The 562,891-nt window shown below is 43.9% G+C and overlaps 26 protein-coding genes and 5 long non-coding RNA genes across 41 annotated transcripts in view; 24 read left to right on the plus strand and 7 right to left on the minus strand.

Annotated features, from left to right (window-relative positions):
* The window catches only part of ODAD4 (outer dynein arm docking complex subunit 4), a 24,518-nt gene extending 19,051 nt beyond the window's left edge, over positions 1-5,467 (minus strand). Inside the window, exons 1-5 of the mRNA XM_080976761.1 lie at positions 5,296-5,467; positions 3,834-3,965; positions 3,173-3,326; positions 2,030-2,091; positions 1,404-1,563 (exon numbers count right to left, since the gene is read on the minus strand). Coding sequence (XP_080832887.1) covers positions 1,404-1,563; positions 2,030-2,091; positions 3,173-3,326; positions 3,834-3,965; positions 5,296-5,409 — 622 coding nt within the window. The 5' untranslated portion in view covers positions 5,410-5,467. The remainder of the gene's footprint in view (positions 1-1,403; positions 1,564-2,029; positions 2,092-3,172; positions 3,327-3,833; positions 3,966-5,295) is intronic.
* Positions 5,468-33,301: 27,834 nt separating this feature from the next.
* ACLY (ATP citrate lyase) lies at positions 33,302-97,071 on the plus strand. 2 transcript variants are annotated; one of them, XM_080976555.1, is made up of 29 exons: positions 33,302-33,465; positions 53,606-53,770; positions 57,991-58,113; positions 58,598-58,660; positions 58,991-59,181; positions 61,392-61,471; positions 63,144-63,274; positions 65,119-65,237; positions 66,138-66,274; positions 68,515-68,576; positions 69,021-69,138; positions 69,922-70,076; positions 71,100-71,190; positions 72,086-72,115; positions 75,905-76,046; positions 77,795-77,963; positions 79,335-79,439; positions 80,092-80,288; positions 81,379-81,460; positions 83,257-83,367; positions 85,548-85,675; positions 85,853-85,946; positions 87,023-87,177; positions 88,936-89,086; positions 90,169-90,312; positions 90,464-90,577; positions 92,523-92,605; positions 94,471-94,547; positions 96,201-97,071. In XM_080976555.1, the coding sequence occupies exons 2-29, from the start codon at positions 53,612-53,614 to the stop codon at positions 96,293-96,295; spliced, it is 3,306 nt and encodes a 1,101-aa protein (XP_080832681.1). In that variant the 5' UTR covers positions 33,302-33,465; positions 53,606-53,611; the 3' UTR covers positions 96,296-97,071. The 2 variants fall into 2 exon arrangements, with proteins under 2 accessions (XP_080832681.1, XP_080832682.1); XM_080976556.1 differs by lacking the exon at positions 72,086-72,115.
* Positions 97,072-104,412: 7,341 nt separating this feature from the next.
* KLHL11 (kelch like family member 11) lies at positions 104,413-113,630 on the plus strand. Its single transcript, XM_080976726.1, has 2 exons — positions 104,413-105,072; positions 107,769-113,630. Exons 1-2 carry the CDS (start codon positions 104,528-104,530, stop codon positions 109,345-109,347), a joined length of 2,124 nt encoding a protein of 707 aa, XP_080832852.1. The 5' UTR covers positions 104,413-104,527; the 3' UTR covers positions 109,348-113,630.
* Positions 113,631-116,340: 2,710 nt separating this feature from the next.
* NT5C3B (5'-nucleotidase, cytosolic IIIB) lies at positions 116,341-132,852 on the plus strand. Of its 2 annotated transcripts, none has more exons than XM_080977038.1 (9): positions 116,341-116,597; positions 122,738-122,836; positions 124,184-124,253; positions 125,086-125,132; positions 125,641-125,726; positions 126,744-126,833; positions 128,047-128,209; positions 130,613-130,813; positions 132,588-132,852. In XM_080977038.1, the coding sequence occupies exons 1-9, from the start codon at positions 116,595-116,597 to the stop codon at positions 132,723-132,725; spliced, it is 897 nt and encodes a 298-aa protein (XP_080833164.1). In that variant the 5' UTR covers positions 116,341-116,594; the 3' UTR covers positions 132,726-132,852. The 2 variants fall into 2 exon arrangements, with proteins under 2 accessions (XP_080833164.1, XP_080833165.1); XM_080977039.1 differs by having other exon boundaries at positions 116,519-116,597; positions 122,738-122,816.
* A 3,462-nt stretch (positions 132,853-136,314) lies between these two features.
* FKBP10 (FKBP prolyl isomerase 10) lies at positions 136,315-155,416 on the minus strand. Its single transcript, XM_080976787.1, has 10 exons — positions 154,775-155,416; positions 150,147-150,292; positions 148,720-148,909; positions 147,583-147,728; positions 145,717-145,906; positions 143,908-144,053; positions 142,922-143,111; positions 141,156-141,298; positions 140,194-140,357; positions 136,315-138,854 (listed from the first exon to the last, which is right to left on the minus strand). Exons 1-10 carry the CDS (start codon positions 154,966-154,968, stop codon positions 138,672-138,674), a joined length of 1,692 nt encoding a protein of 563 aa, XP_080832913.1. The 5' UTR covers positions 154,969-155,416; the 3' UTR covers positions 136,315-138,671.
* A 214-nt stretch (positions 155,417-155,630) lies between these two features.
* On the plus strand, positions 155,631-173,524 carry LOC308460369 (vomeronasal type-2 receptor 26-like; the record flags this gene model as incomplete). Of its 3 annotated transcripts, none has more annotated exons than XM_080976666.1 (5): positions 155,631-156,339; positions 164,532-165,383; positions 166,186-166,413; positions 167,822-167,948; positions 172,626-173,524. In XM_080976666.1, the coding sequence occupies exons 2-5, from the start codon at positions 164,595-164,597 to the stop codon at positions 173,522-173,524; spliced, it is 2,043 nt and encodes a 680-aa protein (XP_080832792.1). In that variant the 5' UTR covers positions 155,631-156,339; positions 164,532-164,594. The 3 variants fall into 3 exon arrangements, with proteins under 3 accessions (XP_080832792.1, XP_080832791.1, XP_080832790.1); XM_080976664.1 differs by lacking the exon at positions 155,631-156,339 and adding an exon at positions 161,362-163,178; XM_080976665.1 differs by lacking the exons at positions 155,631-156,339; positions 166,186-166,413 and adding an exon at positions 161,360-163,178.
* Positions 173,525-175,759: 2,235 nt separating this feature from the next.
* LOC308461951 (vomeronasal type-2 receptor 26-like) lies at positions 175,760-185,084 on the plus strand (the record flags this gene model as incomplete). The annotated part of the gene is made up of 5 exons (XM_080979121.1): positions 175,760-175,968; positions 177,709-178,054; positions 178,996-179,850; positions 183,442-183,568; positions 184,186-185,084. The coding sequence occupies 5 exons, from the start codon at positions 175,760-175,762 to the stop codon at positions 185,082-185,084; spliced, it is 2,436 nt and encodes an 811-aa protein (XP_080835247.1).
* Positions 185,085-188,384: 3,300 nt separating this feature from the next.
* Positions 188,385-198,970, plus strand: LOC308460603 (vomeronasal type-2 receptor 26-like; the record flags this gene model as incomplete). The annotated part of the gene is made up of 4 exons (XM_080977189.1): positions 188,385-189,459; positions 190,407-191,261; positions 195,323-195,449; positions 198,072-198,970. Exons 1-4 carry the CDS (start codon positions 189,148-189,150, stop codon positions 198,968-198,970), a joined length of 2,193 nt encoding a protein of 730 aa, XP_080833315.1. The 5' UTR covers positions 188,385-189,147.
* A 10,897-nt stretch (positions 198,971-209,867) lies between these two features.
* On the plus strand, positions 209,868-214,461 carry LOC308461952 (vomeronasal type-2 receptor 26-like; the record flags this gene model as incomplete). Its single annotated transcript, XM_080979122.1, has 4 exons — positions 209,868-210,659; positions 211,759-211,986; positions 213,051-213,177; positions 213,563-214,461. The coding sequence occupies 4 exons, from the start codon at positions 209,868-209,870 to the stop codon at positions 214,459-214,461; spliced, it is 2,046 nt and encodes a 681-aa protein (XP_080835248.1).
* Positions 214,462-217,715: 3,254 nt separating this feature from the next.
* Positions 217,716-224,416, plus strand: LOC308460392 (vomeronasal type-2 receptor 26-like). 2 transcript variants are annotated; one of them, XM_080976731.1, is made up of 4 exons: positions 217,716-218,782; positions 219,737-220,591; positions 222,771-222,897; positions 223,513-224,416. In XM_080976731.1, the coding sequence occupies exons 1-4, from the start codon at positions 218,471-218,473 to the stop codon at positions 224,409-224,411; spliced, it is 2,193 nt and encodes a 730-aa protein (XP_080832857.1). In that variant the 5' UTR covers positions 217,716-218,470; the 3' UTR covers positions 224,412-224,416. The 2 variants fall into 2 exon arrangements, with proteins under 2 accessions (XP_080832857.1, XP_080832856.1); XM_080976730.1 differs by lacking the exon at positions 217,716-218,782 and adding an exon at positions 221,589-221,816 and having other exon boundaries at positions 218,833-220,591.
* Positions 224,417-227,385: 2,969 nt separating this feature from the next.
* LOC308460604 (vomeronasal type-2 receptor 26-like) lies at positions 227,386-234,476 on the plus strand. The gene is made up of 5 exons (XM_080977190.1): positions 227,386-228,368; positions 229,283-230,137; positions 230,885-231,112; positions 231,860-231,986; positions 233,559-234,476. Exons 1-5 carry the CDS (start codon positions 228,057-228,059, stop codon positions 234,458-234,460), a joined length of 2,424 nt encoding a protein of 807 aa, XP_080833316.1. The 5' UTR covers positions 227,386-228,056; the 3' UTR covers positions 234,461-234,476.
* Positions 234,477-234,567: 91 nt separating this feature from the next.
* LOC308460358 (vomeronasal type-2 receptor 26-like) lies at positions 234,568-243,535 on the plus strand. 2 transcript variants are annotated; one of them, XM_080976635.1, is made up of 7 exons: positions 234,568-235,015; positions 235,416-235,541; positions 237,009-237,300; positions 238,397-239,254; positions 240,509-240,736; positions 241,491-241,617; positions 241,896-243,535. In XM_080976635.1, the coding sequence occupies exons 3-7, from the start codon at positions 237,013-237,015 to the stop codon at positions 242,789-242,791; spliced, it is 2,397 nt and encodes a 798-aa protein (XP_080832761.1). In that variant the 5' UTR covers positions 234,568-235,015; positions 235,416-235,541; positions 237,009-237,012; the 3' UTR covers positions 242,792-243,535. The 2 variants fall into 2 exon arrangements, with proteins under 2 accessions (XP_080832761.1, XP_080832760.1); XM_080976634.1 differs by having other exon boundaries at positions 234,568-235,541.
* Positions 243,536-244,332: 797 nt separating this feature from the next.
* Positions 244,333-252,007, plus strand: LOC308460420 (extracellular calcium-sensing receptor-like). The gene is made up of 4 exons (XM_080976807.1): positions 244,333-244,971; positions 246,266-246,545; positions 248,687-249,544; positions 251,046-252,007. Exons 1-4 carry the CDS (start codon positions 244,757-244,759, stop codon positions 251,337-251,339), a joined length of 1,647 nt encoding a protein of 548 aa, XP_080832933.1. The 5' UTR covers positions 244,333-244,756; the 3' UTR covers positions 251,340-252,007.
* Positions 252,008-253,339: 1,332 nt separating this feature from the next.
* On the plus strand, positions 253,340-480,186 carry LOC308460291 (uncharacterized protein). Its single transcript, XM_080976430.1, has 36 exons — positions 253,340-255,667; positions 256,870-257,019; positions 260,780-261,062; positions 261,867-262,660; positions 278,761-278,824; positions 292,265-292,492; positions 293,793-293,919; positions 305,946-306,081; positions 306,944-307,226; positions 307,934-308,797; positions 310,218-310,445; positions 311,681-311,807; positions 318,435-318,622; positions 333,957-334,184; positions 357,174-357,300; positions 375,204-375,391; positions 376,211-376,822; positions 377,935-378,162; positions 379,887-379,966; positions 385,974-386,256; positions 386,966-387,820; positions 394,112-394,339; positions 417,864-418,030; positions 418,752-419,034; positions 419,734-420,588; positions 421,551-421,778; positions 423,505-423,584; positions 443,938-444,220; positions 444,920-445,768; positions 446,812-447,039; positions 466,507-466,586; positions 473,849-474,131; positions 474,833-475,687; positions 476,753-476,980; positions 477,934-478,060; positions 479,193-480,186. Exons 1-36 carry the CDS (start codon positions 255,534-255,536, stop codon positions 480,089-480,091), a joined length of 11,880 nt encoding a protein of 3,959 aa, XP_080832556.1. The 5' UTR covers positions 253,340-255,533; the 3' UTR covers positions 480,092-480,186.
* Positions 266,687-271,386, plus strand: LOC308460491 (vomeronasal type-2 receptor 26-like). The gene is made up of 2 exons (XM_080976973.1): positions 266,687-267,345; positions 270,481-271,386. Exons 1-2 carry the CDS (start codon positions 267,177-267,179, stop codon positions 271,380-271,382), a joined length of 1,071 nt encoding a protein of 356 aa, XP_080833099.1. The 5' UTR covers positions 266,687-267,176; the 3' UTR covers positions 271,383-271,386.
* LOC308461812 (vomeronasal type-2 receptor 26-like) lies at positions 271,721-272,460 on the plus strand (the record flags this gene model as incomplete). The annotated part of the gene is made up of 2 exons (XM_080978977.1): positions 271,721-271,724; positions 271,780-272,460. The coding sequence occupies 2 exons, from the start codon at positions 271,721-271,723 to the stop codon at positions 272,451-272,453; spliced, it is 678 nt and encodes a 225-aa protein (XP_080835103.1). The 3' UTR covers positions 272,454-272,460.
* On the plus strand, positions 283,221-284,421 carry LOC308460520 (vomeronasal type-2 receptor 26-like). Its single transcript, XM_080977040.1, has one exon. The coding sequence runs from the start codon at positions 283,518-283,520 to the stop codon at positions 284,412-284,414; it is 897 nt and encodes a 298-aa protein (XP_080833166.1). The 5' UTR covers positions 283,221-283,517; the 3' UTR covers positions 284,415-284,421.
* LOC308460454 (vomeronasal type-2 receptor 26-like) lies at positions 320,006-326,109 on the plus strand. Its single transcript, XM_080976892.1, has 5 exons — positions 320,006-320,069; positions 321,556-321,619; positions 323,234-323,461; positions 324,393-324,519; positions 325,109-326,109. Exons 1-5 carry the CDS (start codon positions 320,032-320,034, stop codon positions 326,005-326,007), a joined length of 1,356 nt encoding a protein of 451 aa, XP_080833018.1. The 5' UTR covers positions 320,006-320,031; the 3' UTR covers positions 326,008-326,109.
* LOC308460599 (vomeronasal type-2 receptor 26-like) lies at positions 337,266-347,034 on the plus strand. Its single transcript, XM_080977185.1, has 6 exons — positions 337,266-338,647; positions 339,941-340,223; positions 341,002-341,850; positions 343,918-344,145; positions 345,217-345,343; positions 346,116-347,034. Exons 1-6 carry the CDS (start codon positions 338,409-338,411, stop codon positions 347,015-347,017), a joined length of 2,628 nt encoding a protein of 875 aa, XP_080833311.1. The 5' UTR covers positions 337,266-338,408; the 3' UTR covers positions 347,018-347,034.
* LOC308460649 lies at positions 348,754-374,381 on the minus strand. Of its 3 annotated transcripts, none has more exons than XR_013978684.1 (3): positions 374,166-374,381; positions 355,354-355,499; positions 348,754-349,155 (listed from the first exon to the last, which is right to left on the minus strand). It is a non-coding gene; the product is annotated as an uncharacterized lncRNA (long non-coding RNA). The 3 variants fall into 3 exon arrangements; XR_013978685.1 differs by lacking the exon at positions 374,166-374,381 and adding an exon at positions 356,543-356,637; XR_013978686.1 differs by lacking the exons at positions 348,754-349,155; positions 374,166-374,381 and adding exons at positions 353,293-353,399; positions 356,543-356,637.
* Positions 417,448-418,745, minus strand: LOC308460655. Its single transcript, XR_013978691.1, has 2 exons — positions 418,347-418,745; positions 417,448-418,019 (listed from the first exon to the last, which is right to left on the minus strand). It is a non-coding gene; the product is annotated as an uncharacterized lncRNA (long non-coding RNA).
* Positions 423,728-427,315, plus strand: LOC308460515 (vomeronasal type-2 receptor 26-like). The gene is made up of 2 exons (XM_080977033.1): positions 423,728-423,755; positions 426,404-427,315. Exons 1-2 carry the CDS (start codon positions 423,737-423,739, stop codon positions 427,300-427,302), a joined length of 918 nt encoding a protein of 305 aa, XP_080833159.1. The 5' UTR covers positions 423,728-423,736; the 3' UTR covers positions 427,303-427,315.
* Positions 452,102-456,649, minus strand: LOC308460678. Its single transcript, XR_013978715.1, has 2 exons — positions 456,571-456,649; positions 452,102-452,251 (listed from the first exon to the last, which is right to left on the minus strand). It is a non-coding gene; the product is annotated as an uncharacterized lncRNA (long non-coding RNA).
* On the minus strand, positions 462,057-474,680 carry LOC308460648. Its single transcript, XR_013978683.1, has 4 exons — positions 474,353-474,680; positions 473,016-473,648; positions 464,657-464,802; positions 462,057-462,174 (listed from the first exon to the last, which is right to left on the minus strand). It is a non-coding gene; the product is annotated as an uncharacterized lncRNA (long non-coding RNA).
* A 108-nt stretch (positions 480,187-480,294) lies between the features above and the next one.
* Positions 480,295-487,240, plus strand: LOC308460601 (vomeronasal type-2 receptor 26-like; the record flags this gene model as incomplete). Its single annotated transcript, XM_080977187.1, has 6 exons — positions 480,295-481,970; positions 482,714-482,996; positions 483,697-484,560; positions 485,149-485,376; positions 486,065-486,191; positions 486,342-487,240. Exons 1-6 carry the CDS (start codon positions 481,732-481,734, stop codon positions 487,238-487,240), a joined length of 2,640 nt encoding a protein of 879 aa, XP_080833313.1. The 5' UTR covers positions 480,295-481,731.
* A 2,169-nt stretch (positions 487,241-489,409) lies between these two features.
* LOC308460357 (vomeronasal type-2 receptor 26-like) lies at positions 489,410-496,613 on the plus strand. The gene is made up of 6 exons (XM_080976633.1): positions 489,410-489,802; positions 491,386-491,668; positions 492,554-493,417; positions 494,607-494,834; positions 495,104-495,230; positions 495,381-496,613. Exons 1-6 carry the CDS (start codon positions 489,567-489,569, stop codon positions 496,277-496,279), a joined length of 2,637 nt encoding a protein of 878 aa, XP_080832759.1. The 5' UTR covers positions 489,410-489,566; the 3' UTR covers positions 496,280-496,613.
* A 4,073-nt stretch (positions 496,614-500,686) lies between these two features.
* LOC308460366 (vomeronasal type-2 receptor 26-like) lies at positions 500,687-508,773 on the plus strand. Of its 2 annotated transcripts, XM_080976655.1 has the most exons (6): positions 500,689-500,964; positions 502,309-502,591; positions 504,014-504,880; positions 507,066-507,293; positions 507,593-507,719; positions 507,870-508,773. In XM_080976655.1, exons 1-6 carry the CDS (start codon positions 500,924-500,926, stop codon positions 508,766-508,768), a joined length of 2,445 nt encoding a protein of 814 aa, XP_080832781.1. In that variant the 5' UTR covers positions 500,689-500,923; the 3' UTR covers positions 508,769-508,773. The 2 variants fall into 2 exon arrangements, with proteins under 2 accessions (XP_080832782.1, XP_080832781.1); XM_080976656.1 differs by lacking the exon at positions 507,066-507,293 and having other exon boundaries at positions 500,687-500,964.
* Positions 502,048-539,982, plus strand: LOC308460367 (vomeronasal type-2 receptor 26-like). Of its 2 annotated transcripts, XM_080976657.1 has the most exons (8): positions 502,048-502,114; positions 526,425-526,613; positions 531,368-531,447; positions 535,909-536,191; positions 536,894-537,757; positions 538,302-538,529; positions 538,799-538,925; positions 539,076-539,982. In XM_080976657.1, exons 3-8 carry the CDS (start codon positions 531,416-531,418, stop codon positions 539,972-539,974), a joined length of 2,433 nt encoding a protein of 810 aa, XP_080832783.1. In that variant the 5' UTR covers positions 502,048-502,114; positions 526,425-526,613; positions 531,368-531,415; the 3' UTR covers positions 539,975-539,982. The 2 variants fall into 2 exon arrangements, with proteins under 2 accessions (XP_080832783.1, XP_080832784.1); XM_080976658.1 differs by lacking the exons at positions 502,048-502,114; positions 526,425-526,613; positions 531,368-531,447 and having other exon boundaries at positions 536,126-536,191; positions 536,450-537,757.
* Positions 524,686-531,296, plus strand: LOC308460421 (vomeronasal type-2 receptor 26-like). The gene is made up of 4 exons (XM_080976808.1): positions 524,686-525,504; positions 527,235-527,517; positions 528,911-529,774; positions 530,824-531,296. Exons 1-4 carry the CDS (start codon positions 525,269-525,271, stop codon positions 531,082-531,084), a joined length of 1,644 nt encoding a protein of 547 aa, XP_080832934.1. The 5' UTR covers positions 524,686-525,268; the 3' UTR covers positions 531,085-531,296.
* On the minus strand, positions 530,960-535,464 carry LOC308460644. The gene is made up of 3 exons (XR_013978678.1): positions 535,203-535,464; positions 532,251-532,427; positions 530,960-531,065 (listed from the first exon to the last, which is right to left on the minus strand). It is a non-coding gene; the product is annotated as an uncharacterized lncRNA (long non-coding RNA).
* Positions 539,983-542,436: 2,454 nt separating the features above from the next.
* On the plus strand, positions 542,437-557,500 carry LOC308460600 (vomeronasal type-2 receptor 26-like). The gene is made up of 6 exons (XM_080977186.1): positions 542,437-542,692; positions 544,638-544,920; positions 547,814-548,677; positions 550,139-550,366; positions 551,660-551,786; positions 552,525-557,500. Exons 1-6 carry the CDS (start codon positions 542,457-542,459, stop codon positions 553,421-553,423), a joined length of 2,637 nt encoding a protein of 878 aa, XP_080833312.1. The 5' UTR covers positions 542,437-542,456; the 3' UTR covers positions 553,424-557,500.
* The last annotated feature ends 5,391 nt before the right edge of the window (positions 557,501-562,891 follow it).

Genomic DNA, 562,891 nt, shown 5'->3' on the forward strand with positions numbered 1-562,891 from the left:
TAAGGGCATAGTTTGCTGTCATGTGACCTAGAGGGAAAAGATGCAGGTTCAAAAAGCAGAGAAAAAAGCCACGGCTGATTTCTGCTTGAATCCAGGGCTTTGGCTACGGGAGAAGCAAGACCCCTTTGGGGTGCTGATGCTGCGAACGCCTCCATAGAAGGCTCAGGTTGTACATATGGGTAAATAAACCATATATCCTAAAGACACCACAGTTTCCTCTGTGCCTCATTTCCAAAAAGAAACACAGATCCTGCGCAAGTGCCTGGAACTCCTGGAATCTCACACCGCTCAGAGGTTGGGAAGGCATGTAACCATATTTTCACTCATGAAGTAATGTTTGTGACTTGTAATTGGATGCTGCTATAGGGCTAGGTAAACAGCAAATAGTAGCACTGTTTTTATTTTGGTTTCGGAATTTGCCTCCCACTCTTCAGCCAGAAAGCTCTGAAAGCAGCAAACAGTACAGTCGTGCCTTGGATCTCAAACGCCTTGGCTCCTGAACAAATCGGCTCCCGAATGATCGAAACCCGGAAGTGAGTGTTCCAGTTTTTGAATGATTTTCGGAAGCCGAACATCCAGCACAGCTTCCACGGCTTCCGATTGGCTGCAGGAGCTTCCTGCAGCCAATCGGAAGCCATGCTTTGCTTTCCAAACATTTTGGAAGTTGAACGGACTTCCAGAATGGATTCCATTTGACTTCCAAGGTACGACTGTACTATAATAAAGAAATATCAAAATGACATAAAACAATAAAACACAATCCAGCACCAGTGACAATTAAAACCAATACAACCTGTAAGGCAGATGCTGCTCACAACCCTTAACATGGTGGTTTATCTTCAAGAATCTTCATTTATTAGGAAACTCTGTGCGTTGTTGAAGATTTGGGGACACGTTCTAGGGCAGAGGTAAGCAATGCGGTGCCCTCGAGGTGTGATTGGACTACAACGCCCATCATCCCTGACCACTGGCCATGAAGGATGGGGCTGATGGGAGTTGGTGTCCAACAGCATCTAGAGGGCACCACGTTGGCTATCCATGTTCAAGGGTATTCACACAGTTGACATGAAGCACTGGCTAAGCCTTGTGCACTCCAACAACATCCCTCATGAACCAAACATGTATCCAACTGGTAATACATTTCTAAGGTTTCATATTGCAGGGGAAGACCAATACAGTGAGCAAGCCATCTTTTGAGGAAGTTTGTTGGTCTTTTTTTTTAATCGAAGAGCCCAGAAACAAGAGTTTGAAAATGACTGTTTTAGGAAATCCCTTAGAAACCTTGCATTCCTGCAAATACCCAGTCAGCCTCACAGGGGGGTTGTAATTGCTAGACTGCCTGATGACATTTGCAGTCCTGGAACTCCCAAGCCCAGCATTAGCCAAATGAAGTAATCAAAAACCTTCATCCTTGAGCAATTTCTCCAGAAAAGCCTTGTCAACGTAGAGCTCCCCCAGCAGCTGCCGTTCAGTTTTCTCATTCCTCACAGGCTCCTGTCTGCCTAGGTACTTTGCATCCTTCTTAGGAAATTTGACCTGAAGCTTCTGTTTTGCTCTTTTACTCTGCCACATACATAAAAAAGTGTAAAAAATAAATTTTGCAAGGGAAAAAACTTATCATTTTCTCTGCAGTACTTCTTGTGGGAAGAAAAGCAGCACAGCAGGTAGAAATCATGACCTGCAACCAAACTGTAACTGTGGGGGGAGACAAACTACAAGCCCAGATTCAGATATAACATTAAGCCAGATCATGGCTTAGCCCTGAGTAGTGTGGCAGGATCAAAAAGAACACTGCAGTCAAGATTCTCCATCTGGGAACCCGCACTTATTCACGCTAAAGTTTAGCATTATGTGTGAACCATGTTATTGTCATGCAAGAGAAAGACCAAATAGCTTCAGACTCAAACATCCTCCCTGTGCCCACCCCGCAACAACCTGTATCTATGCCTTGAACTCCTTACCATATCTTCTATTCCCTCCTAATGAAGGGATCAGAGACCCACTTTGGGAAAAGCTGGTGAGACCATACCTCTGCCTGGCGACTCAGAAAGAAGAGGTCTGCTCTGTTCTCCAGTTTCACAGAAGAAGGGCCTACAAACAGAGAAAGCACCAGCCAAGACAAGGGTCAGCAACATTTTTCAGCCACTGTCCCTCAGACCTTGTGGGGGGCCGGACTATATTCTGAAGGGAAAAAAATGAAAGAATTCCTATGCCCCACAAATAACCCAGAGATGCATTTTAAATAAAAGCACACATTCTACTCATGTAAAAACACCAGGCAGGCCCCACAAATAACCCAGAGATGCATTTTAAATAAAAGGACACATTCTACTCATGTAAAAACTGATTCCCAGACCGTCCGTGGGCCAGATTGAGAAGGCGATTGGGCCACATCTGGGGTTGCCTACCCCTGAGCCAAGAAGTCAGGAAGGCCCTGAAAATCACCTGCCAAAAACATTAGCAAGGAATCCCTTGGGAAGCAGCATGCAAACCGTGCAAGAGAAGAGGCTAGAACTCCTTGATCATTTTAGTTGCCCCTTTCTGTATCTTTTTCAGCGTTGACATTTTTCTGGAAACAGCCTGGACCAGAACTCCACAAAATATTCCAACTGCGGATAAACCACAGCTTTCTGTAAGAGCCTATGGTACTTCCTTTATTTTTATCTCTCCCCTAATAACAATGAATTTGCTTTTTTCACTGCTGTAGCATACAAGCCTTTTAAAATAGAAATAGGAGGTTGAGACTTTTTCTGAAAGGAGTTTCACATGACCAGCTCCATCATCAAAAAGGCTCAGTAATATTGCGCATAGATAAGAAAATAGGATGGCCAATGAAAAATAAAATCTCTACCTGGACTTTGAAGACTCAAAGGATTTTCTGTTGGATTGCTTGTATGTGTGATCTCGAGTTTATTTTACTGTCTGCTTTATTGACAAAATTCAATTCAAATAAAATTAAAGGGATACAAATATGTCCTTGGTTTTGCAAAATACCTTCATGCCTTCTCTAAGGTCCTTGCTCTGCTCTACCTTGCACTCTGCTTAGCTAGTTTAGACAGCCTATTATCTTTGTTGTTAGTTTCTCTTTTATTCATGCATTCTCAGTCAAGTTGAAGCTCAGGTCTAGCAGTCAATTAGATTCCATCCCCTAATAAAAAATCACATGGCTTACTTCCAACAGAATTTTCAATTGCCTCCTGGGATTTTTGAATGCCCAGCCTGAATTGTGGCAACTCTGGGCGGATCTTGTGGCCTCGATGGTAATAGACCAAGGCAAATTCAAAATCCCCCATAGTGTACAATGCCTCTGCTTTCTGGTATAGGCCCTGAAACAAAGAGGAAAAATATTGGGGGTGGGGGGGTGGGAAAGACAACAGATAGACAATAAGAGAGCTATATATTGTAAACTTGTTCATACGAGTAAACAAAAAATACCATCCTCAAGAAATGCACTCAAGCAGCTTGCTTGTCCCAGTTTGATAATTTCTGATATGTGGACAACTTGAAGAAGGGTCTTAGCTTGAAGTCCACTGAAGAGACTCCCTTCCAATCCAACTGTCCTTTTGAACCTCTGCTCTGGTTTGCTTGCAACAGAATTTTCTAACATGGTTAATATGCCAAATGGTTTAGAAAGATAGTTGCAGAACAAAGAATGACATGAAGGTTGGGTTCTTTTATGGAAGTTATTAGTTACCCTTCTTTCCTTCTAGGTTAAGAAAAGAGGGGAGACAGAACCATAACTCCCTTCCACCATCAAACCAGATACTCCACAATAAATTTTGAAAGGGAACCCTTTGGGTTGGTGCAGGCCTTTCCACCTTTTGGTTACTTACCTTGGTAAACCCTTTGTCAGCTGCCAAGGAGGCTTCAGCATCCTTCAAGGCATTTTCTGTATCTCCAAGTCTCAGGTAGCATTTTGAACGGGCAACAAGGCAGTTCCTGTCACCTGGCTGGAGTTGCAGGGCCTAGCAACACACAAAAACACGATGCCCAGTCTCAAAAGTATACTTACAACTGCTAACTGATCATTATATACCATCCAACATTTCGTAGATGAAAACTGGGGTGTGCTAAAAAAAACAAAAAACAAAAACCTGGGATGTGCTTTTATCCTGCCAAGAATCACTTGGCAAGCCACAGTTCCTTCACTATTCCCCATTTCTTAGCAGTGGATCCTGTATTATAGTGGTAAAGGTAAAGGTAAAGGTAAAGGGACCCCAGACCATTAGGTCCAGTCATAGCCGACTCTGGGGTTGATGCGCTCATCTCGCTTTATTGGCCGAGGGAGCCAGCGTACAGCTTCTGGGTCATGTGGCCAGCATGACTAAGCCGCTTCTGGTGAACCAGAGCAGCACATGGAAACGCCGTTTACCTTCCCGCCGGAGCGGTACCTATTTATCTACTTGCACTTTGATATGCTTTCGAACTGCTAGGTTGGCAGGAGCAGGGAACGAGCAACAGGAGCTCACCCCGTCGCGGGGATTCGAACCGCCGACCTTCTTATCGGCAAGTCCTAGGCTCTGTGGTTTAACCCACAGCGCCACCCGCGTCCCATTACAGTGGTACCTCGGGTTAAGAACTTAATTCGTTCTGGAGGTCCATTCTTAACCTGAAACTGTTCTTAACCTGAGGTACCACTTTAGCTAATGGGGCCTCCCGCTGCCGCCGCGCCGCTGGAGCCCAATCTCTGTTCTCATCCTGAAGCAAAGTTCTTAACCCAAGGTACTATTTCTGGGTTAGCGGAGTCTGTAACCTGAAGCGTGTGTAACCTGAGGTACCACTGTAATTTTCTCTACAAGTAGCAGAGGTTGGATGGCCACCTGTCGTGGATGCTTGAGCTGAGATTTCTGCATGGCAAGAGGTTGGGCTAGATGACCCTTGGGGGTACCTCCCAACTCTACAATTCTACTAATGAATGAATGAATGCACCGGCCTGATCCAGCAAGGCTCTTCTTATACCCTCAGGACACATCGGGCTTCTCAAAGGCCACATCTGGAGGATGTGGGGGGGAGCATAGCTGTCAACTTTCCCCCTTTTTTAAGGGAAATTCCCTTATTCCGAATAGGATTCCTCGAAAGAAAAGGGAAAAGTTGGCAGCTATGGGGGGGGGGAGGCGCTTCTTCTCGTATTTGAGGGTCCCAGGTATGCCTGGCCATGTGATAAACACCATCAGCTCGACCCCAAGTGCCCAGCGGCAACGTCCCCTCCTCCCTTCATTCCTATTCACGAACCAGCTTCGCCCCCTCCCTCCCTTCCCACCCCCCTCCTGCCCCACGAGCACGGCCAATTCTCACGTAGGTGTAGCAAGTCAGCGCCTTGGCAAGCTCCCCGCGCCGGCTCAGCATCGTCCCTTCCGCCATGAGGCTGGGGAAGGTCCCCCGCAAAACCTCGCCCTCCGAGTCCCCCATGCCTGGGAGCCGGGCAAGGCCCAAGTGAGACGCGACGCCGCTGCCTAGCAACCTGCAGGCTAGCAACCGCGGCACTTCCGGGAACCCTACGGAAGCTCGGAAGGTTTAGAAGCGAAAGGCGTAGGACCGCCGGGGGAGGAGGAGCTCTAATGTACCGCTTTCTGATTGGTTTGCTGATGCCCCGCCTCCTTTTCGTGCTGCTGCCACCAAAGTTCCAACGTCTTCCTGTCTCTGGTCTTTGCCTAAGCCGGCCATTCGCTTGTTTCCTGGACACACCACAGTCTTTTATTAGCATTTTTAAGCGTGTGATTTGCCTGGGTCCTCGTCATCTTCTCCAATAGAACACAGCAGGCAGCCCCTGTGACATTCTTTTTTTATGTACTGTATATAATTTTATTAACTTTTCTGTTTTACGCTTTAGAAATATCAATGACTTCCCGTCTTCTCTTTCCATAGTTCATTTTGCATATCATAAATCCCTGCATATTTTAGCTAAACTAAACCATTCAGTATTCCATTATTACATCCATCAAAACTTATTTACACTGTTGAATTTATCTTAATGCTGCCAACGTTTTCAAGTGTACACAATTTCCCCCCCATATATTCTATAAACATTTTGCAATCTTTTCTAAAAGTATGTTCTTCTTGTTCTCTTATTCTGTATGTTAGGTCTGCAAGTTGTGCATATTCCATCAGCTTAAGTTGGCATTCTTCTTTAGTTGGGACCTTGCTCGTTTTCCATTTTGGGGCTAACAAAACACGGGCTGCAGTAGTGGCATACATAAATAACCTTTTTTGATACCTGGGAATTTCCCACTGAATTATCCCCAACAAAAAGGACTCTGGTTGTTGTTTAAGTGCTTTTGAACATTTTTTTTCAATTCATCATGGATCATTTCCCAATATTTTACCCTTTTACAAGTCCATCACATATGAAATAATGTTACAGCTGCTGTGACATTCAGCCTTTGCCCAATGGCATGGGCATAGCAGGAGGGGGAGTTAGGTAAATAAATAGAAAATTCTTAACTAAAAGTAAATAGAATCAGAATATTTGAAATGGAAATGTGCACCGAGGTTGCTTTGATGATGTCGTGGTGGTGCAATCTCACGACGCAACCGGCAACCCGACAGAGTGATAGACTCCCACCCTGAAACTGAACTGTGGTACGCCATATGGAAGAAGAAGAAACTCTGTAAACAGCAGTTAAAAGAGCTGAACATAGCAGACCTAGTAAAAGAGGTGGGTAATCTTTTACCCTACCACAAAAAAGGCTCTGCTCATGTCTCTTGCTCAGTCATACACGACTTGTATCAGAGAGCAGTCATTCAGCACCTTGTGGAGAGTGAAGAACTGGCTAAGATCAATGATGATAAGGGAATGTCTCTTTTTTAAAAAAATAACATTTTATTGATTTTCCAAAAATAAAAACAACAACAATACAGAAACAAAACAAAACAAATTGACTTCCAGTCTAGTCCCTTCCTTGGTTCTATTCAACATACTGCATGTCTAATTGTTAAATTTTAACCTATTTAAATCCCTATTATCCATTCATAACAAAATTACAAGTAATCTTAAAACCCTGCTAATGTATTAACCTGTGTACATTGCTTCTGTAAATATGCAATAAACATCTTCCACTCTTCCTTAAATTCATTGTCGTCTCTTCCTCTTAGTTTCATAGTCAATTTTGCCATTTCAGCATATTCAATTAATTTAACTTCCCAATCTTCTTTAGATGGGACACCTTCTTCTTTCCAATGTTATGCTAATAAGGTCCATGTGGCCGTTGTTGCATACATAAACAAGTTCTTTTGTGATTTTGATAGGTCCACTCCTATAATTCCTAATAAGAAAGCTTCTGGTTTTTTTTAACAAAGGTTGTTTAAAACATCTTTTTCATTTCATTATAAATCATTTCCCAATATTTCTTTATAATTTTACAATTCCACCACATATGGAAAAATGTCCCCTCTGTTATTTTACATTTCTAACACTTGCTTTCCTTAGTTTTATAAATTTTGCTAATTTAGCTGGAGTTAGATACCATCTATACATCATTTTCATATAATTTTCTTTAATCACCACACATGCTATAAATTTTATATCATTCTTCCATAGTTTTTCCCATTCCACCATCTGAATATTATGTCCCACATCTTGTGACCATTTAATCATAACTGATTTCACCTCTTCATCTTTTGTTTCCCATTCCAGCAACAGATTGTACATTTTAGATATTAATTTCGTATCATTTTCTATTCTTTCTCTCTGAAAGGTTGAAATTTCATATGCAAATCCTACCTTTTTATCATTCTTAAATATTTCATTTAACTGAAAATATTGTAACCAATCTGTTACGTTCTCTCTAATTTTGTTAAAATATTTCCATTTTAATTTGTTTTCTGTTTCAATTAACAGCTCTCTGTACGTAGCCCATTTTGTACCCATATTTATTCCCCCCCCCCCCGTATCAGATAAAGGAACGTCTCAATGGGCTATGCTTACTGAGTGTGCACAGAAATACTAGAAAAGCTAAGCAATAAACTGAAACTGACATGGGGACAAATGGGAGAGGACGCCTTCACCCCAGTATGGCTCCCATTTATCACATACACAGCCCAAAAAGACAACAAGAAGAATCCATTGACAGCATATTAATCAATCTGGTTTACCTGACTCAACAATTCCCCCCATCACAAATGCAAACAAACCCCATTGCAAACAACCACAGACAACCAATCACAGCCTGCCTCCCCAATACCTCTCACTACCAAGGATATGTAATAAACGCAGACACAAAACCCCACACGGACAAGATACAAAAGAATATAAGCCTCACCACACCACACCACCCCTCCTCTCCAATCCTCTTCTTCCCCAACGTTATACTGTACTCAACACTAATGTCTCACAACAAATGTAACTGATTTATAAGGAAGACTGTAGAACCTGAAAAAAGGGACAAGATGTTATGTACTGAAGTTCTGACCCTGGGCCAGCAGGGGAATACTGTAGATAGTTTTCACTCAGGTCCACATATGCAAATAAGGGATTGAAAGTGACGTTCAGTGATTGGATAGTTACAGAAAGTGTAACGTTGCGTTGTAGTGGAGCTCTATATAAGCAGGCTGGCTGAACCCTTCAGTTCCGTTCTAACCTACTCTCGTCAAATGTCAACGGCTAACTGGCGGGCGGTGTGGTCGCAACTGTTGTAGGCATGCATGTATAGACACATTTTTAGTGATGTCGCAACACAAATAACATTTCTCGATACAGTGGTGCCTCGCAAGACGAAATTAATTCGTTCCGCGAGTTTTTTCGTCTAGCGAATTTTTCGTCTTGCGAAGCACGGTGTCGGAAAAGTTTTGGAAAAGCTTCAAAAATCACCAAAAACCTCAAAAAAGGCTACCACACCGCGTTCTATGAGTTGCTCCTCGAAGTCAAGTCGCAACTGTATTAACAGTGTTAAGAAAAAGGAAACAAACTTGCAAGACGTTTTCGTCTTGCGAAGCAAGCCCATAGGGAAATTCGTCTTGCGAAGCAGCTCAAAAACCGCAAAACCCTTTCGTCTAGCGAGTTTTTCGTCTTGCGGGGCACCACTGTATTGAAATATTGTTGGTGTATCAATGTGCCCGATGCATCAATGTGCCCCGCTTCCCCCTACCACAATTTCTATCATGCCATTCTTAAACATGGTGGCCTCCCCATCTGCATAGCTGTCAACTTTTCCCTTTTCTTGCGAGGAATCCTATTCAGAATAAGGGAATTTCCCTTTAAAAAAGTGCAACGTTGACAGCTATGCCATCTGTCATTTGCTTGCAAAGCCCACAATAGCCTCTATGACCTACCTGTCTGAGGAGCTAGGAGACAGAAAGGAAAATAAAATCAGAGGAAGAGATTACAGGTGGGAAATAAGCAGAGCTGCTGTCTTAATGAAAGGAAACTTTGGCTGCTGCTTCTGCGCCAAAGATGGCTGAGACGGAGCCATGCCCGCAAGGAGAAGGGGCAGTGGGGAAGAGGCGCGATGGATGGCAACCAGGAATCACCTGGATGTCCTTTGGTCCTTCATCCTGGGAGCTGGAGCTGGAGCCTGATCCCTGGAGGTGTGGCCCTGTGGACGAAGCAGGGTATATTATGGGCTCTCATGTGAATGGGCTCTCACTGTCCATGGATTCCCCAATGATCGCATTGCCACACCATGCTGTTGGGAAACTCGCAGGGCATAAAATCACTGGCGGCTCCTGAGTTTTGTAATGCTTGAAGTTGTCTTCTGCGTCCATCTGGGAGCTGTAGCCACATGCAAGCTGAGACCGGGAATAGCCAGTGGTGGTGGAAGCCCTGTGTTGTCACAGAGGTTACATATGGGAAAAGCCGGGGAACCCAGAAGATCCTGGCTTATGTCAGCAGGACTCTGGGACCACCCCTGATACAAGCTCAGTTAGTTGGATTGGTTGGAGGAGTTCCAGATAAATATATAGATAATTATATGTATCTATTTTATTCTAGGGAGGGACGAGGGTGGTGATGTGGTCTAAACCACAGAGCCTAGGGCTTGCCGATCAGAAGATCAGTGGTTCAAATCCCCACAACAGGGTGAGCTCCTGTTGCTTGGTCCCAACTCCTGCCCACCTAGCAGTTCGAAAGCACATCAAAGTGCAAGTAGATAAATAGGTAGTACTCCAGCGGGAAGGTAAACGGTGTTTCTGTGCACTGCTCTGGTTCACCAGAAGTGGCTTAGTCATGCTGGCCACATGACCTGAAAGCTGTCTGCGGACAAATGCCGGCTGCCTCAGCCTATAGAGCGAGATGAGCGCGCAACCCCAGAGTCGTCCGTGATTGGACCTAAGTCAGGGGTACCTTTACCTTTATTTTATTCTAAGGTTCATTGTGGTAAGTGAGACCACCGGTTGGTGCTGCCTGGTATCTCAGGAAGGATGTTTTCATGGGATGCAGAAATTAGAGAAAAATATGGGCTAAGAAGGCAAGGAAAGAACCTCAAATGCATTCCATTTTGGTCAACATGTGAGATTTCATAAGATTTCTCAACCTAACTCTGATGTTAGTATTTTGGGGGCAACATTTCTAAGGAAGAAGAAGAAGGCTGCAAGAAAGAAAGTGCCCTAGTTTGAGATCTAGGTGGTCGGGATAGCAATATGCATAATTTGAAGTCCAAACATGGAAAACTATCTATTTCCCAAAATATTTAGGTTTGGACTAGTAGGCTGGCCTTGATTCCTGCAGGTCTGAAACCATAGCCATGGAGACAGCTCCTGGGGGGGACCTGTTTCCCCAAGGCAATAACCAGGGAGAAGAGAAGTGGCTGTCCCATTGCTGGCATGAGGAAATGGCAGTCCCCATCCCCAGCAATGGGAAAGTCACTTCTTCCCCTGGTCCAGTTCCACACACCATGTCCGTTTCTCTCTGAAAGAAGGAAGGATGTGGGGGAAGAATTCTGGGATTCATATTGGCAGAAGCATTCCCAAGCAGAGCCATATTACCCAATGGATCAAAATAAATACTGTTAGTATTGTGTAATAAAATTGGTTTATTACTATTTTTGATTGGTAAAATCAAAAACGTATCAGGAGATAATTTGCGAGGAGCCCAGCGATATTTTTACTGCCTCAGGGCCTCCACAGGTTTTAATCTGGAACTGCGTCCAACCAAGGGCAAACTTTGGGCTCTCAAATGTCAACGGTGCCCCGCATGACCCTAAAATTTGGCACCCCCCCTCTTGTTCTTCAGCATTGTTTTGGCCCCCTCTGCAGCGTGGTGCCCAGTGTGAGCACACCGGTCGTGCCATCCTAAAACTGCCCCGGCCCACCCTTGGGATGTGGTGTTGGCATGGGAGAGAATCACGCACCTTGTCCTGCCCAGGTGGACCGCTGAGAAACTCTTCCCGTAAAACTATAGGAATATCTAAACCAGGCCTTCCTCCTCCAGCTGGGAAGATCACTGGGAAACCCTTCCCCTGCCACTGAAGGTCACAGCATACCTGCAAATTCTGGGTTTGCCCCTGACACCACTGGGCTGCTGCTTGGCCAGAGCCTTTCCCAAACCACGACCCTGCGATGGAAGAAGGACTTGGTATTCTCCTGGCATAGGCATCCACAACAGAAAATATAATCTGGGGATCACAGCTGAGGCCAAGCTTTCTGTGGACAAGTCAAGCCAGTGAGCCAAGCCACATGCACTAGTGATGGGTGACCCTAATAATAATAATAATAATAATAATAATAATAATTCTATGCCACTCATTTCCTCTGGGCCTTGGATCTCCTCCTACATTCAGAGTTCCTTCTCGTGGTCACTGATGGGCACACTTGATCCTACTACTGGAATACTGATCCTGAAAAGCTGCCCAGCCCAGCTTCAGGTCCCCCACCAAGTGCCCCCCTTCTAGAACCCACCACTCTCAACCGACTCTAAACAGCCTCCCCCCCCAACATTCACTCTCCCTTTCTAAGCCTCTTCCAACCTTCTGTCTCCACCAGAATTCCACTCTCTCTCTCTTCCCCCCTCCCTCCCTGCTTGACATACTGTCAGGGAACTGACATCGGAGCCAGAGGCGGAGGTGAGGCTCCCAAGCGATGCTGGAGAAGGGCCCAGCAGGGAGAGAGGCAGCTCATCAGCTGGGGAAGGAAATCAGCGTAACACCAGGGATAAAGGGGGGCAGATGGGGGAATCGGCGAGGGGGCTCCAGGACTCTTCGCCGGAGACCAGCAGGGAGAGCACGGGTCCTCCGCTACCCACACCCTCCCTGCGCAGAAGACTTCCGCGCAGGGAGAGTAGGAGGAGACTTGGCGTCAAGCAGCTTTTATGCTGGAAAAGGTTTAAGAAACGCCCACTGACGGATTCTGCCAGCGACTGAGACAGCCACAAAGGGAAGGGCTGTCCAGACAGAAAAGGTTTAACCAGGCAACCTAGCCAGAAGTGGCGGCAACTTACGCACGAGCAACCCCTATAATTATTACACATACGCTTGGGAATTCTAATAGAATCACCTTAATTACCCTATTGAGAAAACAGAGGAAGAAGTTACAGATGGGAAATGTCCAGGAGTCCCAAAATCTAAACTCACAGACACTGACTTCTGTCTTGCAGGAGGACTCAGGATCCACCTTGGACCTCAACCTTTCCCTGTTCCCTCCCTGTGTCAAATTAAAGATTGTAATCCCCTCAGGGCAGGAACCTCTTTCTCAAGGGTCACACGCAGCGATGGTGCAAACAAATAACACAAAATAAATCTCGCTACGCTCCTGCCCCATACAAGATGAAGCCCACAAGATGCCTTTCCCTTAAAACCAAAGGATCCATTGGGGGCCCCTGCAGCATGAAAAGGGGCTAAGTCCCCAGAGCTGCATTTCTGAGAGGCAGGGAGCTGGCAAGCTATCTACAGCTGTCGACAAGTCAAGCCAGGGAGCCAAGCCGCATGCATCAGTGATGGGTGGCAAGAAGAAGAAGAAGAAGAAGAAGAAGAAGAAGAAGAAGAAGAAGAAGAAGAAAATTTCTATGCCACTCCTCTCCTCTGGGCATTGTGCTCCTCCTACCTTCACAGTTCCTATTCATGATCAGTGATGGGCAAGGATCTTGCCAAGTCTCTCACCATCATCTGACAGGCATCCCTCTTGCAGGACCATATAAGGCTTGCTTGCAAAGCAGCTCTTTGTGACATCAGCTGGCCCACAGGGGCCAGGCAGATGGGTTGCCAGGCAGCTGAATTAATACAAATAAAATCAGGGGGGTCAAAGTGTGCTGGGATGAGGCCACCGTGGGTCTGGCCATAGTGTGCTGCTGTGGTGTGTGGTTGTGCCTCCCTTTGTTCTGCATCTTGCTCCCCCACCCGTTCCTTTAGCTGCTTGATAGACACATAGCATGGCAGAGTTGGAAGGGATCCCAAGGGTCATCTAGTCCAACCCCCGGCAATGCAAGGATCCTGCCCATAGCCAGCCCTGGCTGGGCTCCAAACTCCGACCTTCTTCTTACTAGTCAGATGCACTGACCCCCTGCAATTCTGCATGGGGTGGAGAAAGGGGAGAGAGAAATGTTTTGCTCTCTCTCTCAGAAGATGGATATTAGAGCCACACCATGCAGCCCTGTCCGTATCTCAAGGGCCGTCACTGGGAGGATGGAAGAGGCTTGTTTTCTCTTGCTCCAGAGGCGCTTATGACCTGAATCTGACTTCAAGCTACAGGAAAGGAGATTCCGACTCACCTTCAGGAAGACACCTTTCCCTTAAAACCAAAGGATGTGTACACACCCTGCATTTGGGGCCCCTGCAGTGAATAATAGGGTCTAAGTCTGCAGAGCTGCATTGCTGAGACGCAGGGGCAAATTGTGTTTTTATGTGTATGAATGTATTGCAAATGAAAACTAGTGGATATTCACAAACTGATGAAACTCATGGAAGTTGGCAGCTGAAGTTAGCAAATCAAGTTGGCAGGCAGAAACTGGTGGAGATGCCTGGGTGATGCTGTTGGTTTTCGTATTTTGGTTTAAAGAAAAATATGCTAGGTATAATAAGAAGAGAATTCACTGGATGCCTAAGATCCAGGTTTGGGACAAGTACTCTTTGGTGAGAGGGCTCCAGCAGTGATTTAAAATCACAAAATATACAGTACAGCAAAGCAAAGCGTGGAAATTCCGGCTGTTAGACTTTTAAAATATCCCCTTCTAAGTTGCTTCCAAAGTTCCCCACTTCCCTTAGCATAGAAAGAGACCCCACATCTGGTAAGTTAAAAATGGTTTCCTTACAAACTCTTTAAAGGTCAGATTCATGTGCTTTCCCATACAGCAGTAAGAAAATGCAGGCAGCAAAAATTAGGTTCCAGTGTGGTAAATGCAATGCTTTTTTTGGGAGGGGGGGTTGTACTCAAGAGTACACAGTGCCAGCACCTCTTCTTGTTGTTGTCAAAAGGTGTAACAACTTCATGGTGAGTACCAACACCTCTTTTTCTAGGAAAAAAAAGCACTGGGTAAATGTTACTAAATTATTTGTTTAGAAACACAAAGGTGGCTTGCTTAAGCCATGTGGTCAAAGCTTGGAGCACCCAGCTTAGACCTTTGTACTGGTAGGGTTCACATAGTAGAATAAGAAGAACAAAGGCTTGAGAACCCTAGGTTTCCGAGCACAATTCAAAGTGTTGGTGCTGACCTTTAAAGCCCTAAACAGCCTCGGCCCAGTATACCTAAAGGAGCGTCTCTACCCTCATCGTTCTGCCTGGACACTGAGGTCCAGTGCCGAGGGCCTTCTGGCGGTTCCCTCGCTGCGAGAAGCCAAGTTACAGGGAACCAGGCAGAGGGCCTTCTCAGTAGCGGCACCCGCCCTGTGGAATGCCCTCCCATCAGATGTCAAAGAGAACAACAACGACCAGACTTGTAGAAGACATCTGAAGGCAGCCCTGTTTAGGGAAGCTTTTAATGTTTGACGTACTGTATTTTAATATTTTGTTGGAAGTCACCCAGAGTGGCTGGGGAAACCCAGCCAGATGGGCGGGGTATAAATAACAACAATAATAATAATAATAACAACAACAATAATGTATTCTTATTATAATTATTATAATTATTATTATTATAATTATTATTATTATTATTATTATTATTATTATTATTATTATTATTACCCTTCCTCCCAAGGTGAGTCACAACTCAGTTCCCCCAAGGGTTTGAAAAGCTTTCTCTTAGCTGAAACATTTCTAACAGGTGTAGTAAGGTACGTACTTCAAGAGCAATGTTTGGGCTTTTTTAAGAAGAGCCTCAATGAAATGTAAGGGTTCAACATGTGATTTATGATGGGCTACAAAGACATGGTTTTGAATCTCACTTCTGCTTCAGGGATACCTGGTGTAGAGAATAGTTTTGTTGGTCGATTCCACCCCTACCCCCCTTGTGAATCGGCAGTCAGGGATAGAATGTGCTAAAAATAGAAAACAAACAAAAACTTAACCGGAGTTAAGAATCTACAGTAGAATAATTGCATTTGTGTGGCTTAGTTCAATGTGCCTTGCGAGTTTCAAAACTCCTGGAAAAACCAGTTGGGGGACAGCAGTAGACTCTGACAGCATTTTGCTTCTGCAGAACAGATCAAACTGGTTTCCTAGCTTAATCAACCATAGAAGCTTGGAATGTTGCAAGGTGTAATAAACATCATGTCACGAAGAGGCCTTCAGCCAAGTGCATTCAGAGGCGTGGAAGGATGTTTCGGCCATTGTGTCTTCACAGTCACTGCACACATGACATTTTATCTACATGGGGCCTCATGGGTGCAGGAGGGAAGCTATACACTTGTCACATGTTAAGAAGTAGGTGTCTACTTGCATGATTCTTAAACACACGCAAATCACTTCATTTCTCCATGTTTGATTGCTGCATATATGTGAACTGATTGCACTGAAAATTTATGAGTCAAGGTGATGTGAAAAATTGGTTGGGCCGCTGTTTTTGTGATGCCTGAATAACACACGCAAATTATCAATTCATGTTACTATCTTCAGCAAACGAACATGCATTAATTAGCCCTCATCTACAGCTGGTTTACGCTTAAGAAAGCTATAATTGGTGTTGTTCTAAAATGCGGCTTTGCCAGCAATGCTTCATTTATACTGACAGCTTTTCGCCCACGCTAGTGTTTTCCAAACTTCTGAAAGTTGCCACACACTTTTAAAATGTAAATTGGTAATGAAAGAAAATTACCCAGGCAGAGAGGCAACAGGAGGCCACCTGAGGGCAGGCAATTCTCCGGTGCCTACGTACTGTGGGCTGATGAAATGCTCCAATCACACCTGATGTAAAAACAGGACATAATGAACCATCTCGACTGGAGACTGGAAGCAGGCAAACCCAGAGCAGTTAATAATACAGACACAGCTGGCACCCGCCTCTACAGATGGGTGTTTTGGGCTCCCAGAACGTATTTTAATTATTTTATTGAATATCTCACAGCGCCCTGACAGTTCCCTCATGACACACATGTTTTCCCAAGCACACATATGGGAATCATTATCATGCACTGTTTCTGAACTTACGTTGACCATTGGCAAGTTTGCTGCAATGATTAATGTCTGCCTGTGGTGCTTTTCCCAGATGACTGATTCAGGGTGTGGTGGTCTTACAGTGTATTTGGAAAATGTCATTTGGCCAATGTTGATATTTTTGTGGAGGGAAAATGCAGCTCCTTCCACCCAGCACTATGGCACATACTTTTAATGAGGCTTTCTTTCTTTCTTTCTTTCTTTCTTTCTTTCTTTCTTTCTTTCTTTCTTTCTTTTAGAATAAGTTTCAGATGTTTTGAAGTGTGTATTAAGGGGCATAACACATGTCACAGGTGCACCTTCATTTATTTATATGTAAAGAACAACAAAATAAATACTTCTCTGTAGCAGAAACAGCCTCTCCCCCCCCCCCCCAAAAAAATTCTGAATATGCTTGTCATATGGCTAGCTAAACTCAGATCTACGAGTATTCTGGACTAAATAAATACAATGTGTTTTGTACTACGGTTGATGGAATTATTTGTCAAAGCAAAGCAAAAAATCTGCGAACAGTTAATGAATCTTTTTTTATTTTTGACTGATTTATTTATTTCTACCATGGGGGGGAACGAGATTTGCAAAGCACCAAGGTTTGCTTGCTCCTTCTGACTACTGAAATTTTTACTTTTTAACACTAGGTGCTGGCAATGCACTTTCCAACCTATCCTTCCTGCCATAAGGACCTGACACATTATGAAATATACTCAGAGCCGAGAGTGGATTTCATGCTCTTTATTCAGCTCATAGTGGTGAGGAGGAATGAATGTTTCCCCAAAGTATCTGCTTTATATACATTATTTACACAATGGGCTGCACGTGATTGGCTAATTCAGGAATTCTCCTGTAGGCCAATCAGGTTGTGGATTCATTTCTATCTGGAGCTGGATTGGGTGGCTCCTGCAGACCAATCATACTGCTGCATTCTGAATCCTATTGTTCTAGGACCAATCAGACTGCTGCATTTTGGATCCTATTGTTCTAGGACCAATCAGACTGCTGCATTTTGGATCCTATTCAACTCAGTACATAACACATTATTTGAAAAGTCAGACTGCATGTCAAGAAAAGACTCTAGCGGATTGAGCCGACGAGACCAAGAGTGGTTCCAACGGTCATGAAGGTGGTTTCTGCATGTGATATAGAGGGAAGTGAGGGGCAGGTGGGGCACATCGACCTGGGAAGGTAGCCCATCTAGGAGAAGGAAGACTCTGATCCTAAACCTCTGTTGCCTTTTCAAAAGAAAAGGCTAAGGAATAATAATCCGGAGTGGATGATTGGATGGCTCCTTGTACGCCTCCTTCTGGCAACTCCTGCAGCCAAGCGGATGACAAACGTCTTGCTCTGTTTTCCTTTGGACCACATCAGACAAGTTAAGAGTGGGGTCTGGTGGTCTGGACAACCCAGGACCTCCAGATGTTGTAAACAAAATCTGCCCTTTTTCCCTTATGGGGTATCCAAGAGCCCGTATAGAGTCCTTACGTGGGTTCCCTATTGGTAGGAGAAAATAACAGAGGCCAACCAGAGAATATTGAGAAGCAAAGCAGCTGGTAAGCCTGATCTTTATTAAAGCTGTTGCAACAGGGTGCCTCCCTCACCCGCAGGAGGACGGAGGAGGACCCAGCACAAAGGTGTGCCTGTCCTTATATATTCCCTGCCCTGGAGCTCAAGACCACCCCTCCATACATCATACAGAAGGGGTGTAACCCAAGACCACCCCCCACAAACATCATACCTACATCACAGAAAAGGTGGTCTACAACAGAAATTTGAATGTTGTTGTTTTTCCTGTCTGCCAGGTTATCTGATAATGCCTTATCTGATTGCCTTTCCTGGTAGTCTGCCCATTCCTTTGAAATGGTGATTACCCAATTCCTGCCCTCCCTCCTTGCAGAGAAAACATTTGGTCAGTTTGGGAGTCAAAATGGTTTCAGGATGGTCTTCCTGTGCTGCTCCAGACATGTGGTCCACATATCTATGTTTGTGCTTGGTTGGTACATTTATGAACATTTATTATATAAGACCTTAAAATTCTTATAACACAGACACACTGCCCAATGATCCCTTTGGTGCTGCTAACACAGCGGTTTGACTTCACTCTCAGAGGCACACTCCTTTGTCTCTTCAGAAAGACGGATGCCGACAACAATACCAATTTAAATAGTCATGGTTTCCCTCAAAGAGTCCTGTTTTCAAACCTCACAACAAACAACTAAACATACACAATCAAAATTCCATGAATAGTGTGTAGCTAGATTCACTTGTTTTGAGATAGCTGACTCTTTCCGTTTACATGAACCGCGCTGCTGATCTATTGAGGAAACATTCCTGGCATAAAATAGTGTTCTCCCTTTCATCTGTCAGAACAGTTGCTTCCAGTTATTTGGGCCTTAAGATGGGGTGGTTGGTAACATTTTGAGAGATCAAACTAGACATTATTTTTGAAAGCCAAATGACCCATGTGGCTGTCCTTAATAAGCAGATCTCACTGCGAAAAACACCCTGGTTGTGTTTAAAATAGCCAAGAATACTTCGTACTGAAATGTGAGCAGCCTGTGACCATGGATACGGGGGTTCCCCCCAAAAAAGGAGAGGTTATTTCATCTGAGTTGACCAAAATTTCTGATAGGCGAAGCTTTCGCTCTTCTTTCTATGTCAGCATTCATGTCTGATGACAGTAGGACAACATAGCTGTCAATGTTTCCCTTTTTTTAAGGGAAATTCCCTTATTCCGAATAGGATTCCTCACAAGAAAAGGGAAAAGTTGACAGCTATGTAGGACAATCCATACCCTTCTTTTGTATTCTACACCCAAAGTGGCCTTCACGTACTCTTCATGTACTCATTCAATGTATCTTATCTGTCATGGACCTTTGAAGAAGATGCCATCTAGAACTGAGAGCTCTTCTTTGGAAGTAGTGCAGGCATAGGCAAACTTGGCCCTCCAGATGTTTTGGGACTACAACTCCCATCATCCCTAGCTAACAGGACAGTGGTCAGGGATGATGGGAGTTGTAGTCCCCAAACATCTGGAGGGCTGAGTTTGCCTATGCCTGATGTAGTGTATGGGCTTGCCACGTGATAATTTTAGGCAACTCATCTCAGTTGCTCTAATTACATTTTGACTGGTTCCATCCTGGTTTGTGGGCTGGGCAAACATTTACTGTTATCAGAATTTTGATCAGGTTTGTGCACATGGAATTGGTACCTCTGCTCTGTCGAAAGGTTTGGATCACATTTTGGAGGAGAGCTGTGGAGGCCAGTCACAAAATGGCATCCCTAACACAAAATGGTTGCCATGTGGGGCATGGCACAACTCACGTGTGTGTCATGAGTCCCAAAAAGGCATTCTGGAGAAGCTGGTCAGATCAGGATCAGGAGGTGTTTTGCCCTGTGTATCACTAATGATGTCAAGATGCCTGTGTCTGGCTGTGTCTTACCTGTGGTTGCTGTTTTTCCACCCCTAGTTACTGGGCCAGCTCTGTTGCTATGAAGGGAAAACCTATCCTTCCATGCTGTTTATTATTTCTACTTCCTTTGGTTTTTTGGTCATGCAACCAAAATGAGCAATTTCCTATTCTATGCAATTAATAATCCCAAACATGATTTCTGGAAGGTGTGGATTTCAAGGGTTGGAAAACAGGCATTTTTGTGTGTATTTACAATTTCAACCCTATATTCCCACTTTCTGCATACAAAATGCTTGTTAATAAATATTCTATCAATAATAAAAGATTTTGCCGGGAAATAACTTGGGGAAGACCCAGATTAGTCCTGAAGTTCCACGTTGTGTGGGAAACTGCAAAAGAAAAACTGGCTGGCTGCCTAGATTCAAAAAAGCGTGGGGCTTGGCCCACTCTCTAGTCAAAAGAGCCCCCAGCAGAGTTTGAAACAGAAATGTATGCAGTCTTTGCAAAGCACCACAATATATACCGTATTTTTTCGTGTATAACATGCCCCCATGTATAAGACACCCCCTTTTGGGGGGACTCAATTTTAAGAAAATGGGGGGAAATTTCCCAGAGTTGTTGAGCTTTTTTTGGGGAGGATTGCAAATAAAAAACTACCCAACACGCGCGCGATTGCCAAAGCCACCAATCGTCTGCCCACTCGCCACCAGCAGCCGGCGACCGCCCACACAATAGCCTCCGCAGCAGCAGCCAATCAGCAGCAGCCCTTGCCGCAGCCAATAATCAACCGCCTTTTCACCGCTGGCAAGCTCCTGCTCCTGGCAGCAACCAATCATGCGTCCCGCCAATGCACTACCCATGTATAAGATGAGCCCAAATTTTTTACATGATTTTCTCAGGAGAAAACCTAGTCTTATACACAGAAAACTATTGTTATATACTGAAGTTCTCACCCTGGGCCAGCAGGGGGATACTGTAGATAGTTCAGGTCCACATATGCAAATAAGGGATCGAAAGTGACGTTCAGTGATTGGATAGTTACAGAAAGTTGTTACAATTACGTTGTTCTGGGGCTCTATAAAAGCAGGCTGGCTGAACCCTTCAGTTCAGTTCTGTTCTGTTCTGGCCTGTGAATAAACAAGAGCTGTTTGAAGAATCACTGTGTCGTCTGATATGTTCACCCACAACTTAACAACTATGGTAGGTTTTTAGACCTTTAAATGTCCCAGGATGAATGCCCAATAAACAGGTAGAGAGGAGCCCTTGAACGGATACAGGCTGAGAGTCAGCGAGCTTAGTTGGAGCTCTGGAAGATACTGAGGGCGTCTGCTGGTGTGTTAAGCTGTGAGTCTCCACCTATGCTCAGCCTATATATTTCCAAATAAACACAAAGATTGCAAATCACCAATAAGCCTCCACTTAAGTCATTCAAAGGAAACCAATCGAGGTAGGCATTGCACCGCTGCATGCTGAAGTTTTGATCTTGATCAGTGCCCTCCTCTGCACTGATGTCAATTCAAGCAACACATTTAATGTCATATGTAGCTTGGCCCTTATCCAGATGATTAATCGAGCCCAAATAGGAAACCTCTGGTAGCTACCACAGCCGGGAGGGGACCCCAAATTGTTATGTACTGAAGTTCTCACCCTGGGCCAGCAGGGGGATACTGTAGATAGTTCAGGTCCACATATGCAAATAAGGGATCGAAAGTGACGTTCAGTGATTGGATAGTTACAGAAAATGGTTACTGTTGCATTCTAGTGGAGCTCTATTTAAGCTGGCTGGCTGAATCCTTGAGTTCAGTTCTGTTCTGGCCTGTGAATAAACAGGAGCTGTTTGAAGAATTGTTGTGTTGTCTGATATGTTCACCCACAACTTAACACAAATGTTTGGAGATAAAGCGATCCATCTTAATGGATTGCTTTATCTCCAATGTAATGTAGCCATATTAATGGTCCATATTTACCATCAGGATTAATTTGGGTGTATATTTTTGGTCTGGTTTTAAGAACTAGGTGTTTAGGTAACATATGGGGTTTATTATTACTATTATTGTGGCACCTAAATTATGATCAGATAGGGTCTCGTGCCCCTTATCAAATATTTTGCTTCTGAACATTTTGTGATGGTGACCAGAGGTGCTGTCAGGGAACTGACATCGGAGCGGGAGGCGAAGGGGAGGCTCCTAGATGATGCTGGAGAAGGACCCAGCAGCAGGGGGAGAAGCAGCTCAGTGGAGGGGGAAGCATTTAAGCGCAACACCAGGAATAAAGGTGGGCAGATGGGGGAATCGGAGAGAGGGCTCCAGGACTCTTCACTGGAACTCAGTGAGGAGGGGACAGGTCCTCCGCTACCCACGCCCTCCCTGCGCAGAAGGCTCCCGCGCAGTGAGAGGAGGAGGAGACTGGGTGTCAAACAACTCTTATGTTGGAAGAGATTCAAGAAACGCCCACTGACGGATTCTGCCAGTGACTGAGGCAGTCATGATTAGAAAGGGCTGTGCAGTCAGAAAGGTTTAACAAGGCAAATTAGCCTAGAGAGGCACCAGTTTACGCACGAGTAACTCATACTCATCACAGGTGCCATCTTGAATAAAATATTGTGGGGACCAGTAAGTCTCGCCTTGCACAATCAGTCACATGACGTAGTGCACACACACCATTTCAATGGGAATGCCCATCAACGTTATGGGGGCCCGGCCCCCTCAAATCTTTTATTGCGGGGGCCTGGCTCCTATGATGGTGACCTGTGTAATAGTCAAAACAATTGTTACAAGTAGCCCTTGATAGACCTCTCCTGGGTTAATATTTCTAATCCTTTTCTAGCATTTATTTAAAAACACCACCACATCTTGTATTAGTCAATTCCATATACAGTGGTACCTCGGGTTACATACGCTTCAGGTTACATACGCTTCAGGTTACATACGCTTCAGGTTACATATGCTTCAGGTTACACACTCTGCTAACCTAGAAATAGTGCTTCAGGTTAAGAACTTTGCTTCAGGATAAGAACAGAAATCGTGCTCCGGCGGCGCGGTGGCAGCAGGAGGCCCCATTAGCTAAAGTGGCGCTTCAGATTAAGAACAGTTTCAGGTTAAGAACAGACCTCCGGAACGAATCAAGTACTTAACCCGAGGTACCACTGTATTAATTGTGTGCTGTGTGAATAACCTAATATCTTTCTCCAGGTATTTCCCTGCCCCCTCTCTGAACTTCTCAGTGGCTTCCGGCTGGCCACGGATTAAAAGAGAATGTTGGACTAGGATTTGGCAAGATTTGGCAATGCAACACTTTTTTTAAATTCTAAGTTAAAGCTGCAGTCTGAAAAACACTAGAGATTAAGCCTCACTGGATGCAGCAGGACTTACTTCTGAGCAGGAATGCTGGAGAATTCAGATGAAAACAGAAATGGGAGCGGAAGTGGCCAGTGCTTGTTTATTCATTCCATGTCTTGAACAGAAATCAATGTTTTCATTGCTTTCAGCCAGCAAACAATCTATAACTGATTGTGTTCCCCTCCCCCTTTGGTATTGTGTTTCCTCTGAACGGAAATGAAAGGTGTGGCGTAATGTAATGATAGTGCAATTTATGCAACGCATAGAATTAACTATATAAATTATATATGTGACGTAATTTTGCCACAGCAGAGACAAAAAATGTAGCTTTTGGTGGAAGATGAACTGCAGTGGAAGAGAAACGGGGCTGCATGCAATGGATACATGGCAGAATGGCAAACGATCCCTACTTCTGAGTAAACATGCCTAGGCTTGTGCTGCAAAGCTGTAACCATGGAGGTTAGAAATGGTTATGTACTGAGTTGAATAGGATCCAAAATGCAGCAGTCTGATTGGTCCTAGAACAATGCAGCAGTGTGATTGGTCTGCAGGAGCCACCCAATCCAGCTCCAGATGGAAGTGAATCCACAACCTGATTGGCCTACAGGAGAATTCCGGAATTAGCCAATCACGTGCAGCCCATTGTGTAAATAATGTATATAAAGCAGATACTTTGGGGGGACTTTGATTCCTTCTCACCACTATGAGCTGGATAAAGAGCATGAAACCCACTCTCGACTCTGAGTATATTTCAGAAATATTGCTTGCTAATGCCAGCTCCTCGAGCTTCTGTTAAAGGTTTTAAAGGAGCAGGTGCTGGTTGGAAAAGTTGGCAAACCTCCCTAAGGTGGTGTGTTTGTGTAATACTTAAACTGAGAATTGAATAATGTGGAATAAAAACATGTGGTATTGGGTGTTAGCCTACTAAGTTTTACACAGAGTAGAGCCATTAAAATTAATGAATGTGACTAAGTTAGGTTCATTAATTTCACCAGGTCTGCTCTGAGGAAAACCCAGTTGAAAACCACCCACTGTGTGTTTCCCGTTACTTGAAGTGGTTTTCTGACACATCCATGCTTCTGTCCCCAAGTTCCTATCATTTCCAACCTCACCTTTTCCTTTAATAAGCAGCATTCGCATTTCAGGTTGTGTTCGTTTGCATAGGTGATGTAATGAGAGCAAGCAGGCTTGGGTCAGTGAAAGGAGGAGTGAGGAAACTCCTCTTGTTTTGCCAAATGACGCCTCCCCAATCCTCCTCCTCCAGAGTTTTGCAATCCTCCTCTGGCCCGCTTTTGGAAGGACACCAGGATTGGGCCATGCATGCTGCAGGCATTCAACGTACGCGCTTGTAGCATCTGCACACCCTTCAAGATCTTGCCCAAAGAGTGAGCAATCATTTACACACAGTCCAGTCAACATCAGGCCACTACTTGAGATTTTAACTTCAGAGCCGTTTTGTCATGCTGACACCTTCTGACTGTTACGCACCCTTTCCTCAGGCTTAGAGCAAATTCAGTCTCCCCAACTCCTCCTCTCCTGACTTATTTCTCTTTTGCAATCTTCCTCTTGCTTAAGATAGCCAGATCCAAATTTAAGAAATAAGAGGCAGGCGAGTGTGTAGCTAACCAGATATTAGTGCTAAGCCAAAGCTGTGTGTGTTTAGGTTGATGTTTCGTCCTTCTGTCCCTTGAAGTAAGCTCCCATCCTTTCTGGCTGTGTTTTTTTTTTTTATTATTTGCACCCCTTTGCAAAAGGGTTGGGTATCTCCAGTGCTTCCCCGCCCCTAAAAAAAATGTTTAAGGGGTACTTTCATTTTCCTACTCATATTGAAATACTGCCCTTCAATGAGGCCAAACTTAGTTTCACAAAATGTTTAGGGATATGCGTACCCCTGCGTACCCCCAGAAAAAAAGCACTGGGTATCTCAAAGGGAATGTGCCCTTGTTATGAAGGCAATTGTACCATCATCCCCTCTCTTCAATGCAGTTGCTCATATTTGGCTAATGGTAGGATAGTGAGGGTGAGATTGACGTACAGTGGTGCCTCGCAAGACGAAATTAATCCGTTCCGTGAGTCTCTTCGTCTTGCGGTTTCTTCGTCTTGCGAAGCACAGCTATTAGCGGCTTAGCGGCTATTAACGGCTTAGCGGCTTAAAGAAAAAGGAAACAAACTCGCAAGAACTTGCAAGACGTTTCGTCTTGCGGAACGACTCAAAAAACGGAAAACTCTTTCGTCTTGCGCGTTTTTCGTCTTGCGAGGCATTCGTCTTGCGAGGTACCACTGTACTGCTTTAGGTTCATGCACAATCTCCCTGTTTGGATACACATTCCCATCTGTATCATTTATTTATTTATTATTTAAAACATGTCCATATTGCTTCCCCCATCAAGTCTCAGGGCAGCATGCAGCAATATTAAGACATACAGTGGTACCTCGGGTTATGTACTTAATTCGTTCTGGAGGTCTGTTCTTAACCTGAAACCGTTCTTAACCTAAGGTACCACTTTAGCTAATGGGGCCTCCTGCAGCCACCACACCACCGCTACATGATTTCTGTTCTTATCCTGAAGCAAAGTTTTTAACCCGAGGTACTATTTCTGGGTTAGTGGAGTCTGTAACCTGAAGCGTCTGTAACTCGAGGTACCACTGTATTTTCTTCTCCTTCTCCTTCTTCTGTGATCACTCGTAGCTGAATAAGATTGCCTTCCATGAATATATGGTCTTAACAGTGTGTCCGTAGGTGACTGTGGAGGCCAATTCTGGCTCCGCACATCCTTCCACAATGAGGGACATAGGTTTCCTGGCGAGAGTTGATCACGGTGAGGATTTGTGAAACTTGCCTTCCTCTTCGCCTGTTACAGGAAGAGAATGCAACTGAAGAACTAGGACAGAGTAAAACAAAAGCTAATGTACTGAGATCAAGCACCAGCAAAGGCCTGGGAGCTCAAAGGAGTTTTTAAGAGACACCTGGATGTCATTACTGTGGATGCTTGCCTAAGCTCAGAGGCAACAAGTCATGCGTTATGTACCACTAGAGCTAAATCAAGACAAAGCCTAATTATGCTGCACTGATGGGTAATAAAACTGCTAGTGCAACACCACAAGTCAGGGCATATTGGCTGGGTTGCCTTGGCAATGGGGACACACTCTCCTCTCCAGAACACAGGCAGAGTAATATGAGGGCTTTGCTTGCACTCAGTCACATAGCCAAATCTTATTAGCTAATTGTGGAGATACTCTGGGATAACTAATTGACTAGAATCGCATGGTGAAGGCCTTTCAAGTTAAAAAAATACACAGAGAAGATGGTAAGATAGCAGCAGACCAGCAGTTCAATTGCAACAGAAAGGTGTCTGAAATCTATCAAGACGATTAGGCATCAATACTGGCCAGTTCATTTACACGAATTAACGTCATGGAGATTTCCCTACAAAACTGAATCAGGATTATCTCACCTGCACCAAAATGTGTAGGGTTGATTTGTGGTTAGTAGTGAATGAAAGGCATTCTGCACAATGTGTACAAAATGGGAATCATATATTATTCCAGGACTGGAGATACACTACTACTGCACTGGCAAAACAGCTGCCATATCCAATGTGTGCTCAGGCCGGGGGGAAATACAGAACTGGAAAACACACAAACAGCTTAAAAAGCAAATACAGTGGTACCTCACGTTAAGTACTTAATTCGTTCCGGAGGTCCGTTCTTAATCTGAAACTGTTCTTAACCTGAAGCATCACTTTAGCTAATGGGGCCTCCTGCTGCTGCTGTGCCACCGGAGCCAGATTTCTGTTCTTATCCTGAAGCAAAATTCTTAACCTGAAGCACTATTTCTGGGTTAGCAGAGTATGTAACCTGAAGCGTATGTAACCTGAGGTACCACTGTAACACACACACACATTAGCATCTTTGGAAACATGTCACAGCACATCAGCCAGGGATCTCACTGCCACCCATGCGCCATGCAGGAATAGAGGGAGCCCGTCTCTGTAGGTCAAGCCAGTACTCACATTGCCACACACCCTAAAATGCAAGAAATATAGACAACTAGCCACAGGCTGTTAAAGCAGCAACGGTCAGGAAATTGCTGGTTTGAACCACACCCAAGGGTAAAAAAGTTTACTCCCCCCCCTAAATACTATACAAGGAAGACATAAAAATCAGGTAGCAGCAGCAGCAGCAGCAGCAGCAGCAGCAGCAAGGAAAAGGAACACTGTTTGTTCTCAGGGTGTTGCTGGATCAAATCCATACAGAAGGATTCCTTCCAATTTCCTTGTAGGCACCATTTATTGAAAAAATGGGGTGGCTAATGCACACAAACAAATGCACACATGCTCCCAGGGGCAAGGGAATGGGAGGGAAGCCAGCGGGAGAGAAGTTTCCTGTACTTTTTAAATATATTGTATCTTGGTGAACCATTTAGAAACAATTGTAGGTCAGCGGTATATGAATTGTTTAAATAAATAAAACTCAATACCATTAAACCGCTCAGGACCGCAATACTTCATCGACCGCCGCTTTTCATATGAACCTACCAGGACCCTGAGATCATTTTCCAAGGCCCTCCTTCGTGTGCCTCCTTATTGAGAGGTCCGGAGGGTGGCAACATGAGAACGGGGCCTTCTCTGCAGTGGCTCCCTGTCTGTGGAATGCTCTCTCCAGGGAAGTTCCCCTGGCGCCTTCATTATACACCTTTGGGCGCCAGGCAAAAATCTTCCTTTTTAACCAGGCCTTTGGTTTACCTGATCCGACATCCCATGCCCTTTTAAAATGCAGCTCTTTGGGGGGGGGTGTTATAGGGTTATTGTTATTGTTTTGATTTTATATATTGTGATCTTTTCTGTGAACTGCCCTGAGACCTCCGGGTATAAGGCGGTATATAAATTCAATCAATCAACTGGTCTCAAATAAAGTTGTGCCAGGGACGCGGGTGGCGCTGTGGGTTAAACCACAGAGTCTAGGACTTGCCAATCAGAAGGTTGGCAGTTCGAATCCCCATAACAGGGGTGAGCTCCCGTTGCTCGGTCCCAGCTCCTGCCAACCTAGCAGTTTGAAAGCATGTCAAAGTGCAAGTAGATAAATAGGTACCGCTCCGGCAGGAAGGTAAACAGCGTTTCCGTGCGCTGCTCTGATTCGCCAGAAGAGGCTTAGTTATGCTGGCCACATGACCCAGATACTGTACGCCAGCTCCCTCGGCCAATAAAGCGAGATGAGCGCCGCAACCCCAGAGTCGGTCACGACTGGACCTAATGGTCAGGGGTCCCTTTACCTTTAAAGTTGTGCCACTGATAGTGTCAAGGCTCTGAATTGAAGGGGTACAGGATATGGAACATGTGTGATCTTCCCCAGTGCAGTTCATGCCCTGCCAGTGACGCTGCACCTTTCAACCTGTTTCACCAGCATGCATACCTTGAGTTGATCTGCCAGCACCTCTGCCTGGGCAGTGGCGTATCTGACATTCTGTTTTGGTGTACTGGGGTTTCCACCGAATCTTATTGTGCTGGAGGATCTCCAGTGTTGCTCATAGCCTCCAAAATTTGTTCTAGATACAGTGGTGCCTCGCAAGACGAATTTAATTCGTTCTGCGAGTTTTTTCGTCTAGCGAATTTTTCGTCTTGCGAAGCACGAAATCCCATAGGAATGCATTGAAATTCAATTAATGCGTTCCTATGGTCAAAAAAAGTCCAAACAAAGCCAGATTTGGTACAACAAGAGTTTATTAAGTGCTCTTTAAAGTCACACATACTGTAAAGAGCATTTCAAAAATTGAAGGAACAATAAATTAAGTTTCTAAACATGACAGAAAAACATTTAAAAATCATCAAAGTGTACAGTACATTTTCTAAGACTCTGGGGGACAACTCGAAGAAGGTTCCTCTTCCACTCTTTGCTTCTTGCTGAAGAACCTGTCCATGGTCTGCTGCTTCATCCACCTTTTCAGCACCTCCCTGAAAGACGACATGACCCTCGTATCAAAAGTGTTCGCAAGGTCACGTGTCAGGTTCTTGTCAGGGTGGTGCCGCTGTGCAAAAGCCTGCACATCTTTCCACTTCTGGCAAATGTCCCTCAGTTCTTTGGAGGACACAACCTCCAGGAACTCCGCTGCAAAGTCTTCAGCCGCAGGAACATCAGAACTGGCAGCCTCTCCATGCCTGACCACGCTGTGGATTCCAGATCTTGTCTTGAACCGGTCAAACCAGCCTCTGCTTGCCTTGAAGACTTCTGGCTCGCCTGAGGTTCCTGGCTGTTCCCGGATGAGGTCTGCGTGCAAGGCCTTGGCCTTCTCACAAATCACGCCCTCAGTCACTGTGTCCCCTGCACGCTGCTTCTCTTCTAACCAGATGAGCAGCAACTTCTCGACCTCCTCCAGAACAGCTGGGCGGTTCTTCACGATCCTGGTGACTCCCTTGGCTGCATCAGTCGCAAGGATCTTCTCCCTCATCTTCAGGATGGTGCCGATGGTCGATGGGTTCCTGCCGTACTCCCTGGCGAGGTCTGTCACACGCATTCCACCGTCGTGCTTCCGGATGATCTCCTTCTTCATTTCCAGCGTCACCTTCTCCTTCTTCCTCTCGCCGGCCTCTGCAGCAGCAGTCTTCTTGGGTCCCATGGCAGCACAGCTCCTAGCTTCGTAAACTCAGAAAAAAAAAATAATAATCAGTGCTTCACACCCAAAAAATTCAAAAGCCCCCAGCCACCCACCACACAGGAATTCAAACCCAGAACCAAGTCCTTGAATTCCAAACACCCAACCCAAAATCCAAAAACCCCAAAAAAGTTTTAAAAGTTTAACTTACGAAGTGGCTGCAAATCACCAAAGTCTTCAAAATCCTCAAATGGCTGCAAAAGAAGTTTTGGAAAAGCTTTAAAAATCACCAGTCTTCAAAAACCTCAACTGTTCCCCCAGCCACCCACCCACCACACAGAAATTGCAAACCCCTCCCCAACTGTTGCAAACCCCTCCCCAACTGCTCCCCCAGCCACCTACCACACAGAAATTCAAACTCAGAATTTTTTTTTGAAAAAAAACAACATGACCCAATGGTCACAGAAAATGATAAAAATTCAAAAAAAACCACACAAGCTCCCAGATTCTTGCAAACCCCTCCTCAACTGTTCCCCCAGCCACCCACCACACAGAAATTCAAACTCAGAAATTTTTTTTGAAAAAAAAACAACATGGCCCAATGGTCACAGAAAATCATAAAAATGCAGAAAAAAACCACACAAGCTCCCAGATTCTTGCAAACCCCTCCTCAACTGTTCCACCAGCCACCCACCACACAGAAATTCAAACTCAGAAATTTTTTTTGAAAAAAAACAACATGGCCCAATGGTCACAGAAAATCATAAAAATGCAGAAAAAAACCACACAAGCTCCCAGATTCTTGCAAACCCCTCCTCAACTGTTCCCCCAGCCACCCACCACACAGAAATTCAAACTCAGAATTTTTTTTTGAAAAAAAACAACATGGCCCAATGGTCACAGAAAATCATAAAAATGCAGAAAAAAACCACACAAGCTCCCAGATTCTTGCAAACCCCTCCCCAACTGTTCCCCCAGCCACCCACCACACAGAAATTCAAACTCAGAATTTTTTTTTGAAAAAACAACAACATGCCCCAATGGTCACAGAAAATCATAAAAATTCAAAAAAAACCACACAAGCTCCCAGATTCTTGCAAACCCCTCCTCAACTGTTCCCCTAGCCACCCACCACACAGAAATTCAAACCCAGAATTTTTTCTTAAAAAAACAGCAGAGTGTCCCAATGGTCACAGAAAATCATAAAAATTCAAAAAAAAAAAAAAAACCACACAAGCTCCCAGATTCTTGCAAACCCCTCCCCAACACCAAGTCCTTGAATTCCAAACACCCCAACCCAAAATCCAAAAACCCCCCAAAAAGTTTTAAAAGTTTAACTTACCAAACGGCTGCAAAAGAAGTTTTGGAAAAGCTTCAAAAATCAGCAAAGTCCTCAAAAACCTCAGAAAAGGCTACCACACCACGTGCAATGTGTTGCTCCTCGAAGTCAAGTCGCAACTGCACCTCTTCAAGCAATGCACCCTGGGTATTAACGGTTTTACGAAAAAGGAAACAAACTTGCAAGACGTTTTCGTCTTGCGAAGCAAGCCCATAGGGAAATTCGTCTTGCGAAGCAGCTCAAAAAACGGAAAACCCTTTCGTCTAGCGAGTTTTCAGTCTTGCGAGGCATTCGTCTTGCGGGGCACCACTGTACCTGTTTTCTAAGGGCTTGTTCACACTTCCTCCCCTTCTCCTTAAACCCCCTCTTTAGTGTTCAGCTGGAAATCCAGATTGCCAATTGTTCCGATGGAGCACTAAAGAGTGGCTTTTCCCAAGGGAGAGCAGCAGGATATGAGGCAGTGTGGATGAGTCTTAAATTGGAAGTTTGGGTTGAGATGAATTAAGTTTTCACCAAGGAACAGGTGGGTGTTAGGCCTGGGCATCCTACAGTCAATAACTGTGTGGCTGCCCAATACACTTTGCTGCCTGAGGCGAAAGGACAAGATGGCACCTCCTCTACTGATGGTGGGCTAGAATTTCCGCTGCACCTGAGAGCTGCCTCACTCTTCCTAATGGTGGGGCTGGCCCTGTGTCCGCCATCTGACGAATAAAATACATAGATAAAACAAATATATGAATAATAATCAGAAATTGTATGCTGCACAATTGCAGCCTAAATTATAAACTGATAAGGGGAAATGTTCTCAGAAGCACTGGGACTTGCCACGTGTTCCAAGGAACTCTAGCTTCTTCATGAGCCTATAGTGACCCATTTTATAAACATAATTATACGGTTGAATCATAAAATTGCAGAGTGGCACCAGAGTGGTAGGATGGTGTGGGTGGTTCCGCTGCACAGGGCACGGAGCTAAGGGGGTACAAAATAACAACAACAATTAAAAAACCTATATTTAAAGGGGTAAATATATAAGTAAAATAATAATAATAATTTTAAAACCTATATTTATACGGATAAATATACAAGTAAACTTAGGGGGAAACTGTACCAAAAGGAATTGTTGTAAAAATAAGAAATATCTGGGGGAGAGGGCAGCCAAATTTTGTCCTTGCTCAGGGTGCTCTATTACCAAGTCCACCCTTGTTGTAGAGTTGGAAGGGACCCTGAGGGTCATCTAGTCCAACCCCCAGTATTCAGTTTCCACTTTTTTTAAAAAAAATTATAATTTTACTTTAACAAAAAAAATTAAAAGTAACCCACATGGGTGTAACCTCAGGGGAGGCAGGAGGGCAGGCTGCCCTCCCCCAATCAAATAAATAAATAAAAATACTTAAATAAAAGTAGAAATTGTGGGAAGATTTTGATAGATTTTTCTGAGCGCTTGGGGTCAAAAGGCAGTAATTTAGAACTGTTCTTGAGACATTTCATTCCAATTCTGCTCGACAAACATGGATGGAGGATGTTGACAGGTGTCTTGCCCCCTCAACATAAATCCTGGCTACTCCCATGGTAACCCATTTACAATATTTTAAATAAAATCGAAATGTGGTTGTTTAGCCTCCCTCCAAGTGTCCCTAATTTCCAGGGACATCCCTCATTTAGAGAAGCCGGTTTCTGATTTGATTCTGGAATGTCCCACTTTTCCTTAGGACGTCGCTATTTTTCATTGGAGAAATGTTGAAGGGTTATGGAGTTATCTGAAGGCAATCCTGTGTAAGGAAGTTTTTACAAAAATGTTTCATGTTTTATGATGTTTTTATATATGTTGGAAGCTGTCTAGAGTGGCTGGAGCAACCCAATAAGATGTGTGGGGTATAAAACAGTAAAATTATCATTCTGGAATGGGACGTCCCTATTTTCATCGGGGGAAAGTTGTAGGGTATGAAACGCCCGTCTTGTCAAGTTACAGTAAGGAAAGTGGGAGCCGGCAGATAGAGAAAACTACAGCTCCCAGAAGCCTTTGCAACACCTCCTCGCCACGCATCCCCGTCCCCCAAGCATCCCGTGTTCAGCTCGCGGGCGGTGAGCCAATGGGCGAAGTCAGGCATCGCTCAGGCAAGCAGCACGTGGGGGCCATGCTGCCCAATGGCAGGGCCGGGAGAGCATCTAGCCATATGAGAAGAGGCAGAGAAGGAGGAGTGAGCCAAAAAGAGGGGAAGGCGACGGGAAGCCAGAGGAGAGAGAAAGACTCGGACAAGAAAGCAGCAGCGGGGAGCAGCAGCTTCCGAAGTTGGGAAAGGCCCGGGGGAGGGAAGAAGGACAAGGCACTTTGCAGCAAAGGTAAGAGGAGGGAGACATTGATAATGATGATGATGATAATAATAATAATAATAATAATAATAATGCAAATTCAAATGAATAAATGCATCTGTTTATTTCCATCGCCTCGTTCTCCGCATGGATGCAATGGGGGTAAATATATATCTATATCATTGCATCTCCTGGGTTGTCAAGGGGAGCGGGGAAGAAATGATTTTAGAGGAGCATTGTTCGAGAACGACCAGGGACCCATCACTTTCTCCCCACCCCAACATCCCTGCAAGAGGTCCTAGAGAAAAGCAGGGCCCCTTCACCCCAGCGAGTTTACCTATTGCTAGTTTTAGATTGTAAAGTCATCGGGGCGAATGCCTGCTCGGTTTTCTCATTGCAATTGAGTAAAGTGTAATTCTTGGTTGTTAAACTTTTTTTCTCTTTTAAACACATTGCACTTGGCACAATTTTAATAACTAGCCTTCCATTCCGTGTGCATAGCACCAGAAGTGCATCGCTGTTTTATTTCCCGAGAATACATCTATGCGCCAGGATAGAAGTGAATTGTCTGCTCCCCCTGCCCTCCCCCAAGCACCCAGAGGGGTTGCAGCCAAATTATTTGGGCGAAATATTGCCAAGAACATTGGAGGTCTCGCTTGTTCCATCAGCCCTTGATGGGATTAAGATGACAAAGGGGGTAGGGTAATACTTGGGCGTAGAAAGGAAGGTCTGAAATTTTGAACCATCCTTGGGCATGTTTAGGGAGAAAGGGATACCTGCTTAGGTGTGTTTTGGAAGAATGGAAAGTTGAATCAAGAGAGAGACTTACCTCCTTTTCATAAGTGCTAGCATGTAGGCAACTGCCACAGGACAGACACAAGGAAGTACTTGCACATCGCATAATGAAATTATGGAATACTTGGTCACAACATGTGGTCATGGTTGATAACTTTAGATGGCTTTTAAAAGGCTTAACAAATCTTGTGGAAGTTGGACCTGGCACTGGATATCAGTCTTAAGAGCCAAAATAGAGTCCATATTCTCAGGCAGTGTTGCATCAGAGATGTTTGGGAGCAGAACAAAGGAGGGCTTAATGTGCCCTTGTGGGCTTCCAAAAAGCTACCATTGTGGAAAATAAGTTGCTGAACTACACAGATCTTATACCTTGATATAGAATGCCATTCTTGCTAAATTTTACCTTACCATCCTAAATGTAACCGGGAAATCAGTATGGTGTGATCAAATCAATCATCTGCCAAAGCTTCCTATGGTTCTTACGAGTTTTTTTGTTTTCTCAATTCTTTTAAGGAAAGGTGTTGTAAGTCCTTTGGCTCATCGGGTAACAGGAGATTAGCAAGTTTAAGAAATCATCACCATCTCCTCCCCTGGCCTTGCCACACTTTTGTCAAGTCTTTTGCCTCAGCTGTTGACTTCATTTTGTCTCTGGGCAGATCATATTCTCTCTTGATAGTTTTCTGTAGGTCCTACAGGGTTATGTTGGCATGAGCTAAATGCTAAAAAAATAATAAGACAGCAACATGATGGAGAGCATAGCACACAGGAACCTTTAACTCAAACAAGCACATATTTCACTACCCACTGAGAGAGCTCGTGTTATTTTTGCTGTTAAGGATATATGGAGCTGCCTCATGGTGACTCAAAACAATGGCTTAGTATTGTCTCCTCTGGCTGGTAACTGGTCCACTAATGTTTTGGGCCAAGATACCTTTTACATCTCTGCGATGGCAGATCATTTTTAATTGGAGACATTGGGAATTAAACCTGGAATCTTCCACATGTGGTCTTTTTCCCTTAGTTGTGACCCCCATCTCAGAGGACTTTTTACTGGAAGGGTTGTTTATGTGTAGTAAAAAAGCAAGAACATTGGTCAGAGATCCAGTCTGAGAAAGTTGGAAGGCTTATTTAAAGGGCAGGTTATTGGTAACAAAATATTCCAGAGCCCCTATGATGAATATCTTGCCTCCATCGAAGCAATGCCACTCTCTGCTGTTGGAGTTCACATGGGCTAAACAAGCAGGTACCAAACAGAGAATGCAAGGTGAGGGGGTAAATATTATTGAGATTTTACTTAGCTGACCTCTGGTATATCATGTCGGAGACATCAAAGTTATATTGACATGTAAACCCGGGAAATCAAGAAAAAACAGCTGATAACTCTGCTGGTCAAAACATAGGAGTCTGGGTTCTCTTTTGGTATATATCAGTATTTCACATTTCTAAGTCGAACAGTGAATTGTTTTCTTTTACTGTAGAAAGAGGACTGGAGTGTATAATTAATGATATTGGGAGTTCTGTGAAGGTTGTTCTGTTTTTTTTTTTTTTTATAACAATTTATTAAATTTTACAATAAAAATAGACATAATAATCAATGTAACATCGGTCTTAACTTATTTTCACATTTTCTTTGGACTTCCTCACACCTCCCGCTCCCATTTTCATCGTTAAAACATTTTGTCAGCAATTTATCATCTTGTTTAAATTCTTATATCCCTTCTATATTTCATAATCATATAATTCTCAAAAGGAGCTAACTTTTCACAGTCTTACTTATTTTCTTAAAAAAGCCTCTAAATTTAGTGGTGCTCAGTTGTTTTAGTCTAGCATCTTATTTAGCATTCACTCAAATTACAATACTTTTGTAGATAGTTCTTAAATTTCTTCCAGTCCTCCTCAATCCTCTCTTCTCCCAGGTCGCGGATTCTGCCGGTCATTTCAGCCAGTTCCATGTAATCTATCAGTTGTATCTGCCATTCTTCCAGTGTGGGTAGATCTTGGGTTTTCCAATGTTTTGCGAGAAGTATCCTTGCTGCTGTTGTTGCATACATAAAGAATGTCTGGTCCTTCTTTGCCACCCCTTGGCCGACAATACCCAAAAGGAAGGCCTCTGGTTTCTTAGTGAAGGTATATTTAAATACCTTTTTCAGTTCATTATAGATCATTTCCCAGAACGCCTTCACTTTAGGGCAAGTCCACCAGAGGTGGAAGAACGTTCCCTCGCACTCTTTGCATTTCCAACACTTATTATCAGACAGGTGGTAAATTTTAGCAAGTTTGACTGGGGTCATGTACCATCTATAAATCATTTTCATTACATTTTCTTTCAGGGCGTTACATGCAGTAAATTTCAGTCCCTTATTCCACAACCTCTCCCAGTCCTCAAACATGATATTATGCCCAATGTCCTGTGCCCACCTTATCATAGCCGATTTAACCGTTTCGTCTTGTGTATTCCATTTCAACAGCAAGTTGTACATCCTTGAAAGTACCTTAATCTTTGGTTCTAACAATTCTGTTTCTAGTTTCGATTTCTCCACCTGGAACCCTAATTTCTTATCATTTTTAAAAACTTCTTTGATCTGAGCGTAATGTAACCAGTCTCGCACTTTGTCTTTCATTTTCTCTAGACTCTGCAATTTCCATTTGTCTCCATCCTTTTCTAGTATTTCCCAATATTTTGGCCATTTGGCCTCCATATTGGGTCTTTTTCGGGCCTTGGCTTCCAAAGGTGAAAGCCACCTTGGTGTTTTATTTTCCAGCAAGTCTTTATATTTTGACCAGACATTAAACAATGATTTTCTGACAATATGGTTCTTAAAGGCCTTATTTGCTTTAACCTTGTCATACCATAAATATGCATGCCATCCAAAGGTATTGTTAAACCCCTCCAAATCCAACACATCAGTGTCTTCAAGAAGTAGCCAGTCTTTTAGCCAGCAGAACGCTGCGGCTTCGTAATACAACTTTAAGTCTGGCAGGGCAAAGCCCCCTCTTTGTTTTGCATCGGTTAATATCTTAAACTTAATTCTGGGCTTTTTGCCCTGCCAGACAAACTTGGAAATGTCTCTCTGCCACTTCTGAAAGCACTCCGTTTTGTCCAAAACCTGAAGTGTTTGAAATAAAAACAACATCCTTGGCAATACATTCATCTTAATAGCAGCAATTCGGCCTAACAAAGAAAGTTTCAATTTTGTCCAACTATCTAGGTCTCTCTTAATTTCTGTCCAACATTTTTCATAATTGTCCTTAAATAGACCTAGATTTTTTGCTGTTATGTTTACCCCTAGGTATTTCACTTTTTTCACCACATTAAGTTCCATCTCATTCTGAAACCGTTCTGACTCTGTATTAGTCAAATTTTTCCCCAAAACCTTAGTTTTCTGTTTATTTAATTTAAATCCAGCCACCCGACCAAAGTCATTAATCAGTTGTAATACTCTTTTCGTACTGGGCTCTGGCTTCTGCAAAGTCAAAACCAGGTCATCTGCAAAAGCTTTTAATTTATATTGTTTCTGACCGACCTGAATTCCTTCCACCAACTGGTCCCTTCTAATCATGTTCAATAGCACTTCCAGAACCGAAATAAATAACAAAGGGGAAATAGGGCAACCTTGTCGTGTCCCTTTTTCAATTTTAAACTCTTCCGTAACCACATTATTAACTATCAGTTTAGCTTTCTGTTCTGAATATATCGCCTCAATCCCATTTTCAAAACCCCGTCCCACTCCCATCTCTTTTAAATTTCCCATCATAAATTTCCAGGAGATATTGTCAAAGGCCTTCTCCGCATCTATAAAAATTAAAACTGCTTTTGTATTTATATCTGTTTGCAGAAGTTCCAAGATGTCAATAATGTTCCTTGTATTAGCAAACAGATGTCTTCCTGGGAGAAAGCCGGCCTGGTCCTTATGAATTACTTCATTTAAAACTTTTTTAAATCTATTTGCCAAAATGTCTGCAAATATTTTATAATCCACATTTAAGAGAGAGATGGGACGGTAGTTCTTAAGTTGTGTCTTTTCAGCTTCCGACTTTGGTATTAATGTGATAAATGCTTCCTTCCACGACTCCGGTGCCCTCCTCCCCTCCATAATTTCATTGCTGACCTCCATCAAAGGTTGTATCAAATAGTCTTTCAATGTCTTATAGTACTTGGAGGTCAGCCCATCTGGTCCTGGAGATTTGCCAAGTTGCATGTTCTGGATAGCTTGTTCGATCTCCTGTCGTGTTATTTTAGAATTCAGGATTGTCCTATTTTCTTGTGACAATTTAGATAATCCGTTTTTTGCCAAAAATTGTTTAATCTCAACATCATCTTGCGGCCCTTGGGTGTATAATTTTTTGAAGTATCTCTGGAAACACTTTCTAATGTCCACCGGATTCTGGATGTTTTTTCCATCAACCTCCAAGTTTGTAACAGTGTTTAATCTTTGTCTTCTCTTCAACTGCCAAGCTAGCAGTTTTCCACATTTATTCGCCGACTCAAACGTTTTTTGTTTCATTAATTTAACCTTCCATTCAATTTCCTGATTTATCAACTTGGAATATTGTGTTTGATAAAGTTTAATTTCTCTCAGAGTTGGCTGTGACTTCGGATTCACTCTTAATTTCTTCTCTAATTCTTTTATTTTATCCAAGATCTTATCTTTTTTCTCATTATATGTTCTTTTCTTCACTGCATTCTGTTGTATCAAGAATCCCCTCATTACAGCTTTGCTTGCGTCCCAGATTATTCTTTTTTCCACCATATTATTCATGTTTATCTCAAAATAGTCCTTCAAAACTTTTTGGGCCTTCTTGGTAATTTCCTGATCTCTAAACAAATTGTCATTCATCTTCCATCTAAAGGATCCAGTTGGTAATAGTGTCATATCCATCTTTACTGCATTGTGGTCAGAGCAGGTCTTTGGGCAGATTTCCACTTTTCTAACCTTAGGTGCCAGGCCTCTGGAAATCCATATTTGGTCGATTCTTGTCCAGGTCAGTTGGGCTTCAGAAAAGAATGTTCCCTCTCTTCCTAGTGGGTTCTTTGTCCTCCAAATGTCAATCAAGTCCATATTGTCAGTCATTTCAAAAAAGGTTTTAGGTAGTCTGCCGTCTTTTGTAACATTTTGACTTTGTGACTTGTCCATGTTAGTTGATACGACCCCGTTCATATCTCCCATCATTATGATGTTGTTGTAGTCTAGATAATCCAGCATTGTCTCCTGCAACTTCTTGTAAAATTCCGATTTCCCTTCATTAGGTGCATAAATTCCTAATATCAGCAGTTTCTCTCCTTGATATTGTATCTCAATGGCCAAAATTCTTCCATGTTCATCTTTAAATAGAAATTTAGGTGACAGGCTCTCTTTTGCATATATCACTACGCCTCTCTTCTTAACTTTGTCCGAAGATACAAATTCCTGGCCCAATCTTTTATTTATTAACACTTTTCTGTGGAGCCTCGTCACATGTGTTTCTTGTAAACAAATAATGTCCAATTGTTCTTTTTTTAATATATGAAATATTTTCTTCCTTTTTTCCGGAATGTTACAACCATTAATATTCCAGCTCAACAGTTGCAGAGACATCCTGAATTATCTGGTTATTTTTCAAGGGGTGGTATCTTCTCAGGGACTTCAGGTTCCACAGGTGCTGATGTTGGTGTTGGCGTTGCCTCAGGCCCAGCAGGTAGTTCAATTCTTTTTTGAAGGTCCTCTCCGTGTGTAGACAGGAATTTGTCTCTCTCTTCCAGTGTTCTAACTTTAACCTTTCTCCCTCTAAAGGTAAAAGATAATCCTTGAGGAAATTCCCACCTAAATGGAATTGCGTTGCTCCTTAGTAGTTTAACAAGTTCAGAATAGGCGGTTCTAAGGTCAAGCAGTAGTCTTGGGATATCTTTATAAATTTCAATTCTTCTATCCAACACCTCCAGTGATTTTACAAAGTGTAATCCCAGAATCTTATCCCTTTCCTCCTTTGATCTCAATGTTATCAAACAGTCTCTGGGCCTCTCCTTCTTTATGAATCTTCCAAGTCTGAAAGCTGACACAATTTTAAAGTCCTTTTCTTCCAAGTTCCAGAACTTGGAGAATTCTTTAGTCAAAAACTCAGTTAGATTTCCTTCTTCTGCCTCTTGTAGTGATCTAATCCTTAAGTTATTCTCACGGTTTCGCAGTTCTATCATCGAGAGATAAATCTGGTGTTCCCCAACTTGTTTAGTGAGTGGTCTTACCTCTTGCTCTAAATTTTCAAATCTTTGTCTAGTGTCCTCAGTCAATTTCCGATTTTCTGCTGAGGCCTCAGTTAGCTGTCCAATTGCTTGTGCATTCTGTGTCACTTGTGTGGTTAATTTGTTTAAACATTCTGTATTTTTATCAATCTTTGCTGATTGGGCATCTGCTTTCTTGTCCAAAGCTTCCAATTTTTCAAAGATTTTATCTAGTATAGAGGCAGATGCTCCTGAGGCCATATCTTCCAATTGTAACTGCTCTGCTTCGCCCTCACCCACTTCTGAGGGCAAAGCAGGCACAGATGATCTGCGTGTCTGTAAGGCTGAGGTTAGAGTTGTTAGAGTTGTTTGTTTAGCTCTCCCTCTTTTTCTTGTGCCACTCATTCCAACGTTATCTATCAGTCAAGGTCACACTGAGTTGTTCCCATGGGAATGGAAAGGTCCAGAGCAAGCAAACAGCAAGGGAATCGAAAGTAAAAAGTGTATGTAAAATCACTGTTATAATCCAGTCCTCTAGAGGGAGCTTGATCTATCTTTCAGAGTCTAAATTAATGTCCAAGAACCTTCAGGTACAAATACTTAGCAGAGTTTATAAATGATTACCTTGTTGCAGACAGTGCTTATTTATTTCCAAAAAGAATGTTTCAAATTTAAAAGGTATCAATACCCTCAGATTGTTTCCAGTTCCAATATGCTGTATCCAAATCTGCAGTACTGACAGCTCCCTTAGTACTCAGGCAGCTCCTGACTCTGGGTTTCACCTTTAAATTTGTAATCCAATAAGAGGAGGAAAGTCAAGTACAAATAGAAATCCCAAATCTTTAACTTGAAGTCTTTACTTTAAAATGCAAGTTCAAATAGATGCTTAGATCTGTAAGACTTAAAGTCTCTTTCTTTTCAGCCTCCACTCCTCCAGCTGATTGCTTTTTTTCAAGTTCAATGGCTGCGGAAGACGGACTTCCTGCTTCCACGTCTCTCCGCTCACAGCCAAGTTCAAGCCAATTTAAATTTCCCTTTTAAAGTCTCAAATTCCGAGTGATTCAGTCTTTTACTCACAAATTAGTTGCTTTTTCGTCCGGATCCGTAATTTGGCAGGAAAAGGGATCAGCGCTCACCGACAGCAGCAGCGCGGCTTCGCTCCTCAGGCTGCGAAACAGCTCACAGCGCCGCAACCCCCCTCCGTGCTCCGGAGCCCCTTACGGGGTTCCTTCTGCACTTGGAGGGTCGCTCTAGGCGCCCACCGAGCCTCAAGACCCCAGGCTCTTGCCGCCTGGGGTTTTCCGATGTGGGTCTCCGCTTCGCCGTAGCGGACGACCCGTTGCCTGCGGAGCCTCCTCTCCCGTTCAGAAGAGGACCGCCATTGTCGTTCGCGCCGCCCCCGGAAGTCCCTGTGAAGGTTGTTCTGGACTAAAGTGTGTGGGTTGGTTTTGTAGTTGTAGAAACAGAAGGGCACCAGGATTATTGCTAACTGCTTAAGCCCAGGCTGCTGACACACATTTGCATGTGCTAATTTATTTGTACAGGAGCCTTTGGACAAGTTAAGTTGGTAGCTGGCTGGGGTGGGGGTGGGGGAGTCTTACCAACATGCTGCTTTGGAGGATGCCCAACTGCCTTATAAGCAAAATTAAAATATTTTCAAAATGGGGGGGGGGTAGCTCAGGAGACATGTGAAAAATGCAGGATTTGGGCCCCCGGAGACCCTCCACTTTTGTCTGATCTTCCCATATGCCAAAGCAAGCCGGTAATGGGGCCGGAGGGAACCATGAGGTTATGAAGTCTGACACTGCAACCCAGACTTTCTTGTAAGTGTGCAGTTTTGACCTTCTTTTAAGCAGCGAATTGGGAGCTTTCAGAGATGCTCTGTTTCATTCAAATCAGAGGCTGGAAACCTGGTGCCCTGATGTTGTAGGACTACAACTCCCATCATCCATGACCATTGGCCATGTTAGCTGGGGCTGATGGAAGTTGGGAACCCAGCAACATCTGGAGAACTGCAGGATCCCAGCCTCTGATTTAAATGCTCCAGTTTTCAGACCATAGAGATGTTCGGAGGGACTATTCCGGTGTTAAAAGCTTGAGACTTTATATAAACGATACCTTCCCACCACCATTTTTTTAAAAGCACAAAACGTGCTCTGAGACATTCTGCCTGATACTGGTTCCAGCCAGAGCCCACAAACCCAAAGTGCTGCTTAGTTTTCTTAGCTTACTTGTAAGCAAGATGAAAGATGCACTTTTAACTCACAGGTTCGTGGTATCCGTGCAGATATGAGGGATTTTAACTGTGCAACTGAACAGCTCTTTACACATGTGTGTTATTTAAAAATGGAAAAAAAAAAAGAATGTAGGCAGGCTCCATTGAAATCCATGGTTTGTTGGTTTCCCTCTCCCTTGCCCCATGCCATCTTTCACTGATTCCAATCAAAGACGGATTGCAGCCATAGATTTCAGGTATGACCTGTGTTACGAAAGCACAAAAATGACAGACTCAGCCTGCTTGAAGCCATGCGTTGGCTTCTTTAATAAATCAGAGTGAATAATGGGGAAAGATGATCTTGATCAGTGTTTTTGTGCCTTGGCTGGCACCTTCCCACCCACTATCCTCCGCTAATCCAGAACGAGACCTGTCTGTTAAGTACCCATTGAACTTTCTTTACAAAGCAAAGAGGGCAGATTACTTGGGTTGGCTGGGCTGCATAGCCCTGTCTGCGGTTTGCCTGCCTTCTGAAGGTGGCACACGCTTGTAGAAATTACAGTTTCTAAAAACCTGGATACTTCTGCAGTCGGATGGCGTAACATTTGGTGTAATAGTGGTGATCTGTTGTGCTTCTTAAGCAGCTTGGTCAGTGTCATTTCAGTGCTTTCCCCCCAATTGTCCAAAGGGAGAATTAAGGTCAAGGGATTAGGTGGTAGAGAAGAGGAAGGACTTCGACATTTCTTTCTCTGTGAGTTCTGTTAGGAACCAGTGTGAATAGCTAATCGGTGCTAGGGCATTGAGCCCTGTGTGTCGGTCCGTATCTAATCACTTGCAATGGCTGTGGACTGTCTCGTCTGAAGACCAGTTGCTGGGGAAAGTGCTTTAGTCTTCATGCTGGGCTTTCCATAGGCTGTGAGAGCAGGATCGTAGAACCATAGAGTCCAACCCCCTGCAATGCAGGAATATGCAGCTGTCTCTTATGGGGATTGAACCTGCAACCTTGATATTATCAGCTTCATGCTCTGAGCTTTTGGTCTGATGCAACAGGGCCCTTCTTATGGGTGCAGTGCTCTTACATTACAGACACAAAGTCTTCCTGAATACCAGATCTGATGCTTTCTTTGTCTTGGGCAACAATGGACACTTAATCTCTTGCTTTGCTCTCCTTATCTGTATACAGGAGACAGTGGATAGGAATTGAGGTTAGCTGTGTGGTCCTTCTTCCTAAGTGTTGGCTAAACTGTTACCGCAGACTCAAGCTTGTTGAATACAACTGGTTAGTTTCTTATGGGGTGTTTCCGTTTTGGTCGGCTGGGTGGTGGTCATTATGGTCTAGATGTTGGGGAAACTGTGAGTGAAGGCAGTAGAGGATGGAGCCGTTCTTAACATTTGCATTATTTTCTGTGCTTTAACCAGAATTCTTAAGACACTCCTGCTTTTTGTGTGTTAAATTTACTGCTATCTGTCCAGGACTTTGGGATGAATCAGGCATTTGGGATGAAGCAGGTGCCTACCTGCCTTTTATTATCAGTCCGCACTACAAGATGCATCAGTAAGTCTAGAAACAACGTAGTATTTGTCATGATTTTTATTATTTATTGGTCCGAACAATAATTTTAAAGACCTTGCAAGATTTTTAGTGTAATGGAACTCTTACATCAATCAGGTAAAATGGGCACTGATCTAGAATAGCGGTTTTCAAGCTATATTCCCAGGCGCTTAGTGGTTCCTTGCCAGGCAATCCTGTACATGTTTACCTAGAAGTAAGTCCTGTTGGCTTCAATGGGATTTACTCCCAGGTAAGTGAGTATAGAATTACAGTTTTAGGAGCTTATTGGAGGTTCTGCAATGGTTGACTAACCATTTAGTTTGGCAGCATATGGGGGGCTATCAGTGTTCAAATTTAAAAGGTAAAAGGACCCCTGACCATTAGGTCCAGTCGCGGACGACTCTGGGGTTGCGGCGCTCATCTCGCTTTATTGGCCGAGGGAGCCGGCGTACAGCTTCCGGGTCATGTGGCCAGCATGACTAAGCCGCTTCTGGCGAACCAGAGCAGCGCACGGAAACACCATTTACCTTCCCACCACAGTGGTACCTATTTATCTACTTGCACTTTGATGTGCTTTCGAACTGCTAGGTTGGCAGGAGCAGGGACCGAGCAACGGGAGCTCACCCTGTCACGGGGATTCGAACCGCCGACCTTCTGATCGGCAAGCCCTAGTCTCTGTGGTTTAGACCACAGCGCCACCCGTGTCCCTTGTTCAAAATTAGCCGGGTGCCTTTTGCACCTGGCTATTGGCCCCTTGCAACTAAGTGAATATGCATGGGCTCCAGGATAGTGCCTGACATCTCCACTATCTGGAGGTGCATGCCTGGGAATCATTGGTTCTTGACTGTTCTCACACACACATCCTGTAGAATTCTATCAGTTAATTTTTATCTGCATTTGTCTTCATTTACCCTACCCCACTGCCCTACATTATGAATGGCCTGTATCACCATTAAGAAAAATAGGTTGGAATGGGATCAAGTGACTTGTCTTCTTTAAGTTCTCCAAGCTCTTAACTTAGCTCAAGGTTGTCTTCTGAACCAGCCAGGTGTTGAACTGATAATCAATCACAGCCAGTTCATCGTTTGAAAATCCAAGACTTGAGAGCCACCTGGCCCCAAGATGGCAACCAGACATTCCGTTTGGGCGACTGTAACCATGGTTTAAGGAGCCATTTGGCGCCTAACTTATACAGTATATCTTGAGTTCCTAACACTGTTTCTAAACCTGGCTTATACCTGCTGATTGGCTCTACCTGTATGGCCTAGGAAAGGTTACTGTAAGGCTTGCCTTGTTTGTTAGGGAGAAAATGTTCAATCGCATCGGGGAAAGGAATGTTTCGGCAATTAGGTATTGGGCAATATTTAATATTCCAATCCTTTTGCAAGCCAAGATCCTGTTCCCAGTATTTGCAGAGGGGCAAAAGTGACGGAGGAAACTCAACTGCTGACGTAGCCACGCTTTGGCTGAGCTGGCCTCCTGTCTGTTAGCACAAGGCAACTTGCCAGCTGTTACACCTTTTTGTGGAGTCGAAACCCCCGTTGAGAATGGCAGCTGTTCTGCCTGAGATCAGGCAAGCAGAACAAGGATATGGAGTCCTTCCTGTGCATTTGACAGCTACTTGAGGAAGGCTTTGAATATTTATGGTTGATGTGGCATTTTGTCTTCTTGCTTTAATTTGGTTTTTTTATTTCTTTTAAAAATAAAACCTTATTGTATGCTGAGCACCAGTGGGGAGATTGCCCCGGAGTGACGATGCATGTTAATTTATGAGAGCAGGAGGACAATAGCAATTCCTCCAGTCCATTTCCCATTTAATCCATAGAAGTGCATGGTCATTCCTGGACCCACTTTCAGGGAACCTAAACCGAACATCTCTCCCCTGTATGACTTGGCTCACGTAAGTGTTTTGCTAGCGGTGCTTGCATTTTATTTATTTGCTCTTAGAACATTTTCTGTTTGCGCTTCTCTACAAACCCCCTCCCCTCCTCCCCAAAGAAAAAAGTTCTCCTTTTTGATGGATGCCAGTGGGGAAGCTGCTGTGGAGTGATGGCGCATATTAATGTTACAAATTTGGTCAGAGGCAGACAGAAAAGCGAATGGCAGGTGCAAGGCCAACAGCAATGCTTTGCTTACTCAGCAAAAGCAGACTCTGAGACAGCTGTTTTGCATGAAGACTTTTGTGAAAGGAACTGAAATGTGGCAACCTGTAAAAGGGTAAAAAAATGCTGGGAAATAATTCATTGTGAATTGGAAAAAAAATGTTTAAAAGTACTTTTCCAAAACAATCCAGAGTCCTTTTTGTTGGGGATAATTCAGACTGAAATTCCCAGGTGTCCAAAAAGGTTATTTATGTATGCCACTACTGTGGCCCAGGTTTTGTTAGCCCAAAGATGGAAAATGCGCGAGGTCCCGACCAAAGAAGAATGGCAACTTAAGCTGATGGAATATGTGCAGCTTGCAGACCTAACATACAGAATAAGTCACAGGCTTCCTCAACCTCGGGCCTCCAGATGTTTTTGAGACTACAATTCCCAGCATCCCTGACCACTGGTCCTGCTAGCTAGGATCATGGGAGTTGTAGGCCAAAAACATCTGGAGGGCTGAGGCTGAGGAAGCCTGGAATAAGAGAACAAGAAAAACATACGTTTGAAGAAGATTGGAAAATGTTTATTGAATATTTTGGGGGGGGGGGATTGTGTACACTTGAAAACGTTGGCAGCATTAAGATAAATTCAACAGTGTACACAAGTTTTGATGAATGTAATAATGGAATACTGAATGGTTTAGTTATGTAAAATGTGCAGGGATTTATGATAGGCGAAATGAACCATGGAAAGAGAAGAAGGGAAGTCATTGACGTTTTAAGGTTGCTTAAACGAATATTCTAAATTGTAAAACAGAACATTTCGTAAAAATTATAAACATTAAAAAAATACTTTTGTGAAAGCTCCTTATGCAGATTTTAAGATCCTGTGCTGGTAACCAAAGAGTGTAGGGCAGGGGTCAGCAAACGTTTTCAGCAGGGGGCCAGTCCACTGCCCCTCAGACCTTGTGGGGGGGGGGCTGGACTATATTTTTTAGGGGGCAAATGAACGAATTCCTATGTTCCACAAATAACCCAGAGATGCATTTTAAATAAAAGGACACATTCTACTCATGTAAAACACACGGATTCCCGGACCATCCGTGGGCCTGATTTAGAAGGCGATTGGGCCGGATCTGGCCCCCGGGCCTTAATTTGCCTACCTATGCCCTATATGATGACCTGTTTTTACATGAGTAGAATGTGCCCTTTTATTTAAAATGCATCTCTGGGTTATTTGTGGGGCCTGCCTGGTGTTTTTCCATGAGTAGAATGTGTGCTTTTATTTAAAATGCATCTCTGGGTTATTTGTGGGGCATAGGAATTCATTAATTATTTTTTTTCAAAATATAGTCCAGCCCCCCACAAGGTCTGAGTGACGGTGGACCGGCCCCCTGTTGAAAACGTTTGCTGACCCCTGAATAGGGTGACCAAAGCAGTTTCTGATACTCGGGAACCTTGCTCAAGAAGGGTAATCTTTGGTTAGGACCCCTTGGTTGGGGGTCTGTGTGGCCCCCATGCAGTGTAGGAGTTAGAGGGGAAAGTGGAGTTCTTTGTATGGAATTGCTTGTCTTGTCACGCTCTTTGGAACTGCTCTGATCTCCCTTCTTCCTGTCATGCTCCCCTGCCCTTTTCTGTCAGATTCGGAGCGCTATTTGACAACAGCGTCTGGAAGATTGATGTGACCTCCGTTCACAGAAGACCTTTGAGAAGCAGGTCTCTTGCAATATTCCGGGGGGGGGGGGGAACGAATCCTTTGCAAGTTTTTCATGCCTACTCTTGAAAATGAAATGGAGACTTGTGTCTCTTTTAGCGCCATGAGAAATAAGCAAGTGTTTGTGGTGGGTGGAGTTCTTCCAGAATAGGGAACTGGGTGCAATTCATTCTCTCCCTACCCTGGCAAAATGTGGGTTGTACCCAAAGCAGGAGTGGGGAGGAGTGAAATGATGGGGGCATGGCTCTTGGGCCTGAAGAAATTAGACACACCTTCGGTTCAGAGATGCAACAGAATTTACTGCCCTCAGAGGAGGCACAGACAGAAAAGTGATGCGTGCTGAGAAACAGGAGGTGAGCTTCCCTAAGGGCAGGTAGTTCTCTTTCTTGCACCTTCTAAGGCTCTGTGCACAGCATTTAAAGCTCAACCTTTCCCAGGAACCCTGGGAATTATAGTTTACTCCCATTGGACTTCTCAGCACCAATAACAAACTACAGTTCCCAGTTTTGAGTGGTAGGGGAATCATGCTTTAAATGTATGTTGTGTGCACAGCCTAAGAATAAAGTTGCTGTTTTAAGTGAAGCGTACCATCACTTTTAATTCAGAGAAAAGTGTTCCTCTACTGCCAGACGTTGGGAAGCCAAGCCCTATGGGAAGATGCAAATGTTTGAGAGTTGCGCAGAGGTCTTCTGTGTCTTTAGCAGGTGCATGGCAGACAGAAACCTGGCCAGCACAGTCTTTCTCAGCTTGGCACTGTGGCGTTTGGGAAAATGCTGTGTTTCTGGTGTGGGCAGTGATGACCAAACTTTGGCCCTTCAGCTGTTTTGGGACTACAGTTCCCATCATCCCTCACCACTGGTCCTGTTAGCTAGGGATGATGGGAGTTGTAGTCCCAAAACAGCTGGAGGGCCAAGTTTGGCCATCACTGGGTGTGGGGAACCTTTAGCCACCAGAAAAAGATGGCAGTCCTTGGCTGGGGGGCGGGCAGTATCTTGGAACTCTTTTAGAAATCTTAAAAACTCTCTAGCCCTGTTCAGGTGTTCAAAGAATGTGTGAGGACACCATGTGTAGGACCCATGTGCACACCAGCCTCCCACTTCTAATGTCTCCATCTCTTCCGCCCCCAAACTCATGATCTTTGACTCCCCTAATGGGGCTTCTGTAAATGCATGCTTATGGTGGGTTTATTCTGGCCTCCTTTGGGAATAAGAATGCAAGGCCAGCCTTTATCTTAAATGCTCAGTTAAGGGTGGATTTGCTTCATGTGCTTGGGTCTGTTTTCATCCTGGCATCTTGATGGGGTTTCTTTTAGTTGTGGCTCCCAAATGCATCCATGCAAAAGCTGGCCCTGGGTCTGTTGGAGAAACAAGTGCTTTGACGGTTCTCCCCGCCACGTTTGGGTGCTGTTGAGAGTGTGCAACTGTGGCTTTCAGCAGAGAGCTCAGTGTGACTAGGGATGCCGGATGTGTCCATGTGTGGATGTCCCATTAAAGAAAGGGAAGGATAGCAGGACCATTCGTAGCTGTGTTGACTTTTCAGCTAGCTTGGTGGCCCAGGTGATGTGGCAATGACTCTGAAGCAACGCGTTTGACAGCAAAGGAAAGATGTAGCTTGAGAATGCCTGATTGACTTGTGATCTCTCTCCTTTTAACCTCACTGGCCTGGTACATTAGTGGCAGGGCGTCTGTAGCTGATCTCAAAGGCAGGGGAACAAGAGTTGGCCTGATTTCTGCCTTTTTGCTGCCCTCTGTGAATTAAAATACTGTGCGTCCTTGTCTGTCCTGCTCCTTCATGCCATATCGCATGCTGTTCAGCATAGTAATCGTCCATCAACTGAGCAAGGGGTGAGCAGGATCCTATTTTCTCATGTTCTCACTGTCGAGAGAAGTCTATCATTTCTTTATTCTCCCCATTTACAACTCTGTGCTCTGAGATCCAAAGCTGTCTTTGCGTGTGTACACACTGTCTTCCCTTGGAGCAAAGATGATTGATTATCTGTCGCCGGTTACATGCATAAGCAATTGACAGCCTTCATTGGGTTTGTCTGGGCATGTTGAATTGCGAGATTTCTCGGATTTAACATCCAAGAAAACCACTCTGCCAAGAAAGCTCTACCAGGTGATTCCCAATTTCTGGTGGCCAGGGGACACTTTGCTTTCTTGCACTGCAAAAGGTTTCTCCCTCAGTGTGAAAAACTTAATAATTTCCTTGCCTTTCCAATGGATCATTCTTGCTATTATTCTACTTGTATTGCTGCTCTGAGGCTGCTGCCTGTTTAGAGGAGAATTACGATGCAAGCAGACTTTCTCTGCAGAGATCCCCATAGGATGGGGGTTTGGAATTATAGGCATCTTGAATTATTTAATTTCTCACAGCGCAGCTAGAAATTCTCTTGTGGTCCAAGCTTTGGGAATTGTTTTTCTTCCTGAAATGTGGCTGGAAAGGACGGGAAAAGCAAAGCGAAACAACACTTTCACAAAAGCACCCTGCCGGTCTCTTCAGTTCCTTTTTTTCCTCCCCAGTATCCTCCAACTTTCTCTGTTGATAAAGGCTCTTCAATCAGCACCCTCATCAGCCTGATTGCTTTGTGTGTAATTGCGTCCTTAACGCTCTCCTGCAGTGCTGAGATTGTGGTGTCTTCAGGCTTGAAAATGGAAAGGAGAGAACTTTTGGTGGATGCCTTTGTCTTTTAAAATTTGCTTCTAGTTAGTACAGTGGTACCTCGGGTTACTCCTGCTCACCTAGCAGTTCGAAAGCACCCTTAAGTGCAAGTAGATAAATAGGTACCACTTTATAGCGGGAAGGTAAACGGCGTTTCCGTGTGCTGCGCTGGTGCTGGCTCACCAGAGCAGCTTCGTCACGCTAGCCACGTGACCCGGAAGTGTCTCCGGACAGCGCTGGCCCCCGGCCTCTTAAGTTAGATGGGCGCACAACCCTAGAGTCGGACACAACTGGCCCGTACGGGCAGGGGTACCTTTACCTTTACCTTACCTCGGGTTACAGATGCTTCAGGTTACAGACTCCGCTAACCCAGAAATAGTACCTCGGGTTAAGAACTTTGCTTCAGGATGAGAACAGAAATCGTGTTCCGGTGGCGCGGCGGCAGCAGGAGGCCCCATTAGCTAAAGTGGTGCTTCAGGTTAAGAACAGTTTCAGGTTAAGAACGGACCTACGGAACGAATTAAGTTCTTAACCTGAGGTACCACTGTAGAATTATACACGGCCTCAGATATTTGGGGTGACGGGTGATACAGAAACGTGAACGCCAGGGGTCAGCAAACGTTTTCAGCAGGGGGCTGGTCCACTGTCCCTCAGACCTTGTGTGGGGGGCCGGACTATATTTGGGGGGGGGAATATGAATTCCTATGCCCCACAAATAACCCAGAGATGCATTTTAAATAAAAGGACACATTCTACTCATGTAAAAATCATGCTGATTCCCGGACCGTCCTTGGGCTGGATTTGGAAGGCAATTGGGCCGCATCCAGCCCCTGGGCCTTAGTTTGCCTACCCATGGTGAAGGCTATAGCTGCCTTTAAATGTGAAGGAGGAGCATCTGTGCAGAATTCATTCCTTTCGCCAGATTTATTTTGCAAGGTATCTTGTCTCCCTGCCCCCCACCAGTCCATCCACATTCTCAAGGAAGGTGCTAATTTGCAAAACATGTTTCACGGAGCAATGGGAAAGTGGAGATCTCATGGGGGGGGTCACCCCTTTCCCTAAAACCTATCATTTACAAAAATGTTTGCCTGAAAGGAGAGCATTTTCTAGCTCTTGTAAAACAAGTAAACCTGGATGTTAGAGATAAGGGCAGCACACTGAACTCCCAGGCAACTTAAATACAATTCCTCCAATGAGCTCCCTTTAGGTTTCCAAGGGCTGTGGGATTGTGTACCACACAATTGCTTGGGAATCCAGTCTTGTGCTGAAGACCCGCTGGCTGAGGTGTTTCAGGATTCGGCCTTGATTGCGCAACAATGGGATCTGGCCGTGACAGCGCAACTTTTAGCAAACCATATCGCAAAGAAGCGTTGCCAGTTAAAACCCATTGTCTGAAGTAGGAACCAAATCAAATAAAGGGAAAGAAGTACCCAGCCTCCTCACACCTTTACTTTTTGCTTTTTTAAAAGCTCCTCGCAGTTAAGAACAACACCTCCCGCTATCTCCCAACATTTCTTAGAGACTTCAAAGGTTGTAGATCCAAAGTGATTATTAAGCTCTATCCTTTATTCCCTCAACCCTTCTTTAATCTGGTTCTCTGCTTGCTCCAATTAGCATAGGGACAATCACTTGAACAGAAGTAACTGCCTTGACTTCCTCTATCTCCTTTTGAATTTGGGCTAATAATAATAATAGGCAATAGTAAAACATAAAACCTCACTATTACCTAATTTACCTGCTGGAGCAGGGGCGACCCTGTCACCATAGTAACCCTGGTGAGTGGTTTTGTTAATGCCTTTTTAAAAATAAATTCCTTCCCCGGAAGACAAGTTCAAAATATTATACATATTTGTACTTTTCTGGGACTAATGGGTTGAGAGCACGGTCAAATTCTTTTGAACTTCCATATTCTTTTTGGAAAGCTTTATTTGGTCTCGACTTGGTTATTGGCACAGAGTGGACTCACCAAAAGCCAAAAAACCACAGTGGGACTGAAAATTCAGTCTGGGTAACATTTGCACTATACATTTAAATTACATGGCTCCCCCCCCCAAAGAATCCTGGGAACTGTAGTTTATTAAGAGCGCTGGGAATTAAGACTCAGTAAGGGATAAACTGCAGTACCCAGGATTCTTTGGGGAAGCCCATGTGCTTTAAGGTGTGGGTGTGACCTTGAATTTGGGAAAAAGGCAGTCATTTCTGCCTTGGAGGACAGAAGCTCTTATGTGCCATCACTCCAGTTTGCTTCACAAAGGGGAGCATCCATGCATTCTGTGTCTCCCCCCCCCCCCGCATTTCGAGTGGTACTGCCCATTAGGAATATTGTATTACATGATTTCCCCCCCGCAACTTCAATGTGACTACCATTGGGGACTCTGCTGGGAAGCAGTACCTCCAGATCAGAGGCCATATTAATTTACATTCTAGGATTTACATTTTTCATCAGAACCTTTAAAAATCACTGACCTAGTGTAATCTAGTGGGTCAGTGATTTTAAAAGGTTCTGATGAAAAATGTAAATCCTAGAATGTAATTTAGAGATCACACTAGACAAGAGTTTCAAAAAGCATGGGGAAAATGCAGAGAATACTTCACAAAACAGTGCCCTAAAATATATACCTGGACTTGTTTCAATTAATGTCTGCAGGAGACTTTGTGGATATTTAAGTTATAATTAGAAAAATCTTAATAATTATTCATAAAGGAAACAGTTTATAAGAAGCAAATAAGGAGACCAGATACAGGATAAAGGAAGTCTTTTATTTGGTTGTTTGTATTGTTGTATGTTATGCTCATTGTATGTTATGTTCACGTTTAACAAGGGTGGATTTGTGTGTGGGGGGGTTATGTTATGTTGTAAATAAAATTCCAATAAAAATTTAAACAATAAAAATAAAATAAAATCACTGACCTAGGTGTATTCTTCTTTTTTTTTTTAACGTTTGCATTAGGTAGCCATGTCCGCCAAAGCAATTTCGGAGCAGACGGGGAAGGAATTCTTGTACAAATACATCTGTACGTCCTCAGCCATCCAGAACCGCTTCAGATATGCCAGAGTGACTCCTGATACAGACTGGGATCGGCTAATCCAAGATCACCCCTGGCTCTTGACTGAGGTGAGCAGAACCGGCTGTAGTTGTTGTTCCCCACCACCCCACAAAGCAAAAACCCATAAAGTAAGAAGCTATACAGGCCCGGAACAAAATACTTTTAAGCCTCCTTGTTGTGCAGACAATGGAACATACACAGCTGAAAGTTCATCAGCATCAGGAATGCTTACATAAAGGACTCCAGCCACTCTAACATGATGCAGGAAGAGGAGCTCTCCAAAGCAGGCTAAACCTTTTGCCCATGGGCAAGAAGTGTTTGGTCCCCTTATGTGCTGGCATTCGTCATGCTTGCCTTGGTGCTGAAATAGACCCTTGTCTTCTCGGTTATAAAAGATAATGATAATACATTTTTATTTATACCCCGCCCTCCCCGGCCAGAACTGGGCTCAGGGTGGCTAACACCAATAAAATCACTATAACACATCATAGGAAAGAAAATCCCCCAGTTAATTAAAATACGGGTTAAAATACAATTTAAAATGCAGCCTCATTTTAGTAGTAGCCATAAATCAAAACCATAAGGGGAGGGAAACGTAAGGGTCAGACAGAGTCCAAACCAAAGGCCAGGTGGAACAGCTCTGTCTTGCAGGTTCTGCAGAAAGATGTCAAGTCCTGCAGGGCCCTGGTCTCTTGTGACAGAGCGTTCCACCAAGTGAGGGCCAGTACTGAAAAGGCCCTGGCCCTCGTTGAGGTCAATCTAACCACCGTGCGGCTCTGGACCTTGTTGTTATTTGTGGACTTTAAGGTCCTCCGTGGGGCATACCAGGAGAGGCGGTCCCATAGGTACGAGGGTCCTAGGCCGCATAGGGCTAGGACAGTTGGCTGACAAAATATTCAAAAATCATTCCTTCTGTTTTAAATTAGAAAGACGACGAAACTATTGTGATCATCGGCAGCTTCGATTCCTCACCCTAGTTACAGAAGCAAATCAAGTTAGCTATTAATATTAACACGTTAACAAGCCTGGATAGCTCAGTTGATTAGAGCAGGCATCCCCAAACTCGGCTCTGCATATGTTTTGGGACTACAGTTCCCATCATCCTTGACCACTGGTCCTGTTTTCTAGGGATGCTGGGAGTTGTAGTCCCAAAACATCTGGAGGGCTGAGTTTGGGGATGCCTGGGTTAGAGTGTGGTGCTGATAACGCCATGGTTGCAGGTTTGATCCCTTTATTATGGGGCAGCTGCATATTCCTTCATTATGGTGGGGGTTGGACTAGATGATCCTCTGGCTCCCTTCTAACTCTACGATTTTATGATTCACAGTATTTGACCAGTCGGCTGACAAGTGTGGCCAGTTGCATGTTTGGGGTGCAAACTTTAACTGGCACAGAATCTTAGGTCCTCTGTGTCACCCCCTTGGAAAGTTTTAGGGCCTCGCCCCAGTTTTTAACTGTGCAAGGAGACATCCTGTCCCCAGTTCCTTTCTATAGCTTGATCTCCTGGCTGCCATCCAGTTTAATCACATTTAGGCAAACACAGATCTGCCACACAGTCCCATTTTTCTCTCTGATGGAAGGCAGCTGTACTGCTGGCTAATTAAATACTCTGCACTTAGTTATGTGAGTCAGTGGCTGGCATGCCTCAGCGAGGAGAATATAGTTTTCCGTGAGCTTTGCCGGAAGGCAGCAAGGACTCCGGGTGGCTTTCTGAATTAATTCAAGGATTAATAGGATCCTTAAAGCAGGAGCTGGAAGAAATACTTTTGGATCCTTAAACGCTGGCATGAATGTTTCGGCTTGCGGTTCTGTTAGGGCACTCGCTCCCCTGTGGTGAATGGAATTACCTACAGCTGACCAGACAGGGAAGTGGAACAAGCACCAATGCAATTGAGGGGAGGCAATTTAAGATAGTTAAAGCTATGGTTTTCCCAGTACAGTGGTACCTCAGGTTACATACGCTTCAGGTTACAGACTCTGCTAACCCAGAAATAGTACCTCGGGTTAAGAACTTTGCTTCAGGATGAGAACAGAAATCGTGCTCCGGTGGCGTGGTGGCAGCAGGGGGGCCCCATTAGCTAAAGTGGTGCTTCAGGTTAAGAACAGTTTCAGGTTAAGAACGGACCTCTGGAACGAATTAAGTACTTAACCCGAGGTACCGCTGTAGTAATGTATGGAAGTGAGAGATGGACCATAAAGAAGGCTGATCGCTGAAGAATTGATGCTTTTGAATTATGGTGCTGGAGGAGACTCTTGAGAGTCCCATGGACTGTAAGAAGACCAAACCTATCCATTCTGAAGGAAATCAGCCCTGAGTGCTCACTGGAAGGACAGATCCTGAAGCTGAGACTCCAATACTTTGGCCACCTCATGAGAAGAGAAGACTCCCTGGAAAAGACCCTGATGTTGGGAAAGATGGAGGGCACAAGGAGAAGGGGACAGCAGAGGACGAGATGGTTGGACAGTGTTCTCGAGGCTACCAACATGAGCTTGACCAAACTGCGGGAGGCAGTGGAAGACAGGAGTGCCTGGCATGCTCTGGTCCATGGGGTCATGAAGAATCTGACGCGACTAAACAACAACGACAACAATTTAATATAATGTCACCCTCAGAATTTACATTACTTTTGCTAAGTCGTGGTGAAGTGTACAGGGCATGGGACCTTCGATTAGTGTCTGATGAAAGCTCAGTTCAGCCATTTTCCTCCTCCTTCATCACTAGCTTCTTATGACTGTAAGCAAATTGGTGTGATTTAAAATGGGGCTGGAGAATCTCACCTGCGGGCCTTTTTGTTTGGCCCTCAAGACTTTTCCCCCAGACGCACACACCTGTCTCTGGTCCTGTATCGCATTCCAGATGTTTTTGCCTGACTGCAATGTCTCCTTGAATTCTTACGATGCCTCTTGCTTGTCTGGAATGAGGACGGGTGGTGGTGGAGGTCTGTGTATATAGAAACCAACCTCCTGTGCATTAAAAGGAAAGGTGGGACGTGCATTAATTCTTTACCAAAAGGTGGACCGTGTTGACCGAGAGTCATGGGAAGTCTGAACAGCTGCAGGTCACTTCTTGACTGCTGGCATTCTATCATCCAGCTCTTCCACAAGCAGTCGGTCCCTTACCTTTCTCTCCCTGATCTGGCCACAGTGATCCATGCGACGGTCACCTCCAGGCTTGATTATTGTAAGTCGCTCTACGTGGAACTGCCCTTGAAGCTGACCCAGAAACTACAGCGGGTGCACAATGCCGCGGTGAGGCTCCTTACGGGGTCCTTGCCGCGGGATTACATTCATCCAGTGCTTTACCAACTGTACTGGCTCCCGGTGGAGTACAGGGTCAGGTTTAAGATGCTGGTTTTGACCTTTAAAAGCTCTATGTGGCCTAGGACCCACGTACCTATGGGACCGCCTCTCCTGGTATGCCCCGCGGAGAACCTTAAGGTCCACAAATGACAACACTTTGGAGGTCCCAAGTCGCAAGGTGGTTAGATTGGTCTCAACTAGGGCCAGGGCCTTTTCAGTACTGGCCCTGACTTGGTGGAACGCTCTGTCACAAGAGACTGGGGCCCTGCGGGACTTGACATCTTTCTGCAGGGCCTGCAAGACAGAGCTGTTCCGCCTGGCTTTTGGTTTGGACTCAGTCTGACCCTTATGTTTATGGGCTACTATTAAAATGAGACTGCATTTTAAGTTGTATTTTAACCCGTATTTTAAATTGCCCCCCCCCCCTTTTCTTTACCCCCCCCATTATGTTTTTATTGTAATTTTACTGGTGTTAGCCGCCCTGAGCCCGGCTCTGGCCGGGGAGGGCGGGGTATAAATAAATAAATTATTATTATTATTATTATTATTATTAAGCCATGAGGAGAAAGCAATGCCTGCGCAGTTGTGACTGCTTTCTTGTGCTAAAAATGTGTACAGATTGCTTCCAGGAAGCAACACATATCTATTGTCTTAGCTGTGCCGGTTTCTTTGTTACTTCTGCTGTGTGACCTCTTTGCATGGAGAGCGTACGAGAACCTAAACTAGGCCTCGCCCTTCTCGGAAACTGGCAAGTTGTTTGCAAATTTTTCACTTATCACCTGTAAGGCTAGTTTTCCAGTTTTGGTTTTCCTTTTGCTAGAACATTAGCAGTGGCAAAATTTTTATCTGTGGTTGCAAGAACCAATGATCCCTATATTCTGAACAAAATGCTTGTTTAACCTGGAGGTAGGCCGTATGAAATGTGTATTGCTTTGGTCTCCGGACCATAATAAAGATTGTTGTTGTTGTTGTTTTTTCCAAATCCCAGCGTCTCGTGGTGAAGCCTGATCAGCTGATAAAGCGGCGTGGCAAACTTGGCTTGGTGGGGGTGAATCTTGACCTGGAACAGGTGAAGGCCTGGCTGAAGCCGCGTCTCGGACATGAAACCACAGTGAGTGTTGCCATTCTTTCTCTGCCCCACCTGCTTGACTGAGTTGTTGTCAAGATGAAATGCTGCAATAAGCTTCCTTTTGAGGACGGGCAGGATATTAACGAAGCAAATAAAAAGCGACAAGATTAATTTATGACCTTGAAAGAAGGCATTTTCCGTGGCAGCTCACTAAGTTGTGAAACTGAGGCACCTTTATTAATATAGCTTCTGGTGAATGCTGAAGACACACCTCTTTACCCTGACCTTTGAGGTGCATCTTTTTAAAACTCACTTATTTCTGTAATTTAAAATTATTTTAAACTGTTTTTAGTATTGTGCTTTAATGTGGTAACCCACCCTGGGAACTTAGGGTGAGGGGCAGGGAAATGATAATAATTTTGTGAGAATGTAGCACTTCATAATGCAGGGGCGAATAATACCCTTTGTTTTCGATATCTGGGTGGGGCTTCTCATTCAGAGTATGTTTGTTTCTCATTTTCCACAGATTGCCAAAGCTAAGGGCATCCTAAAGAACTTCTTGATAGAGCCTTTTGTTCCACACAAACAGGTTAGTTTTATTTGTATGCGAAACATAACAGTTATTGCGGGAGCACAGCTTTAGTCTTGCATCATAAAGGCTGCAACTCCTTTCCTCCAAGACCCTTTTCCCCATGGAGTGGCTTTTATTAATCAAACCAAAGAATTTTGAAAACCTTGGCAGAGAAATTGGATAACCTCCCCTTGAGGCAACGAGCACTGTTGCAGGGAGGGGTATTGGAAGCTTTCGGCCTGCCTGTATTCTCCTTCATATACTTCCGTTGGTTCCGAAAACGCAAAAAAGCTCTGCTGCTCTTTGGTGTGGGAAAACCTTTACCATCCTGGTGTCTCAAATCCACAGGCGGAGGAATTCTACGTGTGCATTTACGCAGCCCGCGAGGGAGACTATGTGTTGTTCTACCATGAGGGCGGCGTGGATGTGGGGGATGTTGATGCTAAGGCTCAGAAGCTGCTGGTGCGCGTGGACGAGAAGTTGGACGAACCCAGCGTCAAGAAGCATCTACTGGCACATGCCCCGCCGAACAAGAGAGAGTAATTCTGAAATCTTGCTCTTTTTATACACATATTAAAATGTTAATTGTGGGTTATGGACAGTCGTGTTTTACATGACCGTGCAGGGTAAGTACCCCAGCTCTCCCCCCCCCCCCCCCCGGTTAGAGCTGGGCGATATATTGATAAGTTGTCCGAAACTGATATGGTGTTCAGATTGCAGCAGCTCCAGTTGCCTGCGGATGAAAAAGGCTCAGGCAGGCAGGCAGATCCTGAGAAGGTTCTGGTGAGCACCTTCTTGGACTCCATCTGCCTATGCCCTTGAGGAAGCCCCCCGCCCCTCGTGAGCCTGAGCAGCATCGGGGCTTGCTCAGCTGGGGGGTGGTGGTGGAAGGCTTCCCATCCCCCATCTGAGCAGTTTTAATGAAGCACCGACGCTCCTCGTTTGCACGAGAGCAGGGGAGGTATCTGGCCTCGCTCACTAGGGCTGGGCGATGCATCCCTGCTGCGGTTTCTACCTCCCCTAACTTGGGGGAACAAGAAGCGGGCGAGATACATTCCAGACGTTGTGGTATATCAGCACATCACGGTATTTAGCTGCTCATATAGCACAGTGTTGAGAACCAGCCCTACTCCTGAGAAGAGCTTTGTTTTGAAGTCATCCAAAAGGTGTCTTCTGGTTTGCTTTTACAGTGGTACCTTGGTTTACAACCATAATCTGTTCCGGAGGTCCGGTTGTAAACCAAAACAGGTTGTAACCCAAGGCGCACTTTCGCCAATGGGGCCTCCAAAAAAAGGGGGGGCTTGTAAAAAAAAAAAGGGACACGCACTTCTGGGTTTGACGTGGTTGTAATCCAGAATGGTTGCAAACCAGGGTACCATTGTATATGGTAGGCAGAGGTTCCCGGGAAGGGTTTGGAAAATGCTTCTGGGCCAGCTTTAGTTTAAAGGGACAGGAAGGAACTGCTTTTCAGTACAGTGGTACCTCTGGATGCGAACGGGATCCGTCCCGTTTGCATCCTGAAGCGAATGGCAACCCGCGTCTGCTCGTGCACGGGTTGCAACTTGCTGCCTCTGCGCATGCGCGTTACGTCATTTTGAGCATCTGCGCATGTGCGAGTGGTGAAACCTGGAAGTAACACGTTCCGTTACTTCCGGGTTGCCGTGGAGCGCAACCCGAAAATGCTCAACCTGAAGCAACTTCAACCCGAGGTATGACTGTATCAGATTTCAGTTATGTTCCTCCTCTAGCATCTGACGCTGTCAGGCAGGACTTCCACGCTCAAGGCCCGGGTATACCTGTGGCTGGGGCAGGCCAGCCCTATAGTGGTTGGCTGGGCTTGCACCGAAGATTGTAGTTGCCACTTGCTTCGCCCCCTCTGCCCCTCTCTGGACAAGATCCCCTCCAACCAGCCATTCCCATAGGAGACACCAGTGGATAGGGGAACATACCCTTCTGGACAACCATGCTTGAAGGTGCCCTGAACAACTTTGGGTCGCAGTGCCCAGCTCTCCTCCGCCTGCGTTCCTTGCTGTAGCAAGAAAAGCCGGCCCAGGGAGGGTTTCCTGTTGGGCCCTGCATGGCAGAGGCTCTTTAGGCATCTTGACCAAACAACCCCAAGCCTTCATCTCGGCATAGGAGCTGGGGCAGTGGCAGGGACTGCAGCGCAACCCACAGGACAACCCTTCACCTGCCTCTGCGGCTTCGAAGTCTAGAGGAAGGCCAGCAGCTCGCTATAGGGAAGTGCTGCTTGCTATGGCGAGCATAATTGTCTGAAGTCCACCTGTGGTCTTTAAGAAAAGCATCCTTAGTACTCACAAAGGTTGGTAGAGAAAACATCCTCTGTTTTTCTCCTGTCCTTTTTTTGTTTCTGTGGTGGTGAACGGCTGGGTTCTCCCCCCCCCTTTTTTTCTTTTCTTTTGACACTAAAAAATCATTTTCTCGACAAGGAGGTGCCCTGCTGACATTTTGAAGGAGTCTGCTTTCCTTTTAATGTTGTCTTCAGGCGGATAATAAATGGCCTTTAGGGAGGGATCGTGATGGCAGATGACGCAGTCCCAATGTCTGACTCATTCAGGCCTGGGCGTCTGAAACCTCAGCTGGACTGACGGCAGACAGACTGAAGGAACTAACGATAGGGCTGTATAACAGGCCCAATGTGGAGTGTCTTTGGTGTGCACCCATTTGGTTTGGATGAATTTGTCTGTGTCTGTTTTCCCATTTTGTGTGTGTTTCTGCCTTCTTTATATAGTGTCTTGGCAAGCTTCATCTCTGGCCTCTTCAATCTTTACGAAGACTTATATTTTACGTACCTGGAAATCAATCCGCTAGGTAACTCCTCTCTGTTGTTTTCAGTGAAATGTCCACATCTCATTCATTCTGTATTCTGCAGTTCTCAATTATACGGCGAAGTGTGGTAGAATAGAAAATGAAGATGGAGCATGGGCCGCTTGCTGCAGACAGGCAATGCATTTCCATGAACTTGTTCTTGTCAGAGTAATTTAAATTAGGCCTCCTCCACAAACAGGGAGCGTAGAAAGTGTCCATTAGTCTTTGAGAGCGCTGATGCAAGCGAATCTTTCCAGAGATTAATTTTGACGTCCAGTTCTCACAAGCCTCCAGAAACGAGGGTCAAACTAGATGCAATATAAAATGCACTGTCGTCATTCTCCCTCCCTTGTGAGTTTAAAATAACAACCATATCCCCTCTCAGCTTTAAAAATAAATAAATTAAAATAAACAAAAGGGTGAATGATGAAGAACAATGATGTTTAGCATCACATGTAGTCTGGTCCTGAGAAATCCACTTTGATCAGAACATGTAGCATCCTTTATTTCCGAGGATCACTTAATATTTTTATTTATCTAGGAATTTTATTTGACATGGGATATATTGTGCAAATTCACTGCATCCTTGCCTGCATGTAGCAGGCATGGTTGGTGTATTGCATGATGTGTGACTTTCCCTTCCCCCAGCTCTATAATTCCCAGGGGCTTCTTTTGGCCCGTGGTGGGCATATGCAGGAAGCAGAGGTGGGGGTGGGGATGACAAATTTGCCTGCCACTTCTTGTTGTTGTTAAATATACATACTGCTTATATGCCAATATGGCTTCCAAGTGGTTTGCAACTATAAAATCAACCCACAATTAAAATACACGTAATATTAAAACATCCTTAATTGAAATATACAATCAAACAAATAACAAAAAAAGCCACTAAAAACCCACCTCTCAGATTAAAAGAACTAAAAACTTAATAACCAGACCCAGGTGTCTTCATGAAAAAGGAGGGGGGACGACCCACAGATCATCATTAAATTATTATACACTTAATGCATTCAGGAGATAGTTGTAAGAGAGGTATTTGTAAGAGAGCACATTTCTATTCAGTGAAAGTTGGCTTATTCATGTGTTACGCAATGTTACTGGCTTTTCACCCAGTAAAGATAAAAGGGAAAAGTCTAGCTCCTCTTTCAGGCCCTGAGGGAGACACATTTTTAAAAAATACTTCAGGATCCACTGTGTTTATTTTCTAAGTAAAGGTTTTGTTCTGAGTCTTTGGACGCTTTTGTTTTGTTTTGTTTTCTGGGGTACTCCTGCGATGTGAAGCAGCCTGCAGCCATGTTCATAATGGTCAGAAGTAGTTTGCTGCAGACTAAAAGGCACTTTGACACATAAATACCACAGAAAGTGACCATGTATGGAGTTGACCTTGTTCAGCATGGGCTGGCTGTGGGTCTTGGGTAGATGTTAGCCACCCCTGTCTTTTCTGCATCCAGATTTATTCCAGAAGTGTGCCCCAGCCATTGGAAGGTGCTGGTTGTGCTATGATGGTGGATCTGGTTCAGCACTCAACAGGGAAAGACCCCATGAAATTGAGAACCATTTCCTACCTAGGCAACACCTTGAAACTAGATGTTTTCCATTCGTTTTTCCTTGTTAGCTGGTTCATGCTGACCTCCTCCTTCTTCTTCTGTCTCCCCCTCTCCCTTCACCAACAAAGTTGTAACCGCAGATGGCGTTTATGTTCTTGACCTTGCTGCGAAGATCGACGCAACGGCTGACTATATCTGCAAAGTGAAATGGGGCGATGTGGATTTCCCCCCTCCCTTTGGAAGAGAAGCTTATCCAGAGGTAAAAGAAAAGGGCAGCTCTTAGGGTGGTGTTAGGGAATTAAGGTAGCCTAAGTGCGTTCTGTTGAGCGTGAGGCTCCTTGACTTCAGCTAACGTGCAAAAAAGCCTCCATCTCGAAATCCGAATTCCCATCAGAACAGTTTGGTCCCACTTTGGTCTCCCAAAATCCCCTGTGTCTTGTTGCTTGGCAGAATGTCTCCAGCGTCTATCTGATGCTCTGGCATTTCTTAATTTAGTAATTACAGCAATTGCACAAAATACAAACCAAGGTGGAAGGTTGTTGTTTTTTTTTTTAAAAAAGAATTGTTGTCTAGCCAAGAAATCCATTTAGATACCTCTTTTCTTCCCTGCCTGCCAATCCCCATTAGTGTGTTATGGCTCAAGTGCTGACACTTAACTCAATTTGGCCAGGTTTCTAATGGATGAGTTTTGTTTTTTTAAAAAAACACACACAATCTCACTGAATCATCCCCCTTGCCAGGCACTAATGAAGACTCTTAGACTCTACACTTGTTAAGAATGTTAATGAACTTGGGTCTGGCCTCTGCAAGAACAGAAATGAATGTTCTCAAAATGCACAGGATAGGAGCAGCTCCCATAGGAAGGCTCAATCTCTGTTATTAACTGAGGTTTGGGCCCTTACCTAATCACTTCATCAACCCCCTTTTTTTTCGTACACCTTTCTTGAACATCGGTTCTTTCGTCCGTCCCTCCAGTGGTAGCTGTGGTAGTTTGGCTAGCCTTGGAGATGAACAGAAAGCACCCCTCCTATTTTTCACTGGTTTTTCTCTCTCTCATTTTGGGGGGTGCTTCTACAGCATTATTTGGGACCTGGGGTAGTCCAACTTCCTTCCTCTTCAGGTCTAATATTTGCACCAGAGATTTACATTGGCCTGGAATCGTTTCACTATAATTTATCAGATTCCCATAGCACCTCACAGTATAAAATTGCCAGGATGACAAGTCTGGTATCCATACTTGACAGGGTGGGGCAAGCACAGGGGCCCATTATCCCTGGAGGACCAAACACAACTGATACCTGGCTGCCTTTTTTAGAAATAATAATAATAAGGTTTTTTTTAAAGTGGCTTGATACTTTGAAGAGAAACCCCGGTCCAGGCGGTGGCTGAATCCCTCCAACGTTGATCTTCAATACCTCTGCCCCCATCAAACACCACTGGGCAGATAGAGTTGTGTTGCTTTCAACACTGCCACCCATCTCTTCTGCCTCGTTAGTTTTTTTGGGGTGAAAGAGTGGGAAAGTTTATCATGCCTGTGGCCTCCTCAGACCTGGCCTTGACCTTACAGGCTTGTTTACATTATTATTATTATTATTATTATTATTATTATTATTATTATTATATTCAGCTTAACAGGAGACTTGGGTTGAGAGATCAAGGGAATGCCTGTGTAAAAGGTGTGCCAAATGTTGTGACCTCCCTCAAGGAATCATGGAATCGTATTGATGTAGGGGGAGAGGAGCCATGATCGATGACACACCTTGTAAATTCCTGAGGGTGGGACTAGATTTTATCTTTGGAAACATTGGTTTCAATATACGTGTTTGAAAACACAGAAATGAGTGCAAAGATGTGCACCTTGCCCCATTTTGACTCCAGAAAAGACATTTATCTGGCTTCATAACTCAATGAGTGAGCGAGTGTCATTTAAATTGATCTACGGGCATTTGTGGGGGGAAATGGAAATATGGGGAAAGGATTAATTGCTCCTCCTTTATTTCCCCCCACAAATGCCTCTGGCTTTGTGTTATGAGAGAAGTGCGGAGTTTACTGTTTTGTCCTTAGAAGTTTTGATTCTAATAATATGTGGGCTCTTGTCTGCAGGAAGCCTATATCGCTGACCTAGACGCCAAGAGTGGAGCCAGCCTAAAGTTGACCATCTTGAATCCCAAAGGCAGAATATGGACCATGGTGGCTGGAGGCGGCGCCTCCGTAGTGTACAGGTACCAAGCACATATCTTGTGGGAGTGGCAGCTGAATAATGTATGGTTCATCCTAAACTCCAAGTTCCATCTTTTGATTAGTCATCGTTTGCTCTTCCTTGCCCAATCATCCCACACGGGTTAATCATTGTTGGAATGGAATGATGAGACTTTTGAGAGGTCCCTGGAACTCTCTCGGCGGTACATTGCCCTTAATACTTAGGAGATTTTGCTGTCCCTGAAATGGAGCCTACGCTTAGGCCTTAGACAACATATTCCATATAAATACACAGACTGATAACCTGATACATGATTTGCCACCCTGGGAATCTCTGCTATTTTTGCTTTGCTTTCAAAATGCAGTTGTAGCAAAAATGTATAGTGAGAATTCTCAGGTGTTTAGGCTTGTGGAGCGCGGCTTCACATATCAATGCTTGAGAGGCATGGTGGTCCTGCCACATTTTTCTCCAGTTGCCATGGTGGCTGGAAGAAACTGTGCTTAGGCTCAGTTATGACCACTGCTGGGTAAATTCTTACCAACACTTAACTTTGGGAAGCCGAGCATATTTTATGCAAGATAATTTGATACGCATGCACACACTTCCAATTCTGCTAAGCGGGTTTTAATCCTCACTAACTAAACTGGCTTCTCTGTTTCTGTCTGCAAAGTTCAAAAAAACCCCACCTCCCACTGTTGGCTGAGCTGCTGTGTTGTCACATGAACATTTTATTTTAACTACTGTGGCGGGATTTTCTGACTGAAGAGCAGTTCAGCCAGGCTAGCTGATGCTGTTGCCTCAGTTCCTCATCGTGAACTAGGAACGCAGCCTCGTTCTTGCTCCGCTTTCCACAGGGTCTTACGGGCATCCTTAGTTTCGCAGACTGAGCCTTCTTAATATCACTTGTGTGCCTTCCACTTAGTGACACCATCTGTGACCTTGGTGGGGTGAACGAACTCGCCAACTATGGCGAATATTCCGGAGCGCCCAGTGAACAGCAGACCTACGACTATGCCAAGACTATCCTCTCCCTCATGACACGGGAAAAGCACCCAGAAGGTAAAAGAGAATGTGTGGGGTGGGCGGCACTTCAAGCCTGGGGACTGTTAGAATTCCTCCTCCATGATTGCAGTCATGGGATTGTTGTCTATCACATGATAGTGTATGTTTTGACTCCACAGAGTGGGAAGTCACGGAGACAGGATGTTTAAGTTACTCTGTTCCACGAAGTGGGACTATTGTCCCTCATTCTTTTTCTCTTTGCTGTCTGATCCTAGAGAGAGAGGGAGCCATGTTGCAGTGCTGCGTGTGTGTTAATATGCAAATAAAGTAGATTGGCCAAAATGCTGAGTTGCTGAGGTCTGTTATGCATGATGCGCAAACTCTACAGATCCCTAATTGTGCCGGTGTCTGTTGGCATCGGTCGCTATGATGTTCAGGCTGAAGAAGGCTTTTGAAGCTCCCGAACGATCGACCAGGAGGGAGAGAACATGCCAGTTGGGCATGTGTCTCTGCCAGGGTCCTACTCAAGTGTAGGCCGAGCTTCTGACAGGGACCATTCTGATTGGCCCAGGAGGCCATGCCCAACCAAATCCCCCTCTGACCAGCCATGTTCCACACCTTCCTCGAGCATTTTTGGCCTTCCTGGAATGAGCCACTGAACTGTGATATTGTCTCTTGGATGCGGAATGGAGAAAGGTGTGTTTTGTGTGTGGATGTAGAAACCTTGGGTGCGCCTTTTGTGTGTCAGGAGTGTGGTTTACTGTGGAAAGCTGTTTCATAGAAATACTTGTTGCTCTTCGACGCAACACCTTGGTGGTCGGACGTTGGAACCACCGTTCTCTTGAACCCATCCTAGTGCCTAGAAATGACCCAGTTAATGGTCCATGCTGGGCTGGCCAGGAAAAAGAATGTGACAACAAGCAAGGGAGAAGCAGATAAAGAGAAGAGAGGGAACTGGCAGGTAGAGAAACTCAGATGGGGAAGGAGGAGAAGGTCAATGAGAGGTGAGAGGAGGAGGGACAAGAGGAAGGAACAGTAGCAGGAAGGACCCAGTTTCTGACCTGGAAATGCTCCTACCTGGCTCAGTGAAAGCCGAGGGGCATCTTAATGGCCTCCTGGCCCCACAACCAGCTAGATCCTTTGGGGACTGAGACTCCCTGCCCCAGTGGTCCTCTAGGAAGGCCCAGCCTCAACCAGACCCTACAGGACTTCTACCCTGGTGCATTTTCACCAACACCTTCCAAAGAAGCTGGTAAGCATTTAAGTCCTGCAACTGCTTGCTGCTGAATGTGGTGATAATGAGCGATTGGGTTTGTGCAAAGCTTTCCAAATGACAGCTTTTCTCCCACCCCCAGAGACATCTAGGTGCATTCAGAATTTCTTCAGGGAACCAATGTGTGCATGTTCTTTTAAAATGACCAACGTCTATATTGGAGCATCCTCCTGGCCAGTGCTGGATTTACATATAAGCTAAACAAGCTATAGCTTAGGGCCCCACTCTCTTGGGGGCCCCCAAAAAAATTAAAGGAAAACTGGATGTACCTATTACTAGAAATACCGTCTTTTACCCTCACTAAGTGTAACAGGGTACAAAGGTCTGCTGTTCCAATGAACAGTGTGGGCTGCTATGGTGATATTGACATTATATAAAAAATCCATTGTATTAACGACAATTGCATTGTACAGGTTATAACCTTAATTTCATATTAATAAAGCTATTTATAATTATTAGTAGTTTGCATCATATATTTACACCTATTATTATTTCATTTTATAGTGAGTTTCTAGAGACTAGATTATGAGTCTTTGTAAATTGTGTTTCTAAAGGCACTCTTGTTATTGCCAAATGCCAACGTGTTTGCATTATTAAGTTTGTTATGAATAAAAAATCATTTTAAGTTAGAGCTTAATAATTATTTCACTATTAATATACTACTACTTCATTGTATTTCACTGTTAATATACTTCTTAATTGTATTTCAGTTCAACAATTACTTTGATAAAATACATATTTTGTTAGGTGCAAATGGCTTTAGATACCTATCAGGTCCATCAATTACCATATAGCATATATTCAACACAAAAAATAGCGACAATTTGTTGTTGACAAAGGACAGCTGGACATATAAAGGGCCTCGTTACCTTCAGTAGCTTAGGGCCTCATCAAACCTAAATCCGGCCCTGCTTCTGCCTATCAGCTGCTTCTAAAGCACTCCAGGCCTAGGATTATGTTCTGGTATTTCTTAACAAATCAATTCCTTTCTCTTCCCTCTTGTTCCTTCCTCTACCTTGCACAGGCAAAATCCTGATCATCGGAGGGAGCATTGCTAACTTTACCAACGTGGCTGCCACCTTTAAGGTAAAGTTGATCCCGAAAAGGTGCATGGCACTGGTCATTCATATTGGCATCCTCATCTGAGTACGCTGGTAAAGAAACATTTACGTTTTGCTGAGTTTCCAGGGTGGATTGGAACTGAATTGAATGGGTTGTTGACTCAGCCCTGTCTGTGCGAGTGCCGAGGGAACTTAGGTTTTGTCTGGGGCAAGTGCTGCAGCGCTGTGATGAGGTTCAGTACTCTTGCGAGGATCAAAAAATAGGAACTGCCTCTAGTCTTTCATCCTAGTTGCAGTGCACTGACCAAGGTAGCCTGTCCTTCAGCTTCTGTGGTGAGAGGAGGCAAGATCAGGCGAGGCAGAGAGATGTGGTGTGAGCGTCGTTAATGTGGATTTTGTTGGCTTGATAGCTAGAGCTAGCCATGAGTGTCTGTGCATGATTCTCTGTTTTTAATATTTCCTTCTGCAGGGCATTGTGAGGGCTATTAAAGATTATCAGGGTCCTCTGAAAGAGCATGAGGTCAGGATCTTCGTGAGGAGAGGAGGCCCAAACTACCAGGAGGGCTTACGAGTCATGGGGGAAGTAGGTGAGCAAAACCCTGAGGATTATTTAAACTTCAAATACTTCCTGCTTCCTCATTTGCTTTCATTTGTTTTTGCTCTCAGCCCGGGTCCTTAGCCTCATTTAAAGAGCGCTGATGACAGCTGGCAACAAAGGTTTCTCAATATGGCCCCTGGGGTTCCCCATCTGACTTCCAGCATGGCTGATAAAAAGAACCTTCATGCCCCTCAGCCAATCTCTTGAACTTGAGCCCAGAAGCAGGAGAAGGAAAGCCAGCAGACTTTCCAGTGCTTGCTCCGTTCAAAACATGGTTCTCTGTTTAAAAACCAGTGGCTGGCCCCAGGGCATTAAAGACTTGGTAACTCCAACTTTTGACAATTTGGGCTACATTTTTTTTTATGCTGCTAGATTAAGACTTCTCTCTTACACTGTCTCCCAGTAGTCCTAAACTTAACCGGTGATGGTCATTGCTGTGTACCCATGATAAAGCAAGGCCTCTCTTTAACTTCACCATACAGTGGACGCTCAGGTTGCGAACATGATCCATGTGGGATGCATGTTCGCAACCCACAGCGGAGCAGTGCGTTTCTGCGCTTATGCGCAAAGCGTGATTTAGCGCTTATGCGCATGCGCGACTGCCGAAACCCAGAAGTAACCCGTTCTGGTACTTCCAGGTTTCGGCGGTCCGTAACCCAAAAAAACGCAACCTGAAGCATCTGTAACCCGAGGTATGACTATATTTCTAGAGCGAGTCTTTGCAGGGAGGCTGCAGCCTGCTCTGATTCTGCTCTTTTTCTTTTGCATTCAGGGAAAACTACTGGCATTCCTATCCACGTCTTTGGTACGGAGACCCACATGACTGCCATTGTCGGCATGGCGCTGGGACACCGGCCCATCCCAAACCAGCCTCCCACGGCAGCCCACACGGCAAACTTCCTCCTCAACGCCAGCGGCAGCTCCTCGGTAAGGCTGGTACTGCAAACCTGAGAGCCGGAGTGGTTAACAGTGTCAGACTAGGACATGGGAGTAAAGGTAAAGGGACCCCTGACCTTTAGGTCCAGTCGTGACCGACTCTGGGGTTGCAGCGTTCATTCGCTTTATTGGCCGAGGGAGCCGGCGTACAGCTTCTGGGTCATGTGGCCAGCATGACTAAGCCGCTTCTGGCGAACCAGAGCAGCGCACGGAAACGCCGTTTACCTCCCCGCCGGAGTGGTACCTATTTATCTACTTGCACTTTGATGCGCTTTCGAACTGCTAGGTGGGTAGGAGCAGGGACCGAGCAATGGGAGCTCACCCCGTTGTGGGGATTTGAACCGCCGACCTTCTGATCGGCAAGTCCTAGGCTCTGTGGTTTAACCCACAGCGTCACCCACGCGCCACCAGGGTTCAAAACTCCAGATGGCCTTGAAGCTCGCTAGGTGACCCTGGGCCTAGTCACTGCCTCCCACTCTAACCTACCTCACAGGGTTGTTGCAGAGGGATTAAAGGAGGGAGGAGAGAACCTTGTAAGGCCGCCTTGAGCTCCTTGCAGGAAAAGGCGGGACCTGCCGGTAAGAAATAATAATAACCCTATAACACAAGGGTGGCTTATTTCCTGGCCCGAGGACCCACACTGATCCAGCCACCCCTTCAAGGGTCACATGCCAGTTCACGCATAGATCACATGCAGGCACACTCAATACGCATTCATGCTCGCCACAGGAACAAATGCACACAAACTTAGGTAGACAGCCCTCCCTGCTCCAGCACTGGGAATGTTGCCTTTTACGCTTAAAGAGTAAGGATTTATCTCCTGTCTTGGTGCTGTGGCATTCAGTACTAAGATGAGAGGTGGAAGTTTCCTCTTCCTGCCCTTTAGGGGAGATTTCTAAAGAGCAGGCAGAAGGATTTCATCTCCTTCCACTGTGGTTTGGTGGGCTGGATTGGGGCTGTGTGTGTTAGCGAGCCATTAACCCCCTTTTTTCTGGCTTCTCTGTTCCCCTTCAGACCCCAGCAACAAGCAGAACGGCATCTTTTTCTGAGTGCAGACCCGACGATCTGGCTCCGGCAAAGAAGGCAAAGCAGACAACGCTTTCTGGTAAGCTCCCGGTTTCTCTCCCGTTTCTTCGGATTCCCTCGCAGTGCTGCTTTCCCATTCCTGCGTGCTCTCCCTTTGCACTGGCTGCTGGAGCGTGGAAATTGGAAACGTAATATTTTCAGGGAATCCTTTCCATGTCTGTCCGTTCATCCCCCTCTGCCCCCGCCCTGCCAAGGAGCATTTCCCATGGAATCCCTGCATTTTGCAGATAATTTTGGTAGCACGCTCTCTCCTTTTGCATGTTGCGTTGACCGGGTCTGTTATGCCTTGTTTCTTGCCTTGAGGAAAAACCCCTAGGCATCATTGTGTCTTTCTTTAAATTCAGGGACGGGGTGGGTGGGTTGGAGATCTTCTGAGCATCGCCTTCCACTGGAAACCTCCCCGTCAGCATATGAGCATGTAACATCTTTGCACATAGCACCACCCACTTCCTGATTTGTGCAAGGCAAGGTTTTTAGCTTCCGTTGTTGGCAGCTGCAATGCGAAACCAGTGCTGTTTGCAGGAATGTGGCTCTGGGTCTGCCTCTTGTGGGATCCTTTCCCTTCCCTGGAACTTTTATCTCCCACACCAGCTCCCCCTGTACATCCCTGGGGTTGATGCCCCAAAGTTTGAGATACACCGATTCTGGGCCAGTTGCCCGCCACGATCGTTTCCACACACACATATCCTGCCCCGCATTGATTGACATCTTTCCCCCTTTCCCTACTATCCTGGTAAGATTCGAAAGAGCTCCTGGGTTCCTAGACACCTGGTTTGAAAACCACTATACTTAAGATTGCAGTCGCTTAAGCCCCTATCCCAACTATCCCCCCCACCCCCGAGCGTAATGTGAGACGAAAGCCAAGACAGGCAGCCTTGTCGGATTTCTTGCAATGGTGATTCTCTCTTTAACAGATGCGTCCCCACCTCCGAGACCTGTTCAAGGTAGGACCCCACCACTAGCTCAGCTCAGTGTCCAGCCTTGCTACCAGCTGCTTGTGCAGTTATTTTTCAACGGGTGTCCTGTGTGGTTTTTGGTTTGGGTTGGCCGGTGTTATTCCTGCTCTTTACCCTTGCAGTTTTGTTGCCTGGTTTGTCCCTGTCCCCTCTTGTCCCTGGTAATGTGGCTTTTTAAAAATACCTCTCTCTGTCTCTCTTCTTTCCCCTCTTGCCTCTTATTTATTTTAATTTCCCCCCCTAAAACACAATTGTGGGAAAAGAAGGGCCTATGATCACCAACTACCATATTAGTCTGCATATAAGTCGCCCTCGAATGCAGGCCACACTCCTAAAATGAAATATCTTTGAAAGTGGGGAGGGAAAATACCGTAAATCGCTGGCAGCATCCAGTGTCTTTCTAGATTCCGCTCACAATGAACAATTCTCTGGGCAACCAGTGCCACCTGTTGAGAAGGACGGGCAATGGTTATACAAAAGGTCCCACCTTAAACCACAGCTTTTCTACCTGTTAAGACTGTGACTATAGACCTGTCTCAGGTTTTATGCAAGCCAGAATTGGGAAAGAGTGCAGACTATATTCAGACTGATGTGGTATTATTGTCAAGTCTTTTTAAACCTCTCCCTTGCTCTCAGGGTGGTACAGTTCCAATGTAATCTTTACTGGCCCTCCTGCTATTGAATTGTGAGCTGGTTTGCCACTGACTTTGCAGGTGTCAGGCATATAGTGCTTTCGCCCCCCATAGCCAGTGGTTTTTAGTGCAGTGCTACAAATTCAGACAGTGTGTCTCTTTATCTTTTCCTGTCTCTATTCCTGCTCTTTCATCGGCACCATCTTATCCTTTAGTCACTGGAGTTTAGAGTAAGCTATTCTTGCTGAGGAATTTTCTGTTGGGAATCTTCATCTGCATGATTTTAATAGACTCACAGGAATGCAGTGCTATAGTACAGGAGATGCTATTCCAACAACGACAACAGCGTCCTTCAGTCAAAATATTCCCAGGAAGGATCACACCAATAAAACCATTGCAAAACAAGTTTTTTTCCTGTGGCTTACAGTTTGTGGTTTGTCTGGGGAAGCTGAACCACCAGCTGGGTTTGGACAACACGCTAAGCCCAAATAATGGCTTGGTTTAGCCTAGCACAGCAAAGAAACAGCTGGGGAGCCCCAGTCTCCTCTCTGGGAGCCCACATGTTGGTTCGCTTGCTCACATTAAGCCATAGCACAGGGGTAGGCAACCTAAGGCCCATGGGCCACAAGTGGCCCAGGGGGGTCGTTTAACCAGCCCACAAGCCACTCCTGAACTGAGCTGCCTGCTTAGCGAATCCCTGTGCGCTGCGCTAAACTGGTGCAGCACAGCACTGGGACTTGCTTCCGCATTGCCAGAAATTGCGTCTGCGCAGACGCAGATGCCGAAAATCACATCTGCGCAGATGCCGAAAATCGCGTGCGCAGTCCGACCCCTGCATAGCATTACCTTAGCGTTGCACGTGGACGAGGGCGCTAAAATAACTTCTTGCATATTGCCTGGCGTTCCTTGATGGAAGAGCAGCAATAAGCGAATCAAATCCTGGACTTCTCCTTCCAGATAGGAGATGGGATACTTGTTTTCTTGGCCCTTCTCCCTTGTTTTCATCCTGCCTCTGTTTCCTGCTGCCTCCCCCGATCCTTTACGCACTTTAAGGTTTGGTCTGTCATAAAAAAACCAAATACCCTTTGTTTACCCTATCCCACTTTAGCATTTGTGGTAGATTGTGGTGGTTTTTAGAAGTCTGATGGTGTGTTTAAGCTGCTTTTGTGTGCTGCCACTCAGCAGAATGAAACTTTGGGTGGGTAGCTGGGGTCTCTGGTTGGGGACTTCCCTGGGAGTGTGTTTGCGTGTTGGCGATAGAGTGGCTGCCATTGTAATGAAAACCACCGGGGCAACCTTCCTCAGCCCAATGCTCTCCAGATGTTGACTCCATCCTCCCTGACCATTGGCCAGGCTGGCTTGAAGGTCTGATGGAAGTTGGAACCCAACAATACCTGGAGGGCCACTCCTGTTTTAGAGTCATCATTACAGCTCCTAGTTCTAATATAGCTTTCAGTACCTGCAATGTACCTATTGCAATGGAGGGATTGCCCGCCTTCGTAATTAAATACTGGGCAACCTTGTTGGTTACTCCTCTGTCCCCACAGGTGTCAGGGATTACAATTGAGGAGCTCTCAAACTTTGCTATAAGTGAACTTTCAAGTCTCAAATCACTGCTTCCCAAGTCTGCAGATGTACCACAAGACAAAGCAAGATACCCATATACTCTCCTTTACCGGTACTGTGGTTGGCTGGTTTTCAGTCTTGTGGTTTCAATATTGAGCAGGTTCCGTTTTATGTAAGTGGCCTTGGGGATCCCTCTGAGATAGGAGAGAGGTGTAGAAAGCTGTGGAACACCTGTTGTTCCCCCTGCCCCTTCAGCACTTCCAGGTATGCTCCGAAACATGTAGCTGGGCATTTCAGCATTATTTCAAAAATCCTGATAGCTGAATTAAAATGGGAGGCATGTCACTCTTATACTTGAGAATGCTTGTGGGTTTTTTTGTTTGTTTTGTTTTTCGAGGATAAGATCTGCCCTGGGAGAAGTTGCCCTTGCTTCTGCACAAGTTGCTGTTTAGAGCCAGAGGCGTAGCAAGGTCAGGTGGTACCCAGTGCGGAAATCTTTTTGTCACCCCCCACATTGCAATTTTTGGGAACGTTGCCCAAAGTTGTTGAGCTTCTTTTAGGGAGGGTGCCCTAGAGTTGTTGAGCTTTTTTCGCGATCAGTGGTCAGATTTTTGTGATTGGCGGGTGGCGCTCACATCACCTGTGGCCACTGATCGTGAAAATCCGACCACTGATTGCAAAAATACGCCCGCCAGGGATACGAGCGCTGCCCGCCGGGGAGTGCCAGGCTGATCGCTGGCCGTATTTGCGTGATCAGCGGGTGGATTTTCACGACAACGTTCACACCAGTCGCAAAAATCTGCCCACCAGGGGTGCGAACACCACTATGCCTATCAACCTGGGGGGATTTTGTAACCACCACCCCCCTGGCATGACACCAGGGGCGGCCCTCACCCCTCACCCCTACCTTCCAATGCCCCTGTTTAGAGCATGCCCTTGATTTGGAGAAAAGCAGAGACTCGTGCAGAGATGCAATGGGCAGCTTCCTCTAAAGCTGGATAGTTTTGTTATGGCTCTGCACCAGGGGTCACTGAATGATCCAATGCAGAGGCACACCAAAATTGTTCAGTTCAGAGTGTTTCACTCTCCTGGTGGGTGCTTAGGGATCACAGAAGCTTTCCAATATGAGTCTTTATTTATTACAGCTTCGGGAGTGAGAAGCGCAGTCGCTTTTCATTGTACTGATTTAGGGGAGCAGTTGGGTCAGTCAAGATGTCCATTTAAGAGGGGATTTTCAGAAACGCCCCAAGATTGTCTGAGCCCCCTTTGGAAGAAGCTTACAGCTTTGTTTACATATCTTTGTAAGAATAGCCAGTGTGTAAGAATAGCCAGTGTGGTGGACAGGAAACCTTCCCAGTAAGAACCTGGTGACTTTGGCTGCTTTCTGTCTCTCATGCTTTGCTTCCTACGAATGGCTGGTATGCGCCTCCTTCCTGTAATGCAGAGAGAGATGCTTGGCCAGGGATGGCTTTTGCGGTCGTGTGCCTGGCCATGCACTGCCGCTTGGAGCCTTTCTGTATGGATGTTAAACGTCTGGCCCTGGGCGGGCGGGGTCGTCTTCTCTTTTCCCCTCATGCAGGTAAAGCCACCACCTTGTTCAGCCGCCACACCAAGGCGATCGTCTGGGGGATGCAGACACGGGCTGTGCAAGGCATGCTGGACTTCGACTACGTCTGCTCCAGAGACGAGCCTTCAGTGGCTGCCATGGTTTATCCATTCACGTATGTTCGCAGCGCCTCTGTCCCACGTGGGGGGGGGGGGCTGCTCCCATTGCTCCTCCTGCATCTCAATTCCTTTCTGCCATTTTTCTGTGGCTGTGGAACTTTGTGGCTAGGCTGGGACAAGCGCTGTCCTGCTAAATATTATATATTTTCTCTTTTTCCCTCTTTTATTGCAAACTTGGACATTGCTTTTGTGCTTTGCCCTCCTCAATCTGGTTCCCTTTCATCTCTTGTCTCGGATTGAGGCCCCAGTGCAGTGCCGGATTTACGTATAAGCTAAACGAGCTATAGCTTAGGGCCCCACTCTCTTGGGGGCCCCAAAAAAATTCAAAGGAAAAAAAACTGGATGTACAATTCCAAAATATAAGATAAAAAACAGATAAAATAAAACCTACATACAGCAACAGTGTTTTGTGTTGTGTAGGCTCCTGTGATGTAAGTCATGGGCCCCGCCTGCTAGCCTGCTCCCTAAAATATCACTGGTTTGCTCCTTTCTATATATAGGGTGCCTACATTCTGCATGGACTGGTTGCCTCGCAACATGTGCAAATGGCTTGAGATACCTATTAGGTCCAGAAATTACCATATAGCATATATTCAACATAAAAAACAGCGACAATTTGTTGTTGACAAAGGACAGCTGGACATAGAAAGGACCCCATTACCTTCAGTGGCTTAGGGCCTCATCAGACCTAAATCTGGCTCTGCCCCAGTACATCCCATATCCTCCTGCATCATCTAAGTTACACCTACCGTGCATTGCAGCCTGTGTCATGGTCCTTGGCATCATTTGACATTACCTGGTCCTGGGGATTACATAGTACTTGTAGAATCTCTGCCATGCATGTACTTGTTGCTTCTTTCCACAAACTAGCAAGCTGGTAGAATTCCATTATCGCCCATTGCATTTGCATAGCTGCCCCTTTCCTGTCCTGTTTCCTTCCTTTTCTTTTCCGTGCTCCCGTTAGGGCTGGGCGATAACTTGTTTTCAACATCGTGATACATCACCAGCTAGACATCGCAATACATCACAATATCTGAAATAAGGATGGAGCTATGTAGAGGCATTGGCTGGCTTCATGGTTTTCCCCGCATCGTGGTTTTTGCATAGAGCACACACACACACACACCCATCTTTGATTTGCAACATATTGCCAGGTCAAGAATTATGTAACCGATATCACAATACGGACCTCAAACTGGTTTTGGACGATATATCGCCTAGCCCTAACGCACGTCATGATTCGTGATTTATTGCCAGGCCAAAAATTATGAAACCAATATCAAGACAATAGACTTCAAACTGGTTTTGGACGATAGATCAATATATTGCCCAGCCCTAGGAAACTCGGCCACAGGTAAATTAGCTTCATCTTGGCTGTGCATAGAAAACTAGCCTGCCCCAAAGGAGACCAGGCTGGAGCCCTCCTGCTTGTGAGCTCTCTTCCTGAGGGATTGTTGTTTCTGTTGTATGGATGAGCATTCAGACATGTTTGCCCCTACCCTGAAGTCTGGCATACCAGATGGAGATTGACCACCTCAGGGAGAACTAAGGCTTAGATGGAGCCGGGAAAAGAAGTTCCCATTTACCTACAGCAACAGAAGCTCCACAAGTGTTGCCCAAAGCAGTAATGCACATTCCCCACACTGGGAAACGTGCCACTGTTTTCGCCCGCATGTGCACCTTCATTTCTCTCTCTGTTGCAGCAGATAATTAATGTTGGGGCTTGTGATGCGTTTCCTTGCAGTGGGGACCACAAACAGAAGTTCTACTGGGGCCACAAAGAGATACTCATCCCCGTCTTCAAGAACATGGCAGACGCCATGAAGAAGCACCCGGAAGTGGATGTGCTGATCAACTTTGCATCCCTCCGCTCGGCCTACGACAGCACCGTGGAGACCATGAACCACCCGCAGGTGTGTGGAGTGGAGTTGGCGGGATCTGTGACCCAAGTTCTGAGGAGGAACAGAAGCGAACAAAAAATATTACAGTGGTACCTCGGGTTACATAAGCTTCAGGTTACATACGCTTCAGGTTACAGACTCCGCTAACCCAGAAATAGTACCTCGGGTTAAGAACTTTGCTTCAGGATGAGAACAGAAATCGCGCGGCGGCGGCAGCGGGAGGCCCCATTAGCTAAAGTGGTGCTTCAGGTTAAGAGCAGTTTCAGGTTAAGAGTGGACCTCCAGAACGAATTAAGTACGTAACCCGAGGTACCACTGTAATTCCGTTCCTGTGCAAGCAGTTACACCACAGCTTCCAGTCACACATAAACTGAATGTGCAAAGGGCAGAGGGGGATTGTGCCTGCTGGTTCGCCCTGTGCAGGGTTCCTGATCTTGTGGTATAACCCCTGTGCACATAGGGCTAGGGGGATGTGGATGGCGCTGTGGTCTAAACCACTGAGTCTCTTGGGCTTGCCGATCAGAAGGTCGGCGCTTTGAATCCACGCAACAAGGTGAGCTCCCGTTACTCTGTCCCAGCTCCTGCCAACCTAGCAGTTCAAAAGCATGCCAGTGCAAGTAGATAAATAGGTACCGCTGTGGTGGGAAGGTAAACGGCGTTTCCGTGTGCTCTGGTTTCTGTCACGGTGTCCCGTTGCGCCAGAAGCGGTTTAGTCATGCTGGCCACATGACCCGGAAAGCTGTCTGCAGACAAATGCTGGCTCCCTCGGCCTGAAAGCGAGATGAGCGCCACACCCCATAGTCGCCTTTGACTGGACTTAACCGTCCAGGGGTCTTTTACCTTTTTAGCTATATCCTTACACAAGGCTATATACACATATAGCTAACTGTGTCTAAGGGCCACATTCACAACTTCCATGAAATACACAAAAGTCAGGAGACAGAGCCATTGGGCACAGTCTTCTCCCCCCCTTCCCCACCCCTGACCAAAATTATCTGTATACACAATATCTGAAAAGCCGTAGCATTTAGTCAGTTCTGGATGAATGAGATATTTTCAAAGATTGGAGGGACAGAGCTGCTTTGCTTTTTCTGCCCCCCCCCCCCCAACTAGCAATGCTATGCAGAATAATGTAAATTTAACTTGCCTAATTTATGCAGCTTGCAAAATCCAGCTTTTCTTGTGGCAGATGTTGAATTGTCTGATGATACCCACAGTCCTGGTTTTAGGATTTCTGAGGAAACTTATTCATTTTTAAATCCTGCACCCAAGAGCTTTAAAAAGCCTTGATAGTTGCCAATGCTTTTCTGATCCTCCCTATCGCTGAGGAGGGAGAGACTCCAGGAAGTCATTGCCGGTGTTGATTTTTTTCTTGGGCTGCAGATCCGCACTGTGGCCATCATTGCAGAAGGCATCCCAGAGGCGCTAACTCGCCGGTTGATCAAGATGGCAGACGAGAAAGGCGTCACCATTATCGGGCCTGCAACGGTGAGAGAAGAAGGAACCATGGCTTTCTGTGGCTTATTCTGCTTCGTTAATTTGTTTTTAACGTGCGTTGATGTGAAAATCTATAAATTCTTTCCTGCACAGTGGTAAAGTATAATAATAATAATAATAATAATAATAATAATAATAATAAATTTATACCCCACCCATCTGGCCAGGCCTCCCAGGCCACTCTGGGCAGCTCCTAACAGAATATTAAAAACGCAATAAAACATCAAACATTAAAAACTTCCCTGAACAGCGTTGCCTTCAGATGTCTTCTCTGCCCCATTTTTGTTCCCACCACAAAAATTGTGGGATCTGGTGAAGCCATAAATAAATACATGGGGGCTGAATCAGATCCCCAAATTGTGGGTCACACCTTCTACTCTCACAGATGGATCTGTTACTGCTACGTTGATGAAAGACCTTTTTTTAAAAAAAGGCAAATTGAGGGTAAATCAGTTAGGAGCAAATATGCTCTGTGATTGGCTCTGGGCCTGATTTGCATATCCAAAAATCCCTTGTCACATGTACAAAAATTCTGGATTTGAATTTCCCATTTTATGAAAGAGAGAGTTTTCAAAACTGTTGAGCTGTTACTACACAAACTACAACCGCTCCGATATTTCATCTCCTTCGTTTTTGTTTGTAGGTAGGTGGAATCAAGCCCGGCTGCTTCAAGATTGGAAACACAGGTGGAATGCTAGATAACATCTTGGCATCTAAGCTGTACCGCCCCGGAAGTGTAGCTTATGTCTCCCGCTCAGGAGGGATGTCCAATGAACTTAACAACATCATCTCCAGGACCACAGACGGCGTCTTTGAAGGGGTGGCCATTGGTGGGGATAGGTGAGAGCGGTGGCCCAAGCGATATTCCGTGTGCTCTGAAATCCTTGTTCAATCCATCCATCCATCTCCTTTATTGGCACACACAGGATACAAAAGTATACAAGTCAAAGCGTAAAATTGACATCTGTTCGTAAAAGGAGATACTTTTAAGACGAATCTATTACAGTGGTACCTTGGGCTACGAACTTAATTTGTTCCGGTGGTCCGTTCTTAACCTGAGACCGTTCTTAACCTGAGGCGCGCTTTCGCTAATGGGGCCTCCCGCTGTTGCCGTGCCGCCAGCACATGATTTCCGTTCTCATCCTGGGGCAAAGTTTCTAACCCGAGGTACTACTTCCGGGTTAGTGGAGTTTGTAATCCGAAGCATCTGTAACCCGAGGTGTTACCTCGGGTTACATACGCTTCAGGTTAAAGACTCCGCTAACACAGAAATAGTACCTCAGGTACTTTGTTTCAGGATGAGAACAGAAATCGTGCTCTGGCGGCGTGGCAGCGGTGGGAGGCCCCATTAGCTAAAGTGGTGCTTCAGGTTAACAGTTTCAGGTTAAGAACGGACCTCCGGAACGAATTAAGTACTTAACCTGAGGTACCACCGTACAGACATAATAAGGCTAAAAAGTGCCTCTCAAGTCTTATGGCAACGTAGTTTTAATTCCACATTCTCCCTAATGCCATGCCTACAACTGTTCCATTGAAAGGAAACCCTGAAGAAGCCAGAGCAATCTTAACTTTTCTTTCAGCATAGGGTTTAAATATTTACCACAGATTTTTGCATGATATGGGCAGTAAAACAGAACATTCGCAATGGTTTTGACCTGTTTTACACCTCAAAGAAATCCTTGTTGTGTGAATTGTACTTCTGGTTTTAAAATACACCCACCCACACCAGTTGTGCAGCCCAGTGTTTTGTGTAATGAAATAAATTCTTCTATCCCTCTCTGTTGTGGACAGAGAGCCGTCGATAAAAATTGTTGAGCCTTCGAGACCGGAGTTGAAATCTGGGCTGTTTGTGTTGTACAATAGTCTTTAAGCAGCCGAATCTTCTTAACAAAAATGCCTGATTAAAAAAATGTTGTTCCCTTGTGCCTAGATACCCTGGCTCCACTTTCATGGACCACGTTTTACGCTACCAAGACACGCCTGGGGTGAAGATGATAGTGGTGTTAGGAGAAGTGAGTACCTTCAAGTTTGTTTTTCTGTCTCCAGCATCACTTGGCAATGGTATCTTTGTAGCTTCATCTCAGCATAGGAACATATGAAGCTGCCTTATAAGTCCTGTTGCTCCATCTAGCTCTGTATTGTCTACATTGACTGGTAGTAGCTCTGAGAGCTTCATCTAGAAGTAGATGATGATTTGTGTGGTCAGTATGCCTAGTATCCACTGTACACTACAGAAGTAGGAATGTTTGGCCGCAGAGGAGGCTGACTTGAGTCCTCACATGACCTTCCTTTGCATTTGCTGAGCACTGTCTTCTCAGCTGTGCCACCACTGTTGCGAAAGCCCCTCCTTCCAGAAGGAAGCTTGACCAACAGCACCTCTGTATTCCAATAATAATAATAATAATAATAATAATAATAATAATAATAATAATTTATTTACCCCGCCCATCTGGCTGGGTTTCCCCAGCCACTCTGGGCGGCTTCCAACAAAACACTAAAATACAATAACCTATTAAACCTTAAAAGCTTCCCTAAACAGGGCTGCCTTCAGATGTCTTCTAAAAGTTTGGTAGTTGTTGTTCTCTTTGACATCTGGTGGGAGGGCGTTCCACAGGGCGGGTGCCACTACCGAGAAGGCCCTCTGCCTGGTTCCCTGTAACTTGGCTTCTTGCAGCGAGGGAACCGCCAGAAGGCCCTCGGCGCTGGACCTCTTGCACTCTTCTTTTGCCTGGCATTTGGCATATGGGCTTTGGGAAAACATTTTATTTTGCAGCTGCTTTTTCTCTGAAGATATGGGACTGCTATGAGATCTTTTAAATACAGTGGTACCTTGGTTTTTGAACGCCCTATACCTGGAAGTAAATGCTTCAGTTTTCGAACACACCTCAGAAGTCAAACGTGCCACGCACTTTCTGTACTGAGTTTTCGTATTCAGTTTTCCATATTGAGGCTTCCGTATTGAGTTTTAGGATTTCAAACATTTTGGAACTCAAATGGTCTTCCAGAATGGATTACGTTCGAAAACTGAGGTACAACTGTGTGTGTGTGTGTGTGTGTGTGTGTGTGCGCGCGCACACACACACACACACACACACACACACTGTTGTACCTTGGAATTCGAATGGAATCTGTTCCGGAAGTCCGTTCGACTTCCAAAACGTTTGAAAACCACAGCGTGGCTTCTGATTGGCTGTGGGAAGGTCCTGCAGCCAATCAGAAGCTGTTGGACATTCAGCTTCCAAAAATAGTTTGCAAACCGGAACGGTCACTTCCGGGATTGTGACATTTGGGAGCCAAAACATTTGGGAACTAAACTGTTCAACTTCCAAGGTACGAGAGAGAGAGAGAGAGAGAGAGAGTGTTAGTTGTAGGTAGCCTTTAAAAAAAGCAACCTCACTGGCCTTTCATTTTATGGGGTTTACTTTAAACTGCATTGAATGGAACAACAGCATACAAATATTTAAATTAAAACAAAATCTGCACATCTTCATCCTTCAATACAGGATTTCCCAAACTTGGGTCTTTGGCAGTTTTTGGACTACAGTTCCCACCATCCCTGACTACTGGTCCTGCTGGTTAGGGATGATGGGAGTTGTAGTCTTTACGTAGCTCTCTTTATAGTCCTGTAGCCCTTGTGGTCCAATTTCACCTGCAAAAGTGGGGACTGATTTGGCAAAATACTGGGTACTTTTTTCTATTTTAAAGAGTGCTGTGCCCACATGGGTTCAGTTGCTGCCCTTGACTCCTTTTTCTTTTCTTTTCTTTTCTTTTCTTTTCTTTTCTTTTCTTTTCTTTTCTTTTTTTTTAGATTGGAGGAACAGAGGAATACAAGATCTGTAGGGGTGTTAAAGAAGGCCGGATCACTAAGCCCGTTGTCTGCTGGTGCATTGGGACCTGTGCCACGATGTTCTCTTCAGAGGTAAGGGAGGAATACATAGAATGGGGGGTAGAAAAGCTATTTATTATAGTTGGGAGTGCTGGATCTCCGATTATATTAAACAGTTGTCGAAATCACGGATTCTAAAACTGGGAATGCATATGGGGTCTGGTACGTTTCCACGGCAGCAGAATTCCTGGACCTGTAGCAGAGTCACTCAGCAAGTGCTGCTTGTGTGCATGAGCTTGCAGAAGAGAGAGTCCATATGCTGTTGTTTCACTAAACTAGACAGCTTTATTTACAGCAAGATAAACAATCCATCAGGGACGCAGGTGGCGCTGTGGGTTAAACCACAAAGCCTAGGACTTGCCGATCAGAAGGTCGGCGGTTCGAATCCCCGCGATGGGGTGAGCTCCCGTTGCTTGGTCCCTGCTCCTGCCAACCTAGCAGTTTGAAAGCACGTCAAAGTGCAAGTAGATAAATAGGTACCACTCCAGCGGGAAGGTAAACGGCATTTCCGTGCGCTGCTCTGGTTCGCCAGAAGCGGCTTAGTCATGCTGGCCACATGACCCGGAAGCTGTACGCCGGCTCCCTCGGCCAATAAAGCGAGATGAGCCCCGCAACCCCAGAGTCGTCCGCGACTGGACCTAACAGTCAGGGGTCCTTTTACCTTTACTTAAACAATCCATCGGAAGATGCAGACATTGCGTCTTCCTTGTCACGTCAGAAAAACGAAAGTAACTCACAGACCAAGAAAACAGCCTCCCCCCCCCCCATGTGGAGAAAGCCCCTCCCCAGATGCAGGACACACTGAGCTGTTAACCCTGTAAGCTCTAAACCTCACAATGCAAGCCCAGCAGCGACCCAAAAGGGCTCCTAGGTGCAAGTTACATTGTGATGAAGCTTTTGGCACCGAGAGAGGAGACCGCTGGATTCTCAGTGGGAAAATGAGGTCGAGGAACATCCAAATACGAACAGAAGGAAAGCCCTTTTGGATCAGGACAATAGGACAATAGTCCAGTATCCTGTTCCTGCAGGGGCTGCAGGAAACCGTCAAGCAGGGCTCGAAAATGAAAGCAACCCCCACAGAAAAACCCCTCCTGTGGTTTCTAGTAGCTGGCATTAAGGAGCATTTGTTTGCTATGGTGTTAATTTAATGAATCAAACACTTGTCTTGCTAAAGACCAGGGCCGGATTTAGGTTTGATGAGGCCCTAAGCTACTGAAGGTAATGGGGCCCAGTTTAGATGTCCAGCTGTCCAGTGTGGTGCAGTGGTTAAGAGCGGTAGACTTGTAATCTGGTGAACCGGGTTCGCGTCTCCGCTCCTCCACATGCAGCTGCTGGGTGACCTTGGGCTAGTCACACTTCTTTGAAGTCTCTCAGCCCCACTCACTTCACAGAGTGTTTGTTGTGGGGGAGGAAGGGAAAGGAGAATGTTAGCCGCTTTGAGACTCCTTAGGGTAGTGATAAAGCGGGATATCAAATCCAAACTCTTCTTCTTTGTCAACAACAATTTGTCACTGTCTTTTTGTGTTGAATATATGTGCTATATCATGGGTGGGCAAACTAAGGCCCGGGGGCCGGATCTGGCCCAATCGCCTTCTAAATCTGGCCCGCGGAATCAGTGTGTTTTTACATGTGTAGAATGTGCCCTTTTATTTAAAATGCATCTCTGGGTTATTTGTGGGGCCTGCCTGGTGTTTTTACATGAGTAGAATGTGTGCTTTTATTTAAAATGCACCTCTGGGTTATATGTGGGGCATAGGAATTTGTTCATTCCCCCCCCAATATAGTCTGGCCCCCCCATAAGTTCTGAGGGACAGTGGACTGGCCCCCTGCTGAAAAAGTTTGCTGACCCCTGTGCTATATGGTAATTTATGGACCTAATGGATATCTAAAGCCATTTGCACATGTTGCCATGCAACCAGTCCATGCAGAATGTAGGCACCCTATATATAGAAAGGAGCAAACCAGTGATATTTCAGGGAGCAGGCGGGGCCCATTACTTACATCAGAGGAGCCTACACAACACAAAACACTATTGCTGTATGTAGGTTTTATTTTATTTGTTTTTTATCTTATATTTTGGAAATGTACATCTAGTTTTTTTCCCCCTTTAAATTTTTTGGGGGTCCCAAGAGAGTGGGGCCCTAAGCTATAGCTTGTTTAGCTTGTACATATATCTGGCACTGCTAAAGACCCACCTATCCTTGTTATAACAGGTACAGTTTGGCCATGCTGGAGCTTGTGCCAATCAGGCATCTGAAACCGCAGTGGCCAAGAACCAAGCTCTGAAGGAAGTGGGCGTCTTTGTACCGCGTAGTTTTGACGAGCTGGGCGATGTGATTCAGTAAGTAATATTTTTTTCAAAGAAGCAAACAAACAAACAAACAAACAAACAAACATCAAGCTGTATTGTTGCTTTATTGCTATGGCCGATGGCTGACGCAAATAAAGATTCATTCATTCATTCATTCATCAAGCTGTAACAGGCCAACACATAGCCTCTTCCATGTCCTTCTCTCAGGTCAGTGTACGAAGATCTGGTTTCCAAGGGAGTGATTGAACCAGCCCAGGAAGTGCCTCCCCCTACTGTGCCAATGGATTACTCGTGGGCAAGGGTAAGTCTGCTGTTTTCCAAGCGGTTACTGAAAGAGCTAGGAGGATGCCTGGCTTCTTGGAATAACACAATCAAAGTGTTATGCTAAGAGAAATTGGTGGAAGCAAAAGGACAATTGCATTATCCACAACCAGGGTGGATTTGATTTAAATCAAATTGATTTAAATCCCGATTTAAATCACTAGTCAGTAAGACTTGATTTAAATCACTAGTCCATAAGTCTTGTTTTAAATCTTTTTCTTTTTTTACTGACTCATTCTTGCTGGTATAATCTTAATATTCACAACCAGATGAAGGTTTCATTTTTGGAATAATAAATTTTCAGGGTAGTTTTTACAGTTATATCAGAAATTGCTGATGTGGTTATACTATTAGAAATACACAGACAGATAATTATGAAATTATTGTGAGGTTTAATAAGTTAACTGTTTATATTTGGACAGCTTTTCTGCTGTACTTTATTGGAAGGAGAAAAATAAACATTTCCTTAATAACAATTTAGACAATTTACTTAACTCAGCAATAACATTATAGCATATATATCTCCATGTTTGTTAACTGATGTGGTTAAACAATTTTTTAAAAAAAACAACCTTAGACTGAGTTTTAGCACACATGAAAAACTTAAAACATATCCTTATTTCCTGATGACTAGCCTTTGGACTATAATGGAACTTAAATAGAAAACTATCTTTAGAAAGATTTCCCCTCCAAAAGCATTTTATTTTAAAAATCTGATTTAAATCAAAAAAATCCAATTTAATTTTTTTTTTTAATCCGATTTTTATTTTTGTAAAAAATCATTGATTTTTATTCACCCTGTCCACAACACGCCTTCTGCAAACCTTTCTGAACTGAATATATAGAAGCATTTCCTTTACAAAGAAAACAGTTCTAGAAGAGTTCTAGTCTTGTTTCTATACGGAGGGGATTCTCTGTTTGGAAGAGTGTTTGTTCGTCCCCACCAGCAGTTTGACACGAAATTGCTCAAGCTCAGGTCTGCAAACTCCACTAGGTCTAGATCAGATTCTGTCTTGTTGTTTTTACAACTTCTTTGTTTGTGCACTCAATTTTCAGGAGCTTGGTTTGATTCGGAAGCCAGCTTCTTTCATGACTAGCATCTGTGATGAACGGGGCCAGGAACTGATCTATGCCGGCATGCCCATCACTGAGGTCTTCAAGGAAGAAATGGGAATTGGGGGTGTTCTGGGCTTATTGTGGTTCCAGAGAAGGTAGGTGTAGTTACTGCGCTGCTTGTTATTATTTGTCTATTATTAGTGTACAGTGGTACCTCAGTTTAAGAACAGTCCAGTTTAAGAACGATTTGGTTTACAAACTCCACAAAACCGGAAATACAGTGGTACCTCAGGTTACATATGCTTCAGGTTACATACGCTTCAGGTTACAGACTCCACTAACCCAGAAATATTACCTCAGGTTAAGAACTTTGCTTCAGGATGAGAACAGAAATCGTGCAGCAGCAGCAGGAGGCCCCTGCTAAAGTGGTGCTTCAGGTTAAGAACAATTTCAGGTTAAGAACAGACCTCCAGAACGAATTAAGTTCTTAACCCAAGGTACCACTGTAGTGTCTTGGTTTGAGAACTTTACCACCTTGGTCTAAGAATGGAATCCGAACGGTGGAAGGGCACCGGCGGTGGGAGGCTTCATTAGGGAAAACGCGCCTTGGTTTAAGAACGGACTTCCGGAACGGATTAAGTTCGTAAACTGAGATACCACTGTATTTATAATCCTCTTCAGTGAAGAACATTGCACATAATAAAGCTGTAGATAAAACACAACTGAAATCCACAAAAACATATGAAATAATTATAATTGAAAGTTGTAGGGATAGTGTAGCTGTTTGCCTGCCAGCCTTGGACGTAATCAATCGATAAATGGCATGGGTAAGTCGGGCTGTGCTATTCTGTTGGTTGCTTTTTTAAAATAATAATTTTTATTAGTTTTCAGTTACAACAATCCAATAATAGACTCATTGTAAGTTGCCAAATTATAATACAATTAATAATACCTATCATTGAGATACCAAATTATACAATTTTGGTGGCCCCCCGCGTGCTAGAATTGATGGTTTGATGATTTATCAATTATCTTGTCCATAATGTTTCTTCCTGTCCTTGTAATGTATTGTGTCTATCAGTTGTTGCTGTTCTCCATTATTTCTTGGGCGGAGCGAGTGTCCCATTGTTGTTTCATGAGCTCCCCATTGGTCCGCCCCAGCTTCATCGTTTTGCAACTTCAGAAGCAGCTGCAAAAATCACACTGTCCTGATAAATATCCCGTCCTCGCCATTTTTCTCTCAGCCTGGGAAGGAGATTGAGCTGTCGAACTTCAAATACAGTGGTACCTTGGTTCTCAAACTTAATCCGTTCCAGAAGTCCGTTCCGAAACCAAAGTGTTCCAAAACCAAGGCGTGCTTTCCTGTAGAAAGTAATGCAAAACGGATTAATACATTGCAGACTTTTAAAAACAACCCCTAAAACAGCAATTTAACATGAATTTTACTACCCAATGAGACCATTGGTCCATAAAATGAAAGTAGTAAACAATGTACTGCAATCACACAATCAATCAATCAGTAGCTGAACTGGGTTCCACACAGTCACAAAAGCAAAACAAAAGAGCCACAAAAACGCAAAATAAATAGCAAAAACAGCGGAAATATGGCACTCAGATCGGAAGCGTAACACTCAAAATGGAGCACTTTTGGCTTCTGAAAAAAGTTCGCAAACCGGAACACTTATTTCCGGATTTGCAGTGTTTGGGTTCCAAGTTGTTTGAGTACCAAGGCGTTTGAGAACCAAGATACCACTGTAACTCAGTAATGCACCTTATCAACCCCTTGGCAAGCTTGCAGATTTCTCTCATCCCTCCATTCAAGCTGGATGCTTTTTGTGACGCAGTTGAAAACAGTTGCGGAATGAAACTTCTAAAGGCAAAAGTACATAACAGTTGTATCTCTGGCCCCCCAGGTTGCCCAAATACGCCTGCCACTTCATAGAGATGTGCTTGATGGTGACGGCAGATCACGGCCCAGCGGTGTCAGGAGCTCATAACACTATTGTCTGTGCAAGAGCTGGGAAGGACCTCGTATCCAGCCTCACCTCGGGCCTGCTCACAATCGTAAGCATTGAACAACAGCCGGGCAAAAGTCGCCAATGATGCCTTTGTTGGAATATAGCTGAAGTTCTGTGCAGGACGAGCTTCAGTTCCCATAAATACAATGTAAAGATGGCCTTGCAATGGGGCGTCCTTTAATCTGTGTAGCAAATATTCTAGGGCGCTTGCATGACTCTTCTGTCCCCTATTTGCACTTTTTAGTATTATTTTGATTTTAGGATGATAATAATAATAATAATAATAATAATAATAATAATAATAATAATTTATTATGTATACCCCCAGCCACTCTGGTCGGCTTCCAACAAAATATTAAAATACAGTAATGCATCAAACTTTAAAAGCTTCCCTAAACAGGGCTGCCTTCAGAAGTCTTCTAAAAGTCTGGTAGTTGTTGTTCTCTTTGACATCTGGTGGGAGGGCGTTCCACAGGGCTGGTGCCACTATCGAGAAGGCCCTCTGCCTGGTTCCCTGTAACTTGGGCTTCTCGCAGTGAGGGAACTGCCAGAAGGCCCTTGGCGTGGACCTCAGGATTCCCACCCCCCCACTGTCAGGCTTCGGGGACTCTGCTTCCTCCCCCCCTTTGGCCGTAGATAAGCAGGACAAAGCAAAAAGAGACGCTTACCACTTAAAGAGTCTTTAACAATCACAGCGAAAGAACAAAGCAGCCATTCTCGGAGTGACGGTGTTCCCAATTAAGGTTTCTACCTTGCAACCTGATCTCGCAACCACTGTGCTTTTTGTGTAGCCACCTTATCTGCTCTGCGTGACCTTGGACTGATAGGCAGGACACTGTCCGGCGAGAGAGCGTCTGTTAGCTCTCTCTCTTTCTTCCAGTTCTTCTTCACTTTGCTGTTCACCCCCCAGTTCGCCCCAACTTTTGTCTTCAGAACTGTGCCCCTCTGCAAACCATTGTTCCAAATCTCTACTGCTCCTGAGCAGCTTCAGGATCCTGGTCAGGGGGAAGGGGAGGCTCCCACCATTCCTCATCAGAGCTGTACTCCTCAGCCTGGTCTCTTGACACCCACCCATCCCCAGTAGTTTTGGTTTTGGTGTGAGTTTCTTTCTTGTTTGCTGCTATCCAGGGCGATAGGTTTGGCGGTGCTCTGGATGCAGCGGCAAAGATGTTCAGCAAAGCATTTGACAGCGGCATCATCCCCATGGAGTTCGTGAACAAGATGAAGAAAGAAGGGAAGCTGATCATGGGCATTGGGCACCGGGTCAAATCGGTAGGTGCTGAGAACAGAGTCTGGTAGGGTGAAGTGGGAAAGGGGCACACAGCTGCCTGTTCGAAGTTGAGTTCCAAGGGAGGGGTTATTAATTGAGATTACTTTTTCCAAAGTGTGCCATTTCTTTCATTTCTGTTTTCCAAATTCGTAGATCAATAACCCAGATATGAGAGTTCAGATCCTCAAGGATTACGTGAAGCAACATTTCCCTGCGACGCCTCTGCTAGACTATGCACTGGAAGTGGAAAAAATTACGACTTCCAAGGTATCAACCTTCTCTTTTTCTTTTTCTCCTCCCCCCCCCTTTTTTTTTTTGGGTGACAACTTTTTAAACCTTGGTCTTTTTGTCCTACCCCATCACTCTGGGAGGTACGTGTTTATTTGTTTGCTTATTATTATATTTATATCCCACCTCTCTTCCCAAGGAGGTCACGGTGGTGTAAATGTTTCCCCTCCACCTCCATTTTATCCTCACAACCACCCTGTGAGGTAGGTTAGGCTGAGAGTTGGTGACTGGCCCAAGATCACCCTGTAAACTTCATGGCTGAGTGGGGATTTGAACCCGAATCCCCCAGATCCTAGTCCAGTTCTCTTAACTACTGCACCACACTAGTTTTAAGTGTACATAAATATTGTAAGTCCAAAAAATAAGAGTTACTGGGCTGTTGTTTTATTTTACTAGCCCATCTGCCCCAGTATTCTTACTCCTCATCACTAGTGATACATACAGAGCCTGAAAAAAAGGATGCGTCTAGTTAGGATGGATGGTTGGGAAAGAACTGTGCCAACAACAACAACACTGTAATAATAATAAATAATTATTATTTTTGTATGCCACCCATCTGGCTGGGTTGCCCCAGCCACGTTGGGTGGCTCCCAACAAAAATAGTAAAAGCACAATACAACATCACATACTGAAAACGTCCCCAAACAGGACTCCTTGCGAGCAATTCTTACTTGCCATAGGCGACCAGGCAAATGCTTATTAACAAGCTATGCCACATAATGGAAGCCTGGACATGAATAACACCTAGATATAAGGAACTGCCAGTGGCCCAGCTAAGGCAGTCAGTTGTCACACGGGAATTTTACTGGAGAAGTGATATACGAAGTATGCAAATAAAATTAGGAATATGATACAGTCTAAATCTGGCCTGCAGTTGACTCTCCAGGATCTCAGGCAAAGTGCTGCTCCCTTCGGAATAATAATAATAAAATACATACATACATACCCTGCCCATCTGGCTGGGTTCTCCCAGCCACTCTGGCCAGCTCCCAACAGAATAATAATAATAATAATAATAATAATAATAATGTGATAAAAGATCAAACATTAAAAACTTTCCTATCTAAACTTTCCTAAATGGGGCTGCCTTCAGATGTCTTCTAAAAGTTAGATAGTTGTTTATTCCTTGACATCTGGTGGGAGGGTGTTCCCAGAGGGCCGGTTCCACCACCGAGAAGGCCCTCTGCCTGGTTCCCTGTAACCTCACTTCTCGCAGGGAGGGAACCACCAGAAGGTCCTCAGAGCTGGAGCTCAGTGTCCGGGCAGTGGAGGTGGAGACTCTCCTGCAGGTATACTGGGCTGAGGCTGTTTAGGGCTTTAAAGGTCAGCACCAACACTTTGAATTGTGCCCGGAAACATACTGGGAGCCACTGCAGGTCTTTCAGGACCGGTGTTATGTGGTCTCGGCGGCCACTTCCAGTCACCAGTCTAGCTGCTGCATTCTGGATTAATTGTAGTTTCCGGGTCACCTTCAAAGGTAGCCCCACGTAGAGCACATTGCAGTATTTTCACTTGTAGGTGCAAGGGACTGGACTGGAGAAACGCAGGTTCTTCCCATGGCCCAGCCCTTGTTTTCATATTCTGTAGGCAATGTTTTCTGTACAGCTTAGAACCTGAAAGCTGTGGTACCTCTTGCTGTGAAGAATCTCAGGAATAGGAGCTCTATGGCAGTGCCAGGGATCCCTTTAAAGTCTGTGTTCCCTCACTCCTCCACATGTGACTAAACTTAGGTTTTTTAATTTCAGTGGTTCCACTCTTAAGTAGATTTGTATGTCCCCAGCCAGAGAGATCAGTTGATAAACGCCTCACAATTTATCACTGAAATACTTCCAGCTGAATTCAAGTCCCTGCATGTTGCTACAATCTCTTGAATCAAGAAGCTTAACTTTTCCATCCCTCCCCCTACCCTTTTCTTCCACCCCAGAAACCCAACCTCATCCTCAATGTCGATGGGTTCATTGGTGTGGCCTTTGTTGATGTGCTCAGGAACTGTGGCTCCTTCACACGGTGAGCAGTCTATTATTCTCCAGCTGCGTCTGTATTGTGGTTCAGAAGTTTGGTTATGGTGAATTGCCCTGATCAAATGAGACAACTGCTCCCAAGCATCTTGGGTGCAAGTGAGTTGAAGTAAACCCAATAGGTAGAAGCTGTAGTTTAGAGTCGGAGCATGTGCGAGACTTCAGTCAATCTGATTAATTATTTTATCAGCCACAGGCAGGCTTAAATAGCATCTTTTGATGCCCCAGTTGCCACCTCAGATGCAAAAGGGGTATGTGGAGACAGTGCAAAAGAAGAGCCTGCTGAATCAGGCCAGTGGCCCATGTAGTTTAGCCTCCGTTCTCACAGTTTCCCAACAGATTCCTGTGGAAAAACCCGCAAACAGGACCCAAGCACAGGAGCGCTCTCCCCTCCTGCAGTTTCTAGCCTCTGGTATACAGGACGTGGGTGGTGCTGTGGTCTAAACCACTGAGCCTCTTGGGCCTGCTGATCAAAAGGTTGGCGGTTCAAAACCCCGCGACAGAGTGAGCTTGCGTTGCTCTGTCCCAGCTCCTGCCAACCTAGCAGTTCAAAAGTACACCAGTGTGAGTAGATAAATAGGTACCACTGCAACAGGAAGGTAGAAGGCGTTTCTGTGTGCTCTGGCTTCCGTCACGGTGTCCTGTTGCGCCAGAAGCGGTTTATTCCTGCTGGCCACATGACCCGGAAAGCTGTCTGTGGACAAACACCGTCTCCCTCGGCCTGAAAATGAGATGAGTGCCGCAACCCCATAGGCACCTTTGACTGCACTTAACCATCCAGGGGTCCTGACCAGTAGGTCCAGTTGTGGCCGACTCTGGGGTTGCAGCGCTCATCTCACTTTATTGGCCGAGGGAGCCGGCGTACAGCTTCCGGGTCATATGGCCAGCATGACTAAGCCGCTTCTGGTAAACCAGAGCAGCGCATGGAAATGCTGCTTACCTTTCCGCAGGAGCGGTACCTATTTATCTACTTGCACATTGACGTGCTTTCGAACTGCTGGGTTGGCAGGAGCAGGGACCGAGCAACGGGAGCTCACCCTGTTGCGGGGATTCAAACCGCCGACCTTCTGATCGGCAAGTCCTAGGCTCTGTGGTTTTAACCCACAGCGCCACCCGCATCCCAAAACTGCAAAACAAGAACTTGCAAAAGGGGTCCTTTACCTTTTACCTTATTCAGAACCACTGCTGGCGGCAACCATGGAGGCAGAGCATAGTGATCATTGCTAGTAGCCTTGAGTTCGTCCAATCCTCTTTTAAGGCCACACAAACAGGAGTGTGTGTGTTGGAGGGAAGGTACACTGCTGCCATGTGAGGTATGAAATGGCCTTTGCATTTGTAAGAACTGTTCGCACTGTCCCAAGTTACACCTGGTTTACCCAGACCCGCAGCAACCCTCCAAGGTCTCAGACAGAGGCCTTTCCTGTTCCTGCTTCCTGTGATCCTTGTGAACCCTCCCCATACCATGCGGTTGCCCGGTCACTGAGCTAAAGTATATTAGAAGCTTCCATCATTAAAAAAATAATAATCCATTGTCAACAGCTGAGTTGCAGCGGGGCCTAAGGGATAGTAGGTTTGCACAACCAAACAATTTCAACATAGAAGTATGGTCACTCATGTTACCTTGACTGGGTTGTGATGGGAAAGCTCGTTTAAATGTCAGGAAAAAGAGCGTCTCATCTCTGGCAACTGCTCTTGCCTCCATCTTGATTTTTTTTAGAACCAGGATTCTGTGGTATGTGTCAGATGGGAGCAGGGGTGGCTTCTATGCGGCTTTTATATGTTAACCAGCCTCTGAAAATATGCAATGCAATAGGATTAATGTTTTAAGCAAGAACCGCTTGGTTTGTATTGCAGGGAAGAAGCTGATGAATATATTGACATTGGTGCCCTCAATGGCATTTTTGTGCTTGGTAGAAGTATGGGGTTCATAGGTAAGTCTTAAAGCACAAGTTTTCCTCCATAAGGCAGCGGGGCTGGGCTGGACGGATTTTTATACCAGGGTGGAGAACTTCAGGCCTGCGTGCGAACTCAGGCCCACCAAGCCTCCCTATGGCCCGTGAGGATAGTTTGGCCAAGCCACACACACCCTTACCTATTGCCTGACTAGTTGTACAGTGGTACCTCGGGTTACAGACGCTTCAGCTTACAGACGCTTCAGCTTACAGACTCCGCTAACCCAGAAATATTACTTCAGGTTAAGAACTTTGCTTCAGGATGAGAACAGAAGTTGCGCAGCGGCGGCACAGCGGCAGCAGGAGGCCCCATTAGCTAAAGTGGTACCTCAGGTTAAGAACAGTTTCAGGTTAAGAATGGACCTCCAGAACGAATTAAGTTCTTAACCCGAGGTACCACTGTATATGACGTCTGGTAAAAGGCAAGGTTTGGACAAAAGAGGCTTTGGCAGTCCTCATTGTCAGGGCTAGGGAAATATTGCTTATAGGGCTTCCTCACTGCCGAGAAACTGCCGATCATCAGTGCTTGGGGAGCAGCACACAAAATGTTTTTTGCCCTCAGTAGTTTGATTCCTAACTGTACGGACCAGAAATGGGTCATCTTGACACCACTGTGTCAGACTTGGCTTGACCCACCTGTCAACCTGGGCCTGTCAGGAGTTCAGCCTACACTTGAGTAGGACCCTGGCAGAGACACATGCCCGACTGGCATGTTCCCTCCCTCCTGGTCGATCGTTCGGGAGCTTCATAAGCTTTCTTCAGCCCGAACATCACAGCAACCGATGCCAACTGACACCGGCACACTTAGGGATCCCCAGAGTTTGTGCACCATGCGCGCGACAGACCTCAGTAACTCAGCATTTTGGCTGGTCTACTTTATTTACATATAAACATACACGGAGCACTGCAACATGGCTCCCTCTCTCTCTAGCATCAGACAGCAAAGAGAAAAAGAACAAAGGACAATAGTCCCATTTCACGGAACACAGTAACACAAACATCCTGTCTCCGTCACTTCCCACTCTGTGGAGTCAAAACATACACAGTCATGTGAAAGACAACAATCCTATGACTGCAATCATGGAGCAGGAATTTTAACAGGGGGTATGGAGATAAGGATCTGCTGCAGCCAGCTGCTTTTATGCCACCTGAGCTCATCTGCGCTGCAGAGCTGCAAAAACAGATTCTTGCTAGGCTGTACGTTGCAAACCTTGACCCATCTGCAAGGGGATGGTCAGATTGTTCTGTACCTGTCTCCTCTTCCATCCAAGTTGCCCATCCCAAGCTGCAGAGCAGCGACAGCTTTCCACCTGCTTCTAGGCCCCTCTCCTACATAGGGCTGGCAAAAACCTGTGTCGTCCCCACAGTTCCTTTGAGACAAAAAACACCTTTGCACAAAAGGGGTGGCAGGAAGCTGTTGCAGACCTGTCTAACAGATGCTGCGGTTAAGAGTGGTAGAGTTGTGTTTTGAGTCTTCACCTCTTGCTCAGCAGCAACTGGGACTGTGCCGTGGAGTGGGAAGAATTTTAATTTCTCCCGTTTTAGTTATTTTTTAATTTTATTTTAAGAAAACATTGTTTCAATTGAATCTGAAAGATCGTACACAGTAAGAACCCTCTGTGTTAATTTCAGGGCATTACCTGGACCAGAAGAGGCTGAAGCAGGGTTTGTACCGTCACCCTTGGGACGACATCTCCTATGTTTTGCCGGAACATATGACCATGTGACAACAACAGGGGGCAAAATGAGTTGCCTTTATGGAAGGCCAGTATGGGTATGATTGTACTATATGCCCCGGCTACCGATGTATAGGAAAACGAGGACTGGCTGGGCTGAAATTCTATACAAGGCAGATTTTTATAGCCCTAGAAGTGGATTCTATTAAAAAAAAAAAAGATAAACCAAAACCCTTTGCTATTTCCTGCTGTATTTAATATATATAAGCAGTTGCACTGTCTTGCTTGTTCTGTGTTTTTATTTTTCTCCCCTCTGCTTTTCTGCAGTGTTTTCTGACCAAGTTTTAATGTTTTTATTTTGATCCATGACCTCATTAGACTTGAAGAACCAGGGAGTCATGACTCCTGAATTACCAAACCCTTGAAGAACGTTGTCCTCCCAAGCTGTATAATTTTGTGGTACATTTGTCCTTTTTTGTCTTCTGTGTGTTCATCTGCACAATCTGATTGTATTTCTAGTCGGGGGGACCACTGCTGATTTAATAAGCCATTCCAAGTCGGGTGTAGTCATTTTAAAATGTAAACTGGTGATATAAGCTGTTCTTCAAAACTGTGAAATCTGCGAGTATTCCAGTTTCTGTATTTATGCAGCTAATGTTTTTACTTATCATAAAATAAAACCTAGATCTACGATTCTTGCAAAGACTGACCTGTCAGTCAACTTACAAGATACACCGTCTCTTGGCCCTTAACTTATATTCACAACAGTATTCAGTGCTGTGTCTCTGTATCATATAACCTGTCTCAAATAAATAGTACAATAATAAGTTGTCTTGGTTTGATTTTGTAAAGGGAGGCGCAGAACCCCTTAAACCCAAATTTGAGCTACCTATGAAGAAAATATTTTTACGTGACAAAGCTGCATGCTTTCCCCAAAGTGGTAAAATTTGGCTCACATTCAGGCATATACAGTGGTACCTCGGGTTACATACGCTTCAGGTTACAGACTCCGCTAACCCAGAAATAGTGCTTCAGGTTCAGAACTTTGCTTCAGGATGAGAACAGAAATTGTGCTTTGGCGGCGCAGCAGCAGCAGGAGGCCCCATTAGCTAAAGTGGTCTTCAGGTTAAGAACAGTTTCAGGTTAAGTACGGACCTCCGGAACGAATTAAGTACTTAACCCGAGGTACCACTGTACAGTTATTTTAATTATCTGTTCTGGTGCTTTGCATTTTTATTTATTTTCATTTTATTAATTTTGCAAATTTCAACAAAAATGCCTTATTGAAGATCTTGAAGACATGGGACAGTTTTTCTCAAGTGTGAGAACATAACTTAATGAATAGCAGCCGTCCTATCCATTGTTAGAAGTGTTTGTTTATTTATTTAAAGGAAAGACTGGGAATGTTGGCGTTGCTGTGGCCTCCATTGCAGGACCATTATTTCCAGAGAGCAATGAGCAAGTTCAGGTCTAATTAACTAAGCTTGGTGACTCCAGCTGACATTTTAAGCATTGTAAACCATAACTGTCAGACTGGTTGGGATGCAGAGGAATGGTGGGAGAAGCCAGCTGAAGAAGCTTCAGGGCCAGTGGTTGGAGGATGATGAGTGGTCAGAGGGAGAACACACCTGCTGTAACAAGCTCCCCTCTGGTCTCCCAGAGCCAGGAGAGGCAGGAAGAGGGAGGAGCAAAGGTAGGCATGCAGGCGCAGTCTCCGGATTGCTTGGGGGGGGGGGAACTATGGAGAGGAGGAGACACAGGCGACTGTGGGGAGGCAGGGACCTTTTTCTCGGCAACTTCTTCATGAGAACAAGACCTGACAGATGAGTTGCTGTGCTCCTTAGACCTGGCACTCCTGTGCAGATCCCCTTTGCTAATAAAGAGTTAACTACAACTCAACTTGGTGTGATTGACTGCCCCTCCTGTCAAGAACATAATGCAGATTTGGCATCCAAAGAGAATAATCAACACTGCAACAGAATGTTGTAGTTTAGAATGGAGTCCCATTCACTGTTCCAGTCAACCATGCTTCCTTCCAAGCTGCTTAATTCCATTGCCTCCATTAGTGAAGTCAGCATTCCTTGCCGACTGAAGATGCCCCGTACTCAAACGCTCACTGGGCTGTTTTCTGAGTCCCCTCAGTTTAGGATTTGTTTCCCCTAATTATTTTTTTATGCTACTTTTTCTGCACACCTTGGTGTTCCTTTAAAGCCATTTTGGCCACCTAAGGATTCATTATTTCATAACAAATTTGCTGTCGATATAGTCGCAGCGCTAGTATAGAACACTTTCCAAACCACCTTTATAAAATTAGCGAAGCAAAAGTTTTACATTGCCTTTCCATCACAATAATTAGAGGGAAATTTGGTTCCTGAAAGTAAAGTGGTATTCATTCTTGTGTTAATAACTATGCGGATGTTGACATTTTGGGACTGTACTTGAGATTTTGCAATCATTCTTGCTGCAGCCTGGGAAGCAGTTAAAAGACAGCCTGTCAGCAATAGATTTTTTTTACTGTGCTACCCCAGCCCAGCCCCAAACATGCTCTTACTTTTTATCTAGCACAGTCATATATTTTCCTGTTCCTGCTTCTACACCCATTTTCCACCCTCCACTTTCTTCAGCTAAATAGTCCATCCTCTGTTGAGTGTGTGTGTGTGTGTGATTGAGAAACCCCCAGCCAGTACTTCATGCTTGGAGTGGGGGAATTGTTCACAGATGACAGCAATTTACCACCCACCTCATCCCTTCTTCCTTTATAAACAATGGATGCTTATCATATAAGCTGCCATGTCTCTTCCTACTAATAACTACTTCTACCTGTTGGCTTGTGATGCTTTGCTTTTCCCTGTGAAGCTGGCATGAAACAATGTGTCCCCTGTGATGTTGTCGTTGATATGCTTTTTAAAATTTTTTATTTTAAATTTTTATTGGAATTTTATTTATAACATAACAACCCCCAATACACATTAAACGTGAACATAACATACAACAATACAAACAACCAAATAAAAGACTTCCTTTATCCTATATCTGGCCTCCTTATTTACTTCTTATAAACTCTGTCCTTTATGAATAATTATTAAGATTTTTCTAATTACAACTTAAATATCCACAAAGTCTCCTGCAGACATTAATCAAAACAAGTCCAGGTATGTATTTTAGGGCACTGTTTTGTGAAGTATTCTCCGCATTTCCCTCATTCTTTTTGAAACTCTTGTCTAGTGTGATCTCTAATTGCCTCTGTTAATCTAGCCAGTTCAATATACTCTTAACAGTTTATCTTGCCATTCCTTTTTTGTTGGCACAGTTTCTTTATTCCAGTTTTTAGCAATTAGGATACTTGCTGCTTCTGTGGCATAGAGGAATATTTTATGATTTCCTCTTGCTATGCCTGTGTCCGTTATCCCTAGTAGTGAAGGGCCTCAGAAATAGAAATTCTGAGGAAGGCCATAGAAAGGCGAGCAAGGCTATAGCAGGCAGACAAACAAAGAAGCCTTCAAAAGGAAAAACATGGAATGTTAGAGCCTGATTGGGTAAGAATGTAGAGTTTCACTCTCTGATTATTTGTATCATCTATGAAAAGTGGGCACACCCTGATTGGGGTGTGCAAATTGCGAACATATTGTGCCGCACCATTTGCTATGCATATGCAAATCAAATAAACCTGCTTGAAACCTGAATTGGCGTTTGCCTCCCTGTGTCCAGTCCGTGCTCCAGAATATCCGAGTCACATGTGGTCCAACAGTAGAAACGCGTTGTATTTTTCATAAAGTTATACTTAAACATTTTTTAAAACTCGTCATACAGTGGTACCTTGGGTTAAGTATTTAATTCGTTCCGGAGGTCCGTACTTAACCTGAAACTGTTCTTAAGCTACACTACACTTGATCTTAGCTAATGGGGCCTCCTGCTGCTGCCGCGCCGCTGGAGCACAATTTCTGTTCTCATCCTGAAGCAAGGTTCTTAACTTGAAGCACTATTTCTGGGTTAGCGGAGTCTGTAACCTGAAGTGTATGTAACCTGGGGTACCACTGTACACTGTGTTCCAGAAATAGCTTGCCACATTCCAGAGCTGATGCACGCTCTATCAGCAGATAATGCACAGCGAAAGATGCACTCAGGAGAGCATTATTTACAAGTTTATTCAGCGTTGATAAGAACAAAGAAAACATGACTGCCTGCTTCAGTGTCTCAGACACAGAGAGAGAAACAAAAGCATAGACACAACAGAAACATCCTATGAACAGGAAATACGCAGGCTGTGACACAAACATCCTGCTCCCTTTTAAGGTGGAACGGAAATATCCTAACAGTTTCTGGGGGTGGTCTTGATCTACAGGGTGGCAATTTCAAAAGTCTTTATAAGGCCTTGCGCACCATTTTTCTGGGTTCCTCCTCTCCTGCGGGTGAGGGGAGCACCCTGTTGCAACAGATCAATAAAGATCAGGCTTAGTAGCTGCCTTGCTTCTCAATATTCTCTGGTTGGCCTCTGTTATTCTCTCCTACCAATAGGGAACCTATGTAAGGACTCTATATGAGCTCTTGGATACCCCATAAGGGAAAAGAGCAATTTTTATTTACAACAGCATCTAGTTATGATCATTGGATTCAGGACATATAAAAGAAAATGCTTCTTCAAGCAGTTCCTAGTCAAACTGTGGCAGTCATTCCCACAAGAGGCAGCAATTGTTGGGATACTGCCAGGGAGACAAAGTCCATCATGGCCCCAAGCCGTCTGCCGGACGATCCATCGATCTCCCGTAGGCACGCAGTATCAGCAATTAGCGACATGAGTTTCTAGAAAATATCTTGCCACATTCCAGAGCTCATGCACACTCTTTATCAGCAGATAATGCACAGCAAAAGTCGCACTCAGGAGAGCATTATTTACAAGTTTTATTCTGCGTTGATCAGAACAAAGAAAGACATGACTGCCTGCGTCAGTGTCTCCAGACACACAGAGAGAAACGAAAGCAATAGCAAACATAAACATCCTGTGAACAGGAAATACGCAGACTCTGTGACTCACAGCCTGCTCCCTTTTAAGGTGGAACGGAAATATCCTAACAGCAATTGCCACCAACCTGGACAGCTTTAAAAGGGTAGACAAATTCAAGGAGGAAGAGGGCTACCAATTGCTACTAGTCGTGAGGGCTATGCTCTGTCTCCACAGCTGGAGGCATCAGTACTTCCAGAAAAAGTTGCTGGAAACCTCAGGAAGGGAGAGTTGCAATGCTCTTGTGCTCAGGTTTGCTTGAGGGTTTTTTCCCATAGGGGCAACTGGTTAGCCACTGTGAGATCAGGATGCTAGACTAGAGGGGCCATTGGCCTGATCCAGCAGGACAATGCTTATGTTCTTGTGTTCAAATCGGAGTTGCCTCCCAGAGATTACAGACTGGCAGATACTCATGTTAGAATATCTACAATTAGCAAAACTGATGGGATCATTTAGAGGAATATCGAAACAAAAAACAACTAGAGAATGGATAGGGACATGGGTGGCGCTGTGGGTTAAACCACAGAGCCTAGGACTTGCCAATCAGAAGGTCGGCGGTTCAAATCCCCGTGACGGGGGGGGGCACCAGGTGGCGCATTGGAAGATGGCCGACAATAACATCTCTCTGACCCATACGAGGTAATTAAGAGGCTGCTATGGGAGGTATGCAGTCTTCCTACCCCCCCAAGGAGATGGGGGGGCTGCCTTGCCAGCGGTGTCCACAATGCACCCCCGGATCCGAGAGTCGGGGGTGCCGGTCACTTGACACGAGCCCTCGATGAAGTCAGCTCTTCCTGACGCCGATTCCAATCAGCGTGTGCTGGTTAGCTTCAGCTCGGAATTATAATTGGAAATATATAATTGGAATGAAGCTGAAGCACTTACATCAAGCAAAGTTCGAGAGATAAGGCTGCTGATTAATGCATCTCTGTGTTTGGAGCGACGGGAGGAGACAAATCAAGCGATGAACCACCATTACGAGACTGGTATGCGCGGAGCGAAAAAAAGAGGGGGGGGGGTGAAGGAAAAACTTTTATTTTCTTTGCCTCATGTGAGTATTTATAAACCTCCACCCCAAGAGAGACGAATCGTCGCCTTTTACTAATCCCAAGCAAGAATTTAAGAGCTGTGTGGAGTGAATTATTGATTGAAGAGAGGACTGGTAAATATGGAGTGCGGAAGGAAAATTCTATGACGCAGTTGTTAATGGCGTCTTGCTAAGACAGGCTTGTCGAAGAAAGACGAGGGGAGGAGGACCAGGGTCATTGGAATGTAAATGATGGATTGAATGTGATAACCTGGCAGAGCCCCTTTGTGATATATGTGGCAAGCTTGGGAAAATTAAATAGGACGGACCGAGGATAAATTTTTGAAGAAGGGGAGTAATGGCGGCTGTCCTTATGAGATATGACTTTTGGAGTGTGCAAAATCCACACAGATGTTGTTTGTTTCTAACCTGCTTGCGAAGATTATCAGAGATTGCAAAGAAAGGAAGACATGATAACAACAAGAAGATGAAGAAGTAATGAAGAGACTATCTGGACAGAGCTGGATAGAATCGTTTGATAAAAGCAGTAACAGAAGTGATGTTTTGATTCTGATTCGGAGCTTGATGTAAGGGTACCCCCAACAAAATTTAAAAATCTGGCTGTATAATTTGGAAGTAATATGATTTGGAAATAATGTGATTGGATTGGCCTGTTAATAAAAATTATGTTTAAAAAAACAACAACAAATCCCCTTGATGGGGTGAGCTCCCATTGTTCGGTCCCAGCTTCTGCCAACCTAGTAGTTCGAAAGCACGCCAGTGTAAGTAGATAAATAGGTACCACTCCGGCGGGAAGGCAAACGGCGTTTCCGTGCGCTGCTCTGGTTAGTCATGCTGGCCACATGACCCGGAAGCTGTATGCCGGCTCCCTCGGAAAATAAAGCAAGATGAGCGCCACAACCCCAGAGTCGGTCATGACTGGACCTAATGGTCAGGGGTCCCTTTACATTTACCTTTAGAGAATGGATAATATTTAAGAATTATGTAAAACTTTATTGTACAAATAACTCCATATTAGCAGAAATTGAGTGATATTTGTAAAGAAACAGATCAAAGGAATGTATACAAAGCAGAAAGAAATATACAATGTAAACCTGTGTAAAAAAGAATGTTATATAATAATAATAATAATAATTTATTATTTATACCCCGCCCATCTGGCTGGGTTTCCCCAGCCACTCTGGGCGGCTTCCAAAAGAATATTAAAATACTATGATACATCAAACATTAAAAGCTTCCCTAAACAGGGCTGCCTTCAGATGTCTTCTAAAAGTCTGGTAGTTGTTGTTCTCTTTGACATCTGGTGGGAGGGCGTTCCACAGGGAGGGCGCCACTACCGAGAAGGCCCTCTGCCTGGTTCCCTGTAACTTGGCTTCTCGCAGTGAGGGAACCGCCAGAAGGCCCTCGGTGCTGGACCTCAGTGTCCGGGTAGAACGATGGAGGTGGAGACGCTCCTTCAGGTATACTGGACCGAGGCCAATTATACTGTTATATCAAACAGTATAATAAGTAGGATGGGAAGGACTGTGCGGATGAGAACTTTTACTATGTAAATAGCTTTCTCTCTCTCTCTCTTTTTAAATTTGATTTCTTTGTTTCTTATTTTTGTTACTTCTTTTGTAACTTCTTTTTTCTTTATAAATTTTCTATTTTATATAATTTTCTTTTTTTTAACCTGTTAAGAGATAGTACATAATGTTTGTATAGACATGCAAATCTTTAAATCAATAAAGAACTGATAGTCAAAAAACCCAAAAAACCAAACACATCGGAGTTGCAATAATCATGGGACCCCCAAAGGTCATCCAGTCCAACCCGCTGCAATGCAAGGGACCAGAGTACCGGGACCTTTTTTCCTAGAGGGGGGAAAAAGCACTGATTACAACCATTTGCCACGGTGGGAGCTGGAAGTCAGCAACACCTGGAGGACCACTGGTTACCCACCCTCTGCCCTTTCCTATGAGCAGCTTTCCACCGCGTGGGAAGAGACGGCGACAGGGCAGGACACAGAGAAACCCCGCCGTCACGCGATGAGCTTATCCGTCTATCCCCGTTCGTAAGTCTATGTTTCGGAAACGACGCAGGGCGCGCGCGGAGGCCGTCAGCGGCCGGACGCCCGCTCCTTGTTTCTTCCGCCGCTCTGCCCTGCGTCTCTATGGTCACGCGGGAGACGCCGCCTCACAAGAGGAAGAGAACCAGCTAGAGCCGGGCTGAGGGAGAGGAGAGAGCGCTCAAGATGGCAGCGGCTGGAGGCGGAGGGGACTTGGACGGCGGCGGCCACGGCGGCGTCCCAGAGAGCGGCGCCCTCTCCCAGGAAGCGGAGGGCGGCCCGGACGCGGAGAGCGACTCGGAGGTGTTTTCGTGCGTGGCTCACTGCTCCGAGCTGGCCTGGCGGCAGAACGAGCAGCGGCAGTTGGGCCTCTTCTGTGACGTCACGTTGGCTTTCACCGGCGGCAGTAACGGCGGCGCGGAGCAGGAGGCGGCGGCGGAGGGGCGGAGGGAGAAGGGCGCCGGCCTCGGAGCCTCCTTCCCCAGCGCCGAACCGCCCGCTCGGGAGTTCCGCGCCCACCGCTCGGTCCTCGCGGCCGCCACCGAATACTTCGCCCCTCTCCTCTCGGGGGACTTCGCCGAGTCCCGGTCGGGCCGCGTGGAGCTGCGCAGATGGAGCTCCGAGGCCGGGCCCGACCCGGAGACGGTGGAGGCCGTCATCGGCTTCATGTACACGGGCCGCGTCCGCGTCAGCCCCGGCAACGTCCACGAGGTCCTGGAGCTGGCCGACAGGTGAGGCGGGTGGCCGGGGTTGGGGGGGGTCATGGGTTCAAGAGGAGGGCGGCTGCTTGGCGGGTTGGTAGCAGTGATCAGAAACTGAGCGGAACCTTCGTTTAACGTGGAATGATACACTTCTTTAAATATTATTCTACTATTTTTTGGGGTGGGGGTGGGGAAAATACATTCAGTGCACTGCTTCTTTTTTAAAAGAAAAGTTTGCGATTGCTGGCACGTCAAGATGTATTGGGAGTATGCTGTGTCGCACATTAAGCACAAGAACTGTATATTTATCAGGGTTGTTTTTTTGTCATCTTAATTGCCCCACCCATAGTAAAAGGGACATACTGATGTATATGGTTGACATGCCCATACTTTGAAAAGTTTTGGATCATAGTGGAATGCCGAAATAATAAAAATTCCAACAGCATAGATAGACGTCAGGCAAATGCATTCCTATTCTCCCAGACCGTTGGCCTTTAATTATCCGTGGCCTTTTAGAAGTGGGTGGGATGTATTTCTTTTTCCTCTTGGTTTTAATGTATTAATTGGGAGGTTGTCTGTTTGGTTGTAAGTTGCTTCGGGTTGCCCTGGTCAAGATAATGCAACTCAACAAATTCGATGGAATCATAGTAATATATTCCAGAGTTGTTCATTTTATCAATATTTATAGCATCTAATAAGAAGATAAGTTATAAGGATTTGATAGCACATTTTTGGTGGCACCTACTAGAAGAACAATAGTACAATGTTGGGAGAAATCTGGATAATGTGTCTTGGTATGGAAACATATGGTATATAGCAGAAAGCATATGGTATATAGCAGTATCGGAAAAAGTTTGTCCGCATACTCAAAAAAGGAAAAGCACAGCCCCAGGATGTTAGCACTGTGGGTTGGGACTTTATATGCAATGGACACTGGAGAATATGAGGCATTATCAGAAGTGGCGAGAAGGGTGTGGCTGGGGCACTGTCTCCCTTCAACTACGGACAATTAATTAGAATACACTTGGAACTATAATGCAAGATTTAGATAAGATATGTGTGAGGGATACTGTATCATTTGAATCACCTCCATGATAGTTTGTGGTTATAGATATATTTTGTATTTCATTTGTTGAGGACACCCCCCCCCGCCTCCATGTACTGTCATTTCTGTCCTCATGCATGAAAACTCTCCCTTACCATGTTCTTTGGTAGACAGAAAAATATTAACGCAGAGAGTGCTGAGCCAGTTGTACATACAGCTGAAGTAAAGACAACCCACCTAGGTCAGTGGGGTAAACTGCCAACCCCAACCTTCATATAAATACATGAAATTCTGTGATGTATGATGACTGACTGACATATTTTCCCAGTCATTTCCTTCCTTCCTACCTACCTACCTACCTACAAAGACAATCAGTCTTTCTGATTGCCAGTGTGGTGTAGTGGTTAAGAGCGGTAGATTCGTAATCTGGGCAGCTGGTTCACGTCTCCACTCCTCCACATGCAGCTGCTGGGTGACCTTGGGCTAGTCACACTTCTCTGAAGTCTCTCAGCCCCACTCACCTCACAGAGTGTTTGTTGTGGGGGAGGAAGGGAAAGGAGAATGTTAGCCGCTTTGAGACTCCTTCGGGTAGTGATAAAGCGGGATATCAAATCCAATTTCTTCTTCATAAATTTATAACAGGGCCATGAATTTATTTTTAAGATATATGTTTGCATTAAATTTGGATTTTATTTTAAAATGGGTTACTTTTTATAGGTGAATGTTTTTGAAATTCACAAGATTTAAGGAGAAGATCTGTAAGAAGGATGGGTTTCTGAAGGGGGAGAAGCTGCCCAAATGATAATGCTGTCCGGTTAGTTGTGACTTTCCATATCATGGAAGTTAGTTCTCGAAAAGGGCCAACAGTTCAGTAGTGGAGCATATGATTGTAATACATATAAGGTCTGAGGTTTAGTCCCTAGTGCATCTTTACAAAGCATATTGGAAAGCGGGACTGGAGGAAAAAAATCCGTACTTGAGTCTTTGGGAACCATTTCTAGTTGGAAAAGAGTAGACAATACAGTGGTGCCCCGCAAGATGAATGCCTCGCAAGACGAAAAACTTGCTAGACGAAAGGGTTTTCCGTTTTTTGAGTCGTTCCGCAAGACGAATTTCCCTATGGGCTTGCTTCGCAAGACGAAACGTCTTGCGAGTTTGTTTCCTTTTTCTTAAAGCCACTAAGCCGTTAATAGCCGCTAAGCCGCTAATAGCCGTGCTTCGCAAGACGAAAAAACCGCAAGACGAAGAGACTCGCGGAACGGATTAATTTCGTCTAGCGAGGCACCACTGTACTGGACTAGGTGGACCATTGGGCTGACTGGGTATAATGGTAATATACTTGTATATAGACTGAGTGGAACAATGAATTTTGCACAAGATTGGAGATGGGTGAGATGAAACCATGCAGGTGAATGTTGAGTTCTTATTAAATGTTTCTGCCCCACCTGTATAAATCATGTCCCATCTGTGTCATGGTTTTATGTGACTTTCTATTTTGTGGAGCTGAACAGTTAAAGCATCTTTAATGTAGCTACATGAAGGTGTAGAAAGGGTAATGTCGCCTGTCCCTATTAGGTGTTTGTAAAGTGAAAAGCAGGGTACAAGTTGTTAGTTATATAGTATGACGTTTCTTCACTCCTCTCTTTGAGCTATTTAAAATATATGTATATTTCTTTTGCAGGTTTTTATTGTTGCGTTTAAAGGAGTTCTGTGGGGAATTCCTGAAAAAGAAACTGAACCTCTCCAACTCTGTAGCCATCCATAGCTTGGCTCATATGTATTCGCTGAATCAACTGGCACTGAAAGCTGCTGACATGATCAGGAGGAACTTCTACAAAGTCATCCAAGATGAGGAGTTTTTCACTTTGCCATTTCACCTCATCAGAGACTGGCTTTCAGATTCAGAAATCACAGTGGACTCAGAAGAAGTTCTCTTTGAGATGGTTTTAAAGTGGGTTCAAAGAAACCCTGATGAAAGAGAAAAGTACTTTGGGGAACTCTTTAAACTTCTCCGTCTTTCTCAGATGAAGCCCACTTACCTGACCCGACATGTCAAATCTGAAAGGCTTGTATCCAGAGATGAAGCTTGCCTCAATCTTGTGTCAGAAGCAGTAGAAAGCCATGCTCTCAGGGCTGAGAATTTGCAGTTAGGCACCCTCCAACAAGTCACTTCTGCAACATGCCTGCCTCGCTTTGGGCAAAACATGGATGTTATCATGGTTATTGGTGGTGTGTCCGAGGGAGGCGACTACTTGAGTGAGTGTGTGGGGTATTTTATTGACGAAGATAGATGGGTGAATTTACCTCACATACACAATCATCTCGATGGACATGCTGTTGTAGTGACAGAATCCTATGTTTATGTAGCAGGATCCATGGAGCCTGGCTTTGCCAAAACTGTAGAAAGATACAACCCAAATCGAAATGTCTGGGAGCAGGTTTCCAATCTGATAACCAGGAAGCATTCTTTTGGCCTTGCCGAGGTAAAAGGGAGCCTGTACAGCATTGGTGGGCATGGGAATTTTATCCCTGGTTTCAAAGATGTAGCTGTCTACCACCCTGATCAAGACAAGTGGCAAAATTTGGAGTCTGCACCAAAGATACTTCGGGATGTCAAAGTAGTCACTGTAGATGACAGGTTTGTGTATATGGCTGCCCGAACCCCGGTTGACGGGGATAGTGAGGAAGGCTTAAGAGCTGTCATCATCCGATATGACGTAGATGCAAGACAGTGGCAGGATTCTGAGTCTCTGCCACTCCTGGACAACTATTGTTGTTTTCAGATGGCTGTGGCCAACACAAACTTTTACCACACAGCCTCATGTTGTCCTAGGAGCTACCCACAGGATCATGAGGAAGTCAAGAGAAAGATCTCTAGCCAGGTGTCTGATGACATTCTGGAAAGTTTACCACCAGAGGTTCTTAGTATTGAAGGGGCAGCCGTCTGCTATTACAAAGATGATGTGTTCATCATAGGTGGATGGAAGAACAGTGATGACACAGACAAACAATACAGGAAAGAGGCTTACCGCTACTGTGCTGAGAGGAAGCGCTGGCTGTTGCTCCCTCCCATGCCCCAGCCTCGCTGTCGTGCAACAGCCTGTCATGTGAGAATCCCCTTCCGGTCCTTGCATGGTACCCAGCGATATCCAATGCCGCAAAACCTAATGTGGCAGAAGGACCGGATCCGGCAGATGCAGGAGATACACCGTCATTCCTTAAGCTTGCGGAGGATGCCACGGTCACAGATAGAGTGCTAACTTGAATAAATGGAGTTTGAAAAATGCCTTTCTGTCTTGCCATGCTCAGCATGGTCCTCCAACTGTAACCTAAGCAGTTATGTTTAGGCACTGAGGATTATTGAAGGGGATCTAGTTTTCTGGGCTTTAAATAGGTTGGCAGGATTGTGAGCATCACATGTGAACTTGGATGTATTTTAGCCATAATATGGAGGTAGGCATAGTTTTCAAGCTCTTCAATCCTTTAGTTTCCCCCACAGATGGGATGCAGATATAGAGCCCAGCAAAATAATTGTTCTGGAAATCTGTAGATGTGTTCACAGATGTCCAGTGTCACAGCACAGGCCCTCCCCTCCCTTTCCCTGGAGTTTATTCCATTTAGGTGTGGGTGAAGGAGAATTTCCCAGTGTACTGGAGCTTCTCACTCCTCTTAAAGCATTTATACAGGCTGTGTGAAGTATTTTTTTACTTACTTTAAAATACTGATAAATCTCATACCATTTCAAAAGTTGCATTTTAACCTATTAGTTTTATTTGCTTTTGCAAAATTGTTTCTTTTTTTTAAAAAAAAATCTGCAATTGCTATGAATGCGCTTGCTTTTCTTAAACTTGGAGCCATGTGCAATAGTTTAATAACAAACCAACCCCTATATATTATAAGTAAAGCACAATCTTTCACAGAACTTCAAAACGTTCCTATGCTTATAAATATTTTATAGTTATATTTATCTAGAAGCATTTGCGTTTACAAAGAGATTGTGGTGAAAACCAGATATTCTAATAGTTGAATTATTTTCAGTCCTATATTAAAAGATTTCAGAGTCCTTACTTTTGAGGGTTTCACTGTAATTTTTGGTGATGCCCTTTTCTACTTTGGAGTAGTCCCATTGATTTCAATAAAATTAATATGTATATGGTTCAGGATTGTGGCCTTAAAGGAATGAGTGGAAAGACCAAAAAGATAAGCACTACAAGTCCAAATTCATAATCTGAAGGAATTGGGGGTTCATTAATGCAGGGAGAAAGCTCAATGAACTCTGTGTGTTCAGGTAAGTCTGGTTAGGAAAAAAAACACTCAACCTGCCTTTGACAATCAAATATATTTGCCTTTATGATGCTCCATTCCTTGTTCTGACTGTGTTGAGTACTTGAGACTGGTTGGAGTGGAACAGTTGCCTCAGTTATAATTTTGATAGTAAGGGTCCAAGTCTCACCAATGTCTTAATGGTGTTTTGGCAGAAAATAAAATAGAGAAAAATTATTTGAGTCTGGTGGAAGTTCTGTGCTGCTTTCGTCCCTCAAAAAAGCAAGGTGTTTGCTTTCTCTAGAATTTTGTTAATTTTATTGGAGATGTAACTTACTGGTCCAACTTAGGGGCACACTTAAGCTTTAGACCATTACAGAATTATTTCTCAGGCAGGCAAACTGCACAGTAAATAATTAATGAAACTCTGTAATATCGTAAGTTGGTCCAACAAAATATTTCATTTTACCTTTGTGAATTTTGTCCTTTTGGGATCAATGTGACCACTTTCTACTGATACCTTACCAAGTTATCCAAGGCAGGTTTCTCATTGATTTCCTCTGGCCTCATCACTTCCCTCCCCCTACCCTCCACTGACACCCAAACATACAGTGGCAGTATTTATCCTGCCCCTACTATTATCTTCAATAAATTACTTCTGGCATCATTGTTGACATGAGGCAGTTGTGCCCCCTCCACTCCACTGTCAATGTGTACAGAAGCTTAAGGTGTGATGGTAAAGTTAAAGGGAAGTCCTCAGGTGAGATCAAGACCTGAGTCATGCAGTCACTGGGCTCTTGTGTAAGTAGAATACTTGGAATAAAATTGGTCACTATTTCCAAGTTTCTCCAAAAAAGCTCAAATGTTATTTTCCCTGGTTTCTGCCCTTCCTATGTCTTTTGGTGGTTTCCCCTCTGTTAACTTGTTCAGGTTTATATGATGCTTAATTCAGGATAATTGAGATGGGACAAGGAGAAATCAGTATGTGAGAAATCTGCATTGATCAAGATTGTTATGAAAGTTAATTACAGTATTGTTAAACAGCAGGGACTTAAATACTGTCAATTCTTGTTTTCCAATTTAGCAAGAAGCATAACTCATGTCTGATACAGTGGGGTAAGTCTTTAAACTGCATGGGTGTGCACAGGTTTTCTTGACTTGCATTTGACCCTTAATAATTGCCTTTTACAATATATATTTTGGATTAGAATTCTGTGTTCATTAAATAACTGTCTTGTTATCAAGTTCAGACTAACGCAGCCTTGTCAAACAAAGGAAGTCACAAACATTTAAGAGTCCAGTAATACCCACTTGCTTGCTTTAAGATATATTGTATGCACCAGCCAATTATTTATGGAGAAGATAGATACTTCAAAAAGCTTGTTGAAAATTCAGGGCTCAAGCAGCGCTGCTAAGTCCATTGGTAGAGGTACTGATTAAGAGAAATACACAGAATCTTTGCCTAGCATCAAATTTTGGATGCATCTATATGGAAAACAAACTTTAAAAACTGGGAATTGTGGTTTTTTTACAAGGTCTGAATGTTGTATGTTAGAAATTTCTCACAGCACCAGGATTGAATGGGAAAAGCAATGAGACTTTAAGCAGTTTAAGCTTGTAGTGGAGACACGGCCCTATGTGTGTCTGTTAAATGAAACACTAGCTGAAATGCAACACAAGTTTTGAGGTTTCATGACAGATTATCTGGCCTGCGGTGCAGAATGGTTGGTAGTCACCACAAAAGAGTATAATCATATTGACTGTGTACTGTATCTGTGCAGTTGTTCAGTCTGGCTGGTAAGCTTTGCTTTTTAAATTAAATCCTATGTCACTTTGGATGTTGCTTGTGAATGCCAGTCACTTAGTATACAAGTGTCTACATGTCTTGCTTTGAGATTTCTGTTTGCATGGAGAGTTAAGAGCACACTAGAGAACAGTCCCATTGTTCCACATGTAGTGTTAAATGTTGGGACTTCTTAATGTATACTCGGATGTTAGGCTACTAACTTGCTCCGTTGTTCCGAGTGCCTCTTAGCCCCCCTGAATAGCACAGCTCATGTGCTGCATGCAAAAGTCCTATCTACTTAGTCATGTCATTCCTTGATGAAACACAGCAGTTGATAATTATTGTTGCCTGGCAAAGGGAAATCCTGTTGGACCATCCAGATTACTCCCAGTTGGTGAAGACTGATAGCTGTAGGCTACATTTCTAAACATCACTGAGAGCCCCAAATCATTGGACGTGTACTTCGCTGGCTACGATAGGGCTACTCACCATAGATAGGCCCTTTTGTTCTCAGCAACTTAAAAGACGTCAAGAAAATTGCAGTTGAGTTACAGAACAGGCAAGCATGCCAGCTGTCAGACTTGGGAAGACAATCTCTCTTAAGCTGTACTGATTCTCTGCTATGGCTGAATGCATGTTTCACACACTGCCTTCCTCTTGTGATGCTAGTGGACACAGCTAGATCTTTCTCTGATGCCTGAGCTGACATTATTACTGAAGTAATACTGTCTGTAGGTTACATAGTCTTTCCATTAGTAGATTTAAACATCTGTCTTGTGTCTGTGTATTTCCGTGAGGCTTACCCTTGCACAGTGAGAGTTAACAGTCATGTCAACGCAATGTTATTTCTGTAATCTCTGCAACATTGCCACGAATGACTCCTCTGTGCTTGCTGCAGCCTCTAACCACAGGAGGGCAGAATTCATATATAAAAATTAAGATACCAGTATTTGCAGTGTGACCAGTGGTCCGTTTTTAGGAGGCCACATAGAAGTGCTACTAGTATGAGCACCTATCATTTAATAATAATAGTAGTATTCCAGGGAAACATCTGCTCACAGAAGCCAAGCTGAATTGGCGGTATGCACATCAGTCTGTTCTGCCTCCCTATTTCTGGGACACTTGCCACAAAGCTATCCTAGTTGGAAGCCATTTTTCTCCTTGCTTCCCCTGAGCCCAGTTAAGGTGGCGTTGAATGTAAGTCTAAAAGTTAGTTGGTAGTCCCAATAATCTCTCATGGATCAGTGAACCTCGAAAACAACACATGGTTTTTTTTTTTCTTCCTCATTCCAGCCCCAATTTGCCTTGTGTCTGCTGCTTAATAAACTGGGTAACATAAGCTTCATATAATGAAAAGCAGACATCCATCCCTTTGGGTAGAGTCCTTTTGAAGCTATGTCCCTAAAGTCTATTTTTTAAACCTGCAAATCAATATATGTTGTACTACGGTTCTGTAACACTAAACTTGATCTCAATAAACATTTTATTTCTCTATTTCTGTTCTGACTGCTTCGTGTTATTGCTCATAATTGTTTATGGATGTGTTCCAGAACAGTATTCCCCAACAGTCTGGGGAATTTAGATCCCATTTGTCTCCTGCCTTCAAATTCAGCTTGTGGTTGGGGCATTCTTCAGCCATGAAGGAAAGTCTTCAGTCCCCATTTTTTATCCCAGTTTTGGTCACTTGGACAAGAAGAATGAATTAAAATGGACTGCATCAAAGATAGTGACTGGGAATGTTCGGTATTCATCATTTTGTCAGTCTTGTAGCTGTAGAAAATTGACAAAAGCTTAGCCTACCTGTCCAAGCTGTCTTATGTTAGCAAATTACTGTGGGTTGGACTGCAATTAAATTAGTTGCACTTTGGTTTCATTGAAATCAATGTGAAGTTAGTCATAATGAACTTAAGTTTTCATGTAGCCTGGATAACTCAGTTGGTTAGAGCATGGTGCTGCTAACATCAAGATGGCAGGTTTGATCCCTGTATGGGACAACTGCTTATTCCTGCATTGCAGGGGGTTGGACTAGATGATCCTCAGGGTCTCTTCCAACAATTCTGTGTTTCTATTGATCATAACGAGGCCTATGGAAAATTAGTCTAGCTCCAAGCTATTGGGGTGCAATAAATCCAGTATTGGCAAGCATATAGGAATTTAGAATGTTTCTATAAAAAGCGCAAAAGTCTGAAATTCTCTTCTGGGAGTACCCATAAGAACAAAAAGCACTGGTTTTAGCAGATTTGGTGTACGTACTCCAACAAACATGTTTATATTGACACCTGGGTTTGAGGGACGCAGGTGGCGCTGTGGGTTAAACCACAGAGCCTAGGACTTGTCGATCAGAAGGTCGGCGGTTCAAATCCCCGCGACAGGGTGAGTTCCCATTGCTTGGTCCCCGCTCCTGCCAACCTAGCGGTTCGAAAGCACGTCAAAGTGCAAGTAGATAAATAGGTACCACTCCGGTGGGAAGGTAAACGGCGTTTCTGTGCGCTGCTCTGGTTCGCCAGAAGCGGCTTAGTCATGCTGGCCACATGTCCCGGAAGCTGTACGCCGGCTCCCTCTGCCAATAAAGCGAGATGAGCGCAGCAACCCCAGAGTCGGTCACGACTGGACCTAATGGTCAGGGGTCCCTTTACCTTACTCCAAACAAACATGTTTATATTGACAGCTGGGTTCCACTCTGGGTGGCTTCCAACAAAATATTAAAATACAATAGCGTGTTAAACATGAAAAGCTCCCCTAAACAGGGCTACCTTCAGATGTCTTGGCCTAGAATTCCTTGGTTTTCATAACGAAAGGCAGTGAATTGAGTCAAACCCCCTGGCCCATCTTGCTCAGTGACCTGCTTGAGACATCCTCCAAGAGACTCAGGCCGGAGTATGAGATTCCACTGAGCTAGGGCCCTTTCACCTTCCCCCATAGACGTCCACGTGGAGAATCTGGAGCAGGACCTGCACTTGAAACAAGCAAAGGTGGTATGCAGAGGGAGGAAGTGTCACGTGGCGGGGCCAGCTTGCCTGCTCTTCTGCGACACCTACAGCCTCCACGGCGAACTACACACTGTTTTGGACTAAGTACATACACTTCGAACACCTTCCAGCCTTCGGAAGAAATAAACAGAGCAGAGGCAGGTCTTGGGTTGCGCCGCTGTTCAGCCTGGACATCTTTCATCGGCCCTTAGAAACAGTGCAAAACAGTGATCCCAGCGCAGACGGCATTTCCTCTTGTCGTACTTCCTGGCCTTAAGGATTTTGGGAAGGATTTCCACGTGAGAGGGAGGAGGCACTTATTTAATCATCCGCTCGGTTGTTTCCTAACGGAACGATGCAGCCCTTAAAATAAAAAAAATCCCTTTGCAAATGCTATTTTATATGCTTTATGGGAGGGGGGGGGGGAAACAACTACAAAACCACAAGTGCACAGAGTGAGGTAAGAAGAAAAAACAAGAAATACAATCCATGTAGAAAACAAAAGATACTGTGTACGGTGCCAAAAAAAAGAAGAAAAATTGTCATTGTAGTTAACCAGATCTCTTTGCAAATCACAATAGAAGAGACAAATGAATGCCTGCCAATATCTATCTGTCTGTCTGTCTGTCTGTCTGTCTATCTATCTATCTATCTATCTATCTATCAGGTGCTTCACTTTGGCTGAGGGATCATTCCTTAAATCCAGGGGTTAGCAAACTTTTTCAGCAGGGGGCCAGTTCACTGTCCCTCAGACCTTGTGGGGGGCTAGACTATATTTTGAAAAAAATATATGAACGAATTCCTATGCCCCACAAATAACCCAGATATGCATTTTAAATAAAAGCACACATTCCACTCATGTAAAAACACCAGGCAGGCCCCACAAATAACCCAGAGAGGCATTTTAAATAAAAGGACACATTCTACTCATGTAAAAACACGCTAATTCCTGGACCATCCACAGGCCGGAATTAGAAGGCGATTGGGCTGGATCCGGCCCCCGGGCCTTAGTTTGCCTACCCATGCTTAAATCTGACTTTTTGAGTCTGGCAATGCCACTAATAGGAACCTCGCACGCACTGGCTCACATTAAGCTGCCGCGTAGCTGCGCGCGAGAGCGAGAAGGTCCGGTTATCGGGATCTTGCAGGCGGCAACTCCGCCCGGGGTGGAACTAAAGGCAGGGTGACCCCAAGATGCCTCACCCCCACCCCGGGGGGTGGAGTGGGGTTTGGGGGCGGGAAGTGCAGCGAGCAACCCGGCCGCGATCGAAGCAGCTTGGAGGAAACCTCTCCCCGGATCTTAGCCAGCAGCAGCCAAGAACTCGGCCCAGACCCCGAGGGGCGGAGACGCAGGAGGAGGCGCCTGCGGAGCCCAGCCCAGCTCAGGGAAGGAGACCTCCCTCTTCTCCTTCCTTCTCCGGCTTTCTCCATTCTCGATCCCAGTTACAAAACTCCTCGTCGTCCGGGGACGGCTTGCTGGGCGAAGATCATGGTTAGATCCTGGGGAAGGCGGGCGGGAAAAGGAAGGGGGCTTTGCTAAAATGCGCTTTTTTTTTGCAAGCCGTCGGAGAATACGCTTTCCAAAAACACGAGGTGCTTTAATTCAAGATCTGTGGGGGGTTTTGGCTGCAAAGCAAATTGCACAGCGCTTCCAAGCGATCTCCCCTACCATCGGCTATGAATATGCCCGTTTTGTAGGGTGAGGTGTGGGAAGGCGGAAGTGTGTTGGGTTGGTGGGGGGGGGGTTTGGGGGTGGGGAGACATGTTGGGAACCCACTTTCTGAGCCAGAACTGGTGGGAAGGGGATGCGGCTTTTGCAGGCGGCCTTGCGCTTGTCCAAACAGAATATGGGGTGTGTTTATATGGCAGAATTAGGGGCTGATCTTTTCATAAGGCGGGTGTTTAGTATGAAGGAGGGGGTGGGGGTCCAGGAAAGCAGCTGTCTGGGGGGCGTGAGTTCCCCTTTATTAGGAGGTCGCCAAACACTGGAGGGAGCTGAGCGGATTCTGTGCCAGGGAGACAGCTGTCAGGAGCAGCTTTGCTTTGCTTATGATATTATGGTTATGTAATCCTTACAACAACCCTGAAAGGTAGGCCAGTGTTATTATTTCCCCAACCCCCCCCCCCCATTGCAGACAGGAGGGGTGGAGGCTAAAGCCGAGAGAGAGAGAGAGGGAGTGGCTTGTGCAAATTCAAGCTGGCAGTGACCCGACTTGTAGCTTAGGCTCTGCTAAGCCAGCTGCCCTGATGCAAGGTGATCTGGGAGGGGGGGGTCAGGTTTGTGGGGTCAGGTTTCACATGGTTTGAGGAGAGAGAGGGTCTCTGGGGTGGAATCGTGGGGGGTCCGTGACTGGGGATGAGGAGGGGGAAATTAGATCGTTATATAGGTCTTTCCCCTTGGTGAACGTGTTGGGAGATTTAAAGCAGAACATGGACTGCAAGAAGATCAAACCTATCCATTCTGAAGGAAATCAGCCCTGAGTGCTCACTGGAAGGACAGATCCTGAAGCTGAGGCTCCAATACTTTGGCCACCTCATGAGAAGAGAAGACTCCCTGGAAAAGACCCTGATGTTGGGAAAGATGGGGGGCACAAGGAGAAGGGAATGACAGAGGACGAGATGGTTGGACAGTGTTCTCGAGGCTACCAACATGAGTTTGACCAAGCTGCGGGAGGCAGTGGAAGACAGGAATCATAGAATCATAGAATCGTAGAGTTGGAAGAGACCACAAGGGCCATCGAGTCCAACCCCCTGCCAAGCAGGAAACACCATCAGAGCACTCCTGACATATGGTTGTCAAGCCTCTGCTTAAAGACCTCCAAAGAAGGAGACTCCACCACACTCCTTGGCAGCAAATTCCACTGTCGAACAGCTTTTACTGTCAGGATGTTCTTCCTAATGTTTAGGTGGAATCTTCTTTCTTGTAGTTTGGATCCATTGCTCCGTGTCCGCTTCTCTGGAGCAGCAGAAAACAACCTTTCTCCCTCCTCTATGTGACATCCTTTTATATATTTGAACATGGCTATCATATCACCCCTTAACCTCCTCTTCTCCAGGCTAAACATGCCCAGCTCCCTTAGCCATTCCTCATAAGGCATCGTTTCCAGGCCTTTGACCATTTTGGTTGCCCTCCTCTGGACACGTTCCAGTTTGTCAGTGTCCTTCTTGAACTGTGGTGCCCAGAACTGGACACAGTACTCCAGGTGAGGTCTGACCAGAGCAGAATACAGTGGCACTATTACTTCCCTTGATGTAGATGCTATACTCCTATTGATGAGGCCCAGAATTGCATTGGCTTTTTTAGCTGCCGTGTCACACTGTTGGCTCATGTCAAGTTTGTGGTCAACCAAGACTCCTAGATCCTTTTCACATGTACTGCTCTCAAGCCAGGTGTCACCCATCTTGTATTTGTGCCTCTCATTTTTTTTGCCCAAGTGCAATACTTTACATTTCTCCCTGTTAAAATTCATCTTGTTTGTTTTGGCCCAGTTCTCTAATCTGTCAAGGTCGTTTTGAAGTGTGATCCTGTCCTCTGGGGTGTTAGCCACCCCTCCCAGTTTGGTGTCATCTGCAAATTTGATCAGGATGCCCTTGAGTCCATCATCCAAGTCGTTGATAAAGATGTTGAATAGGACCGGGCCCAAGACAGAACCCTGTGGCACCCCACTAGTCACTCTTCTCCAGGATGAAGAGGAACCATTGATGAGCACCCTTTGGGTTCGGTCAGTCAGCCAGTTACAAATCCACTGAGTGGTAGCATAGTCAAGACCGCATTTTACCAGCTTCTTTACAAGAATATCATGGGGCACCTTGTCAAATGCCTTGCTGAAATCAAGGTAGGCTACATCCACTGCGTTCCCTTCATCTACCAGGCTTGTAATTCTGTCAAAAAACGAGATCAGGTTAGTCTGACATGACTTATTTTTCAGAAATCCATTCTGACTATTGGTGATCACAGCATTCCTTTCTAGGTGCTCACAGACTGTTTGCTTAATGATCTGCTCCAGAATCTTCCCTGGTATTGATGTCAGACTGACTGGGCGGTAATTATTTGGGTCCTCTCTTTTCCCCTTTTTGAAAATAGGGACAACATTTGCCTCCTCCAGTCTGCCGGGACTTCGCCTGTTCTCCAGGAATTCTCAAAGATGACTGCCAGTGGTTCTGAGATCACATCTGCCAGTTCTTTTAATACTCTTGGATGCAGTTCATCTGGCCCTGGAGACTTGAATACATCTAAACTAGCCAAGTGTTCTTGTACTATCTCCTTAGTTATTCTGGGCTGTGTTTCCTTTGCTGAATCATTTGCTCCAAATTCTTCAGGTCGGGCATTGTTTTCTTTATCGGAGAAGACTGAGGCAAAGAAGGCATTGAGGAGTTCAGCTCTTTCTGTGTCCCCTGTTTGCATTTCACCATCTTCTCCTCTGAGTGACCCCACTGTTTCTTTGTTCTTCCTTTTGCTACGAACATACCCATAAAAGTCTTTTTTGTTGCTTTTAACCTCTCTAGCAAGCCTGAGTTCATTCTGTGCTTTAGCTTTTCTGACTTTGTGTCTACACGTGCTGGCTATTTGTTTGAATTCCTCTTTGGTGGTTTCCCCCCTTTTCCATTTTTTGTACGCATCCTTTTTTAATCTTAACTCAGTTAAAAGTTCTTTAGATAGCCACCCTGGCTTCTTTAGGCACCTTCCATGTTTCCGTCTCACTGGTATTGCCTGACATTGTGCTTTTAGTATCTCCCTCTTAACAAACTCCCAGCCATCATGAACTCCCTTTCCTTTTAGTATTACTGTCCATGGGATCTCACCCAGCACTTCCCTAAGTTTTATGAAGTCGGCTTTCTTAAAGTCAAGAAATTGAGTCCTAGTATGCTTGGCTGCTCCTTTCCGCTGTATAGTAAACTTCAGAAGAGCATGATCACTCGCGCCTAATGATCCTTCCACTTCTACCCCACTAACCAGGTCATCAACATTGGTTAGGACCAGATCTAAAATGGCTGTTCCTCTTGTTGCTTCTCCCACTTTCTGGACAATGAAGTTGCCTGCAAGGCCAGTGAGGAATCTGTTTGACCTTATGCTCTTGGCTGAGTTTGACATCCAACAAATATCCGGGTAATTAAAGTCCCCCATTACTACTATCTCCCTTCCTTTTGCATGCTTGGCCATCTGTTCCAGGAAGGCATCATCTATGTCCTCCGTTTGGCTTGGGGATCTATAGTAAACTCCCACAATGAGGTCACTGTTATTCTTCTCTCCCTTAATTTTGACCCAAATGCTCTCCCTTTGGCTTTGAGGTTCTAAATCTTGGATCTCTTCACAGGTATACACATCCCTGACATATAACGCCACTCCTCCTCCTTTCTTGTCTGGTCTGTTTCTCTGAAATAGATTGTATCCCCCCATTATTACATTCCAATCGTGGGACTTATCCCACCAGGTTTCAGTGATGCCTATTATGTCATATTTAGTTTGCTGTACCAAGAGCTCAAGCTCATCTTGTTTATTTCCCATGCTTTGCGCATTAGTGTACAGACATTGAAGTCCATTAATCATTCCCCCGTGTCTCTTATTTAAGGATTTTTTCCTCCCACTACTAGGTCTGCGTGCTGTTTGCTCCATTTGGTCTATGACATTTGGATGATCGTCTTCATCAATTGATAGACTCCTACCTTCAGGAGCACTGGCTCCCTCCCCCACATTAATCAGTTTAAAGCCCTCCTGATGAGGTTTCTGAGATTTTTGGCAAAAACATTTCTCCCAACCGTTGTGAGGTGCAGCCCATCGCTTGCCAGAAGTCCATCTTCAAGAAACTGCAGTCCGTGATCTAAGAATCCAAACCGTTCCTGTTTACACCATTTGCGAAGCCAGCTGTCCACTATTTTTCCCTCTCTCCCTGGGCCACGTTGTTCAACTGGGAGGAGTGCCTGGCATGCTCTGGTCCATGGGGTCACGAGGAGTCGGACACGACTAAACAACAACAACAACAAAATACTAAGGATGAATACTCTAGGTCGGCGGTTCCCAGCCTGTGGGTCCCCGTATGTTGTTGAACTACAACTCCCATCACCCCTGAGCTCTGGCCTTGCTAGCTAGGGGTGATGGGAGATGTAGTCCAACAACATCTGGGGATCCACAAGTTGAGAAAGGCTGTTCTAGGTGCTTGTTCGTTGGTGCAACGGGGGAATGGAGGAAAAGCAAGGAGCCTTTGGAAGTGGAGGTTGGGAGTTCATCGCCCTCCAGATGTTGATGGACTCCAGCTCCCATCAGCCTGCCAATTAAATAGTCAGGGATAGTGGAAGTTGTAGTCCCAGTGGTCTTTCAGGGCAGGCTGAAGGTCTTGGAAGGAAGTGCAGGAAGGTCCTTGGGAAGTGGATGGTGCAGGTTGGAGATGAGAAATGGTGTCCTTTTGCAAGACTATCAAGAAGACTAGACTGGAGAGGGGGCAGGAATTGTCTGGGATGCTCTATGGGAGAGTAAAGCCCACAGGCAAGGATTTGACTTGCTCTCTTCCCATTGGCTCCCTATGCCAATTTGTCCAAGTCCCTCAAACCCTTTGAGCCTTTGGCCTTCTCTGCAACTTGGCACTGACTCCTCAGAGTAGCAGCAAGTTGGGCAGAAAGGTACCCACAAACACACCTGTGTACACCAACCATGCTTGCATTGGGGGATGCTGTGGGTGTACTTGGGCTTTGGGTCTTTCTTCCTAAGGAGGTCAAGTTAGCCTTCTCTCTGTTAAACTTTACATCAAAAAGTGAAGACTTTTTTATTGGCCCACTGAGATAATTCTTATTCAGCTGCTTGCTTTTTTTTTTTTTAAGGCTCTGCTGTTTTTTTTTTAAATTCATTTTTATTGGGTTTTTCATTTTTACAATGTCTGTAATCATTACATTACATTCAAGTTTCAATTTCCCCTTTCCCTGCTGACTTCCCTCAACTTCCATCCCTGGTTTATTACATCTCATATTACATCCTGCTGTTTATATATACTTCTGTATTATCTTACTATTAAGTTTCTTGTTGTTTTATAAATAAAATTGCCAATGTTTATTTAAATCCTGCCAATAACACTATTTTTTTTTGTTTTTTTCTGCAAATATGATGTAAAAGGTTCCCATTCTTTTTCAAAGTCACTGTTGTCTTTTTCACGTAGTTAATCTGTTAACTTTGCCAACTCTGCATAGTTCATTAACTTCTCTTGCCATTGTTCCTTTGATGGTATTTCTCCAGTCTTCCAGTTCTGTGCTATCAGAATTCTTGCTGCTGTCGTCACATAATGTCTGTTTTTCTTTCGGCAGTTGTCCTAAAATTCCTATCAAAAGGGCTTCTGGTTTTTTAGTAAATGTCATTTTAAAAGGCTCTGCTGTTTTTATTTATTTATTTTTAACTGTAGTTTTATATTTATGCTGAGCTTTATATAGCATGAATGCTGCATATCACTTATACGCTACGCTTTTAACAATGTGTATTATTTGCATGTCGTTTATACGTGCTGCTTTTCTGTGCTAGGGGCTCAATAACCATATTGCTATTGGGGGACCTAGTACAGCAATGTAGCACATATAAAATGCTGTAAATAAAAAATAACCAAACACGCAAAGAGCACTGTTGAAAACGTCATGTGCTGTGCCTTTCCCTAGGTGCCCGAGCTGGAGAAAGCGACCGTCCGAATGAAGGATCCTGAACGCGTAAAAAATGTAATTTCAGCCCTCAGAAAAGGTGGGGTAGGAAAATTCCAGGTGCGTGTTTCTGTATTCATCTGTTTGTCTGCTGTTTGTCGTACCCTTAATTTATCCCTCCCACCCAGCTTCTTCCCAGATGTATTGCACAAGCAGCTGCATGAACCTCGGATCAAATTTTTACCTCAGGCGCTGCCTGGTTTTTGTCTTTATTTACTAGTGAAATGCCTGTCAAATGATGAGAACAGCATGGGTTTAATGCAGTGCTCAGAATGTTTAAGCATATAGGTAACCGTGAAGGCCATAACATTCTGCACCAAGAGAGCCTTCTCCTTAAAGTTGTTTCTTGGGAAATATGGCAATTTGGGGGTCATCTGGATTTCATGTGAAAAGTCAGGTTCCCCAAACAGGTTCTGTTAACTTAATGCTTTCTGCTGGTATCTCTCCAGCCTGCATCAGAGAAGTGATTTAAGAGCACTTGGCAGACTAAAACTCACCAACATCCAAAACTTTATTACACATAGATATAGGAGCTATAGAAATGCTAAAATGAAACCGTGGCAAAGATTGAATGGACTCATTTGTCATGTGTCACCAAAGCACAACAATTGTAGTAAATGGTAACACAGGCTTTTATTTCTTTCTTAAAATTGCACTTATTTGACTACCATGCGTCAAACGTAATTCGCTTTAGCTCGGGTGAAGATGTGTTGAATTTACCGGCCACTGCCTGACTAGTGTATGCTAGATATTGCTTTCTTCAAAGCAAGAAGAAACAAGGTTGTGTTGGCAAATTATTATCTGTCTTAAGCTGAGTTTCCCTCTGTAAATGAAACCTGGCATCCTGTGACGTTGCTGCAAATAACAAATGTTTTGACGGTTTGACAGGACAACTTGGAATGACTCCGGCCCACTGTAACTTAAGAATTTATTTGGTTCCTTCTCAGTCTCAGTTTTGAGTCTGTTTAGTGTGAAGCACCAATCATCAGGTGGAATCACTTGATGTGCAGAGATTCCATCGTGCCTTCCCACCTTCCCAGTTGATAGGCACTGGGAATCGTCCCTTAGCCCACCAAACAGCAAATGGGCAGGCTGAAGAGAGTGCAGTTATGAAAATGGGGAGATCACCTTCCTCCACATTTAAATCACACTCCATGCAGGCAGCTCCAAGCAGCTGTTTGATGAGCTAAGTGAGTGACACTTGACAAATTCAGCAGTGGTGATGGTAGCAGAGGCAGGCGGCATTGAAGGCCTGAAGGCTGCCCACCTGAGATTACTTGGTAACTCTTGAGAGTTACCAATTTCTTGCTTCCCTGAATCTGTAGAGTAGTTTCTTAGGCTAGGCAATGAATCCCTTGTAATCTCTCTCTCTCTCTCTCACACATTTTCCCTCCTTGTTCTCTCCAGGTCATTTCCGATTTTGACATGACTCTGACTCGGTTCGGGTTCAACGGTCGACGCTGCCCTACTTCCTACAGTGAGTCCAGTTTTGGCCCTTTTCTATTTCATTTTTCTCTTGTAAAACATGACGGACTTTTATCTCTCCCTCTTGGTCCCTCCAAGCCTTTGGGACAGTCCACATATATTCCTATTCCTATATATATTCCTATTCCTATCTCTTTTTTAAAAAAATGGTGACATGGACCATACATAACGTAAGAATATTAATCACCATCGTGAGCAGGGCAGTGGGAGCGGGTGCGGGGGGTAACGGAATACAAGTTACAACAATTAATTATAACGCTGTTCACTGCTCCTGCTCAGGCTGCACAGAAAAAGCATTTTGGTTCCTGGAATTCATTCCAATTGTACACATAAAATATGACTGATAGAATTCTACTGGATGTGGTATTAGTGTGTGAAAGCAGTCCAGATGCCATGATGCTCCAGATGGTGGGCACTATCCTGGTGCCCAGGCATCTGCACTTGGTCGCAAGTGGTCAATAGCCAGGTGCAAAATGCGCCTGGCGCCTAGTTAATTTCGAACACTGACCCCAAATGATTCAGAGTTATTTGCAGATGGTACCTGAGTAAATATTTTCACAAGTGGTGGTCCTGGGAGAAGCTACAAGAATTCTGGAAAACAATATTTTACAAAATTGGGCTTATCACAAGTCAGATACTAGACTTACATCTCTGAATGGTGTTATTTCCATATTTGATGAGGGGAACTAAAATGTTACTAAAAATTGTATACGTGACAAAAAATAATAATTGTTATAGTAGTTAACCAGACCTTAATATGGTATTTATAAAAATGAATTCGATATTTGGAATTTGGCATATATTTTTTGTGTGTGTCTCTTCAGATATCATAGATAACAGCCGGGTCATCAGCGAAGAAGGCAAGAAAAAGGTATGAGCTTTCATATCTTGGCATGCTGATATTTTAAAGTCTAAACTGACTTCCCAGTTCCATTCCCTCCTGCTGTTAGGAGCTCAAGGAACCTTGAGTTCTATGAGGGGGCTAAGGTTTTGAAACAGAGAATTCTCCATTCCTTCTATTGAGAGGTTAAGACCTAATGAATGACTTTTTGAGTTCTCTCTATTCTACAGTCTCCGTGTAGGTTTGACTTGCCTGCAACTAGTCCCCCAAGCAAGAAACCAAATAACAGATAACATGAAGATGCTTTTCCTGTTTCTGTCGCCCACCCCCTTGGGGGACTGTACCTTGCAAGTACTGGCTAACGATCAATACCCATCCCATCCTCCTAATATGATAGGGAGCAGGCTATGCAGTTGGTTGTCCCAGTCCTAGCCAGAACCTCCATCTTGGAAAACCTCCATCTTGAAATGTGCGTGTTTTATCTTCTGACTAGCTAAATATCCCCCCTTCCTTTTCTTGATACTGGGAACTGTTCCAGCTAAAAGATCTGCTACATCATTACTACCCTATTGAAATTGATCCGTACCGGACCATGGAGGACAAGTTGCCCCTCATGATAGAATGGTGAGTATTTGTGTCAGAAGAGGTAATGTTTTCCTTAACAGGGAGGAAGGGTGCTTTCTTCCATTACAGAACACACACACCCCAACTCCATTAATGAGAGTTTCCCCCCCCCAATATTTTTTATTAATTTTCCAATTTTATAACAAACATAAAAGAAAAACATTACAAAAGAGCAAACATATATCCTAGTTGTTAAAATCCTAATTTAAATATCATTGTTAGTTGACTTCCTCAAATCCCCCCAGCTGAGTTTCCATAGAACTCATTGTAGCAAGTTTCCAATATCCACTTTCAAATAAAATTAACTTATTCAATTAACATCTTTCGTTCTTTTCATAATATTTTCAATCCAAAATGTTGTACAATTCAGCATATTTTACTCCTAGGCCAATTTGGTACTTACAAGTAATTCTACATACGTTATCTTAGAATATCTAACTAAATAGTCCTTGATATTCTTCCATTCTTCTTGATGCTCCTCCTCTTTCTGTTTGCGGATTCTTCCAGTCAGGTCAGCCAGCTCCAAAAAGTCCATCATCTTCATCTGCCATTCCTCCACTGTTGGTATTTCTTGTAATTTCCAGTTTTTGGCTAACAAAATTCTTGCTGCAGTTGTGGCATACAAAAACAGTCTAACATCTTTCTTGGGCAATTCCAAACCTATTATTCCAAGTAGAAAGGCTTCTGGCTTTTTAATAAATGTATATTTCAACATTTTTTTCAACTCATTATAAATCTTTTCCCAGAAGCCTTTCACCTTGGGACGTGTCCACCACATATGATAAAAGGTACCTTCCTTTTCTTTACATTTCCACCATTAATGAGAGGTTTGAGGATCTTAAAAGGGATCGGGGGCACAGACACATCACCTGAGACAGGTCTGATCTGTGGCGGTCAAGCAAACGCGAGAATCGCTCATGTGCCTGGAGAAACAAACTAACTAGAGGTTCTGTAAGCTCAATAGATACACCCACAGAGGACTCCTGGTCCCTGATAGGACAGGTGTGTGTGTTCCAGGTGGACTAAGGCCCACGACCTCCTGGCCCAACAGAAGATAAAGAAAAGCGATATCGCCCAGGTTGTGAAAGAGTCGGATGTCATGCTCAGGTACAAAATTTGGATGTTGTGTGCAAGAAGAGGTGGGCAGGTGGGATGGGGGAACAACTTTATTTTTGTGGTCTGTGTCCTCCTCTGCCTCAACCCTTCCGGAATTCGCTGTCAGGGCAAGGTGGAATTTTGACACTTGAAATTGAAGTGTGCCATTGTGTTCCGGAGTTTGAGGGCTTGCGATTTTTCACACGCCTACTTGACATACAGAATGCAGATATTTTAAACTTGCGAGAAGCCAAGTTACAGGGAACCAGGCAGAGGGCCTTCTCGGCCTGTAGAACACCCTCCCACCAGATGTCAAAGAGAAAAACAGCTACCAGACTTTTAGAAGACATCTGAAGGCAGCCCTGTTTAGGGAAGCTTTTAATGTTTAATAGATTATTGTATTTTAATATTCTGTTGGAAGCCACCCAGAGTGGCTGGGGAAACCCAGCCAGATGGGCGAGGTATAAATAATAAATTATTATTATTATTGTGCAGTCGTTGGCCGGATTTGGCAAGGAAAAACATGGCTGTGGATGGGGAGATTTGGGGGAGCAGCAGGACTGAAAGCCGTAAACGAGGGAGAAGCAGCCAGAGCCTGAAAGGCAGTTCTGTCACAATTGATAGCATTTATATATCATGTTCGATGTATTCAAAGCATTTCACATTTATTAACATTTAGGCTAGTAGGGTAGGTCAGCTTTATTATCCTTGTGGAAGGGGTTGAGGAGACAGAGGCTTATCTAAGGATCTCTCCACACATTCATTTTTTGTTTTTGTTTTTAGTTAACTGCACAATTAAGATGTAAATCGTGATTACAAGAAGTGTGTCTCATGCATGTACACTAGTTGGTGATCTAGGATTAATGGCGGCTTCCTACCAGTCGAAAGTGGGTTTGTCCCATATAACGTGTGCCATATCCCTACAGCAGAGTGGATTTTCAAGGCAACTGAAATAATAAGCAAAAACGTTGTGTTAAAATGATTGCCAAGCAAAACGTTGTGTTAAAATAATTGCTTTACATAGAGTTTCCCATTGTTATATTGTATATTTCCTTTTTTTAAAAACCATGCTTACATACGAATTGGTTAATTTAATCACTGCAATATTTTTACTGTGTTTGGACATTGCAGTAAGCCGTGGTTTGGTGAGCCATGAATTGAAATAGCCTTGTGTGTTTCACCATTTCAGTCGAACGTTAACACTTCCTCTCTTTCTTGCATTCAGAGATGGCTTCAACATCTTATTTGACCAGCTTCACCAGAACAAAGTACCCCTCTTCATCTTCTCGGCAGGTGTGGGTGATGTGCTAGAGGAGATAATTCGCCAGGCTGGGGCGTTCTATCCCAATGTCAACGTGGTCTCTAACTACATGGATTTTGACGACAGCGTGAGTTGATCCCACTTCACTTTCCCCAACTCCTATCTGCCCTGGCATGGAAGCGGTGTGCCAATCTGAACACCGTGTGTGTGGGTCTTAGAAAGGTTTGGGATGGTATTAATAGGAGGGGGTAAAATGGAAGTCATGTGTGTGCCTTCTGGGGTCAGCCGGAAAGTGCCAGGCACTACCAGGATGAGCAGAATTTTGGTTGTAGTGATAAAAATTATTTATAAGAGACTCAGTCCCAGCTCTCATTGAGCCATCAACACAACCACGCCTCTTTGGTGCTGTTCAGTGAAGAGCATGGGCAAAGAAATAAGGTGGATGAGAGCTTTAAGTGCATATGGCGGAGAATTTGTCACAAAGATGATTGAACAGGCGCTATAGGACATATTCATGTTTACTACATCCAGGTGAGGAATCATTTTGCTGTATAGGGAAGTTTTTTTATGTTTTTGTATATGGAAACCACCGAGTGACTGGGGCAACCCAGTCAGATGGGCAGGGTACAAAGAATAAAATTATTATTATTGTGTCATCAAGTAGTCCACCAGTGCTGTTTGGAGTGTTTTGGAGTTTATTCACACTTGCCTGGTGATGAGGGTACTTGAACCCTTGGAGGTGTGCTGTGTGACATGTTTCCTAGGCACTTTGAAGGTAAAATCACTCATCTCTGTGATGACTTGGATTCCATATTTGTGACAAATTTGGGTGAAGTGTCCAATGCAATGTCTAGGCCAGTTTCGTGGGATCAGTTTAAGTCGTTGAGGCATGAGGATGTAGATAAGGTGCTTCAAAGAAGCACCAAGGCTGTTGTCCATTCAGCATCTGTGCAAGACTTTCCTTTTCCTTTTCTTTTTTTCTATCATTTTTTTTTTAATTTTCTGTTTTACATTTTAGAATATTCATTTAACCAACCTTAAAATTTCAGTGACTTCCCTTCTGCTCTTTCCATGGTTCATTTTACAAAACATAAATCCCTGAATATTTTATATAAACTAAACCATTCAGTATTCCATTATTACATCCATCAAAACTTTTTTCTTAAAAAATGTTTAGGGCTATTCTCATTTTCCTACTCATATTGAAATACTGCCCCTCAATGAGGCCAAACTTAGATTCACAAAATGTTTAGGGGTATGTGTCCCTCTGCGTCCCCCCCCCGAAAAAAGCACTGATTACATCCATCAAAACTTATTTACACTGTTGAATTTATCTTAATGCTGCCCATGTTTTCAAATAAACACAATTTTCCTCCATATATATTCAAAAAACAGTTTCCAATCTTCTTTAAATGTATGTTCTTCTTGTTTTCTTATTCTATATGTTAGGTCTGCAAGCTGCACATTTTCTATCAGTTTGAGTTGCCAGGGAATTCCCAGGTGTTAAAAAAGGTTATTTATGCATGCCACTATTGCGTCTGTTGTTTTGTTAGCCCCAAAATGGAAATTGAGCAAAGTCCCAACTAAAGAAGAATGGCAACTTAAAGACTTTGCTTTTTCAGTGAGCTTTCTAAGAGGAGATTTCTATTTGTGTTGGATCTTGAAGGATTTCTGTACATGCAATTGTTTTAACTGTTTTTATATAGGTGTTTATTGTTTATTGTGAAATCGCCTGGATAAGCTTTAGATGAAATGATTTGTAAATTGAAAAGGACACTGGACATGTGAAAAAATCAAAAGCTTCTGGAACATAGCACTGTATATGATGAGCTTAAAAAAATGTTTAAGTATAACTTTATGAAAAATACAGAAGCTTTTCTACTAGGGATAACCGACACAGGTATAGCAAGAGAAGATCAGAGCGGCAAGGATCCTAATTGCTAAAAATTGGAAAAAAGAAATTGTGCCAACAAAAAAGGAATGGCAAGACAAACCGTTAGAGTATATTGAACTGGCTAGATTAACAGAGGCAATTAGAGATCACACTAGACAAGAGTTTCAAAAAGCATGGGGAAAATGCAGAGAATACTTCACAAAACAGTGCCCTAAAATACATACCTGGACTTGTTTTAATTAATGTCTGCAGGAGACTTTGTGGATATTTAAGTTATAATTAGAAAAATCTTAATAATTATTCATAAAGGAACAGCTTATAAGAAGTAAATAAGGAAGCCAGATACAGGATAAAGGAGGTCTTTTATTTGGTTGTTTGTATTGTTGTATGTTATGCTTATTGTATGTTATGTCCATGTTTAATGAGGGTAGATTTCTATATTGGGGGGGTGGGGGGTTTATGCTATGTTGTAAATAAAATTTCCAATAAAAATTATTTTAAAAAAAAGAAAGAAAAGGACACTTAACGACTTTGAAGTAATTACTGCTGAGTAGTTTGGCTGCACAGAAACACAACACAGAAGCTGCCTATTTCTGTGACTCGTTTATCTCATTTGTTTTTGTGTCCTCCATACAGGGAGTTCTGCGAGGTTTCAAAGAGCCCCTCATCCACACCTACAACAAGAACAACACGGTCCTGAAGGATACAGAGTATTTCCAGCAGCTGTGCACAAGGACAAACATCTTACTCCTTGGAGATTCCATGGGCGATCTCAGTATGGCAGATGGTGTCGTTGATGTGGAGAACATCCTCCGGGTTGGCTTCCTGAATGACAGGGTGAGTTGGGATTACCCAGCCGGGCACAGCTGACTGTGGAAGGGCTGTGAGACAAGGTGAGATGGCCCTTTCGGGTGGCAGACTTGGAGAGCTGGGAAAGTGGCCATCGGTCCATGAAAAGATTGTGCCCCACCCCTTCTTGTGCTGCCAACAAAGGCTTGATCTGCAGAAATTAGCAGAAAAAAAGCATGGAGCATAGCTGTCAACCATCCCTTATTTGGCGGGAAAGTCCCTTATCCCAGTGCTGTGTCCCGCTGCTGTCCCTTATTGATGATGTCCCTTAAATTTCCCGGGTTTCAAAGGAAGCAGCTCCTCTCCCTCCCTCCCTCCCTGCCGGCCAGGGAGGAGGTAGGCTCCAACTGTGTTGCTTGGCTGCGTTGCTCACCCAATAAGGAGTCTAAGAATGACTGGGGGGTGGAGCTTGCATGCCTTGTGCTAATCAAATCGGCCGCGTTGCCTGGGGACTTGCCTTTGCTCAGCGCTTCCCAGTGGAGAGGTGACGGTGGTTTCCCTTGCTGCATCCTCTTTGCCGGGTTGCTGTGCAGTGGGAACCACCGCTTGAGGCTTCATTTGGCTGCTGGCTGGGCTTTCTGCCTTTGGCTCGGAGGGACTCAGAAGTTGAACATACCTGTGCTTGGAAAATCCCTTATTTTGGCTGCTGATCCCTTATTTTCGAGGCTGCTGGTCCCTTATTTTCAAATCTGTAAGTTGACAGCTATGACATGGAGATATGCAGATCAAAACTGGTGTTAAAGGCATCGCTGCGGTAACTGATAATAAGACAAAGCAGTAGGCAAATATGAAGTATCATTCAAGTGGCTAAGCAAACGAAGCATGCAGTTTGCTTCAAGTTGCATTTCTCATGCTCAATTCTCACACACCCCTTTTTGGATCTTTTGCTGCATTCCAGAATTTGTGAGAACTGCAGTCTTGCAGGCAAATGGCACACTTCGTAACAAACAGTAAATCTAACCCTGTGGATTAATTTAAACTAACTTTAAAACACATGTTCTAGTGCAAGGCTGAACTAACAGTTAGGTTAGAGGTTATTTTATTGGCATTGGTAACTGGCTCCTCTTGGGTGATGAAGAACAGGGTGGAAGCAATAGCTGATCTCATGGAGGAACCCCTGAGGATCTTTGAAGTAACTTCAGGCTAGAACACTGCTTGGAAACCACTGTAACAACACTGTGCTAGCCAATGCTGAGTGCCTGTAAGACCTATTCATCCTCCCTATGAAGGTGACCCAGAAACTACAACTAATCCAGAATGCAGCAGCTAGACTGGTGACTCAGAGTGGCCACCGAGACCATATAACACCAGTCCTGAAAGACCTGCATTGGCTGCCAATACATTTCTGAGCGCAATTCAAAGTGTTGGTGCTGACCTTTAAAGCCCTAAAAGGCCTCGGCCCAGTATACCTGAAGGAGCATCTCCACCCCCATCGTTCAGCCCGGACACTGAGATCCTGCGCCGAGGGCCTTCTGGCGGTTCCCTCATTGCAAGAAGTGAGGTTACAGGGAACCAGGCAGAGGGCCTTCTTGGTAGTGGCACCCGCCCTGTGGAACGCCCTCCCATCAGATGTCAAAGAGATAAAACAGCTATCTGACTTTTTGAAGACATGTGAAGGCAGCCCTGTTTAGGGAAATTTTTAATGTTTGATGTTTTATCGCGTTTTTAACATTCTGTTGGAAGCCGCCCAGAGTGGCTGGGGAAACCCAGCCAGATGGGCGGGGTATAATAAATTCTTCTTCTTCTTCTTCACTCCATGTAGGTGGAGGAACAGCGGGGGAAGTACCTTGAAGCCTATGATATTGTGCTGGAGAAAGATGAAACGCTGGACGTGGCAAATGGCATCCTTCATTTCGTTTTGGCCGAAACAGCCCAAGCCACAAAGCCCACTTGCCCTTGACGACAAGCTGCCAAGAGATACTCCCTCTTCCATTTCTTACTGCCCTTTGCTATGCCATAGACACATACCAGTTCTCCCTGTTTCTTGCCAGTCAGTATCCTAGATCATTAAAACTGAGCCGAGCTGACATGTAGCCTCTTCTCTCAACCACCCTGTTCCTTACTTAAAACCCAATCCTGGCTGCACAAGGCAAGACATGTGGAATCGCCTTGCAGTACATTTCTCGGCAGACCAAAATGTAGAATTTGCGAGGAAGCAATCGGGCCTCTAAAAGGCAAGCCAACGCTTGAAGTTTCTCCTTGGTTACTTCTAGATTTAGTTTCAAGGACGAATTTCCAGAGCCAACCAGTTGCATTTAAAATCACCCCAGGGCTATGGCAGCTTTCAGGTTTGAGTTCCTGCTGGTTTCTTGTTCGCAGCAGGCTGATGATGTGAAGGGGTTGTGGACTCCAAACTGGGCTGTTTGCACCTCCTTGTGGCTTTGCCGCATGGTGCAACCTGATTGTGCACATAGCGATCGCTTCATATAAGCAGAGAACACCCAGATTCCATGTTTTGCAGTGGATTCTTGCGAAGTGTTGCTGCAGGTTTGCAGCCTGCTGTCTGCTAGGTGTGGGTCATTGCAATTTCAGCCACTCTGTTCCTCTTTAAGCCACGCCATCCCTGGCTCTCCTATGGCTTCCTCTGTTGCAGCAGACACTTGGACAATGTTTCCTTAATGGCATTGTCTATTTTTTTAAAAGGCCACAATTTGTGTTTATTCATATGCAGTGTCCCCCTGCCCCACTGCTTGTGAAACATCTCTTAAAACGAAAATCTAAACATAATAGGGGGTGCCAATGGTGAAATTCACTTTTCAGTCAAAGCACAAGCCAGTGATTTAAGAGGACATGAATGCTCTTCTGCTGTGTTGAACCAAATCTGATAAAGCTGGAGAAACTCAGGCGTGTAAAGTTGGGTAAATTACCTTGGCTATACTCTTGGCAGATGAACAGCCTAGCTGGAATCCTACAAGCTTGAGGCAAATGTTTTGTTTGGGTGGAACCGGTGTGTGCTGGTACAACTTCAGTTTCCTTTAGGAGTGTAGCTGTTGTTGCACGCTGGATGAAACAAATGTTTACCTTGGGTAGTTTTGCCCTTTAAATGCCAGTTCAAATGTGTGGTAAATCATCTTTTTAAAAGATACCTTGTTTGTTACGGGGGGGGGGGGGAGCTTTATATGATTGGAAGTTTGAAAGCCAGGTTGAATATTCATAATTGAGACGGCACAGTAGAATGGGATATTCTTGTATGAGTTATACAAGACAGTTTTAAATAAGAACAGGGGAATGGCATCTTCTGAGCATTCAATTCCACCCCCTAAAAAACCATGCGTTTTGACAGGGTTTCTTTTGCACTATTTTTGGTTTCACCTTTCCCCTGCCCCAATTTTGTTTTACAAAGAACAAATAACCCCTTCCCAGTTTTCTGCACAGAATACAAGAATGTTGAATTGTTTGGGTGTTTTTGTTTTTATTATTCAAAGGACATGTAAAGATAATAAAACAGAGATTTCCTATTTTGGAAAAAAAATTCGTATGCATATTGCTTGATTGTCTGGCTGCTTTAATCTAAATTCTTTTTCTTTTTAAAAATACAACACCACCACAATATGCAAGAACGTTATGAACCACTCCGTAACCTTTACCAAACCTTTCATGCCTCCCCCTTCTCCTTCAAGAAACCTGGGTCCTGTAGGTTTGAGTGGGGTCTGACAATTGTGCTCGGAGTTCCTACCCGTTGTCACAGAACCACGGGTCCTGGAATGCTTTGAGCCGGGTTGAGGATATGACAAAGCAATTAAGCTCATGGCCTAGTATGCCGATAAATATTTCTTCAAGCCTATTCAAAGCTCTTAGAATGGCCTGCAGCAGACACAACCGCTAAGCTGCTACTGTCTCCGTTGACGTTTGTGCCACACGGGAAAACTATGCAGCTAAATTGCTCCATTCACAAGTTTCTCCGGCACGGCCTCTGTGTCTTCAAGGCCTGACTGAAGTGCAAAAATTCAGCAAGCCAGGCTTTGCCTGGCATGCATTGAAAAGGAAAGCTTTGCATGCTGAATAGCTGAATGTCCTACAGCTATTCTGAGGCGTAGGAGCCCTGCACAATGAAGAAAAGAGCTGGCCAACCTGCCAGCACTCTTTATTGCTGCTGCTGCTTCTCAGGCTGAGCAACCATACTCCTGATTTAGCAAGAGCACAGTTGCCCTGACCTTACACCTTCATCAGAGCAGTAGTGAAACTTCTGAAGAGCTTTTATAACCTACAATAGTTTGGGATAAAGGCAACGAATCTAGAATCTAGTTGCAGAACGCAAGCAAAGTTTGGGCACAACCGACAAACATTTCTTAGAACAAAGGCTAAGGGGACACCAACAAGGCACCTACTGCCATCTTTATTGCAACTGCACACAATACACTGGGTTGTATGCAGCCAGGATTCCAAGATGGCAGCAGGCGCAGACAAAATGGCTGCCGCTGTCGCCTAAAATCTGTCAGGAATTCTAACATCATCTCCCTTGCTCTGCCGTCCCTCTGTTATAAAATGGAGGCGCAGGGGTGGGGGTAAGGAATAGGGAAATATCAAAACCGAAAGAAAGCCGGCGGTCTCGACACCCTGTTCCTCCTGAACACTAAATCCTTGCAGTTAATTTAGTCAAGAGACAAATCAGAACATACCATCCCTCACTTCAATGGAAGGGTGTTAATGCGCATGTCTCACAAGCCGTTTTTTTAAAATAGTAAAACTGGCTCTACTCGTTTCTAAAGTTGGGGATCTTGTAGCCCCCATACTATTGAGAAGCTTTCACCCACACCACGTGCCCACGATGGTGTTTGCTTCCCAGAATGGAGATCAACCAAGGGAAAAAAAATGGCAATAGGCTATGCAGAGCTAGTCATCTCTCTCTTGGATGGTAACAACCACAGCAGTTAGGGGGGCTATTACAGCTCACTGCGTTTTTCAGCGTGGCTACAGCTCCCTAAAGAAAAGTATATGGTAAGGCACAGCCCTATGTTTCAGATTTAAGGTATTTTGCAAGCCCTGAATAATCCCATTCCAGAGTTTTTGGGACTAAAGGATTAGAGTAAAAAACAAAACAAAAACAAAAAACAAAAAGGAGAAGCAATGGGGAATGTTTGCAGGAGGAAATGTGTTAAGTGTTGGAAGAGTTAACTCTCACATAAGACCCAGAAATGGTCAAGCCTTTCTGGAAACCCACAATTGCCAAAAAACCCCACTGACATGCCACACACAACACTGAACAAGGTTGTGGGGCTGTAATCTCTTCAGGCTGCAGATGGAGGACGATGTTTTTGAATTCTCCCCCCTGTAAATTCACTGGGGAGAGCTTTACTACATGCAGGGACGTTTTTTATTTGTTCTTTAGTGTGGGGGAGTATTAAAATAAAAAGCATTTCCCCATCTTCCCTCAAGAGGTATTGCAGCCCAGAATTTTTCCACCTCATTTATCTCCACCAACATGTAGGACAAATGAAACAAACTGGTTGTAGTGAGTAAAAATGAAGATGCAGGACTGCTTGGAAGGGTACAGGCAGGAAGGATGAGTTTGTTTAATGTTCAGGTTGAAGTAGATGGTATGTTTGTATTCACTGGTGGCTCTGTAAGAGTTTACTGTAAAAAGTCAGCTGGTATGGTATGTGGCTTGCAGAGCAGTTTTCAAGCAAAACAAGGGCATTTTTCTTACCCACTTTAAATCCGAAGTTGTCAACAGGTCTGCTCTCCTCTTGGACCTTTTAACAGGAGCTTGTCTGCAAAAAACCCCCACAGCTGAGCATTTTCACCACCTGAAGAGAAAACCATCATCACCTGCTATTGTCTGCTGCCGATCAAGTTAATGTTGAAACGCACAGATGCAAGGGGAAGCCAAAAAGTTGGCAACCCCTTGCATGCTTTGACTAGCAACGCAGGTGATGGAAGGTTGCTCCCATCCCTCCCTCCTTGCACTTAAATCTCCAGTTTCTATCTCAGCCTAATCTTCTGAAGTAGGGCTTGTGGAACAAAAGTGGGCATCATCTATGAATTCAGAATCCTCAGAGGTAGGACACTTGTTGGAAGCCTCATGAAATGACTCGAGAGACTGGAAAAACAGGTAGCACTTAAAAAAACCCCCTGTAATGTGCGTGATTGTGTGTGAGAGAACAAGACTGCAAGTAGGGGTTATGTGCACTGCACATTTTTTGGTGGGGGTCAGGAAGGGAGAAGTAGAGCTTGGAATAAACGGTATTTGCTGTGCTTATGTTATGCTCCTTTCAAGATTTGCAGCTGAAGGAACTTGGGATTTTATTGATGTACGCAAGATGTCAAATCGGTGAGAAGGAGGCAAGCAGGACTAGTACAGTGGACGCTCGGGTTGCGAACGTGATCCGTGCGGGAAGCACGTTCGCAACCCGCAGAGTTCACAACCTGCAGCGCCGCGTGTGCGCACGTGCGGGTTGTGATTTGGCACTTCTGCGCATGCGCCAAAACCCGGAAGTAACCCGTTCCGGTACTTCCGGGTTCGGCATGATGCGCAACCCAAAATCGCACAACCCGAAGCGTCTGTCACCCGAGGTATGACTGTATACTGAAAGAGAGCAGTCCTTATTCCCTACCCTTTTGGCTGCAGGGAGCTCAGACTGACTCATCTTGAAATTTCCAAGTCTGTCCTTTTAACATCTAGCAGTTGCTAACCCGCCTTAAAAAATACCAGTTCCAGTTGCTGCAGAAATCCAGCAGGTATTTCTGAGAGTGTTGCTGCCCTCTGGTCCTGCCTGCTTGCTTTCTGTAGGCATCTTGCGAGAGGAGGATTCTGGGACTCGATGGGCCTGATCTAGCCGGGTTCCTTATGTAGGCACAGACTTTCCTGGCATAAACAAGCAGCAATGAGGGAAAGCTGCACCTATTAAGAGTCCACCATCACAACCTGGTCACAGAGGCGGCCAGCCAGCAGTCCCTTGGCCTAATCTTGTGTAGTCCTTGAACTGATTTCAGAAGCCCTCAGGGGGCAACACAGGCAGCTCTGGACTACAAGAAGAATGAGCAGTCCTTTCCTCAGCAGCCTGCTGGGTGAGGAGGGAGGCGGAGAGAGAAGCAGGGCCAGAAAAAGGAGGAAAGAGGGACAGAAAGGAAAGGATGTGGCAGAAAGAATGGTTAAAGCAGTGCACCCTTTTGGCCACACCCACTCCTGTCTTCTGCCCCGCCCACTGCCATTGCATGGTCTGATTACATCAGAAGCAAGGCATCCCTTGACGGATTAAGAGGCTGCCCACGCACCCGCCATTCAAAGAATATTGGAGCAGATAGGTAACCTTATCTGCACGTTTCCGCTCCACTCCTTTCTAGTTTTGCCCCGAAAGAAAAACTTAATAGCTCATTCTTGGAAATACACTTAAGTAATGCATTTGTTTGGTTCCCGTCACACGTTTCGGGATTCCTTAATATAGAATTCAGCTTCCTCGATTTGGCAAGAGAACACACAAAAATCCAATGGGGGGGGGCAGGGTGTGCGCCTGGAAGCAGCAGAAGGCCTGAGTCGATGGGACGGCTCCTGCTCACGACAATTTTGTTGCAGATGGGATGCCTGAGGAAATAGAAGGGATTCAGTAAATGGTGTGGTGTGTGGTGGTTGTCTGGAAAGGCAATCATTGCAAGCGCTAACTCCCTGATTTTGGCATGTCGAAACAGGATCTCAGTTAAATAGTTCTCAAAAAAGGGGAGAGGGGAAAAAAGAGCAAAGGTACAAAATGTGGAACAAAATAGGTTTGCGTCTGTAGGTTCAGTCTCTTTAACTCAGGAAAGGGAGTTAGTGAGCTTCTGGCCCCGCAAAGTAGGGGAAGAGGCACCAAACTGGAGTGCTTTTTTAAAAACAACAACAACGAAGCCCAATCCCAGAGTCCTTTCTCTTTTAAAGTTCCTCATGTTTAACTTGATCCTCGTCTGATTTCAGCTTCAGTTCCTCTGCTGTGATCTTCCCATCCTTATTCCGGTCTTGGTTTTGGAACATGTCATTGACCACTTTTTCTGGGTCAGGGCCTGGCATGAGACGACCTTTGCCTTCAGAGATCTGAGCTTTGATGAACTCTGAGAACTGCGGGGGGGGGGGGAGGAGAGAAAGCAGGGAAAAGGATAAGTCATTTCCACTGGGAAGGGTGTGTGTGCCATATGCATTCAACAACATGGGAAACAGCATTTCAAGACATCCAGCTCCTATGTCTGGCTTCCTTTATATCAGTCTCTTAACTTTCCTTTGCCTACTGCTTGCCATTTTTCAAGGTTGAGCAAGATGCCAGACTGATGGGGAAAAAAATGAATTGCTAAAGGTGCCTTAACTTGAGTGGCTCTAGATGACAACGCAAGAGACGGACAAGACAACTGGAAAAGGGCTGCAGCGTTCACAGGCTGTGCCCTCTGCAGCAAGACGAAGGAAAACCAGGTCCTTAATTGTGTTGGGAGTTTCCATGAGTATAAAAGGCTCTCTACTGCAAAAGTTACATGGGAACACGAAGGACCCACCAGATGATGGGGCTTAAATGCATGACCCTACAACCCTTTTCTACCCAAGTTGCTTCCTCACGTCTGTAACACCTTAAAAGGGCCCACATCTCACTGCAAGTTATAACCAAAATATTTATCATCTGCTACACATAGCTGTAGCAACCCAATGCTTCCTCTTCCTCTTGCTTCCTCTAGCAACCCAATAATGTACAGATTGTTTTTGGGTGTGTGATGTAACGTTGCATTTTTTATTTCACCATCACTGCAGAAGGGAAAGGACTTCTATAGATGATTTGTTAATTGTTTTATATGATTTAAGCTGTATTTGTGATGTTCTGTTCTGTTTTATTACGTTATTGTTATTTATTGTTTGTAAGCCACTTTGAGGTTCATATGAATGAAAAGCAACATAGAAATACAAAAAATCAAATCAAAACAAACAAATAGTCACTGGGAAGTTGGGCTACAATGTTAAATCAATTGGTCAGTTAGTTTTTTAAAAATAAAATTAAAAAAGCTTTTCAGCTGAATGATACGGTGCTCCTGGTTAACCAGCCAACCAATTTTCTAAAAAGAAAAATATTTTCAATGCAATGCTTATACAAACTGTAAATGGTGAGCACCATCATATAGGCAGGGATGTCTCTTCCAAGACAATGCCTTCAAGACAACACACATGTGCATCTTTTTAAAATAAAAAGTTGCTCTTTGCTCCAAGCTATTGTTTTTACCCGTATACAAATGGAATAATTTTTTCCCTATTAATTTACTAAAACTCGAACAACTAACTATAGGGTAGATGCTCTTACTCTGGTGGAACGAACAGTTAGTACAAATGGATCCAGCCGTGGATCCTGTCACCCCCCCCCGCCCCCAGTTCAGATTCTTCAGTACCAGCTGCACCCTTTCTAATACAGAATGCAAAATCTCACCTCCTCAGGTGGGACTTCGCCATCCTTGTTGAGATCCATGGCTTCAAACAGGTTTTCTGGTAGGTCGCTGTGCCAGACAAACAGGTATCCTTCTGGAACTCCTGGCTCCCGGTGTAGCAGCTCTAACTCAAAGTAGAGAACGGCACTGCCAGGTACACCCCGGGCTGAAAATGCAAGGTGCACATATCAACAGGGCAAGGTCATCCACAGAGGCACTGGCTAGGCAGCAGTGACCCGGAGTCAAAGCTAGGAGAAACCTATTGACAGGAAGTGACCTCGCTTCTTGAGAGGAAGTGGTATCAGAGGGTTTAGCTACTATTTCTCCTCCTCCTCACTGTTTAATGCCATCACAAGGCCATATAAGGAGCCGTATTGCCACTGCCTACTGGCTATAACGTTATTACTCCTAAATTATAATCATGAATTCAATTCATATAGCCTAGTTTCTCACAAGAACGTCTATAAAACCTGGACCTCAAAATATTTTTGTCCTGAAGCACAGCTCCTGTGATAAACCGACAATGCCCATGTCAAGTTTGAACTACTCTTTCTTAGCATTTGGGCTCTGTAAATATTGGCTACTAATCATGCCTAGTGATGAATAGCAAAAATGTTTCTATATTCTGTGCTAAAAAATAATTGTAAAACTCTACAAAAGGCGATGCAAATTATGCTAAGTTGCGTGCTGCCTTGCGTCATTTATTTTCCTGCTAGTCATAGGGAAGACCACTCCGTCCTACTCTGGCTTCTGAGATTTTACCAGGCAATGCATGCACAGACTTCCAACTGTATTTCTGCAGCCTTAGGAGCTAGAAAGTCACTTTAGGGAAAAAGAAAAAAATAAAATAAAAAAAGAAGGGACTGTCCGGTTGTTGAACCCTGAGTCCAGTATCCATTTCTTCTGCCGGCCCTGTGATGTGGACTCTGAAAACAGATGCCAGAGGCATTGCCCACAACCTTACCTCCACTTTCGCCATGACCCAAATGGGGAGGAACGATGACGGAACGTTTTTCCCCCACGCACATGTTGAGCAGGCCATTGTTCAGGCCTTCAATTATCTTGTTGGTCCCCAGCGTGGCTTCTTGAGGGCTTTCATAGTCATGGCTGTCAAGCAGGAAAACAGGGAGACCATTGGAATCCTTGGAAATATTTTCTGCAGGAATCTCAGAAGTGTGCTTGGGGACCTCTTCCCCAGAATTCTGCTCTTAAGAAAATCACACACACACACACACACACACACACACAATGGTACCTCGGGTTACATACGCTTCAGGTTACATATACTTCAGGTTACACACTCCGCTAACCTAGAAATAATGCTTTAGGTTAAGAATTTTGCTTCAGGATAAGAACAGAAATCACGCTCCGGCGGCAGTGCGAGGCCCCATTAGCTAAAGTGGTGCTTCAGGTTAAGAACGGACCTCTGGAATGAATTAAGTACTTAACCCGAGGTACCACTGTGTGTGTGTATCTATCTATCTATCTATCTGTCTATCTATCTATCTATCTATGCGCACTGATTGGCATATATATTTATTTTGCATAATTATCTTTGCTACTCCCAGTGATGGAAAGGGGAAAAAGAGCCGTGGAAGATGCAGGAAATGTGCTTTCAGGTTTCAGTGAATTCTGATCCTCCCTGCTCTCACGGCAGACAGCCAAGGAAGTAGACAAGGAAGCTCTTAGTGTCTTTATTCAATACTGACAGAGAGAGGCCTCTGTACGCTGCCTCTTAGGTCAATGGCGTTGCTCCAACTGAGCTCCTCCCCACTCCCTTCCCCTTACGCTGGTTGCCAGGGGCTAATTGTCTCTGAGTCTTTTGCTCTTCCACTTTCAATGCACGCCGTGTTCTGGGAGATGGGGGGTCGGAAATGCTCTCCAGTGATAACGTGTCAGCTGGCTGCTCTGGCCCTGTCTTCCCCTTCTCTTCTCCCAACACCTCCCAACTCTTCTGTTCACCTGTCTCTGAGCTGTGACCTTCCTCAAACCACTGCTGGAAGCCACATGACCCGGAAGCTGTACGCCGGCTCCCTCAGCCAATAAGCGAGATGAGCACTGAAACCCCAGAGTCGGCCATGACTGGAACTAATGGTCAGGGGTCCCTTTACCTATACAACTCTGTGAGGCACTGACTTAGCCCCAAGGTCACCCAGTGAGCTTCATGGCTGAGTGGGGATTTGAACTCTGGTCTCTCAGGTCCTGGTCTGACACTTGTAACCAATGCACCACACTGGGAAGCAACAGTGAGATGGGCCAGGTGAGTGCTGCCGCCCCATCAGGCCGTCCACTACTTCCCTTTAGGTTACTCTGTGATAAGGCAATGTAGGTATTTGTTGACATTTAAATTCCTGCATTGCAGGGGGTTGGGAGCAGATGATCCTTGAGGTCCCACCCAACTCTACAATTCTATGAGATAAGAAGAAGAAGAAGAAGAAGAAGAAGAAGAAGAAGAAGAAGAAGAGGAGTAGTTTGGATTTGATATCCCGCCTTTCACTCCCTTTAAGGAGTCTCAAAGCAGCTAACAATCTCCTTTTCCCTTCCTCCCCCACAACAAACACTCTGTGAGGTGAGTGGGGCTGAGAGACTTCAGAGAAGTGTGACTGGCCCAAGGTCACCCAGCAGCTGCATGTGGAGGAGCGGGGAATCGAACCCGGTTCACCAGATTACGAGACTACCGCTCTTAACCACTACACCACACTGGCTCTAAACTTTAAGCAAAAGACTCACGAGGAGAAGAGTTTGGTGCCATCCAGGAGGGAGCAGTTGTAATGGTAGCGGACAAAGTCTCTGTCTTGGGTGGTGACGTTGCAGTCCGCAGGCCGGTGGATAGTCTGTATTTCCACAGGGTCTGCGGGATTGTGGAAGTCGATGACATGGACGTCGAAGATGAGCACAGCCGAGCCAGGGATCTTGTTCCCTAGAGGACAAGAAGGACAGAGACTGGGGGTTTTTTGGGTGTAAAGAGTGAGGATGCATACACACAAAAGTCCTCCAAGGGTCACAGCTGATTCGAGGCAATTTGAAACCTCTAGTTGCAGAACCCAGAGTATGTCTCTGGGATCCCTTGCCAATGTCCCAGCATACATTCGGGGGCCATTATTTCCATTTCTTTATGTTTCATTGTTTGGCCCAGTGTTTTCAGCCTTTACACCTTCTGGGTAAAGGTAAAGGTAAAGGGACCCCTGACCATTAGGTCCAGTCGTGACCGACTCTGGGGTTGCGGCGCTCATCTCGCTTTATTGGCGGAGGGAGCCGGTGTACAGCTTCCGGGCCATGTGGCCAGCATGACTAAGCCGCTTCTGGCGAACCAGAGCAGTGCACGGAAACGCCGTTTACCCTCCCGCCGGAGCGGTACCTATTTATCTACTTGCACTTTGACGTGCTTTCAAACTGCTAGGTTGGTAGGAGCAGGGAACGAGCAACGGGAGCTCACCCTGTCATGGGATTCGAACCACCGACCTTCTGATCAGCAAGTCCTAGGCTCTGTGGTTTAACCCACAGTGCCACCCACATCCCAACACCTTCTGGGAGCCCTCCCCAAATCAACCTTTGTTTTCTTCGCATACGAAAGCCAAAGCAACATCGGTGGATTTGTGTGGCCACTCAAACCCAGCAGAGATTTCAAAGCTGGGGGGGTTGGTTTGTAGATAAAAGCCTTCAAAGGGTTCCGCTGAGGGGCTCCCCACACACCTCAACCTGTTCGCTCTACTTACCTGCCCCAGTTTCTCCATAGGCCAAGTGGGGCGGGATAATGACTCTCCTCCTTTCACCAATACAGACTCCTTGAAGCCCCTGGTCCATTCCTGGAATAATGTAGCCTTTCCCAATGTAAGTGTCGTAGGTGTGGTTTCGTGAATAACTGGAATTGGAGAGAAAGAATCCGTGGGGAAGAAGTGTCTTACAAACTGACGTTACAGCAAAGCCTCAAGTTTTCCCCTCCAGATTTCTTAAGCTGTGGCTGAGCCCATCCAGAGACAGACCGAAAGAGCAGGGCGAGACATGAGCTCTGTGGCTCCGATAGGCTGGAAAGTGAGAATATGTCATCTTCCCACTCCAGCAAAAAATTATTGGGCAAGGTTCAGGCCACTGGTAGCCTAAGTAATGGAAGGACTTCCAGGTCTCGCTGCTCAGCCTGCACTTTGAGCTGGCTCTGTTTACACTCCCCCCCATATATATTTTAATAATTTTTATTGGAATAACCCCCCCAATACACAATCCACCCTCATTAAACATGAACATAACATACAGTGAGCATAACATACAACAATACAAACAACCAAATAAAAGACTTCCTTTATCCAGTATCTGGCCTCCTTATTTACTTCTTATAAACTCTGTCTTTTATGAATAATTATTAAAAAATTTCTAATTATAACTTAAATATCCACAAAGTCTCACGTAGACATTAATTGAAACAAGTCCAGGTATGCATTTTAGGGCACTGTTTTGTGAAGTATTCTCTGCATTTCCCCCATGCTTTTTGAAACTCTTGTCTAGTGTGATCTCTAATTGCCTCTGTTAATCTAGACTCTCACAGTTTGTCTTGCCATTCCTTTTTTGATGGCACAGTTTCTTTTTTCCAGTTTTTAGCAGTTAGGATCCTTGCCGCTCCTGTGGCATAGAGGAGTATTTTCTGATCTTCTCTTGCTATACCTGTGTCCATTATCCCTAGTAGAAAAGCTTCTGTATTTTTCATAAAGTTATACTTAAATATTTTTTTAAGCTCGTCATATACTGTGTTCCAGAAGCTTTTGATTTTTTTCACAGGTCTACCAAGCATGCATAAGTGTCCCCTCTGCACACTTCCTCTATATTTTGATCCTCTTCTCACCTTCCCCTGTCCTGTTCTGCCTTTGATAGACTCCTTCTAGGCTAGGGATATAAAGGGCGTTGTTTTCTGTTCTGCCTTGCATATGTTGCACACCCTGCCTGGGATAGCTCAGTCGGTAGAGAATGAAACTCTTAATCTCAGGGTTGTGGGTTCAAGTCCCACATTAGGCAAAAGATTCCTGCATTGCAGGGGTTGGACTAGATGACCCTCGTGGTCCCTTTCAACTCTACAATTCTATGATTTCTGTTCCACTGCAATTAAAGTTCCATGAAAACGACATTATTCAGCTCGCTGTCCACTGTGGCCAAATATAACAATGCAATTAACAATGTAATTAACTACATTATTATTGCATAATTTCAAGAGGGAGGAGGAGATAATAAATAACATAATGAAAAAAAATGATTATAGAAAATTGGAGACTGGGGAATGGAGGCTGTGAATACTGATCATAATCACCTGCCTGATTTCTATTTCTGTTTGCAGATGGCTATGCAAATCGACTCAATTTCAGGTAGAGCTTCCCATTTTGAGGGAATTTCCCAACAACCCTATTCTAGAAAAAACTGAACTTCTGGTTACGTTAACCTAGCCATACAAAGAATACTGAGGAATGACAGCTTGGTGGAGAAGGGAATGGAAGATGGTAGCGCTTTCTTATCAATGACAGCTGCATTTCAGTCCCCGTTACCTGGAGTCAAAGAGGGTCCCGTCCATCAAGGTGCCATTATAATGGTACCGCACAAAATCTCCGGTCACGGCCTTGCGCTTGCAAGACGCTGGCACTTCCAAGTGCTCCAGGGAGATGCCATCTTTTGGGTTGTGCAGGTCCACCAGGAGAACATCAAAAACCAGGGAGGCTTGAGGGGGGATGACAGTGCCTGAGAAAAGGAAAGGAGAACCAACTCAGCTCAGGCGGCCACAGGGACCCAGGTCACGTGGAGGAACACTTTAAACCACCCCATTTTTTAGAGGGGACGCCAGCTAATCCGCTTTTGAAATACCATCCCTTTCTTCAAGAGCACTGTATGGCAAAGTGTGCTAAGGTTGCGGTTTCTGCCATTTGTGATAAATCCACAATTGAATGTAGCTGACTTCAGCCCACAAAAGTTGTGGCTTTGAGGCTTTTAGTAATGGGGACCCCAACATGGTGCTAGTGAACGTCATGGTACCCTCAGACACCCCTCTCAGTGCCCACCACAGCCCCCTACCAGTACATTCTTTTTTATATTTGTAGGGTTTTGTTTGGCTTTGTGAAGAAGAGTTTGGATTTGCTATCCCGCTTTATCACTACCCGAAGGAGTCTCAAAGCGGCTAACATTCTCCTTTCCCTTCCTCCCCCACAACAAACACTCTGTGAGGTGAGTGGGGCTGAGAGACTTCAGAGAAGTGTGACTAGCCCAAGGTCACCCAGCAGCTGAATGTGGAGGAGCGGAGATGCGAACCCGGTTCACCAGATTACGAGTCTACTGCTCTTAACCACTACACCACACTGGCTTGTGAGCTGTTGTATGGTTGGGAGGGGTTTGTCTGTGTTTTGGAGGTGTTCACTTGTGTGTGTGTGCTTTGCAAGGAGGGGGGCTGGTGCACGCGCCCACCCTTGCATTTCCAAATGTGCCCCCCAGGCCTTGAAAGATGGAGGACCCCAGTCTTAAACATTAGTGCAGACACCATATTTTTAAAGACATCTCTGTGTGGATGCTTTAGCTGAGATCCCTGCATCACAGGGAGTTGGACTAGATGACCCTCAGGGTCCCTTCCAACTCTACAATTCTACGAATTCTTGTCCCTCATCACCAAGTTTTTGTACAGGAGCTCCTTGTATGTATGCAAAAACGTACATACATTCTTATGTAAGCGGGACCCTTGAGATCTGCTAGCAGGTACAATCCTATTCCCCCCCCCAAAAAAATATATTTATTTCTAAGTACAATAAAGTCTTATTGTCCTTTTTTTTTTTGAAAGAAACAAAGAAAGAACTGATTTGTGGATTTCTTTGACACAGAATCTGAGGTGATTTCTTGCATACTTTCAGAATAATATTTAAATTTAAATAATATAATAAATTTAAATTCTTCTGCAGATATATAATAATAATATAATAATTTATTATTTATACCCCGCCCATCTGGCTGGGTTTCCCCAGCCACTCTGCGGCTCCCAACAGAATATTAAAAATGCCTTAAAATATAACACATTAAAAACTTCCCTAAACAGGGCTTCCTTCAGATGTCTTCTAAAAGTCAGATAGTTGTTTATTTCCTTGATATCTGGTGGGAGGGCATTCCACAGGGCGGGTGCCACCACCGAGAAGGGCCTCTGCCTGGTTCCCTGCAACCTCACTTCTCGCAGTGAGGGAACCACCAAAAGGCCCTCGGACCTGGACCTCAGTGTCCGGGCTGAATGATGGGGGTGCAGATGTTCCTTCAGCTATACTGGGCCACGGCCATTTAGGGCTTTTAAGGTCAGCACCAACACTTTGAATTGTGCTCAGAAAAGTACTGAGTGAATACAGTTCACCTTGTGGTTCAGATTCACAATTTCTTGACCACCTTACCGTAGCCTTTCTCTCCGTAGGCCAGGAACGGGGGGATCACTATTTGTCGTTTCTCTCCAGCACACATGCCTAGCAGGCCCTCGTCCATCCCTTTGATCAGCCAACCTGAACCCACGTAGGTGTCATAAGTACTGTCTTTTCCATAGCTGGGAGACAGGTGAGGATGGAGAAAGGGAAAGAGACATCAGGCAAGGAAGCGGTTCGGAGAAAACAACGCCACCTTCGCAGCACAGCACTGGTCAAAAACAGCCACCCACTAAAAGGTAAAAAAACAAAAAGGTAAAGGACCCCTGGACAGTTAAGTCCAGTCAAAGGTGACTATGGGGTTGCAGCGCTCATCTCGCATTCAGGCCGAGGGAGTCGGCGTTTGTCCACAGACAGCTTTCCAGGTCATGTGGCCAGCATAACTAAACCGCTTCTGGCGCAACAGAACACCGTGATGGAAATCAGAGTGCATGGAAACGTCATTTACCTTCCCGCCACAGTGGTACCTATTTATCTACTTGAACTAGTGTGCTTTCGAATTGCTAGGTTGGCAGGAGCTGGGACAGAGCAACGGGAGCTCACCACCATCACGCAGATTCGAACTGCTAACCTTCTGATCAGCAAGCCCAAGAGGCTCAGCGGTTTAGACCACAGCGCCACCCGCTCCTCATCTTATTCTACATGAGGCTTCCTCAACCTTGGCCCTCCAGATGTTTTGAGACTACGATTCCCATCATCCCTGACCACTGGTCCTGCTAGCTAGGGATCATGGGAGTTGTAGGCCAAAAACATCTGGAGGGCCGAGTTTGAGGAAGCCTGTTCTACATTGTTCTTAATCACTGCATTTAACTGCAACTAACACCACGACCAGAGATCCAGCATCTTTGACCGGACAGCTGCTCTACCTATTATACAGAACGAGAGTCAACTTAAAAACATAATGCTAAATGCATCTTTGAATCCTGTGGCTGGAATCCTCCTTCTGTTTTTTAAACCACCAGCAGCCTTGGAAGGGTAGGGGTCAATCCAGTTCGGGACTGTAGCCAAGGGACTGCTATAATTGCAACTGCAATGACATTATTTTGCTGTCTTTCACTCTCTGTACCAGACCTCTGAGCCAAAACACGCCATCTCCCCTTCAGCACATCCTACCTGGAGTCGAAGGGGGTGCCGTCGAGAAGTGTGCCGTTGTAGTGGTAGCGCACGAAGTCGGAGTTCTCCACTGTGCGGTTGCAGCGCTGCGGCTTGGAGACGGTGGTGATCTGCAGCTTGTCTTCTTTGTTCCAAATGTCAAGTAGGATGACATCAAAGTAGAGGGTGGTGTCCGGGGGGATCAGGCCAGCTATGGGGTTGAAAATGAGGAACGACCATGGAGACTGAAACGATAATTCTCAGGGGGACTTGGAGGCCACCACAACCACTGCCCCTTCGCCAATGGCACCAGGCCATTCAATACAGTGGTACCTCGGGTTACATACGCTTCAGGTTACATACGCTTCAGGTTACAGACTTCGCTAACCCAGAAATAGTACCTCGGGTTAAGAACTTTGCTTCAGGATGAGAACAGAAATCGTGTGGCGGCAGTGGGAGGCCCCATTAGCTAAAGTGGTACCTCAGGTTAAGAACAGTTTCAGGTTAAGAATGAACCTCCAGAACGAATTAAGTACGTAACCCGAGGTACCACTATTTATCTATTTCTATACGGCCATCCATCTGCGTGGCACTTTACCAAGTACAGGAAATGCATAAAATGGAGGAGAAAAGAGTGGTGGATGGGGAAGCCATGTAAAGCGAAACGGGTGGAACCGGAAATGACAAGAAGTAGGGAAGCTCAAGTGTGTTTGGAGGCAGGAAACAACTTCTCAGTATAGAGCTCAGGGCCTTCCAAAATTATATTTTATATAATTGACTTTTTATTTCTATTATTTGTATATCATATTGTTGCTTTATTACTATGGCCGATGGCTGATGCAAATAAAGAAGAAGAAGAAGAGGAGTTTGGATTTGACATCCCGCTTTATCACTACCCGAAGGAGTCTCAAAGCGGCTAACATTCTCCTTTCCCTTCCTCCCCCACAACAAACACTCTGTGAGGTGAGTGGGGCTGAGAGACTTCAGAGAAGTATGACTGGCCCAAGGCCACCCAGCAGCTGCATGTGGAGGAGTGGAGACGCGAACCTGGTTCCCCAGATTATGAGACTACAGCTCTTAACCACTACACCATGCAAGATTCATTCATTCATTCTCAGGGCCTTGCAATGCAGTACAGTGCTATCCTTGCTGTGGCTAGCTCATTTGGTTAGAGCATGGTGCTGACAATGCCAAGGTTGCAGGTTCAATCCCTGCAAGCGACAGCTGCTTATTCCTGCATTGCAGGGGGTTGGACTAGATGATCCTCAGGGTCCCTTCAAACTCTTATGATTCTCCTGCCCCCATGCTAGGATCTAATTGATCAGATCACTGTGCACACTCCCTGGCATTTTTGTTTTTTTTAAATGTGTCCTTAAAGGCACAGATATGCAGCTAAGATATTGTCAGGCTCAGGCAACGCCTGTCAACCCTGGACTCTTGCCACTCACCCACGCCGATGCTGCCGTAGCCAAGATGAGGGGGCACAATGAGGTGCCTTCTCTCGTTCACACACATCCCCTGAAGGCCTCTGTCCATGCCGGTGATGAGCCGCCCCACGCCAGCCACGCCGGCCACTGTGGCACCCCGATCATAGCTGGAAAGGGAAGAAGGCATTGATGGAAGGGATGAGCAGAAACAACAAAAATGGAGCAAAGAGAACTCTAAAATGGCCAGTTAACAGATAACATGATGTGTGGTCATGGCCACTGGCTTAGATTGCTTTAAAGGGGATTGGACCAATTCACGGAGGATGAGATGATCAAAGTCTACTAGCTATGGCTCCAGGTTCTCAGGCGGCATATTGGCAAATGCCATTTGCTGGGGAGCAACACTACACAGTGGTGTGGTGTGGCGCTGTGGGTTAAACCACAGAGCCTAGGACTTGCCAATCAGAAGGTCGGCGGTTTGAATCCCCGTGATGGGGTGAGCTCCCGTTGCTCGGTCCCTGCTCCTGCCAACCTAGCAGTTCAAAAGCACATCAAAGTGCAAGTAGATAAATAGGCAGGAAGGTAAACGGCGTTTCCATGCGCTGCTCTGTTTTGCCAGAAGCGGCTTAGTCATGCTGGCCACATGACCTGGAAGCTGTACGCCGGCTCCCTTGGCCAATAAAGCGAGATGAGCGCCACAACCCCAGAGTCAGCCATGACTGGACCTAATGGTCAGTGGTCCCTTTACCTTTAACACCACATGAAGGTAAGGTAAAAGGTAAAGGACCCCTGGACGGTTAAGTCCAGCCAAAGGTGACTATGGGGTTGTGGTGCTCATCTCGCTTTCAGGCCAAGGGAGCCGGCGTTTGTCCACAGACAGCTTTCCGGGTCATGTGGCCAGCATGACTAAACTGCTTCCGGTGCAACGGAACACCGTGATGGAAACCGGAGCACATGGAAATGCTGTTTACCTTCCCGCCACAGCGTACCTATTTATCTACTTGCACTGGTGTGCTTTCGAACTGCTAGGATGGCAGGAGCTGGAATGGGAATGGGAGCTCACTCCATCGCGGGGAATCAAACCGCCAACCTTCTGATCAGCAAGCCCAAGAGGCTCAGTGGTTTAGACGACAGCGCCACCCACATCCCCTGGAACACCAGGTGAGGGCTGTGGCTCTCATATCCTGGCTATTATCCCATCTGTGCGGTTGGCTGGCAACTGTGAGAAACAGGATGTTAGACTAGCTAGGCCACCCTTGGCCAACTACCAGATGTTTGGCACTACAATTCCCATCAGGCCCAGCAACAATTCTGGCCAATTCAGAGGCAAAGGAAGTTTGCGAGGCATGGTGGAAGTGGAAACACGTCTCCCTGAGTTCACTTTGAGGCCTGGCCTGGCTGTTCCCTCCTCAGAGTGGACCTTGTGGAAAACTATTTGAGAACCAGAGCTTAAGGCTGAAAAGCAGCACTGTAGTATAAAAAACCCCCACAAACTCTTCCTGTAACTGTTGAGGGAGCAAAAAGGAAAAGAAATCTTGCTGGCTTCAAGATGCGCTTGGATACATTTACGAAAACTATTTTAGGACCGATTCAATTATTTACCCAAATTGCACCGCAACAGCAGAAACCACCTTTTTAAACAAAACTATGCCCTGAAGCAAGGAATGTGGGTGTATGCCCATTTTAGTAAGGCAGAGATTCCGTAAAGTTTTGCTGATGAGGAAAAAAACCCCCAAACCTCCCAAACTATTCCTGCTAGCAGGGAGAGGAGCAAATGAAACCCGATCTCCAACTTCCTTTCAGTCAGAAAAGGAGGAGCAGAATAGCCTGATCCTGCACTCTGAATTCGCCAAGAGGATCAGCCCGTATGTCATGATATGGGGGAGGAAAGGCAGTTAGCACTGAGGTTTCAAATCAAGATCAAGTTTTCTTCCAGATCTCTAGAAAACTAGATCCATTTTATAGGACTGCTGCTTCCAGTGTGTGCATTTTGGACGGGAAAAGGAGTCGCCGTCCTAAGTTGCAAAATCCAGCCTTTTAAAATGCATAAGCAGCTGCAGCCTCATGCGGATGACACGTCTACAGCCCAAACGGCAGATCCCATCATGGACGCCATCTCCTCCCACAGCCTATAGCAGCTCACTGCCTGCCCCCTTCCTTCCGACACACCGCTATCTTGCTTCGTAGCTCAACCTGGCTCTGTGGGCAGTGAGGTTTGATGCTCAAGACACAATTTCAAAATGTCCTAATAGTTTTGTTATCACGCTAATATACCTTAGGATGTGCCAGCTAAATTACACATAAGATTCAGCGATGCTGAACCAAGGGATAATGTAATAGCAAAGGACAGGGATTGTTGCACCCATTCTCAGTCAAACAATTTGTCTTTTGACGCAAGGGAACTACCAGGAAAGTGAGTGAGTGCTCTCTATTTATTAAGGGAGTTCGGACGCATGACAGGTTTAACTAAAAGTTCCACATCTTTATTTTTTTAGTTTTAAAACAAAGCCTGGAAGTTCAGATCTGAAATATCCTTACAGAAAACGTCCTGCTCTAGATGTGTTCCCTTCTCCCTCTTAAAATTTATTTTATCAATTCTGTCCTTATTCGAATTTTGCTATACTATATCATGTAGAATGTTGGGCTGCAATTTGGTTTGATTCAGCAAAAAAATTATTACACAGATGACTTTAACTTTCCTTTCCTCTGACACGCCCCCCCCCCCATATGCACCTTCAAATTCTGCTCCAGAGGGTTGAGAGAAGATTTTGGGGACATGGTGGGGGGGGGGGGGAGAAGAGAAGGGAAGTCCGATTGCCTGAATGGGAATCCATGCATGCAACACTGGCTACAATTCTATGTTCAGAAATTCCAAATAGTGCACCGCGGTAGTATGCTTGCAACCATAGAAAATGAGTCCGTCCTTTAAAAAACAACCACCAGCCATTCAGCAACGATAATCTTTCCTTTCCTTCTCTCTCCCTTGATACCCATTTACCTGGGGGAAAGTCCCACCGAACTCTATGGGACTTATTTCCAAGGATTGCACGGATGGAGAAGGGAGTATCAAGGAGAGGTGAAAACTGAAGGTTTATTATCCTTTGAGGTGATCTGATTTTATCATCTGTGGACTTGAGGAATGTGGGTTGCTCTGAGTTTTCACAGGAGCAGCCTACAGCAAAAACAGGCCAGACCTAATAGAAGGACGTCCATTTTGTCTTATTTCAAACACTTCGCCCTCCTCAAAACACTCCTTGCATCTCCTTACCCCCCACAATAATAATTGTTGTTTTTTAACAAGTTCCTGGGACTAAATCTCATTGAGTGTGGTCAGATTCCACAACGATAAAACCTAAATTTAGCCGATGGGAAGAAATTATCTAAAGTATGTTTGCTAAGGCAAGGGTTTGTGGCCTGAACTGCCCCCGCTTTCTCAGAGATTTTTAATGTCCCTTTCCTGAATATCCAGCTTTTCTGAATAGAAATCTCTAACTCAGATAAAAAGAAAAACATGTCAACAGTATTTTATCCAGTTCCCCCCAAAACAAACAAACCTCTTTCCAATGCTCTGGTCACAGAGACATGACCAATATGTACTTTTAAATATATGCTTTTAATTAAATTATTTTAATTTGAAGCATTACAAGCATTTCGTGTCCACCTTCACCCTTGCTTTGCTCCTCACCAGCGCCCCCACAAAATTTATTGCATGCCTGCCCATGTTTGTACCAGGGTGGACCCCTTCTTTTTCCCAGACCTGGCTCTTTGCAAAGTCCACCCTGCACCCTTCTAGCCAGAAGCTGGCTTGGCAGCTGCAAACCCCTGTGCAAAAGCTTCTGAAGTTATGCGAGGGATCAGCGGCTCCATATTTCTCTTTCCCCCGAGGCCCCAAAGAGGCAGAAGATAGAAGGCACATACCGCCAGAGGCACGCAATTCCTCTTGCAAGGGAGAGAGAGGGAAGGAAGGTTTCTCATTGCTGGCGGGCTGTTGTTGTTTTATTTTAAAAAAGGAAGGGCTGTTTTTCTAGGTTGCACGCATGGCTATTTCAAAAGCGCAAAGATGAAACATTAAAACGTGGGTCTCCTGTCTCTCAACTTATGGGGGAATCTCCTAAGGGGAGGGGCAGGGACAGTGTTAGAAACTGAGATATGAAATCTAGGCACAATGGCACCTTAGGTTATGGATGCAACAACAGAATGTCTAGGCGCACTTTTTGATAATACAAAGCTGAAAATGAATGAACTGCAGCTAAAATATTATGCTCCTTTTCCACATGGTCTAGTCCTTCCCCTGCCCACCCCCTTAATATTCTTAAGAGGGTCTCTTCTCCAGTCCTCAGAAAGTAGGGGAGGCAGAAAAAGGTCCTCCTTTCCTTCCATTCTGCAGTTTTACTCTGAAATCTTGCGCCCGGAACTCAGAAACCGCTTTTGCTCCTGAAATAATTCCGTCGCAAAATGCGCCTAGAACAATCGGAGTTTTGAACACGGGGGCGGGGAAGATATTTTGCCACTCCTTAATTCCAATTTGCCAGGGACTGCAGGTGAGCCACCACCTAACCCTTTGTCTCTGGATCAAAGGACCCAGTCCTGCCCTGGACGGGCGCTGCTGCGCATTTCTCAGCGAGGGAAACGAGAAGGGGGGAAAGTACCTGGAGTCGAACTTGGTGCCGTCCTGAAAAGTGCCATTGTAATGGTACCGGACGAAGTCGCCCATCTGGACTTCTCGCAGGCACACTTTGGGGATGTAGTATCTGTCGATGACTACGTCCTCCAACGGGCCGGGGTCTCCCAAGCCGCGGACCCCCAGCAGGCTCAGCGCCAAGACGAGGCACAGCAAGCTCATGGTGATGATCTTCGACGGTGCGCCCTCGGGCAGGAAAAGGAAGACTCGGCAGCTGCGCCTGGCGCTGGAAGCAGCCGAAGGGGGAGCGGACGGGGGGTGGGAGGGAGGGAGAGAAGAGCAGAGGAGGCGCTTTCCTAAAAAAGAAGAAGAAGAAAAAACCCGAAACGGAGGCCTGGAGGATTGCAAGCCAGCCGCTCCGATTTCTGTAGACGTGTAAAAAAGCGGCCTGCGGTTGGCTTGCAAAAAGGGATCGTGGCGGGATCCGATCGCTCTCAGCAGGCAGGGATTGCTTTGCAACCGATTTGGGAATGTGCGCGTGTCCCCCCCCCCCTTGCTTTTAGGCTTTTGCAGCAAAAACTATTTCAAAGCGTGTCCGGGCAGCCAGAAAAGCCCTGAGAAGAGAGGGCTTGCTTTTAAAAAGTTTTTTTTTGTTTTTTGGTTCGCCAGGTCCTAGTGCTTGTTGGCTACCCGACTGGAGAGTCAGAGAAAAGTCATGCTTACGTGGTCCCCGAGGGTGCGGTGGGGCAGGAGCTTTACTGTACAACATCCCATGGAGAACCCTCCCCCAGGACCGTTTTTGGGGTGTTTTTTTTTTTTGCACAAACTTAACTTTTGGAATGCGTTGCCTCAGTATGAACTGATGGCTTTGAAAGGGGTTTAAATAACTTTTTAGTGGATATTGGGCATGAAAGCTAAATGGACAGACTGTACGTGTTCAGAGAACCAGCATATCAGATGCTGTTAGAAACAGTCTGGAGGTGTGGATCTTTATATAGACTTTATAGTTGCTTGGCCTGGTTTTTATTTTATTTTTTTCCAGAGTTACTGCATTTCACAAACCTATAATCTGAAAAGTGCCACGGACTGGATTTGGGCGCGTTTTTGCCTAATGATTTGCCCGTGCAAATAAACTTATGTGAGCTAGAACAGACATTTGATTTTAAATCGGCTCCCTTTTTATCCGTTATAAACCGTTTTAACAAAGCTGTATAAGCAGGGGGGGCGGGGAGCGACTCCAAGCTGCTTTCTAAAGCTTTCTCAACTACACTGTGCATTCTTGATTTTTAGATGTTTGTTTTGTTGCTCCTCACTGTGCCTTACAAATACCCTGAAGCAAACCCATATCCAAAAATGCACTGTACAAAATAAAACCGGCATAAAACCAACACGACGACACTCCAATCCAGCAAGTCATCCTCAGCTATGACCCCGGCATTCATAAACATAGACAGGATTTATGCTGGGGGGGGGGCATAACCTCAGTTAGATAAGTATTTTTTATTGATTTTTATTGATTTAGGGGGGCACCTGCTCCTCCCTGCCCCCCCCCTTGGCTATGTCCATGTCACCGTTGAAAGCCAGCATAAAGAGGTAAAGTTGTAACGGTCCTTTTAAAAAATCCAAGAGCCATCCTAATTTCTGTGAGAAATCAGGTCCTCCCTTAAAGAGGGCACGTATTGCGGAGACCTGGAAACCGACACCCTGTGTTGTGGGTGGGTACGATTGGTCAGCCACAACACCCAATTGGTAGGTCCCTCGTAGCTGGGTGCAATCTGGCCAATGGGACGCAGTCCAAACGCTTCGAGGAACATATTTATACCCATGGATGTGACCCAGAGTTTCCTCTTTCGGAGCATGCATTTGGAAGACCCGCCCACCTCTCCCTGCTTTTAGGGCTTTGCGCTTGACCTTGCTATGCCGTCGTGTGTCGCCTGTCATTGGGACAGGGGCAGGAATTTCCCCACTTGACTGATTGGCTGTTGCCATTTGGGTTTCGCCTGCCGTGTAGCAAATCGTCACAACTTGTAAGGTTGTGGATAGGCTCTGGTTCAGGTGATAGGGATGGGGGAATGCTCTCGCTCTCGCCATCTGTTATGTACTGTGTTGAATAGGATCCAAAATGCAGCAGTCTGATTGGTCCTAGAACAATAGGATTCAGAATGCAGCAGTCTGATTGGTCCTAGAACAATGCAGCAGTGTGATTGGTCTGCAGGAGCCACCCAATCCAGCTCCAGGTGGAAGTGAATCCACAACCTGATTGGCCTACAGGAGAATCCCGGAATTAGCCAATCATGTGCAGCCCATTGTGTAAATAATGTATATAAAGCAGATATTGTGGGGGAACTGCCATTCCTCCTCACCACTATGAGCTGAATAAAGAGCATGAAATCCACTCTCGACTCAGAGTATATTTCACCATCCCTATGTGAAGGGTATTCCGTTAGAGGAATCCAGGGACTTGATGGTTTGGTCAACCCCTGAGAGGGGGTTGTGCCCATGCCTGAGTCCAGGGGGACATTTGGGTGGCGGAGTTAGCCCGTTCCCGGCTTTCCACTTATCCAGGTGTTCACCCTTGGCTGACCTGTTCCTGAACCCTGGGTCAGCGCTACCTGCATGGCAGGGAGCTAGTCGAACCAGAGCCTATGCAACCACTCACTTTCTGTAATCAATAAAGTTGTGGTCTAAATACTGCCAAAAACCAAAATTTGCGTCAAGTGTGAATTTATTTAGCGGCGTGGTTTCTGGGCCTGAACACACGAGAGTTCACTCAGAGTCTTGCTGAGAAGACTTCTTTCAAGCTCTCGCCAACCTGATTTTCTTCATCGGCTGGCACTACCTCAGACCCACTGATACAGATCTAAGGCAGAATGATTTTATTTTACTTTTTGGCCATTTTTAAACTCATGACCTGAAGGCCATGAGATTGGGGTTTTTCAATGCCATTTTTTGGCTCCTGACCTATGGGTCATATTTGCAGCCTTTGTTTTTTTCTTGAGCTTCTACCAGCAGGTCACATTTTTGGCCATTTTCCAGCTCCTAACCTATGTGCCATGTTTTCAGCCATTTTTGTTCTCCTGACCTTTGTGGGTCACTTCTTGGAAAATGAGCGAAAATGTGAGCCACAGGTCAGAACTCCAAAAAAGTAATAATGAGAGGAAACAGGACCTGAGGGTGAGGATGGCATGAAAATAAGAAATTTTGGAGGGGAGACCACATTTTGTCCTTGCTCAGGGTGCCATATTACCAAAGTCTGCCCTTGCCTTTGTACTTTTCTTTCTGCCAATTACAGTCACATGAGTGGACAACAAAGAGCCTACTGGACATGCCCTATGCATCATATCCTTGTCACCTGTGTCACCAACTTTTGTGAGTTGTAAGGGGAAGAACATGTCTACCTGTGTAAGTTCCAGGCATGAATTACAACCCCAACTTTCTAGGACTCTGAACAGGGCTGGATTTAGGTTTGAGGAGGCCCTAAGCTACTGAAGGTAATGGGGCCCTTTATATGTCCAGCTGTCCTTTGCCAACAACAAATTGTCGTCGTTTTTTGTGTTGAATATATGCTATATGGTCATTTATGGATCTAATCGGTATCTAAAGCCATTTGCACCTAACAAAATATGTATTTTATCAAAGTAATTAAATAGAAATGAGCAAACCAGTGATATTTTAGGGAGCAGGCTAGCAGGCGGGGCCCATTACTTATATCATAGGATCCTACACAACACTAAACACTGTTGCTGTATGTAGGTTTTATTTTATTTGTTTTTTATTTATACTTTGGAAATGTACATCCAGTTTTTCCCCACTTTAATTTTTTGGGGGGCCCGCAAGAGAGTGAGGCCCTAAGCTATAGCTTGTTTAGCTTGTACATAAATCCGGCACTGGCTCTGAACCGCACATAAAACCTATATGAGCTGAGGAAGATCATGGAACAAAGTTCATTTCTGAACACATGGTAGGTGATGGAGCTGATGATGGGGATGTGAGGGACACCTGAAGATGGCTACTGTGGTTCTTTCTCCCTGGGACATTGCTGCTTCACAAAGGCGGAGAGGCCACACCTGGTAAGATTTAACAAACATGTTGTCTTTGTTTCTTCCAATGGACCACATGATGCAAAGGGATCATTATTATCTCCCCTGTCATTATCAGTCTGCTTCTGGTTAGACCTCCAAAGATTTGCAGAGAGAAACGTCAAAAGCCTAAAGGCGTTTATGAAAACCCTCTATGCCACTCCAAATGCTAGAACAGAAGATGAGGCAGCGTTCATTAGCTCGGTGCTAATTTTTCTCTTGAGTGTTTAAGGCAGACCACTACTGATGCTGCTCCTAATGCATTTTGGTGGAATCAGGGGAGCTGCTGTCTAGGGAAAGGGTTTTTTCCTCCTGAGTATGGCAGTGTTGGTGATGTTAATATTCTTGCTGCTACGAATGGTGAGCCAGTCACATGTCAATCACTGCACCATCAGTGATCTTCTCTACATCCCACACAAGTACTACCAGCCAGGTGACCTTATCATTGGTGGACTTGCTTCTCATCTTCTGTCCTCTCTTGACCATGAAACCTTCAAAGAATGCCAGGCCATCTATCAGATTCTTAGTCTCTTGTAAGGAATTTATTTTTCTTTCTTTCTCTACCCCCCTCCTTTTTTAAAGAGTTTTTAATGCTTTATTGAGATTAAAAAGAAATAACAAGCATAAAAGTTAATGGCAAAAAATAAGTGAAACTATTTGTTACATCATTTCGTTATACATTATTCTTAGATTTCTAACGACTTTCCGTCTGTGTATTTACCACTTAATCTAGCACACTGTTAATCTTCATTTACTTTTTATTGATTTTAATCCGTATTACTGTTTTTCATGATTATTCATCCTATCACAGAACTTACACAGAACTGCCACTGATGTCATATTGTCAAAATATTCAATAAGGTGTTTTTTTATACATGTCCCATTTCCTAATAAATGCCTGGTCAGTATTTCCTCTCAATTTGTCTGTCATTTTTGCCAACTCAGCGTACTCAAATAACTTCGTTTGCCACTCCAGATTTGTTGAGATTTCCTCTTCTTTCCAATTTGTGGCAATTAGTATTCTTGTGGCAACTGTAGCATACAAGTTTTTTTTGTTTGTTTGTTGCATTTTTAGGTATATCTGGGCCAAGTATCCCCAGGAGAAAAGCCTCCAGGTTTTTTTTAAAGAAGGATACCTTAAACATTCTTTTAAGCTCATTGTAAATAACACTCCAAAATCCCTTAATTTTGTTACACATCCACCACATGTGCAACATTGAACCTTCCGCCCCCGCACACCTCCAACATATATTTGAAATATTCTTACACATTTTTGATAATTTCAGTGGTGTCAGGTACCAACGGAATTGGATCTTCATAAAGTTTTCTTTTAGAGTGTAACATGCGGTGAATTTCATATTAACCTTCCATAAATTTTCCCAGGCACTCATTGGAATGTTGTAGCCAAAGTCTTGGGCCCATTTGATCATTACAGATTTAACCTCCTCCTCCTTGACTTCCCAGTCAAGGAAGAGTCGGTACATTTTTTTCCATTCCCCCCCCCCCCCCCAATTGCCAGGTGATATTAATGCCTAACAACATCTGCTCAAAAGTAAGTCCCATTGATTTCAGTGATAAAGGGAGGGGTGCGAAATATTTCCTTCCAGAAAGATTCAGATCAGTCTTAAGAGTTTTCTCCTCCAAGTGCCATTCCCCTTTCATCATTTTTTAAATAAGAGAGAGTGTATATCTATATTAAATTTTCTGTTTTACAATTTAGAATATTCATTTAACCAACCTTAAAACATCAATGACTTCCCTTCTTCTCCTTCCATGGTTCATTTTGCATAACATAAATCCCTGCATATTTTAAATGAGCCAAGCCATTCAGTATTCCATTATTCCATCCATCAAAACTTATTTACACTGTTGAATTTATCTCAATGCTGCCAACTTTTTCAAGTGTACACAATTCCCCCCATATATTCAATAAACATTTTCCAATCTTCTTTAAATGTAAGTTCTTCTTTCTCTCTAATTCTGTATGTTAGATCCGCAAGCTGATATTCCATCGGTTTAAGTTGTCATTCTTTTTTCAGTTGGGACCTCGCTCATTTTCCATTTTTGGGCTAACAATTTTTTAGCTTAAATGAAAGTTTTAACATCTAAAAGGATCAAAGACTGTTGATGAATCTCCAATGTCCGATGAAGTCAGGTCTGTAGGAACGAAGCAGATTTTCTAGGATCCAGCTTGAAAACAGAGATCAGTCTGCCAAGTGAGATTGCTTCCAGCTGTACTGCTCATTGAGTATTCATCCAGATTGGTTTGCACAAATTTTGCAGGAAAGTTAGATGATGTTGACTAGGCATTTTTCACCATTTCAAAGATTTTTTTCCCTTGCGGTGTGATAGCAGTTCAATATATCTGAATACATGCTATAATAGCGAGTCTGGAAGCACCCAAAAATGTGAGGTTGTGTTCACAGTGATGTGCTGTCCTCTCCCATCTCAACCCTACTTTTTAAAGCAGTTCTTAAAAGAGAGGCAGTGTCACTGGACACAGCCTACCTAACCTGGAAATCTAAGACTCCCGGTGCAATTGTATACATGCCTACTCTGTAGTAAGTCCTATCGAGTTTAACAATAAATGAGCATAAGTCTGCAGCCTAAGGGGCAGAGCTGATATAATGGATTTAATTGCTTTATGCTGCTCTGATTTTGTGAAGTGCCCCGGAAGACTGTGCTCTGAAAGAGGGGCCAAAATTCTAACAATGAATGAATGAATAAAAGCCGCTGCACAGGTGATGCATTCTAGGAAAGGCTTGGTGCTTTGTTATTGCTGTTTTCATTGTTTTTGTTTTAATCTGTTTGTGAGATGCTTTTGTGTCTTTTATACTCTATGCCTTTCGATTTTAAATTTCCTTAAAAACAGAAATGAATGTTTCACAGCGTATCTCCCTGATGTATAACTTTCTTTCTCTTTCTTTTTTTCTGATAATAATTTTTATTAATTTTCCAATAACAACAATCCAATAATAGCCTCATTATAACAATGCCAAATTATAATACCATCCCAAATACCAAATTATATAATTTAGGTGACCCCCGTGTGCTAGAATTAATGGCTTGGTGATATACTTTGTTTCTGCGTTCCAAAATCTTATTGATTTCAATGACATTCCCATCATATTAGTAATTAGTAATACAACAGCTGCAATATTTATAACTTCTATTTGTGTTGACACGTTAAGTAATTTATAAGACTACAAGTGAATAGCTCATACTGTATCGTTGTTCTTCCTGTGTGTGACATTTATTCTGCCCATGATGTTTCTTCCTGTCCTTGTATGTCAATCTTTCCCCGGTTGTTGCTGCAATCCGTCATGCCTTGAGCGGAGCTGATAATCCCAGTGTTTTTCCAAAAATTTCTCCCTCACTCAGTCCCATCCTCTTTGTTTTTGCAACTTTAACAATACAGTGGTACCTCTGGTTATGAACTTAATTCGTTCCGGAGGTCCGTTCTTAACCTGAAACCGTTCTTAACCTGAGGTAACACTTTAGCTAATAGGGGTCTCGTGCTGCCGCCGCGCCGCCACCGTGCAATTTCTGTTCTCATCCTGAGGTAAAGTTCTTAACCCGAGGTACTACTTCTGGGTTAGCGGAGTCTGTAACCTGAAGTGTTTGTAACCCAAGGTACCACTGTAGCTGCAAAAATAACTCTATCACATTCAGGCTGCTGGTGGCGCTGTGGGTTAAACCACAAAGCCTAGGACTTGCCGATCAGAGGGTCGGCGGTGCGAATCCCCGTGATGGGGTGAGCTCCCGTTGCTCGGTCCCTGCTCCTGCCAACCTAGCAGTTCAAAAGCACGTCAAAGTGCAAGTAGATTAATAGGTACTGCTCCAGCGGGAAGGTAAACAGTGTTTCCATGCGCTGCTCTGGTTCGCCAGAAGCGGCTTAGTCATGCTGGCCACATGACTTGGAAGCTGTACGCCGGCTCCCTTGGCCAATAAAGCGAGATGAGCGCCACAACCCCAGAGTCAGCCATGACTGAACCTAATGGTCAGGGGTCCCTTTACCTTTACCTAGCAATATAAAAGTAGATGTATAACTTTAATTGCAGGCTCGTTCCAAAGAACTACCAGCATGTTCTGGCCTTGGTGTTTGCTGTCAATGAGATCAATGAGAACCCTCAGATATTGCCCAATGTCACATTAGGATTCCACATCCATGACAGCTACTTCAGTGAAAGGATGACCTACTGGGCCACTTTGGACATACTCTCCACACCCTATAGATTTGTACCCAACTACCAGTGTGGCATACAGAAAAATCTGATGGCAATCATTGGGGGACTTGACTTTGAAACTTCCCTCCACATGGCAGCCATCTTAACAGGCTACAAGATTCCCCAGGTAAGAAACAAACATGGTGGCTTCATAACTCATCCTTACTTATATGTTCTCTTGAGAAAGTTTCATATTTCAGAAGGATATAAGCCCAGCTGACAATTTCAAATTGCATTCAGTGATGAACTTGAGGAGGAGGAGAGGGTGCATTATAAATGCCTTATTGATTAGTAATCATGTAATATGAGTTATGCCATAATTGTGATGTTATTTTTTAGTTGCTTATTTGTTAATATTCTGATTGTTTTGATGATGATGATGATGATGATAATAATAATAATAATAATAATAATAATAATAATAATAATAATTTTATTATTTATACCCTGCCCATCTGGCTGGGTTTCCCCAGCCACTCTGAGCAGCTTACAGCATACAGGGCTGCCTTCAGATGTCTTCTAAAAGTTACATTTACCTCTAAAGTTTTATAGTTCTTTATCTCCTTGACATCTGAAGGGAGGGCATTCCACAAGGAGGGCGTCACTACCAAGAAGGCCTTCTGCCTTGTTCCCAGGAACTTCATTTCTCGCAGTGAGGGAAACACCAGAAGACCCTCGGAGGAGGACCTCAGTGTCTAGGCTGAATGATGGGGGTGGAGATGCTCCTTCAGGTATACAGGGCCGAGGCCATTTAGGGCTTTAAAGGTCAGCATCAACACCTTGAATTGTGCTCGGAAACATACTGGGAGCCGGTGAAGATCTTTCAGGACCAGTGTTATATGGTCTCGGTGGCCACTCCCAGTCATCAATCTTGCTGCCACATTCTGGATTAGTTGTAGTTTCCGAGTCACCTTCAAAGGTAGCCCCACGTAGAGCGCATTGCAGTAGTCCAAGCGGGAGATTACTGATGATTTCTTAATTATTTATGCTGTACTTGTGACGTTCTATTATGTTATTTTTATTTATTGTTTGTAAGCTGCTTTGGGATTCATTTGAATGGAAAACAGCATAGAAATACACTAAATACAAATCAATCTTCCACTCAACATCTGAGTGTGTATCAGAAGATATGACTGGAGTTTTATGCACGGCAAACTGTCTACGCATTGTGTATGTGTGCAAAATAGCTTGTATGCCAATCCTATATGGAGTGAAACAAAGTTCAGGGGTGCAAAGTGCTCATCCGTTCCTTTAATTACTTTGGACAGTGGACAGTGTCCACTGGACAGTGTGGGGCCTTGTAGGAGAGGTGGGTCCCAAACACAATTAGTTGGTCATTGCTTTCCAAACAGGACCAATCATTCAACTACTTTTATATTAAAAAACCTATTTATTTTCTTGTTTTGTCATTGCTATCTACATATAATCAATGTTTCTATTGCATTACTGTAATGAGAAATAAGTATCTGTTTCCTTCTAGCTCACTTATGGCTCCTTTGCCCCAGAGGATGCAGGTCAAAGCCAATCCACTCCCTTCTACTGGATGGTGCCCAATGAAGCCCATCAGTACACGGGGATTGTTGAGTTACTTCTGCACTTTGGATGGACGTGGGTTGGGTTGCTCTCTGCGGATAGTGAGAGTGGAGAGAAATTTATGGAAATCCTGCAAACTCTGCTTTTCCAGAGAGGCATTTGCTTGGCCTTTTCAGAGAGAACTCCAAAAGGCTCATATTTTGAAGAGTATTACGACATGATTTCCCAGTGGCTCCAAACCTATTACATGATTGCGGAAAGCAAAGCCAATGCTGTTGTTGTCTATGGAGAAGACAAGTCCTTGTTTTTTTTGCAAATATGGCTAGTGGCAGGGGAAGTGGAAAACGTGACATCTATGGAGAAGGTATGGATTATGACTGCTCAACTGGATTTCTCAGCAGTGGCCTTTCGAATGAGCCAGGATATGCAACCATTTCATGGCTCCATATGCTTCACAGTGCACTCAAAGGAGGTGCAAGGATTCAAGACCCTTCTTCGCTCCCTCAATCCTTTCATGGCAGGTGAAGATGGTTTTCTTCAGCAGTTCTGGCAAGATACGTTCCATTGTTTCTTTTCAAAATCCAGTACTGATTTCAGTGAACCCTGCACTGGACAGGAGAAGCTGGACAGCCTCCCCTCGTCTGGCTTTGAGATGAGCATGACTGGCCACAGCTACAGCATCTACAATGCCGTCTATGTTGTGGCACATGCTCTACATGCCATGTTCCAATACTGGTCGAAGGACAGAGGAATTGTGAGAAGATGGAGACCGCAGCTTCAGAAATTGCAGCCTTGGCAGGTAATGGCTCTCTTTTTAAAAAATTATTATTTCATTTTATATTTCATTTTGGGGGAGGGGGTTGTTTTGAAAACGTTGGTTCTGCTGTATATGCCAAATCATATAAAACGTGTCTAGTCCTTGTCAAAAATCTCAAATTATTTGTGATTATCTTTGTTATAGCTATATTCCAGAGTGAGTGGTACAAAGTGTCCAGCATAAGATTTTTGGGCTGTGTTCTATTGAGTTGCAATTACTATGAATGCTGCCAGTTTAATCTTGTCAATTCTTTTGGCAATATATTTAAAATGGTATAATCAGGAATACACAGTGACATTCATTTTGGACAACAAACCATCTTTTTATAGTAATATTTATCATTTCTGAGAAAATCGGATACAACCCACTCACCTGAGCTTCAGGTCTTCAAAACAGCTAGGTGTGATATTGTCAATGGCAATTTCTATCTCAACTAGAGTCTTAACAGAAACACCTGTTTTGCCTCTTCCTCCCTCAGTCTAACCCTCTCCCTATTTTCCTGTTCTTTCATTTATACCCTTTCTGCATTGAACTTCATGGATGTTTGCATGATGATTTTAAGCTTTGAAATACATATACAGTGTGGCTTAGTCCTATACAGAGGAATCTACAGAGGAAAGAGAGATCAAAATTTACAGTTATTATTGCTATAGTTATTATTTTGTGATTATATGAAATCTTGTCTACTGCCTTGGAAGAGGCAATGGCAACTTAAAAGGCGATGCTGAACATAAGATAAGTTTGAGTTTTAAACAATTGTCCTTTTCCTGCCATCTCAATGCAGCTCCACCCATTTCTTAGGAGTGTCTCATTTAACAACAGTGCGGGAGAAGAAGTGTCTTTTAGTGAGAACAGGGAATTAGAAGCTGGATTCGATATTACCAACTTGGTCACTTTCCCAAATAACTCCTTCATCAGAATGAAGGTTGGATGGATGAATTTGGATGCTCCCCCAGGAAAAGAGTTTTCCATCAATGAAGACAAAATGGTGTGGCACAGGAGTTTTCAGCAGGTGGGGCTTGATTTCAGCAAATTGCAACTCCAGTGTGTCCTAAATGTGATGCTTGCATCTTGGAAGCCTACCTGAGACATGGATCCTGTATTTTTTCTCGCTTGCTGTTTATGAAAACCTCTATGAATGTTGTGGGGCTCTGATGCCTTGAAGCAGGCCAGGACATAGTTCATTATTCTATGCTTGTTTGTTTATTGCATTTTTAGTCCACCTTTCCTTTGCTTACTTCCCATTTTATCCTAACAACCAACAACCCTGTAAGGTAGTGTAGACTGAGAGCAGCAGTGACTGGCCCAAGGTCACCCAATGAGTTTCATTTGAACCCTGGTCTTCCACTTCCCTGTCTAGCACATTCTTTAAAGATTTCTAGGCCAGCAGAGTGTGACCGAAGCCTAACCTCCAACCAACTTCTTTGGGAAGAAAGAAAAGGGAGCTGAGCCTGGAGACAGACGAGGCAGACTTCTGTAGAGAATGCCTGGTTTGGAGGCTAGTAATTCTCAAGATATAGTAGCAGAAGTCTGGCAGAGTCCAGCACTATCCTTGTTTTTGAGGCTGCTTAAGTTGTGGAATGTGCATGGCGCTGTTGTCTAAACCACAGAGCCTAGGGCTGGCCGATCAGAAGTTTGGCAGTTCGAATCCCAGTGACAGGGTGAGCTCCCATTGCTCTGTCCCTGCTCCTGCCAACCTAGCAGTTCAAAAGCATGTCAAAGTGCAAGTAGATAAATAGGTACTGCTCCAGCGGGAAGTTAAACAGCGTTTCCATGTGCTGCTTTGGTTTGCCAGAAGCGGCTTAGTCATGCTGGCCACATGACCCGGAAGCTGTATGCCGGCTCCCTCGGCCAATAAAGCAAGATGAGCGCCGCAACCCCAGAGTCCCAGAGTCATCCATGACTGGACATAACAGTCAGGGGTCCCTTTACCCTAACCTGTGTTGGCCCAGTGCATTTAGTCTGGGGTTCTCAGTCCCCAACATTTGTGTTTCTTCAGCTGGAAAAACTGAAAGAACCTGAAAGTGTATACAGTAGCTGCTTATTTAAATCACTTAGGATGTCAAAACATCCTTTCAACTCTACTTTAAAACTTTTTGAATTTTATAAGAAATGTATTTTTCCAAATAATAGTATTACTGTTCAGGTGAACTCCCTCCCTCCTTTTGATTTTTTCAAAAAACACACACATTGAAATGGCCATAACTTCATTTTCAAAGTCACAAAAACATCTTCTGTCGCATTAGATGCCATTAATGGCTGTTGACAGCTCATTGTTTTCAAAATTCTCTTAATATTCAGCAGGCCATTTCTCCCATCCACTTGATCCCTTGCAGCCCAGAAAATGGTGTTCAGATTCTCCAAAGGTCCATTATTCCCCCTGTGTTAAACATTTCCTTATGATTAATTAAAATTCACAGGTGCCACCCCTCTCTCAATGCAACAAAAATTGCCCTTCTGGCACTAGGAGAAAAAAGAAGGAAGGGGAGAAATTCTGCTGCTATGACTGTGCTCCGTGTTCAGAAGGCAAGATTTCATACCAGAAAGGTAGGAGACATTAGGTAGCTTTCAGATAACCCAGATTTCCTGTGAAGGGTCTGTGGCAGTGTGAAAGGTGTCACAGTTGCTGCTATTGATGTAGTTCTGATATCTATGGTCATTGAAGTTCACAGACTTGGAGCTCTTCATTGCAACCAGGTGATGGCCCAGCAACGAGGCCCAGCATTTTCAAAGAGGTGCTTTGCAAGCCGAAATGATCAGATGGTGGTTGGGGTTTGCAAAGCACAGTTACCTGCCCTTCACCTAACTGTCGGAGCACAAATGGCGAAGTTTAGCATAAAATAAAGACACAGAGAGCCAGCAATATTTTCATGATGGTAGGAGCAGCTCCCTTCGGACTTTCCTCTCCTCCGGTCACTTTTTATTACCCTTTGTTCCTCTCTCCAGCCGCATGGCTGTTTGCCAGTGTCTCACGTTACCTCATCCGGTCAAGGCTTTAACCCACCCACAAACCATATAAGGTTAATACATTCCAATACATTGTAAAGCTCAGAGTGCTGGTCAGCCGAGGTCAGGGGGCACCCTGCAATATTACAAGCCTTCGCCGTGGCTTTATGACTCCCACATGCCCTCTTTCTTTACTTTATTAATCAGAGTCATATAAGTCAGTACCAATACGGTTATATCGAGCGCGATAAGCGACTCTTGTGACACCGGAAGCGGGCCGCGGACTGGAGAACCATGCAGTACATATAGAAATTAAAGAAGGAATACATTGGATACAGCAACACAAAATAACACAAATAACTACTATAATGATCACTAAAATCAAGAAATGTCGAAGCCAACTTCCATCCGGAAGCCAAGAATATAACCATGCCCATGGATCAACGGAAGGCGGAGGAGCAAACGGATTGTGAGCTACCATGGTTTCCATATGATCAATCGTCGCAGATATGCTGACATTATTATCAGGAATAAACATACAACAATGAGAATGAACAAGTGCACAAACTCCTCCTTTTGAGGCTAAAATCACATCCAAGGTATAACGATTCTGTAAAACCACCGCTCTCATTGCAGACACCTCCTGGTTGATATTCTTCAAAGCCTTTATGGTAGCATTGAATAATCCTTCAGTCCAATTCGCTAGCCGATGGAGGTCCCTATAGTTCATTGCTGCGCCCACTGAGGGCAGCAAGGCCCGAGAGATCTGGGTACCGATATATTGGTTTAAGGGCGAATTAACCTCCCGACGATTTTGTAGTCTAAGAGAAGATGGTAACTTATCAACCTTATACAATAATGGAACCACGAGACCCAATGTACATGTGCCTGTGAGGTTTCGAGGAATGGCTTTGTATGCTTTTTCGCCACAAAGCAACCATAACTCTCTTTGGAGTAAATAGCTGATATTACTACTCTGTTGGGACCAATAAAAGGCTGCAGTAAATAAGGAACTGATATGAAATTGCTCATCTGTGGCATTTGCTAAGCCAGGGATAGAAGAATTCAGACTCCAATTTGCATGGTAGGATTCTTTCCTAGTTTTTAGCCATGCACTGGTATCGCTTCTATAGCACTGAGATTGGTCACTGTATATTCCTGTAAGAGAACAAGAGCTATTAAAAGTGAAATTCAATGTATATTGACAGTTTGGATATATGCCCCATGATTCTTTCCCCTCTTTAATTTGAAAACAAATGGGGGCAGGCTCATGGAGGGTCAATTGTACTGGAGGCCAAAAAGTTTGCTTAGGGGATATAACATTAGTAAATTGAAAAGATCCATTGACAGGCACACCATGAAGCATTATGCCGGAATGACTGGCATACACACCCAACATTTAGAAGCATGCAATAAACTGGCAAACATAATCATATTTTGTACAAAAATATCATCCCTCCATATCTTATGATAATTTTCTCCCCTAAAAGTCTTATTCAACAACGCTGTTCTTCTAGTTCGAAAGTGGCTGAGCCGTGGATACTGCCAGCCAGAGTAGGATTCTGGCGACAGCTGCTTGCCAGCCGATGAGGTGAAATATGGTGGTTTCAACTGGACTGGGTCGTCGGCTTCTCTTCCTTGTATAACGGTGCAGCAAAGGATGGCAAGGCAAATGGTTAGGAAGGCAAACACTGCCAGATGCAGCTCGTGTGCAGCACCTCTAGGTGGCGCATGCGGAAAGGTTTCAATGCTTCACCCACAAAATGTTGACAAAGTGTAGGGGAGTTCCGCATGCTTTGAGGCAGGACAACCCACTGATATCGCTGGGTGGGCTGCGAATTGTTATATACTGGCAATGTAAAAGCAAACTGTTCCCTGTCTGCTGGAGCCAGTGGGATGAAGATGGTTCAATGTGGCCGAAAGTCAATTATTCAGAAATAAGCTGGTCAGAGATAGCTGGTGCCGCTGCGGTGGATTTTTCTTTTGGTAGAGGCCACTGTTCTACCCCCACTGGGGTATCGGTGATCCTGGTTTGCCACCCTGGAAACAAGTTGTATCGGTGGCTACAGGCTGGTTTTCATTTAGCGCTGCTGCCAGCAGATAAGCCTTGTGGCTGGCTGTTCCAACAGACTGACAAATGCGAAGCATGGCCGCTGTGTCTGTGGCAGGATTGTGTATTATTGGTCGTAACGCAACCTTACAATCCTCATTGGCATTTTCAAAGGCCAATTGTTTGATAATTATTTGTTTGGCTTCAGGATTTTCAATTTGGCGACTCACTGCTGTAAGCAGCCTGTCCATAAAGGAAGAATATGATTCTCTTGCCTCTTGCCTGATTGAACCCCACCTTGACTGAATACTGGTGGGTTCTGGGATTTTTCTCATTGCTTGTTTAGCAGCAAGAGCAGTGTCCCTCAATAAGATTTGCAGCAGTGTGGCTCGCACTGAAGCTTGAGCGAAGGGACCACGCCCCAACATGGCATCTGTGACGTCTGTGAGGGTAACATTTGGATTATTTCCTCTGACTTGTTGTAACAAGGCTGGAGCATAAGCACGGCAGGCAGTTTCCCATTCGTGGGCAAACAAAACACCAGCTGATGGGGGCAACACTGTATGGGCCAAAAGCTTTATGTCCTCTGGAACCAAGAGCTGGGCTAATGTGGCTTCTAAAAGCGCCTGCGTATATGGGGCTTGGAGTCCATTGGCCTTTACTGACTGTTGCAGCTCTCTCAGAATCTTAAAGTCAAAAGGTTGGTGTTGGGCTTGGGTGCCTGCCGGGGCACCAGCAGGGGGCACAATAACAGGGAATGCCATAGTATCCTGAATTAAGGAAGAGGCAAGGACTGCACGTTGAAAAGGAGTAGCTGGTTCTGCCACTGAAAGAGCAGGATCATTGCCAGCCAGACCACGGTATTTTTGCAGGATTAGGTCCTCTGGTGAGGAACTGTAGTCCGGAGGTTTGGGGTCTGGAGCTACTGGCAAGGCGAGTATTGGAACAGTCTCTAACACAGCAGGCTGAATTAAAGAAGCTGAAGGTTGTGTTGGCAATGCAGCCATGGATATATTTTTTGGTGATAAAGAGTCCATGGCGTAACGAACCTTGCACCATGCATTTAGAATCCGAACACTTATGCTGGGGTGCCCATGAAAATGTTCCCCGATCTTGTCCCAAAGTTTTAATTCCCAAGTCCCATCTGCAGGAAACCAGGGGGAATGCTCTTTGATAGCCAGAATGAGCTGTATTAAATCACCATCCGGAACTTCTAATTCGTTGGAGGAGAGGAGAAATTTTAAGTCTTTTAAAAACTTCTGTTGGGGAGCAGACAAAGAGCTGCCCATTTTTCTAAAATCAATATATAAAATAAGGGATCGGAACTCACCGGGATCTTTTTAAGATGAATAGCGCTTGAAACCCTGGCCGGGCGTAGTGAGCCGATGATATCCTTTGCTAGGATCGATAAACCTCACACGGTTTCCTTTTAAAATCCTCTTAGTCTGCCTCAGACTGTTTTCTTCAAGTTGCCTCACACGGTTTTCTTTTAAAATCCTCTTCCTCTTAGTCCTCAGACGTATTCTTTTATTCAGCCTCACACGGGGCACCACTTGTCGGAGCACAAATGGCGAAGTTTAGCATAAAATTATGACACAGAGAGCCAGCAATATTTTCATGATGGTAGGAGCAGCTCCCTTCGGACTTTCCTCTCCTCCGGTCACTTTTTATTACCCTTTGTTCCTCTCTCCAGCCGCATGGCTGTTTGCCAGTGTCTCACGTTACCTCATCCGGTCAAGGCTTTAACCCACCCACAAACCATATAAGGTTAATACATTCCAATACATTGTAACGCTCAGAGTGCTGGTCAGCCGAGGTCAGGGGGCACCCTGCAATATTACAAGCCTTCGCCGTGGCTTTATGACTCCCACACCTAACATCAGAGATGACATCAGATACAGGGCCGGTAGGTGTAACTTGCTAAAATGGCCCCATGGGCCAGAGGTTTTCTATCACTGGATTACCTGGGTGGTGATGGAGATGAGTTGCAGCAGTGCACCTGCAAAGCACAGGCCTCCTGCTGTCCAGACACACCACCTTACTGTCCAGGCAAGCAACTGAGATCATTGTCTGGGGGAGGGGGGTTCAAAGCCCTTTCTCCCCATGCTAGTCACTCCTGTGTCTGAAAAGGATTGTCTCTTCCACATCCAACTGGTAAGTCCCATACTGCCAGGATGCATACCTACTCACAAGTTGCACCCTTAAAGGGAATCCTTTCTTCTTTTCAGACATGAATGACTGTGTCGGATGCTCAGAAGATCACTATCCAAACTGGAACCAAACACAATGCATTCCAAAGTCCATCAGCTTCTTGACTTTGGAAGAACCGCTTGGGATGAGCTTAGCTTTTGGCTCTGTATTCTCCTCTTTGCTGACCATATTGTCCCTCGCCATCTTTATGAAGCATCAGGACACACCGATTGTCAGGGCCAATAATCGGGACCTCACCTACGTTCTCCTCCTGTCTCTCCTTCTCTGTTTTCTCTGTCCCCTCATCTTCCTCAGCCGACCAGACAGAGTGACCTGCCTTGTCCGACAAATGGCTTTTGGTGTGGTTTTCACAGTGACTGTTTCTTGTGTGTTGGCCAAAACCATCACCGTTGTTCTGGCATTCATGGCCACCAAACCAGGATCCAGAATGAGGAAATGGGTGGGGAAAAGACTGGCAAGCGCCATTGTGTTGACTTGTACTATTATCCAAGCTGGTATTTGCACTGTGTGGCTGGGAACCTCTCCCCCATTTCCCCATTTTGACAAGCATTCTGTGACGGGAGAAATTATTCTGGAATGTAATGAAGGGTCAGCTGCCATGTTTTACTGTGTCCTGGGCTACATGGGCCTCCTGGCCACTGTCAGTTTTGTTGTAGCATTTTTAGCCAGGAAACTGCCTGACAGCTTTAATGAGGCCAAATTCATCACCTTCAGCATGTTGTTATTTTGTAGTGTTTGGATCTCCTTTGTTCCGGTCTACCTGAGCTCCAAGGGAAAACACATGGTGGCTGTGGAGATCTTCTCCATCTTGGTCTCCAGTGCTGGTTTACTGGGTTCCATCTTTTTCCCCAAATGCTACATTATCATATTGAGGCCTGATCTGAATGACAAACAGCAGTTAATAAAGAAGAAATAGCAAAGTACCCTGTTGTCACTCTTTTCTGTTACCCCAGAACATGGGTAATGAATTTGCTGCCGACTCCTTGATATAATTTCATTTTATTTGTTTATTGAACTCGCTATGTGCATAAAAAATTATCAGATGGTTCTCCCCCACCCCGAGATGTGGTCCCCACCTTTCGGAGCCAAAGGGCACAATTGGAAAACTGAGGAACTCTTGTGGACACAAAAAAACACCAATTTCACAGAAGAAAAAGTGGAGATGCTCAGAAACTCCACCTCCATCCTTTCTTGTAACTCGAATCCATTGGTTTGGGTCCTACTCTCTGTAGCAGGAGAAAAGCTTGCTGCATCTTCCATGTGACAGCCCTTGAGGTATTTGAAGATGGGTATCATATCTCCTCTCAGTCTCCTTTTTCCAGGCTAAACATACCCAGCTCCCTCAACCATTGCTCATAAGGCTTGGTTTCCCACCCATCATCTTCCTGGCTGCCCTCCTGTACACATGTTCAGCACACATTTTACCTCATGAAAATATAATGGGGGACTTTGCCAAAAGCCTGCCTGAACTCAAAATAGACTATGACCACAGCATTCTCCTGATCCACCACATTTGTAATGCCATAAAAAAGAAAAGAAATGAGATTGGTCTCGTATGAGAAGAACAGGTGCAGGACAGGACCCTTTGGCATATCTGTGGCATCAGGAGATAATATCCCTATGCTATGAGGAGAAAATGAAAAGGAGGGAAATACCCCTCTTCCCAGAGAGAGTGAGAGATGCCACATATACCTATTCTGAACTCAGAATTGTACATGCAGCTCTCTGTGTGAATGAAGAAGTACTTGCAGAAGAGCCAGGACAGAAATTCCCTACCTCAAGTTTTGTTTTAAATTTTGCCTCCCTTACAGGCCTGTGGTCTGAAGTCTAGTGCTGCTTCCTTGGAATCAGAGAGTCAGGGCCGAGCTCACAATCCCCTTTGTGTCTCAAACTCTGCTCTTGAATGCACTTTCCTCTTCACAAAGCAGCATGTGAGAAAAGAGGGTTTAGCTGAAATCACAAGGGCAGTCTTTGCCCTGGGCACAGTTTTTTCCGGGGCATGTTTTGATCCTCACACCACCCAGGCCAGCCCTCTTCTGCTTTGCAAGTCCGATCCCACATCCCAGCCCCTCAAAGCAGTGTGGGGCTGGCAGGGTGTCAGGAGGATGGAATGGGCATGTGCCCTTCCTGCTGCGCCCTCCTCATGTCACTCACCCAGCCTGACACGGATGCTTTAGTTGCGACCTCTGCATTGCAGGGAGTCGAGCTTGATGACCTTTGGGGGCTCCTTTCAATTCTATAATTTTTTGTTTATTTAGGTGAATATATATAGGGGCCCTAAAAAGGCCTGCAGACAGGGCCCAACGGACCGTATGTCCATCATCACAGCCATGCCTTGAAGTCACTCAGAGTCTGCTCACAATTGTTCCTTTCCAGTCAAATTCTACCAGTGGCTAGAATTCATTGTGGCCCCATGGGTTTACCTGCCCCATGCCTGGCCTCACATAACATTAGCTGATGGACATGTGAATGTGGTTTGGACCATGAGCCCAATGGAGAGGCTTGGTTGGCCTAACTGCTGCAGGTCAGAGGTCCTTGTTGATTCCCCGCAAGGAGCTTTCTCTACCTGCGCAGACTCACTTGAGTAATTGACAACCTTTAGGGTTCTGGATTGTGTAAGAAAGTACAGTAAGAAGAGAAAACTGCAGATGCTCTGTTATGAGAACACAGTAGGTGATGAAACTGGCAGCAGGGATGCAATGGAGGGGAAGGGGCAACAGGCTTGTTCCTGCTCCCCCCTCATTACAATGCCTTGAAAACACTTGAAGGAGGCTGCTGAGGGATTATTCTGTGTGGATCATTGTCTCTGCTACTTCCAATGGAGCAGCTGAGGCAAAGGGATCATTATTCTCTCCCCTGTTATTATCAATTACATGGTAATAATCTGCTTCTGATCATACCTCCATAGACTTCCAGAATCCAGTCTACAAAGAATTAAAACCCTCTCTGCCATCCCCAGCAAATGCTTAGGTGCTGCTGACTCGTTTAGTGAGCTTTCCCCTGGAGTTGGATCCTAGGTCCTGGGAATTTAGCTGGTGCATTCGGAGAGTGCCATTCAAGGCAAGCTGCTGTACTGAGGTTGTTTCTAATGCTAATGCTGAGTAGATGTAAATAGGGAAATTTCTGTCTAGGAAAGTGTATTGTTCCTAGTATGGCAGTGTTGATGCTGTTAATCTTCTTGCTGCCTCAAATGGCGAATCTGTCCAATGTCAGTCGGAGCATCAGTCACCTCCATATCCCTCACAAGTACTATCAGCCAGGTGACCTTATCATTGGTGCACTTACTTCTCACATCCTGTCCTCTGTTGACTATGAAACCTTCATACAATGGCCATCCATCCATCAGATTCTTAATCCATTGTAAGTATTTCAATTTTTCAATTCCCATGTGATATTAATTCCTAAGTTACCATGTGGGCTTAGAAATACTTCCTATTTATTTTTGCTATGGGGATTTATTACTTATAGGGAGGGGTGCAAAATATCCCCTCCTTCCACAGAACATAGGATCAGTCTTAGACGCCCCACCACCTGAATTTTAACATCTAAAATGATCAAGCCAGACAATAAATTTCTAGTGAAGCCTGTAGGAATGAGGTGGATTATCTAGGATCCAGCTCGGAAGCAACGAAAGAGGAATCTTGCAGTGAGATACCACATTATGTTCTGGGTGGTGTGTTTCTCTCTCACCCCCAAGCTCCCCCACCCCATTTTCCAGAAGAAGAAGCGTTTGGATTTGATATCCCGCTGTACCACTATCCTAAGGACTCTCAAAGCGGCTAATAATCTCCTTTCCCTTCCTCCCCCATAACAAACCCTCTGTGAGGTGAGTGAGGCTGACAGACTTCAGAGAAGTGTGACTAGCCCAAGGTCACTCAGCAGCTGCATGTGGAGGAGCGGAGAATCGAACCCAGTTTACCAGATTACGAATCCACCACTCTTAACCACTGCACCACACTGGCTTAATGGAGAGGAGTAGCCATGGCCACGACCAGTCACAGGGGTGTCATAATTTAGAGATCCCAGCATTCTGATGTCAACAGGAAATGGGTGAATGGCCAATAGGAACCATTGGTCTACCTAGCTCAGGGGTCTGCCCCAGCCCGACCTGTTTGCTAAGCAGATGCTCTACCATTGGGTTTTACAGAATCTTCAAAGAAAAAGTACACAGAGTAATTGTCAAAACATTACAGGCAACAGAAGGTTGCCTGGTACTGGGGGCAATAGCTTAATTGATGGGAAACTGAGGTGGGGCTCCAGAAACCTGCAAAAGGGCAACAAACTACAAGAAGGAAGCAACTGGAGGGAATGACTCCTAGTTTCAGTTTTTCCTACACAAAGGCACAGAGTATGGGAAACAAGCAAGATGAATGGGAGCTTTTAATACAGGATGGCAAATATGACCTAGTTGGCTAGTAGGCATTACTGAAACCTGGTGGGATGAGACTCATGACTGGAATGTAGGACTTGAGAGTTAATCTGTTTTAAACGTGTAGACCAAACAGGTTGGAAGGAGGAGCATTATATGTAAAGGACGTGTACACTTGTGAATAAATCCATGACCTGGAGCATGGAAAACAGATTGAAAGTATATGGTTAAAATTGTAGGAGAGAGAAATAACAGTGACCTCCAAGGCAGACTGAAGACTTGGATGATGCCTTCCGAGAGTAGATTATGAAGCATTCCAAAAGAAGAGATATAGTGGTCATAGAAGACCTCAACTTTCCCAATATCTGTTGGATCTCAAACTCTGCCAAGACTGTAAGGTCCGACAAATTGCTCCATTGCCTCGGAATTCAAGGTTTCTTTAACAGATTGGAGAATTGGGTTAACAAAATGAATTCCAATAGGGACAAATGTAAGCTTCTGCACTTAGGCAGGAAGTACCTACTTCACAAATATCAGCTGAAGGACACCTGGCTTACTAGGATCTAGCCATCTTAGTGGAACTCAAGCCTCACTTGAGTCAAAGGTGTGATGCAGTTATTGCTGTGTGTGTGTTTAAACCTAATTCTTTGTTGGTTTAATTAAATCTGCCTGTAAGCTGCCTTGTTGCTCCCTAGCACAGAAAGGCAGGGAACATAAGTTTCCTTAAACAGATTGACAAAAAATGGTACACAGCAAAACGCTTTGGTGTCCAACTCTCATTGCAGTGTTGTACCAAAATACTATCAGCAAATTCTGGCCTTGGTGTTTGCAGTCAAGGAAATCAACAAGAATTCCAATATATTACCTAATGTCACATTAGGATTCCACATCTTTGATAGTTACTTCAGTGAAAGGATGACCTACTGGGCCACTTTGGAGCTACTCTCTACACACTATAGATTCGTACCCAACTACCAGTGTGACAAACAGAAAAACCTGAGGGCCGTCATTGGGGGACTTGACTTTGAGATTTCCCTCCACATGGCAGCCATCTTAGGTGTCTACAAGATTCCCCAGGTAAGAGACAAACATGGTGACTTCCCCTCATTCTTCTTTCTCTGTCCTGTTGAGAAACGTTTTGCATTCCATAATAGCCCTCTTGACAATTTCAAATTGTATTCAATAAAAGCTTTCATCCGTCTTCATCCATTTCCCAACATGTGTATATTCTTCAGAAGGTAGGAATGGAACATTTTGAAGATACAGTTGTACACACCTACTCTATGTATGTGAACAGCTTGGTCTGCTGGCCTCAGGTAGACTCCAACCAGGATGAATTGCAGAGGCTGCTCATCAGTCGCTTGCACATTACCTTAATTAATTTGACCTGGACAGTTGGGGGCTGTCACTGGTGCTGTCAACTGCTCACTGGTTATCTACTGAGTGAAATCAGAGACACAGAGTGAGCTTTTATATTCTTTTACTTTAATCCACAGAAAGACATGCAAGTACACTCTCACTCTTGATCTGCCACCCAACTAGCCATTGCTTCCTAGAAATCAGACCCCTCCTGCTGCCTATGGTGGCTGCTAAGAACAATTCTCTTTTGGGTTCTATTCTGAGACACACAGGACACATCTGGTCCTTTGGGAAGGAGGGGACTGTGACAAATTCTTCAGTGACAGCATGTCACTTGGCTGCTGTACTGTTTCTAACGCATCTGTCTCCTGTCTCTGCTTACTGCTACTTTCCTCCGGTTCTTCATCACCTATTATTTCCCAGGTCCTTTTTCTTTCTTGGGTGTGACCCATCTCAAACCACCACACCATACTCTCCCCCCTTCCTTCTTTCTGGTAGGTTCTTGGGGTGCTGCTCTCCACCACTCCTCCTCATCTGCCCATTTCCTGAAGGGCTTACTGAGACAGTGGGTCCAAAGCACAATGGTTTCATCATTGCAATCCACACATAACCAATGTTTCTACTGCATTAATGGGAATTAAGTGTCCGTTTCCTTCTAGCTCACTTATGGCTCCTTTGCGTTAGAGGATGCTGGTCAAAGCCAATCCACTTCCTTCTACCGGATGGTGCCCAATGAAGCCCATCAGTACACTGGGATTGTTGAGTTACTTCTGCACTTTGGATGGACGTGGGTTGGGTTGCTCGCGGTGGATAGTGAGAGTGGAGAGAAGTTTATGGAAATCCTGCAAACTCTGCTTTTCCAGAGAGGCATTTGCTTGGCCTTTTCAGAGAGAACTCCAAAAGCCACATATTTTGAAGAGTATTATGACATGTATTCCCAGTGGCTCCAAGCCTATCATGCTATTGCGGAAAGCAAAGCCAATGCTGTTGTTGTCTATGGAGAAGCCAAGTCCATGTTTTATTTGCAAATATTGCTAGCGGCAGGGGAAGCGGAAAATATGACGTCTATGGCCAAGGTATGGATTATGACTGCTCAACTGGATTTCTCAGCAGTGGCCTTTCGAACGAGCCAGAGTATGCAACCATTTCATGGCTCCATCTGCTTCACAGTGCACTCAAAGGAGGTGCAAGGATTCAAGACCCTTCTTCGCTCCCTCAATCCTTTCATGGCAGGTGAAGATGGTTTTCTTCAGCAGTTTTGGCTGCAGACATTCTATTGTTTCTTTTCAAAATCCAGTACTGAGTTCAGTGAACCCTGCACTGGACTGGAGAAGCTGGACAGCCTCCCCTCGTCTGGCTTTGAGATGAGCATGACTGGCCACAGCTACAGCATCTACAATGCTGTCTATGTTGTGGCACATGCTCTACATGATGCCATGTACAGATCCAGGGCAAAAGACAGAGGAATTGTGAGAAGATGGAGACCGCAGCTTCAGAAATTGCAGCCTTGGCAGGTAATGGTTCTTTTGTTGTAGTAGTATATCTTTTAATTATTATTTCATTTTTATATTGTTGATAAAGCAAAGAGAACAATTTTAACAACAGTCAAAAATTGAAAGATGAATAACCGAACTGTAAAATAGGCAGGTAGGATGTGTAGTTGCAGGTGAGTTAAATAAAGACTTTAAAGTCCAAATTAAGTCCAATTTTATCAGCATAGTTCCAGATTTGCCAGGTTTGTGGGGGGGTTGTTCTGAAAATGCTGGTTCTGCTGTATATACCAAATCATATAGAAAGTGTCTGGAGGTTGTGGTCCTTGTTGAAATCTCAAATTATTTGTGATTATCTCTGTTTTAGCTATATTCCAGAGTGAGCAGTACAAAGTGTCCAGCATTAGATTTTTGGGCAGCTATAGATCAAAATTTGTCATTATTATTGCTATTGGTATTATTTTATGATTATGTGAAATCTTGTCTACTGCCTTGGAAGAGGCAATGGTACTTTAAAAGGCGATGCTGAACATAAGATAAGGTTGAGTGTTAAACAATTGTCCTTTTCCTGCCATCTCGATGCAGCTCCACCCATTTCTTAGGAGTGTCTCATTTAACAACAGTGCGGGAGAAGAAGTGTCTTTTAGTGAGAACAGGGAATCAGAAGCTGGGTTTGATATTACCAACTTGGTCACTTTCCCAAATAACTCCTTCATCAGAATGAAGGTTGGATGGATGAATTTGGATGCTCCCCCAGGGAAAGAGTTTTCCATCAATGAAGACAAAATAGTGTGGCACAGGAGTTTTCAGCAGGTGGGGCGTGATTTCAGCAAACTGCAACTCCAGTGTGTCCTAAATGTGATGCTTGCATCTTGGAAGCCTACCTGAGACATGGATCCTGTATTTTTTCTCGCTTGCTGTTTATGAAAACCTCTATGAATATCATGAGGCTCTGATGCCCTGAAGGAGGCCAGGACATTGTTCATTATTATATGCTTGTTTGTTTATTGCATTTTTATTCCACCTTTCCTCCAAGGAGCTGAAGGCCGTGTGCTTACTTCCCGTTGTATCTTAACAACAACCCTGTAAGGTAGTGTAGACTGAGAGCAGCAGTGACTGGCCCAAGGTCACCCAATGAGTTTCATTTGTTTTTTTTTTTTAAATAATATTTATTAAAATTTTCAAAAAAAAAAAAAAAGAAAATACAGAAAGCAAGAATTTACATATTTTCATATATCCTTATTTTCATATATCCGCTTTCTGGGACTCCCCCCTTCCCCCACCCCTACCATATTCCTTTTTCATATTGTTGGCTCCACAAGCTCTCAGTTCTAATTAAAAACTTAATTTGTTAAACCATTATTCGAATTTAAAATTTCTGCACTCCACATCACTACCCTTAATAAAACACAAAAAGTTTCTTTCCCAAGGCCCACCCCATTTTCATTCCACAATTTCCCTTTTTTTAATAATAAAAACTCCCCACATAATAAAAGTATCAGAAATAAGAAATAAAGAATATAATAGATAAGACAAAGCTAGTTCAAAAAAAAGAAGTTAACAAGCCTTTGGATTATAGTTCTCCCCCCCTGTCCCCGGTTTAATTTCCCCCTGACCACCAAACCATATTATCCGCCTGGGATTCTTACAATCCATAAATCACCTATTTCCCCCAGCTCCTTGCTGGTTTTTTCTTTTCTTTTTTTTTTTTTTTTTTTTCCCTTTCATAAACATTTTTAGAACACTTAACTTCAGATCTGTAATAAAACTCCCCCCATTGTTCTTTCCAAATTGTAGTCCAGTTTCCTCTTGTTCCGCTGCTAAAAACGTTCTAATTCAGAAGCTTAGTAAGTCTGCAGGGATTATTATTATTATTCAGGAACAAAAACTTGCGTTCAGTCCCTTCCTTTCTTCAATAGAAAATTCTATTGTCTCCTTTAGCTGAACACCCTGTAGACAAAATATTGTTTCCGTTTCGCAGCTTTCCCAGAAGATAACCAGTCCTGTAAAATTCCAATGGTGTTTTTTTCACTTACGACCATCTTTGTAATGTCCCGAAACTCCTCTAGGGGGATTGTTATAACTTTGTCTTCTCTAGTCCAAAAGTCCGATTGTTATCCATATTTTCGCCATTTTGTATCCAAGTTTTAACAAATTGTAGCAAATTGTAACAAATTTAGCCAGCAAAGTTCTCATAATAAAATCCTCTCTACTTTCCGACTTTGGCAGCTACTTTGACAGCTGTCAAAATCTCCGACTCTTTTCACCAGGCTCTCTCTTCAATCACCCCGGTTCCCAGGGGGGGGGGGTTACATTTCTTCTCCCTCAGTTCATCCTCCAGCACAGTTCTTATAATTCCCCATCGTGAAATTCTTAGTTTTTATCAGCAATGCAAATCTTTTTGGACCTTGGTTGCCCCGTCCTTGTCTTGAAAGATTTACAATAGGGGGGGGGACTGACTTCCTTTTTGGATCCCCCCCCGCTCGTATCCAATTCAAAAAGAAATTCTTTTTTTCCTCCTTTTAAACCCAGTTTTACTCACGGGTTGTTGTCTAAAAGTCCGAATTTTCAATAGAAGAAGTCAGCGCTCTCCGCCGAATGGCATGCGGCTGCGCTCGGCAGGGATAGCAGAGGACTCAAAGCACCACGCTTCTCCCCGGCACCCGATCCTTAGCCTTTAAAAAGGCTCCTTCACGAGTCGGGAGGGCGCTAGCGGTGCCAGCCGAGTCTCCATGTCCACGACCCTCGTGGCCGTGGTTTTTAAGGGTCCCCGCATCGCCGGTGCGGTAGGACCCAGCCCCTGCCGAGCAGACTCCCTCCGGAGCTCGGAGGGAGTCCGCCATTCGGCGATGGCGCCAACCCGGAAGTCCCAATGAGTTTCATTTGAACCCTGGTCTTCCACGTCCCTGTCTAGCACATTCTTTAAAGATTTCTAGGCCAGCAGAGTGTGACCTAAGCCTAACCTCCAACCAACTTCTTTGGGGAGAAAGAAAAGGGAGCTGAGCCTGGAGACAGAGGAGGCAGACTTCTGCAGAGAATGCCTGGTTTGGAGGCTAGTAATTCTCAAGATATAGTAGCAGAGGTCTGGCAGAGTCCAGCACTATCCTTGGTTTTGAGGCTGCTTAACTTGTGTGACCAGTGTATTTAGTCTGGGGTTCTCAGTTCCCAATATTTGTGTTTTTTCAGGTGGAAAAACTGAAGGAACCTGACAGTGTATATGGTAGCTGCTTATTTAAATCACTTAGGATGTCAAAACATCCTTTCAACTCTACTTTAAATCCATTTCAGTTTTATAAGAAATGTATTTTTCCAAATAATAATAATATTACTGTTCAGGTGGACTCCCTCCCTCCCTCTTTTTTATTTTTATTTTTTTAAAAACACATTGAAATGGCCATAACTTCCTTTTCAGAGTCACAAAAACTTCTTCTGTCTCATTAGATGCCATTAATGGCTGTTGACAGCTCATTGTTTTCAATTTTCTCTTAATATTCAGCAGGCCATTTCTCCCATCCACTTGATCCCTTACAGCCCAGAAAATGGAGTTCAGGTTCTCCAAAGGTCCATTATTCCCCCTGTGCTAAACATTTCCTTATGATTAATTAAAATTCACAGGTGCCACCCCTCTCTCAATGCAACAAAAATTGCCCTTCTGGTACTAGGAGAAAAAAGAAGGAAGGGGAGAAATTCTGCTGCTATGACTGTGCTCCGTGTTCAGAAGGCAAGATTTCATACCAGAAAGGTAGGAGACATTAGGTAGCTTTCAGAAAACCCAGATTTCCTGTGAAGGGTCTGTGGCAGAGTGAAAGGTGTCACAGTTGCTGCTATTGATGTAGGTCTGGTTTCCATAGTAATTTAAGTTCACACACTTGGAGCTCTTTATTGCAACCAGCTGATGGCCCAGCAACGAGGCCCAGCATTTTCAAAGAGGTGCTTTGCAAGACCAAATGATCAGATGATGGTTGGGGTTTACAAAGCACACTTTTACCTGCCCTACACCTAACATCAGAGATGACATCAGATACAGGGCCAGTAGGTGTAACTTGCTAAAATGGCCCCATGGGTCAGAGGTTTTCTATCACTGGATTAACTGGGTGGTGATGGAGATGAGTTGCACCGGTGCACCTGCAGGGCACAGGCCTCCTGCTGTCCAGACCCACTCCCTTACTGTCCAGGCAAGAGACTGTGATATCATTGTCTGGGGGAGGGGGGTCCAAAGCTCTTTCTCCCCATGCTAGTCACTCCTGTGTCTGAAAAGGATTGTCTCTTGCACATCCAACTGGTAAGTCCCATACTGCCAGGAGGATGCATACCTACTCTCAAGTTGCACCCTTAAAGGGAATCCTTTCTTCTTTTCAGACATGAATGACTGTGTCGGATGCTCAGAAGATCACTATCCAAACAGGAACCAAACACAATGCATTCCAAAGTCCATCAGCTTCTTGACTTTGGAAGAACCGCTTGGGATGAGCTTAGCTTTTGGCTCCGTATTCTCCTCTTTGCTGACCATCTTGTCCCTCGCCATCTTTATGAAGCATCAGGACACACCGATTGTCAGGGCCAATAATCGGGACCTCACCTACGTTCTCCTCCTGTCTCTCCTTCTCTGTTTTCTCTGTCCCCTCATCTTCCTTAGCCGACCAGACAGAGTGACCTGCCTTGTCCGACAAATGGCTTTTGGTGTGGTTTTCACAGTGACTGTTTCTTGTGTGTTGGCCAAAACCATCACCGTTGTTCTGGCATTCATGGCCACCAAACCAGGCTCCAGAATGAGGAAATGGGTGGGGAAAAGACTGGCAAGCGCCATTGTGTTGACTTGTACTATTATCCAAGCTGGTATTTGCACTGTGTGGCTGGGAACCTCTCCCCCATTTCCCCATTTTGACAAGCACTCTGTGACGGGAGAAATTATTCTGGAATGTAATGAAGGGTCAGCTGCCATGTTTTACTGTGTCCTGGGCTACATGGGCCTCCTGGCCACTGTCAGTTTTGTTGTAGCATTTTTAGCCAGGAAACTGCCTGACAGCTTTAATGAGGCCAAATTCATCACCTTCAGTATGTTGTTATTTTGTAGTGTTTGGATCTCCTTTGTTCCGGTCTACCTGAGCTCCAAGGGAAAACACATGGTGGCTGTGGAGATCTTCTCCATCTTGGTCTCCAGTGCTGGTTTACTGGGTTCCATCTTTTTCCCCAAATGCTACATTATCATATTGAGGCCTGATCTGAATGACAAACAGCAGTTAATAAAGAAGAAATAGCAAAGTACCCTGTTGTCACTCTTTTCTGTTACCCCAGAACATGGGTAATGAATTTGCTGCCGACTCCTTGATATAATTTCATTTTATTTGTTTATTGAACTCGCTATGTGCATAAAAAATTATCAGATGGTTCTCCCCCACCCCGAGATGTGGTCCCCACCTTTCGGAGCCCAAGGGCACAATTGGAAAACTGAGGAACTCTTGTGGACACAAAAAAACACCAATTTCACAGAAGAAAAAGTGGAGATGCTCAGAAACTCCACCTCCATCGTTTCTTGTAATATGAATCCATTGGTTTGGGTCCTACTCTCTGTAGCAGGAGACAGGTTTGCTGCATCTTCCATGTGACAGCCCTTGAGGTATTTGAAGATTGGTATCATATCTCCTCTTAGTCTCCTTTTTCCAGGCTAAACATACCCAGCTCCCTTAACCGTTGCTCATATGGCTTGGTTTCCCACCCTTCATCTTCCTGGCTGCCCTCCTCTGCACATGTTCAGCACACATTTTACCTCATGAAAATATAATGGGGTACTTTGCCAAAAGCCTGCCTGAACTCAAAATATACTATGACCACAGCATTCTCCTAATCCACTACATTTGTAATGCCATAAAAAATAAAATAAATGAGATTGGCCTGGTATGACTACAACTGGCCCAGGACAGAACCCTTTGGCATCTCTGTGGCATCAGGAGATAATATCCCTATGCTATGAGGAAAAATGAAAAGGAGGGAAATACCCGTCTTCCCAGAGAGAGTGACAGATGCCACATATACTTATTCTGAGCTCAGAATTGTACATGCAGCTCTCTGTGTGAATGAAGAAGTACTTGCAGAAGAGCCAGGACAGAAATTCCCTACCTCATGTTTTGTTTTAAATTTTGCCGCAAAGCAGCAGACCTCCCTTACAGGCCTGTGGTCTGAAGTCTAATGCTGCATCCTTGGAATCAGAGAGTCAGGGCCGAGCTCACAATCCCCTTTGTGTCTCAAACTCTGCTCTTGAATGCACTTTCCTCTTCACAAAGCAGCATGTGAGAAAAGAGGGTTTAGCTGAAATCACAAGGGCAGTCTTTGCCCTGGGCACAGATTCTTCCAGGGCACGTTTTGCTCCTCACACCACCCATGCCAGCCCGGTTCTGCTTTGCAAGTGCGATCCCACATCCCAGCCCCTCAAAGCAGCATGGGGCTGGCAGGGCGTCAGGAGGATGTAATGGGCATGTGCCCTTCCTGCTGCGTCTTCCTCATGTCACCCACCCAGCCTGTCACGGATGCTTTAGTTGTGACCCCTGCATTCCAGGGGGTCGAGCTTGATGACCTTTGGGGGATCCTTTCAATTCTACATTTTTTTGTTTATTTAGGTGAATATATAGGGCCCCCCATGGGACGCGGGTGGCGCTGTGGGTAAAACCTCAGCGCCTAGGACTTGCCGATCGCATGGTCGGTGGTTCAAATCCCCGCGGCGGGGTGCGCTCCCGCCGTTCAGTCCCAGCGCCTGCCAACCTAGCAGTTCGGAAGCACCTCCGGGTGCAAGTAGATAAATAGGGACCGCTTACCAGCGGAAAGGTAAACGGCGTCCCGTGTGCTGCGCTGGCTCGCCAGATGCAGCTTGTCACGCTGGCCACATGACCCGGAAGTGTCTGCGGACAGCGCTGGCTCCCGGCCTATAGAGTGAGATGAGTGCACAACCCTAGAGACTGGCAAGACTGGCCCGAACGGGCAGGGGTACCTTTACCTTTTACTATAGGGGCCCTAAAAAGGCCTGCAGACAGGGCCTAACGGACCGTTTGTCCATCATCACAGCCATGCGTTGAAGTCACTCAGAGTCTGCTCACAATTGTTCCTTTCCAGTCAAATTCTACCAGCGGCTAGAATTCATCTTGGCCCCATGGGTTTACCTGCCCCATGCCTGGCCTCACATAACACCAGCTGATGGACATGTGAATGTGGTTTGGATCACGAGCCCAATGGAGAGGCTTGGTTGGCCTAACTGCTGCAGGTCAGAAGTCCTTGTTGATTCCCCGCAAGGAGCTTTCTCTACCTGTGTAGATTCTCTTGAGTGATTGACAACTTTTAGGGTTCTGGATTGTGTAAGAAAGTACTGTAAGGACAGCAAGCTACAGAGGCTCTCTTCTGAGAACACAGTACGTGATGAAACTGGCAGCAGGGATGCAATGGAGGGGAAGGGGCAACAGGCTTGTTCCTGCTCCCCCCTCATTACAATGCCTTGAAAACACTTGAAGGAGGCTGCTGAGGGATTATTCTGTGTGGATCATTGTCTCTGCTACCTCCAATGGAGCAGCTGAGGCAAAGGGATCATTATTCTCTCCCCTGTTATTATCAATTACATGGTAATAATCTGCTTCTGATTAGACCTCCATAGACTTCCAGGAATCCAGTCTACAAAGAATTAAAACCCTCTCTGCCATCCCCAGCAAATGCTAAGGTGCTGCTGACTCGTTTAGTGAGCTTTCCCCTGGAGTTGGATCATAGGACTTGGGAATTTAGCTGGTGCATTCGGAGAGTGCCATTGAAGGCAAGCTGCTGTACTGAGGCTGTTTCTAATGCCAATGCTGATTAGCTGTAAACAGGGAAATCTCTGTCTAGGAAATTGTATTGTTCCTAGTATGGCAGTGTTGATGCTGTTAATCTTCTCGCTGAATCAAATGGTGAATCTGTCAAATGTCAGTCGGAGCATCAGTCACCTCCATATCCCACACAAGTACTATCAGCCAGGTGACCTTATCATTGGTGCACTTGCTTCTCACATCGTGTCCTCTGTTGACTATGAAACCTTCATACAATGGCCATCCATCCATCAGATTCTGAATTCATTGTAAGTATTGCAAATTTGCAATTCCCATGTCATATTAATTCCTAAGTTACCATGTGGGCTCAGAAATACATACTATTTATTTTTGCTATGGGGATTTATAACTTATAGGGAGGGGTGCTAAATATCCCCCCACCGAACATAGGATCAATCTTAAACTTAACCCTCCCCACCACCTGAATTTTAACATCTAAAATGATCAAGACAGACAATAAATTTTTCGTCAAGCCTGTAGGAAAGATGTGAATTGTCTAGGATCCAGCGTGGAAGCAAAGAAAGAGCAGTCTTCCAGTGAGCTATGACATTATGTTCTGGGTGGTGTGTTTCTCTCTCACCCCCAAGCTCCTGCACCCCACTTTCCAGAGCAGTGCTTAAGGGAGAGGAGGAGCCATAACCACAACCAGTCACATGGGTGTCATAATCTAGAGAGCCCAGCATTCTGATGTCAAGAGGAAATGGGTGAATGGCCAGTAGGAACCATTGGTCTACCTAGCTCAGGCCTGTCTACACAGAGTAGCAGTGGCTCTCCAGGATTTCAGACAGGGGTCTGCCCCAGCCCCACCTGTGTGCTAAGCAGATGCTCTACCATTGGGTTTTACAGAAGCTTCAAAGAAAATGTACACAGAGTAATTGTGAAAACATTACAGGCAACAGAAGGTTGCCTGGTATTAGGGGCAATAGCTTCATTGATGCATGGGAAACTGAGGTGGGGTTCCAGAAACCTGCAAAAGGGCAACAAACTACAAGAAGGCCGCAGCTGGAGAGAATGATTCCTAGTTTCAGTTGTCTCTACTGAAAGGCACAGGGTATGGGAAACAAGCAAGATGAATTGGAGCTTTTAATACAGGATGGCAAATAAGACCTATGACCTAGAAGGCGAGTAGGCATTGCCTCAGGGTTCAAGATTTCTTTAACAGATTGGAGGATTGGGTTAACAAATGAATTTGAATAGGGAGAAATGTAAGGTTCTGCACTTAGGCAGGAAGTACCAACTTCACAAATATAAGTTGAAGGACACCTGGCTTACTAGGATCTCGCCATCTTAGTGGAACTCAAGCTTCACTTGAGTGAACAGTGCGGTGCAGTTTTTGCTGTATGTGTATTTAAAACAAATTCTTTATTGGTTTAATTCAATCTGCCTGTAAGCTGCCTTGTTGCTCCCTAGCACAGAAAGACATGGAACCTAAGTTTCTTTAAACAGATTGACCAAAAATGGTACACAGCAGTACGCTTTGATGTCCAACTCTCATTGCAGTGTTGTACCAAAATACTATCAGCAAATTCTGGCCTTGGTGTTTGCAGTCAAGGAAATCAACAAGAATTCCAATATATTACCTAATGTCACATTAGGATTCCACATTTTTGATAGTTACTTCAGTGATAGGATGACCTACTGGGCCACTTTGGAGCTGCTCTCTACACACTACAGATTCGTACCCAACTACCAGTGTGACAAACAGAAAAATCTGATGGCCGTCATTGGGGGACTTGACTTTGAGGTTTCCCTCCACATGGCAGCCATCTTAGGTGTCTACAAGATTCCCCAGGTAAGAGTCAAACATGGTGACTCATTCTTCTTTCCTCTGTCCTGTTGAGAAAAGTTTTGCATTCCATCATAGCCCTCTTGACAATTTCAAATTGTATTCAATAAAAGCTTTCATCCATCTTCATTTCCCAACGTGTGTATATTCTTCAGAAGGTAGGAATGGAACATTTTGAAGATACAGTTGTTCACACCTACTCTATGTATGTGAACAGCTTGGTCTGCTGGCCTCAGGTAGACTCCAACCAGGATGAATTATGGAGGCTCATCAGTCGCTTGTATATTACCTTAATTGATTTGACCTGGATAATTTGGGGCTGTCAGGGGTGCCGTCAACAGGTCACTGGTTATCTACCTAGTGAAATCAGAGGAGCAGAGAGAGCTTTTCAATGGATTCATTTTAATCGACAGGAAGACAGAAAGACGTGAAAGTATGCTCTCACCCTTGAGCTAATATTGCTCAGATTTCCACTCCACCCTGCACCGACAATTTCTTCCTAGAAATCAGACGCCTCCTGCTGCCTATGGTGGCTGCTAAGACCAATTCTCTTTTGGGTTCTGCAGAGCGTGTCTTGACCTTGTGGAAGGAGGGGGCTCTGACAAACTCTCTTGAGAGAGAATGTCACTTGGCTGCTGTACTGTTTCTAAGAAATCTGACTCCTGTCTTTGTTCATTGCCACCTTGCTCTGGTTCATCATCACTTATTATTTCCCAGGTCCTTTTTCCTTCTCAGGTGTGGCCTGTCTCAAACCACCACACCATACTCTCTCCCCTTCCTTCTCTCTGGAAGGTTCTTGGGGTGCTGCTCTCCACCACTCCTCCTCATCTGCCCATTCCCTGACGGGCTTACTAAGGCAGTGGGTCCAAAGCACAATGGTTTCATCACTGCTATCCACACATAATCAATGTTTCTACTGCATTAATGGGAATTAAGTATCTGTTTCCTTCTAGCTCACTTATGGCTCCTTTGCCCCAGAGGATGCTGGTCAAAGCCAATCCACTTCCTTCTACCGGATGGTGCCCAATGAAGCCCATCAGTACACTGGGATTGTTGAGTTACTTCTGCACTTTGGATGGACGTGGGTTGGGTTGCTCGCTGCGGATAGTGAGAGTGGAGAGAAATTTATGGAAATCCTGCAAACTCTGCTTTTCCAGAGAGGCATTTGCTTGGCCTTTTCAGAGAGAATTTCAAAAGGCACATATTTTGAAGAGTATTATGACAGGATCTCCCAGTGGCTCCAAGCCTATCTTACTATTGCGGAAAGCAAAGCCAATGCTGTCATTGTCTATGGAGAAGCCAAGTCCATGGGTTTTTTGCAACTATGGCTAGCGGCAGGGGGTGCAGAAAATGTGACATCTATGGAGAAGGTATGGATTATGACTGCTCAACTGGATTTCTCAGCAGTGGCCTTTCAAATGAGCCAGAGTATGCAACCATTTCATGGCTCCATACGCTTCACAGTGCACTCAAAGGAGGTGCAAGGATTCAAGACCCTTCTTCGCTCCCTCAATCCTTTCATGGCAGGTGAAGATGGTTTTCTTCAGCAGTTCTGGCTGCAGACATTCTATTGTTTCTTTTCAAAATCCAGTACTGAGTTCAGTGAACCCTGCACTGGACAGGAGAAGCTGGACAGCCTCCCCTCGTCTGGCTTTGAGATGAGCATGACTGGCCACAGCTACAGCATCTACAATGCTGTCTATGTTGTGGCACATGCTCTGCATGATGCCATGTACAGATCCAGGGCAAAAGACAGAGGAATTGTGAGAAGATGGAGACCGCAGCTTCAGAAATTGCAGCCTTGGCAGGTAATGGCTCCTTTTTTTTTGGTATATCTTTTAATTATTATTTCATTTTATATTGTTGATAAAGCAAAGATAACGCAATTTTAACAACAGACAAAAATTGAAAGAAGAATAACCAAACTGTAAAATAGGCAGGTAGGATGTGTAGTTGCAAGTGAGTTAAATAAAGACTTTAAAATCCAAATTAAATCCAATTTTATCAGATCACCAAGCATAGTTCCAGATTTGCCAGGTTTGTGGGGGGTTGTTTTGAAATGCTGGTTCTGCTGTATATGCCAAATCATATAAAACGTGTCTAGTCCTTGTCGAAATCTCAAATTATTTGTGATTACTTTTGTTATAGCTATATTCCAGAGTGAGTGGTACAAAGTGTCCAGCATCAGATTTTTGGGCTGTGTTCTATTGAGTTGCAATTACTATGAATGCTGCCACTTTAATCTTGCCAATTTTTTTGGCAACATATTTAGAATGGTATCATCAGAAATACACAGTGATGTTCATTTTGGACAACAAAGCATCTTTTTATAGTAATATTTATCATTTCTGAGAAAATCGGATACAACCCGCTCACCTGAGCTTCAGCTCTTCAAAACAGCTAGGTGTAATATTGTCAATGGCAATTTCTATCTCAACTAGAGTCTTAATAGGAACGCCTGTTTTGCCTGTTCCTCCCTCAGTCTAACCCTCCCACCATTTTCTTGTTCTTTCATTTTTACCCTTTCTGCATAAACTTCATGGATGTTTGCATGATGATTTTGGAAGTCCTGTTTAAGCTTTGTTTTGTTTTTATAATTAATTTTTATTCAGTTTCCAATATACATTCCATCCATATTTAACATCCACTTCTAACATATACATCTTTTAGACTTCCCTCAGCCTATCTGACAATTTTCCATATAATCACAATTACTCACATTTCTTAAATTTATATTGCGCTTTAACAATCTTAATCTTATCATATTTTTTAAGCAACATTTCTATCCATCGTTTTCACAGAGCTTCTTGAAAGCCAACAAGCGTTATTTGCTCCTCACATACATTTTTGGCATACTCTGTGAATTTATTCCAGTCCTCGGTGAATCTCTGATCACGCTGGTTCCGAATTTTCCCCGTTAATTTGTCCATTTCTGCATATTCCATCAGTTTCATTCTCCATTCTTCCCTCGTCGGCATTTCTTCCTGTTTCCATTTCTGGGCCATCAAAATTCTAGCTGCTGTCACTGCATACCTAAATAATTTCACATCATTCTTTTTAATTTCATTCCCTAATATTCCTAATAAAAATGCTTCTGGTTTCTTAACAAAAGTATATTTCAACATTTTCTTCATCTCATTATAAATCATTTCCCAGAAGCCTTTCACTTTCTTACACTCCCACCACATGTGATAAAATGTTCCTTCTTTTCCCTGACATTTCCAACATTTATTACTGACTTTATACATCTTACCAAGTTTCACTGGTGTTACATACCATCTATACATCATTTTCATAACATTTTCTTTTATTGTAGTGCATGCAGTGAATTTCATTCCTTCTTTCCACAATTTTATCCACTCATCAAATTGTATATTATAACCAAAATCTATGGCCCACTGAATCATAATTGATTTTACTTCCTCATCCTTTGTATGCCACTCAAGTAATAATTTATACATTTCTGATAAAATTTTAACATCACTATTCAAGATTTCTTGATGAAACCTAGATTTCTTTTCCTGGAAACCTCTTTCTGACAACTCTTTTTTGAACATTGCATTTAACTGAAAATAGTGCAACCAGTCACTCACATTTTCTTTAACTTCTTCATATGGTCTCAGTTTCCATTTATTACCTTCTTTAATTATCAAATTCTCTTAAGTAATCCATCTCCCTGTCATATTGATCTTTTTCACACTCATTATCTCCAATGGTGATAGCCAATATGGAGTTTTAAACTCTAATAAATTTTTATACCTATTCCAGACTTCAATCAACGATCCCCTTCTAAAGATGTGGTTTTCAAAACCTTTATCCACTCTATTCTTTTCACACCGTAAATACGTGTGCCAACCGAATCTATTATCATAACCTTCTAAGTCCAACAATTCTGTGTTTTCTAACTTTATCCATTCTTTCACCCAGCAAAGACACGAAGCTTCATAATATAGCTTTAAATCTGGCAGGGGAAGTCCTGTTTAAGCTTTGAAATACATATACAGTGTGCCTTAGTCCTATACGGAGGAATCTACAGAGGAAAGAGAGATCAAAATTTACTGTTATTATTGCTATTGTTATTATTTTGTGATTATATGAAATCTTGTCTACTGCCTTGGAAGAGGCAATGGCACTTTAAAAGGCTATGCTGAACATAAGATAAGGTTGAGTTTTAAACAATTGTCCTTTTCCTGCCATCTCAATGCAGCTCCACCCATTTCTTAGGAGTGCCTCATTTAACAACAGTGCGGGAGAAGAAGTGTCTTTTAGTGAGAACAGGGAATTAGAAGCTGGATTCGATATTACCAACTTGGTCACTTTCCCAAATAACTCCTTCATCAGAATGAAGGTTGGATGGATGAATTTGGATGCTCCCCCAGGAAAAGAGTTTTCCATCAATGAAGACAAAATGGTGTGGCACAGGAGTTTTCAACAGGTGGGGCATGATTTCAGGAAATTGCAACTCCAGTGGGTCCTAAATGAGATGCTTGCATCTTTGAAGCCTAGCTGAGACATGGATCCTGTATTTTTCCCCACTTGTTGTTTATGAAAACCTCTATGAATGTTGTGGGGCTCTGATGCCCTGAAGCAGGCCAGGACATAGTTCATTATTATATGCTTGTTTGTTTATTGCATTTTTAGTCCACCTTTCCTTTGCTTACTTCCCATTTTATCCTAACAACCAACAACCCTGTAAGGTAGTGTAGACTGAGAGCAGCAGTGACTGGCCCAAGGTCACCCAATGAGTTTCATTTGAACCCTGGTCTTCCACTTCCCTGTCTAGCACATTCTTTAAAGATTTCTAGGCCAGCAGAGTGTGACCTAAGCCTAACCTCCAACCAACTTTTTTGGGAAGAAAGAAAAGGGAGATGAGCCTGGAGACAGACGAGGCAGACTTCTGTAGAGAATGCCTGGTTTGGAGGCTAGTAATTCTCAAGATATAGTAGCAGAAGTCTGGCAGAGTCCAGCACTATCCTTGTTTTTGAGGCTGCTTAAGTTGTGGTATGTGTATGGCGCTGTTGCCTAAACCACAGAGCCTAGGGCTGGCTGATCAGAAGTTTGGCGGTTCGAATCCCAGTGACAGGGTGAGCTCCCATTCTTCGGTCCCTGCTCCTGCCAACCTAGCAGTTCAAAAGCATGTCAGAGTGCAAGTAGATAAATAGGTACTGCTCCAGTGGAAAAGTAAACAGCGTTTCCATGCGCTGCTCTGGTTCGCCAGAAGCGGCTTAGTCATGCTGGCCACATGACCCAGAAGCTGCACGCCGGCTCCCTTGGCCAATAAAGTGAGATGAGCGCCGCTACCCTAGAGACTGGACCTAACGGTCAGGGGTCCCTTTACCTTAACTTGTGATATGATTGTCTCTTGGCCCAGTGTATTTAGTCTGGGGTTCTCAGTCCCCAACATTTGTGCCTTTTCAGCTGTAAAAACTGAAGGAACCTGAAAGTGTATACAGTAGCTGCTTATTTAAATCACTTAGGATGTCAAAACATCCTTTCAACTCTACTTTAAAATCTTTTGAATTTTATAAGAAATGTATTTTTCCAAATAATAGTATTATTTGGAAAGAATAGTATTATTTGTTCAGGTGGACTCCCTCCCTCCCTTTGATTTTTAAAACACACACACACACACACACACATTGAAATGGCCATTACTTCATTTTCAGAGCCACAAAAACATCTTCTGACTCATTAGATGCCATTAATGGCTGTTGACAGCTCATTGCTTTCAAATTTCTCTTAATATTCAGCAGGCCATTTCTCCCATCCACTTGATCCCTTGCAGTCCAGAAAAAGGAGTTCTGTTTCTCCAGATGTCCATTATTTCCCCTGTGCTAAATATTTCCTAATGGTTAATTAAAATTCACAGGTGCCACCCCTCTCTCAATGCAACAAAAATTGCCCTTCTGGTACTAGGAGAGAAAAGAAGGAAGGGGAGAAGTTCTGCTGCTATGACTGTGCTCCATGTTCAGAAGGCAAGATTTCATACCAGAAAGGTAGGAGACATTAGATAGCTTTCAGATAACTCAGGTTTCCTGTGAAGGGTCTGTGGCAGTGTGAAAGGTGTCACAGTTGCTGCTATTGATGTAGGTCTGATATCTATGGTGATTGAAGTTCACACACTTGGAGCTCTTCATTGCAACCAGCTGATGGCCCAGCAACGAGGCCCAGCATTTTCAAAGAGGTGCTTTGCAAGCCCAAATGATCAGATGATGGTTGGGGTTTACAAAGCACACTTTTTTTTTTTTAATGATATTTGTTAGAAGTTTAAGAATTAGAAAAAAGAAGAAAAGAAAACAATTTTTTTTGACAAAACATACATTACAACACATAAAAAGAAAAGCATAAAAAACAATACAACAATACAGCAAAAAAAAAAATAACATTAAAACACACATCCAATGTTCCATATCTTTATCTTTCATTTACTTGTTTCATTGACCTCCTCACACCTCCCTTTTTGTATTCTAATTTAATTAATTGTTTCAGCAAATTCTTTCCATCTTTCTCAATTTTTGTTATATAATTTATCTTAACGATCTAACCTATTAATTACCTTAATTTATTTAACCTTATCTTACCATAAAAAAACCTTAAAACTTAAAATTTAATACTTATTTGTACAAGACTCCTTATATCATTTCTACTAGAGCCAAATAGTTTCATTCCAACATTTTTCCTAATACTCGTTAATTTTACACTAATTCTCAAAATAAATTTTTAAAAAACTTTCTTCCAATCTTCATCCAACGTCTCTTCTTCCTGGTCTCGGGTTTTGTCAGTCCTTCTTGTCCATTCCATCTAGTCCATCAACCTGGTGATCTTATGTCCGAGGCTCTTAAGTCTTTTCCATGTCCCTTCTGCAGATCTTCTTCTTGTTTATACCTGCACTTTACTTTGTCTTTTGTTGATCTTTTTCTTAATTTCTTTCCTTTCTCATTGGGGGGTAGGTCTCGGGAGGACTCCAATCCAAAAATATCTCCATCTCCCCTCAGCAGATCAGCCCATTCCCCACAGTCCCATTCCCCACAGTCAACACTGTAATCCAGAAAGTATTTAAAATCATGTTTCAAAGTCCTTCCAAAATTAAGAGCTCTCACAACTCCAGACCCCCCCTGGTCCACTCCAGATTCAAACTTCAAGAACAGCGGCTTATGCTCCTGCAAGGCCTCGAGTCTCTCCATTTGTGTTACTTGAGGTTCAACAGCAACCTCCTCCATTATCTTCTGCACTTGCACTTGCCCTGTCAAAACAGGTTCCTGGGTTGGTTCCTGAATGGTTTCTATATGGGTATTCACCGTTTGTCCAAAGTTTTTAACTGCAACAGTCATCAAATCCATCTTCTCATGCATCTGCTCCAGCAAAGCGCTTGTCTTGCAAAAAGCAAGCACCAACACTTCTTCTAAACACATTTTTATTCAAGGTCAGAGTCTGGTCTCACGATCCTAATCTTCACAGCTGTAAAATCCCCAGATCGACTCCAGCAACAATTTATCAAGCTCCCTCTAGAGGAGACAATTTCGATTTGTATCCATCTTTTGAAAGCAGGACCAACAAAAGAAAATTACTTTCATTTTTCAAATATTTTGTTTCTTTTGAATGCAAAAGGCAACATTGGAATCAGTTTGTTTCTCTTTTTTAACTATCTGTCAAAAGACGTTCCATTCACACTCAATGAACTTCCCCATAAATTTCTGTCTCTGACACCCCGTTCCCAGGTTTGAGACGGTGGAAATTTATCTTTCTTTACTCTCTCTCCTGCAGGCTTGAACAGTCACAAATCCCCCCCTCCCGTTTTTGCTTCAATCTATTTACAAAAACGGGAGGCGGACTTCCTGTTTAGAACCTTCCCGCTTCAGTGCCAAATTAAAATGTTTCTTAATCCAATTTTCCGTTCTACTCACGGGTACTTGTTTAGAGTCCAATTGTCCACAGGAAAAAGTCAGCGCTCTCCGGCAACGGCTGTGCGGCTTCACTCCGTAAAAGTAGCGGTTGATTCAAAACACCGCGCCACTCACCCCGCATCGCTTCGGATCCCCGAAAAAGGGTTTCCCTGTGAGTAGGGGAGGCGCTCCTGGTATCAGCCGAATCCCACGTTTCCAGGCTTCCTCCGCCTGGGATTTTTAAAGGGTCTCCGCCTTTGCCGCGGCGGCAAGACCCGATTTTCACGGAGCGGGTTCCTCTCGGTCAGAGGAACTCTGCCATTGCCGATGGCACTAACCCGGAAGTCTACAAAGCACACTTTTACCTGCAATACACCTAACATCAGAGATGACATCAGATACAGGGCCAGTAGGTGTAACTTGCTAAAATGGCCCCATGGGTCAGAGGTTTTCTATCACTGGATTAACTGGGTGGTGATGGAGATGAGTTGCACTGGTGCACCTGCAGAGCACAGGCCTCCTGCTGTCCAGACCCACCACCTTAATGTCCAGTCAAGCGACTGAGAGATCATTGTCTGGGGGAGGGGGGTCCGAACCCTTTCTCCCCATGCTAGTCACTCCTGTGTCTGAAAAGGATTGTCTCTTGCACATCCAACTGGTAAGTCCCATACTGCCAGGAGGATGCATACCTACTCTCAAGTTACACCCTTAAAGGGAATCCTTTCTTCTTTTCAGACATGAATGACTGTGTCGGATGCTCAGAAGATCACTATCCAAACAGGAATCGAACACAATGCATTCCAAAGTCCATCAGCTTCTTGACTTTGGAAGAACCGCTTGGGATGAGCTTAGCTTTTGGCTCCGTATTCTCCTCTTTGCTGACCATATTGTCCCTAGCCATCTTTATGAAGCATCAGGACACACCGATTGTCAGGGCCAATAATCGGGACCTCACCTACGTTCTCCTCCTGTCTCTCCTTCTCTGTTTTCTCTGTCCCCTCATCTTCCTCAGCCGACCAGACAGAGTGACCTGCCTTGTCCGACAAATTGCTTTTGGTATGGTTTTCACAGTGACTGTTTCTTGTGTGTTGGCCAAAACCATTACCGTTGTTCTGGCATTCATGGCCACCAAACCAGGATCCAGAATGAGGAAATGGGTGGGGAAAAGAGTGGCAAGCGCCATTGTGTTGACTTGTACTATTATCCAAGCTGGTATTTGCACTGTGTGGCTGGGAACCTCTCCCCCATTTCCCCATTTTGACAAGCATTCTGTGACGGGAGAAATTATTCTGGAATGTAATGAAGGGTCAGCTGCCATGTTTTACTGTGTCCTGGGCTACATGGGCCTCCTGGCCACTGTCAGTTTTGTTGTAGCATTTTTAGCCAGGAAACTGCCTGACAGCTTTAATGAGGCCAAATTCATCACCTTCAGCATGTTGTTGTTTTGTAGTGTTTGGATCTCCTTTGTTCCAGTCTACCTGAGCTCCAAGGGAAAACACATGGTGGCTGTGGAGATCTTCTCCATCTTGGTCTCCAGTGCTGGTTTACTGGGTTCCATCTTTTCCCCCAAATGCTACATTATCATATTGAGGCCTGATCTGAATGACAAGAAGCAGTTAATAAAGAAGAAATAGCAAAATATCCTGTTGTCACTATTTTTTGTTACCCCAGAACATGGGTAATGATTTTGCTGCCGACTCCTTGATATAATTTCATTTTATTTGTTTATTGAACTCGCTATGTGCATAAAAAAAATCAGATGGTTCTCCCCCACCCCGAGATGTGGTCCCCACCTTTGGGAGCCCAAGGGCACAATTGGAAAACTGAGGAACTCTTGTGGACACAAAAAACCACCAATTTCACAGAAGAAAGTGTGGAGATGCTTAGAAACTCCACCTCCATCCTTTCTTGTAACTTGAATCCATTGGTTTGGGTCCTACTCTCTGTAGCAAGAGACAAGCTTGCTGCATCTTCCATGTGACAGCCCTTGAGGTATTTGAAGATGGGTATCATATCTCCTCTCAGTCTCCTTTTTCTAGGCTAAACATACCCAGCTCCCTCAACCATTGCTCATAAGGCTTGGTTTCCCACCCATCATCTTCCTGGTTGCCCTCTTCTGCACATGTTCAACACCCATTTTACCAGCTTCCTCATGAAAATATCATGGTGGACTTTGCCAAAACTCTGACTGGAATCAAAATAGACTATGACCACAGCATTCTCCTGATCCACCACATTTGTAATGCCGTTTTGCCCCTCACACCACCCATGCCAGCCCTCTTCTGCTTTGCAAATCCGATCCCACATCCCAGCCCCTCAAAGCAGCGTGGGGCTGGCAGGGTGTCAGGAGGATGTAATGGGCATGTGCCCTTCCTGCTGCATCCTCCTCATGTCACCCGCCCAGCTTGTCACGGATGCTTTAGTTGTGTTCCCTGCATTCCCCTGGGTTGAGCATGATGACATTTGGGGGCACCTTCCAATCCTACATTTTTTTGTTTATTAAGTGAATATATATAGGGGCCCTAAAAAGGCCTGCAGACAGGGCCCAACGGATTCTCTTGAGTGATTGACAACTTTTAGGGTTCTGGATTGTGTAAGAAAGTACAATAAGTAGAGAAAGCTGCAGAGGCTCTCTTCTGAGAACACAGTAGGTGATGAAACTGGCAGCAGGTATGCAATGGAGGGGAAGGGGCAACAGGCTTGTTTCTGCTCCCCCTCATTAAAATGCCTTGAAAACACTTGAAGGAGGCTGCTGAGGGATTATTTTGTGTGGATCATTCCTGCTTCACAGAGGATGTTGTCTCTGCTACCTCCAATGGACCAGCTGAGGCAAAGGGATCATTATTCTCTCCCCTGTTATTATCAATTACATGGTAATAATCTGCTTCTGATTAGACCTCCATAGACTTCCAGGAATCCAGTCTTCAAAGAATTAAAACCCTCTCTGCCATCCCCAGCAAATGCTAAGGTGCTGCTGACTCGTTTAGTGAGCTTTCCCCTGGAGTTGGATCCTAGGTCCTGGGAATTTAGCTGGTGCATTCGGAGAGTGCCATTGAAGGCAAGCTGCTGTACTGAGGCTGTTTCTAATGCCAATGCTGATTAGCTGTAAACAGGGAAATCTCTGTCTAGGAAATTGTATTGTTCCTAGTATGGCAGTGTTGATGCTGTTAATCTTCTCGCTGAATCAAATGGTGAATCTGTCAAATGTCAGTCGGAGCATCAGTCACCTCCATATTCCACACAAGTACTATCAGCCAGGTGACCTTATCATTGGTGCACTTGCTTCTCACATCGTGTCCTCTGTTGACTATGAAACCTTCATACAATGGCCATCCATCCATCAGATTCTGAATTCATTGTAAGTATTGCAAATTTGCAATTCCCATGTCATATTAATTCCTAAGTTACCATGTGGGCTCAGAAATACATACTATTTATTTTTGCTATGGGGATTTATAACTTATAGGGAGGGGTGCAAAATATCCCCCCACCGAACATAGGATCAATCTTAAACTTAACCCTCCCCACCACCTGAATTTTAACATCTAAAATGATCAAGACAGACAATAAATTTTTCGTCAAGCCTGTAGGAAAGATGTGAATTGTCTAGGATCCAGCGTGGAAGCAAAGAAAGAGCAGTCTTCCAGTGAGCTATGACATTATGTTCTGGGTGGTGTGTTTCTCTCTCACCCCCAAGCTCCTGCACCCCACTTTCCAGAGCAGTGCTTAAGGGAGAGGAGGAGCCATAACCACAACCAGTCACATGGGTGTCATAATCTAGAGAGCCCAGCATTCTGATGTCAAGAGGAAATGGGTGAATGGCCAGTAGGAACCATTGGTCTACCTAGCTCAGGCCTGTCTACACAGAGTAGCAGTGGCTCTCCAGGATTTCAGACAGGGGTCTGCCCCAGCCCCACCTGTGTGCTAAGCAGATGCTCTACCATTGGGTTTTACAGAAGCTTCAAAGAAAATGTACACAGAGTAATTGTGAAAACATTACAGGCAACAGAAGGTTGCCTGGTATTAGGGGCAATAGCTTCATTGATGCATGGGAAACTGAGGTGGGGTTCCAGAAACCTGCAAAAGGGCAACAAACTACAAGAAGGCCGCAGCTGGAGAGAATGATTCCTAGTTTCAGTTGTCTCTACTGAAAGGCACAGGGTATGGGAAACAAGCAAGATGAATTGGAGCTTTTAATACAGGATGACAAATATGACCTAGAAAGCGAGTAGGCATTGCCTTGGAGTTCAAGATTTCTTTAACAGATTGGAGAACTGGGTTAACAAAATGAATTTCAATAGGGACAAATGTAAGGTTCTGCACTTAGACAGGAAGTACAAACTTCACAAATATAAGTTGAAGGACACCTGGCTTACTAGGATCTAGCCATCTTAGTGGAACTCTAACTTCACTTGAGTGAACAGTGTGATGCAGTTTTTGGTGTCTGTGTTTAAACCAAATTCTTTATTGGTTCAATTAAATCTGCGTTTAAGCTGCCTTGTTGCTCCCTAGCACAGAAAGGCAGGGAACATAAGTTTCCTTAAACAGATTCACAAAAAATGGTACACAGCAAAACGCTTTGATGTCCAACTCTCATTGCAGTGTTGTACCAAAATACTATCAGCAAATTCTGGCCTTGGTGTTTGCAATCAAGGAAATCAACAAGAATTCCAATATATTACCTAATGTCACATTAGGATTCCACATCTTTGATAGTTACTTCAGTGAAAGGATGACCTACTGGGCCACTTTGGAGCTGCTCTCTACACACTACAGATTCGTACCCAACTACCAGTGTGACAAACAGAAAAATCTGATGGCCGTCATTGGGGGACTTGACTTTGAGGTTTCCCTTCACATGGCAGCCATCTTAGGTGTCTACAAGATTCCCCAGGTAAGAGTCAAACATGGTGATTTCCCCTCATTCTTCTTTCCTCTGTCCTGTTGAGAAAAGTTTTGCATTCCATCATAGCCCTCTTGACAATTTCAGATTGTATTCAATAAAAGCTTTCATCCGTCTTCATCCATTTCCCAACGTGTGCATGTTCTTCAGAGGTTATGAATGGAACATTTTGCAGATACAGTTGTACACACCTGCTCTATGTATGCGAACAGCTTGGTCTGCCGGCCTCAGGTAGACTCCAACCAGGATGAATTACGGAGGCTGCTCATCAGTCGCTTGTACATTACCTTAATTAATTTGACCTGGACAATTTGGGGCTGTCAGGGGTGCCATCAGCAGGTCACTGGTTATCTACCTAGTGAAATCAGAGACGCAGAGAGAGCTTTTCAATGGATTCATTTTAATTCACAGGAAGACACGAAAGTATGCTCTCACCCTTGAGCTAATGTTGCTCAGAGTATCACTCCACCCCGCTGACAATTTCTGCCTAGAAATCAGACGCCTCCTGTTGCCTATGGTGGCTGCTCAGGACAATTCTCTTTTGGGTTCTGCAGAGCATGTCTGATACTTGTGGAAGGAGGGGGCTCTGACAAACTCTCTTGAGAGAGAATGTCACTTTGCTACTGTATTGCTTCTTTTCTTTTTTTTAAATGATATTTATTCCAAATTTAAACTTACAGAAAAGAAAAGAAAAGCCATACAAAATAAAATCAACATATAACAAAAAACAGACAATAAGAAAAACTTAACAAAAAATATAAAAATACATTACATTAAGATAAAGCAAAAAACAGATTAAACCTTTACCTAACCTTTTTTCCTTTTACTTATTTCCATGACCTCCTCTCACCTCCCAGCTTTGTATTCTAGTTTAAATCGTATTTCCAGCAGATCCTTCTAACCTTCTTTTCATTTACTTATTTTAACGTTCAATAATATAATTAATCCTCCTCTATCTCATCAATTCCTATACTTCATTTTTACTTAATCCATTATATCATATCTGCCAAAACGACCTAATATTCTTTTTCCAACCTCTTTCTAACATTCTTTTATGTTGCAATATTTTTGAAGATATATTTTAAATTTTTTCCAATCTTCTTCCATCGACCCTTCTCCCTGGTCTCGAATTCTGCCGGTCATCTCAGCCAATTCCATATAGTCCATCACTTTCATCTCCCATTCTTCTCGGGTAGGCAATTCTTGTGTCTTCCTGTATTTCCCAATGAGTATTCTTGCTGCTGCTGTTGCATACATGAAAAAAGTTCTATCTTCCCTTCGCACCAATTGGCCGACCATGCCCAAGAGGAAGGCCTCTGGTTTCTTTAGAAAAGTATATTTCAATACCTTTTTTAATTCATTATATATCATTTCCCAGAAGGCCTTGATCTTTGGGCACGTCCACCAAAGGTGAAAGAAAGTACCTTCGTTTTCTTTACATTTCCAACATTTATTATCGGGCAAATGATAGATTTTTGCTAACTTGACTGGGGTTAAGTACCACCTATAAATCATTTTCATTATATTTTCTCTTAAGGCATTACAAGCCGTAAATTTCATACCTGTGGTCCATAACCGTTCCCAGTCAGCAAACATAATATTATGTCCAAAATCTTGTGCCCATTTAATCATAACAGATTTAACCGTTTCATCCTGTGTATTCCATTTCAGCAACAAATTATACATTCTTGACAGATTCTTAGTTTTAGGCTCTAACAATTCAGTTTCCAATTTGGATTTTTCCTCCTGGAAACCAATCTTTTTATCTAAGTTAAAAGCCTCCCTTATTTGATAATAATGAAGCCAGTCTCGAACTTTAGTTTTTAGTTTGTCGAAACTCTGCAGCTTTAGTTTATCTCCAACTTGTTCTAAAATTTCACAGTATTTTGGCCAGTTTGTCTCCATATTAGTTTTTTTCAAAGCCTTAGCCTCCATTGGTGACAGCCACCTTGGTGTTTTACTTTCCAACAAATCCTTATATCTCACCCAAACATTAAACAGTGCTTTCCTGACAATATGGTTCTTGAAGGCCTTATGCGCTTTAACCTTGTCATACCATAAATATGCATGCCATCCAAACACATTATCAAAACCTTCTAAGTCCAAAATGTCCATGTTTTCAAGAAGTAGCCAATCTTTCAGCCAGCAAAATGTGGCTGATTCATAATAAAGTTTAAGGTCTGGCAGGGCAAATCCACCTCTTTCCTTTGCATCTGTTAATATTTTAAATTTTATTCTAGGCTTCTTGCCCTGCCAGACAAATTTAGAAATATCTCTTTGCCACCTCTTGAAACAGTCCATTTTGTCCACAATTTGCAATGTTTGAAACAAAAACAACATTCTAGGCAATACATTCATCTTTATCGCAGCAATTTGGCCCAACAATGATAGCTTCAATTTTGACCATATTTCCAAATCCTTCTTTACTTCTAACTAACATTTTTCATAGTTATCTTTAAACAAATTCACATTTTTAGCAGTCATATGAACCCCTAAATATTTCACTTTATTAACTAATGTTAATCCTGTCTCCTTCTGAAACCTCTCTTTCTCAATCTCTGTAAGATTTTTCTCTAATACCTTAGTTTTCATCTTATTCAATTTAAAACCTGCTACTTGACCAAATTCTTGAATTAATTGCAATACTCTTTTTGTACTGGATTCTGGCTCCTGTAGTGTCAAAACTAGATCATCAGCAAAAGCTTTCAATTTGTACTGTTTAGCTCCGAGTTGTATACCTTTAACCAATTGGTCTTTCCTAATCATGTTGAGCAAAACCTCCAGGACCGATATAAAAAGCAGTGGGGAGATTGGGCAACCCTGTCTTGTTCCTTTCTCTATCTTAAATTCTTCTGTAACTACGTTATTTACAATCAGCTTAGCTTTTTGTTCTGAGTAAATTGCACCTATACCGTTTTCAAAACTTTGACCTACCCCCATCCCCTGCAGATTTTTCTTCATAAAATTCCAAGAAATATTGTCAAAGGCTTTCTCCGCGTCCACAAATATTAAAACCGCTTTGGTATTAATATTAACTTGCAATTTTTCTAAAATATTAATGATATTCCTCGTATTATCTGACAGATGTCTCCCCGGGAGAAAGCCCGCTTGGTCTTTATGAATTTCTTTCACCAATACATTTTTTAATCTTTTAGCTATAATTTCCGCAAAAATTTTGTAATCCACATTAAGTAGGGATATGGGACGGTAGTTCTTCAACTGTGTCTTTTCCACTTCTGTTTTCGGTATGAGTGTAATGTATGCTTCTTTCCACGACTCGGGTGCTTTTCCTCCCCGTAGTATTTCATTGCAAACTTCTTTCAAAGGTTGCATTAACCATTCTTTCAAAGATTTATAATACTTTGCAGTTAGACCATCTGGCCCTGGAGATTTGCCCAATTTCATATCCTGAATAGCTCCTTCCACCTCTTGGTCAGATATTATAGAGTTTAATATTGATTTGCTCTCTTGAGATACTTTTTGTAATCCATTAATTTTCAAAACCGATCAATGTCTAATTCTTTCTGAGTCTCCTGCGTATATAACTGTTTAAAGTAGTTCTGAAAACACTTTCGAATCTCTCCAGGATTCTGTATATTCTTCCCTTCTACTACCAAATTCGTAATAGTATTAAGCTTTTGTCTTTTTTTCATTTGCCAAGCCAATAATTTCCCACACTTATTTGCCGATTCAAATGTCTTTTGTTTCATCTGTTTGATCTTCCATTCTATTTCCTGATTCATCAGTTTCATATATTGTACTTGGTATAACTTTATCTCTTTTAAAATCTCCTGTGAGTTCGGTTTCGCCCTCAGTCTTTTTTCTCCATCCTTGATTTTCTCCAAAAATTTTTCTCTCTTCTCATTTTGGTGTCTTTTCCTAATTGCATTTTGTTGTATCAAAAATGCTCTCATCACCGCTTTGCTAGCATCCCAAATCACTCTTTTCTCAGTCGTAGTGTTCATATTTATCTCAAAGTAGTCTCTCAGATTTTTCTGGGCCTTTTTAATAATTTCCTCATTCCTAAGCAAGGAGTCATTCATCCTCCATCTGAAAGCTCCAATTGGCGTTAGTATCATTTCCATCTTTACTGGATTATGATCAGAGCAGATTTTCGGACAAATTACCGCTTTTTTTATCTTAGGGGCCAGTCCCCTGGTTATCCAAATTTGGTCTATTCTTGTCCATGTCATTTTTGCTTCAGAGAAGAAGGTTCCTTCTCTTTCCAAGGGGTTCTTTATTCTCCAAATGTCCACAAGGTCCATATTGTCAGTCATTTCAAAAAATGTCTTTGGTAGTCTACCATCTTTCGTCACCGTTTGTCTTTGGGCTTTATCCATATTTGTAGACACTACTCCATTCATGTCTCCCATCAAAATTATATTGTAATCCAAATAGTCCAATAGGGTTTCATGCAGTTTTTTAAAGAATTCTGATTTTCCCTCATTTGGCGCGTAAACACCTAATATCAAAAACTTCTGACCGTGAAGCTGAATTTCAATTGCTATATATCTTCCTTGATCATCTTTGAATAAAAATTTTGGTGACAGGCTTTCCTTTGCATAGAGTACTACTCCTCTTTTTTTCACATTGTCCGATGAAATGAATTCTTCTCCCAATCTTTTATTAATCAAAATTTTCCGGTGTAGCCTTGTCACATGCGTCTCTTGTAAGCAAATCAAGTCCAAATGTTCTTTTTTTAATGTATGAAATACTCTCCCCCCTTTTCCCGAAGAATTTAAGCCATTAATGTTCCAACTTAATACTTGCAGTGTCATTTGTACTTACTCTCCTTCTCCCCCAACAGCCCCCAGAAGTTTGTCTATATCTGTCGGTGGCGTTGGTTTCACTTTTTTTGCAAACTCTTATCCGGTACAACAGGGTCTTTTCCCAGTCCTTTCTGTAGATCTTCTTCGTATGCGCTCAAGAACTTGTTCTTTTCCTCCACTGATCTTATCTTTGTCTTTCTTCCTTTAAAACTAAAGGATAGGCCTTGAGGAAATTCCCACCTGAAAAGGATCTTGTTTTTTCTCAACAGGGCCACCAAGTCTCCAAAGTCTTGTCTTAAATCCAAAAGGTGTTTCGGTATATCTTTAAAAATTTCCACTTTTGATTGCAGAATTGTCAAAGGTTTCTCATAATGCAGGCCCAAAATTTTGTCCCTCTCTTCTTTGGATCGGAGGGTAATCAAACAGTCCCTTATTTTAATCTTTTTTCCTCCTTTCCCCAATCTGAAGGCCCTCACAATCTTGAAATCCTCTTGTTTCAAATCCGATTTCCAAAATTCTGCAAATTCTTGTGTCAGAAAATCTATCAAGGTGCCCTTCTCCAGCTCAGGAACAGCTCTAATTCTTAGATTGGATTGTTTGTCTCTAAGGTCAATCATAGACAGCGTCAGCTTGTGTTCTGCAATCTCTTTCTGTAGGTCTGGTACCTTCTCAGTTTCCAGTTGCCCCAATTTAAATTCCACAGCAGCAGTTTTTTCCTGTATAGACTTTGAGTCTTGCAATAGTCTCTGAATAGATTCTGTATTACTATTTACCTTTTTCCCCAAATTGTCTAATGTTTCTGTATTTAAGTCAATTTTTTTATTTGCAATGTCCACTTTCTGGTTCGTTTCTTCAACCTTTTTATTCGTCTCCTCAACCTTTGTCCTAAGTTGTTGTAAAGTTTCATTAATCTTGGCCAGGGCACTGGCTAGAATTTCCTCAGACATTCCACTAGACTTAACTTGTGTTACTGTCGTGGGCAAGCCGGCAGATGATTGCCTTCGATGCCCCCAAGGTTTTCCAGATCTCAAAACTGACGGGTCTAATTTCTCTCGGCCATCTGCCATAACAATGTGAAGGTCAAAACCTTTTCCAAATATGCTGTTCCTGTTTACCAGCGGAAAATTCCTTTGCTGTAATTTCAGGGAGTCCCACTAGGTGGACACTGTTACCACCATCCAAACTAGTCACTTTCCTTATTGAATAACAGGAAAGGAAAGAGAAACTAAGTATAAGCAAAACAGGATACAGTTCCAAAATGTAACTTTCCAATTATTTTTCCAGCGAGGCTGGCCACAGTATATCAACCTTACTGTCAGCAGTTGGCTTTGACAGATTTTGACAGCTGAGACGTCTCACTGGCAAATCGCTCTTTAAGCATTTATACAGTCCAGAAGAAACAAACCATTTTCCTTTTTTTTTTTTTCTCAGAAGGGTAGATTCACCAAAAGTTCTCAGGTCGGGAAACAACTCTTTTCAAGTCAATTTCCAACGTTTAGCTCAAAGTCTCTATGCTTTACACTATTTACAAGGCAGGGAAGCGGACTTCCTGTTTACACTTCCCACCGCGGTAGCCAATTTTAGTCGTTGTTTTGTTCCAAATAAAGCCTTTCAAATTTTAGTCCAATTCCTAAACTTTAAATCCAATTTCTCCTACTCACGATCAATTTTTAGTCCGAATGTTCCAGGAATAAGTCAGCGCTCTCCAGCAACGGCAACACGGCTTCGCTCCGCGAAAGCAGCGATCTACTCACAGCACCGCGCTTCTCCCCCGCTCCGTTCCGAAGCCTCAAAAAAAGGCTTCCTCGCGAGTTGGGGGGGCGCTCAATGGTGCCCGCCGAGTCTCCACGTTCGCAGGCTTCAGCGCCTGCGATTTCTAGGGGTCCCCGCTTCGCCGCAGCGCACAGGACCCGATTTTCGCGGAGCCGATCCCCTCCGACTGAAGGGAATTCCTCCGTGTGCTAATGGCGCTGACCGGAAGTCTCTACTGTATTGTTTCTAATGCATCTGACTGCTACCTTGCTCCTGTTCTTCATCACCTATTGTGATGAGAATTGTCTCTTGGTCTGCCGGCCTCAGGTAGACTCCAACCAGGATGAATTATGGAGGCTCATCAGTCGCTTGTACATTACCTTAAATGATTTGACCTGGATAATTTTGGGCTGTCAGGGGTGCCGTCAACAGGTCACTGGCTATCTACCTAGTGAAATCAGAGGAGCAGAGAGAGCTTTTCAATGGTTTCATTTTAATCCACAGGAAGACAGAAAGACGTGAAAGTATGCTCTCACCCTTGAGCTAATATTGCTCAGATTTCCACTCCACCATGCACCGACAATTTCTTCCTAGAAATCAGACGCCTCCTGCTGCCTATGGTGGCTGCTAAGACCAATTCTCTTTTGGGTTCTGCAGAGCGTGTCTTGACCTTGTGGATGGAGGGGGCTCTGACAAACTCTCTTGAGAGAGAATGCCACTTGGCTGCTGTACTGTTTCTAAGAAATCTGACTCCTGTCTTTGTTCATTGCTAACTTGCTCTGGTTCATCATCACTTATTATTTCCCAGGTGCTTTTTCCTTCTCGGGTGTGACCTGTCTCAAACCACCACACCATACTCTCCCCCCTTCCTTCTTTCTGGAAGGTTCTTAGGGTGCTGCTCTCCACGACTCCTCCTCATCTGCCCATTCCCTGACGGGCTTACTAAGACAGCAGGTCCAAAGCACAATGGTTTCATCATTGCAATCCACACATAACCAATGTTTCTCCTGCATTAATGGGAATTAAGTGTCCGTTTCCTTCTAGCTCACTTATGGCTCCTTTGCCTTAGAGGATGCTGGTCAAAGCCAATCCACTTCCTTCTACCGGATGGTGCCCAATGAAGCCCATCAGTACACTGGGATTGTTGAGTTACTTCGGCACTTTGGATGGACGTGGGTTGGGTTGCTCGCAGTGGATAGTGAGAGTGGAGAGAAGTTTATGGAAATCCTGCAAACTCGGCTTTTTCAGAGAGGCATTTGCTTGGCCTTTTCAGAGAGAACTCCAAAAGGCTCATATTTTGAAGAGTATTATCACATGATTCCCCAGTGGCTCCAAGCCTATCTTGCTATTGCGGAAAGCAAAGCCAATGCTGTCGTTGTCTATGGAGAAGCCAAGTCCATGTGTTTTTTGCAACTATGGCTAGCGGCAGGGGGTGCAGAAAATGTGACATCTATGGAGAAGGTATGGATTATGACTGCTCACTTGGATTTCTCAGCAGTGGCCTTTCAAATGAGCCAGAGTATGCAACCATTTCATGGCTCCATCTGCTTCACAGTGCACTCAAAGGAGGTGCAAGGATTCAAGACCCTTCTTCGCTCCCTCAATCCTTTCATGGCAGGTGAAGATGGTTTTCTTCAGCAGTTCTGGCTGCAGACATTCTATTGTTTCTTTTCCAAATCCAGTACTGAGTTCAATGAACCCTGCACTGGACAGGAGCAGCTGGACAGCCTTCCCTCGTCAGGCTTTGAGATGACCATGACTGGCCACAGCTACAGCATCTACAATGCTGTCTATGTTGTGGCACATGCTCTGCATGATGCCATGTACAGATCCAGGGCAAAAGACAGAGGAATTGTGAGAAGATGGAGACCGCAGCTTCAGAAAGTGCAGCCTTGGCAGGTAAAGGCTCTTTTTTTTTGGTATATCTTTTAATTATTATTTCATTTTATATTGTTGATAAAGCAAAGATAAAGCAATTTTAACAACAGACAAAAATTGAAAGATGAATACCCAAACTGAAAAATAGGCAGGTAGGATGTGTAGTTGCACGTGAATTAAATAAAGACTTTAAAGTCCAAATTAAGCCCAATTGTATCAGATCACCAAGCATAGTTCCAGATTTGCCAGGTTTGTGGGGGGTTGTTCTGAAAATGTTGGTTCTGCTGTATATGCCAAATCATATATAACGTGTCTAGTCCTTGTCAAAATCTCAAATTATTTGTGATTATCTTTGCTATAGCTATATTCCAGAGTGAGTGGTACAAAGTGTCCAGCATCAGATTTTTGGGCTGTGTTCTATTGAGTTGCCATTACTATGAATGCTGCCACTTTAATCTTGCCAATTTTTTTGGCAACATATTTACAATGGTATCATCAGAAATACACAGTGACGTTCATTTTGGACAACAAACCATCTTTTTATAGTAATATTTATCATTTCTGAGAAAATCGGATACAACCCACTCACCTGAGCTTCAGCTCTTCAAAACAGCTAGGTGTGATATTGTCAATGGTAATTTCTATCTCAACTAGAGTCTTAAGAGTGACACCTGTTTTGCCTGTTCCTCCCTCAGTCTTACCCTCCCCCCATTTTCCTGTTCTTTCATTTTTACACTCTTCATTGAACTTCATGGATGTTTGCATGATGATTTTGGAAGTCCCGTTTAAGCTTTGAAATACATATACAGTGTGGCTTAGTCCTATACGGAGGAATCTACAGAGGAAAGAGAGATCAAAATTTACTGTTATTATTGCTATTGTTATTAATTTGTGATTATATGAAATCTTGTCTACTGCCTTGGAAGAGGCAATGGCACTTTCAAAGGCTATGCTGAACATAAGAGTGTATCTGAAGAAGTGTGCTTGCACACGAAAGCTCATACCAAGAACTAACTTAGTTGGTCTTAAAGGTGCTACTGGAAGGATTTTTTTTATTATGCTGAACATAAGGTAAGGTTGAGTTTTAAACAATTGTCCTCTTCCTGCCATCTCAATGCAGCTCCACCCATTTCTTAGGAGTGTCTCATTTAACAACAGTGTGGGAGAAGAAGTGTCTTTTAGTGAGAACAGGGAATTAGAAGCTGGATTTGATATTACCAACTTGGTCACTTTCCCAAATAACTCCTTCATCAGAATGAAGGTTGGATGGATGAATTTGGATGCTCCCCCAGGAAAAGAGTTTTCCATCAGTGAAGACAAAATGGTGTGGCACAGGAGTTTTCAGCAGGTGGGGCGTGATTTCAGCAAATTGCAACTCCAGTGTGTCCTAAATGTGATGCTTGCATCTTGGAAGCCTACCTGAGACATGGATCCTGTATTTTTTCTCCCTTGCTGTTTATGAAAACCTCTATGAATGTTGTAGGGCTCTGATGCCGTGAAGGAGGCCAGGACATAGTTCATTATTATATGCTTGTTTGTTTATTGCATTTTTATTCCACCTTTCCTCCAAGGAGCTCAAGGCTGTGTGTTTACTTCCCGTATTATCCTAACAAGAACCCTGTAAGGTAGTGTAGACTGAGAGAAGCAGTGACTGGCCCAAGGTCACCCAATGAGTTTCCTTTGAACCCTGGTCTTCCACTTCCCTGTCTAGCACATTCTTTAAAGATTTCTAGGCCAGCAGAGTGTGACCTAAGCCTAACCTCCAACCAACTTCTTTGGGGAGTAAGAAAAGGGAGCTGAGCCTGGAGACAGAGGAGGCAGACTTCTGCAGAGAATGCCTGGTTTGGAGGCTAGTAATTCTCAAGATATAGTAGCAGAGGTCTGGCAGAGTCCAGCACTATCCTTGTTTTTGAGGCTGCTTAACTTGTGTGACCAGTGTATTTAGTCTGGGGTTCTCAGTTCCCAATATCTGTGTTTTTTCAGGTGGAAAAACTGAAGGAACCTGAAAGTGTATATGGTAGCTGCTTATTTAAATCACTTAGGATGTCAAAACATCCTTTCAACTCTACTTTAAATCCTTTTCAGTTTTATAAGAAATGTATTTTTCCAAATAATAATAATATTACTGTTCAGGTGGACTCCCTCCCTCCCTCTTTTTTATTTTTACTTTTTTAAAAACACATTGAAATGGCCATAACTTCATTTTCAGAGTCACAAAAACATCTTCTGTCTCATTAGATGCCATTAATGGCTGTTGACAGCTCATTGTTTTCAATTTTCTCTTAATATTCAGCAGGCCATTTCTCCCATCCACTTGATCCCTTGCAGCCCAGAAAATGGAGTTCAGGTTCTCCAAAGGTCCATTATTCCCCCTGTGCTAAACATTTCCTTATGATTAATTAAAATTCACAGGTGCCACCCCTCTCTCAATGCAACAAAAATTGCCCTTCTGGTACTAGGAGAAAAAAGAAGGAAGGGGAGAAGTTCTGCTGCTATGACTGTGCTCCATGTTCAGAAGGCAAGATTTCATACCAGAAAGGTAGGAGACATTAGGTAGCTTTCAGATAACCCAGATTTCCTGTGAAGGGTCTGTGGCAGTGTGAAAGGTGTCACAGTTGCTGCTATTGATGTAGGTCTGATTTCCATAGTAATTTAAGTTCACACACTTGGAGCTCTTTATTGCAACCAGCTGATGGCCCAGCAACGAGGCCCAGCATTTTCAAAGAGGTGCTTTGCAAGCCCAAATGATCGGATGATGGTTGGGGTTTACAAAGCACACTGTTACCTGCCCTACACCTAACATCAGAGATGACATCAGATACAGGGCCCGTAGGTGTAACTTGCTAAAATGGCCCCATACTGCCAGGAGGATGCATACCTACTCTCAAGTTGCACCCTTAAAGGGAATCCTTTCTTCTTTTCAGACATGAATGACTGTGTCGGATGCTCAGAAGATCACTATCCAAACAGGAACCAAACACAATGCATTCCAAAGTCCATCAGCTTCTTGACTTTGGAAGAACCGCTTGGGATGAGCTTAGCTTTTGGCTCCGTATTCTCCTCTTTGCTCACCATCTTGTCCCTCGCCATCTTTATGAAGCATCAGGACACTCCGATTGTCAGGGCCAATAATCGGGACCTCACCTACGTTCTCCTCCTGTCTCTCCTTCTCTGTTTTCTCTGTCCCCTCATCTTCCTCAGCCGACCAGACAGAGTGACCTGCCTTGTCCGACAAATGGCTTTTGGTGTGGTTTTCACAGTGACTGTTTCTTGTGTGTTGGCCAAAACCATCACGGTTGTTCTGGCATTCATGGCCACCAAACCAGGATCCAGAATGAGGAAATGGGTGGGGAAAAGACTGGCAAGCGCCATTGTGTTGACTTGTACTATTATCCAAGCTGGTATTTGCACTGTGTGGCTGGGAACCTCTCCCCCATTTCCCCATTTTGACAAGCATTCTGTGACAGGAGAAATTATTCTGGAATGTAATGAAGGGTCAGCTGCCATGTTTTACTGTGTCCTGGGCTACATGGGCCTCCTGGCCACTGTCAGTTTTGTTGTAGCATTTTTAGCCAGGAAACTGCCTGACAGCTTTAATGAGGCCAAATTCATCACCTTCAGCATGTTGTTATTTTGTAGTGTTTGGATCTCCTTTGTTCCTGTCTACCTGAGCTCCAAGGGAAAACACATGGTGGCTGTGGAGATCTTCTCCATCTTGGTCTCCAGTGCTGGTTTACTGGGTTCCATCTTTTTCCCCAAATGCTACATTATCATATTAAGGCCTGATCTGAATGACAAACAGCAGTTAATAAAGAAGAAATAGCAAAGTACCCTGTTGTCACTCTTTTCTGTTACCCCAGAACATGGGTAATGATTTTGCTGCCGACTCCTTGATATAATTTCATTTTATTTGTTTATTGAACTTGCTATGTGCATAAAAAAAATCAGATGGTTCTCCCCCACCCCGAGATGTGGTCTGCACCTTTGGGAGCCCAAGGGCACAATTGGAAAACTGAGGAACTCTTGTGGACACAAAAAACCACCAATTTCACAGAAGAAAGTGTGGAGATGCTCAGAAACTCCACCTCCATCGTTTCTTGAAATATGAATCCATTGGTTTGGGTCCTACTCTCTGTAGCAGGAGACATGTTTGCTGCATCTTCCATGTGACAGCCCTTGAGGTATTTGAAGATGGGTATCATATCTCCTCTCAGTCTCCTTTTTCCAGGCTAAACATACCCAGCTCCCTTAACCGTTGCTCATATGGCTTGGTTTCCCACCCATCATCTTCCTGGCTGCCCTCCTCTGCACATGTTAAGCACACATTTTACCTCATGAAAATATAATGGGGTACTTTGCCAAAAGCCTGCCTGAACTCAAAATATACTATGACCACAGCATTCTCCTAATCCACTACATTTGTAATGCCATAAAAAATAAAATAAATGAGATTGGCCTGGTATGACTACAACAGGCCCAGGACAGAACCCTTTGGCATCTCTGTGGTATCAGGAGATAATATCCCTATTCTATGATGAAAAATGAAAAGGAGGGAAATACCCGTCTTCCCAGAGAGAGTGACAGATGCCACATATACTTATTCTGAGCTCAGAATTGTACATGCAGCTCTCTGTGTGAATGAAGGAGTACTTGCAGAAGAGCCAGGACAGAAATTCCCTACCTCAAGTTTTGTTTTAAATTTTGCCTCCCTTACAGGCCTGTGGTCTGAAGTCTAGTGCTTCATCCTTGGAATCAGAGAGTCAGGGCCGAGCTCACAATCCCCTTTGTGTCTCAAACTCTGCTCTTGAATGCACTTTCCTCTTCACAAAGCAGCATGTGAGAAAAGAGTTTAGGTGAAATCACAAGGGCAGTCTTTGCCCTGGGCACAGTTTTTTCCAGGGCACGTTTTGCTCCTCACACCACCCATGCCAGCCCTCTTCTGCTTTGCAAGTGCGATTCCACATCCCAGCCCCTCAAAGCAGTGTGGGGCTGGCAGGGCATCAGGACGATGTAATGGGCATGTGCCCTTCCTGCTGCGTCTTCCTCATGTCACCCACCCAGCCTGTCACGGATGCTTTAGTTGTGACCCCTGCATTCCAGGGGGTCGAGCTTGATGACCTTTGGGGGATCCTTTCAATTCTACATTTTTTTGTTTATTTAGGTGAATATATAGGGTCCCCAAGGGACGCGGGTGGCGCTGTGGGTAAAACCTCAGCGCCTAGGACTTGCCGATCGCATGGTCGGCGGTTCGAATCCCCGCGGCGGGGTGCGTTCCAGTCGTTCGGTCCCAGCGCCTGCTAACCTAGCAGTTCGGAAGCACCTCCGGGTGCAAGTAGATAAATAGGGACCGCTTACCAGCGGAAAGGTAAACGGCGTTCCGTGTGCTGCGCTGGCTCGCCAGATGCAGCTTGTCACGCTGGCCACATGACCCAGAAGTGTTTGCGGCCAGCACTGGCTCCCGGCCTATAGAGTGAGATGAGCGCACAACCCTAGAGACTGGCAAGACTGGCCCGAACGGGCAGGGGTACCTTTACCTTTTACTATAGGGGCCCTAAAAAGGCCTGCAGACAGGGCCTAACGGACCGTTTGTCCATCATCACAGCCATGCGTTGAAGTCACTCAGAGTCTGCTCACAATTGTTCCTTTCCAGTCAAATTCTACCAGCGGCTAGAATTCATCTTGGCCCCATGGGTTTACCTGCCCCATGCCTGGTCTCACATAACATCAGCTGATGGACATGTGAATGTGGTTTGGATCACGAGCCCAATGGAGAGGCTTGGTTGGCCTAACTGCTGCAGGTCAGAAGTCCTTGTTGATTCCCCGCAAGGAGCTTTCTCTTCCTGTGTAGATTCTCTTGAGTGATTGACAACTTTTAGGGTTCTGGATTGTGTAAGAAAGTACCGTAAGGACAGCAAGCTACAGAGGCTCTCTTCTGAGAACACAGTAGGTGATGAAACTGGCAGCAGGGATGCAATGGAGGAGAAGGGGCAACAGGCTTGTTCCTGCTCCCCCCTCATTACAATGCCTTGAAAACAGTTGAAGGAGGCTGCTGAGGGATTATTCTGTGTGGATCATTGTCTCTGCTACCTCCAATGGACCAGCTGAGGCAAAGGGATCATTATTCTCTCCCCTGTTATTATCAATTACATGGTAATAATCTGCTTCTGATTAGACCTCCATAGTCTTCCAGGAATCCAGTCTAAAATGAATTAAAACCCTCTCTGCCATCCCCAGCAAATGCTAAGGTGCTGCTGACTCGTTTAGTGAGCTTTCCCCTGGAGTTGGATCCTAGGCCTTGGGAATTTAGCTGGTGCATTCGGAGAGTGCCATTGAAGGCAAGCTGCTGTACTGAGGCTGTTTCTAATGCCAATGCTGAGTAGATGTAAACAGGGAAATCTCTGTCTAGGAAATTGTATTGTTCCTAGTATGGCAGTGTTGATGCTGTTAATCTTCTCGCTGCCTCAAATGGGGAATCTGCCAAATGTCAGTCGGAGCATCAGTCACCTCCATATTCCACACAAGTACTATCAGCCAGGTGACCTTATCATTGGTGCACTAACTTCTCACATCTTGTCCTCTGTTGACTATGAAACCTTCATACAATGGCCATCCATCCATCAGATTCTTAATCCATTGTAAGTGTTGAAAATTTTCAATTCCCATGTGATATTAATTCTTAAGTTACCATGTGGGCTCAGAAATACTTCCTATTTATTTTATCTATGGAGATTTATTACTTATAGAGAGGGGTGCAAAATATCCCTCCCCACCACCTGAATTTTAACATCTAAAATGATCAAGACAGACAATAAATTTCTCGTCAAGCCTGTAGGAATGAGGTGGATTATCTAGGATCCAACTTTGAAGCAAAGAAAGAGCAGTCTTCCAGTGAGATATGACATTATGTTCTGGGTGGTGTGTTTCTCTCCCACCCCCAAGCTCCCCCACCCCATTTTCCAGAGCAGTGCTTAATGGAGAGGAGGAGCCATGGCCACGACCAGTCACATGGATGTCATAATCTAGAGAGCCCAGCATTCTGATGTCAAGAGGAAATGGGTGAATGGCCAGTAGGAACCATTGGTCTACCTAGCTCAGGCCTGTCTACACAGAGTAGCAGTGGCTCTCCAGGATTTCAGACAGGGGTCTGCCCCAGCTCCACCTGTGTGCTAAGCAGATGCTCTACCATTGGGTTTTACAGAATCTTCAAAGAAAAGGTACACAGAGTAATTGTCAAAACATTACAGGCAACAGAAGGTTGGCTGCTATCGGGGGCAATAGCTTCATTGATGCATGGGAAACTGAGGTGGGGTTCCAGAAACCTGCAAAAGGGCAACAAACTACAAGAAGGACGCAGCTGGAGAGAATGATTCCTAGTTTCAGTTTTCTCTACTGAAAGGCACAGAGAATGAGAAACAAGCAAGATGAATTGGAGCTTTTAATACAGGATGGCAAATAAGACCTATGACCTAGAAGGCGAGTAGGCATTGCCTCAGGGTTCAAGATTTCTTTAACAGATTGGAGGATTGGGTTAACAAATGAATTTGAATAGGGACAAATGTAAGGTACTGCACTTTGGCAGCAAGTACCAACTTCACAAATATAAGTTGAAGGACACCTGGCTTACTAGGATCTCGCCATCTTAGTGGAATTCAAGCTTCACTTGAGTGAACAGTGCGGTGCAGTTTTTGCTGTATGTGTATTTAAAACAAATTCTTTATTGGTTTAATTAAATCTGCCTGTAAGCTGCCTTGTTGCTTCCTAGCACAGAAAGACATGGAACCTAAGTTTCTTTAAACAGATTGACCAAAAATGGTACACAGCAATACGCTTTGATGTCCAACTCTCATTGCAGTGTTGTACCAAAATACTATCAGCAAATTCTGGCCTTGGTGTTTGCAGTCAAGGAAATCAACAAGAATTCCAATCTATTACCTAATGTCACATTAGGATTCCACATTTTTGATAGTTACTTCAGTGAAAGGATGACCTACTGGGCCACTTTGGAGCTGCTCTCTACACACTACAGATTCGTACCCAACTACCAGTGTGACAAACAGAAAAATCTGATGGCCGTCATTGGGGGACTTGACTTTGAGGTTTCCCTCCACATGGCAGCCATCTTAGGTGTCTACAAGATTCCCCAGGTAAGAGTCAAACATGGTGACTCATTCTTCTTTCCTCTGTCCTGTTGAGAAAAGTTTTGCATTCCATCATAGCCCTCTTGACAATTTCAAATTGTATTCAATAAAAGCTTTCATCCGTCTTCATCCATTTCCCAACATGTGCATGTTCTTCAGAGGGTATGAATGGAACATTTTGCAGATACAGTTGTACACACCTGCTCTATGTATGCGAACAGCTTGATCTGCCGGCCTCAGGTAGACTCCAACCAGGATGAATTACGGAGGCTGCTCATCAGTGACTTGTACATTACCTTAATTAATTTGACCTGGACAATTTGGGGCTGTCAGGGGTGCCATCAACAGGTCACTGGTTATCTACCTAGTGAAATCAGAGGAGCAGAGAGAGCTTTTCAATGGTTCCATTTTAATCCACAGGAAGACAGAAAGACGTGAAAGTATGCTCTCACCCTTGAGCTAATATTGCTCAGATTGCAACTCCACCATGCACCGACAATTTCTTCCTAGAAATCAGATGCCTCCTGCTGCCTATGGTGGCTGCTAAGACCAATTCTCTTTTGGGTTCTGCAGAGCGTGTCTTGACCTTGTGGAAGGAGGGGGCTCTGACAAACTCTCTTGAGAGAGAATGTCACTTGGCTGCTGTAATGTTTCTAAGAAATCTGACTCCTGTCTTTGTTCATTGCTAACTTGCTCTGGTTCATCATCACTTATTATTTCCCAGGTGCTTTTTCCTTCTCAGGTGTGACCTCTCTCAAACCACCACACCATACTCTCCCCCCTTCCTTCTTTCTGGAAGGTTCTTAGGGTGCTGCTCTCCACCACTCCTCCTCATCTCCCCATTTCCTGACGGGCTTACTAAGACAGCAGGTCCAAAGCACAATGGTTTCATCATTGCAATCCACACATAACCAATGTTTCTACTGCATTAATGGGAATTAAGTGTCCGTTTCCTTCTAGCTCACTTATGGCTCCTTTGCCCCAGAGGATGCTGGTCGAAGCCAATCCACTCCCTTCTACCGGATGGTGCCCAATGAAGCCCATCAGTACACTGGGATTGTTGAGTTACTTCTCCACTTTGGATGGACGTGGGTTGGGTTGCTCGCTGCGGATAGTGAGAGTGGAGAGAAATTTATGAAAATCCTGCAAACTCTGCTTTTTCAGAGAGGTATTTGCTTGGCCTTTTCAGAGAGAACTCCAAAAGGCTCATATTTTGAAGAGTATTATCACATGATTCCCCAGTGGCTCCAAGCCTATCTTGCTATTGCGGAAAGCAAAGCCAATGCTGTCATTGTCTATGGAGAAGCCAAGTCCATGTTTTTTTTGCAACTATGGCTAGCAGCAGGGGGTGCAGAAAATGTGACATCTATGGAGAAGGTATGGATTATGACTGCTCAATTGGATTTCTCAGCAGTGGCCTTTCAAATGAGTCAGAGTATGCAACCATTTCATGGCTCCATCTGCTTCACAGTGCACTCAAAGGAGGTGCAAGGATTCAAGACCCTTCTTCGCTCCCTCAATCCTTTCATGGCAGGTGAAGATGGTTTTCTTCAGCAGTTCTGGCTGCAGACATTCTATTGTTTCTTTTCAAAATCCAGTACTGAGTTCAGTGAACCCTGCACTGGACAGGAGAAGCTGGACAGCCTCCCCTCGTCTGGCTTTGAGATGAGCATGACTGGCCACAGCTACAGCATCTACAATGCTGTCTATGTTCTGGCACATGCCCTACATGATGCCATGTACAGATCCAGGGCAAAAGACAGAGGAATTGTGAGAAGATGGAGACCGCAGCTTCAGAAATCGCAGCCTTGGCAGGTAATGGTTCTTTTGTTGTTGTTGTATATCTTTTAATTATTATTTCATTTTATATTGTTGATAAAGCAAAGATAACGCAATTTTAACAACAGACAAAAATTGAAAGATGAATAACCAAACTGAAAAATAGGCAGGTAGGGTGTGTAGTTGCACGTGAGTTAAATAAAGACTTTAAAGTCCAAATTAAGTCCAATTGTATCAGATCACCAAGCACAGTTCCAGATTTGCCAGGTTTTGGGGGAGGGGGTTGTTTTGAAAACGTTGGTTCTGCTGTATATGCCAAATCATATGAAACTTGTCTAGTCGTCAAAATCTCAAATTATTTGTGATTATCTTTGCTATAGCTATATTCCAGAGTGAGTGGTACAAAGTGTCCAGCATCAGATTTTTGGGCTGTGTTCTATTGAGTTGCCATTACTATGAATGCTGCCACTTTAATCTTGCCAATTTTTTTGGCAACATATTTACAATGGTATCATCAGAAATACACAGTGACATTCATTTTGGACAACAAACCATCTTTTTATAGTAATATTTATCATTTCTGAGAAAATCGGATACAACCCACTCACCTGAGCTTCAGCTCTTCAAAACAGCTAGGTGTGATATTGTCAATGGCAATTTCTATCTCAACTAGAGTCTTAAGAGTGACACCTGTTTTGCCTGTTCCTCCCTCAGTCTAACCCTCCCCCCATTTTTCTGTTCTTTCATTTATACCCTTTCTGCATTGAACTTCATGGATGTTTGCATGATGATTTTGGAAGTCCTGTTTAAGCTTTGAAATACATATACAGTGTGGCTTAGTCCTATACGGAGGAATCTACAGAGGAAAGAGAGATTAAATTTTACTGTTATTATTGCTATTGTTATTATTTTGTGATTATATGAAATCTTGTCTACTGCCATGGAAGAGGCAATGGCACTTTAAAAGGCGATGCTGAACATAAGATAAGGTTGAGTTTTAAACAATTGTCCTTTTCCTGCCATCTCAATGCAGCTCCACCCATTTCTTAGGAGTGTCTCATTTAACAACAGTGTGGGAGAAGAAGTGTCTTTTAGTGAGAACAGGGAATCAGAAGCTGGGTTTGATTTTACCAACTTGGTCACTTTCCCAAATAACTCCTTCATCAGAATGAAGGTTGGATGGATGAATTTGGATGCTCCCCCAGGAAAAGAGTTTTCCATCAATGAAGACAAAATGGTGTGGCACAGGAGTTTTCACCAGGTGGGGCATGATTTCAGGAAATTGCAACTCCAGTGTGTCCTAAATGTGATGTTTGCATCTCGGAAGCCTAGCGGAGACATGGATCCTGTATTTTCTCTCTCTTGTTGTTTATGAAAACCTCTATGAATGTTGTGGGGCTCTGATGCCTTGAAGCAGGCCAGGACATAGTTCATTATTATATGCTTGTTTGTTTATTGCATTTTTAGTCCACCTTTCCTTTGCTTGCTTCCCATTTTATCCTAATAACCAACAACCCTGTAAGGTAGTGTAGACTGAGAGCAGCAGTGACTGGCCCAAGGTCACCCAATGAGTTTCATTTGAACCCTGGTCTTCCACTTCCCTGTCTAGCACATTCTTTAAAGATTTATAGGCCAGCAGAGTGTGACCTAAGCCTAACCTCCAACCAACTTCTCTGGGGAGAAAGAAAAGGGAGCTGAACCTGGAGACAGACGAGGCAGACTTCTGCAGAGAATGCCTGGTTTGAAGGCTAGTAATTCTCAAGTTATAGTAGCAGAACTCTGGCAGAGTCCAGCACTATCCTTGTTTTTGAGGCTGCTTAAGTTGTGGAATGTGTGTGGCGCTGTTGCCTAAACCACAGAGCCTAGGGCTGGCCGATCAGAAGGTTGTTGGTTCGAATCCCAGTGACAGGGTGAGCTCCCATTGTTCGGTCCCTGCTCCTGCCAACCTAGCAGTTCAAAAGCATGCCAAAGTGCAAGTAGATAAATAGGTACTGCTCCAGCGGGAAGGTAAACAGCATTTCCAAGCGTTGCTTTGGTTTGCCAGAAGCGGCTTAGTCATGCTGGCCACATGACCCAGAAGCTGTATGCCGGCTCCCTCGGCAATTTCTCCCATCCACTTGATCCCTTGCACCCCAGAAAATGGTGTTCAGATTCTCCAAAGGTCCATTATTCCCCCTGTGCTAAACATTTCCTTACGGTTAATTAAAATTCACAGGTGCCACCCCTCTCTCAATGCAACAGAAATTGTCCTTCTGGTACTAGGAGAAAAAAGAAGGAAGGGGAGAAATTCTGCTGCTATGACTGTGCTCCATGTTCAGAAGGCAAGATTTCATACCAGAAAGGTAGGAGACATTAGGTAGCTTTCAGATAACTCAGATTTCCTGTGAAGGGTCTGTGGCAGTGGGAAAGGTGTCACAGTTGCTGCTATTGATGTAGGTCTGATTTCCATGGTGATTGAAGTTCACAGACTTGGAGCTCTTCATTGCCACCAGCTGATGGCCCAGCATCGGGGCCAAACATTTTCAAAGAGGCGCTTTGCAAGCCCAAATGATCAGATGATGGTTGGGGTTTACAAAGCACACTGTTACCTGCCCTACACCTAACATCAGAGATGACATCAGATATAGGGCCCGTAGGTGTAACTTGCTAAAATGGCCCCATGGGTCAGAGGTTTTCTAACTGGATTACCTGGGTGGTGATGGAGATGAGTTGCAGCAGTGCACCTGCAAAGCACAGGCCTCCTGCTGTCCAGACCCACCACCTTACTGTCCAGGCAAGAGACTGTGATATCATTGTCTGGGGGAGGGGGGTCCAAAGCTCTTTCTCCCCATGCTAGTCACTCCTGTGTCTGAAAAGGATTGTCTCTTGCACATCCATCTGGTAAGTCCCATACTGCCAGGAGGATGCATACCTACTCTCAAGTTGCACCCTTAAAGGGAATCCTTTCTTCTTTTCAGACATGAATGACTGTGTCGGATGCTCAGAAGATCACTATCCAAACAGGAACCAAACACAATGCATTCCAAAGTCCATCAGCTTCTTGACTTTGGAAGAACCGCTTGGGATGAGCTTAGCTTTTGGCTCCGTATTCTCCTCTTTGCTGACCATCTTGTCCCTCGCCATCTTTATGAAGCATCAGGACACACCGATTGTCAGGGCCAATAATCGGGACCTCACCTACGTTCTCCTCCTGTCTCTCCTTCTCTGTTTTCTCTGTCCCCTCATCTTCCTCAGCCGACCAGACAGAGTGACCTGCCTTGTCCGACAAATGGCTTTTGGTATGGTTTTCACAGTGACTGTTTCTTGTGTGTTGGCCAAAACCATTACCGTTGTTCTGGCATTCATGGCCACCAAACCAGGATCCAGAATGAGGAAATGGGTGGGGAAAAGACTGGCAAGCGCCATTGTGTTGACATGTACTATTATCCAAGCTGGTATTTGCACTGTGTGGCTGGGAACTTCTCCCCCGTTTCCCCATTTTGACAAGCATTCTGTGACAGGAGAAATTATTCTGGAATGTAATGAAGGGTCAGCTGCCATGTTTTACTGTGTCCTGGGCTACATGGGCCTCCTGGCCATTGTCAGTTTTGTTGTAGCATTTTTAGCCAGGAAACTGCCTGACAGCTTTAATGAGGCCAAATTCATCACCTTCAGCATGTTGTTGTTTTGTAGTGTTTGGATCTCCTTTGTTCCGGTTTACCTGAGCACCAAGGGAAAACACATGGTGGCTGTGGAGATCTTCTCCATCTTGGTCTCCAGTGCTGGTTTACTGGGTTCCATCTTTTTCCCCAAATGCTACATTATCATATTGAGGCCTGATCTGAATGACAAACAGCAGTTAATAAAGAAGAAATAGCAAAATATCCTGTTGTCACTATTTTTTGTTACCCCAGAACATGGGTAATGATTTTGCTGCCGACTCCTTGATATAATTTAATTTTATTTGTTTATTGAACTTGCTATGTGCATTAAAAAAAATCAGATGGTTCTCCCCCACCCCGAGATGTGGTCCCCACCTTTGGGAGCCCAAGGGCAGAATTGGAAAACTGAGGAACTCTTGTGGACACAAAAAACCACCAATTTCACAGAAGAAAGTGTGGAGATGCTCAGAAACTCCACCTCCATCCTTTCTTGTAACTTGAATCCATTGGTTTGGGTCCTACTCTCTGTAGCAAGAGACAAGCTTGCTGCATCTTCCATGTGACAGCCCTTGAGGTATTTGAAGATGGGTATCATATCTCCTCTCAGTCTCCTTTTTCTAGGCTAAACATACCCAGCTCCCTCAACCATTGCTCATAAGGCTTGGTTTCCCACCCATCATCTTCCTGGTTGCCCTCTTCTGCACATGTTCAACACCCATTTTACCAGCTTCCTCATGAAAATATCATGGTGGACTTTGCCAAAACTCTGACTGGAATCAAAATAGACTATGACCACAGCATTCTCCTGATCCACCACATTTGTAATGCCGTTTTGCTCCTCACACCACCCATGCCAGCCCTCTTCTGCTTTGCAAATCCGATCCCACATCCCAGCCCCTCAAAGCAGCGCGGGGCTGGCAGGGCATCAGGAGGATGTAATGGGCATGTGCCCTTCCTGCTGCGTCCTCCTCATGTCACCCACCCAGCCTGTCACAGATGTTTTAGTTGTGATCCCTGCATTGCAGGAGGTCTACCTTGATGACCTGTGATGGGCCCTTCCAATTCTTCAATTCTCTGTTTATTTAGCTGAATATTTAGGGGCCCTAAAAAGGCCTGCAGACAGGGCCCAATGGACCATATGTCCATCATCACAGCCATCATCACATTTTTTTTATGTGCATAAAAAAAAATCAGATGGTTCTCCCCCACCCCCGAGATGTGGAAAGTTTTTTCCAGGGCACGTTTTGCTCCTCACACCACCCATGTCAGCCCGGTTCTGTTTTGCAAGTCTGATCCCACATCCCAGCCCCTCAAAGCAGTGTGGGGCTGGCAGGGCGTCAGGAGGATGTAATGGGCATGTGCCCTTCCTGCTGCATCCTCCTCATGTCACCCGCCCAGCTTGTCACGGATGCTTCAGTTGTGATCCCTGCATTCCCCTGGGTTGAGCATGATGACATTTGGGGGCACCTTCCAATTCCACATTTTTTTGTTTATTAAGTGAATATATATAGGGGCCCTAAAAAGGCCTGCAGACAGGGCCCAATGGACCGTATGTCCATCATCACAGCCATGGCTTGAAATCACTCAGAGTCTGCTCACAATTGTTCCTTTCCAGTCAAACTCTACCAGTGGCTAGAATTCATCTTGGCCCCATGGGTTTACCTGCCCCATGCCTGGCCTCACATAACATCAGCTGATGGACATGTGAATGTGGTTTGGACCATGAGCCCAATGGAGAGGCTTGGTTGGCCTAACTGCAGCAGGTCAGAGGTCCTTGTTGATGCCCAGCAAGGAGCTGTCTCTACCTGTGTAGATTCTCTTGAGTGATTGACAACTTTTAGGGTTCTGGATTGTGTAAGAAAGTACAATAAGTAGAGAAAGCTGCAGAGGCTCTCTTCTGAGAACACAGTAGGTGATGAAACTGGCAGCAGGGATGCAATGGAGGGGAAGGGGCAACAGGCTTGTTCCTGCTCCCCCCTCATTACAATGCCTTGAAAACACTTGAAGGAGGCTGCTGAGGGATTATTCTGTGTGGATCATTGTCTCTGCTACTTCCAATGGACCAGCTGAGGCAAAGGGAACATTATTTTCTCCCCTGTTATTATCAATTACATGGTAATAATCTGCTTCTGATTAGACCTCCATAGACTTCCAGGAATCCAGTCTACAAAGAATTAAAACCCTCTCTGCCATCCCCAGCAAATGCTAAGGTGCTGCTGACTCGTTTAGTGAGCTTTCCCCTGGAGTTGGATCCTAGTCTTGGGAATTTAGCTGGTGCATTCGGAGAGTGCCATTGAAGGCAAGCTGCTGTACTGAGGCTGTTTCTAATGCTAATGCTGAGTAGATGTAAACAGGGAAATCTCTGTCTAGGAAAGTGTATTGTTCCTAGTATGCTGTTAATCTTCTCGCTGCCTCAAATGGTGAATCTGTCAAATGTCAATCGGAGCATCAGTCACCTCCATATCCCTCACAAGTACTATCAGCCAGGTGACCTTATCATTGGTGCACTTACTTCTCACATCCTGTCCTCTGTTGACTATGAAACCTTCATACAATGGCCATCCATCCATCAGATTCTGAATCCATTGTAAGTATTTCAATTTTTCAATTCCCATGTGATATTAATTCCTAAGTTACCATGTGGGCTCAGAAATACTTTCTATTTATTTTCGCTATGGGGATTTATTACTTATAGGGAGTGGTGCAAAATATCCCCTCCTCTTACACAACATAGGACCAGTCTTAGACTTAACCCTCCCCATCACCTGAATTTGAAGAAGAAGAGTTTGGATTTCATAGCCTGTTTTACCACTACTCTAAGGAGTCTCAAAGTGGCTAACAATCTATTTTCCCTTCCTCCCCCCATAACAAACACTCTGTGAGGTGAGTGGGGCTGAGAGACTTCAAAGAAGTGTGACCAGCCTAAAGTCACCCAGCAGCTGCATGTAGAGGAACTGAGAATCGAACCTGGCTCACCAGATTACGAGTCCACCGCTCTTAACCACTGCACCACACTGGCTTAATGGAGAGGAGGAGCCATAGCCACAACCAGTCACATGGGTGTCATAATCTAGAGAGCCCAGCATTCTGATGTCAAGAGGAAATGGGTGAATGGCCAGTAGGAACCATTGGTCTACCTAGCTCAGGCCTGTTTACACAGAGTAGCAGTGGCTCTCCAGGATTTCAGATAGGGGTCTGCCCCACCTAAGCAGATGCTCTACCAGTGGGTTTTACAGAATCTTTAAAGAAGAAGTACACAGAGTAATTGTCCAATCATTATAGGCAACAGAAGGTTGCCTGGTACCGGGGCAATAGCTTCATTGATGCATTGGGAAACTGAGGTGGGGCTCCAGAAACCTGCAACAGGGTAGCAAACTACAAGAAGAAAGCAGCTGGAGGAAATGACTCCTAGTTTCAGTTGTCTCTACAAAAAGGCACAGGGTATGGGAAACAAGCAAGATGAATTGGAGCTTTTAATACAGGATGACAAATATGACCTAGAAAGTGAGTAGGCATTGCCTTGGAGTTCAAGATTTCTTTAACAGATTGGAGAACTGGGTTAACAAAATGAATTTCAATAGGGACAAATGTAAGGTTCTGCACTTAGGAAGTACAAACTTCACAAATATAAGCTGAAGGACACCTGGCTTACTAGGATCTAGCAATCTTAGTGGAACTCAAGCTTCACTTGAGTGAACAGTGTGATGCAGTTTTTGGTGTGTGTGTGTTTGAGTCAATTCCTTTATTGGTTTAATTAAATCTGCCTGTAAGCTGCCTTGTTGTTCCCCAGCACAGAAAGACAGGGAACCTAAGTTTCCTTAAACAGATTGACAAAAAATGGTACACAGCCAAACGCTTTGATGTCCAACTCTCATTGCAGTGTTGTACCAAAATACTATCAGCAAATTCTGGCTTTGGTGTTTGCAATCAAGGAAATCAACAAGAATTCCAATCTATTACCTAATGTCACATTAGGATTCCACATCTTTGATAGTTACTTCAGTGAAAGTATCACCTACTGGGCCACTTTGGAGCTACTCTCTACACACTATAGATTTGTACCCAACTACCAGTGTGACAAACAGAAAAATCTGATGGCAGTCGTTGGGGGACTTGACTTTGAGATTTCCCTCCACATGGCAGCCATCTTAGGTGTCTACAAGATTCCCCAGGTAAGAGTCAAACATGGTGACTTCCCCTCATTCTTCTTTCCTCTGTCCAGTTGTAAAAAGTTTTGCATTCCATAATAGCCCTCTTGACAATTTCAGATTGTATTCAATAAAAGCTTTCATCCGCCTTCATCCATTTCCCAATGTGTGCATGTTCTTCAGAGGGTATGAATGGATCATTTTGCAGATACAGTTGTACACACCTAGTCTATGTATGCGAACAGCTTGTTCTGCTGGCCTCTGGTAGACTCCAACCAGGATGAATTACGACGGCTGCTCAATAGTCGCTTGCACATTACTTTAATTAATTTGACCTGGACAGTTTGGGGCTGTCACTGCTGCCATCAACAGCTCACTGGTTATCTACCTAGTTAAATCAGAGACACTGAGAGAGCTTTTATATTCTTTTACTTTAATTCACAGGAAGTCATGAAAGTACACTCTTGAGCTGCCACCAAACCAGCTATTGCTTCCTAGAAATCAGTCCTCTCCTGCTGCCCATGGTGGCTGCTAAGAAGAATTCTCTTTTGGGTTCTGCAGAGTATGTCTGGTCCTTCTGGAAGGAGGAGGCTCTGACAAACTCTGCTGAGAGAGAATGTCACTTGGCTGCTGTACTGTTTCTAAGAAATCTGACTCTTGTCTTTGTTGATTGCTACCTTGCTCTGGATCTTCATCACCTATTATTTCCCAGGTCCTTTTTCCTTCTTGGGTGTGACCCGTCTCAAACCACCACACCATACTCTCCTCCCTCCCTTCTCTCTGGAATGTTATTGGGGTACCACTCCTCCTCATCTGCCCATTCTCTGACGGGCTTACTAAGACAGTGGGTCCAAAGCACAATTGTTTTATCATTGCTATCCACACATAATCAATGCTTCCACTGCTTTAATGGGAAATAAGTGTCTGTTTCCTTCTAGCTCACTTATGGCTCCTTTGCCCCAGAGGATGCTGGTGAAAGCCAATCCACTCCCTTCTACCGGATGGTGCCCAATGAAGCCCATCAGTACACTGGGATTGTTGAGTTACTTCTTCACTTTGAATGGACGTGGGTTGGGTTGTTCGCGTTGGATAGTGAGAGTGGAGAGAATTTTATTGAAATCCTGCAAACTCTGCTTTTCCAGAGAGGAATTTGCTTGGCCTTTTCAGAGAGAACTCCAAAAGGCTCATATTTTGAAGAGTATTATGACATGATTCCCCAGTGGCTCCAAGCCTATCATGATATTGCAGAAAGCAAAGCCAATGCTGTCATTGTCTATGGAGAAGCCAAGTCCTTCTGTTTTTTGCAACTATGGCTAGCAGCAGGGGGTGCAGAAAATGTGACATCTATGGAGAAGGTATGGATTATGAGTGCTCATCTGGATTTCTCAACAGTGGCCTTTCAAATGAGCCAGAGTATGCAACCATTTCATGGCTCCATATGCTTCACAGTGCACTCAAAGGAGGTGCAAGGATTCAAGACCCTTCTTCGCTCCCTCAATCCTTTCATGGCAGGTGAGGATGGTTTTCTTCAGCAGTTCTGGCTGCAGACATTCTATTGTTTCTTTTCAAAATCCAGTACTGAGTTCAGTGAACCCTGCACTGGACTGGAGAAGCTGGACAGCCTCCCCTCGTCTGGCTTTGAGATGAGCATGACTGGCCACAGCTACAGCATCTACAATGCTGTCTATGTTGTGGCACATGCTCTACATGATGCCATGTACAGATCCAGGGCAAAAGACAGAGGAATTGTGAGAAGATGGAGACCGCAGCTTCAGAAATTGCAGCCTTGGCAGGTAATGGTTCTTTTGTTGTTGTTGTATATATTTTAATTATTATATCATTTTATATTGTTGATAAAACAAAGACAAACTGTCAGGGAACTGCCATCGGCTCAGGGGCAAGAGGGGAAAAGCCAAATGGATTACAGAGAGCCCCCAAAGATTGTGGGAAGCAGCACTTCCTCAGGGGAGTAAGGTAGCCACGCCTCTAGTGGAGAGGAGATGCAGGGCTCGAAGGAGGCGAGGCGGTGCCAGGACACCTTGTCTGAGCAAAGCTGGGAGGAGAGAGGTCTCCCGTTACCCACGCCTTCCTTGCGCAGTAGACTTCCGCGCTGAGAGGGGAGGCGCAGGAGCAGGGACTGAGCAACGGGAGCTCACCCTGTTGCAGGGATTCGAACCACCGACCTTCTGATCGGCAAGTCCTAGGCTCTGTGGTTTAGACTACAGCGCCACCCGCGTCCCACATTAGCTTTATACATCATATTAATTATTAGATTCAGTTCCCAATAATAAAAGGATCCTTCTTACATCCAATAGCTTGTCTGCCCTTCCATTCACTGACATTCAAGGAACCCTTTGGTTTCTTGGTGCTTTCCATGGCTGGGTGACCACTAGGTGCAAGACAGGTGCAGACATGGCCATTATTGCTATTATATTTTATGAAATTCTACACACCGCAGTTTAGAGGCAATTGTAATCTACAATTGCATGAAATTAATTTGAGTTTTAAACAATTGTCCTTTTGGTTCCATTTCAATGCAGCTCCACCCATTACTTAGGAGCATCTCATTTAACAACAGTGCGGGAGAAGAAGTGTCTTTCAATGAGAATCAGGAATTAGAAACTGGATTTGATATTACCAACTTGGTCACTTTCCCAAATAACTCCTTCATCAAAACCAAGGTTGGATGGATGAATTTGGATGCTCCCCCAGGAAAAGAGTTTTCCATCAATGAAGACAAAATGGTGTGGCACAGGAGTTTTCAACAGGTGGGGAATATTTCAGCAAATTGCAACCTAGAAGTATCCTAAACTAATGTCATTGTGGCATAGTTGGGGTTTGGATCCTGTATACTTTTGCACTTACTTCTTACGCAGGCTTGCACAAATGTAGTGAAGCTGTCAACTAGATAGGGACATTATCTTTTGTTCCAGTGCTAAAGAGAATTATTTAAAATTTTGGAGATGAGCTGAGTGGTATCTAAGCCTAACCTGCAGAAAACCTCTTTAGAAAGCAGGCAAGGGGAGCTGGGCCTGCCGATAGACAGGCCGACTTCAGGAGAAAACACTTGGCTGGTTAGGGATAATAAGGTTAAAACATGAATGGATCAGAAATTGTACAGCTTCTTCCTTAAATTACACTTAGTCATCTAAAACTGTTCCTTTTAACTGCAGGTTAAAACTCTGGTAAGTTTGCAAAAATGTATTTTTCCAAGCAATTTGGTCATTAAAGTTACTATTCATATCTAATCTCTCCCTTTCAAAAAATAGTCTTGTTGAAATGGCCATAACTTCAACTGGGATATAAGGACATATTTAGTCATATTAGTAACAGATGCCATTATGGCTCTTAGTCTGCAGTAAAATGCATTTGCATTCAAAATATTCTTAGTATTCAGGGTGCCATTTCTCCAATTCACTTAATTGCTCATAGCCCAGAAAATGGAATTCAGCTTTTCCAAAAGCCAATCATTTTCTGTGCACTTAACTGCTTTCATACTTAATTCAAATTGGCAGGTGCCACCCCCCTCCCTTTGCAACAAAAAATGCCCTCCTGGTTCCAGCAGAAAGAAGAAGGAGGGGGAGAAATTCTGCTGCTATGACTGTGCCCAGTGTCCTGAAGGCAAGATTTCATTTCAGAATGGTATGAGGCACTATATACATGTCGTATTTTTTTGCTCTCAGCTGTGCAGTTCCTCACCACGATCAGCCAGTGATCAGGTTTGCAAAGGGACACAGCACTTGGAAACAGACCCAACCATCAACTAATCACCAGGGCTTGCAAAGTGCAATTTTACCTGCCCTACTCCTAACATCCTAGGTGTGATTTGTCCTAAAAAGCACGATGGGCAAGAGGTTCCCTAGCACTAGATTGCCTGGACAGCGATGGGGGCGGGGGAGTGGAGATTTGTTCTGCCAATGCACCTGTAGAGCACAGGTCTCCCACTGCCCTGCCCTGCCCCCTCACCATCCAGCTAAGCAGCAGAGAAGGGAGCTCCAGGGCACTGCCTTCCCATGCAGCTCACTCCTGAGGAACAACTCCAGTACAGCCAGGTTGTGTATATATTATAAAAATGGAATAAATTTTGATGATATGCACTGTCCAGACTCTTTATGTTCAAAATAGTTTGACTTTCATAATCATATAACTGAGAAGAACATATCTACAATCTCATACTTATTTCACTTTGTTCCTTATAGTGAGTAAAAGTTTCTCCTTATTAACATCTTGGGATCCTCTTTTCAGCAGTCATTCTCTCTCTCTCTCTCTCTCTCTCTCTCTCTCTCTCTCTCTCACACACACACACACACGTGAAAAAACGACAGTTACTCGAATAGCAGTCACAACAGAATGGAATGCCTCTCTCATGTGATTCACAGTCAGCCAATCAAATGAGAGAGCTACTGCTAAACAAACAACAATTCAACATAAGCAAACATTCCCATTTCAGGAAATCAAACCATTATCCTTAATAGATGAGTCTCTTACTGCTTGTAGTATGAGTAGCTCTCATATACAGACCCCTCACCTGCGATATCCCCCTCAGACAGACATGTCTCAGGAGGCCCTGACCCAGCCCACTAGTTCCCTCCCTGGCATTTTCAGTTAGCAACTCCTCAAACCTCTCCCATCCTGATCCAACCACCCCTCCAGGACATGTTTTCAGTGCTTATGAAAGTAAGAAGCAGCAATACTCTGCTGTCAGGAGGGGGCTGCAGAGCACCAACCTCCCACACCAACCACTCCTGTGTCTGGCTAGGGACACCTCTCATACATCCAAGTTGAGGTACTGCACAAATAAAGTTAAAGGTAAAGTGACCCCTGACCATTAGGTCCAGTCGTGGCTGACTCTGGGGTTGTGGCACTCATCTCGCTTTACTGGCCGAAGGAGCCGGCGTACAGCTTCCGGGTCATGTGGCCAGCATGACTATGCCGCTTCTGGCAAACCAGAGCAGTGCACGGAAACGCCATTTACCTTCCCGCCGGAGCGGTACCTATTTATCTACTTGCACTTTGACGTGCTTTCGAACTGCTAGGTTGGCAGGAGCAGGGGCCGAGCAACGGGAGCTCACCCCGTTGCAGGGATTTAAACCACCGACCTTCTGATTAGCAAGTCCTAGGCTCTGTGGTTTAACCCACAGCCCACGTCCCACTGCACAAGTAGCTGCCCTCAAAATACACTTGACTAACATTCAATTCTTTGTTTCCCCCCAGACATGAATGACTGTGTCGGATGCTCAGAAGGTCACTATCCAAACAAAGACCAAACACAATGTATTCCAAAGACAATAAGCTTCTTGACGTTTGAAGAACCTTTGGGGATGAGCTTAGCTTTCCTCTCTGCCTTTTTCTCACTGCTCACAATATTGGTCCTAGTCATTTTCATTACACATCAGAACACACCACTCGTCAGGGCCAACAACCGGAATCTGACTTACATGCTCCTCACCTCTCTTCTGCTCTGCTTTCTCTGCCCCTTCATCTTCATCAGCCCCCCAAGCACAGTGACTTGCCTTCTTCGACAAGTGACTTTTGGTATCATTTTCACAGTGACTGTTTCTTGTGTGTTGGCCAAAACCATCACTGTGGTTCTGGCCTTTGGGGCCACCAAACCAGGATCCAGAATGAGGAAATGGGTGGGGAAAAGACTGGCAAGCACCGCTGTGCTTTCTTGTTCCCTTATCCAAATTGGTATTTGTGCTGTGTGGTTGGGAACATCTCCACCTTTCCCCAATTCTGACTTGCACTCTGTGATGGACAAAATAATACTAGACTGTAATGAAGGGTCGGTTGTCATGTTTTACTGTGTCCTGGGCTACATGGGCTTCCTTGCTTTTGTCAGTTTCGTTGTAGCATTTTTAGCCCGGAAACTGCCTGACAGCTTTAATGAGGCCAAATTTATCACCTTTAGCATGTTGTTGTTTTGTAGTGTTTGGGTCTCTTTTGTTCCAGTGTACCTGAGCACCAAGGGGAAATACATGGTGGCTGTGGAGATCTTCTCCATCTTGGCCTCCAGTGCTGGCTTATTAGGTTTCATCTTTCCCCCCAAATGCTACATCATTGTGTTGCGGCCTGATCTAAATGACAAACAGCAGTTAATAAGGAGGAAACAATAATATATCCCACTGCCAGTCTTTTCTTTCAGACTACTCTATAGTTAATATTCATATGCTCTCCATCATACAGTTATTTTGTATTAATTGCTTTGTACCATTTTTGTTGTCAGCGGTGTCCTCTTTGAGATATTAGACCATTAAAGCCTAGGAATTATCCATGTACTGAAACTACAAATTGGCACTGCTACAGGTGCCACATAGTACCCATTCATTTCATAGTAGATCCGCCCCTGTATAAACCTTCCTATTTTCAAACCGAACCTGCCTTCCCCTAGTTTGTTTTAGTGTAATAGTCAGTAAGCTAAAAAAGGGAGGTTCATGCAGGAAGGTTTAGAGGACAGATAATGCACATTCTATGGTCATGTGAAGCATTCCTTCTTTGAAAAAAGACAGGCTCACTGTTCTTTTCTTATTCTTTGTAGTTTACTTTGTGTGCCCTTTGTGTGGCGTCTCAGGAATTGACAGAGATGGCTTTTCATGAAACATCACAAAACATGTTTTTCTCCATTCTTCCGATCTTCCCAGCAATAACAGCACCTAGTTATTATCTCATTGGTAATTATCACACTTGTCATCACTGAATCTCCTTTGGATAAGGTCCTCATAGATTTTGAGAGAATACTAGTCAAAGACTAGTATTAAAGAATCCCTTCCTGCCATTTCAAACAATGGGGAGGGCAGAGGAAGAGGCAGGATTTCCACTTTTCACTTGGAGAGTTGTAATTCAGTCTTTTAATCTGTGGATTGGTGGAATGACATGGCATTTGTGTGAGGGCAAAAGATTCTAGTGAGGTTGGTTCTGAAGCTAACAGGCATGTTCTCGATGGAAGTAAAGGTGTGTGACTAGAAGGAACATTTGCCTCAGCATGCTGCTGATTATTGTGTCCATTCTCTCCTTTCTGCCACATGTGATGTGCAAACATAACAAACATTGCACCACCAATCATTCGCTCAGCATTCCACATGAATTCTATCAGCCTGGTGACTTTATAATTGGTGGACTTGCTTCTCATATCTTTGGCTCTTTTGCTAAAGAAGACTTCAGAGAAATCCTTATCACCCATCAAGTCCGTACTTTCTTGTAAGTAGTAATCAAGTACACATCAAGTAATCATTTGATTCTGATTCCCGAATGCTAACCATGCTTACTCAGAAACAAGCCCCCATGATTTCAGTGGGATTTCTTTTCCCTAGTGAAGGCAGGAATAAGAGTTAGGTGCAAAACTGAGGAGGAAGGGAAATGGTGATCTGAAACCGCTGGTAAGATGAGATAGCTTGGACTTGCTGATCAGTTCTGATCCCCCATTTCCTCCCTCCTCTTCACAATTCTCTTCCAGGCAGCGCTTCATTAGAGGAGCAAAGGTTTAGTTTTACTTGGAAATCTGAGCTTCCGATGTGGAAGCCCTTCTTGAAATGAGGGGCTTCTGAATGCACTGAAAAGCCAAAGAAGTAAGAGAAGCAGAGTCCCCAAACAGGTGCAAACACCAGAGTCACTTTCAGATGACTTGTTTATTTAGCATTCATCCATATTAGACACTGTTGGTTTTTAATGAGCACTCATTCTGATTTGTTTGTGTGGAGCTTCAATGATGTGTGAAGCTTGCATTGTCCTACACTTCGCACTGAATTTCCTCATAGGTGTTAGAATCACAACCCAAAACATTGGCAACCTGGAAGCACCCTCGGAGAAGTAACCAACATCCAACTGTTGAAAGCTTCCAGTACCCATCACCAGGCAGGAGGGGAGATATAGGGGATGGGGAAGGTGACAGGATACTCCCCAAAGTGCAAGTGGTAAGATAGCTCTCTGGCTTCACTTTGAGTTCTTGAGAGAGGCTTGCTTTGACCCCACAGTGTGTTATGGTGAGTGATGGGGAGAGAAATAGAAATTCCACAGCTCTCCACAGCACCATCCTGATTTCAGAGGTAAGGGAGCATGTTGGAGATAAAGTGAGGTGCCCTTCTCAGGTCTGAACATTAAAGCAATCCTGATAAGAGTTTTGGGTGAGGAATCTAACAAATGTAAACAAATTATGCATAGCTCGGATGAGGTAAAGAGTGGCAGCCAGTTCAGTAGATAGTCTTGTAAGAGCAGCCACACTACAGAATAGGAATAGGTAACCAAGGGGTAGGGTGTTAGAGAAAAGGTGTGAACCCTTCCCTGGTCTAAATATTAAACCAAGCCTGAGAAGAGTTTCTGTTGAGGAATCTTAAAAGCTCATCTTGCCTTTGAAGTAGGTTTTTTAGAGCACCATTTGTTCTCCTCTAAGCCGGGCTATGACAAACACACATGACACCCCAAGTTGAAAATATGTCAAGTTGAAAATGTTTCACGGATCTAGAAATGTTGATTATTATCCTACCTCTCTCTCCTCATTTTCAAACAAATGAGTTCTCTGCTAAGATTGATACAAAGCTCTTAAGGAGTAAAGGGGGGGCATCCTAAGCAGCAGATAGTATTGGAGGAGCAGCAACATTCTAGCCTAGGAGCAATTTTCCAATGGCTTGCATATCTCTCAGTTATACATCATAAAATTATCGATTGCAGTATTATGCCTAAGAACTATCAGCATATTCTGGCTTTGGTGTTTGCGGTCAAGGAGATCAATGAGAATCCCACGATCTTGCCTAATATCACCTTGGGATTCCACATCTATGACAGTTACACCAATAATAGGATGACCTATCGGGCCATTCTGGACCTTATTTCCATGCATCCCAGATATGTAGCCAACTACAGGTGTGGCATTGAAAAAAATCTGATGACTGTCATTGGGGGACTTGACTTTGGAACATCCCTCTACATAGCAACCATATTGGGTGTCTACAAGATTCCCCAGGTAAAATACTGATTTGGGCACTTCGCAGCTCACTTATTATTATGTTTCCTAACCAGTGTTCGGAGTTTCCATGCGCTGCTCTGATTCGTCAGAAGCGGCTTAGTCCTGCTGGCCACATGACCCGGAAGCTGTACGCCGGCTCCCTTGGCCAATAAAGCGAGATGAGCGCCGCAACCCCAGAGTTGGTCATGACTGGACCTAATGGTCAGGGGTCCCTTTACCCTTTACCTTTAACCAGTGTTCACCCAGTGTTTGCCATAGCTCAGTGCAGGCACCTCTCAGTTGGGCACCAATGACATTCTATGAGAACAAGAGAGAAGTTCATGGTGGGCTCCAGCACCTATTTTTCTTGAAAAATAGCATTGGGTTTTAAACACGTAATTTAATGGTAAGTCACTTTAGGAGGATTTCTATATTTAAAGGATTTAGATATAAAAAAATATAAATAGCTAAAATAATTTTTTTTCTAAGTTCGCCTTGTATCTGAAAGAAAACATGATTGGTGCCTGGTGAGCAATAAATGGGTTGCTGTGACCATAAGGTTGTCTCTGATGTCACTTTTTACACCTTCCATGAGGAGGAAAGAGAGAATAGCCTCCGCCAGGGCCGTCCCTACCATTGTACCAAGTGAACAATCATATCAGGCCGTTCTGATAGGGGTCACATATCAGTGGTGGTTGAGACAAGACACATGACTCTAGTTCTGTAGGCTGCAGTTCAGCCATGCAAACACCAGATGTTTCCAAATCAACCTCTCTCTATCCAGGCAAACAAGAGGCAGTATTACTGTTGAGAGACACATGCTAGCCAAGTATATGAACTGTGTGACACAGGAAGAGTGAGACATGTGTCCTGGGGACATCCTCTGTAGAGTATCCCGAGGGCAGCATAAGGCCCTGGGTGTGAGGTTACTCATCCTTCTACAATCCAGTGTCTATGACTCTTTCTTGGAGGTTGCAACACAGCCTCTCCTGGTTGCTATCTCGGGAAATGCAGTTTTCTCTCCCAGTCTTTTTGACAGAACAGAAACCACATATGAGTTCCTTCTACTACATTCATGAACCAATTTATATTTCTTCCTTTCCTTTCCTTTCAGCTCAGTTATGGCTCCTTTGCTCCAGAGAACACGGATCAAAGCCGACCCACTTCCTTCTACCGGATGGTGCCCAACGATGACCATCAGTACACTGGGATTGTTGAGTTACTTCTCCACTTTTCATGGACATGGGTAGGATTACTTGCAGGCAATAATGAGAGTGGAGAGAAGTGTATGCAGACTCTGCAACCTCTGCTTTCCAGTAAACATATTTGCTTGGCCTTCTTAGAGAGAACTCCCCAAGCTAGTTATGCGTATAATAACCTTCCTTTACTGTATCTCCAAGTGAATCAAGTGATTGTGAAGAGCAAAGCCAGTGCTGTTATTTTCTGCGGGAATTCTGCATCCATACTTGCGTTACAACCAATGTTAGCACAATGGGAAGGGGGAAATGTGGCTGGGACACCTATGAGGAAAGTGTGGATTCTGACTGCTCAGCTCGATTTCATAGGAACCACTTATCCAAAAAGATGGGATATGCAAGTCTTCCAAGGTTCCATCTCCTTTACAGTTCATTCAAATGAGGTACAAGGATTCAGAGCCTTTCTTCAGCTCCTAAACCCCTTTGAGGAAAATGGAGATGGTTTTCTCAAGCAGTTCTGGACCCTGGTTTTTCACTGTTTATTTCCAAAGTCCAACACAGAGGAGAAGCCCAGTGGAAGCTGCACTGGAGAGGAGAAGCTGGAGGAGCTCCCTTCATCTGATTTTGAGATGAGCATGACTGGCCACAGCTACAGTGTCTATAATGCTGTCTATGCCATGGCACATGCTTTACATAACACATTCTTGCACAGGTACAAGCAGAGGGCAGCGATGGAAGGAGAGATGCAGGAGCTTCCGAAGGTGCAAGCTTGGCAGGTACTGGTTACCATTTGACATGGGTGGGATCATGACGTCCAGTCAGGCTGCTTTAACCTCGGCCCTCCAGATGTGTATAAAACCCATCCCACAAATTGGTAACATCAAAATCTCCCCAGTAACCCAAACAGCCCAATCACTGCCAATGGCTATCTAAACGATCCTGACCAGCAACAGAGGGGTGGCCTGTCAGACCCCACGGCAACATGCGCTCTCTATGAAGGAGAACATGCTTTGCCAATCTTTGATCGTTTACATGGGAATTAAACACTAGTTCCTATTTACAGAGTTATGTGGAAGAGAGCTTGCGTTGTTTGACCCTTTAAGTAGTTCCCTTTCGCCTGCTATAAAAACTATGCAATGGACTATCTTTTATATTTTAAACAGAGAATAACTTTTACTCAGTGTACTTGCACGGGTTAGATTAAATATACCAAACAGGCAGGTGTTCCTTATGTTACCAAAACATCTTACATAGATTTGAACCTAAGACAAAAACTGCTACAGACTGACTAACTCTGAGACAGGAAGCAGCATAACAGAACATAACTGCTGCTCTGTTAAGACTGTTCATAACTGCCATAATTGTACCAACTGAAATAAGTGCCTCCCACAAAGAACATCACAGAGTTCTCTAGCCCTTGTGAGCATTAAGCCTTTCCTTAGCATTTTGGATGCTTTCATCTCACAGTTTAGGGGCTGGGGGAGTGAGGTCCTCCATTGCTCTTTCCCTTTTACAAGCTCTCATCCCCTTACGCTGCTATTGGGGACCTTTAAGGCACTTATTGGTTAACTGGAAAAGTCCTACCAAGCCAGCAATTCTGGTGGCTTCTCCAATTGCTCTGTGGTTCTTCCGACCAGGGAGAGGGGAGGAAGGAGAGAGTTTTAGCCACCAGTGTTTCTTGTAGTGAAGTGGGCAACAATGAATTCAGTGCCTTTGATAATGAATTTGTTGTGCAAGACGGTCCAGAGTGGAATGGCAAGATGTTATTGAGACTTTTTGGGGCTACTGCATCTGTAATCAAAAGCTTTCACCCTGTGGCTACAGCCCTTGTAATTGTTTCTTGTTCAGCAGGGAACTATGTGCTTTAGCTTATTTAAAAGGTGTATAAACCACCCTTCAAAAGATTTAAAGCTCTACTCCCAGCTTTAAAATCCCTGTCATTTACAGGCAGACTCTGCCCCAAACTGAGTTCAGTAAGGAGTGACATTCGGGCTTTAATTCATTGCTCCTTTGTTTCCCTTTCAATGCAGCTTCACCCCTTTCTTAGGAGTGTCTCATTTAACAACAGTGCTGGAGAAAAGGTATCTTTTGGTGAAAACAGGGAATTAGAAACGGGATTTGATATTACGAACTTGGTCACTTTCCCAAATAACTCCTATGTGAGAATCAAGGTTGGGAGGATAGATCTGGAGGCTCCCCCAGGAAAGCAATTTTCCATTCATGAGGACAAAATGGTGTGGCATAAAAGTTTTCTCCAGGTGAGGAATGACAGCAATGTCCATGAGATGTGTGTAAACAAAATATTATTGCATTGCAGATCATTAGTCTAGCAAAGTGTGGTACATATCTTGAACTACATGTGGAACATGGACTCCTTATTTTGCTTTTGTTTTCTTTTAATAGAAGGTTAGGACCTGTTACCTGTTTGGGTTCAGCATTGTTTTGATGAAATCATAATGAGAAATTTGCATGTTTTCTAGGTCTTCATACTACACCCCGATTGCTCCTTGTCTTTGGCAGGAAGATATGAAGAAAGCTTTTGAAAGGAGTCAGCTGAAGCCTCTTTTCAGTTTGGAAATGTGATAATAACACATTGTTCCAAATCCCAGAGAGGCTTCTAACCATGTTCAGACGTGTGTGTTAGACTGCTCCTTACACCCCCCTACTCAGCACAGGAAGATCAGAGGGGGGACAAGTACAACAAGAATGTCTCTGGACACTGGGTGCAGGGCTGGTGAATATTCACCCACCCCTCAATTTGAGGAGGCTCAAAAGAAAGCCATTTTAAGCACCTCCCCACCCCCCCAATTGTGGATAGTGGTATTTTTCTCCCTGACTTGGTTCTAAGGAGATCATTTGCACCTCTTAGTCAATACTAAATTCCCACTGCGCATACAATACTGAGAATGCTTGGAATGCCATGCGTTCCTAATTGTAGCTGAGATAATGGGAGGCAAAGATCCTATACATCTATATGTGCTAAACTGTCCCCATGCTTATTCCAATGGACAGGTTCCACCCCATTCTGTGTGTAGCCCAAGTTGCCCTCCTGGATCCAGAAAGAAAAAGAAGGAGGGGGAGAAATTCTGCTGCTATGATTGTGCTCCATGTCCCGAAGGAAGGATTGCTTCCCAGAAGGGTAAGAGACACAACTCTCCCCCCTTCCCCCCCTCACACACTACAGTGGACAGGCCACCCCGATCTCCACAGTTGACATACCAGATGAAGCTGGTAAGAGGCCCCAGTAGCTACACATGCTAATTGGCTTGGGGTTCAAACACATTGCATTGTATCTGGTTTGTTGGGAAATACCTAAGATACTTCCGATTTCATTCGAAGAGATCCATATTGGTGGAATTTGTATTTGCTCTTTAAGACATGATGAGTCTGCATCTAATCTTTTCTTTTTTACCTCAGACATGAATGACTGTAATGGATGCTCAGAAGATCACTACCCAAACAAGGACCAGACACAATGCATTCCAAAGACAATCAGCTTCCTGACTTTTGGAGAACCACTTGGGATGTGCATAGCATTTCTCTCTCTCCTTTTCTTTCTGCTCACACTTTTGGTCCTAGTAATCTTTGCTAAGCATCAAGACACACCCCTCGTCAGGGCCAACAATCGAGACCTGACCTACACTCTCCTCTCGTCTCTCCTCCTTTGCTTTCTCTGCCCCTTCATCTTCCTCAGCCGACCAGACAGAGTGACCTGCCTTGTCCGACAAATGGCTTTTGGTGTGGTTTTCACAGTGACTGTTTCTTGTGTGTTGGCCAAAACCATTACCGTTGTTCTGGCATTCATGGCCACCAAACCAGGATCCAGAATGAGGAAATGGGTGGGGAAAAGACTGGCAAGCGCCATTGTGTTGACTTGTACTATTATCCAAGCTGGTATTTGCACTGTGTGGCTGGGAACCTCTCCCCCATTTCCCCATTTTGACAAGCTTCATGTGACGGGAGAAATCATTCTGGAATGTAATGAAGGGTCAGCTGCCCTGTTTTACTGTGTCTTAGGCTACATGGGCTTCCTGGCCATTGTCAGTTTTGTTGTAGCATTTTTAGCCAGGAAACTGCCTGACAGCTTTAATGAAGCCAAATATATCACCTTCAGCATGCTGTTGTTTTGTAGTGTTTGGATCTCCTTTGTTCCGGTCTACCTGAGCTCCAAGGGAAAACACATGGTGGCTGTGGAGATCTTCTCCATCTTGGCCTCCAGTGCTGGCTTAATGGGTTCCATCTTTGCTCCCAAATGCTACATTATTATGCTGAGGCCTGACCAGAACACCAGAGGTCAATTAATTAGAAACTGAATGAGAGCGAAAAATAATAATTTCACAGGTGTGGCATTTGAAACCAGCCAATCAACCTGTTTGTGTTTCCTTTTTGGTGGTGTTCCAGGACTGTTGCTTAATGGATGATACTTCACAAATGGTACCAGAACATTCATTTCCTATCACAGAACACCTCAGGTTGTAGCCTTACAATTACTTGGGAATCATCTCCATTGAAATTAATGAAATTCACTATGTGTATATAGGATTACAGTTTCAATAAAATATTCTAGTATGCAAAGGAAGCAATCACATACAAAAGAAGATGGTGTAAAGCAAGTCCAGCATAAGATATACAAGTGGAAACTACTCAAGATGCAAGCCGAATTCAGCAGCAGCACTATTGTGGCCTGAGGAGGCCTAACTTGGCAAAAGAGAACCAACCTCTAAAGTATTGTGGGAGTTATAACATCCTATTTGACAGCTTACCTTACTCCGCTTTGCCAAGTTACATGATGAAACGGACAGGACATTTATTTACTTATTTAGCCTATCTCCTTTTCACAGTGACTGTTTCTTGTGTGTTGGCCAAAACCACCACTGTGGTTCTGGCCTTTGGGGCCACCAAACCAGGATCCAGAATGAGGAAATGGATGGGGAAAAGACTGGCAAGCACCACTGTGCTTTCTTGTTCCCTTATCCAAATTGGTGTTTGTGCTGTGTGGTTAGGAACCTCTCCACCTTTCCCCAATTCTGACTTGCACTCTGTAAAGGACAAAATAATACTAGACTGTAATGAAGGGTCGGTTGTCATGTTTTACTGTGTCCTGGGTTACATGGGCTTCCTTGCCTTTCTCAGTTTTGTTGTAGCATTTTTAGCCCGGAAACTGACTGACAGCTTTAATGAGGCCAAATTCATCACCTTAAGCATGCTCTTGTTTTGTAGTGTTTGGATTTCCTTTGTTCCAGTGTACCTGAGCACTAAGGGGAAATACATGGTGGCTGTGGAGATCTTCTCCATCTTGGCCTCCAGTGCTGGCTTATTAGGTTTCATCTTTTCCCCCAAATGCTACATCATTGTGTTGCGGCCTGATCTAAATGACAAACAGCAGTTAATAAGGAGGAAACATTAGTATATCCCACTGCCAGTCTTTTCTTTCAGACTACTCTATAGTTAATATTCATATGCTCTCCATTATACAGTTATTTTGTATTAATTGCTTTGTACCATTTTTGTTGTCAGCAGTGTCCTCTTTGAGATATTAGACCATTAAAGCCTAGGAATTATCCATGTGCTGAAACTACAGATTTGCACTGCTACAGGTGCCACATAGTACCCATTCATTTCATAGTAGATCCGCCCCTGTATAAACCTTCCTATTTTCAAACCGAACCTGCCTTCCCCTAGTTTGTTTTAGTGTAATAGTCAGTAAGCTAAAAAAGGGAGGTTCATGCAAGAAGGTTTAGAGGACAGATAATGCATATTCTATGGTCAAGTGAAGCATTCCTTCTCTGAAAAAAGACAGGCTCACTGTTCTGTTCTTTTCTTATTCTTTGTAGTTTACTTTGTGTGCCCTTTGTGTCTCGTCTCAGGAACTGACAGAGATGGCTTTTCATGAAACATCACAAAACATGTTTTTCTCCATTCTTCCGATCTTCCCAGCAATAACAGCACCTAGTTATTATCTCATTGGTAATTATCACACTTGTCATCACTGAATCTCCTTTGGATAAGGTCCTCATAGATTTTGAGAGAATACTAGTCAAAGACTAGTATTAAAGAATCCCTTCCTGCCATTTCAAACAATGGGGAGGGCAGAGGAAGAGGCAGGATTTCCACTTTTCACTTGGAGAGTTGTAATTCAGTCTTTTAATCTGTGGATTGGTGGAATGACATGGCATTTGTGTGAGGGCAAAAGATTCTAGTGAGGTTGGTTCTGAAGCTAACAGGCATGTTCTCGATGGAAGTAAAGGTGTGTGACTAGAAGGAACATTTGCCTCAGCATGCTGCTGATTATTGTGTACATTCTCTCCTTTCTGCCATGTGTGATGTGCAAACATAACAAACGTTGCACCACCAATCATTTGCTCAGCATTCCACATGAATTCTATCAGCCTGGTGACTTTATAATTGGTGGACTTGCTTCTCATATCTTTGGCTCTTTTGCTAAAGAAGACTTCAGAGAAATCCTTATCACCCATCAAGTTCGTACTTTCTTGTAAGTAGTAATCAAGTACACATCAACAAATCATTTGATTCTGATTCCCCAATGCTAACCATAAATTTCGGTAGGATTCCCCTCCCCACCCCCACCCCCGTCAGAGGTATGAATAGTAGAGGTGCTAAACTGAGGAGTTACCTTAGAGGAAGGGAAATGGTGATCTGACACTGCTAGTAAGATGAGATAGCTTGGACTTGCTGATCAGTTATGATCCCCCATTTCCTCCCTCCTCTTCACAATTCTCTTCCAGGCAGCGCTTCATTAGAAGAGCAAGGGTTTAGTTTTACTTGGAAATCTGAGCTTCCGATGTGGAAGCCCTTCTTGAAATGAGGGGCTTCTGAATGCACTGAAGAGCCAAAGAAGTAAGAGAAGCAGAGTCCCCAAACAGGTGCAAACACCAGAGTCACTTTCAGATGACTTGTTTATTTAGCATTCATCCATATTAGACAGTGTTGGCTTTTTAATGAGCACTCATTCTGATTTGTTTGTGTGGAGCTTATATAATGTGTGAAGCTTGCATTGTCCCACACTTTGCGCTGAATTTCCTCATAGGTGTTAGAATCACAACCCAAAACATTGGAAGCACCCTCGGAGAAGTAATCAACATCCAACTGTTGAAAGCTTCCAGGACCCATCACCAGGCAGGAGGGGAGATATAGGGGATGGGGGAGGTGACAGGATACTCCCCAAAGTGCAAGTGGTAAAATAGCTCTCTGGTTTCACTTTGAGTTCTTGAGAGAGGCTTGCTTTGACCCCACAGTGTGTTATGGTGAGGGATGGGGAGAGAAATAGAAATTCCACAGCTCTCCACAGCACCATCCTGATTTCAGAGGTAAGGGAGCACGTTGGGGGTAAAGTGAGGTGCCCTTCTCTGGTCTTAACATTAAAGCAATCCTGATAAGAGTTTTGGGTGAGGAATCTAACAAATGTAAACAAATTATGCATAGCTCTGATGAGGTAAAGAGTGACGGCCAACTCAGTAGATACTCTTGTAAGAGCAGCCATACTACAGTATAGGCAAAGGCTCCCAAAGGATAGTATGTTGGAGAAGAGGTGTGAGCCCTTCCCTGGTCTATCCCTTGGAATATTAAACAAAGCCTGAAAAGAGTTTTTGGTGAGGAATCTTAAAAGCTGATCTTACCTTTGAAGTAGGCTTTAAGAGCCCCATTTGTTCTCCTCCAAGCCAGGCTATGACAAACACACATGGCACCCCAAGTTGAAAATATGTCAAGCTGAAAATGTTTCACGGATCTAGAAATGTTGGTTACTATCCTTCCTCTATCCATTACAGTATTATGCCTAAGAACTATCAGCATATTCTGGCTTTGGTGTTTGCGGTCAAGGAGATCAATGAGAACCCCATGATCTTGTCTAATATCACCTTGGGATTCCACATCTATGACAGTTACACCAGTAAAAGGATGACCTACCGGGCCATTCTGGACCTTATTTCCATGCATCCCAACTACAGGTGCGGAATTGAAAAAAATCTGATGACTGTCATTGGGGGTCTTGACTTTGGAACATCCCTCTACATAGCAACCATATTGGGTGTCTACAAGATTCCCCAGGTAAAATACTGATTTGGGCACTTCACAGCTCACTTATTATTATCTTTCCTAACCAGTGTTCGGCGTTTCCGTGCGCTGCTCTGGTTCGCCAGAAGCGGCTTAGTTCTGCTGGCCACATGACCCGGAAGCTGTACGCCGGCTCCCTTGGCCCTAAAGCGAGATGAGCGCCGCAATCCCAGAGTAGGTCACGACTGGACCTAATGGTCGGGGGTCCCTTTACCCTTAACCTTTAACCAGTGTTCACCCAGTGTTTGCCATAGCTCAGTGCAGGCACCTCTCAGTTGGGCACCATTGCCATTCTATGAGAACAAGAGAGAAGTTCAAGGTGGGCTCCAGCACCTCTTTTTCTAGAAAAATAGCACTGGGTTTTAAAAACGTAATTTAATGGTAAGTCACTTTAGGAGGTTTTCTATATTTAAAGGATTTAGATATATAAAAATATAAATAGCTAAAATAATTTTTTTTTATAAGTTCACCTTGCATCTGAAAGAAAACATTATTGGTACCTGGTGAGCTATAAATGGGTTGCTGTGACCAAAAGGTTGTCTCTGATGTCACCTTTTACACTTTCCATGAGGAGGAAAGTGAGAGAATAGCCTGTCGACATGCAGAGGGCCGGGAGGCCAGCTGGCTAGCCCCAGCTGGGCCGTCTCCTTCCAGTGGCCCGGTGCGAAGACCATCGCCTCTGCTCCGACATAAATCAGTGAGCCGGGCTTCATAGCCAGGGCACACAATCAGCAGATCGAACTGTGCACACGGAATAGGCGTGAGGCTTGTGGAAGCATTCTAAAACTAAAGATTTATTAATCATAAATCAGGACAAAAAAACATGTCATCTCTCTCTCACATGTTGTCTCAGAGAGAACAGCAAAAGCAAAAGCAATACACACAACGGAAGTTCCCAGCATACTGTGCTGGAATGTAAACAGACATGTGACACGTAACAATCCCATGTCTGTTCCTTAAGGTGGAATGGAAATGTCAACACAGCCTCTGCCAGGGCCGTCCCAACCATAGTATCAAGTAAATAACCATATCAGGCCGTTTGTGATGGCCTGGGATTCAGACTCGGAGGCTGAACCTGAGGAATCCCAGCCTGCGCAGGATTCCCCGCCTCCAGAACCAGCTGAGCCAGGGCTGGGGCTTCAGCCTGATGCGTCCTCACCTGTGCTGGCTCCTCAGGTGCAGGCACCAGCTGAGTCTGCTCTGGCTCCTGAGGTGATGGAGGACCCATTGCCTGCAGGTGCTCCACTCTCAGCCCCGTCAGGGGAAGCTCTGGGTCCGGTAACCCTCCAGCCTCTCCTGAGCTGCAGAGGCTCAGGACAGAGAGGCGGAGGGAACTAAGTTCCCGCAGCAGGAGTGCTCACCTCCAGGCCAGGGGAGGCGAGTCACCTGTGGACTGGGGCCGCCCTATGCCTCAGGGCAGATAAAAGCCAGCCAGCCCCAGTCCCAAGTTGTGGGACCAACATTGTTGGTAGCCAGTTCCTGCCTGAACCCTGTCCTGCTTGTCTGCCGGAGCTCCTGACCTCACCCGACTCCATGCCTTGGACCCAGCTTCAGCTTTGATGGACAGCCTCCATACTGCACCCTTGACCTCAGACTGGGACCTCGCCTCACGGTTAACCCATGGGAGCAGCACACCGTTCTTCTTAAATTAGTGCTAGGGGCTGGGTTCCCACATGTGTGAGCTTTTAGGGGGCACATGGCAATGGTAGTTGGGGCAAGAGACATCCCTCTAGTTCTGTAGGCTGCAGTTCAGCCATGCAAACACCAGATGTTTCCAAATCAACCTCTCTCTATCCAGGCAAGCAAGAGGCAGTATTACTGTTCAGAGACACATACTAGCCAAGTATATGAACTGTGTGGCACAGGATGACTGAGACATACGTCCTGGAGGCAAGCTCTGTAGAGTATCCCGAGGGCAACATAAGGACCTGGGTGTGAGGTTACGCATCCTTCTACAATCCAGTGTCTATGACTTTTTCTTGGATGTTGGAGCTATGTATGCAACGCAGCCTCTCCTGGTTCCTATCTTGGGAAATGCAGTTTTCTCTTCCACTCTTTTTGACAGAACAGACACCGCATATGAGTTCCTTCTACTACATCCATGAACCAATTTATATTTCTTCATTTCCTTTCAGCTCAGTTATGGCTCCTTTGCTCCACAGAACACGGATCAAAGCCGATCCACTCCCTTCTACCGGATGGTGCCCAGCGATGACCATCAGTACACTGGGATTGTTGAGTTACTTCTCCACTTTTCATGGACATGGGTCGGATTACTTGCTGGCAATAATGACAGTGGAGAGAAGTGTATGCAGACGCTGCAACCTCTGCTTTCCAGGAAGCATATTTGCTCGGCCTTCTTAGAGAGAACTCCCCAAACTAGTTATGAATATAATAACATTCATTTACTGTATCTCCAAGTGAATCAAGTGATTGTGAAGAGCAAAGCCAGTGCTGTTATTTTCTGCGGGAATTCTGCATCCATACTTGCGTTACAACCAATGTTAGCACAATGTGAAAGGGAAAATGTGGCTGGGACACCTATGAGGAAAGTGTGGATTCTGACTGCTCAGCTTGATTTCATAGGAACCACTTATCCAACAAGATGGGATATGCAAGTCTTCCAAGGTTCCATCTCCTTTACAGTTCATTCAAACGAGGTGCAAAGATTCAGAGACTTTCTTCAGCTCCTAAACCCCTTTGAGGAAAATGGAGACGACTTTCTCAAGCAGTTCTGGACCCTGGTTTTTCGCTGTTTATTTCCAAAGTCCAACACAGAGGAGAAGCCCAGTGGAAGCTGCACCGGAGATGAGAAGCTGGAGGATCTCCCTTCATCTGATTTTGAGATGAGCATGACTGGCCACAGCTACAGTGTCTATAATGCTGTCTATGCCATGGCACATGCTTTACATAACACATTCTTGCACAGGTCCAAACAGAGGGCAGCGATGGAAGGAGAGATGCAGGAGCTACCAAAACTGCAAGCTTGGCAGGTACTGGTTACCATTTGACATGGGCAGGATCATGATGTCCAGGGGTATGTGCAACAGTGCCCTGGAAATTAGTATAGATAACCATACAGCATTTCTCTCATTCAACTTCAGTCTCTTCTATTATTAATTTCTTCCTTCTCTGCAATAAACGCTCAGTGTGGCTCTTTTGCATTTTCCCTAAAGAGAATTTGAGAAATAAATTTGATGGTTTTTCCAAGACACAATATATTGGAAGTGACTGTCTAAGTCAGGCTTCCTCAACCTTGGCCCTCCATATGTTTTTGGCCTAGAACTCCCATGATCCCTAGCTAGCAGGACCAGTGGTCAGGAATGATGGGAACTGTAGTCTCAAAACATCTGGAGGGTCGAGGTTGTGGGCGAGATCCCATCTCTCCTCATTGCCCATGGTGTCTGCCAGAACTGCAAAGCCATTGCAGACAGGGATTTGAAAAGGGAAGATATCATTTGCCAGGAAATAGACCTCATTCTCTGATCGTTTATGTAGGAATTAAACACTAGTTCCTATTTACAGAGTTATGTGGAAGAGAGCTTGGGTTGTTTGGCCCTTTAAGTAGTTCCTTTTCCCCTCCTATAAAAACTATGCAATTGACTCTCTTTTACATTTTAAACAGAGAATAACTTTTATTCAGTGTACTTGCACGGGTTAGATTAAATATTCCAAACAGGCAGGTGTTCCTTATGTTACCAATACACTTTACATAGATTTGAACCTAAGACAAAAACTGCTACAGACTGACTAACTCTGAGACAGGAAGCAGCATAACAGAACATAACTGCTGCTCTGTTAAGACTGTTCATAACTGCCATAATTGTACCAACTGAAATAAGTGCCTCCCGCAAAGGACATCACAGAGTTCTCTAGCCCTTGTGAGCATTAAGCCTTTCCTTAGCATTTTGGATGCTTTCATCTCACAGTTTAGGGGCTGGGGGAGTGAGGTCCTCCATTGCTCTTTCCCTTTTACAAGCTCTCATCCCCTTACGCTGCTATCGGGGGCCTTTAAGACACTTATTGGTTAGTTGGAAAAGTCCTACCAAGCCAGCAATTCCGGTGGCTTCTCCAATTGCTCTGTGGTTCTTCCGACCAGGGAGAAGGGAGGAAGGGGAGAGTTTTAGCCACCAGTGTTTCTTGTAGTGAAGTGGGCAACAATGAATTCAGTGCCTTTGATGATGAATTTGTTGTGCAAGACGGTCCAGAGTGGAATGGCAAGATGTTATTGAGACTTTTTGGGGATACTGCATCTGCAATCAAAAGCTTCCACCCTGTGGCTTCAGCCCTTGTAATTGTTTCTTGTTCAGCAGGGAACTATGTGCTTTAGCTTCTTTAAAAGGTGTATAAACCACCCTTCAAAAGATTTAAAGCTCTAGTCTGAGCTTTAAAATCCCTGTCATTTACAGGCAGATGATCTGCCTCAAACTGAGTTCAATAAGGAGTGACATTCGGGCTTTAATTCATTGCTCCTTTGTTTTCCTTTCAATGCAGCTTCACCCCTTTCTTAGGAGTGTCTCATTTAACAACAGTGCTGGAGAAAAAGTATCTTTCGGTGAAAACAGGGAATTAGAAACAGGATTTGATATTACGAACTTGGTCATTTTCCCAAATAACTCCTATGTGAGAATCAAGGTTGGGAGGATAGATCTGGAGGCTCCCCCAGGAAAGCAATTTTCCATTCATGAGGACAAAATGGTGTGGCATAAAAGTTTTCTCCAGGTGAGGAATGACAGCAATGTCCATGAGATGTGGGTAAACAAAATATTATTGCATTGCAGATCATGAGTCAAGTGTGTTCCTATCAAAGTGTGGTACATATCTTGAAACACATGTGGAACATGGAATCCTTATTTTTCTTTTTTTTTTCTTTTTTTTTTAGGACCCGTTACCCAGTATGTTTTCCAGGTCTTCATACTACACCCCTGATTGCTCCTTGTCTTTGGCAGGAAGATATGAAGGAAGCTTCTAAAAGGAGTCAGCTGAAGCCTCTTTTCAGTTTGGAAATGTGATAACAACACAATGTTCCAAATCCCAGAGAGGCTTCTAAGCATGTTCAGACATGTGTGTTAGACTGCTCCTTACACCCCCCTACTCAGCACAGGAAGATCAGAGGGGGAACAAGTACACCAAGGATGTCTTTGGACATTGGGTGCAGGACTGGTGAATATTCACCCACTCCTCAATTTGAGCCCCTGTGCATTTTCTGTAGTGCCTGAAGGAGGCTCAAAAGAAAGCCATTTTAAGCACCTCACCACCCCTCAATTGTGGATAGTGGTATTTTTCACCCTGAGTTGGTTCTGAGGAGATCATTCGCACCTCTTAGTCAATACTAAATTCCCACTGCGCATACAATACTGAGAATGCTTGGAATGCCATGCGTTCCTAATTGTAGCTGAGATAATGGGAGGCAAAGATCCTATACATCTATATGTGCTAAACTGTCCCCATGCTTATTCCAATGGACAGGTTCCACCCCATTCTGTGTGTAGCCCAAGTTGCCCTCCTGGATCCAGAAAGAAAAAGAATGAGGGGGAGAAATTCTGCTGCTATGATTGTGCTCCATGTCCCGAAGGAAGGATTGCTTCCCAGAAGGGTAAGAGAAAAAACTCTTCCCCCTTCCTCCCCTCACATACAGTGGCCAGGCCATCCCGATCCAAATATCTCCACAGTTGACATACCAGATGAAGATGGTAGGAGGCACCAGTAGCTACACATGCTAGTTGGCTTGGGGTTCAAACACATTACATTGTATCTGGTTTGTTGGGAAATACCTAAGATATTTCCGATTTCATTCGAAGAGGTCCATATTGGTGGAATTTGTATTTGCTCTTTAAGACATGATGAGTCTGCATCTAATCTTTTCTTTTTTACCTCAGACATGAATGACTGTATTGGATGCTCAGAAGATCACTATTCAAGCAAGGACCAAACACAATGCATTCCAAAGACAATAAGCTTCCTGACTTTGGGAGAACCACTCGGGATGTCCATAGCATTTCTCTCTCTCCTTTTCTTTCTGCTCACTCTTTTGGTCCTAGTAATCTTTGCTAAGCATCAAGACACACCACTCGTCAGGGCCAACAATCGAGACCTGACCTACACTCTCCTCTCGTCTCTTCTCCTTTGCTTTCTCTGCCCCTTCATCTTCCTCAGCCGACCAGACAGAGTGACCTGCCTTGTCCGACAAATGGCTTTTGGTGTGGTTTTCACAGTGACTGTTTCTTGTGTGTTGGCCAAAACCATTACCGTTGTTCTGGCATTCATGGCCACCAAACCAGGATCCAGAATGAGGAAATGGGTGGGGAAAAGACTGGCAAGCGCCATTGTGTTGACTTGTACTATTATCCAAGCTGGTATTTGCACTGTGTGGCTGGGAACCTCTCCCCCATTTCCCCATTTTGACAAGCATTATGTGACGGGAGAAATCATTCTAGGCTGCAACGAAGGGTCAGTTGCCCTCTTTTACTGTGTCCTGGGCTACATGGGCTTTTTGGCCATTCTCAGCTTTGTTGTGGCCTTTTTTGCCAGGAAACTGCCTGACAGCTTTAATGAGGCCAAATTCATCACCTTCAGCATGTTTTTATTTTGTAGTGTTTGGATCTCCTTTGTTCCAGTCTACCTGAGCTCCAAGGGGAAACACATGGTGGCTGTGGAGATCTTCTCCATCTTGGCCTCCAGTGCTGGCTTACTGGGCTCCATCTTTGCTCCCAAATGCTACATTATTATGCTGAGGCGTGACCTAAACATCAGAGAGCAATTAATGAGAAACTGAATTAGATATATATATATTTTTAGAGGTAGGGAATTTAAAACCAACCAACCAAGCAACCCAGCAACAAACCAACTGACAAACCAACCCATTTTCTTGCCTTTCTTGATGGTTCCCCAGGTTTGTTGTGTCGTGGTTGATACTTCACAAATGGTACCGGAACATTGTTGTCCTTTCACAGACCATCTCAGACTGCAGTTTTACAATTAATTGGCAAGAATATCCATGGAAGTTACTGCAGTTCACTACATGTATATGGGATTGCAGTTTTAATAAAATATTCTAGTATACATTGTACACACAATATTTACTCATGACATATTTGTATTACCCAACATTTAGCAAGAGGAGATTTATTTTGAAGGGACATTCACAAATGTTTGTTCTATTTCCAAATCCTTTTCCTCAGCCATGAGGCCAGGTCACTATGACAGCATAAAGACATTGTATGAGCTATATGAAAATGCTATCAATAAGATACAACACATACATACCCCTTTTGTTTTATTTAACCTATTTTACCAAATTTTAGTCTTATAATATATCTAGTCATATGGTGTACGCGTGATAAGAAATCAAAGGACTTGAGATCAACATGGTTTGATCCACCGTGTGTTCAGAATATTTGTAATCACCATGGAATTTCCTTTCCCAAATACACAGAGGTATTTGTTAAATCACAACAGTATATGCTGCATTCATGTTCCAAGTCTGCACTGATGCATGGGCATAGCCAGGATTTTTTTTGGGGGGGGGGGCAGGACTTTTGTTAGGAGGGCAGAACCGACATGATTGGTCAGTTCGTTAAGTATTTCTGTTGTTTTCCTTGATCTTTTGGGTATACCCATGCACTGATGCTGCATAATGTTCTCTCTCTCTCTCTCTCTCTCTCTCTCTCTCTCTCTCTCTCTCTCTCTCTCTCTTTCTGATTTTACTTCTGTAAATTCCCCCCGTTTTCTTATAATTTTAATTTTAAAATAAAAGTTATATAAAAAAATTAAAACGTGTGAACATGAACGGACAGCAGTTGAATACTCTCTCTCTCTCTCTCTCTCTCTCTCTCTCTCTCTCTCTCTCTCTCTGTCTCTCTCTCTCTCACACACACACACACATTATGGAGTCTTTTTTCTGTTACTGTCAGTGCTCTATCCTGTTTTGAGCCTTGTAAATGGTGACTATTCCTCCTCCTGTAGTGCAGGAGCAACATCTTAGCAATCACACCTTTTTCGGAGACACATCTAAACTTCTATGTAGATGAATGTTAACAATCTATATATTAGCAGTCAATAGGGCTGGGGAGAAATTCTATTCACAATCTATCGTATTGGCATTGCCCAAACAAGGTGGGGACTGAAACAGAGCGATCCTTCAAAATTCACACTTATCTAAATCTGCAATTCCATTCCCCAACCACGCCATGTTTACAAAAATGTGTAGATTAGGGGGAAACATGCATAAAAATGACTGCAAGTGAAAATAACATATTAAAGCCATAATATTATGAGAAATAGGGAGGCGGGTGGCGCTGTGGGTTAAACCATATAGCCTAGGACTTGCCAATCAGAAGGTCAGCAGTTTGAATCCCCGCCATGGGGTGAGCTCCCGTTGCTCAGTCCCAGCTCCTGCCAACCTAGCAGTTTGAAAGCATGTCAAAGTGCAAGTAGATAAATAGATACCACTCCGACGGGAAGGTAAACGGCGTTTCCATGCGCTGCTCTGGTTCGCCAGAAGCCGCTTAGTCATGCTGGCCACATGAACTGGAAGCTGTACGCCGGCTCCCTCGGCCAATAAAGCGAGATGAGCGCCGCAACCCCAGAGTTGGTCACGACTGGACCTAATGGTCAGGGGTCCCTTTACCTTTACCTATTATGAGAAATTGCTTGAAAAACTGTGTATATTAGTCGAAACTGCATACAATAATGTGCTTATTGTGGGAATTAGACTCTAGTTTCCATTTGCAGAGTTTATGTAAGACGTGCCTGAGTCATTTGACCCTTTAATTACCGTACTTTTCCGTGCATAAGATGAGAGGTTTTTTACTCAAAAATAAGGTTAAAAATCAGGGGACATCTTATACACGGACAGTGCATATACAGGACGGGTGATTGGTTGCAGCTGTGAGCAGGAGTTTGTCAGTGGTGATTGGGTGGGTGATTGGTGGCTGGTGCAAGGGCTGCTTAGGATTGGCTGATGGTCCGGTGATTGGGTAGATGATTGGCGGTTGTGTGAAGGGCTGTGGAGGATTGGCTGCCGCTGTGGCAATTGTGTGTGTGTTCGGCTGCCACTGGCTGCGAGCGGGCAGACGCTTGTTTTATTCTGCATTGTGTGCGATTGGCAGCATGGGGTGAGTGATTTTCGGGGCATTCCCCTCCCAAAAACAGCTCAACAACTCTGGGCCATCTCCCTCCATTTTCTTAATTTGGGGTCCCCAAAATTAGGGGGTGTCTTATACACGGGTGCGTCTTATACATGGAAAAATACAGTAGTTCTCTTTTCCCAAGCCACCCTATATTAAAGTTTAAAGAACAAAAAACTTTTACTTAGTGTGCTTGCAGTTGCAGATAAATATACAATGCAGGTTGGTGATACTTAAATTGCTATAACATCTTACATAGATTTGTATCCAAGACTGACTAACATTTACAGATTGATTAATATTCTGAGGCAGAAAGCAGCACAATGGTCCATACCTGCTGTTCTAACTGTTAAGGCTGTTCACTAACTTCCATAAGTGTTCCAACTGAAAATAACTGCTACAGAGTTTATGACATCACAGAATTCTACAGCTTTTGCAGTCAACCCTTTAAATATGCATCTTGGGTGCTAACATCCCACATTTATCAGAAGTTCACACTAAAATGATGGGGGGGGGATCATGATTTAAAAAAAAATAAAAATGGTAGATCTCTACAAAAATGTGGAGAACTGAATTTAAGATGTGAAATATGAGAAACCAAGTGAACTGAAATTGAAAGATCCTTCCATCTTTGGTAGTCTTTCAGATTTTTTATTTCTTTATCTTATTTATATCGTAACTTTGAACAAGCATTTCTGCTTTAAAAGCAGACTGACTCACTGATCTTTCCTTACTCCTTGTAGTTTACTCTGTGCGTACTTTTGTGGCCCCATGAAGTGACCAAAATGGCTTTTGATGAAACATCACAAACAAGTTTTCTTCCTTTCTTGTTGGCAATAAAGTCACCCAGTTATTATCTCATCTATAATTATTACACTGTCATGACTGTGGATAAGATCCCTATAGATCTCTAGAGAATACCAGCCAAAGTCTAAAAATGGGTATAAAAAAATCCCTTCCTGCCATTTCAAGCAAGGGATAGGGCAGAGGTAGAGGCTGGATTTCCACTTTTCTCTGGGAGAGTTGAACTCTGTTGAAGAGTTCTGAAGCTAATGATCATGTTGTAGATGATCTGACATAAGTGAGATTAAGGTAGTCTGACTAGAAATTTTTTTTTGCCTCAGTATGCTGGTGTTTATTGTGTCCATTCTCTTCCTTTTGCCTCATATGGTGTGCAAACACACCACTAGTTGTACTCTCAACTATCTGCTCAGGATCCCACATGAATACTACCAGCCTGGGGACCTCATCGTTGGTGCTCTTGCGTCTCACATCTTTGTTGCTCTGAACAAAGAAGACTTCCGTGGAATCTTAACTACCCATCAGCTCCCTAATCTCTTGTAAGGACTCCGTACATCAAGTAGCCATAGGATTCTGACTCATTTCCCAATCCCATCCATGGTCACTCAGAAGCAAGTCCCAGGGATTTCAGCGGGATTACTTTCAGGCAGAGGTGGGGAAGACATCTGCAAAACTAAGGCGTAAGCGTGGAGCGAGGGAGATGGAGAACAAACAGGCAAAAGTGTTCAGACAAAAGGCAAATAAGGGGGCCAGGAGAAAACTGTTTAAAAGTATTCCTCGTGTGGAGAAAGTTAATCTGTCTCTGATAATATTAGAACTTGGGTCCTCCTATGTAGAATAATGGTAGATTCAGGAAGGACAAAAGAATGTTGTTCACACAACATATAGTAAAACGATGGAATTTGTTCCCATAAGATGTAGTGATGGGCAAAAAAATTGGATGGCTTTAAATGAGGATTAGACATATTAGAGGGACACGGGTGGCACTGTGGTCTAAACCACTGAGCCTCTTGAACTTGCCGATCAGAAGGTCGGTGGTTCAAGTCCCCACGACGGGGTGAGCTCCCGTTGCTCTGTCCCAGCTCCTGCCAACCTAGCAGTTCAAAAGCACGCCAGTGCAAGTAGATAAATAGGTACCACTGCGGCGGGAAGGTAAACGGCATTTCCGTGCGCTCTGGCTTCTGTCACAGTGTCCAATTGTGCCAGAAGCGGTTTAGTCATGCTGGCCACATGACCCAGAAAGCTGTCTGCGGACAAATGGCAGCTCCCTTGGCCTGAAAAGTGAGATGAGCGCCACAACCCCATAGTCACCTTTGACTTAACCGTCCAGGGGTCCTTTATCTTTTACCGTGGACATATTTGTGGAGGATATAGCTAGCAATGTAAGAATATCCTGCTGGATCAGGCCTATGGCTCATGTAAATCCAGCATCCTGTTTTCCCGGTGGGAACCAACCGGATGCCTGTTGGAAACCAGGGAGCACACGAGTGTTTTCCCCCTCCTGTGGTTTCCAGCAACTGCCATTCAGAAAAGCTATTAATGGCTACTATCCATTATGGCTGTTTTGCCTCTGCTTTTCAAGGCAGTATGTCTATGCCTCTGAATACCAGTTGCTGAAAACTGCAATTGGCGAGAACACTGTTGCCCCTCAGGTCTTGCAAGCAGGCTTCCTAGAGGCATCTGGTTTGCCATTGACAGGACAGGATGCTGAAGTCAATGGGCCTTTGACCTGATTCAGCAGGACTCTTCTCAACTCCGTGTTGTCTGGAAGCCCTAACCATCTTCACAGGGTTTCAGGGGGGATTGGAAAGAGAAGAGAAAATCAACCACTCTGTGCTCTTCTTTCAGCACCTCTGCAATGGTGTCCCCTTAATTTATTTTCCCCCACCCCTAAATATTGTATTAAAGTTTTCACAATAATAAAATATTAATAAACTTTTATTTATATCCCGCCCTCCCCAGCCGAAGCTGGGCTCAGAGCGGCCAACAACAGTAAACTAATACAGCATATAAAATATAGTAAAACACTATCTTGAACAAACAGAAATCAAAAGACAAAAAGGCAAGAGAAAAGAAAAGAAAAAGAAAAGATAGAGAAAGAGTAAAAAGAAGAAGAAGAGAGGAAGCAGAGAGATAAGGAACATTAAGAATAACACCATTAATAATCACAATAAAACACAAAATTCCCCAGCTCTCACCTGAAGAATCTTCCCCCTTCCTCAGCCCTACACCCTGAGGACAACTCACTGACCTTTCTTGATTTAAGAGTGAGTGAATGGGATAAAACATTGTTGATGAGGTGTGGGGTCCTTCTCTGTTTTGAATATTGAACTGCGCCTCAGAATTGTTCAAGGTGAGGAGTCTTAAAAGCTCACCTCTCCACTGAGGTGGTAAACTAACAGCCTGAGGCTACGAGAAACTGGCACAGCCAGCCTGATAATGCTGGCGGCTTGAGAAGGTTGAGGACGACTCACTTAAGGTAGCCTACCCATTTCTCTTCGTTTCAATATTGCTTTGAACCAATGAAAAAAGCTGCCTCTGTTGAGAAAGGTTTTGCATATGTCGGTTTGTGTTTTCTGTTTTGGGACTTAACTATCAGTTAGGAGAAATGATGAGGGAGGTGTAAGGCAAAGACCAGAGAAAGCTGAGGTGAATGTGGACAGCCAAGGCCTGAATATTAAGCTGCTTAACCCCAGCGTGTTGACAATATTTTGTGTTGAAGATCAGGACGAGTGAGCCAGAGGCTATGGTCAGCTAAGACGCTGTCTAGTTCTTACCAGGAGAAGGATTAACTGGAGCAGTTTGTGGGTGAATTTGGCAGGGATGGAGGTTTAGAGAATTTGGTCTGAGATAGAAGCCTTTCAGAGGCTAACGTCAATAAGAGCATCACTTGAGTCTTTAGAAAGTGTCTTCAGAAAGTCTCCAAAAGAAATGCAAAAGAAATAAAGTTGAGTCTTTAGAAAGTCTCCAAAAGAAATGCATAATTAGTGAAGTAAAATACCAAATTGCATTATATTATGGGAAATCACTTTACAAAAATGGGTACATTAGGTAAATTGCATACAAACATGGATATTAGGAGACGTTCATATGAAAATGCTGGTGAATTTTCGTGACTTTTTTTTAAAAATGCCAACTGATGTGGAAATGTGGAGAACTCAACTTTAGATTGGAAAAATGGAGAAATTGAGAGCAGCCAAAACTGAGAGATGTGCCCATTGGTATACCTGAAGTACAAAATAACATTTTAATAAATAATATTAGTTAAAATTGGTTCTCTCTCCATTGCTGGTATCAATGCCATGCCCAGGTTTGCCATGCCAAACTTCTGGGAGGCTTGAAAGAATTCTTAGGGAAATGGCACTGGAGGAATGGCAGATGAAACTGATGGACTATATGGAACTGGCGGAAATGACTGGTAGAATCCGTGACCAGGGAGAAGAGTCGGTGGAGGAAGATTGTAAGAAATTCAAAGATTATCTACAGAAACACTGTAAAATTAAAGAATGTTAGAGTGATGTTGGATTGAAAATAAGTGGTTTCCAGCTGTACAGGATTTAAAGTTATAGATAGACTAAGATTAAGGATTAGGATTAAAGAAGTTTAAGGAAATGGAAATTTGGCTTTTAAGAGGCAAATTTTAATGTTATATTATATTAAGATTAAAGATTGGCATTAAAAAAGAGGGAAAGAAATTGCTGGACAAACAATTTGAACTGGAATACAAAAGAGGGAGGTATGAGGAGGTCCAGAAAATAAGTAAATTTAAAGATGGAAACGAAAAGGTGATATTGTTTTTAATTGTTCTCTTTTTCTTGTATTTTGTTTTTTTGGGGTTTTTTTTGTTCTTTCTTTTTTGGATTATGTATTGTGCATTTTTGAATTGTGTATTTTTCGTTTATGTTTTTCTGTTTAATCTTCTATTGAAACCTTAATAAATATCATTTTTTTAAAAAAAGAAAGAATTCTTAGGGAAATGGGGGGCAGCGGAAAAGGGTCACATTTAAGACTTCTTGTGGCTCAGAGTTCCATAGACTTTGAAATATGAAGATTAAAGAAGCACAAACATCCAAACTTGTGCTTATGTACAATGGGACTGAAGGAGCTGTTTCCCTATGGCGGTGGCAGCGAAGGAAATATTTCCCTACAGTTTCCTAGGTTATCAATATAATTTTATGGGAAAAGGGTGTCATCCTATTCAGCAGATATTATTGGAAGAGCAGCAGAATAGTATGAAAATACTCTCACGAAGCATAGTGTATCCCTGATGAGGGATACACCAGAACATTCTCATTGCAGTGTTGTGTCAAAGAACTACCAGCACCTTCTGGCCTTGGTGTTTGCTGTCAAGGAGATAAATGAGAATCCCAACATCTTGCCTAATATCACATTGGGATTCCACATCTATGACAGTTACTTCAATCGAAGGATGACTTACCAGGCCACTCTGGGCCTTCCTTCCGCACACATACCCAACTACAAGTGTGACATCCAGAAAAATCTGATGGCAGTGATTGGAGGGCTTGACTTTGATACCTCCCTCGACATGGCAACCATCTTGGACATCTACAAGATTCCCCAGGTAAGATACTGACTTGGGGGTATCACAACTGTTTCACCATTATTATCTTTTCCTCCTCAAAAGGTTTTGTACAGCTGGGAGAAATATGTGACTGGTGTGAAAGGATAATCCCAGAACGTGGTCCTATCTGGTTTGTTTATTCCTGAGGTTGCCTTGGTTTTGACCTGGGGTGTGTGTGCTGTGGGTGGGTCCACGATGCATTGCAAATCTGGGAGAAGTGTGAATTTCAAAGGATAGCTGTGTATCAGTTTACATATTGTTTGGGAAATGTAACCTAGTTAGATTTGCCTTTTCAAGTGAACTGAATAAAAAATAATAATCCCCAACCTTACGTTGAGAATTTCCATTCCACCTTAAGGAGCAGATGTGTGGAACTGTTGCATGTCACATGTTTGTTTACATTCCAGCACAGCTTGCTGGGAACTTCCATTGTGTGTATTGCTTTTGCTTTGCTCTGTCTCTCTGAGAAGACGGAGAGAGAGACGACATGTTTCTTTGTCCTGATTTATGATGAATAAATCTGTAGTTATAGTATGCTTTCACAAGCCTCACGCCTATTCTGTGTGCGCAGTTCGATCTGCTGATAGTGTGCCCTGGCTTTGAAGCCCGGGTCGCTGATTTACGTCGGAGCAGAGGTGATGGTCTTTGCAGCGGGACGGCTGGAAGGAGACAGCCCAGCTGGGGCTAGCCAGCTGGCCTTACGGCCCTCGGCATGTCGACACCTTATTGCTGCCACTGCAACTCCAGATGTACATACCACTTTCTTTTACTAGTTAAGGAACATGCCCCTTCTTTTCCTTTTAGCTCACTTATGGCTCCTTTGCTCCAGAGGCTCCTGGTCAAAGCCAATCCACTTCCTTCTACTGGATGGTGCCCAATGAAGCCCACCAGTGCACTGGGATTATTGAGTTACTTCTCCACTTTGGTTGGACCTGGGTTGGGTTGCTTGCTGGAGATAATGAGAGTGGAGAAAGATTTGTGCAGACCCTGCAACATCTGTTTTCCCAGAAAGGTATTTGCTTGGCCTTCTCAGAGAGAACTCAGAAAACTAGACATTTTGACGATTATTTTAACATGCACCACCACTGGATCCGACTCTATCAAGTGATTATGGAAAGTAAAGCCAAGGTTGTCATTGTCTATGGAGAAACAAAGTCCATGCTTGACTTTCGAACCATGGTAGCACTAGGTGAAATGGAAGATGTGAAAAAGACACCGGAAGGTAAAGTGTGGATTCTGACAGCACAGCTGGATTTCACAGCACTGAACTTCCAACTAATGTGGGACATGGAAGTCTTCCACGGTTCCCTCTCCTTTGCTGTTCATTCAAATGAGGTACAAGGATTCAAAAGCTTTCTTCAGCTCCAGAATCCTTTAGAGGCAAATGCAAATGGCTTTCTCAAGGAGTTCTGGGAAGAGGTATTTTTCTGTTTATTTCTAGGTTTTAATACAGAGGAGAAGGCCAGTGAAGCTTGCACTGGAGAGGAGAAGCTGGAAGATCTCCCTTCGTCTGGCTTTGAGATGAGCATGACTGGCCACAGCTACAGTCTCTATAATGCTGTCTATGCCATAGCACATGCTCTACATGCCATGTTCTTGTCCAGGACCAAATACAGGGGAGTGACAGAAGGAGGGGTGCAGGAGCTTCAGAAGCTGCAGTCTTGGCAGGTAATGCCTTTGATGAACTACAATTTGTTTGACATGAGCAGGAAAATTACACCCAGCAGTGTGTAAAACATGCTCTGGAAATCACTGTTGATTATGATCCAGCACTTTTGTCGGTCAACTCCTTTCTGATTCCCTTCATTATTCAGTGCAACAAATGCTCATTTTAGCTCTGGTGCATTTTCTTCATAGATTCCAAATCAGCTTCCAAACTAACCATTTATTCTGCAATTGCTATCCTTTGTTCACTCATTGTTTCCCTACACAATCTTTGTGTTCATGTCTGCTGCCTTCCTGTTTGTGTGTGGCGTCTCATTTTTTTTGTAGTGCAATTTATTAAGACAACCACCACCACCACCACCACAACAACAACATAAAATGTGCCGCCCATCTGACTGGGAGGCTTGCAGCAAATTATAAAACCAAAGTAGTGCTAGAGTATTTGTTCAGGAATGTAAGCTTTTATTTGGACTTTGGGAGCTATTGTGTCTTTAACTAAAAGCGTCAACCTTCTGACTCTTGGCCTTGTAATAGTTTCCTATTCTACGGGACCATTTATTTAATCTTATTTATTAAAGATTTTATTGGTTTACAAAAGTATGTGCAATGTCTCTCTCTGTCTTTTCAAGCAACATTTTTTTTTACAGTTTCATTTGTTTTTTATCAGTTTCATTTGCTGAGACATTAGGAAGAAAAGGGGGAAAGAGGTGAAGGGGGGAAAGGTGAGTGGGGGTGGGGTCGGGTGGCGATGTTTCTATTTTACTTAATATATGTGGGGGTTTGTGTCAGCATCGTTTGTGCAGGCTCTCTGCTATTCACTTGTGTTTCTTTTGTGGTGAGAGAGGTTGGGGTTGGCCTAGGGTGCAGTTGTTTGTTTGTGGTTGGCTGTGGTGATCATTGTTTTCATGTGTGAGTGGGGTGGGTGGGTATTTTGGATCAGGTTAGCCATATTGATTTGTATGCCGTTGGTGGATTTTTGTCATTGTCTTGTTGGGCTGTGTATGTGATAAACGGGAAGCCATACCGGGGTGAAGGCGTCTTCTTCTATTTGTCCCCATGTCAGTTTCAGTTTATTGGTTAACTTTTCTAGTAAGGCTGTTTCCCATACTATTTGGTACCATTGGTCCATGCTTACTCCTGACAGGTCTCTCCAATGTCTGGTTATGATGTTTCTGGCTGTTGAAAGTAGGTGGGTTATGAGTTCTTTGTGTCAGTCAGTCAGTTTTATTGCACATAGTCAAAGGCTGCCGCAATGTACATGGAATCATTCAACAATTAAAAGAAAATACACTGAATTAATACAAAAAACTTAAAACATTTATATTATCAAGACATTACCTACTCTAAACAGAGCTATAAAAGTACCTTAATATACAGGGTAAGACATTAAATAATAAAATTTATAGGCTAAAATCATCACATGACCACTAATATATTAAAAAAATAATGTTAATTAATACAATGTGCAATTATATTTGGAGTTTGGTGATAAAGATAGAATATAGCTTGATGTAGATAGGGTCAAATAAATTCATCTCCTTTACAGTTGGTGGTTATCTTGGCTATATAATTTGAGTTCTTTGTGGTGTAAATGGGCATTATTGTCTTGGAAGATGTTTAGTAAGGCCAATTCTGGGGTGATTTCCAATACTTGCTTAGTTATTTTACATATTTCTCATATGGCTGTTTATTTAATCATATTTAAAAGATGTATTAAGCAGATGTTGGATGGCCACCTGCCATGGATGCTTTGGTTGAGATTCCTGCATTGCAGGGGGTTGGACTAGATGACCCTCGGGTCCTTTCCAACTCTATGATTCTAATAGTAATTTGACAGAATTCTTTCTGCTTTTCTTTCAGTGCAGCTTCACCCCTTCCTAAAGAGGGTCTCATTTAACAACAGTGCTGGAGAAACAGTTTCTTTTGGTGAGAACAGGGAAGTTGAAGCTGGATTTGATATTACCAGCATGATTACTTTTCCAAATAACTCCTTCGTGAGAGTCAAGGTTGGAAGGGTGGATCTCGAGGCTGCCCCAGGTCAGGAATTCTCCATTGATGGTGACAAAATAGTGTGGCACAGAAACTTTCCCCAGGTACAACATAATTTCCACACCCACAATATACCGGAAAGCACTATATTATAGTATACTCTAGATCATCAGCCCAGTGTGTCCCAAACCAAGATTGGTACATCTTTGAAACATGGGTAGGCAAACTAAGGCCCGGGGGTCGGATCCAGCCCAATTGCCTTCTAAATCCGGCCCTCGGACCGTCCGGGAATCAGCGTGTTTTTACATGACTAGAATGTGTCCTTTTATTTAAAATGCATCTCTGGGTTATTTGTGGGGCCTGCCTGGTGTTTTTTCACGAGTAGAATGTGTGCTTTTACAGTGGTACCTCAGGTTACATCGCTTCAGGTTACAGACTCCGCTAATCCAGAAACAGTACCTCGGGTTAAGAACTTTGCTTCAGGCTGAGAACAAAAATTGTGCAGTGGCAGCACAGCGGCAGCGGGAGGCCCCATTAGCTAAAGTGGTACCTCAGGTTAAGAACAGTTTCAGGTTAAGAACGGACCTCCGGAACGAATTAAGTTCTTAACTCGAGGTACCACTGTATTTAAAATGCATCTCTGGGTTATTTGTGGGGCTAATATAAATATAGTCTGGCCCCCCACAAGGTCTGAGGGATAGTGGACTGGCCCCCTGCTGAAAAAGTTTGCTGACCCCTGGTGTAGAACTTGGAACCTATAGTTCACATTTTTGTTTTATTAGGACTCGGGGGCCTCTCACCCAGAAAGAGCAGAGCTGGAACAGGAACACTCAGCATGTATGAGGACATTGGGGGCAAGGCTAGTGAATACAAACCCTTGAACCCTGCTGCTCAATTTCAGCCCTCATGCTTAGAGCTCGTTCACTTTTCCCGTGTCTAAAAAGCACGGGCCCAAGATGTTTTCTGCTTGTGCCATGCTTCCTAGGAATGGGTCTGAGAGGTTTTCCATTTGCTCCGCTGTTTTCCCCAGCAAAACACACTGAATTGGAGCAAGCATCAATCGGTGGAAAACTCAATTTATGTTTGCTCCAATTCAGCAATAGAGCAGGTTTTGGTGCTGATCTTTAAAGCCCTAAACGGCCTCAGCCCAGTATACCCGAAGGTGCGTCTCCACCACCATCATTCAGCCCGGGCACAGAGGTCCAGCTCCGAGGGCCTTCTGGTGGTTCCCTCCCTGCGAGAAGTGAGGTTACAGGGAACCAGGCAGAGGGCCTTCTCGGTGGTGGCACCTGCCCTGTGGAACGCCCTCCCATCAGATGTCAAGGAAATAAACAACTGTCTGACTTTTAGAAGACATCTGAAGGCAGCCCTGTTTAGGGAAGTTTTTAATGTTTGATCTTTTATCATGTTTTTAATATTCTGTTGGGAGCCGCCCAGAGTGGCTGGGGAAGCCCAGCCAGATGGGTGTGGTATCAATCAATCAATCAATCCAGGGGAAAGCAGCAGGAGAAGAGGGAGTGTGGACAAGCCCTGACTCTCTGAAAGGTCTCAGAAGTGTTGGGTGGTTTTGGAGGGTAGGATAGGATATTATTTATTAATTATCCTTTCTCTTACTCACCTGTGTGAGTTTAATTTCCAGTTAGCAGAGTTTGAAATTTACTATACCTTTGCAGCATAAAATGTGATAACTTCTGGGACAAAGGTTGCTTAACCTTGCTAGCAATTATCCAGGATGCTCCAGCAGACTGGTTCTTCCCTTTGTTATCCCTTGGAACAAAATAAGCACAGAAGTCTGAAATGGAAGAATAAAATTATTGTTTGCCTACATAAAGCTTCAGACTTGACGGAGCAGTAAGCAGCAATGAAAAACAAGACAGCCAGAATCTGGAGAACACAGAACTAGCAACCTTTCTCATCAGCTACGTGGCATAGAAAGAGACTGAGCTCCGAGCAGGAAGTAGTAAGGATTATTTTCCTATCATAACTTTTCCCACGAGGGAAAACCAGGAATATGACCTTACTGAGTGCCCTCTCCAGGCATTTACAGGAAGACTCCATGTGTCTTAACACTTTGATTATCTAGCAATGCATGGTATTTTATTTGGGCTGTGTCACCGCTTTGCACAAAAAGATGGACATTGTAAGCATGCTAAAAAAAAAAAAAAAAAAGGTGACTAGGAATGAGTCATTTGATCCTGAGATTTGAATGAGTACAGTGGTACCTCAGGTTACAGACGCTTCAGGTTACAGACTCCGCTAACCCAGAAATAGTACCTCAGGTTAACAACTTTGCTTCAGGATGAGAACAGAAAGCGGGAGGCCCCATTAGCTAAAGTGGTACCTCAGGTTAAGAACAGTTTCAGGTTAAGAACAGACCTCCAGAACGAATTAAGTTCTTAACTTGAGGTACCACTATAGTTTCATGTCTTCCGAATTCTGCCTGAAAAGAAACTGAAGTGAATGGCTGTGCGAAATTGTTTCTGTGTTTCCTCCAATGGGCAGGTTCCACCTTTATCTGTATGTAACCCCAGTTGTCCTCCAGGATCCCACAAGAAAAAGAAGGAAGGGGGGAAATTCTGCTGCTATGACTGTGCTCCATGTCCCCAAGACAAGATATCACCCCAGAAGGGTAAGTGACACAAGATATATACTTTTCAAACATTTGTTATATTAGACGGAGTGGAAGAAGTCAAAATTACTTGTTATTTATTTATCATTATGTATATATTTATTATTTAAATAAAGGCTATAATTTTTTGCGGGACGCGGGTGGCGCTGTGGGTAAAACCTCAGCGCCTAGGACTTGCCGATCGCATGGTCGGCGGTTCGAATCCCCGCGGCGGGGTGCGCTCCCGTCGTTCGGTCCCAGCGCCTGCCAACCTAGCAGTTTGAAAGCATCCCCGGGTGCAAGTAGATAAATAGGGACCGCTTACCAGCGGGAAGGTAAATGGCGTTCCGTGTGCTGCGCTGGCTCGCCAGATGCAGCTTGTCACGCTGGCCACGTGACCCGGAAGTGTCTGCGGACAGCGCTGGCTCCCGGCCTATAGAGTGAGATGAGCGCACAACCCTAGAGTCTGGCAAGACTGCCCCAAACGGGCAGGGGTACCTTTACTTTTACCTTTATAATTTTTTGCAGTCTTAAATTCAATTTCCCGCATTTCTATAACAACTTGTGAATATATTTTTAAAAATATTCTCATGAATATTTGTCAGCATTTGTCAGTATAACCTCCCCTCCCCGCTAAACCAATTTTTGTATGCAGTTTTAATAACATGAGTCTGTTGAGGGAGGCCAATGGCCCATTTAGTCCAGGATCTAGGCTTTGAGTCCTGGAAGACTTCTATGCTTATGATAAAATTTATTCCCTTGCTAATTATGCTGTTTTAAATGTGCATTTTATGTTTGACTTCTTTTAGTAATGTTTCCTTTAAGACAGTATTTTTGTTAACTTTGCTGTGTTAAATGTGCATTCTGTAGTTGACCTCCTTTGTAATATTTTATTTAGAAATCTTAAGATGATATTTTCGTTTCCTGTTAATTATGTTGCTTTGAATGTATACTTTATACTGAACTTTCTTCAGTAATGTTTTATTCTGGATTGTTTTACCTAAGAGAGAGAGCGAGAGACAGAGAGATAAAACTTTATTCGCATTAGCCAATGGCCATAGAAACAATAAAACATTACAGTATACGCAGAAAAGGAAATTTGATATTAAAGCACAATTTAAAGTCCTGAATCAGCAGTCAGTTAGTGGCCCTTATTCTGATTGCCCCTGCTATGAACCTAGCAACCTTTGCTGTTATCTGCTCATTTTGATCTGATAGAAGAAAGGACATTGTGGCAGTGGTTGAGCGCCCTGGGATGGTTAGTACGAGTGGGATGATTATCTCGTTCCTGAGGTCTTTGTAGAGAGTACAAGACAGGAGGACATGTGCCGCTGTTTCGGTGCTACTATCTCCACAGGGGCAAAGGCGTTTCTCAGGCAGGATCTTTTGGAATTGACCCTCAAGTACTGCAGATGACAAAACATCCAGTCTTGCAAGTGTAAAAGCATGTCTGTATTTTGGGATAATAAGTTTGTGCAGATATGGGGCCAGAGAATCAAAATGGGGAGGTGGAAAATGAGCATACCAAGGGCAGAATTTCCTTATAGTGGCCAGGTTGTTCTGATGCTCGATATCTTTTAGACGTTGACCAATTAGACTGTTTGCTTTATTGGGGACCATAGTGAGTAGGTGTTGTGGCGATGTTTTAAAAGAGGTTGCAAGCCACTTAGATTCCCCGCCCCCTTTAAAATAAAAAGTGGTATAGAAATTTGATGATGGTGATGATGATAGCATGCTGTTCACAAAATAGCCAACCAGATGCCTGTGGCAACCCCGCAAGTTGGCCATGAGCACAACATCACTCTGCCCACCTGTGACTTCCAGTAAATGGTATTTAGAGGCATGCCTCTGACAGTGGAATTAGTGGCTGGTAGCCTTGTCCATGAGTTTGTCTAATATACTTTTAAAACCATCCAAGTTGGTGGCCATCATTGCTTCCTGTAGGAACAAGTTCCACTAAGCACTGCATTAGTAAGTACTTTATTTTATCCTTGAATCTTCCAACATTTGCTTCTTCCAACAATAGCTTTTGGATGTCCACAAATTTCTCCATGCCATGCATGGTTTTCCAAACTTTTACCATGTAACCTTTTTCTAGCCTTTTCTCTGAAAAGTCTCAAACGCTGCAAACATTTCACTAACATACACATTTTTGCAAGCAGCATTCCCTTATATAATGCATTTTGTATATCATTTTAACTAACATTTGCCTGTATATTGCATGTATTTGCAATAATATATGCACCTTTGTATACATTGTTTTGCTGAAGAACTTCATCACAAAAAGTGTGAATTTTGAAGGGTAACTGGTTTGTTTCAAGTGTTCATATAACAAGCACAAATTAGGTCAAACAAAACCAAATTCTCACCACCACCCCTACGGAAACACAGCCCCCAGATGCATACCGATAAAGGTACATGGTCCTTGAAGTAAAAAAAAATAAAAATGCATCAATAGTTTCACTTAGTCTAAGACAATGTCCTTTGTTCCTGATCTGGATAATCAATACTAGGAAGATTGAAAATGTATTTGTTGCTGCCACCCCTGTCCATGTGATGTAAGCCTACAAGGTATGGGTCTTGCCTACCTACACCACACAACGTGATTTATGGGAAGTTAGCAAGCCAGCATAATGATTTTCTAATACCCCAACACACATTGCTGAGGTGGGGTTCATATGCATCACATTGTATCTGGTGTACCTGGGATAGGTAAAGGGACCCCTGACCATTAGGTCCAGTTGTGACCGACTCTGGGGTTGTGGCGCTCATCTCACTTTACTGGCCGAGGGAGCCAGCTTCCGGGTCATGTGGCCAGCATGACTAAGCCGCTTCTGGTGAACCAGAGCAGCGCATGGAAACGCCATTTACCTTCCCGCCGGAGCGGTACCTATCTATCTACTTGCACTTTGACATGCTTTTGAACTGCTAGGTTGGCAGGAGCAGGGATCGAGCAACGGGAGCTCACCCTGTTGCAGGGATTCGAAATGCCAACCTTCTGATCAGCAAGTCCTAGGCTCTGTGGTTTAACCCACAGTGCCACCTGCATCCCTCTACCTGGGATACTTCCAGTTTAATCCTAAGCGTTCCATATTGGCAGCATTCGAAGTTGCTCTCCGATGAATACCAAATCTGAATGTTTTATTTTCTCTGCAGACATGAATGACTGTGTCGAGTGCCCAGATGATTGTTATCCAAACAAGGACCAATCACAATGCATTCCAAAGACAATAAGCTTCTTGTCTCTTAAAGAACCTCTGGGGATAAGCTTGGCAGTTTTTGTTCTTTTCTTGTCTCTGCTAACAATATTGATCATAGCTATTTTTATTAAGCACCAGGACACACCCATTGTCAGAGCAAACAATCGGGACCTCACCTACACTCTCCTCACTTCTCTCCTGCTCTGCTTTCTCTGCCCGTTGATCTTCCTCAGCCCTCCAGAAAGAGTGAGCTGCCTGCTCCGACAAATGGCTTTTGGCCTTGTTTTTACAGTGGTCATTTCTTGTGTGCTGGCCAAGACCATCACGGTAGTCCTTGCCTTTGTGGCCACCAAACCAGGATCCAGAATGAAGAAATGGGTGGGGAAAAGACTGGCAAGCTCCATTGTGTTTTCTTGTTCCCTTATTCAGGTTGGTATTTGCAGTGTGTGGTTAGGAGCTTCTCCACCATTCCCAGATACTGACATGCACTCTGTGATGGGAGAAACAATATTAGAATGTAACGAAGGGTCAGTTGTCATGTTTTACTGTGCCCTGGGCTACATGAGCTTTCTGGCCATTGTCAGCTTTGTTGTGGCCTTTTTTGCCAGGAAACTGCCTGAGAGCTTTAATGAAGCCAAATTCATCACCTTCAGCATGTTCTTGTTTTGTAGTGTTTGGATCTCCTTTGTTCCAGTGTACCTGAGCACTAAGGGGAAATACATGGTGGCTGTGGAGATCTTCTCCATCTTGGCCTCCGGAGCTGGTTTACTGGGTTCCATCTTTGGCCCCAAATGCTACATTATTTTGTTGAGGCCCAATTTGAACAACAAAAAGCAGTTAATAAAGAGGAAACTGTAATATATTCTAGTGTGCCTGTCTTTTCTTTCATACCACACTATAGTTAATATAGTATTTATTTCTCTGCTGTCTGTTATCATATAGTTATTTTGTATTATTTGGTTGTAATTGTTTTGTGTCCTTTGTGTTGTTGTTGTTGTTGGTGGTGTCCTCTCTTGAGGTGTAAGGCTGTCAAAGGCTAGGAATTATACTATAAATAAAACTCTGCTAGTACATTAACTTTATATAGATTCCTTAAATCTCCCATATATTCCCAGAACAAAATTTTGATGTGGTCTTAAGATTAAACTATAATGATCCAAATCTTTTGTTGTGTTCAAACTCAATCTTCTTTGGGAATGCGTATTTTGGTAAAGGGCCCATTTAAACTGTTTTGGTTTTTTTTTTGGGGGGGGAGGCAGTCTCCTAGCTTTCCTCCTGCTCTGCTTCCTCTGCCCATTGATCTTCCTCAGCCCACCAGAAAGAGTGAGCTGCCTGCTCCGACAAATGGCTTTTGGCCTTGTTTTCACAGTGACCGTTTCTTGTGTGCTGGCCAAAACTATCACGGTGGTTGTGGCCTTTGTGGCCACCAAATCAGCATCCAGAATGAGGAAATGGGCGGGGAAAAGACTGGCTCGTTTCATTGTTTTTTCTTGCTCCCTTATCCAAGCAGGCATTTGCACTTTGTGGTTAGGAACCTCTCCCCCATTCCCTGATTCCGACATGCACTCAATGATGAGGGAAATTCTAGGCTGTAACGAAGGGTCTGTTGTCATGTTTTGCTGTGTCCTGGGCTACATGGGCTTTTTGGCCATTGCCAGCTTTGTTGTGGCCTTTTTTGCCAGGAAATTGCCTGAGTGCTTCAATGCGGCCAAATTCATCACCTTCAGCATGTTGTTGTTTTGTAGTGTTTGGATCTCATTTGTTCCGGTCTACCTGAGCACCAAGGGGAAATACATGGTGGCTGTGGAGATCTTCTCCATCTTGGCCTCCAGTGCTGGTTTACTGGGCTCCATCTTTTTCCCAAAGTGCTACATCATTGTCTTGAGACCTGATCTGAACAGCAAGGAGTGCTTAATAAAGAGGAAATAATAAATTATCCTATCATCTCCCCCCCCCCAGTAGAATGTGGGCTATATAATCTCTCATTATCCTTATTGTATGATTATATTTTTTTGTTTAGCTTCAATTGCTATGTGCAATTTATTTGAAAATTCTCTGTGGTCACAGTCAGACAGGTTTCCCTAATCATTTTGGACTTCATGGACTCCTTGCTGTTCAGGTCAGGTCTCAACACAATGATGTAGCATTTTGGGAAAAAGGTGGAGCCCAGTAAGGCAGCACTGGAGGCCAAGATGGAGAAGATCTCCACAGCCACCATGTATTTCCCTTTGGTGCTCAGGTACACTGGAACAAATGAGATCCAAACACTACAAAACAAGCTCCCAAATGCTACATTAGAGACCTGACCACAATACCAGAGAGCAATTAATAATAAAGTGAATGAAAGAAAGCAATATTTTTTAAAAAATAAATAAAGCTGCCTTCCAATCATCCCTTTCTAAGTAATTTTCTAGGTTTATTAGTTCATTAACGGTTTAGAAACATTTATGTCCAATCTTAGACCTCCTATACTTACAGAGCAGGAAGTGCTATAAAAAGAATGCTGCTGACATATCAGCAAGAATGGTATGTCAGCACATGTATGAGGCCTATTGATTTCTCTCATGTAAAAAGAAGCAGCTGTGAGGGAAGTGTGACTGGATCTCTCTGCACACAGAAGTCTCGACACTCCAACAGTTTTATAATCTTTAGTTTATTACGATTTACACAAACCTTCTGAGAGCCTTGGTAAATCAGTCCTCCCTGGAACTCTCAGTTGGCGCTGCTAATTGCTGCTTCCTGCAAAAACACAGGAATTGAGGTGCTTTTACGACCTTCTTATGACCTTCCATTAATCTCCCGAAACGACTTGCGTGCGGAGACTTCTGGGCCCTCTCCGCCTCTGAGCCTGAAGCCTTCCAGTTGTTCTGACTCTGCCTGTTCTGCTCCCTCCTCCTGCATTCTTTCCCAGACAAGGTCCTCCTCCCCCTCCGTCGGCTGGGAATACAAACCTCTCCTGTTGTCTTCCTTTCCTCCTTCCTCTACAGAGCCTTCTTCTTCACGCTCAGCCTCCAGCCTTTCCTCCAGCTCAGCATCGCTGGTGGGGCTCATGGCAGGGAGCTCAGAGTACTCCGAGGGCTCTCTGACATCAGGGAATAATAGGAAATTTAATGAATGAGATCAGGAAGCTTGAAAGGAAGTGTAAAAGCTTTCTCACAATAATAATGCACAATACAAGTAATGAGAATTATGAGAAAAATTGAGAATATACTGATCAATGAACTTCAGCAAACAAGACACCTCACCCCTAAATCAGAAGGGATAATAGAATAAAATTTAAGGTATATATTTTTCTTTTTTAATTGCTAAACCAGTGAGTACAATAATCAAGAACAAGAAAATTATGTACTGTGGTAAACCATGACAATATTGTCTGTTGCTTACTATAAAGAAATAGAATACTGTATCTTATGATAGAGACTTAATGAAAAATTCCTTAGCAAAGTCTGCTGGGATGAGCAGGGTTAGTATCCAGTGGATCCCCATCTGATCTATCCAGTAGAGGTTGCTTTTGATGAAATGTCACAAACATGCTTTACTTCATTCTGTTGCTGTTCCTCACACAAAGGGACCTAGTTATTACCTCATATGTAATTATCACATTTGTCACGATCAAATCTCCTTTGGATAAGGTCCCCATAGATTTTCAGAGAACACAAGCAAAAGTGTTTGACTGGGTAGAAAAACCCTTCCTGCCATTCCAAACAAAGGGTGAGGGAAGAGTAAAAAACTAGATTTCTGCTTTTCTCTGGAAGAGTTGTAAGACAGGATTTTAATCGGCTTATTGGTAGATAAGTGCTGTTTATGCCAAGGCAGAATATTGTAGTGAGGCTGGTTCTGAAGCAAATGGCCATTTTCCAGATGGAAATAAGGGTGTCAGAAAAGAGAAAACATTTGCCTCAGTATGCTGGTGTTTATTCTGCTCATTCTCTTCCTTTTGCCACATACAGTGTGCAAACATACGACTAGTTGCACCATCAGTTATATGCTTAGGATTCCACATGAATATTACTGGCCTGGTGACCTCATCATTGGTGGACTTACCTCTCACCTCTTTGTTGCTTTGGATAAAGAAGACTTCAGTGAAATGCTAGCCACACACCAACTGCTTAATCTCCTGTAAGAACTTCAAATATCAAATCACCAGATGGTACAGAATCATTCCCCAACTCTAAGTATATTTACTCAGAAGCAAGTTCCATTGATTTAAGTGGGATTTACTTTCAGGCAGAGGTTTGTGTGTGTGGGAAAACATTTGCAGTAGTTGAGGGAGGAGCTGGCACCTGATGTTTTGCTGCTGTAGGAAAAACTGAAGTGTCCCTCAACCCCGACACCTCCCTGATTGAAGATCAATGCCCATTGCCCGCAAGTGCCAGAGAAAATGATAATAATGGTGGTGGTGATGATAAAGTAAAAAAAAATATGCGGAGGGAGAGCAAAAAAAGGAGAATAAGGAAAATAAATTACATCCCCCTTCTGTGCAAAGCTGCATGAAGCTTTATGTTGGGGTTGGCTGAGAGGAGATGAGGAGGAAAGTGACAGAGATCTGTGAGTGGAGAGGGGGGAAAGGCATCAAGAGAAGAGTGAGAAGGGCTCATTCACACTTAATTTTGCCCTGAATTTTCTAAAGTTCCATGTCTGGAAAGAACAGCCAAAATAATGAAGGGGTTGAAGGCACTCTCCTATAAGGACAGGTCGCAACATTTGCGACTTTTTAGTGTAGACAAATGGCAAGTAAAAGGAGATATGATAGAAGCTTATAAAATGATACCTGCTGTGGAGAAAGTGGATAGAGGGATAGAGAGCCAGTGTGGTGTAGTGGTTAAGAGCGGTAGACTCGTAATCTGGGGAACCAGGTTCGTGTCTCTGCTCCTCCACATGCAGCTGCTGGGTGACCTTGGGCTAGTCACACTTCTTCGAAGTCTCAGCCCCACTCACCTCACAGAGTGTTTGTTGTGGGGGAGGAAGGGAAAGGAGAATGTTAGCCGCTTTGAGACTCCTTCGGGTAGTGATAAAGCGGGATATCAAATCCAAACTCCACTTCTTCTGACTAGATTTTTTTTTTTTTGTCATTCCGTGAAGCTGAATGGTGAAATATTCAGGACATACAAAAGAAAGTGCTTCTTCACATAATGCACAGTTAAATTATGGGATGTGTTGATACCAGTTGTGGTGGTGGTGTCCAACTGGCATGGCCCTAAAAGAGGATTAGGCAAAGCCATGCAGAATAGGACTATCAGTGGCTGCTAGTTATGATTACTGCATACTAGATCCATTGTTGGAGACTATGTGCATCTCTCTACAAGTTGTTAGAAATATGTCCACCTTTTGGGCTTCCCATAATTATCTGGTTGGCCACTTAGAGGACAGAATGCTGGACTAAATAGGCCAGCAGGATTCTTCTTGCTTTCACGTTCTCTGGAAGCCCTGACCTGCTCCACAGTGTGCTGCGGTGATAGGTAGGGGTGGAGAAGGAAACAGAAATCCTCCTGTCTCTGTGTTCTTCTTTAAGACCTGCTACCATTTTTCCATCCTGATTCAAAAGTGTGTAAAGAAAAGAATGCATTAGCGATGAGATACGAAGCCCTTCTTTGCTCTGAATATTGAATTGCACCTCAAAAGTGTTTGAAATGAAGATTCTTAAAAGCCCACTTCTCTTCTGAGGTGGAGTTCTTTTTTAAATACCCCAGGTATTTAAGTCAGGCTTAGAACAAAGTCCTGGTTAAAAATATGTCACAAGTCTGAAAATGATGAGTTTTTAGACAGTGTCATCAAGCACATTTAAGACCCCAATGAAAATATCAGTATTGCCTTATAAGGGGTGGGAGAGAAATTATATTCAGCTCACATTTAAACATGAACCTGCCAAAATTTGCGTGCTCCAAAACAATGCAAGAACCAAAATACAGCCACCCTTCAAAATTCACACTTATCTAAATTTTGCAACGCGGTTCTCAAGCCAAGTAATGTATATAAAAATGCATATGCTGGGGTAAAGTGCCCACAAAATGCATATATTAGTGAAAGTAGCACACAAAACCACATTATTTTTGTGTAAACATGTAAATATGTGTATATTAGGCAAATTTGCATAAAATGTGTGTATTAGGAGAAAATTGCACTAAAATGCTGAAGAATTTTCATGAGGCCTGAAAAAAAATCCGTAGCATATCTCCCAAGGATACAGCATAACATTCTCCTTGCAGTGTGGTGCCAAAGAACTACCAGCATATTCTGGCCTTGGCCTTTGCTGTCAAGGAGATCAATGAGAACCAAAAGATCTTGCCTAACATCACATTGGGATTCCACATCTATGACAGTTACTTCAATCAAAGGATGACCTACTCGGCCGCTCTGAAACTTCCCTCCACAATTGTACCCAACTACAAGTGTAACACCCAGAAACATCTGATGGCAGTTATTGGGGGACTTGACTTTGATACCTCCATCTACTTGGCAGACATCTTGGGCGTCTACAAGATTCCACAGGTAAGATACGGCCTTGGGGATTTCACATTCATTCACCATGATCTTTTCTATCCAGAGGTTCTGCACAATAGGTTTTGTGCAATAGAGAATTAGTTATGACTTACAAAGGAGGGCAGTTTGTTCAGTGTCTGGATTCCAAACCATTCAGGGCTTTAAAAGTCAATATCAGGACTCTGAACTGAATCTGGAATTTGAACCATATGTCAAAAGTGTGCCAGCTGTCTCTGTACCAAGTTAGGAGTCCCCTAACCGAACTGAAAACCAGTCTCGAGCAGTTTAATACAACTCAGGGAGTACTGCATGGATTGGCGGAACATTTCTGCAACCTATCATTAATTGAGGTATACCCAGCCCACTTTCCCTCAGCTATGCGGTTCTCTGGCAGCACCCTCAGATCTACCTCAGTTCCCCTGTGCCACCTGCCCCATCTCTCTAAAGTGTGCAGCTCAGAACTGGGTTTCTGCAATACTCATTGGCTGGTTAGGCCTGCCCCCTGGGAAATCCCTGGACCCAGGCCTGCAGTTCTCCACAGGCGGCCTCCGGATTGCTGACATGGGGCCATGGCCAGGCTGCAATGTAGGTAAGTGGACTTGCCTTGCAAATAAATTAGAATGAATGGTGATTAAATAGCTGACATCATCTAACCGCCCCACAAACTTTGTGAAAACAAATCATAATGAATATTCAATAATAAGATAATCTGGAAATGCCCTCATACCAGTGGCTTTTGGCGTCTCATCCTTTCCCGTCCCTGGCATGCTGCTATATCACTGCCTCATGGGCCAGAGAGTATAAGGAATATGCATTTGTTTGACTCTCTTGTCCATGGGAGAGTGAGGTAATGAAAACTTCCTACCTGTCATTACAATTGTCTTTGCCACAACAGCCGCTAGAGATGCACATAGCAAATCCTTCTACTATATTGATGTCCCTTTATTTCCTTCTAGCTCACTTATGGTTCCTTTGCTCTAGAGTATGCTGAACAAACCAAGTCCACTCCCTTTTACCGGATGGTGCCCAATGAAGCCCATCAGTACACTGCGATTGTTGAGTTACTTCTGCACTTTGGTTGGATGTGGGTTGGATTGCTCAGTGGAGAGAATGACAGTGGAGAGAGATTTGTTCACACCCTGAAACCTCTGCTGTCCCAGAAAGGTATTTGCTTGGCCTTCTCAGAGAAAACTCTGAAAACCACATATTTGGCTGGGTATTATGCCATGTATTCCCAGTGGATCCAAATCTATCATGTTGTTATGAGAAGTAAGGCCAAAGTTGTTGTTTTCTATGGAGAAACAAAGTGCATGCTTGGCTTGCGAATAATGGTAGCACTAGGCGAATTGGAAAGTGTGACCAAGACATCTGTGGGCAAGGTATGGATTCTGACAGCACAGCTGGATTTCACAGCATTGGCCTTTCAAATGAGGATGGATATGCAAGTCTTCCAGGGTTCCCTCTCCTTTTCAGTTCATTCAAATGTGGTACAAGGATTCAAAGCGTTTCTTCAGGTCCAAAATCCTTTTGAGGCAAATGGAAATGGCTTTGTCAAGCAGTTCTGGGCAGAAGTATTTCTCTGTTTATTTCCAAACTCCAATACAGAGGAGCAGGCCAGTGGAACCTGCACTGGAGAGGAGAAGCTGGAAGATCTCCCTTCATCTGGTTTTGAGATGAGCATGACTGGCCACAGCTATAGTGTCTCTAATGCTGTTTATGCCACAGCACATGCTCTACATGCCATGTTCTTGTCCAGGACCAAATACAGGGCAGCGGTGGAAGGAGGGATGCAGGATCTTCAAATGCTACAGCCTTGGCAGGTAATGCCTTCAATGAGATACAATTTACTTGACATGGACAGTGACCTGGAAATTAGTGTAGATTACCACCCAGCACTCTGATTGGATAAAATAAATAATTAAAAACCGTAAATACCCCAGAATTGACATTTCAATTTGTCCATCCATGCTGGGTGTTGGTTAAAAAAACGATGCTGGATAGGAAAACATTATTTTAAGTTACCTTGAGCTCAACACTTGCTTTTGGAAAATGACAAAACAATTATTAAATCAAAAGTAATTACCCCTTGCAACACAGGACTCATCCTTACTGCCATTTAATGTAGATAGTAACCTTCCCACACCTCCATTAATTCTCAGTTACCCGTATGACATTCTTCAAATCACTGTCTTCCCACACTTCCTTCCATCAGTCTGGACTTTCTTATTCTACGAATTCTTCAAAAAGAAACCGGCATGGGAAATTCTGGGTTGAGGGAGGGAAAGTTGAAGAAGGTAGTGATTTTGAGGAGAGTAGCTTTGGGTACCTCTAGATTCTCACTTTTCCTGAAATTTGCTTGCACAAAGCTTACTTAGTGGTCACATCCCCAACCATTTTCAAAACCACAAAACATGTGACAAGGTGCTTTTATTTCTGCAAACCTAATATTCTGGCATGTGCATAGTATGTGGAGAAATTCTCAGTCTCAGTCAGTTTTATTGCACATAGCCAAAGGCTGCCGCAATTACACAGAATTATTTGACAATTAAAAGAAAATATACTGAATTGGTAAAAAAAGACTTAAAACATTTATATTATTAAAACATTACATACTCTAAACAAAGCTATAAAAGTACCCCAATGTACAAATAAAAACATTAAACAATAAAATTCATAAGCTAAAATCATCACATGGTCACTAATGTTAAAAACAATATCAATTAATACAGTGTGCAATTTATACTCAGAGTTTGGTGACAAAGATAGAGCATAGCCTGAGGTAGATAGATGGGATCAAATAAATTCATCTCCTTTACAGTTAATGGCTACCTTGGCTATATAATTTGCTCTAATTTTCCTAGCAGCAGTTGCAAAAAGTGCTACCCGCCAGGTCACATACTTATCTGTGTCTGCACGGAGATATAACGTCATGTCAAGGGGGTTCTGGCCAGGGGACCCTGTCATTATAGGTACCAAAAATCTTTTTCTTGCATTGTTATATAACGGACAGTGCAAGATATAATGCATAAGGTCCTCATGTGGAGAAATTCACCCCAGAAAATACTGACCATTTGGAGGCATTACTTCATAGTTTCTGTTTTCCTTTCAATACAGCTCCATCCCTTCCTTAGGAGTGTCTCCTTCAACAACTCTGCTGGAGAAACGGTATCTTTTGGTGAGAACAGGGAAGCACAAGCTGGCTTTGATATTACTAACATGGTCACTTTTCCAAATAATTCCTTTGTGAGAGTCAAGGTTGGAAGGATGGATTTGGAGGCTGACCCAGGTCAGGAATTCTCCCTTGATGACAACCGAATGGTGTGGCACAGAAGTTTTCACCAGGTGGGGCGTAATTCCAACATCCATGAGATATAGGAAAACAAAATATTATGCACTTATCAGTCATCAGCCCGGCACATACCTGGTTTTCTAGCCTCATTCAAAACATTTTCTTCTGCATTACATTCCATGAGCTTGCTGGATCAGGCCAATGACTGTCTGTGGTAAACTCACAAGCAGGAACTGAGTACAAAAGCGCTCTTCCCTCTTGTGGTTTACCTGTTGCGGCTTCATAGGTGCCTGAAGGGGGCTAAAAAATGGTCAGTTTGGTCCTGCCTTTGGAGTAAGTAGTTTAGTGTCTTCTTACTTCTAGCTGTGGGTTGGAAAACAGAAGGCAAATATGCTCTTAATTTCTCTGTGCTAAAATTTTTAAGCATTCATTTAAATGGGCAGGACCAACATGGTTTGAAAAATACATATTGCAAGATAAAAGAAACTTAGAAATGCAAATATTAGGATAAGATAGACATTTAAATGTGAATTTAGTTGTGGATTAATGTGGAAATGGGATGTAGTGAATTTATGATTAAACACAGTGCCTTTTTTTCTAAAAAAATGTTTAGGGGTACTCTCATTTTGACTCAAAACCACCATTTTATAGTTCAAATCAGGAAAAATAAATACAGTAAATGGACAAAGGTAGAAAGATTCACAAAATGTTTAGAGGTACAGGTATGCGTACTCCTGCACCCCCCCGGGAAAAAAGGACTGATTAAACATATGAAATTCATTTGGACAGGAAATATACTGATTTGTCCTTTCCAAAATGCCGCACCCTGCACCTCTAAATAAAAGAAGTACCGCAATTTCCTTCCAATCCTCTTCCCCCTATACTATTTGCCTTTTAAGGTTTTGTTTATAGAAAACAGCACATTTAGGGACAAACAGCAGCCAAGGGACGCGGGTGGCGCTGTGGGTTAAACCACATAGCCTAGGACTTGCCGATCAGAAGGTCAGCGGTTCGAATCCCCGCGACGGGGTGAGCTCCAGTTGCTCGGTCCCTGCTCCTGCCATCCTAGCAGTTCGAAAGCACGTCAAAGTGCAAGTAGATAAATAGGTACCGCTCCGGCGGGAAGGTAAACGGCGTTTCCATGTGCTTCTCTGGTTCGCCAGAAGTGGCTTAGTCATGCTGGCCACATGACCCGGAAGCTGTACGTCAGCTCGCTCGGCCAATAAAGCAAGATGAGCGCAGCAACCCCAGAGTCCACCACGATTGGACCTAATGGTCAGGGGTCCCTTTACCTTTTAGCAGCCAACTTTGAGCAGCAATGCAGCCTGGGCCCCCAGGTCAGATCAGGAGCGTGCTTTATCTTAAAAATAAAAGCCCTTCTCAAGTATTCCCAAAAGAACTTGTGAGGCTTCAAACTAAGAAAGGCTGGGCATGCTCAGTGCATAAACTCCACCCACAATGCCTTCGTGTGCATGGTAGCAAGTGTGAAGGGGACTTCTAACTGCATTTGGCTGAACTCCTTTAGAAGCCTCCTCCTCATATTTGGGAACCATGATAATAACACAAAGTTACAAATCACAAGGAGACTTCTAAGCATGTTCAGTGTTTCAGACCTTCCCATTCAGTATGGTAAAATTGTTGGTGGAAGAGGTATTCTCTTTATGTATGGAGACAAAATGGGAAGAGCGGGTGAAAATTAGCCCCCAATCCCCTTCCCAGTTTGAGCCCTCCTGCTTGCTTTTTGAATGCCTGAAGGGGGCTCAAAGATGGTCAGTTTGGTCCTGCCTTTGGAATAAGTAGTTTAGTGTCTTCTTACTTCTAGCTGTGGGTTGGGAAACAGAAGGCAAACATGCTATGAATTTCTGTGTGCTAAAATTTTAAAGCATTTATTTAAATGGGCAGGTTCCACCCCTTTCTGTGTGCAACCCAAGTTGTCCTCCTGGTTCCAGGAAGGAGAAGAAGGAGGGGGCGCCATTCTGCTGCTATGATTGTGCTCCATGTCCTCAAGGCAAGATTTCATCCCAAAAGGGTAAGAGACACAAGAGGTATACCTTTCAAACTATATGTCATGTTAGAAGTTGTTGAAAAGATTAAGCAAATAACTGGTACATATTATTTGATTGGAGAATGGCAGCACACATTTTTAGAGAACTGCACATACTTCAAGGCAACAGTATTTGGGTTATGTGTTGGTGAAAGGAGTGCAATTTAGATAACCTTCCCATTCAAAGGGCAACAAAATGAAATTTCTCCTCCATCCCTATTGGAAGACAGCCCCCATAAAGGAATACGGACCTTTCCTAACAAAAAAAGTTTTATAAAAGATCTCATCTTTGTCAGAGATTAAAATCCAGCAATCAGTACTGAGGTACATGGAGCAATGAACTGAGTATAAGACACTTTCCTTAGCTCCCGTGCTGAACAATTCATAGAATTTATTGTTAGCCCCATTGACCAAGTAAACTGCACAATGTAGTTTATATTGGTGACAAGGAAAAAACAGGTATATAAAGGAGAATGCCAAGATCCAGGTATGGGGCAAGTACTCTTTGGTTAGAGAATCCCAGCAGAGATTTAAATTCAAAAATATTAAGAAAAGTAAAACATGGCAATATAAGCTGTTAGAGCTTTAAAATATGCCCTTCTAAGTTCTTTCCAAAAGACCACACATTGGTAAGTTAAAAATTGGGTTACTACTATTAAAATATCAAGTTCGTGTGCTTTTCCACACATTAGTAAGAAAACCCAGGCAGTAAAAGTTGGATTAGCTACAATAATAAAAGTACCTAAATTATTGGTATAAGGAGCACAAGAATGGCTTGTAACAGCCATGCAGTCTGATCTTGGAGCAAGCAGTTCAGACATCATCAAACTCTGAGCTTCTAAAGTAGATTTAGGACTCGGAGGCTTGATTACCTAGTACCTCCCAAGATGAGCTAAGCCTGGCAGGATAGCTTACTCTATGGTCTTAACCCCTTCATTCATTAATTAGACTTAAGCCTGACTGGTTATCCCACAGCTTCTGGGGAGTTAGCAAGCCAGTACAGAACACCCCACATAACCTATCACACAGCGCTGAGGTGGGGTTCTCGTGCATCACTTTGAGTCTAGCCTGTTTGGAAACTTCTGTGATACTCCTAATCTAACCTGAAGAGATACTGCTAACATTAGTAGCTGCTCTGCAACGTATCTGAAATCTGAGTGTTTTTCCTCTCTCTCCAGACATGGATGAATGTGTTGCATGCCGTGAAGATCACTATCCAAATAGGGACCAATCACAATGCATTCTAAAGACAATCAACTTCCTGTCTTTTAAAGAGCCTCTGGGGATAAGCTTAGCATGTTTTTCTCTTTCTCTCTCTTTCCTCACATTGGTGGTCCAAGCCATCTTCATTAAACATCAGGACACACCCATTGTCAGAGCAAACAATCGGGACCTCACCTACACTCTCCTCACTTTCCTCCTGCTCTGCTTCCTCTGCCCATTGATCTTCCTCAGCCCTCCAGAAAGAGTGAGCTGCCTGCTCCGACAAATGGCTTTTGGCCTTGTTTTCACAGTGACTGTTTCTTGTGTGCTGGCCAAGACTATCATGGTGGTTCTGGCCTTTGTGGCCACCAAACCAGGATCCAGAATGAAGAAGTGGGTGGGGAAAAGACTGGCAAGCATCATTGTGATTTCTTGTTCCCTTATCCAAGTGGGCATTTGCACTGTGTGGTTAGGAATGTCTCCCCCATTCCCTGATTCTGACATGCACTCTGTGATGAGGGAAATCATTCTAGGCTGTAACGAAGGATCAGTTGCCCTGTTTTACTGTGTCCTGGGCTACATGGGCTTTTTGGCCATTTTCAGCTTTGTTGTGGCCTTTTTTGCCAGGAAATTGCCTGAGTGCTTCAATGAGGCCAAATTCATCACCTTCAGCATGTTGTTGTTTTGTAGTGTTTGGATCTCATTTGTTCCGGTCTACCTGAGCACCAAGGGGAAATACATGGTGGCTGTGGAGATCTTCTCCATCTTGGCCTCCAGTGCTGGCTTACTGGGCTCCATCTTTTTCCCAAAATGCTACATCATTGTGTTGAGACCTGACCTGAACAGCAAGGAGAAGTTAATAAAGAGGAAATAATAAATTATCCTATCATCTCTGTTTTTATTCTAGTAGAAAATGGGCAATATAATTTCTCATTATCCTTATTATATAACTATATTGTGAGTGTTTTTATCTGCGATTGCTATGTGCAATTTCTTTAACAATTCTCTGTGGTCTCTGTGAGACAGGTTCCCTAATATTTTTGGACTCCATGGTGCATTTGGAAAACAAGCTGTAATGGATACCACAAAATATTGAGGCCTGAGTAGAATGTGAGAGAATGATTGATTAGAAACCAAACGAGAAAACAATATATTCGGAGGCATTTTTTTTATGTAAAAAAGATTCATCTCTTTGTTCCTTTCAAATCCTTTTTAAAGTACGAAAGGGTTCAGTTGAGCTGCTAGTATCGTGATAAACAAGTCTCATTTATTTCAGTAGTTGCAGATAATATTTGCTAGACCATTTGTGGGGTTCATTTTTACTTAAAGTTTAGTAGATAACAAAGTTAGGGTTTTTAATGGCCTTATATTTATAAGATGGTAGGTTTCCGGGCAAGCCCACGATCAATGGCGGTTGTTCGCAGGCCTCCAGGGGTTGTGAAGAAGTTCAGGCATGGGAGAGGTAGGAAATGAGGCATAAATCCTCTTGATGCTCTCCAGTGGGGTCTGGGGAGTTCACTGCATCCTGCAGTGTCGTGCAATTCTGTGTCTGCCAATTTAGAAGGCAGAACGGGAGTGATCTAGAAGTGTGTCCCTGCCATGGACAAGCCTCTGTTACTGGCATGCTTTGTGGAAGGTTCCTCCTTAATCTGGATAATTGGTATCAATCAAGAGGTGCTCCTGAAGCAACATATGCAAATGGGCTGCAATTAATCAGCTGCCCAAAGAATCAGGAAGGTATTTTGAACAGTTTTCGGAAGTTTGAGAATCCCTACAACAGCCGTGAAAGGAAAGGGAGAGGAAAAGGTGCTTTGCACTTTCTTATGGTTTTCTTTTTGTTCTGCTGTCCTCCTCTACACAATGAAGAGGTGTGTGTAGTTGCTACTTTGAAAAGAGGGGTGGGGGCTTCCAATTTATTCTCTACAAGGAATTTAATAAGGTTTTGCTGTGCTGCCCCCCTCAGCTGAGGGTGAATGGATTTTATTTACAACCACTTCTAAAGGGGGGTGTTTCTGGGGGAATGCAGTGGGGAAAAGAAAAAATGACCCAAAGCTGGGCAGTTGCTGAAGGGGGGCTGAATATGAGGAAAGATTTTGCTGTGTGTTGTGTGCCAAGAAAGAATTGCAGAGGGGAATTTAATGGCGGACGTCTGGAAAGTTCACTCTGCGAGTTATTTATGGCTACGGTTCACATGTTAGTTTGATAACAGCGGAATGGAATGGAATGTGACCTTGTACCACTCAGACAAATACTGCAAAAATGGAACAAGAAGAGAAGCAACTGAACTCTTTCAACACAGCAGGTCTGGAACAAAAATGAAGATGAAAGAGTACACATGTGAAATGGTTTATAAATATATAAGCTGTAACTGAGGTTGCTGTTTGTAAGGTGAAAATTAGACAGCTGGAAGAGCAGCTTAATGACAAGTGAAGGATGTCAATTGGAGACTAAATAAGAAAGGAAGCAGCTAAAGGGGAATATGATTGCAACAGGAGCAGGAAACCTGCTTTTAAGAAATTGTATTAAATTGAAATAATTTGGTTCCATTTGTAATAATTTAGAAAATTAATAAAAAATATTATTCATTATTTATTTATTTATTCCCTGATATTTTATATCATTTATGAATACAACCCACCTTCATATTACAGTATATTATGATATTTTAATTTTACCATTTTTGTTTTTATTCTGTTCGGGTCTATAACTGCATAATAAGTAAAGGTAAAGGTACCCCTGCCCGTTCGGGGCAGTCTTGCCAGACTCTAGGGTTGTGCGCTCATCTCACTCTATAGGCCGGGAGCCAGCGCTGTCCGCAGACACTTCCGGGTCACGTGGCCAGCGTGACAAGCTGCATCTGGTGAGCCAGCGCAGCACACGGAACGCCGTTTACCTTCCTGCTGGTAAGCGGTCCCTATTTATCTACTTGCACCTGGAGGTGCTTTCGAACTGCTAGATTGGCAGGCGCTGGGACCGAACAACGGGAGTGCACCCCGCCGCGGGGATTCGAACTGCCGACCATGCGATCGGCAAGTCCTAGGCGCTGAGGTTTTACCCACAGTGCCACCCGCGTCCCTAACTGCATAATAAAGGACCTGTATTTTCAATCCTGCAAAGATTGAAAAGATTTAATTTGTCCCTCCCTTCTGGCTCTAGGCCTAAAACCATGGAAATCACACCTTTTGGTGGTGCGTGTGCACACAAACATGCACGCACACACACTTCTATGTGCGTTTGCGTGTGTGATTGAAGTGGTATATTAAAAAGTGTCTGCATTTGCAGTAAAGAGGGTTGGAAGAAGCTGTCAATTTTGACTTTACCGGTATCTCATTCTTTCCATCTTAAATTGAGTTCTGCACAGTTTGTGCAGCAATCTGTGATTCTTTTTATTTAAAAAATCCTCATGAAAACTCCTAAGCGTTTTAGTGTCAATTTCTCCTAGTAAACACATTTTTCAATAAACACTTTTGCAAGTGTTCACTATGCATTTTTTGATACTTTCCCCAATCATACCGGCTAACTCTATGGGGCTGAGGACTGCTCAGCCCCCTCCCAGTATCTGGGGACAGGGCTGAGCCCCCCAATCTTGAGGGACTGAGCCCTGACAGGCCTCCCTGGTAGGCCTCTCCACCATGGTGTAGGTTCCCACCAGGCTTCCCTGCTGTGTCAAAGGCATAGCTGTCAACTTTTCCCTTTTTTAAAGGGAAATTCCCTTATTCCAAATAGGATTCCTCGCAAGAAAAGGGAAATGTTGACAGCTATGGAAAGGTCCTGCTGGGCAGAGGGCCCCTTCCCAGGCCTTGTGGCCTCCTCACGGCACACGTGATGTCGGTGCCTCTACCCGTAAAATATGCATTTTTGTAAACATTGGTTGAAGGACAACATCATAATTTTTAGATAAGTGCAGATTTCTAAGGAGGGTTGTATTTCGATTCTCATATTGTTTCAGAAAGTACAAATCAGATCGTCTTGGTTTTAAATGCAAACTGAATTGAATGCCCCCTGCCCCTAATTCTTTGTGGTCAAATAACCTATTTATTTACTTCTTTTCTTTATATGATATTTTCAGGAAGCATATTAATGGGAATCTTTAAAATATACATCCAGGTGTGCGATTCACCCTCCCAATCTCAGTATACATTGGTTGAGAATAAGCGAAGCAATTTCCCCTTCTCCCTACAAAAATAGACGTTCAGATGGACTGGTTCAAGACATTTTGGCACCCAAAGTGAACTACAAAATGCCTCCCCCAATGCCAGAGAAGAAGGGGCACTTTTTTTGTCCTGTAAAGGGACAGAAACCGCTTTGAATGAAACATCACAAACATGTTTTTATCGTCATTTGTTTGATGCTCCTGATGTAAAGAGACCTAGTTATTGCCTCACCTGTAATTATCACTCTGGTCATGACTAAGTCTCCCTTGGATAATGTCTCAATAGATTTCCACAGAATACCAGCCGAAGTCTAAACATGAGAATATAAAAAAACCCTTCTTGTGATTCTAAACAAGGGAGAGGGCAGAGGAAGAGGAAGGATTTCTGCTGTTGTCTTTGTCAAGTTGTAGAATAGGATCTTGTTGTCTTTGTCCATGGAGTTTGTCCATGGAAATCAGCCCTGATTGCTCACTGGAAGGACAGATCCTGAAGCTGAGGCTCCAATACTTTGGCCACCTCATGAGAAGAGAAGATTCCCTGGAAAAGACCCTGATGTTGGGAAAGATTGAGGACACAAGGAGAAGGGGACGACAGAGGAGGAGATGGTTGGACAGTGTTCTTGAAGCTACCAACGAGTCTGACCAAGCTGCGGGAGACAGTGGAAGACAGGAGTGCCTGGTGTGCTCTGGTCCATGGGGTCACGAAGAGTTGGACATGACTAAATGACTAAACAACAACAGGATAGGATCTTAATCTGTGAATTGGTGGGGAAATGCTGTTCCTGTCAAGGCAAAATATTCTACTGAGGGTGGTTCTGAAACTAAGGTTCATGTTCTAGACAGAAATAAGGGTGTCTGATGACGAAGAATATTTGCCTCAGTATGCTGTTGTTTATTGTGTCCGTTCTCTTTCATCTGCCGCATTTGGTGTGCAAACATACCATGAATTGCACTGTCCATGATCTGTCCAGAATTCCACATGAATACTACCAACCTGGTGATCTTATGATTGGCGGAGTTGCTTCCCATCTCTTTACTGCTTTTGACAAAGAAGACTTCAGAGAAAGGCTAACTACCCATCAGCTTCTTAATACCTTGTAAGGACATGTCAAAGAATCAGCTGGTACAGAAACATCCCCCAAACCTGAACATGCTTAAATTTACCTAGTTTAAGATGGAAAGCCCTTCTCTATTCTGAATATTGAACTTTATCTTAGAAAGTTTGAGGGGAGGGGTCTTAAAAGCTCACCTCTCCTTTGAGGTGGAGATCGAAGAGCCCTAGATGTTCTCATCAAACTCAGACAAGATTTATAGGATACTCCTAGTTAAAAATGTGTCACAGGTCAGAAAATGATGAGAACTACTCCATTAAGCTAGGCTACCTACTTCTCAGCATTTCGACACAACTTTTTGTTAGATCAAATCAGTACCTGCAGATAAATGTTTTGTATGTTTGTACTTTGTGCTTTCTGTTGATGTCAGTGTGTGAGTGTCAAAGTTTGATGCCTTTTGCTCTTAATGTGGTACAGACCTGTTCAGCTACTTGGTGACAGGAAGACAGGAAGGGGAAAGAGATTCACTTGTGTTTAATATTTATAGAAAGGGCCTGGATCAGCTCATTCATTTTGTTTGGCTTTGGGAACAACAGTCAGTGATTGGCTGAAGGTTCTGAACAGTGAAGAAATGGCAGTTAACTGTCAGTTGGGAGAAGTAATGAGTGAGGTGTGAGGCAAAGACAAGAGAAAGCTGAGTTGAAAACGGACACATAAGGCTTAAACCCAGTTTGTTAACAATATTTTTTGGCGAAGATTAGAACAAGTGAGCTGGTGTGTATTTTAGGCTAAGAAGCTGCCCAGTTCTTAGCAGAAAAATGCCATAAAAGCAGATTTCTTAAATGAGCTCAACTGTCCAAGCAGCCAGAAATAAGACCTGTGAAGCTTTGGAGGCCAAAAGCAGATGGTACCTAGCGGTTGAATCAATTTGTGAGTGAACTGGGCAGGTGGCTGTTTAGGGAATTTGGTCTGGGGTAAAAGCCTTGTAGAGGTTGGTGTCAGCATCAGTATCTCTTAAATCTTTAAGTGTTGTCAAGTACATGCAGGACTCCAAAATAAATATAAGTATTGCCTCATTAGGGATTGGGGCGGGATTGAAATCAGTTCACATTTAAACGTGAACCTCCCATAATTGGCTTGAAAACCAAAATGGAGCCATTATTTGAAACTCACACTTCACCAAATTTTGCAGTGCACTTCTCCAGCCGAGCAATGTATACAAAAATGCATACACTGGGGTAAAGTATTTATTTAAAAAATGCATATATTAGTGAATGTGGTATAGAAGTCGTCAAGTGGACTACAATGCATTCTTTTAGAAGAAATTGGTTTCCAGATATCTGTATAATAGGGCACACTGTGCACGAAAACGCTGAAGAATAATCACGAGGTGCTTGAAAAATTGCACAGCATATCATTTAAATAATAATAATTGCATAGAATATCTCCCAAGAAATCAGCATAAAATTCTCATTGCAGTGTTGTGCCAAAGAACTACCAGCATATCCTGGCCTTGGTATTTGCTGTCAAGGAGATCAATGAGAACCCCAAGATATTGCCTAATATCACAATGGGATTCCATATCTATGACAGTTACTTCAATCAAAGGATGACCTACCGGGCTGCTCTGAACCTTCCATCAACACTTATGCCCAACTACAAGTGTGACACTCAGAAACATCTGATGGCAGTTATTGGGGGACTTGACATGGATTCCTCCCTTCAAATGGCAGACATACTGGGCATCTACAAGATTCCTCAGGTAAGATGCCTTGGAGATTTCACATTCATTCACCATGAATGAATCCTTTCCCCTCCCTTGCTTGCTGCTATATCACTGCCTCATGGGCCAGAGAGTCTAGGGAAGATGCTTTTGTTAGACTCCCTTGTCCATGGGATAGTGAGGTAAAGACAACTGCCTACTGTCATTACAACTGTCTTTGCCACAACAGCCGCTAGAGATGCAGATACCAATTCCTTCTACTATATTGATGTCCCTTTATTTCCTTCTAGCTCACTTATGGTTCCTTTGCCCTAGAGTATACCGATGAAAGCCAGTCCACTCCCTTTTACCGGATGGTGCCAAACGAAGCCCATCAGTACACTGGGATTATTCAGTTACTTTTGCACTTTGGTTGGACGTGGGTTGGATTGCTCAGTGGAGATAATCACAGTGGAGAGAGATTTGTTCAGACCCTGAAACCTCTGCTGTCCCAGAAAGGTATTTGCTTGGCCTTCTCAGAGAAAACCCTGAAAACCACATATTTGACTGAGTATTATGCCATGTCTTCCCAATGGATCCAAATCTATCATGTTGTTATGGAAAGTAAAGCCAAAGTTGTTGTTTTCTATGGAGAAACAAAGTCCATGCTTGGCTTGCGAACAATGGTAGCGCTAGGCGAACTGGAAAATGTGACCAAAACATCTGTGGGCAAGGTATGGATTCTGACAGCACAACTGGATTTCACAGCAATGGCCTTTCAAATGAACCTGGATATGCAAGTCTTCCAGGGTTCCCTCTCCTTTTCAGTTCATTCAAATGTGGTGCAAGGATTCAAAGCGTTTCTTCAGGTCCAAAATCCTTTTGAGGCAAATGGAAATGGCTTTGTCAAGCAGTTCTGGGCAGAAGTATTTCTCTGTTTATTTCCAAACCCCAGTACAGAGGAGCAGACCAGCGGAACCTGCACTGGTGAGGAGAAGCTGGAAGATCTAATTTCATCTGCTTTTGAGATGAACATGTCTGGTCACAGCTACAGTCTCTATAATGCCATCTATGCCATAGTACATGCTCTACATGGCATGCTCTTGCCCAGGACAAAATACAGGGCAGCGGTGGAAGGAGGGATGCAAGAGTTTCAAATGCTGCAGTCTTGGCAGGTAATGCCTTTTCATGAAATACAATTTATTTGACATGAACCGTGCCCTGGAAATTAGTGTAGATTACCTCCCAGCAGTCCTCTAAGCAGTCTTCTGAACTCCTTTCTCATCCTCTTACTCCTTCATTGCTATAATTCAATAAATTCATAAAACAAAAAACATCCCAGAATTGCCATTTAATTCGTGCATTCATGCTGCATGGCAGTAAAAAGGACATTGGATTGGAAAACATTTTTTTACGTTACCTTGAGCTCCACACTTTTTTTATTTATTGGAGCTGGAATACATATATTAAATCACATCAAAAGTAAGCACTCCCTACAACACAGAACTCATCCACACTGCCCATATGACGTTCGCCTCCAAATCACTCTCTTCCCACACTTCTCTCTTCCTCAGTCTGAACTTTCTCATTCTATGGATACTCCAGAAAGGGGTGGGCATGAGAAATTATGGATTGAGGGAGGGAAAGTTTGAGAAGGAATTGAGAAAAATGGATTTGTTGCAATAGTGTGACAGAGCGCTTTAATAACCCCTTTTATTTGTGCAAACCTAACATTCTGGTATGTGCATGAAACCCTCCCAGAAAATACGGGCAGTTTGGAGCGATTACTTCATCATTTCTGTTTTCTTTCAATGCAGCTCCACCCCTTTCTTAGGAGTGTCTCCTTCAACAACTCTGCTGGAGAAACAGTATCTTTCGGTGAGAACAGGGAAGTAGAAGCTGGCTTTGATATTACTAACATGGTTACTTTTCCAAATAACTCCTTCGTGAGAGTCAAGGTTGGAAGGATGGATTTGGAGGCTGCCCCAGGTCAGGAATTCTCCCTTGATGACAACCGAATGGTGTGGCACAGAAGTTTTCACCAGGTGGGGCATAATTCCAACATCCATGAGATATAGGAAAACAAAATATTACGCACTTATTGATCATAAGCCCAGCACATACCTGGTTTTCTAGCCTCATTCAAAACATTTACTTCTGCATTACATTAGATGCGCTTGCCGGATCAGGCCAATGGCCCACCTTCTACACCAATTTTTTCTCAGATTGGCAAACCAGATGTTTGTGGAAAATCCACAAGCAGGAACTGGGCCCAAGAGTGCTCTCTACTCTTGTGGTTGTCGGTCAAACTCCAGTCCTTGGTTTTGCATCAATCTGCGACTCAGAGCTTCAGAAGTCTTTCAGAAGCTGAGCACGCAAGCCAGCAGAGAAAACAAACTCTTCGCAAAGGAAGGGCAGACAAAGGCATATGTAAAGCATATTTACAAGCAGTTTATTCAGCATAGATCAGGACAAAGAAAACATGTCTGCTCTCCTTCATGTCCAAGAGCTAGAAGCAATAAAGCAAAAGTCTACACACAACGGAAGTTCCCAGCAAGCTGTGCTGGAATGTAAACAGACGTGTCATACTCCACACATCTGTTAAGGTGGAACGGAACATCAATATCCTAATAGTGCCTCTGACCGTGAAGACGGAGCATAACCTCCCTCATGGCTAATAGCCACTAATAGACCTTTCCTCCACGAATTTTTCAAATCCTCTTTTAAAACCATCCCAGTTGGTGACTATTACGGCCTCCTGTGGGAATGAGTTCCATAGTTTAACTATACTGCATGAAGAGCTGTAAATGGACTAGACACATTGCCGCAAATTACAACGGAGCTTTTAGCAGTTTAATACCCTTTTCAAATCTTGCAAGCAATACATCCCCCCCCCCGAAAATCCCCGCCCCCAATTTTTCAAGTGTATTTCAAAAAAAATTGTTCTCTAATGTTCAATTTTAGTTCTTCTACTTGGGGTGGGGGGAATCACACCTAAGTTACCATAGTTTTGGCTTCAGAATCCTTATAATTTAACTGAAACACCAAAGTCACTACCCACCTGTATCCTAAGGAAAATTGTTGGTGGAAGAGGTATTCTATTTATGTATGGAGACAAAATGAGCAGGGCTGGTGAAAATTAGCTCCCAATTCCCTCCCCAGTTTGAGCCCTCATGCTTGCTTTTTGAATGCCTGAAGGGGGCTCAAAGATGGTCAGTTTGGTCCTGCCTTTGGAATAAGTAGTTTAGTGTCTTCTTACTTCTAGCTGTGGGTTGGAAAACGGAAGGCAAACATGCTATGAATTTCTGTGTGCTAAAATTTTAAAGTATTTGGTTAAATGGGCAGGTTCCACCCCTTTCTGTGTGCAACCCAAGTTGTCCTCCTGGTTCCAGCAAGGAGAAGAAGGAGGGGGAGCCATTCTGCTGCTATGATTGTGCTCCATGTCCTCAAGGCAAGATTTCATCCCAAAAGGGTAAGAGACACAAGAGATATACTTTTCAAACCGTATGTCATGTTAGAAGTTGTTGAAAAGATCAAGCAAATAATTGGTATGCATTGTTGTGATGGGACGATGAGCTGCTTGTGCGTAAAATCCAAGTCCCTCAGAGTTTGGTCAAGTTTGCAAACCTCTGTCTGTAACGGAGCCCCTTAAACATGGGTCTGTCAGTCGCTTGCAGATTCCGACAGTGGTTGCTTTCGGAATCGCTTCCAACATAAAAGCTCCTTAACGGAAACACGTCTTCTGGACTCTCTGCGTGACAGTTTCCGGCGAGGAGTGGGTGTCCCTACACGAGGTCCTGAAACCTCCCCACTGTTTTTGCTGGAAGTGTCTCGGAGCCATCCCTCCTGCTCACTTTCCCTCAGCTCAGCTCTTCTCCCCCTACTGGTTCCCTCTTCAGCTGCTGAGTCTCTCCCAACCTGTGTGAGCCCTTCCACCTCCCTTCCTTCCGATGGCAGTTCCCTGACATCCACCTCCCCTCCAGGGCCCCCTTCACCCCCTCCCGCCCCCTCCTCTATGGGCGGTGAGGAGGCAAAACCCCGGAAGGAACTTCCTTCACCTTCCGATGTCTCGAACACTTCTCTCCACCTGTTGCGGTTCCTGGTCTCGAAGTACTCCTCCTCCTCAGAGTCCATCTCCCCTTCCCCTTCCGAATCCGTGAATCCTTCCAACTCCTCCTCCTCATCGGTGGTCCCAAAGTATTCCCTCCGGAACCTCTCCACAGGCTGAGGTTTCCTTGGGAACCTTTGATGGAACGTTTCTATCAATACCTCGTCATTGATATCTTCTGCCATTACCCAAGTGTTTTCTGACTCCGGTTCTCCTTCCCACGCTACCAAATACTCCACCTGATCCCCCTTCCACCTGGCGTCGAGGATTTCTGCCACATGGCTGCTGCATTCCCTTTCTTCTATGATCGGTCCCCGAGTGGACATCCCTTCTCGTCCCCCCTCATACGGTGACAGTAACGACCTGTGAAATAGTGGGTGCAGTTTCATGTGGTTGGGTAACCGGAGCCTGAAAGCCACTGGGTTGACTTGTTGAATGACCTCAAAGGGACCCAACCTCCTGGGTCTTAATTTCTTACAACCTCCTTTGAACGGCAACCCTTGGGTTGACAGCCACACCCGATCTCCCACCCTTATGGTTTCACCTTCCCTTCGGTTCTTGTCTGCCTGCCTCTTGTATTCTTCCTTCGCCCTTTCTAAGTTGAGTTGGAGCTGACGATGGATTGCTTCCATTTCTTCTACAAAATGCTCGGCTGCCGGGACGCTCCATCTCTCCCCTCCTCCCCCTGGGAATGCCCTGGGATGACACCCATAATTAGCCAAGAAGGGGCTCATCCCTGTGGACACATTCTCTGCATTGTTGTAGGCAAATTCCGCCAGCGCCAACTTCTCTACCCAGTCGTTCTCTCTGTCATTGACATAACACCTCAAGTATTGCTGGAGGACACCGTTTGCTCTTTCCACCTGCCCGTTGGTTTCAGGGTGCCGGGCAGTCGAAAAGTTGACCTCCACCTGCAGTAAGCTCATGAGCTTCCTCCAGAACCTGGAAGTAAATTGTTTTCCTCGGTCTGAGACCACCCTCAATGGCACCCCGTGCAACCTAAAAATGTGTTCTACAAATAACTTCGCTGTCTCTTCCGCCGTGACTGCATGCGAGCAGGCTACAAAGTGGCACATCTTTGTTAGTAGGTCTACCACCACCATGATGGCTGTTTTCCCCTTGGACTTCGGCAGATCAGTCATAAAATCTATCGACACTGCCTCCCAAGGTTGTTCTGGGGTTGGTAAGGGTTCTAATAGCCCCGCCGGCGCCCGCCTCTCCCCTTTGGCTCGCTGGCATTGCTCACACCCTCTTACGTACTCCCGTACATCTTCCCTCACCTTAGGCCACCAAAATTCCCTGGTGACCAACCACATGGTTTTGTGTTGTCCAAAATGCCCCGCCGTGGGGCTGTCGTGCAACTGCTTGAGTACCCTCCCCCTTAAGTCTCCTTCGGGGATATACAGTGCCCCTTTGTAATACAACGCTCCATTTCTTTCCTCAAAACCCCCTGGTTCCTCTCCCTCACCCCTAAGACCTCTGAGCTTATTCTGGGCATATTCATCATTCTCTGTTTCCTCTACCAGTTCTCTTTGCCCCACCAATGCCGCCCCACACACCCAGCGGTCCTCTGGGATGACATGTCTCTCTTCGGGTGCCCCCTCCCCTTCCAAATATTCAGGTTTGCGTGAGAGAGCGTCCGCCCTAACATTTTCTGGACCTGGCACATAACAAATTTCAAAGTGGAATTTGGAGAACTCCTGGGCCCATCGCACTTGCCGTTGGTTGAGCACTCGTGCCGTTCTCCAATACTCTAAGTTCTTGTGGTCCGTGCACACTTGCACCTTATGTTGTGCCCCAATTAATAAATGCCTCCATCTCCTGAACGCTTCATGAATGGCAAGTAGTTCTCGGTCATACACCGTGTAGTTCCTCTCAGATTTGTTCAGCTTTCGCGAAAAAAAGGCACACGGTCTCCACTCTGACTCCTCCTTCCCAGGCTGCAGAAGCACCGCCCCCACAGCCCGGTCTGATGCGTCCGTCTCCACTCGCATCGGTTTTTGTAAATCCACATGCAGGAGCTGTTCTTCCGAAGCGAACGCCCTTTTCAGTTCCTCAAAAGCTCGCTCCGCCTCCGCCGTCCAAACGAATTTCCTCTTACTGCTGAGACAGTCCGTAATGGGAGCCGTCAAGTGGGCAAAATTTCTGATGAACTTCCGATAGAAGTTTCCAAATCCAAGGAATCTTTGCACATCCTTCCTTGTTTTCGGTGTTTTCCATTCCAGTACCGCTTGGACCTTGCCAGGATCCATGGCCAATCCCTTGTCCGACAAGCGGTACCCCAGGAATTCCACCTCCTTGGCATGAAACTGACACTTCTCTAGCTTCACCCACAGCTGATTGGCTTGCAGTCTGCCCAACACTTCCCTGACGTCTTTTACATGCTGCTCCTCAGTCTCTGAATATACTAACACGTCATCTAAGAAGGCCACACAATTCTTGTAAAGCAAAGGCCCCAGGACGTGGTTCATAAACGATTGAAAGCACGCGGAGCCTGCTTGTAGGCCGAAGGGCATAACTAAATATTCAAATGCCCCCAAAGGGGTGAACATGGTGGTTTTCCATTCATCCCCCTTCCTTATTCGTATCAGGTTGTACGCCCCCCTCAGGTCCAGTTTAGTAAAAATCTTTCCCTTCCTGACCCTTGTCAAAATGTCATCAATTCTGGGCATCGGGAAAGTCACTGGTTCTGACACTGCATTTAAGGCCCTGAAGTCCACTACAAGCCTGGGTTTGTCTGTGTTTTTTTTGTCCACAAAAAACACTGGGCTGCCCCCCACCGCCCTGGACTCTCTGATGAACCCTCTCTTCAGGTTCTTGTCAATGAACTCCCTTAGCTCCTGCATCTCTCTGTCTGACATGGCGTACAGCTTGCCTAGAGGGAGCTGTGCCCCAGGGAGTAAATTGATTTGACAGTCAAAGGGCCTATGTGGGGGTAGTTTGTCTGCCTCCCTCTCGCTGAAGACGTTGCTCAGGTCGGCGTATTGTTGGGGAACCTTCCCCTTCTCCGTTACTTCCGTCCCTGCTAGAGTGGCTCTGGCCCCTCCTTGAGCCTCCCGCTCTTTGCAGTGTTCTAGACAATGTGCTGACCCAAAGGAGACCACTCTCTGATGCCAGCCCACTAGCGGATCATGTAACGCTAGCCAGCTCATCCCCAAAATAATGGGAGCTCCTCCCAAGGTAGCCACATTAAACGCTATTAGCTCAGTGTGTCTTGCTACCCTCATTATCATTGGGACGGTCTGCTGGCTGACTTCTCCTCCCAGCAGCTCCCTTCCATCGATCGTGGTCACCTGCAAAGGGTTACTTAAAGGGATAGTCTGTATCTGGTGCTCAGCAGCAAACTCCTTACTCATGAAATTACAGGAGCTGCCTGAGTCCAATAGCGCCTTTATCTTTAGTGGGTGTCCGTTAGGCAGCTCTAGTAACACCTCTATCACTAGGGCGGGTTTAGGAGGTTCCGGCGTGGGCACTTTCACTGCTCTTTGGCCTGGCTGCTGTGCCCCGACGGTGGCAGCCAGGCGTTGGCTTTTACTTGCTCCGGTACCTTTTCCTCCCTCTCCCCAACAGCTCCCGCCATTCCTTGCCATTCCTTTCTTTGGGGGCAGACTCTGGCAAAATGACCTGGCTGTTGGCAGAGATAACATTTCTTGGCGCCCTTTCCCTCCTTCTTCCGCTCTTCACTGGGCTTTGAAACTGCGCGCGCGCGCGCTGTTCCAATTTCCATCGGCTCTCCCGGCGGGAACGGTGGCTCTGGAATCTCTGGAATGCGAAGCTCCCTCCAACCTTCCCCCTTCCCTTCCCGCCTCTCCAAGGCTCTCGCCTCTTGGCGCGCTCCTATGGTCAGCGCTGATTTGGTCAGCTGGTCCATAGACTCCGCCCTGGGCGCCCGGGAAAGTTCATCCTTTACCGCCGAAGCAAGCCCTTCTTCAAAGAGCATTTGAATGGGTTCCGCCGATAGATCCCACCCCAATTTATGGATCAACATGGTAAACTCAGTCCAGTACTCACGCACAGATCGGCTCCCCTGTTTGCACGCCATTAACTGTCTGCGTACCACTCCCTGCTCAATATCGCGGGAAAACATCAAATCCATTGCACGAAAAAACTTCCTCGTATCCTTCAGGATGTCATTGTTTGTTGCCATCAGGGGCCTCACCCAGTCTTTCGCCCCCTTTTCGAGATGCCCAATCACAAAAGCCACCCGCGATTCCTCGTCGGGAAAGTCATCAAACTGCAGATTAAGGGCATATTGCATCTCTGTCCTAAAGGCATGATAGTCCTTGGCCTCCCCCCCAAACTTCTGCACCAATCCTGGCAACTTTCTGGCGAGCGGGGTGGTTTTCCCCTTCTCTGCATCTTGAGCCCTCCTCTCCTCGAGCCTCGCCGTCTGCAGCGCTAGCTGGACCTCCAACGCCCGGTACCTTTCCTCCAGGCTTGGACCCGCTCCAGCTCCTGCTTCTCCGGTTCCGGCTGGGTTGCTCATGATGCCTTCTCCTGCACAAACTGCTCACAGAGACTGTCGGAATGCTGTGATGGGACGATGAGCTGCTTGTGCGTAAAATCCAAGTCCCTCAGAGTTTGGTCAAGTTTGCAAACCTCTGTCTGTAACGGAGCCCCTTAAACATGGGTCTGTCAGTCGCTTGCAGATTCCGACAGTGGTTGCTTTCGGAATCGCTTCCAACATAAAAGCTCCTTAACGGAAACACGTCTTCTGGACTCTCTGCGTGACAGTTTCCGGCGAGGAGTGGGTGTCCCTACAGGAGGTCCTGAAACCTCCCCACTGTTTTCGCTGGAAGTGTCTCGGAGCCATCCCTCCTGCTCACTTTCCCTCAGCTCAGCTCTTCTCCCCCTACTGGTTCCCTCTTCAGCTGCTGAGTCTCTCCCAACCTGTGTGAGCCCTTCCACCTCCCTTCCTTCCGATGGCAGTTCCCTGACAATTGTTTGATTGGAGAATGGCATCACAAATTTTTAGAGAAGTACTCATTTTTCAGGGCAACTGTATTTTGTTTCATGTATTGGTGAAAGGACTGCAATTTGGGTAATCTTTCCATTCAAAGGGCAACAAAACCAAAGTTCTCCTCCATCCCTATTAGCAGACATAAAGGAATATGGACCTTTCCTCACAAGAAAAGGTTTATAACCCATGATCTCATCTTTGTCAGGTTAAAATACAGCAGGCAATACTGAGCTAAATGGACCAGTGATCTGACTTGGTATAAGATACTTTCCTTAGTTCCTGTTCCGAACAATTGATACAAGGATGATTTCTATTTGTAGTTGCCACCATTGTCCAACTAAATTGCAGAATGTGGTTCCATATTGGCAACATATCTGAAATCTGAGTGTATTTTCTCTCTCTCCAGACATGGATGAATGTGTTGCATGCCCTGAAGATCATTATCCAAACAGGGACCAATCACAATGCATTCCAAAGACAATCAACTTCCTGTCTTTTAAAGAGCCAATGGGGATAATCTTAGCACTTTTTGCTCTTTCTCTCTCTCTCCTCACAGTGGTGGTCCAAGCCATCTTCATTAAACATCAGGACACACCAATTGTCAGAGCAAACAATCGGGACCTCACCTACACCCTCCTCACTTTCCTCCTGCTCTGCTTTCTCTGCCCGTTGATCTTCCTCAGCCCTCCAGAAAGAGTGAGCTGCCTGCTCCGACAAATGGCTTTTGGCCTTGTTTTCACAGTGACTGTTTCTTGTGTGCTGGCCAAAACGATCACGGTGGTTCTGGCCTTTGTGGCCACTAAACCAGGATCCAGAATGAGAAAATGGGTGGGGAAAAGACTGGCAAGCATCATTGTGTTTTCTTGTTCCCTTATCCAAGTGGGCATTTGCAGTGTGTGGTTAGGAACCTCTCCCCCATTTCCTGATTCTGACATGCACTCTGTGATGAGGGAAATCATTCTAGGCTGTAACGAAGGGTCAGTTGCCCTGTTTTACTGTGTCCTGGGCTACATGGGCTTTTTGGCCATTATCAGCTTTGTTGTGGCCTTTTTTGCCAGGAAACTGCCTGAGAGCTTCAATGAGGCCAAATTCATCACCTTCAGCATGTTCTTGTTTTGTAGTGTTTGGATCTCGTTTGTTCCAGTGTACCTGAGCACCAAGGGGAAATACATGGTGGCTGTGGAGATCTTCTCCATCTTGGCCTCCAGTGCTGGCTTACTGGGCTCTATCTTTTTCCCAAAATGCTACATCATTGTGTTGAGACCTGATCTGAACAGCAAGAAGAAGTTAATAAAGAAGAAATAACAAATTAACCTATCATCTTTGTTTATTTGTTCTATCAGAATATGGGCAATATAATCTCTCATTATCCTTATTGTATGATATATTTTTTTGTTTAGCTATGTGCAATTTATTTGAAAATTCTCTGTGGTCACTGTGAGACAGGTTTCCCTAATCTTTTTGGACTTGATGTTGCATTTGGAAAACAAAGAAGCTGTAATGGATACCACAAAATATCAAGGCCTGTTTCATAGGATCATCACCTTATAAGGGTGTTGTTGTGCTCCCCGTGGATCCTGTTTGGTGGGTAGTGTGTCTGAGGCTTCCCCTCACCCCTGTCTTTTTGCTATCCCTCTTGTTTTCATTTGGCCTGCTTTTACAGTGAAGGTGTGTGAACACCCTTTTGCCTTGGAGATGAGGACAGTGGAGGAGGTATTTGGTAAGGCTAGCTAAGAGTCCTTTTTATTTGTGTGTGTGCTATGTTCTGTATTCTAAATGCTTTTAAAATGTTGATTAATTTTATTTGTCAACTTATATGACTACTGGGTCTTAGGATCTTTTTTGCTTTAAATCATCGGTGTAGGTCTTGGGAAGGAAGTCCAATTCCATTGCTGGTCATGGAGCAAACTGGAAGAGACATTTGTTCTGTTTTCTTTTCACTAAAGAAGCCGTAGGTATAGAGACCTGTGCTTAGGCACATGTGAATGTCTGAACTTCCCTGGGAGTTAGTATGTTGTTCCTTTATCCTCACTACCTGGTAAAAGCAGCAGGAGGTGGTATTGTAGCCAACTGGGTCTTTAATTGACTTAGACATTCATTTCTAACGATGTCCTCTTACCAAACGATATTCAGGGAAAACCAACCCTGCCAGCAACCCTGCGAAGTCACCCAAAATTCTGAGTCAGGGTACTCAAGTTTTTTCCTGGACATCCAATGACTTTCCCCAAGACAAAAAGCAAAGATCCATTCTTTGTCGTCTCAGCCACAAACCCACCCAGCCATAAGCAAGCTGCCAGGCACCAGATTCAGAGCAAAAGCTTACAATAAGAAGCCACAAAAGCAAATAGAAGCTAATACTTTATTAAGAGATTACAGTACAAAACAGAACAATTTTACCTTAAAATTACAGTTAAATAAAGATACAAAGACACCTTTGGTACCTGAGTACAGACCGAAAATAACAAGAGCTAGCTTGTCTTGCCCTAATCCCAACAATTAGAGGCGCAGGCCCCACCAGCAAGCTTTATCCAAGCATACATGGCTGTTCTGAATGGGGACCATTAGACCTAGATCAAAGACCATTGTCAAGACAGAAAGGCCTGGATGCAAGAAGGTAGATTTTTGTTTAGCCCAGGGTGGTCCAACTTTTTATACCAAGTTGGCTGCAAGAGTACTTCAACATGGAACCCGCAGGCCTCACACAGCCTTGTCTCACTGTGTGTGTGTGTGTCTGTGTGTGTTAGCACAACATTCTTCCCAGCAACCCTTGCTTGTGACTCCCTATCACCTCACATCCAGTTACCCTGGCAACCTTTCAAACCCTTGTCTCTGTTCACACCTTGGGGCAAGGGGGAAGGACAGTTCTTTTGCATTGCGAATGGCCCTCAGTGACCTTGCATTGTTTCTTAATGGCCCTAGTTTGGCCTGGGAGTTTTGCAGAGGCTAGTCCAGGAATTCCTTTGCGGCTTGTATTTTCTCCCTTCACATTCAAAATAATCAAAATCATACCATTTATTAATTTCTACAGTTTAGCAAGCGGTCCCCCTCCCAATTCCAAGACAATATAAACACACATTCTAGAGTCAGTTTTCTGTTGCTGTGAGTGCTCTATTCCTATTTTCAAGCCTATGAAATTTCCCCCGATTAAACCTATCCTGCCTGGAAGCTGGTCTCATACTTTACATTATTTGTTTGGAGAAAAGTTTATTGAATTTTTGTAGAAGTACATTAGATGATTTCAGTGAACAAGACAGAACAAATCTACATAAAACCTAACCAGCTGCTGGTATCATGCACGTCTGCTGAATAAAATAAATTATCCATGAACATAGAAAAGTTCTTCTGTAGTGATTCCCATTATTAGAGGTAGCCCGGCCAGATTGCTGTATGGGATGCAGGTTGCCTAGGAGGACAACAATATTAATTAGTATAACTAATGAATAGGGACTTCTGGTTTCTGTGAATGGTGAAAAGGAGTGCTAGTCTGATCGTCTGAGGGATTAGAGCCCCGCGGAGATACAGGGGGAAGCGCCAAGGCAAGGCACCCCCCCTAAAAAGCCTTGAGAGGGTTCTCAAGGTGTCAAGAGGTCCAGCAGTCTGCAAAAGGGTTCTCCTGTGACCCTCAAACCCCTGTTCCAAGAGGAATGGGGAGTGGGTGGTGGGAACCAAAGAGTGAGCCTGCGATACATGGCAGTATCGCAACTCCATGGGAGCGAAGCCTCAAACTCCTACCTGCAGCAGAGATCTTCCGAAAACTAAATTTAAGCCGATGGAAACGTAAAGAAGATTAATTATTATATTTATTTCGGCTGAATTCAGTGCTAGACGGAGGAGTGAAAAGGAAGTCCATCCCCGTTTTCTGGTTAATCACTGCATGGAAACAACTTTCAAGTGAGAGTGGTATCAATTTTACGTGACTCTATTAGATATATGTCTGCCAATGGGAAAGATCGATTAAAAGCAACTGAAGCCCATTCTTTACTACCTTTTATTGGATTTATAATGGAGAATTGTGGAGAGGACCTTGCAGTAAAGCCGTGGGTGAATTTGAGCCCAGCAGAGAATGCTTGAAACAAGACTATTGAAGTACTCTGTGGGGTGAGTGTATGGAAGCAACTATGGGCTTTGCAAGGCACATTTTGGTTGGAGTGATTTAAAGAAGACTGAGCTTGCTTCTAAAGTTTTTTGTTTTGTTAAAAGATAAATTGGATCTTTAAAGCTTGAAACTGGCCATAGAGGCTGAATATTGACAGGGAATGCAGTGCCAGAAATCGGAACACCTGAGAGCCACTACGCTGCCTATCTAGAGTTGGAAGCCTGGTAAAGGGCATTTGGACTCTGCCAAAAAAGAGGAATTATAATGATCTTCAATTGTCTGTAACTCTTACTTCAAGACATTTTTAGAGAACTGGATCAATGAGTCTTTTACTCTCCTCTGGATTATTACGTTGTGATTTTGTGTGGACAAACTGCTTTTGTTTTCTTTTTAAAGTAGATATCTGTTTAATTTGAATGTTAATTTGAAATCTGGATTTTATTTCGAATTGTATATGTGTAATGGGCAATCGTGCTGGAGGGATGGAAAAGTACAAAAGACCGTGTTTCTTGGGAAAATGTTACTTGGTGGCCTTGACGAAACTGATAAGGCATGGCTGGAAAATTGGTTGTTTTGAGAACAAGGGAAAGAGAATATTGGCAAGGGCAGAGTGAATCGAGTAGAAGGAGTATTGGATATTTCAACTCTGTTTGGACCTTTTTTGATTGTTTTAATAGTAACTTATTGAACATAGCAATTAAAAAGCAACCAACCCCAAGTTTGGACAGAAGGACACAGGGAATAAGCCTTATGGTGAATGGGTGGAATTCTTTTATGAATTGAGAAATGAGTTGATGAAGGAGATAAAGGAAAATTTGGATAAGACAGCAGATAAACATATAGCCCAAATGGACAAAAATACTGAAACGGTGACAGAACTGATTATTAAGAGAGAACCAGTGACAAAGAAAACAGAAGCGGTGGAGGTCTTGATGATGGAGGAACTTTTTAGAAAAATGGAAACTGTGATTGAAATGAAGAAATACCAGGAGATACTCAGGGCAGATATGGATGGCATGGGGGGTAGGCAGGAAATATTTGGGAATGCCTTGGTGGCTGAAATAAGGCAAAAATTACAGCCTCTGAGAGTAAGAGGAGACTGTGAGGAAGGTGAGCAGGATTTTAAATCTGACTTAACTGATAGTCACCTTCCTGTGAAATTTAAATATGCCAAAGTTAGGAAAAAGAATGGAAAACACTTGTTGTATATGTGCAAAATAATGTAAATAAATTGATACACTGGCAGGCTCAGACTACACAGTTGCAATCAGCAAAAATTAGATAATATTAGAAGAAGAAGAGTTGATGAAGTATGCGTATGGAAATGCAGAAGAATTTTGTTAAAATTAGAAGAAGAAGAATTGATGAAATATGCGTATGGAAATGCAGAAGACTTTTGTTAATATAAGGAACCAGAAGAGGTAATGGAAGTCATGAGGTCTAAAGAACCTCAAGATAAGGTATTGAAATGTTTTTGTGAATAGGGACAAGGGGAAGAATTTGTGGGGGTTTTTTGGTAGTTAGTTGTAGAAATTAATTGTGAAAATAAAAATAAAAATTTGGGTCAAATGTTCAGATAATCCAGTGTCCCACCAAAATTGTACCATCCCTTTTTTGTGGGATATTGAATTCCATTATCATTACCACTTCTGACTGAGTGTTAGAATCAGATCTAAGCAGAGAATTTGGCTGGTAATTTTTATTCTTGTTATGTTATTCCCCAGCCCACCAACTCATTCATAACTTCAGCATTTCAACATATCACGTTGTATATCTTAGCTTAAAATATTTTAAATATTCCTGATATTTTATATACTTTCTTTATTACAACCCACCTTAATGTGTATATTATAATATTTTACTTGTACCGTTTTTGTTTTTATTCTGTTCAGGTCTATAACAACATGTTTTTTGCCAGTTGTTCGATTTTCCTGATGTAATGAGACCTAGTTATTACCTCATCAGTAATTACCAGTCTTGTCATAAATAAATCTCCCTTGGATAATGTCTCAATGGATTTCCAGAGAATACCAGCCAAAGTCTAAACAAGGGTATAAAAACCCCTTCCTACTATTCTAAGCAAGGGAGAGGTCAGAGGCAGAGAAAGGATTTCTGCTTTTCTAGTTTTAGAGTTGCAAAATAGGATTTTAATCTGTGAATTGTTAGAGAAGTGCTGTTTGTGACAAGGCAGAATATTGAAAATATGTTCTAGATAGAAATGAGTGTTTCTGATAAGAAATAGTATTTGCCTCAGTATGCTGTTGTTTATTGTGCCTCTTCTCTTTCATTTGCCACATATGGTGTGCAAACACACCACTAGGTGTGCCATCCAAGATCTGTCCAGAATTCCACATGAATACTACCAACCTGGTCATCTTATTATTGGTGGACTTGCTTCTCACCTCTTTACTTCTTTTGGCGAAGAAGACTTCACAGAAAGGCTACCTATCCATCAACTTCTTGATATCTTGTAAATACTTCATGTGTTAAGTAATCAGATGATACAAAAACATTCCCCAGCTCTACCCGGGCTCACTCAAAAGCAAGTTCCACTGATTTCAGCGGGATTTCCTTCTAGGCATAAATGGTGGTGGTGGGGGGACTTTTGCATAGCTGAGGCGTTGGCTTGGAAGGAGGGAAATGGAGATCTGAATGTGTCAGTGAGAAGAGGCTGCCCCTTGGTGTGCTCTCTGCTCCCCATATCCCACCAAATTTCTTCCAAGTAGAGTTTAACAATCAGACCCACAGCTTAAACTTCCTTAGTTTGAGTTAGAAAGTCCTTCTCTGTTTTGAATACTGAACTTCACCTCAGAAAGCCTGGTGTGAGGGGTCTGAAAGCTCACTTCTCCTCTGAGGTAGAGTTCTAAGAGTCCCAGGTGTTCTCATCCCAACCAGGCTAGACTTTTATGATGCTCCTAGTTATAAATGTGTCACAGCTCTGAAAGTGATGAGAACTACTCCATTAAGTTAGAGTACATACTTCTCTGTATTTCGATGCAGCTCATTTGATCAGTACCTATAGATGAATGTATGTGTATGTTTTGCGCTTTCACATTTCACCAAATGTTGCAGTGCAGTGTTCCAGTCAAGCAATGTATACATAATGCATATACTGGGGTAAAATGTAAATATATATATATGCGTATATTAATGAAAGTGGTATACAAGTGGAATGCAATGAATTCTTTAAGGGGAAATTGCTTTGCAGATATGTGCATGTCAGAGCATAATTTGCATGAAAATGTTGAAGAATTGTCATGAGGTCCTAATTTCTATAAATGAAAATTGCATAGCATATATCCCAAGTATACAGCATAAAATTCTCATTGCAGTATTTTGCCAAAGAACTATCAGCATATCCTGGCCTTGGTATTTGCTGTCAAGGAGGTCAATGAGAACCCCAAGATCTTACGTAATATCACCTTAGGATTCCACATCTATGACAGTTACTTCAATGAAAGGATGACCTACCGGGCTGCTCTGAATCTTCCCTCCACGCTTATGCCCAACTACAAGTGCAACATCCAGAAACACCTGGTGGCAGTTATTGGGGGACTGGACTTTGATTCCTCTCTCCAAATGGCAAACATCTTGGGCATCTACAAGATCCCTCAGGTAAGATACTGTCTTGGGGACTTCACACTCATTCCCCATGATCATCTAACGATTTTATCTCCCCCTCAAGTATTATTAGTATTCATCCTAATACTTTCCTCCAAAAATCCGTAAGTGTTGGACATCACATAAACATGTGTTTCAAAGAAGCATTATCCTTATTTATTCTCCAGCACGATGGCATTGTAGATACAGAATTCCCTTCTGTACAAATGTAGTGGGGTTCAGTATATTCTAAATTTTATCTTTTGGTGTATAAGAAATAGTATATAATCTAGAGACACATTTGTTACAGAACCTAAAACGTTGTCCCACTGTTCAGGTAAAATAGGAACCCCTAATTCATTATATCATTAATTTCTCAGTGCATGTCAAGGTGATTATTTGAAACCAAATACCTATATCTATAACCAATTGTTCTAGTAAAGCAAGGGGGATGTAATGTGGAAGGAAGATGAGGGGAAAGAAAAGGGAAGCTGCATTGCAGGATTGTAGGAAAACTGGCATGCAGCGGTAGAAGAGAAGGAGGGGGACGGCCTACAAGCACAGGGGGCACTCTGTGGAGGCTAGATCTGTGACTGCCCCCAGCTTTTTGGAGCCCCCCTCCTTGAGGCTACCACCTCATCTCACTTCTGGGCAGGCTGGCCCTGGAAGCACATACCCAGTCCTTCTACATTTATGGATTTTGCTCCTTTATTTTCCTTTAGCTCACTTATGGTTCCTTTGCTCCAGAGGATGCTGGTCAAAGCCAATCCACTTCCTTCTATAGGATGGCGCCCAATGAAGTCCATCAATACAGTGGGATTGTTGAGTTACTTCTGCATTTTGGTTGGACGTGGGTTGGGTTGCTTGCTGCAGGTAACGTCAGTGGAGAGAGATTTATTCACACCCTGAAAACTCTGCTTTCCCAGAAAGGCATTTGCCTGGCCTTCTCAGAGAGAACCGTGAAAACGGCATATCTGACTGAGTATTATGCCATGTATTCCCAATGGATCCAAATTTATCAAGTTATTATGGAGAATAAAGCCAAGGTTATTGTTGTCTATGGAGAAACAGAGTCCATGCTTAGCTTGCGAATAATGGTAGCACTTGGTGCAGTGGACAATGGAACCAAGACATCTGAGGGCAAGGTGTGGATTCTGACAGCACAACTGGACTTCAAAGCACTGACCTTTCAAATGAACTGGGATATGCAACTCTTCCAGGGTTCCCTCTTCTTTAGAGTTCATTCAAATGTTGTACAAGGATTCAAAGCCTTTCTTCAGGTCCAAAATCCATTTGAGGCAAATGGAAATGGTTTTCTCAAGCAGTTCTGGGCACAAGTCTTTCTCTGTTTATTTCCAAGCTCCAGTACAGAGGAGCAGGCCAGTGAAACTTGCACTGGAGAGGAGAAGCTGGAAAATCTCCCTTCATCTGGCTTTGAGATGAGCATAACAAGCCACAGCTATAGTGTCTATAATGCTGTCTATGCCGTAGCACATGCTCTAGATGCCATGTTCTTGCCCAGGACCAAATTCAAGGCAATGGTGGAAGGAGGGATGCAAGAGTTTCAGAAGTTAAAACCTTGGCAGGTAATGCCTACCACGCGGTACAATTTATTAGACCTGAACAGTGATATGTAGCACAGTACCCTGAACATTTTTGAGCACTCAGTGCAGGATCATATCCTCACCTTAACTTGTGTGCAGAGAAGCAGGAGAATATAAGAAGCAGATCTGATCCTACACTGAGAGGAGAAGTGAGAGCTGGCAGAGAGTGGCAGACAAAGCTGAACAAAATGTAGCTGTGGCTGAGGAAAGGAGGTGGGAAAGACTGGGCACAGCCCCTAAAATGGCTGTCCATGACCAGCAAATAAAGGGGGAGAGTTTTAAACATTTATTTATGTACGTACGTGCTTGCTTGCTTACTTACTTACTTACTTACTGAAATTGTTAATTGAAGTCATCTTTGTTAGAGATCCCTGGAAGCCAAGACCCAGTTTTCTGGCAAGAACTCTTTGGTGAGAGAACCCCAGCAGAGATTTAACATGGCAAAATAAAAGTGTGGAAATCTAGATTGTAAAACTGTAAATGTGTCCTTTCCACTAAACCCCCAAACTCTCCACTTCCCTAGCACAAAGATGGACCACACATTTAGTAAGTCACAACAATCAAAGATCAGATTCATGTGCTTTTCTATATAGCAGTCACAAAATGGTAAAATTTCCTAAACTACTGGTATAGAAACACTAAATTTATACTCCATTCTTGTTAGAAACAAAAGAGGTTGGTTAAAATATGTGGCTAGAGGGAGTAGTTCACACACAGAATTCACATGTAGACTGAGTAGAACAAAAGGCTTTGTTACCCATTTCCTCCCTAGGTGAAGGAAAGTGACTTAGGCTAAGTTTGGTAGGACAGCTTACTCTATGGCATTAACCACTTTGTGCATTAATCAGACTCAAGCATACTGGTTACATGAGGCTGGTTACCCTAGAATTCCTTTGGGAGGGAATACAGTAATACCTCTGCAAATGTCTGCCTCGTCTAGCGTCCGTTCCGGTGAACGTCCACAGCAAACCAGGAAGTACCATAACGGATTACTTCCGGGTTTGCTGCTTGCGTATGTGCAGAAGCGCTAAACTGTGCTTTGTGCATGCGTAGAAGCGCAAACCGCTCCGCACACGTGCGCAGACATGGCGCTTTGCCCTGCGTCCTTTTTGGCTAGGGCTCCAGAATGGATCCTGGTCGCAAAACAAGGTACGACTGTATACAAGCAGTGGGACCTGAAAAGCATGGATTTCTTTTTCTCATTTCCTCTTTTTTGGGAATACATTGGGATTTCCCCCATAGAAAACAATGGAAATCGTCAGCTTGCTATGTGAACACTCTCAGGAATGGATTATGTTTGCATAGCACTACCTGCATATACTGACAGTCTGGAGGCATCCTGAGTGCCAATAAGGAGAGACATTAATATTACTTTATGATTTCTATTTTCCTTTCAATGCAGCTCCATCCCTTCCTTAGCAGTGTCTCCTTCAACAACTCTGCTGGGGAAACTGTATCTTTTAGTGTGAACAGGGAAGTAGAAGCTGGCTTTGATATTACCAACCTGGTCACTTTTCCAAATAACTCCTTCATGAGAGTCAAGGTTGGAAGATTGGGTGGGGAGGCTGTCCCAGGCCAGGAATTCACCCTTGATGAGAACAGAATGGTGTGGCACAGAAGCTTTCACCAGGTGAGGCATAATTCCTACATCTATGAGAGAAAGGGAAATGGAATGTTATTGTGCTTACAGATCACCAGTCCAGCACATACCTGCCTTTCCAGCCAGAATCAAACATTTTCCTCTACACTGCTTGAGAATAGTAGAATCATAGAGTTGGAAGTCATCCCGGATGTAGCCCAACCCAATTTGTGCCAGGAGGACCAGTTTTAGTTCCTTCCACACCGGAAAAAAAAATCCCACCTAAGTTACCATCGGTAAAGGTAAAGGGACCCCTGACCGTTAGGTCCACTCACAGAACACTCTGGGGTTGCGGTGCTTATCTCACTTTATTGGCCAAGGGAGCCGGCGTACAGCTTCTGGGTCATGTGGCCAGCATGACTAAGCCGCTTCTGGAGAACCAGAGCAGCGCACGGAAACAGAGCACTATCTATTTATCTACTTGCACTTTGACATGCTTTTGAACTGCTAGGTTGGCAGGAGCAGGGACCGAAAAACGGAAGCTCACCCCGTCATGGGGATTCGAACCACGACCTTCCGAAACTAATTATCCTTCAGGTTTCACATTTCTCTGAATTTTGTGGTCTAGTTCTCAGCTCAAAAATGGACCAAAATCATTTGAAAAATACACATTGAAGTACAAAATACGTTTGAAGATGCATCAATTAAGACAAAAAGCATGGCAGGAAGTGTGAAGGGGGCTTCTAAGAGCATTTGGTTGAACTCCTTTACAGTTTCATATTTGGGGACCAAGATAACAACACAAAGTTCCAAATTCATCATCATCAAGCCTTTTATTGGCATCACATACAAACATCCAAAACAAATCAATACAGAATTATCACTTCCCCAGTGGCACAAAACATTTGCTAAAAGAAAGGAGGCAGAGCAGTATATTGTCACAAAAGTTCCAAATTATAGGGAGGCTTCTAAGCATGTCCAGCCTTTTTAATACTTTCTGCTCAGTATGGGAAGGCTGGTGGTGAACAAGTATTCATTTTATGTATGGGGGGAGGGCTGGTGAAAATGAACTTCCAGTTCCCTTCCGAGTTTAAGCCTTCAGGCATTCTTTTCACAGATGGTCAGTTTCAGCATTCTTTTTTAAAACGACAAATAGCAAAACAAATAGTTTGGTCCTCAGTAATTTAGTGTCTTCCTACTGCTGGCTTCGGGGGGGGGGGGATGAAGCCGAAACCATTAATAATTTCTGTGTGCTAAAATGTTTATGCGTTTCTTTAAATGGGCAGGTTCCACCCCTTTCACTATGTAACTCAAATTGCCCTCCTGGTTCCAGCAAGAAAAAGAAGGAGGGGGAGCCATTCTGCTGCTATGATTGCGTTCCATGTCCTCAAGGCAAGATTTCGACCCAGAAGGGTAAGAGACACGAGATACATACTTTTCAAACATATGTCATGTTAGAAGTTGTTGCAAAGGTTAAGTAAATAGGTAAATAATTGCTAATATGGCAGACCCTCCAAGTTTCCCTATTTTCCAGGGACGTCCCTGAGTTAGAGAAGTCAGAAGCCGTCCTGGTTTCTGATTTGATCCCAGAATGTCCCACTTTTCCCTCAGATGTCTCTATTTTCATTGGAGAAATGCTGAAGGGCATGAAGTTATCTGACCCCCGAGCTGTCTGAAGGCAATCCTATATAGGGAAGGTTTTTTAATGTTTATTTTTTTAAAAAAATTATTATTATTATTATTATTATTATTATTATTATTATTATTATTATTATTAATGTTGGAAGCTGCCCAAAATGGCTGGGGCAACCCAGTAAGATGTGTGGGGTATAAATAGTAAAATCATCATTATGGAATGGGACATCCCTATTTTCATCAGAGACATGTTGGAGGGTATGATATGGTAAGAATTCACTTCTAAACCACTAGTTCTTGCCGAGGTGAGGGAACAACCTTTAAATAAACCCCAACAAAGAGAATATGCAAGCAAAGTGTCCAGTAGGGACCTGGTTTATTAGAGAAGCTATTGCAATGAGGCAGCCTTGCTAAATCAGTTGTTCAGCTAACCGCCAGTTAGACAAACTGCCTGAAAGCACATTTTAACAAAGATTTAATTGGGTTTTTCCACACATAAACATACATCATATAACATCATTGTAGAATGCGTACCACAAGAAAGGTTACACGTTGAGGGGTGAAAAGTCCCTGTTTTATGTTTCCCCTCATTTATCTTGATTACCCAAACTCTGGAGCTTCAGGTATAAGCTTTTACTCACTTATTGTACACCTTCTTTGACAACTAGGCCTTCAGAAAGTGCCATAATCCATTCCTGTATCTTCCCAAAGCTTAAGGAATCTCAAGGAATTCACAGGGATTGTAATATAAAACATCCTAGCCACTTGTGCCCTCTAGCTAAACATACAATCCTTCAGGGGCAGCTGAGCAAGGAATGCAGTGATTCGGCAGTTTATCTGGTATAGGGGAGCAGCATAAAAGAGTTACAAAAATGCAGGAATACATGAATCATTCTTTGATACATACGTTCTATATAGAAAATAAATGTAATTACTATGGGATATACAAAAAAGTATTGACTGTATAAAGTAAAAATTCTACATTGGTAATATAGGCATTTTTGTACATATTGTTTAATTGGAGGTCTGCATCAAAAGTTTTTAGAGAGGCATACATTTTGCAGGGTAACTGTGTTTTGGTTAACGTGTTGGTCAAAACAGTGCAATTTAGATGACTTTCCCAGTCAAATTTCAATAAAACCAAATTTCTCCTCCGTCTCTATTGGCAGACAGCCCCAATAAATGAATATGTACCTTATTCTAAAAAGAAAAGGTTTATCACCACTGATCTAATCTTTGTTTGAGGTTAAAATAAGGCAGGCAGTACTAAGCTAAAAGGAACCAGTGATTTGTCTTGGTATAAGACACCTTCCTAAGTTCCTGTACTGAACAATTACATCAAGGAAGAATTGTATTTGTGGTTACCACTCTTTTCCATCTAAACTGCACAATGTATCTTATGGGGACACCCCAAATAACATAGCACACAAAGCTGAGGTGGAGTTCTCATACATCACTTGCAATCTGGTTTGTCTGGAAACATCTTTAACCCTAACAGTTCCATACTAGCAGCACTGGAAACTCTCCAAGACATCTGAACTCTGAAATGATTATTTCCACTCCAGATATGGATGACTGTGTTGGGTGCCCCGAAGATCACTATTCAAACATGGAACAATCGCAATGCATTCCAAAGACCATCAGCTTCTTGTCTTTCAAAGAGCCTCTGGGGATGAGCTTAGCATTGTTTGCTCTTTCTCTCTCTCTCCTCACAGTGGTGGTCCAAGCCATCTTCATTAAACATCGGGACACACCCATTGTCAGAGCAAACAATCGGGACCTCACCTACACTCTCCTCACTTTCCTCCTGCTCTGCTTTCTCTGCCCATTGATCTTCCTCAGCCCACCAGAAAAAGTGAGCTGCCTGCTCCGACAAATGGCTTTTGGCCTTGTATTCACAGTGACTGTTTCTTGTGTGCTGGCCAAGACTATCATGGTGGTTCTGGCCTTTGTGGCCACCAAACCAGGATCCCGAATGAGGAAGTGGGTGGGGAAAAGACTTGGAAGCACCATTGTGTTGTCATGTACCATTATCCAAGCGGGCATTTGCACTTTGTGGTTAGGAACCTGTCCCCCATTTCCTGATTCTGACATGCACTCTGTGATGAGGGAAATCATTCTAGGCTGCAACGAAGGGTCTGTTGCCCTGTTTTACTGTGTCCTGGGCTACATGGGCTTTTTGGCCATTATCAGCTTTGTTGTGGCCTTTTTTGCCAGGAAACTGCCTGAGAGCTTCAATGAGGCCAAATTCATCACCTTCAGCATGTTCTTGTTTTGTAGTGTTTGGATCTCATTTGTTCCAGTGTACCTGAGCACCAAGGGGAAATACATGGTGGCTGTGGAGATCTTCTCAATCTTAGCCTCCAGTGCTGGCTTAATGGGTTCCATCTTTTCCCCAAAATGCTACATCATTGTGTTAAGACCGGATCTGAACAGCAAGGAGCAATTAATAAAAAGGAAGTAGTAAATTATCCTATCATCTCTGTTTTTTGTTTTATCAGAATATGGACAATATATTCTCTTTCTCCACATCGTATCATGTTGTATTTTATGTTTGTTATTGGCTGGTATTTTCTGGAAATCTTCAAACATTTTGATTTATGTCCTTTGTTACAACTGAAACAAGTAACTGTTATGGATTGAGCTTTGGTTTTGGTCTTTGAGCAGGACATATAGCTTGAACGATTGGTTTTTCAGTACTGGTTACAGACTGCTCTCCTTGCAACACATTGTAAAAAGGGGAAAACTCCAGAGAGAATTAAAATATGGCAGGAAAGATGCCAAAAATAAGAGATTGTCTTCAAAAATCTTCAACAGAAAAAGCTTTTTGTTCTTATGGTTTGGGAAGGGGTGGAAGAAGGCTGGCGGGGCCACACGTTGGACTACCGTGCTTAAGCCAACCAGGCCTTAGGGCCTATTTCCCACAGCACAAGACCATGTTCATCCTTGAACCCATGCAGCTAAGTACATGGATTTCTGTACAGTCACTGTGACCTTGATGCAAACATGCACCAGACACTCAGGTGGTAAGCTGGACTAATTGATGGCATGCAGGTATATCTATGAACACAAATGAATGGGGGATGGATCTAGTAAAGCTTTAGGCTGTGTCTATGTGTATAATAAATAAAAGCATATTCAGCTGCTGTGAGTACTCCATTCCTATTTTCAATCCTGGGAAATATTCCCTGATTAAACCTATCTTGTCTGACTGTTCTCATTATCTATAAACATAAAAAGAGTTATTTTGAAGTGATTCTCAATATTGGAGGTAGCCCCACCAGATTGCTGTTTGGGATATAGGTGGCATAGGAGGACAATGAGATTTAGTAATAGAAGTAACAGATGGATACCATGTAACATAAAAACTATCCCATTTCTCTGTACCCTCAATGATTCACGTAAGTTGGGTCAGATGCTTAGATAACGCTATGCCCCAAAAGATGTTGCACCTTCCCTCCTTTGTGCGCACAGAACCACCACTTTCAAATACTAGCTAGTTCCAGCCATACTGTAGCCAGTAAGACAACTAATAATCCTCTATAATGAATTCCACAATTATTGCCAGGTCTGATTGAGCAATAATCTCACTTATATCTAGAATCAGATATAAGTAAAGAATTTGGCTGGTAATTTTTATTCTTGTTATATTATTCCCTCCCATCCCACCAACTGTTTTTGTTTTTACTCTGTTTAGGTCCATAACTTCACAATAAAGGATCTGTATTTTCGATCCTGTGAAGGGGGTGTAATCTCTTTTTCCTCCACCCTGCCCCCCACAGCTCCAGGTGCAAAACCTTGGAAATTACACCCCTTTTGGTGGCACATATATTCTTTATGTTCATTTGCATGTGTGCGTTAAGAGGTAAATTGAAGTGTCTCCCTTAGAAGTCAATAGAACCTGTTAATTTCTATTTTACCAGTTTCTCATTTTGCCTATCTTAAATTTAGTTCTCCACATTTCCTTGCCACCAACACAAACCATCTACAAAACTCAGTGCCCTTCACCATCCTTTTGTCTTGGTATAATTGTCAGTAAACTAATAAACAAATGGTCAGGTGGAAAATTTAAGGACATTAGATTAATCATTTGCACTGGTCAGATGAAGCATTTCAGCACTGATAACAGACTGACCCACTCTTATTTTCTTCCTCATTGCAGTTAATTCTGCATGCACTTTGTTGTCCCATAAAGGGACAGAAACCACTTCAAATGAAACCCCACAAACATGTTTTTTTTTCCATCCGTTTGATTTTCTTGATGCAAAGAGAGATAGTTATTATCTAATCTGTAATTATCACTTTTGTCATGACTAATTCTCCCTTGGATAATGTCTCAATAGATTTGCAGAGAATATCAGCCAAAGTCTAAACATGAGAATATAAAAAACCCTACTTGTGATTCTAAGCAAGGGAGAGGGCAGAGGAAGAGGCAGGATTTTTGCTTCTCACATTGTCAAGTTGTAAGATAGAATTTTAATCTGTGAATTGGTAGTCAAGTTCTGTTTCTGTCAAGGTAGAATATTTTACTGAAGCTAAGGTTCATGTTCTAGATGGAAATGAGGGTGTCTGATTAGAAAGAATATTTGCCCCAGTATGTTGTTGTTTTTTCTTGTGCCAGTTCTCTTTCATCTGCCACATTTGGTGTGCAAACATACCACGAGTTGCACCATTGATGATCTTTCCAGGATCCCACATGAATACTACCAACCTGGTGATCTTATTGTTGGTGGACTTGCTTCTCACCTCTTTTCTGCTTTTGACAAAGAAGACTTCAAAGAAAGGCTAACTACCCATCAACTTCTTAATACCATGTAAATATTGCATATCTCAAATAATCATCTGGAACAGAAACATTCCCCAGCTTTAACCTTGCTTACGCAGAAGCAAGCTCCATTGATTTTAGTGGGATTTACTTCCAGGCAGGGTGTGTGTGTGTGTGTGTGTGTGTGTAAATTGGTAGTCTACTTCTGAATATTGAACTTCACCTCAGAAAGTTTGGGATGAGGACTCTTAAAATCTTGCCTCTCCTTCTGAGGTGGATTTCTAAGAGCCCCAGATGTTCTTATCCATGTCAGGCAAGATTTACAGGATACTTCTAGTTGAAAATGTGTCACAGGTCTGAAAATGATAAGAACTACTCCATTCAGTTAGGCTACCTGCTTCTCAGCATTTCAATACAGCTTTTCTGTTGGATCAAATCAGTAACTGTATATAAATGTTGCGTATATGTCTATGCTTTATGTGCTTTCAAAAGATTTTAAAGGTCTCTATTGATGTCAGTGTGTGGCTGTCAAAGTTGTGCTGTTACTGTGGTGTGGGCCTGTTCAGTGATTGCTACTTGGTGATAGGGGAAGAGAGGAAGGGGGAAGAGAGACAATTGTGTTTCATATTTATAGAAAGGGCCTGGATCAGGTACATTCATTCTCAATAGCCTGAGCAACAACAGACTGTAATAGGCTGAAGGTTCCGATCAGTGAAGAATGACAGTTAACTGTCAGTTGGTACAAGTCATGAGTGAGGTTTGAGGGAAAGACCAGAGAAAGCTGAGGTGAAAGTTGACAAAGAAGGTATCAATATTAAGCCAATTATCCCCAGTGTGTTAATAATATCTTGTGGTGAAGATTAGAACAAGTGAGCTGGTGTCTATTTTAGGCTGTCCAGTTCTTAACAGATGAATGTCATAAAAGCAGATTTTTTAAATGAGCTCAACTGAACTTTGGGGTCAGAGACAGATTAGTTCAGCTGCTAGTTACAATTTGTGATTGAATTGGGCAGGAGTGGCGGAATAGGGAATCTGGTCTGAGGTAAAAGCCTTCAGAGACTGGCCTCAGCAACAGCATCTCTGGAATCTTTAGAAAGTGTCATCAAGTACATGTACTTACTTACTTACCTAAAGTAAGTATCGGTATTCCCTTATTGGAGAAAGGGAGGGAATTCAAATCAGTTCATATTTAAACATGCACCTGCTAAAATCTGCCTAAAGAGATGACGAAACACAGCTATCATTTGCCATTCACACTTCTCCAAATTTTGCAGTGCAATTCTCCAGTCATGAAATGTATCCAAAAATACATACACTGGGATAAAGTGTCCAAAAAAATGCATATATTAGTGAAAGTGGTATAGAAGTATACAAGTGGAATGCAATGCACTCTTTTAGGGGAAATTGTTTTGTAGATTTGTGTTAAATTGTGTTAGAGCACAATTTGCATGAAAATGTTGAAGAATTGTCATGAGGTCCTAATTTTTTAAAAATAAAATTGCATAGCATATCTCCCAAGAAATCAGCATAACATTCTCATTGCAGTGTTGTGCCAAAGAACTACCAGCATATCCTGGCCTTGGCCTTTGCTGTCAAGGAGATCAATGAGAACCCCAAGATCTTACCTAATATCACCTTAGGATTCCACATCTATGACAGTTACTTCAATGAAAGGATGACCTACCGGGCTGCTCTGAACCTTCCCTCCACATTTATGCCCAACTACAAGTGCAACACCCAGAAACACCTGGTGGCAGTTATTGGGGGACTGGACTTTGATACCTCCCTCCAAATGGCAAACATCTTGGGCATCTACAAGATTCCTCAGGTAAGATTCTGCCTTGGAGACTTCATACTCATTCAACATGATCTTTTCTGTGAAGAAAGGTTTCATACTATAGAGAAATAGTTGTGAATGACAAAGGAAGGTGGCCCTGCCTTTCACAAAAAGTGTCCGGTACGCTTTGCACAACTTATTAAAATGTGTAGCATAAAGTTGTTAGGTAGTAATTCCCCCCCCCCAAACAACCAAAACACAAACAGTGAAAACCCCCAGGCAGCTGATACATTGGGTATACATAATCAATAATAACATTCAAATCAACCATATGTACAATTCCATATACCTTAACACTCCTCCCTCCACAAGGTTTATTTAACTTTTAACATTTTAATTGCCCCAAATTGTTCAAACCTGCCCAAATAATTCAATGTTTTCTCAAACCAATCCTCCTCCTTCTCACTGACCTTGAACCCTTTCATTTTATGTATCTTCACAGTTAGATATTCTAAGATTATAATATTTTTCAATTTTTCCCTCCATTGGTTCACCCCTAGCTCTTCGGCATTTTTCCAACTACTCGCTATAACCTGTCTGGCTGCAATTATCATCATTAAATTACCCATTTACATTCCTCTTTTGTTTCTAACTCGGTGCTACTCAGGCTAATAAGAACCATTAATTTAGATATTTCCACCTTCCTACCCACAATTCCCGATATTTCTATACCAATCTGTTTCCAGAATTCATTAACTAACGGACAATCCCAAATTGTCAGGTAGTAATGAGCCATCAGCAGCATTTAAATAGCTCTGCTCTAGGTGGGCTTTCCTCTCCCCCCTTATTAAGCACATTGGCAATTTTTCTCTGTTGGAGGAATGAGTAGTGTATGTTCCATGCCTCCCCTGACCCCTCTAACTAGTCTGGTGTCTCAAGTGCAGTGGATGATATACTTGAGTTGGTTTCTATCTCAGGCAGCAGAATGTCTTTGACTGGGCTTGGCCTCACTCAATGATCCAAAAAGTGTGAATGGTATGGGAGAAGGTGGTCCTTTATATAAATCCTTAATATAAATGAGTTCCTGAAAATTCAGGGGTTTTAAAGGCCAATACTAGGACTTTGAATTGAGACTGGAAGCAATCTGACAAAATCCTGGCAGCTGTTTTCTGTACCAGCTGAAGCTTTCTGCCCCTCCTCCCAATACAGGCTCAAAACATTTAATTCACCTGCAGGAGATACTGATAGACTTGTGGGACCTCTCCGCAGCCCACTGTAAATTGGGGTGCATATCAAGAAAATATTAAAAAGGGAACCAAAGAGCCATCAATAATCTTGTGGTGAATTTCTCTTGAATGAATGGGTGCCTGTCAAGTGCCAGAAAATACCATTCTCCTATTCATTATTACTCAATGGCAAATCACCACACCACAGAAAGGACTATAGAGCACCTGCAATGAATGGAGAAGATCCTGGGCTCGATCCCTGACATCTCTAGGTAGGTCATTGAATGTGTCTTTCCACTCAGTGTTAACAAAGCTGAGCTAGACTGATCAATGTTCTGACGTAGTTGTAGGCACCATGCTGTGTTCTGTCTTTCCCTCCACTTTTCTGGCTGGAGAATGAACCAACTGGCAGTCAATTTCCTGAAACAAGGGAGGTTGTCCTGCTTCCATATGAGGTATTTAGCTGTGGGATGCTTTCATTCCCAGCAGTAGGAGGGGGAGGTAGCAGCCATAGTATGCGGGGAGAGGACAGCACCATCCACTGAGTGCCTGAGCTACAATCAAGATCTTTGTAGGTCTCAGGATGCTTTCCAGACTGTCACTATTTCAATTGCATATCAGCAAATTCAGGTTCTGCAGTTAAAGGTGATTCAGAATTTGTGAGCCAAACTACTCCCCCCCCCCCCAAATGATGGGAAAATGAACAGGAAATGTGGGATAACATTTGCTTGATGCAACATTGTCTAAGCACCTCACAAGAAAATCATGATGTCAGCTATTTATTGAGCTATTTATCCACAGAGGCTATTTATTGAGCTATTTATCCACAGAGGCTAAATGTGCCACCTCTCCCAGCTTTCTGGAGCCTGCCCCTCTGAGGAAACGGTCTGATCTTGCCTTCTAGATGAGCAGGCAATGAATGCACATTTACAAACTCTGCCCCGTTATTTCCTTTTAGCTCACTTATGGCTCCTTTGCTCCAGAGGATGCTGGTCAAAGCCAATCCACTCCCTTCTACAAGATGGTGCCCAATGAAGCCCATCAGTACACTGGGATAGTTGAGTTACTTCTGCATTTTGGTTGGACGTGGGTTGGCTTGCTTGCTGGAGATAATGACAGTGGAGAGAGATTTATCCAGGACCTGAAACCTCTGCTCTCCCAAAAAGGCATTTGTTTGGCCTTCTGTGAGAAACCCCCCAAAACCACATATTTGGCAGACTTTTATGATGTGCAATCTGACTTCATCCAAATCTATCAAGTTATTATGAAAAGTAAAGCAAAGGCTGTTGTTTTCTATGGAGAAACAAAGTCTATGATTGACTTGAGAGAAATAGTAGCACTTGGAGAATTGGAAAATGTGACCATGACACCTGAGGGCAAGGTGTGGATTCTGACAGCACAGCTGGATTTTGCAGCATTAACCTATCAAATGAGCTGGGATATGCAAGTCTTCCAGGGGTCCCTCTCCTTTGCAGTTCATTCAAATGTGGTACAAGGATTCAAAGCTTTTCTTCAGGTCCAAAATCCTTTTGAGGCAAATGGAAATGGTTTTCTTAAGCAGTTCTGGGCACAAGTATTTCTCTGTTTATTTCCAAACTCCAATACAGACGAGCAGGCCAGTGGAACCTGCACCGGAGATGAAAAGCTGGAAGATCTCCCTTCGTCTGGTTTTGAGATGAGCATAACTGGCCACAGCTACAGTCTCTATAATGCTGTCTATGCCATAGCACATGCTCTACATTTCATGTTTTTGTCTAGGACCAAATATAGGGGAGTGACGGAAGGAGGGGTGCAGGAGCTTCAGAAGCTGCAGTCTTGGCAGGTAATTCCTTTCATGAGATACATTTTATTGACCTGGGCAGTGATATGTAGAACAGTACCCCGAAAATTTCTGAGCACTTAGTATAGGACCCTTGTGTGCAGAGAAGGTGCTCATGAAGGAGGATTTGATCCTCCACTGAAAGACAGGCCTGTGCAGAGCTCTGGGCAGCCAGGTACACTTGCCCTGGGAATAGGACATCTAAGGTGGTTGTGTGGCCCCATCAGGGGCCTGCTGGACTCAAGCTATCATGTCAAGAATGCCCTGTGCCTCTCAACTGCCATGGGCCTCAGAGAAACATTGCACAGGTTTGCTAAGAGGAGAAAGGGGGACTTGGCAGGAGGAGGCAGCTGGAGCTGGGACAAAATGTGTCTGGAGCTGAGGAATTGAGCTGGGGAACAGCAAGTGCAGCACTCACAATGATTGTCCCTGACCAGTAAACAACAAACAAGAGGACTTTGTTGTTGTTGTTTAGTTGCTTAGTCGTGTCCGACTCTTCATGACCCCATAGCCCAGAGCACGCCAGGCACTCCTGTCTTCCACTGCCTCCCGCAGTTTGATCAGACTCATGTTGGTAGCTTCGAGAACACTGTCCAACCATCTCGTCCTCTGTCGTCCCCTTCTCCTTGTGCCCTCCATCTTTCCCAACATCAGGGTCTTTTCCAAGGAGTCTTCTCTTCTCATGAGGTGGTCAAAGTATTGGAGCCTCAGCTTCAGGATCTGTCCTTCCAGTGAGCACTCAGGGCTGATTTCCTTCAGAATGGATAGGTTTGATCTTCTTGCAGTCCATGGGACTCTCAAGAGTTTAGCTCTCTCTCTTTTTTCTTGTTGCAAGAAATTTGGGCAAATTTCCCTAGCAGGCATTTAACAATGGCAAAACATGCAGCAAATAAAAGCATTTAAATATAGACTGTATAACCTTAAAACCTTCCCTTTCCAGTGAATCCCACACTATCCCACTTTCCTAATACACAGGTTCAGTAAGTTATCAATTGGTTTACTTGTTATCTTCTTGAAAGGTCAGATTTGTGTGCTTTTCCGTACAGCAGCAGAAAAAAAGCTGAACAGGCAGTATGACATAGTTTGGTTACCACATTGCAAAAGTTCCTAAACTGGATAAATCTTTGTGGTGGAAGGGAGCAGCTCAGAGCTCCACACACAGGGAATTCTGAGCAGAACAGAAGACTCTGTTGCCCCTTTCCTCACTAGATGAGCGGAAGTGACATAGGCCAAGCCTGTCTGGACAGGCTTAAAGCATTAATCAGACTCAAGCATGTTGGTTAAATATAAAATCAAATAACAAATAGCTTTATTGGCATCACAGTATAGAACACTTAAAATCACTGGGATAATTAAAAGGACAAATGTGAAGTTGTCGAAGGTCATAAGGTCACACTGTGATTGTGTGCACTTATATATTCTGTTTCACCCTGTCTGTTCCCCGAAGGGATGGTTCGTTAGGAATCCTTCGGGTAAGCATTCTGGTTACATGAGGCTGGTTACCCCACAATTCTCTTGTTGAGTGAAGATGCAAACAGTTGGACTTGAAAGCCATGGGTTTTTTCTTTTTTCATTTCATTTCATTACTTCATAGTGACTATTTTTCTTCCAATGCAGCTCCATCCCTTCCTTAGGACTGTCTCCTTTAACAACTCTGCTGGAGAAACTGTATCTTTTAGTGAGAATGGAGAAGTGGATGCTGGCTTTGATATTACCAACACGGTCGCTTTTCTAAATGATTCCTTTGTGAGAGTCAAGGTTGGAAGGGTGAGTGTGGAGGCTACCCCAGGCCAGAAATTCTCCATTGATGACAACAGAATGGTGTGGCACAGAAGCTTTCACCAGGTGGGCCATAATTCCTACATCCATGAGATATTAGAAAATAGAATGTTGTTGCACATTCTGAAGGCAGCCTTGTAATGGGAGGTTTTAAATGTTTGACGTTTTGCTGTGTTTTTATTATGTTTGAAGTTGCCCAGAGTTGCTGGGGTGACCCAGTCAGATGGACGGGATACAAACAAACAAACAAACAAACAAATTTTCTTCTGCTTATTATTACTAGGCTCTTACCATGGGCCAATTAGAGGAGGGCACGAGGCATTGAGTGTGGAATTATCCACCCTACCACCTTACTGTGTTAGTCGTCTTGACTGAAGTTGAGCAGGCTAGAATGCGATAAGACCTCGCCTGGGAATTCTCTGTAACTGTATTTGGGGCCAGGGATGAATTTTTCCCGCTGACTTACTGGCCCGCCTGTGGGTTTTCACCTGCCTCATATTGTCACAAGCATTATTTTTTTACATGTGCTATGATAGGAAAATGGAGGCTGGAATAGGTATTCCCTTATGAATGGAGACAATGGGGGCAGGGCTAGTGAAGATTACCCCCCTCCCCTTCCTAATTTGAGCCCTCATGCAATTTTTCTGAATGCCTGAAGCGGGCTCAAAGATGATGAGTTTCAGCATTGTTTTTAAAAACCACAAATAGCAAAGTACCGCATTTTCTCCGCAGCATAAAAGACACCCCCTGATTTTGGGGACTCCGATTTACGAAAATGGGGGGAGATGGCCCCCATGTATAAGATGCCCCCAAATTCCAGACATTATTTTTTAGGGGGAAAACCTAGTCTTATACACAGAAAATACAGTAGGTAGTTTGTCTTTGAGTTTCGAATAAGTAGTTTAGTATTTTCCTACGGGGGGGGGGGGGGAAGGAAGTCAAAAGCGCTACTAATTTCTGTGAGTTAAACTGTTTGTGTGTTCATTTAAATGGGCAGGTTCCACCCCTTTCTGAGTGTAACCCAAATTGCCCTCCTGGTTCCAGCAAGGAGAAGAAGGAGGGGGAGCCATTCTGCTGCTATGATTGTGCCCCATGTCCTCAAGGCAAGATTTCACCCCAGAAAAGTAGGTGACACAAGATATATGCTTTTCAAACATAAGTCATGTTAGAAGTTGTTGAAAAGGTTAAGTAAATAATTGGTAACATATTGTTTGTTTGGAGAACCACATGTTTTTTAGAACAGTACACATTTGGGGGGGTGGGAAACTGTATTTTGGTTCATGTACTGGTTCAAGGATTGCAGTTTGGATAACTTTCCCATTTGAATGTCAACAAAACCAAATTTCTCCTCCATACCTTTTGGCAGACAGCCCCCATAAAGGAATATGGACATTGTCCTAAAAAGACAAGGTTTGTTACCCATGAGATAAATGGACCGTTGATCTGACTGAGTATAAGATGTCTTCCTTAATTCTTATTCTGAACAATTATAAGGATGATTTTTATTTGTAGTTGCCACTCTTGTCCGTCTAAACTGCACCCCAAAAAGCCTAACACACAGTACTGAGGTAGGGTTCTTAGGCATCAGTTTGAATCTGGTTTATCTGGAAATATCTGTGATACTTCTAATTTAACATTATGAGTTCTATACTTGCAGTATTAGTAGTTGCTCTCCAACACATCCAAAATCTGAATGTATTATTTTCTTTCCAGACATGGTTGACTGTGTTGCATGCCCAAAGGACCACTATCCACACAGGAATCAATCACAATGTGTTCCAAAGACCATCAGCTTCCTGTCTTTTCAAGAGCCTCTGGGGATGAGCTTAGCATTGTTTGCTCTTTATCTCTCTCTCCTCACACTGGTGGTCCTAGCCATTTTCATTAAACATCAGGACACACCCATTGTCAGAGCAAACAATCGGGACCTCACCTACACTCTCCTCACTTTCCTCCTGCTCTGCTTCCTCTGCCCATTGATCTTTCTCAGCCCTCCAGAAAGAGTGAGCTGCCTGCTCCGACAAATGGCTTTTGGCCTTGTTTTCACAGTGACCGTTTCTTGTGTTCTGGCCAAAACGATCACGGTGGTTCTGGCCTTTGTGGCCACCAAACCAGGATCTAGAATGAGGAAATGGGTGGGGAAAAGACTGGCAAGCGCCATTGTGATTTCTTGTTCTCTTATTCAAGCAGGCATTTGCACTGTGTGGTTAGGAACCTCTCCCCCATTCCCTGATTCTGACATGCACTCAGTGAAGAGAGAAATCATTTTAGGCTGCAACGAAGGGTCAGTTGCCCTGTTTTACTGTGTCCTGGGCTACATGGGCTTTTTGGCCATTATTAGCTTTGTTGTGGCATTTTTTGCCAGGAAACTGCCAGAGAGCTTCAATGAGGCCAAATTCATCACCTTCAGCATGTTCTTGTTTTGTAGTGTTTGGATCTCGTTTGTTCCAGTGTACCTGAGCACCAAGGGGAAATACATGGTGGCTGTGGAGATCTTCTCCATCTTGGCCTCCAGTGCTGGCTTACTAGGTTCCATCTTTGCTCCCAAATGCTACATCATTTTGTTGAGGCCTGATCTGAACAGCAAGGAGCAGTTAATAAAGAGGAAATAGCAAATATAATCTCTCTTTATTTACATCATATAATTATGCTGTATTCTATCTCTTACAACTTTTATGTGCAATTCTTTTAAATATCCACTATTGGCCTCTTTACAACAGGTGTCTCCAAACTCTTTTCTCCCTAAGATTCATTTGGAATACTAAGAAGCTATGATGAGTACCACAAAATTTTGATGCCTGACATGAACCTAGAGGGTAATTGATTAGGAAGTGGCCAAGGAAAAACGATATATTTAGAGGCAATTAAAAAACAAACAAACACGTGTCATTCCTTTCTAGGTTATTTTCCCATAAAGAAGGTTTCAGTAGAGTTGCTGCCTCATGATTAACCAGTGCCAGTGATTTCAGTACAGCCACTCCACACTTAATTGGGGGTTATGTTCCAAACATCAATGAACATCTGCTGCTCTTTCTCCATTCCAGATCCAAAATACTACAGCAAAATAAACACATCTAAAATGTTGAGGGCTGGATCGAGGCTGGAGTCTTTGGAAAACTAAAAAACTCTAATAGGTACCGCAAAATATGCAGGCCTGACTAGAACATCCAAGGGTGATTGATTAGAAACTGAATAAGATTCCCCAAGAGAATCTCACCCCAGTCTTTAGCCTGTCTTAGTATAAATGTCATTAAATTAATGAACAGATGTTCAGGTGTGAAATTTTAGCTCAGATTAATCATTTCCACGGTCAAGTGAGGCATTTCAGCATTGATGGCAGTGTATTCTACATGCCCTTCTGTTGTCCCGTAATGGGACAGAAGCCACTTTGAATGAAACATCAGAAACATGGTGTGTGGTTTTTTTTGGTCATCTGTTTCATTTTCCTGATGTAAAGAGAGCTAGTTATTATCTCATCTGTAATTATTACTCTCATAATTACTAACTGTCTCTTGGATAATGTCTCAATAGATTTCCAGAGAATAAAAGTCAAAGTCTAAACATTAGAATATAAAAACCCTTCTTGTGATTCTATGCAAGGGAGAGGGCAGAGGAAGGGGAAGGATTTCTGCTGTTGTCTACATTGAGTTGTAGGATAGGATCTTGATCTGTGAATTGGTAGTGTAGTGTGGTTCCTGTCAAGGCGGAATATTGTGCTGAGGGTTCTATTGAAGCTAAGGTTCATGTTTCAGATAGATGTAAGGGTGTTTGAGGAGAAAGAATATTTGCCTCAGCATGCTATTCTTTATTGTGCCCCTTCTCTTTTATCTGCCACATTTGGTGTGCAAACATACCAGGAGTTGCATCATCCATGATCTGTCCAGAATTCCACATGAATACTACCAACCTGGTGATCTTATTGTTGGCGGCCTTGCTTCTCACCTTTTTTCTGCTTTTGACAAAGAAGACTTCAGAGAAAGGCTAACTACCCATCAACTTCTTAATACCTTGTAAAGACTTCATATGTCAGATAATACAGAAACATTCCTAAGCTCTAGCCAGGCTTACTTAGAAGCAAGTGCCACTGGTTTCAGTGGGATTTACTTCCAGGCAGAGGTGGTGGTGGGGAACTATTGCTAAGCTGAAGAGTTACCTAGTTAAGATGGAAAGCCCTTCTGTGTTCTGAATATTGAACTTCACCTCAGGAAGTTTGGGCTGAGAGCTGAGAGGTGGGGTTTCAAGACCCCCAGATGTTCACATCCAAGTGAGGCAAGGCTTATAGGATATTCCTAGTTAAAAAGATGTCACAGGTTTGGAAATTATGAGAACTACTCCATTAAGCTAGGCTACCTACTTCTCTGCATTTTGATACGCGGTTTTAATTGGATCAAATCAGTACCTGTATATAAATGTTTTGTATATTTCTGTGTTTTGTGGTTTAAAAATGCTTTCTATCCTCTGTTGAAGGTCTCTGTTTATGTCAGTGTGTGAGTGTCAAAGTTTGGTGTTTTTGCTCTTAATGTTGTGCAGACCTGTTCAGTTATAGCTACTTGGTGATAGGAAGACAGGAAGGGGAAAGAGATTCAATTGCATTTAATATTTATAGGCAGGGCCTGGAACAGGTACATTCATTCTGCTTGGCCTTGGGAACAACAGACAGTCATTGGCTGAAGGTTCTGAACAGTGAAGAAATGGCAGTTAACTGTCAGTTGGGAGAAGTAATGAGTGAGGTGTGAGGCAAAGACAAGAGAAAGCTGAGGTAAAAGTGGACAACTGAGACTTAAATAGTTAGGTATTTATCCCCAGTTTGTCAAGATTTGTTGTAGTGAAGATCAGAACAAGTGAGCTGGTATGTCTTTTAGGCTAGGAAGGTTCCCATTTCTTACCAGAAGAATGCCATAAAAGCAGGTTTCTTAAGAGCTCAACTGTTCAAGCAGCCAGAAATACAGTTGGCTAAATGCTGAGGTCAGAGGCAGATTGGTTCAGCTGCTAGGTACAATCTGTTAGTGAACTGGGCAAAAGTGGCTGTTCAGGGAATTTGGGCTGATGTAATAATTTTCAGAGACTGCTGTCAGCAACAGCATCTCTTGAATCTTTAGAAAGTGTTGCGTGCCAATGCCATGTGACCTTATCACTCCTTAATGGTCAATAACCAGACAAGACAGCAACATATAAATTGGGTTCAAATAGGCCAGAACCTTATTGATGACAAATGTGAATGGTTTGGCTATAGGCATTGGATATAGCCATTTCCCATCCCAGGCCATTGCTGGGAGTGCATCTAATGGTAACCACATCTGGGCACTTGGAGAAGTACTATTGCCCTAGCCCCCACCCGGGCAACTTGCAGATCCTTTTAACAAGATGCCCTTAAACCAGGAAGAGACTACAACCAGCCCACAAGCCAAGACTAACATTTACCCAAACTTCAGAAGCTGGTGTAGGCTTCTCGCTGCGAGAAGTGAAGTTACAGGGAACCAGGCAGAGGACCTTCTCGGTAGTGGCTCCTGCCCTATGGAACGTCCTCCCAGCGGATCTCAAGGCAACTATCTTACTTTTAAAAGACATCTGAAGGCAGCCCTGTTTAGGGAAGTTTTCAATGTTTAATGCTGTATTGTGTTTTTAAAGAGTGGCTGGGAAAACCCAGCCAGATGGGTAGGGTATGAATAATAAATTATTATTATTAACACCATCTCTTGAATCTTTAGATAGTGTTGTCAAGTATATGTATGACCCAAAAGTATCAGTATTCCCTTATTAGAGATAGAGGCAGGATTCAAATCAGTTCACATTTAAATGTGAACCTACCAAAATTAGCATGCTCTAAAAAGATAACAAAACCAAAACACAACTATTATTTGAAATTTATACAATGCATTCTTTTAGGGAAAATTGCTTTGCAGATATGTGTATACTAGGGAACTATTTGCAGTAGAATACAGAAGAATAATTCTGAAGCCCTTTTTAAAAATTGCATAGCATATTTTCCAAGGGTTCAGCATAAAATTCTCTTCACAGTGTGGTGGCAAGGAACTACCAGCATATTCTAGCTTTGGTGTTTGCTGTCAAGGAGATCAATGAGAACCCCAAGATCTTACCTAATATCACCCTGGGATTCCACATTTATGACAGTTACTTCAGTGAAAGGATGACTTACAGGGCCGCTCTGAACCTTCCCTCCACACTTGTCCCCAACTACAAGTGCCACACCCAGAAATATCTGATGGCAGCTATTGGGGGACTGGACTTTGATACCTCCCTCCAAATGGCAGATATTTTGGACATTTACAAGATCCCCCAGGTAAGATACCACCTTGGCGACTTCATACTTATTTACTATCCTATTTTCTATCCAGAAAGGTTTTGTACAGTAGAGGAGTTGTGACTGACAAAGGAGGGTAGTCCTTCCATCCACAAAAAGTGTTTCCAGTGAGCTTTGCTCAATTAAATTAAATGCCACCAAAACACACACCCTGTCATATAGTATTGAGCCATCAGCAGCATTTAAACATGTCTGCTCAAGTTGGGCATTCCTTTCTCCCTTCTTAAGCACAATGACCATTTTTATTTACTGGAGGTATGAGTAGTGTATGCTGCAGGCCTCCCCTGACTCCTCTAACTAGCTTGGTGTCTCAAGTTCAGTAGATGATGCCATCTCATTGACAGTGTTGCAGGAAGATTCAATGGCAGGTGCAATCAGTTTCCATCTCAGGCTGCAGAACGTCTTTGGCCAGACCTGACCTCACCCAAGTGTGAATGGTATGGGAGAAGGTAGCTCTTTAGATATATGAGTTTCAGACAATTTCTAGGGCTTTAATTGAGACTGGAAACAATCTGGCAATATCCTGGGAGCTGTTTTCTGTACTATTTGAATCTCCCCCCCCCCCAATACAGGCTTAAACTATATAATCCAACTGGAGGGGATACTGCATGGATTGGTGGAACATCTCTGCAACCCTAGAGCTCAATCCACAATCTTGTGGTGAACTTCTTTTGAATGTATGGGTGTCTGTCATGTGCTGGGAAATAGCATTATCCTATTTAGTCTTATCCACTGGCAAGTCATCACATCATTGAAAGGGTTAGCAGAGCACCTACAATGAATGTAGAAAGCCCTAGGATTAATCCCTGGCATCTCTGGGTAGGTCTGTAAAGGTCTCCTGCCACTCCATCTAGACGATACTGAGATAGATGGATCAGTGGTCTAACTCAGTAGTAGTCACTTTCCTGCATCTAGTCCTGCTTCCATCTGAGGCATTTAGCTGTGGGATGTTTTCCTTCCTAGCAGTAGCAGGAGGAGGCAGCAGCCGTAGTGGGCTGGGGGCAGGCAGCATCATGGATGGAGTACTTGAGCTAGAATTGATGTGACCTCTGCAAATCTCAGGATGCCTCCAGGCTGTCACTAGTTTTGTGTAGGATTCAACCACTCACCTCCCTTGAGTACCTATGCCTTCACTGGAGGTTTTTAAGCAGAGGTTGGATGGTCATCTGTCATGGATGCTTTAGTTGAGATTCCTTCCAACTCTACAATCCTATGATTGTATGATTCTGCATGGGTGAACTGGTGCTTTTGTGAGCAAAACTACACACACATAAACATACTCCAAAAAGTGATGGGAAAACGGCTTCCTTCCAAAAAGCAATTGGGAAATGCACTGGAAAGTGCCGGATAACATTTGCTAGATGCAACATTGTCTAGCCACCTCACAAATCATTCAACCTCTCTGCAAACTTTGTAGAAATAAATCAGGGTCCATAATGAATAAACAGAAAACCCGGAAATGCCATCAGGCCACTGGCTGCTGGCTTCTCATTCCTTGTCCAAGGGGGAGCGCTACAGCAGCACTCCAAATGCCATGCAGGAAGAAGGGAAGAGTGAAGTAAAAATAGATAGTCTTTGAATGGAGAGAAGGTACTGTGGTAGTGGGAGAGCAAAAAAAACATGCTTCCACTTTTCATTCTGCCAACTGGTGCCTCTCTCACCCAGTGGTGGAGTTTCATGCTCTGGCACTGGGGGATGGAGAGCAGGTGGGGGCAGGGCTGGCGTGCGTCCCGGGGGCATGGCACACCGCCCACAGGGGTGTGGTGCACATCCTGGGGGCGTGGCGCCCAGCACGGGCGGGGGGCAGCCGCAATGGCACCCCACTGGGATCGCGCTGCCAGGGGCGGTGTGCTCCCCCCGCACCCCTCTTCCTCCGCCAGTGCTCCCACCTTTGCCCCATAGCTTACTGACTGAAGACTGAAGCTGCTATCCTCAAAGCTGGAACTCAGACTATCAGGAGGCAGTTGTGCACACATTGTGGCACTTGAGTGGGATTCTGTGCATTAGTGGTTTGATAGATGTGTGGAAAGGAAGTTAAGACACCATGAAATGAGAAGCTGAAATGCAGTGATGAAGAAAAAGGGATGAAATGGAGAAAGAAAATGGAGGAGAGGAAAGTAGCAGTGCAGGAAACCAAGGACTACAAACTCAAGAAGGAAAAATGGGGGGGGGGAGAGGGAAAAAGGAATGCAAGGAAGTGGGCATGCGGGGGTGGCAGAGGATGAGGCAGAAGCTGAGAAGCTCCATGGAGGCAAGATCTGTTGCCCTTCCCAACTTTCTGGAACCTGCCTTCTTAAGACAACTGGCTCATTTCACCTTCTGTGTGGTCAGGCCCTCAATGGACATATGCAGTCTGTCTTCCACATTTACAGATTATGCTTCTTTATTTCCTTCTAGCTCACTTATGGCTCCTTTGCTCCAGAGGATGCTGATCAAAGCCAATCCACTTCCTTCTACAGGATGGTGTCAAATGAAGCCCATCAGTACACTGGGATTGTTGAGTTACTTCTCCACTTTGGATGGACGTGGGTTGGGTTGCTTGCTAGTGGAGACAGTGGAGAGAGATTTATTCAGACACTGAAACCTCTGCTCTACCAGAAAGGTATTTGCTTGGCCTTCTCAGAGACAACCCTGAAAACGACATATTTGGCTGAGTACTATGTCATGTATTTCCACTGGGTCCAAATTTATCAAGCTATTATGGAAAGTAAAGCCATGGTGGTGGTTGTCTATGGAGGAACAAGGTCCATGCTTGGCTTGCGATCAGTGGTAGCACTAGGTTTACTGGAAAATGTGACCAAAACCTCTGAGGGCAAGGTGTGGATTCTGACAGCACAGCTGGATTTTGCAGCATTAACCTATCAAATGAGCATGGATATGCAAGTCTTTCATGGTTCCCTCTCCTTTACATTTCATTCAAATGTGGTGCAAGGTTTCAAAGCCTTTCTTCAGGCACAAAATCCTTTTGAGGAAGATGGAAATGGGTTTGTCAAGCAGTTCTGGGCACAAGTATTTCTCTGTTCATTTCCAAACTCCAGTACAGAGGAGCAGGCCAGTGGAACCTGCACTAGAGAGGAGAAACTGGAAGATCTCCCTTCATCTGCATTTGTGATGAGCATAACTGGCCACAGCTACAGTCTCTATAATGCTGTCTATGCCACAGCACATGCTCTACATGCCATGTTCTTGTCCAGGACCAAATACAGGGCAGCAGTGGAAGGAGGGATGCAGGAGCTTCAGAAATTCCAGCCTTGGCAGGTAATTCTTTTCATGAGATACATTTTATTTGACCTGGGCAGTGGTACATAAAACAGTACAGTGGTACCTCAGGTTAAGTACTTAATTTGTTCCGGAGGTCTGTACTTAACCTGAAACTGTTCTTAACCTGAAGCACCACTTTAGCTAATGGGGCCTTCTGCTGCTGCCACGCTGCCAGAGCATGATTTCTGTTCTCATCCTGAAGCAAAGTTCTTAACCCGAGGTAATATTTCTGGGTTAGTCTGTGACCTGAAGCGCATGTAACCCGAGGTAACACTGTACCCTGAAAAAAATCAAGCTTCAATGTAAGACCATATTCTCCCCTTGTGTGCAGAGAAGCTGCTCATTAAGGACTAGCATAGTGAAATATCAGGCCACATTGCTTACAGCTATTAAGCAGGAGGACCCAATCCTGCACTATCCTGCTTTTTTGTGAGCAACTTCCTTTGTGTGCATGGCAAAACATGCAGCAACCAGAAGCATTGAAAGACACACTGTAAAACCTTAAAATATGCCCTTTCCAGTGAATTCCAGAAGATCCCACTTCCCTAGCACAAAAATTGATCACATGCTTAGCAGGTCCTACATGGTTTACTTACAAAACTCTTCAAAGTTCAAAGGTTTTTTGGAACACAGCATTCAGAAAAAAGTTGCAGAAGCAGAAGACATAGCTTGGTTACAAAATGGCAAAAGTTCCTAAACTTTTTATTGGTATAGAAAGTGGTAGTTTCAGACTACATTCTTTTCAGAAAGAAGTGGCTTCTTAAATCCATCTGGCTGTAAGGAACAGCTCAGAACTCTACTCAAACCAAATTCACACACAGAGTAAGCAGAACAGAAGGGGTTGTTGCCTTCCAAGGTAAGAGGAAGTGACTTAGGCCAAGCCTGTCAGGACACCTTAGTCTACAGCATTAAACCCTTTAGGTATGTATTACAAGACATTTGCATTACTTCAAAGTTACTCTTTTTCTTTCAATGCAGCTCCACCCCTTTCTTAGGAGTGTCTCCTTTAACAACTCTGCTGGGGAAACGGTATCTTTTAGTGCGAACAGGGAATTAGAAGCTGGCTTTGATATTACCAATCTGGTCACTTTTCCAAATAACTCCTTCATGAGAGTCAAGGTTGGAAGACTGGGTGGGGAGGCTGCCGCAGGCCAGGAATTCACCCTTGATGACAACAGAATGGTGTGGCACAGAAGCTTTCACCAGGTGAGGCATAATTCCTACATCCTTGAGAGATGGGAAAAGAGAATGTTATTCTACTTACATATCACCAGTCCAGCACATACCTGCCTTTCCAGCCAGATTCGAAACATTTTCCTCTGCACTGCTTAAGAATAATAGAATCTTAGAGTTGGAAGTCATCCGGAAAGTCATGTGGTCTGGGATACAGGAATCTCAACATAAGATGATCTGGCTGGCTCAGATCAATGCCCAACTAGTGCAGAATAATGCCATTGGCCAATCTTGTCCAGCATCTGGATATGCCATGTGGCTTTTGGCTTGGGGCTCTTTTCGTCCAAGTGCATTTCATGAGTCTGTTGGGAAGAAGCAGGTGTTTCCTGCTTGCAGTTCAAATGCATGATGGTTGAGAAGGAAGTAGGGGCTGTGAAGGTTTGTGGGTAGCTATTCTTTGTCACCAAGTGTAGAATGAGGAAAGGGACTTCTTAGATCAGAAAAGAATCAGCCCTCCTCAAGAAGGCTTGCCTGGCACCTCCCTACATATCTATAGGCACCAGGCAAAAACATTCCTCTTCTTCCAAGCCATTAGTGAATTAAACTATTTATGGTCCTTCAAACTGGGATGTTACTGTTTCTGTTTGTCATGCTTTCCCTTTTTATGTTTTTATAATGTAAACTGCCCTGTGGCATGGTATAATAAATAACTAAATAACTAAATAAATAAGGTTCTGAAAGTGGCCAACCAGATGCTTGTAGGAAACCCGCAAAGAGGACATGATCATAAGACCTCTCTCCCCTTTTGTGGTTTCCGACAACTGGTATTCAGCACCATACTGCCTCTGACCATTGAGTAAATGCATTCCCTCCACCAAGGATGGTAGCCTCTGATAGGTTTCTCTTCCATTAGTTTTTCCAATCATCTTTTAAAGTCAGCTAAGTTGATGCCCATCAATGTCTCCTGTAGAATTGAATCTCATAGTTTTAACTATACTGTGTGAAAAAGTGCCCCAATCAATCAAAAATTAACTTCATTGGATATCTCTGAGTTCTAGTATTATGAGGGAGGGAGAAAAGCTTTTCCTTACCCTCTTACCTATTATTATTTTTTTATTATTATAAATGTTTATTAGGATTTAAAATACAAATAGATATAATAAACAATGTAACATATATCTTAACATAATTTCACATCTTCTTTGGACTCCCTCACATCTCCCACTCCCACTTTCATCGTGATAACTTTTGCCAGCAATTTATCATCTTGTTTGTCTCTTACCTATTATTTACATGAGCAGGTTTCACCCCTTTCGCTATGTAACCCAAGTTGCCCTCCTGGTTCCAGGAAGGAGAAGAAGGAGGGGGAGCCATTCTGCTGCTATGATTGTGTTCCATGTGCTCAAGGCAAGATTTCATCCCATAAGGGTAAGAGGCACAGGATATATAATCTTCCAACCGTATGTCATGTTACAAGTTGAGGAAAAGGATAAATAAATTAGTGGTGATGTGTGCATTTTTGTACTTATTGTTTTAATGGAGAACAGCATTACAAATGTTTAGAGAAGTACACATTTTTAAGGGCATCTGTACTTTGGTCAATGTGTTTGCTCAAGGAGTGCAATGTAGATAGCCTTCTCATTCAAGTGGCATAAAAAAAAAATCCCCTCCATCCCTATTGACAGATAGCCCCCACAAAGGAATATGGACCATTCCCCAAAAAAAGAAATGGTTTGACGCCCATTATCTAATTTTTGTTACAGGGTAAGATACAGCAGGCAATTTTGAACTAAATGCACCAGTGATATGACTTCGTATGAGACACCTTCTTTAATTCAGGCAATAACAAATAAACATGTCTATGAATGATGCGTGATCGTACAACCGGGCGCGGTGGAATGCATTCAACCTAGTATGTGGGGGTAGAATGGGGCTGGGAATGGAACCCCTGTGCAAAAAGGTCATGGACTGTACCTGTTCTGAACAATAACAATGTGGTTTATGTGGAGTTAGCAAGCCATCACAGGACACCCCACATAACCCAACACAAAGGTTGAGGTGGGATTCTGATGCATCACTTTCAATCTGGTTACTCTAGAAATATCTGTGATAACTACAATTTAACCTTATGCGTTCAATACTCACAGCAGTAGTTGTCACTATCCTAACGTCTGAAATAAAAATGCATTACTTTTTCCCCAGACATGGAAGATTGCGTTGGGTGCCCCAAAGACCACTATCCAAACATGGAACAATCGCAATGCATTCCAAAGACCATCAGCTTCCTGTCTTTTAAAGAGCCTTTAGGGATGAGCTTAGCATTGATTGCTCTTTTTCTCTCTATCCTCACAGTGGTGGTCCTAGTCATCTTCATTAAACATCGGGACACACCCATTGTCAGAGCAAACAATCGGGACCTCACCTACACTCTCCTCATTTCACTCCTGCTCTGCTTCCTCTGCCCATTGATCTTCCTCAGCCCTCCAGAAAGAGTGAGCTGCCTGCTCCGACAAATGGCTTTTGGCCTTGTTTTCACAGTGACCGTTTCTTGTGTGCTGGCCAAGACTATCACGGTGGTTCTGGCCTTTGTGGCCACCAAACCAGGATCCAGAATGAGGAAATGGGTGGGGAAAAGACTTGGAAGTGCCATTGTGCTTTCTTGTTCTCTTATCGAAGCTGGCATTTGCACTGTGTGGTTAGGAACCTCTCCCCCATTCCCTGATTCTGACATGCACTCAGTGAAGAGAGAAATCATTTTAGGCTGCAACGAAGGGTCAGTTGCCCTGTTTTACTGTGTCCTGGGCTACATGGGCTTTTTGGCCATTATTAGCTTTGTTGTGGCCTTTTTTGCCAGGAAATTGCCTGAGAGTTTCAATGAGGCCAAATTCATCACCTTCAGCATGTTTTTGTTTTGTAGTGTTTGGATTTCCTTTGTTCCGGTCTACCTGAGCACCAAGGGGAAATACATGGTGGCTGTGGAGATCTTCTCCATCTTGGCCTCCAGTGCTGGGATACTGGGCTCCATCTTTGCTCCCAAATGCTACACCATTGTGTTGAGGCCGGATCTGAACAGCAAGGAGCAGTTAATAAAGAGGAAATAATAAATTATCCCATCATCTTTGTGGGGTTTTTCCCACCAAAATATGAGCAATGTAATCTCTCTTTATCCACCCCATTCAGTTATGTTGTGCCAGGCATAGCTCACTTTGGGATCGAAGTGGTAATCAGGCCTCTTGCTCTCCTTCACTTTACCTGAGAAGCACAACATTTTAGGTCTGAGCTGGTTTCCTCATACTCAGACCACCTGGTTCTTAGAAGCCTCCCTTGCATTCCTATATCAAGAATTTGGAACTTTCAGCATTGTAAATAAGCCTTGTTTTTCTGCCTGTGTTTTCTGACTGTTGTGTGGGAAAGCACATGAACTTTGCCTTCGAAGGGTTTATAAGTATTACCAGTTCTTAACTAAACAAATGTGTGGTCGTATTCTATGCTAAGGGAAGAGGGAGGTCATATTTTAAAGGTCTAGCAAACTATATTTCCCCACTTCAATTTGCTGCATATTTTGTGATTTAAAATCTCGGATGGAAATCTCTCACCAAAGAGTTTGTGCCCCAAACCTGGATCTTGGCATCCAGAGCATTCTCCTTTGTTGATACCTATTTTTCCTTCCTACCAACACAAACCACGTACAAAACTCAGCCCTTTTCACCATTCTTTTGTCTTGGCATAATTGTCATGAAACTAATGAACTGGTGTTCAGGTGGGAAATTTTGGGAGGTCAGATTAATCATTTGCACCGGTCAGCATTAATAAGAGACTGGCTAACTGTTCTTCTCTTCCTCATTGCTATTAATTCTGCATGCCCTTTTGTTGTCCCATAAACAGACAGAAACCACTTTGGATGAAAAATCAGAAGCGGGGGGGGGGGGGGGTTTGCTCATTTTATGAGAGCTTGTTATTACCTCACCTGTAATTATCACTCTCAGCATGTCTAAGTCTCCCTTGGATAATGTCTCAGTAGATTTCCAGGGAATACTAACCAATGTCAAAACATGGGTATTGTAACCTCTTCCTGGCATTCTTTACAAGGGAGAGGACAGAGGAAGAGGAAGGATTTTCGCTTTTCTTTCAATCAACTTGTAAAATAGGATTTTAATTTGTGAATTGTTAGAGAAGTGCTGTTCATGACAAGGCAGAATATTGTACTGAGTGGTTGTTAAGCAAGGTTCATGTGCTGGATGGAAATAAGGGTGTTTTATGGGAAAGAATATTTGCTTCAGTATGCTGCTGTTTATTGTGCCCCTTCTCTTTCATCTGCTACATTTGGTGTGCAATCAGACCACGAGTTGCACCATCCATGATCTGTCCAGCATTCCACATGAATACCACCTACCTGGTGATCTTATTGTTGGCGGACTTGCTTCCCACCTCCTTACTGCTTTTGATGAAGAAAACTTCAAAGAGAGGCTAACTATCCATCAACTTCTTAATAACTTGTAAAGAATTCAAATGTCAAGTAATCAGCTGATACTGAAATATCCCTCAGCTCTAACCAGGCCTATTTAGAAGCTAGTTCCACTGATTTCAGTGGAATTTACATCCAGGCAGATGGTGTGGGGGTATTTACAAAGCTGAGGAGTTGGCTTGGAAGAAGGGAGATGCAGATCTGAATGTGTCAGTGAGATGAGAGAGCCTGGTCTTGTTGATGTGTTCTCTCCTCCCCACAACCCACCAAACCTCTTCGAAGTAGAGGTTAACAAGAGAACTCACAGAGTAAACCTCCCTAGTTTAAGATGGAAAGCCCTTCTCTGTTCTTAATGCTCACCTCAGAAAGTCTCATGTGAGGGGTCTTAAAGGCTCACTTCTCCTTTGAGGTGGCACTCAAAGAGCCCCATATGTGCTCATCTAAATCAAGCTAGACAATTGTGTTTATAATTTATAGACAGGGCCTGGATCAGATATATTCAGACTGTATTCAGCTGAAGGTAGTGATCAGTGAAGAAATGTCAGTTAACTGTCAGTTGGGAGAAGTTCTGAGGGAGGTGTGTGTTCCAATTGAGCAGTAAAGATCAGGTTTTCTGGGAGGAAAATGTCAGGACTAGGGGAGGTCTGAATGAGCCCTACATTAAGCCAAAATGCTGCTCAGTTCATACCAGAAGAACACTATAAAAGCAGATTTCTTAAAGGAGCTCAGCTGTCCAAGTAGGCAGGAACATAATCTGAGGAGTTTGTCGGTCAGAGGAAAACTGTACCTAGCTGCTCAACTAATCTGTGTGTGAACTGGACAGGAGGGGAAGGCTTAGGGAAGTTGGTATGAGAAAAAGATTTAGATGCTGGTGTCCGCAAGAACATCTCTTCTATCTTCAAGAAGCCTTGTCAAGTATATGATGGATCCCAAAGTAAACATCAATATTCCATTATTGGAAAGGGGATAATTCTAATCAGTTCATATTTAAATATGAAACTACTAAAAAAAAATGTTCTTAAAATATATCAGAAATAAAACACAGACATCATTTGAATTTCACATTTCTCCGAATTGTTCAATGCAGTTCTCCAGCTAAACAATATAAACAAAAATGAATATTGGTGCATATATAAATGCATATATTAGAGTAAGTGGAATACAAGTGGAATACAATGCATTCCTGTGGGGAAATTCTTCTGCAGATATGCGGATATTAGGGCACAATTTGCACTAAGATACTGAGGATTCATACAGAAGCCCAGTTTTAAAGAATAATGCATAGGATATCCCCCAATGATACAGCATAAAATTCTTGTTTCAGTATTGTTCCAAAGAACTACCAGCATATTCTGGCCTTGGTATTTGCTGTCAAGGAGATCAACGAGAACCCAAAGATCTTACCCAATATTACACTGGGATTCCACATCTATGACAATTACTTTGATGAAAGGATGACCTACCAGGCTGCTCTGAAATTTCCCTCCACACTTATAGCCAACTACAAGTGCAACATCCAGAGACACCTGGTGGCAGTTATTGGGGGACTGGACTTTGATACCTCCATCTACCTGGCAAACATCTTGGGCATCTACAAGATTCCCCAGGTAAGATAATGCCTTGGGCATTTCACACTCATTCACCATGATATTTTCTATCCAGAAAGGATTTGTATAATAGAGAAATAGTTGTGAGAGACAAAGGAGAGTGATTCTGCCCTTCACAAAAAGTGTTCCCAGTGTGCTTTGCACAGTTAAATACAATGCATAGCATCAAATTGTCAGTGTATATGGATGAAGAGAAGGTAATGGGATGGTGGAAGAGTGCTCATCTCACCCCACTTCCTTGTCCACACACACCTAAAAACATGTATCCAAATTCCATTCTGCCGACTGACACCCTCTCACCTTTGCTCCATGGCCTACTAGTTGGAGACTGAAGCTGCTCTCTTGCAAAGTTGGAAGCCTGCCTATAAGGAGTCAGCTGCCCACACATTGTGGCACTTGATGGGGATTCTGTGTGTTAGTGATTTGAGAGAGGAAGGGAAGACGCCATGAAATCAGGAGCTGAAATGCTGCACTGAAGCAAAGCAAAAGAAACAGGGGAGAAGAAAGCAGCAACATAGGAAGGCATAGAGGAAAAAGTGGAGAAAGAAAAGGAGGAGGGAGGAGAGGGAAGCAGGAGTGCAGGAAACTGGGCGTGCAGGGGTGGCAAAGAAGGAGGTGGAGTCTGAGAAACACAGGGTGCAATCTGCCACCCCCCCAGCTTTCTGGAACCTGCCTTCTTAAGGCAACTGGCTCATTTTGCCTCCTGGGTGGGAAGGCCCTGGATGCACATACCTAGTCTATTTGCAATAATAGATGATGCTCCTTTATTTCCCTTTAGCTCACTTATGGCTCCTTTGCTCCAGAGGATGCTGATCAAAGCCAATCCACTTCCTTCTACGGGATGGTGCCCAATGAAGCCCATCAGCACACTGGGATTGTTGAGTTACTTCTGCACTTTGGTTGGACATGGGTTGGGTTGCTTGCTGCAGAAAGTGGAGAGAGATTTATTCAGACCCTGAAACCTCTGCTCTCCCAGAAAGGCATTTGCTTGGCCTTCTCAGAGACAAACCTGAAAACGACACATTTGGCTGCGTACTATGCCATGTATTTCCAGCTGATCCAAATTTATCAAGCTATTCTGGAAAGTAAAGCCATGGTGGTGGTTGTTTATGGAGGAACCAAGTCCATGCTTACATTGCGAACAATGGTAGCACTAGGTGAAATGGAAATCGTGACCAAGATATCTGTCGGCAAGGTGTGGATTCTGACAGCACAACTGGATTTCACAGCATTGAGCCATCAAATGAACTGGGATATGCAAGCCTTCCAGGGTTCCCTCTCCTTTGCAGTTCATTCAAATGTGGTACAAGGATTCAAATTCTTTCTTGAGGCACAAAATCCTTTTGAGGCAAATGGAAATGGCTTTGTCAAGCAGATCTGGGCACAAGTATTTCTCTGTTCATTTCCAAACTCCAGTACAGAGGAGCAGGCCAGTGGAACCTGCACTGGAGAGGAGAAGCTGGAGAATCTCCCTTCGTCTGCTTTTGAGATGACCATGTCTGGCCACAGCTACAGTCTCTATACTGCTGTCTATGCCATAGCACATGCTCTACATGCCATGTTCTTGTCCAGGACCAAATACAGGGCAGCGGTGGAAGGAGGGATGCAGGAGCTTCAGCCTTGGCAGGTAATGCCTATCATGGGATATACTTTATTAGATGTAGGCAGTGATATGTAAAACAGTACCCTGAAAAAATTCAAACTCCACATTCTCCGCTTCTGTGCAGAGAAGCTGCTCATTAAGGACTAGCACAGTGAAGTATCAGACCATCTTGCTTTAAAAAAAATTATTTGTTTTTACAAATTCATTTACATGCATAATATTATTACAAATATTAAAACTTGCACAAGATTCTTCTGAATCTCAAGCTTTCCCTCCTCCCCTCCATGGATTCTTTAAATAACTTTTTAAACTGCATATTATAAATCCATCTAATTTATCACCCTTCATTGTGTCCAAGTCCTATGTATCATTGCAAGAGTTATTTAAAGTCTGCCAACGAGTTCAAGCATTTACAGTGGTCTTTCAAGTACAATATATATTTGTCCCATTCTTTGCTGAAGTTTTGATCCTCCTGAGTTATGATTTTCCTGGTTAATCTTGCCATCTCTGCATAGCCCAATAGTTTCATCTGCCAGTCTGCCCTAGTAGGTATCTTGTCGTCTTTCCATCTCTGGGCAAGAAGCATCCTTGCAGCTGTTGTAGCATACATAAACTGTCTTTTCAGTTCCTTCGGTATCTCTGCACCTACAATTCCTAACAAAAAGCCTTCTGGTTTTTTTTAACAATAGTTATTTTAAACCTTTTTTAAAAAATTCATTGTATATCATTTCCCAGAATTCCTTTATCACTTTACAATTCCACCACATATGATAAAAGGTGCCCTCCTTTTCCTTACATTTTTGCTAATTTCCTCGGCAATACATCATTTCCATATAATTTACTTTTAAAGTATAACACGCCGCAAATTTCAAATCCCCTCTCCATAGTTTTTCCCATGCTGCAAACTGTATATTATACCCAAAGTTTCCTGCCCACTGAATCATAACCGATTTACCGTATTTTTCGCTCCATAGGGTGCACTGGACCATAAGGCGCACCTAGTTTTTAGGGAGGGAAATAAAGAAAAAAAATCTTATCCCCCCCCGACCCAAATAGCAGCGGACAGGCTTCTGGGGCTGTCAGGGGAAGTCCGGGTTCGCTGCCTTGGCTTTGTTTTTTAGCCGCGCCCAACATCTCCCAGCTAGAGAGGTTGTGCACGGCTTTGGCAGAAGCCAAGGCAGCGAGTGGGATGGATCCCGCTCGCTGCCTTGGCTTTGTTTTTAGCCGCGGGGCTGGGGCGGGGGAAGCCCGAGCTTCCCCCGACCCCAGCCCCCAGAACAGGTTGGGGGAGCTGCGGCAAGGTTGCGTGCAGCCTTGCCTCGACTCCCGGAGCTTGCGGGGCTGGTGGGGGAAGCCCAGGTTCCCCTCCCCCCAGCCCCAGGGACCACACATTCGCTCCATAAGACGCACAGACATTTCCCCTTAGTTTTTAAGAGGAAAAAAGTGTGTCTTATGGAGCGAAAAATACGGTAACTTCTTCATCTTTAGTAAATCAGTCCAATAACAATTTATACATTTTAGAAAATAATTTCACATTATTTCCCAACCATTCTTTCTCAAACCTTGATAGTTAGTAGCGAAACCTTTTCTTTTGTCTATTTTAAAGAAATCATTCAGCAGGTCATACTGTAACCAATCTGTTAAAAGGTCTCTTATGTCCTCATTCTTTTTTCAATTTCAGCTCAATATAGCTCTCTGTAATAACAAACTGTTTCCTTATATCTTTTGGATTGTCTACTATTTTCCCTTCTACTTTCAGTTTATTTATTACATTTTCACTCTCTTTTTTCTTTAACTGCCATGCCAGCAATTTCCCTGGCTTGGGTTATGGTCCGAAAGTGTCCTAAGTTGTATCTCTGTTTTTTCTTAAATCCATGTGGCTGTAGGGAGCAGGTCAGAACTCCACACACACCAAATTCACATTTAGAGTGAGCAGAACAAATGGCTTTGTTGCCCATTTCCTTCCAAGGTAAGAGGAAGTGACTTAGGCCAAGCCTGTCAGGACACCTTAGTCTACAGCGTTAAACCCTTTATGTATGTATTACAAGACATTTGCATTACTTCAAAGTTACTCTTTTTCTTTCAATGCAGCTCCACCCCTTTTTTAGGAGTGTCTCCTTTAACAACTCTGCTGGGGAAACGGTATCTTTTAGTGCGAACAGGGAAGTAGAAGCTGGCTTTGATATTACCAACCTGGTCACTTTCCCAAATAACTCCTTCATGAGAGTCAAAGTTGGAAGGGTAGGTGGGGAGGCTGCCACAGGCCAGGAATTCACCCTTGATGACAACAGAATGGTGTGGCACAGAAGCTTTCACCAGGTGAGGCATAATTCCTACATCTATGAGAGATGGGAAAAGAGAATGTTATTCTACTTACATATCACCAGTCCAGCACATACCTGCCTTTCCAGCCAGATTCGTAACATTTTCCTCTGCACTGCTTAAGAATAATAGAATCTTAGAGTTGGAAGTCATCCTGAAAGTCATGTGGTCCGGGATACAGGAATCTCAACATAAGATGATCTTGCTGGCTCAGATCAATGCCCAACTAGTGCAGAATAATGCCATTGGCCAATCTTGTCCAGCATCTGGATATGGCATGTGGCTTTTGGCTTGGGGCTCTTTTCGTCCAAGTACATTTCATGAGTCTGTTGGGAAGAAGCAGGTGTTTCCTGCTTGCAGTTCAAATGCATGATGGTTGAGAAGGAAGTAGGGGCTGTGAAGGTTTGTGGGTAGCTATTCTTTGTCACCAAGTGTAGAATGAGGAAAGGGACTTCTTAGATCGGAAAAGAATCAGCCCTCCTCAAGAAGGCTTGCCTGGCACCTCCCTACATATCTATAGGCACCAGGCAAAAACATTCCTCTTCTTCCAAGCCATTAGTGAATTAAACTATTTATGGTCTTTCAAACTGGGATGCTGCTGATTGTGTTTGTCATGCTTTCCCTTTTTATGTTTTTATAATGTAAACTGCCCTGTGGCATGGTATAATAAATAAATAAATAACTAAATAAATAAGGTTCTGAAAGTGGCCAACCAGACGCTTGTAGGACATGATCATAGGACCTCTCTCCCCTTTTGTGGTTTCTGACAACTGGTATTCAGCACCATACTTCCTCTGACCATTGAGTAAATGCATTCCCTCCACCAAGGATGGTAGCCTCTGATAGGCTTCTCTTCCATTAGTTTTTCCAATCATCTTTCAAAGTCAGCCAAGTTGATGCCCATCACTTTCTCTTGTAGAATTCTATCTCATAGTTTTAGCTATACTGTGTGAAAAGGTGCCCCAATCAATCAAAAATTAACTTCATTTTTTATCTCTGAGTTCTAGTATTATGACAGAGGGAGAAAAAGCTTTTCCTTACCCTCTTCCCCATTATTTACATGAGCAGGTTTCACCCCTTTCGCTATGTAACCCAAGTTGCCCTCCTGGTTCCAGGAAGGAGAAGAAGGAGGGGGAGCCATTCTGCTGCTATGATTGTGCTCCATGTCCTCAAGGCAAGATTTCATCCCAGAAGGGTAAGAGACACAGGATATATAATTTTCCAACCGTATGTCATGTTAGAAGTTGAGGAGAAGGATAAATCAATCAATGGTGATATGTGCGTTTTTTAATGTATTGTTTGAATGGAGAACTGCATTACAAATGTTTAGAGAAGTTCACATTTTTAAGGGCATCTGTACTTTGGTCAATGTGTTGGTTCAAGGAGGGCAATGTAGATAGCGTTCTCATTCAAGTGGCATAAAAACCAATTTTCTCCTCCATACCTATTGACAGATAGCCCCCATAAAGGAATATGGACCATTTCCTAAAAAGAATCGTTTTGTGACCCATGATCTAATCTTCGTTACAGATTAAAATATAGCAGGGAATTTTGAACTCAATGCACTAGTGATATGACTTCTTATGAGACACCTTCTTTAATTCAGGCAATAACAAATAAACATGTCTATGAATGATACGTGATCATACACCCGGGCGCGGTGGAATGCGTTCAACCTAGTATGTGGGGGTGTAATGGGGCTGGGAATGGAACCCCTGTGTAAAATGGTCATGGACTGTACCTGTTCTGGACAATAACAATGTGGTTTATGGGAAGTTAGCAAGCCATCACAGGACACCCCACATAACCCAACACAAAGGTTGAGGTAGGGTTCTTAGGCATCACTTTCAGTTTGGTTACTATGGAAATATCTGTGATAACTCTAATTTAACATTAAGTGTTCCATACTCACAGCATGTTGTTACTATCCTAACAACTGAAATCTAAACGCATTATGTTCTTTCCAGACATGGAAGATTGCGTTGGGTGCCCCGAAGATCACTATCCACACAGAGACCAATCGCAATGCATTCCAAAGACCATCAGTTTCCTGTCTGTTAAAGAGCCTCTGGGGATGAGCTTAGCATTGTTGGCTCTTTCTCTCTTTCTCTTCACAATATTAGTCCTTGCCATCTTCATTAAACATCAGGACACACCCATTGTCAGAGCAAACAATCGGGACCTCACCTACACTCTGCTCACTTTCCTCCTGCTCTGCTTCCTCTGCCCATTGATCTTCCTCAGCCCTCCAGAAAGAGTAAGCTGCCTGCTCCGACAAATGGCTTTTGGCCTTGTTTTCACAGTGACTGTTTCTTGTGTTCTGGCCAAGACTATCATGGTGGTTCTGGCCTTTGTGGCCACCAAACCAGGATCCAGAATGAGGAAGTGGGTGGGGAAAAGACTGGCAAGCTCCATTGTGATTTCTTGTTCCCTTATCCAAGCAGGTATTTGCAGTGTGTGGTTAGGAATCTTTCCCCCATTTCCTGATTCTGACATGCACTCAATGATGAGAGAAATCATTCTAGGCTGCAATGAAGGGTCAGTTGCCCTGTTTTACTGTGTCCTGGGCTACATGGGCTTTTTGGCCATTGTCAGCTTTGTTGTGGCATTTTTTGCCAGGAAATTGCCTGAGAGCTTCAATGAGGCCAAATTCATCACCTTCAGCATGTTGTTGTTTTGTAGTGTTTGGATCTCCTTTGTTCCGGTCTACCTGAGCACCAAGGGGAAATACATGGTGGCTGTGGAGATCTTCTCCATCTTGGCCTCCAGTGCTGGCTTACTGGGCTCCATCTTTGCTCCCAAATGCTACATCGTTTTGTTGAGGCCTGATCTGAACAGCAAGGAACATTTAATAAAAAGGAAGTTGTAAATTATATCATCATCTTTGTTTTGTTTTTTGTACCATTATATAAATCAAAATAAACTCTCTTCATTCTTATCATATAATTATGTTGCATTTCATCTGTTACAATTCCTACCTGCAGGTCCTTTAAAAATCCTTTGGAGTCTCTGAGACAGGGGTCCCCAACCTTGTCATTGATACCACATAATATTGAGGCCTAACTAGAACACCAAAGTGTAATTAATTAGAAATTAAATGTAAGAATACCGTTTATTGGGAGTCTTGTATATTTATCTAGTTATAGCTAGCTTCTCATTCCTTTCTGGGTGATTATCTAGTAAGTAAAGTTTCAGTTGAGCTGCTATATATTTTCAGCCAGAATTCACAAGAATTCAGTTCTGGCATCTTTCACATAGGCACTATTGCCATTATAATAGAATGGGAAGGTATTCATGATGTGTTCTGGCACATCTTTTTCTAGAAAAATAACACTTGCTTCTGTCATGTCAATAGTTGTGGGCAATATTTGCTATTTCAGGGATTAGTGTTTACTTAAAACTCAATGTGTAACAATTGTGGTATTTTTAATGGGCATATTGTTATAAGATATCAGTATTTTCATCCCTCCCATTGCAAGGATCACCTGATCCTATTGTTTTACTTTCATACTGTGAGAAAGGAGGGGGCAGAGGCTACTCTTCGAGACTTCCATCTCTGGTACTGTTGTTCTTTTTCTTTGATCTGTCTTGCAAAGAGAAAGGATGACTGTATGAGTGCTGCTCCTCTCATACATAATTATGTTCTTTTATTTGATTAACTGGTAGAAATAAATTAGGTATGCTGCAATACCTCCGCAGCTTTGCTTCTGTTTACTCTGCTGAGTTTGGGTGCTCACATGAGCAGATGAGTCCACAGCACCAGGACCTGCTCCTCGGGAATGCAGTGTTGGTGTTCCTGTGTTCCTGTGATCGGAAGGTCAGAGAAGGTGCTCTGATAGCCCAGCCCATGCAGGCGCTGAAGACGTGGGCTGATTGTGGGCGTACTGAAAGTAGGCCCACCATATTGCTCTATGGGATGCAGGTTGCTAGGAGGACTACAAGATTTATTAATATCACTAATGAATGGAAACTATGCAACATAAAAATAACGGGTGTGTAATCTGCACCACCCCATTGGTTCTAGGCCCAAAATCTTGGAAATCAGAACTCATTAGGTGTAACATATACATGTCATTTGTGTATGTAATTGACGAGGTAAATTAAAAGTACAGTGGTACCTCCGGTTGCGGACGGAATCCATTCCAGAGCTCGGATCCCAAGGTTTTCACAACCGGAGGTGCCTTTTCCGCACATGCGTGTGGTGCAGTAGGGCGCTTCTGCGCATGCATGCATGGCGAAACCTGGAAAAATATTTCCGGGTTTGCTGCATGTGTATTCCGAAGGATACATAACCAGAGGTGCTCGTAAGTAGAGGTACTATCTGAATTAGTAGTCAATAGGGATGGAAGATTCTGCCAATTTTGATTTTACCAGATTCTCATTTTGTTCATGTTAAATTCAGTTCTCCATATTTCTGCATTTTTTAAATTTAAAAATATCCTCATGAAAATTCTTAAGCATTGTTGTGTCAATTTCTACCAATAAGCACATTTTTCTTTACTTTTTTAATATACATTTTTATTAGTTTTTACATATATTTTCCAAACAGAACATATTTCATCTCATCTTATACAACATTTTGGCAATTTTAGCCTGAGACTCCCATCAACCGCGTCTAATGACTTTCCAACCTCATCTCTTAATCTTACATTTATTATCCTACCTATTACTTTTAATAACCCATAACTTAAAATCCATTCTCATAAATCTTTTCTGCATATTTCATATAGGTCTCCTTACAAAACTTCTTGTAGTCCTACAAGCGTAGTCAGTTGGTTATAATTGTCTTTCAAATAACTTATATATTTACTCGTCTTTCAAGAATTTCTGGTCCCGCTGGTTTTGAATTCTCCCTGTCATCTTATCCAATTCTGCGTAGTCCATCAATTTCATCTGCCATTCCTCTTTTGTCGGTAGTTCTTCAATAAACACATTTTTCTATGCAGGGTCGGCATTTTTGCAAGCTGTGTGGTAATGTTGTTTTCACTATGCACTATTTGTTTGTTTCTGATATTCAGAAAGAACAAACATGATTGTTTCCATTTTAAACAGGAACTGAATTGAATGTCTCCCCCATCCCTAGCAGTCCATCAAATCTTTATTTCTCCCCCTTATATGATACCTTCAGCAGGCTTCAAAAAGGGGGTCCCTAAAATACACAAGCAGACCTGTGATCCATCTTGTGGAGAAAATCCTCCCAATCTCAGTCTCCATTGGCTCAGAAAAAGCCAAGCTATTTCCATTTTCTCCTACAAAAGCAGGACATGGCTCAGCTGATTCCAAGTCAATTGAAACCAGTCAAAACGAAAACATGGTCTCCACCATTTACTGGAATATCTCCAAGGCCACCTCCCACATTTAAGCCTGCTCTTCCAACTAGTCTCATGGAACCAGTCTCATCTAACCAACATGCTTCTGACTGAGTTAATGCATGATGGGGTTGAGACCACAGAGTAAGCTGTTGTGCCAGGCTTAGCTCGCCTTAGGAGTGACTAGGCAATCGCTCTACCTAAGAAGCAGAACATGTGAGATCTGTGCTGGTTCATCCAAGCACAGACCGCATGACTCTAGCAAGTCTCTCATATATTCCTGTACCAATAATATGGAACTTCCTCCACTGTAACTAAGCCAAGTTTTACTGCCTGCATTTTCTGGATGATGTGTGTCCTTTTTCTATGCTGGGGGAAGAGGGATGTTTTGGACTCCAGAGGATATATTTTAAACTTCTAAAAGCTTAAAACAAACACAAGCCACCTTTCATCATTCTTTAATCTGTCTTGGTATAATTGTCAGTAAACTAATGAACTAGTGTTCAGGTATGAAATTTTAGGAGATTAGATTAATCAGATGAAGCATTTCAGGATAACAGATTGGCTCACTGTTGTTTTCTTCCTCATCCTGAATGTCCTTCTGTTCTCTCATAAAGAGAAAGTTTTTGTTTTGTCATTTTCTGATGTTCCTGGTGTAAAGAGAGCTAGTTACAATCTCATCTGTAATAATCATTCTTGTAATTACTAAGTGTCCCTTGGGTAATGTCTCAATAGATTTGCAGAGAATACAATCCAAAGTCTAAACATGGGTATAAAAAACCCTTCTTGCCATTCTAAGCATAGGAAAGCACAGAGGTAGAGGAATGATTTCTGCTGTTGAGTTGTAGGATAGGATCTTAATCTGTGAATTGGTAGGGAAGTGTTGTCCATGTCAAAAAAGAATATAGAATGGAGGATGGTTCTGAAGCTAAGGTTCATTTTCTAGATAGAAATGAGGGTGTCTGATAGGGAATAATATTTGCCTCAGCATGCTGTTATTTATTGTGCCCATTCTCTTTTATCTGCCACTTATGGTGTGCAAACATGCCACGAGTTGCATCATCCATGATCTGTCCAGAATTCCACATGAATACTACCAACCTGGTGATCTTATTGTTGGAGGACTTGCTTCTCACCTCCATTCTGCTTTTGACAAAGAGGACTTCAAAGAAAGACTAACTACCCATCAACTTCTTAATATCTTGTAAAGACTTCATTTGTCATGTAATAATAATAATAATAATAATAATAATAATAATAATTTATTTATACCCCGCCCATCTGGCTGAGTCCCCCCAGCCACTCTGTAATCAGATGATACCAAAACATTGCCAAGTGCTAAACATGCTTACTTAGAAGCCAGTTCCACTTATTTACTTCCAGGCAGAGGTGGAGGGGCAAGCTCGAGTTGGCTTGGGAAGAGAGAGATGGGGATCTGAATGTGTCACTGAGATGAGAGAGTCTTGCTTTGCTGATGTGCTCTCTGCCCCCCCCCATATTTCTTTCAAGAATAGTTTAAAAAGAAGACACATCTTAAGCTTGCCTAGTTTAAGAGGCAAAGGTCTTTCTGTTCTGAATATTGAAGTTCACCTCTGAAAGTTTGGGGTGAGGGGTCTTAAAAGCTCACCTCTTAGAATGTGGAGTTCTAAGAGCCCCAGGTGTTTGCATCCATGTCAGGCTTGACTCAAATAACACTCCTAGTTAACAGGTCTGAAAACGATGAGACCTATCACAGGTCTGAAAATGATGAGAAGTTATCCATTAAGCTAGGCTACCTACTTCTCTGTATTCTGATGCAGGTTTTTTGTTGCATCAGATCAGTACCAGTAGATAAATGTATGTCTATGTTTTGTGCTTTCAAAATATTTTCATCGTCTCTGTTGATATTTGTGTGTTACTGTCAAAGTTTGAAACCCTGTGCTGTTAATGCGGTGCATGCATCTTTGGTGAAAGCTGCTTGGTGATGGTGGGAAGAGAGAATTGTGTTTAATATTTATAGACAGCCCTGGATAATGCATATTCATTTTTATTAGTCTGGGCAAGAACAGATTGTGATCAGTGCAAGGTTCTGATCAGTGAAGAAATTGCAGTTAACAGTCACTTGGGAGAAGTAAATAGGGCGGTGGGTGGTAAAGTCCAGAGAAAGTGGACAGCTAAGGTTAAGCTATTTGTTAACAATATACTAGTAGTAATGGTAGTAATAGTAGTAATAGTACCACGCCCATTCTGGGTGGTTCCAGCATATACAAAAACATAATAAAACATTAAACCTTACAAACTTAATGGTGAATTTTGTGCTGAATATCAGAACCAGTGGGCTGGTGTCTTTTTTAGGCTAAGAATCTGCCCAGTTTTTATCAGAAGAGTGTCATAAAAGCAGATTTCTTAAATGACATGAATTATCCAAGCAGCCTGAAATATAATTGAGTAATGTAAGTATCAGTGAAAGTGGTATAGAAGTATGCAAGTAGAAAAAGGCATCCTTTAAGAGGAAATTGATTTGCAGATACCTGTATCTTAAAGCACAATTTGCAATAAGACGTTGAAGAATTCTCGTGAGGTCCTAATTTTTTAAAAAGAATATTGCATAATGTATCTCCCTAGTATACAGCATGAAATTCTCATTGCAGTGTTGTGCCAAAGAACTACCAGCATATTCTGGCCTTGGCCTTTGCTGTCAAGGAGATCAATGAGAACCCCAAGATCTTGCCTAATAACACATTGGGATTCCACATCTATGACAGTTACTTCAATGAAAGGATGACCTACTGGGTCACTCTGAACCTTCCCTCCACACTTCTACCTAACTACAAGTGCGACACCCAGAAACATCTGATGACAGCTGTTGGGGGACTGGACTTTGATACCTCCCTCCAAATGGCAGACATCTTGGACATCTACAAGATCCCCCAGGTAAGATACCACCTTGGGGACTTCAGACTCATTTACCATCCTATTTTGTATCCAGAAAGGTTTTGTATAGTAGAAAAATAGTTGTGATTGACAGAGAGTAGTCCTTCCCTCCACAAAAAGTGTTTCCAGTGAAATGCAATGGAGAAGGAAGGGGAGAGTGAAATAAAGATAGAGAGTATTGGGATGGACAGAAGGTACTGTGATAATGAGAGAGCACTAACTCATCCCTGCTTCCTCACCACTCCAAAACACGCTTCCACTTTATATTCTGCTAACTAGTGTCTCTCTTAACTTTGACCCATACCTTAATGACTGGAGACTGAAGCTGCTCTCCTGCAAAGCTGGGAGCCTGCAAAGCTGGTAGCTGCCCATGCATTGTGGCACTTGAGCGAGATTCTGTGCAATAGTGGTTTGGTAGAGATGTGGGAAGGAAGGGAAGTTAAGACACCATGCAATGAGGAGCTGAAATGCTGTGGTGAAGCAAGGTTGATGCAGGAGAGGAAAACAGCAGAGTAGAAAAGCAAGACGTTCAAGCTCAAGAAATATAAGGAGGGGGGAAAGCAGGCATTCAGGGGTTTCAGCGCAGGAAACTGGGCATGCAGGGATGGCAGAGAAGGTGGTCAACAAGCATGGGCTGGACTTAATGGAGGCCAGATCTGCCACTCCTCCCAGCTTTCTGTAGTCTGCCTTCCCGAGGCAACTGGCTCATCTGGCCTTCTGTGTTGGCAGGCCGTCAAAAGACATATACAGCTTGTCTACTCTTACTGAATATGCTCCTTTATTTCCTTTTAGCTCACTTATGGCTCCTTTGCCCCAGAGGATGCTAGTCAAAGGCAATCTACTTCCTTCTATAGGATGGTGCCCAATGAAGCCCATCAGTACACTGGGATTGTTGAGTTATTTCTTCACTTTGGTTGGACGTGGGTTGGGTTGCTTGCTGGAGATAATGACAGTGGAGAGAGATTTATTCAGGCCCTGAAACCTCTGCTCTCCCAGAAAGGCATATGCTTGGCCTTCTCAGACACAAACCTGAAAACCACATATTTGACTGAGTATTATATCATGTATTCTGACTGGATCCAAATCTATCAAGTTATTATGGAAAGTAAAGCCAATGTTGTTGTTGTCTATGGAGGAACAAAGTCTATGCTTATCTTGCGATCAATGGTAGCATTAGGTGAATTGGAAAATGTGACCAAGACAACTGTGGGCAAGGTGTGGATTCTGACAGCACAGCTGGATTTCACAGCAATGACCTATCAAATGAGCATGGATATGCAAGTCTTTCATGGTTCCCTCTCCTTTACAGTTCATTCAAATGTGGTGCAAGGATTCAAAGCTTTTCTTCAGGCACAAAATCCTTTTGAAGTGAATGGAAATGGCTTTCTCAAGCAGTTCTGGGCACAAGCCTTTGTCTGTTTATTTACAAACTCCAATACAGGGAAACAGGCCAGTGGAACCTGCACTGGAGAGGAAAAGCTGGAAGATCTCCCATCGTCTGGTTTTGAGATGAGCATAACTGGCCACAGCTACAGTCTCTATAATGCTGTCTATGCAACGGCACATGCTTTACATGCCATGTTCTTGCCCAGGACCAAATACGGAGCAGTGGTGCAAGGAGGGATGCAGGAGCTTCTAATGCTACAGCCTTGGCAGGTAATGCCTACACACACACACACACACACACACAGAGAGAGAGAGAGAGAGAGAGAGAGAGAGAGAGAGACCTGGGCAGTGATATGTAGGACAGTATGATCAGATTCTCTCTTGCTGTGTAGAGAAGCTGCTTGTGGAGGAGTTGCACAGTGCAGGTTGAGACCACCTTGCTTACAGCTGTTAAGCAGAATGATCCAATCCTGCACTGTGCTGGTCCTTCACAAGCAGCTTCTCTGCACTCAAGTTAAAAGAAGGATCTGAGCCTACACTAAGAGGAGAAAGGGAGAGCTGGCAGGGAGAGGCAGCCAGAGCTGGAGAAGAATGTAGCTGAGGCTGAGGAACGGGGATTGGGAACAGTGAGCAGAGCTAGGGAAGTACTCTTTGGTGCAAGAACCCCACCAGAGGTTTAACGCAGCAAAGCATGCAGCAAACAAAAGCATGGAAATATAGGTTGTTTCATACTCTTGTCTGTAACAAAAGAGACTGGGTAAATCCATATGGCTGGAGGGAACAGCTCAGAGCTCCGCATGCACCAAATTAAGCTGTGGACTGAGTAGAACAAAAGGCTTTGCTGCCATTTTCTCCCAAGGTGAGGGGAAGTGAGCCTGGCAAGGTAGCTTACTCTATGGCATTAACCTCTGTGTGAATTAATTAGGCTCAAGTATGGTGAGCTCCCGTTGCTCAGTCCCTGCTCCTGCCAACCTAGTAGTTTGAAAGCACGTCAAAGTGCAAGTAGATAAATAGGTACCGCTCCGGCGGGAAAGTAAACGGTGTTTCCGTGTGCTGCTCTGGTTTGCCAGAAGCGGCTTAGTCATGCTGGCCACATGACCTGGAAGCTGTACGCCGGCTCCCTCGGCCAATAAAGCGAGATGAGCGCTGCAACCCCAGAGTCAGCCATGACTGGACCTAACGGTCAGGGGTCCCTTTACCTTTACCTATGCTGTTTATATGAGGCTGGTTACCCTACCATTCTCTTGAAAGAGGGGAGATATCCAGGCAATGAGACCTGAAAGCCTTGGATTTTTTTCTCATTGTTTCTTGGTTGGGAATGCATTGAGATTTCCCTCCAGGAAATAATGGAAAACATTAGCTCCCTATGAAAATGCTCACCTTGTGAATTATTTCTAAGGAATGCATTATGTTTGCATTGCACGACCTGCATCCTGGGTGCCAGTACGGTGAGAGATTTGCATTATTCATAATTACTATTTTTATTTCAATGCAGCTCCATCCCTTCCTTAGAAGTGTCTCGTTTAACAGCTCTGCTGGAGAAACTTTATCTTTTAGTGAGAATGGGGAAGTAGATACTGGCTTTGATATTACCAACCTGGTCACTTTTCCAAATAACTCCTTTGTGAGGGTCAAGGTTGGAAGGGTGGACGTGGAAGCTGCCCCGGGAAAGAAAACATCCATTGATGACAACAGAATGGTGTGGCACAGCAGCTTTTACCAGGTGGGGCATAATTCCTATACCTATGAGAGATAGGAAAACAGAATGTTCTTGCACTTATAGATCATCAGTCCAGCACCTATGTGGCTCTCCAGCCGTATTCAAAACATTTTCTTCTACACTACATGGGAACATAAGATGAGCTTGCTGGGTCACACCCACGGCCCATCTAGTCCAGGGTAACACCAATGGCCAGTCTTGTCCAGCATCTGGATATGGCATGCATGGAGCTTGGGGCTCTTTCTGTATCAATGTACTTCATGACTTTGTTGGCAAGAAGAAGGTTCCTTGGAGATCAAATGCTAATGGTTAAGTAGGAAGCAGGGGCCACAGAAATTTGTGCACAACTGTTCTTTGTCCCCAACTGTGGAATGAGGAAAGGGGCTTCTTAGATTGGGGAAGAATCAAACAATAAATGAGGGCAAAGGTATAGAAAATCAACTCTCCCAAGGAAGGCTCGTTTGGCCCCTTCCCTACATATCTTTAGCTGTGAAATGAAAATATTCTTCTTCACCTAGGCCATTTGCAGATTAAACTGTCTATGGCCTTTTAAACCAGGGGTGGAGGCGGAGGCAGGTATTGCTTTGTTTGTTACTGTGTTCTGCATTTTCGTATATTTTATACAGTCGTCCCTTGGTTGACGAACGTCTTGCAAGTCGAACGTTTTGACTCCTGAATGCCGCAAACCTGGAAGTGAGTGTTCCGGTTTGTGAATGTTCTTTGGAACCTGAACAGCCAAAACAGTTTACGCAGCTTCTGATAGTCTGCAGCCAATCAGAAGCCACTCCTTGGTTTCCGAATGTTTTGGAAGTCGAACGGACTTCCTGAACTGAATCCGTTCGACTTCCGAGGTACCACTGTACTGTAAACTGTCTTGCAATCTTCTGATGAAAGGAGGTATAGAAAACAAATAAATAATAAACCTGGTTCTCAAACTGGTCAACCAGATGTCTGTAGGAAACCTGCAAGCAGTATCTGACCACAAGACCACATTCCACACATTCTCCACATTTTTAGATCATTATTGGCACTACAGTCCCATGGACTGCAAGAAGATCAAACCTACCCATTCTTAAGGAAATCAGCCCTGAGTGCTCACTGGAAGGACAGATCGTGAAGCTGAGACTCCAGTACTTTGGCCACCTCATGAGAAGAGCAGACTCCCTGGAAAAGACCCTGATGTTGTGAAAGATTGAGGGCACAAGGAGAAGGGGACAACAGAGGATGAGATGGGTGGACAGTGTTCTTGAAGCTACCAACATGAGTTTGACCAAGCTGAGGGAGGCAGTGGAAGACAGGAGTGCCTGGCGTGCTCTGGTCCATGCGGTCACGAAGAGTTGGACACGACTAAATGACTAAACAACATTTGGCACTACACTACTGTCCTCTCCTGAAGGCATAACTTTTACATGTGCTAAGAATGAAAAATTGGGGGTGGAACAGGTATTCCTTTTGTATATGGGGATAATGGGGGCAGAGCTTATGAAGATAAGCCCCCAATCCTCTTCCCAAATTGAGTCCTCATGCATTCTGTGCAGAACGGGGCTCAAAGATGGTCAGTTTCAGCATTCTGTTTTAAAACCATGGAAAGCAGAAAGGGTAATTTGACCCTGATTTTGGAATATGTTGTTCAGTGCTTGCTAGTTCTAGCTAATTTCTGTGTGCTAAACTGTTTATGTGTTTATTTAAATGGGCAGGTTCCACCCCTTTCTGTATGTAACCCAAGTTGCCCTCCTGGTTCCAGTAAGGAGAAGAAGGAGGGGGAGCCATTCTGCTGCTATGATTGTGCCCCATGTCCTCAAGGCAAGATTTCATCCCAGAAAGGTAGGAGACACTATATATATATATATATATATATATATATATATATATATATGGTGCTTTTCAAACATATATCATGCTATATTATTTTATAACATTTGTTATGCTGTGAATCACCCTGAGATCTTCGGATGAAGGGTAGTGTCAGGGAACTGCCATCGGAAGGAAGGGAAGTGAAAGGGCTCACACAGGTTGGGAGAGACTCAGCAGCTGAAGAGGGAACCAGTAGGGGGAGAGGAGCTGGGCTGAGGGAAAGGGAGCTGGAGGGATGGCTCAGAGACACTTCCAGCGAAAACAGTGGGGAGGTTTCAGGACCTCCTGTAGGGACACCCACTCCTCGCCGGAAACTGTCACGCAGAGAGTCCAGAAGACGTGTTTCCGTTAAGGAGCTTTTATGTTGGAAGCGATTCCGAAAGCAACCACTGTCGGAATCTGCCAGCGACTGACGGAGCCATGTTTAAGGGGCTCCGTTACAGACAGAGGTTTGCAAACTTGACCAAACTCTGAGGGACTAGGATTTTACACACAAGCAGCTCATCGTCCCATCACAGCATTCCGACAGTCTTCGTGAGCAGCTTGTGCAGGAGAAGGCATCATGAGCAACCCAGCCGGAACCGGAGAAGCAGGAGCTGGAGCGGGTCCAAGCCTGGAAGAAAGGTACCGGGTGTTGGAGGTCCAGCTAGCGCTGCAGACGGCGAGGCTTGAGGAGAGGAGGGCTCAGGATGCAGACAAAAAGGGGAAAGACACCCAGCTCGTCAGAAAGGTACCAGGATTGGTGCAGAAGTTTGGGGGGGAGCCCAAAGACTATCATGGCTTTCGGACAGAGATGCAATATGCCCTCAATCTGCAGTTTGATGAATTCCCTGACGAGGAATCAAGAGTGGCTTTCGTGATTGGGCATCTTGAAAAGGGGGCGAGAGACTGGGTTAGACCCCTGATGGCAGCGAATAGTGACGTCCTAAAGGACACGATGAAGTTCTTTCGCGCCATGGATCTGATGTTTTCCAGCGATATTGAACAGGGAGTGGTCCGCAGACAGTTAATGGCTTGCAAACAGGGGAGCCGATCTGTCCGTGAGTACTGGACTGAATTCACCATGTTGATCCATAAATTGGGGTGGGATCTATCGGCGGAACCCATTCAAATGCTTTTTGAAGAAGGGCTTTCTTCGGCTGTGAAAGACGAACTTTCCCGGGCGCCCAGGGCGGAGTCTATGGACCAGCTGACCAAATCAGCGCTGACCATAGGAGCGCGCCAGGAGGCGAGAGCATTGGAGAGGCGGGAAGGGAAGGGGGAACGTTGGAAGGAGTTCCGCATTCCAGACATTCCAGAGCCAACTTTCCCGCCGGCAGAGCCGATGGAAATCGGAACAGCGCGCGCGCGCGCAGTTTCAAAGCCCAGTGAGGGGGGAAAGAAGGAGGGAAAAGGCGCCCGGAAATGCTATCTCTGCCAACAGCCAGGTCACTTTGCCAGAGTCTGCCCCCAGAGGAAGGAATGGCAAGGGATGGTAGGAGCTGTGGAAGGAAGAGAGGAAGAAATACCGAAGCAAGTAAAAGCCAACGCCTGGCTGCCACCGTCGGGGCACAGCAGTCAGGCCAAAGAGCAGTGAAAGTGCCCACGCCAGAACCTCCTAAACCCGCCCTAGTGATAGAAGTGGCGCTAGAGCTGCCAAACGGACACCCTCTAAAGATAAAGGCGCTGTTGGACTCAGGCAGCTCCTGCAATTTCATGAGCAAAGAGTTTGCAGCTGAACACCAGATACAGACGATCCCTTTAAGCAACCCCCTGCAGGTGACCACGATCGATGGCAGGGAGCTGTTGGGAGGAGAAGTCAGCTTGCAGACCGTCCCAATGATAATGAAGGTGGCAAGGCACACCGAACTGATAGCGTTTAATGTGGCCACCTTGGGAGGAGCTCCCATTATATTGGGGATGAGCTGGCTAGCGTTACATGATCCGCTGGTGGGCTGGCATCAGAGAGTGGTTTCTTTTGGTTCAGCACATTGCTTAGAACACTGCAAAGAGGGAAAGGGTTTGGCAGGGGCCCAAGCCACCCTAGCAGGGACTGAAGTAACGGAGAACGTGAAGGTACCACGACAATACGCAGATCTCCGCGACGTCTTCAGCGAAAGGGAAGCTGACCAATTACCCCCGCATAGACCCTTTGACTGTCAAATCAATTTACTCCCTGGGGCACAGCTCCCTCTAGGCAAGCTGTACGCCATGTCAGACAGAGAGATGCAGGAGCTAAGAGAGTTCATTGACAAGAACCTGAAGAGAGGGTTCATCAGAGAGTCCAGGGCGGTGGGGGGCAGCCCAGTGTTTTTTGTGGATAAAAAAAACACGAACAAGCCGAGGCTTGTGTGTGACTTCAGGGCCTTAAATGCAGTGTCAGAACCAGTGGCTTTCCCTATGCCCAGGATTGACGACATTTTGACAAGGGTCAGGAAGGGAAAGATTTTTACTAAACTGGACCTAAGGGGGGCGTACAACCTGATACGAATAAGGAAGGGGGATGAATGGAAAACCACCATGTTCACCCCTTTGGGGGCATTTGAATATTTAGTTATGCCCTTCGGCCTACAAGGAGGCTCCGCGTGCTTTCAATCGTTTATGAACCACGTCCTGGGGCCTTTGCTTTACAAGAATTGTGTGGCCTTCTTAGACGACGTGTTGGTGTATTCTGAGAATGAGGAGCAGCATGTGAGAGACGTCAGAGAAGTGTTGAGCAGGCTGCAAGCCAACCAGCTGTGGGTGAAACTGGAGAAGTGTCAGTTTCATACCAAGGAGGTGGAATTCCTGGGGTATCGCCTGTCAGACAAGGGATTGGCCATGGATCCCGGCAAGGTCCAGGCGGTGCTGGAATGGAAAACACCCAAAACAAGGAAGGATGTGCAGAGGTTCCTAGGATTTGGGAACTTCTATCGTAAGTTCATCCGAAACTTTGCCCACCTGACGGCGCCCATTACGGACTGTCTCAGCAGTAAGAAGAAGTTCGTTTGGACTGAGGAGGCGGAGCGAGCATTTGAGGAACTAAAAAGGGCCTTCGCCTCGGAACAACAACTCCTGCATGTGGATTTACAAAAACCGATGAGAGTGGAAACTGACGCATCAGACAGAGCGATTGGGGCGGTGCTTCTGCAGCCAGGGAAGGAGGAGTCAGAGTGGAGACCGTGTGCCTTTTTTTCGCGAAAGCTGAACAAATCCGAGAGGAACTACACGGTGTATGACCGAGAACTACTAGCCATTCATGAGGCGTTCCGGAGATGGAGGCACCTGCTAATTGGCGCACAACATAAGGTGCAAGTGTGCACTGACCACAAGAACCTAGAGTATTGGAGGACGGCACGAGTGCTCAACCAACGGCAAGTGAGATGGGCCCAGGAGTTCTCCAAATTTAACTTTGAGATTTGTTACGTGCCAGGCCCAGAGAACATTAGGGCGGACGCTCTCTCACGCAAACCTGAATATTTGGAGGAGGAGGGAGCACCCGAAGAGAGACATGTCATTCCAGAGGACCGCTGGGTGTGTGGGGCGGCATTGGTGGGACAAAGAGAACTGGTAGAGGAAACAGAGAATGATGAATACGCCCAGAATAAGCTCAGAGGTCTTAGGGGTGAGGGAGAGGAACCAGGGGGTTTCGAGGAAAGAAATGGAGCTTTGTATTACAAAGGGGCACTGTATATCCCTGAAGGAGACTTAAGGGGGAGGGTACTCAAGCAGTTGCACGACAGCCCCACGGCGGGGCATTTTGGACAACACAAAACCATGTGGTTGGTCACCAGGGAATTTTGGTGGCCTAAGGTGAGGGAAGATGTACGGGAGTATGTAAGAGGGTGTGAGCAATGCCAGCGAGCCAAAGGGGAGAGGCGGGCACCGGCGGGGCTATTAGAACCCTTACCAACCCCAGAACGACCTTGGGAGGCAGTGTCGATAGATTTTATGACTGATCTGCCGAAGTCCAAGGGGAAAACAGCCATCATGGTGGTGGTAGACCTACTAACAAAGATGTGCCACTTTGTAGCCTGCTCGCATGCAGTCACGGCGGAAGAGACAGCGAAGTTATTTGTAGAACACATTTTTAGGTTGCACGGGGTGCCATTGAGGGTGGTCTCAGACCGAGGAAAACAATTTACTTCCAGGTTCTGGAGGAAGCTCATGAGCTTACTGCAGGTGGAGGTCAACTTTTCGACTGCCCGGCACCCTGAAACCAACGGGCAGGCGGAAAGAGCAAACGGGGTCCTCCAGCAATACCTGAGGTGTTATGTCAATGACAGAGAGAATGACTGGGTAGAAAAGTTGGCGCTGGCGGAATTTGCCTACAACAATGCCGAGAATGTGTCCACAGGGATGAGCCCCTTCTTGGCTAATTATGGGTGTCATCCCAGGGCTTTCCCAGGGGGAGAAGGGGAGAGATGGGGTGTCCCGGCAGCCGAGCATTTTGTAGAAGAAATGGAAGCAATCCATCGTCAGCTCCAACTCAACTTAGAAAGGGCGAAGGAAGAATACAAGAGGCAGGCAGACAAGAACCGAAGGGAAGGTGAAACCATAAGGGTGGGAGATAGGGTGTGGCTGTCAACCCAAGGGTTGCCGTTCAAAGGAGGTTGTAAGAAATTAAGACCCAGGAGATTGGGTCCCTTTGAGGTCATTCAACAGGTCAACCCAGTGGCTTTCAGGCTCCGGTTACCCAACCACATGAAACTGCACCCAGTATTTCACAGGTCGTTACTGTCACCGTATGAGGGGGGACGAGAAGGGATGGCCACTCGGGGACCGGTCATAGAAGAAAGGGAATGCAGCAGCCATGTGGCAGAAATCCTCGACGCCAGATGGAAGGGGGATCAGGTGGAGTATTTGGTAGCGTGGGAAGGAGAACCGGAGTCAGAAAACACTTGGGTAATGGCAGAAGATATCAATGACGAGGTATTGATAGAAACGTTCCATCAAAGGTTCCCAAGGAAACCTCAGCCTGTGGAGAGGTTCCGGAGGGAATACTTTGGGACCACCGATGAGGAGGATGAGTTGGAAGGATTCTCGGAATCGGAAGGGGAAGGGGAGATGGACTCTGAGGAGGAGGAGTACTTCGAGACCAGGAACCGCAACAGGTGGAGAGAAGTGTTCGGGACATCGGAAGATGAAGGAAGTTCATTCCGGGGTTTTGCCTCCTCACCGCCCGTAGAGGAGGGGGCGAGAGGGGATGAAGGGGGCCCTGGAGGGGAGGTGGATGTCAGGGAACTGCCATCGGAAGGAAGGGAAGTGAAAGGGCTCACACAGGTTGGGAGAGACTCAGCAGCTGAAGAGGGAACCAGTAGGGGGAGAGGAGCTGGGCTGAGGGAAAGGGAGCTGGAGGGATGGCTCAGAGACACTTCCAGCGAAAACAGTGGGGAGGTTTCAGGACCTCCTGTAGGGACACCCACTCCTCGCCGGAAACTGTCACGCAGAGAGTCCAGAAGACGTGTTTCCGTTAAGGAGCTTTTATGTTGGAAGCGATTCCGAAAGCAACCACTGTCGGAATCTGCCAGCGACTGACGGAGCCATGTTTAAGGGGCTCCGTTACAGACAGAGGTTTGCAAACTTGACCAAACTCTGAGGGACTAGGATTTTACACACAAGCAGCTCATCGTCCCATCACAGGTAGTATACAAACTTAGTAAATAAGAAAAATAAGGAAAATGAAATGAAATGTCATGTCATGTTAAAAATGTCAGGTGTTCCATTTCCTCAATGCAAGATTTCATCCCAGACTGACCCAGGATATATACCTTTCAAACTTAAGTCATATTAGCAGTTGTGGGGAAAGTTAAGTAAATACAATGGAACCTTAGTTTTCGATTGTAATCCATTCCAGAAGAGGACTTACTTGAGGGTGGCTTCAAGATGGCGACGAAGGTAGTTACCAAGTAATTTCGTTTACCCTCATCAAAGTTTTACGTGGTTTTAAGCGGTTTTATCCTCCTTTGTTTTTTATCCGAGAGTTTTAATGATCTGCTGGCTGTGCTGGCTGTCTTTTAATCTCGCTCCACTTGTGTTATTTTGTTTTATCTGGGTTGTTCCGACCCCCCTGGACTCGCCGCCACGGCTGCCGCCGCCTCCCTAACTGGGAGAGATAAGTGAAAAGTTTTCCTGGGCATAAATCCTCTGCCCGGTCAACCAGCTATTTTCTTTTAGCTGTTAGCTTACTGCATATTGCGAAGTGAAGTTTGCCCGACTGCTGGAACCGGGCTGTTTCAAAAATCCTAGGAACAAGGAAGGGGGAAGGAAGAGGCTTGAACTGGCTGCCTTACTGTGAGTAATTTTACGGCACCACACTCCCCGAAGTGGTAGTATTCCTGTGAGGAAGATTAAAGGATTTAAGGAGCTCCCCAGCACAGTGCTCACGTCGGTGCCCCTGCAAAATTGATTTATGGGCCATGGAAAACGCCCAAGAGACCCCGACGAGGCATTATCCTCTCCGAGGCCTAAGCAATCAAGGAAGGGTTTACCTAAAGGTGGGAGAGGCCCCGAGGAATGTATCTACTCAATAGCAATTCAAAATCGTTTCGATCCTCTAACGGCCCTTGAAACAACATCAAAAGATGAGGCCCCTGAGACGCTACAAATTGGAAAAGCCAATGGTAACACAAATGGGGATGGTCCCTATCCGAAGGAGGTGTTGGTAGCCGAATCTGCGGACTGCACAGGTTGTGAGCAACTCCATCTAATAATTAGAACTCTAAACTGTATATTTAAGAGAATTGATGGCCTATCCTCTCAGCTGCATAGCCTTCAGCAAAAACTGGATGACCAGCCGGTACAGACAGCCCAAGATGGGGCAGTAGATGTTCCATTGTGCCGGCAGAAAGCGCCACCAAACACTGATCGTATGAAGAACTGCAAATATAATCTCAACCCCTCACTGAATCGCCAATCCCTGATTCTACATCCAAGGAAGATTTCCCTAACCCTCCGGGAAAGGGACCCAAGTTGGGCAACGCTACATGGGACTAAAGAACACCTCAGATGGCTTCTAAAACTTGAGACATCACAAATAGATCTTTGTGCTGTGCTTCCCTTAATCCAACAGAACAGATATCAGAGAATGATGCTGGCTTTCCACTCTGCAAAAATCCCCTCTCTTATTATTAAGCAAAAAGTGTTTTTGAATAGTCTTGGCATTTTTCCAACGAGTGTCTTCATGGATTCCATAATTAGACCCCTCCTATCGGAGGGATTAATCAAGGAGACGGCACAACCCTCCCATCCTGAACCACAAAAGAGGGCTGAGCTGCACACCCCATGTCTGGGCCAGTTCCAAAATGCCTCCACTCCTACAACTAAACACTACGATTGTGCCAGTAACTCTCTGACACCCCAGGAGGAAAGAGAGCTTATCGCCTCCTTTGGAGAGTTACCAGCGATGGAACAACAAGAAATTATAAATAGGCTAGACTTACTTAAACTTCAGCTCCTAAGTATTGCCTGCAATGGAGTTTCTACGAATAATACCCACTCTAATTTAGCGGTGCCATGCCCCATGGAGGTGGAAACAGCAATTCCCCAATACCCAGCATATAAGGTGCCTTCTGCATTGGATGGGAAGGTCTCACTGCTGGAGGCAGACTCTTCTCCTCCCCTTCACGTTGGTAACTCATCCCTGCTTCTAATAGACTTATCTGTTCCCTCCGTGATTAACCGATCAAAGAATGGAACTCAGGATAACACCCCCCTGGATAAATCGTTGTCCCTTCATTCCTCCATGCCGGACTTGGAATCAACATACATCGAAGACCATCCACGATCTGAGACGGCAGTGGCCACTCCAAGTCAGGCTTCTCCAGAGCACTCTTGTCCACCAAAAATCCAACAATTACGTGAGGAAGACACTACAGTGTCGAGAGTCACCACAGAGTGGACTGAAGACCCAGCAGGACATATAAATCAAAGGATCACAAGTGTATCGGTTAGATCCCCAAAGAGGACGGCTCCAGCGGACTTGGCAGGAGCCTCTTCAGAGCCTAGTTGGGCCCGACAGCTAAAAACGCCAAATATTATCCCTACCCACCAGGATGCTAACTCTCTTCTGCCCCCCAAAAATTCTGGCCCTCGTGAGTCGATCGTGCCACAACCGGCTCGCATTAGAGCAAAAGACTCCCCACAACCGGTGTGCACCAGAGCAAAAGACTCACCACACCAGGACGACAACTTTCAGCAAAGGAAAATAACGGACTTCTTTAAGGGAGCGTCCTGGTCGCATAAGAGCCCCCCACAAGAATTTAAATGACGGTTAGCCGGACAATCCAGAAAACCACCAATATCGATCCTCTGTTGGAACATAGCTGGCTGGCGTAGGAAAAAATGTGACCCAGAATTCCAGTCGTATATCAACTCGTTTCATATCATTCTATTGCAAGAAACTTGGGAGGAGGGTGAAATTGTCATAAACGGATTCGACCTATTATCCCTTCCAGCTTACCCCTCCCAGAAAGGAGGACGGCCGAAAGGTGGTCTAGTAATTGGTATCTCACTGAAGCTGCATTTCAAATTTTCACTGGTTTTGACTGCTCCCCCTTATGTTTTATCCGGGTTGATGTCGGGGGGGAAAGTATCACTGCTAATCTCTAATGTTTACCTCCCGCCAGGGGGTTCGTCCCTTGAACTGCATGATAGATGGGAAATATTAGAAGATCATTTAGTATCATGCCGAGTCAAATATGCCAATAGCCAATTCTTAATTGGTGGTGACTTCAACGCACGTATAGCAGCAAATTGGGCTGATTTAACTAAAGCAAAATGGTGGACTGCTCCATGCCTTGACAATTATGATTTGAGACATGCCTTAGGGAGAGCCTCAAAAGACTCTAAAGTAAACGAGGCTGGAGTACTTCTTTACCAGATGGCTATTCGCTTAAACTTAGAACCCCTGAATGGCTGCTGCCCTCCTGATATACCGGGGGAGTATACCCACCTAGGCAAAAAATCAAACAGTGTACTAGATTACCTTTTAGCCTCGAGTGACCTGATTTCGAAAGCTCTCTCTTTTAAGATTGGCAATATTCACTATAGTGATCACCTTCCACTTGCTGCTACGTTTGACCTAGACTGGCACGGGGACGAGCTCGGTCATCTAACTCAATTAGATACTAATGCAGAAAACCCGGCAGAGGGTACTAATACGACATTACGAGTGAAGGGTATAAAGTGGTCTGTAACGCAGGCTCAAAAATATTCTGAATTTTTTCAGCAGGAGATCATACAAACCTATTCAGCCCTTGGCATAACTTCATATGATCACGATCAAACTATTAATCTATTTGCCAATCTGTTGAATGACCTCACGTCATTCTTTTCTGTCCCAACCCACCAGGCAAATTGGGCCCACCCCAAGATAGGTGCACCGTGGTTTAACCGTAATTGCAAACAAGCCAAACAACATCTTTGTGCTATTTATAATGATTACAAATCCTCAGGGGCGATTACGCTTCCCAAGGAGTACTACCAGGCAAAATCTGCTTACAAATATGTGCAGAAAAAGGCCAAACAGGAATGGCAATTGAACCGCTGGCAAGCACTTATAGCTGCCTCAAGTACCCGTAATTCCCGAAAATTCTGGCTGTTGGTTAACAGAAAATCTAAAAGATACCCCTTAACAGTTATTCCTGCCCCAATTTGGGAATCCTTTCTAAGGAATTATTTTGCCTTACCAGACCTTAATATTAATACAATCGATGGAGTCTATGAGCAGCTCCCTCTTTGGCCACCCACTGACCCGGAAGAAATCCACGGACTTATTTCTAATCTTAAAATCGGAAAAGCCCCCGGTCCTGATCTAGTCCCGGCAGAAGCTATAAAACTTCATGCTGACTGGTGGGCAAAAATCTTGGCCGCTACCTTTGATGCCATAAACAACAGTGGGAAGGTACCAAGAATATGGAAGGATGCGATTATTGTTCCAATTCATAAAAAAGGCTCGACAGATGACCCGGGAAATTACAGGAATATCAGTTTATTGTCATTAATTGGGAAAATATATGCACGGTTCTTGTTAACTAAGCTTACTAAGTGGGCCGAAGAGAACAACCTGATTGGGCCTGAACAGGCTGGTTTTAGACCGAATCAGTCAGCGGTTGATCAGGTCTTAGTTTTATACCACCTTGCCCGGAAATACTCCTCCCCAAATAGAGGCCAACTTTGTGCGGCCTTTATTGATTTAAAGGCCGCTTTTGACAGCATCCCCAGAGGATTGCTTTGGGGAAAATTAGCCCGATGGGGAATAGACAAAAGACTTCTGTGGCTAATAACTAAATTGCATGACGGATCGGCCGCTAGGGTGAGAATCACTCCGGCAGGCGACCTCTCAAACTCAGTAGCTATCAATAGAGGTGTTCGCCAAGGATGTATCCTTGCTCCGACCCTTTTTAATCTATTTATAAGTGATATGAGGGCGCCTCTGATACAGGCTCAAGAAACGATCCACGCCCCCCGTCTTGCCCAATATCGTTGCCCCCTTTTACTCTACGCAGACGACGCAGTGATCCTATCCTTTTCAAGAGTCGGCCTTAGGAGGGCATTAAAAATCTTCGATGTTTACTGCAAATCAAATTTTCTTACAATTAACCATGTTAAGTCCAAAGTCCTAATTTTCACCAAGAGTCGAAAAACCTATAATTGGAGAATAGACGGAAAAGCTATTGACCAAGTCTTTAAATTTCAGTACTTGGGAGTCTTTCTCCAACACAACATGGGCTGGAAGGTCCATGTTGCATATGTATTAAACAGAGCTAAAGCCCTTTCCTATGCGCTATTGCGTTTTTTCTTTTCAGATGGGGCTTTCCATATTCCATCAGTGTTAAAAGTTTTCAAGGCAAAGGTGATTGCAACAATAGCATATGCAGTCCCATTATGGGGGTCCTTTGCTAATTTAACCCATTTGGAGGTAATCCAAAACCAGCTTTTAAGAAGGTTGTTAAAATTACCCAGGTGTGTAAGCAATACTGCTATACGACTGGAACTAAATGTTACATCTCTAGAAACCACATTATGGAAATGCATCCTCTGTTACTGGTTGGCTTTATGGCATAAACTTCCAAATCTCCACTTGATACAATGCCTTTGGAGAGATGACTTCCCTAGCCCCTGGGCAAAAATAATACATGGGAAACTTGTGTCCCTAGGACTATCTCCATCTGAACTATTAAAATTGGATTTAACTTTGGCCAAAAGAATTATAACCCACAAATTAGAGGAGATGGATTTACAATTTAATATTGCGACAGGTGGTGGCACCTGTTCGCCGATAAACCTTGGCTTAACACCACCAACGAAACTTCCATCTTACTTAACTACCTTATCTGTGGTGACGCACAGGTATGCCTTTATAATGGCTAGATTCAATGCTTTCCCATCAAACGTGTTGGGTAACAGACTCTCCAACGGACAGATCTCACTCTTCTGTGACTGTAAAAGCGGATCTATAGAATCATTATATCATATAATCTGTTGTCCATTACATTCGGCTTCACGGTCCAAGTTTCTGGCCCCATATTTATCGAGAATTGCTGACAGTCCTCAGGAAGCCCAAATAATATACTTATTAAACGACGAAGATACAAGTAGATCCCTTGCAATCGCTAGATACCTGATTAATGTTTTATATCAAAAGAGGAGAAATGGATCACTGTGTGTTTCTGACAGCTTAGCTAAACTTAAGAACCATCAATAAGTGCCAGAACTAAGACGTATACCCCACAAAATCTGATGGATCGGAATTGCGGTTTACATAGAGGGAGCTTATTGTGTATAGTGTTTACTTAACTAAAGTAAAATTGGTTTTATAAGGGTGTTTTAACTTGGAACTGTTTAAATTGTATTGTTTATGGATAAATTCTGATGTATTGTTTTCGATATGGGCCAATGGCCGCAATAAATCTAAAAAAAATCTCCATTCCAGAAGACCATTTGACTTCCAAAACGTTCAAAAACTGTGGCACAAAGGGCGGTCTGCAAATTTACAGAGAAAATTGAGAAAAATACAGTGGTATCTCAACAGAAGCCATTTACTTTCACGTTTTCGGCATTTGAGTTCCAAAACCTTTGTCAATTGAGAAATTTTAAAACCCAGGTTCCACTTTAATTAGTAATATGTGCATTTTTGTACATATTCTTTGTTCAGAAAACTGTATTGCAAGCTTGAAGATAAGCACATATCTTTCGGGACAACTATCTTTTGGTTCATGTGTTAGTTCAAGGAGTGCAATTTAGATCTTTCCCATTCAAATGGCAACAAAACCAAATTTCTCCTCCATCCTTATTGGAAGACAGCCCCATTAAAAAAACATATGGACTTTGTCCTAAAAAGAAATGTTTTGTCACCTATGTTCTATTATTTGTCAGAGTTTATAATACAGCAAGCAATACTGAGCTAAGTGGGCCAGTGGTGTTACTTTTGGGTGAAAGGTGGTATGCAAATTTAATAAATAGATAGATGAATAAATAAAATGTCATGTTAGAAACCGTGGAAGAAGATAAGTAAATAAATAAATAAATGGGAATATGTTGCATTTCTGTACATATCACTTGATTAGAAAACTGCATCACAAATTTTGGAGATGTACACATTTTGCAGGGTAACAATACTTTGGTTCATGTGTTGGTTCAAAGAGCGCCATTTTGGTAACTTTCCCACTGAAATATCAACAAAAGTAATTTTCACCTTGATCCATATTGGCAGAGAGCCCCCCCCCAAAGGAATGAACCTTGTCTTAAAAAGGAAAGGTTCGTTACCCATGATCTAATCTTTGTCAGAGGCTAAAGTACGGCAGGCGATACTGAACTAGCTGGGCCAGTGATCCGACTTGCCATAAGACACCTTCCTTAGTTCCTGTTCTGAACGTAGGACTAGAATTAGCTACAAGGAGAGGATATATAATTTAGTCATTATAATCCCTTGCTCACAGGAGTGAGATCAGGAGGGTATCACCCTTTGCAACTTTAAACTTGGAAGCTAAAATGACATTGATTTAACCTTCTAGAAATAATCCAGGATGCTTGGTGGCAAACTGGATTTTCCCTCATATTACCCCTTTTCTCCTCCTTAAAAAGAACAATCATGTACACTTTGTTTTGTAAAGAAATGAAAGTAGTATTTACATAATCTAGTTTTCGAAGCAGCAGTTACAGTAGCAAAATGAAGGCAGGTTTCTAACTGATAAATTACAAAAGTACAAAATCTGAGGCATGACGAAGAAAAAGAGGGAGATGCCCAAGCAGGAAGGAGTAGTGTTATAGCTGCCTGCCAAGGCAAACAAAGGAAGTGATCTCACAGAGTCCTCTGCAGCAAAATTTACAGGAAAGTTCTGTGACCTTAGCCACTTCGTGTGCCTGTCTAGCAAAACATGATTTGATGGATTGATTCCAATAATGTACCACACTTGAGTAATTAAGACAAGCATGATATTTATTTGTAGTTACCACCCTTATCCATCTAAACTGGGGGGTTAGTGTGACATCACAGGGTATGCTGAATGGCCCAGAACAGAGTGCTAAACTGGGATTCTCATTCATTCACACTTACACTCAGGTTTGTCTGGAAATACCTGCAAAAATTGTAATTTAACCTTATGAGTTCCATACTGACACCATTAGTAGTTGCTCTCCAACACATCTGAAATCTGAAAGTATTGTTTTCTTTCCAGACATGGAAGATTGTGTTGGGTGCCCTGAAGACCACTATCCAAACAGAGATCAAACACAATGTATTCCAAAGACCATCAGCTTCCTGTCTTTTAAAGAGCCCCTGGGGATGAGCTTAGCAATGTTTGCTCTTTCCCTCTCTCTCCTCACAGTGGTGGTCCTAGCCATCTTCATTAAACATCAGGACACACCCATTGTCAGAGCAAACAACCGGGACCTCACCTACACTCTCCTCACTTCCCTCCTGCTCTGCTTCCTCTGCCCGTTGATCTTCCTCAGCCCTCCAGAAAGAGTGAGCTGCCTGCTCAGACAAATGGCTTTTGGCCTTGTTTTCACAGTAACTGTTTCTTGTGTTCTGGCCAAAACAATCACGGTGGTTCTGGCCTTTGTGGCCATCAAACCAGGATCTAGAATGAGGAAGTGGGTGGGGAAAAGGCTGGCAAGCGTCATTGTGATTTCTTGTTCGCTTATCCAAGCTGCCATTTGCATTGTGTGGTTAGAAATCTCTCCCCCATTCCTTGATTCTGACATGCACTCTGTGATGAGGGAAATCATTTTAGGCTGCAACGAAGGGTCAGTTGCCCTGTTTTACTGTGTCCTGGGCTACATGGGCTTTTTGGCCATTGTCAGCTTTGTTGTGGCCTTTTTTGCTAGGAAACTTCCTAAGAGCTTCAATGAGGCCAAATTCATCACCTTCAGCATGTTCTTGTTTTGTAGTGTTTGGATCTCGTTTGTTCCAGTCTACCTGAGCACCAAGGGGAAATACATGGTGGCTGTGGAGATCTTCTCCATCTTGGCCTCCAGTGCTGGCATATTGGGTTCTATCTTTTTCCCAAAATGCTACATCATTGTGTTGAGGCCTGATCTGAACAGCAAGGAGCAATTAATAAAGAGGCAATAAAAAATCCTATCATTTTCGTGGGTTTTTTCTACGAAAATATGAGCAATATAATTCTCTTTATCGACATCATTAAATTATCTTGTATTTTATGTGTTGCAATTGCTATGTGCAATTTCTTTAACAAAATTCACTGTGGTCCCTCTGAGCTAGGAGCCCCTGATCTTGTTTTAAACCTAAGGCTTATCTGGAAAACCAAGAAACTGTTATGAGTACCACAAAATATTGGGGCCTGATTAGAACCTCAAAGGGTAATTGATTAGAAACTGAACAAAAAGACCAATACACTGAGAGGCATTTTTTTTTAAAAAAGCTTGATCCTTTCTAGGTTATTTTCCTCTCAGTAAGGTTCCAGTAGAGTTGCTACTGTCTCAGAGATTTCAGAACAGTGAGTGCCCACTTACTTGGGGTTATGTTCAAGTGCACACCCATAAATGAAGATTTGATAAGTGGGAAGCACCATCTAAATCCTTTGAATGTCTTCTATACTTCTCTCTCTCCATCCCAAATCAAGAATATTGCACCTAAAATACCCACATCTGTTATTTTGGGAGCTGACTGGAGGATGTGTGGAAATGTTGCTGCTTCTGCTGCTCTTCTATGCACATTAGTTGTCAGGTGGGGGGGGGCTGAGCAGCATAAACAACCCCCTGCTGCACCTCCAGTCTCTGCCCTCACAAGCCATGAGAACTCTCCAGCACTCTCCCTCCATTTCTGGGTATTAATTAAATTATTTGGTTATTTATCGTGTGCAGTGGGGGATGCCTGTGGTCATGGGCAGTATATGCTAGACCATTCCTGGAGGGGTTTTTAAACTTAAAATTCAATGAATAACGATTTTGGTATTTTTAGTGGGTTTATTGTTATAAAATGGGCAGAATGCTTCAGAATGAATATTTTGGAGTAAAAGCATTTTGAACATGAGTGAAATTAAGCTCCAATTTATTAGAAAATATAATACCACCACACACTACTTTATATTTATTACTTCTATATATTACTCCCTCCAACTAGTAGTGAGGGGCTTTTCTATCAGGAACATAAATAGCTGTTTGTGGGAATCTCTCAACCAAGAGTTTGTGCCCCCAACCCGGATCTTGGCATCCAGAGCATTCTCCTTTTTTGATTCCTATTTTTTCATGCTTCCAACGAAACCACCTACAAAACTGTCCTTTTCACCTTTATTTCATCTCAGTATAATTGTCAGAAAACTAATCAACTGGTGTTCAGGTGGGAAATTTTAGGAGGTCAGATTAATCTTTTCCACTGGTTGACACTGATAAGAGACTGGCCCACTGTTCTTCTCTTTTCATTGCTGTTAATTCTGCATGCCCTATTGTTGAGCCATAAAACCGTCAGAAAGAACTTTGAATGAAACATCAGATACAGGGTTGTTATTATTATTATTATTGGGCATTTTCATATGTTCCTGATGTAAAGAGAGCTTGTTATTATCTCACCTATAATTATCACTCTCAGCATGTCTATGTCTCCCTTGGATAATGTCTCAGTAGATTTCCAGAGAATACTAACCAATGTCAAAACATGGGTATTATAACCTCTTCTTGCCATTCTTTACAAGGGAGAGGACAGAGGAGAGGAAGGATTTTAACTATTTTCTTAATCAAGTTGTAAAATAGGATTTAAATCTGTGAATTGTTAGAGAAGTGCTGTTCGTGATAAGGCAGACTATTGTACCGAGGTTGGTTGTGAAGGAAGGTTCATGTGCTGGATGGAAATAAGATTGTTTGATGAGAATAATATTTGCTTCAGTATGCTGCTGTTTATTGTGCCCCTTCTCTTTCATCTGCCACTTATGGTGTGCAAACATACCACGAATTGTACCGTCCATGATCTGTCCAGAATTCCACATGAATACTACCAACGTGGTCATCTTATTGTTGGCGGAATTGCTTCTCATCTCTTTGCTGCTTTTGACAAAGAAGACTTCAAAGAAAGGCTAACTATTCATCAACTTCTTAATATCCAGTAAAGACATCAAATGTCAAATGATACTGAAATATCCCCCAGCTCTAACCAGGCCTACTCAGAAGCTAGTTCCCCTGATTTCAGTTGGATTTACTTCCACTGATGGGAAATGCAGATCTGAATGTGTCACTGAGATGAGAGAGCCTGGTCGTGTTGATGTGTTCTCTCCTCCCCACATCCCACCAAATCTCTTTCATGGAGAGTTTAACGAGAGGACTCACAGGTTGAACCTCCCTAGTTTAAGATGGAAAGCCCTTCTCTGTTCTCAATCTTCACCTCAGAAACTCTTTTGTGAAGTGTCTTAAAGTCTCACCTCTCCTTTGAATAACCCCTGATGCTCGAATAACATCTGATGTTCTCGTCCAAGTCAGGCTAGACAATTGCGTTTAATATTTATAGGCAGGGCCTGGATCAGATACATTCAGGCTGTAATCAGCTGAAGGTAGTGATCAGTGAATAAATGTCAGTTAACTGCCAGTTAGGAGAAGTTCTGAGGGAGGTGTGAGTTCCAATTGAGCAGTAAAGATCAGGTATTCCCTGAGGGAAATGGCAGGACTAGGGGAAGTTTGAATGAACCCTACATTAAGCCAAAATTCTGCTCAGTTCATACCAGAAGAACATTAGAAACACAGATTTTTTAAAGGAGCTTGGATGTCCAAGCAGCCAAGAATATAACCTGAGGAGTTTGCCAGTCAGAGGCAGACTGTACCTAGCTGCTCAACTAATCTGTGAGTGAACTGAACAGGAGTGGAGGCTTAGGGAAGTTGGTATGAGATAAAAGGCTTTAGATGCTTCTGTCAGCCGCAGCATCTCTTGGGTCTTCAAAAAGTGTTGTCAAGTATATGATGGACCCCAAAGTAAACATCAGTATTCCATTCTTGGGAAGGAGGCAATTCAAATCAGTTCATATTTGAAGGTGAACCTACCAAACTTTCTTTGCTCTAAATAGTTATAAAAACCAAAACACAGCCATCATTTGAAATTCACATTTCTCCAAATTGTTCAAAACAGTTCTCCAGCCAAACAATGTAAACAAAAATGAATATATGTAGGCAAAGTGTGCATAAAAATTCATATATTAGTGTAACTGGAATAGAATTGGAATACAATGCATTATTTCAGTGGGAAATGTTCTGTAGATATGAGTATATTGGGGCACAATTTGCACTAAAATATTAAAGAATCATTAAGAAGCAGATTAAAAAACAACAACATAGGATATTTCCCACTGATACAGCATAAAATTCTTGTTGCAGTATTGTGCCAAAGAACTACCAGCATATTCTGGCCTTGGTATTTGCTGTCAAGGAGATTAATGAGAACCCCAAGATCTTACCTAATATCACCTTAGGATTCCACATCTATGACAGTTACTTCGATGAAAGGATGACCTACTGGGCTGCTCTGAACCTTCTCTCCACCCTTCTACCAAACTACAAGTGCAATATCCAGAAACACCTGATGGCAGTTATTGGGGGACTGGACTTGGATACCTCTGTCTACCTGGCAAACATCTTGGGCAACTACAAGATTCCCCAGGTAAGATACAGTCTTGGGGTTTCCACACTCATTCACCATGATGTTTTCTATTCAGAAAGGATTTGTTTAATATAGAAATAGTTGTGAGAGACAAAGGAGAGTGATTCTGCCTTTCACAAAAAGTGTTCCCAGTGTGCTTTGCACAATTAAATAGAATGCGTAGCATCAAGCTGTCAGGTGACATTAAGCTATCAGCATAATAAAAACATGTCTGCTCTAGGTAGCCATTCCTCTCCACCAAGCATCAGACTGTCAGTGTCTATGGATGAAGAGAAGGTAATGGGATGGTGGAAGAGTGCTCCTCTCACCCCACTTCCTTGTCCACACACACCTAAAAACATGTATCCAAATTCCATTCTTCCAACTGACACCCTCTCACCTTTGCTCCATGGCCTACTGGTTGGAGACTGAAGCTGCTCCCTTGCAAAGCTGGAAGCCTGCCGATCAGAAATCAGCTGCCCACACATTCTGGGACTTGATGGGGATTTTGTGTGTTAGTGGCTTGAGAGAGGAAGGGAAGGGAAGGGAAGGGAAGGGAAGGGAAGGGAAGGGAAGGGAAGGGAAGGGAAGGGAAGGGAAGGGAAGGGAAGACGCCATGAAATCAGGAGCTGAAATGTTGTGGTGAAGCAACATGAAAGAAACAGGGGAGAGAAAAGCAGCAGTAGAGAAAAAGCCTAGAGATCACAGTGGATAAAGAAAAGGAGGGCAGAGGAGCTTTGTGGAACCTGCCTTCTTAAGGTAACTGGCTCATTTTGCCCCCTGGGTTCAAATACCCAGTCCTCCTGCATTTATAAATAATGCTCCTTTATTTCCCTTTAGATCACTTATGGCTCCTTTGCCCCAGAGCATGCTGGTGAAAGCCAGTCCACTTCCTTCTACAAGATGGTGCCCAATGAAGCCCATCAGTACACTGGGATTGTTGAGTTACTTTTGCACTTTGGCTGGACATGGGTTGGGTTGCTTGCTAGTGGAGACAGTGGAGAGAGGTTTATTCAGACCCTGAAACCTCTGCTCTCCCAGAAAGGCATTTGCTTGGCCTTCTCAGAGACAACCCTGAAAACGACATATATGGCTGAGTATTATGACATGTATCCCCACTGGATTCAAATTTATCAAGTTATTATGGAAAGTAAAGCCAAGGTGGTGGTTTTCTATGGAGAAACAAAGTACATGCTTGCCATGAGAGACATAGTAGCTCTTGGTGAATTGGAAAATGTGACCAAGACGTCTGTAGGCAAGGTGTGGATTCTGACGGCACAGCTGGATTTCAAAGCATTGACCTATCAAATGAACGTGGATATGCAAGTCTTCCAGGGTTCCTTCTCCTTTAAAATTCATTCAAATGTGGTACAAGGATTCAAAGCCTTTCTTCAGGCACAAAATCCTTTTGAGGCAAATGGAAATGGCTTTGTCAAGCAGTTCTGGGCACAGGTATTTCTCTGTTTATTTCCAAACTCCAATACAGAGGAGCAGGCCAGTGGAACCTGTACTGGAGAGGAGAAGCTGGAAGATCTCCCTTCATCTGCATTTGTGATGAGCATGGCTGGCCACAGCTACAGTCTTTATAATGCTGTCTATGCAACGGCACATGCTTTACATGCCATGTTCTTGTCCAGAACCAAATACAGGGCAGCGGTGGAAGGAGGGATGCAGGAGGTTTGGCCTTGGCAGGTAATGCCTCATGAGTTATAATTTGACATAGGCAATGATATGCAAAACAGTACCCTGAAAAATTGCAAGCTCTCACTACTAGACTGCATTCTCCCCTTGTGTGCAGAGAAGCTGCTCATTAAGGACTAGCACAGGGAAGTATCAGGCCGTTCTGCTTACAGCTCTTAAACAGGAGGATCCTATTCTGCACTGTCCTGCTTTTCTGTGAGCAACTTCCTTTGCGTGCAGAGAACCTGTTAGTGAAGGCGGATCCAATCCTGCACTGTGCTGCTACTTCCAAAGCAGCTTCACTGCACACAAGTTACAGGGAGGATCCCAGCCTAGACTGAGATGAGTAGGAGAGAGCTGGCAGGGAGAGGCAGGTGGAGCTGGAGAAAAATGTAGCTGTGGCTGGGGAAATGAGATGGGGAACAGCAAGGAAGAGGACTTTCAACCTTTTTATTTTGTAGTTTTAGCTGAGCTTGCTAAGCAATATCATTCTTGTTGGACTCTTTGCTGAGAGAACCCCAGAAGAGAATTAAAATGGCAACTCATGCAGCAAATAAAGGCATGAAATGTAGGCGTTTAAACCTTAAAGTGTACCCCTTCTAGCTGATCCCAAAATATCCCATTTCCTTACCACAAAGACAGGTCACATAATTAATAGGTTATACATTGTTTGCTTGCAAAGCTCTTCAAAGGTCAGATTCATGTGCTTTTCCATACAGCAGTCAGTTGTGTAGGCAGTCAAACATAGCTTGGTTACAATAATGGCTACAGTTCCTAAAATATTGGTATAGAAAACACTGTACAGACAGACTGGAGGCATCATGAGTGCCAAAAAGGAGAGACATATCCATTACCTCACAGTTACTATTTTTATTTCAATGCAGCTCCATCCCTTCCTTAGGACTGTCTCCTTCAACAACTCTGCCGGAGAAACTGTATCTTTTGGTGAGAGCTGGGAAGTAGAAGCTGGCTTTGATATTACCAACATGGTCACTTTCCCAAATAACTCCTTCGTGAGGGTCAAGGTTGGAAGGGTGGATGTGGAGGCTACACCTGACCAGCCATTCACCCTTGATGACAACAGAATGGTGTGGCACAGAAGCTTTCACCAGGTGAGGCATAATTCCCACATCTATGAGAGATGGGTAAAGAGAATATTATTCTACTTACAGATCATCAGTCCAGCACATACCTGCCTTTCTAGCCAGATTCCAAACATTTTTTCTCCGCACTGTGTAAGAATAATAGAATCTTAGAGTTGGAAGTCATGTGGTCTGCGATGCAGGAATCACAACATAAGATGATCTTGCTGGCTCAGATCAATGCCCAACTAGTGCAGAATATTGCCATTGGCCAATCTTGTCCAGCATCTGGATATGGCATGTGGCTTTTGGTTTGGGGCTCTTTTTATCCCAGTGTATTTCATGAGTCTCTTGGGAAGAAGAAGAGGCACCAGCCGAAAACCTCTAATGAATTTCTTAGACATAATGGATATGTGTGTGTGTGTGTGTGTGTGTGTGTGTCACACCCAAGCTACCACACCTTTCAATTATACTAGGGTTGACCTATTTCAGGACCCCCTGAATCTCCCTCGACAAACATGCCAAAATCCCACGATTTTTGTTTTACTTGCCAAAGATCCAGGACAAACCTCCACCTTCCAGAACTTTCCCCAGGACGCCGCTTCCGCCTTTGAAATCCCGGACATATGGCAGCCCTAATTTTATTGAGACACCTAAAACAAACCACAGGACGTGGGTGGCGCTGTGGGTTAAACCACAGAGCCTAGGATTTGCCGATCAGAAGGTCGGCGGTTCGAATCCCCGTGACGGGGTGAGCTCCCGTTGCTTGGTCCCTGCTCCTGCCAACCTAGCAGTTTGAAAGCACGTCAAAGTGCAAATAGAAAATAGGTACCGCTTCTGCGGGAAGGTAAACGCTGTTTCCGTGCACTGCTCTGGTTCACCAGAAGCGGCTTAGTCATGCTGGCCACATGACCCAGAAGCTGTACGCCGGCTCGCTTGGCCAATAAAGTGAGATGAGCACCACAACCCGAGAGTCAGTCACGACTGGACCTAATGGTCAGGGGTCCCTTTACCTTTAAGACAAACCACACATTCCATTATTCATGTTCCTTTTTAAAAAACAACAAGAAGTGTGCTTATGCTAGCCACTTGTATCCTAAGGAAAAATGAACTGTAGGCATGGGTGGAGGAGAATTTCATATTGTCTACAATTTTATACCTCTCAGACTAGTACACATATTGGAACAGGTTTCAAATTTCTGTGCATCTTGTGTCTCACCTCAATGCAGAGATGATTGGTGGAACAGCTATGGGAACAATTTGGGCAGAGCTGGTGAGACCACACTCCACAAGGTCTCCACATTTGTAGATCATTTTTGGCACTACGCTTCTGTCATCTTCACAAAGCATGATTATTATCTTTTACACTTGCTGCGATTGGAAAATTGGAGGTGTAAAAGGTATTACTTTATATATGGGGACAAAAGGGGGCAGGGCTGGCAAAGATGAACCCCCAATCCCCTTCCCTATTTCAGCTATCATGCATTCTTTCTGAATGCCAGAAAGGGGCTCAAACATGGTCAGTTTCAGCATTATTTTGGTTTATTATTTTTTTAAAAAACCATGAAGAACCAAATGAGTAGCCTGGCACTGTGTTTCGAATAAGTAGTTTGGTGTCTTCCTACTGCCAGCTGGAAGAAAAAAGAAACCAAAAGTGCTACTTACTTCTCTGTGCTAAACGGTTTATCTGTTTCTTTAAATGAGCAGGTTCCACCTATTTCTGTGTGTAACCCAAGTTGTCCTCCTGGTTCCAGGAAGGAGAAGAAGGAGGGGGAGCCATTCTGCTGCTATGGTTGTGCTCCATGTCCTCAAGGCAAGATTTCGTCCCAGAAGGGTAAGAGACACAGGATATACGATTTTCAAAAATAAGGCATGTTAGAAGTTGCGGAAAAGGATAAATAAAGAATTGGTAACCTTTGCATTTTTGTACATATTGTTTGATTGGAGAACTGCATCGCAAATGTTTAGAGAAGTACAAATTTTAAGGAAAAATTTACTTTGGTTTACGTGTTGATTCAAGGAGTGCAATTTCGATATCTTTCTCATTCAAGTGGCATAAAAACCAAATTGTCTCCATACCAATTGCTAGATAGCCCCCATAAAGGATTAGGGACCCACTCCTAAAAAGAATAGGTTTGTCACCCATGATGTAATCTTTGTCACAGGTGAAAATACAGCAGGCAATTTTGAATTAAATGCACCAGTGATATCACTTGGTATGAGACACCTATCTTAATTAAGGCAATAACAAACAAACATGTGTCTGATTGATTCGTGATAGCACACCTGGGCAGGGTGTAATGGGTTCAGCAAAGGGTGTGGAACAGGGCTGGGAATGGAACCTCTGTGGAAATGGTCATGGACTGTGTCTGTTCTGGACAATAAAAAATGTGGTTTATGAGAAGTTAGCAAGCCATCACAGGACACCCCACATAATAATAATAATAATAATAATAAATTTTATTTATATCCCGCCCTCCCCAGCCGAAGCCGGGCTCAGGGCGGCTAACAACAATAAAACAGTACAAAAGTACAGCATAAACAACAGTCTAAAATCATTCGTTATAAAATTAATTAATTCAAGCCGCTGGCAACTATTGAGCCAGAGCTCCGCGAAGATTGCCGAGGGAGGGAGTCAGGCTGTGCCCTGGCCAAAGGCCTGGTGGAACAGCTCTGTCTTGCAGGCCCTGCGGAAAGATGTCAAGTCCCGCAGGGCCCTGGTCTCTTGTGACAGAGTGTTCCACCAGATCGGAGCCACAGCCGAAAAAGCCCTGGCTCTAGTTGAGGCCAGCCTAACTTCTCTGTGGCCTGGGACCTTCAAGATGTTTTTATTCGAAGACCGTAAGTTTCTCTGTGGGGCATACCAGGAGAGGCGGTCCCATAGGTACGAGGGTCCTAGGCCGTATAGGGCTTTAAAGGTTAAAACCAGCACCTTAAACCTGATCCTGTACTCCACCGGGAGCCAGTGCAGCTGGTATAGCACCGGATGAATGTGGTCTCGCAGCGAAGACCCCGTAAGGAGTCTCGCTGCAGCATTCTGCACCCGCTGGAGTTTCTGGGTCAGTCTCAAGGGCAGCCCCACGTAGAGCGAGTTACAATAATCCAGTCTGGAGGTGACCGTCGCATGGATCACAGTGGCTAGGTCAGGGCGAGAGAGGTAAGGAGCCAACTGCTTAGCTTGGCGGAGATGGAACATAACCGAACACAAAGGCTGAGGTGGGATTCTCATGCACCGCTTTCAATCTAGTTATTCTGGAAATATCCGTGATACCTCTGTGAGTTCCATACTTGCAGCATTAGCAGTTGCTCTAATCTAAAATCTAAAAAGTATCTAAAATGTAAAATCTGAATGTATTATTTTCTTTCCAGACATGGTTGACTGTGTTGCATGCCCAAAGGACCACTATCCACACAGAGACCAATCACAATGCATTCCAAAGACCATCAGCTTCCTGTCCTTTAAAGAGCCTGTGGGGATGAGCTTAACATTGTTTGCTCTTTCTCTCTCTCTCCTGACCGTGGTGGTCCTAGTCATCTTCATTAAACATCAGGACACACCCATTGTCAGAGCAAACAACCGGGACCTCACCTACACTCTGCTCACTTTCCTCCTGCTCTGCTTCTTCTGCCCATTGATCTTCCTCAGCCCTCCAGAAAGAGTGAGCTGCCTGCTCCGACAAATGGCTTTTGGCCTTGTTTTCACAGTGACCGTTTCTTGTGTTCTGGCCAAAACGATCACGGTGGTTCTGGCCTTTGTGGCCACCAAACCAGGATCTAGAATGAGGAAGTGGGTGGGGAAAAGACTGGCAAGCTCCATTGTGTTTTCTTGTTCCCTTATCCAAGCAGGCATTTGCACTGTGTGGTTGGGAACCTTTCCCCCATTTCCTGATTCTGACATGCACTCTGTGATGAGAGAAATCATTTTAGGCTGCAACGAAGGGTCACTTGCCCTGTTTTACTGTGTCCTGGGCTACATGGGCTTTTTGGCCATTGTCAGCTTTGTTGTGGCCTTTTTTGCCAGGAAACTGCCAGAGAGCTTCAATGAGGCCAAATTCATCACCTTCAGCATGTTCTTGTTTTGTAGTGTTTGGATTTCCTTTGTTCCGGTCTACCTGAGCACCAAGGGGAAATACATGGTGGCTGTGGAGATCTTCTCCATCTTGGCCTCCAGTGCTGGGATACTGGGCTCCATCTTTGCTCCCAAATGCTACACCATTGTGTTGAGGCCGGATCTGAACAGCAAGGAGCAGTTAATAAAGAGGAAATAGAAAATTAGTATGTCCTCTCTGTTTTTTGTTTTATGATAATATGGGCACCTACATCATACAATTACCTTGCATTTTATGGCAGTTTAATCTCTCTTTATCCACACCATTCAATTAGGTTGTATTTTACATGTTGCAATTCCTATGTGCAATTTCTTTTAAAATCCCCTGTGGTCTCTCTGAGGCAGGAGCCCCTCATCTTGTTTTAACCCTAAGGCTTATTTGGAAACCAAAAAACTGTCATCAGTACCATAAAATATTGAGACCTGACTAGAACTTCAGAGGGTAATTGATTAGAAACTGAATAGGAAGAAATAATACATTGAGAGGCAATCTCTTTTTTTTTTAAAAAAAAGTCTCATTCCTTTCTAGGTTATTTTCCTCTGTGTAAGGTTTCAGTAGAGTTGCTACTGTCATGATTAGCCATTCTCTGAGGTTTCAGTACAGTGAGTCCCCACTTACCTGGTGGTTATGTTCAAGTGCCCCCACACATAAATGAAGATTGGATAAGTGGGGAGCACCCTCTAAAACCTTTTGAATATCTTCTCTACTGTTCTCTCTCCATTCCAGATAAAAAATACTGCATCTAAAATACCCACATCTGGAATTTTGGGGGCAGACTGGAGGATGTGTGGAAAAGTTGCTGCTTCTATGCACATTAGCTGTCAGGTGGGGGGGGGCTGAGTAGCGTAAACAACCCCCTGCTGCACCTCCAGTTTCTGCCCTCACAAGCCATGAGAACTCTCCAGCTCTCTCCCTCCATAACTGGGTATTAATTAAATTATTTCAATATTATTCATGTGCTGTGGGGGATGCCTGTAGTCATGGGCAATATATGCTAAACCATCCCTGGAGGGTTTTTTAAACTTAGAATTCAATAAACTTAGAATTCAATAAATACCAATTTTGATATTTTTAATGGGCAGAATGCTTCTGAATGAATATTTTGTAGTAAAAGCATTTTGAACATGAGTGAAATTAAGCTACATTTTATTAGAAAATACCACCATTCACTACTTTTTATTTATTACTTCTATATATTTCTCCCTCCAACTAGTTGTGAGGTGCTTTTCTATCAGGAACACAAATAGTTGTTTGTGGGAATCTCTCAACGAAGAGTTTGTGCCCCCAAAATGGATCTTGGCACCCAGAGCATTCTTCTTTTTTTGATTCCTATTTTTCCTTGCTACCAACGCAAACCACCTACAAAACTCATTCTTTTCACCAATCTTTCGTCTCGGTATAATTGTCAGAAAACTAATGAACTGGTGTTCAGGTGAGAAATTTTAGGAAGTCTGGTTAATCATTTGCACTGGTCAGCACTGATAAGAGACTGGCCCACTATTTTTCTTTTCCTCGTTGCTCTTAATTCTGCATGCCCTTTGTTGTCCCATAAACAGTCAGAAACCACCTTGAATGAAACATCAGAAACAGAGTTGTTATTATTATGTTTGGTTATTTTCTGATGTTCCTGATGTAAAGAGAGCTTGTTATTATCTCACCTATAATTATCACACTCAGTCTCCCTTGGATAATGTCTCACTAGATTTCCAGAGAATACTAACCAATGTCAAAACATGGGTATTATAGTAGCTTCTTGCCATTCTTTACAAGGGAGGGGACAGAGGAAGAGGAAGGATTTTAACTATTTTCTTAATCAAGTTATAAAATAGGATTTTAATCTGTGAATTGTTAGAGAAGTGCTGTTTGTGATGAGGCAGAATATTGTACTGAGGTTGGTTGTGAAGCAAGGTTCATGTGCTGGATGGAAATAAGGGTGTTTGATGAGAAAGAATATTTTCTTCAGTATGCTGAAGTTTATTGTTCCCCTTCTCTTTCATCTGTCACATCTGGTGTGCAAACATACCACGAGTTGCACCGTCCATGATCTGTCCAGAATTCCACATGAATACTACCAACCTGGTCATCTTATTGTTGGTGGACTTGCTTCTCACCTCTTTGCTGCTTTTGACGAAGAAGACTTCAAAGAAAGGCTAACTACCCATCAACTTCTTAATACCTTGTAAATAATTGAAATGTCCAATAACCAAATGATTCTGAAATATCCCGCAGCTCTAACCTGCTCTATTCAGAAGCTAGTTCCACTGATTTCAGGGGGACTTACATCCTGGCAGATGGTGGGGGGCATTTACAAAGCTGAAAAGTTGGCTTGGAAGAAGGGAGATGCAGATCTGAATGTGTTAGTGAGATGAGAGAGCCTGGTCTTGTTGATGTGTTCTCTCCTCCCCACATCCCACCAAATCTCTTCCAAGGAGAGTTTGACAAGAGGAGGACTTACAGATTAAACCTCCCTAGTTTAAGATGGAAAGCCCTTCTCTGTTCTTAATCTTCACCTCAGAAACTCTCATGTGAGGGGTCTTAAAGGCTCACCTCCCCTTTGAGGTGGCACTCAAAGATCCAAGTCAGGCTAGATGAATGTAATATTTTAGACTGAATCAGATGCATTCAGACTTTATTCAGCTGAAGGTAGTGATCACTGAAGAAATGTCCGTTAACTGTCAGTTGGGAGAAGTGCTGAGGGAGGTATGAGTTCCAATTAAGTGGCAAAGAACAGATTTTTCCAGAGGTAAATGGCAGGACTAGGGGAAGTCTGAATGAGCCCTACATTAAGCTAAAATTCTGCCCAGTTCATAGCAGGAGAAAATTATAAAAGCACATTTTTAAAGGAGCTCAGTTGTCCAAGCAGCCAGGAACATAATCTGAGGAGTTTGACAGTCAGAGGCAGATTGTACCTAGTTGCTAAACCAATCTGTGTGTGAACTGGACAGGAGCGAGGCTTAGGGAAGTTGGTATGAGAGAAAATTATTTAGATGCTGGTGTCAGCAGCAGGATCTTTTGGATCTTCAAAAAGTGTTGTCAAGTACAGGGTGAGTCCTTTAAAAGAGGCCCCGTGGATACAGAACACACATGCTCCATGGGGCCTCTTTTAAAAGACTCACCCTGTATATGATGGACCCCAAAGTTAATATCAATATTTTTTATTGGGAAGTGGGGAATTCAAATCAGTTCATATTTAAAGGTGAAGCTACCAAAATTTGTTTGCTTTAAAAACATATCAAAACTAAAACATAACTATCATTTGAAATTCACACTTCTCCAAATTGTTCAGTACAGTTCTCCAAGCAAACAATGTAAACAAAAATGAATATATGGACGTAAAGTGTCCATAAAAATGCATATATTGGTGCAAGTGCAATAAAAGTGGAATACAATGCATCGGGTTACAGATGCTTCAGGTTACAGACACTTCAGGTTACAGACTCCGCTAACCCGGAAGTGGTACCTCTGGTTAAGAACTTTACTTCAGGATGAGAAAAGAAATTGTGCGGCAGTGGCGTGGCTGCAGCAGGAGGCCCCATTAGCTAAAGTGGTACCTCAGGTTAAGAACAGTTTCAGGTTAAGAATGGACCTCCAGAATGAATTAAGTTCTGAACCCGAGGTACCACTGTATATTAGGGCACTATTTCCACTAAAATACTGAAGAATCATAAATAGGCCCGTTTAAAACATGTATAGCATATCTCCCAATGATACAGCAAAAAATTCTTGTTGCAGCGTTGTGCCAAAGAACTACCAGCATATTCTGGCCTTGGTATTTGCTGTCAAGGAGATCAATGAGAACCCCAAGATCTTACCTAATATTACACTGGGATTCCACATCTATGACAATTATTTTGATGAAAGGATGACCTACCAGGCTGCTATGAACTTTCCCTCCACACTTATGCCCAATTACGAGTGCAAAATCCAGAAACACCTGGTGGCAGTTATTGGGGGACTGGACTTTGATACCTCTGTCTTCCTGGAAAACATCTTGAGGATCTACAAGATTCCCCAGGTAAGATACTGCCTTGGGGATTTCACACAGATTCACCATGATCCTTTCTATCCAGAAAGTATTTGTTTAATATACAAATAGTTGTGAGTGACAAAGGAGAGTGATCCTGCCCTTCACAAAAAGTGTTCCCAGTGTGTTTTGCACAGTTAAATAGAATGTGTAGCATCAAACTGTCAGTGTCTATGGATGGAGAGAAGGTAATGTGATGATGGAAGAGTGCTCATCTCACCCCACTGCCTTATCCACACACACTCAAAAACATGCATCCAAATTCCTTTCTGCCAACTGACACCCTCTCACCTTTGCTCCATGGCCTACTGGTTGGAGACTGAAGCTGCTCTCTTGCAAAGCTGGAAGCCTGCCTATCAGGAGTCAGCTGCCCACACATTGTGGCACTTGATGTGAATTCTCAATATAATTAGTTTAAGAGAGGAAGGGAAGGGAAGACGCCATGAGAGCAGGTGCTGAAATGCTGTGGTGAAACAAAGGAGGAGAGGAAAGCAGGAGCGCAGGAAACTGGGCATGCAGGGATGGCAGAGAAGAAGCTGGAGGCAGAGAAACACAGGGTGCATTCTGCCACCCCTCCCAGCTTTCTGGAAACGACCTTCTTGAGGCAACTGGCTCATTCTGCCTCCTATGTGGATATATCTTTGATGCACATACCCAGTCCTTCTGCAATAATACATGATGCTACCGTATTTCCGTTTAGCTCACTTATGGCTCCTTTGCCCCAGAGGATGCTGGTCAAAGCCAATCCACTTCCTTCTACAAGATGGTGCCCAATGAAGCCCATCAGTACACTGGGATTATTGAGTTGCTTCTGCACTTTGGATGGGTGTGGGTTGGTTTGCTTGCTAGAGAAAGTAACAGTGGAGAGAGATTTATTCAGGCCCTGAAACCTCTGTTGTCTCAGAAAGGCATTTGCTTGGCCTTCACAGAGACAAACCTGAAAATGACATATTTGGCTGAGTATTATGTCATGTATCCCTACTGGATCAAAATTTATCAAGCTATTATGGAAAGTGAAGCCAAAGTGGTGGTTGTCTATGGAGGAACAAAGTCCATGCTTATCTTGAGATCCATGGTAGCACTAGATGAAGTGGAAAATGTGACCAAGACATCTGTGGGCAAGGTGTGGATTCTGACAGCACAACTGGATTTCACGGCATTGACCTATCAAATGAACCTGGATATGCAAGTCTTCCATGGTTCCCTCTGCTTTACAGTTCATTCAAATGTGGTACAAGGATTCAAATCCTTTCTTGAGGCACAAAATCCTTTTGAGGCAAATGGAAATGGCTTTGTCAAGCAGTTCTGGGCACAAGTATTTCTCTGTTTATTTCCAAACTCCGGTACAGAGGAGCGGGCCAGTGGAACCTGCACTGGAGAGGACAAGCTGGAGAATCTCATTTCATCTGCTTTTGAGATGACCATGTCTGGCCACAGCTACAGTCTTTACAATGCTGTCTATGCAACGGCACATGCTTTACATGCCATGTTCTTGTCCAGGACCAAATTCAAATCTGCGGTGGAAGGAGAGATGCAGGAGCTTTGGCCTTGGCAGGTAATGCCTCTCATAAGATGTAATTTATCTGACATAGGCAGTGATATGCAAAACTGTACCCTGAAAAAAATCTTTTTCTTTTTTTAACTTTTATTTTGCTTTAAACAGGTATATATAAATATAGACAACCAAAATTACAAAGGAAAATTCCTTAATAGTAATGGGAAAAAACTACAAAAAATATCAAAGTGCATGACACAGAACATAAGCAACTATGGGAAAGATAAAAGAAATAAAAAAAGAAAAAAAGAAAACGAAAAAGGAAGATGAGCCAAAGCAAGAAAGCTCATCTATTGTACACTTCCGTCAAGCTCACAAGGGATCATTATTCTTATCAATTATCTCTATCTGCATTCCAAAGGAATCCCTCATCTTGGTATCAGGGAACATTTCTCTATGCGGTATCATTCTAAACATAGCCAGATCTTTCTTGTTGAGCCCTTGTCCCCTAAATAATTATTTAAACTTTCCCATTCTTCTTTCACCAATTTTTTAGGTTTATCTCTTATTGTATCTGTCAGCTTTGCGAGCTCCAAGTACTCGCACAATTTGACTACCCATTCCTCTTTAGTGGGTGTATTTTTGTCTTTCCAGTGTTTTGCCACTATAAGCCTTGCTGCTGATGTTGCATACATAAATAGCCTAGTTTTGTTTTTGGGAATATTATCTGAAACCATTCCTAGTAAAAATTCTTCCGGTTTCTTGCTAAATGTAGTTTTTATCAATCTCTTTATCTCTTCATAAATCATGTTCCAAAATCTTTGTATCTCTAGACAGGACCACCACATATGGTAGTATGTTCCTATCTGTTCCTTACATCGCCAGCACTTGTTATTGTTTGATTTATTTATTTTTGCAAGTTTTACAGGGGTCAGGTACCACCTATAGTACATTTTCATAAGATTTTCCCTTATAAGGAAACAAGCCGTGATTTTTATATTTTTAGTCCATAATTCATTCCAAATATTGGGTTTGATCGTATGTCCCAGGTCCCTCTCCCATTTTACTGTCTCCCATTTCCTCCTTTCTTTGCCAGTTCAAAAGTAGTTTGTACATTTTTGAAAGTGTCTTTTGGTTATTGTATAAAATATCCTTCTCCAGATAGGATATTTTTTTGTCAAATCCTTTGGTTCTTTTATCCTTTTCAAGGGCGGCTTTTAGTTGATAATACTCCAGCCAGGTTATTCCCTTCTGTTTCAATTCACTTAGGTCCTTTATTTTTGGATCACTACTTGTTTCCTCTACTAAATCCTTATATGTTAGCCAATCGCTGTTCATATTTATCCTGTGAACTAACATAGATTTCATTGGTGACAGCCACCATGGTGTTTTGGTTACTACTGATTTTTTACTCCTCTCCCATACTTCAGATAATGCCCTTCTCATAATATGATTTAAAAATCCTTTGTGGGATTTAACCTTGTCATACACACTATCCCATCCCTCCAGATCTAGGACTTCCATGTTTTTAATTAATATCCAGTCCTTAATCCATGTCCAGCACGCTGCCTCAAAGTACAATTTAAGGTCAGGGACCGCGAAGCCTCCTTTTTCCTTCAACTCTGTTAGTAGCTTAAATTTTATGCGTGGTTTTTTCCCTTGCCAAAAAACTTGGCAAGGTCTTTCTGCCATTCCTTAAAACACTTTATGCCTCTAATTATAGGTATTGTTTGGAACATAAAAATCATCTTTATAACTGTGGATATATTCTCCCCCACAGGGACAAATTTAATTTCCCCCAAGTCTCTAATTCTTTTTTTTTTTATTTCCTTCCACTTCTTCCCATAATTGTCCTTATATAAGTTTATTATATTCTTATTGGTGATCCAAACCCCCAAATAATTTACCTTTTTGGCTGCCTTTAAACCTGTTGTATTTTCCAGTTCCTCTTGTTCCAACTTACGTAAATTTTTCGTTAATAATTTGGATTTTCCTTTATTCAGTTTGAACCCCGAGACCTTCCCAAATTCTTCCAGTTGTGCAAGCGTTTTTTGGATACTTTCCACTGGGTTTTCAGTGGTTACGATTACATCATCTGCAAAGGCTTTAATTTTATAGTATCGAGTTCCTAGGTTAATTCCTCTTATGTTTTTATCCTTTCTTATTGCTATTAAAAGTGGTTCCAAGAAGAAGTGAGGAGAGAGGGCACCCCTGTCTTGTCCCCCTTTCGATGCTGAACTCTTCGGTGATCTCGTTATTTATTAGCAATTTTGCTTTTTGGTTATCATATATCGCCCTAATTCCATTAATTATTTTCTCCCCTATGTCCAGACCTTTGAAAGTTTCCAATAGGAAATTCCATGATACTCTATCAAAAGCTTTTTCTGCATCAACCAATAACATGGCCATCTTTTTACTTGGTTTCATTTCCACATACTCCAACAGGTCAATTATTATTCCTGTATTGTCTTTTATATGTCTATCCGGTAAGAAGCCCGCCTGATCTCTGCTGATTATTTTGTTTAGAGTCTTTTTTAATCTATTAGCCATCACCCCAGCATAGATTTTATAGTTTGCATTCAACAGGGAGATTGGTCTATAATTTTTCATGTCTGTCAACTCCATTCCCTGTTTCGGGATTAGAGTGATCAGTGCTTCTTTCCATGCTTGTGGTATATCTTTCCCTCCCAGTATATTATTCATTATTCTTTGTAATATAGGGAGGATTACTTCTTCCAGGTTCTTATAGTACATTAATGTGATTCCGTCAATACCTGGTGATTTGCCACTCTTCATTTTTTTTATTACTTGTGCTATTTCATATATTTCTATATTGGAGTTTAGGGCCTCAGCTTCTTCTTTTTCAATTCTTGGTAATTTATTTTGTTGTAAAAACTCTTCCATTTTATTAACCTCTAATTGTTCTTGTTTATACAAATCTTTATAAAAGTTTAAGAATTTTATTTTTATTTTTACTGGGTCTGTTATTTCCTCCCCTTGGTCCAAAATTTTATTTATAACTTTTTTTGTTTGCTTTTCCTTTATCATCCATGCTAACAACTTACCGGGCTTATTGGCAGATTCAAAATACCTTTGTTTTGCCCATTTAATTTTATTTTCTACTTCCTTATTTAATATACTAGAGATATGGGATTGCAATATCTTTATTTTTTGTAATATTTCATGACTTTTTGGGAGCGGGAGTGTGGGAGCGGGAACTACTGGCCATCAAGGTGGCCTTTGAAGTCTGGCGCCACCATCTTGAGGGGGCACAACACCCGGTGGAGGTGAGAACCGACCACCGGAACCTGGAGTACCTCCAGACCACCCGCAAGCTGAACCAAAGGCAGATCCGGTGGGCGTTGTTATTTTCCCGGTTCCAGTTCCGGATCCGCTACATCCCTAGCTCCCAAAACCAGAAGGCGGATGCCCTGTCCCGGAAACCTGAAGACAATGCAGACACGGTACAGCAAGCAGTACCCACCACGATCCTACCACCGGCTGCATTCCTGGCCACCCAGGAAGCTGAGCCACTGCAGGCTCGGGTGCGGGAACAGCAGCGGATCGACGCTTGGGCCCAGGAACGACTCCGGGAACTGGCCGAAGAGTCATGCCCTCAGTATCAGGGGCTGGTCTTGCAACAGGGCCTTCTGCTGCACCACGGTCGCCTGTATATCCCGCCAGGGCCACTGCGGGCTGAGGTTCTCCGGATGCCCCATGATGCCCCAGTAGCGGGACACTTTGGGCGGTATCGGACCACCCATCTGGTAAGCCGTGAGTTTTGGTGGCCCCACCTGAAGGCTGACGTGGCTCGCTACGTTGCTGGTTGTGATGTCTGCCGGCGGGCCAAGGGCCCTACTGGGCGACCCCCCGGCCTACTTCAGCTGTTGCCAGTCCCACCACGTCCTTGGCACACGGTTTCGCTGGACTTTGTAGTGGACTTACCCCCGTCTCGTGGCTGTACCTGCCTTCTAGTTTTCTCCGGCCATCTCAGTAAGATGGTGCAGTGTGCCCCCTGCCCATCCGTACCCACAGCTAAGGAAATCGCTCTGCTGTACCTTCAGCATGTCTTCCACCTGCATGGCCTACCTGAGCGTGTGGTGTCCGACCGAGGCGTTCAGTTCACATCCTGGTTCTGGCGAGCATTGCACCAGACCCTCGGGACAGAGGTCTGTCTCTCATCAGCCTACCACCCACAGACCGATGGCCAGACGGAACGGGCGAACGCAGTGCTGGAGCAGTACCTTCGGTCTTACTGCAGCTACCAGCAGGATGACTGGATCGACCAACTAGCATTGGCAGAGTTCGCCTACAACAACGCGGTGAATGCGTCCACCCAGCAGACCCCGTTCCAGGCCAGTTACGGTTATCATCCACGGCTGTTTCCGGATGTGCTGCCGGCATCTGCGGTCCCTGCGGTGACGGAGTGGCTTCAGGAGCTCCAGTCCCAGCAACAGCTATTGATGGAGCAACTGCGCCAGGCCAAGGAAGCGTACAAGGCCTAGGCCAACCGCCACCGCCAGGTGGGGCCAGAACTCCACGTCGGTGACCTGGTATGGCTCTCCACTCGCCACCTCCACCCCTCTTGACCTTCACGGAAGCTGGACGCCCGTTTCACCGGCCCATTTCCTATCGTGAACCAGGTCTCGCCTGTAGCATTCCGTCTCCAGTTGCCTGCAACCCTGAAGGTTCACCCGGTATTCCACAGGTCCCTTCTGAGTCCGGTGGCCCCACCCGACGAGTTCCACCCAAACCGTCCCCGACCGCAGCCAGTTTTGGTTCGGGGGGAGCCTGAGTACGAGGTGGAACGCATTCTGGACTCCCGATACCGCAAGGGAAAGCTGCAGTATCTCATAGACTGGAAGGGGTATGGACCGGAGGACCGTTCCTGGGAACCAGCAGCCAACGTCCACGCGCCTGCCTACCTCCGAGATTTCCATGCGGCGTACCCCAGCAAGCCGGGTCCAGACCCTCGATTGAGGGGGGGGGCTGGGAGGGGGGATGGTGTGATGGCCTGGGATTCCGATTCAGAGGCTGAACCGGAGGATTCCCAGCCTGCACAGGAGTCCCCGCCTCCAGGGCCGGCTGAACTGGGGCAGGGCCTTGATTCTGAAGCGCCTGCACCTGTGCCGGATCCTCAGGAGCAGGCACCAGGTGAATCCACTCTGGCTCCGGAGGTGGTTGAGGACTCAGTGCCTACAGGTGAGTCTCCCCCTGGGCCCAGTAACCCTTCGGCCTCTCCTGAACTGCAGAGGCTCAGGGCAGAGAGGCGAAGGGAACTGGTTTCTCCCAGGAGGAGTGCTCGCCTTAAGGCCAGGAGAGGCGGGTCTCCTGGGGGCCGGGACCGCCCCTGGCCTCAGAGAAGATAAAGGCCAGTCAGCCCGGTCCCAGGTTGTGGGAGCAACGTCGTCGATGAGCTGTTTCAGCCAGCATCCAGTCCTGTTCCCCCAGTGTTCCTGTCCCTGCCTGGCTTCCTGCTTCGGACCTCACCTCGCTCCTTGAGAACTGTTTCCATACCAGTGACCCAGGACCGGACTTTGACTACGCCAACGGTAACCTTCCCCCCGGGACCAGCACATCCAGTGTAAGAGCACATTCTCCCCTTGTGTGCAGAAAAGCTACTCATGGAGTAAGACAGTGAAGTGCCAGACCTGTCCCATTTTTGTGTGAGCAACTTCCTTTGCATGCAGACAACCTGTTAGTGGGGTCTTGGAATACAACCGACCCAACCCTGCACTGTGCAGATACAATCCTGCACTGTGCTGCTACTTCCAAAGCATCATCACTGCACAGAAGTTACAGGGAGATCCCAGCCTAGACTGAGACGAGTAGGAGACAGCTGGCAGGTGGACCTGGAGAAAAAAGTAGCTGTGGCTGGGGAAATGGGATGGGGAACAGCAAGGAAGAGGATTTTAAACCTGTTTTTTAGTTTTTGCTGAGCTTGCTAAACAATATCATTCTTGTTGGACTCTTTGGTGAGAGAACCCCAGAAGAGATTTAACATGGCAACTCATGCAGCAAATAAAGGCATGAAATTTAGGTGTTAAAACCTTAAAATGTACCCCTTCTAGTTGATCCCAAAATACACCACTTCCTTAGCACGAAGGCAGGTTACATAATTAATGGGTTGTACATTGTTTACTTGCAAAGCTCTTCAAAGGTCAGATTCATGTGCTTTTCCATACAGCAGTCAGTTGTGCAGGCAGTCAAACATAGCTTGGAACAAAAATGGCTACAGTTCCTAAAATATTGGTATAGAAAACACTGTACAGACAGACTTGCGGCATCGTGAGTGCCAAAAAGGGGAGACATATCCATTACCTCACAGTTACTATTTTTCTTCCAATGCAGCTCCATCCCTTCCTTAGGACTGTCTCCTTCAACAACTCTGCCGGAGAAACTGTATCTTTTGGTGAGAACAAGGAAGTAGAAGCTGGCTTTGATATCACCAACATGGTCACTTTTCCAAATAACTCCTTTGTGAGGGTCAAGGTTGGAAGGGTGGGTGTAGAGGCTACACCTGACCAGCCATTCACCCTTGATGACAACAGAATGGTTTGGCACAGAAGCTTTCACCAGGTGGGCCATAATTCCTACATCCATGAGATATAGGAAAACAATGGTATTGCACTTTTAGATTTTGCTCTGCACTACATAAGAACATAATGTGAGCTTGCTGGATCAGTCCAATGGCCCATCTTTGACCAGGATAACACCCATGGCCAGTCTTGTCTTGCATCTGGATATGGCATGCATGTGACTGTTAGCTTGTGTGTCTCTCTATCCCAGGGTACTTCATGAGTCTCTTGTCAAGAATAAGGGGTTTGTTGCTCCGATGGGAAGGAAGCAGGTACTATGGAGTTTGTGGACAGCTGTTTTTCTCATCAACAGTGGAATGAGGAAATTGATTTCTTAGATTGAGGAAGACTCAAACAATGGGGGCCAAAGAATTTTTTAAAAAATCAGTCGCCCCCTCCAAGGAGGCTCTCTTCCCTACATATCTTTAGTCGCCAGATGAAAACATACCTCTTCTCCCAGTTTGTTGTCAGATTAAAGTATCTCTGGCCTTTTGATCTGTGGTTGATATTGTTTGGGTTGTTACCATGTAAGGTACAGGTAGGTAGCCATGTTGGTCTGCCGTAGTAGAAACAAAATTTGAAGAAGTGTGCATGCACACAAAAGCTCATATCAGTAACAAACTTAGTTGGTCTCTAAGGTGCTACTGGAATGATTTTTTAAAAATTTTGTTTCATGTAAGGTAGATATTTATGGTTTTATACAGAAAATGACCCTGTGATCAGAGGTAAGGAGGTATATAAAACAAACAAACAAACAAACAAACAATCCTGGTTGTCAGAGTAGCCAACTAGATACCTGTGGGAAACCTACAGGTTGGATTTGAGCACACGATCACTCTCCACACAGTCTCCAGATTTGTAGCTCATTCTTGGGACTATGAAGACTTACAACACCTTCTAAAAATGACACCAAAGAAGGATGTTCTTCTCATTATAGGGGATTGGAATGCTGAAGTAGGGAGTAAAGAGACAAAAGGAACAACTGGCAAGTTTGGCCTTGGAGTTCAAAACGAAGCAGAGCAAAGGCTAATAGAGTTCTGTCAAGAGAACAAGCTGGTTATCACAAACACTCTTATCCAACAACACAAGAGAGGACTCTACACATGGATATCACCAGATGGGCATCAGCGAAATCAAATTGATTATATTCTTTGCAGCCAAAGATGGAGAAGCTCTATACCGTCAGCGTGATCACTGCAAATGGTGACAGCAGTTACGAAACTAAAAGACACCTGCTTCTTGGGAGAAAAGCAATGACAAACCTAGACAACATCTTAAAAAGCAGAGGACGAGATGGTTGGATAGTGTTCTCGAAGCTACCAGTATGAGTTTGACCAAACTGCGGGAGGCAGTGGAAGACAGGAGTGCCTGGCGTGCTCTGGTCCATGGGGTCATGAAGACTCGGACACGACTAAATGACTAAACAACAACATGGGGACAATAGGAGCTGTGCTGGTGAAGATGAATTCTCAATCCTCTTCCCCATTTGCATCCTCATGCATTCTTCCTGAATGCCTGAAAGGGGCATTTTTTTTAATTAATTAAATTAAATTTTGTTTAACAATTTAAAATGCTCATTTTGTTGTTGTTGTTTAGTCGTTTTGTCATGTCCGATTCTTCGTGACCCCATGGACCAGAGCACGCCAGGCACTTCTGTCTTCCACTGCCTCCCTCAGTTTGGTCAAATTCATGCTGGTAGCTTCGAGAACACTGTCCAACCATCTCATCCTCTGTCGTCCCCTTCTCCTTGTGCCCTCAATCTATTCCAACATCAGGGTCTTTTCCAGGGAGTCTTCTCTTCTCATGAGGTGGCCAAAGTATTGGAGCCTCAGCTTCACGATCTGTCCTTCCAGTGAGCACTCAGGGATGATTTTCTTAAGAATGGAGAGGTTTTATCTTCTTGCAGTCCATGGGACTCTCAAGAGTCTCCTCCAGCACCATAATTCAAAAGCATCAATTCTTCGGCTATCAGCCTTCTTTATGGTCCAGCTTTCACTTCCATATATCACTACTGGGAAAACCATAGCTTTTACTATACGGACCTTTGTTGGCAAGGTGATGTCTCTGCTTTTTAAGATGCTGTCTAGGTTTGTGATTGCATTTCTCCCAAGAGGCAGGCGTCTTTTAATTTCGTGGCTGCTGTCACCATCTGCAGTGATCATGGAGCCCAAGAAAGTAAAATCTCTCACTGCCTCCATTTCTTCCCCTTCTATTTGCCAGGAGGTGATGGGACCAGTGGCCATGATATTCGTTTTTTTGATGTTGAGCTTCAGACCATATTTTGCGCTCTCCTCTTTCACCATCAATAAAAGGTTCTTTAATTCCTCCTCACTTTCTGCCATCAAGGTTGTGTCATCTGCATATCTGAGGTTGTTGATATTTCTTCCAGCAATCTTAATTCCAGCTAGGGATTCGTCCAGCCCAGCCTTTCGCATGATGAATTCTGCATATAAGTTAAACAAGCAGGGAGACAATATACAGCCTTGTCGTACTCCTTTCCCAATTTTGAACCAATCAGTTGTTCCATATCCAGTTCTAACTGTAGCTTCTTGTCCCACATAGAGGTTTCTCAGGAGACAGATGAGGTGATCAGGCACTCCCATTTCTTTAAGAACTTGCCATAGTTTGCTGTGGTCGACACAGTCAAAGGCTTTTGCATAGTCAATGAAGCAGAAGTAGATGTCTTTCTGGAACTCTCTAGCTTTCTCCATAATCAAGCGCATGTTTGCAATTTGGTCTCTGGCTCCTCTGCCTCTTCTAAATCCAACTTGCACTTCTGGGAGTTCTCAGTCCACATACTGCTTGAGCCTTCCTTGTAGAATTTTAAGCATAACCTTGCTAGCGTGTGAAATGAGTGCAATTGTGCGGTAGTTGGCGCATTCTTTGGCACTGCCCTTCTTTGGGATTGGGATGTAGACTGATCTTCTCCAATCCTCTGGCCACTGCTGAGTTTTCCAAACTTGCTGGCATATTGAGTGTAGCACCTTAACAGCATCATCTTTTAAAATTTTAAATAGTTCAGCTGGAATACCATCACTTCCACTGGCCTTGTTATTTGCAGTGCTTTCTAGGGCCCATTTGACTTCACTCTCCAGGATGTCTGGCTCAAGGTCAGCAACCACACTACCTGTGGTGTACGAGCCATCCATTTCTTTCTGGTATAATTCCTCTGTGTATTCTTTCCACCTCTTCTTGATGCCTTCTGCTTCTGTTAGGTCCTTACCACTTTCGTCCTTTATTATGGTAATCTTTGTACGAAATGTTCCTTTCATATCTCCAATTTTCTTGAACAGATCTCTGGTTCTTCCCATTCTGTTGTTTTCCTCTATTTCTTTGCATTGCTCGTTTAAGAAGGCCTTCTTGTCTCTCCTTGCTATTTTTTGGAAATCTGCATTCAATTTCCTGTATCTTTCCCTATCTCTCTCGCATTTTGCTTGCCTTCTCTCCCCCGCTATTTGTAAGGCCTCGTTGGACAGCCACTTTGCTTTCTTGCATTTCCTTTTCATTGGGATTTCATTTCCTTTTCCTTTTCATTGCTGCCTCCTGTGTAATGTTGTGAGCTCCATCCATAGTTCTTCAGGCACTCTGTCCACCAAATCTAAATCCTTAAACCTATTCCTCACTTCCACTGTGTATTCATACAGGATTTGATTCAGATTGTATCTTACCGGCCCAGTGGTTTTTCCTACTTTCTTCAGTTTAAGCTTGAATTTTGCTATAAGAAGCTGATGATCTGAGCCACAGTCAGCTCCAGGTCTTGTTTTTGCTGACTGTATCGAGCTTCTCCATCTTTGGCTGCAGAGAATCAATTTGATTTTGATGCTGCCCATCTGGTGATGTCCATGTGTAGAGTCGTCTCTTGTGTTGCTGGAAAAGCATGTTTGTGATGACCAGCTTGTTCTCTTGGCAGAACTCTATTAGCCTTTGCCCTGCTTCGTTTTGATCTCCAAGGCCAAACTTGCCAGTTGTTCCTTTTATCTCTTGATTCCCTACTACTGAGGGGCTCATCTTCCAGCGTCATAACTTTTATATGCCTGCTGTCTTTCTCCATGGAGTTTTCTTGGCAGGGATACTGGAGTGGCTTGCCGGTTCCTCCTCCAGGTGGATCACGTTTGGTCAAAACTCTCCACTATGACCTGTTCATCTCGGGTGCCCTGCTCGGCATAGTTCATAGCTTCTTTGAGTTATTCAAGCCCCTTCGCCACGGCAAGGCAGTGATCCATGAAGGGGAAATACTCATTTTAACATCCTTATAATATCAATGACTTCCCTTCTTCTCTTTCCATGGTTTCTTTTACATATCATAAATCCCTGCATATTTTGTATTTATTAATTTATAGACTCTGCATCCCACCTCAATACTTTTAATTTCCCTATTTGTCCTTATATTCTGAAGCAATATTTCTAATGTCAAAATAAACAGCAATGGAGATAGGGGACACCCTTGTCTTGTTCCTTTTTCTATTTTGCATTTGTATAAAGGAATATTATTTATTAAATTTTTTGCGGATTGATTGGTATAGATCACTTTAATAGCAGCCAGGAAAGAATTACCATTTTCTCTAATAATTTAATAAAAAATGACCATTAAATATAATCAAAGGCTTTCTCTGCATCTAAAAATATTAATGTGGCCTGTTGTTCATTTCTTACTTCCACATACTCTATTAACTTAATTGCATTTCATACATTGTCCTTCATTTGTTGGCCTGGTAGGAACCCGGCTTGGTCTCCGTGGACTGACTCAGTCAATGTCTTTTTTAGTCTGCTAGCTACAATTGTAGCAAATAGTTTATAGTCACAGTTCAATAAAGAAATAGGTCTGTAATTTTTTGTCTTTGCTAAGTCACTATCTTGTTTAGGGATCAGGGTAATAAATACGGGTGCATTCAAACCTGGCAGATTTTCTTTGGGTACTCGGGGTATGTTACAATCAATCAAAAAAGATTCCATTTTCTCTCAGTCCTCTTTTCCACAGTGATATAATGAAGTATAATTTTTTTCAAACACTTTCCGTATTTCTTTTGGGTTAATCAAATATTTATCCCCATCTATTATATTATTTATTGTCTGATCCGTTCCTTCTTTTTTAAGTTGCCATGCAAACAGTTTACCAGGCTTATTGGCAAATTAAAAAACAGTATGTTTCATTACTTTAATTTTCTGTTCAAACCTTTGATTAACTAACCTTGAAAATTGTGTGTATTTTTAAAAAAAACAACACATGAAAAAGAAAATGAGTAGCTTGGCACCGAGTTTTGAATGAGTAGTTTAGTGTCTTCCTACTGCTGGCTGGAAGAGAATGGAAACAAAAAGTGCTAATGGTTTCTGTGTGCTAAAATGTTTAAGTGTTTCTTTAAATGGGCAGGTTCCACCCCTTTCTGAGTGTAACCCAAGTTGCCCTCCTGGTTCCAGCAAGGAAAAGAAGGAGGGGGAGCCATTCTGCTGCTATGATTGTGCTCCATGTCCTCAAGGCAAGATTTCAATCAAGAAGGGTAAGAAACACAAAAGATATACTTTTCAAACATCAGTAATGTTAGAAATTATGGAAAAGTTATGGAAATATGCATTTTTTATACATTTTGTTTGATTGGAGAACTGCACCATTTTGGGGGGAAACTCTATTACACTTTGTGTTGGTTCAAGAAGTACAATTTACATAACTTTCTCATCCAAATGTCAACAAAATCAAATTTCTCCTCCATCCCTATTGGCCCACAGCCCCCATAAAGGACTATGGACGTTGTCCTCGCCCCCCCCCCAAAAAAGATTTGTCACCCATGATATACTGCAGACAATGCTGAGCTGAATGGACCAGTTATCTGAGTTGGGATGACACATTCCTGAGTTCCTGTTCTGAACAATTATAATGCGAGGCTGATTTGTATTTGTACTTACCAACTTTGTCCATCTAAACTGCACAACATGGTTTATGGGGAGTTAGTAAGCCATCACAGGACACCCCACACAACCAGTAGCGGAGGAAGGAGGGTGCGGACCACCCTGGGTGTAATCTCTGAGCAGGCTGACATGGCCACACCACCCACCACCCACCCCCAACGCTCGCCGCACTGGCAGCGCCCTCAGAGGCTTGCCACACGGGCAGCTAGCAGCGCCCCCCCACTTGCCACTTGGGCAGTGGGCCTCTAAGGACGCTTGCCATGCGGGCGGCTAGCCCAGCCCCTGTGGACTGGCTAGTCCCGCCCACATGCCGCTCTGGGTGTCAGAGCAAGTAGCTCTGCCTCTGCACATGACCCAACACAACGTGCTGAGGTGGGGTTCTCAGGCATCACTCTCAATCTGGTTACTCTGAAAATAGCTGTGATATATCCAATTTAAGCTTATGAGTTCCATAGGGACACCATTAGTAGCTGCTTTGCAACACATCTGAAATCTGAATGTATTATGTTCTCTCCAGATATGGATGACTGTGTTGCATGCCCTGAAGATCATTATCCCAACATGGAACAATCACAATGCATTCGAAAGACCATCAGCTTCCTGTCTGTTAAAGAGACTCTGGGGATGAGCTCAGCATTGTTTGCTCTTTCTCTCTCTCTCCTCACACTGGTGGTCCAAGCCATCTTCATTAAACATCAGGACACACCACTTGTCAAAGCAAACAATCGGGACCTCACCTACACTCTCCTCACTTTCCTCCTGCTCTGCTTCCTCTGCCCGTTGATCTTCCTCAGCCCTCCAGAAAGAGTGAGCTGCCTGCTCCGACAAATGGCTTTTGGCCTTGTTTTTACAGTTACCGTTTCTTGTGTTCTGGCCAAAACGATCACGGTGGTTCTGGCCTTTGTGGCCACCAATCCAGGATCCCGAATGAGGAAGTGGGTGGGGAAAAGACTTGGAAGCACCATTGTGATTTCTTGTTCCCTTATCCAAGTGGCCATTTGCAGTGTGTGGTTAGGAACCTCTCCCCCACTCCCTGATTCTGACATGCACTCTGTGATGAGGGAAATTATTCTAGGCTGCAACGAAGGGTCAGTCACCCTGTTTTACTGTGTCCTGGGCTACATAGGCTTTTTGGCCATTATCAGCTTTGTTGTAGCATTTTTAGCCCGGAAACTGCCTGAGAGCTTCAATGAGGCCAAATTCATCACCTTCAGCATGTTCTTGTTTTGTAGTGTTTGGATCTCGTTTGTTCCAGTCTACCTGAGCACCAAGGGGAAATACATGGTGGCTGTGGAGATCTTCTCCATCTTGGCCTCCAGTGCTGGGATACTGGGCTCCATCTTTGCTCCCAAATGCTACATCATTGTGTTGAGGCCTGATCTTAACAGCAAGGATCAGTTAATAAAGAGGAAATAATATATTATACCATCATCTTTTGGGGTTTTTCCACCAAACTATGAGCAATATAATTTATCTTTATCCACATCATTAAATTATGTTGTATTTTATATGTTGCAGTTGCTATATTAAAATCCCCTATGGTTTCTCTGAGACAGGAGCCCCTCATCTTGTTTTAACCCTAAGGCTTATTTGGAAACCAAAAAACTTTTATGAGTACCATAAAATATTGAGACTTGACTAGAACCTCAGAGGATAATTGATTAGAAACTGAACAAGAAAAATCAATACACTGAGAGGCATTTTTTAAGAAGGCTAGTTCCTTTCTAGGTTTTTTTCCCTCTCAGTAAAGTTTCAGTAGAGTTGCTACTGTCATGATTAACCAGTCTCAGAGATTTCAGTACAGTGAGCCCACTTACTTGGGGGTTATGTTCAAGTGCCCCCACACATAAATGAAGATTGGATAAGTGGGGAGCACCATCTAAATCCTTTTGAATGTCTTCTCTGCTGCTCTCTCTCCCTTCCAGATCAAAAATACTGCACCTAAAATACCCACACCTGGAATTTTGGGGGCTGACTGGAGGATGTGTGGAAAAGTTGCTGCTTCTGCTGCTCTTCTATGCACATTAGCTGTCAGGTGGGGTGGGGGCTGAGTAGCGTAAACAACCCCCTGCTGCACCTCCAGTCTCTGCCCTCACAAGCCATGGGAACTCTCCAGCTCTCTCCCTCCATAACTGCGTATTAATTAAATTATTTCAATATGCTGGACTGTTCCTGGCGGGTTTATTTAAACTCCAGTCACAAACGACTCGGGGGTTGCACGCTCATCTCGCTCTATAGGCCGAGGGAGCCTGCGTTTGTCTGCAGACAGCTTCCGGGTCATGTGGCCAGTCATGTGGTCATGACTAAGCCCCTTATGGTGGACCAGAGCAGCACACGGAAACGCCGTTTACCTTCCCGCCGGAGCGGTACCTATTGATCTACTTGCACTTTGATGTGCTTTTGAGCTGCTAGGTGGGCAGGAGCTGAGACCGAACAACAGGAGTTCAACCCTCACGGGTGACCTTCTGATCGGCAAGGGCAGAATGCTTCTAAATGAATATTTTGTTTTTTTATATATATATAATATTTATTAAAGTTTCACAGGGAAAAAAAACAAAAAAAACCACATTAGTAAAGAAAAAGTTAACAATAAAAAGAAAAAATACAAAGTAAAAAGAAAAAACAATTTAAAACAATTTCATCTTTTCCTCACTTCTTTTACATTTACTTGTTTCCCAGACCTCCTCTTACCTCCCTCTTCTGTATTCTAATTAAATACGTTAATCCAACAATTCCTTTCCCTCCTTTTTAATCCTAATCTTTAATCTTGATATAACTTTAAATTTTACCTTTTACATATTAAAAACCAATTTTTCCATATTTTTTTGTGCCTGTACCGCTAGAAACCACTTAACTTCAATCCAACATCATTCTAACATTCATTAATTTTGTAATATTTCTGTAAATAGTCTTTGAATTTCTTCCAATCTTCTTCCACCGACTCTTCTCCCTGGTCACGGGCCTCCAGTGCTGGTTTACTTGGTTCCATCTTTGCCCCCACATGCTACATCATTGTGTTGAGGCCTGAACTGAACAGCAAGGAGCAGTTAATAAAGAGAAAATAATGAATTATCTTTTCATCTTTGTGGGGGTTTTCCTACCAAAATATGAGCAATGTAATCTCTCTTTATTCGCACCATTAAATTGTGTTATATTTTACATGTTACAATTGTTATGTGCAATTTCTTTTAAAACCAAAATATGGTCTCTCTGAAACAGGAGCCCCTTATCTTGTTTTAACCTTAAGCATTATTTGGAAACCAAAAAACTGCCATCAGTACCATAAAATATTGAGACCTGACTAGAACCTCAGAGGGTAATTGCTTAGAAACTGAACAGAAAAAATAATACATTGAGAGGCATTATTATTATTATTTAAAAGTCTCATTCCTTTCTAGATTTTTTCCTCTCAGTAAAGTTTCTGTCGAGTTGCTACTGTCATGATTAGCTACTGTCATGATTATTATTTTTTAAATGATATTTATTAAAATTTCAAAAGAAAAAGATTACATTAATAAGAAAATTAACAATAAAAAGGAAAAATACAAAATACAAAAAAGAAAAACCAGTTAAAAACAATTCCATCTTTTCATCACTTCTTTTACATTTACTTGTTTCCTGGACCTCCTCATACCTCCCTCTTTTGTATTCCAATTCAATTTATTAGTCCAGCGATTCCTTTCCCTCCTTTTTAATCCTGATCTTTAATCTTGATATATTATAACATTAAATTTTTAGATATTAAAAACCAATTTTTCCATATTCTTTTATACCATTACCGCTAGAAACCGCTTAACTTCAATCCATCATCATTCTAACATTCATTAATTTTACAATATTTCTGTAAGTAGTCTTTAAATTTCTTCCAATCTTCTTCCACCGACTCTTCTCCCTCGTCTCGGATTCTGCCAGTCATTTCCGCCAATTCCATATAGTCCATCATTTTCATCTGCCATTCCTCCAGTGTGGGTAGATCTTGTGTCTTCCAATGCTTTGCAATAAGTATTCTTGCTGCTGTTGTAGCATACATAAAGAAAGTTCTGTCCTTCTTTAACACTGATTGGTCGACTATGCCCAGGAGAAAGGCCTCTGGTTTCTTCAAGAAGGTATATTTAAATACCTTTTGTATTCATTATAAATCATCTCCCAGAAAACCTTAATCCTTGGGCACGTCCACCAAAGGTGAAAGAATGTACCTTCAGTTTCTTTACATTTCCAACGTTTGTTATTGGGCAAATGGTAGATTTTTGCAAGCTTGACTGTGGTTATGTACCACCTGTATATCATTTTCATAATATTCTCTCTTAGGGCATTACATGCCGTAAACTTCATACCTGTGGTCCACAACTGTTCCCAGTCAGCCATCATTATATTATGTCCAACGTCTTGTGCCCATTTAATCATAGCAGATTTCACCGTTTCATCCTGAGTGTTCCATTTCAACAGCAAGTTATACATCTTTGACAAAATCTTAGTTTTGGGTTCTAACAATTCTGTTTCTAATTTTGATTTTTCCACCTGGAAGCCAATTTTCTTGTCCAAATTGTATGCCTCCATTATCTGATAATAATGAAGCCAGTCTCACACTTTGTTTTTTAGTTTTTTAAAACTCTGCAGTTTCAATCTATCTCCATCTTGTTCCAAAATTTCCCAATATTTCGGCCATTTGACCTCCATATTGAGCTTTTTCAGAGCTTTCACTTCCATCGGTGACAGCCACCTTGGTGTTTTATTTTCCAATAAATCCTTATATCTTATCCAGACATTAAACAATGCTTTCCTGACAATATGGTTTTTAAATGCTTTATGTGCTTTGACCTTATCATACCACAGATATGCATGCCATCCAAATACATTGTTAAAACCTTCTAGATCCAAATTGTCAGTGTTTTCAAGAAGCAGCCATTCTTTCAACCAGCAAAAAGCTGCTGATTCATAATAAAGTTTAAGGTCTGGCAGGGCAAATCCACCTCTTTCCTTTGCATCTGTTAATATTTTGAATTTTATTCTGGGCTTCTTGCCCTGCCAGACAAATCCTGAAATATCTCTCTGCCACCTCTTGAAACAGTCCATTTTGTCCACAATTTGCAATGTTTGAAACAAAAACAACATTCTAGGCAATACATTCATTTTAACCGCAGCAATACGGCCCAGCAGTGAAAGCTTCAAATTTGACCAAATTTCTAAATCTTTTTTCACTTCAGCCCAACATTTTTCATAGTTATCTTTAAATAAATTCCCATTTTTTGCTGTCATGTTAATCCCCAGGTATTTAACTTTCTTAACCACTGTTAAACCTGTCTCATTCTGAAACCTCTCTCTCTCCATTGGTGTTAAATTTTTCTCTAAAACCTTAGTTTTTAACTTATTCAATTTAAACCCTGCAACTTGACCAAATTCTTGAATCAATTCTAAAACCCTTTTGGTACTAGATTCTGGCTCCTGTAACGTCAGTACTAAATCATCTGCAAATGCTCTCAATTTGTACTGTTTGGCTCCGACCTGTATACCTTTAACCAACTGGTCCCTTCTAATCTTGTTCAGCAAAACCTCCAGGACCGATATAAAAAGCAGTGGGGAAATTGGGCAACCTTGTCGTGTCCCTTTTTCTATCTTAAATTCTTCTGTCACCACATTATTTACAATTAATTTAGCCTTTTGTTCTGAATAAATTGCACTTACACCGTTTTCAAAACCTTGGCCTACCCCCATACCATGTAAGTTCTTCTTCATAAAACTCCAAGAAATGTTGTCAAAAGCTTTCTCCGCGTCCACAAATATCAAAACTGCTTTAGTATTTATATTCACTTCTAGTTTTTCCAAAATATCAATTATATTCCTCAAATTGTCAGACAAATGTCTTCCCGGGAGAAAGCCTGCTTGGTCTTTATGAATCTCTTCCATCAACACTTTTTTCAGTCTCTTAGCCAAGATGTCTGCAAAAATTTTGTAATCCACATTAAGTAATGATATGGGACGGTAGTTCTTAAGCTGCGTCTTTTCAGTCTCTGTTTTCGGTACAAGTGTAATATAAGCTTCTTGCCACGACTCTGGTGCCCTTTCCCCCTCCATTATTTCATTACAGACCTCTTTCAAAGGTTGTACTAGCCATTCTTTCAAGGATCTGTAATATCTAGAAGTCAGTCCATCCGGTCCTGGAGATTTACCCAATTGCATGTTTTGAATGGCACCTTCTATCTCCTGTTCAGTTATTTTATAGTTCAACATTAATTTATTTTCTTGAGAGATTTTTTGTAATCCATTTGTTTTCAAAAATTGATCTACATCAGTTTCTTTCAGTGGCCCTTGTGTATATAGTTGTTTAAAGTACCTGTGGAAACCATTTCTAATCTCAGCTGGGTTCTGTATATTCCTTCCTTCGACTTCTAAATTTGTAACTGTATTTAATTTTTGTCTTTTTTTCATTTGCCAAGCCAACAATTTCCCACATTTGTTAGCCGACTCGAATGTCTTTTGTCTCATTTGTTTAATTTTCCATTCTATCTCCTGATTCATCATTTTCATATATTGCACTTGATATAACTTTATTTCTCTCAAAATCTCTTGAGACTTTGGTTTTGTTCTCAATCTTTTTTCACTTTCCTTTATTTTCTCCAATATTTTATCCTTCTTCTCATTTTGGATTCTCTTCTTTAATGCATTCTGTTGTATCAAGAACCGTCTCATAACCGCTTTGCTTGCGTCCCAGATTACTCTTTTTTCCACATTGGTGCTCATATTTATCTCAAAATAGTCTCTCAAGGTTTTTTGGGCCTTCTTAAGCACTTCTTCATCTCTAAATAAGGTGTCATTCATCCTCCATCTATAGGAGCCAGTTGGTGTTAGTTTCATTTCCATCTTGATAGCATTATGGTCAGAGCAGGTTTTTGGGCAGATTTCCACTTTTCTTATCTTTGGTGCCATTCCTCTAGTTACCCATATTTGGTCGATTCTTGTCCATGTCATTTTGGCTTCAGAAAAGAAGGTTCCCTCTTTAGCCATGGGATTCCTTGTTCTTCAAATGTCAACTAAGTCCAAGTTGTCTGTCATCTCAAAAAAAGTTTTCGGTAGTCTACCATCCTTAGTGACTACCTGTCTTTGTGCCTTGTCCATATGTGTAGATACCACTCCATTCATGTCTCCCATCAAAATCATGTTATAATCCAAATAGTCCATCAGGGTCTCATGCAACTTCTTAAAAAAATCAGATTTCCCCTCATTTGGTGCATAAATTCCTACTATCAAAAGTTTTTCTCCTCGTGCTTGAATTTCGATTGCCACAAATCTTCCTTGGTCATCTTTAAAAATGAATTTCGGTGATAATCTGTCCTTTGCATAAATCACAACCCCTCTTTTTTTAACCTTGTCCGATGAAATAAACTCCTGACCAAGTCTTTTACTAATCAATAATTTCCTGTGTAACCTTGTGTGATGGGACGATGAGCTGCTTGTGTGTAAAATCCAAGTCCCTCAGAGTTTGGTCAAGTTTGCAAACCTCTGTCTGTAACGGAGCCCCTTAAACATGGCTCCATCAGTCGCTGGCAGATTCCGACAGTGGTTGCTTTCGGAATCGCTTCCAACATAAAAGCTCCTTAACGGAAACACGTCTTCTGGACTCTCTGCGTGACAGTTTCCGGCGAGGAGTGGGTGTCCCTACAGGAGGTCCTGAAACCTCCCCACTGTTTTCGCTGGAAGTGTCTCTGAGCCATCCCTCCAGCTCACTTTCCCTCAGCTCACCTCCTCTCCCCCTACTGGTTCCCTCTTCAGCTGCTGAGTCTCTTCCAACCTGTGTGAGCCCTTTCACCTCCCTTCCTTCCAATGGCAGTTCCCTGACATCCACCTCCCCTCCAGGGCCCCCTTCACCCCCTCCCGCCCCCTCCTCTACGGGCGGTGAGGAGGCAAAACCCCGGAATGAACTTCCTTCATCTTCCGATGTCTCGAACACTTCTCTCCACCTGTTGCGGTTCCTGGTCTCGAAGTACTCCTCCTCCTCAGAGTCCATCTCCCCTTCCCCTTCCGAGTCCGGGAATCCTTCCAACTCCTCCTCCTCATCGGTGGTCCCAAAGTATTCCCTCCGGAACCTCTCCACAGGCTGAGGTTTCCTTGGGAACCTTTGATGGAACGTTTCTATCAATACCTCGTCATTGATATCTTCTGCCATTACCCAAGTGTTTTCTGACTCCGGTTCTCCTTCCCACGCTACCAAATACTCCACCTGATCCCCCTTCCACCTGGCGTCGAGGATTTCTGCCACATGGCTGCTGCATTCCCTTTCTTCTATGACCGGTCCCCGAGTGGCCATCCCTTCTCGTCCCCCCTCATACGGTGACAGTAACGACCTGTGAAATACTGGGTGCAGTTTCATGTGGTTGGGTAACCGGAGCCTGAAAGCCACTGGGTTGACCTGTTGAATGACCTCAAAGGGACCCAATCTCCTGGGTCTTAATTTCTTACAACCTCCTTTGAACGGCAACCCTTGGGTTGACAGCCACACCCTATCTCCCACCCTTATGGTTTCACCTTCCCTTCGGTTCTTGTCTGCCTGCCTCTTGTATTCTTCCTTCGCCCTTTCTAAGTTGAGTTGGAGCTGACGATGGATTGCTTCCATTTCTTCTACAAAATGCTCGGCTGCCGGGACGCTCCATCTCTCCCCTTCTCCCCCTGGGAAAGCCCTGGGATGACACCCATAATTAGCCAAGAAGGGGCTCATCCCTGTGGACACATTCTCGGCATTGTTGTAGGCAAATTCCGCCAGCGCCAACTTTTCTACCCAGTCATTCTCTCTGTCATTGACATAACACCTCAGGTATTGCTGGAGGACACCGTTTGCTCTTTCCGCCTGCCCGTTGGTTTCAGGGTGCCGGGCAGTCGAAAAGTTGACCTCCACCTGCAGTAAGCTCATGAGCTTCCTCCAGAACCTGGAAGTAAATTGTTTTCCTCGGTCTGAGACCACCCTCAATGGCACCCCGTGCAACCTAAAAATGTGTTCTACAAATAACTTCGCTGTCTCTTCCGCCGTGACTGCATGCGAGCAGGCTACAAAGTGGCACATCTTTGTTAGTAGGTCTACCACCACCATGATGGCTGTTTTCCCCTTGGACTTCGGCAGATCAGTCATAAAATCTATCGACACTGCCTCCCAAGGTCGTTCTGGGGTTGGTAAGGGTTCTAATAGCCCCGCCGGCGCCCGCCTCTCCCCTTTGGCTCGCTGGCATTGCTCGCACCCTCTTACATACTCCCGTACATCTTCCCTCACCTTAGGCCACCAAAATTCCCTGGTGACCAACCACATGGTTTTGTGTTGTCCAAAATGCCCCGCCGTGGGGCTGTCGTGCAACTGCTTGAGTACCCTCCCCCTTAAGTCTCCTTCGGGGATATACAGTGCCCCTTTGTAATACAAAGCTCCATTTCTTTCCTCGAAACCCCCTGGTTCCTCTCCCTCACCCCTAAGACCTCTGAGCTTATTCTGGGCGTATTCATCATTCTCTGTTTCCTCTACCAGTTCTCTTTGCCCCACCAATGCCGCCCCACACACCCAGCGGTCCTCTGGGATGACATGTCTCTCTTCGGGTGCCCCCTCCCCTTCCAAATATTCAGGTTTGCGTGAGAGAGCGTCCGCCCTAACATTTTCTGGACCTGGCACATAACAAATTTCAAAGTGGAATTTGGAGAACTCCTGGGCCCATCTCACTTGCCGTTGGTTGAGCACTCGTGCCGTTCTCCAATACTCTAAGTTCTTGTGGTCCGTGCACACTTGCACCTTATGTTGTGCCCCAATTAATAAATGCCTCCATCTCCTGAACGCTTCATGAATGGCTAGTAGTTCTCGGTCATACACCGTGTAGTTCCTCTCAGATTTGTTCAGCTTTCGCGAAAAAAAGGCACACGGTCTCCACTCCGACTCCTCCTTGCCAGGCTGCAGAAGCACCGCCCCCACAGCCCGGTCTGATGCGTCCGTTTCCACTCGCATCGGTTTTTGTAAATCCACATGCAGGAGCTGTTCTTCCGAAGCGAACGCCCTTTTCAGCTCCTCAAAAGCTCGCTCCGCCTCCGCCGTCCAAACGAATTTCCTCTTACTGCTGAGACAGTCCGTAATGGGCGCCGTCAAGTGGGCAAAATTTCTGATGAACTTCCGATAGAAGTTTCCAAATCCAAGGAATCTTTGCACATCCTTCCTTGTTTTCGGTGTTTTCCATTCTAGTACCGCTTGGACCTTGCCAGGATCCATGGCCAATCCCTTGTCCGACAAGCGGTACCCGAGGAATTCCACCTCCTTGGCATGAAACTGACACTTCTCTAGCTTCACCCACAGCTGATTGGCTTGCAGTCTGCCCAACACTTCCCTGACGTCTTTTACATGCTGCTCCTCATTCTCTGAATATACTAACACGTCATCTAAGAAGGCCACACAATTCTTGTAAAGCAAAGGTCCCAGGACGTGGTTCATAAACGATTGGAAGCACGCGGAGCCTGCTTGTAAGCCGAAGGGCATAACTAAATATTCAAATGCCCCCAAAGGGGTGAACATGGTGGTTTTCCATTCATCCCCCTTCCTTATTCGTATCAGGTTGTACGCCCCCCTCAGGTCCAGTTTAGTAAAAATCTTTCCCTTCCTGACCCTTGTCAAAATGTCATCAATTCTGGGCATCGGGAAAGTCACTGGTTCTGACACTGCATTTAAGGCCCTGAAGTCCACTACAAGTCTAGGTTTGTCCGTGTTTTTTTTATCCACAAAAAACACTGGGCTGCCCCCCACCGCCCTGGACTCTCTGATGAACCCTCTCTTCAGGTTCTTGTCAATGAACTCCCTTAGCTCCTGCATCTCTCTGTCTGACATGGCGTACAGCTTGCCTACAGGGAGCTGTGCCCCAGGGAGTAAATTGATTTGACAGTCAAAGGGTCTATGTGGGGGTAGTTTGTTTGCCTCCCTCTCGCTGAAGACGTTGTTCAGGTCGGCGTATTGTTGGGGAACCTTCCCCTTCTCCGTTACTTCCGTCCCTGCTAGAGTGGCTCTGGCCCCTCCTTGAGCCTCCCGCTCTTTGCAGTGTTCTAGACAATGTGCTGACCCAAAGGAGACCACTCTCTGATGCCAGCCCACTAGCGGATCATGTAACGCTAGCCAGCTCATCCCCAAAATAATGGGAGCTCCTCCCAAGGTAGCCACATTAAACGCTATTAGCTCAGTGTGTCTTGCTACCCTCATTATCATTGGGACGGTCTGCTGGCTGACTTCTCCTCCCAGCAGCTCCCTTCCATCGATCGTGGTCACCTGCAAAGGGTTACTTAAAGGGATAGTCTGTATCTGGTGCTCAGCAGCAAACTCCTTACTCATGAAATTGCAGGAGCTGCCTGAGTCCAATAGCGCCTTTATCTTTAGTGGGTGTCCGTTAGGCAGCTCTAGTAACACCTCTATCACTAAGGCGGGTTTAGGAGGTTCCGGCGTGGGCACTTTCACTGCTCTTTGGCCTGGCTGCTGTGCCCTGACGGTGGCAGCCAGGCGTTGGCTTTTACTTGCTCCGGTACCTTTTCCTCCCTCTCCCCAACAGCTCCCGCCATTCCTTGCCATTCCTTTCTTTGGGGGCAGACTCTGGCAAAATGACCTGGCTGTTGGCAGAGATAACATTTCTTGGCGCCCTTCCCCTCCTTCTTCCGCTCTTCACTGGGCTTTGAAACTGCGCACGCGCGCGCTGTTCCAATTTCCATCGGCTCTCCCGGCGGGAACGGTGGCTCTGGAATCTCTGGAATGCGAAGCTCCCTCCAACGTTCCCCCTTCCCTTCCCGCCTCTCCAAGGCTCTCGCCTCTTGGCGCGCTCCTATGGTCAGCGCTGATTTGGTCAGCTGGTCCATAGACTCCGCCCTGGGCGCCCGGGAAAGTTCGTCTTTCACAGCCGAAGAAAGCCCTTCTTCAAAGAGCATTTGAATGGGTTCCGCCGATAGATCCCACCCCAATTTATGGATCAACATGGTAAACTCAGTCCAGTACTCACGAACATATCGGCTCCCCTGTTTGCACGCCATTAACTGTCTGCGTACCACTCCCTGCTCAATATCGCTGGAAAACATCAGATCCATGGCACGAAAAAACTTCCTCGTGTCCTTCAGGATGTCATTATTCGTTGCCATCAGGGGCCTCACCCAGTCTTTCGCCCCCTTTTCGAGATGCCCAATCACAAAAGCCACCCGCGATTCCTCGTCGGGAAAGTCATCAAACTGCAGATTAAGGGCATATTGCATCTCTGTCCTAAAGGCATGATAGTCCTTGGGCTCCCCCCCCAAACTTCTGTACCAATCCTGGCAACTTTCTGGCGAGCGGGGTGGTTTTCCCCTTCTCTGCATCTTGAGCCCTCCTCTCCTCGAGCCTCGCCGTCTGCAGCGCTAGCTGGACCTCCAACGCCCGGTACCTTTCTTCCAGGCTTGGACCCGCTCCAGCTCCTGCTTCTCCGGTTCCGGCTGGGTTGCTCATTATGCCTTCTCCTGCACAAGCTGCTCACGGGGACTGTCGGAATGCTGTGATGGGACGATGAGCTGCTTGTGTGTAAAATCCAAGTCCCTCAGAGTTTGGTCAAGTTTGCAAACCTCTGTCTGTAACAGAGCCCCTTAAACATGGCTCCGTCAGTCGCTGGCAGATTCCGACAGTGGTTGCTTTCGGAATCGCTTCCAACATAAAAGCTCCTTAACGGAAACACGTCTTCTGGACTCTCTGCGTGACAGTTTCCGGCGAGGAGTGGGTGTCCCTACAGGAGGTCCTGAAACCTCCCCACTGTTTTCGCTGGAAGTGTCTCTGAGCCATCCCTCCAGCTCACTTTCCCTCAGCTCACCTCCTCTCCCCCTACTGGTTCCCTCTTCAGCTGCTGAGTCTCTCCCAACCTGTGTGAGCCTTTTCACCTCCCTTCCTTCCGATGGCAGTTCCCTGACACCTTGTTATAGGTGTTTCTTGTAGACAAATCAAGTCCAATTGTTCCTTTTTTAATAAATGAAACACAGATCTACTTTTCTGAGGGGAGTTCAAGCCATTACAATTCCAACTTAGTAGTTGCAGAGCCATGATGTAACTACTTTACTTCTCCTCCAACAGCACCCAGTGCCTGTTCCTGTTCTGACGGTGGTATCACCTTTTTCAGGCGGTCTTTTAGTTCCGGAGGTAAATCTGGTGTGTCTAAAGTTTCTCTTACAAGTGCTCTTAGCTCTCCTGTAACTTTCTTCTGCAGGTCTTCTCCGTGGCCTCTCCAAAATTTATCTTTGTCGTCTTCTGATCTTATTTTTATCTTCTTTCCTTTATAGCTAAAGGATAGGCCTTGGGGGAATTCCCACCTAAAAATGATTCCGTTGCTTCTCAGCAGGGTAACCAAATCTTTATAATTGGACCTAAGTTCCAAAAGATGTTTCGGGATATCCTTAAATATCTCCACTTTTGACTGCTGTATTTCCAAGGTCTTCTGGAAATGCAGGCTCAAGATTTTATCTCTCCCTTCTTTTGTTCGGAGGGTGATCAAACAGTCTCTCACCCTGTTCTTTCTCCCTCCTTTTCCAAGCCTAAAAGCACTCACTATCTTGAAACTGTCCTTCCCCAAATCTGGGTTCCAAAAGTCTGCAAATTCCTGCGTAAGAAATTCAATCAAGTTGTCTTTCTCCACTTCAGGTACAGTCCTGACCCTTAAATTCACTTGTTTCTCCTTCAACTCGATCATAGACAGAATTGACTTGTGGTCTTCAAGTTGTTTATGTAGCGGTGGTATCTTCTCTTCTATCACAGTAGCTGTAGCAGTAGCAATTTCTTTAGCCTCTTCGGCTGTCTTACGTGTCGAAGTGGATTCCTGTAATAGTTTCTGAATAGTTTCTGTATTAGTATTTACCTTCTGTCCCAAATTATTAATACTTGTCGTATTTTGGTTAATACTTGTCGTATTTTGATCAATTTTACTCGATGCCTCGGCTACTTGTTTACTTATTCTTTCCAAAGATTCATTAATTTTACCTAGTGCCTGAGCCAGGGCATCGTCAGCTGCCATACCTTTGGGTTTAGGTTGTGCCGATGAGGTTGCTGTTGGTAAACCAGGAGGGCCAGATGTCGAAGCCCTTCTTTGCAGCCCACCGTCTGTGCAAAATACTCTGCCAGACCTCGTTGCTTGTAACAAATCTATCTTCTCTTTCCCATCTGCCATAACCCTCAAGATATAACCCAAGGTCAGTCTCACGATCAGAGTCAGAGTTGTTTTGAAGTGGAAAATTCCCCTAGGAAATTGAAGTGGAAAATTCCCTTAAGCCAGCTGCAGTTGTAACAGATTCAAGCTTCCTCTAGGGGGACACAGTAACAGTCAAAAATGTCTTAAAGTAGTTAACTTCTCCCTTTAGCCCCCCAATTCACCGAAAAGACAACAGTTTCTATCTCAGTCTGTTACTTTAAAACCAGGAGATACCTGTCAGCAATATTGTATCAAAGTTGTATCTCAGATGCAGAGTTAACTGTCAAAGAGTACTTTCAACGACAGCGGACTTTCCAATACGGCTTCTTACTGTCACTGGGAACCCATTCCAGGGTTTTAAGCGGTGGATTTTGTCTCCTCTTCCTCTCTTTTTTCAGGGAAATAACATTCAAACCTTCTCCCCCCTCCTCCCCTGCAATCAAGGGGGGGGGGAATCACAGTTTGATGCTCGAATTATAGTCCTTTTCCAACGTCTTTTAAAGGTTCCGCTTTCAAGTTCATTGCTTTACTCCGTTTACAAGAGCGGGAGGCAGACTTCCTGTTTATACCTCTCCGCTTCGGTACTGAATTGTTCAAAAATTTTGTTTAACCTACTCACGGATCGTTGTTTCAAAGCCAAATTGTCCCAGGAAAAAGGCAGCGCTCTCCGGTAACAGCTGCGTGGCTTCACTCCACGGAAGAAGCAGACGACTCACAGCACAGCGCCACTTCCCCGCTCCGCTCCGGAGCCCGTTGCCGGGTTCCTTTGCCGATTGGGGGGGCGCAAACGGTGCCCGCCGAGTCCCACGGTCACAGGCTTCACCCGCCTGTGATTTTTGAAGGGTCCCTGCTGCGCCGTAGCGGTACAGACCCGATTTCCGTGGAGCCGGTTCCCTCCAGATCAGAGGGAATCCGCCATTACCGATGGTGCCACCCCGGAAGTAGCTACTGTCATGATTAGTCTCAGAGATTTCAGTACAGCGAATCCCACTTACTTGGGGGTTATGTTCAAGTGCCCCCACACATAAATGAAGATTGGGTAAGTGGGGAGCACCCTCTAAAACCCTTTGAATGTCTTCTCTGCTGCTCTCTCTCCATTCCAGATCAAAAATGCTGCACCTAAAATACCCACATCTGGCATTTTGGGGGCTGATTGTGGGATGTGTGGGGAAAGTTGCTGCTTCTGCTGCTCTTCTATGCACATTAGCTGTCAGGTGGGGGTGGGAGCTGAGCAGCATAAACAACCCCCTGCTGCACCTCCAGTCTCTGCCCTCACAGGCCATGAGAACTCTCAAGCTCTCTTGATCCATTTCTGGGTATTAATTAAATTATTTGGTTATTATTCCTGTAGTCATGGGCAATATGCACTAGACCATTCCTTGTGGGGATTTTTAAACTTAAAATTCAATGCATAACAATTTTGGTTTTTTTAAAATGGGTTTATTGTTAATAAATGGGGCAGAATGCATCTGAATGAATATTTTGGAGTAAAAGCATTTTCAACATGAGTGAAATTAAGCTCCATTTTATTAGTAAATATAATACCACCACACACTACTTTTTATTTATTACTTCTATATACTGTCCCACCAACCAGTTGTGAGGTGCTTTTCCTCCAAGGATGTGGACAGGCTGTTTGGACGAGTGAAACTGACCACCTGTCTCCTTGATCCCTGCCCGTCTTGGCTTATAAAAGCTAGGCGGGAAGGGCTGGGTGATGGGCTTCGTGGGGTGGTGAATGCTACTCTCTGTGAGGGAGCCTTCCCAGACCAGCTGAAAGAGGCGGTTATCAAACTGCTTCTTTAAAAACCATCTTTAGATGCTGCCAATATAGCCAACTATCGCCCACTCTCAAATCTTCCATTCTTGGGCAAGGTGATTGAGCGAGTGGTTGCTGAACAACTCCAGGCACGCCTGGAAGAAGCGGACCATTTGGATCCCTTCCAGTCGGGATTCAGGCCTCATCATGGGACTGAAACTGCCTAGGGTGCACTGGTCCATGATCTCCGACGGGCTAGGAACAAAGGTGAGAGCTGTTTCCTAGTTCTGCTGGATCTCTCAGTGGCTTTTGACACCATCGACCATAACATCCTTCTGGACTGTCTAGAGGGGCTGGGAGTTGGGGGCACTGTTATACAGTGGTTCCCTCCTTCCTCCTGGGCCGTGTTCAGAAAGTGGGGGGGGGGTGAGTGTTCAGACCCCTGGGCTTACACTTGTGGGGTGCCTCAGGGTTTTGTTCTCTTCCCTCATGCGTTGAAGGTGACCTAAAAACTACAACTAATCTAGAATGCAGCAGCTAGACTGGTGACTGGGAGCGGCCACCGAGACCACATAACACAGTTCTTGAAAGACCTACACTGGCTCTCAGTACGTTTCCGAGCACAATTCAAAGTGTTGGTGCTGACCTTTAAAGTCCTAAAGGGCATCCGTCCAAAATACCTGAAGAAGCGTCTCCACTCCCATCATTCTGCCCGGACACTGAGGTCCAGCTCTGTGGGCCTTCTGGCAGTTCCCTCACTGTGAGAAACAAAGCTACAGGGAACCAGGCAGAGAGCCTTCTTGGTAGTGGTACCCGCCCTGTGGAATGCCCTCCCATCAGATGTCAAAGAGAAAAACAACTACCAGACTTTTAGAAGACATCTGAAGGCAGCCCTGTTTAGGGAAGCTTTAAATGTTTAATAGATTATTATATTTGAATATTCTGTTGGAAGCCACACAGAGTGGGTGGGGTATAAATAATATATTCTTATTCTTATTCTTATTCTTATAATTTCTATCAGGAACACAAATAGTTGTCCTTTTCACCATTCTTTCATCTCGGTATAATTGTCAGAAAACTAATGAAGTGGTGCTCAGGTGGGAAACTTTAGGAGGTCAGATTAATCATTTTCACTGGTCAACATTGGTAGGAGACTGGCCCACTGAATTTCTCATTGCTGTTAATTCTGCATGGCCTTTTGTTGTCCCATAAACAGTCAGAAAGAACTTTGAATGAAACATCAGAAACAGGGTTGTTATTATTATGTTTGGACATTTTCTGATGTTCCTGATGTAAAGAGAGCTTGTTATTATCTCACCTATAATTATCACTCTCAGCGTGGCTAAGTCTCCCTTGGATAATGTCTCAGTAGATTTCCAGAGAATACTAACCAATATCAAAACATGGGTATTGTAACCTCTTCCTGGCATTCTAAGCAAGCGAGAGGACAGAGAAAGAGGAAGGATTTTCACCTTTCTCTTAATCAAGTTATAAAATAGGATTTTAATCTGTGAATTTTTAGAGAAGTGTCTTTGGTGACAAGGCAGAATATTGTACTGAGATTGGTTGTGAAGCAAGGTTCATTTGCTGGATGGAAATAAGGCTGTTTGATGGGAAAGAATAGGTGCTTCAATATGCTGCTGTTTCTTGTGCCCCTTCTCTTTCATCTGCCACATTTGCAGGTCAAACATACCATGAGTTGCACCATCCATGATCTGTCCAGAATTCCACATGAATACTACCAACCTGGTCATCTTATTGTTGGCGGACTTGCTTCTCATCTCTTTGCTGTTTTTGACAAAGAAGAATTCAAAGAAAGGCTAACTATCCATCAGCGCCTTAATACCCAGTAAAGACATCAAATGTCAAATAATCAGATGATACTGAAATATCCCCCAGTTCTAACCAGGCCTCCTCAGAAGCTAGTTCCCCTGATTTCAGTGGGATTTACTTCCACTGAAGGGAAATGCAGATCTGAATGTGTCAGTGAGATGAGAGAGCCTGGTCTTGTTGTTGTGTTCTCTCTTCCCCACATCCCACCAAATCTCTTCCAAGGAGTTTAACAAGAGGAGGACTCAAAGATTAAACCTCCCTAGTTTAAGATGCAAAGCCCTTCTCTGTTCTTAATCTTCACCACAGAAACTCTCATTTGAAGTGTCTTACACAAGGCTCACCTCTCCTTTGAGGTGATGCTCAAATAACCCCTGATGTTCTCATCCAAGTCAGCCTAGACGATTGTCTTTAACAGTTATAGACAGGGCATGGATTGGATACATTCTGACTATATTGAGCTGAAGGTAGTGATCTGTGAATAAATGTCAGTTAACTGTCATTTGGGAGTCGTTATGAGGGAGGTTTGAGTTCCAATTGAGTGGTAAAGATCAGATTTTCCTGCAGAAAAATGACAGGAGTGGGGAAGTCTGAATGAGTCCTACATTAAGCTGAAATTCTGCTCTTTTAGTTGAAATTGTTCTGCAGGTATGTGTAATTTAGGGCAAAATTATCAAGAGCCCCCTGAACAACATGCATAGTATATCTCTCAATGATACAGCATAAAATTCTTGTTGCAGTATTGTGCCAAAGAACTACCAGCATATTCTGGCCTTGGTATTTGCTGTCCAGGAGATCAATGAGAACCCTAAGATCTTGCCTAATATTACACTGGGATTCCACATCTATGACAGTTACTTCGATGAAAGGATGACCTACTGGGCTGCTCTGAACCTTCCCTCCACACTTGTCCCCAACTACAAGTGCAACAACCAGAAACACCTGGCGGCAGTTATTGGGGGACTGGACTTGGATATCTCCGTCTACCTGGCAAACATCTTGGGCATCTACAAGATTCCCCAGGTAAGATGCTGCGTAGGGGATTTCAAGAAAGGATTTGTATAATAGAGAAATAGTTGTGAGAGATGAAGGAGAGTGATCCTGCCCTTCACAAGGTAAGGTGATGATAGAAGAGTTCTCATCTCACCCCACTTCCTTGTCCATACACACCTAAAAACATGTATCCCAATTCCATTCTGCCAACTGACAACCTCTCATGTTTGCTCCATGGCCTACTGGTTGGAGTCAAAAGCTGCTCTCTTGCAAAGCTGGAAGCCTGTCTATCAGGAGTCAGCTGCACACACATTGTGGCACTTGATGGGGGTTCTGTGTGTTAGTAGTTTGAGAGAGGAAGGGAAGGGAAGGGAAGGGAAGGGAAGGGAAGACGCCATGAAATCAGCAGCTGAAATGCTGCGGTGAAGCAAAGTGGAAAATACAGGGGAGAGGAAAGCAGCAGATTAGGAAGGCATAGAGGAAAAAGTGGAGAAAGAAAAGGCGGAGGTTGGAGAGGAAAGCAGGAGTGCAGAAAACTGGGCATGGAGGAATGGCAGAAAAGGAGGTGGAAGCTGAGAAACACAGGGTGCAATCTGTCACTCCTCCCAGCTTTGTGGAACTTGCCTTCTTAAGGCAACTGGCTCATTTTGCCTCCTGGGTGGGCAGGTCCTGGGTGCACATACCCAGTCCTTCTGCAATTATAGATGATGCTCCTTTATTTCCTTTTAGCTCACTTATGGCTCCTTTTCTCCAGAGGATGGTGGTCAAAGCCAATCCACTTCCTTCTACAAGATGGTGCCCAATGAAGCCCATCAGTACACTGGGATTGTTGAGTTACTTCTGCACTTTGGTTGGACGTGGGTTGGATTGCTTGCTAGAGAAAGTGAAGGTGGAGAGAGATTTATTCAGACCCTGAAACCTCTTCTCTCCCAGAAAGGCATTTGCTTGGCCTTCTCAGAGACAACCCTGAACATGGCATATTTGGCTGAGTATTATGACATGTTTCCCCTCTGGATCCAAATTTATCAAGCTATTATGGAAAGTAAAGCCAAGGTGGTGGTTGTCTATGGAGGAACAAAGTCCATACTTGCCTTGCAGACAATGATAGTACTAGGTGAAATGGAAAATGTGACTAAGACATCTGATGGCAAAGTGTGGATTTTGACGGCACAACTGGATTTCACAGCACCGCCCTTGCGAATGAGCCTGGATATGCAAACCTCCCAGGGTTCCCTCTCCTTTTCAGTTCATTCAAATGTGGTACAAGGATTCAAAGCCTTTCTTCAGGCACAGAATCCTTTTGAGGCAAATGGAAATGGCTTTGTCAAGCAGTTCTGGGCACAGGTATTTCTCTGTTTATTTCCAAACTCCAATACAGAGGAGCAGGCCAGAGGAACCTGCACTGGAGAGGAGAAGCTGGAGAATCTCCCGTCGTCTACTTTTGAGATGACCATGTCTGGCCACAGCTACAGTCTCTATACTGCTGTCTATGCCATAGCACATGCTCTACATGTCATGTTCCTGCCTGTAGCCAAATATAGGAGAATGGTGGAAAGAGAGATGCAGGAGTTTCAGCCTTGGCAGGTAATGTGTGTCATGAGATATCATTTATTACCCTGAAACATTTTAAACTCCACATTCTCCAGTTGTGTGCAGAGAAGCTGTTCATTCAGGACCAGCTCAGTGAAGAATCAGACTGTTCTGCTTACAGCTGTTTAGCAGGCAGATCCAATCCTGCACTCTCCAGTTTTTTTGTGAGCAACTTCCTTTGTGTGCATGGGTAAACATGCAGCAAACAGAAGCATGGAAATACAGGATGTAAAACCTTAAAATATGCCCTTTCCAGTGAATTCCAGAAAATCCCACTTTCCTAGCACAAAAATAGATCACAAGCTTAGCAGGTCGTAACATGGCTTGCTTACAAAACTCTTTAAAGTTCAACAGTTTTTCGGAACACAACACTCATAAAAATGTTGCAGAAGTAGAAGACAAAATGGTAAAAGTTCCTAATCTTTCTATTGGTATAGAAAATGGTAGTTTCAGATTACATTCTTGTCTGAAATAAACAGGCTTCTTAATTCCATGTGGCTGTAGGGAGCAGTTCAGAACTCCCCACGCACAAAATTCACATATAGAGTGAGCAGAACAATAGGCTTTGTTGCCCATTTCTTCCCAAGATAAGGGGCTGGGACATAGGCCAAGTCTGTCAGAACACCTTTTTCTAACGACATTAAGCCCTTTATGTATTTGTTAGACACAAGAATGAAGGTTATATGAGGCTAGTTAGGCAGTGTGTGTGTGTGTGTGTGTGTGTGTGTGTGTGTAGATGTCCAAGCATGGTCAGTCATGCATTGGGATTTTCCCCATAGGAAACAATGCAGATCATTGGCTCAATATGTGAATGTTCGCCCTACAAACCATTTCTCAGAAAACAGATTATATTTGCATGGCACTACCTCCCTGTGTTGACAGTCTGTAGGCATCCTGAATGTGAGAAAGGAGAGACATTTGCATTGCTTCAAAGTTACTCTTTTCTTTCAATGCAGCTCCATCCCTTTCTTAGGAGTGTCTCCTTTAACAACTCTGCTGGGGAAACAGTATCTTTTAGTAAGAACAGGGAAGTAGAAGCTGGCTTTGATATCACCAACCTGGTCACTTTTCCAAATAACTCCTTCATGAAGGTGAAGGTTGGAAGGGTTGGTGTGGAGGCTACACCTGACCAGCCATTCACCCTTGATGACAACAGAATGGTGTGGCACAGAAGCTTTCACCAGGTGAGGCATAATTCCCACATCTATGAGAGATGGGTAAAGAGAATGTTATTCTACTTACAGATCATCAGTCCAGCACATACCTGCCTTTCCAGCCAGATTCTAAACATTTTTTTCTCTGCACTGTGTAAGAATACAGTGGTACCTCAGGTTAAGTACTTAATTCGTTCTGGAGATCCGTTCTGAACCTGAAACTGTTCTTAACCTGAAGCACCACTTTAGCCAATGGGGCCTCTTGCTGCTGCCACGCCGCAAGAGCATGTTTTCTGTTCTCATCCTGAAGCAAAGTTCTTAACCTGAAGCACTATTTCTGGGTTAGTGGAGTCTGTAACCTGAAGCGTATGTAACCTGAAGCGTATGTAACCCAAGGTACCACTCTAATAGAATCTTAGAGTTGCAAATCATGTGGTCCACGATGCAGGAATCACAACATAAGATCTTGCTGGCTCAGATCAACGCCCAACCAGTGTAGGATCTCACCATTTGCCAATCTTGTCCAGCATCTGGATATGGCATGTGGCTTTTGACTTGGGGTTCTTTTCATCCAAGTGCTTTTCATGAGTCTCTTGGGAAGAAGAAGGGGTTTGCTGCTTGTAGTTGAAATGCTGGTGTTTGAGAAGGAAGTAAAATCCCACATTTTTTTCTTTTACTTGCCAAAGATCCAGAACAAACCTCCACTCTCCAGAACTTTCCCCAGGACGCCGCTTCCGCCTTTGAAATCCCGGACACATGGCAGCCCTAATTTTACTGAGACACCTAAGACCATTATTCATGTTCTTTTAAAATAATCATAATAATAACAAGTGTGCTAATGCTAGTCACTTGTATCCTAAGGAAAAAGGAACTGTAGGCAAGGGTGGAGGAGTCTACAATTTTATGGAAACTGGCTAAATTTATACCTCTCAGACTAGTACACATATAGGAACATCATTGCTTATCTTTCAGGTTTCACATTTCTGTCGATCTTGTGGTATAGTCTCAGCTCAAAAAAAGGACCAAAATGGTTTGAAAAATACACCTGGTAGCATAAAATACACTTGAAAATGCATCTGTTAAGATAAAATGCATGGCAGGGAGTGTGAAGGGGGCTTCTAAGGACATTTGGTTGAACCCCTTTCTGAAGACTCATATTTGGGGACCGAGATAAGAACAGAAAATTCCAAATCACAGGGAGGCTTCTCAGTGTGTTCAGCCTGTCAGAGCTTTCTGCTTAGTATGCAAAGATCATTGGTGGAACAGCTATGGGAACAATTTGGGCAGAGCTGGTGAGACCACACTCCACAAGGTCTCCACATTTGTAGATCATTTTCGGCACTACGCTTCTGTCATCTTCACAAAGCATGATTGCTGCAATTGGAAAATTGGAGGTGTAAAAGGTATTACTTTATATATGGGGAGAAAAGGGGGCAGGGCTGGCAAAGATGAAGCCCCCATCCCCTTCCCTATTTCAGCTGTCATGCATTCTTTCTGAATGCCAGAAAGGGGCTCAAACATGGTCAGTTTCAGCATTATTTTGGTTTATTTTAAAAAACAACAACATGAAAAGCCAAATGAGTAGCCTGGCACTGTGTTTCGAATAAGTAGTTTGGTGTCTTCCTACTGCCAGCTGGAAGAAAAAAGAAACCAAAAGCGCTACTTACTTCTGTGTGCTAAACGGTTAATCTGTTTATTTTAATGGGCAGGTGCCACCCCTTTCTGTGTGTAACCCAAGTTGTCCTCCTGGTTCCAGGAAGGAGAAGAAGGAGGGGGAGCCATTCTGCTGCTATGGTTGTGCTCCATGTCCTCAAGGCAAGATTTCATCCGAAAAGGGTAAGAGACACAGGATATATAACATTGGGTAACAATTTTTTACTTTTTGAATGTTGTCTAGATTTCTACAACTGATTTAGCGTATTTTGGCACTGCTGTATCAGGAAATGGCATCCATTTCTCTCCATCAGGTCAGGTTTACTGTAAACTGAATGGTGGGCATTGATAAAGGTAAGTACACGTAAATTGCATGTTGCTTCACCATTTTTCAAACTTCAGGGCTTGAACTTCCGTTTCTTGGAACTCCTGGAATGCTCAGTGGCAGGGAGGTCTCTCTTCAGAGTCCAACAGTAGTCAGCCATCATGACTGCGTCCCAGTGACCCTGATACCTGGTCTCCATCTCTTTCATGTCCTGATGGAATCTCTCCCCCTGCTTGTCATTCATTGAACCCAGGTTCTCAGGAAACCGGTCCATATGTGAAAATGGGTAGTGCATCTTGACGCTCATGTTGCAGCCCAGGTTTCTGATAGCAGTCAGCATGTTGCTGACAAGTTCTGCGTAGTTTCTGGCCTTATTGTTGCCAAGAAAGTTCTTCACTACCAGAACAAATGCCCTCCACGCTTTCAGTTCCACTTCGTTCATTGACTTTCTGAACTCTGGATCTCTGATGAGCTGACGGATCTGAGGACCGTCAAAGATGCCAGCTTTCAACTTCTCCGTGGTCAATCCTGGAAAAGCCTGGCACAAGTAAGTGAAGCAGTCACCATCCTTGTCCAGAGCCTTGGTGAACTGCTTGATTAAGCCGAGCTTGATTTGCAGTGGTGGGAAGAGTATTCTGTCTCTCTCCACCAAAGGGTCGTTGATGACGTTCCTTTCTTTGCAAGGCACCAATTCCTTCCGCACAGGCCAGTCCTTCGTGTAATGCTGAGCACGGTCGCTACTATCCCACATGCACAGAAAACATGGGTACTTGGTGAAGCCAGACTGTTGCCCCAACAAAAAGTTCACCATCTTCAGGTCAACACAAATAAACCACTTATGCTGATCATAACCAATTTTCTCCACCACATACTTCACCGCTTCATAGTTCTCCTTCAGTGTACTTGAGTGAGCCAGGGGTATAGAGGCAAACTGGTTGCCGTTGTGTAGCAGAACACATTTCAGTGATTGCTTGCTGCTGTCAATGAACAGTCTCCAATCTTTGGGTTCATACTGTGGCACTCCAAGCTTGAGCAGAAGCTGCCCAATATCTGCACAGTACACCAAGTCCTTCTCTTCCGAGATAAAACGGAGGTACTCTTGATTCTGTTGCGGAGGAAGCTGATGCGAGCACTGTCAGAGAGGAGGTTTTTTCCCTTCAATCTGGATGCCAACAGTTCGGCAGAGTCCTTTGACAAGCTGAGGTCGTGAACTAGATCATTCAACTCCTTTTGGGAAAATGGATGTGAAAATGGAAAATACCTGCACAGTACACCAAGTCCTTCTCTTCCGAGATAAAACGGAGGTACCCTTGATGCCTGTTGCGGAGGAAGCTGATGCGAGCACTGTCAGAGAGGAGGTTTTTTCCCTTCAGTCTGGATGCCAACAGTTCGGCAGAGTCCTTTGACAAGCTGAGGTCGTGAATTAGATCATTCAACTCCTTTTGGGAAAATGGATGTGGAAGAACCACTTCTTCTTCATGTCCTTCAACACTGGAGGCATCTTCATCACCAATGTCAGGAAGTTCTCCGAAGATAGGCACTGGAATTTCATCACAATGAGCTACAGGACGACGTGCTGCTTGAAAATCAGGATACTTGAGGCTGCTCTGGTTCTTTCTGTTGATCCCACCAATTTATGGAGCCACACCAATTTATGGAAGATTTCGAGGTTTTATGACTTCAAATTGATCCCTTTTCAACATAATGACCCAGAACTATCGGACCTAAATAATTCTTGTCATTAAAATAATCATTTCCCATCAAAAGAATTATTCGACATGGCATTTTACCCCTACCAACTTCTTCTAAAATGCTCCACACAAGCGTACATGTGAACAAAAACATTAAAAAATGACATGTTGCCATAGCTCAAAAACCTGACCTGATTGAGCAAAACCAATGTGATTTTTGGATTCAGCTCATCAGATTCATCCTAAATCAACTGAAAAAACGCAGACAACAAATTTGTTGTTGACCAGTGTAATGATTCAAGGAGTGAGATTTAGATATCTTTCTCATTCAAGTGGAATAAAAACCAAATTTCTCCTCCATACCTGTTGGCAGATAGACCCCATAAAGGATTAGGGACCCACTCCTAAAAAGAATTGGTTTGTCATCATCATGTAATCTTTGTCACAGGTTAAAATACAGGAAGCAATTTTGAAATAAATGCACCAGTGATATGACTTGGTAGGAGACACCTGTCTTGGTTCAGGCAATAGCAAATAATCCTGCGAATGATTGATGCGCGATCGCACACCAGGGTGGGGTGGAATGGGGTCGGCAGAGGGTGTGGGGGTGGAACAGGGCTGGGAATGGAACCCCTGTGCAAAAAGGTCATGGACTGCACCAGTTCTGAACAATAAAAAAGTGGTTTATGTGGAGTTAGCAAGTCATCACAGCACACCCCACATAACCCAACAAAAGTTCTGAGGCATAGCTGTCAATTTTTCCCTTTTCTTGCGAGGAATCCTATTTGGAATAAGGGAATTTCCCTTTAAAAAAGGGAAACGTTGACAACTATGTTCTGAGGTGGGATTCTGATGTATCACTTTCAATCTGGTTACCCTGGAAATAACTGTAATAACTCTCATTTAACATTATGAGTTCCATACTCGCAGTATTAGTAGTTGCTCTCCAACACATCCAAAATCTGAATGTATTATTTTCTTTCCAGACATGGTTGACTGTGTTGCATGCCCAAAGGACCACTATCCACATGGGAACCAATCACAATGCATTCCAAAGACCATCAGCTTCCTGTCTGTTCAAGAGCCTCTGGGGATGAGCTTAGCAATGTTTGCTCTTTCTCTCTCTCTCATCACTATGGTGGTCCTAGCCATCTTCATTAAACATCAGGACACACCCATTGTCAGAGCAAACAATCGGGACCTCACCTACACTCTCCTCACTTTCCTCCTGCTCTGCTTCCTCTGCCCATTGATCTTCCTCAGCCCTCCAGAAAGAGTCAGCTGCCTGCTCCGACAAATGGCCTTTGGCCTTGTTTTCACAGTGACCGTTTCTTGTGTTCTGGCCAAAACGATCACGGTGGTTCTGGCCTTTGTGGCCACCAAACCAGGATCCAGAATGAGGAAGTGGGTGGGGAAAAGCCTGGCAAGCTCCATTGTGATTTCTTGTTCCCTTATCCAAGTGGGCATTTGCACTGTGTGGTTAGGAACCTCTCCCCCATTCCCTGATTCTGACATGCACTCTGTGATGAGAGAAATCATTCTAGGCTGCAACGAAGGGTCAGTCGCCCTGTTTTACTGTGTCCTGGGCTACATGGGCTTTTTGGCCATTATCAGCTTTGTAGTGGCCTTTTTTGCCAGGAAACTGCCTGAGAGCTTCAATGAGGCCAAATTCATCACCTTCAGCATGTTCTTGTTTTGTAGTGTTTGGATCTCCTTTGTTCCGGTCTACCTGAGCACCAAGGGGAAATACATGGTGGCTGTGGAGATCTTCTCCATCTTGGCCTCCAGTGCTGGGATACTGGGCTCCATCTTTGCCCCCAAATGCTACATCATTGTGTTGAGGCCTGATCTGAACAGCAAGGAGCAGTTAATAAAGAGGAAATAATAAATTTTACCATCATCTTTTGGGTTTTTTCCACCAAACTATGAGCAATTTAATCTCTCTTTATCCACACCATTCAGTTATGTTGTATTTTACATGTTGCACTTCCTATGTGCAATTTCTTTTAAAATCCCCTGTGGTTTCTCTGAGACAGGAGCCCCTCATCTTGTTTTAACCCTAAAATTTATTTGGAAACCAAAAAACTGTCATGAGTACCATAAAATAATGAGACCTGACTAGAAATTCAGAGGGTAATTGATTAGAGACTGAACAAGAAAAAACAATATACTGAGAGGCATTTTTTAATAAGGCTTGTTCCTTTCTAGGTTTTGTCCTCTCACTAAGGTTTCAGTAGAGTTGCGTGGTGAGATCCCGCCTCCCACCAGTAGAAATAAAGACACAGGACACAGTAATTTAGGTTAATGGGCTAAAATTAGGCTACAACTTTATTGGTTACAGGTGATGAGTGGTATTGGCTTAGGCATTGGTCCTATTGACTATCCAGCTTCAGCCTGCTTGCTTGAAGACTGGGAAGGGTTAACACCAGCAGTGGAGCCCTGCTGATGCAAATCAACTAGGCACTCCCCTGGGGTCACCGCTTGGGGGCGTGCCTTGGGCCTGGCCTCCATAGGCTTCGGATGGGGCCATGCCCCCCGGAATCCTTTACTGGACTACCCTTCAATATCCGGGGGAGGTGATGGCGCTACCCCCATACATCTACATAACAATATCCATACCAATGCCTAACCGCCAAAGCCAAGAATGTTGTGATGATTTGTTACGAGGTAGGCGAAAATCCAAATGGCTGGTGCCAATTTGCCAAGTGGAAAAAAATCCTACAAGGCCCCTGAACGGCAACCAACGAGGTCCATAGCAAGGTCAAAAGAGGAACCTTGAAGGGTGGGCGGGTGGGAAACCAACGCAGCAGAGCGGCCAAAGAGGGAGATTCCTGGCCGTGCTTGCCTTAAATGAGGCAAGGCACATCCCCTGGGCCAGCTGATTGGCTGGCCCGGGGATGACTCGGCCGAGGATTTCCCAGATCGCATGGGGCTGTAAGCCAGCCTCTGCGCGTGTGTTGGGGGTGTGATGCTCGCAACAACACCTCCTCCCGAGGTTGGAAGTGGCTTTGCTACTGTCATGATGAACCAGTCTCAGAGATTTCAGTATAGTGAGTCCCACTTACTTGGAGGTTATGTTCAAGTGGCCCACATACATAAATGAAGATTGAATAAGTGGGGAGCACCCTCTAAAACTCTTTGAATGTTTTCTCTGCTGCTCTCCCACCATTCCAGATCAAAATTACTGCACCTAATACCCACATCTGGAATTTTGGGGGCTGACTGGAGGATGTGTGGAAAAGTTGCTGCTTCTGCTGCTCTTCTATGCACATAAGCTGTCAGGTGGGGGGGCTGAGTAGCGTAAACAACCCCCTGCTGCACCTCCAGTCTCTGCCCTCACAAGCCATGACAACTCTCCAGCGCTCTCCCTCCATTTCTGGGTATTAATTAATTAATTTGGTTGTTTATCGTGTGCAGTGGGGGATGCCTGTGGTCATGGGCAGTATATGCTAGACCATTCCTGGTGTGGGGGTTTTAAACTTAAAATTCAATAAATAACGATTTTGGTATCCCCCCCCCTTTATTTATTTATTTATTTATACATACATACAACAAGAAAAAAACACACACACAAAAACACAAATACCAAATTACACACAAATTACAAAAATAACCATAGACACATAATTTTCTTGGCAAACAATAAAACATCTATTGGTCTTAACACTAAAGACCCAACTTCCCGTCTATTCCATATTTCAAATTCATATTACGTTTTGCCAATACACTTTTTTTTTCATAATTAAACTTATTCTCAATAAATCTAATTTCTTCTATCTACCTAGCAACTATCACTGAAGTTCCTCGAATGCTGCAACAGAATTTAAACTACTATATTTATTTTTCAGATATTCTTTGGTATTTTGGTATTTTTAATGGGTTTATTGTTATACAATGGGGAAGAATGCTTCAGAATGAATATTTTGGAGTAAAAGCATTTTGAACATGAGTGAAATTAAGCTCCAATTTATTAGAAAATATAATACCACCACACACTACTTTATATTTATTACTTCTATATATTACTCCCACCAATTAATTGTGAGGTGCTTTTCTATCAGGAACACAAATAGTTGTCCTTTTCACCATTCCTTCGTCTCAGTATAATTGTCAGAAAACTAATCAACTGGTGTTCAGGTGGGAAATTTTAGGAGGTCAGAGTAATCATTTCCACTGGTCAGCACTGATAAGAGACTGGCCCACTATTTTTCTCTTCCTCGTGGCTGTTAATTCTGCATGCCCTTTTCTTGTCCCATAAACAGTCAGAAAGAACTTTGAAAGAAACATCAGAAACAGGGTTATTTTGGGGGGACATTTTCTGATTTTCCTGATGTAAAGAGAGCTTGTTATTATCTCACCTATAATTATCACTCTCAACATGGCTAAGTGTCCCTTGGATAATGTCTCAGTAGATTTCCAGAGAATACGAACCAATGTCAAAATATGGGTATTATAACCTCTTCCTGCCATTCTTTGCAAGGGAGAGGACAGAGGAAGAGGAAGGAGTTTAACTATTTTCTTAATCAAGTTATAAAATAGGATTTTAATCTGTGAATTGTTAGAGAAGTGCTGTTCATCATAAGCCAGAATATTGTACTGAGGTTGGTTGTGAAGCAAGGTTCATTTGCTGGATGGAAATAAGATTGTTTGATGAGAAAGAATATTTGCTTCAATATGCTGCTGTTTATTCTGCCCCTTCTCTGGTCATCTTATTGTTGGCGGACCTGGTCATCTTATTGTTGGCGGACTTGCTTCTCATCTCTTTGCTGCTTTTGACAAAGAAGACTTCAAAGAAAGGCTAACTATTCACCAGCGCCTTAATACCCAGTAAAGACATCAAATGTCAAATGATACTGAAATATCCTCCAGCTCTAACCAGGCCTAATCAGAAGCTAGTTCCCCTGATTTCAGTTGGATTTACTTCCGCTGAAGGGAAATGCAGATCTGAATGTGTCAGTGAGATGAGAGAGCCTGGTCTTGTTGATGTGTTCTGTCCTCCCCACATCCCACCAAATCTCTTCCAAGGAGAGTTTAACAAGAGGAGGCCTCAAAGATTAAACCTTAGTTTAAGATGGAAAGCCCTTCTCTGTTCTTAATCTTCACCTCAGAAACTCTCGTGTGAGGGGTATTAAAGGCTTACCTCTCCTTTGAGGTGATGCTCGAATAACCCCTGATGTTCTCATCCAAGTCAGGCTAGATGATTGTCTTTAATCTTTATAGACAGTGCCTGGATTAGATACATTCCGACTGTATTCAGCTGAAGGTAGTGATCAGTGAAGAAATGTCAGTTAACTGTTAGTTGGGAGACGTTATGAGGGAGGTTTGAGTTCCAATTGAGTGGTAAAGATCAGATTTTCCTGCAGAAAAATGACAGGAGTGGGAAAGTCTGAATGAGCCCTACTTTAAGCGGAAATTCTGCTCTTTTAGGGGAAATTGTTCTGCAGATATGTGTATATTAGGGCAAACTTTACGCTAAAAAACACAAGAAACATAAAGAGGCCACTGAAAAACATGCATAGCACATCTCTCAATGATACAGCATAAAATTCTTGTTGCAGTATTGTGCCAAAGAACTACCAGCATATTCTGGCCTTGGTATTTGCTGTCAAGGAGATCAATGAGAACCCCAAGATCTTACCTAATATTACACTGGGATTCCACATCTATGACAGTTACTTCGATGAAAGGATGACCTACTGGGCTGCTCTGAACCTTCCCTCCACACTTGTTCCCAACTACAAGTGCAACATCCAGAAACACCTGGCGGCAGTTATTGGGGGACTGGACTTGGATATCTCCGTCTACCTGGCAAACATCTTGGGCATCTACAAGATTCCACAGGTAAGATGCTGCCTAGGGGATTTCACACATTCACCATGATTTCTTCTATCCAGAAAGGATTCGTGTAATATAGAAACAGTTGTGAGAGACGAAAGAGAGTGATTCTGCCCTTCACAAGGTAATGTGATGGTAGAAGAGTTCTCATCTCACCCCAGTTCCTTGTCCAAACACACCTAAAAACATGTATCCAAATTCCATGCTACCAGCTGACACCCTCTCACCTTTGCTCCATGGCCTACTGGTTGGAGACTGAAGCTGCTCTCTTGCAAAGCTGGAAGCCTGCCCATCAGGAGTCAGCTGCCCACACATTGTGGCACTTCATGGGGATTTTGTGTGTTAGTGGCTTGAGAGAGGAAGGAAAGACGCCATGAAATCTGGAGTTGAAATTTTGTGGTGAAGCAACATGAAAGAAACAGGGGAGAGAAAAGCAGCAGTACAGAAAAAACCTAGAGATCACAGTGGATAAAGAAAAGGAGGGCAGAGGAGAGGAAAGCAGGAGTTCAGGGAACTGGGAATGGAAGTATGGCAAAGAAGGAGGTGGAGGCTGAGAAACACAGGGTGCAACCTGCCACCCTTCCCAGCTTTCTGGAACCTGCCTTCTTAAGGCAACTGGCTCATTTTGCCTCCTGGGTGGGCAGGTCCTGGGTGCACATACCCAGTCCTTCTGCAATTGTAGATGATGCTCCTTTATTTCCTTTTAGCTCACTTATGGCTCCTTTTCTCCAGAGGATGCTGGTCAAAGCCAATCCACTTACTTCTACAAGATGGTGCCCAATGAAGCCCATCAGTACACTGGGATTGTTGAGTTACTTCTGCACTTTGGCTGGACATGGGTTGGATTGCTTGCTAGAGAAAGTGACAGTGGAGAGAGATTTATTCAGACCCTGAAACCTCTGCTCTCCCAGAAAGGCATTTGCTTGGCCTTCTCAGAGACAATCCTGAAAATGATACATTTGGCTGACGTGTTTCCAGACTTGATCCAAATTTATCAAGCTATTATGGAAAGTAAAGCCAAGGTGGTGGTTTTCTATGGGGGAATAAAGTCCATGCTTACCTTGAGAGAAATTTTAGCAATTGGTGAATTGGAATATGTGACCAAGACATCTGTGGGCAAGGTGTGGATTCTGACGGCACAGCTGGATTTCACAGCACGGACCTATCAAATGAACCTGGATATGCAAGTCTTCCAGGGTTCCCTCTCCTTTGCGGTTCATTCAAATATGGTGCAAGGATTCAAAGCATTTCTTGAGGTACAAAATCCTTTTGAGGAAAATGGAAATGGCTTTGTCAAGGAGCTCTGGGCTCAAGTCTTTCTCTGTTTATTTCCAAACTCCAACACAGAGGAGCAGGCCAGTGGAACCTGCACTGGTGAGGAGAAGCTGGAGAATCTCCCTTCATCTGGTTTTGAGATGAGCATGACTGGCCACAGCTACAGTCTCTATAATGCTGTCTATGCAACAGCACATGCTTTACATGCCATGTTCTTGTCCAGGACCAAAAACAAATTAGCGGTGGAAGGAGAGATGCGGGAGCTTTGGCCTTGGCAGGTAATGTCTCTCATAAGAGATAATTTATTTGACATAGGCTGTGATATGCAAAACAGATCCCTGAAAAATTTTGAAGCTCCAGTGTAAGAGCACATTATCCCTTGTGTGCAGAAAAGCTACTCATGGAGTAAGACAGTGAAGTAACAGACCTGTCCCACTTTTTTGTGAACAACTTCCTTTGTGTGCAGAGAAACTGTTAGTGATGACCGACCCAATGGCCCATCTTGTCCAGGATAAGACCCATGGCCAGTCTTGTCCTGCATCTGGATATGGAGTACAAGTGACTGTTACCTTGTGTGTCTCTCTATCCCAGGGTATTTCATGAGTCTCTTGTCAAGAATGAGGTGTTGGTTGCTCCGATGGGAAGGAAGCAGGGACTGTGGAGTTTCTGAGCCACTGTTTTTCTCACCTACAGTGCAACGAGGAAATTGATTTCTTAGACTGAGGAAGACTCAAACCTCAATATCTTTAGGTGCTAGGTGAAAACATTCCTCTTCCCCCAGTGATATTTTTTTGGTTGTTACTGTATAAGGTAGATATTTGTGGTTTTATACAGAAAATGACCCTGTGATCAGAGGAAGAGGGGTATAGAAAAATAGATACCTATGGGAAACCTACAAGTTGGATCTGAGCACAAGACCGCTCTCCACACAGTCTCCAGGTTTGTAGCTCATTCTTTGGAGTGTGTTTTTGTCTTCTCTAAGAAGCACAATTGTTTCACACATGCTATGATTGGAAAATAGGGGGTGGAACAGGTATTATATTTTGTATGGGGACAATAGGGGCAGTGCTGGTGAAGGAGAATCCCCAATCCTCTTCCCCTTTGCATCCTCATGCATTCTTCCTGAATGCCTGAAAGGGGCTCAAACATGGTAAGTTTCAGCATTATTTGTTTTTATTTTTATCTTAAACCAACGAAAAAGAAAATGAGTAGCTGGCACTGAGTTGGGAATAAGTAGTTTAGTGTCTTCCTACTGTTGGTTGGAAGAAAAAGGAAACAAAAAGTGCTAATAATTTCTGGGTGCTAAAACGTTTGTGGGTTTATTTCAATGGGCAGATTCCACCCCTTTCTGTGTGCAACCCAAGTTGTCCCCCTGGTTCCAGGAAGGAAAAGATAGAGGGGGAGCCATTCTGCTGCTATAATTGTGCTCCATGTCCTCAAGGCAAGATTTCGTCCCAGAAGGGTAAGAGAGACAGGATATATGTTTTTCAGAAATAAGTCATGTTAGAAGTTGAGGGAAAGGATAAATAAATCTGTGGTAACGTGTGCATTTTTGCATATATTGTTTGATTGGAGAACTACATCCCAAATGTTTAGAGAAGTACACATTTTTAAGGGCAGGTTGAGAGGAGTTCCCTACCAGTACAGACTTTGCTTGTGTGCTCAAGACATCGATTCCATAAAACATATTTTGTTGCATTGTGCAAAATATGAGCAAGCCAGGGCTGAACTGATACTACCCTTGCTGGTACCTTTCCCGGGAAAATCAGAGGCTCACTATGTCAGGTTCCTACTGGAAGACCGGACAAATGCTAGAACATTAGCAGTGGCAAAGTTTTTATTGGTGGTTGCAAGAACAAATGATCTCTATACTTTAAACAAAATGCTTGTTTAACCTGGAGGTAGGCTGTATGAATTGTGTATTGCTTTGTAATGATTTGTTGGGTCTCTGGACCGTAATAAAGATTGATGATGACATTTTTAAGGACATCTGTACTTTGATTAACGTGTTGTTACAAGGAGTTCAATTTAGATAACTTTCCAATTCAAGTGGCATAAAAACTAAATTTCTCCTCCAAACCTATTGACAGATAGCCACCATAAAGGATTATGGACCTAAGGAGAATCTGTTTGTCACCTATGATCTAATCTTTGTCACAGGTTAAAATACAGCAGGCAATTTTGAATTCAATGCACCAGTGATATGACTTGGTAGGAGACACCTGTCTTAGTTCAGGCAATAACAAACAAACATGCGTCTGACTGATGCGCAATCACATACCCGAGCGGGGTGGAATGGGTTCAGCATAGGGGGTGGGGGTGAAAGAGGGCTGGGAATAGAACCCCTGTGCAAAATGGTCATGGACTGTACCTGTTCTGAACAATAACAATGTGGTTTATGTGGAGTTAGCAAGCCATCACAGGACACTCCACATAACCCAACACAAAGTGCTGAGGTGAAGTTCTCATGCATCATGTTCATTCTGGTTATTCTGGAAATATGTGTGATACCTCTAATTTAACATTATCATTTCCATACTCGCACCATTAGCAGTTGCTCTGCAACACATCCAAAATCTGAATGTATTATTTTCTTTCCAGACATGGTTGACTGTGTTGTGTGCCCAGAAGATCATTATACCAACATGAAAAAATCACAATGCGTTCCAAAGACCATCAGCTTCCTGTCCTTTAAAGAGCCTCTGGGGATGAGCTTAGCACTTTTTGCTCTTTCTCTCTCTCTCCTGACACTGGTGGTCCTAGTCATCTTCATTAAACATCAGGACACACCCATTGTCAGAGCAAACAATCGGGACCTCACCTACACTCTCCTCACTTTCCTCCTGCTCTGCTTCCTCTGCCCATTGATCTTCCTCAGCCCTCCAGAAAGAGTGAGCTGCCTGCTCCGACAAGTGGCTTTTGGCCTTGTTTTCACAGTGACTGTTTCTTGTGTGCTGGCCAAGACTATCATGGTGGTTCTGGCCTTTGTGGCCACCAAACCAGGATCCAGAATGAGGAAGTGGGTGGGGAAAAGTCTTGGAAGCTCCATTGTGATTTCTTGTTCCCTTATCCAAGTGGTCATTTGTACTATATGGTTAGGAACCTCTCCCGCATTTCCTGATTCTGACATGCAGTCTGTGATGAGAGAAATCATTCTAGGCTGCAACGAAGGGTCAGTTGCCCTGTTTTACTGTGTCCTGGGCTACATGGGCTTTTTGGCCATTATCAGCTTTGTTGTAGCATTTTTAGCCCGGAAACTGCCTGAGAGCTTCAATGAGGCCAAATTCATCACCTTCAGCATGTTCTTGTTTTGTAGTGTTTGGGTCTCCTTTGTTCCAGTGTACCTGAGCACCAAGGGGAAATACATGGTGGCTGTGGAGATCTTCTCCATCTTGGCCTCCAGTGCTGGCTTACTGGGCTCCATCTTTGCTCCCAAATGCTACATCATTGTGTTGAGACCTGATCTGAACAGCAAGGAGTGCTTAATAAAGAGGAAATAATAAATTATCCTTTCATCCTTATTTTTTTTTCTTTTCCAAATTATGAGCAATGTAATCTCTCTGTATCCACACCATTAAATTCTGTTATATTTTACATGTTGCAATTGTTATGTGCGATTTCTTTTAAAACCAAAATATGGTCTCTCTGAAACAGGAGCCCCTTATCTTTTTTTAAATCCTAAGCATTATTTTGGAAACCATCAGTACCATGAAATATTGACACCTGACTAGAAATTCAGAGGCTAATTGATTAGAAACTGAACAAGAAAAAACAATACACGGAGCGACATTTTTTTTTAAAGTCTCATTCCTTTCTAGGTTTTTTTCCTCTCAGTAAGGTTTCAGTAGAGTTGCTACTGTCATGATTATCCAGTCTCAGAGATTTCAGTAAAGCGAGTCCCACTTACTTGGGGGTTATGTTCAAGTGGCCCACATTCATAAATGAAGATTGGAGAAGTGGGGAGCACCATCTAAAACCCTTTGAATGTCTTCTCTGCTGCTCTCCCTCCATTCTGGATAAAAAATACTGCACCCAAAGTACCCACATCTGGAATTTGGGGGGCTGACGGGGGATGTGTGGGAATGTTGCTGCTTCAGCTGCTCTTCTATGCACATTAGTTGTCAGCTGAGGGTGGGGACTGAGTTGCATAAACAACCCCCTGCTGCACCTCCAGTCTCTGCCCTCACAAGCCATGAGAACTCTCCAGCCCTCTCCCTCCATTTCTGGGTATTTATTAAATTATTTGGTTGTTTATCGTGTGCAGTGGGGGATGCCTGTGGTCATGGGCAATATATGCTAGACCGTTCCTGGTGTGGGGGTTTTAAACTTAAAATTTAATGAATAACGATTTTGGTATTTTTAATGGGTTTACAGTGGTGCCCCGCAAGATGAATGCCTCGCAAGACGAAAAGCTCGCTAGACGAAAGGGTTTTGCCTTTTTTGAATCGTTCCGCAAGACGAATTTCCCTATGGGCTTGCTTCGCAAGACGAAACGTCTTGCGAGTTCTTGCGAGTTTGTTTCCTTTTTCTTTAAGCCGCTAAGCCGTTAATAGCCGCTAAGCCGCTAAGCCGCTAATAGCCGTGCTTCGCAAGACGAAAAAACCGCAAGACGAAGAGACTCGCGGAACGGATTAATTTCGTCTTGCGAGGCACCACTGTATTGTAATACGATGGGCAGAATGCTTCTGAATGAATATTTTGGAGTAAAAGCATTTTGAACAGGAGTGAAATTAAGCTCCATTTTATTAGAAAATATAATACCACCATTCACTACTTTTTTTTTATTACTTCTATATATCACTCCCTCCAACTAGTAGTGAGGTGCTTTTCTATCAGGAACACAAATAGTTGTCCTTTTCACCATTCCTTCGTCTCGGTATAATTGTCAGAAAACTAAGTGGTGTTCAGGTGGGAAATGTTAGGAGGTCAGAGTAATCATTTCCACTGGTCAGCACTGATAAGAGATTGGCGCACTGTTTTTCTCTTCCTCATTGCTGTTAATTCTGCGTGCCCTTTTCTTGTCCCATAAACAGTCAGAAAGAACTTTGAATGAAACATCAGAAACAGGGTTATTATTATTATGTTTGGGCATTTTCTTATGCTTGTAATTATCTCAACGATAATTATCACTCTCAGCATGGCTAAGTCTCCCTTGGATAATGTCTCAGTAGATTTCCAGAGAATACTAACCAATGTCGAAACATGGGTATTATAACCTCTTCCTGCCATACTTTGCAAGGGAGAGGACAGAGGAAGAGGAAGGATCTTTACCTTTCTCTTAATCAAGTTATAAAATAGAATTTTAGTCTGTGAATTGTTAGTGATGTGATATTCATGATAAGGCAGAATATTGTACTAAGGTTGGTTGTGAAGCGAGCTTTATGTGCTGGATGGAAATAATGCTGTTTGATGAGAAAGAATATGTGCTTCAATATGCTGCTGTTTATTGTGCCCCTTCTTTTTCATCTGCTACATCTGGTGTGCAAACATACCACGAGTTGCACCATCAATGATCTGTCCAGAATTCCACATGAATACTACCAACCTGGTCATCTTATTGTTGGCGGACTTGCTTCTCATCTCTTTGCTGCTTTTGACAAAGAAGACTTCAAAGAAAGGCTAACTATCCATCAGAGCCTTAATACCCAGTAAAGACATCAAATGTCAAATAATCAGATGATACTGAAATATCCCCCAGCTCTAACCAGGCTTCCTCAGAAGCTAGTTCCCCCGAGTTCAGTTGGATTTACTTCCACTGAAGGGGAATGCAGATCTGAATGTGTCAGTGAGATGAGAGAGCCTGGTCTTGTTGATGTGTTCTCTCTTCCCCACATTCCACCAAATCTCTTCCAAGGAAAGTTTAACAAGAGGAAGACTCAAAGTTTAACCTTCGCTAGTTTAAGATGGAAAGCCATTCTCTGTTCTTAATCTTCCTCTCAGAAACTCTCTTGTGAAGTGTCTTAAAGGCTCGCCTCTCCTTTGAGGTGATGCTCGAATTGTTGGTTTCTGCTTTCCTTCACTGTGCAGCGAAAGGGCTTGTCACGAGACAGGTGTTTACATTCCACAGTCTGTACTGTTGGAGTTTCTCACGGGAAAGGGAGGCTGGATGTGACGTACACTGGTTTCCTGTTTTTCACTGTGTGATTCTCTCCGAGCTGTTGAGGAGAGAGGATGCATTTTTCTGCTCCGGCAGAGGCAAGATGTCTTTCTGTAATATACCAGCTTTGAACTGTAAATAAAGCAATATAGAGTATGCAGCACGTACTCCTCATCCTTCCGCTGGGCACGAGACTCTGCTTTAAATCAACACGTGGTTATGGGCTCCAGAAGTCGAATCGGAGTGCCAGCAAAGGATCGGAATGCAGAGGGACAGGTCGGATCGGAATCTGCTCTGCGCGTAAAAGTGATTGATGAGGTATGTGCTACTGCTCCGGGCAGCCTGCCAGCTTCTAGTTAATGGCTTTATGGCTTTATGGCTGGACTTTGAACCTTTAAAGCCGGTTTTGCCGGGAATAGGCAAAAGGCTCCCAGGCACAAGTTACTATGCTGGGGAAATCGAAAGTAACTTTTAAGTGCGCTTTTGGAATAAAGCAGCTGCAGCAGTGACGCAGCAAGATTTAAAGCAGCATATATGACGCTGAAGGCTAATGCCAGAGTCATGATGGCCCTTCAGGATGCTTGTGGGATTCCTAAGCTCAACAAGAAAAATTACGCGGACTGGATTCTGTATGCAGAGGCAATTCTGCGGAAAGAGGGTTTGTTTGAGGTGATTACAGAAACCCCCCCAGTTCCAGTTACAGATGCATGGGAAGCTAAGGATTCCAAAGCAAGGGGAACTCTTACATTGATAGTATCCCCAGAAGAGCTCTGTCTATTGCGTGATAAGACCTCAGCCAGAGAAATTTGGGACGCTTTGAGAGAAGCTCACTTAAGGACAGAAGCTGGATCCACTATGTTTTACTTTAACAAGCTGCATAATATGGCTCTTGCTGAAGGTGGAGATGTGCGTTTACATCTGATGGAGATGCAAAATCTGAGACATGAGCTGCAACAGAGAGGACTCAACTTTCCAGAGGCTGTGTATTCTTTCATGATACTACAATCTTTGGGTTCAGGTTGGGAGTCTGTTGCAACCCAGATTGCTGTGCAACCAACTGCTCAGCTGACAGTGGACTTTGTTACTGCCGTGATATTAAATGAAGCAGATCGCCGGGGTGCTAGCTGCATGGGCAAGGGGGAGTCTTCACAGACGTCATCCCATAGTGCAGTGGAACCACCAGATGGCGCCAAAGCTTTGAAGGCAGTGAAATGCTACTCGTGTGGACGTCTAGGCCATATGAAGAGGGAATGCAGATATCCCAGGGCCAAGACAGAGCAGCGCAGCGAAAGCTCATCGCGCGGAAAAGGCCGAGGCAAAGGTCCGGTGTCTAGGACAACGCAGCACAAGGCTATGGTTTCACGCTTCACTCCAAAGGTTGCAGAGGTCCAGAAGACGTCTAGATCTTTCTTCGTTGTTGATTCAGCGGCAACCCACCACATGTGCAACGATAAGAGACTGTTTGTGTCTTTTACACCGCAGGAAGGTGCGATTCACCAGGCGGATGACCACACTATTCCCAGTAAAGGCTACGGAACTGTTGTTCTTCACAGTTTGGACTTATCGATACAGAATGTGCTTTACGTGCCAGACGCCAAACATAATCTGCTCAGCGTTGGACAGCTGAATGAGCGGAACATTGACATTTCCTTCAAGAACAAGAAGTGCATCATCACAAAGAAAAATGATTATGTATTGCATGCTGAATATGTTGATCGTTTGTTTGTTTTGTATTATGATGATGTTGTGCAGGATGACACTTGTTGCATTGCAGGTTCTAACAAAAGTTTGCATGCAGAATGTATTCACGATTTTCATAGAAAATTTGGTCATTTGCATTTTGAGGCAGTATCTAAAATGCCTGCCTTGGTTGAAGGTATGACTATTAAACCCTGCAGGTACCACATGAAGTGCAAAGCATGCGCAGCAAACAAGGTGAAAATGGCTGCGAAAGGTAAGGTGTCTAGTAGGCAAGCTACGGAACCATACCAGGTTGTTCATGCAGATTTGGTTGGACCACTAGCGCCCTCTTTGGGTGGAAATAGGTACTTCATGGTTCTCGTTGATGCATTTTCCAGGTATATTTATGTGTACAATCTCAAGCAGAAATCAGAGGCTTTTCCTAGGTTCAAGGAATTCTGTGCTTGGTTGGAAAATGTGCATGGTAAGAAGATAAAGACTCTTTTCAGTGATCGCGGGGGAGAATTCACTTCTCAGCAGTTTGAAGCTTTTCTGACTGAGAAAGGAATTCAACACGATTTGTCTAGTCCTCGCTCGCCATGGCAGAATGGACTTGCGGAAAGGGCAAATCAGACATTGCTTCAAGGGTTAAAAACCTTGCTGCATGATGCCAATCTTCCAGAGAGTTATTGGGCCGAATCTCTCTCGTGTTTTGTTTACAGTTACAATCGCAGGTTATCTTCAGCGATTGGTTGTACCCCCTATGAGAAGATGTTTGGCAAGAAGCCATACATCAAACACATGAAAATTTTTGGTTCTGACATGTGGGTTCACTCACCACAAAACTCCAAGTTAGACAAGCGTGGATTGCATGGTATCTTTCTAGGTTATCAGAAAGGGTCTTACAGAATAATGATGACTGACTCTAAGACAATTAAGCTCACGAGAAGTGTTGAGTACAATGCAAAGTGGGGGGAGAATGTGGGAATTTTCCAATGTTATCCTGATGACGGTGATGAGACTGAGGATAGTCAAAAGCAACCACAACAACCCACACCCACTGATGAAGGTTCTGAGTCTGAATCTGAAACTGAATCGGGTGATTCAGAGGATTTCAAGAGTGCGAAAGCCTCTATGCGACCCTCTGAAAGCTCTGATCAAGAATTGGAGGAACCATTGTTCACAGTAGGTCGTTTTTCTCCTAAGAAGGAAGAGGAGAGTGTTGAAGACTTAAGGCTAATTCGTAGGTCACAGAGAGCCACAAAAGGCAGACCTCCAAAGAGATTTGCTGATGAGTTTGCTACGATAGCAGTAACAGCTGTTAAAAGCTCCAAGAAGGTATTTGAACCTTCAAGTTTCCAAGACATCCAGGGTTTGGATTCAAAGGAAGCTGAGCCATGGTTAAATGCCATGAAGGCTGAGCTTGATTCCTTAGAAAGGAACAAAACATGGGAGCTAGTTCCAGTAGTTCCAGGAATGAAACTGCTTGGAAGCAAATGGGTCTTCAAAGCGAAGACAGATCAAAATGGCAAGATAGTCAGACACAAAGCCAGATTGGTAGCCAGAGGTTTTGCACAGGTACCAGGTGAAGACTATCACGAGACCTACTCACTGACAGTGAGATATGAAAGCATTAGGCTTATGCTCAAGCTAGCTGCAGAGGAAAATCTACACATTAGTCACCATGATATTAATACAGCTTTTCTGTACGGATCTCTAGATGAATCACTTTATATGCTTCCACCTGATGGCGTACAGGTAAAACAGGGATTTGTTTGTGCTCTGAAGAAATCCCTTTATGGTCTCAAACAAAGTGCACGGTGTTGGCACACAAAACTCACTGAAGTATTGTTTTCTCTAGGTTTTCAGCAAGGGAAAGCTGATCCATGTGTATTTGTCAAAAAGGAGGGGCAAAAGAAACTGTACTGTTTGTTTTATGTTGATGATTTATTATTCTTTTGGAAAGATGTCGCAATGTACAATAACGCCCTAGCTCAACTGAAAGAGCACTTTGACATGAAAGATCTTGGTGAGGTAAACAACTACCTATCTCTGGAAATAGAGAGAGATCAAGATGGTAACATTCTAGTACACCAGTCACGGAAAATTGCTGATGTGTTAAGCAAACTAAATCTGATGGATGCTAACCCTGTAGACACACCGATGACAACAGGTTATCAGGTAGATGACACTGAAGAAGCATTTTCTGACACTACACTGTACAGGAGTGTGCTAGGCAAGCTAAACTTCATTGCCAGATGTTCAAGACCAGACATTGCTGTTAGCTGTAATTTGCTAAGCAGACAAGTCAACAATCCTAGTGTCAAGGATTGGAAAGCTCTGAAACGCATAGCGCGGTATTTGAAAGGCACTATGCATTACAGACTGAGATTTAACAATCAGAAGTCTGGTGGTCTTGAGATATTTGCAGATGCAAGTTTTGGAAGTGACACTACAGACAGGAAAAGTACGTCTGGAGTTTGCTACATGTACAATCAGAGTCTGTTTGATTGGTCATGCAAGAAGCAAACAACAGTTAGCTTAAGTACTTGTGAAGCCGAACTGAATGCACTGTCTTATTCACTTAAGGATTGTGAATGGTTAGTACAATTGTGCAAAGATATGAAAATTCCTGTCAAATGTCCAATCCAGGTTTACCAGGACAACAAAGCATGTTTGGCTTTGCTGAAGTCTGAAGGTTGTAAGCAAAGCACGAAGCACTTGCAATTAAAGTTGCAGCATGCTAGGGAATGTATTCAGAAGGGACTCGTAACGGTGTCCTATATGCCAGGTAATGAAATTCCTGCTGATGTATTGTCCAAGATTGTATCAAGGGATCAACACTGTACCTATGTGCAGAAGTTGGGTTTGTACTGATATTGTACGAACACGCTGCCCAGTGATGTTCACAGAAAGGGGGAGGATGTTGGTTTCTGCTTTCCTTCACTGTGCAGCGAAAGGGCTTGTCACGAGACAGGTGTTTACATTCCACAGTCTGTACTGTTGGAGTTTCTCACGGGAAAGGGAGGCTGGATGTGACGTACACTGGTTTCCTGTTTTTCACTGTGTGATTCTCTCCGAGCTGTTGAGGAGAGAGGATGCATTTTTCTGCTCCGGCAGAGGCAAGATGTCTTTCTGTAATATACCAGCTTTGAACTGTAAATAAAGCAATATAGAGTATGCAGCACGTACTCCTCATCCTTCCGCTGGGCACGAGACTCTGCTTTAAATCAACACGAATAACCCGTCAGGTTCTCATCCAAGTCAGGCTAGACGATTGCCTTTAATAGCTATAGACAGGGCCTGGAATAGATACATTCCAACTGTATTCAGCTGAAGGTAGTGGTCAGTGAAGAAATGTCAGTTAACTGTAGTTGGGAGATGTTATGAGGGAGGTTTGAGTTCCAATTGAGTGGTAAAGATCAGATTTTCCTGCAGAAAAATGACAGGAGTGGGGAAGTCTGAAGGAGTCCTACATTAAGCTGAAATTCTGCTCTTTTAAGGGAAATTGTTCTGCAGGTATGTGTAATTTAGGGCAAAATTTACACTAAAATACTCAAAAATCATAAAGAGGCCCCTGAACAACATGCATAGCATATCTCTCAATGATACAGCATAAAATTCTCTTTGCAGTATTGTGCCAAAGAACTACCAGAATATTCTGGCCTTGGTATTAGCTGTCCAGGAGATCAATGAGAACCCCAAGCTCTTACCTAATATCACCTTGGGATTCCACATCTATGACAGTTACTTCGATGAAAGGATGACCTACCGGGCTGCTCTGAACCTTCCCTCCACACTTAGACCCAACTACAAGTGCAACATTCAGAAACACCTGATGGCAGTTATTGGGGGACTGGACTTGGATACCTCCATCTACCTGGCAAACATCTTGAGGATCTACAAGATTCCCCAGGTAAGATGCTGCCTAGGGGATTTCACACATTCACCATGATATCTTCTATTCAGAAAGGATTTCTTTAATATAGAAATAGTTGTGAGAGACAAAGGAGAGTGATCCTGCCATTCACAAGGTAATGTGATGGTAGAGGATTGTTCATCTCACCCCCGTTCCTTGTCCACACACACCTAAAAACACGTATTCAAAATTCCATTCTGCTGACTGAGACCCTCTCACCTTTGCTCCATGGCCTACTGGTTGGAGACTGAAGATGCTCTCTTGCAAAGCTGGAAGCCTGCCTATCAGGAGTCAGCTGCCCACACATTGTGGCACTTGATGCAAATTCTGTGTGTTAGTGGTTTGATAGAGGAAGGGAAGATGCTATGAAATTAGTAGTTGAAATGTTGCGGTGAAGCAACATGAAAGAAACAGGGGAGAGAAAAGCAGCAGCTTATAAAAGCCTAGAGATCACAGTTGATAAAGAAAAAGGGAGAGGGAAGGAGAGGAGAGCAGGAGAGCAGGAAACTGGGCATGCAGGGGTGGCAGAGAAGGCGGTGGAGGCTGAGAAACACAGGGTGCAATCTGCCACCCCTCCCAGCTTTCTGGTACCTGCCTTCTTAAGGCAACTGGCTCATTTTGCCTCCTGGGAAGGCCCTAGATGCACATACCCAGTCCTTCTGCTATTGTAGATGATGCTACTTTATTTCCCTTTAGCTCACTTATGGCTCCTTTGCCCCAGAAGATGCTGGTCAAAGCCAATCCACTTCCTTCTACAGGATGGTGCCCAATGAAGCCCATCAGTACACTGGGATTGTTGAGTTACTTCTGCACTTTGGTTGGACATGGGTTGGATTGCTTGCTGCAGAAAGTGGAGAGAGATTTATTCAGAGCCTGAAACCTCTGCTCTCCCAGAAAGGCATTTGCTTGGCCTTCTCAGAGACAACCCTGAAAACGACATCTTTGGCTGAGTATTATGACATGTTTCCCCACTGGATCCAAATTTATCAAGCTATTATGGAAAGTAAAGCCAAGGTGGTGGTTGTCTATGGAGGAACGAAGTCCATGCTTCCCTTGAGAAACATAGTAGCTCTTGGTGAATTGGAATATGTGGCCAAGACATCTGTGGGCAAGTTGTGGATTCTGATGGCACAGCTAGATTTCACGGCTACGACCTATCAAATGAACCTGGATATGCAAGTCTTCCATGGTTCCCTCTGCTTTACAGTTCATTCTAATGTGGTACAAGGATTCAAATCCTTTCTTGAGGCACAAAATCCTTTTGAGGCAAATGGAAATGGCTTTGTCAAGCAGTTCTGGGCAGAAGTCTTTCTATGTTTATTTCCAAACTCCAGTACAGAGGAGCAGGCCAGTAGAACATGCACTGGAGAGGAGAAGCTGGAGAATCTCCCTTCGTCTGCTTTTGAGATGACCATGTCTGGCCACAGCTACAGTCTTTACAATGCTGTCTTTGCAACGGCACATGCTTTACATGCCATGTTCTTGTCCAGGACCAAATACAAATCAGCGGTGGAAGGAGAAATGCGGGAGCTTTGGCCTTGGCAGGTAATGCCTCATGAGATATAATTTATTTGACATAGGCAGTGATATGTAAAACAGCACCCTGAAAAATTTCAAGCTCCAGTGTAAGAGCACATTCTCCCCTTGTGTGCAGAAAAGCTATTCACGGAGTAAGACAGTGAAGTACCAGACCTGTCTCATTTTTTGTGTGAGCAACTGCCTTTGCATGCAGAGAACCTGTTAATGAAGGCGGACCCTCTACATACAATCATAGAATCATAGAATCATAGAGTTGGAAGAGACCACAAGGGCCATCGAGTCCAACCCCCTGCCAAGCAGGAAACACCATCAGAGCACTCCTGACATATGGTTGTCAAGCCTCTGCTTAAAGACCTCCAAAGAAGGAGACTCCACCACACTCCTTGGCAGCAAATTCCACTGTCGAACAGCTCTTACTGCCAGGAAGTTCTTCCTAATGTTTAGGTGGAATCTTCTTTCTTGTAGTTTGGATCCATTACAAGTTACATGGAGGATCCGTGCCTATACTGAGATGAATAGGAGAGAGCTGGCAGGGAGAGGCCGGTGGACCTGGAGAAAAAAGTAGCTGTGGCTGGGGAAATGGGATGGGGAACAGTAAGGGAGAGGATTGAAAACCTTTTTTTTAGTTTTTGCTGAGCTTGCTAAACAATATCATTCTTGTTGGACTCTTTGGTGAGAGAACCCCAGAAGAGATTTAATATGGCAACTCATGCAGCAAATAAAGGCATGAAATGTAGGTGTTAAAACCTTAGAATGTACCCCTTCTAGTTGATCCCAAAACATCCCACTTCCTTACCAAAAAGACAGGTCGCATAATTAATAAGTTATACATTGTTTACTTGCAAAGCTCTTCAAATGTCAGATTCATGTGCTTTTCCATACAGCAGTCAGTTGTGCAGGCAGTCAAACATAGCTCGGTTACAAAAATGGCTACAGTTCCTAAAATATTGGTATAGAAAACACTGTACAGACAGACTGGAGGCATCGTGAGTGCCAATAAGGAGAGACATATGCATTACTTCACAGTTACTATTTTTCTTCCAATGCAGCTCCATCCCTTCCTCAGGACTGTCTCCTTCAACAACTCTGCTGGAGAAACTGTATCTTTTGGTGAGAACAGGGAAGTAGAAGCTGGCTTTGATATTACCAACCTGGTCACTTTTCCAAATAATTCCTTCGTGAGGGTTAAGGTTGGAAGGGTGGATGTGCAAGCCACCCCAGGCCAGCAAATTTCCATTGATGACAACAGAATGGTTTGGCACAGAAGCTTTCACCAGGTGGGGCATAATTCCTACTTCCATGAAATATGGGAAAACAATATTATTGCATTTTTAGATTTTCCTCTGCACTACATAAGAACAAAAGAAAAGCTTGCTGGATCAGTCCAATGGCCCATCTTGTCCAGGATAACACCCATGGCCAGTCTTGTCCTGCATCTGGATATGGCATGCATGTGACTGTTACCTTGCCTCTCTCTCTATCCCAGGGTATTTCATGAGTCTCTTGTCAAGAATAAGGTGTTTGTTGCTCCGATGGGAAGGAAGCAGGGACTATGGAGTTTGTGGGTAGCTGTTTTCTCACCAACAGTGGAATGAGGAAATGGACTTCTTAGATTTAGGAAGACTCAAACAATGGGGGCCAAAGAATTTTTTAAAAATCAGTCTGTCCCCCTCCAAGCAGGCACTCTTCCCTACATATCTTGAGGCGCCAGCTGAAAACATACCTCTTCTCCCAGTTTTTTGTCAGATTAAAGTATCTCTCGCCTTTTGATCTGGGGTTTTTTGGTTGTTAGGTACAGGTAGGTAGCTGTGTTGGTCTGCTATAGTCAAAACAAAATAAAAAAAATTCCTTCCAGTAGCACCTTAGAGACCAACTAAGTTTTTTATTGGTATGAGCTTTTGTGTGCATGCACACTTCTTCAGATACCTAGGAACTGCTGGCGGAGATCAACATATAGTTTACGTTTAAGAACCATATGTTTAAGAGTTTCCACCTGATGGTCTTCACATGTGCAAATTCTTTCTCCTTCCACCATTCTCAAGAAGCTTCCCCATAGGAGGTTTGAAGGATTTGAATTAAACCTGGCCAGCGAAAATGCCCTTCTTTCTTGAGGATTGAGCAAAAATTCAAGATAATTGTGGTTAATGTCATGTGCCCAAGAAAGCACATGAAGAGGGGAGCATGTTTTCTTTGCTGCTGCTGTTAGTTCCTGGTGTTCAATGTCCCACAACCTAGAAAATTCCATGGACAAAAACAACCAGCATATAAAAGTTCTGACGCTGGAAGATGAGCCCCTCAGGTCGGAAGGCGTCCAACATGCTACTGAGGAAGAGCAGAGGACAAGTACAAGTAGATGCAGAGCTGATGAAGCGGCTGGGCCAAAGCCAAAAGGTCACTCAATTGCAGATATGCCAGGAAGTGAAAGGAAAGTCCAATGCTGTAAAGAAAAATATTGCATAGGAACCTGGAATGTAAGAACCATGAACGTTGGTAAGCTGGATGTGGTCAAAAATAAGATGGCAAGAATAAATATTGACATCCTGGGCATCAGTGAACTAAAATGGACGGGATTGGGCAAATTCAGTTCAGCTGACCATCGTATCTACTACTGTGGGGAAGAATCCTGTAGAAGAAATGGAGTGGCCCCCATAGTCAACAAAAGAGTGGCGAAAGCTGTACTGGGATGAGATCTCAAAAATGATAGAATGATCTCGATACAAAACCAAGGCAGACCGTTTAACATCACAGTAATCCAAGTTTATGCACCAACTACCGGTACTGAAGAAACTGAAATTGACCGATTCTGTGAAGACTTACAACACCTTCTAGAAATGACACCAAGGAAGGATGTTCTTCTCATTAGAGTGGATTGGAATGCTAAAGTAGGGAGTCAAGAGATAAAAGGAACAACTGGCAATTTTGGCCTTGGAGTTCAAAACAAAGCAGGGCAAAGGCTAATAGAGTTCTGTCAAGAGAACAAGCTGGTCATCATAAACACTCTTTTCCAACAACACAAGAGGCAACTCTACACATGGACATCATCAGATGGGCAGCATCAAAATTAAACGAGCGATGTAAAGAAATAGAGGAAAACAATAGAATGGGAAAAACCAGAGATCTGTTCAAGAAAATTGGAGTGTGGTTGCTGACCTTGAGCCAGACATCCTGGAGAATGAAGTCAAATGAGCCTTAGAAAGCACTGCTAATAACAAGGCCAGTGGAAGTGATGATATTCCAGCTGAACTATTTAAAATTTTAAAAGATGATGTTGTTAAGGTGCTACACTCAATATGCCAGCAAGTTTGGAAAATTCAGCAGTGGCCAGTGGGTTGGAGAGGATTAGTCTACATCCCAATCCCAAAGAAGGGCAGTGCCAAAGAATGCTCCAACTACCGCACAATTGCACTCATTTCACACCCTAGGAAGGTTAAGCAAGCTTAAAATTCTACAAGGCAGGCTTAAGCAGTATGTGGACCGAGAACTCTCAGAAGTGCAAGCTGGATTTCGAAGGGGAAGAGGAACCAGAGACCAAATTGCAAATATGCACTGGATTATGGAGTAAGCTAGAGAGTTCCAGAAAAAAAATCTACTTCTGTTTCATTGACTACGCAAAAACATTTGACTGTGTTGAGCATAGCAAACTATGGCAAGTTCTTAAAGAAACGGGAGTGCCTAATCACCTCATCTGTCTCCTGAGAAATCTCTATGAGGGACAAGAAGGTACAGTTAGAACTGGATATGGAACAACTGATTGGTTCAAAATTGGGAAAGGAGTGTAAGGCTGTATATTGTCTCTCTGCTTATTTAACTTATATGCAGAATTCATCATGCAAAAGGCTGGACTGGATGAATTAAGATTGCTGGAAGAAATATCAACAACCTCAGATATGCAGATGACACAACCTTGATCGCAGAAAGTAAGGAGGAATTAAAGAATCTTTTAATGAAGGTGAAAGAGGAGAATATGGTCTGAAGCAAAATATGGTCTGAAGCTCAACATCAAAAAAACGAAGATCGTGGCCACTGGGCCCATCACCTCCTGGCAAATAGAAGGGGAAGAAATGGAGGTAGTAAGAGATTTTACTTTCTTGGGTTCCATGATCACTGCAAATGGTGACAGAATTCATGAAATTAAAAGACATCTGCTTCTTGGGAGAAAAGCAATCACAAACCTAGACATCTTAAAAAGCAGAGACATCACCTTGCCGACAAAGATCTGTATCATTAAAGCTATGGTTTTCCCAGTAGTGATGTATGGAAGTGAGAGCTGGACCATAAAGAAGGCTGATTGCTGAAGAATTGATGCTTTTGGATTATGGTGCTGGAGGAGACTCTTGAGAGTCCCATGGACTGCAAGAAGATCAAACCTCTCCATTCTTCAACCCTGAGTGCTCACTGGAAGGACAGATTCTGAAGCTGAGGCTCCAATACTTTGGCCACCTCATGAGAAGAGAAGACTCCCTGGAAAAGAACCTGATGCTGGGAAAGACTGTGGGCACAAGGAGAAGGGGATGACAGAGGATGAGATGGTGGACAGTGTTCTCGAAGCTATAAACATGAGTTTGACCAAACTGCAGGAGGCAGTGGAAGACAGGAGTGCCTGGCGTGCTCTGGTCCATGGGGTCACGAAGAGTCAGACATGGCTAAACGACCAAACAACAACATGGGGACAATAGGGGCTGTGCTGGTCAAGATGAATCCTAAATCCTCTTCCCCATTTGCATCCTCATGCATTCTTCCTGAATGCCTGAAAGGGGCTCAAACATGGTAAGTTTCAGCATTGTTATTTTTTCATATATTTTTCTTAATTAAATTTTGTTTAGCAATTTAAAATACTCATTTTAACATCCTTATAATATCAATGACTTCCCTTCTTCTCTTTCCATGGTTTCTTTTACATATCATAAATATCTGCATATTTTATATTTATTAATTTATAGACTCTGCATCCTACCTCAATACTTTTAATTTCCCTATTGTCCTTATATTCTGAAGCAATATTTCTAAATAAACAGCAATGGAGACAGGGGACACCCTTGTCTTGTTCCTTTTTCTATTTTGCATTTGTATGAAGGAATATTATTTATTAAAATATTTGCGGATTGATCGGTATAGATCACTTTAATTGCACCTAGGAAAGAATTACCTACTTCCATTTTCTCTAAAACCTTAATCAAAAATGACCATTAAATATAATCCAAGTCTTTCTCTGCATCTAAAAATATCAATGTGGCCTGTTATTCATTTCTCACTTCCAAATACTCTATTAACTTAATTGCATTTGTTACGTTGTCCTTCATTTGTTGGCCTGGTAGGAACCCGGCTTGGTCTCCGTGGACTGACCCAGTCAATGTCTTTTTTAGTCTGTTAGCTATAATTGTAGCAAATAGTTAAGAGTCACAGTTCAATAAAGAAATAGGTCTGTAATTTTTTGTCTTTGCTAAGTCACTATTCTGTTTAAGGATCAGTGAATGCATCCTTCCTTGAAGCAGGAATTACTCCAGTCACCCAAATTTTATTCATGGTGTCCTTAAGTGGTTCAATAAGTGCATCCTGAAACTTTTTATAATAAAGTGCCGTAAGTCCATCTGGCCCGGGGGTTTTCCCCATCTTCATTCTATTTATTGCTGTCAGATGTGCAGGTGGTTGCTCATGAGTAACCAGGCAAGACTCCGACCTGTCTTTTTCAGGTTTTATTGGTGCAAACTCTTTACGGTGCACAACTCAAAAGTTCATGTCTGTCTTAGTCACTTGCAGATTCCGGGAGTGCCCCTTTCCGATTTCTTCCCCAGCATAAGAACTTAGACACCCCAAATCTCTACCTCCCCTCCTTACGTTTCACCCCTCTGCGCAAGCAGGGTGACGGACGCGGTGTGTGTGCCTCCTGGCCGGCCGGGCTAGGTAAGGCTCTCTGTAGCATCTTTGAGCCCTCCCTTCACCCGGGTACTCCCCTCCGCCTCAGCTCCGCTGGAGTTGTGGCTTTCTCCACTGCCAGACGAGGAGCTGCTTCTCAGAATCACTGGAGGCTCTCTGTATCCCCCTGCCTCCCTCCCCCTTTCCGATGGCAGTCCCCTGACAATTGCCATTTGTAATTCAAATATCAATACAGGTGCATTCAAACCTGGCTGATTTTCTTTGGGTACTTGGAATATGTAATAATCACTCAAATAAGATTCCATTTTCTCGCAGTCCTCTTTTCCACAGTGATATAATGAAGTATAATTTTTTTCAAACACAAAATGAGTAGCTTGGCACTGAGTTTCGAATAAGTAGTTTAGTGTCTTCCTACTGCTGGCTGGAAGAAAAAGGACACAAAAAGTGCTAATGATTTCTGTGTGCTAAAATGTTGAAGTGTTTATTTTAATGGGCAGATTCCACCCCTTTCTGTGTGTAACCCAAGTTGTCCTCCTGGTTCCAGCAAGGAAAAGAAGGAGGGGGAGCCATTCTGCTGCTATGATTGTGCTCCATGTCCTCAAGGAAAGATTTCATCTGAGAAAGGTAAGAAACAAAAGGGATATAGTTTTCAAACATAAGTAATGTTAGAAATTATGGAAAAGTTATGGAAATATGCATTTTGTACATTTTGTTTGATTGGAGAATTGTACCATTTTTCAGGGAAACTCTATTATGCTTTGTGTAGGTTCACGAAGTACAATTTACATAACTTTCCCATCCAAATGTCAACAAAATCAAATTTCTCCTCCATCCCTATTGGCACACAGCCCCCATAAAGGAATATGGACGTTGTCCTTGTCCCCCCCCTCCACAAAAAAGGATTTGTCACCCATGATGAATGTTAAAATAGAGCAGGCAATGCTGAGCTGAATGGACCAGAGATCTGAGTTGGGATGACGCATTCCTGAGTTCCTGTTCTGAACAATTATAATGCGAGGCTGATTTGTATTTGTACTTACCAACTTTGTCCATCTAAACTGCACAACATGGTTTATGGGGAGTTAGTAAGCCATCACAGGACACCCCACAAAAGCACTGGCGGAGGAAGGAGGGTGCGGGGTGTGTGGACCGTCCTGAGTGAAATCCCTGAGGGGGCTGACATCGCCACGCCACCCTCCCCCCAACGCTCACCGCTCTGGCAGCAGCCTTGGACGCTTGCTGCATGGACAGCTAGCAGCGCCCCCCATGCCTGCCCCTTTGGGCAGGCTAGTCCCGCCCACATGCCGCTCTGGGTGTCAGAGCAAGTAGCTCTGCCTCTGCACATGACCCAACACAAAGTGCTGAGGTGGGGTTCTCAGGCATCACTCTCAATCCTGTTACTCTGGAAATATCTGTGATATATCTGATTTAATCTTATGAGTTCCATACTGACACCATTAGTAGCTGCTTTGCAACACATCTGAAAACTGAAAGGGAAACGTTGACAGCTATGTTCTGAGGTGGGGTTCTCATGCATGACTTTCAATCAGGTTACTCTGAAAATATGTGTGATACCTCTAATTTAACATTATCAGTTCCATACTCACACCGTTAGCAGTTGCTCTCCAACACATCCAAAATCTGAATGTATTATTTTCTTTCCAGACATGGTTGACTGTGTTGCATGCCCAAAGGACCACTATCCACACAGAAACCAATCACAATGCATTCCAAAGACCATCAGCTTCCTGTCGGTTAAAGAGCCTCTGGGGATGAGCTTAGCATTGTTGGCTCTTTATCTCTCTCTCCTCACAGTGGTGGTCCTAGTCATCTTCATTAAACATCAGGACACACCACTTGTCAGAGCAAACAATCAGGACCTCACCTACACTCTCCTCACTTTCCTCCTGCTCTGCTTCCTCTGCCCGTTGATCTTCCTCAGCCCTCCAGAAAGAGTGAGCTGCCTGCTCCGACAAATGGCCTTTGGCCTTGTTTTCACAGTGACCGTTTCTTGTGTTCTGGCCAAAACGATCACGGTGGTTCTGGCCTTTGTGGCCACCAAACCAGGATCCAGAATGAGGAAGTGGGTGGGGAAAAGACTGGCAAGCTCCATTGTGTTTTCTTGTTCCCTTATCCAAGCAGGCATTTGCACTGTGTGGTTAGGAACCTCTCCCCCATTCCCTGATTCTGACATGCACTCTGCGATGAGGGAAATTATTCTAGGCTGCAACGAAGGGTCAGCCCTGTTTTACTGTGTCCTGGGCTACATGGGCTTTTTGGCCATTATCAGCTTTGTAGTGGCCTTTTTTGCCAGGAAATTGCCTGAGAGCTTCAATGAGGCCAAATTCATCACCTTCAGCATGTTCTTGTTTTGTAGTGTTTGGATCTCGTTTGTTCCAGTCTACCTGAGCACCAAGGGGAAATACATGGTGGCTGTGGAGATCTTCTCCATCTTAGCTTCCAGTGCTGGGATACTGGGCTCTATCTTTGCTCCCAAATGCTACATCATTGTGTTGAGGCCTGATCTGAACAGCAAGGATCAGTTAATAAAGAGGAAATAATAAATTATGCCATCACCTTTTGGGCTTTTTCCACCAAACTATGAGCAATATAATCTATCTTTATCCACATCATTAAATTTTGTTGTATTTTATGTGTTGCAATTGCTATGTTAAAATCCCCTATGGTTTCTCTGAGACAGGAGCCCCTCATCTTGTTTTAACCCTAAGGCTTATTTGGAAACCAAAAAACTTTTATGAGTACAATAAAATATTGATACCTTACTAGAGCCTCAGAGGATAATTGATTAGAAACTGAACAAAAAAAATCAATACACTGAGAAGCATTTTTTTAAGAAGGCTAGTTCCTTTCTAGGTTTTTTCCCCTCTCAGTAAGGTTTCAGTAGAGTTGCTACTGTCATGTCTCTGAGGTTTCAGTAGAGTGAGTCCCCACTTACTTGATGGTTATGTTCAATTCCTCCCCCCCATAAATGAAGATTGGATAAATGGGGAGCACCCTCTAAAACCTTTTGAATGTCTTCTCTACTGCTCTATCTCCATCCCAGATCCAAAATGCTGCACCTAAATTACCCACATCTGGAATTTTGGGGGCTGACCGGAGGATGTGTGGGGAAAGTTGCTGCATCTGTTGCTCTTCTATGCACATTAGCTGTCAGGTGGGGGGGGGCTGAGTAGCGTAAACAACCCCCTGCTGCACCTCCAGTCTCTGCCCTCACAAGCCATGAGAACTCTCCAGCGCTCTCCCTCCATAACTGGGTATTAATTAAATTGTTTCGATATCCTGGACTGTTCTTGGCGGGTTTATTTAAACTTAAAAGGTAAAGGTACCCCTGACCGGTCCAGTCACGAACGACTCGGGGTTTGCATGCTCATGTCGCTCTATAGGCCGAGGGAGCCTGCGTTTGTATGCAGACAGCTTCCGGGTCATGTGGCCAGTCATGTGATCATGACTAAGCCACTTCTAGTGGACCAGAGCAGTGCACGTAAACGTCATTTACCTTCCCGCTGGAGCAGTACCTCTTTATCTACTTGCAATTTGACGTAATTTTGAACTGCTAGGTGGGCAGGAGCAGGGACCGAACAAGGGGAGCTCACCCCGTCGTGGAGATTCGAATGGGCAACCTTCTGATTGGCAAGGGAGATGCTTCTGAATGAATATTTTGGAGTAAAAGCATTTTGAACTTGAGTGAAATTAAGCTCCATTTTATTAGAAAATATAATACTACCACACACTACTTTTTATTTATTACTTCTATATAGTGTCCCACTGACTAGTTGTGAGGTGCTTTTCTGTCAGGGACACAAATAGTTGTTTGTGGGAATCTCTCACCAAAATGTTCATTCCCCAATCTTGGCATCCAGAGCATTCTCCTTTTTTGATTCCTATTTTTCCTTTCTACCAATGCAAACCACCTACAAAACTCTCTTTTTTTGCTTTTAAATTATGCTTTATTATACTTACTTACATCTGTACAACATAAACCTAAATTCATTGTCAATAAACTGAATAATCAAAAATCAGATAAAATACAAACACTTTAACAATAAATTTTCATCCAAAGTGCCTGACCTCCCGTCCTTTCCATATTTCGTTCATTTTAAACCTATTGCATAAGCTTGTCTACTTGTTTAGTAATAAAGTAAAAATATCCATGTATTTTTCCTTTTGCATGAATTTTTTTACAGAGGTTGTTCAAAGGCTGCTACCAAGTTTAAATTACAGCAACTGTTCTTGAGGTAATTGTTGAAAACTAATGAACTGGTGTTCAGTTGGGAAATTTTGGGAGACCAGATTAATTATTTGCACTGGTCAGCATTGATAAGAGACTAGCCCACTGTTCTTCTCTTCCTCGTTGCTGTTAATTCTGCATGCTCTTTTGTCGTCCCATAAACAGACAGAAGCCACTTTGGATGAAAAATCAGAAGCAGGGGTTTGTTTGTATTTTGGTCATTTTCTGATGTTCCTGATGTAAAGGGAGCTTGTTATCATCACAGCTGTAATTATCACTCTCCGCATAGCTAAGTCTCCCTTGGATAATGTCTCAGTAGATTTCCAGAGAATACTAACCAGTGTCAAAACATGGGTATTATAACATCTTCCTGCCATAGTAAGCAAGAGATAGAAGAGAAAGAATTTTCACTTTTCTCTTCATCAAGTTGTAAAATAGGATTTTATACTGTCAATTGTTAGAGAAGTGATGTTCGTGATAAGGCAGAATATTGTACTGAGGTTGGTTGTGAAGCAAGGCTCATGTGCTGGATGGAAATAAGGCTGTTTGATGAGAAAGAATATGTGCTTCAGTATGCTGCTGTTTATTGTGCCCCTTCTCTTTCGTCTGCCACATCTGGTGTGCCAACATACCACGAGTTGCACCGTCCATGATGTGTCCAGCATTCCACATGAATACTACCAACCTGGTGATCTTATTGTTGGCGGACTTGCTTCCCACCTCCTTACTGCTTTTGATGAAGAAAACTTCAAAGAAAGGCTAACTACCCATCAGCTTCTAAATACCTTGTAAACACTTCAAATGTCGAATAATCAGATGATACTGAAATATCCCCTAGCTCTAACCAGGCCTACTCAGAAGCTAGTTCCAGGGATTTAAGTGTGATTTATATCCAGGCAGATGGAGGGGGGCATTTCCAAAGCTGAAGAGTTGGCTTGGAAGAAGGGAGATGCAGAGCTGAATGGGTCAGTGAGATGAGAGAGAGCCTGGTCTTGTTGATGTGTGCTCTCCTCCTCACATCCCACCAAATCTCTTCCAAGGAGAGTTTAACTAGGGGAGGACTCACAGACCAAACCTCCCTAGTTTAAAATGTAAAGCCCTTCTCTGTTCTTAATCTTCACCTCAGAAACTCTCCTGTGAGTGGTCTTAATGGTTCACCTTTCCATTGAGGTGGTGCTCCTAGAGCCCCTGATGTTCTCATCTAAGTTGGGCTAGTCGACTGCATTTAATATTTCTAGAGAGGGCCTGGGTTAGATACATTCTAACTGTATTCAGCTGAAGGTAGTGATCAGTGAAGAAATGTCAGTTAACAGTCAGTTGGGAGAAGTTCTGAGGGAGGTGTAAATTCCAATTCAGAGGTAAAGATCAGGTTTTCCTGGAGGAAAATGGCAGGACTTGGGGAAGTCTGAATGAGCCCTATATTAAGCTAAAATTCTGCTCACTTCTTATTAGAAGAACATTATAAAAGCACATTTCTTAAATGAGATGAGCTGTCCAAGCAGCCAAGAATATAATCTGAGGAGTTTGACAGTCAGAACCTAGATTGTACCTAGCTGCTAAACTAATCTGTGTGTGAACTGGACCCGAGTGGAGGCTTAGGGAAGTTGGTATGAGAGAAAAGGCGTTAGAGGCTGGTGTCAACAAGAGCATCTCTTGGATGTTCAAAAAGTGTTGTCAAGTATATAATGAACCCCAAAGTAAATATCAATATTCCGTTATTGGGAGGGGGGAATTCAATTTAGTTCATATTTACTGTAAATGAGAAGCTACCAAAAAAAAATACTCTTGAAAATATATTGAAACCAAACACAGTCATCATTTGAAATTCAAACTTCTCCAATTTGAAGAATCATTTAAGAGACCCCTTAGGGGAAAAAATGCATAGCCTATCTCACAATGATACAGCATAAAATTCTCATTGCAGTATTGTGCCAAAGAACTACCAGCATATTCTGGCCTTGGTATTTGCTGTCAAGGAGATCAATGAGAACCCCAGGATCTTACCTAATATTACACTGGGTTTCCACATCTATGACAATTATTTTGATGAAAGGATGACGTACCGGGCAGCTCTGAACCTTCCCTCTACCCTTATACCCAACTACAAGTGCAACATCCAGAAACACCTGGTGGCAGTTATTGGGGGACTGGACTTGGATACCTCCATCTACCTGGCAAACATCTTGGGCATCTACAAGATTCCCCAGGTAAGATACCCTTGGGGGTTTCCACACTCATTCATCACGATCTTTTCTATCTAGAAAGGATTTGTATAATAGAGAAATAGTTGTGAGAGACAAAGGAGAGTGATTCTGCCCTTCACAAAAAGTGTTCCCAGTGTGTTTTGCACAATTAAATAAAATGCGTAGCATCAAGCTGTCAGGTGACATTAAGCTATCAGCATAATAAAAACATGTCTGCTCAAGGTGACCATTCCTCTCCCCCATTCTTAGGCACACTGACCATTTCTCTCTGATGGAGGTCTGAGAAGTGAATGCTACGTCCATCTAGCTTGGTGTCTCAGGTTCAGCTGATGATGCCACCCCTCCATAGGGATATCCTATTGCATAATAATAATGTTACTGTTTATACCCCACCCATTTTACTGGGTTGCCCAGCCATTATGAGTGGCTTCCATCATATGTAAAAACATAATAAAATATTAAACATTTAAAAAACTTCCTTATATGGGATTGTCTTCAGATGGCTCGGGGATTGGATAACTCCATACCCTCCAACATTTCTGATGAAAAGAAGGACATCCTAAGAAAAATGGGGCATTGTGGGATCAAATCAGAAACTGGGACTGCTTCTGTAAATCTGGGACTGTCCTTGGAAAATAGGGACACTAGGAGGGTCTGCCACTCTATTGCATGCCAGAGAGCTGCAGGAATGTGGTTTTTCTCAAGTGCTTTTTCCACAGGAGAGTGCTGTAGCAGCACACCAAATGCCATGGAGAAGGGGAGAGTGAAGTGAAGATATCTCCCTCCCTCCCGTCCACCCTGCCAACATATTTATTTTTACCACCACAGTCATTAGAGATGCACAAGGGCCAGCCCAAGACCCTTTGCTGCCTGAGGCGAACCAGCAAATGATACCCCAGTGGAACTGCAGTTTGCTAACGCTGCTGAGTTAGAGCATGGATAAGGAATATCCGATTTAGGGACAAAATGTAGCCCTCAAAACACTCTCCAGTCCTGCTTTCCCAACCCCTTGAGTGAGTTTGGCAGCTTGTTTTTTTACTGACTGAAAAGTGTCTTGGGATGGAGAGAAGGTAATGTGATGATGGAAGAGTGCTCATCTCACCTCACTTCCTTATCCACACACACCTTAAAACATGTATTGAAATTCCATGCTGCTGACTGACACCCTCTCACTTTTGCTTCATGGCCTACTGGTTGGAGATGGAAGCTGATCTCTTGCAATGCTGGAAGCCTGCAAATTCCTATGCCCCACAAATAACCCAGACATGCATTTTAAATAAAAGGACACATGCTACTCATGTAAAAACACGCTGATTTAGAAGGTGATTGGGCCACATCCGGCCCCCGGGCCTTAGGTTGTCTACCCCAGTCCTAACCAGTCCAAAATTCCTTCCTGCAGTATCCTATTGGTCAGGAAACTGTAGTTACATATTTTTCTGACATGCCTTCTTCATGTCTTCTTCTTGACATGTGCTCCCAACTGTTACATACATCCCATGTCCATTCATATACATCCCATGTTCATGTAAATTGAGTGTTCAGACCCAGAAACTTCCCCCCTAAATAAATTCACACTTGACTCAAATTTTGCTTTTGGTTTTTGGCAGAATTTAGGCCTCAACTTTATTGATTACAGAAAGTGAGTGGTTGCATAGGCTCTGGTTGGACTAGCTCCCTGCCATGCAGGTAGCGCTGACCCAGGGTTCCAGCATAGGTCAGCCAAGGGTGAACACCTGGATAGGCAAAAAGTCAGGAATGGACTATGTCTGCCACCCAGATGTCCCCCTGGACTCAGGCATGGACACAACCCCCTCACAGGGGTTGACCAAACCATTTGAGCCCCTGGATTCCTTTAACAGAATACCCTTCACATAGGGATGGCGAGAGCATTCAACCATCCCTATCACCTGAACCAGAGCCTATCCACAACCTTACAAGTTGTGACAATTTGCTACGTGGCAGGCGAAACCCAAATGACAACAGCCAATCAGCCAAGTGGGGAAAATTCTTGCCGTGCCCCTGTCCCAACGACAGATGACACACGGCGGCGTAGCAAGGTCAAGTGCAACAAGCCCTAAAGTAGGAAGAGGTGGGCGGGTGTTCCGAATGCATGCGCCCAAAGAGGAAGCTCTGGGTCATGTGCATAGGCATATATAGGTCCCTTGATCTGTTTGGACTGCACCCCATTGGCCAAATTGAACCCAGCATCGAGGGACCTACCAACTGGGTGCTGTGGCTGACCAATCTAACCCACCCACAACACAGGGGATCGGATTCCAGGTCTCACTGCAACACATGCCCTCTTTAAGGGAGGACACGATTAAGCTGTATCTCCGCCTGGGGCGTGCTTACTAATATTCATGAAGCTTTTAAGCATGCACAATGCTCTCTTAACTATTCTCTGCCATTCTGAGTCACCCAGACTCTATACATCTATCAACTCTCCAGGGTCAGTGTGGGCTTCTAATACATTCTTTCATAGATAACGCTGTTCCTAGCCATCTAATGGCAACTTTAACAAGGAAAGGAGCCTCTTTGGGAGGATTATCCAATTCAGCTAGCCTGTTTACTCCTCACAGCTGCTATGTCTCCTTTTTAGTATCTCCAGCAATTAAACTCAGGTTGTAATACATTATTTTGCACAGATAAGAAGTTCTACAGAAGGGGCCCTTTGCGAATCTCTTGTGGGCAAAGTGTTTAAAAACAGAACCTCAGTGTCTCATGGCAGGCATGGTCGTTCCTGCTCTTATTTATTTATTTATTTATTTATTTATTATTCCACACACCCCTCCCTGCTTTCTGGAAACTGCTTTTTTGAGGCAACAGAACCAGTGAAGGCGGTGAAGGTCCTGTGTGAGTGCCTGGAGGCGGTTGGAGGATGGATGGCGGCTAATGGATTGAAGTTGAATCCTGACAAGACAGAAGTATTGTTTTTGGGGGACAGGGGGCGGGCTGGTGTGGAGGACTCCCTGGTCCTGAATAGGGTAACTGTGCCCCTGAAGGACCAGGTGCGCAGCCTGGGAGTCATTTTGGACTCACAGCTGTCCATGGAGGCGCAGGTCAATTCTGTATCCAGGGCAGCTGTCTACCAACTCCACCTGGTACGCAGGCTGAGACCCTACCTGCCCGCGGACTGTCTCGCCAGAGTGGTGCATGCTCTGGTTATCTCCCGCTTGGACTACTGCAATGCGCTCTACGTGGGGCTACCTTTGAAGGTGACCCGGAAACTACAATTAATCCAGAATGCGGCAGCTAGACTGGTGACTGGGGGCAGCCGCCGAGACCACATAACACCGGTCTTGAAAGACCTACATTGGCTCCCAGTATGTTTCCGAGCACAATTCAAAGTGTTGTTGTTGACCTTTAAAGCCCTAAACGGCCTCGGCCCAGTATACCTGAAGGAGCGTCTCCACCCCCATTGTTCTGCCCTGACGCTGAGGTCCAGCACCGAAGGCCTTCTGGCGGTTCCCTCATTGCGAGAAGCAAAGCTACAGGGAACCAGGCAGAGGGCCTTCTCGGTAGTGGCGCCCGCCCTGTGGAACGCCCTCCCATCAGATGTCAAAGTAATAAATAACTATCTGACATTTAGAAGGCATCTTAAGGCAGCCCTGTTCAGGGAAGCTTTTAATCTGTGATATTTTACTGTATTTTTTGTTTCTATGGAAGCCACCCAGAGTGGCTGGGGAAACCCAGCCAGATGGGCGGGGTACAAATAATAAATTATTATTATTATTATTATTATTAGTATTAGTATTATTATTACTTGCTCATCTTGCCTCCTGGGTGGGCAGGCCCTGTATGCACATGCCCAGTCCTTCTGCAATTATAGATGATGCTCCTTTATTTCCCTTTAGCTAACTTATGGCTCCTTTTCTCCAGAGGATACTGGTCAAAGCCAATCCGCTTCCTTCTATAGGATGGTGCCCAATGAAGCCCAACAGTACACTGGGATTGTTGAGTTACTTCTGCACTTTGCTTGGACGTGGGTTGGGTTGCTTGCTGCAGAAAGTGGAGAGAGATTTATTCAGACGCTGAAACCTCTGCTCTCCCAGAAGGGTATTTGCTTGGCCTTCTCAGAGACAAACCTGAAAAAAACACATTTGGCTGAGTACTATGTCATGTATTTCCACTGGATCCAAATTTATCAAGCTATTAGGGAAAGTAAAGCCAAGGTGGTGGTTGTCTATGGAGGAACAAAGTCCATGCTTGTATTGCAGACAATGATAGCACTAGGTGAAATGGAAAATGTGACCAAGACATCTGATGGCAAAGTGTGGATTTTGACGGCACAACTGGATTTCACAGCACCGCCCTTGCAAATGAGCCTGGATATGCAAATCTTCCAGGGTTCCCTCTCCTTTGCAGTTCATTCAAATGTGGTACAAGGCTTCAAAGCCTTTCTTCAGGCACAAAATCCTTTTGAGGCAAATGGAAATGGCTTTGTCAAGCAGTTCTGGGCACAAGTCTTTCTCTGTTTATTTCCATACTCCAGTACAAAGGAGCAGGCCAGTGAAACCTGCACTGGAGAGGAGAAGCTGGAGAATCTCCCTTCGTCTACTTTTGAGATGACCATGTCTGGCCACAGCTACAGTCTCTATACTGCTGTCTATGCCATAGCACATGCTCTACATGCCATGTTCCTGCCTGGAGCCAAATATAGGAGAATGGTGGAAGGAGAGATGCAGGAGTTTCGGCCTTGGCAGGTAATCCCTGTCATTTGATATCATTTATTTGACATAGGCAGTGATATGCAAAACAGTACCCTGAAAAATTTTAATCTCCACATTCTCCATTTGTGTGCGGAGAAGCTGCTCATTCAGGACTAGCTCAGTGAAGAATCAGACTGTTCTGCTTACAGCTGTTTAGCAGGCGGATCCAACCCTGCACTCTCCAGTTGTTTTGTGAGCAACTTCCTTTGTGTGCATGGGAAAACATGCAGCAAACAGAAGCATGGAAATATAGGATGTAAAACCATAAAATATGCCCTTTCCAGTGAATTCCAGAAAATCCCACTTTCCTAGCACAAAAATAGATCACAAGCTTAGCAGGTCGTAATGTGGTTTACTTACAAAACTCTTCTCAGTTCAAAAGTTTTATGGAACACAACACTCAGAAAAATGTTGCAGAAGTAGAAGACAAAATGGTAAAAGTTCCCAAACTTATAATTGGTATAGAAAATGGTAGTTTCAGATTACATTCTGTCAGGGGTTCAGGGACAGAGGCACAGGGTAGGCAGGAGATGGAGAGCGATGGGGATGAATCCCAGGACAGCGAGGAAGAGGATGACAATGACTCAAGAGATTCCATGAGTCTTTCCAGCGAATCAGAGGATTCCCAGAAGGGGGCGCCGGTGGTCAAGGCCAGGGGAGCCCCAGGGGGGACGTGTCAGGAGCAGGGGGCCAGCGGGGGATCCCAAAGTGGCAGCTGGGCGTCAGGACCAGCCTCCCCGCCAGAGTGCAGCGAAGGGGGTGGAGGTTCCAGTGTATCAGGGGAAGCAGCTCCGGCAGCAGAGAAGGGAGGGAGGTCGGAGGGGAGTAGTGAAGGAAGTAGTGTAACTGTCAAAAGGAAGGTTAGAGGTTGGGCGCGCGCGCCAAGTTCAAATGTGGAGGCGCGCGGAAGTACAGGGAGCCCGGAGGAGGAGCCAGGTCCCAAAGCCCGCAGGAGGGGGGAAGAGCAATCTGGGGATTCCGCGTCAGGGGAATCCAGGAGGGGCGAAACCCCAGCGGGCAGGAAGACCCTGCGGAAAAGGAAAGAGAGGAAGAGGTGGAGCAGCGCAAGCCTCTTAAACTGATGCAGGGGAGGGACTGACTCAGAGGGGACTTCAACGGTCTAAGCGTAACAGACGTGGGGCTGCGCGCCTCGGATGTGAAGCAAACAATGAACTCCAATAAACACTTTTGTATATAAGAAGAAATTGGCGTTGGTCTTTTCTGAGCTGAGACCTGAGGCAGCCCTGACACATTCTTATATGAAAAACAGGCTTCTTAATTCCATGTGGCTGTAAGGAGCATCTCAGAACTCCACACAAACGAAATTCACATATAGAGTGAGCAGAACAGTAGGCTTTGTTGCCCATTTCTTCCCAAAATAAGGGGCTGGGACATAGGCCAAGTCTGTCAGAACACCTTTTTCTAACGACATTAAGCCCTTTATGTATTTGTTAGACACAAGAATGAAGGTTATATGAGGCTAGTAGGGCAGTGTGTGTGTGTGTGTGTGTGTGTGTGTGTGTGTGTGTGTGTAGATATCCAAGCATGGTCAGTCATGCATTGGGATTTTCCCCATAGGAAACAATGGAGATCATTGGCTCAATATGTGAATGCTCGCCCTACAAACCATTTCTCAGAAAACAGATTATATTTGCATGGCACTACCTCCCTGTGTTGACAGTCTGTAGGCATCCTGAATGTGAGAAAGGAGAGACATTTGCATTACTTCAAAGTTACTCTTTTTCTTTCAATGCAGCTCCACCCCTTTCTTAGGAGTGTCTCCTTTAACAACTCTGCTGGGGAAACAGTATCTTTTAGTAAGAACAGGGAAGTAGAAGCTGGCTTTGATATCACCAACCTGGTCACTTTTCCAAATAACTCCTTCATGAAGGTGAAGGTTGGAAGGGTTGGTGTGGAGGCTACACCTGACCAGCCATTCACCCTTGATGACAACAGAATGGTGTGGCACAGAAGCTTTCACCAGGTGAGGCATAATTCCCACATCTATGAGAGATGGGTAAAGAGAATGTTATTCTACTTACAGATCATCAGTCCAGCACATACCTGCCTTTCCAGACAGATTCTAAACATTTTTTTCTCTGCACTGTGTAAGAATACAGTGGTACCTCGGGTTAAGTACTTAATTCGTTCTGGAGTTCCATTCTGAACCTGAAACTCTTCTTAACCTGAAGCACCACTTTAGCTAATGGGGCCTCCTGCTGCTGCCACGCCGCAAGAGCATGTTTTCTGTTCTCATCCTGAAGCAAAGTTCTTAACCTGAAGCACTATTTCTGGGTTAGTGGAGTCTGTAACCTGAAGCGTATGTAACCTGAAGCATATGCAACCCGAGGTACCACTGTAATAGAATCTTAGAGTTGCAAATCATGTGGTCCACGATGCAGGAATCACAACATAAGATCTTGCTGGCTCAGATCAACGCCCAACCACTGTAGGATCTCACCATTTGCCAATCTTGTCCAGCATCTGGATATGGCATGTGGCTTTTGACTTGGGGTTCTTTTCATCCAAGTGCTTTTCATGAGTCTCTTGGGAAGAAGAAGGGGTTTGCTGCTTGCAGTTGAAATGCTGGTGTTTGAGAAGGAAGTAAAATCCCACAATTTTTTGTTTTACTTGCCAAAGATCCAGACAAACCTCCACTCTCCAGAACTTTCCCCAGGACGCCGCTTCCGCCTTTGAAATCCCGGACACATGGCAGCGCTAATTTTACTGAGACACCTAAGACCATTATTCATGTTCTTTTAAAATAATCATAATAATAACAAGTGTGCTAATGCTAGTCACTTGTATCCTAAGGAAAAAGGAACTGTAGGCAAGGGTGGAGGAGTCTACAATTTTATGGAAACTGGCTAAATTTATACCTCTCAGACTAGTACACATATAGGAACATCATTGCTTATCTTTCAGGTTTCACATTTCTGTTGATCTTGTGGTATAGTCTCAGCTCAAAAAAAGGACAAAATGGTGTGAAAAATACACCTGGTAGGATAAAATACACTTGAAAATGCATCTGTTAAGATAAAATGCATGGCAGGGAGTGTGAAGGGGGCTTCTAAGAACATTTGGTTGAACCCCTTTCTGAAGACTCATATTTGGGGACCGAGATAAGAACAGAAAATTCCAAATCACAGGGAGGCTTCTCAGTGTGTTCAGCCTGTCAGAGCTTTCTGCTTAGTATGCAGAGATCATTGGTGGAACAGCTATGGGAACAATATGGGCAGAGCTGGTGAGACCACACTCCACAAGGTCTCCACATTTGTAGATCATTTTCGGCACTACGCTTCTGTCATCTTCACAAAGCATGATTGCTGCAATTGGAAAATTGGAGGTGTAAAAGGTATTACTTTATATATGGGGAGAAAAGGGGGCAGGGCTGGCAAAGATGAAGCCCCCATCCCCTTCCCTATTTCAGCTGTCATGCATTCTTTCTGAATGCCAGAAAGGGGATCAAACATGGTCAGTTTTCACATTATTTATGTTTATTTTTTTAAAAAAAACCATGAAGAGCCAAATGAGTAGCCTGGCACTGTGTTTCGAATAAGTAGTTTGGTGTCTTCCTACTGCCAGCTGGAAGAAAAAAGAAACCAAAAGCGCTACTTACTTCTGTGTGCTAAACAGTTAATCTGTTTATTTAAATGAGCAGGTGCCACCCCTTTCTGTGTGTAACCCAAGTTGTCCTCCTGGTTCCAGGAAGGAGAAGAAGGAGGGGGAGCCATTCTGCTGCTATGGTTGTGCTCCATGTCCTCAAGGCAAGATTTCATCCGAAAAGGGTAAGAGACACAGGATATATAACATTGGGTAACAATTTTTTACTTTTTGAATGTTGTCTAGATTTCTACAACTGATGTAGGGTATTTTGGCACTGCTGAATCAGGAAATGGCATCCGTTTCTCTCCATCAGGTCAGGTTTACTGTAAACTGAATGGTGGGCATTGATAAAGGTAAGTACACGTAAATTGCATGTTGCTTCACCATTTTTCAAACTTCAGGGCTTGAACTTCCGTTTCTTGGAACTCCTGGAATGCTCAGTGGCAGGGAGGTCTCTCTTCAGAGTCCAACAGTAGTCAGCCATCATGACTGCGTCCCAGCGACCCTGATACCTGGTCTCCATCTCTTTCATGTCCTGATGGAATCTCTCCCCCTGCTTGTCATTCATTGAACCCAGGTTCTCAGGAAACCGGTCCATATGTGAAAATGGGTAGTGCATCTTGACGCTCATGTTGCAGCCCAGGTTTCTGATAGCAGTCAGCATGTTGCTGACAAGTTCTGCGTAGTTTCTGGCCTTATTGTTGCCAAGAAATTTCTTCACTACCAGAACAAATGCCTTCCACGCTTCCAGTTCCACTTCGTTCATTGACTTTCCGAACTCTGGATCTCTGATGAGCTGAAAGATCTGAGGACCGTCAAAGATGCCAGCTTTCAACTTCTCCATGGTCAATCCTGGAAAAGCCTGGCACAAGTAAGTGAAGCAGTCACCGTCCTTGTCCAGAGCCTTGGTGAACTGCTTGATTAAGCCGAGCTTGATGTGCAGCAGTGGGAAGAGTATTCTGTCTCTGTCCACCAGAGGGTCGTTGATGACGTTCCTTTCTTTGCAAGGCACCAATTCCTCCCGCACAGGCCAGTCCTTCTTCGTGTAATGCTGAGCACGGTCGCTACTATCCCACATGCACAGAAAACATGGGTACTTGGTGAAGCCAGACTGTTGCCCCAACAAAAAGTTCACCATCTTCAGGTCAACACAAATAAACCACTTATGCTGATCATAACCAATTTTCTCCACCACATACTTCACCGCTTCATAGTTCTCCTTCACTGTACTCGAGTGAGCCAGGGGTATAGAGGCAAACTGGTTGCCGTTGTGTAGCAGAACACGTTTCAGTGATTGCTTGCTGCTGTCAATGAACAGTCTCCAATCTTTGGGTTCGTACTGTGGCACTCCAAGCTTGAGCAGAAGCTGCCCAATATCTGCACAGTACACCAAGTCCTTCTCTTCCGAGAAAAAACGGAGGTACTCTTGATGCCTGTTGCGGAAGAAGCTGATGCGAGCACTGTCAGAGAGGAGTTTTTTTTTCCTTCGATCTGGATGCCAACAGTTCGGCAGAGTCCTTTGACAAGCTGAGGTCGCTTACTAGATCATTCAACTCCTTTTTGGAAAATGGATGTGGAGCCTCATCTTCAAGAACCATTTCTTCTTCTTCATGTCCTTCAACACTGGAGGCATCTTCGTCACTAATGTCAGGAAGTTCTTCGATGATAGGCACTGGAATTTCATCACAATGAGCTACAGGACGACGTGCTGATTGAAGATCAGGATACTTGAGGCTGTCCCGGTTATTTCTGTTGATCCCAGCTGCACCAATATATGGAAGATTTCGAGGTTTTATGACTTCAAACTGATCCCTTTTCGACATAATCACCCAGAACTATCGGACCTGAATACTTCTTGTCATTAAAATAATCATTTCCAATCAAAAGAATTATTTGACATGGCATTTTACCCCCACCAACTTCTTCTAAAATGCTCCACACAAGCGTACATGTGAACAAAAACGTTAAAAAACGACATGTGGCCATAGCTCAAAAACTTGACCTGATTGAGCAAAACCAATGTGATTTTTTGATTCAGCGCATCACATTCATCCTAAATCAACTGAAAAAACGCAGACAACAAATTTGTTGTTGACCAGTGTAATGATTCAAGGAGTGAGATTTAGATATCTTTCTTATTCAAGTGGAATAAAAAAATTAAAAAAAAATTTCTCCTCCATACCTGTTGGCAGATAGACCCCATAAAGGATTAGGGACCAACTCCTAAAAAGAATTGGTTTGTCATCATCATGTAATCTTTGTCACAGGTTAAAATAAAGGAGGCAATTTTGAATTCAATGTACCAGTGATATGACTTAGTATGAGACAAATGTCTTAGTTCAGGCAATAGCAAATAATCATGTGTCTGATTGATGCGCGATCGCACACCAGCGTGAGGTGGAATGGGGTCAGCATAGGGTGTGGGGGTGGAACGGGCTGAGAATGGAACCCCTATGCAAAAAGGTCATGGACTGTAGCTGTTCTGAACAATAAAAAAGTGGTTTATGTGGAGTTAGCAAGTCATCACAGGACACTCCACATAACCCAACAAAAGTTCTGAGGCATAGCTGTCAATTTTCCCCTTTCCTTGCGAGGATTCCTATTTGGAATAAGGGAATTTCCCTTTAAAAAAGGGAAACGTTGACAGCTATGTTCTGAGGTGGGTTTCTGATGCATCACTTTCAATCTGGTTACCCTGGAAATAACTGTAATAACTCTCATTTAACATTATGAGTTCCATACTCGCAGTATTAGTAGTTGCTCTCCAACACATCCAAAATGTGAATGTATTATTTTCTTTCCAGACATGGTTGACTGTGTTGCATGCCCAAAGAACCACTATCCACGCAGAGACCAATCACAATGCATTCCAAAGACCATCAGCTTCCTGTCTGTTAAAGACCCTCTGGGGATGAGCTTAGCATTGTTGGCTCTTTATCTCTCTCTCCTCACACTGGTGGTCCTAGCCATCTTCATTAAACATCAGGACACACCCATTGTCAGAGCAAACAATCGGGACCTCACCTACACTCTCCTCACTTTCCTCCTGCTCTGCTTCCTCTGCCCATTGATCTTCCTCAGCCCTCCAGAAAGAGTCAGCTGCCTGCTCCGACAAATGGCTTTTGGCCTTGTTTTCACAGTGACCGTTTCTTGTGTTCTGGCCAAAACGATCACGGTGGTTCTGGCCTTTGTGGCCACCAAACCAGGATCCAGAATGAGGAAGTGGGTGGGGAAAAGACTGTCAAGCTCCGTTGTGATTTCTTGTTCCCTTATCCAAGTGGGCATTTGCACTGTGTGGTTAGGAACCTCTCCCCCATTCCCTGATTCCGACATGCACTCTGCGATGAGGGAAATTATTCTAGGCTGCAACGAAGGGTCAGCCCTGTTTTACTGTGTCCTGGGCTACATGGGCTTTTTGGCCATTATCAGCTTTGTAGTGGCCTTTTTTGCCAGGAAATTGCCTGAGAGCTTCAATGAGGCCAAATTCATCACCTTCAGCATGTTCTTGTTTTGTAGTGTTTGGATTTCCTTTGTTCCGGTCTACCTGAGCACCAAGGGGAAATACATGGTGGCTGTGGAGATCTTCTCCATCTTGGCCTCCAGTGCTGGGATACTGGGCTCCATCTTTGCCCCCAAATGCTACATCATTGTGTTGAGGCCTGATCTGAACAGGAAGGAGCAGTTAATAAAGAGGAAATAATAAATTATACCATCATCTTTTGGGTTTTTTCCACCAAACTATGAGCAATTTAATCTCTCTTTATCCACACCATTCAGTTATGTTGTATTTTACATGTTGCACTTCCTATGTGCAATTTCTTTTAAAATCCCCTGTGGTTTCTCTGAGACAGGAGCCCCTCATCTTGTTTTAACCCTAAGGTTTATTTGGAAACCAAAAAACTGTCATGAGTACCATAAAATAATGAGACCTGACTAGGAATTCACAGGGTAATTGATTAGAGACTGAACAAGAAAAAACAATATACTGAGAGGCATTTTTTAATAAGGCTTGTTCCTTTCTAGGTTTTGTCCTCTCACTAAGGTTTCAGTAGAGTTGCGTGGTGAGATCCCGCCTCCCACCAGTAGAAATAAAGACACAGGACACAGTAATTTAGGTTAATGGGCTAAAATTAGACCACAACTTTATTGGTTACAGGTGATGAGTGGTATTGGCTTAGGCATTGGTCCTATCGATATCCAGCTTCAGCCTGCTAGCTTGAAGACCGGGAAGGGTTAACATCAGCAGGGGAGCCCTGCTGATGCACATCAACTAGGCACTGTCCCGGGGTCACCCCTTGGGGGCGTGCCTTGGGCCTGGCCTCCATAGGCTTCGGACGGGGCACGCCCCCCGGAATCCTTTACTGGACTACCCTTCAATATCAGGGGGAGGTGATGGTGCTCCCCCCATACATCTACATAACAATACCCATACCAATGCCTAACCGCCAAGCCGAGAATGTTGTGATGATTTGTTACGAGGTAGGCGAAAAACCAAATGGCTGGTGCCAATTTGCCAAGTGGAAAAAAATCCTACAAGGCCCCTTAACGGCGACCAACCGAGGTCCATAGCAAGGTCAAAAGAGGAACCTTGAGAGGCAGGTGGGTGGGAAACCAACACAGCTGAGCGGCCAAAGAGGGAGATTCCTGGCCGTGCTTGCCTTAAATGAGGCAAGGCACATCCCCTGGGCCAGCTGATTGGCTGGCCCGGGGATGACTCGGCCGAGGATTTCCCAGATCGCATGGGGCTGTAAGCCAGCCTCTGCGCGTGTGTTGGGGGTGTGATGCCCGCAACAACACCTCCTCCCGAGGTTGGAAGTGGCTTTGCTACTGTCATGATGCCCAGTCTCAGAGATTTCAGTACAGCGAGTCCCACTTACTTGGAGGTTATGTTCAAGTGGCCCACATACATAAATGAAGATTGAATAAGTGGGGAGCACCCTCTAAAACTCTTTGAATGTCTTCTCTGCTGCTCTCCCACCATTCCAGATCAAAATTACTGCACCTAATACCCACATCTGGAATTTTGGGGGCTGACTGGAGGATGTGTGGAAAAGTTGCTGCTTCTGCTGCTCTTCTATGCACATTAGTTGTCAGCTGAGGGTGGGGACTGAGTTGCATAAACAACCCCCTGCTGCACCTCCAATCTCTGCCCTCACAAGCCATGAGAACTCTCCAGCGCTCTCCCTCCATTTCTGGGTATTAATTAATTAATTTGGTTGTTTATCGTGTGCAGTGGGGGATGCCTGTGGTCATGGGCAGTATATTCTAGACCGTTCCTGGTCTGGGGGTTTTAAACTTAAAATTCAATGAATAACTATTTTGGTATTCCCCCCCCCCATTTATTTATTTATTTATTTATTTATTTATTTATACATACATACAGACAGACATACAACAAGAAAAAAACACACACAAAAAAACACAAACACCAAATTACACACAAATTACAAAAATAACCATAGACACATAATTTTCTTGGCAAACAATAAAACATCTATTGGTCTTAACACTAAAGGCCCAACTTCCCGTCTATTCCATATTTCAAATTCATATTACGTATTGCCAATACACCTTTTTTTTTCCATAATTAAACTTATTCTCAATAAATCTAATTTCTTCTATCTACCTAGCAACTATCACTGAAGTTCCTCGAATGCTGCAACAGAATTAAAACTACTATATTTATTTTTCAGATATTCTTTGCTATTTTGGTATTTTTAATGGGTTTATTGTTATACAATGGGCAGAATGCTTCTGAATGAATATTTCGGAGTAAAAGCATTTTGAACGTAAGTGAAATTAAGTACCATTTTACTAGAAAATATATTATCACCATTCACTACTTATTACTTCTATATATTACTCCCACCAAATAGTTGTGAGGTACTTTTCTATCAGGAAAACAAATAGTTGTCCTTTTCACCATTCCTTCGTCTCAGTATAATTGTCAGAAAACTAATCAACTGGTGTTCAGGTGGGAAATTTTAGGAGGTCAGAGTAATCATTTCCACTGGTCAGCACTGATAAGAAACTGGCCCACTATTTTTCTCTTCCTCGTGGCTGTTAATTCTGCATGCCCTTTTCTTGTCCCATAAACAGTCAGAAAGAACTTTGAAAGAAACATCAGAAACAGGGTTATTATTATTATGTTTGGGCATTTTCTTATGCTTGTAATTATCTCAACGATAATTATCACTCTCAACATGGCTAAGTATCACTTTGATAATGTCTCAGTAGATTTCCAGAGAATACTAACCAATGTCAAAATATGGGTATTATAACCTCTTCCTGCCATACTTTGCAAGGGAGAGGACAGAGGAAGAGGAAGGATCTTTACCTTTCTCTTAATCAAGTTATAAAATAGAATTTTAATCTGTGAATTGTTAGAGATGTGATATTCATGATAAGGCAGAATATTGTATTGAGGTTGGTTGTGAAGCAAGGTTCATTTGCTGGATGGAAATAAGATTGTTTGATGAGAAAGAATATTTGCTTCAATATGCTGCTGTTTATTCTGCCCCTTCTCTTTCATCTGCCACATCTGGTGTGCAAACATACCACGAGTTGCACCGTCCATGATCTGTCCAGCATTCCACATGAATACTACCAACCTGGTCATCTTATTGTTGGCGGACTTGCTTCTCATCTCTTTGCTGCTTTTGACAAAGAAGACTTCAAAGAAAGGCTAACTATTCACCAGCGCCTTAATACCCAGTAAAGACATCAAATGTCAAATGATACTGAAATATCCTCCAGCTCTAACCAGGCCTAATCAGAAGCTAGTTCCCCTGATTTCAGTTGGATTTACTTCCGCTGAAGGGAAATGCAGATCTGAATGTGTCAGTGAGATGAGAGAGCCTGGTCTTGTTGATGTGTTCTGTCCTCCCCACATCCCACCAAATCTCTTCCAAGGAGAGTTTAACAAGAGGAGGCCTCAAAGATTAAACCTTAGTTTAAGATGGAAAGCCCTTCTCTATTCTTAATCTTCACCTCAGAAACTCTCGTGTGAGGGGTATTAAAGGCTTACCTCTCCTTTGAGGTGATGCTTGAATAACCCCTGATGTTCTCATCCAAGTCAGGCTAGATGATTGTCTTTAATCTTTATAGACAGTGCCTGGATTAGATACATTCCGACTGTATTCAGCTGAAGGTAGTGATCAGTGAAGAAATGTCAGTTAACTGTTAGTTGGGAGACGTTATGAGGGAGGTTTGAGTTCCAATTGAGTGGTAAAGATCAGATTTTCCTGCAGAAAAATGACAGGAGTGGGAAAGTCTGAATGAGCCCTACATTAAGCTGAAATTCTGCTCTTTTAGGGGAAATTGTTCTGCAGATATGTGTATATTAGGCAAAATTTACGCTAAAAAACTCAAGAATCATAAAGAGGCCACTGAAAAACATGCATAGCACATCTCTCAATGATACAGCATAAAATTCTTGTTGCAGTATTGTGCCAAAGAACTACCAGCATATTCTGGCCTTGGTATTTGCTGTCAAGGAGATCAATGAGAACCCCAAGATCTTACCTAATATTACACTGGGATTCCACATCTATGACAGTTACTTCGATGAAAGGATGACCTACTGGGCTGCTCTGAACCTTCCCTCCACACTTAGTCCCAACTACAAGTGCAACAACCAGAAACACCTGGTGGCAGTTATTGGGGGACTGGACTTGGATATCTCCGTCTACCTGGCAAACATCTTGGGCATCTACAAGATTCCACAGGTAAGATGCTGCCTAGGGGATTTCACACATTCACCATGATATCTTCTATTCAGAATGGATTTCTTTAATATAGAAACAGTTGTGAGAGACGAAAGAGAGTGATTCTGCCCTTCACAAGGTATTGTGATGGTAGAAGAGTTCTCATCTCACCCCAGTTCCTTGTCCAAACACACCTAAAAACATGTATCCAAATTCCATGCTACCAGCTGACACCCTCTCACCTTTGCTCCATGGCCTACTGGTTGGAGACGGAAGCTGCTCTCTTGCAAAGCTGGAAGCCTGCCCATCAGGAGTCAGCTGCCCACACATTGTGGCACTTCATGGGGATTTTGTGTGTTAGTGGCTTGAGAGAGGAAGGAAAGACGCCATGAAATCTGGAGTTGAAATTTTGTGGTGAAGCAACATGAAAGAAACAGGGGAGAGAAAAGCAGCAGTACAGAAAAAACCTAGAGATCACAGTGGATAAAGAAAAGGAGGGCAGAGGAGAGGAAAGCAGGAGTTCAGGGACCTGGGAATGGAAGTATGGCAAAGAAGGAGGTGGAGGCTGAGAAACACAGGGTGCAACCTGCCACCCTTCCCAGCTTTCTGGAACCTTCCTTCTTAAGGCAACTGGCTCATTTTGCCTCCTGGGTGGGCAGGTCCTGGGCGCACATACCCAGTCCTTCTGCAATTGTAGATGATGCTCCTTTATTTCCTTTTAGCTCACTTATGGCTCCTTTTCTCCAGAGGATGCTGGTCAAAGCCAATCCACTTCCTTCTACAACATGGTGCCCAATGAAGCCCATCAGTACACTGGGATTGTTGAGTTACTTCTGCACTTTGGCTGGACATGGGTTGGATTCCTTGCTAGAGAAAGTGACAGTGGAGAGAGATTTATTCAGACCCTGAAACCTCTGCTCTCCCAGAAAGGCATTTGCTTGGCCTTCTCAGAGACAATCCTGAAAATGATACATTTGGCTGAGTATTATGACATGTTTTCCCTCTGGATCCAAATTTATCAAGCTATTATGGAAAGTAAAGCCAAGGTGGTGGTTTTCTATGGGGGAATAAAGTCCATGCTTACCTTGAGAGAAATTGTAGCAATTGGTGAATTGGAAAATGTGACCAAGACATCTGTGGGCAAGGTGTGGATTCTGACGGCACAGCTGGATTTCACAGCACGGACCTATCAAATGAACCTGGATATGCAAGTCTTCCAGGGTTCCCTCTCCTTTGCGGTTCATTCAAATATGGTGCAAGGATTCAAAGCATTTCTTGAGGTACAAAATCCTTTTGAGGAAAATGGAAATGGCTTTGTCAAGGAGCTCTGGGCACAAGTCTTTCTCTGTTTATTTCCAAACTCCAACACAGAGGAGCAGGCCAGTGGAACCTGCACTGGTGAGGAGAAGCTGGAGAATCTCCCTTCATCTGGTTTTGAGATGAGCATGACTGGCCACAGCTACAGTCTCTATAATGCTGTCTATGCAACAGCACATGCTTTACATGCCATGTTCTTGTCCAGGACCAAAAACAAATTAGCGGTGGAAGGAGAGATGCGGGAGCTTTGGCCTTGGCAGGTAATGTCTCTCATAAGAGATAATTTATTTGACATAGGCTGTGATATGCAAAACAGTTCCCTGAAAATTTTTGAAGCTCCAGTGTAAGAGCACATTATCCCTTGTGTGCAGAAAAGCTACTCATGGAGTAAGACAGTGAAGTACCAGACCTGTCCCACTTTTTTGTGAGCAACTTCCTTTGTGTGCAGAGAAACTGTTAGTGAAGACCGACCCAACCCTGCATTGTGCTGCTTCTGCCAAAGCAGCTTCACTGCACAAAAGTTACAGGGAGGATCCCAGCCTAGACCGAGAGGTGAAGGAGAGGGCTGGTAGAGAGAGGCAGGTGGAGCTGGAGAAAAAAGGAGCTGTGGCTGGGCAATGGGATGGAGAACAGCAAGGAAAAGGACTTTAAACCTGTTTTTTAGTTTGTGCTGAGCTTGCTAAACAATATCATTCTTGTTGGACTCTTTGGTGAGAGAACCCAGAAGAGATTTAATATGGCAACTCTTGCAGCAAATAATGGCATGAAATTTAGGTGTTAAAACCTTAAAATGTGCCCTTTAAGTCAATCCCAAAGCATCTCACTTACTTAGCACAAGGATAGACCACACAATTAGTAAGTTATACATAGTTTACATACAAAACTATTCAAAGGTCAGATTCATGTGCTTTTCCATACGGCTGTCAGTTCTGCAGGCAGTCAAACATAGCTCGGTTACAAAAACGGTTAAAGGTCCTAAAACATTGGTATAGAAAATACTGGTTTCATACTCCATTCTTGTCTGAAACACAGAAGCGTACTGATCACCCTACTGTTTCCTTAGAAGCAGGAGATATCCAAGCAGTGGGAACTGAAAGGATGGATTTTTTTTCTTATTAGTGAGGAATGCATTGGGATTTTCCCCACAGGAAACGATAGAAATCGTCACCTGAGTAGGCAAATGCTTGCCTTACGAATGATTTTTCAGGAACAGATTAGGTTCTTATAGCAATTCTTGCATGTACAGACAGACTGGAAGCATCATGAGTGCCAGTAAGGAGAGACGTATGCATCACTTCACACTTAGTATTTTTCTTCCAATGCAGCTCCATCCCTTCCTCAGGACTGTCTCGTTTAACAGCTCTGCTGGAGAAACTGTATCTTTTGGTGAGAACAAGGAAGTAGAAGCTGGCTTTGATATTACCAACCTGGTCACTTTCCCAAATAACTCCTTCGTGAGGGTCAAGGTTGGAAGGGTGGATGTGCAAGCCACCCCAGGCCAGCAAATTTCCATTGATGACAACAGAATGGTTTGGCACAGAAGCTTTCACCAGGTGGGGCATAATTCCTACATCCATGAGATATAGGAAAACAATGGAATTGCACTTTTAGATTTTCCTCTGCACTACATAAGAACCTAAAATGAGCTTGCTGGATCAGTCCAATGGCCCATCTTGTCCAGGATAACACCCATGGCCAGTCTTCTCCTGCATCTGGATATGGTGTACAGGTGACTGTTACCTTGTGTGTCTCTCTATCCCAGGGTATTTCATGAGTCTCTTGTCAAGAATGAGGTGTTGGTTGCTCCGATGGGAAGGAAGCAGGGACTGTGGAGTTTCTGGGCAACTGTTTTTCTCACTTACAGTGCAATGAGGAAATTGATTTCTTAGACTGAGGAAGACTCAAACCTCAATATCTTTAGGTGCCAGGTGAAAACATTCCTCTTCCCCCAGTGATATTTCTTTGGTTGTTACTGTATAAGGTAGATATTTGTGGTTTTATACAGAAAATGACCCTGTGATCAGAGGAAGAGGGGTATAGAAAAATAGATACCTATGGGAAACCTACAAGTTGGATCTGAGCACAAGACCCCTCTCCACACAGTCTCCAGGTTTGTAGCTCATTCTTTGGAGTGTGTTTTTGTCCTCTCCAAGAAGCACAATTGTTTTATACATGCTATGATTGGAAAATAGGGGGTGGAACAGGTATTATATTTTGTATGGGGACAATAGGGGCAGTGCTGGTGAAGGAGAATCCCCAATCCTCTTCCCCTTTGCATCCTCATGCATTCTTCCTGAATGCCTGAAAGGGGCTCAAACATGGTAAGTTTCAGCATTATTTATTTTTATTTTTATCTTAAACCAACGAAAAAGAAAATGAGTAGCTGGCACTGAGTTGGGAATAAGGAGTTTAGTGTCTCCCTACTGTTGGTTGGAAGAAAAAGGAAACAAAAAGTGCTAATAATTTCTGGGTGCTAAAATGTTTGTGGGTTTATTTCAATGGGCAGATTCCACCCCTTTCTGTGTGCAACCCAAGTTGTCCCCCTGGTTCCAGGAAGGAAAAGATAGAGGGGGAGCCATTCTGCTGCTATAATTGTGCTCCATGTCCTCAAGGCAAGATTTCGTCCCAGAAGGGTAAGAGAGACAGGATATATGTTTTTCAGAAATAAGTCATGTTAGAAGTTGAGGGAAAGGATAAATAAATCTGTGGTAATGTGTGCATTTTTGCATATATTGTTTGATTGGAGAACTACATCCCAAATGTTTAGAGAAGTACACATTTTTAAGGGCAGGTTGAGAGGAGTTCCCTACCAGTACAGACTTTGCTTGTGTGCTCAAGACATCGATTCCATAAAACATATTTTGTTGCATTGTGCAAAATATGAGCAAGCCAGGGCTGAACTGATACTACCCTTGCTGGTACCTTTCCCGGGAAAATCAGAGGCTCACTATGTCAGGTTCCTACTGGAAGACCGGACAAATGCTAGAACATTAGCAGTGGCAAAGTTTTTATTGGTGGTTGCAAGAACAAATGATCTCTATATTTTAAACAAAATGCTTGTTTAACCTGGAGGTAGGCTGTATGAATTATGTATTGCTTTGTAATGATTTGTTGGGTCTCTGGACTGTAATAAAGATTGATGATGACATTTTTAAGGACATCTGTACTTTGATTAACGTGTTGTTACAAGGAGTTCAATTTAGATAACTTTCCAATTCAAGTGGCATAAAAACTAAATTTCTCCTCCAAACCTATTGACAGATAGCCCCCATAAAGGATTATGGACCTAAGAAGAATCTGTTTGTCACCTATGATCTAATCTTTGTCACAGGTTAAAATACAATTTTGAATTCAATGCACCAGTGATATGACTTGGTAGGAGACACCTGTCTTAGTTCAGGCAATAACAAACAAACATGCGTCTGATTGATGAGCGATCACATACCCGGGCGGGGTGGAATGGGGTCAGCATAGGGGGTGGGGGTGGAAGAGGGCTGGGAATAGAACCCCTGTGCAAAATGGTCATGGACTGTACCTGTTCTGAACAATAACAATGTGGTTTATGTGGAGTTAGCAAGCCATCACAGGACACTCCACATAACCCAACACAAAGTGCTGAGTTGAAGTTCTCATGCATCATGTTCATTCTGGTTATTCTGGAAATATGTGTGATACCTCTAATTTAACATTATCAGTTCCATACTCGCACCGTTAGCAGTTGCTCTGCAACACATCCAAAATCTGAATGTATTATTTTCTTTCCAGACATGGTTGACTGTGTTGTGTGCCCAGAAGATCATTATACCAACATGAAAAAATCACAATGCGTTCCAAAGACCATCAGCTTCCTGTCCTTTAAAGAGCCTCTGGGGATGAGCTTAGCACTTTTTGCTCTTTCTCTCTCTCTCCTCACACTGGTGGTCCTAGTCATCTTCATTAAACATCAGGACACACCCATTGTCAGAGCAAACAATCGGGACCTCACCTACACTCTCCTCACTTTCCTCCTGCTCTGCTTTCTCTGCCCATTGATCTTCCTCAGCCCTCCAGAAAGAGTCAGCTGCCTGCTCCGACAAATGGCTTTTGGCCTTGTTTTCACAGTGACTGTTTCTTGTGTGCTGGCCAAGACTATCATGGTGGTTCTGGCCTTTGTGGCCACCAAACCAGGATCCAGGATGAGGAAGTGGGTGGGGAAAAGTCTTGGAAGCTCCATTGTGATTTCTTGTTCCCTTATCCAAGTGGTCATTTGTACTATATGGTTAGGAACCTCTCCCCCATTCCCTGATTCTGACATGCACTCTGTGATGAGGGAAATCATTCTAGGCTGCAACGAAGGGTCAGTTGCCCTATTTTACTGTGTCCTGGGCTACATGGGCTTTTTGGCCATTGTCAGCTTTGTTGTGGCCTTTTTTGCCAGGAAACTGCCTGAGAGCTTCAATGAGGCCAAATTCATCACCTTCAGCATGTTCTTGTTTTGTAGTGTTTGGATCTCCTTTGTTCCGGTCTACCTGAGCACCAAGGGGAAATACATGGCGGCTGTGGAGATCTTCTCCATCTTGGCCTCCAGTGCTGGCTTACTGGGCTCCATCTTTGCTCCCAAATGCTACATCATTGTGTTGAGACCTGATCTGAACAGCAAGGAGTGCTTAATAAAGAGGAAATAATAAATTATTCTTTCATCCTTATTTTTTTTTTCTTTTCCAAATTATGAGCAATGTAATCTCTCTGTATCCACACCATTAAATTCTGTTACATTTTACATGTTGCAATTGTTTTGTGCGATTTCTTTTAAAACCAAAATATGGTCTCTCTGAAACAGGAGCCCCTTATCTTCTTTTAACCCTAAGCATTATTTTGGAAACCATCAGTACCATGAAATATTGAGACCTGACTAGAAATTCAGAGGGTAATTGATTAGAAACTGAATAAGAAAAAACAATACACTGAGCGGCATTTTTTTTTAAAGTCTCATTCCTTTCTAGGTTATTTTCCTCTCAGTAAGGTTTCAGTAGAGTTGCTACTGTCATGATGAACCAGTCTCAGAGATTTCAGTACAGTGTGTCCCACTTACTTGGGGGTTATATTCAAGTGGCCCACATACATAAATGAAAATTGGATAAGTGGGGAGAACTCTCTAAAACTCTTTGAATGTCTTCTCTGCTGCTCTCCCTCCATTCCAGATCAAAATTACTGCACCTAAAATACCCACATCTGGAATTTGGGGGGCTGACGGGGGATGTGTGGGAATGTTGCTGCTTCTGCTGCTCTTCTATGCACATTAGCTGTCAGGTGGGGGGGGCTGAGTAGCGTAAACAACCCCCTGCTGCACCTCCAGTCTCTGCACTCACAAGCCATGAGAACTCTCCAGCGCTCTCCCTCCATTTCTGGGTATTAATTAAATTATTTGGTTGTTTATCGTGTGCAGTGGGGGATGCCTGTGGTCATGGGCAGTATATGCTAGACCATTCCTGGTGTGGGGGTTTTAAACTTAAAATTCAATGAATAACGATGTTTATATTTTTAATGGGTTTATTGTTATACGATGGGGAAGAATGCTTCAGAATGAATATTTTGGAGTAAAAGCATTTTGAACATGAGTGAAATTAAGCTCCAATTTATTAGAAAATATAATACCACCACACACTACTTTATATTTATTACTTCTATATATTACTCCCACCAATTAATTGTGAGGTGCTTTTCTATCAGGAACACAAATAGTTGTCCTTTTCACCATTCCTTCATCTCGGTATAATTGTCAGAAAACTAATGAACTGGTGTTCAGGTGGGAAATGTTAGGAGATCAGAGTAATCATTTCCACTGCTCAGCACTGATAAGAGATTGGCGCACTGTTTTTCTCTTCCTCATTGCTGTTAATTCTGCGTGCCCTTTTCTTGTCCCATAAACAGTCAGAAAGAACTTTGAATGAAACATCAGAAACAGGGTTATTATTATTATGTTTGGGCATTTTCTGATGTTCCTGATGTAAAGGAAGCTTGTTATTATGTCACCTATAATTATCACTCTCAGCATGGCTAAGTCTCCCTTGGATAATGTCTCAGAAGATTTCCAGAGAATACTAACCAATGTCAAAATATGGGTATTATAACCTCTTCCTGCCATACTTTGCAAGGGAGAGGACAGAGGAAGAGGAAGGATCTTTACCTTTCTCTTAATCAAGTTATAAAATAGAATTTTAATCTGTGAATTTTTAGAGATGTGATATTCATGATAAGGCAGAATATTGTACTGAGGTTGGTTGTGAAGCAAGGTTCATTTGCTGGATGGAAATAAGATTGTTTGATGAGAAAGAATATTTGCTTCAATATGCTGCTGTTTATTCTGCCCCTTCTCTTTCATCTGCCACATCTGGTGTGCAAACATACCACGAGTTGCACCATCCATGATCTGTCCAGAATTCCACATGAATACTACCAACCTGGTCATCATATTGTTGGCGGACTTGCTTCTCATCTCTTTGCTGCTTTTGACAAAGAAGACTTCAAAGAAAGGCTAACTTTCTATCAGCGCCTTAATACCCAGTAAAAACATCAAATGTCAAATAATCAGATGATACTGAAATATCCCCCAGCTCTAACCAGGTCTCCTCAGAAGCTAGTTCCCCTGATTTCAGTTGGATTTATTTCCACTGAAGGGGAATGCAGATCTGAATGTGTCAGTGAGATGAGAGAACCTGGTCTTGTTGATGTGTTCTCTCCTCCCCACATTCCACCAAATCTCTTCCAAGGAGAGTTTAACAAGAGGAGGACTCAAAGATTAAACCTTCACTAGTTTAAGATGGAAAGCCCTTCTCTGTTCTTAATATTCACCTCAGAAACTCTCATGAGAAGTGTCTTAAAGGCTTGCCTCTCCTTTGAGGTGATGCTCGAATAATCCGTCAGGTTCTCATCCAAGTCAGGCTAGACAATTGTCTTTAATATTTATAGACAGGGCCTGGAATAGATACATTCCAACTGTATTCAGCTGAAGGTAGTCATCAGTGAAGAAATGTCAGTTAACTGTCAGTTGGGAGACGTTATGAGGGAGGTTTGAGTTCCAATTGAGTGGTAAAGATCAGATTTTCCTGGAGAAAAATGGCAGGAGTGGGAAAGTCTGAATGAGCCCTACATTAAGCTGACATTCTGGTCTTTTAGGGGAAATTGTTCTGCAGATATGTGTATATTAGGGCAAAATTTACGCTAAAAAACTCAAGAATCATAAAGAGGCCACTGAAAAACATGCATAGCACATCTCTCAATGATACAGCATAAAATTCTTGTTGCAGTATTGTGCCAAAGAACTACCAGCATATTCTGGCCTTGGTATTTGCTGTCCAGGAGATCAATGAGAACCCCAAGATCTTGCCTAATATTACACTGGGATTCCACATCTATGACAGTTACTTCGATGAAAGGATGACCTACTGGGCTGCTCTGAACCTTCCCTCCACACTTATACCCAACTACAAGTGCAACATCCAGAAACACCTGGTGGCAGTTATTGGGGGACTGGACTTGGATACCTCCATCTACCTGGCAAACATCTTGAGGATCTACAAGATTCCCCAGGTAAGATGCTGCCTAGGGGATTTCACACATTCACCATGATATCTTCTATTCAGAAAGGATTTCTTTAATATTGAAATAGTTGTGAGAGACAAAGGAGAGTGATTCTGCTCTTCACAAGGTAATGTGATGGTAGAAGAGTTTGCCTCTCACACCACTTCCTTGTCCACACACACCTAAAAACATGTATCCAAATTCCTTTCTGCTGACTGACACCCTCTCACCGTTGCTCCATGGCCTACTGGTTGGAGACTGAAGCTGCTCTCTTGCAAAGTTGGAAGCCTGCGTATCAGGAGTCAGCTGCCCACACATTGTGGCACTTCATGGGGATTCTGTGTGTTAGTGGTTTGAGAAAGGAAGGGAAGACACCATGAAATCAGGAGCTGAAATGTTGTGGTGAAGCAACATGAATGAAACAGGGGAGAGGAAAGCAGCAGCTTGGGAAGGCATAGAGGAAAAAATGGAGAAAGAAAAGGAGGAGGGAGGAGAGGAAAGCAGGAGAGCAGGAAACTGGGCATGCAGGGATGGCAGAGAAGGAGCTGGAAGCTGAGAAACACAGGGTGCAATCTGCCACCCCTCCCAGCTTTCTGGTACCTGCCTTCTTAAGGCAACTGGCTCATTTTGCCTCCTGGATTGGAAGGCCCTGGATGCACATACTCAGTCCTTCTGCAATAATACATGATGCTACTGTATTTCCTTCTAGCTCACTTATGGTTCCTTTTCTCCAGAGGATGGTAGTCAAAGCCAATCCACTTCCTTCTACAAAATGGTGCCCAATGAAGCCCATCAGTACACTGGGATTGTTGAGTTACTTCTGCACTTTGCTTGGACGTGGGTTGGATTGCTTGCTAGAGAAAGTGAAGGTGGAGAGAGGTTTATTCAGACCCTGAAACCTCTGCTCTCCCAGAAAGGCATTTGCTTGGCTTTCTCAGAGACAACCCTGAAAACGACATATTTGGCTGAGTATTATGACCTTTATCCGCACTGGATTCAAATTTATCAAGTTATTATGGAAAGTAAAGCCAAGGTGGTGGTTTTCTATGGAGAAACAAAGTCTATGCTTGCCTTGAGAGACATAGTAGCTCTTGGTGAATTGGAAAATGTGACGAAGATATCTGTGGGCAAGGTGTGGATTCTGACAGCACTGGTGGATTTCCCAGCACTGACCTTTCAAATGAGCATGGGTATGCAAGTCTTCCAGGGTTCCCTCTCCTTTGCAGTTCATTCAAATGTGGTACAAGGATTCAAAGCCTTTCTTCAGGTACAAAATCCTTTTGAGGCAAATGGAAATGGCTTTGTCAAGCAGTTCTGGGCACAGGTATTTCTCTGTTTATTTCCAAACTCCAATACAGAGGAGCAGGCCAGTGAAACCTGCACTGGAGAGGAGAAGCTGGAAGATCTCCCTTCGTCTGGCTTTGAGATGAGCATAACAAGCCACAGCTATAGCATCTATAATGCTGTTTATGCCACAGCACATGCTCTACATGCCATGTTCTTGTCCAGGACCAAATACAGGGCAGCGGTGGAAGGAGGGATGCAGAAGCTTCAGAAACTGCAGCCTTGGCAGGTAATACCTATCAAAACATACAATTTATGTGACAGAAAGGCAAATAAAGGCATGGAGATAAGAGACTACAAAACCCTAACATGTGCTCTTTCCAGTGAACGCCAAAATATTCCACTTCCCTTTCGGAAAGATAGTTCACCTGTTTAGCAAGTTACAATGTGAATTTGGTTTGTTGCCCATTTCCTCCTAAAGTGAAGGGAAGTGACATAGACGAAGCCTGGTAGGACTGCTTACTCCATGGCATTAGCCCCCTTCATGCGTTGATTAGATGTCTGCATTATGGTTATTTGAGGCCGGTTACCCTGTGATTCTCTTCTGTGGAGTGGGAGATATCCAAGCAGTGGGAACCGAAAACCATGCATTTTCCTCTCATTTCTTCTTGGTTGGGAATGCATTAGGATTTTCCCTATAGAAGAGAAAGGAAATCATTGGCTGTCTATGGGAATGCTCGCCTTACGAACCAATTCCAAAGAGTGGATTCTGTTTGCATAGCAGTACCTGCCAGTACTGAAAGTTGGAGGTATCCTGAGTGTTAGTAAGGAGAGACATTAACATTACTTTATGATTTCTATTTTCCTTTCAATGCAGCTCCATCCCTTCCTTAGGAGTGTCTCCTTTAACAACTCTGCTGGAGAAACGGTTTCTTTCAGTGAGAGCAGGGAAGTAGAAGCTGGCTTTGATATTACCAACATAGTCACTTTTCCAAATAACTCCTTCATGAGAGTCAAGCTTGGAAGAGTGGGTGGGGAGGCAGTCCCAGGCCAGCTGATTTCCATTGGTGACAACAGAATGGTGTGGCACCACAGCTTTCACCAGGTGAGGCATAATTCCTACATCCATGAGAGATAGGAAAAGAGAATGTTTTTGCACTTATAGATCATTGGTGCAGCCCATCCCTGGTTTTCCAGCCTGATTCAAAATATTTTCTCTGCACTACATAAAATATTATCACGATCAATCAATCAATCAATCAATGTATAGATATTATCTAAATCTAAATCTAAGATATGTGGAATCTGCAGTGTCATCCATTCCTTCAACCAACAAAAACAAGATGCTTTGTAATATAATGTTATATACAGTAGAGAGAAACCTTTTCTCTCTTTTGCATCTATCAATATTTGTAGATCATTCTTGACACTATGTGCCTGTCCTCTCAAAGAAGCAAAATTTTAAACATGTGCTATGATTAGAAAATCGGGTGTGGACCTGTTAATCCCATTGTGCATGGGTACAATGGATGCAGGGCTGGTGAAGATAAACTCCGAATTCGCTTCCCAACTTGAGCCCTCATGCATTCTTTTTGGGTGCCTGAAGAGAGCACAAAGATGGTCAGGTTGAGCACACTTTTGTTAAAAAAAGCATGAACAGTAAAATGAATAGTTTAACTCCGAGTTTGGAATAAGTAGTTTAATGTCTTCCTATTTCTAGTTGGGGGGTGGGTGGGGATAAATGCTAATAATTTCTGTGTGCTAAAATTTTATGTATTTATTTAAATGGGTAGGTTCCACCCCTTTCTGTATGTAACCCAAATTGCCCTCCTGGTTCCAGCAAGGAGAAGAAGGAGGGGGAGCCATTCTGCTGCTATAATTGTGTTCCATGTCCTCAAGGCAAGATTTCATCCCAGAAAGGTAGGAGACACAATATATACATGGTACTTTTCAAATGTATAAAGGAAACATCTGTGATATTTCTATTTTAACCTTAAGACTTTCACAGTGGTAGCATTTGTAGTTGCTGTCCAGAACATCTGAAATCTGAATATATTATTTTCTCTCCAGACATGGATGACTGTGTTGGGTGCCCCGGAGATCACTATCCACACAGGAACCAATCGCAATGCATTCCAAAGACCATCAGCTTCCTGTCTTTTAAAGAGCCTCTGGGGATGAGCTTAACATTGTTTGCTCTTTCTCTCTTTCTCTTCACAATATTAGTCCTTGCCATCTTCATTAAACATCAGGACACACCACTTGTCAGAGCAAACAATCGGGACCTCACCTACACTCTCCTCACTTCCCTCCTGCTCTGCTTCCTCTGTCCATTGATCTTCCTCAGCCCTCCAGAAAGAGTGAGCTGCCTGCTCCGACAAATGGCTTTTGGCCTTGTTTTCACAGTGACCGTTTCTTGTGTGCTGGCCAAAACTATCACAGTGGTTCTGGCCTTTGTGGCCACCAAACCAGGATCCAGGATGAGGAGGTGGGTGGGGAAAAGACTGGCAAGCTCCATTGTGATTTCTTGTTCCTTTATCCAAGTGGGCATTTGCAGTGTGTGGTTAGGAACCTCTCCCCCATTTCCTGATTCTGACATGCAGTCTGTGATGAGGGAAATCATTCTAGGCTGCAACGAAGGGTCAGTTGCCCTATTTTACTGTGTCCTAGGCTACATGGGCTTTTTGGCCATTGTCAGCTTTGTTGTGGCCTTTTTTGCCAGGAAACTGCCTGACAGCTTTAATGAGGCCAAATTCATCACCTTCAGCATGTTGTTGTTTTGTAGTGTTTGGATCTCCTTTGTTCCAGTGTACCTGAGCACCAAGGGGAAATACATGGTGGCTGTGGAGATCTTCTCCATCTTGGCCTCCAGTGCTGGCTTAATGGGTTCCATCTTTGCCCCCAAATGCTACATCATTGTGTTGAGGCCTGATTTGAACTGCAGGGAAAAGTTAATAAAGAAGAAATAATAAATTAACCTATCAACTCTGTCTATTTGTTCTGTCAGAATATGGGTAAATTGATCTCCCCTTTTCTACATCCTATAACTATGTTATATTTTATCTGTTACAATTCCTATGTGCAATTCCTTTAAAAATCCTCTGTGGTCTCTCTGAGATAGGGGTCCTCAACCTTTTTCAATGTTGGGTGCATTTGGAAAACTAAGAAACTGTCATGGGTACTCCAAAGTATTAAGACCTGACTAGAACTCTAGATGACGATTCATTAGAAGATGAATGAGAGAAAGCAGTATATTGGGATGCTTAAAAAGCTTCTGCTTATTCCTTTCTATGTGATTATCTGGTAAATAAGGTTTCAGTGGAACTCCTACTGTCATGATTAAATCAGTCTCATTGGGGGATACTATATCAGGTTCCAGAAAAAGGGTATAAACTGCTATCTACCTCATGCTTCACTCACAACTTGGCTTTCAGTTTTCCCTCTTGTTTTCACCTGCCTTATAATGAACATGCATAAACCAGCATAAGCCAGGGGGTGTGGCATGGCTTGTGAGCAGGTATTTCTTAGGGCTAAGCAAGAGTCTTTAAAAATCTGTAAGTGTACTTTTTTATGTACACCGAATACTTTTGAACTGTTGATTTATTTGTCACCTTATATTGGATCTTTGGATCCCTTTTGCTTCAAATGATTGGTATGGGTTCTTGAGAAGGAAGTTCTATGTTACTGCTGGTCATGGAGCAAGCTTTGGGGACATTTGTTCTGCTTTCTGCTAATGTGGATATCCTAGCTTCTCTGGGTAGTTAATACCTTGTTCCTTTATTCTTGCTAGCTGGTAAAAGCATTGGGATGTGTTATTGCACCTCATTCCTGACAACACCCTTTAACCAAGGATAACCAGGGAAAACCAACCCTGACAGCACCCCAGCAAAGTCACCCAAAATTCTGAGTCATGGAACTCAGGTTGGATGCTGGATATTCTTGGGATTCACCAAGACAAAAAGCTTGCCTGCTGAGCCACAAGCCCACAAGTTATAGCCATAACCAAGCAGCTACATACCAGATACAGATGAATTCCTACAATAAGAAGTGAAAGCAGCAAATAGAAGCAAATACGTTATTGAGAGAGTGCAGAACCAAAAATAACCATTTTACCTTAGAATTACATTTAAGGAAGATACCAAGACACTCTTGGAATTTGAGCGGAGCTCCAAAATAGCAAAAGCTAGCTTACCTCACCCTAATTACCAACCTTTAGAATCATAGACCCCGCCAGCAGGCTTTATCCAGAAATACATGGCCTATTGCTCTCTATCAGTCTACCCAAGAAGCGCAACATTTAAGGTCTTAACTGGTTGCTACAAGCTCAGAAACCATGGCTCTCTTGGACTCCTATACCAATAATTTGGAGCTTTCACCACTGTAACTAAGCCAAGTGTTACTGCCTGTGTTTTCTGACTGGTGTATGGAGAAACACATGAACCTCACCTTTGAAGAGTTTGTAAGCAAGCCAGATGTGTGGTCCATTTCAATGGTAAGGGGAGAGGGAAGTTTTGGAACTCATGAGGGTATATTTTTAAGATCTAACAACCTATATTTCCACACTTCATTGAATTTTGTGATTTGAAATCTGTGCTGGGGTTCTCTCACCAAAGAGCACTTGCCCCAAACCTGGATCTTGGCATCCAGGGATTCTCCCTGTTTATACTTAATTGAATTTGCCACCTACACAAATCATCTGTCATAACTCAATCTTTTCACAATTTTTCAGTCTTAGTATGATTGTCAGTAAATTAATGAACAGATGTTCAGGGGGGAAATTTGGAGGTCAGACTGATCATTTCCACTCTTCAGATGAAGCTTTTCAGCACTGATAGCAGACTGGACCACTGTTCTGTTCTTTTCTTCCTCCTTGTAGTTATTTTTGCATGCTCTTTTCTTGTCCCATAAACAGACAGAAACCATTTTGATGAAATAACACAAGCATGTGCTGGTGTTTTTTCTGGTCTTTTTGTTGTTTTTGATGTAGAGAGACCTAGTTATCATCACAGCTGTAATTATCAATCTCATCATGACTAAGTCTCTCTTGAATAATGTCTCAATAGATTTCCAGACAATACCAGCCAGAGTCTGGGCATAAAACCCCTTCCTGCCATTCTAAGCAAAGGAGAGGTAAGAGGAAGAGGGAGGATTTCTGCTTTTCTCTTTGTTGAGGTGTAAAATAGGATTTTAATCTGTGAATTGGTAGGGAAGTGCTGTTCCTGTCAAGGTAGAATATTGTACTGAGCATGGTTCTGAAGCTGAGGTTCATTTTCCACATGGAAATGAGGGTGTCAGATGAGAAAAAATATTTGCCTCAGTATGTTGCTGTTTGTTGTGCCCATTCTCTTTCATCTGCCTCATATGGTGTGCAAACATACATGTTGCACCATCCATGATCTGTCCAGAATTCCACATGAATACTACCAACCTGGTGATCTTATTGTTGGCGGACTTGCTTCTCACCTCTTTACCAATTTTGACAAAGTAGACTTCACAGAAAGGCTAACCACCCATCAACTTCTTAATACCTTGTAAATACTTCATGTATCAAGTAATCAGGTGATACAGAAATATTCCCCAGCTCTAACCAGGCTCACAGAGAAGCCTGTTCCACTGATTTTAGAGGGATTTCCTTCCAGGCAGAGGTGTCGGGGAGGGGGGACCATCTCAGAGCTGAAGAGTTGGCTTGGAAGGAGGGAAATGGAGATCTGAATGTGTAGTCAGTGAGATGAGAGAGTCTTTCTTTCATTCATGTGTTCTCTCTTCCCCACATCCCACCAAATTTCTTCCAAGAAGGGTTTCACAAGAGGAGCCACAACTTAAACTTACCTAGTTTAAGATGGAAAGCCCTTCTCTGTTCTGAATATTGAACTTCACCTCTGAAAGTTTGGGGTGAATTGTCTTAAAAGCTCACCTCTCCTTTGAGGTGAAATTCTCATTCCGATGTTCTCATCCAAGTCAGGCTAGTCTTATATGACCCTCCCAGTTTAAAATGTGTCACAGGTTTGAATATGATGAGAATAACTCCATTAAGCCTAGTTCTCTGCATTTCGATACAGCTTTTTTGTGGGATCAGATCAGTACCTGTAAATAACCGATTTGTCTAAGCCCAAAGGGCTATTTTTATCATGTTAGATCTTCGGATGAAGGGGGGTTTAGTAGTAGTAGTAGTAGTAGTAGTAGTAGTATAATTAATCAGCTTCATGGTTTCAAAATATTTTATGGCTTCTGTTGATTTCTCTGTGTGACTGTCAATGTCTGTAGCCTTGTACTGTCGCTATGGTGCAGGCTTGTTTGATGACAAAGGACTTGTGACAGGGGAAGGGGGGGAATTTAATATATAGACATAGGCTGGATCAGGTCCATTCATTCCAATTGGCCTGGGCAACAATAGACTAATTGGCTGAAGGTTCTGATCCGCCAAGAAATGGCAGTTAACTGTCAGTTGGGAGAAGTAAGGAGGGAGGTGTGAGGGAAAAACCAAAGAAAGCTATGAAAGTGGACAGCTGAGGTTTAAACATTAAGCTACTTATCCCCAGTGTGTTAACCAAATTTGTGTTGAAGATCAGAACAGGTGAGCTGGTGTCTATTTCAAGGTAGGAAGCTGCCCAGTTCTTACAAATCAGTTCACATTTGAACATGAACCTACCAAAATTTGCTTGCTCTAAAAAGTTATCTAAACCAAAAGAGAGCCATCATTTGAAATTTATACTTCTCCAGATTTTGCAGTGGAATCTTCTAGCCAAGTCATGTATACAAAAATGCAAATACGGATGTAAAGTTTCCATCAAAATGCATGGAAATGTTGGCGCATGATTTCTGTTCTCATCCTGAAGCAAAGTACTTAACCCGAGGTACTATTTCTCGATTAGCGGAGTCTGTAAACTGAAGCGTTTGTAACCTGAAGTGTCTCTAACCTGAGGTACCACTGTTTTAATAAAAGTGAGCTACAAGTATAAAAGTGGGATACAATGTATTCCTTCAGGGGAAACTCCTTTGCAAATATAATAGGACAAAATTTCAACTAAAATGCTGAAGAATTGTCAAGCCTACCCCCCTTTTTTAAATTGCATAGCATATATTTCAAATATATAGCATGAAATTCTCATTGCAGTGTTGTGCCAAAGAACTACCAGCATATTCTGGCCTTGATATTTGCTGTCAAGGAGATCAATGAGAACCCCAAGATCTTACCAAATATCACCTTAGGATTCCACATCTATGACAGTTACTTCAATGAAAGGATGACCTATCGGGCTGCTCTGAACCTTCCCTCCACATTTATACCCAACTACAAGTGCAGCACCCAGAAACACCTGGTGGCAGTAATTGGGGGACTGGACTTTGATACCTCCCTCCAAATGGCAGACATATTGAGCATCTACAAGATTCCCCAGGTAAGATACTGCCTTGGGCTCTTCACACTCAATCACCATGATCTTTTCTATCCAAAAATGTTTTGTAGAATTGTGACTAAAAAAGGAGGGTGGTCCTGCTCTTCACAAAATGTGTTTCCTGTGGGCTTTGCAATTAAAGATGTCTGCTCTAGGTGGGCAGTCCTATTTCCCGTTCTTAAGCACACTTCCCTTTTCTCTCTGCTCTAGGTCTGAGCAGTGCCTCCCCTGACTCCTCTAACTAGTCTGGTGTCCCAAGTGCAGTAGATGATGTGGTCCTATTGGTATATTGAAGGAGGATTCAATGGCAGGACCAGTTGGTTTCTATCTCAGGCAGCAAAATATATTAGGTGTGACCTGGCCTCACCCAATAAACCAAGAAGTGTGGCCCTCTAGATATATGAGGTTCAGACAAATTAGAGCTTTCAAAGGTCAATACTAGGATTTTCAATAGGTGACTTTCTCTTTATGTTTGGAAATGGTTCTGTACAGAGCTTCTACTGAGGCATGCAGAGAATGGTCTGGATTGACTTTGCACTTTGGCTCATGTGTTGGCAGAAAGGTGCCCTCTTTTCACCGGAGGTGAAGGAGGCATGACCTACACAAGATTGGCAACAGCAGCTTACTACTCTATGGCCTTTACACCCTCATGCATTAACTAGGGCGGGGGACAGCAGCAGTGCAGGAAAGCAAGGAGGATGAACTGGAGACAGAAGATGAGGAGAAAGGAGAGCTAAGCAGGGCAGCACTCCATGGTGGCCAAATCAGCCACCCTCCCAACTTTCTGGAGTCTCCTTCCTGAGGCAGCTGGCTCATCATGTCTCCATGGCAGGCAGGCGTTGAATACACATTCTGCATTTATGAATTATGCCTCTTTATTCCCTTTAGCTCACTTATGGTTCCTTTGCTCCAGAAGATCCTGGTCAAAGCCAATCTACTTCCTTCTATAGGATGGTGCCCAATGAAGCCCATCAGTACACTGGGATTGTTGAGTTACTTCTGCATTTTGGTTGGACGTGGGTTGGGTTGCTCGCTGTGGATGATGACAGTGGAGAGAGATTTATTCAGACCCTGAAACCTCTGCTCTCCCAGAAAGGCATTTGCTTGGCCTTCTCAGAGACAACCCTGAAAACCACATATTTGGGAGAGTTTTATGATGTGCAGTCTGACTTCATCCAAATCTGTCATGTTATTATGGAAAGTGAAGCCAAGGTTGTTGTTTTCTATGGAGGAACAACGCCCATGATTCGCTTGCGAACAATGCTAGTGCTAGGTGAAATGGAAAATATTAACAAAACATCTGTGGGCAAGGTGTGGATTCTGACAGCACAGGTGGATTTCACAACATTGACCTACCAAATGAGTTGGGACATGCATGTCTTCCACGGTTCCCTCTCCTTTGCAGTTTATTCAAATGTGGTACAAGGATTCAAAGCCTTTCTTCGGGTACAAAATCCTTTTGAGGCAAATGGAAATGGCTTTGTCAAGCAGTTCTGGGCACAGGTATTTCTCTGTTTATTTCCAAACCCCAACACAGAGGAGCAGGCCAGTGAAACCTGCACTGGAGAGGAGAAGCTGGAAGATCTCCCTTCGTCTGGCTTTGAGATGAGCATAACAAGCCACAGCTATAGCATCTATAATGCTGTTTATGCCACAGCACATGCTCTACATGCCATGTTCTTGCCCGGGGCCAAATACAGGGCAGCAGTGGAAGGAGGGATGCAGAAGCTTCAGAAACTTCAGCCTTGGCAGGTAATGCCTATTATAACGTACAAGTTATTTGACATGGGCAGTGAAATGATCTCTTTCAGCTTTTGCCTTCTGGAAGAAGGTACAGGGTTATAAAGACTAGGACTAGCTGCCTGAGAAACAGTTTCTATTCAATTGTGATTTTGGTTTTAAACACAGTGTAAGGTAGTCTCTATGGGAGTATATTGTATTTAATTATGGGGTATCAGAGTTTTTAGGGGGTTAACCAGGCTGGGATAGCTGGGATAGCAGGCTTGTTGGTTTCTGAATGTCTGATGTAGATTTTCAATTTCGTTGTTCTGTATGGGACAATGACAATAAAGATTATCTTATTGTATCTAAACGTAGAAGACTAAACTGAAAATTTTCAAGTACTAACTGTAGGCTATGATCCTCCGCTTAACTTACGCAGATAAGCTGCTCCTCCAGTTGTTAAGCAGTAGCTGTGAATCCTGCACTGTGCTGCTTCTTTGTTAATAGGTACCTATGTTTATAGAGAAACTGTAAGTGAAGGAGAATCTGATCTTGCTCTGTCCTGCTCCATTGCAAGCAGTTTATCTGCACACAAGTTGAGGGGAGGATCCAAGCCTACAATGAGAGAAGGTGAGAGCAGTTCAGAGAATTCACATGTAGGCTGAGTTTCCTCAAAACCAAAAGGCTTTGTTGCCCATCTCCTCCCAAAGTGAAGGGAAGTGACATGGACGAAGCCTGGTAGGACAGCTTTGTTGTTGTTTAGTCGTTCAGTCGTGTCCGACTCTTCGTGACCCCATGGACCAGAGCACGCCAGGCACTCCTGTCTTCCACTGCCTCCCGCAGTTTGGTCAGACTCATGGACAGCTTACTCCATGGCATTAGCCCCCTTCATGCATTGATTAGATGTCTTCATGATGGTTATTTGAGGCTGTTTACCCTCTTTTCTATCTCTTCCGTGGGGTGTGACATATCCAGGCAGTGGGAACTGAAAGCCATGGATTTTTTCCTCATTTCTTCTTGGTCAGGAATGCATTAGGATTTTCCCTATAGGAGAGAAAGGAAATCATTGGCTCTCTCTGTGAATGCTCGCCTTACGAACCAATTCCAATGAGTGGATTCTGTTTGCATAGCAGTCCCTGCCAGTACCGAACGCTGAAGGCATCCTGAGTGTCAGAGACATATGCATTACTTCATAGTTCCTATTTTTCTTCCAATGCAGATCCATCCCTTCCTTAGGAGTGTCTCTTTTAACAACTCTGCTGGAGAAACGGTATCTTTCAGTGAGAGCAGGGAAGTAGAAGCTGGCTTTGATATTACCAACATAGTCACTTTTCCAAATAACTCCTTCAGGAGAGTCAAGGTTGGAAGAGTGGGTGGGGAGGCCGTCCCAGGCCAGCTGATTTCCATTGATGACAACAGAATGGTGTGGCACCAAAGCTTTCACCAGGTGAGGCATAATTCCTACATCCATGAGATATAGGAAAAGAGAATATCTTTAACATTACATTCCAACAGATCGCGCTCCATTTGAGATATTTGTTCCCCAGATGGTCAGGTTGAGCACACTTTTTTTAAAAGCATGAATAGAAAAATGAGTAGTTTGGCTCTGAGTCTGGAATAAGTATTTTAGTGTCTTCCTATTTCTAGTTGGGGGTGGGTTGAAATACTACTAATTTCTGTGTGCTAAAATGTTTATGTGTTTATTTAAATGGGCAGGTTTCACCCCTTTCATTATGTAACCCAAATTGCCATCCTGGTTCCAGCAAGGAAAAGAAGGAGGGGGAGCCATTCTGCTGCTATGATTGTGCTCCATGTCCTCAAGGCAAGATTTCATCACAGAAAGGTAGGGGACACAATATATACATGGTACTTTTCAAATGTATAAAGGAGACATCTGTGATATTTCTATTTGAACCTTAAGAGTTTCACAGTGGTAGCATTTGCAGTTGCTATCCAGAACATTTGAAATCTGAATATATTATTTTCTTTCCAGACATGGATGACTGTGTTGGGTGCCCTGAAGATCACTATCCACACAGAGACCAATCACAATGCATTCCAAAGACCATCAGCTTCCTGTCTTTTAAAGAGCCTCTGGGGATGAGCTTAACATTGTTGGCTCTTTCTCTGTTTCTCCTCACAATACTAGCCCTTGCCATCTTCATTAAACATCAGGACACACCCATTGTCAGAGCAAACAATCGGGACCTCACCTACACCCTCCTCACTTTCCTCCTGCTCTGCTTTCTCTGCCCATTGATCTTCCTCAGCCCTCCAGAAAGAGTGAGCTGCCTGCTCCGACAAATGGCTTTTGGCCTTGTTTTCACAGTGACCGTTTCTTGTGTTCTGGCCAAAACGATCACGGTGGTTGTGGCCTTTGTGGCCACCAAACCAGGATCCCGAATGAGGAAGTGGGTGGGGAAAAGACTGGCAAGCTCCATTGTGATTTCTTGTTCCCTTATCCAAGTGGTCATTTGTACTATATGGTTAGGAACCTCTCCCCCATTCCCTGATTCTGACATGCAGTCTGCGATGAGGGAAATCATTCTAGGCTGCAACGAAGGGTCAGTTGCCCTGTTTTACTGTGTCCTGGGCTACATGGGCTTTTTGGCCATTCTCAGCTTTGTTGTGGCCTTTTTCGCCAGGAAACTGCCTGACAGCTTTAATGAGGCCAAATTCATCACCTTCAGCATGTTGCTCTTTTGTAGTGTTTGGATCTCGTTTGTTCCAGTGTACCTGAGCACCAAGGGGAAATACATGGTGGCTGTGGAGATCTTCTCCATCTTGGCCTCCAGTGCTGGGATACTGGGCTCCATCTTTGCCCCCAAATGCTACATCATTGTGTTGAGGCCTGATCTGAACTGCAAGGAGAAGTTAATAAAGAAGAAATAACAAATTAGCCTAACATCTCTGTTTTTTGTTCTATCAGAATATGGCCAAATTAATCTCTCTTTTTCTACATCGTATAACCATGCTGTATTTTATCTGTTACAATTCCTATGTGCAATTACTTTTAAAATCCTCTGTGGTCTTTCTGAAATAGGGGTCCACAACCGTTTTCAACGTTTGGGAAACTAAGAAACTGTCATGGATACTGCTAAGTATGAAGGCCTGACTAGAACACCAGATGGTGGTTAATTATACACTGAATAAGAGAAAACAATATATTGGGAGGCTTAAAAAGCTTCTCCTTATTCTTTTCTATGTGATTCTCCAGTAAGTAAGGTTTCAGTGGAACTGCTACTGTCATGATTAATCAGTATCATTGATTTCAGTAGTTACAGGTGATATTTCCTACACAACTTCTGGTATTGTTTTTTATTTATTTATTTATTTACTTTTCAATTTCTATACCACTTTATATTTTTAATACAAATCTCAAAGCGGTGTAAAGGTAAAGGTAAAGGTACCCCTGCCCGTACGGGCCAGTCGTGTCCGACTCTAGGGTTGTGCGCTCATCTCACTCTAGAGGCCGGAGCCAGCGCTGTCCGCAGACACTTCCGGGTCACGTGGCCAGCGTGACAAAGCTGCTCTGGCGAGCCAGCACCAGCGCAGCACACGGAAACGCCGTTTACCTTCCCGCTATAAAGTGGTACCTATTTATCTACTTGCACTTAGGGGTGCTTTCGAACTGCTAGGTGGGCAGGAGCTGGGACCGAACCGCGGGAGCTCACCCCATCACAGGGATTCGAACCGCCGACCATGCGATCGGCAAGTCCTAGGCGCTGAGTCTTTACCCACAGCGCCACCTGCGTCCCGAAATGGTGTACAGCATATTAAAACAAATAAAACAATAGCCAGGCGATGTTCCTCCAGCCTCATGAGGAGCCTCTTCAGTAGGGCTGGTGAGTCGGGGCCTCGCCCCCTAGACCAGGTGGAAAGGGCCTTGCAGAGAGCTGCCTTCACGCCTCACACCCAGGTGATGTTCCTCCGACCTCATTGTTCTTACTTATAACAATGGTGGTATTGCTAATGGGATTTGAATTATTGAATTACAGTATGTGAGTGGTTGCTTAGGCATTGGTTAGCAACTATCTGTTCCCACTTGGAGGTAGGAACAGAACTGACAACCACATCCGTGCGGAAGTCAGTAAGGGTAAACAATTTTGGGGAGAGAATAAAGCTGGGTGCCAGGCTCACACCTCTCCCCAAATGCTCCCTGGGGCTCTTTTGTGGCCCTAGCCCTTTGTCAGGGATACGGACAAAAGCATGGTGAGCCCCTGGATTCCTTTAGCGGAATACCCTTGCAGCAGCAGCATTGGAGGGGCAGGCACAGCCAACCACATCCCCTCCACCAACCAAAAAATTAACCAATGCCTAACCACAACCTTACACGTTGTGACGATTTGCTACGCAGTAGGCAAACCCAAATGGCCCCAGCCAATCAGCCAAATGGTAAAATTCCTACCAGGCCCCTGCTCCAAAGCAGACGACCCCATGACAGGCATAGCAAGGTCAGCGCAAACCCTAATTAAAGGGAGGGTGGGTGGGTAATTTGATGTGCTCAGCGAAAAGAGAAAGCTCAATGCTGTGCACAGGGACCTATATAGCACCCCCATCAACCAAATAAAATTGCAACCATCAATTTTCCCCAGCAATATTGGGTATGCCCAATTAAATTCGTGACCATCCAAACTAATCCGCCCAGCAACAGGGGATGTCATGGTTGCTCCCACCACAACATGTGCTCTTCATGAAGGAGAACCCGCTTTATCAGACATTATTTAAAACATAGTGGAACAAGAAGATTGGTAAATAAAAAGACCATTTCATTCCATGACCCACTATGAATGCTGAATACATCTGGGCAATTGTAAAGTTAATTCTCTCTTACATCTTGATATCTCAAATACGTTAATTAACCATTCTTTTTGTATTTGCTAATCATTTTTTCTTTATTACATCTATATACCACCCCTCCAAATAGTTCTTTGTTTCACATACTCACATTTTTTGGGCAGTCTATATGTTTCCATATTTGAGGTGTTTTTCTATTAGGAGCACAAATAGCTGCTTGTGCTTATAATAATAATTTTATGATAATTTATTATTTATACCCCACTCATCTGGCTGGGTTTCCCCAGCCACTCTAGGCAGCTTACAGCACAATATTAAAATACAATGATCCATCAAATATTAAAAGCTTCTCTAAACAGGGCTGCCTTCAGATGTCTTCTAAAACTCTGATAGTTGATTATTTCTTTGACATCTGATGGGAGGGCGTTCTACAGGGTGGGTGCCACTACCAAGAAGGCCCTCTGCCTGGTTCCCTGTAACTTCACTTCTCTCAGTCCGGGAATAGCCAGAAGGCCCTTAGTGCTGGACCTCAGCATCCAAGCTGAACGATAGGGGTGGAGATGCTCCTCCAGGTATACTGGGCCTAGGCCATTTAAGGCTTTAAATATCAGCACCAACACTTTGAATTGTGCCCAGAAACGTACTGGGAGCCAATGTAGGTCTTTCAGGATGAGTGTCATGTGGTCTCGGCGGCCACTCCCAGTCACCAGTCTAGCTGCCACATTCTGGATTAGTTGTAGTTTCCGGGTCACTTTCAAAGGTAGCCCCACACAGAGCGCATTGCAATAGTCCAAAGAGGAGATAACCAGAGCATGCACCACTCTGGCAAGACAGTCCATGGGCAGGTAGGGTCTCACCCTGCGTACGAGATGGAGCTGGTAGACAGCTGCCCAGGACACAGAATTGACCTGTGCCTTCATGGACAGCTGTGAGTCCAAAATGACTCCCAGGCTGTGCACCCGGTCCTTCAGGGGCACAGTTACCTCATTCTGGACCAGGGAGTCTTCCACACCCACCCACCTCCTGTCCCCCAGAGACAGTACTTCTGTCTTGTCAGGATTCAACCTCAATCTGTTAGCTGCAATCCATCCTCAAACCGCCTCTAGACACTCACACAGAACTTGCAAAGAATGTGTGGTTTCTGAACACCTTCTCAGGGTTAATTTCCCAATGCTGCAGGACATGTAAAGGAGGTGAGAGAGATGCTAGTGTATCAGGAAAGAGTGGGGTTTCCTAGTTCTTGTCTGGCCATGGGGGCCCAGCTTATGGTCCCACATGGACAAACAAGTAAAAGAGATGACTTATACCTGTCAGGGTTAGGTAAGTTGAAGGTTATGTTGTCTGGGAAGGTAAGAAGGGACCTTTGGAAAAACCAACCCTGACAGCAGCCCTGCAAAGTCACCCAAAAATCTGTCATGGTATAGCCCTAACCAAGAAACTACATACCACATTCAGATGACATCCTACAATAAGAAGTGAAAGCAGCAAATAGAAGTAAATACGTTATTGAGAGACTGCAGGACCAAACAGAAACATGTTACCTTAGAATTACATTTAAGAAAGATACCAAGACACTCTTGGAATTTGAGCAGGGCCCCAAAACAGCAAAAGCTAGCTTACCTCACCCTAATTACCAACCTTTAGAATCATAGACCCCGCCAGCAGGTTTATCCAGACATACATGGCCTATTGCTCTCTATCAGTCTACCCAAGAAGCATAATATTTAAGGTCTTATCTGGTTGCTACAAGCTCAGAACTCATGGCTCTAAGAAGCCTCTCTTGGACTCCTATACCAATAATTTGGAGCTTTCACCAGCGTAACTAAGCCAAGTGCTACTGCCTGTGTTTTCTGACTGATGTATGGAGAAACACATGAACCTCACCTTTGAAGAGTTTGTAAGTATGCCAGTTTTCACTGACCAGGTGTGTGGTCCTTTTCAATGCTAAGGGGTGAGGGAAGTTTTGGAACTCATGGGGGTATATTTTTAAGACCTAACAACCTATATTTCCACGCTTTACTTTGCTGAATATTTTGTGATTGAAAATATCTGTTGGGGTTCTCTCACCAAAGAGTACTTGCCCCAAACATGGATCTTGGCATCCAGGGAATTCTCCCTTTTTATACTTAATTTTCCTTGCAACCTACACAAATCATCTGCCATAACTCAATCTCTTTCACAATTTTTCAGTCTTAGTAGAATTGTCAGTAAATTAATGAACAGATGTTCAGGGGGGAATTTTGGAGGTCAGAGTGACCATTTCCACTCTTCAGATGAAGCTTTTCAGCACTGATAGCAGACTGGACCACTGTTCTTTTCTTCCTCCTTGTAGTTAATTTTGCATGCTCTTTTGTTGTCCCATAAACAGACAGAAACCACTTTTGATGAAATAACACAAGCATGTGCTGGTGTTTTTTCTGGTCATTTTGTTGTTCTTGATGTAGAGAGACCAAGTTATCATCAAACCTGTAATTATCAATCTCGCCATGACTAAGTCTCTGTTGAATAATATCTCAATAGATTTCCAGACAATACCAGCCAGAGTCTAAACATGGGCATAAAACGCCTTCCTGCCATTCTAAGCAAGGGAGAGGGAAGAGGGAGAGAAAGGATTTCTGCTTTTCTCTTTGTTGAGATGTAAAATAGTATTTTAATTTGTGAATTGGTAGGGAAGTGCTGTTCCTGTCAAGGCAGAGTATTGTACTGAGCGTGGTTCTGAAGCTAAGGTTCATTTTCCAGATGGAAATGAGGGTGTCGGATGAGAAAGAATATTTGCCTCAGTATGTTGCTGTTTGTTGTGCCCATTCTCTTTCATCTGCCACATATAGTTTGCAAACATACACGTTGCACCATCCATGATCTGTCCAGAATTCCACATGAATACTACCAACCTGGTGATCATATTATTGGCGGACTTGCTTCTCACCTCCTTACTGCTTCTGACAAAGAAGACTTCAAGGAAAGGCTAACGACCAGTCAACTTCTTAATACCTTGTAAAGACTTCATATGACACGTAATCAGATGTCACAAAAACATCCCCCTGCTCTGACCAGGCTTACTCAGAAACAAGTTCCACTGATTTTAGAGGCATTTCCTTCCAAGGATAGGTGTCGGGGGGGGCACTATCTCAGAGCTGAAGAATTGGCTTGGAAGGAGGGAAATGGAGATCTGAATGTGTCGTCAGTGAGATGAGAGAGTCTTTCTTTCATTCATGCGTTCTCTCCTCCCCACATCCCACCAAATTTCTTCCAAGAAGACTTTCACAAGAAGAGCCACAACTTAAACTTACCTCCTTTAAGATGGAAAGCCCTTCTCTGTTCTTAATATTGAACTTCATCTCTGAAGGTTTGGGGTGAAGGGCCTTAAAAGCTCACCTCTCCTTTGAGATGAAATTCTCATTCAGATGTTCTCATCCAAGTCAGGCTAGTCTTATATGACCCTCCCAGTTTAAAATGTGTCACAGGTTTGAATATGATGAGAATAACTCTATTAAGCCTGGCTACCTGCTTCTCTGCATTTCAATACACCTTTTGTTCTGGGATCAGATCAATACCTGTAAATAAACAATTTGTATATGTCCAAGCCCAAACGGCAACCTGTACACTTTATTTTTATCATGTTAGATCTTCAGATGAAGGGGGGTATATTATTATTATTATTATTATTATTAATCATCTTCGTGGTTTCAAAATATTTTATGGCTTCTGTTGATGTCTCTGTGTGACTGTCAATGTCTATAGCCTTCTGCTGTCACTATGGTGCAGGCTTGTTCGATGACAGAGGACTGGTGACAGGGGAAGAGAGGGAATTTCATTTATAGACAGGGCTGGATCAGGTCCATTCATTCCAATTGGCCTGGGCAACAACAGACTAACTGGCTGAAGGTTCTGATCAGCCAAGAAATGGCAGTTAAGTGTCTGTAACCTGAGGTACCACTGTATTAATAAAAGTGAGCTACAAGTATAAAAGTGGAATACAATGTATTCCTTCAAGGGAAACGCCTTTGCATATATACTAGGACACAATTTCAACTAAAATGCTGAAGAATTGTCAAGCCTCCCCCCCCCCCTTTTAAATTGCATAGCATATATTTCAAAAATATAGCATGAAATTCTCATTGCAGTGTTGTGCCAAAGAACTACCAGCATATTCTGGCCTTGATATTTGCTGTCAAGGAGATCAATGAGAACCCCAAGATCTTACCAAATATCACCTTAGGATTCCACATCTATGACAGTTACTTCAATGAAAGGATGACGTACCGGGCAGCTCTGAACCTTCCCTCCACATTTATACCCAACTACAAGTGCGGCACCCAGAAACACCTGGTGGCAGTTATTGGGGCACTGGACTTTGATACCTCCCTCTACATGGCAGACATATTGAGCATCTACAAGATTCCCCAGGTAAGATACTGCCTTGGACTCTTCACACTCAATCACCATGATCTTTTCTATCCAAAAACGTTTTGTAGAGTTGTGACTAAAAAAGGAGGGTGGTCCTGCTCTTCAGAAAATGTGTTTCCTGTGGGCTTTGCAATTAAAGATGTCTGCTCTAGGTGGGCAGTCCTATTTCCCGTTCTTAAGCACACTTCCCTTTTCTCTCTGCTCTAGGTCTGAGCAGTGCCTCCCCTGAGTCCTCTAACTAGTCTGGTGTCCCAAGTGCAGTAGATGATGCAGTCCTATTGGTATATTGAAGGAGGATTCAATGGCAGGACCAGTTGGTTTCTATCTCAGGCAGCAGAATGTATTAGGTGTGACCTGGCCTCACCCAATAAACCAAGAAGTGTGGGTGGTGTGGGAGAAGGTGGCCCTCTAAATATATGAGGTTCAGACAAATTAGAGCTTTCAAAGGTCAATACTAGGATTTTCAATAGGTGACTTTCTCTTTATCTTTGGAAATGGTCCTGTTTCCTGGGCCAGTTATAAACAGAGATCAGTAGCTTTGTCTTCCACAATACAGAGATTCTACCGAGGAATGCAGAGAATTGTCTGGATTGGCCAACAAACCTCACACTTTGGCTCATGTGTTGGCAGAAAGGTGCCCTCTTTTCACTGGAGGTGAAGGAGGCATGACCTACACAAGATTGGCAACAGCAGCTTACTACTCTATGGCCTTTACACCCTCATGCATCAACTAGAGCTAAACATCCTAGTTATATAAGGCTGCAACTTATCCACAGTTGGGGCGCAGGAAACAGCACTCCCACCCCCCCAGTCCTGCTTTCCGCCCTCCTGACTGAGAAGGTACTGAGGTACTGGGTTTGTGGGAGACAGCTCATATCATTTCGCTTCCTTACTTCAACTCCTTAAAAAACACACCTCCACATTCCATTCTGCAAATTGACATTTCTTCCAACTTTTCCTGTGGCTTACTGGCTGTAGACTTAAGGTGCTCTTTTGCAAATCTGGAAGCCTGCCTCTCTGGAGGCAGCTGTGCACACGTTCTGGCATTTGTGTGTGATTCTGTGCGTCTGTGGTACAATAGAGGTTTGGAAAGGAAGGGAAGGTAGGACGTCATAAAATGAAGAGGTGAAATGTTGTGATGAAACAAAGGGGATGAAATGGAGAAGGAAAATTAGGGAGAGGGACAGCAGCAGCTCAGGAAAGCAAGGAGAATGACCTGGAGACAGAAGATGAGGAGAAAGGAGAGCAAAGCAGGGCAGCACTCCATGGAGGACAAATCGGCCACCACCACCACCCCCACCAACTTTCTGGAGTCTCTTTCCTGAGGCAACTGGCTCATCTTGTCTCCATGGCAGGCAGGCCCTGAATACACATACAGTCCTTCTTCAACATTTATGAATTATGCATCTTTATTCCTTTTAGCTCACTTATGGTTCCTTTGCTCCAGAAGATCCTGGTCAAAGCCAATCCACTTCCTTCTATAGGATGGTGCCCAATGAAGCCCATCAGTATACTGGGATTATTGAGTTACTTCTGCACTTTGGTTGGACGTGGGTTGGGCTGCTCGCTGTAGATAATGATAGTGGAGAGAGATTTATTCAGACGCTGAAACCTCTGCTCTCCCAGAAAGGCATTTGCTTGGCCTTCTCAGAGACAACCCTGAAAACCACATATTTGGGAGAGCTTTATGTCATGTATTCCCATGTTATTATGGGAATCTATCATGTTATTATGGAAAGTGAAGCCAAGGTTGTTGTTTTCTATGGAGGAACAACGCCCATGATTCGCTTGCGAATAATGCTAGTGCTAGGTGAAATGGAAAATATTAACAAAACATCTGTGGGCAAGGTGTGGATTCTGACAGCACAGGTGGATTTCACAACATTGACTTACCAAATGAGTTGGGATATGCATGTCTTCCATGGTTCCCTCTCCTTTGCAGTTTATTCAAATGTGGTACAAGGATTCAAAGCCTTTCTTGAAGTCCAAAATCCTTTTGAGGAAAATGGAAATGGCTTTGTCAAGCAGTTCTGGGCACAGGTATTTCTCTGTTTGTTTCCAAACTCCAATACAGAGGAGCAGGCCAGTGGAACCTGCACTGGCGAGGAGAAGCTGGAAAATCTCCCTTCGTCTGGCTTTGAGATGAGCATAACAAGCCACAGCTATAGCGTCTATAATGCTGTTTATGCCACAGCACATGCTTTACATGCCATGTTCTTGTCCAGGACCAAATACAGGGCAGCGGTGGAAGGAGGGATGCAGAAGCTTCAGAAACTGCAGCCTTGGCAGGTAATGCCTATTATAACGTAGAAGTTATTTGACATGGACAGTGAAGTGATCTCTTTCAGCTTTTGCCTTCCGGAAGAAGGTACAGGGTTATAAAGACTAGGACTAGCCTCCTGAGAAACAGTTTTTATTCGATTGTGATTTTGGTTTTAAACACAGTGTAAGGTAGTTTCTATGGGAATCTGTTGTATTTAATGAACCAGGCTGGGATAGCTGGGATAGCAGGCTTGTTGGTTTCTGAATGTGTGATGTAGATTTTAAGTTTCATTGTTCTGTATGGGACAATGACAATAAAGATTATCGTATCGTATCGAAATGTAGAAGACTACACTGAAAATTTTCAAGTACTGACTGCAAACTAGGATCCTCCGCTTAACGTATGCAGATAAGCTGCTCCTCCAGCTGTTAAGCAGTTGCTGCGAATCCTGCACTGTGCTGCTTCTTTGTTGTTGCTTTTTTAATTAATTTTTATTAACAGGCCAATCAAATCACATTAATTATAAATCACATTAGTTCCAAATTATACAGCCAAATTTTTAAATTTTTGTTGGGGGTACCCATACTTCGAGCTCCAAAAGGGATCCAAACATCACTCTTGTTGCTGCTTTAATTACACAGTTCTGTCCAGTTCTGTCCAGATAGTCTCTTTGTTATTTTCCTCATCTTCTTGTTGTTATCATATATTCCTTTCTTTGTGATCTCTGATAATCTTCACAAGCGGGTTGAAAACAAACATATCCTGTGTGGATTTTACACTCTCCAAGAGCCATTTCCACACCTCCACAAAGAACATTCCCACAGTCTGTCCGTTGATTTCCACAGGCTTGCCAATCTGTATCTAAGGGGGCCCTGCCAGGTCAAATTCACATTCCGATAACCATACATTCACATTCCAATGACCATGGTCCTCCCCCCCCCCTCGTCCTCCTGTGGGCAGGCCTGTCTTAATGAATCTCCATTTGTAACTGCGTCATAAAGCTTTCTTTCCATCCGATGTTCCCACCAGTCCTCTCTTTGATCAGTAATTCATTTCCAGACAGTTCTTAATCTCCTGCTTGTGATTAGTAATTTGCGACGATTCTTTCTCTCTGGGGGGGAGGGTTATTGGGTACTCACATAAGACACACAAAAAAGAAAAGTTTTTCCTCCCCCCTTTCTGTTTCGCTCTGACATACCGATCTTTTAATGATGAGTCTTCACTTGATTTATTGTCCAACCCATCGCTCTACATCATAGAGATCCCATTAATCAGCAGTCTTTACTCCCGATCTTCACTTGAAGTATGTGCATTTGCTTCTATTCCAATTAAATATTTCGAGCTGATGCAAACCAGTGCATGATTCAGAGACAGCGTCCGGGAGAGCCGACTCCACCCGAGGGCTTTGTGCCTAGTGCCCTCACCCCCTTCTTTCGAATCCAGGGGTGAATTATGGACACAGCAGGCAAGGCAGTACCCCCAATTCCCTGGGGGGGGGGAGGGAGACTGCATACTCCCATAACAGCCTCTTAATTACCTCGTGTGGGTCGGAGAGATGTTATTGTCGGCCATCTTCCAATGCGCCCCCTGGTGGCCCCCCTGTGCTGCTTCTTTGTTAGTAGGTATCTATGTTTGTAGAGAAACTGTAAGTGAAGCAGGATCCGATCTTGCTCTGTCCTGCTCCTTTACAAGCAGTTTCTCTGCACACAAGTTGAGGGGAGGATACAAGCCTACAATGAGAGGAGAAGGTGAGAGCAGCTCAGAGAATTCACATGTAGGCTGAGTTTCCCCAAACCAAAAGGCTTTGTTGCCCGTTTGCTCCCAAAGTGAAGGGAAGTGACATAGACGAAGCCTGATAGGACAACTTGCTGCATGGAATTAACCCCCTTCACGGGTTGATTAGAAGCATGATGGTTATATGAGGCCTACAATTCTCTTCCATGGGGTGGGAGATATTCAGGGGGTGGGAACTGAAATCCATGGATTTTTTCCTCGTTTCTTCTTGGTCGGGAATGCATTAGGATTTTCCCTATAGGAGAGAAAGGAAATCATTGGCTCTCTCTGTGAATGCTCGCCTTACGAACCAATTCCAATGAGTGGATTCTGTTTGCATAGGAGTCCCTGCCAGAACTGAACGTTGGAGGCATCCTGAGTGTCAGTAAGGAGAGACATATGCATTACTTCATAGTTCCTATTTTTCCTCCAATGCAGCTCCATCCCATCCTTAGGAGTGTCTCCTTTAACAATTCTGCTGGAGAAACGGTATCTTTCAGTGAGAGCAGGGAAGCAGAAGCTGGCTTTGATATTGCCAACATAGTGACTTTTCCAAATAACTCCTTCATGAGAGTCAAGGTTGGAAGACTGGGTGGGGAGGCTGTCCCAGGCCAGCTGATTTCCATTGATGACAACAGACTGGTGTGGCACCAAAGCTTTCACCAGGTGAGGCATAATTCTTACATCCTTGAGAGACGGGAAAAGAGAATATCTTTAACATATAGAGATAGGAAAAGAGAATATATTTAACATTACATTCCAGCAGATCACGCTCCATTTGAGATATTTGTTCCCCAGATGGTCAGGTTGAGTACACTTTTTTTAAAGCATAAATAGAAAAATGAGTAGTTTGGCTCTGAGTCTGGAATAAGTATTTTAGTGTCTTCCTATTTCTAGTTGGGGTGGGTTGAAATACTACTAATTTCTGTGTGCTAAAATGCTAATGTGTTTATTTAAATGGGCAGGTTTCACCCCTTTCGTTATGTAACCCAAGTTGCCCTCCTGGTTCCAGGAAGGAGAAGAAGGAGGGGGAGCCATTCTGCTGCTATGATTGTGCTCCATGTCCTCAAGGCAAGATTTCATCCCAGAAAGGTAGGGGACACAATATATACATGGTACTTTGCAAATGTATAAAGGAGACATCTGTGATATTTCTATTTGAACCTTAAGAGTTTCACAGTGGTAGCATTTGTAGTTGCTATCCAGAACATCTGAAATCTGAATATATTATTTTCTCTCCAGATATGGATGACTGTGTTGGGTGCCCCGAAGATCACTATCCACACAGAGACCAATCACAATGCATTCCAAAGACCATCAGCTTCCTGTCTTTTAAAGAGCCTCTGGGGATGAGCTTAACATTGTTTGCTCTTTCTCTCTTTCTCTTCACAATATTAGTCCTTGCCATCTTCATTAAACATCAGGACACACCCATTGTCAGAGCAAACAATCGGGACCTCACCTACACTCTCCTCACTTTCCTCCTGCTCTGCTTCCTCTGCCCATTGATCTTCCTCAGCCCTCCAGAAAGAGTGAGCTGCCTGCTCCGACAAATGGCTTTTGGCCTTGTTTTCACAGTGACCGTTTCTTGTGTTCTGGCCAAAACGATCACGGTGGTTCTGGCCTTTGTGGCCACCAAACCAGGATCCCGAATGAGGAAGTGGGTGGGGAAAAGACTGGCAAGCTCCATTGTGATTTCTTGTTCCCTTATCCAAGCAGGCATTTGCACTGTGTGGTTAGGAACATCTCCCCCATTCCCTGATTCTGACATGCACTCTGCGATGAGGGAAATTATTCTAGGCTGCAACGAAGGGTCAGTTGCCCTGTTTTACTGTGTCCTGGGCTACATGGGCTTTTTGGCCATTCTCAGCTTTGTTGTGGCCTTTTTTGCCAGGAAACTGCCTGACAGCTTCAATGAGGCCAAATTCATCACCTTCAGCATGTTGTTGTTTTGTAGTGTTTGGATCTCCTTTCTTCCAGTGTACCTGAGCACCAAGGGGAAATACATGGTGGCTGTGGAGATCTTCTCCACCTTGGCCTCCAGTGCTGGGATACTGGGCTCCATCTTTGCTCCCAAATGCTACATCATTGTGTTGAGGCCTGATCTGAACAGCAAGGAGTGCTTAATAAAGAAGAAATAACAAATTACCCTAACATCTCTGTTTTTTGTTCTATCAGAATATGGGCAAATTAATCTCTCTTTTTCTACATCGTATAACCATGTTGTATTTTATCTGTTACAATTCCTATGTGATTCTCCAGTAAGTAAGGTTTCAGTGGAACTGCTACCGTCAGGATTAATCAGTAGCATTGATTTCAGTAGTTACAGGCAATATTTGCTACACAATTTCTGGATTTTTTAATTATTTCTTTACTTTTCAATTTCTTTTTTTTTTATTTAAATGATATTTATTAAAAGTTTAAAAATTACAGAAAAATAAAAAAAATAAAAATAAAAAAGAACAGTAACAAAACATATAAAACATATAAAAGCAATACAACAATACAGCAAAAAAGAAAAACAAAGAAGAAACTAAAACAAGCATCCAATATTCCATATCTTTACCTTTCCTTTACTTGTTTCATCGACCTCCTCACACCTCCCTTTTTTTGTATTCTAGTTCAATTCACTATTTCAGCAAGTTCTTTCCATCTTTCTCAATTTTTATTCTATAATTTATCTTAACGATCTAACCTTGATTTTTTTCATTTTAACCCATTATCAATCAGCTTTTACTTAATTCTTTGTTACATTTCTACTAAAACCATGTAACTTCATTCCAGCATCCTTCTAACACTCATTAATTTTACAATGTTTCTGTAAATATACTTTAAATTTTTTCCAGTCTTCTTCCACCGACTCTTCTCCCTGGTCTCGAATTCTGCCAGTCATTTCCGCCAGTTCCATGTACCCCATCAGCTTCATCTGCCATTCTTCCCTGGTGGGTAGATCTTGTGTCTTCCAATACTTTGCAATAAGTATTCTTGCTGCTGTTGTAGCGTACATAAAAAAAGTTCTATCTTTCTTTGGCACCAATTGGCCGACCATGCCCAGGAGAAAGGCCTCTGGTTTCTTCAGAAAGGTATATTTAAACACCTTTTTCATTTCATTATAGATCATCTCCCAGAATGCCTTAATCTTTGGGCATGTCCACCAAAGGTGAAAGAATGTACCTTCCGTTTCATTACATTTCCAACATTTATTATCGGGCAAATGATAGATTTTTGCAAGCTTGACTGGTGTTATGTACCACCTATAAATCATTTTCATTAAATTCTCTTTTAAGGCACTGCATGCCGTAAACTTCATACCAGTGGTCCATAACTGTTCCCAGTCAGCCATCATAATATTATGTCCAACATCTTGTGCCCATTTAATCATAGCAGATTTCACCATTTCATCTTGAGTATTCCATTTCAACAGCAAGTTATACATTCTTGACAAATTAACTTTAGGGTCTAACAATTCTGTTTCCAACTTTGATTTTTCCACCTGGAAGCCAATTTTTTTATCCAAATTGTACGCCTCCATTATTTGATAATAATGGAGCCAATCTCGTACTCTGTTTTTTAGTTTTTCAAAGCTCTGCAGTTTTAATCTGTCACCCTCTTGTTCCAAAATTTCCCAATACTTCGGCCATTTGGCCTCCATATTGAGTTTTTTCTGAGCCTTTGCTTCCATTGGTGACAACCATCTCGGGGTTTTATTTTCTAACAAATCCTTATATCTTATCCAGACATTAAACAGTGCTTTTCTTACAATATGGTTTTTGAACACTTTGTGTGCTTTAACCTTATCATACCACAAATATGCATGCCAACCAAATACATTATTGAAACCTTCCAAATCCAAAACATCCGTGTTTTCAAGAAGCATCCATTCTCTCAGCCAACAAAAAGCGGCTGATTTATAATAAAGTGTTAAGTCTGGCAGGGCAAATCCACCTCTTTCTTTAGCATCAGTTAATATCTTAAATTTTATACGAGGCTTCTTGCCCTGCCAGACAAATCTGGAAATATCTCTCTGCCACTTCTCGAAACAGTCCATTTTGTCCAAAATTTGCAGTGTTTGAAACAAAAATAGCATTCTTGGCAATACATTCATTTTTATCACAGCAATTCGGCCCAGCAGTGAAAGCTTCAAATTTGACCATATTTCTAAATCTTTTTTCACTTCAGTCCAACATTTTTCATAATTATCCTTAAATAAATTCACATTCTTAGCAGTCATATTAACCCCTAAATATTTCACTTTCTTAGCCAGCGTCAGTCCTGTCTCCTTCTGAAACTTCTCTCTCTCAATCTCTGTTAGGTTCTTTTCTAAAACCTTAGTTTTCATCTTATTCAACTTAAAACCTGCTACCTGACCAAATTCTTGAATTAGTTCTAATACTCTTTTAGTGCTAGGTTCTGGCTCCTGTAAAGTCAATACTAAATCATCAGCAAATGCTTTCAATTTGTACTGTTTGGCTCCCACTTGTATACCTTTTACCAATTGGTCCCTTCTATACTTTTCAATTTCAATACCACTTTATATTTTTAATAAAAATCTCAAAGTGGTGTACAGCATATCAAAACAAATAAAACAATAATGCAATAGCTGGGTGATGTTCCTCCGGCCTCATTGGTCTTACTTATAACAAGGGTGGTATTGCTAATGGGCTTTGGTTCAGAAGATGGGACTGGTTGGTTCTGAATGAATATTTTGAAGAAAAACCGTTTTGAACATGAGTGCAACAAAAATCCTTTTAATTAGAAAATACAATATTATCACACATTCTTGGGAAAATGGTGGAACAAGAAATTTGGTAAATAAAAAGACCATTTTATTCCATAACCCACTATGAATACTGAATACATCTGGGCAATTGTAAAGTTAATTCTCTCTTACATCTTGATATCTCAAATACGTTAATTAACCATTCCTTTTGTATTTGCTAATCATTTTTTCTTTATTACATCTATATACCACCCCTCCAAATAGTTCTTTGTTTCACATACTCACATTTTTTTGGGCAGTCTATATGTTTCCATATCTGAGGTGTTTTTCTATTAGGAGCAGAAATAGCTGCTTGTGCTTATAATAATATAATAATAATAATTTATTATTTATACCCCACTCATCTGGCTGTTTTCCCCCAGCCATTCTGGGCAGCTTCCAGCACAATATTAAAATACAATGATTCATCAAATATTAAAAGCTTCTCTAAACAGGGCTGCCTTCAGATGTCTTCTAAAAGTCTGATAGTTGTTTATATCTTTGACATCTGATGGGAGGGCGTTCTACAGGGCGGGCGCCACTACCAAGAAGGCCCTCTGCCTGCTTCCCTGTAACCTCACTTTTCGCAGTGAGGGAACCACCAGAAGGCCCTTGGCGCTGGACTTCAGTGTCTAGGCTGAACAATGGGGATGGAGACACTCCTTCATGTATACTGGGCCGAGGCCATTTAGGGCTTTAAAGGTCAGCACCAACACTTTGAATTGTGCCCAGAAAATTACTGGGAGCCAATGTAGGTCTTTCAGGATGAGTGTTATGTGGTCTTGGCAGCCTCTCCCAGTCACCAGTCTAACTGCCGCATTCTGAATTAGTTGTAGTTTCTAGGTCACTTTCAAAGGTAGCTGTCAGGGAACTGCCATCAGTGCCGGAGGGAGAGAGCAAAATCCAGAGGGATTCCAGAGAGCGTCCCAGGATTGGGAGAGGCAGCCAATCTTCTGGGGAAGAGAATCAGCGTAGCACCAGTGGAGAAGGGGGGCAGATGGGGGAAGCGGTGAGGCGGTCCCATGACTCCTTGCCAGGGACCAGCAGGGAGAGTGGAGGTCCTCCGCTGCCTACGCCCTCCTTGCGCAGAAGGCTTTCGCGCAGAGAGAGTAGGAGGAGACTAGGCGTCAAAGAGCTTCTTTGCTGGAAGAAGTTTAAGAAACGCCCACTGACGGATTCTGCCAGCAATTGAGACAGCCACGGGTGAGTGGCTGTCCGGACAGAAAAGGTTCACTCAGGCAATCCAGCCAGGTGTTTGCACCGGCTTACGCACGAGCAACCCCTAGAACCATTACAGCAATCTGTCAGTCCCTGACGTTGCTTGTGCGCAGCACAGGAGAGGCAGCACGATGAGCCAAACGGGGCCGGCCGGAGAGAAAGAGCAAGAAGCCATGGTGCGAGGTCTGGTCGAGAGGAACCGAGACCTGGAGGCACATGTCACTACCCTGTCTGCGTGGCTGGAGGAGAGACAGGCTCAGGATGCACAGGTTAGAGCCACCCCGATAGGGAGGAAGGTCCCGGGGCTGGTACACAAGTTTGGTGGAACGCCCCAAGACTACAATGCCTTCCGGACGGAAATTCAGTACGCTTTGGAATTGCAGAAAAACGACTTTGCGGACGACAGGGAGAGGGTGGCTTACATTATTGGACATCTGCAGGATGGGGCAAGCGAATGGATCAGGCCCTTGATGGCATCGGGGAATGATGCTTTGAAAGATCTTAAGAAATTCTACCTCGCGATGGACGCGATGTTCAGTGAGATTGAGCAAAGCGTGACACGGAGGGAGCTGATGGGGTGCAAGCAGGGGAGCCTGACCGTCAGAAACTACTGGTTGCGTTTTGCGATGTTAGTCCACAAGCTCGGGTGGGATCTGGACTCTGAACCAGTACAAATGTTGTTTGAAGCGGGTCTGGCCCCCAGAGTGAAAGACGAGTTGTCCCGAGCGCCCCGCCCGCGGTCGATGGATGAACTCACAAAGGCTGTGCTTGCGATTGATGTACGCCAGGAAGCACGGGCTCGGGAAAAGCGGGAGATAAGGGCGGAACGTTTCCATGACAACCGCATTCCGGAGATGCCGAGGGAGCCTTCCCAGGCGGCGGAGCCGATGGAAATTGATGGAGCACACGCGCGCGAAGTTTCAAACGGTGGGGAAGGTCGGAAAAGGGAGGGGAAGGAGTGGAAAACTACCAAGAAGTGTTTCCTCTGTCAGAGGCTGGGACATTTTGCAAAGGTCTGCCCTCAACGAAAAGCCTGGCAAGGCATGATGGGGGCTGCAGGCCACGACGATAAGGGGGAGGAAGAGCAGGTGCAGGGAAACGACAATGCCTGGCTGCCAACCAGCAGGGGCAGCAGCCAGGCCAGCAACCAATAGAAGTGCCCCAGCCTGACCCCCCCAAGGCAGCTATAGCCATAGAGGTGGTGCTAGAACTCCCAAATGGGCACCCCGTCAAAGTGGAGGGGCTGCTAGATTCTGGCAGCTCATGTAATTTCCTCAGCAGAGACTTTGCTCTGGAGCACCAACTCCACCTGTTGCTACTAGATTTTCCCTCACAGGTGACCACCATCGATGGCAGGGAACTCCTGGGAGGGGAAGTGACACACCAGACACCGCCAGTGCGAATGAGTGTCTCCAGACACACGGAGACCATTGCCTTTCACGTGGCCACGCTGGCAGGACCCCCGATAATACTGGGTATGAGCTGGCTGGCAATACATGACCCAGTGGTGTCATGGCATCAGCGGTCAGTCACCTTTGGGTCAGCTTACTGCTTAGAACACTGTCTGGGAGGGAAGGAACCAAGAAGGACTGTGGCCAGGATGGCTGGGGTGGCCCTGGAGCAAAAAAGGGAGGTGCCAACACAATATGCTGATTTTGAAGGAGGTTTTCAGCGAGAGGGAGGCAGACAGACTGCCCCCCCCCCACAGGCCATTTGACTGCCAAATCAACCTGCTTCCAGGGGCTCAGTTACCAGTGGGTAAGCTGTATGCCATGTCCGACCGGGAGATGCAGGAGTTGCGGCAGTTTATTGACAAGAATCTGAAGAGAGGTTTCATAAGGGAATCAAAGGCGGTGGGAGGCAGTCCAGTGTTCTTTGTGGACAAAAAAGAAACTAATCAGCCCAGATTAGTCGTGGATTACAGGGCCCTAAACCTGGTGTCAGAACCCGTGACTTTCCCAATGCCCAGGATTGACGATATTTTGACACGTGTGAGGCAGGGGAAGATTTTTACCAAGCTGGACCTCAGGGGAGCATACAATCTGATTAGGATAAGGGAGGGGGACGAATGGAAAACGACCATGTTCACCCCCCTGGGGGCCTTTTGAGTACTTAGTCATGCCATTTGGATTACAATCGGGGTCCGCCTGTGTGATGGGACGATGAGCTGCTTGTGCGTAAAATCCAAGTCCCTCAGAGTTTGGTCAAGTTTGCAAACCTCTGTCTGTAACGGAGCCCCTTAAACATGGCTCTGTCAGTCGCTTGCAGATTCCGACAGTGGTTGCTTTCGGAATCGCTTCCAACATAAAAGCTCCTTAACAGAAACACGTCTTCTGGACTCTCTGCGTGACAGTTTCCGGCGAGGAGTGGGTGTCCCTACAGGAGGTCCTGAAACCTCCCCACTGTTTTCACTGGAAGTGTCTCGGAGCCATCCCTCCTGCTCACTTTCCCTCAGCTCAGCTCTTCTCCCCCCTACTGGTTCCCTCTTCAGCTGCTGAGTCTCTCCCAACCTGTGTGAGCCCTTCCACCTCCCTTCCTTCCGATGGCAGTTCCCTGACATCCACCTCCCCTCCAGGGCCCCCTTCACCCCCTCCCGCCCCCTCCTCTATGGGCGGTGAGGAGGCAAAACCCCGGAAGGAACTTCCTTCACCTTCCGATGTCCCGAACACTTCTCTCCACCTGTTGCGGTTCCTGGTCTCGAAGTACTCCTCCTCCTCAGAGTCCATCTCCCCTTCCCCTTCCGAATCCGTGAATCCTTCCAACTCCTCCTCCTCATCGGTGGTCCCAAAGTATTCCCTCCGGAACCTCTCCACAGGCTGAGGTTTCCTTGGGAACCTTTGATGGAACGTTTCTATCAATACCTCGTCATTGATATCTTCTGCCATTACCCAAGTGTTTTCTGACTCCGGTTCTCCTTCCCACGCTACCAAATACTCCACCTGATCCCCCTTCCACCTGGCGTCGAGGATTTCTGCCACATGGCTGCTGCATTCCCTTTCTTCTATGATCGGTCCCCGAGTGGACATCCCTTCTCGTCCCCCCTCATACGGTGACAGTAACGACCTGTGAAATACTGGGTGCAGTTTCATGTGGTTGGGTAACCGGAGCCTGAAAGCCACTGGGTTGACTTGTTGAATGACCTCAAAGGGACCCAACCTCCTGGGTCTTAATTTCTTACAACCTCCTTTGAACGGCAACCCTTGGGTTGACAGCCACACCCGATCTCCCACCCTTATGGTTTCACCTTCCCTTCGGTTCTTGTCTGCCTGCCTCTTGTATTCTTCCTTCGCCCTTTCTAAGTTGAGTTGGAGCTGACGATGGATTGCTTCCATTTCTTCTACAAAATGCTCGGCTGCCGGGACGCTCCATCTCTCCCCTCCTCCCCCTGGGAATGCCCTGGGATGACACCCATAATTAGCCAAGAAGGGGCTCATCCCTGTGGACACATTCTCTGCATTGTTGTAGGCAAATTCCGCCAGCGCCAACTTCTCTACCCAGTCATTCTCTCTGTCATTGACATAACACCTCAGGTATTGCTGGAGGACACCGTTTGCTCTTTCCGCCTGCCCGTTGGTTTCAGGGTGCCGGGCAGTCGAAAAGTTGACCTCCATCTGCAGTAAGCTCATGAGCTTCCTCCAGAACCTGGAAGTAAATTGTTTTCCCCTGTCTGAGACCACCCTCAATGGCAGCCCGTGCAACCTAAAAATGTGTTCTACAAATAACTTCGCTGTCTCTTCCGCCGTGACTGCATGCGAACAGGCTACAAAGTGGCACATCTTTGTCAGTAGGTCTACCACCACCATGATGGCTGTTTTCCCCTTGGACTTCGGCAGATCAGTCATAAAATCTATCGACACTGCCTCCCAAGGTCGTTCTGGGGTTGGTAAGGGTTCTAATAGCCCCGCCGGCGCCCGCCTCTCCCCTTTGGCTCGCTGGCATTGCTCACACCCTCTTACATACTCCCGTACATCTTCCCTCACCTTAGGCCACCAAAATTCCCTGGTGACCAACCACATGGTTTTGTGTTGTCCAAAATGCCCCGCCGTGGGGCTGTCGTGCAACTGCTTGAGTACCCTCCCCCTTAAGTCTCCTTCGGGGATATACAGTGCCCCTTTGTAATACAACGCTCCATTTCTTTCCTCAAAACCACCTGGTTCCTCTCCCTCACCCCTAAGACCTCTGAGCTTATTCTGGGCATATTCATCATTCTCTGTTTCCTCTACCAGTTCTCTTTGCCCCACCAATGCCGCCCCACACACCCAGCGGTCCTCTGGGATGACATGTCTCTCTTCGGGTGCCCCCTCCCCTTCCAAATATTCAGGTTTGCGTGAGAGAGCGTCCGCCCTAACATTTTCTGGACCTGGCACATAACAGATTTCAAAGTGAAATTTGGAGAACTCCTGGGCCCATCGCACTTGCCGTTGGTTGAGCACTCGTGCCGTTCTCCAATACTCTAAGTTCTTGTGGTCCGTGCACACTTGCACCTTATGTTGTGCCCCAATTAATAAATGCCTCCATCTCCTGAACGCTTCATGAATGGCAAGTAGTTCTCGGTCATACACCGTGTAGTTCCTCTCAGAATTGTTCAGCTTTCGCGAAAAAAAGGCACACGGTCTCCACTCTGACTCCTCCTTCCCAGGCTGCAAAAGCACCGCCCCCACAGCCCGGTCTGATGCGTCCGTCTCCACTCGCATCGGTTTTGTAAATCCACATGCAGGAGCTGTTCTTCCGAAGCGAACGCCCTTTTCAGTTCCTCAAAAGCTCGCTCCGCCTCCGCCGTCCAAACGAATTTCCTCTTACTGGTGAGACAGTCCGTAATGGGAGCCGTCAAGTGGGCAAAATTTCTGATGAACTTCCGATAGAAGTTTCCAAATCCAAGGAATCTTTGCACATCCTTCCTTGTTTTCGGTGTTTTCCATTCCAGTACCGCTTGGACCTTGCCAGGATCCATGGCCAATCCCTTGTCCGACAAGCGGTACCCCAGGAATTCCACCTCCTTGGAATGAAACTGACACTTCTCTAGCTTCACCCACAGCTGATTGGCTTGCAGTCTGCCCAACACTTCCCTGACGTCTTTTACATGCTGCTCCTCAGTCTCTGAATATACTAACACGTCATCTAAGAAGGCCACACAATTCTTGTAAAGCAAAGGCCCCAGGACGTGGTTCATAAACGATTGAAAGCACGCGGAGCCTCCTTGTAGGCCGAAGGGCATAACTAAATATTTAAATGCCCCCAAAGGGGTGAACATGGTGGTTTTCCATTCATCCCCCTTCCTTATTCGTATCAGGTTGTACGCCCCCCTCAGGTCCAGTTTAGTAAAAATCTTTCCCTTCCTGACCCTTGTCAAAATGTCATCAATTCTGGGCATTGGGAAAGTCACTGGTTCTGACACTGCATTTAAGGCCCTGAAGTCCACTACAAGCCTGGGTTTGTCCGTGTTTTTTTTGTCCACAAAAAACACTGGGCTGCCCCCCACCGCCCTGGACTCTCTGATGAACCCTCTCTTCAGGTTCTTGTCAATGAACTCCTTTAGCTCCTGCATCTCTCTGTCTGACATGGCGTACAGCTTGCCTACAGGGAGCTGTGCCCCAGGGAGTAAATTGATTTGACAGTCAAAGGGCCTATGTGGGGGTAGTTTGTCTGCCTCCCTCTCGCTGAAGACGTTGCTCAGGTCGGCGTATTGTTGGGGAACCTTCCCCTTCTCCGTTACTTCCGTCCCTGCTAGAGTGGCTCTGGCCCCTCCTTGAGCCTCCCGCTCTTTGCAGTGTTCTAGACAATGTGCTGACCCAAAGGAGACCACTGTCTGATGCCAGCCCACTAGCGGATCATGTAACGCTAGCCAGCTCATCCCCAAAATAATGGGAGCTCCTCCCAAGGTAGCCACATTAAACGCTATTAGCTCAGTGTGTCTTGCTACCCTCATTATCATTGGGACGGTCTGCTGGCTGACTTCTCCTCCCAGCAGCTCCCTTCCATCGATCGTGGTCACCTGCAAAGGGTTACTTAAAGGGATAGTCTGTATCTGGTGCTCAGCAGCAAACTCCTTACTCATGAAATTACAGGAGCTGCCTGAGTCCAATAGCGCCTTTATCTTTAGTGGGTGTCCGTTAGGCAGCTCTAGTAACACCTCTATCACTAGGGCGGGTTTAGGAGGTTCCGGCGTGGGCACTTTCACTGCTCTTTGGCCTGGCTGCTGTGCCCCGACGGTGGCAGCCAGGCGTTGGCTTTTACTTGCTCCGGTACCTTTTCCTCCCTCTCCCCAACAGCTCCCGCCATTCCTTGCCATTCCTTTCTTTGGGGGCAGACTCTGGCAAAATGACCTGGCTGTTGGCAGAGATAACATTTCTTGGCGCCCTTTCCCTCCTTCTTCCGCTCTTCACTGGGCTTTGAAACTGCGCGCGCGCGCGCTGTTCCAATTTCCATCGGCTCTCCCGGCGGGAACGGTGGCTCTGGAATCTCTGGAATGCGAAGCTCCCTCCAACGTTCCCCCTTCCCTTCCCGCCTCTCCAAGGCTCTCGCCTCTTGGCGCGCTCCTATGGTCAGCGCTGATTTGGTCAGCTGGTCCATAGACTCCGCCCTGGGCACCCGGGAAAGTTCGTCTTTCACAGCCGAAGAAAGCCCTTCTTCAAAGAGCATTTGAATGGGTTCCGCCGATAGATCCCACCCCAATTTATGGATCAACATGGTAAACTCAGTCCAGTACTCACGCACAGATCGGCTCCCCTGTTTGCACGCCATTAACTGTCTGCGTACCACTCCCTGCTCAATATCGCTGGAAAACATCAAATCCATAGCACGAAAAAACTTCCTCGTATCCTTCAGGATGTCATTGTTTGTTGCCATCAGGGGCCTCACCCAGTCTTTCGCCCCCTTTTCGAGATGCCCAATCACAAAAGCCACCCGCGATTCCTCGTCGGGAAAGTCATCAAACTGCAGATTAAGGGCATATTGCATCTCTGTCCTAAAGGCATGATAGTCCTTGGCCTCCCCCCCAAACTTCTGCACCAATCCTGGCAACTTTCTGGCGAGCGGGGTGGTTTTCCCCTTCTCTGCATCTTGAGCCCTCCTCTCCTCGAGCCTTGCCGTCTGCAGCGCTAGCTGGACCTCCAACGCCCGGTACCTTTCCTCCAGGCTTGGACCCGCTCCAGCTCCTGCTTCTCCGGTTCCGGCTGGGTTGCTCATGATGCCTTCTCCTGCACAAACTGCTCACAGAGACTGTCGGAATGCTGTGATGGGACGATGAGCTGCTTGTGTGTAAAATCCAAGTCCCTCAGAGTTTGGTCAAGTTTGCAAACCTCTGTCTGTAACGGAGCCCCTTAAACATGGCTCTGTCAGTCGCTTGCAGATTCCGACAGTGGTTGCTTTCGGAATCGCTTCCAACATAAAAGCTCCTTAACGGAAACACGTCTTCTGGACTCTCTGCGTGACAGTTTCCGGCGAGGAGTGGGTGTCCCTACAGGAGGTCCTGAAACCTCCCCACTGTTTTCGCTGGAAGTGTCTCGGAGCCATCCCTCCTGCTCACTTTCCCTCAGCTCAGCTCTTCTCCCCCCTACTGGTTCCCTCTTCAGCTGCTGAGTCTCTCCCAACCTGTGTGAGCCCTTCCACCTCCCTTCCTTCCGATGGCAGTTCCCTGACAGCCTGCTTTCAAGCCTTCATGCACTATGTGTTGGGGCCCCTGCTGTACAAGAATTGCGTAGCCTTTCTGGATGACGTCTTAATCTATTCGGACAATGAAAAGCAACACGTCAGAGACGTCAGGGAGGTGCTACAGAGATTGAAGAAGCATCAGTTGTGGGTCAAGCTGGAAAAATGCCAATTCCACGCCAGGGAGGTCGAGTTCCTGGGGTACAGGTTGTCAGACAAAGGACTAGCCATGGATCCGGGCAAGGTGAAGGCAGTGCTGGAATGGAAAGCCCCCCAAAACAGAAAGGATGTGCAGAGGTTCCTAGGCTTCAGCAACTTCTACAGGAAGTTCATAAAGAACTTCGCTCACTTGACAGCGCCCATTGTCTTAGTAGCAAAAAGAAGTTCGCGTGGACAAAGGATGCGCAGCAATCCTTTGAAAAACTGAAGAAGGCGTTCGCCTCAGAAGAGCAGCTCCTGCACATGGATCCGGAGAAGCCCATGAGACTGGAGACGGACGCGTCCGACCGCACGATCAGGGCGGTCCTTTTGCAGCCTGGAGCCAAGCAGAACTGGATGCTGTGTGCCTTTTTCTCTAGGAAGCTGAGCAAGTCAGAACAAAACTACACGGTGTATGACCGAGAACTGCTTGCGATCTATACGGCATTTTGGCAATGGAGACATCTATTGATAGGGGCGCGGCACAAGATCCAGGTCCGAACTGACCACAAGAACTTGGAATACTGGCAGACCGCACGAGTCCTCAACCAGAGACAGATCAGATGGTCTCAGGAGTTCGCCAAGTTTTTCTTCGAGATCCGATACGTGCCGGGAGAGGAAAACGTAAGGGCAGATGCTCTCTCCTGGAAACCGGAGTACATGGAAGGAGAGGGGCCACCAGAGACCAGGCACGTGTTCCCCGAGGACCGGTGTGGGGGGGGGGAGCGTTGGTTGGGAAACGAGAACTGGCAGGGCTCACCAGAGACGATGAGTTTGCTCAGACAAAAATCAAGGAACTCAAGGACGGAAAGGAAGTCAATCGAGGTTTTGAGGAAAAAGAAGGACTACTGTACTATAAGGGGGCGCTGAATGTACCAGGGGAGACTTTGAGGGGGAAGGTACTTAGACAACTCCATGACAACCCAACAGCTGGGCACTTTGGACAGCACAAGACCATGCTACTTGTCACCAGGCAGTTCTGGTGGCCAAAGGTGTGGGAAGACGTAAGAGAATATGTACGAGGGTGCGACCGATGTCAGAGGGCAAAGGGGGAAAGGGCTGCCCCCACGGGGCTACTGGAACCCTTACCTACACCGGAAAGGCCCTGGGAGGTGGTGTCCATTGATTTAATGACAGATCTGCCCAAGTCAAGGGGCAAGACAGCGGTCATGGTAGTGGTCGATCTACTGACTAAAATGTGCCATTTCGTAGCTTGCTCACATGCAGCAACGGCAGAGGAGACAGCCAGGCTGTTTGTGGATCACATTTTTAGACTGCATGGGACTCCATTGAGGGTAATCTCAGATAGCGGGAAACAATTTACTTCCAGGTTCTGGCGGAGACTCATGAGCTTGCTACAGGTCGAGGTGAGCTTCTCGACGGCGAGGCATCCAGAAACCAACAGACAAGCCGAAAGAGCGAACGGCATACTCCAGCAGTACCTACGCTGCTATGTCAGCGAGAGGCAGAACGATTGGGTAGAGAAATTAGCTTTGGCTGAATTTGCGTACAATAACGCTGAACACGTGTCCACGGAAATGAGCCCTTTCATGGCCAATTACGGGTGTCACCCTAGGGCCTTCCTGGGGCGGGGGGAGGAAGGATGGAGTGTACCTGCGGCTGAGCAATTTGTGGAGGAAATGGAGGCCTTACACCAGCAACTCAGGCTGAACTTGGAGCGGGCCAAGGAAGTCTACAAGAGGCAGGCAGACAGGCACCGTCGGGAGGGGGAGGCCATACGGGTGGGGGACAGGGTGTGGTTGTCGTCCCAAGGGTAACCCCTAGAGGGAGGGTGCAAGAAGTTGCAGCCTAGGCGGCTGGGGCCGTTTGAGGTAATACAGCAGGTTAACCCCGTGGCATTTAAACTCAAGTTGCCTGACAGCATGAAGATACATCCGGTGTTCCATAGGTCCCTACTTTCACCTTACAGGGAGGAGCGGGAATTCCCGGGACGGGAGGGAGGGGTTACCACCCACCCGCGGGTAGAGGAGAGGGAACACTGTAACGAAGCCACGGAAATACTCGATTCAAGTTGGCGAGGTCGCCAGGTAGAGTACTTGGAAGCCTGGGAGGGGGAACCTAGGTCTGAAAACACTTGGGTCCCGGCTGAATCAATCACTAACGGGTATCTGGTGGAAGAATTCCACGGTTTGTTCCCGGAGAAGCCCAAACCATTAGCTAGATTCTGGGAGGAAGAATTTGGACCCACAGACGACGAAGGGGACTTTGTGGGTTTCCCTGCCTCCGAAGAGGAGGGAGGGGAGGTGTCCGAGGGAGAAGGATCAGACTGGGAGGTTCAACCAGCGGGGAGAAGTCCAAGCGGATGGGAGGCTGGTTTTGAATCCTCAGAAGATGATGACAGTTCCTTCAGGGGATTCCACGCATTGTCGACCGAGGAGAGAGAGGAGGTTGTACTGGAAAATCATGCCAGGGGTGGGGGGGGTCCTGAGGAGGAGGTGGATGTCAGGGAACTGCCATCAGTGCCGGAGGGAGAGAGCAAAATCCAGAGGGATTCCGGAGAGCATCCCGGGATTGGAAGAGGCAGCCAATCTTCTGGGGAAGAGAATCAGTGTAGCACCAGTGGAGAAGGGGGGCAGATGGGGGAAGCGGCGAGGCGGTCCCATGACTCCTTGGCAGGGACCAGCGGGGAGAGTAGAGGTCCTCCGCTGCCTACGCCCTCCTTGCGCAGAAGGCTTTCGCGCAGAGAGAGTAGGAGGAGACTAGGCGTCAAAGAGCTTCTTTGCTGGAAGAAGTTTAAGAAATGCCCACTGACGGATTCTGCCAGCGATTGAGACAGCCACGGGTGAGTGGCTGTCTGGACAGAAAAGATTCACACAGGCAATCCAGCCAGGTGTTTGCACCGGCTTATGCACGAGCAACCCCTAGAACCATTACAGTAGCCCTACACAGAGCCCATTGCAGTAGTCCAAGCAGGAGATAACCAGAGCATGCACCACTCTGGCAAGACATTCCAAGGACAGGTAGGGTCTCAGCCTGCGTACCGGATGGAGCTGATAGACAGCTGCCCAGGACACAGAATTGACCTGCGCCTCCATGGACAGCTGTGAGTCCAAAATGACTCACAGGTTACACACCTGGTCCTTCAGGGGCACAGTTACCTCATTCTGGACCAGGGAGTCCTCCACACCAGCCCACCCCCTGTCCCCCAGAAACAGTACTTCTGTCTTGTCAGGATTCAACCTCAATCTGTTAGCTGCAATCTATCCTCCAACCGCCTCCAGACACTCACACAGAACTTGCAAAGAATGTGTGGTTTCTGAACACCTTCTCAGGGTTAATTTCCCAATGCTGCAGGACATGTAAAGGAGACGAGAGAGATGCTAGCATATCAGGAAGGAGTGGGGTTTTCGAGTTCTAGTTTAACCATAGGGGCCCAGCCTATGATCCTCCATAGGCAAACAAGTAAAAGAGATGGCTTATACCTGTTAGGTAAGTTGAGGGTTATGTTGTCTGGAAAGATGAGCTGGGCCCTTTGGGAAAATCAGCCCTGACAGCAGCCCTACATACCACATTCAGATGAAATCCTACAATAAGAAGTGAAAGCAGCAAATAGAAGCAAATACGTTATTGAGAGACTGCAGGACCAAGCAGAACCATTTTACCTTAAAATTACATTTAAGGAAGATACCAAGACACTCTTGGAATTTGAGCAGGGCCCCAAAACAGCAAAAACTAGCTTACCTCACCCTAATTACAACCTTTAGAATCATAGGCCCCACCAGCAGGCTTTATCCAGAAATATATGGCCTATTGCTCTCTATCAGTCTACCGAAGAAGCGCAACATTTAAGGTCTTAGCTGGTTGCTACAAGCTCAGAAACCATGGCTCTCTTGGACTCCTGTACCAATAATTTGGAGCTTTCACCACTGTAACTAAGCCAAGTGCTACTGCCTGTGTTTTCTGACTGATGTATGGAGAAACACATGAACCTGACCTTTGAAGCGTTTGTAAGTAAGCCAGTTTTCACTGACCAGATGTGTGGTCCTTTTCAATGGTAAGAGGAGAAGGAAGTTTTGGAACTCATGGGAGTATATTTTTAAGATCTAACAACCTATATTTCCACGCCTTATTTGCTGAATAATTTGTGATTTGAAACATCTGCTGGGGTTCTCTCACCAAAGAGTACTTGCCCCAAACATGGATCTTGGCATCCAGGGAATTCTCCCTTTTTATACTTAATTTTCCTTGCAACCGACACATCTGTCATAACTCAATCTCTTTCACAATTTTTCACTCTTAGTATGATTATCAGTAAATTAATGAACAGATGTTCAGGGTGGAATTTTTGGAGGTCAGACTTATCATTTCCACTCTTCAGATGAAGCTTTTCAGCACTGATAGCAGACTGGACCACTGTTCTTTTCTTACTCCTTGCAGGTATTTTTGCATGCTCTTTTGTCGTCCCATAAACAGACAGAAACCACTTTTGATTAAATAACACAAGCATGTGCTGGTGTTTTTTCATTTTGTTGTTTTTGATGTAGAGAAACCTAGTTATCATCACAGCTGTAATTATCAATCTCGCCATGACTAAGTATCTCTTGAATAATGTCTCCATAGATTTCCAGACAATATTAGCCAGAGTCTAAACATGGGCATAAAACACCTTCCTGCTATTCTAAGCAAGGGAGAGGGAAGAGGAAGAGAAAGGATTTCTGCTTTTCTCTTTGTTGAGATGTAAAATAGGATTTTAATTTGTGAATTGGTAGGAAAGTGCTGTTCCTGTCAAGGCAGAGTATTGTACTGAGAGTGGTTCTGAAGCTAAGGTTCATTTTCCAGATGGAAATGAGGGTGTCGGATGAGAAAGAATATTTGCCTCAGTATGTTGCTGTTTGTTGTGCCCATTCTCTTTCATCTGCCACATATGGTGTGCAAACATACATGTTGCACCATCCATGATCTGTCTAGAATTCCACATGAATACTACCAAGCTGGTGATCTTATTATTGGCGGACTTGCTTCTCACCTCTTTACCTCTTTTGACAAAGTAGACTTCAAAGAAAGGCTAACCACCCATCAACTTCTTAATACCTTGTAAATACTTCATATATCAAGTAATCAGGTGGTACAGAAACATTCCCCAGCGCTAACCAGGCTTACTGAGAAGCATGTTCCACTGATTTTAGAGGGATTTCCTTCCAGGCAGAGGTGTCGGGGAGGGGGCACCATTTCAGAGCTTTTGAGTTGGCTTGGAAGGTGGGAAATGGAGATCTGAATGTGTCATCAGTGAGATGAGAGAGTCTTCCTTTCATTCATGTGTTCTCTCTTCCCCACATCCCACCAAATTTCTTCCAAGAAGGGTTTCACAAGAGGAGCCACAACTTAAACTTACCTAGTTTAAGATGGAAAGCCCTTCTCTGTTCTGAATATTGAACTTCACCTCTGAAAGTTTTGGGTGAATTGTCTTAAAAGCTCACCGCTCCTTTGAGGTGAAATTCTCATTCCGATGTTCTCATCCAAGTCAGGCTAGTCTTATATGACCCTCCCAGTTTAAAATGTGTCACAGGTTTGAATATGATGAGAACTACGCCATTTAGCCTGGCTACCTGCTTCTCTGCATTTTGATACAGCTTTTTTGTTGGATCAGCTCAGTACCTGTAAATAAATGATTTCTATATGTCTAAGCCCAAAGGGCAGTCTGTACACTTTATTTTTATCATGTTAGATCTTCGGATGAAGGGGGTATATTATTATTATTATTATTATTATTATTATTATTATTATTATTAATCAGCTTCATGGTTTCAAAATATTTTAAGGCTTCTGTTGATGTCTCTGTGTGACTGTCAATGTCTGTAGCCTTATGCTGTCACTATGGTGCAGGCTTGTTCGATGACAGAGGACTGGTGACAGGGGAAGAGAGGGAATTTCATTTATAGACAGGGCTGGATCAGGTCCATTTATTCCAATTGGCCCAGGCAACAACAGACTAATTGGCTGAAGGTTCTGATCAGCCAAGAAATGGCAGTTAACTGTCAGTTGGGGCAGTTGGGAAATGGCAGTTAACTGTCAGTTAACTGTAAGGAGGGAGGTGTGAGGGGAAAACCAAAGAAAGCTGAAGTGAAAGTGGACAGCTGAGGCTTAAATATTAAGCTATATTTTGTGTTGAAGATCAGAACAAGTGAGCTGGTGTCTACTTTAAGGTAGGCTGCTCAGTTCTTACAAATCAGTTCACTTTTAAATATGAACCTACCAAAATTTGCTTGCTCTAAAAAGGTATCTAAACCAAAACAGAGCCTTCATTTGAAAATTATATTTCTCCAGATTTTGCAGTGCAATCTTCTAGCCATGTATACAAAAATGCCTATACGGATGTAAAGTTTCCGTAAAAATGCATATACAGTGGTACCTTGGGTTAAGAACTTAATTCGTTCTGGAAGTCCGTTCTTAACCTGAAACTGTTTGTAACCTGAGCTACCACTTTAGCTTATGGGGCCTTCTGCTGCCACTGTGCTGCTGCCACACGATTTATGTTCTCATCCTGAAGCAAAGTTCTTAATCTGAGGTACTATTTCTGGGTTAGCGGAGACTGTAACCTGAAGCGTCTGTAACCTGAAGCATCTGTAACCTGAGGTACCACTGAATTAATAAAAGTGAGCTACAAGTATAAAAGAGGGATACAATGTATTCCTTCAGGGGAAACTCCTTTGCATATATAATAGGGTACAATTTGCACTAAAATGCTGAAGAATTGTCAAGCATTCCCCCCTTTTTAACTTTCATAGCATATATTTCAAAAATAAAGCATGAAATTCTCATTGCAGTGTTGTGCCAAAGAACTACCAGCATATTCTGGCCTTGATATTTGCCGTCAAGGAGATCAATGAGAACCCCAAGATCTTACCAAATATAACCTTAGGATTCCACATCTATGAAAGTTACTTCAATGAAAGGATGACCTATCGGGCTGCTCTGAACCTTCCCTCCACACTTATACCCAACTACAAGTGCGACACCCAGAAACACCTGGTGGCAGTAATTGGGGGACTGGACTTTGATACCTCCCTCTACATGGCAGACATATTGAGCATCTACAAGATTCCCCAGGTAAGATACAATCACCATGATCTTTTCTATCCAAAAACGTTTTGTAGAATTGTGACTAAAAAAGGAGGGTGGTCCTTCTCTTCACAAAATGTATTTCCTGTTTGCTTTGCAAATTTAATAACCTCTGTAGCACAAAACAGATAGTAATGAGCCATCAGCAGCCTTTTAACATGTCTGCTCTAGATCAGCAGCCTTCTCTCGCCTTCTTAAGCACACTTGCCTTTTGTCTCTGCTGTAGGTCTGAGCAGTGCCTCCCCTGACTCCTCTAACTAATCTGGTGTCCCAAGTGCAGTGGATGATGTGGTCCTATTGGTATATTGAAGGAGGATTCAATGGCAGGACCAGTTGGTTTCTATCTCAGGCAGCAGAATGTATTAGGTGTGACCTGGCCTCACCCAATAAACCAAGAAGTGTGGGTGGTATGGGAGAAGGTGGCCCTATAGATATATGAGGTTCAGACAATTTAGAGCTTTTAAAGGTCAATACTAGTATTTTCAATAGGTGACTTTCTCTTTATGTTTGGAAATAGTTCTGCACAGAGCTTCTACTGAGGCATGCAGAGAATGGTCTGGATTGGCCAACAAATGTTGCACTTTGGCTCATGTGTTGGCAGAAAGGTCCCATCTTTCACCGGAGGTGAAGGAGGCATGACCTACACAAGATTGGCAACGGCAGCTTACTACTCTAGGGCCTTTACACCCTCATGCATTAATTAGAGCTAAACATGCAAGTTATATAAGGCTGCAATTTATCCCATCGTTGGGGCTCAGGAAACACCACCCCCACCCCAGTCCTGCTTTCCGCCTTCCTGACTGAGAAGGTACTGTGCTTATGGGAGACAGCACATCTCACCTTGCTTCCTTACTCCAACTACTAAAAAAAAACCAAAAAAAAAACAAAACCCTCCATTCTGCAAATTGACATTTCTTCCAACTTTGCCTATGGCTTACTGGCTGGAGACTTAAGCTGCTGTTTTACAAATCTGGAAGCCTGCCTATCACGAGGCAGCTGTGCACACGTTCTGGCATTTGTGTGTGATTCTGTGCGTCTGTAGAACAATAGAAGTTTGGAAAGGAAGGGAAGGCAGGACGTCATAAAATGAGGAGATGAAATGTTGTGATGAAACAAAGGGGATGAAATGGAGAAGGAAAATTAGGGAGAGGGACAGCAGCAGCTCAGGAAAGCAAGGAGAATGAACTTGAGACAGAAGATGAGAAGAAAGGAGAGCAGAGCAGGGCAGCACTCCATGGAGGCCAAATCGGCCACCCTCCCAACTTTCTGGAGTCTCCTTCCTGAGGCAACTGGCTCATCTCATCTCTATGGTGGGTGGGCCTTGAATACACATACAATCCTTCTTCTGCATTAATGAATTATGCCTCTTTATTCCTTTTAGCTCACTTATGGTTCCTTTGCTCCAGAAGATGCTGGTCAAAGCCAATCCACTTCCTTCTATAGGATGGTGCCCAATGAAGCCCATCAGTACACTGGGATTGTTGAGTTACTTCTGCACTTTGGTTGGACATGGGTTGGGCTGCTCGCAGTGGATAATGACAGTGGAGAGAGATTTATTCAGACCCTGAAACCTCTGCTCTCCCAGAAAGGCATTTGCTTGGCCTTCTCAAAGACAACCCTGAAAATCACATATTTGGCAGAGTTTTATGATTTGCAGTCTGACTTAATCCAAATCTATCATGTTATTATGGAAAGTGAAGCCAAGATAGTTGTTTTCTATGGCGGAACAACATCCATGGTTCGCTTGCGAATAATGCTAGTGCTAGGTGAAATGGAAAATATTAACAAAACATCTGTGGGCAAGGTGTGGATTCTGACAGCACAGGTGGATTTCACAGCACTGACGTATCAAATGAGCATGGATATGCAAGTCTTCCATGGTTCCCTTTCCTTTGCAGTTTATTCAACTGTGGTACAAGGATTCAAAGCCTTTCTTGAAGTCCAAAATCCTTTTGAGGAAAATGGAAATGGCTTTGTCAAGCAGTTCTGGGCACAGGTATTTCTCTGTTTATTTCCAAACTCCAATACAGAGGAGCAGGCCAGTGGAACCTGCACTGGTGAGGAGAAGCTGGAAAATCTCCCTTCGTCTGGCTTTGAGATGAGCATAACAAGCCACAGCTATAGCATCTATAATGCTGTTTATGCCGCAGCACATGCTCTACATGCCATGTTCTTGTCCAGGACCAAATACAGGGCAGCAGTGGAAGGAGGGATGCAGAAGCTTCAGAAACTTCAGCCTTGGCAGGTAATGCCTATTATAACATACAAGTTATTTGACATGGGCAGTGAAATGATCTCTTTCAGTACAGGGTTATAAAGACTAGGACTAGAAACCTGAGAAACAATTTCTATTCAAATGCGATTTTGGTTTTAAACACAGTGTAAGGTAGTCTTTATGGGAGTATATTGTATTAAGGGGTATCAGAGTTTTTAGGGAGCTAACCAGGCTGGGATAGCAGGGATAGAAGGCTTGTTGGTTTCTGTATGTCTGATGTAGATTTTCAATTTTGTTGTTCTGTATGAGACAATGACAATAAAATTATCGTATTGTATGGTATCGAAATGTAGAAGACCACACTGAAAATTTCCAAGTACTGACTGTAGACTAGGATCCTCCGCTTAACGTATGCAGATAAGCTGCTCCTCCAGTTGTTAAGCAGTAGCTGCGAATCCTGCACTGTGCTGCTTCTTTGTTAATAGGTACCTATGTTTGTAGAGAAACTGTCAGTGAAGGAGGACCTGATTTTGCTCTGTCCTGCTCCATTACAGGCAGTTTCTCTGCACACAAGTTAAGAGGAGGATCCAAGCCTACAATGAAAGAAGGTGAGATCAGTTCAGAGAATTCACATGCAGGCTGAGTTTCCCCAAAGCCAAACGGCTTTGTTGCCCATTTCCTCCTAAAGTGAAGGGAAGTGACATAGACTAAGCCTGGTAGGACAGATTGCTCCATGGCATTAACCCCCTTCATGTGTTGATTAGATGCATGATGGTTATTTGAGGCCAGTTACCCTACAATTCTCTTCCATGGGGTGGGAGATATCCAAGCAGTGGGAACTGAACGCCATACATTTTTCCTCATTTCTTCTTGGTCAGGAATGCATTAGGATTTTCCCTATAGGAGAGAAAGGAAATCATTGGCTCTCTCTGTGAATGCTCGCCTTACGAACCATTTCCAATGATTGGATTCTGCTTGCATAGTAGTCCCTGCCAGTACTGAATATTGGAGGCATCCTGAGTGTCAGTAAGGAGAGACATATGCATTACTTCATAGTTCCTATTTTTCTTTCAATGCAGCTCCATCCCTTCCTCAGGAGTGTCTCCTTTAACAACTCTGCTGGAGAAACGGTAACTTTCAGTGAGAGCAGGGAAGTAGAAGCTGGCTTTGATATTACCAACATAGTCACTTTTCCAAATAACTCCTTCAGGAGAGTCAAGGTTGGAAGAGTGGGTGGGGAGGCTGTCCCAGGCCAGCTGATTTCCACTGATGACAACAGAATGGTGTGGCACCAGAGCTTTCACCAGGTGAGGCATAATTCCTACATCCATGAGATATAGGAAAAGAGAATATCTTTAACATTACATTCCAACAGATCACGCTCCATTTGAGATATTTGTTCACCAGATGGTCAGGTTGAGTACACTTTTTTAAAAGCATGAATAGAAAAATGAGTAGTTTGGCTCCAAGTTTGGAATAAGTAATTTAATGTCTTCCTATTTCTAGTTGGGAGTGGGGTAAAATACTACTAATTTCTGTGTGCTAAAATGTTTGTGTGTTTTTTTTAAATGGGCAGGTTCCACCCATTTCGCTATGTAATTCAAATTGCCCTCCTGGTTCCAGGAAGGAAAAGAAGGAGGGGGAGCCATTCTGCTGCTATAATTGTGCTCCATGTCCTCAAGGCAAGATTTCATCACAGAAAGGTAGGAGACACAATATATACAAGGTACTTTTGGAATGTATAAAGGAGACATCTGTGATATTTCTATTTGTAGTTGCTATCCAGAACATCTGAATATATTATTTTCTCTCCAGATATGGATGACTGTGTTGCATGCCCCGAAGACCACTATCCACACAGGAACCAATCACAATGCATTCCAAAGACCATCAGCTTCCTGTCTTTTAAAGAGCCTCTGGGCATGAGCTTAGCATTGTTGGCTCTTTCTCTGTTTCTCCTCACAATATTAGTCCTTGCCATCTTCATTAAACATCAGGACACACCCATTGTCAGAGCAAACAATCGGGACCTCACCTACACTCTCCTCACTTTCCTCCTGCTCTGCTTCCTCTGCCCATTGATCTTCCTCAGCCCTCCAGAAAGAGTGAGCTGCCTGCTCCGACAAATGGCTTTTGGCCTTGTTTTCACAGTGACTGTTTCTTGTGTTCTGGCCAAAACGATCACGGTGGTTCTGGCCTTTGTGGCCACCAAACCAGGATCCCGAATGAGGAAGTGGGTGGGGAAAAGACTGGCAAGCTCCATTGTGATTTCTTGTTCCCTTATCCAAGTGGTCATTTGTGCTGTGTGGTTAGGAACCTCTGCCCCATTCCCTGATTCTGACATGCAGTCTGCGATGAGGGAAATCATTCTAGGCTGCAACGAAGGGTCAGTTGCCCTGTTTTACTGTGTCCTGGGCTACATGGGCTTTTTGGCCATTATCAGCTTTGTTGTGGCCTTTTTTGCCAGGAAACTGCCTGACAGCTTTAATGAGGCCAAATTCATCACCTTCAGCATGTTGCTCTTTTGTAGTGTTTGGATCTCCTTTCTTCCAGTGTACCTGAGCACCAAGGGGAAATACATGGTGGCTGTGGAGATCTTCTCCATCTTGGCCTCCAGTGCTGGCTTACTGGGCTCCATCTTTGCTCCCAAATGCTACATCATTGTGTTGAGGCCTGATCTGAACTGCAAGGAGAAGTTAATAAAGAAGAAATAACAAATTACCCTAACATCTCTGTTTTTTGTTCTATCAGAATATGGGCAAATTAATCTCTCTTTTTCTACATCGTATAACCATGCTGTATTTTATCTGTTACAATTCCTATGCGCAATTCCTTTAAAAATCCTCTGTGGTCTTTCTGAAATAGGGGTCCACAACCTTTTTCAACATTTGGAAAACTAAGAAACTGTCATGGGTACTGCAAAGTATGAAGGCCTGACTAGAACATCAAATGGTGGTTAGTTATACACTGAAAAAGAGAAAACAATATATTGGGAGGCTTAGAAAGCTTCTCCTTATTCTTTTTTATGTGATTCTCCAGTAAGTAAGGTTTCAGTGGAACTGCTACTATCATGATTAATCAGTACCATTGATCTCAGTAGTTACAGGCAATATTTGCTACACAATTTCTGGTTTTTATTTTTTTTTAATTTATTTATTTACTTTTCAATTTCTATACCACTTTATATTTTTAATAAAAATCTCAAAGCTGTGTACAGCATATTAAAACAAATAAAACAATAAAACAATAGCTGGGCGATGTTCCTCCAGCCTCATGAGGAGCCTCTTCAGTAGGGCTGGTGAATCTGGGCCTCGCCCCCTAGGCCAGTTGGAAAAGGTCTTGAGGAGAGCGACCTTCACGCCTCACAGCTGGGTGATGTTCCTCCGGCCTCATTGTTCTTACTTATAACAATGGTGGTGTTGCTAATGGGCTTTGGTTCAGAAGATGGAACTGGTTAGTTCTGAATGAATATTTTGGAGAAAAAGCATTTTGAACATTAGTACAATAAAAGTCCTTTTAATTAGAAAATACAACATTATCTCACATTCTTGAAAAATGGTGGAACAAGAAGATTGGTAAATAAAAAGACCATTTTATTCCATGACCCACTATGAATACTGAATACATCTGGGCAATTGTAAAGTTAATTCTCTCTTACATCTTGATATCTCAAATACATTAACCATTCTTTTTGTATTTGCTAATCATTTTTTCTTTATTACATCTATATATCGCCCCTTAGAATTGCCTTAGAATTACATTTAAGGAAGATACCAAGATGCTCTTGGAATTTTAGCAGTCCCCAAAACAGCAAAAACTAGCTTACCTCACCCTAATTACATAACATACATGGCCTATTGCTCTCTATCAGTCTACCCAAGAAGCGCAACATTTAAGGTCTTAGCTGGTTGCTACAAGTTCAGAACTCATGGCTCTAAGAAGCCTCTCTTGGACTCCTATTCCAATAATTTGGAGCTTTCACCACTATAACTAAGCCAAGTGTTACTGCCTGTGTTTTCTGACTGTGTATGGAGAAACACATGAACCTGACCTTTGAAGAATTTGTAAGTATGCCAGTTTTCACTGACCAGATGTGTGGTCCTTTTCAATGGTAAGGGGAGAGGGAAGTTTTGGAACTCATGAGGGTATATTTTTTCAGATCTAACAACCCATATTTTCACACTTTACTTTGCTGAATTTTGTGATTTGAAATCTCTGCTAGGGTTCTCTCACCAAAGAGCACTTGCCCCAAACCTGGATCTTGGCGTCCAGGAAATTCTCCCTGTTTATACTTAATTTTACTTGCCACCTACACAAATCATCTGTCATAACTCAATCTCTTTCACAATTTTTCAGTCTTAGTATGATTGTCAGTAAATTAATGAACAGATGTTCAGGGTGGAATTTTTGGAGGTCAGACTTATCATTTCCACTCTTCAGATGAAGCTTTTCAGCACTGATAGCAGACTGGACCACTGTTCTATTCTTTTCTTCCTCCTTGTAGTTATTTTTGCATGCTCTTTTGTTGTCCCATAAACAGACAGAAACCACTTTTGATGAAATAACACAAGCATGTGCTGGTGTTTTTTCTGGTCTTTTTGTTGTTTTTGATGTAGAGAGACCTAGTTATCATCACAACTGTAATTATCAATCTCGTCATGACTAAGTCTCTCTTGAATAATGTCTCAATAGATTTCCAGACAATACCAGCCAGAGTTTGGGCATAAAACGCCTTCCTGCCATTCTAAGCAAGGGAGAGGGAAGAGAAAGAGGGAGGATGTTTGCTTTTCTCTTTGTTGAGGTGTAAAATAGGATTTTAATCTGTGAATTGGTAGGGAAGTGCTGTTCCTGTCAAGGCAGAATATTGTACTGAGCGTGGTTCTGAAGCTGAGGTTCATTTTCCAGATGGAAATGAGTGTGTCAGATGAGAAAGAATATTTGCCTCAGTATGTTGCTGTTTGTTGTGCCCATTCTCTTTCATCTGCCACATATGGTGTGCAAACATACATGTTGCACCATCCATGATCTGTCCAGAATTCCACATGAATACTACCAACCTGGTGATCTTATTATTGGCGGACTTGCTTCTCACCTCTTTACCTCTTTTGACAAAGCAGACTTCAAAGAAAGGCTAACCACCCATCAACTTCTTAATACCTTGTAAATACTTCATGTATCAAGTAATCAGGTGATACAGAAATATTCCCCAGCTCTAACCAGGCTTACAGAGAAGCCTGTTCCACTGATTTTAGAGGGATTTCCTTCCAGGCAGAAGTGTTGGGGAGGGGGCACCATTTCAGAGCTGGAGATTTGGCTTGTAAGGAGGGAAATGGAGATCTGATTGTGTAGTCAGTGAGATGAGAGAGTCTTTCTTTCATTCATGTGTTCTCTCCTCCCCACACCCCACCAAATTTCTTCCAAGAAGACTTTCATAAGAGGAGCCACAACTTAAACTTACCTAGTTTAAGGTGGAAAGCCCTTCTCTGTTCTGAATATTGAACTTCATCTCTGAAAGTTTGGGGTGAAGGGTCTTAAAAGCTCACCTCTCCTTTGAGGTGAAATTCTCATTCCGATGTTCTCATCCAAGTCAGGCTAGTCTTATATGACCCTCCCAGTTTAAAATGTGTCACAGGTTTGAATATGATGAGAATAACTCTATTAAGCCAGGCTACCTGCTTCTCTGCATTTCAATACACCTTTTGTTCTGGGATCAGATCAATACCTGTAAATAAACAATTTGTATATGTCTAAGCCCAAAGGGCAGCCTGTACACTTTATTTTTATCTTGTGAGATATATTATTATTATTAATCAGCTTCGTGGTTTCAAAATATTTCAAAATATTTTACGGCTTCTGTTGATGTCTCTGTGTGACTGTCAATATCTGTAGCCTTCTGCTGTCACTATGTTGCAGGCTTGTTAGATGACAGAGGACTGGTGACAGGGGAAGGGAGGGAATTTCACTGTATTAATACCACTGTATTAATAAAAGTGAGCTACAAGTATAAAAGTGGGATACAATGTATTCCTTCAGGGGAAACTCCTTTGCATATATACTAGGACACAATTTCAACTAAAATGCTGAAGAATTGTCAAGCCTCCCCCCCCCCCTTTTAAATTGTATAGCATATATTTCAAAAATATAGCATGAAATTCTCATTGCAGTGTTGTGCCAAAGAACTACCAGCATATTCTGGCCTTGATATTTGCCGTCAAGGAGATCAATGAGAACCCCAAGATCTTACCAAATATCACCTTAGGATTCCACGTCTATGACAGTTACTTCAATGAAAGGATGACCTATCGGGCTGCTCTGAACCTTCTCTCCACACTTATACCCAACTACAAGTGTGACATCCAGAAACACCTGGTGGCAGTTATTGGGGGACTGGACTTTGATACCTCCCTCTACATGGCAGACATATTGAGCATCTACAAGATTCCCCAGGTAAGATACTTCCTTGGACTCTTCACACTCAATAACCATGATCTTTTCTCTCCAAAAATGTTTTGTAGAGTTGTGGCTGAAAAAGGAGGGTGGTCCTGCTCTTCACAAAACTTGTTTCCTGTTTGCTTTGCAAATTAAATAACCTGTGTAGCACAAAACAGATAGTAGTGAGCCATCAGCAGCATTTAAAGATGTCTGCTCTAGGTGGGCAGTCCTATTTCCCCTTCTTAAGCACACTTGCCTTTCTCTCTGCTCTAGGTCTGAGCAGTGCCTCCCCTGACTCCTCTTACTAGTCTGGTGTCCCAAGTGCAGTGGCTGAAGCGGTCCTATTGGTATATTGAAGGAGGATTCAATGGCAGGACCAGTTGGTTTCTATCTCAGGCACCAGAATGTATTAGGTGTGACCTGGCCTCACCCAATAAACCAAGAAGTGTGGGTGGTATGGGAGAAGGCGGCCCTCTAGATATATGAGGTGCAGACAAATTAGAGCTTTCAAAGGTCAATACTAGGATTTTCAATAGGTGACTTTCTCTTTATGTTTGGAAATGGTCCTGTTTCCTGGGCCAGTTAGAAACAAAGATCAGTAGCTTTGTCTTCCACAGCACAGAGCTTCTACTGAGGCATGCAGAGAATGGTCTGGATTGGCCAACAAACTTTGCACTTCTTCAACATTTATGAATTATGCCTCTTTATTCCTTTTAGCTCACTTATGGTTCCTATGCTCCAGAAGATCCTGGTCAAAGCCAATCTACTTTCTTCTATAGGATGGTGCCCAATGAAGCCCATCAGTACACTGGGATTGTTGAGTTACTTCTGCACTTTGGTTGGACGTGGGTTGGGCTGCTCGCAGTGGATAATGACAGTGGAGAGAGATTTATTCAGACCCTGAAACCTCTCCTCTCCCAGAAAGGCATTTGCTTGGCCTTCTCAGAGACAACCCTGAAAATGACTCATTTGACTGAGTATTATGTCATGTATTCCCACTTGATCCAAATCTATCATGTTATTATGGAAAGTGAAACCAAGGTTGTTGTTTTCTATGGAGGAACAACATCCATGGTTCGCTTGCGAACAATGCTAGCGCTAGGTGAAATGGAAAATATCAACAAAACATCTGTGGACAAGGTGTGGATACTGACAGCACAGGTGGATTTCACAGCATTGACCTATCAAATGAGTTGGGATATGCATGTCTTCCACGGTTCCCTCTCCTTTGCAGTTCATTCAAATGTGGTACAAGGATTCAAAGCCTTTCTTCAGGTACAAAATCCTTTTGAGGCAAATGGAAATGGCTTTGTCAAGCAGTTCTGGGCACAGGTATTTCTCTGTTTATTTCCAAACTCCAATACAGAGGAGCAGGCCAGTGGAACCTGCACTGGTGAGGAGAAGCTGGAAAATCTCCCTTCGTCTGGCTTTGAGATGAGCATAACAAGCCACAGCTATAGTGTCTCTAATGCTGTTTATGCCACAGCACATGCTCTACATGCCATGTTCTTGTCCAGGACCAAATACAGGGCAGCGGTGGAAGGAGGGATGCAGAAGCTTCAGAAACTTCAGCCTTGGCAGGTAATGCCTATTATAATGTACAAGTTATTTGACATGGGCAGTGAAATGTAGAAGACTACACTGAAAATTTTCGAGTACTGAGTGTAGACTAGGATCCTCCACTTAATGTAAGCATAGAATTCACATGCAGGCTGAGTTTCCCCAAAGCCAAACGGCTTTGTTGCCCATTTCCTCCTAAAGTGAAGGGAAGTGACATAGACGAAGCCTGGTAGGACAGCTTACTCCATGGCATTAACCCCCTTCATGGGTTGATTAAATGTCTGCATGGTGGTTATATGAGGCCGTTTACCCTATAATTCTCTTCTGTGGGGTGAGAGATATCCAAGTAGTGGGAACTGATTTTTTTCTCATTTCCTCTTGGTCGGGAATGCATTAGGATTTTCCCTATAGGAGAGAAAGGAAATCATTGGCTCTCTCTTACGAACCATTTCCAATGATTCAATTCTGTTTGCATAGCAGTCCCTGCCAGTACTGAACGCTGAAGGCATCCTGAGTGTCAGTAAGGAGAGACATATGCATACTTCCTATTTTTCTTCCAATGCAGCTCCATCCCTTCCTTAGGAGTGTCTCCTTTAACAACTCTGCTGGAGAAACGGTATCTTTCAGTGAGAGCAGGGTAGTAGAAGCTGGCTCTGATATTACCAACATAGTCACTTTTCCAAATAACTCCTTCATGAGAATCAAGGTTGGAAGACTGGGTGGGGAGGCTGTCCCAGGCCAGCTGATTTCCATTGATGACAACAGAATGGTGTGGCACCAGAGCTTTCACCAGGTGAGGCATAATTCCTACATCCATGAGATATAGGAAAAGAGAATATCTTTAACATTACATTTCAACAGATCGCTCTCCATTTGAGATATTTGTTCCCCAGATTTGTCAGGTTGAGTACACTTTTTGTAGAGCATGAATAGAAAAATGAGTAGTTTGGCTCTGAGTTTGGAATAAGTATTTTAGTGTCTTCCTATTTCTAGTTGGGGTGGGGCGAAATAATACTAATTTCTGTGTGCTAAAATGTTTATGTGTTTTTTTTAAATGGGCAGGTTCCACCCCTTTCGTTATGTAACCCAAAATGCCCTCCTGGTTCCAGGAAGGAAAAGAAGGAGGGGGAGCCATTCTGCTGCTATGATTGTGCTCCATGTCCTCAAGGGAAGATTTCATCACAGAAAGGTAGGGGACACAATATATACATGGTACTTTTCAAATGTATAAAGGAGACATCTGTGATATTTCTATTTGAACCTTAAGAGTTTCACAGTGGTAGCATTTGTAGTTGCTATCCAGAACATCTGAAATCTGAATATATTATTTTCTCTCCAGATATGGATGACTGTGTTGGATGCCCCGAAGATCACTATCCACACAGAGACCAATCACAATGCATTCCAAAGACCATCAGCTTCCTGTCTTTTAAAGAGCCTCTGGGGATCAGCTTAGCATTGCTGGCTCTTTTTCTCTCTCTCCTCACAGTGGTGGTCCTAGCCGTCTTCGTTAAACATCAGGACACACCACTTGTCAGAGCAAACAATCGGCACCTCACCTACGCTCTCCTCACTTTCCTCCTGCTCTGCTTCCTCTGCCCGTTGATCTTCCTTTGCCCTCCAGAAAGAGTGAGCTGCCTGCTCCGACAAATGGCTTTTGGCCTTGTTTTCACAGTGACCGTTTCTTGTGTTCTGGCCAAAACGATCACGGTAGTTCTGGCCTTTGTGGCCACCAAACCAGGATCCAGCATGAGGAAGTGGGTGGGGAAAAGACTGGCAAGCTCCATTGTGATTTCTTGTTCCCTTATCCAAGCGGGCATTTGCACTGTATGGTTAGGAACCTCTCCCCCATTTCCTGATTCTGACATGCAGTCTGCGATGAGGGAAATCATTCTAGGCTGCAACGAAGGGTCAGTTGCCCTGTTTTACTGTGTCCTGGGCTACATGGGTTTTTTGGCCATTCTCAGCTTTGTTGTGGCCTTTTTTGCCAGGAAACTGCCTGACAGCTTCAATGAGGCCAAATTCATCACCTTCAGCACGTTCTTGTTTTGTAGTGTTTGGATCTCCTTTGTTCCGGTCTACCTGAGCACCAAGGGGAAATACATGGTGGCTGTGGAGATCTTCTCCATCTTGGCCTCCAGTGCTGGCTTACTGGGCTCCATCTTTGCCCCCAAATGCTACATCATTGTATTGAGGCCTGATTTGAACTGCAAGGAGAAGTTAATAAAGAAGAAATAACAAATTAACCTATCATCTCTGTTTATTTGTTCTCTCAGAATATGGGCAAATTAATCTCTCTTTTTCTACATTGTATAACTATGTTGTATCATATCTGTTATAATTCCTATGTGCAATTCCTTTAAAAATCCTCTGTGGTCTCTCTGACAAAGGGATTCCCAATGCTTTTTTGACCTTATTGAAAAACTAAGAAGCTGGCAGAGATATTTCATCTGTTTTTTGCTAGCTAAGGAAGCTGCAGGCATTCAGACCCATACTTAATCAATTGCGAATGTTTGAGGCTTCCTCAAGAGTTAGTCCATCTTTTGTTTATTCTCGCTACCTATATAAAGCAGTGAGAGACATTATAGTGACCCAGAGGGCCTTTAAGTAACTTTGGCACCCCGGCAATGTGCTGTCTGAAATGTATAAGATATTATTGGACTTCGAAACAAAGTATGAACAAGTAAAATCCTCAGTGATACATTGGGCAATAGATATTGGTCATAATATAGATATGGAAGCATTTGAACGATTGTGGAATATGGATATAAAATTTACAGCATGTTACAGTCTAAGTGAAAATTATATGAAAATGATATATTTATGGTATCTAACATTGAGTAAATTGGCAAAAATGTATAAATCTAAATCAAATAAGTGTTGGAAATGTAAAGAGAATGAAGGTACTTTTTAACATATGTGGGGTGGTCTTACTGGGAAATGATATATAAAGAATTGAAAAGGATGTTTAAAATAACATTTGTAAAAAAACAAAAACAAAAACAGAAGCTTTTCTTTTGGGAATTATAGGGACAGAACTTATTCATGTATGGGATTACAGCGGCAAGAATGTTACTCGCCCAAAAATGGAAAGAAGGAGAAGTCCCAGCAAAGGAAGAACGGATTCAAAAACTTATGGAATATGCAGAAATGGCAAAACTTAGCGGAAAAATAAGAAATCAAGATAACAAAAACTTTTTATAAAAGAATGGAAATGGTTCATTGAATATTTACAGATAAATTATAAACAGATAAGAATACTGGCATGATTATTGTAATTCACCTCTGTGAATGGTGATGGCATTAAAATATCCTGTTCAATAAAAAAGGAAAAAAGGGAAACCAGGGCTGGATCTAGACAAAGCAAAAAAGCACTTCAGGAAAACATGTTGTAAACTTTATACAATGGTACCTTGGAAGTCGAACGGAGTCCATTCCGGAAGTCCTTTCGACTTCCAAAAGGTTCAGAAACCAAGGCACAGCTTCCAGTTGGCTGCAGGAAACTTCTGCAGCCAATCAGAAGCTACGGAAGTCACATCAAAGAACATTTGAAAACCAGAACAATCACTTCTGGTTTTCAATCATTCGCAAGCCAAAACGCTCGACTCCCAAAGCATTTGAAAACCAAGGTACGACTGTAATGGCAAATCATGTTGGCGAAAGATGGAACTCCACAGCGACATCTGGTGTCACAGTGTTATAATGCATATAAAACACCTTTTCTTCACCATTGTGGCTGAGTCCCAGATCGTGTCAAAGGTATCTTATTTGGAGATGCTTTTGATTAGTCACCTATGGTATGTGAGGCGTTCTGATATGGCAATGCTCCAGATGTTATTAACCCAAGGCTCTATTGGTATATTAGAGGTTTCCTCCCTTGGGCAATAACTAGTCTAGTTGCTGTGAACAGGAGGGAAATTTATTCTTTAGATTTAAGGGTAGAATTTTGAGTCAAAACTAGTGATAAACAAAGGGAGGGAGGTTTTGGAACTAACAAGGTCTTGTTTTAAAGATTTAAAAGCCTATACTTCCATGTTTACTTTAATGGATATTTTGTGATTTAAAATCTCTGCTGGGATTCTCTCATCAAAGAGTATTTACTTGCCCCAAACCTGGATCCTGGCCTTCAGAGAATTCTCGTTTAATACCTATTCTTCTTTGTCACCAACACAAACCACCTGCGAAACTCAGTCCCTTTCACCATTCTTTTGCCTGTCTTGGTAGGATTCTCAGTAAATTAATGAACAGATGTTTGAGTGGGAAATTTTAGGAGGTCTGATAAATTATTCCACTGGTCAGCATTAATAACAGACCCACTCTTATGTTCTTTTTCATTGGTTAATACAACATGTACTTTTGTTGCCCCGAAGATGGACAGAACGGAACATTACGAGCAGGTTTTCGTGCCATCTGTTTGATGGACCTGATGTGAAGAGCCCTAGTTATTATCTCATCTGTAATTACTACTCTTGTCATTATCCCTTGGATAATGTCTCAATAGATTTCCAGAGAATGCCAGCCAAAGACTAAATATAGGTATAAAAACCCCTTGCTGACAATCTAGGTAAGGGAGAGGGCAGAGGAAGAGGAAGGATTTCTGCTTTTCTCTTTGTCAGGTTGCAACAAAGGATTTTAATCTGTGAATTGGTGTGGTTCCTGTCAGGCAGAATATTGTGAATATTGTACTGAGCGTGGTTCTAGATGGCACTGAGGGTGTGTGATGAGGAAGAATATTTGCCTCAGTATGTTGCTGTTTATTGTGCCCATTCTCTTTCATCTGCCACATATGGTGTGCAAACATACAAGTTGCACCATCCATGATCGGTCCAGAATTCCACATGAATACTACCAAGCTGGTGATCTTATTCTTGGCGGACTTGCTTCTCACCTCCTTACTGCTTCTGACAAAGAAGACTTCAAGGAAAGGCTAACGACCAGTCAACTTCTTAATACCTTGTAAAGACTTCATATGACACGTAATCAGATGTCACAAAAACATCCCCCAGCTCTGCCCAGGCTTACTCAGAAACAAGTTCCACTGATTTCACGGGATTTACTTCCAGGCAGAGGTGGGGGTAGATGGGGAAATTGTTGCAAAGCTGAAGAGTTGGCTTGGAAAGGGGGAGGTGGAGACCCTAAATCTATGCTTTCTTAGGCAGCAACCCTAAGCAGGGGTGTAGGAAGGGGGCAGGGGGGTGGGCTGCCCCGGGTTCCATCACAGAGGACGGTATCAAAAAGGAACAATAACTGACCTACTAGGATGGTTCATAAAAAACTTTTTTTAAAAAAAAAATGCCTGCTCCAAAGGTCTTATCTTACTACACTAGGAATTATATAGCTCTGAAATTTCATGCGTATCAGTTAATATCTTGACCCTCCTCCACGAAAATAACTGTTTCCTTGGCCATTTCCATATGTCGTGAAGGCTGAAATTTCAATTCAGTGGAGCCAAAACACAATCCATCCTGTAGATTTAAGTATCTGTCCACAGTCGCCTCCTTGTTATCAGAGGCCCATAATCCACATTCCTTTGTAAGAAAATATGAAATAACATAAAACTATTTTTGCAGGCCAATTTTCTTTTAAAAAATCAATGTGTGGGAGGGTGGTGACAAGAATTTTTTTGCACCAGGTACCACCTGACCTTCCTATGCCTCTGACCCTAAGTATGCTTTCTGCATGGCCTCTGTTGCTGTCCGGGTGTGACTGTCAAAGTTTGAGGCCTTGTGCTCTTAATGTGGTGTAGGGCTATTTGGTGATGGCTTCTTGGTGAGAGGGGAAGAGAAGAAGGGGGGAAAGAGACAATTGCATCTAATATTTATAGGCAGGGCCTGGTTCAGTTACATTCACTCCAATTGGCCCGGTCAACAAATGAAGGTTCTGATCAGTGAAGAAATGGCAGTTAACTGTCAGCTGTGAGAAGGAACATGTGGCAAAGAGCAGAGAAAGCTGAGGTGAAAGTAAACAGATAAGGCTATTTATCCTCAGTGTGTTGATAATATTTTGAGGTGAGCATCAGAACAAATGAGCTGGTGGAAATTTCAGGTTAGGAAGCAGATTTCTTAAATCAGTTCAACTGTCCAACCAGCCAGAAATACAATTGGAGGGTTAAGTGGCAATTTGTATCTAGCAGTTGTTTAATCAACCTGTGAGTGAATTGGGCAGGAGTGGAGGTTTAGGGAATCTGGTCAGAGGATGGTGTCAGCAACAGCATCACTTGAATCTCGTTCAGGTACATGTAGGACCCCTAAGTAAATATATGTACAGTGGTACCTCAGGTTAAGTACTTAATTCGTTCGGGAATTAACCTTAACCTGAAACTGTTCTTAACCTGAAGCACCACTTTAGCTAATGGGGCCTCCTGCTGCTGCTGCGTCGCCGGAGCACGATTTCTGTTCTCATCCTGACGCAAAGTTCTTAACCTGAGGTACTATTTCTGGGTTAGCGGAGTCTGTAACCTGAAGCGTATGTAACCTAAAGCGTACATAACCCGAGGTACCACTGTATTTCCTTATTAGAGAAGGGGGGGGGATTCAAATCAGTTCACATTTAAATGTGAACCTACCAGATTTCTCATGCTCTTAAAAGATGTTGAAATCAAAAGAGAGCCATCATTTGAAATTCACCCTTCTCCAAATTTTAGTGTACTTCTCCAGCCAAACAATGTATACAAAAATGCGTATCCTGGGGTAAAATGACCCCAAAATGCATGTATTAGTGAAAGTGTTATACAAGTGGAATACAATGCATTCTTTTAACAGAACTTGTTTTGCAGATATTTGTATATTAGGGCACAATTTGCACTGACATGCCGAAGAATCATCATGTGGCCCTTAAAAAATGTATAGCACACATTTGATACAATTGCATACAATGATACAGCATAAAATTCTCTGTGCAGTGTGTTGCCAAAGAACTACCAGCATATCCTGGCCTTGGTGTTTGCTGTCAAGGAGATCAATGAGAACCCCAAGATCTTACCAAATATTACATTGGGATTCCACATCTATGACAGTTACTTCAATGAAAGGATGACCTACGCGGCTACTCTGAACCTCCCATCCACACTTGTACCCAACTACAAGTGTGACACTCAGAAACTTCAGATGGCAGTTATTGGAGGACTTGACTTTGAAACCTCCCTCCTAATGGCAAACATCTTGAGCATCTACAAGATCCCCCAGGTAAGATCTCCCACTGGAGACTTTTCACTCATTCACCATGATCTTTTCTATCCAGAAAGGTTTTGTACAGTAAGAAATAGTTGTGACTGACAAAGGAGAGTGATCCTGCCCTCCACAAAAAGTGTTTCCAGTGTGCCTCACACAATTAAATAATATGTTTAGCATAAAGCTGTCAGATAGCATTCCCCCCATATATAATTTTTAATAAGTTTTATAATTTTATATTCAACACAATAATCAATGCTACAAAAAGGAACATATGGATTCCCATCTCCCCCACCCTTCTCCCATGACTTCCCTCAATTTCTTCTTCTGGTTCTTTAAATATTTCCTTATCCTGCCTGTCTTCTTCTACCTTGATTTTGTAATCTTTTAATTAAATATTGTTATATTCTTATCATTTTGTACCATGTTTTTTCCAGTTACCATATTTTTCGCCCTATAGGACACACTTTTCCCCCTCCAAAAACGAAGGGGAAATGTGGTGTGCGTCCTATGGGGCGAATGCAGGCTTTCGCACCGACCCCTCTCGCTCTCCAGGCTTCAGGAGAGCTCCACCGCCAGCCCCACAAGCTCGGGGGACAGCGGGGAGGCGGAATGCCACCATTCCGCTGTCCCCCGACCTGGTTTGGAGGCTGGCGGTGGGGAGAAGCCCGCTTCTCCCTGCCGCCAGCCCCACAAGCTCGGGGGACAGCAGGGAGGCGCAGCGCGCCCAGGCTTAGCTTCGTGCAGCTCTCCGCAAGCCGTGGGAGCCCGGCGCTGGGCTCCCACGCTTGCGGAGAGCTGCATGTTCTGGGGGTTGGGGTCGGGGGAAGCTCGGGCTTCCCCCGCCCCAGCCCTGTGCCTGGGGGGGAAATAATTTTCCCCCTTTATTTCCCCCCCCCCAAAAAATTAGGTGCGTCCTATGGGCCGGTGCGTCCTATAGGGCGAAAAATACGGTACATCTTACACTTTGCTATTTTCCCATTATTACGTCTTCATTTTTATGCTTGTTTTCCTAGTTGTAAGTGTTTACTCAAACCCTGCTAGTGAGTCCACTTCTTTACAATGTTTCTGTAAATACAACATAAATGGTTCCCAGTCCTTTTTAAAGTGTCTATTCTCCTTGTCTCTTAGTTTCCCAGTTAGCTTCACCATTTCAGCATATTCCATCAGTTTTTGTTGCCATTCTTCTTCCGTTGGTATCTTGTCATCTTTCCATCTTTGGGCTAGTAGCATCCTAGCCACTGCTGTAGCATACATAAATAATTTCTTCCACTCTTTTGGCAAGTCTTGGCCTGTAATGCCTAACAAAAACGCTTCTGGTCTTTTAACAAAGGTTGTCTTAAACATTTTTTTCTTTTCATTATAAATCATTTCCCAATAACTTTTGATTATTTTACAGTTCCACCACATGTGATAAAACGTGCCTTCACCTGTCATATAGTATTGACCCTTCAGCAACATTTAAACATGTTTGCTGTACGTAGGCATTCCGCATCCCCTTTCTTAAGCCTTTTCTCTCTGCTGGGTGTCTGAGCAGTGTGTGCTACATGCCTCCCCTGACTCCTCTAGTTAGTCTGGTGTCTCAAGCGCAGTGGATGATGTGATCCTATTTGTTGCATTGAAGTAAGATTCAGTGGCAGCAGAATGTCTGGTGGAACCTTTCTGCAACCCACTGCGAATTGGGGTGCATACCTGAAAATATTAGAAGGAAACCCAGATTGCAATCCAGAATCTTGTGGTGAGCTTCTGCTCCTGTTTATTCTGGCAAGTCATCACACTACTGGAAGGATTAGTAGAGCACCTGCAGTGAATGTAGAAGGTCAGGCTGTGGCATCTTTGATTAGGTCTCCTACCACTCCACATAATCAGTGGCGAGCTAGATGGATCAATGGTCTGACACAGCAGTAGGCAACTTCCTGTGTTCATCTGAGGCATTTAGCTGTGGGATGCTTTCATTCACAGCAGTAGCAGGAGCAGGAGCAGGAGGGGGTAGCAGTCATAGTAGGGTGGGTGGGAGGGAGAGACAGCACTATGCACTAAGTGCTTGAGCTAGAATTCATCTCAGGATGCTTCCAGGCTGTTACTATGTTTGAATAAGATTCAGTCACATACCAGCAAATTCAGGTTATGCAGTTAAAGGTGATCTGGAGGTTTTGTGAGCAAACCCCCCCCCCCCCCAGTGATGCCAACTTGAAAAAATATGGGGGGGGCATTCAAGACCTCTCCTGCAAAATGACACAGTGCACACACACCATTTGAATGGTAATGCCCATCACCTGTGGGAGGGGAGGGCAGCCCCCTCAAATGTTTTATTGGGGAGTCCAAGGGACCTCAGGCCCAAGGCGTTGGCCCCTATAGTGTGGCATAACATTTGCTTGATGCCGCGTTGTTCAACCACCTCCTGCATTTCTGTGGGTTCAACTAGATGACTCTTGTGTTCCCTTCCAACTCTACAATTCTAGGATTCTTTGAAACTGCCCCACACATTGTGGCCCTTGAGCGGGACTCTGTGGGTTAGGGGTTTGACAAAGGTAGGGAAGGGAAATTAAGACACCATGAAATGAGAAGGTGAAATGCTGTGGTGAAGCTAGGGTGCAGGAAAGTAGCAGTGCAGGAAAACAAGGAGAACAAACTGGAAAGGGAAAGGGAGTAGGTGGGAGAGGAAAGCAGGACTGCACGGAAACAAAGAGAAGGAACTGGAGAAGGAAAAATGGGGTGAGGAGAGGAGAGGGAAAGAGGGTATGCAAGGAGGCAGAGGCTGACAAGCACTCCATGCAGAAAAGATCTGCCACCCTCCCAGTTTTCCAGTGCCTTCTTTCCTGGAGCAACTGTCTCAACTCACCTTATAATTAGTCAGGAAACGCATGCCCAATCAATTTATGGTTTATGCCCCTTTATTTCCTTTTAGCTCACTTATGGCTCTTTTGCCCCAGAGGATGCTGGTCAAAGCCAATCTACCTCTTTCTACAAGATGGTGCCCAATGAAGCCCATCAATACACTGGGATCGTTGAGTTACTGCTGCACTTTGGTTGGACGTGGGTTGGGCTGCTCGCTGTGGATAATGACAGTGGAGAGAGATTTATTGAGACCCTGAAACCTCTGCTCTCCCAGAAAGGCATTTGCTTGGCCTTCTCAAAGAAAACCCCAAAAATCACATATTTGACAGAGTATTATGATCTGCAGTCCTACTCAATCCAAATTTATCAAGCTATGATGGAAAGTAAAGCCAAAGTTGTTGTTTTCTATGGAGAAACAATCTCTATGACTGACTTGAAAGAAATGGTAACACTCGGTGAATTGGAAAATGTGACCAAGACATCTGTGGGCAAGGTGTGGATACTGACAGCACAGGTGGATTTCACAGCACTGACCTATCAAATGAACTGGGATATGCAAGTCTTCCATGGTTCCCTCTCCTTTGCGGTTCATTCAAATATGGTGCAAGGATTCAAAGCCTTTCTTGAGGTCCAAAATCCTTTTGAGGCAAATGGAAATGGCTTTGTCAAGCAGTTTTGGGAACAAGCATTTCTCTGTTTATTTCCAAACTCCAATACAGAGGAGCAGGCCAGTGGAACCTGCACTGGAGAGGAGAAACTGGAAGATCTCCCTTCCTCTGGCTTTGAGATGAGCATAACGGGCCACAGCTATAGTCTCTATAATGCTGTCTATGCCACAGCACATGCTCTACATGCCATGTTCTTGTCCAGGACCAAATACAGGGCAGCGGTGGAAGGAAGGATGCAGGAGCTTCAGAAATTCCAGCCTTGGCAGGTAATTCCTTTCATGATATATATTTTATTTGACATGGGCAATGATGTGTAAATCAGCATTCTAAAAATGTTTGAGCACTTTGTGTAGGATCAGATTCTCCCCTTGTTTGCAGAGAAGTTACTCATGAAGGAGTAGCACAGTGTAGGATCAGAGCGTCCCGCTTACAGTTGTTAAGCAGGAGGATCCAATCCTGCAGGGCGCTGTGTTTTCGTGAGCAGCTGTCTTTGCAGAGAAATTGTTAGTGCAGGGTGATCCAATCTCGCACTGTTCTGCTCCGTCACAAGCAGCCTCTCTGCATATAAGTTAATCAGAAGATCCGATCCTACACTGAAAGGCAGGCCCACGCAGAGAGTGGAGCAGCTGGGTACACTTGCCCTGTTCATCAAACAGCTAAGCTGGTCGCGGGACCCTGCCAGGGCTTGCTGAACTTACACTATCATGCCAAGAACACCGTGTGCATCCCAGCTGCCCCATGCCTCAGACAAGCTCTACATGGGCCTCCTGATCAGAAAAGGGGAGAGTTGGCAAGGCATGTTCTGCAACTGAGGAAAAATCTAGGGAAGAGCAAGCACAGCACCCACAGAGGTTGTCCCTGACCAGCAAAAAACAAACAAGTAATGAAGAGGACTTAGTGAATTTCTTTAAAGCTGTTTTTTGTATCTTAGTTGAGATCATTAAGGAATGTCGTTCTTGTTGGAAATCCCAGGAAGCCAAGACCCAAGTTTTGGGTAAGGAAACCATAGAGATTTAACATGAGAAAACATGCACCGATCAAAGCACAGAAATATAGGCTGTGAAACTTTCAGATGTGCTCTTTCCAGTGAATCCCACTGAAGGTTATAATATAGTTTACTTACAAAATTCTTCAAAGGTAACATTCATGTGCTTTTCCATATAGCAGTCAGAAAAAATCTGCACAGGCAGTAAAACATAACTTGATTACAAAATGGTAATAGTTCCTAAACAATTGGTATAGAAAACACTAGTTTCATATTCCATTCTTGTCTCAAACAAGAGAGGCAGATTAAATCCATGTGACTGGAGGGAGCAGAGAATTCACACTTAGGCTGAGTAGAAAACAGGATTTGTTGCCCATTTCTTCCCAAAGTGAGGGAGCCTGGCAGGACAGCTTACTCCATGGTATTAACCCCTTCATGCTGAGTATATGAGGCTGGTTGCCCTCTTGCAACAGCGGCAGATATCCAAGCAGTGTGTCCTAAAAGTCATGGATTTTTTCCCCTCATTTCTTTTTGTTCCAGAAAGCATTGAGATTTTCTCCATAGGAAACAATAGAAATCGTCAGCGCACTAGGCAAATTCTCCGCTTACTAACCATTTATCAGGGATAGCTTACTTTTGCATAGCAGTATCTATGTGTACTGACAGTCTGGAGACATCCTGAGTGCCAGTAAGGAAAGACATATACATTACTTCATGGTTACTACTTTTTCTTCCAATGCAGCTCCATCCCTTCCTTAGGAGTGTCTCCTTTAACAACTCTGCTGGGGAAACAGTATCTTTTGGTGAGAACAGGGAATTAGAAGCTGGCTTTGATATTACCAACATGGTCACTTTTCCAAATAACTCCTTCGTGAGGGTCAAGGTTGGAAGGGTGGATGTGGAATCTGCCCCAGGCCAGCAAATCTCCATTGATGACAACAGAATGGTGTGGCACAGAAGCTTTCACCAGGTGGGGCATAACTCCTACACCCATGAGATACAGGAAAACAGAGCGTTGTTGCATTTAGAGATCATCAGTTCAGCTCATCCCTGGCTTTCAGCCTGATTCAAAACATTTCCCTTTGCAATACCTAAGAAAGTAAGATGAACTTGTGGGGTCAGGCCAATGGCCCATCTTGTCCAGCATAACACCAGCGGCCAGCCTTGGCCAACATCTGGATATGGCATAAACATGGCTGTTGGGCTGGGGCTTTCTCTATCCCAGGGTTTTTACATGAGCCTTTTGTCAAGAATAAGGTGTTTGTTGCTCAGGTGGGAAGGAAGCAGGGGCCATGTAGGTTTGTGGGTAGCTGCCCTGTGTCACCAACCATAGAATGAGGAAAGGGGCTTCTTAGATTGTGGAAAACTCAAAACAATAAATAAGGGCAAAGGAATAAATAAAATCAGCTGTCCCCCAAGAAGACTCGCTTGGCACCTTCTCTACATATCTTTAGGTACCATGTAAAAACATTCCTATTCTCTCAGGTGGTTATTGTATTGAACTATGTGTGGCCAGGGGACTCGGGTGGCGCTGTGGGTTAAACCACTGAGCCTAGGACTTGCCGATCAGAAGGTCGGCGGTTCGAATTCCTGCAACGGGGTGAGCTCCTGTTGTTCAGTCCCTGCTCCTGCCAACCTAGCAGTTCGAAAGCACGTCAAAGTACAAGTAGATAAATAGGTACCGCTCCGGCGTTTCCATGGGCTGCTCTGGTTCACCAGAAGTGGCTTAGTCATGCCAGCCACATGACCCGGAAGCTGTACGCTGGCTCCCTCGGCCAATAAAGCGAGATGAGCGCCACAACCCCAGAGTCAGTCACAACTGGACCTAATGGTCAGGGGTCTCTTTACCTATGTATGGCCAACCAGATGCCTGCTGGTAACCCACAAGCTGAACATGAATGAACACAAGACCACTCTTACACTTGTAGATCATCCTTGGCACTGCACCTCAGTCCTCTCCAAGAACCATGAGTTTTTACATGTCCTATGACTGGAGAATTGGGGGTGGAGCATGTATTACATTATGTATGGAGATAATGGGGGCAGAGCTGGTGAGGATGAGCCCCCAATCCACTTCCCACCTTGAGCCCTCATGCATTCCTTCTGAATGCCGAAAGGGGGCTCTTCATGATTTTAAAAAATAATGCCAAGAGCAGAATAAGTAACTTAGTGTCTTCCTGCTTCTAGCTGCAAGGAATAGGAAGCCAAAAGTGCTGCTAATTTCTGTGTGCTAAACTGTTTATGTGTTTCATTAAATGGGCAGTTTCCACCCCTTTCTGTGTGTAACCCAAATTGCCCTCCTGGTACCAGCAAGAAGAAAAAGGAGGGGGAGCCATTCTGCTGCTATGATTGTGTTCCTTGTCCTCAAGGCAAGATTTCATCTCAGAAGGGTAAGAGACACAAGATAAATACTTTTCAAACATAAGTTATATTAGAAGTTGTGGAGAAAATTAATTAATTAAATAATTAGTATTAGGTACATTTTTGTATTTATTGTTTGTTTGGAGAATATATCACAAAATTTTAGAGAATTACACATTTTGCAGGGTAACTATACAGTGGTACCTCGGGTTAAGTACTTAATTCGTTCCAGAGTCCGTACTTAACCTGAAACTGTTCTGAACCTGAAGCACCACTTTAGCTAATGGGGCCTCCTGCTGCTGCCGCGCTGCCGGAGCACGATTTCTGTTCTCATCCTGAAGCAAAGTTCTTAACTCAAGGTACTATTTTGGGGTTAGCAGAGACTGTAACCTGAAGCGTATGTAACCTGAAGTGTATGTAACCCGAGGTACCACTGTACTGTACTTTGGTTCATGTGTTGGTTCAAGAAGTGCAATTTAGATAACTTTCCCATTCAAATAGCAACAAAATCAAATTTCTCCTCCATCCCTCTTTATAGACAGCCCCCATAATGGACACTGTCCTAAAAGGAAAATGTTTGTTACACATTACTTAAGTTCTTCCCGTCGAAAGGTTCTTTCTGGTGTTTAGTCAGAATCTCATTTCTTGTAATGTGAAAAAAGGAGATATCTGTGATATTTCTAATTTAACCTTAAGAGTACCATACTAGCAGCTTAGTAGTCACTCTCCAACACATCTGAAATAATAATACATTACTTTCTTTCCAGACATGGTTGACTGTGTTGCATGCCCAAAGGACCACTATCCACGCAGAGACCAATCACAATGCATTCCAAAGACCATCAGCTTCCTGTCTTTTAAAGAGCCTCTGGGCATGAGCTTAGCATTGTTAGCTCTTTCTCTCTCTCTCCTCACAGTGGTGGTCCTAGTCATCTTCATTAAACATCAGGACACACCACTTGTCAGAGCAAACAATCGGGACCTCACCTACACTCTCCTCACTTTCCTCCTGCTCTGCTTCCTCTGCCCATTGATCTTCCTTTGCCCTCCAGAAAGAGTGAGCTGCCTGCTCCGACAAATGGCTTTTGGCCTTGTTTTCACAGTGACCGTTTCTTGTGTTCTGGCCAAAACGATCACGGTAGTTCTGGCCTTTGTGGCCACCAAACCAGGATCCCGAATGAGGAAGTGGGTGGGGAAAAGACTGGCAAGCTCCATTGTGATTTCTTGTTCCCTTATTCAAGCTGGCATTTGCACTGTGTGGTTAGGAACCTCTCCCCCATTCCCTGATTCTGACATGCAGTCTGTGATGAGGGAAATCATTCTAGGCTGCAACGAAGGGTCAGTTGCCCTCTTTTACTGTGTCCTGGGCTACATGGGCTTTTTGGCCATTATCAGCTTTGTTGTGGCCTTTTTTGCCAGGAAACTGCCTGACAGCTTTAATGAAGCCAAATTCATCACCTTCTGCATGTTGTTGTTTTGTAGTGTTTGGATCTCCTTTGTTCCGGTCTACCTGAGCACCAAGGGGAAATACATGGTAGCTGTGGAGATCTTCTCCATCTTGGCCTCCAGTGCTGGTTTATTGGGTTCCATCTTTTCCCCCAAATGCTACATCATTGTGTTGAGACCTGATCTGAATAGCAGGGAACAGTTAATAAAGAGGAAATAGCTAATTAGCATATCCTCTCTGTTTTTTGTTCTATGATAATATGGGCACCTACATCATATAATTACCTTGCATTTTATGACAGGTATCCTTTGGAAATCTCTATTTTAAAATTTGTCTTTGTGTCCTTTGTTACATCTGAACCAAGAAACTCTTTTGGATATAGTTTTTGTTTTGGACTTTGAGTGGGACATATAGCTTGAGTTACTGGATTCTCCTTTCATTACATTGTATAATGAGAAGAACATCCATATATTTATATATAATGATGGAAGAAAAACGCCCAAAATAATAATTTGTCTTCAAAAATCGCCAACAGAAGAAAATGCCTGCTCGCTTTGAGAAGGGGTAGAAGGAGCGGTTATCCTCCATGAACTTAGAATAACAAAATGAACACTAGACGATAAGAATTTCTAGTTTGTTTGTATAGAAACAGAAGGATTGCTTGATCAAGCTATAAGGCCCAAGTTTAGAAGCTTGGAGCATCCAGCTCAGACATACTTTCTTGCTGGGGGGAAAATAACGAGTTTTTTAACCCTTCCTTTCCTGGAACAGGCAATCTTGCCCTGTTTCTGAGACATTTATCTACAGAATACTTTCATTCCCAGCAGTAGCTGGAGGAGGCAGCAGCTGTAGTGGGAGGGGGAAAGAAAGCATCATGCCTCAAGTGCTTGTTCTAGAATCAAGGTGACCTCTGTAAATCTCAGGATTCTCCTGGACTGTCAGTATTTTTGAGCTGAATACGATCACATATCAGCAAATTCAGGTTCTGCAGTTAAAGCTGACTTGGAAAGTGTGGGATAATGTGTGCAACACCCTCTAACCACCTGACAAATGAATCAGAATGAATACTAAATGAACAGCTGGCATTGTCTAACCACCCCACAAACTTTGTAGAAACCAATTCGAGTGAATATTCAAATAGACTATCTGGAGATGCCCTCAAAGCAATATTCGGCTGCTGACTTCTCATTCTTTTGTACTGTTAACAAAAATACCTAGTAAACAGTGAATTGTGTACATTTTATGCAGTGAAATTGTTCGCTATTTGTAACGGTTAATGCACCATGGGCATAATCTAGGAAGAGTTAGTCTTGGCTAAAGCTCATTTAAAGTTATGGAGTATGACCTGGGCTACAATTCTGAGACTGCTTTCTTGGCAATAAGTTGCACTGAAAGAACTTTTGAATAAATAAGTTTTCAGCTGAGCTGCTGCTTTTATTAATAGCCAGTCTTATTGATTTCTGGTATGTGTGCTTACCTAAAATTCAGTGGATAACAACATTGGTCTTTTTACCAGGCTTGTTTTTATAAGATGGGACGGGATGCATCTGAATGAACAGTTTGGAAAAAGAGCATTTTGAACATGAGTGAAATTCAGCTCCATTTTATTAGGAAATACAATACCACCACACTTTATTTGAAAAAATGTCAAACAATAAGATTGGTAAATAAAAATTAGAATTATATTCCATGACCTGCTTTGGATACTGAATACACCTGGGCAATTGTAAAGTTTCATCTTGATACCTCAAGGATGTTAATTTATCATTTTCTGGCTGTTTGCTATTTAATTTTCATTTATTACATTTATATATCGCCTCCCCAATGAATTCTCTGTATGATTTACATAGATACAGTCCTCCAGGCAGTCTACATATCTCCAACACTGAGGTTCTATCAGAAACATGAATAGTGCAATTTGCAACACGATCCTTCATTTTGGCAGGAAAAACCAGAAAATTATTTTGGGGTGGGTGGGTGGAAATACCTGGATATTCTCATACAAACCATAGGATGAACACTGCAGTTTAATTATGTGCCAATATGGTGTAATGGACAGACTATTGGATTTGGAGCAGGGAATTCTGTGTTAAAATCACTGCTTTTTTTAAAAAAAAAGAATGCAGAGGGAAAACAAAGGCCACAACCAATGTAATGAAATAGGTGGCATATATTGCTTGGATATTTTGATCTTTCAGCCATCATTTGGCAAGAGAGCTGTGTCTCCAAGTGAAGCTCACAGCTGTTCGTTCTATTTCCAGAACCTTTGCTCAGCCATGAAGCTTAAAGGATGGTTTTAGACAGGTCACAGAGCACAAATGAGCGAAACCTTTCTGCTATGGTGGTTCAAGCTTTGCTTCCCCTTGCCTTCACTCCTCACAGGGCACACACAACTGTTCCCAAATTTAAATCTTTCTTTGGTGCTTTAATTTTTTTCAAAGTTCAACATTTTTGTACTTTTTTTTTTTACTGTCGAAAAATTGTTCCAAAAGGTGTGGGTGGTGGCAAGAGCTGCTTTTGTGACAGACACAATCTGCACTGTGCAATCCAGTTTCTGCTGAAAACCAGAATATCTATCTGGTGGCAGGTGGGGGTGGGGAGTATGACAGAGGCGCTCAAATTGTAGTATGCATATTTCCATATTGGAGTTTACTTTTAAATTATGGTCTGTACACACCTTCATTCTCGCTGAAGCTTGGCTCACAGAATTCTCAGGAGAGGGAGGCTAAAATGGGATAGATCCAGGAATGTCACTATGAGCTCATTGTAGGGAATGAAGAAATGCAGATCTGATCAGAGCAGGAAAAGGATCGCTCGATCACTTGGCCTTTTTCATATGAACGAGTCTGCCACTGCTCATATGAAAGAGCTACTGTGGGACAATTTTCTTTATTGTTGCATTATTTGTGACATTGTTTAATAATCACATAGAGGTAGAAGAGGCAAATTAAAGGGGGATGGATGAGACAGATCACAAAAGCATGTAAGCAAAGGGAAGGGAAGCTAGATCAACAGGAAGAAAACAGAAGAGTAAAAACAAGATGTGAAATAGTGAGATTGTAAAGCCAATTCACACATTCCTGGCATGGCCGCTTGAAGTGTGTTGCGCTCAGTATCTCCCTGCTTGTGGGGAGTAAGTAGTTCACGCACAGTCCACAAACTAAACCCAGCAACCACATTTACATTGCTGGGCTAAGGCACTGAAAACAAAACCCCATAGTCTTTGCGGCCTGTGCAGTAATTTCAAGCAGGTTTCCAGTAGCTGACACACACCTGAGTCAATTGGCCCAGAGAATGGGAGAGTGTGTGACAGAGAGAGAGAGAGAGAGAGAGAGAGAGAGAGAGAGAAAGAAAGAAAGAAAGAAAGAAAGAAAGAAGACTGTGTGAGGTTGTGCACATGCCAGGACTGAGAAATTGAAGAAACAGACAATAGGCAATCCTGACACAGGGGTTAAAAACAACAGAAAAATATGGACTCCACAAAGAGACAACTGAGCAACTGAAAAGAATGGCCAGGAAGGAAGAGTCAGCAAGAAATAAAAGAACAGAGATAAGCATGTGCGGTTGAAGTGAGAGTTGACAAGCATGCATAAAGGGAGAAGAAAGGAGTGCATGAGAGAAAGGAAGTCAGCACCAAAGTAAAAAGTGTGGGAGAGCAAGAAATGGAGTGACCCAAAGTTTCTCATTTCAATGAACTGGTCCTTACTCCAGAATATAAGATAACCACAAAAGTACTCACAAAAAAACAAAACAGCTTTACAGAACCTTAAAAGATTAACAGATTTGGCAACAGCTAGACCTTCATCAGATGCATGAAGGCACAAGTTTGTCCTTGCTCACGGATAGCCTCCCAATCTAACGTGGCTATTCAGCAACAGGATATTTGCCAAACGCATAAATCTAGGTCCTGCCACAAACTCAGTTGCTGGCTTTGCTCCCAAATCCACCCAGGCAACATTATAAAGCTGCCAGTCCATGGGATGCTATTAGATTCCCTTTTTGTTGGTCCTGTTAAACAGACCAACATGGATACATACTCACAGAAATAGGCACGTTTTCCTCATGTTCCTACACTGTACTGCGCCTTTGCTAACGGCTTGAGGAAGCATCACAAGTCAAGCTGGATGGAAAGCAGGGATGGAAACAAACTGAATTTGTGGGTGTACAGTCCTACAGTAGGGAAGGAAGGAAGAGAAGCTCAGCAGAAAACAAGGGTAATGGGCAGCAGGCAGAAATGAAAGCAGCCAAAGAGGAGGCAGTCAAGCAAAAAGCAAGCAAATAAAACAGCAGTTAAAAGCAGCAAGAAGGTAAGCAAGGAGAAATAGCATAGGATAGAAAACAGGATGGGATGCAGGAATTAGAGGCAGGGTGATGGGGGAACAGATGAGCAAAGGAAACTATGTGCTGGTCTCCAACTGGTGGGTTAGGATTCACAGCTGGGTACCACCTCAGTCTAACGATGGGTTCTACCAGTGGCACACTCACAATTTTTGCTTTGCTTAAAAGGGGTTGTTGCCTTTTAAGAGGGGAGTGAGAGGTTGAGAAAAGCAGAAGGAGACAGCAAAAAATAAAGGGGTGAACAAGAGGAGAGAAGGGGAAAGACCGCAAGATCGGCAGGAAGAAATGTGAAAGTGGGTCCCATGTTGCAGCTCAGAGCCAAGTACCCACTCTGGAAAATTTGGTTGAAACAGAGGATGAGCAGAGTCACAAGTAAGAGCACCAACAGCCTAGGCAAGTTAAGCAGAAAACAGCAAGGTACATGTCAGCCCCTCTCATATTTTGGCATCAGGTGTGAATGCTGTTAATGTGGGAGAAGAATTCAGAAGAAATAAAAGAGACATATCGGTCAGTGCTAGTTTTAAGGTGGTGAATGCAACAGGTTTAAAGCTGAAAGTGATTTTTAGCATCATGTGTGGAATGCTCACCCCTAGGAGGCTTGCTGGGCACCTTCCTTTAGGCACCAAACAAAACTATTCCTCTTCTCATAATTAGCCTTTGGCTAATTAAACAATCTATGGTCTCTAAAAGTGTGTGGGGGGGGTATTGTTTTCGTTGGTTGCCATGTATTTTTGTGTTTTTATGTTGTTAACCGCCCTGTGATTCTTGGATGAAGGGTGGTATAGAAATTTAATAAATAAATAAATCGATGTGTGAAGACAGCTTGGGTAAAGGATCAGTTGCTGAGCAAGCAAGATCTGGAAGCAAAGTGAAGGTGAGGAAAAGGCAGGCAAAGGAGAGAAAGAGGTGTTGCATAGAGAGGATTATTCTGTAGAACAATAGTAGCAACGTTCCCTTTACTGCTACCCTGGCATGAGTCCTGATTGAGCACCAGGCAATTGATAACTGCTCAAACCATGGACAGCCGGCAATAGCTGGTTCATTGCTGAAGGACCTGGAGAGAGCCTGAACAGGTCATTTTCTCAACTAATTTCATCCCTAGTGATGCATTTAAAAAGCAAGTGATTGAAAGAGAGGCAAGCAACTTGAAAAAGAAAGAGAAAGAGAGAGAGAGGAAGGAAGAGAGGAAGGAAAGAAGGAAGGAAGGAGTAGTGAGTAAGCAAGCAAGATACTGTGCAAAGAAACAAAGTGAGTATGAAAAATTGCAAATGTAAGTAATTGCATATACAGTGGTACCTTGGTACTTGAACGACTTGGCTCCCGAACAAATTGACTCCCAAACGCCGCAAACCCAGAAGTGTTCCGGTTTGTGAACGTTTTTTGGAAGTCGAACATCTGATGTGGCTTCTGCAGGAAGCTCCTGCAGCCAATCGGAAGCCACACCTTGGTTTCCGAATGGTTTCGGGAGTCGAACAGATTCCCGGAATGGATTAAGTTCAAGAACCAAGGTACCACGGTACAAGTAAGAGGTAACTAATTCAAGAGGGAAAGAGTGAGCGAAACATGAAATGTGATGGGAAAGTGACACAAAGGAACGTGTGAAGCAACAGTAGGCCATATAAGCAGCAAAAGGAAGATCAAGCGGTCAAAAGTAAGATAAAGATCAGTGGCAGAGCAGAAGATTTGGGCAAAAGAAAAAGACTGTGGGAGAGCAAAGGAGGCAAAGGATTAGAGGATATCATGGTTGCTTCCAGATGACCTGTTTCCTGAGCATTCATCCTGTTTGGTTTGCATGGAGGTTAGGTGACTTTGCATCTGGTACACTTTTCTTACTGTAATATAGCACAATATTTTTGGAGAAGCTGGTTTATCGCACAAGGGCTCCAAATCCATTTTAATTGTGCAACCTGAATTTGCTGGAGTTTGAATCCCACCCCAAAATAGGGACAGTCTGGAATTGCCCAGTAAGAAACCATGCGAATAGACACAGTAAGGATGAACTGAGTGAGATGTAAGGCCTTCAGTTATCGATTTAAAGAAGGATCTTAACACCCAAGTGGCACTTCTCAGAATCGACTATATTTCCCTTTCCCCATATAAGGTAGTCTTGCTATGGTGGGACTATTTGACAGCATTTTTGTGGCCCTTTGCAATCTTGCTTATTTGAAACTCTTACTGGCTACAACTCATTTAAGCATCCATCAGCCTTTTTCGGGAGAGAACCAGCCTTTCTGATGCATTGCATGAAGTGTTCCTAGGTTAAGGCTTTATGGTTGCATACAGACTGTAGACGCCCCTGCATTTGAGCTTGCTTGAAATTAGGTCTGTGTGCTGCCTTTAACACTAAATCTAAGTGTCTAAAGGGCTCCTTTCTTCTGCCCATTCACCTCCCATTTCTTTGCTCGCTACCCTGAAATCATCTGGAAGAGGCAGAGAAAGCAAAAGTCAAGAGTGATAGGTGAGAAAGCAGAATGCAAGCGAGAGAGAGAGAGAGGAGGAGAGGCAACCTAAGAAAGCAATCAAGCTCCAAATCAGGCACCTGCATATTTAACACACACTCACCAGTTTGGCCATAAAGTGGAAGGTGGTAGAGAAGACAAGTCTAGTTATTGTCCCCACTTTCCATTTATGGACAAAAGTAGGCAACTCTCCCTTCACCTTTATAGCCAAATTGCTAAGCATGTGTTTGGCAACAGAGATGCAGGCCTGGCTCAGCTCCAAGTGAGCAATCAGAAAGCATGAGAGTAAAGAAAGGAAATGGAGAGCAGGTATGAAACACGCAAAGGGATGGTGAGTGCATGAGATACATGGAGATGGCAAAGCAAAGGGAGCTGGAGAGCAAAAGAAGACAGAGACCAAGCCAAGGTAAGAGTGAAGCTAGAAAGAAGAGGGGGAGAGAGAGGGGAAGAGAGAGAGAAGGAAGGAAGGAAGGAAGGAAGGAAGGAAGGAAGGAAGGAAGGAAGGAAGGGGGGAGAGAGGGGGGAAAGAAGGAAGGAAGGAAGGGAGAGAGAGAGAGAGAGAGGAGAGAGAGAAGGAAGGAAGAAGGAAGGAAGGAAGGAAGGAAGGAAAGGGAGAGAGGGAGAGAGAGAGAGAGAGAGAGAGAGAGAGAGAGAGAGAGAGAGAAAGAACCAGGCAACTGGTTCTCAACATGACCCAAAGACCCATGTGGAACCCTTGCTGAAGCTAAGCAGGTGTGGGTTTGGTCAGCGCTTGGACTGCAGACCTCCCACATGTCCTGTCTTGAATTCTATGATGAAAAGGGGGTAGAATACTAATAAAGAAAAGTGAGGAGCAAAAGGAAACATGGCACTATACAATACCAGTATCTCTACCCTCCACCCAAGAAGGGCTAAATGCAGCTCGGGGAGTCTACTTACATGAGAGTGATAGGGAGAGTGTGTTAAAACATTCTCTCCCCCCTCCCCCAGTGCATCTGCTCTGATCAAAATCAGAGCTGAGGGTTGGCACTTTTAGTGGTTTTTTTGGTTTTGTTAATAAGCAAATCAGGAGATCCTCTCAAAAGTTGCTTCCAGATTGGTTTATGATGAGGTAGGTTCTGCTCATGTATGCAAGCTTTTTTGCGGGGACCGGATGCTGTCATTGGGACCAGAATGTCAGCCTTTATTGTTTTCCCCATATAATCTGGATTTGCCCTTTCCTGGGGAAAATCTGGTTTTGGGTCGTTGTTGTTGTTGTTTTAAAAAACCCACCACTATTGTCCACTCTATGTGAATACACTGCTTGAACTATTAAGCTCCTACCAGGAAGCACCCAGAGAGGGCAAGTACAGAAGATGAAAAAGATTAGACAAGAAAGGTGAGGAGTGGCAGAAAGACACACAGAGAGAGGAAGAGAGAGAGAGAGAAAGAAAGAAAGAAAGGATGCAAAGCAGCACAAATGTAGAGACTGTAGAGAAGGAGGTAGAGAAGAAGGCTAGAGAGCAAAGTCAATGAGAGAGCAAGATACATGCTAATGTTAGATTCCCATGTTCATTTTTGTTTCAGCATAGCCGCTCACTGCAAGGTGACTTCTGCCATCACTTTCAGTCGGCGGCCCTTTCTTCTGAATTGCAGGAAACGAGAAGAGCCCATTCCTGCCATTCACCAGGACCAGGAGAGTTTTTGACGACAAGAGGAGCAACCAATGATGCCTGTAGGAGGGGAGCAGGCTAGGGTCTCATCCTTTCATGTGATGGCTTGCAGGTATCACGTGACAATGAACTATGAGAAATCCTCAGCTGATACAATAGAGGAAGAGAGTTGGAATAAAGCGACAGAAGAAATGAGAATCACCAAGCAAGGGCGAGAAGGCAAAGACACAAAAGCAGTGGGAAAGAAAGCAAAGGCGATGTCAGCCAAAGCAGAGAGAGCAACAGAGAGGCAGAGAGAGAGAGACAGACAGACAGAGAGAGAGAGAGAGAGAGAGAGAGCGAGAGAGAGAGAGAGAGAGAGAGAGAGAGAGAGAGAGAATCAATGCAGGGGGCAGAGAAGGGAAGTCAAGAGCAAATGAAATGCCAAGATGCTGAAGGTCAAATCAGAAGCAATGCACAGTTATGTGTCTCTTTCCAAGTGGCACAGCCAGCTAATTTTAGATGCTGGACTTCCAGGTCTTACAGGTGTTGGGGAGGGAGGAAGCCTTAATTTCTCTTCCCTCTCCCCCCCCCCATGCCATGCTTTGTAACTTCTGTACTCCTACATTCCCGATAAATTAGAAGAAGAACAACAAAAAGTTTGCCCACTCTAGTTTTTTAAAGTAAAAATATACTCTTGAGAACGTGCAGTTTCACATTTTTAACTGACTTAAATCTTAGCAACATCATCACTAAACAAACAAATAAATAAATGGCATTTGCTTCTACTGCTAAATATTTGGGAATGGGCACAATTTTGCTGTAGAAAAGGATAATACTGTATTTACTCAAATGTAATGCACACTTTTTTTGACTAAATAATGTCGCAAAAAAGATCCACTTGTCGCATACAAAACAGCCCTGGTTGCTAAAGCCGCCCAAAGTATTTGTGCTAGCTGTATAAAAGACAATGCTGTAGACTGTGCAGGCGATTCATTAATACTGACTTATTGTAAGTGGATGTATACCTCTGGATTTCTTTTAACAGCTTTTAATGGACTTGCTGGATCTGTAATTGAATTTGTAATGGCTTTTAGCCAAACACAATAAATGATTGATTGATTGATTGATTGATTGATTGATTGATTGAATCAGGGTGCACATTAGATTTGATGGCGCATTTACATTCGCCAGCAAATACATTTTGGGGTGTCAAGGTTTTGAAAATTAAGGCACGCATTAGATTCGATGGCACATTAGATTCGCGTAAATACGGTATA

Source organism: Podarcis pityusensis, assembly GCF_964106645.2.
Source record: "Podarcis pityusensis genome assembly, chromosome: 13".
Classification (NCBI taxonomy): domain Eukaryota; kingdom Metazoa; phylum Chordata; class Lepidosauria; order Squamata; family Lacertidae; genus Podarcis; species Podarcis pityusensis.

What these genes read in the sequence shown, in the direction of transcription:
- LOC308460358 (XM_080976634.1), top strand. Translation starts at nt 235,327, where the DNA reads ATGCTGCTGATTATTGTGTCCATTCTCTCCTTTCTGCCACATGTGATG. An exon ending in GGCATAAAAGTTTTCTCCAG is followed by an intron (nt 240,737 to 241,490) that starts GTGAGGAATGAC and finishes TCCAATGGACAG; the next exon opens with GTTCCACCCCATTCTGTGTG. An exon ending in AAGGATTGCTTCCCAGAAGG is followed by an intron (nt 241,618 to 241,895) that starts GTAAGAGACACA and finishes TTTTTACCTCAG; the next exon opens with ACATGAATGACTGTAATGGA.
- LOC308460604 (XM_080977190.1), top strand. Translation starts at nt 228,057, where the DNA reads ATGTCCAACTCTCATTGCAGTGTTGTACCAAAATACTATCAGCAAATT. An exon ending in GTGTCTACAAGATTCCCCAG is followed by an intron (nt 228,369 to 229,282) that starts GTAAGAGTCAAA and finishes GTTTCCTTCTAG; the next exon opens with CTCACTTATGGCTCCTTTGC. An exon ending in AGAAATTGCAGCCTTGGCAG is followed by an intron (nt 230,138 to 230,884) that starts GTAATGGTTCTT and finishes ATTTCAATGCAG; the next exon opens with CTCCACCCATTACTTAGGAG.
- LOC308460520 (XM_080977040.1), top strand. Translation starts at nt 283,518, where the DNA reads ATGGATGAATGTGTTGCATGCCGTGAAGATCACTATCCAAATAGGGAC.
- LOC308460421 (XM_080976808.1), top strand. Translation starts at nt 525,269, where the DNA reads ATGAGAAAGAATATTTGCCTCAGTATGTTGCTGTTTGTTGTGCCCATT. An exon ending in CATCAACTTCTTAATACCTT is followed by an intron (nt 525,505 to 527,234) that starts GTAAATACTTCA and finishes TTCTCATTGCAG; the next exon opens with TGTTGTGCCAAAGAACTACC. An exon ending in GCATCTACAAGATTCCCCAG is followed by an intron (nt 527,518 to 528,910) that starts GTAAGATACAAT and finishes TATTCCTTTTAG; the next exon opens with CTCACTTATGGTTCCTTTGC.
- LOC308460599 (XM_080977185.1), top strand. Translation starts at nt 338,409, where the DNA reads ATGGGAAAGAATATTTGCTTCAGTATGCTGCTGTTTATTGTGCCCCTT. An exon ending in CATCAACTTCTTAATAACTT is followed by an intron (nt 338,648 to 339,940) that starts GTAAAGAATTCA and finishes TTCTTGTTTCAG; the next exon opens with TATTGTTCCAAAGAACTACC. An exon ending in GCATCTACAAGATTCCCCAG is followed by an intron (nt 340,224 to 341,001) that starts GTAAGATAATGC and finishes ATTTCCCTTTAG; the next exon opens with CTCACTTATGGCTCCTTTGC.
- LOC308460454 (XM_080976892.1), top strand. Translation starts at nt 320,032, where the DNA reads ATGGAGAAGATCCTGGGCTCGATCCCTGACATCTCTAG. An exon ending in AGAAGCTGCAGTCTTGGCAG is followed by an intron (nt 321,620 to 323,233) that starts GTAATTCCTTTC and finishes CTTCCAATGCAG; the next exon opens with CTCCATCCCTTCCTTAGGAC. An exon ending in CAAGATTTCACCCCAGAAAA is followed by an intron (nt 324,520 to 325,108) that starts GTAGGTGACACA and finishes TTTTCTTTCCAG; the next exon opens with ACATGGTTGACTGTGTTGCA.
- LOC308460291 (XM_080976430.1), top strand. Translation starts at nt 255,534, where the DNA reads ATGATTGGCGGTTGTGTGAAGGGCTGTGGAGGATTGGCTGCCGCTGTG. An exon ending in GGCACAGAAGCTTTCACCAG is followed by an intron (nt 334,185 to 357,173) that starts GTGAGGCATAAT and finishes TTAAATGGGCAG; the next exon opens with GTTCCACCCCTTTCTGTATG. An exon ending in AGGAGCTTTGGCCTTGGCAG is followed by an intron (nt 387,821 to 394,111) that starts GTAATGCCTCTC and finishes CTTCCAATGCAG; the next exon opens with CTCCATCCCTTCCTTAGGAC.
- LOC308460357 (XM_080976633.1), top strand. Translation starts at nt 489,567, where the DNA reads ATGAGAAAAAATATTTGCCTCAGTATGTTGCTGTTTGTTGTGCCCATT. An exon ending in GGCACCAAAGCTTTCACCAG is followed by an intron (nt 494,835 to 495,103) that starts GTGAGGCATAAT and finishes TTAAATGGGCAG; the next exon opens with GTTTCACCCCTTTCATTATG. An exon ending in CAAGATTTCATCACAGAAAG is followed by an intron (nt 495,231 to 495,380) that starts GTAGGGGACACA and finishes TTTTCTTTCCAG; the next exon opens with ACATGGATGACTGTGTTGGG.
- LOC308460366 (XM_080976655.1), top strand. Translation starts at nt 500,924, where the DNA reads ATGGAAATGAGGGTGTCGGATGAGAAAGAATATTTGCCTCA. An exon ending in GAGAAAGAATATTTGCCTCA is followed by an intron (nt 500,965 to 502,308) that starts GTATGTTGCTGT and finishes TTCTCATTGCAG; the next exon opens with TGTTGTGCCAAAGAACTACC. An exon ending in GCATCTACAAGATTCCCCAG is followed by an intron (nt 502,592 to 504,013) that starts GTAAGATACTGC and finishes TATTCCTTTTAG; the next exon opens with CTCACTTATGGTTCCTTTGC.
- LOC308460491 (XM_080976973.1), top strand. Translation starts at nt 267,177, where the DNA reads ATGGCTGTGCGAAATTGTTTCTGTGTTTCCTCCAATGGGCAGGTTCCA. An exon ending in CAAGATATCACCCCAGAAGG is followed by an intron (nt 267,346 to 270,480) that starts GTAAGTGACACA and finishes TTTTCTCTGCAG; the next exon opens with ACATGAATGACTGTGTCGAG.
- NT5C3B (XM_080977038.1), top strand. An exon ending in GTGGGGTAGGAAAATTCCAG is followed by an intron (nt 122,837 to 124,183) that starts GTGCGTGTTTCT and finishes TGTTCTCTCCAG; the next exon opens with GTCATTTCCGATTTTGACAT. An exon ending in TTGCCCCTCATGATAGAATG is followed by an intron (nt 125,727 to 126,743) that starts GTGAGTATTTGT and finishes TGTGTGTTCCAG; the next exon opens with GTGGACTAAGGCCCACGACC.
- LOC308460367 (XM_080976657.1), top strand. Translation starts at nt 531,416, where the DNA reads ATGTCCTCAAGGCAAGATTTCATCACAGAAAG. An exon ending in GCATCTACAAGATTCCCCAG is followed by an intron (nt 536,192 to 536,893) that starts GTAAGATACTTC and finishes TATTCCTTTTAG; the next exon opens with CTCACTTATGGTTCCTATGC. An exon ending in GGCACCAGAGCTTTCACCAG is followed by an intron (nt 538,530 to 538,798) that starts GTGAGGCATAAT and finishes TTAAATGGGCAG; the next exon opens with GTTCCACCCCTTTCGTTATG.
- ACLY (XM_080976555.1), top strand. Translation starts at nt 53,612, where the DNA reads ATGTCCGCCAAAGCAATTTCGGAGCAGACGGGGAAGGAATTCTTGTAC. An exon ending in ACCCCTGGCTCTTGACTGAG is followed by an intron (nt 53,771 to 57,990) that starts GTGAGCAGAACC and finishes TCCAAATCCCAG; the next exon opens with CGTCTCGTGGTGAAGCCTGA. An exon ending in ACGTGGCTGCCACCTTTAAG is followed by an intron (nt 68,577 to 69,020) that starts GTAAAGTTGATC and finishes TTCCTTCTGCAG; the next exon opens with GGCATTGTGAGGGCTATTAA.
- LOC308460420 (XM_080976807.1), top strand. Translation starts at nt 244,757, where the DNA reads ATGCTGCTGATTATTGTGTACATTCTCTCCTTTCTGCCATGTGTGATG. An exon ending in CATCAAGTTCGTACTTTCTT is followed by an intron (nt 244,972 to 246,265) that starts GTAAGTAGTAAT and finishes TATCCATTACAG; the next exon opens with TATTATGCCTAAGAACTATC. An exon ending in CAAAACTGCAAGCTTGGCAG is followed by an intron (nt 249,545 to 251,045) that starts GTACTGGTTACC and finishes CTTTCAATGCAG; the next exon opens with CTTCACCCCTTTCTTAGGAG.
- LOC308460600 (XM_080977186.1), top strand. Translation starts at nt 542,457, where the DNA reads ATGAGGAAGAATATTTGCCTCAGTATGTTGCTGTTTATTGTGCCCATT. An exon ending in GGCACAGAAGCTTTCACCAG is followed by an intron (nt 550,367 to 551,659) that starts GTGGGGCATAAC and finishes TTAAATGGGCAG; the next exon opens with TTTCCACCCCTTTCTGTGTG. An exon ending in CAAGATTTCATCTCAGAAGG is followed by an intron (nt 551,787 to 552,524) that starts GTAAGAGACACA and finishes CTTTCTTTCCAG; the next exon opens with ACATGGTTGACTGTGTTGCA.
- LOC308460392 (XM_080976731.1), top strand. Translation starts at nt 218,471, where the DNA reads ATGTCCAACTCTCATTGCAGTGTTGTACCAAAATACTATCAGCAAATT. An exon ending in GTGTCTACAAGATTCCCCAG is followed by an intron (nt 218,783 to 219,736) that starts GTAAGAGTCAAA and finishes GTTTCCTTCTAG; the next exon opens with CTCACTTATGGCTCCTTTGC. An exon ending in AGAAATCGCAGCCTTGGCAG is followed by an intron (nt 220,592 to 222,770) that starts GTAATGGTTCTT and finishes TAAAATTCACAG; the next exon opens with GTGCCACCCCTCTCTCAATG.
- FKBP10 (XM_080976787.1), bottom strand. Translation starts at nt 154,968, where the DNA reads ATGAGCTTGCTGTGCCTCGTCTTGGCGCTGAGCCTGCTGGGGGTCCGC. An exon ending in CTATGGAGAAACTGGGGCAG is followed by an intron (nt 143,112 to 143,907) that starts GTAAGTAGAGCG and finishes CTTGTCCTCTAG; the next exon opens with GGAACAAGATCCCTGGCTCG. An exon ending in GCGAAGTCCCACCTGAGGAG is followed by an intron (nt 138,855 to 140,193) that starts GTGAGATTTTGC and finishes CCCCCCCCGCAG; the next exon opens with TTCTCAGAGTTCATCAAAGC.
- KLHL11 (XM_080976726.1), top strand. Translation starts at nt 104,528, where the DNA reads ATGGCAGCGGCTGGAGGCGGAGGGGACTTGGACGGCGGCGGCCACGGC. An exon ending in GTCCTGGAGCTGGCCGACAG is followed by an intron (nt 105,073 to 107,768) that starts GTGAGGCGGGTG and finishes TTTCTTTTGCAG; the next exon opens with GTTTTTATTGTTGCGTTTAA.